Consider the following 576,716-nt stretch of genomic DNA (forward strand, 5'->3'; position numbering starts at 1 on the left):
ACATTATTGTGACAAGTTAACGGTATGGAATAGTTTCAACACAACCATATTGTATGACAAAGTTCTGACTACTCCTTGATGACTCCACAACATGAAATCATGTTACCGATCAAACTACCTGACACACCAAACCAATTTTTATTCTTGACGGAACAACTATTTGACACACTTAATGAAGATTAATATGATTTATTACAAATCATCTATATACAAAAGTGTTCAGGCTCAAATAGTGAACTTTGAGTAGAATGAACTGCAAAACTACAATTTATCGAACCACATGACTTCACAATGTGTATTATGAAGACTGAACTCCAGTATATGAACCGGTTTTGCTATTTGTAATCCAACAAATGACATTTTATTTATTTTGTGCTCTGAAAGGCACTGACATGCCTCGTTTGGCAAACGATGTATGAAAATTGATTTGCCCCTTTTCCACTCAGTGTGCTGCCATGTTTTTATTTTGAAGCCCGTCTTATTCGGGGCCAAGGTCATTTCATGTGAGTTAGTGAGAACAGTGCATAGTGTTGACTCGTGAGGGTGTGTGTGGGGGAGGCGGGATGCATACCGTACTGATGCAGCAGTTGGAACAAATTAGAAACAAATATTTATTAAATTATTTTAATTTCAGTTGGTGCTGTGGATGCCCTTTATCTTGACACGTTTTAATCTGTCAATCACTGTAATCGACCGAATGTACATTCAGGTCTTTGCAATGATTAAGTTGTCAGACACAGACAGTAATTTAACAGCATGTTTATTATTGCGGTTGTATTTTGCAGTGGTGTAAAACTTGCACTGTATCATACTGAATCGGTTCCTAATATTTTGTCCCCCTCAGTACCACTGCAAACTGCATCCACACTAATAAGCATCCGTCCATCCATTTTATGTAGCGCTTGTCCTCCTCATGAAGGTTGCTGGTGAGCTGGTGCCTATCCCAACTGACTTTGGGCGAGAGGTGGGGTACACCTTGGAGCGGTCGCCAGCCAATCGCAGTAATAAGCATATTATTAAGTTTATTTTTTTAACAGTAGTATATTTGATATTGACATTTGATTTGGGCCAAATTATCAAAAGTGTGGTACATGTGCTCTCTCTAGTGGTACGTGAAGAAACGCTGAATTAAATGTTCAAACTGCATAATCTTCGTTTATTAAGATTTAATTCAGTGCAGAACATTTTGTTAAATACAGTTCGGTTGTATTTAACTTTAAAATACAGCACATTTGCCTTCAATCTTTTACAATGGTTTTCAAGCGTATTTCATTTTCCTACACTTTATTTAAGCGCAGTGTTACTATTCAGACTGAATAAATGATACAGTGGCTTATAATACAGCAATATTTATATACTTTTTAGGAATCAAAGTTCTGCGTTGGTTTCAATGAACAGGCTGACTTAGTCCTACTATATACTATGTACTTGTATGTTGGTCATTGGAGAGTAGTTAATTATTTATTTCATAAATAGTCAAGATTGCAAGACTGCCTGGTGGTGGAGTAGTCACTCCTTCAGGGACAGACTGGGAACCAAACCTCAATCATTGGGTTTGTAGAAGACATTTGATCACAGGTACAGTTGAAACCAAATGTTTACATACAGTGGGGGGGGTGGGGGGGGATTTAGTCAGCCACCAATTGTGCAAGTTCTCCCACTTAAAAAGATGAGAGAGGCCTGTAATTTTCATCATCGGTATACCTCACCTATGATAGACAAAATGAGAAAAGAAAATCCAGAAAATCACATTATGATTTTCCAAGAAACTATTAGCAAATTATGGTGAAAATAAGTATTTGGTCACCTACAATGATTTCTGGCTCTCACAGACCTGTAACTTCTTCTTTAAGAGGCTCCTCTGTCCTCCACTCATTACCTGTATTAATGGCACCTGTTTGAACTCATCAGTTTAAAAGACACCTGGGCACAACCTCATACAGTCACACTCTAAACTCCACTATAGCCAAGACCAAAGCGCTGTCAGAGGACACCGGAAACAAAATTGTAGACCTGCACCAGGCTGGGAAGACTGAATCTGCAATATGTGAGCAGCTTGGTGTGAATAAATCAACTGTGGGGGCAATTATTAGAAAATGGAAGACAAACAAGACCACTGATAATCTCCCTCGATCTGGGGCTCCACGCAAGATCTCACCCCGTGGAGTCAAAATGATCACAAGAATGGTGAGCAAAACTCTCCGAAGCACACGGGGCGACCTAGTGAATGAAATGCAGAGAGCTGGGGCCAAAGTAACAAAGGCTACCATCAGTAAGACACGACGCCACCACAGACTCAAATCCTGCAGTGCCAGACGTGTCCCCCTGATTAAGCCAGTACATGTCCAGGCCCGCCTGAAGTTTGCTAGAGCATTTGGATGATCCAGAAGAGGATTGGGAGAATGTCATACGGTCAGATGAAACCAAAATACAACTTTTGGGTAAAAGCTCAACTTGTCGTCTTTGGAAGAAAAAGAATGCTGAGTTGCATCTCAAGAACACCATACCTACTGTGAAGCATGGGGGTGGAAACATCATGCTTTGGGGCTGTTTTTCTGCAAAGGGACCGGGAGGACTGATCCGTGTAAAGGAAAAGAAGGAATGGGGCCATGTATCGTGAGATTTTGAGTGAAAACCTCCTTCCATCAGCAAGGGCATTGAAGATGAAATGTGGCTGGGTCTTTGAGCATGACAATGATCCCAAACACACCACCCGGGCAACAAAGGAGTGGCTTCGTAAGAAGCATTTCAAAGTGATGGAGTGGCCTAGCCATCATTTATTGTCATTTATTTGGAAGTGTCTGATGGGTTTGACAACATTTGAATTAATTAAACACCTGTGGATGTATTTGAACTCGGCACACCCGCAATAGACAGCTTCTGTGTGGAATATCATGGTAAAGTCCAAATAAATCAGCCAAGATATCAGGAAAACAATTGTGGAATTGCCCAAGTCTGGTTTATCCTTGGGTGCAACATCCAGATGCCTGACGGTGCCACCTTCATCTGTTCAAACAATTTTACGCAAGTATAAACACCATGGGAATGTCCTGCCATATTGTTGAGAAAGGAGATGGGTTCTGTCTCCTAGAGAAGAATGTCCAAACCGTACATATCAACCCAAGAACAAAAGCAAAAGACCTGTGAAGATGCCGGCTAAAGATGGTAAGGGTATGTCATTATCGACAGTACTCTACCCACATGGGCTGAAAGGGAACCCTGCCAGGAACAAGCCATTACTCCAAAACAAACACGAAAAAAAGTAACTAAAATTGAACTGTTTGGCTGGCAGAAAGGAGCATCATTATGTTTGGAGGGAAAAGACAGACGCTTTGCAAGCCTGAGAACAACATCCCAACTTTTTTATTTTCTTATTTTATTTGCCTTTACATGGTTTAAAAAAAAAAAAAAAAAAGCATTTAAAAACAAAGGCGGGGAGCAGCTTATGTACATTTAAAACAAAGAGAAACATAAATATATAATTAAAACAGTGTACAGTGCAAGAAAGATCATTGAAGTGTGGGGGTGGAGGCAACATGTTCTGGGGTTTGTATTTACAGGAGGGACTGGTGCGCTTTTCCAAATAGATGGCATCATGAGGAAAGAACATTATGCGGAAATACGCCAGGAAGTTAAAGCTTGGGCGCCAATGCGTCTTCCAAATGGACAATGGACGGAAGAACACTGCCAAACTGGTTACAAAGTGACTTGAGGATAACAAAGTCAATGTTTTGGAGTGGCCATCGCAAAGTCCTGATCTCAGTCGTATTGAAAATTTATTGGTAGACCAGAAAAGGCATGTGTGAGCAAGGGGGCCTACAAATTTGGCTTCGTGACACGAGTTGTATTTGGACAAAAGGGCCCAAAATCCTGCCAACTATTGGGAGAAGCTTGTGGAATGATATCCCAAATCTTTGACCCAAGTCATACAGTTTAAAGGTATTGGTACCAAATACTGTACTCCTGAACTTTATGTAAACGTCTGACATTGAAGAAAAAAATGAAAAATTAACAAACACTTCCCACATTCAAACTTTGACGTTAGAAAAGTCTGAAATCAGTCGAGCAGTTTACCCCGTTTTCTCATTTGCTCTGCCTTGGTCAAATGACAGAAGGGTTTATATTGATATAAACTATAGTGATAGCGGTGCCATCAGAGATTGCTTGGGCTTTTTTTTTATTTTTATTTTTTATTTTTTTTTTTGCGCTTTGTCGAGCATGAATGTGGCGTCCCATTTAAGAGCTCCAGATGGCGCCTTTGTACCGAAGAGGACCAGGACTCGCGTGGCAGAAGGAAGTGGGCGTTGACGTCATTGAGAGCATTTCCAAGCCGTCTGCGGATTTGAGCCACTTTCCCCGAAACATGACACTCGCCGCGGTTGCTGGACCTCGCAAGCAGTTTTCTCGTGTACGCGTTGCCTCAGTTGTAAATCGCGCGCGCGCGTTCCGTCGCGGGATCAACTGGACAACACCAGAACGCGTGCGTAAATGCGCCACGCTGGCTCCATTTTTAACATCACTTGACGATCGTCGGATCCTCTCTCTCGCCATCTGATGGGGGCTCAGTCTCGGTGCACCCCCACCCACCTATTCCAACCTCCGTCCGGCCATCCATCCACCATCCCATTGCGCCACCCCCTCCCTACCTCCTTCCATCACCAAGCCCAGTCTCTTAAGAGAGGACAACAACAACAACAACGTGCCAATGGCGGACCACCTCATCCTCGCATGCTCTACGCTTTTAGCCTCTTTACGGTGCTGCCTTGTGTGCTCATGTTCAAGCAGCATTGTACAGGGCTATGACAGCATAGAGAGATGGGCATCGATCGGTGACATCATCCCTGTATTTTTTTATTTTTTATTTATTTTAATTTTTTTTCTTTCTTTCTTTGCAAATCTTAAAGTCGACGACTGGAATATGACCCGCGTATGGAAATGGGGGCTGAAACCTCGCAGAACCTTATTTTTCTGCCGAGACTAGAATTCAGTGAACATTCTCGCCATGGATGCAAACGTGCAAGTGCACAATTGGCTCATTCAATCATCCCCTCCTCAGCATTCATATATTTCTATGGTGTGCCAACGTAAATAGTTTTTCTTTTTGTGTGCACGCTGAAGCAATGTAGGAATTCTTTTGGCTTTTATTGTGCTGTCAATGGATCATTAAAAAAAAAAAATCGGATTAATCACGATTAATCACAGGTTCCAAATATACCACAAAGTACCACATTTTGCCCTGAAATGGTATTTTAAATGTGTGCTTTGATGCAAAGAGAGTTCAGAGCTGCACTATATGTAAATTGCATTTTTTTTTTTTTTTTTTTTTTGAAGTTCCATCGGGGTGACTTTTAAAGCAAAATTCGGAAACCTCAGCATTGACCTGATCACTGACCTTATAGCAACCTGTGCCGCCTTTCAGATATCCATATGGCCGCAGTTAAAGTAAAGGAGGGTGTGTGGTCAAAATAATTGTGATTAATCTGAGTTAATACATGATTAATGCAATAGTTTTTTTTGTGATTAATCATGAGTTAACTAACTTTGGCAGCTCTAATATATATATATATATATATATATATATAAAGAGAGAGATGTTTTAGAGAGAAAAAAATCCTATGATGTGAATGCTGAGAGTCAACCATTAAAAAATATATATATATATATCTATATATATATATAGATATATATATATAATATTTGATTTGGATGAATGCTGAGAGACAAGCAATGAACCACATGGTCTTTGTGGTTCAAAATATGTTTCTAGGTTTGGTGAGGATTATTTTTTTGTTTTTTTCATTGCTGTTAATTGCTGAGAAACAAATATTCCCCTAAAAAAAATTACAATTATTGGGTGAATTCCGAGAGAGCTATTGTGGTTCAAAATGTGTTCTTTTTTTGTTTTTTTTGTTTTGTTTTTTTTTGTTTTAGAGAAAAAAAAGAAAATTCCTATCTTGTGAATGCTAAGAAACAGCCATTCCAAAAAATATATAATTATTTTTGGATGACTGCTGTGAGACAATCCCCTTAATGATTTCTTGTAACAAATTTTATTGATTTAAATGGTTTAGCCTTTACATAAATACTATTGTGCTTGGAAACACAAATATTCTTTCTTATTTAGTGAATGCTGAGATGGGCGTTCACACTAATATGCTTTCGTGTAAAAAAACAAAACAAAACCAAAAACAATGGATCGGTTAGACAAGCAAATTTGTTTAATATTCTCTGAATGGTGAGAGATTAGCATTTTCATGACTGCCATTTTGTTTTTAGAAAAAAAAGAAAAGCATCTACAATCATGCTGCAGTGCTCCAAAGGCAATTTTTCCTGTTCTGTAAATTGCTGAGTGACGAGCACTGACACAAATCCGATTGTGTGTCTAAAAAAAAAAAAAAAAAAAACATTTAATCGATGATTGCTGAGAGACATGCATTCACACTAACAGGATTGCATGTCAAAACAAATACCGGTTCGCTGCTGAGACAACCAATCACACTAAGGTGATTGCACATATTGAAATGCACTTTTTTTTTTTGTTGAATGATGAGACACAAGCATTCACACTCGTGATGTTCATTTTTTTTTTTTTTATCATTTACATGTATTTGCTGAGAGACACATATTTGCTTTTTAGCCTCAAAGCACTTTACTCAGCATCCAACCAGATTGCTCTGATGTCATCCCCGTACTACTCACAGCCAATAGGGGAGATTTTTTTATGCTATGTGGGAGTTTCTGTATGAATATGCAGTGATGTGATGTGATTTCTACAATAAATTAGTAACAGGAGCTTCTTGTTTCTTTCTCAGTCATGTCAATCACGTATTGACCAAATGCACAAAACGTACGTTTTATTACAATTTTTTTTTAATCACAATGGCAATAGAGCAGGGAAGAGTCATTTTTTTGCGGTGGAAGTCCCTGGAAGAGAAGAGATGTGTTCAGGCACTTGACATGCTCACTGGCTGCAGCTCCCGCAAGGCCGCAGTCCATTCTCGTTACAGGAAGTGCACTTGAGGGCTTTGAAGGAGTCCGTGAAGCAGTTGCGGAACACAGACATCTTGCTGCCATGGCACGTTGGGCAAGGGACGAAGGCGAAGCCCCCGCAGCTCTGGCACGTCTCAGGGTGCTGCACCCGCTGGAGGCAAGAACCATAACATGGGAGTAGGCGTCCAATTTAGTTAAGTATCCAGCACGCTCCACAAACCATGTCGTATCCATCGATTCGCAATTTACCGTTGCGATACTCAAAATACTCATGAAAGCAGAAGCCCTGATACAACTCTACCTAAAGTCTCTGTAAAGTAAAAATAATTATCCTATCTCTAAATTTGCTCGTTCAACGAACTTTTTCCCGATCGAAATCCATTCGTCAGCGGGACTTTGCTTCCTGATCAAAACAACTGATCAAAACAAAATCTGCCAAAGTTGCTAGTGGGAATGCTGAAATTCACCCACATTTGGGTGTTGTTAAGCCTTGAACATTAGGCAGAAATAAAGTTAAAGAGTCGTTTGCAATGTATTTATTTTAAAATGAGAGTATCTACAGTATGTATCACTGAGATATAAAAAGAACAACAGTATAAAATGGCTCATAAGAAAGTAGTAATGGGCCATTTTTGCAGTCGGCTCACAGTGTTGTCACCTGAACCCCCCATGGTGGACGTGACTCGCACTTCACAAGTTATATGTCAGTGGTATCGGTGTCGTAGTACTTGACCATTTTCTCGATTACGTGTACGTAAAGTATCGGCACCACTATCGGTATCGCTCCATCCATATTTTAAGATGCTTACGTGGGCACTTCAAAATATTTTTAAGGGGAATTTTCGCTATTCCCGTCAGGGCTTGGTCCCTAACCTCCACGAATAGCAACAGTTCTTTACCAATATAATCGTCTCAATTTATTTATCATTAGGTTTATTATTTTAGTTGTATTTTCGATTTGCCTGGTGGTATATGTATATTGTGGTCGTCTAGCTTGTATTTTACTGTGGTGTACTTTTGCACTGTATCAGAATGGGGGGAGTTGTTTTTATATTTTTGCCCCCCTTATTCAGTTACATAAAAGGGTTAAAATATTATTTTGACAAAATTATGAGTTTCCAATCACACACTCCGCTCAAATGAAACTGTTACTTGTCTTTAAAAAAAAAGTTTATCAAATCGGTTGTATAATATCAGTGTGTACCATAAAAGTAGCCTACATGTTCTGCATTGGAGTGGAGGAATACGTGTTGGAAGCCGAATCAATTAACAGGCCCTCGATTATTGATGCGCACTTAATCACTGTGCTAATCTTTTACACGGCTTGTGTCTTTTTGATGCTATGTGTATTACAATCAGATTTGATAATTAACCTCAATTTTTGTTAGAAGATCTTGCAGTTCTCCGGATTCGTTCATGTTCAGTATCTTCTCAGCACCCTGGGAAAAAAAAGATCTGTGTAAATATACTGCGCTCATCGCTAGGGTTACAATATTATAGTCTAACTCAATATTCCAATAAGGATATGTCACATTAATTTGAACTCTAAGATAATAAAATGGTCTACTCAACACTAAAATTACAAAATTACACACTATAATATAATAGTATGTATAGCATTATTCAAAATGAACAACAAATTATTGCACTCGTCGCCAGGGTTGCATAATTGTGCATGTTTCTTAAAATTACAAATGATCATTTTAAAAATATTAATATTAAATATTACATCACAAGTATTGCAAGATTATATAATCTTAAATAACTAATAATAATATTTAACAATACCTATTCCATAAAAAAAAATATTATTCATTTACACTAAAAAAAGAATAAACTATTAAGATCCTCACCTGGGTTGCAAAACTATGGAATTTTTATGATACTACATTACTGTGATACAATAACAATGTACAGTGTATATAAAAACAAAAGTCTACACACACACATATAAAAGCCAGGTTATTCTGATAGAAAAAATATGATAAATCATGTCAACATTTTCAACTATTATTTTCGACCTATAACCTGTACAAATCAATTTAAAAAAAACAGAGGTGAAATTAAATTAGCAACAGAGATTTAAACAAACAAACAAACAAAAGCCTACAAGAACATAAGAATTGTATTTGGGGTTAATCGGAAGCATTTTCAATGGTGGCAGGGTGTGCTGACTCCCATTTATCATGTGATAAATTCTGAAAACTGCCAAATTCCTTTTCTTTTATTTCTTCATTGAGTTGTGTGTGCTATAGGCCACATAAATGGTGGCAAAAGTTTTTCATATCACAAAAACCTGGGATTTGAACAGGGGTGTGTAGACCTTTTTTTTAATATACTGTGTATATAGTATACTGTATGTGTTTATATTTGTATATATATAAAATATAAAACAAAAACAATAAAACAATTTAATATATATATATATATATATATATATATATATTGTATAAATACTGCACTCATCACTCGGGTTGCAAAATGATGAGATTTTTTTTTTTTTTTTTGTCAAACATTATTCTCATATTTATTGTATAGTATTTCTTAAGGTGATTTTAACTGCACTGCTACCAATAATTTGTGCTGTATGTAAAGTACTGACCCCGAGGTAGTGTCCGTCTACGAAGACGACAGGCAGCGACGGAGGCTCTCCCACCCGCTTGCAGCGCTCCTCCAGCTCCTTGCCGTACTCGCTGTCCAGAGCGATGTTTTTCTCCATGAACTTGAGCCTGTGGTTCTGGAAGATCTTGCGTACCAGCTCGCAGCGCTCGAAGGTGGTCCTCACCACACGGAAGCTGGTGGTGTAGATGACCATCCGACCGAATTCCAGCAATAACTGCACCTGAGAAGAAGATTAAGGTAGTTATTTGTGTTTTGCATCTCACCTGTGTCGTGTGGGTGCAGCAACACTGACACTTTGCCACATAAAAGGTTTCAACACCCACACTTTTCAGCCAACCAGTCAGCAAAAACTCAGATTTTGAAGAATATCCTTGACGAGACGGAAGTGGCTGAGCTATAAAAAAAAAAAAATGCATTTGCCTGCTCAACAAGTTTGAATGAGCCAAACTTTCATTGTGTCAAAGCAATAACCCAGTAGACCAAGCATGTCAAACTTGTAACAGGCCATATGGGAGTCATTGTTTCCCTCAGAGGGGACAGTATGTCTCACAAATGTATAATAAAAGATAAATCTGAAAAAAATATAACTTGACTTTCAATGAAAATGTAAACGAATGAATAAATTAATTTATTCTGGAAAAAATATCACCTGAAAACTACAGCTTTTTCTTTGGGGGGGGGGGGGGGAAGACCAAAAAAAGATTCAATTGTTTTGTATGGAAAAACATTTGCCTTTTGGGGGGAAATGGAAAAATACGACCAACTTTTTTCTCCTATTTGGGATATAATGCCAGAGGCCTGAAATCAGGTCATTCGAATTTCTCGATCTTATCTACGTCATGAGCAAAGATCTCTGCCTACCTCTCCGCTCCCGAGCCAGCGCTGTCAACATAACAAACGCGTGTGCTCTCACAAGTGGGTCTTCTACATGGAGGCGACCAATCAGAGGAAAGGGGGCGGTCTTAGCCAAATATGGACAAATCAGATACAAAACTGGGTCAAACAGAAGTAGCTATCAGAGGGGGCTTTTCTGGACACACGTATGACAAAACTAAGGTGTTTTCTGGAGATGAAATTTACACTTTTATACTAAGTCCATGTTTATTTTTGCTTCTTGAAAATATATATTTTTTTTTTCTCTCAATGGAGTTGTCTAGGTTATAGGTCACATTAACAGGGAAAATATTTTAAATGACTAATTTTTTGATATAATAATAATAATTCATTTTATTTATAAGCGCCTTTTAGGGCACTCAAGGTCACTGTAGAAATATGGTTAAAAGAAGTCAAGCAATACAATAAAAATAACAGCATTCATCCATTTTCAGTACCGCTTATCCTCACTAGGGTCACAGGTTGGCGATCTTGAGTGCTGTTTTGGTGCTATGGACGGGGCGGAAACCAGACTGGAATTGTTCATAGAGATTATTGTAGGTGGAGTTGGCTTGGGTCTTTTCCAGGCTTTTTGAGAGAAATGGGAGCTTGGATATGAGATTATTATTATTTTTTTTTCCCCTGTATTGGGGTTATGGGTGTAATTTTGAATGTTGTGGTGACAATACCAGTAAAGAGAGAGTTGAGTGGATGACTTTAGTGATGAAGAAGAGCTCACCACTGAAGTAGGCTTGCTTTTAGCCTAGCTCTCTAATGAGCTGCACGCATAACATGGAACCGCCAAAAGGAGCCATCGCTGGACAGGGACTGCAGCAAATTGAGTAGAAGAAAATTTGCCTAACACAGCATGGCAGATGACAAGAGCAGCCAGGCAAACACCAGGCTAAATTGTAGCAGCCGTGAGGATTTATGGCCCCGGCGAGTGCAAACAGTGGTAAGTCACTGGAACATTCTGCACAGGTTGAACATTTAATTCAGTGATTATGTTGCATACCACTTGAGGGAGCCCGCGTACGTCGAGTGGTACTTAAACCACACTTTGAGAATCATTGTGATACAATCCACGTTAGTGAGGATAAGCGGTACAGAAAAATGGATGGATGGATGGATATTTAAGGGCAACATGGTGGTCCTTGTGTGTGTTTTTTATCCTACTATAAGGTTTAGAAGAATGCGCTGATTAGAATTTTTTCAACTTTGGTGCAGGTCAGCTCTCTACCCAGTGCCGTGTTGTTAGAAAGTTTGTTGTGTGGCGTAGTCACGTGTCTGCCCAGCAAAAAAAGGCCACAATGGAGGACAAGGTCAGCACGGAATTAAAGATTAATGATACATTCCGTTAAGTGTGTCAAATAAAACTAATCGGGGTAATGAATTCTCAGCACTTTGCTTTCTACTGTAGCGCCGCCGCACACAAAGAGCTACGTGTTCCTGCAAACGGGACACGTGCTGAACAGAGACATGCGTGTTTGAATGCAGGGGGGAATTATGAGGACGCACAGTGAGATTATTTTAGTTATAGCAAGAAGATGTAATACTACTAACTAGAGAACTAATGTAAATCGCATAGTAATCGAATTCAGTGCTCCTGCTTTGACATCTAGCGATTATCCCTTAAATGAGACGGATGACAAAGAAGCAACACGGGTCAAGTGGTCAGCACGGCTGCTAACAGTTTTGAGATTATGGGATTTCATCTTGCACGGGATTTGCCACGGCAACCACACGGGCACACACACACACACACACACTCACATTCAACATTAAGCATGTACATAACATTTATTCAATGGTGGGCATTGGGTAAATTAAAACACATGGCTTAGCTTTAGAAGAGTTGAGTCTGCATACTGGGCATTTTGTTATGCGTCCTTCCACTCGCTTGGGTCACACATGCTGTGAAGGTGCCAAATGCTAGGCTACGTTTGAAAGCAGTCAGCTCACTGATGGTCAGACGCGTGATACAGTGCTTTGACAGCCAGTGAATGAATCCATCAATCCACTTTCTGTGCCACTTATCCTCACTAGGGTCGTGGGCTGCCGGAGCTGGTGTTGTTAATAAATGGCTTTTGCTCTGCATAGTAGAGTTTCAAGTTGCACTTACAGACGTAGCGCCGAACTGTATTTGCTGACATTGGTTTTCTGAAGTGTTCCTGTGACATCAATGTGGAAAGAATATCAGAATATCACTACATGTAGTGATATTCTTTCCACATTGATGTCGGTTTTTGATGCAGTGCCGCCTGAGGGATCGAAGGTCACGGGCTTTCAATGTTGGTTTTCGGCCTTGCCGCTTACATGCAGTGATTTCTCCAGATTCTCTGAACCTTTTGATGATATTCTGGACCGTAGATGATGAAATCCCCAAATTCCTTGCAATTGTACGTTGAGGAACATTGTCCTTAAACTGTTCGACTGTTTTCTCACACACTTGTTCACAAAGAGGTGAACCTCGCCCCATCTTTGCTTGTGAATGACTGAGCAATTCAGGGAAGCTCCTTTTTTTTTACCCAATCACGGCACCCACCTGTTCCCAATTAGCCTGTTCACCTGTGGGATGTTCCAAACAGGTGTTTGATGAGCATTCCTCAACTTTTTTGCCACCCGTCCCAGCTTTTTGGGAACATGTTGCAGCCATAAAATTCAAAGTTAATGATTATTTGCTAAAAACAATAAAGTTTATCAGTTTGAACATTAAATATCTTGTCTTTGTAGTGTATTCATTAAATATAGGTTGAACATGATTTTCAAATCACGCAAATAATATTTTTATTTATGTTTAACCCAACGTCCCAACTTCATTGGAATTGGGGTTGTACAACAATTTAGGGTTCTTGGATGTCGAGTAATCATCCCTTTCAAGTCTGAAGATGCAGTGATTGATTCTAAACTTTGAACCTAACTCTCTCTTGCATCTTTGGATGGCTATCACAAACTATAGGGGGATGCATAATAGTGTTATTGCGTCAACATGAAGCAAGTATGCAAGTAAAATAAATTTAGGTCTATGAAAGGAATTCAAATCGGCATCAAAATAATATGCCCAGTGCAAATGTTTTCATAAAAAATATTGACCTAGTTCTCCAGCCCTGAAATAAATTCAAAAGAAAAAAAAAAAAACTTTCCAGTGGGGAGGTAATTAAAAGGACTTACATTGTTGCAATGTGGGAGGTTTTCAAAGAGCGCCTGGCCTGCGCTCACTTTGTGCTTGACCCCCCTCACAGTGCCATTCTTGCTGAGTATATTGACCCTTTTGGAGGTGAACGTCCGGTCCTTGGCGGCGCCAGCAGCATACACCAACAGCTCGTCAGGTTCGCTCTCGCTGTCATCCAGCTCGGATCCCAGGTACCCCCCGTAGGGGGGTCCGTCCCCGCTGGCCGCCGAGCTGCTGGTGCAGTCCGAGTCGAGCGAGTCGCTGGGCCCCTCATTTTTGAACATCTCTTTCAGCACGCGACCGCTGCTCCCCGAAGCCACCCGGAACCTCACCCGCTTCTGGGGATTGGCCTGACCCTCCGCCGCCGTCCCCTCCATTTTTTCTCCCCCCTCGCCTCCCCTTTACATCACGATGCACAATTTGGCTGGGCGGCCCGTTCCTTCTCATTCCAAGTTGAGTTTGCCGTGGATTTACCGGCGCCTTATAATCCGATCTATAAAAGAGCCGCCGGCCTAAGCTGCCTTCCAGTCGCACTCAGCTGGCATTCAATTATGCATGTGTTGTTGCCACGGCAACCCAGCCGGCGAGGTAAGGTGATCGCGGCGTGTGCATTATGCATCTTGCTTTACACAGTTTTCACCAAGCTTTGACACACGACTTTTAATGAGCCGACATGGTGCGCTTTAATCAAACCACTGGACATCCTTGACTTTAACCCCAGCTGCCTCCAGGCGTATCATTAGGAGAAAATTGTACCAGGGCTGGGCAAACGGTTTTTGTCTTTGAATACAGACAGATGGGCCAGGTCACTCATAGATGAGGTATATAAAAAATAAAAAATAAATACAAAAGTTATACAGTGGTGCCTTGAGATATGAGCGACCTGACTTGCGTGTTTTTTTTCCCAGATTCAAGCCGTCTTTACGCCGATTTTTTTGTTTTGACTCACAAGCAAAAAGTTTGAGATACGAGCGCTGTATGATGGCAGTGAGCTCAATTCAACCCACTTCACAAAAAACGACAGTTTGGCAGATAGTAAACAATTAAAAAAAAAAAAAAAGTCTTATAGCTGTACAATGCCACTCTCAGTTGAAGTTTACTGTAAAACGAAACATAAAAGAGAGAATTACACTTTGTGTATTGAAAACCACACAACTTTGCCTTCTGATAGCGTAATGCAAACACACAATGCAAAACGCCACAGATGGGGTAACGAAACTAGCGTCGATGTCCTGGTAGCTATAACCCTTTAAGCAATGGATATTTTATCACAAACAGAGCATCAACACATGAAATCAGACAATATAACAATAGTCACAGGCATTTATTCTTTATCCTCTGCAAAAAAAATTATCAATACTACTACAGTTTACTGAGTCACTGACAGTAGTTGAAAGTCTTTGTTGTTAGTGTCATCATGAGTGCAATTTGGTGGGCAAGTCACACACACCAGAAGGAAAGGAGTCGCAATGAATTAATCATGATGCACAAACTGTTTAATTCCATACATTCTATTTAATAATGTGATTACTGCATATTTTGTGAAACACAATATATACAGCTATTTTCGCGATTAAAACACATTACAAGAGCTTTAGGGAGTTTTGGGGGGAGCCTGGAACAGATGTTTTTTTCCCATTCATTTAATTGGGGAAAGATGATTTGAGATACAAATGTTCTGAGTTACGAGCGTGGTCACAAAACAAACTCGTATCTCAAGGCAAAATGTTAATGTAGAAAGTTGTTTATTTTAGTAAAATTTTTCCAGTTATTTTAAACAATTATTTAACTAATAAGTTTATTTTAGGGTGGGGGAATGAACGCAATGCCAAATGAATGCAACAAATACGACAGGACTCCTGATGCAAATGCTTGGAGAGGCAGATTCAAGGAGTGGCCCAACACCGAATTATACCAATCAAACAATAAAAAAATAAAATAAAAATACACATCACAAAAAGGCAACACACACTTCAAGACGTCCAGTTGCGTTTTGCCTTTCGGGTGATTTTTGTTGTGTGTGTGAATGTGATGTCACTGCTGACAGGTGCCTGTGATGGCGTAGCAAAAAAAAAATGTGCTCACGACCATGGAACTGGAAGTTGGTCTGATTGCGACTGTCATGGAAATATAGCTCAGCAGGCTGCTCCACGTGATTGGATAATTAAGTCTTTGTCTTTGTCTTGGTTAAGCTGCATGAGGCTCGGTGCCCAAGGTTATCTTTGTACTCTCTGTTCCAAGCCACTTACAGCAGATGATTAATCAGAACACCTTATATACTGCATTCTGTGTGCGTACCCTGTACAACCGCTCCTGTTCTTGTAAGAATAAAACAAAAAGAAAAGTCTGGTTATTTATCTGTGTTTATTAAAGTAGTATAGAAATTATTGCCGAAACAGAGCGACAGGAAGAACTCAGTACATACGTCTTTGTCCTGGCTGCTCAGTACAATATGACCAAATACAACAATGTAGCATAAATAATTAAAATAGTAAATAAGTAAAGTGCCCCGAAACAGGCCAAAAAACATCTTGTAAATTCGACACACCACAAAAAAAGAGCCTTCTTTAAAAAGATGGACGATGAATGAAAGGATTAAAAAAATAATAATAATAATGAAAAAAATTGCAAAGTATGTGAAATCAGGCTTCAAAATGGTCAAGAGTTGAGCCGTTTCCAGCTGTCAATCAAATACTTCTATGAAATACCTCTTCGATCACAGATTTGCAAGCAGACGAGAGGAGCCATCCTCCGCACATGCTATCTCGGGCCGACACCCTGAACTGGTCGCCAGCCAATCGCAGGGCACATACTGTGCAAACAAACAACCATTCGCACTCAAATTCACACCTATGGGCAATTTACAGTCTTCGATTAATGATTGCAACATATCATAACAAATCTGACATCCATGCGTCAAAAACTTTGTTTTTTTTTTCTTTAGAACAAAAATAATATTTTTTTTCAAAATATAGTCCCATTTCTTTAGACAATGCTAATTTTCCAGGATAAAAGATGTAATATTACAAGAATAGTTTTAGTATAGTATAGTTTTAGTATTTAGCCTGTGTGGAAAAACATGCATGGTAGGTAAAATGAAGACTCTAAAATTGCCCGTAGCTGTGAATGTGAGTGTGAATGGTTGTTTGTTTCTATGTGCCCTGCGATTGGCTGACGACCAGTTCGGGGGTGTACCCTGCCTCCTGCCCGAAGATAGCTGGGATAGGCTCCAGCAGCCCGCTACCCGAGTGAGGATAAGCGGTAAAGAAAATGGATGGATGGATCACCGTGTTATAGTCCATTAAGCAACTGGTATTTGAACACCAAAAGGTAGAGCAACACATGTAGACAGACAATAGTACAATGCTTATAGGCATATATTTTTTTTCATCTTTTGCGAACAATGACTAATAATGCAACTTACCGAGTCGGTTGTGAAACTTCTTCATGCGTGTCTCTAAGTCTATCTTATACTGCCCCCAGGTGGCCAAGTCATGGACACCAGAAGGAGCAGCATAATAGTCACTGAATAGAAACAAAAAATGTGGCAAAAAAAATTATTCTTGACTTTGTGTTATTAATGTATGTCTTTATAAAGGACGGTATTATCAAGTGCTATTTTTCTTATTAAAAACACTACTGTACAACTTTGTTTTATTTTTATTTTTTTTTTGCGAGGCTGGAAGAGATTAATAGCATTTCCATTCATTTTAGTGGGCAGTAATGATTTGACATGCAAGCATGGTCATGGAATGAATTAAACACATATCCCAAGGCACCGCTGCACTGTTTATTTGTAGTGTGTAGTGTGCATGTGTGTGCCTGTGGCGTGAGTTGAAGTAGCTCCCACCTCAGATGTGACACCTCAACCGAGGGTGCTGACTGCATCAGTTGGTGTGAGTTTTGCGGTTTGACCTCTGGGGTAAGAATCACCCACACACACACACACACACACAATTCACACGATTCACACAATAATGTTAATTGTTGATTGCTAATGTTGTATTTGGATCTCATTTGATGGTGCAAGTGTACCAAATGAGGTGTCCAGTGGCTGTCGATAGAATTATCTCGCATACATCTATATTACATTATATTAGTATAATGTGTCATATATTTTACTACCTTCAGCGCAAAGTGAAATTAAGCACATTATTCTGAGTGACGCTGTTATGTTACAGTAATCTTACGATTGGAATAAATTAGCCGTCGTCTTTGCATATTTTTACTTTAATAAGGACTTTTCATATCACGGTGGCACGCTTTCCTCCATTATATCCTCCCCACAGTCACGAGAAGCTTTTTATTGTCGCATAATGTCGTTTCACACCAGACAGGTTTAATTGGAGTTCACCCTAACACGAGCCCGTCAGTCAAGCAGACATTGTTTCATATTTTTGATTCTCTTTTAGACAATAGTGGCACTTTATGAAAGACAGAAATTTTGATTTGAGCTGGATCAAAAATTATTTTTACAAAGATAATAATGCTGTTTTGGTTGACAGTCAGAAAAGTATTACATTGAACACCCTCACTCAAAAAAGGATTGTAGTTCATCAAAATACAAAAATACACACACACAAAAAAAAGGTTTTTAATCACTATCTATATATTCACAATATGTTTTTCCATATTTAGAATTATGGTTCTTTGCTGATTGACTGGGACAAATCACATGTTTTTACTGCCTAAACCACCACTCATTTCTTTGTATTTGATATGGTGTTTGTCCTGATTAGAGTCAAATTTGTTGCCGGAAGGCTTTTTGGGGTCAGTTGGTCATTCTAAGCAGCTGATTTGTGAGCCACAAGAGGGCAGAGTGCAACTCAAAACAGCTTGGTGTCACAAGGCCTGATCAATTCCAGCAGCTTTAGGCCCTGGGCCAGAAACATGCAGCTTACATTACTTCTGGCATTGTTTTTCAAACTCTCCGGTGTGAAATGTCACATATCAAATATACACGAAGCATTAGGACCACAAGGAAGCAGACTACTTTTCCAGAAAATAAAAACAACATGGAAATGGGTTTAAATGCACGAATAATATATATATATATATATATATATATATAAAATCCTACTTCGTGGGTTTTCACCTTTCGCGGGGGGTTCTGGTCCCCATTAACCGAAAATTGAAAATGTGCTGTTTTTCCTTATGATGAAAGTGCAATTTTTGTTCTATCCATCCTTTGCAATTTCCTGGCACTTACTGACCTGAAAGTGTGTGTGTGTGTGTGTGTTTTTTTTTTTTTTTTTTTTTTTAGCGAATTGAAAACTTTTGGGAAGCACGGGGGCAGATGTGCAAACCAGTCGCTTATTGTGTCACCTACATATATATTATTGCAATGTACAGCAACGGTACATTCTAATGAGGCAGCGGTATTTAATTTGATTTTGTTTCACCGACCGCGACAGCCTACTTTGTTATCGTGCGACAGCTGTGACGTCATTAACAGAGCGCAGTGTTGTATCCGAAAGCTGTTATGAAGGAGCTCACTATATAATGCAACCCTACCCGGGCAGAACTGAGTAGTGAGTGAGCGAACGATTTTGGACACAGCCTTAGAATGAAAATGTTGTCATATCACACGGTGGGGGTTGGTGGCTACGCATAGCCTGTTAAATCAAAGCGACGGCTCTGTTGTTGTAATGCAGAATTCCAGCCGAGGGGGTGATAGAAGCGAAGCACTGCAGCTTTCAGAAATTGAACAATTTGAGTCTTTGTGCACATTATGTAAGAGACCAAAATGGACCCCTTCTAAAAGTCTTTTATTTTCTTCAATTTTTGGGTCATACCGGGAATCCTGATGTGGGCGTGGAAGGTTTCCTGGAGCTCCCTGAACGAAACGTGTGTTTTTAACAATTTGAAAAAAAAACATTATTTATGCATAAGCACACAAGCACGACGCTCTCCGATAGTGCAACACAAAAATAGAAGAAAAAAATTGCACTGAGAATCGTGATGTTTGTGTGGCAGGTTTCCTTGCACTCCCTGACCTCAAAAGTGTTATTTTTTTAACAGCTTGAAAACTTTTCGTACGTAATAGTAAAAAATTTACTCCTTCCAAAAGTGTTTTTTTTTTTTTTCCCCCCCCTCTATTTTTTTTTTTTTTTTTTTTCCCCCTCTATTTTTGGGTCACGCCAGAAATCCTGATGTGGGTGTGGAAGGTTTCCCGGCACTCCTTGCCCTAAAGTTGTTTTTTTTTTTTTTTTTTCAACATTTTCATATATTTGAATGACATGTAAACCTGACATAACTGATGAAAGTACAATTTTGTTGAAATGTTTGTGTCGCAGGGGACATGCTGATGCGTGTGTAGAAGGTTTACTGTCGCTCCCTGAGCCAGAGGTTTTGTGGTGATCAGCACTCTGAGCCCCCTCTGCAGAGCATGGGCGGAACTCTGTTCCTCCCACCCACTCCCTCTCCGCACCTGGTTTCCATCAGCACTCATCACAGCCTGCACTCAAGCCTGGCAGTTCCAGTATTCCCGCACCTCCATGGTGCACCGGCCTGACTCTTCTCCTGAGTATTACCTGTTGAAGAAAGTTATTTAACTACATGTGCTAGTATGTACCCTTGTGTCTTCTCCTCACCCTGCAGTTCCTTCCGGTGTCTCCTGCAACGCCACCCGCCTCAACCACGCTGCCAAGCTCAATTACCTGCTCACTCGTCAGCCTCCTACACTCTCCTGCTCCCACGGACCACCCTCACGCCTCTAGATTGTGGATCTCGCACAATTCGCAATAAAACCCCTTCCCGCGACTTCTGTTTCAGTATGGCTTTGGGTCCAATCTAACGGCTTTGATTTCAAACCATAACAAGTTAAAATTGAAGTTTTCATGTAAGCCTTACGTAATTGACCAAAATGTGGCAGACCTCAAAAAGTGTGTTCTTTTTTTAGACTGAGAACCCTGGAAAAAAAAATCCTCTTTCGAAGGGGGTGGAGATGATTTGCATCAATTACGTACGTTTGCGCTTGTGAAATGGGACTACAAAAATGTCAGGTAAAGTCTACTACAACAGCTGAAATTATTTGGAGTTAATCAGTGCCATTTTAAATGGTCGCAGATGTGTACTAACTCCCGTTTATCATGAGCTTGAATGTGATTGGTTAATTCTGTACACAGCCACGTCACCAGTCATAACAGGGTGCGCACCCTTGTGCAACCACATTATTTGAGTTTATTTTGACTTCTGTCAGAAAGATTTCCTTTTTTTCCCCCCAATTGAGTTGTATAGATTGTATGTCACATTAATGGTGGAAAAAAAGTTTTGAAATGTTCTCCTTTTTATATCCCCAAAATCTTGCATTTGACCAGAGGTGTATAGACCTTTTATATCCACTGTATAATAGGAGTAGAAATGTGAAGACCGATTTAAATTAGTCATCCATGTCATCACGTGTGCTATAAAATCCATTGCACTCACAGACAAATACACACACAGAAACCCGTGTTGCACATCACTGAGGAGGCAGGCTTCTTGTCACTGTTGCCTAGCAACCGCAGGACCCACAGAGCCAAATCCCTGTGTTGGCGAGCTGATGTTGAATTAGGTGGCGTGGGGAGAAAACAGGCAATCTCCTGAAAGTGAGGAGGAGGCCATATTGTGGAGATCTCCTTATCTTCGGATGTGGAGACTCTTTGTTGTTTTAACGCAGACTCACTGGTTGCACCATACACTTCTTCATCGACATGTTCACCCAATATGATGCCCTTGCATTATTTATCCAGCCAGTCTGAGTATAAATACTCACACTTTAAGTCTTTCCTTGTGGAAATTCATGTACAACGTGGACATAAGTAAGCAATGTAAAATGAATACACTATGCACAGTGGTTACATTTTGCATGCTTAAAAGGCCTGCGTGTACAGTGTGTGTTCGTGAGTGTGACACTGCAGTTCTCGAAAGCAACTGCAGCTGTGCTGTTGCTGCACCGATGCTCTGCGCGGCGTGATTTGCATCTTAACCGCAGTCTTGATTGTCCATACAGCATACATACTTTTCAGAATAGAACTCCGTCCTGAGCTTGCTTGGTTCTATTGTCTACTTATATAGAGTATGTGCGTTATGAGGGATATGAGGGTTATTTGATGTGAGGAAGACATGAGAGAAATAGACCTGTGACGTGATTAACGCTTGAGAGTAATAATTTTGGGGACATTAGCAAAAAAAGCTCAGTGGTGTAATGAAAACAATTGAGAGACATGAGGTCACGAGGAAAAAAAAGAGAGACATCTTTGTGATGTGATAAGGATATGATAGAAATTGTTTTCAGGTGATGAGGTAATGAGAAAAATGGCTAGGACTTAAGGACACAAAGGATCATTTGTGCATGACAGAGGCTTTTTCTTGTGATGTCATAAAACACGAGAAGACATCGAGTATGAGAAAGTTATCTGATGTGATGAGGAGAATAAAAATAGTTCCGAGAGTTGATACTGTAAATGCCGGAGAAAAACTTTGGAGGTGAAGGGGACATGAGAAAAATAGTTACGAGTTATGAAACGTTATGTGATCAGAGAATGAGACAATGTAGGAGGTGATGAGGTAATGATTTAGAAATGGCTTGTTGAGGTACTGAGGATTAAATTCAGGGGTACACGCTGAACTGGTTGCCAGCCAGTCGCAGGGCACATAGAAACAATTATTCACACTCACATTCACACCAACGGGCAATTTAGAGTCTTCAATGAACCGACCACGCATGTTTTTGGGATGTGTGAGGAAACCGGAGTACCCGGAGAAAACCCACTCAGGCACGGGGAGAACATGCAAACTCCACGCAGGCGAGGCCGGATTTGAACCCGGCTCCTCAGAACTGTGAGGCAGACGCACAAACTGTTTAATTCTTTCCATCCAATTATGGTATTACTACTTTTATAAAGTAAACATTATAGAGTGCTATTTTCTTGATAAAAACACATTACAATTTTTTTTGGGTGGCTTTGAATGGATTGATGGTATCTCCATTCATTCAAATGCGGAAAGATGATTTGAGAGACGAATGCTTTTAGTTACAAGCGTGGTCATGGAACGAATGAAACTCGTATTTCAAGGCACCACTGCACATTAAAACAGGTGGAGTGATGGAGTAATGAGGCAAGAAATTAGGACAATACAACAGTATAAAACTACTGTATAATTTAAGTCATCTTAAAAATGTAAATATCGTGCCATATAACCCCATAAAAATGAGAAGACATGCATTTATATGATAATATATAGCATGATGCTCATACTCAACCTCTGCACCCCTTCAACCTGTGCACAAAATCAACCGCCGCAGGGGGTCGCTCGAGACCAACTAGCACTTTAAACAAAAAAACCCTTCGTATTTACGACTAATGATCACCACAGTGTGACTAACTGCATATCAATCATAAGTTATCGCTACTTTCTGGGCGATTAAAACACCAACTTTGTGATAGTCTTTGTGTCCGGTCATCTTCTTCCACCCCCATTGCGGCTACGAGTGGTACGGTCCGACGAGCAGGGTTCCGCCGCTCCCCTCCGCCTCGCTTTACGGCAGATGCACTCGCGCTTGTACCGCGGCGGTTTGTCGAGGAGATCCAGTGGTGGTGACTACCGGGATGCCTCGGGGAACCACGAACACAGGAAACGAAGGCTCCCGACTTCGACGCCCACGCTAGCAACCACTGCAGTGGGTGGGAGAGGATTCGAGGCCATATTTCACCCTGCTTTTCTTTTAAAAACTATACTGACGTTCTAGGACAAGCTGCCAGTGGCGGCACGACTGAGCAGCCGCGGCCGCTTGACAGGTGCCGTCGCCCGGCACTGCGTGAGGAGATGCCGCCCGTCCAGAGAACCATGTCGGATCTACGAACGCGGGCTGACGGTATGTAGGATTCACAAGAGCACAACTAAACGTTATGTATTTTGACTAAACAAAGAAAACAACACTAGTCCGTAGTTTGTGGTTATTTCCTGATGAACGCAAAGTACTTACACAAGACGAGAATGAGCTTTTCACACACGTCTGCCAACAAGGTTATTATTGTTATTATTATTATTATTATCATCACGCTTTTACATTGCGCTTAGTACATGTGAATATTCAAACACAATGTATGAGTCACCGTCTGGGACATAAAGGATTATCTCACACTACTGAAAATGCTCCCACACACGCTATCGTGCTTTTTCCCCACCCGCTCATACGTCACTGAGAACGTTTACACCCTGAAATCCTCTCTCACACACTACTTAAACACTCACACACACAACTGAAGTGCTCTCATAAGCATTACGCAAACATACTCACAAATTACTAAAATGCTCTCGCGCACATTACAGAAATTATTTTCATTCACACACCACAGAAATGCTCTCACAACTGACTGAAACACTATCATACACTAACTGAGACGCTCTCTCACCCACACAACTGAAACACTTTCACACTAAAACAATTTCAAATGACTGAAATGCTCTCACACACTACTGAAACAGATTTCACTCACATACGCCACATACAATACTGCAATGGTCTCTCCGAGACACACACACACACACACACACACACACACACAGCTGGAAATATTTTCTCACTAACACACCGCCGTCAGGGACATAATCCAGGATGACCTCTCATGCACACCAATGAAATACCCTCACACACACTTCTGAAACGCTCTCACAAACACAACCATTTTTTTACCCTCACACTACTGAAACTGTCTCTCACCCACGACTGAAATGTTCACACATATAGTACATGACTGAAACACACACACACACAATACTGATTGATTTAGATTGATTGAATTCTTTATTTCAAGTTAAATTACACACATACATAAAAAGGCGTAGGAAGAAGTAAAACTCGTTTACTCCTACACCTATCTTTACTTCCTTTTAATCTGAAGAATGAAACTATGACTAAACTACATTACTTATGGACCCTCATAATAATAATGTCTCATTGTTTGTGTGGTGATGCTTCTTGAGGTGAAACAAATGTAGCATGCAGCTGACCTGGTTCTTGCCCATGCAGACGGGGGATGCCCAGCACTGGCTCGACTGCCTACACATCCCGGGCAACATCACCACCTCAAGCCTGACAGCACACTAACAAGTGTCTGCTCACACACATGTACACGCTACACGTCTGCACTTAGAATACAGCTATTGTGCTTCTCTGTGGGACCCTTCACTGCACCTGTAACTTTCTACTGTAGAGTGAAAATGATGCAGCTGCTCAGAAAGAGGATCCATTAACTAGTTGCAGACATTTCCAGTAAATGCACGTGAACAAGATGGCTACTGTAGTCTGCGCACATATTGTACCCGCTCATGTACGTGAATGTTTTATGAAATTCTTCATCTGTGTTTTGTGGCCTACCCTGATCTCTGACCTTGCCGGACAGGAGGAATAACTTAACTCCAGGGATCAATAATAGCGTACCATATGGTCTATACAACTAATGGTAGTGTGTGTGCGTTTCTCTCTCTGTTTGTGGAAGGGCATTTTTGATAACTGCAGGCTCAGGCAATTATTGTAGTTAGTAGTCAGTTTTGGTAATTTGCAGAATGTATTGTTTTGAGCCATGGTGGGTGTTTCCTATTCTACATCTATTCTATAGCCATTCCTCGAAAGACAACAATACATTTGTATGGTTTTCAAATTGCATGGCCAGCCGGATCAAATGCCCAATACTGCCCATGGGCCATAGGTTGCCCATCCCTGCTTTAGAAACAGATTTGTTCAGTGGAACACCATCAACGTTGTACATAATTTGACCATATTTATGCACATTGGGGAAAATATGCCTCACTGATGAAAGGCAATACTTTAGTTCAGCGAGCATCAAGGGATTACCTCAGTGTTATGCTTTTTCTTTGGCTTTGTTTTTGCAACACTAAAGTCCAAAAGAAAGGTAGTATACAGGAGGTCCTCGGTTTACGACAGAGTTGGAATCCTACGGAGCCCATGTTAGCCGAATTTGTACGTAATTCGTGCCGTAGCCTACCACTAACCAATGTTAACATAGTAGTAAAATCATAATTATGTATAGTAAATTTTTGTATGAAAAATACTTCTGGGCCATAAATAAAAAATAATCAAATGAAAAAACAGTAAGTACAGTGGTAACGGAGCATGCGTCTTGCCTTCGTGCGTGCCTTCTGCTAGTTTATTGAATGCAGTCTTTAACCTCAAAATGTCGCATGTCGGGGCCATAGTAAAACGAGGAGCCCATGTTCATAAATAGGAAGTGAAGGAAGTCGTAAGACTATGGCTTCAACATAAGCGTTGTCACTTGTTTGTAGGGGTGAAACGATTAAGCGAATACATATTACAAAAAAAAGTCGAAACAAAATCCCCTGCCCTGAAGCTTTGCAGTGATAACTTTTCCACACTGACTGATGTTACTGCAGACTCGCGCACCACTTTGTGTAGAAATACTGTAAGTTGACATGATGGCAGCAAGCCTGGAGGAAAGAGTCCGTAAAAGACAGAGAATGTCCAAAGTTTGGGATCATTTTATAGTTAAAAAAAGAAGATAAGAAGCAATGTGTCTACTGCAAAGCAGAACTTGCTAACGTACCTTCAACAGCACATCTACAATGACCAACACAAAGTATGAACGTTAGCTTAGTTAAATATAGCCTACCACTGCTAGTTAGAACTTAGTGTAATGCCCCAACAAGTGGTCAAGGATAGACAATGTCGTTGGTGAGATTTCAATCGCTTGATTAAACAAACGGTAACAAAATAAAAATGCAATAAGTACATTCATACATGAGCTGATGTCTAGGCACTCAACAGTATGCAGACTGGCTAAGAGTTTGCCAGTTAACAGCCAGCCGCTAACCTGAACTCATAACAGCCAACTCTAAACTCATTCACTGACTCCTGCGTAGGGCTGCATGGTTATGGCCAAAATGATAGTCACAATTATTTTGATGAATATTTTAATCATGGTTAATAATCACATTTATTCATCATGTTAGGGAAAACATCTGTATTTTTATAGAATAAATGATAAAAGTATTAATTAATCCAAGAATTTAAATCCTACCAAAGGCTAACTGAATAAATCTGCTATTATCTTGTTTAACATCACTTGCCCTGAATCCAAAACAAAACAAAAAGTTATAGATCCCGTTTGAGACACTCTCTCTTCACCATGATGCTCCTGATTTCCAATTTTCACTGTACCTTGTCTCGAGATGACTCGATCTCCTCAGTCCATTGAGTAACGTCCGGCTCCCGCGTCAGGGTACTTGTTATTTAGGCAGCTTATTAAAGTCCTAACCATGCATCTGCCTCCTGGTGGTCGGCTGACTACTGGTTGAGATAGTGCTTGATTAAATGTGCAACAGAGCCCGCATTTTAAATTTAAATATGGCTGCCGATCAAGTTAATTTAATCATCGCAGCCTAAATCGTGACCACGATTAAAACTCTCTTAATTGAGCATCTGTTTTTTCTGATTAATCAATGGAATAATCGTGAGAATAATGGCTTCTAAAAATATTCGATAGCTGCAGCCCTTGTTAGCAAAATTAAAAGTAAAATTCATTCATTAATTCATCTTCTGTACCGCTTATCCTCACTAGGGTCGCAGGCGTGCTGGAGCCTATCCCAGCTGACTCTGGGCGGGAGGCGGGGTACACCCTGAACTGGTCGCCAGCCTGTCAGTGAACTTCTATTTACACTTATATGATGCATTTGTTAGTCGTCGATGCGACACGTCAACTTTTGATTGTTACGGCTAATATGAACAGCGGTTCAGTCTTTCTTTTTTTTTTTTTTTACACTTGTATTACAGTTATGCATGGTAAAATGTTACTTGAACATTCTATATTATAATGTTTCATTATCACTTATGGGCAATGTGTATTTGAGTAGGAACAAATCAGAGGTCAACCAACATACATTAGAGTAGGGGTGTCAAACTCATTTTTGTCGCGTGCCAGATCTTTGGTACAGTTTCCCTCAGAGGGCCATTATGACTGTACACCATATAAATCAGGGTCCGACATCAATGGTGGCCCGGGGCCACTACGCCGCTGTGTTGTGCCACCATGGACACTGGCCCGCTCAGGCGAGTACAACGTTCGAAGTCACCAAAAATTTTCGCCCAACAAAAATGACCCAAAACTGCATTTTCAGTGTCAGTCTTAAATTCTTTTATCGTTGACGCAAGGAGAAACCGTGACCAGAACCACCAGAGTGGATAAATGGGCACGGATTCGGGTTAGCCTCATGATGATAGCCGACTCGAAGCTAACCCTCCTAGCCTCGTACAGTAGCTCGTACTTTGGGACTTGTAGAATGTTGTTCTGCCCTCTCTGAGCGTGGTTTAAGCAGTTTACTGAAACTCCAGTTTGAGTTTACTGTAAAACTAAGCGCACAACAAAAATTATTACCCTCACTTCATATTTAAATACAAGACACACATCGTTTTAGAAATTGCCATCTTAACAGTCAATGGAAAACCCTATTTACAGGCTAGCTAATTAGCATTTGGTTACTGGAGGGATTTACCTTCAAATAACGAATATTCACACAAAAGCCATAGTAACTCATACAGACAGGTAATATAACAATACTCACAGGCACATATTCATTCTAATCTGTGAAAAACCAGTTTATTAACATTATATTGCGACTTTCTTCTTCTACTTTATTGCTTGCAATAAATGAGTAGCTCCACGCATGCATCGCACCACACTGCCCCTAAGAGGCCAAGGTGCACACAGCAGGAACAGCAGATGCAGTCATTGACTGTATAAAAAGACTTCATTTTTCCTGACTGTGACATTAAATCAGACTGAACCTTTCCTGTTTTAGGTCAATTAGGATTACCAAAATTATTTGTTTGCTAAATGCCAGAATAATGATAGGATTTGTTTCTTAGATAACTATAATAGGCAAAGACAATACAGTCATGGCTCAAAGCATTAGCACGTTTTTAGCCATGAATGATAAAATGCCTCTTATCTAGCTAAATAATTTGGCTAAATATTGGAATGGGTGTTAGTGTGATTGTATTGTGTGATTGTATTGTAGCATCAGGGTTGTACCGAATGTTGTGGTCGGCGAGTGAAAGTATTTGCATCACTCTGGAAACACACATACAAACTCACTTTTGAGCTGGTAATTACAAGGCAATTTGTCATCCTTCTCAGCACCACAACTGAGATGTTCATGTTATTGTTATTGGAGACCTGCGCGTTCCACTGGAACAAAGCTAAATAATTCAACACTAATATGGAGTCCATAGAAAATTGATGCCACTGGTGCAGTCGCAGGAGTGAAAAGCCTCGGCAAGTGCTGCAACAATAGACACTAACTGAAAAATGTCCTTTGAGTTCCCCCCCAACCCCCACCCTGCAGTTTTCTTTTTTTCATCAACATAGCACACGAGGCAGGCCTCCATCTAGAGAGGGCAGCCCTCTCTGCCAGGCTTACGGCCTAATCCGCCAACTGCCTGCCCATCAGTGCACACTTCCGAGCCTTGCCCACCACGTGCTGCCTCACCCCTCATTGCCTTTGTCTGTGCCTTCATTTGTTGCCAAAATAAATGTACCAATAAATAATAAATGCTCCATATAAAAACCTCAGTCGGACTAAACAGGCTGAATCCAAATTGAATTTCATTCGGTTTCACAGGGGTGGAATGTTCCTTTTGCCAAACTGTTCAGAAGTAAAATTTCGCCATTCAGAATAGAGACAGGAAAAGCTCGGTCTGCGCATGCTTCATCTCGACATAAATGCACGGTGACATCATCGTTTCCGCACGGCGCAAGTATGGCGGCTCCCGACAGAGTTCGTATACGACGGAGGTGTTGTTTTTATCAATTTCTAAAATATACCTATAAAAACAATCCCAACTACTGTGATCAATACACGACGGACCTCCATCTTGATAAAAGAGGTGACGAAGTACGCATGTCACACAGCTGTTCCGATTAAATGTAGTGCACATCATGTATACACCCAATCGGAATATATCACGTCACATGTAAACAGTTGACCAGAGATCTTCAATCAACATTTTTTCTATCGGAATGACAAAAAAGTCTCCATGTAAACCAGGCTACTGTGTGGTTGGTCTGCCGAAGACGTGCGCTTCACCTGTCAATCAAATATACATTGACGTTCGCTGTCGTCAAGTACTGGCTGAATAACGTCTGCCACTGAGGTTAATAAACGGTTAACATACCCATGTTTGTGTTAGTTGGGGATCAAACACGCACAATGCGGAGCGAAGCACTGATGTTTGTAATGACATCGCCACTGTGGAGCTAGCTGTTTAGCTCAACTCGTTAGCTCGCAGGCTCTCTCGTTAACGCGCAACAACAAACAGTTATCTTTCCCTTAAGTGTGTCTGTTGTGTGAATCTATGCGCTGCATATGGAGCAAGGCTCTGGAGTGTGGAGTATTGGATGAAACAAACACCGGCAAGAGTGTACAAGTCCGCCGGTGTTCCGTGAGCCTACTAGCGGCTAATGACACAGCCGTCCGGCTCACAGTGTGATCCCCACCCCGGCTCACCAACACAATGACACTTTTTTTTTTATCGAGTCCGGATAAACTATCGTGTCCATTTTATTTATTGAACGATAAGTCGACATTGTAATTATCGTGACAGGCCTAATGGCAATGTTCTCAGATTAAAACCTGTCAACTCACCCATTCTAAAGAGCCACACCTATCAACAAACGATGACTGGGAAAGGTTATATTTTCTTCTCGATGTAAAAGTTTGTTGATGCATGCATCTGCTCTCTAAACTAACTGACAGAGGCCATGCGTGTTAAAGCAAGACAGACGGCGACGAGCATCTGGTTTGCAGCCTTAGCTCGCACACATATCTGCCAAATCCTCTCACGATTGACACTAAAGTAACGATTGGCAGGTAAGCTGTGGTGATGAAGCCATGCAATGACCAAATAAATGTCATGTTTTTCCAGTTAATTTTCAGCCATTTTTTGAGAACTGTCTATTAGGTTTTACACCATCAGGAATTTTGGGGCCGACCAGCGAGTTTAAAAAAACGATAACCGTTCACCGATCCGATCACAAGATGGAGGAATGTGTCTATTTAAATGACCTGTTCATTTACTGTATATACTTGTGTACTTAATTGCTCAAAAAATTACATTTACGATAAATAATGCATCTTTGTTCCTCTATTTATGCCAGTGAGGCATCGTGACAGACAGAACAAATGAATGGTCTTCTATTAGATGGCAGGAAGTAAATACAGTAATTAATGTATCCACTTTTTGTGACATTTTTGTTTGTTTTTGTGCCGTGAGATTTTTCAATTGTAAAATATGTTCCTTGCCTTCATAAAGGTTTGAAATCACTGCTCTAGTCAGATCGTGTATTCTAATCAGTCAGGTCAACCCAACATTACATGACAGAAATAATGGGTGCTAACTTACTGTAATTAAATTAGTTTATTTTTAATTAAATTACTTTACCCACACCGTAACTTTAGAGCATGATTCGACAGAACGGCGGCATGTCTACATCCAACTGTTCGTGCTACCGCTAGGTTGCGAGGCTACACAACATTTTATTGCCCGCTTGTGAGCCGTATCGTATTAAAAGTACGTGAACATACCTCATGCAAGCCTTAAACGAACGTCCTCTCCTGTCCTGAGCACCGGTGACCACCAACACGTTATTCCCCATTTTGTCCTTATAATACAGTCGGCTCGCTCCACTCTTGTTGTCGTCACCACGGTAAAGAGTGTATCCGGTCGCATTTGAGTTGATAAGATAAAGCCCACTGATCGAAAAAACTGGATGCGGAATACAAGATTTTATTGCAGTAGTCTGACAGTGCAATCGTGAAAGAGCAAATTTGTCTTGTCTGATCCGGGCATTACGTGTTGCTAGTCTCAGACGTGTTGTCTGTCCCACACCGTTTTTATTTATTTATTTATTTTAAATAACTTCTTTGGCCGTCAGATATTTACAGTACTACGTCAAAAGACAAGCGACAAGGCTCAAAATAAACTAGCTTTTGGATTAAAATATACTGTGCACGCGGCGACGCGGAATAAATGTCTTTTGCAGAGCCGATCAATGACGTCATCGATCGGATCGGCGAATTATGACATTAAAGCCGATCAGCATAAAATGCTAAATATCGACCGATACCGATCAGTCTACTGTCTATGTGCCTGGCGAATTACAGACTGATGAGAATGTGACGGTGTTTTCTTTCCAGGGCCTATACACTTTAGCTTGCTTGTTGGTTACTTGTGGCAATTCAGTAACTTGGTGGCGCCAATTTAAACAAAATCATACTGTGTCCTAACTTGAAACTCTTGCTGCTGATGGACTTAAGTGTTAATTGTGTTGTCTGTTTGTCGCATGCATGCATGATGAGCAGCAGTAAAGCACCCCGAGCCTGCACATGGCACAAGTGTTCGTGTGGTCGCGTCTCTGTCGGATAAGGTCAGGCGAATAGCAGATGGAAAGGTGGAGGCAGACAGACAACTTCACACAATAAGAAAAGTTAGCTTGTCGTTCTTGGTTCTCAAGTTCCTCAAATTTTATATCCTTGTCCTTGGCACTACTTACAGTATTGTTCAACTAAGCCACAGAGCTGATTTTGGATAGATCTCAGCGAACAGTATTTGTGATAAGACTTTTAGTGACGTTTCCATCAGGCAGTCCAATTTAGTTCAGCTTCTTACAGTAGAGCTAGGAATAGTAAATCCTGATCTGGATTGTGTAGGCCAGATGGCCATTGCTGTGTCATCGATGTAAAGTTGTGATATCATAGCAGCGAAAGACAGTTATTGTATAGTGGTAATAAATTCAAACATTACTGAACTGATGGGAATTCTGGCTCTTCTTAGAGAACCAGCTCTTTTGGATTGGCTCACTTCGGCTCCCAAACGGCTCTCCAGATTTTCTTTACTTACATTATTTCTTGGTAGTTAATTAAATTAAAATTATGCGCACTAATGTAAAAAACATACTATATTTTTAGATTGTTTATTATAAAAAAGATGCCTTTATTATAAAAATATGCCTTTATTCACCCTATACAGTGCTACAAAAAAAATAAAATCACTTAAAACAACTTTTTACAATTGAAGTTTTTTTTTTGACTAAACAAATTTTAAGTGAAACAACACAATCACTGCAATTGGCTGGCGACCAGTCAGCCAACCTCTCGCTCAAATATAGCTGGGATAGGCTCCAGCACGCCTGTGACCCTCGCGAGGAGAAAGCGGTACAGAAAATGGATGGATGGACAACACAATCACTGCAAAACACACAGCACAACAAAATGTCACGTGTGAGTTCAAACGCTCGTAATGATTCCAAAGCAAACTCAACAACTGGAGCACGCTTTACAGATTTTATTGAACACAAAAGCACAGAAGCGTGAATAAATACAAATAACTAAAGGCGACATGACAAAAGGTGGATGTGCAAAATAAATGTCTACTACAACTAAGGGAGGTGGACGGAGCACCACGCGATGAAGACACCGATAATAATTAACAATGCAAAACAAAAAAACCTACACCAGGCTATAGTAGCAGCAACAAAGTGAGCACAGTAGTACATACATACAACGGATGACGAGAAGAAACTACTGGCGGGACTAGCAAACACGGGAGAAAAAGCACAAGTGAGTCAAAATGCTGAGGCAATGGCAAAAACAATCACTCTGCATCGTCCTGCAACTAAATGCCCAGCTGATGATGATAGCCTCCAGGTGTGAAACAGGAGACTCTCCCGCCTATCACACTCCCAGGAAACTGCAACAAAAGGAAAAAACAGCCAGCAGAAGGCGGCAACAAAACAGGATTGTGACACAAAATACACATACAAATATCCACCCATCCATCCATTTTCTACACCGCTTATCGTCACTAGGGTCGTGGGGATGATGGAGCCTATCCCAGCTCACTGCGGACAGGTGGCGGGGTACACCCTGAAATGGTTGCTAGCAAATCGCAGGGCACATATAAACAAACAACCATTCGCACTTACGTCCATACCCACGAACAATTTAGAGTCTTCAGTTGTTTTTGGGATAGGAAAACTGAAAATCTGAGTACCCGGTGAAAACCCACGCAGGCAAGGGAAGAACAGGCACACTCCACACAGGCGAGGCCGGATTTGAACCTGGGTCCTCAGAACTGTGAGGCGGATGTGCAAACCAGTCGTCACAGTGCCACATGTAAAAATATTTAAAACAAAAATAACAAATCTGCAATCCTATAACTTGTTTATAGTCTAAGGTTAGTAGTCAGAAATATCGATGAAGAGCTGCTCCGGTTTCTCTGCTGGAAATTATCGGCCCTATTTAGGAGAAGTGACTGACGTTGCTACAATGCAGTCTACAGCATCAGCAGCAACAGTTGCAGCAGACACACTGGAATCTTTTGTTAATATCAGGTTCAAATGCTTGTATTTATTCTTGTCATTGCATGGATGGGTGCCTTGTTTGGGGAGCCAGCTTGATAGATTTTCCTTTTCTTGCAGACTTTAGACTGTCTTTATAGTCAATAAAGTTTAAATGTGCCCAGATATTACAAATTTTCCTGCTGTCGCTCATTTTCTTAACTATTCAGCCACCCCTCCATCTGCTTCGAACAGTCAGAGAGAGAAATGATGCCACACATCAGGCTCTAAATGACACTTATTATGCGTGGACATTAGTTTCTTCTTTTTTTTTGCCCAGAGTGGCATTTACTATTTGTTTTCTTTCATCAGCAGCAACAGTTGCAGCAGACTCACTGGCACCTTTGTTAAAATCAGGTTCAAATGCTGGTCTTTATTCTTCTCATTGCATGGATGGGTACCTTGTTTGTGGAGCCAGCTTGATGGATTTTCTTTTCCTTGCAAACTTTAGACTGGCTTTATAGTCAATAAAGTTTAAATGTCCCCAGATTTGACTAATTTTCCTGCTGTTGCTCATTTTCTTAATTATTCCTGCCGCCCCTCCCTCTGCTTCGAACAGTCAGAGAGAGAGAAACGACGCCACACATCAGGCTCTCTCTCAAGCAAAGGACGAGTGCGGTTCCTGATCGTTCACTTTAAACATTGGCATCTTGGAGCCGTTTCGTTCGCGAACGACACATCATGTTAACCGGGTTCTTCATTGTCACGGTATTGTAGCATTTAAATATCAAACGAGTAGAAAGGACATAATCACACATGCTAACATACTATATACTTACCTTTTTTCGGTGCCTTAAGGCCTCTCTATACTGCCGCGCTCGCGCGGCCGACAACGCTCGCATTGCATTACGTGACCGACGAATTGACCTGTGCACCCCCTCTGCGTCACTTGACGGACACACGGAAATTGTTTTTGCTGCGCGTAGAATGCTGCGGAGATCATCTCTCGTGATTGGTCCGTTTTAGTCACATGCTGTGATGACGTACTCACCGTGCCGCTTGGTTCTACATACCATCTACTCCGCTGCCTTCTTGATCGATTTTGCAGTATAATTAAACATATCATGTGTTCATCTTGCACCTTTTGTTCTAGCAGACACTGTTCCACGGTCGCCATTGTTTTTGCTTTGTTCCTTGTTACGGAAAGGAAACTAAAAACGGCTACAGGAAATGGCCAAAAAAATGCAGAGGAAACTCCACCCTGTGGTGTCCTAGCCAATACCAGCCATTGCGACAACCCCGACTTGGAGGAGAACTGCAGGACATTTTCAAAACCGCGCGCGTGGGTTGCGCTCGAGTATCAAGGCAAACTGCGTGCCGTATAGCCGCAGTGACGTCAGCTGATACTGTCACAGTCTTATGGATGATTTATTTATTTATTTTTGACGTGATATGGTTTTCACAGCTTCTGGCTAGACTGACAGTATTTTCAAGTGGATACACACCACATCTAAAAAAATGTATATCAAATGAAATACATTGCCAGTGAATATGTAGTTAATAGTTTGTATATTTGATGCCCCAAAAGCTGCTTTGAAGACACATTTGTCCAAAGACTGTAGCTCCAATTATGCATTCACATTGTCAAATCATCAACTGTGTCAGTTTTTCGGAGAACAAATAGCAGACTACTTTCAGCCAAGAGTACCAAAAAACGATCCACTCTGTCTGTTTCTGCCTCAGTGGACTGGACATCACATGACCCTCATTTTGACCATTCATAAAATCAGGGAAAGCTTCCCATCTATGCAGATCTCTTGCTAATCTGAGCTGGGCCGGCCCCCGTGATGTTACAGATAGCCCCAGCTGCCCGTGTCATGTCGTGTCCCTTGGCTATTCCACTGAAGTCTGCTGAGCCTATAGGGAGGGGGAGATTAATCCGGCAGCTGCCCTGTTGTCGCGGTTACAGCATTGTCATCTGATAAGCGTCTTATCGATGTTGCTGTAGCTTAAACTGAGGTGGTATTTATAGACCCCTACAGCTCTGCCCCTCATTCATAAATAGTGAAGATGATAGTGTGGGTGGTGTTCATGTCGGGAACTGGGATTCCTATGAATAGACTGTGACTGCTCTGTCTCCTGAAATATTTATCTGGCATCAATTAATAATATCCAGATCTTTCTTCAGAAGCTTTGAGCAGATAAAAATAATATTTGAGGTTTGTTGCCTTTGGAGAGCCAAAATATGCAAAATTGTTTTAACCTGAAACTACAGTAATTTATTTACTTATTACATCAATGCGACTAGTCACATGCTGCCCCCTCCAGTCCAGTATTGGTATTTTTATTGAGTGAATCATGTGGCAGCCTTGTTTTTTACTAGATCACGTGTGCCCACGTGAAAATTGATTGAATAGCAGTCTCCCGCACTCACAGTCATTAGTGTCTGTTCCATCAGATAGATTGGACTCTCGCTCAGCTTTCAGAATTGCTTCAAATTGATCTTCTTACTCAAGTGATGGACCGACGGGGCTTTGTTTTAGAAGTTGTCATCAACGAGATCTTTTTGTACATTGTAATTAAAATGTTAAACTGGACTGTACGTCACATCAGATGTATTTATTAGGCTACTATATTTTTGGTATATTTTGTGGATGTACTTTGAACATACTGTAACCACTGACTTGTAATGGTTGACTATAAGGCTATCATTGGCCCTATCATGACTGTCATTGGGTGCATTTCATCTTGCCCGTGTTGACGGCCCTGACAGCAATCATTTTCCACCCCTACCATTTCTGCCTGACCTGAGGTAACGCATTACCACCTCAGTTGTCATAAATCTCATCAAGAATGTTTTGTTCTTTAACCCGTTTGAGCTGCTGTGGCTCTGATGGCAGACGGTTCAAATCCCGGCTCCAACTGTCCGCTGTCAAAGTGTCCTTGGGCAAGCCACTGAACCCTAAATTGTTCTCAGTGGCAGCGCCTTGCATGGCAGCAGCTGCTAATTGGTGGATGAATGGGTGGATGTGAGCCTCTGTAAAGCGCTTTGGGCACTGTGATGGTGTAGCTAAAGCGCTACATAAGTACACTCTATTTACCATTGACAAAATTATCCACATTTATAGGATTATCCTTCAAATACGAACTACAGTACAAACCCAACCTTGTGTGGTGTATTTTAGCATTTCATACACAGTTAAACTGATTTTTGAGAGTGTTTAGAAGCGCTGAATATTCTACGGCACAGACAAGTGAGAAGACTAGCATATGTTCTTTGCTAGGCCCACGGGGCACCTTCTCCAAAATATGTGGCCCCTTGAGACAGTACTTCCTCTCTGATGTCTGTTGGCTGACACAAGCAATAATCCTCACATATGGGCTGCATGCAAACCTATTACGACACTGGCTGGCATTGACCCTTCCTCCAGAGGCTTCCCCTACAGAGCTGTTTCCTCTTGCTTTCCAAGTCCTGCCAAAATTTGTTTGGTTTGTTCTCACATCTTTTGTCTAAATAGCCAGCTTGTTTTCATAATGCAGGAATGCCCATCTTCTTATTGATGAGCTGTAGCAGAACTGCAGCTAATGAAATTAGCCCAGAGAAAAGACACACCTTGCACTTAAGGGATACTAAGGGTTGCTTCCACTTTCACCCCTGTGGCTTAGCACATTATCCGCACTGATTGGGATCCAAAGAAACACTGTGGTTATTTGCAGTGGGAGATTCCTTTCTTCCAAAAATCCGTTCTCATGCTGGACACTGATGAGAGGCTAATGTAATGATGGGAACTTCACTATAGTGTTTAAGTGATGTATCAAAATAATGGATGTAGAAAAAGAAGACGTATGGTTGGTGGTAAAAGACACGGCTCTGAACTGGTCTTAAGACGCTCCGCTGTGGGCCTTCGCAGACCGCATAACTTGTGACTGCAAAGCACTAATGCAAAAAAAAAATGAGCGACATTCCTGTTGCAGCATGTTGCACCAAGATGGCGCTTATCCGTGTGGAGGCCTCGGTTACGTGCTCTATAGTATTATGTTTTTGAGTTTTTCGTTCGTCTTTAGAGACATTATGCGACTCACTTACACAAGGGAAGACTTGCTAAACATCAGGGAGTTTACTCCGGACTTTCTTTCACCAACTACGCTCCCTACCCAATAAAATGGATGAGGATCATCTTCTAACAAAGACCAGTAAAGACTTCGGACGTTCCGACGCACTGTACTTTACGGCGACATGGTTTTGTGAGGGTGTCCCTGATGGCGGTGTAATGCTTCCGGGCTTTGATCTCCACCGGGCAGACCGCAACAGGGAGTTACTGGGGAAAACAAAAGCCGGCGGGATTTACTGCTATATAAACGAAAAATGGTGTACTGACATCACGGAGCTCAGCACACACTGCAGCCCGCATTTGGAGTCGCTGTTTTTGAACTGTAAGCCATTCTACTCGCCGCGTGAGTTCGCATCATTCATTCTCGCTGGCGCCTATATTCCGCCTCAAGCTAACACGAACGCCGCATTGCTAACACTCGCCGAACAAGTAAACGAAATTGGAAAACAAACACCCGGACTCACCCCTCATTATTCTCGGGGACTTTAACAAAGCTAAACTCAACCACGAACTCCCTAAATACAAGCAGCACATCGACTGTCCGACCAGGGAAAATAACATTTTAGAACACTGCTAGACTACGGTAAAAAACGCATACCATGCTATACCTCGTGCAGCCCTGGGCTCGTCTGATCACTGCTTAAGTCACTTAATACCGACGTACAGGCAAGAACTTAAATGCGCGAAGCATACAGTGAAAACAGTGAAAAAGTGGACCAATGAAGCAAAGATGGAACTTCAAAGCTGTTTAGACTGCAGAGACTGGAGTGTCTTTGAAAATTCAGCTGGCAGCCTGGATGAATATACGGACACTGTTACATCCTATATCAGTTTCTGTGAAGATGTGTGTGTACCAACAAAATCCTTTCGCACATTCAACAACAACAAGCCGTGGTTCACTGCTAAACCTAAGCAGCTTCGCCAAGCTAAGGACGACTCCTATCAGAGCGGGGACAGGGCCCTGTATAATCAAGCTAGAAACCAGCTGACTAAAGAAATTAACATTGCAAAGAGGAACTATGCAGCAAAGTTGGAAAAACAGTTTAGCGCTAACGACTCTAAATCAGTCTGGCATGCATTCCAATCGCTGACTAATTACAAGCGACGATCCCCCCAAGCTGAGAACAATAGCACACTAGCCAACGACTTGAATACCTTCTACTGCAGTTTTGAAAAGGACACTTTCACACCCACCCAGCCAGCCACATCACAGACCACAATCACACCTCTGATTTCTGCGCTAACCATCGATGAACAGGATGTGAGACGCATCTTCAAACAACAAAAGATTAACAAAGCGGCAGGCCCAGACCATGTGTCCCCATCCTGCCTCAAAGTCTGCGCAGACCAGCTCGCTCCAATATTCACACAGATCTTCAATAGATCTCTGGAACTGTGCGAAGTACCATCCTGTTTCAAACGCTCCACCATCATTCCAGTCCCCAAGAAACCTGCAATCTCGGGTCTAAATGACTAAAGGGCCTGTCGCCTTGACATCTGTGGTCATGAAGTCCTTTGAACGTCTCGTGCTGGACCACCTCAAGAGTGTCACAGGTCCCCTGCTGGACCCCCTGCAGTTTGCCTACCAAGCGAACAAGTCTGTGGATGATGCAGTCAACATGGGACTGCAGTTCATCCTAGAACACCTCGACAGTGCGGGGACCTACGCGACTTCATGGACTTCAGCTCAGCGCTCAACACCATCATCCCTGAACTCCTTTCATCCAAGCATCTCCAGCTCAGCGTCTCACCTGCCATCTGCCAGTGGATTTACAGCTTTCTGACGGGCAGGACACAGCAGGTCAGGCTGGGGGAGGCCACCTCATCCACACGCAGCATCAGCACTGGGGCGCCCCAAGGTTGTGTCCTCTCTCCGCTGCTCTTCTCTCTCTACACGAACGACTGCACCTCAGCGCACCCGACTGTCAAACTCCTGAAGTTTTCAGGCGACACCAAAGTCATCAGCCTCATCAAAGACTGTGACGAGTCTGCGTATCGACAGGAAGTGGAGCGGCTGGAGCGATGGTGCGGCCGACACAACCTGGAGCTGAACACGCTCAACCTGAACACGCTGTAGAGATGATCGTGGACTTCAGGAAGCATCCTTTTCCATAGATGCCCCTCATGCTGTCCAACTGCCCTGTGTCAACCGTCGAGACCTTCAAGTTCCTGGGCATTACAGTCTCTCAGGACCTGAAGTGGGAGATCAACATCATCCTCAAAAAGGCCCAGCAAAGGATGTACTTCCTGCGGCTTCTGAGGAAGCATGGCCTGCCACAGGAGCTGTTGAGGCAGTTCTACACAGCAGTCATCAAATCAGTCCCATGTCCTTGTATCACAGTCTGGTTTGGTGCTGCTAAGAAAAAAGGACAAACTCCAACTGCAACAGACAATCAAAACCGCTGAAAAGATTGTTGGTACCCCCCTACCCACCCTTGAGGACATGCATGCTGCCAGAACTAAGACAAGAGCATCCAAAATCCTCTTGGACCCTCCACATCCTGGCCAGCTCCTTCCCTCCAGTAGGCTCTACCGAACAATGCAAACTAAAACAAGCAGACATTCCAACAACTTCTTCCCTCTTGGCATTATCTTCTTAAACAGTCAACTTACAATTCCATTGCAACATGCTGCCAATTTTGTCTTGAGTTTGTTGTCACATCTCTGTCGGGCCAATTATACATTACTCGTGCACTCACTGTAGTAGTCTCGCCACGCTTCACTATTTGCATATCTGTTGTTGACCAATACTGGCCACTCATGTGCCTGAGTAGCATCTGCAACATTTGCACAATCGACATTGTCCCCGATTATCACACGACTAGTCACTTTAAACTGCATACACTTCCTGAAGTCTCTGCGCCCTTTGCACAATGGTCATTACACTGGACTATTGTTGTATTAGTCATTTCAAACTGCTCTAATTGCTGGAGGACTATTGCATCGTTTTGCACGTTGTCAATAAATATCCATCCATCCATCCATTTTCTGAGCCGCTTCTCCTTACTAGTGTCGCGGGCGTGCTGGAGCCTATCCCAGCTATCATCGGGCAGGGGGCGGGGTACACCCTGAACTGGTTGCCAGCCAATCGCAGGTCACATATAAACAAACAACCATTCGCACTCACAGTCACACCTATGGGCAATTTAGAGTCTTCAATTCATTCATGTTTTTGGCATGTGGGAAGAAACCGGAGTGCCCGGAGAAACTAGGAGTGCCCGGAGAAACTATTTTAGTTCTAAATGGTTCCTTTGCATATCTACAAATAGCTCTAAATAAAACCAATTCATTATTATTAGCAGTGGAATTTGTAATAGTTGTCAGGTGTGTTGCACCCATGGGGGTTGTTGCAACGCCCCCACTTTTTCAACACCCCACTCAATAGCGTGAGTTGTGTCAAATGTTTTTTTCATTTTTTATTTTTTGGTATATGCTGCGGACCGCTAAACAATGGACAGCTGGCTGCAAATGGCTGTAGTTTGAAAACCCCTCCTTTAAGCGGTTATTGTTTCAGTCAACTTCTTTATTGTTGTTTTTCTTCACTGTCCTGCTGTAGAGCTTGCAATGGGTTAGCCATCTATTAGAAGATTGCTGTTTCAGAAGATTCTGAAAACAGAATTTTTGGTAGTTTAGTGGTTCCATGCACCTGTAATAGGATCGATTCCCACTCAGTGCCCCATTAACAATTTTCATGTGGTTGACTGGTGACCAGAGTGTAGTCCATCTTTTGCCATGGGATAGGCTACATCCATTGCTGTGACCCTGAACACAATAGACTACTGCCAGTACAGTATAGAAAATGGATGTATCGAAGAACCCCATATGTGAAAGCAACAAAGCTGAGGATGTAAAAGGAGTTAAGCAGCAGCAATGGCATCCGCAACTGGTGCAATGCAGTACCTAGCAGGGGAAGACACTCCACACCACCGAGGGCTCATTCACAACATGGAGACGCAACATCAATCAGAGCCTTGGCTAGCTTTCCTGCTAAAGTCTCTCTGTGCTCTCAGACGCCATGCCAGCTCGCTCATTTCATACATCTTTGTGGACACTAATTCCCTGATCACCCAAACTGCACGTCAGTCTCGTTGACCTCAAGTCTATGATTATTGATGTTGTGTGAGTAGCACTCAGGCACTCACTGTCTATCAGTGCTTCTCTCATCAGTGCTTTTGATCTGTTGGACATAACATGAAAATATCCTGGTTGAAATCCTATTTCACAGTTTACTTTACTCCTAAGAGCTGGTTGTGGTCTGGTTGAGTGAATTTACAAGGTAGTTTTATTGTCAATTATTAAATATGCGTAACACATACAGAGGATTGAAATTACGGTACTCAAGGGCCCACGGTGCTACAAAAGACAGTACAAACAATATCAATATAAAAGCTAAATAAAGTAGTATATACAGTACAAAAAGTATTAATTGAATGTGCAAATATCAAAGGTCAGGTGACGTGTGCAACATAGTCAAGGTCAGAGAACAAAGGCAAATAAGACATTTATAAATTAGACGACAAAACCCCAATGCTGCTAAAGTGGCCAGAGTCTGGTGTGTGTGTGTGTGTGTGTGTGTGTGTGTGTGTGTGCGTGTGTGCGCTTGTATTGTGTGTGTTTGTTCCCCAAAGTCCACTAAAGACAATTAGCCCAGTGCCCATTTTACAGTATATGCAGACCATGATCAAAAGTTCTTTTGGTCATACAAAAGCTAACCACATACTGTATTTCCTTCATATTAATTCACAACTTTTTGAATAGCTGGTAACAAAGATACCTACAAACGTGGGCATAAAAAGAAAAAACGTCCCACATTGGCAGATTAATAATTATAGATTCATATTAACAACCAATTGTGCAATTGACATGTGAATGTATAATGCAGGCATAGGATATTTATGTTCCAAAGTAGAGGACAGCACCCTCCAAGCTCCTCCTGTATTAACGTCTGAATCCTCACATGGTCTTTTGTCACCACGCTAATCCAGTAAATCACCTGCGCCTATCTGAAGTCTGGTTAGGCTCTTGCGTAATGGCTCTGGGTAGCCGACCCGTGTTTCCCCTGGTGACCGAAATGACGACAGGGGCGCGAGTTATTTTTAGCCCTGGAGCACATGCTGAGAGAAGAGGGGAGAGTGGTGGGAAGGAGTGCTTGCTTGTCACTCCTTGGTAATCCTCTCAGTGTAGCCAAGAGGATCATTAAAATAACAAGAGGTGTAAAGTAAGATTCAGGGTTTGTGGAACACCAGGGAGAATGTGAAAGCGGTAAAGCGAGAGTTAGTTTGGAGCCGAGCAGGAAGTGTGACAACGATCTTAAGGTTCTCTCTTTCCATTTTAGACTTAGGGGGGGGAACGTGTCTTTGTGTACTTGTTGAAGCTAAACTATTCCTGTCCTTGTCCTCACAGCGCCTAACACTACCAGCATGTAATGTACAAGGGAGGAGGAGAACTCATAACAAAACATGCAACCTAATCTATTGTAATTGCGGTGATGTTGCCTCAGAAACAGAAATCGAGGTGTCCAAAGTTATTCTCAAACCCAAAGCTGTCATAATGCACACTGTTTCATATATATTTTTTTCTTGAACTCTTCCCAGAGAAATATTTTGGAAAATGGCATTTTTGGTTTTAGTGGTTCACACCTTAAAAACAACTCATACCATTTTCTTCACACTTTCTACAAATGTCATATAAGCCTTAACCGACCTTGGTCTTGGTCTTGGTCTTATTGGCCTCGTTTAAAAAAATATATAACAACTTTTTTAAATAACTGAGTCCATTATGTAATAATATACTAACATCACTTTATTTAACCTAACCTTTTGGTTATAACTGTGAAAATGTATACTCTGTCCATCTCGGTCTTATTTGAACACATTATTTTGTTGTTTTATCTTTCAGGATATGAGAAGACAGAGGACGCTTCAGAAAAGACATCCTTAGCGGACCAAGAAGATGCCCGACTGATTTACCTTAACCAGCCACAGTTTACAAAGTTTTGCAGCAACCGGGTCAGGTAAGAAACACTTTCTGAATGAACAGTATTTTTTATATAGGTTGATATAGTCTTAGTCAAATCAGAATGAGTTTTTACACAGCTTACATGACTAGCGCAGCTTCTGTTTTTTACCTTTGAATGCTGATACCCCTGCTTGAGCCGTCACCTTGTCGTGGTGGAGGGGTTTGTGTGTCCCAGTGGTCCTAGGAGCTACGTTGTCTGGGGCTTTATGCCTCCTGGCAGGGTCACCCATGACAAACAGGTCCTAGGTGAGGGACCAGACAAAGCACGGCTCAAAGACCGCTAATGATGATGACAAACAATGGACTTCGTTTTCCCTTGCCCGGATGCGGGTCACCGGGGCCCCCCACAGGAGCCAGGCCTGGTGGTGGGGCTCGAAGGCGAGCGCCTGGTGGCCGGGCCTGCACCCATAGGGCCCGGCTGGGCACAGCCCGAAAGGGTGACTTGGGTCTCCCTTCCCATGGGCTCACCACCTGTGGGAGGGGCCATAGGGGTCGGGTGCAGTGTGAGCTGGGCGGTGGCCGAAGGCGGGGCTCCGATGGTGGGGGAAGATGCCGGTCCGACGTGGCAGGCCCAAACGTATTGTGAGGGTCCTTTTTTAAGAACGGTGTGTTCCTCAGCCTCCCTGGGAAGGTTTATTCGGGGTGCTGGAGAGGAGAGTCCACCGGGAAGTCGAATCTCAGATTCAGGAGGAGCAGTGTGGTTGCCTCAGTATTGCATCTCTGCTTTTTGCAGATGATGTGGTTCTGTTGGTTTCATCAAGCCGTGACCTCCAACTCTCACTGGAGCAGTTCGTGTGAAGCGGCTGGGATGAGAATCACCACCTCCAAATCTGAGGCCATGGTCCTCAGTCGGAAAAAGGTGGCATGCCTTCTCCAGGTCGGGGATGAGATCCTGCCCCAAGTGGAGGAGTTAAAGTATCTTGGGGTCTTGTTCACGAGTGAGGGAAAAATGGAACGGGAGATCGACAGGCGGACCGGTGCAGCGTCTGCAGTGATGCGAACTTTTTATCGGTCCGTTGTGGTAAAGAAGGAGCTAAGCCGAAAGGCGAAGCTTTCGATTTACCGATCGATCTACGTTCCTACCCTCACCTATGGTCACGAGCTGAAAGAACGAGATCCCGGATACAAGCGGCCGAAATTAGTTTCCTCTGCAGGGTGTCCGTGCTCTCCCTTAGAGATCGGGTGAGAAGCTCGGTCATCCGGGAGGATCTCAGAGGAGAGTCGCTGCTCCTCCACATCGAGAGGAGCCAGATGAGGTGGCTGGGGCATCTGATTCGGATGCCTACCGGACGCCTCCCTGGTGAGGTGTTCCGGGCACGTCGCACCGGGAGGAGACCCCGGGGACGACCCAGGACACGCTGTAGAGACTACATCCTTCGGCTGGCCTGGGAACGCCTCGGGATCCCCCCCGGAAGAGCTGGATGAAGTGGATGGGGAGAGGGAAGTCTGGACGTCCCTGCTAAAGCTACTGCCCCCGCGACCCTAACCGGATAAGCGGTAGAAAATGGATGGATAGATGGATGCTGATACAGTAGCCTCATTTGTCCACGTGATATACAATTGATTTACAGGCAGTGCAATACAGTTGCCATGGTCCACATTTTGTAGCTGCACTTAATCAAGTGTAATACCATCCATTATTGCCATTACCCAAAACTGACTGATAGGGATGTGGACAAATATTTAATTAAACGCTGATGATCACATTACTATTGGGCTTCTTAAATGACTTCCATTGGCAAATATACCATATACACAATGACATGTTTTCTGAAATATGTTGCTTACATTTGATTTAATAAATGTTTTTCTTTGATAAGAAAAAATCAAGATAAAACTCCAGAAAGTCAGCACTTTTCCAGTGTGACTGTCTCTTCCTCACAGAGGATTGCGCTGCTTTTAGCATTAAAGGTCAAGCGTGTCAGGTCAGGCCATCCTCTGTGAAGGGATATTACTGTTGGCATTCCGACTGCACAAGTTATGCATGTACATGCACGCACACGCACACACACAGATTTGAACTGAACAACAACTGTCAATGAAACAAGAGGGGTGCAACAATCAATGTATTAAATTACTTGACTGGCTGTGTGCACTAATTTTTATTTGTTCTCATGGGTCCACGAAAAGCAAAATGTGAAATTCAACGGGACTGTGAAGAAGCAAACCTGGACATTAAATACATCTACATCATATTAACTGTACATACTGTGTCCCACGTCACGTGATAAGACCTCAAAGCTCCGTGTCGTTATACAACCCCAATTCCAATGAAGTTGGGACGTTGTGTTAAACATAAATAAAAACAGAATACAATGATTTTCAAATCATGTTCGACCTATATTTAATTGAATACACGACAAAGACAAGATATTTAATGTTCAAACTGATCAACTTGATTGTTTTTAGCAAATAATCATGAACTTAGAATTTTATGGCTGCAACACGTTCCAAAAAAAGCTTGAGGGTCATATTTACCACTGTGTTACATCAACTTTTCTTTTAACAACATTCAATAAATGTTTGGGAACTGAGGAGACTAATTGTTGAAGCTTTGTAGGTGGAATTCTTTCCCCATTCTTGCTTGATGTACAGCTTCAGCTGTTCAACAGTCCGGGGTCTCTGTTGTCGTATTTTACGCTTCATAATGCGCCGCACATTTTCAATGGGAGACAGGTCTGGACTGCAGGTAGGCCAGTCTTGTACCCGCACTCTTTTACTACGAAGCCACGCTGTTGTAACACGTGCAGAATGTGGTTTGGCATCATCTTGCTGAAATAAGCAGGGGCGTCTATGAAAAAGACATTGCTTAGATGGCAGCATATGTTTCTCCAAAACCTGTATGTAATTTTCAGCATTAATAGTGCCTTCACAGATGTGTAAGTTACCCATGCCATTGGCACTAACACAGCCCATACCATCACAGATGCTGGCTTTTGAACTTTGCTTCCATAACAGTCTGGATGGTTCTTTTCCTCTTTGGCCCGGAGGACACGATGTCCACAATTTCCAAAAACAATTTGAAAGGTGGACTTGTCGGACCACAAAACACTTTTCCACTTTGCATCAGTCAATCTTAGATGAGCTTGGGCCCAAAGAAGCCGGCGGCATTTCTGGGTGTTGTTGATAAATGGTTTTTGCTTTGCATAGTAGTTTCAAGTTGCACTTACGGATGTAGCACTGAACTGTATTTACTGACATTGGTTTTCTGAAGTGTTCCTGAGCCCAAGTGGAGATATCCTTTACACATTGATGTCGGTTTTTGATGTAGTGCGGCCTAAGGGATCAAAGGTCACGGGGATTCAATGTTGGTTTTTGGCCTTGCCGCTTACATGCAGTGATTTCTCCAGATTCTCTGAACCTTTTGATGATATTATGGACCGTAGATGATGAAATCCCTAAATTCCTTGGAATTATACGTTGAGGAACATTGTCCTTAAACTGTTCGACTGTTCTCACGCACTTGTTCCCAAAGAGGTGAACCCCGCCCAATCTATGCTTGTGAATGACTGAGCAATTCAGGGAAGCTCCTTTTATACCCAATCATAGCACCCACCTGTTCCATATTAGCCTGTTCACCTGTTCCAAACAGGTGTTTGTCTTTTTTGCCACCTGTCCCAGCTTTTTTGGAACGTGTTGTGTTAATGATTATTTGCTAAAAGCAATCAAGTTGATCAGTTTGAACATTAAATATATTTTCTTTGTAGTGTATTCAATTAAATATAGGTTGAACATGATTTGAAAATCATTGTATTCTGTTTTTATTTATGTTTGACACAACGTCCCAACTTCATTGGAATTGGGGTTGTATTTCATAAGTATAACCTTTGAGGCGCCATGTGTTCACTCATGTGAAAATGCCTTCCAAACCGTATTTATAACCTACTGGTCCAACCAGTTGGTCAGTGTCAGGAAGACTGTGAGTTCAGCTGTGTTGACCTTGGATCAGGTGGACAACGATGCACTCTCATGCAGGAGCAGAATTTTTGTCACTTTACAGTCCCTGAGAGACATTGTGCGATGAAGTGTTGTCCACTTTTGTTGTATTCCAAATGGTTCTGTCGCTATTTTTGCATATTTTTGGCTTTTTTTTTTTTTTTTTTTTTTTAAAAACCCTTTGTAGAAAGAACAAAATATAACCCCAAAACAGATAACAGTCAAAATCTTCCAGTCTATAACAAGCCGTTTTAAGACATGATTTCAAATGGTGATATAAATTTCCTTTCATTTCTATAGGCCTGTCATGATAACACTTTAAGACAATATATTATCAAAAAAACTATCACGATAAACAATATGTTTTTAATGCCTCTGAAATCATGAAAAATAAGGCCGGCGGGCCTTTTTACTGTTTTTAATTTTTCGCTTTTGAATCATCCATCCATCCATCCAGCCATCCATTGTCTGAGCCGCTTATCCTCACAAGGGTTGCGGGCGTGCTGGAGCCAATCCCAGCTATCATCAGGCAGGAGGCGGGGTACACCCTGAACTGGTTGCCAGCCAATCGCAGGGCACATATAAACAAACAACCATTCGCACTCACATTCACACCTACGGGCAATTTAGAGTTGTCAATTCACCTACCATGCATGTTTTTGGGATGTGGGAGGAAACCAGAGTGCCCGGAGAAACCCCACGCAGGCACGGGGAGAACATGCAAACTCCACACAGGTGGGGCCGGGGATTTCTCTTTGTGATATGGATCCCCCTGAGTCTGAAATAACGAATAAACAGCTGCAAGACTTGGCTGGTTTACATGGAGCCTTCTATTGCGATTTGTAATCGGTTTAGAAGCCCAAACCGAATGAAAATGCTCCATATAAACACCTCAATCGAAATAAGCAGGCCGGATCTGAATGGAATTTCATTCGGTATCACATGGGAGTTCTAGAAAGTCAACCATCACTGCAGCCCTCCACCAGTCGGGGCTTTATGGCAGAGTGGCCCGACGGAAGCCTCTCCTCAGTGCGAGACACATGAAAGCCTGCATGGAGTTTGCTAAAAAAAACACCTGAAGGACTCCAAAATGGTGAGAAATAAGATTCTCTGGTCTGATGAGACCAAGATAGAACTTTTTGGCCTTAATTCTAAGTGGTATGTGTGGAGAAAACCAAGCACTGCTCATCACCTTTCCCAACAGTGAAGCATCGTAGTGGCAGCATCGGGCGGGCGTGCTGGAGCCTATCCCAGCTGTCATCGGGCAGGGGGCGGGGTACACCCTGAACTGGTTGCCAGCCAATCGCAGGGCACATGGAAACAAACAACCATTCGCACTCACAGTCATGCCTACGGGCAATTTTGAGTCTCCAATTAATGCATGTTATTGGGATGTGGGAGGAAACCGCAGTGCCCGAAGAAAACCCACGCAGGCACGGGGAGAACATGCAAACTCCACACAGGCGGGGCCGGGGATTGAACCCGGGTCCTCAGAACTGTGAGGCTGATGCTCTAACCAGTCGGCCACCGTGCCGCCCACTGTATGTTTAAAAGTACATTAATATAACCTTTATTAGTCCCATAATGGGGAAAGTTTCAGCAGCATTAAAGGATACAGGAAATACAAAAAAAACATCCAAGAGAAGACATTTGGCTGCAAATTTGTCCGCCATTACACGGTTGATGATATAAATAAATTAAAAAGACTAATATTGAAGCTATAATTTATGAACGATTACAAATATAGAGTAATGATTCTGTTGTCCAATTTAACTGTATGCAGAATTATTTTTACCCTAATACATAATGTACTGTAATAACTCTCAGGGTAATGTTCTCGACATAATTTTAAAAAATGGAAGTAAATTTCTATGGTTGGCATCTCTGCAGTCCTAGCCATAAATGCAATTTTAGTCGGAATTGACGTCGTAATTTCGTTCTCTATTCGGCTTCGGGTTCCTCATTTTCGTTTTTTGTTTTTCGGCCAAGTTCCATTTTGGTGCTCACTACTTATAATCACTGGCAACACTGGTACCTTTTCTACATATACATAAAGAGATCTTCCCATAAAATGTATTTTTATTTATGCAGAAAAGTTGTTGTCAAATACATGTTAATAATTCAAAACACACGTGGCATCAGAGTCTGGCCACTAGACGAATACAAACTCCTTATTAAAAGTGCTGAAAATGCATTTTTTTTTTTTTAAACGAGTGAAGAACCAATCAGCATAATTGATCCACAACATTTATTGCCTTGGAGCTGATGAAAATGTATTTTATGAAGAGTCAGCCAGCCAAAAATGAAATGTGGGTAGCTAAATAGCTCCTCACAACTCATTTAGCAAAAGAGATACATTTTTATTAGTTTTAGTTGCACTTTGCAATGAAAGTGTGTTTTTGGTACAGAAAATTGCTTTTATTTCTCATAGTAATATATCCACGTTCATGTTTATTAGAGTGACAAGACCCAACGTAAACAATTCATGACTTTGCTTGCTTTTGCTGTTGTGAACTGTAATACACTGTAGCTGGTGACTCATCCTGAGTAGGCAAAAACTGTTTTTATTGTATACTGAAGACATTTGGGTTTCAGATCAAAAGATTAATAAAAGACAAAGGTTCAGAATTCCAGCTTTCATGTCGTTGTATTTACATCTAGATGTGTTAAACAACTCAGGACAGGGGACTTTTTGTTTGAAGCCACCCACTTTTCAAGTGAGCAAAAGTATTGGAACAGACATTTGGGTCATTGTCTTGTTGCATGATGACGCTTCTCCCGATTAGTTTGGATTTTTCTGTCAATATTCTATAAATATTTTTACTCGCGCAAACTGAAAAAAGATTCGCCTTTGCGAACATTTTGGTCGCAGTCTCGAGCCCTGTGTCATGATTGGTTATCGTCTGATGTAGGACTGGACCCAAAAGCAGGCGAAGGCGGAAGGAGTAGATGGAAATGGTTTATTTGGAGGTTCCGAGGCGTGATGGTGACTTGCGGGAACAAGGAACAGTCAGAAGACTGTAGCGGGAGCAGGTGGCAGGACTTGACTGTGTTGTTGGAGCGGGCGGTGAAGCTGGAGACACTGGAGGAATCCTGGAAGTGGAAGAGCACATATGAGGCTAAGTATCACTGCGGATAGTCCGGAAACAATTAGCAATAAGAGATGAAGCCACGAGAGCAGAGCTGTGTACCACCAACAATAGCGAAATACTGGTACTGGTGGAGACCGGCTTAAGCAGAGAAACATGAAATGTCAGGTGGATCTTGAGAGAGAGAGAGAGGAAGTTTTAACTTTACCGAGGTGGCATCGATGATTTTACTGATAGGAAAGGGACCAATGAAGCATGGAGTGAGCTTGCAGGATTCAGTTTGGAGGGGGAGATCACGGGAAGAGAGCCAAACCATCTGCCCCACCTTGTATTCAGGCGTGGGAGAGGGAAGAAGATCCGCCAGCCCCTTATTCTTTTCAGCTGAACGCGTAAGAGCAGCCCTGACGTCCTTTCAGACACCTTTGACTCGTCGAAGGTGCTCGCTTACTGCAGGAACCGCCGCCGTATGTTCCTGTTCCTTAAACAGAGGAGGTTGGAAAGGGAGACATGCATGTGGTGGAGCTGGTGAGGGAGTTGTGGGCATATTCCACCCATGGGAGAAAGGTGCTTTCACGAGGCGGGATTGTGAGCAGCAACACAGCGAAGAGCAGATTCCAAGCTTTGATTCGCCCGCTCTGTCTGGCCGTTGGATTGGGGGGATAGCCGGAAGATAGACTGGCTGCTGCGCCCCCCGCCCTGCAGAACTCCTTCAAACCTGGGAGTAGAACTGAGGACCTCGGTCCGAGACAATGTCAATAGGTATGTTGTGAAGTCTGAATACATGAAGGACTAGCAAGTTAGCGGTCTCAAAAGCAGAGGGAAACTTGGGAAGGAGTACGTAGTGGACATACTTGGTGAAACGATCTATGATTGTGAGAATGAAGGAATTACCTTCGGAGGGGGGTAGACTGGTAACGAAGTCCATGGAAATGTGGGAACAGGGCCGACTCAGAATAGTTAAGGTGCGCAGCAGACCAGCTGGGGGTCGGTGAAGTTTCACCTTGGGCAGGCGAGGACGAACTCTTGGGTGTCTTTACCCAGGCTGGGCCACCAGAAGTGTTGCTGGATGAAATGGATGGTGCGGGTGATTCCAGGATGACAAGTGATCTTAGAGTTGTGGGCCCACTGAAGGACATCAGAGCATGCAGAATTGGGCACAAACAGCCGGTTAGGAGGTCCGGTCATGGGATCAGGGAGCGTCTTCTGAGCCTCCTTGACCACCTTCAATCTCCCATGTAGCCGCCCTGACGAAGCAGGAGGAAAGAAGGATGGGCTCTGGTTCACTTGGGCTGGAAGGGGAGGAATGGAGGCCAGAGAGGGCATCAGGCTTGCCGTTATGGGAACCAGGGCGGAAGGAGAGGCTGAAATTGAAGTGGCTGAGGAATAATGCCCAACAAGCTTGACGGGCTTCCAACCGCTTAGCGGAACGGAGGTAAGCAAGATTTTTATGGTCTGTTCAGATGATGAACGAGGAAACGGTCCCCTCCAGCCAATGCCTCCATTCTTCTAGAGCCCAGACGATGGCTAGCAGCTCCCGATTTCCGACGTCATAATTGCGTTGAGACGGAGAGAGGCGACGGGGAAAGAAGGCACAGGGATGAGGTTTTGGGAATTCAGGGTCTTTCTGGGAGAGAACTGCCCCCGCTCCAGTGTCTGAGGCGTCAACCTCCACTACGAATTGGAGGGAGGGATCGTGGTGTCTCAGAATGGCGGCACGGGTGAATAATTCCTTTAGATGCTCCAAGGCTTGGGATGCAACAGGACTCCACTGGAAGGGAGAGCTGGTGGAGGTGAGGCTGGTGAGAGTGATGGCCACTTGGCTGTAATTACGGATGAATCTACGGTAGAAATTGGAAACCCCCAGGAAACGTTGTAGCTCTTTGCAGGTGGAGGGAATGGGCCAGTCAACGACTGCTTGAATTTTCGCTGGGTCCGGTTGTAGTTGTCCCTTGGTGATGATGTCTCCCAGGAAGTGCATGGAGGAAAGGTGGAATTCACATTTCTCAGGCTTGACAAAGAGACGATTCTCAAGGAGACGCTGAAGGACGTGGTGGCGATGTTCTTCGAGAGCAGGAGAAGATGAGGATGTCATCCAAATAGACAAATATGAACCGGTTCATCATATCACGGAGGATATCGTTGATGGTTTGGAACACAGTGGGGGCGTTGGTTAACCCAAAGGGCATGACAAGATACTCAAAATGTCTGATGGATGTATTGAAGGGGGTTTTCAATTCGTCCCCCTCCTTAATGCGGATGAGGTGGTAGACGTTGTCTTGGTCCAACTTGGTGAATATTTGGGTTTCGCAGAGTGGTTCCAAGGAAGGGTCTATGAGAGGTAATGGAGCTTTGTTTTTCATAGTAATGTTGTTGAGGTCACGGAAGTCAATGCGGGGCGGAGAGTGGTGTCTTTTTGTCAACAAAGAAGAACCCAGCACCCAGGGGGGGAAGAAGAGGGTCGGATAATTCCGGAGGCAAGGAAGTCGTGGATATAATTCTCCATGGCTTCCATTTCTGGATGGGAAAGGTTACAGAGCCAGCTGGAGGGGAGAGGGGCCCCAGGAGGTCAATGGTGCAGTCATAAGGGCGGTGGGGGGTACGTAAGATGGCAAGATCCTTACTGAACACTGGGGAGAGGTCGTGATAGTCTTCTGGTACGCGGGAGAGATCAAATGAGGTAACAGGTGGCTGAGGTTTGCTCGAGGGCGGGACGGCCGAGAGAAGACAGTGGGAGTGGCAGTGATTGACAGGTGGGTCCAATTGATGGCGGGGTTGTGTTGCTTGATCCAGGGGATGCCAAGGACTAATGGAGTCTCCGGGGAAGGAATGACAAACAGCTGGAGGAGCCGCTCCAAAAGTCCCTAAACAAATATCCCGCGGCCTCGTTCCATCAGCATTCACCTGCTAGAATCCTAAACTCAAACGAGTAGGACACCACAGAGCCAGACCCCTGAGTGAGGGCTTGGAGGCGGCGAACAGCTTCCCTACACTTAATGAGGTGATCAAACACCTTTTTAAGCTCGGCCAAGAATAATTCAAAGGATGTGAGTGCCAGTGAGGAATTAAACCAAAGTGTGGTGCCCCATTAAGTGGCTCTTCCGCAAAGGAGCTTAATAAGGAAGGGGACTTTTGACCGGTCAGTGGGATGACTCAGGGGTTGGAGATCGAATATTAACGAGCACTTTAAGAGAAATTCGCCACAGGATCCTAGATCCACGGAGGAAGGTTTGGGAGGCGGAACGTGAGGTGCATTGTACGGGAGGAGGGTTTGGTAGGAGGCTGCAGGTGTGGGAGGAGTACTCACGGGAGGGTTGCGGGACTGAATCTCACAAGACAGGAGAGAGACTTGTTTGGTAAGGGATTTTAATGAGTCCATGATTTTACAAAGCACATTATCCAGTCTGCCAATATGGGTGCCTTGGGAGGCGAGCGCGTCCCTCAGTTCCTCTGACGTCAATGGGTCCATGATTTTTTGGACCACAGTATTCTGTCACGATTGGTTATCGTCTGATCTAGGACTGCACCCAAAAGCAGGCGGAGGCGGAAGGAGTAGATGGAAATGGTTTATTTGGAGGACACTTGCGTGATGGTGGCTCGAGGGAACAAGGTACAGTCAGGAGACGGTAGCGAGAGCAAGTGGCAGGACTTGACGGTGTGGTTGAGCGGGCAGCGAAGCTGGAGACACGGGAGGAATCCTGTAAGTGGAAGAGCACATATGAGGGTAAGTGTCATTGCGGATAGTCCGGAAACAATTAGCAACGCGATGAAGCCACGAGACCAGAGCTGTGTACCACCAACAATAGCGAAGTATTCTGGCGCCAGATCTCTGGGTCAGGCAGGCTTAAATGCAGGCAGAAATCAATGTCACTTGAAGACGGGTGCGCAGCCCAGGTGATGGTGATTGCTGGTGAGAAGAGGGGGAGGGGAAGAGACAAGGCGCAAGGCGCCACCCAAGCTCCACCAGAGGAACTGCAGGGCATGGATCATGACACCCTGCTTGTTTTTGACGCAAACACTGTTAGATTGTTTGACATAAATAAAAACATAATGCTAAACTGTGTTAAGATTGACGAAGATAAAAGCAGCATGCTACAACTGACACAGTGAAAGTGCTGCCGTTTGATGTTTGCCTTTTCCTGTCCTTCTGGCTGTTTGGAATCCTGCTAGGACTGTTCCTCATTCTTCTCTCTGTGCATTAAGACAACAGTGAAATCGGAGCATTTTCTGATTTGCTATCTGCGGATTACAAAGTCTTGCATCACTTGGGGCGATCTTCGATAAATTGACTGCCCTTAACTGAACTGTATGCTGGCCCAGATTTTGACCTGTCACAGTTGATCTCAAATTGCTAATTAAAATTCTTTCCAACTTTACCAGCATGCTGCATTTGGGCCCTAAGAACACTCACCTTGTGTCAAAATGTTAGTTAGTAAAACACAAACTTAGATGTTTCCCGAGTTATAAGTTGTCGCTCGGTCATTATTTTTTTGCTCATTGTTGCGAGACGAAATTTGATAAGATGTTTAGACATCCACCCAGCATCGCACGTCTCACTCAACAATTCAAATATGAGTAAATTGCGTACGAGTTCAGTCGTGGAACAAATTCAACTTGTAAATCAAGTTACCACTGTATTTACTTAGGTAGGTAGGATATTCTTAAAATGCTATTGCCTTACAGAAACACAAACAGACGTACAGAAAATACATTTTAAAAATGGCTAATTAACATTTAACATTGTTTTTTGTCTTTACAGTACGGCCAAATACAATGTCGTCACCTTTCTCCCGAGATTCCTCTACTCGCAGTTCAGGAGGGCAGCCAACGCTTTTTTCCTCTTCATTGCACTCTTACAGGTAGGATGTTTAATCCACTGGAACACAATGTCACATAACACACTTTGATACAATTGTAAAATGCAAGCTGTCATTTTTGTAAAATCTTCACAGCTTGAATTTGTTGCCATTAGTATGCAAGTGGTAGGCTGTTTACGTTGACCTAGACACCATTTGCAAAGGTCCTGTCTGTAATTCCGTAGCATATACACTCGTAAAGGCACACACGTTCACGTAATCATGTTTCCTTAGTTATGAATAATACATGTAATACTGTGTTCTGTTAAAAGGAAACTCAATTTATTTCCTGCCTCACCGATCTCTGTCATAATACATTAAAAATACATTCGGCTGCAATGTACACTATAGTCTCAATTGGCTTTGTTACTGTACTATCATAGTAAGAGGGTGTTTTTTTTTCTTCTTTGTTAGCCACAGTGGTTGCAATTGCTGTTTTTCTCAGCATCAATCATTCCGATTATATTCAAAGCAGCACAAATCAATCCGTCTCAGAGATAAAAGCATAAGAGGGAGGACTCTTCGCCTTGATTCCCACAGAAAGCGTTTCCTCTTTAAGAGCCTCTATTCTGTGACTTTAAAGTTTCTACTTTGAAAAGCAACCGGTGCATCTTCATTAGTTGACTGCGCGATGGTGTAACCTTTAACAAAAGATGTCTCTTAGGATGAGGAATGCCATGTTCATAGCAGTAAGTCTGTGCATGCATGTTTGGCTGACATTTATTATTTATTATTTAATGTGGAACCCGCAAACAAATCTTTTTTTATTTTTTTAAATAATTTGGTTCTAAGGTGAGGATGTAACCATATTGTATGCATGTGTACAGTATGTGCAGAGGTCGCCAGCCAATCAATCCGCCTTTGTTTAATACGGTCAAATAAGATTAACAAATATAAATACAATTCAGTCTTTTGCTCAATGAATAGGCAAGACGTTTCCAGACCAGTGCGTCACTTAATCTGTACAAATGAACACAATGTCATTTCCAAGAGCTGGACAAAAGACTGTGAAACGTCTAACTTCCATCCATCCATCCATTTTCTGAGCCGCTTCTCCTCACTCGGGTCGCGGGTGTGCTGGAGCCTATCCCAGCTGTCATCGGACAGGAAGCGGGGTACACCAGCCAATCGCAGGGCACAGAGAAACAAACAACCATTCGCACTCACACTCATGCCTACGGGCAATTTAGAGTCTCCAATTAATGCATGTTTTTGGGATGTGGGAGGAAACCGGAGTGCCCGGAGAAAACCCACGCAGGCACGGGGAGAACATGCAAACTCCACACAGGCGGGGCCGGCGATTGAACCCGGGTCCTCAGAACTGTGGGGCTGACGCTCTAACCAATTGTCCACCGTGCCGCCACGTCTAACTTTCTTTTAATTAAAAAAACAAACAAACAAACAAAACAAAAATGAAACAAAAAATAAAAGAATTATCTCTGTTGTCATGCAGAGGGCACTAATCTAAGATTCAAGACTTGAGCTTTGTTTCCTCTTGCTTTACCTCACATAGAAACATAACATAATATGAAATGCTAACCGTAAATATGATTCAATTGATAAAAGCAAATAATTTTTACCTCTGTCATGGACATTATTTTCCAGAGCTGCCAAATGTTACGGAACGTCTGTATTTTGTAACGAAAATCACTGAACGTTGACTCGTTACGGCCATAACGCTGATTGATCCGGATATTGAAAAAAAATAAATAAAAAATCCGGCATCTGACATTGTCACGTTCACATTGAACCAGCTGATTGGTGCATGCTATTTCATTTCGCCGCCTGGCTGCCAAGCTGCAGAGGCGAAAGTTCTCTTTACGTCTGATGTCAACACATTGTTACTGATCAAACCCTCCATGGTAGTGAATAAGCTACAGTTCTTACCATGCTTCTTACAAAAGTGTCACGAAGAAAGGATGAGGAGTGGATAGGCGAAGACGTGTGCTAATTGCTAAACTATCGTTACACGCAGACGCAAAACATCGAACTAAGTGATTTGGTGAAACAATACACTTGCCACATTAGTCTGGCTGGAACTGTGTTTTTGCGGCGAGTAACCAACTTTGAACAACAAAATAACAGGGCAATTAACACGTGTTTAGAGAGAGAAATATAAAATAATGCACATCCACACAGGACGCCACATCTGAACCGGAAATGGATTAATATGTCACTGCACACGTCACTTCAGAATGTGGGCAGGTTAAAAGTATATTACTATTATTAATAAATACTCGTAATATAAGATAACCTTTATTAGTCCCACGATGGGGAAATTTGCATCGTTTCAGCAGTAATTGTGGATATAGGGAATATAAATCCATCCATCCATCCGTTTTCTGAGCCGCTTCTCCTCACTAGGTTAGCGGGCGTGCTGGATCCTATTCCAGCTATCATCGGGCAGGAGGCGGGGTACACCCTGAACTGGTTGCCAGCCAATCACAGGGCACATACAAACAAAGAAGCATTCGCACTCACATTCACACCTACGGGCAATTTAGAGTTGTCAGTCAATAAATATGTAAAATAAATAGAATGTAAGAGAAGACGTAACTATTGTCCAGACATAAACTATCCAATTCTGTCGCTCAGCAATGCTATTTGTTTATTTGCAAAGTAGAGTGCTGAGTTTTAATTTTGACGTTTCAGATCTAATTAATCTGCTTTAATAGACTTGCAGTTTTTGTTTTGTTTTTGTTACTAGGGTTGAAAAATGAATTGGCAAAGGTTAATTAATCAATAGACATAGATATTTTTGATGATGGAACGTTGAAATCTCATACAGTATACTGGCACTTTGATTCAGGCTGCAACTCCGTCCACCATTACAAGGTTATTGTAATAAAATGACAAATATTTGAAGCAATAATTTATCAACGATTATGATTATGACTGTCGCACGGAAATGTTCTTGACAACATTTTTAAAATATGGAAGTTCAGGCAAATTTGGACAAATTGTTCTGGAAGTGAATATTTATAGGTTGGCAGGTCTGTTTTCAGATTAAGGATTTATTTTCCCCACTTTCTGTCCTGAAGCTCCTCTGTCCAAAGTCTCAGCGAACACTATTTCTCCTTGAGACGCTTAAGTTAGTGCCGTTTCTATGTGATATTGTCTTGACAGAGCTTCACAATTGAAGCTGTGCCATGGATTATATTTTAAATTACTGCATTTAAGTGTAGATGTGCTTTTCTCGGCACTACATAACACAATACAGCAAATAAGTAACTGCAAAAGATAAAAGATATGTTAAAATGATCAATAGATCTTACGAAACTCATGCTAAATTTGCATGCAAATATAAGCGTCTAAGTAGCATGCCGATGTAGCTAACTTTAAATTCCCCAGGATTATTGAGCAATGTCAATGTAAAAATCCTGTTGTGGTATTTGAGCCAAGATGGTAGCTTTGGTAAAAGATAGAACAGAAAAAAATAAGATAAAATTTTTTTCTCTCTTGATACACTTTTGTCACTTATGTTGTCTTGATTTTTTTTGTTTTTTGTTGTTTTTCCCTCAGCAAATCCCAGATGTGTCTCCCACTGGTCGCTGGACAACGTTGGTGCCACTGCTTTTTATACTGGTTGTGGCTGCTGTAAAGGAAGTCATTGAGGATCTGGTGAGAGCACCTTCAAAAGCTGTATTTCAAAAGTAGCCTACATTCTGTACTTTTTTAGTTGAGATTTTCCCTACAGGAGGCATTGATGGTCACGTGATCTCAGCAGGATGTGTGCAAACTCCTATATGTACATTGTGTCCATATACAAGCACACTCATTTCATTTAACAACTGTGCCTTCCTGGCTACCCATTGAGTTAATTAACCTACACACTAGTGTAGTTAGCACTAACCAAATATAGCAACTGTTTGCCCTTTCGCATATATGAAAATATTTCAGTTAAAAAATACATTCATTCATTGTAGTTAACATAAGGGATGGGCATTTGATTATATTTTCCGGATCTATTATGAGGAAATGTATTGATTTTACTGTTACCTTTGAAACACTTTTAATTGGTTGGATTGGCAAATTTTGGAATGTTCTCAACTCCTGTCCCCATGCTACGGAACAGATTAATGGATGTCAGCAAGAGTTGCCATTGTGGAGGTCTGCATGGATGTGGGCCATAGATAGATGTCGGGTTGTCCTTCTTTATACAGCAAACTATTTGAGAGTGAATCTTTTCAGGTTGCAGCCAAGTAGTGCACTCAATTTTGATCCAAGACATGATTAATCACCATTCAATTCAACACGATCCCTAGAATTTTAATGATGAATTAAATCAATCAATCAATCTTTAATCTAGTCAATCTTTATACCAATATGTATTCTACGGTGGCCTGGAAATGTAAAACAATATAACAAATTGTGAAACACTTTTAAATTTCAGAAACAAAATTAACAAAAGCCAAAATACTTTTACATTTCATAAAACAAATGAACAAATGCCAAAACACTTTTACATTTCAGAAAACAAATTAACAAAACATAAAACACTTTTAAATTTCAGAAAACAAATTAACAAAAGCCAAAACACTTTTACACATCAGACAGCAAATTAACAAAAAGAGAAACACTTTTACATTTCAGAAAACAAATTAACAAAATCAGAAACACTTTTACATTTCAGAAAACAAATTAACAAAAACATTTCAAAAAACACACTAACAAAAGTGGAAACATTTACAAAATATGATACAAATTACAATTGATACAAACGGGAACGTCCAGCATTATTAGGATTCCCACGCATTTTCCTGGCAGGACACGCCAGGTCACGCGTCCCTACACTATGATTCGCTGCTGTATCCTGGTAAAACACGCTCGACTGCTTCCAGACGCAGACGGTAAAGGAAGTACCGTATTTTCACGACCATAAGGCGCACCGTATTAAAAGGCGCAGTCTCAGTTACTAGGTCTATTTCTGTATTTAACACATACATAAGGCGCACCGTATTATTGGGCGCAAGCATGGTAAAACATACGCTAGCTTAAAACATATGGTAGCGTGCATGCACGCGAAAACGATGTTTTTAAAAAGGCAGCAGGAGCAAAACTGAGTTTGGTTGTACTTTATTGAAGTATTTACAATGTACCCATTTTTTGATCAAACCTCATCCACAAATCCATCAAAGTGCTCATCTTTCTCCATCAAGTTCTCAATCAAACACGCCAGGTTCCCTCTCGTCATTGTCGGAGTCAGTCTCGTTGCCGTGCGGCTGCTCAGAAATGATGCCGGCTTTTACGAAAGCTCGAACAACAGCGGAAGCAGACACGTTAGCCCAAACATCCACAATCCATTCACAAATTGTGGCGTAACTCGCCTGCCGCTGCCTCCTAGTCTTAGTAAAACTGTGTTCGCCATCTGTCATCCATGGCTCCCATGCCGCTCAGAACTTCACTTTGAACGCCCTGTTTACACGTGTAGCCCTCACTGGCAGTACTCACAAAACCGTTGAACCCTCAGTTCACTGGGGAAAAGAAACCCAAACCCATTTCCGTAGGAACGCGCCCTCAAAACCCTTCAGGTAGGCACAGCGACTGGATCCCGTAGCGTCGAAGCAGCAGCCCGGTGGCGTTGAGCAGGCAGTACCCGTAGCGTCGAAGCGGCAGCCCGGTGGCGTTGTGCAGGCAGTACCCGTAGCGTGGAAACAGTCAATCCGTTCGCGTTGAAATAGTCAATCCGTTCACGTGGAAACAGTCAATCCGTTCGCGTTCAAAACAGTCAATCCGTTCGCGTGGAAACAGTCAATCCGTTCGCGTTCAAAACCCAGGGCCCCGACCCACCCAAAAACAACAACTCTCTCCTCCCGCCGCATCTCCCTCTCTCTCTCTCCACGACCCACCTCCTTCTTCGAATCCCATTGGACGCACCGCCCCTTCAATCAATCATTAAAAAAAAAAAAAAAAAAACTGAAATGTTCACAGAACGCAGGACACCCCAGTATCCATCCACACAAAGAACCAAACAAACTTTTAACTAGTTTTCACAACAGCAATTCAAACAGATACAGTTCAACACATTTTAGTCAGTACACTACACACGGATGTCCAGCGGTTTGTCGGCCTCCTGGAATGATGGCAAGCTCCGGGTTATTGCACTCAGTCGAATGGTGACTGTAGAGACTCTTTTCCTGGCTGTTCTTTGCTCATTAATCCATTGCTCGAGTTGCTCTTCCAACTCGGGCCACCTTGCCTTGATTCCGCGTTTTGGGTTTATTTTTTTTCCGTGGAAACTCCGCGTCGTCTTCTTGACTTGGTAAAGCTTGTTTTCCTGCTTCCAACTCGGGCCACCTCGGCTTGTTTCCGCGTTTTATTTTTATTTTTTTCCCGCGGAAACTCAGCTTCGTCGTCTTGACTTGGTGAAGCTCTTTTTCCTGCTTCCTCCACTTGCGAACCATGGATTCGTTGATCATGAATTCTCTCGCGGCGGCGGCTGCTCGATTCCCATGTTTCTCCGCGTAACTAATAGCTTAGTCGTGAAAATACGGTATGTGACTTAAGTGTGGCTGTGTTAATATAAATGCCATTAATCCGCAACGTGGTTGAACCCGACTGGACTGAACCAGCTGTTCATTACATGGACGCCCTGAACAGTGAGCCTGTGTAGGCGTTTGATGCTGTATATACAATATATTGTACTTAATCTATCTTTTTATGGTTTAAGAAATGTGATCAAGAGTTAAGGTAGAAGCAGGTAGCTAAGGAGAGAGGATGTTGGCGAGAATTAAAGGGAAAGTGTGGATATTTGAAAGGAAGCTATTAGTTAGGTATGAGGAAGGTATTCATTTGAATGTACATTCTGGTCACAAACTTCACTTTTTCATCCACGGGCACATTATACATTATGAATATAGGTTAGTATTGATGTAAAACAACATTTGATGCTTTACGTAGTATTTACAGTGGGAATGGAAAGTTTTCAGACCACCTTACATTTTCCACTCTTTGTTATATTGCAGCCATTTGTTAAAATCATTTAAGTTAATTTTTTTCAAAAGAGGAAAAGAACCATCCGGACTGTTATGGACACAAAGTTAAAAAGCCAGCATCTGTGATGGTATGGGGCTGTGTCAGTGCCAATGGCATGGGTTACTTACACGTGTGAAGGCACCATTAATGCTGAAAGGTACATACAGGTTTTGAAGAAACATATGCTGCCATCCAAGCAACGTCTTTTTCATGGACGCCCCTGCTTATTTCAGCAAGACAATGCTAAACCACATTCTGCACGTGCTACAACGGCGTGGCTTTATAGTAAAAGAGTGCGGGTACTCGACTGGCCTGCCTGCAGTCCAGACCAAAATACGACAACTGAGACCCCGGACTGTTGAACAGCTGAAGCTCTGTACATCACGCAAGAATGGGAAAGAATTCCACCTACAAAGCTTCAACAATTAGTGTCCTCAGTTCCCAAACGTTTATTGAATGTTGTTAAAAGAAAAGGTCATGTAACACAGTGGTAAACATGACCCTGTCCCAGCTTTTTTTTAATGTGTTGCAGCCATAAAATTCTAAGTTAATGATTATTTGGTAAAAACAATGAAGTTAATAAGTTTGAACATTAAATAACTTGTTTTTGTAGTGTATTCAATTGTCCATTCAATTAAATATAGGTTGAACATGGTTTGCAAATATATATATATATATATATATATATATATATATATATATATATATATATATATACAATTTAGTTTGGAGATCTATAAACTCTAATTAGATCAGGTCCTGATTTGTTGTTCTGATGTAGAAGACATTTTTGTTCCCTTGGATCCAACGTTAATCTTGGATAAAATTTTACCTCAGTCATCGTCATTCACTCACTGTTTTCACAAGTGACAAATTTATGCCTGGTACCTACTCGCTCACCTCGAAGCTACTAGGTACTACCATTTTCCATTGAGCAAAACCAGGTTATTACCAGAAACTAATTCTAGTGCTTCATCAGTCGGGTTCCAAGGGTGCACAGCCGATACCGTATGGGTGATGTAAACGTGATGAAACGTTTCTAGAAATTGCGAAAATAAACACGCTAATGTTAATTTACCTTATTGTTTTGTCTTAACTCTGGACACTACAGCATTATATCCCGCAATCTCCTCTTTGCTGCAGGGCTGGTTTTTAGTGCCCAGTCTCATCTTGGATAGAATTCGTTTCCTCACCCTGACCAACATCAACAAAATAAATACAGGAAATGCTGGTTCTCCTCCATTGTTGTTTTCATTGTTGTTTGTTAGCGTGGATTGGTCTGACCAATGTCTTCACTGTGGTGTGGTTTTTGAGAGCACAGACAGACAGACAAATAACAAGGTAAGGGATATTAATGCAGCTCCGATCTGACATGCCTGGTTTGTGTTAGGAGCAGAAAAAACAATGGTCGAATGAAATTAGCCGACAGCTCTTGCATGCAGGATGATGGGTGAGTTTTCGTGTTGCACCGAAAACGTTTCCCGGTCTCAGTTCAGCTGGCGAAAAAGTGAAGCTCTGTGACACTGCCCGCGTTTTCATTACACATAGCACTGCGTTGCCAAGATGCAAGACATGATTCGACCGGAGCCTTAAAAGCGAGCGCACAGGAGTGCATCAATTAGCTTTTAATTTAATTAGCTCTGGTGTAAATTGGAGTAAGCAAACAGAATGTAAACGTTTCATCTTGTGGGGGTCGTGAGAGGATATGTCCACGCGTCTCATATCAGGGCCAACACACATTGCTGTTGCTGGATACCACTTGACAAGACCTCAAACATCAGCACTGTTGACGATGTGACTTTTAGTGGTCAAGTGGGAAGCTGCAAGGGCAAGGAATAGTGCTGATTTGCACTTAGATTTGAGTCTTGCATACAACCATCCAGTAGTATGTCTTCAAACTAGAAGAGCGCAGACCTCCACCAAGGCCAAACAGTCCCAAGCATGCCTGTCTGTCTTGTTTTAGAAGTAATCTCTTAGAAATAATGACTTGTTTGGCGATACTGTTCCACTCTCTCTACCCCACTTGGCCCCAATATAAGCGGAATATAATGCAACAATCAAAATTCATTCCTTCAGCCACACCTTTATCCCAATCTGCATCAATATTTTAAAGTCTCTCCTTTGGCCCATCCTCCACTGCTTGACAAAATGTTATGTTGTTTTTTTTGTGTTTTTTTTTTGTTTTATGACAGACATACCACATTCCTCCTTCAAACCTTTCAGTTTTTTTGTGCTTGGTGAAGGTACCATGCATAGTTTTGAGTGACCATAGACATCTTTGCTGTTGGGCAGGGAACTAATATCGGCATCCATCCATCCATCCATCCATTTTCTGAGCCGCTTATCCTCACAAGGGTCGCGGGAGTGCTGGAGCCTATCCCAGCTATCATTGGGCAGGAGGCGGGGTACACCCTGAGCCGGTTGCCAGCCAATCGCAGGGCATTAACAAACAAACAACCATTCACAGCCACACCTATGGGCAATTTAGAATCCTCAATTAATCTACCATGCATGTTTTTAGGATGTGGGAGGAAACCGGAGTGCCCGAAGAAAACCCACGCAGGCACGGGGAGAATATGCAAACTCCACACAGGCGGGGCCGGGGATTGAACCCCGGTCCTCAGAAACATGAGCCAGACGCTCTAACCAGTTGTCCACCGTAATATCTCCAGTTTTGGTCAATTTCACATTTTTTCACAAATCAATATCAATGCAGCAGAAATTTGTAACCTCGGCCAGATCTGTGCCTTGCCACAATTCTGTCTCTGAGCTCTTCAGGCAGTTCCTTTGACCTCATGATTCTCATTTGCTCTGACATGCACTGTGACCTGTAAGGTCTTATATAGACAGGTGTGTGGCTTTCCTCATCAAGTCCAATCAGTATAATCAAACACAGCTGGACTCCAATGAAGGTGTAGAACCATTTTAAGGCTCATCAGAAGAAATGGACAGCACCAGAGTTCAATATGAGTGTCACAGCAAAGGGTCTGAATACTTTTATTTATATATATATATATATATATATATATATCAGTGTTGACTGAAAAGTATTGGTTTTAGAAATGCGCGAATTCCGCCGATGTCATACTCAGTACGTTGCCATGCAGTTCCAAACCAGTGCAAAGTAAAACTACAGTAAATACACACATTTTGAGATTAATACCTCACTCACAGTGTCACATACTGTATATTTTTTATACAGCTTTTGCTTAGATTTTCTACCTCATGAAATTGGTGTACCAAAAGAAGTGGCTGCTTGGTGTATATGTACAATATGTTTTATGTAGAAGCTTTAATAAATGTTAATCATCCTGCAAAATAGGTGACTATCAGATCACACGAAATGACAATGTAAGTGAATACCTATGTAGATAAGTATCTACATTTTATAATGTTGTCATTTGTCAGTCATTATTAATGTTCGTGTTATTATTAGTATAGTTAGATGAGGGAAGTGAGTGACTATGCAGCCAGCGTCAAGGTAAAAGATCGTATTAAGTCAACTGTTGTCTTTAGAAACCCTCACTCAGAGCAGGCTATTCTAATGCTTTTGTCCCCCAAATAAGATTTGTCTTGTAATAGTCCATTTGGATAATCAGCCTTCCATTTTCTTCTTTCATTCAAGAAACGCCACAAGGCTGACAGTGTTGTCAACAAAAAGGAATGTCAAGGTACTGAGAACATTGCACTGATGCTCTTTTGGTCTGGTAACAGTTTGTATATATCTTATTTTGACTTCCCCTTTCTGTCTTTGTTTCCCTTCCTTTCACATCAGTGTTAAGAAATGGCGCCTGGGAGATTGTGCATTGGGAGAAGGTATGTAATAATTAAACTTATGTCTATGGCACTTTTCAGTCAAACCCCGAACAAGCCAACACATTATTATTTGTGGATCATAAGCACACACACATGCTAAGACCCGCACTGACCCTTTGATGGGATGAAACAGATAATTAATCCAGTGTTTCAATGAGAACTGTCACAGAAGATTCTGATCTTTCATAAGGCAGTTGTTTATCATTTCTGAATCAAAAAGCTGAAATCTCTGGGGGGGGGGGAACAGTACCCAAGAACAACCCTTGGGTACTGTACGTTTAAGAGCATGTAACAAATTTGTAATAACACCTTACTACTGTAATTACACGTTGCATCGAGCAGGAGCCATGTCATGTTTGCTTAATTTTTTTATTTTAGTGTATGTCATGTCACTCTTTTATTTGGTTTATATTTGTGTGTTTGTGATTGTTTCCTCATACAGAAGAAAAGATAAACATAAAACGTTTACCGTAATTTCTCATCTATAATACGCTATTATGCGGTATTCGTGTCGCTTCCTCACCACACATTTCGACTCGAGTTCTCATATTAGCATAGAAAAAAGACGGTGATTGAATCAAAACAATGCTCAATAATATGGTAAGAGTAACGTTTTAATAGTACTGTATAGCTTTCGCTCTCGTACAGTGCAGACGCTTTTTTGTTCGCTCTGCTTGCTTCGCCTATATTTAATGTTTTTCTTGCTGATAAGCTTGTTTTTCTTCTAAAAAAAAATTAGAAGCAGCGACTCCTGGATATTTCTATACCTCTGGGACTGTACTTTTTTTTTTTTTTTTTTTTTGTAGTCAGTTGCCGCCATATTCCAATATTTTCTAATACCCTCTCACTATTATGTGAGCATGGCCTGCTAATTAGCACAAGCCTTTTATTAGCAACAAGACCAGCAATCAAGATATGCTCCCTTTTCCACTGAGGACTATCACGGACTGCTGCTGAGGATGTCTATCCTGGAAACGAAAATCCACTGTCTTGAAGTGTATGTGGATGTAAATGGACAGTCTGGGAATGAAACCACTCTCCCGATGTCTCAAAATAGTGAGCAGAAGTCTGCTAACAGACAGCCTCTTAGCTCAACAAAGAGGACGGATGTGCACTATGGAAACGGTAATGGACCATCCAGCAGTTCTCCCTGGAATTTACTGGGAGCAAAGCCCAGAGATATGGGACAACATATAAAAGGGAAGACACAACACCCGTAGAATACTGAGGAATCCGACTGGCTTGTGTTGCATGCTGCTTCAACCCCAAATGAGCGGCCATGGACGGTCGCGACAGTGAAGGGCAAGACAAAAAGACGCGAGTCAATGCAAACATTGACATCAGACTTACAAATAGATTTGAGTCACTTTTACAAGACCCTGGCCAAGAATGCTCTTCCCCCACCACCACTGAAAGGTATGAAACAAAATTATACAAGAAAAAAATGCCACCCCAAATGTTAATAGTTGGTGATGGAGCTGACAAGGAATGTTTCGGCCGTGAGAAGAACACCAAAGTACTGGGTTTTACCAATGACATGATTTCTGATATCTCGAAAAAAATCCTGGAGATCGCTAATCAGCACCCAACAGTGAAATCTGTCATTATACACACAGGTGTAGATGTTGTCAAGCAACAAACAGAGGTACTGAAGCGAGATTTCATTGAACTCCTAACAAAAGTGCAATGTCTGGATGCTGAGGTTTTCATGAGTGGACCTCTCCCACTTGTACGATTTGGAGATGAAGGTTTCTCTAGGATCAGTCAATTAAATAAGTGGCTCAAATAAGTGTGTACTGAACTATCTGTGAGTTTCATTGACAATTTCTGCATTTTTTTTGGAGATGCAGACATCTTTACAAGGCAGATGGTTAAATAGACAAGGGGTTAAGATATTGGCTGCCAACATTTTTTGCTGTGTACGTCATTCATCAGCCCGAAAAAAACGCCATCATTGGCCTTGTTGACACTGCTGAAGGACAAAATGCAGTTGTTCCCAAACAATCGGAGGAACAAGAGATAAGGCCACACAAGGCGCAGATGGATTCATCATCGTCATCCAAACAGTCGGAAGAATCTCCCACACCCCTCTCTGCCCCATTGGAACAAAGCCCAACGCAAAACTCACGCACTACTAGCCTAAATGCCCTGTGTGACGGAACAGGATGAAGACGATTGTCAATATTGGAATTCAACGCACACCTCATGCTCCCCTCACCTGAAACCACCGTCCACTGAGATGCGAAGGGCCCCTCCACCACCCATGAAGAATCTTATCTGCGAATCTGACTGATATCTGCGGGATCTTTGCCAGAATAAGTCGGACCGCTGTGGAGATCAAGCATTTTTAATTCCTGTAATTACAAGGGATAGAAATATGAAAGTAGAAAGTAAAGTAGAACTACAAACTTAGCGTGGATAAAATGTGAATCTATCAAACCATTGTCTCCCGTTATCTTTGCGAGACTTGCTCTTTTCAATATCAGGTCACTGGGTAATAAACCAACGTTGATTAATGACATCATTAGAACCTATGATCTGGATTTTTTTGTTACTAAATGAAACGTGGTTAACAGAAAGCAGCTGTAATAGCATTTTAAAGGAGGCAACACCAGTAAATTACATTTTGTTTTTAGCAAAGTCCATGCAGGTTTTCATGTCTTGCACTGAGGAGAGGCTTCCTTCTGTTGGGCCACTGCCATAAAGCCCCGACTGGTGGAGGGCTGCAGTGATGGTTGACTTTCTAGAACTTTCTCCCATCTCCCGACTGCATCTCTGGAGCTCAGCCACAGTGATTGCTCAGTTTGGCAAGACAGCCAGCTCTGGGAAGGGTTCTGGTCGTCCCAAACTTCTTCCATTTAAGGAATACGGAGACCACTGTGCTCTTCGGAACCTTAAGTGCAGCAGAATTTTTTTGTAACCTTGGCCAGATCTGTGCCTTGCCACAATTCTGTCTCTGAGCTCTTCAGGCAGTTCCTTTGACCTCATGATTCTCATTTGCTCTGATATGCACTGTGAGCTGTAAGGTCTTATATAGACAGGTGTGTGGCTTTCCTAATCAAGTTCTATCAGTATAATCAAACACAGCTGGACTCCAATGAAGGTGTAGAACCATCTCAAGGATGATCAGAAGAAATGGACAGCAACAGTTAAACATAGGAGTGTCACAGCAAAAGGTCTGAATACTTATGGCTGTGTGATATTTTGTCTTTTTTAACAAATTTGCAAAACGTTCAACAGTTAAGTTTTTTTTTCTGTCAATATGGGGTGCTGTGTGTTCATTAATGAGGAAAAAAATGAACTTAAATGATTTCGTGAAAAATTTAAGGGGTCTGAATACTTTCCATACCCACTGTAACTCCAGAACTAACAGCAGATAAATGCAATGAATTTGCTTGTTATTTTCGTGAAAAATACAATCCATCAGGTGAAATATCTGCACAAATTAGCAAAATGATAAAATGATACTACATCTGAAGGCACCCAGGAAAAACTCAATTATGGTGTCAGAATTTGATACAGATCCAAAAAACTAGAGAAAACGATTTGGCAGATTTTTTTTCTAAAAAATAGAACCCTTCCATGTTAGCAAGCTCCACACAGGTGGGACCGGGATTTGCACCCCGGTCCTCAGAACTGTGAGGCAGATGTGCTAACCAGTCGTCCACCGTGCTGCCTAAACCACAACAGAACTGAGATAATTGTTTTTGGCAATACAGAAAAGACTATTGCTGGAGTCACTGTCTTGAAAAATCAAAGACCAAGTCCGAAACCTTGGTGTTCTGATAGATTCCGACCTGACTTTCAACAGTCATATCAAATCAATTACTAAAACTGCAACTAAGCAACTAATTTCCTGGTTAGTTCCCAAGTTATTAAGTGCCTTTTTCTTACCGTATGGGTTTGAGAATGTCCTCATTTGATGATACTCTTTTCCTCTATCTGTATTTTATTAAAGCTTTACTATATATTCAAATGTCATTTTAATCACAAAGGTCATACCTTTCAAATGTTGAATCATGCCATTAACTGTATTTGTTTTCATCAATGTTCAACATGGTCACAGTCCTTCTTTCCATTTTGTGTGCAGCAATGACCAGTGTATTTTCACAGGTTGAGGTGGGCGATGTTATTAAAGTTAAATGACCATGATTTCGTGCCTGCGGACGCCGTGGTTTTATCGTGCAGGTATCAATGTTCTTCGTATCTTATTGGGATCGTCGCCATCCTTTATCCCTATTGCCCCTTTGAACTCACCAGCCCAAAGAAATTATGGTTTACCAACATGAAAACAGCACTGCACTGTTTTTGGGTGCAAACTGCAATTACATTTCAACAGATACAAATTCTAACAACAAAGATTTATGCTTGATGTCCATCGTTTCTCTAGGTGGAACAAAAGTAATGAGATTTCTTTGGATTAGCTCCTTGTTTTTTTTTTTTTTTTTTTTTTTATATATATATATATAAAGAGAAAACAGATAAAGGATCCTCAGGACTGACAAACAGTTACCTTTCTCCTCTCATGTGTTTGCTCTTTGTCTTTCTATCCTTTCCTCTCCTTTCCCGCCACCCTTACTCTTCCACCCTCTCTCCTGCCGTTGGCGTGTGGTCACAACCATCAGCTGACTGCTGGGGAAGTAGTCCGAGCTGCCAACGGCGATCACCTCCCGGCTGACCTCGTCATACTGTCATCCAGGTCAGGAAACCCAGAGGCGTCACCAAGGCAACAGCTGTTGCAAAGACCGGGCCAGACATTCAGAAGCTGGTCTCAGAAGCGCTTTGCATGCTTGAGGGGAAAAAGAAAGGGACTTGTGATTACCTACCAGATGTTGCATGTTCACTTTTTTTTTCACTGTTGCATGGCTCATATGGCCCGCCGAAGCATACATTTCCCGTCATATTTGCATCCTGCCACATTCCGAGAACGAAATATGAACCACATTTTGGAAGGATAGCCACATTTTTTGCCTTAGATAGTTAATTATAAGTCAGTTAGCTGTTTTTCGTTTTTTGACAATAGTTGCTTCCACTGCAATTGTTTCAATCAAAAGTTTTTTTTGTTGACGACACTATTGTCAGGCCTGAAAATGCTGAGCTGTGAAAAGACGTTAGGTCTTTTCACTTTGTTAAAACAGTCAGTATGTGGTTTGGTCTGACGATGCCAAAAATAATTTTATTTTTTTCATTATTTTGGCACACTTCACAATTTCTGCCAATGGAGACACAAACCATTGTGTACTGTACTCGTCATCATTGACAAGTGCTCTAGAAAAGGTATGAATTTTTTTCTGTCTCTCTTTTTATGCCCCTAATACGACCAATTGACTGGAGTGAAGTGAACCTGCACTGGGTCTAGACTAAATTGATTGACTTTAATAAGACAGTTGTCACGTAAATACTACTGTAATTTTTTTAGAAGTTGCCTCGTAGCAATCACATACTAGATGGGCAAAGAGCAGTAAACCCTGGTCTTGCCCTTCCTTGATGCCCCCTCCTTTCTACATTTGGACCAACCCGCTCTAAAACAAAGAACTGCTTACAAAGAGTAGCTAACAGTGGCCTGGCATGCTCTAACGCTGTCTCTGTGCCCGAAATCTGTCAGAAGCCCATTTGTCTCCTCTGCTTCTTGTGCGCTGCACGCCCTCTCACTTGCATCACGCCACTTTGGAGTTTCCTCTCTCTTCTCTCAGCCCCTTTGCAGATTAGTATTGTTCAAACTGTTTGCATTAGTACAACCTTTAAGTACACTGGTGCGCAGCAACCTCGTCTTAATTATTATAGTAGTGTAGATATTTTATTAAAATCGTCACGAACGTTTAGAGTGGTACCTTGAGATACAAGTGACCCAACTTGAGAGTTCTTCGAGATATGAGCTGTGAGATACGAGTGTTTTGACTTGCGTGTTGTTGCCAAGGAATGAATTAAACGCATATCTCTCGGCACCACTGTTCTTCCTATTCTGTAACATAAAATTAGGGGGTCACCAACCTTTTTGAAATCATGAAGTACTTCCTGTGTACTTATTAATGTGAAGGGCTATCAGTTTGATACACACTTCTGAAATAACAATTTGCTCAAATTACCTTTAATAATGTTATTACATTGTTATTAATGATGTTCATTTACGCAAAGGCACTGATCATGTTAATGATTTCTCACAATAACTAGGAAACAGATAAATAATATGCAACAATATTTCTATTGCTCTCTGGCAGTGATTATATTTTTGAATGATCACTTCTACAACATTCCTCGAAAATCACAATGTCCCATCCCTGGTGAGCTGCTTTTAGAGCAGGCCTGCTGGCTACTCATGTGGTCCTTGGGGACTACCCCGGTGCCCATGGGCACCACATTGGTGACCCCTGGATTAGATGCTATTCATGTATGGATATATTTTATAGATTATTAACAACCCTTTTACTGGTTTGATGTCGTCATCCTCTTGCCCCAACAGTGAACCGCAGGGAATGTGCTACATCGAAACATCTAATCTAGATGGCGAAACTAACCTTAAAATCAGACAGGTAACTATGGTACTTTATTTTATTTTTTTTTTGTTTGAAAGAGACACATTTTGGCAGTGTTTCTGTTTTTGACACACAAAATTACAAAATCAACAGGGTCTCCAAGTGACGTCTGACTTGAAGGACATCGACAGCCTAATCCATCTCTCAGGGAAGATGGAGTGCGAGTGCCCTAACCGTCATCTGTACGAGTTTGTGGGGAACATCCGATTGGATGGACACAGGTGGCCTCATTTGTTAAGGTCTGGGTTGGTTAACTCAGTGGTTTTCAAACTGGGGGGCGCGCCCCCTAGGGGCCCCCCGGCGTTATGACAGAGGGGGCGCGGGGCGACCATGAACACTTTTCATTATTAAGTTACACCCAGCAGATGGAGCAAATTTTCTAACTACTACCTGCTAGGCAGTTGAGCTATGGCCACTGCTGCCTTTCGCCACATCCTACTTGTGCGAGATAGGGTTTTCTGCAGTTGCCTCAATCAAGACCAAATACAGGTCACAGCTGGACATTGAAAATGAACTTCGAGTGGCTGTCTCACTGTTGTGTCCACGATTAGAAAAAATGTGCAGCACAAAGCAAGCCAACACCAGCCACTGAAATGACTGCAGGAATTCAAGAGGTTAAATTTTAGCAGAAAAAAAATGTTTAGGTTTTTGTTTATTCTTGGTGGCTTGGTAAACTCGCCAGTGTAATTTTTCAACTGTAAAAGTGACCACTGCAGTGATTATTGGAGTTATGTTTGTTGTTCATGTTTTTGTTGATTCCCAAGGAATAATGTTTGTAAGCCTATTTATTGAAAAACTGTGAGGGGGGGGGGGGGGTCTGAAATCTCATCTCCAAAAGGGGGGCGCCGCAAAAAAGATTTGGGAACCACTGGGATAACTTAAGTTACAATTAGACCATTGTCTATTCTCTCTCTCCCTAAAAGATGCCCTGCCAAGGGGTAATATCTTTGAAAAGGTTCAGGAAGGTTAAGGACAGCATGTTATTTCACCCATCAAGTTTGAAAAGCCCACAGCTCTTTGCATAATCCATTTTAACACGTTTAGATATGAAACTTTTACTGATCCACTAGCCCTTCGATGAGTGCATCATCTACTGAAGGCACCTGGTTCACTCAAATTCAATTATGTGTTTGTTCAAAGACTGTGCCACTGGAAGGAAAATATTTTTTTATGAGGGAGTAGTTGCAGCATTATGACATTATGATTTGACCATCCAAGGACTAAAAAGCTTCCCTGAGTAAGCAACTTCCCGACGTAAATATGGCCTTTAGAGGGCTTAATAACGTCATGTTCCTTAGTGTCCTTGTAAATTTTTTCAAAACTTAGTGACTTTTCTTGAGTACAGCATCTGACTATACAGACCAGCCACAATATAAATTCCAACATAAAGTCAGGGGAAATGTGAGCCTTTGATAAAGACTATATGCAGTCTTGATATGTGTATATTGTTTTTTTGTTTGTTTGTTTTTTCCCCCTCTCTCTCGACAGCACACTGCCACTGGGTCCGGACCAGATCTTACTAAGAGGAGCCCAGCTACGGAATACACAGTGGGTCCATGGTGTGGTGGTCTACACGGGTCATGACACAAAGCTCATGCAGGTACAACATATGAAAGAGAGCAGGCATATCTTCTCCACCTTGATTAGTTTGACAGTTGCAATTCGAATTACCATAGCCTACAGAACTGGAGTGAAACGATATTAGTCTCAACTGAGGATAGTTTATGGTGAAGCTCAGCTCTTTTATTATTAGTAGTAACAGTATACAGTAGGATTAGTAAAGGAAATAAAGAACAACAATTATAGTCTTTGCTACCCTTTGTAGGGCAAAAATGTTGTTAAAAGAAAAGGTGATCTAACACAGTGGTAAACATAACCCTATCCCAGCTTTTTTGGAACGTGTCGCAGCCATAAAATTCTAAGTTCATGATTATTTGCTAAAAACAATAAAATGTATCAGTTTGAACATTAAATATCTTGTCTTTGTAGTTTATTCAATTAAATATAGGTCGAACATCATTTGCAAATTATTGTATTCTGTTTTTATTTGTTTAACACAACGTCCCAACTTCATTGGAATTGGGGTTGTACACAGTGTGTGTATAGAGACAGTATGTTATGCATGCATGCATGGTAATGCTGTACCTCCCCAAAAATGGGGAGGTAAAAAAATCATGTGCTGCTGCCACCAACTGAAAACCAACTGAAAAAGAAAAAGTTGGTTGCACCAGTGCAAAGGGTAGTGTAGAGCCCTGTAAGTGCAGACTTTGTGTGAAATCTAACACGGGGGGGAAATTATTTTGTGACATAATGGCATAACAATCAGAATGATACACATTTATATACTCAAATGTCACAAATTATTATAATTATTTTACTGGGAAGTCCGGAAATTACGGTCTGGAAAAAGTGTGGAATTTGTAGGAAGTCTGAAATTTTTGCCGGCCATATATAACGGCTAAAAATCGTGAAATATTTTGTATATTTTGAAGTAAATGCGGCGTGGCAGAATTGTAGCTCTCATCAGAATAAAGTAAGTAGTGTGTCATTCTTTGATTCATGACTTTTGCACTATACTTGGTTTTCATTTCTGAATTACAGTGATGCAGGTGAGGTATGATTTTAAAAAAACAAAACAATAGCAACAAAAAAGTTTGATGCATCTCACTTTTAATTGCCGGTATTTATTATGATTATTATTTTTAGAATAACAGCTACTTTTAGAACAGGCCTGCAGGGCTACTCATGTGGTCCTTGGGGGGTACCTGGTGCCCATGAGCACCACGTTTTAGCCAACGTGGGGACCCTGCCATAGATCATTATTTTGGAATTAACCATGTATACTTGTTTTTCCACAAATAATGAACTGAAAACAAAACATGATGAAATTTAAATAAATGCTAAACAATGTTTGCTTCATTATATGTATAGAGTCTGTGGAAAACATGCCATACTGACCTAATGACAAATGTGCACAATTTAGACGATAGTGTTTCATAATAGTGTTCCATTAAAAAGTCTAAAATTATAAAGATGAAACTGTTCACAAGTCAGTGTTCTTATGTGTTCAAAAGTTAAACTATACATTATGAGTCTAAACTTTGTCTAACCGTTTCAAAATGTCAGATAAACTGATAAACATTGCACCAGAAGGTACCACTTCAATGTCTTATTTGGAAAAACTACAGTATGTCATGTTTGAGACTAAGGGCTCCAATTTTGTGACGCGCACAAATCCAGCGCTGCGCTTGGTGTAACTCTGCGGCAGGCTAAATCCGGTTTTGGTCATTTCGGGGACCTGCGTACCCGCAGCGCATTTAAAAGTGGGACGTGTGCGCTGGTCTGGGCGTGTTCACAGCCGACTAAAATCCTGTCCAATTGAAGCGGGTTCTTTCATTCCCTTTAAAAGCGGTGCAATAGTCTAGTATGGAGACATCTCTATATGCAGAAGAGGACGCAGCGATCTGCGTCAGGGTGTACAGTACTCCACATCTCTGGTCCAAAGTCAATTGGGATAGTCTCAAGCTCACCCATGACCCTAGTGAGGATAAGCAGTACAGAAAATGGATAGATGTAATTTAAAGTATATTAATATATTGGTACAGTATATCGGTATTGTAAATGTAATGATCTAGATGGCAATTTTTAAGTATAGATGAAAAATCACAATATGAATTTGTATAGATGATTACAATGCCAAAGATATGAGTTATGAATACAAATGAAAAATTATTAAGTACTGTATAAATTTGGATAATTATGGTAAAAGAAATACAATGAAACATTTTGTGGAAGTTAATTACTGCACTATTCCATTTTTATGTGGTTAAAATCTTGAATTTGTGTGCCCAATAAGGTTCTACTTTATTATTATTATATGGAAATACAATTCTTTTCTTTGCTATTATTTCTACTAAATCAGGGCCAAACATACTTATCAGATATTTTGACATCGATACCTGCCCTTTTTAATGTGTTTTTAAATTTTTTTTAATTTATTATTATTATTTTTTTTGCCTTTTCAGAACTCCACTCGGCCACCGCTAAAGTTGTCCAATGTGGAGCGCATCACCAACTTTCAGATTCTTGTCCTGTTTGGCTGTCTGCTGGCCATCTCGTTGGTCTGCTCCGTGGGCCAAACCATCTGGAAGTACCGGTGCGGCAATGACGCCTGGTACATGGACCTCAACTGTAAGAGTCCCCCCTGAGGCCACACGCCACCTTTCATTGCACATATTTGATCTCACTTGTGTCCATATCAGCTTATTTCTTTGTTGTTTTAAGTTACTTCTTTAAATGCTGGTATGTACGTGTCTTTTTGTTTTGTTACGTTGCCTCAGTTAAACAATGTTTCTCATAACAAGTGAAATATGTGGCAATGTGGGAATTAGCAGATTCCCTGTTAACTGATGCATAGATGTGTTGAGTGAGAAATGGTTGAATATCACTGCGCTGCTGTACTTTTTTTGTTCCCTTTCTAATGTTGTGTTTGATTTTGTTGTTTTTCTTTGTTGTCGTTTTTTAACAGCTCCAGGTAACAACCATTTAAAAGCCTTGGCCATCCGTGAATGACCTCCCTTTACTAACCCCTTACTGAAGCTCTGCCTTTGCTAAGCAAATGAGGCCCCCTACCCTCGCCCCGTATACGGTTGCCAAACATTGTATGGGCCCATTCCCGTGGACAAGCACATACCAGGGATCCAACAATAGGTGTTCCCCTCCAGCTCTCTTACACTTTCGTCTAGTTATTTTCAGTGCCTGATGCAAACAGTGTCTCACGTTTCCTCCATTTTTATTTTGATACCTTCCTTTGTTTTGTGCCACATGGAACACTTTGCAACTCCAAGCTTTATACAACCATCCTTCATTGTTCTCCAGAATGAGCAGTTCTGTTCCAGTGATTGACTGGAGGTTATAGTCCGGAAGGTGTTCGCAGCAGGAGGCTTCATACATGTTTATGGCTTGAGCACAAAGTGGTGCAGGAGCTGACATTTTAGAAATGCCTCTGCCTCAATCTTTTCAAACCACCGCACAAAAGGCAAGGGGAGTCATGCAAACACGTCATTGTCTAGCGTGCCGGTAAATGTTTCCAGGCAAAATTGGGTATTAAAATAGATTTATAGTCATCTGTCTGCCATATCGGCCACCAAAGAAATATTTTGTTTTTTACACAGAACACTGGTCAAAGTTTTATTTGGATCGCTAATTTGCTCATTTACAGTGGTTGCGATCTCAAAATGTATTTTAAGTTTGGTGATGTTTTTTGTCAATTCAATTATTTAATTAAAGAGTAATTAGCAGTTTAACTTAATGTTGCCTCAATATTGGAACCTGATTGTTTTGTTAATTGGTACATAATCTAGTGTTATAAACAATTGGAGGATGCCCGCTGGGTTAAATTGTGGTCACTTACACCTATAAATTGATGTAGTGATTGGCATAACATGCCTAAACTCGACCAAACAACACTTTTTAACCAATTTTCAAAATTTTAGGGATAATCTTAAGCAAGACTGCTCGGACAGCGGACTAGTCCTCTGTGCTCTACCAATTTTCAAGCATTGGTTTTCTGATTTTATTGTTCCATAAACTAACCCAGAACTTCTTTTTCATATTAGATGTTCACTTTTACAGGGATTATTAGTCAGTCTTGATTCTACACCCGTAAATAACATTTCTTAGAACCATTTTTGTTGAAGGATGGTTGCGGTAGCTGAAGTGAAATTTAGATTGAATGAATGTTTGAATTTTACCCGATTTTTCTTGAATGTTAATTTGGTGCGCTTCAATTTATAGGAAGTACATATGGTGATTTGCCACAGTTTCATAGGTTTTGCATGAATTCTCCAACCTTTTATTCCTCATAATAGAGGTTTTTTGTCAGATGTGTTATAATTATTATTGGTTGATTGAAAAGAATCATTAGCTGTTGTGGTGTGATGAAGTTCTGGTATGCAAAGTGATCACCGTGGTACTTTGACCATTACTCTGTGCCTTGATAGGCCTGTCGGAGAGGTTGTGTCCTGGTCGATTTAAACTTGCATTATGACTTACACTATACCCCTTTTTTACACGGTGCTCCATTGGTGTTCTATTGGTTTTGGTGAGGGGTTTAAACACTTTTAAAATGATTAAGGGGCAGTGTAAGTCATAAAGCAAGGGTCCATCTTGAGACTGATTGTACCTCCATAAGGAGTTTGTTGAGACTCTTTCCAGTGCACATTGTCCAGCCTGTGACAAAAGAGAGCGGTGGAAAGCCTTTCAAATTATTTAGTATCACAGGAAACTATAAAACAAAGTTATTATAGCTTCACCATTTGCCAACATTGAGGAGATAGACAAAGAGAAGAATCTGTGTGAGCTGGCCGCACAGTGCATCCCGCAGGCTCGTATGTCACTGAAGCCCGGTGAATAATTAATGTGACTTTGAGCGGTCACAGAGTGCTGAGGATGGCAGTCGTCGACATTAAACCTGTACACTGCGATAACATAATGCAGATTGAGGCCAAAGAGTGCATATTGGTAAATATTCATGCAATCAGGCAACCGCCTGGATTGTACTCAGTAAAATGGAAAGTCAGTCAAATGCTGAAATGGCATTGTTCCACCAAAAAGCCGTTTATTTGTGCTTTTACTATTATTTTGGGGAAGTCCTCAGCTTCATATACAACACCAATTCCAATGAAGTTGGGACTTTGTGTTAAACATAAATAAAAACAGAGTACAATGATTTTGCAAATCATGTTCAACCTATATTTAATTGAATACACGATATTTAATGTTGAAACTGATAAACTTTGTTTTTCCAAATCATTGTATTCTGTTTTTATTTGTTTAACACAACGTCCCAACTTCATTGGAATTGGGGTTGCATACTGAGCTAAGTTTAAAATAAATAAATAAACTGCATCTTCGGCTAAAACCTGTTGTTATGACTGGTTGATGATGGTTGGTAATGGTTGAAATAATATTTCAAAGTACAATGGAACCTCTAAAGCTAAACACAATCAATCTTTTTTTATTGCATTTCAAAGAAATTTATGTCAATATGAATGCATGTAATTTAACTTGGTTTGTTTTTAAAGCCTCGGAACAACGAGGTCAGCTGCTTCAACGAATGCCTCTTTTACCATCTTGCCACCTAGGAAGGATTTCTTCTTCTTAATGATGAAGTGACTCACCTGGAATGATGCTTAAGTGGCTGCCTCTGATTTTGAAGTTAGCTGTGTGAAAAATGACTGCTGTCCGGGCAGGTGGAATGAAAGTTCCTTGACCTTTGTCCTTCACACCTTGCTTTTTGAAGGGAAGTCAGTGTCGTCGCTTTTATGAACACTCCAAAAATGTCGCTCCACGTTTCCCTTCTTTGGTCTTTAGCGATGGGACATGAAATGAGGCAAACACACTTCAAAAATGATATAGTGTAAAAAAAAAAAATAATACTGTGACAGCTCCAAAAAAAAAAAAAAAAAAAAAAAAAAGAAAAGCTGCCGCTTGTGTCTTCTTTTTTTAATGCCTTGGGATTGACCCACACTCCCTTTGCGGTCGACGGTGATCTCCCTATTGGGCACCCCTGCTTCAAACTGATATTTTGTAGTTATGTTTAGGGATAAGAAAGATGCTAGATGAAGAAGCTGACATTTTTCCAGGTTATATTGGGATTTGATTGAAACTTGAGCAGGGCACTGTTTCAGCGCATTCAGCGAGCATGCCCACAGCGTTTGAGAGTGGAGAGTACTTGATCTTTCATGCTACAAAAGTCTCTGTGAATTGTGAAATGTGATGTGTCAAATTTACAAGGCATTTATTTTCATTTTACAGCGACTTTAAGTGTCACAAAAACAGTTAAAGAAACTAAACATTCACTGTCGAGCCTTGCATGACATTCATGACGACATTCTAGCTTTTGTAATTAGTGTCACTCTAAAAGCTAAACATATACCTGAAATTAGTTTTCTTACGCCTGCTGAGCTGAGGTCTCACACCAAATGTGAGACCAAACAATAAAGTCCCACTATAGAGGCATATTTTTCTTGAAAAATATGTTTAAATTCAGAAAACTTTTTAAAGGCATTCAACTTTACAGGTATCACTGTACTCTCCCGGTGTGGTTTTGCGTTTGCGCATGCCCTGCAGTGTTCTTCGCAACCAAACAGCCGACTTCTTGAGTGAAGGGACCTAACACTGTGGCGATGCAGTGGCCATCATTAACACGCCGGCGTCATCCACCCGCTCTTTTACACTCCTTGTTGGTTGGCAATGTGCTATGGACTGAATCTCCCCTCCTTTGTCTTGACAGCATCCAGTACATTTGTCTGAACCCAACCCCCCCTTCACCCTCCCCCAAACACGCACACACACACACACACACACACACGCACACTTCTGTGACTCCCTGTATTTGTTGTGCCTGTAGCAGTATAGCTACCATCCCGCCACCCATTTGTTTGTTTTGGTCTGTTTTGCTATGTCATGGCAAGGGGCCCCTCCCTCTCAATGCTAAGGTCAAGTTGGCTTGAGGAAGGTAAATCTTGCAAGCTCCCGCAAGCTGTGGAAAGGTAAATGACATCCCTCCTGTTTTCATGTTTGGTGTCCGTGGGGGACGATGTTGATCATTGCCACTTTTTGGGGTGGGGAAGGCAGGGAGGGTGAAGGAGCGATATAATTTTGCATAGTGCTTCATTTGGAATTCATTGCCTGGATCATGCTGGATGCCAAGGCTGCTGCTGCGACACTAAAAACAATGGAGACCTCCGTCCCACACTGTCAATCTATGGGACGTTAAATTTGACTCATGGGTGAAAGGATGGGTTAATTTCCAGCTAATGCTCCGTGTTAGCCCAACACACTCCCTGCTTTGGGATAATAGAGACCATTGGCTGGAAGTAGCTGCGGGCTCTTAACATTTAGCCGACGGATGCTCGGGAAACCGGCGCTGACAAGACTCCTGTGTATCACTTCCTGTGTCCATACCCGTCTCCCCTTGACAGATGGTGGGGCAGCGAACTTCGGCCTCAACTTCCTCACCTTCATCATCCTGTTTAACAATCTGATCCCCATCAGCCTTCTGGTCACACTGGAGGTCATCAAGTTCACCCAGGCCTTCTTCATCAATTGGGTGAGTCGAGGGTTAAGCCATCACATATGTACGCATATGTGTTTGTTTTTTTTTGTCTGATATGTATTTTGCACATTGCTTTTACAGCAAACTTTTTTTTTTTAAACACACAACAAACTTGCTATTATTAAAAAAGTATTTAGCAGTAGAAATGTCCGTCTATGTTTCTCAGTCTGAAAATGTGAAAGTAGAAATATCTATTTCCAAATAGCACATATACTTTTCACAAAAAGTTAGATATGGGTTATTCCGCTTTCGGCTGAAATTTCAAGATGAACCTAAAATGCACTAAACTGTGTTTCAAATTATTATGCAAATAGTATTTTCCCTGATTTTCCTAAATGGCTGATAAAAATGACAGTCTGCATAATTTTCAAGTCATCAAGCATCAGAATATAAAGCAAAGCAAATTTATTTATATAGCTCATTTCATACACAACTCAATGTGCTTAACATGATTAAAAGCATTTAAAAAGAACAAAAAACAACTTATAAACATTTAAAACAAAGAGAAAAATAGAAATACAATTAAAACGGCGTACAGTGCAGGAAATATAATGTAAAAGTGGAAATGCTGTAAAAAGCATGAGGAAAAAAAGAGTTTTTAACCTGGACTTAAAAACATTCACACTTGGGTCTGACGTCACTTCTGTTGGTTTCCTCCTAAATGCTCCTTCACCATGTTTGCTTTGGACTCTGTGCTCCACTATTTGACCTGAGTCTGTAGATCTCAGAGCACTAATGGGTTTATATTCCATGTGTATTTCTTTCATGTATTCAGGACCTAAACCATTTAGTGATTTATAGACCAGTGGCAGAACTTTAAAATCTATTCTAAAGCTGACCTCTTTGTTCTCAGAACTCATGCAGCATTCTGAATGAGCTGCAGGTGTTTAATGCTCTTTTTGGGGAGTGTAGTCAGAAGGCCATTATAATTGTCAAGTCTACTTGAGGTAAAAGCATGGATGAGTTTTTCCTGGTCTGCTTGGAACATGCACGCCTTCACTCTGGATATGTTCTTCAGCTGGTAGAAGGCAGTTTTAGTAATTGATTTGATGACTGTTGAAAGTCAGGTCGGAAACTATCAGTACATCAAGGTTTCGGACTTGGTCTTTGGTTTTTAAAGAGATTGACTCCAAGTATTTACTAACAGCAATCATCTTTTCTTTAATGCCAAAACAATGATATCAGTTTTGTTGTAGTTTAATTGAATTCAATCGACGGGAAGAAACGTGGTCAGCTACGTGTGCCTAGCAAGCATTCCAAACGCTGTGCTGATCACTTCAAACTGGTGTGTTTTGAGGAAGACTTAACCGAAAGCATTGGATACACCGGTGTAGTTAGGCAGAGGCTGAAACCAGCTACGGTGCCAACTATTTTTACTATGGCCATCGGGACCTCAAATGCCAGCAAGAGAACTAAATCTCGCAGCCGCCATGGTGCAGCAGCGAAGCGGCGCAGACAAGAGGTGAGGATTTCCTTGTATATACCTACGACTCTATTATGGTTATGCACCGGGCAGTAGGAAAAAAAAAAAAAAAGACCCACACAGTACTTTTCTGTACTGTCCTCTGTACTTTTGCCGATATGACAAGCCAACAGACACGGCAAAAACTTTCTGTGTGGCGTGTTATAAAGCTACTCGAGCGAGGGGCACACAATATATAGGAATACTGCATACTATGTAAAAGCCTTAACCGTGTCACTGAAACATATATGAATATAAAATATGATATATATATATATATATATATATATATATATATATATATATATAATACATATAGTCTTGCTAAAAAATATTGGCAAAATCTTCTTATTAATATATATATTCAAACACGTTGCTCTCCATTGTGTAAGAGTGTAGCGCGGTGTGTTTGGCAATTGCAACGTCACTTCCGGTCGCCCTTGCGGTGCATAGAATAACCACACCCCGGTGTGTTGAGCTTCGAGTTTATTAGGGGAGTGCTCAATACACGTAATAAAAACCTAATTTTTAGCTAAACTATAGTTGACAACTTGCTGGAAGTGACTTGCATGAATTTCATATTTGCATTGTTTATATGTTATGTATTTTAACTGACCCCATAACATCTTTGTCCGCTGACCTTCAAGTTTCTTGAAGACTGCACCATTTTCACAATTGTCACTCTACCAGATTATTGCTCTATTAGTCATTTCAAACTGCTCTAATTTGCAAGAGGACTCTGCATCATTTGCACAATTGTCATTGTATCAGCATTACCACATTACCGGTAACCTTTCATTGCCGAGTGACTCTCCGAAGTGTGTTTTTATGTCTCAAAAGAGGGCGCCATGGTGGGCAACTAGTTAGTACATCTACCTCACCGTTCTGAGGACTGTGGTTCAAATCCCGGCCCTGCCTGTGTGGAGTTTGCATGTTCTCCCCGAGCTTGCATGGGTTTTCTGCGGGTACTCTGCTTTCCTCCCATATCCCAAAAACATGCAGGATAGGTTAATTGAAGACTCGCGACCCCTGTGAGGATAAGCGGAACGGAAGATGAATGAATGAATGTCTCCAAAGCATTTTTTTGTCAAAATGGCTGTCTGTTGTCGTACTAGAGCGGCTCAAACTACCAGAGATAAATTCCTTGTGTGTTTTTGACATGGCAAATAAAGATGATTTTGATTCTGATTATGTTCGCTAGCCTGCAAGCTAAAAAGCTCAGGAGCTTGCTCGACCATGGCGGGGTCGTTTAATAGGAGATGTTGTGTGTGGGTCACCCCACATAACAGATACACGGGAAAGTTGAGTGTTTATTAACAATCATGCACATGTTATTTAGCCAGTAGCTGACTACAGACACTGAGCACATAGCACTCGCTATACGCGAAGGGCTGTCTCCAGCGCCTTAAGCAGACAGGCCCAGCCAGTCCTGCACCTCGAGGAAGAGCCTTTATTGTTCATGATTTCAGACCCTTATTTTACACACATGGTGATTTTATATATATATATATATATATATATATATATATATATATATATATATATATATATATATATATTATTAGTATTTTTTTTTTTATTCAAATTTGGCTTTTCAAAAACACTTCTGTGGTGGATCAAATGTTTTTGGGCTTTTCAGTTCAACTGTAAGAACAACCTTTCACAATGTAGAATTGCAAGGAATTTAGGGATTTTATCATCTACAGTCCATAATATCATCAAAAGATTCTGAGAATCTGGAAAAATCGCTGCACTTAAGCGGAAAGGCCAAAAAAAACAACCACATTGAATGGCCGTGACCTTGGATCCCTCAGGCTGCAGTCCATAAACAACCACCATTATTGCGTAAAGGATATTGCCACGTGGGCTCAGGAACACTTCAGGAAACCATTGTCAGATAACAATCGTTGCAACATCTGAAAATGAAAGTTGAAACTCAACCGTGCAAACCGAAAGCCATATAACAACAACACCCAGAAAATCCACCAGCTTCTCTGGGCCCAAGCTCATCAGATTATTTTACGCGAAGTGGAAAAGTCTGATGTGGTCTGATGAGTCCACATTTCAAATTCTTTTTGACATAGCTGAAGTCAAAGGTCAGATCTCATTACTGCTCGATCTATCAGTCATCATTTTCAGATGATCTTTCTGAGGCTTTGTGGAATCATATCTCTTGGTAATAGGGGAAAAAAATTAATTCCAAACTTCGTGGGATTTTTTTCTCTTTGCCAGAGAAAGAACTCATTTTGATTTTGAATGGTATCCAACCCGAGACATATAAACCTGGTCCAAAAAAACCCCATCTCATATTTCAATGTTGATGAAGTTGTGCCATTTAGTTCTGTTAGTTGTGAACTTGTTTTATTAAGGGGGGGATGAAGGCTGGCGGATGCCGGTTGGAAACGTTACGGTCCCATCCGAGTTGATTTGATTGTTCTTTGTGACCTTGGCAGGATACTGATATGATCTACGAGCCTACAAACACACCTGCCATGGCTCGCACCTCTAATCTGAATGAAGAGTTGGGCCAGGTAATATAAAAGCAATGTTCTTTATCTTTGACGTTATGATGGCTTTCAATCTTGAATGTCCTCTTTCACTCATGCAGGTGAAATATATTTTCTCTGACAAGACGGGCACGCTGACCTGCAATGTCATGCAGTTTAAGAAGTGCACAATTGCTGGAGTGGCCTACGGGTACGTAATCCCCCTCCCGCTCTACTTCCCCTTTTTCTCCTCATGCCCTCTTACTTCCTACTGTCACCTTCACCTTCGTCAGTCCATGTGGTGTTTTCTCTCCTCCCTCAACTTATCTTTAGCGGCTTTCTCTGAGCTACTGAACTGTACATAAACGGTGCATAGATATTTGATGCCCCTCGTGCTGTTTTTGTCCAACATTTTGGAAAGCAGAGAAGCATCTGCACCTGTTTTGCCATGAGCAGACGCACTCATTTCATTAAACCACCCTCACAGTTGACTCTTCTGGGAAGAAAAAGCACTTTCTTGTTAACACTGTAGCTTGAGTGTGAAGTGTTCAAGCTAGCAATTTTGGGCACGAAAGTGCATGATTAATCCCTTTAGAATTCAATTAAATGCTTGATTGATGACGTGCAGATGAAAGGATAGAAAGAAGGTCTGATTAGGACTGTAGCAAAGAAATATGGACATCAGTAATACAAAGAAATATGATTCAACTGGATTTCCTTGAGATATTATTCAGGAAACAGTATCAGACACTATCATTTTCGAAAATACCAAGCAAGTCTAAGAAATCATTTTCCAATAGTTTCTTCATTTGCCCAAAAGAATAACTGAGGCACAAAGATGCAAGAGAAAGGCAGCGGAGCCTCTAGACTCAAAACTGAAACCACTTTCAATTTACACAAACCAAGGACAACAAAATCAAACTCTTTGATGTAAAATTCCATTGGTATCTAGTAAAAATGTGGTTAGCACAGCTAGGAAACTTCATGTAGGCTTCTTCTGCAGCCGGTTTAGGCAGCCTGAACTACGTAGGCCCGCTGCTGGTTGCTGCCAAATTGTAAAATCCATTTTAGATTGATTGACATAAATATTCTACGCCCATCCTTGCTTTTATATACAGTACATTACTTTTACTTACAGGGGCTGATGGTGAAATGCCGGAGTTTAAAACTAGGTTTTTAAAATATTTATTTTTAATTGGCACGAGTCTAAAGTACTCAAACTGAATGAGGTCATGTCTGTCCTCCTTTGGGGGCAAATCCTCTTCCCGACGTACTTCAGTCAGCCTGCAGTCTCTGCCAGATCCTCGCCAGAGATATTGCTTTTAATTCCAACTGATGGATGCAAATCAGAAAAGACGACTTTTAATGTGGCAAAGTTTCAACGACATCCACGACTTAGTGACATATCTCTGCACATTCATTTTTCCCACAACACACAAGCCTGCTTTGTCATGTGACATTTTCCCGTCTATTCCCATCACAGATTTCCTATTTCACCTCTCGCCGAAGGTGACGTCAGATATCTTTAGCATTGTTGTTTCTAATTGACTTTGCGTGCATCTTCATCTGGAATAAACAAACTCTGCTGTTTGAGTTTTGGGCATTAACTGATACTAAACTATTTATTTTCAAGGGAAACACAAGAAAATTTTTAGCACAAGTGCGTGCGAAGTCGTAACTTGTAATTGGCTGACACACACAAACACGCGCACACACTAAAGAACTGACACAACTGCCTTCATGTGTTCCTCTCCACAAATGAAGGGCTGCTGTAATTAATAAAGTCGGCCCCGAGGGTGTAGACATTAATTAATTCCACTGGAATGCAGTCCAAATCTCAAGGAGAGATGTTGCTTAGCTGAGTGAAGTGCACACAATCCTCCTAAGCCTGACATCTGCAGTAAGCGGGAAAAAAATACGTATACAGGATATAGACGCTGATATCCAAATATATGTTCCAGCTTCTGAATCAATAAGTTAAGATTTCATTTGCTAGCTACAGCAGCTACCAAAATGCTTATCATAATTAAAATTATTATTTATGATTATGTAATTATTATACATTTGAATGAATCCTTAATGAAAGTGCATGTACACAAAATCTGGTGCGTACGTTCACTATTGGCCTCGGACACATCAAACTTTGTAGAACTTCGGTTTTACGTGTTTATATTGAACATTTCGAGTGACAGCTTATATAGTGAACTTACAGGCATTGTGACATGAATTTTCAGCATTACTATGATACAATTACATGTAGACACATGCCACAATAAAAAATATATATATTGATCAAATTGTTTTAAATATATGAATATGTATTATATATGAATATATCACATCAAATTCATTAATAAAAATGTCTGCAATTAGACTAGAGTTGGTTACAGTAGTTTAACACTATAATTGTAAATTTCATTACTAAGAGGCTTGCTGTGGTCCAGGGGTGTCAAAATCAAATTCACGGTGGGCCAAAATTTAAAATGGGGACAACGTCGCGGGCCAAACTCAATATTTCATGAAAAATCACTGCGATTTGCATGTTACCCTTCTCTGAAGAAATGTAGCGTTAAAGTTTATCATATGACAACAAACTTGATTTTTCCTGAAACACTGAATCTGGATTGAACAATCTTTAATATTATAAACATGGCCATTTTCAAAGGCCAACAACAAAACAACCCCAAAAAAATAAGAATGTTCTTCAATTAAAAAAACAAACTTCAAACAATTAACAGTCCCTGCCTCCCTGCCTAGGAGTTGATAAAGGCCATTAAAAAAAAAAAAAAAAAAAAACAATTAACGTATTTTCCCGACCATAGGGCACACTGTATTAAAAGGCGCAGTCTCAGTTACGGAGTCCATTTCTGTATTTAACACATACATAAGGCATACATAGCAGGCATGGTAAAACATACGCTAGCTTAAAACATACGGTAGCATGCATGCACGCTTTTTAAAAAGGCAGCGGGAACAAAACTGAGTTCGGTTGTACTTTATTGAAGTATTTAACAATGTACTCACGTTATTTTTTTCTGATCAATCGTCATCCACAAATCCATCAAAGTCCTCATCTTCTGTATCCGAAATGAACAGCTGGGCAAGTTCTCAATCAAACACGGCAGGTTCGAGTCAGTCTCGTTGCCGTGCGAAAGCTCGAACAAAAGTGCAAGCAGACACGTTAGCTCCAGCATCCACGATCCATTCACAAATTGCGGCGTAACTCGCCCGGCGCTGCCCCCTCGTCTTAGTAAAGCTGTGTTCGCCATCTGTCATCCATGGCTCCCACGCCGCTCACTTCACTTTGAACGCCCTGTTTACACGGATGTCCAGCGGTTCGTCAAGCGTCCCGGAACGATGGCAAGCCCCGAGTTATTGCACTCTGTCGAATGGTGACTGTAGAGACGCTTCTCCCGGCTATTCTTTGCTCATTAATCCATTGCTCGAGTTGGTCTTCCAACTCGGGCCACCTCGCCTTGTTTCCGTGTTTTGTTTTTCTTTTTTTTTCGCGGAAACTCAGCTTCGTCTTCTTGACTTGGCAAAGCTGGTTTTCCTGCTTCCTCCACTTGCGAACCATGGATTCGTTGATCTTGAATTATCTCGCGGCCGCTCGATTCCCATGTTTCTCCGCGTAACTAATAGCTTGCAGTTTAAACTGTGCTTCGTAAGCGTGTCTCTTCGTAGGTGACATTTTCAGGGGTCCTTAGTCAAACCAATGTCTTTTTGCACAATGCACACCCCGGAAATGCTCCCAGTCAGTCAAGCGGTTAATAAAAAAATAAATAAAAAAAAACACCCCGGCGCGATATACCTAATGGGCCCCGTGGCTTTAGCATCCTACTTCACGCACTCTTCCCCTGTCCTCAGCCACGTCCGCTTTTCCTCTGTGTGAGCAGCGTGTCGGCAGGAAATGCTAATAATAAAAAATAAAAAAATTAAGTCAAGCAGAGCGCTCATCATACAACATTTATAGATGTTGGAACTCGGTGCAAACATAAGGCGCGCCGCATTATAAGTTGCTCTGTCCATTTTGGAGAAAATTTAAGATTTTAAGTGCGTCTTATGGTCGTGAAAATACGGTATGTTCTATTCTTTGTTACAGCCACGTTGCTCCACACACGGCAAACAGGTCTGTCTTTTACTTTAGTGAACAGACAATCTGCCTCCCACCTGTCTTGGAAGTTAACTGTTTTCCATCTTTCGTTTGGCCATTTTTGGGAAGGGGAAGTGTAAATTTGCTCGAGGAGACTGGTAGCATAGTTGCTAACGACTGCAAGAGAAAGGGAAGGGGCGCTCGCCGGTCTAGACTGATGGGCCAACACACTAGCAAAGCATTCTGGGATTTGTAATATTAGTGGCGTATGTGCTATATACTGGCGGGCCAGCTCTAATACACATTTGATATGGTCTTGTGATCCAAATATAATTACATCGTGGGCCAATCCATCACAATTTAGCATCCTAAACCATCCCATAATAATAACCCATGATCAGCATCCAAAATCCATGAATGATCAGTTTTTATTTCCTTTTTTTCTTTTTTTTTTTCTTCCAACCTTTGCTCCAACAGTCACGTGCCTGAGGCTGAGGAGGGTAGTTTTGCAGAGGACGACGGGTAAGATGATTGGGCTGCTTGTGTGACGTTGTGCTGCCGTGCCTGGAGGATATGTGACTTTGAATGCAAAACTGTTCAGTGACATGTTTCGCTCCGCACTGACTAATATGAGGAAGTGGATTCACCGTGTGTAACTGTTGTGATGTGATATGAAGACGTAGCTTCAATTGTTTATCGTACAGTATTGTTTTACCATCTGATTTCTGCAGATTTGGTGTAGGCTGCGCTGAGTTGCGGCACACATAGAACCACACAACTGTTTCTCCCACATACATGCGCATGCGCACACACGCACACACACACACACACACACACACACACACACACCTCCATCAGCAGAACAGCATGCCGTAACTATTTTTGCATGGGTGATTGGGACCTGTTTGCTGATGTGTGATGTTGAAGTTACTGTGTAATTTGTCCCTTTGCAGCTTTGTCTTTTAACTGAAACCAATTTCGAGGCTGTGCTCATGAATATACTATATTGCACATTTTTATTTTTATTTTCCCCCACCCCTAATCTGTGTTTTGTGGCTATCCATAAAACAGAGGCCATCATTATTGCCTTACAACTGTTGCATTTCAGTTAAAATTTATCTTGAAATGTAACAATGTGATACCACCCTGCCATAGGTCAGTTATAAACCCATCCAGGCCTCCAGCGTATTAAGGTTTAATCTGGAAACAGCCCCCGCTAATTGATTAAGAGCCATCAGCACCCTGCTGCGCTAGCAGTCAGTCGATAAGTGACTGCGCTGTAGTTTGAAAGGTTTCATCAACACCGTCAACATGTTGAGTGATGCCTGTGTGGAGCTCAGATGGTCTCCTTTCTTTTCCTGTGCAGCCAGCATACTCTGTCCTTGTTGGAGCATTAGCATAAATTCATGTCAAATGTCAGTGAGTAAGCCACCTGCAATTTAGTGTAGCTGTGTGGTCATACAAGCATCACGTTATCAGCAACATCTGCAATTTTTGTAGCGTTGGCGGATCATTGTGTAAATGTAGTTGGATAAGCATTTGTGTTGCTTGTGTTTATCACAAATTCAAAGAACATAATGTGAGACTTGTACTGAATAAGCGAGCTATTGATTGTTGATGAATCACCCTTCGATGCAATGGGGTGCACCACTTGGCTGCAAATAGCAGAGGTGCTGTTGATTTATTTACTCTTTGCTGTCTAAAGAAGTCCAAACATGTTATGAGCCTTTTGGATAATTTGTGACGGAGAAAGGGACTAACTTTGAAATAGCAGTTGAAGAATAACATACCGATAAGGGCACAGCACAACCTAATATACCTTAACACAGAGATTAAACAAAACCCATATGAATCCCAACTTTCGACATGTGCTACACAAATACCATTTTAATATTGTTAACAAGTGTGCAGTTCATTTAAAAGACTGCGGTACCATACCAACAAGAGGGATGGGCCGATTGGTGGGTTGAGTTGGTGATGAGGACCACCAATCAGGGAGGAGCAGTCAGAGACCAGCAGACACAGCACTGCATCAGTTTGTTGGCCAGAATATACTAGGAGCCATACATCCCCTCTCTTAAAATGCAAACCGTGGGTTTGCTTACTAGTCCCCCCCCCCCCCCCCCCAAAAAAACGAAAAAAGGGTGCCCATAATCTGGACAAGCCATTGGCAAATAAATTTTTGCAGCCTTGTATTCTAGTACAAGCAATGCGAAGGGTTTTCACACTATCAAAAGCGTTTTGGCACTCTGAGGGCCACGTGTACTCAACTTTTGGAGTACACAGACATGTTGAGAATGGGTCTCATGGTAATAGAGTGAACATTTCTAAATTTAGCAGTCGAAATAGAATTGCTGATAAGGCTAACAATAATCCATCCATTTTCCGTACCACTTATCCTCACTAGGGTCGCGGGCGTGCTAGTGCCTATCCCCGCCGGCTCTGGGTGAGAGGCGGGATACACCCTGAACTGGTCGCCAGCCAATCACAGAGCACATATGGACAAACAACCATTCGCACTCATATTCACACCTACTGGCAATTTAGAGTCGTCAATTAACCTACCATGCATGTTTTGGGAATGTGGGAGGAACCCGGAGTAACCGGAGAAAACTCATGCATGCACGGGGAGAGCATGCAAACTCCACGAGTTTGGAGGCGAGGCCGGATTTGAACCCGGGTTCTCAGAACTGTGAGGCAAATGTGTTAACCAGTCGTTCACCGTGTCACATGCAAACAATAATAGTATTCCAACAACTATGCAGTTCTAAGAGTTTTGAGCCATTATTTGTGTTAAAGACGAATGAGTAATGTTATCATAAGAAATTTTGCTTTTACTCACCACTGTGGTAGAACACGTTTTTGGCCACTAATCAGGGAGGGACGATTCTCATTATTTCCTAGTAACATTAAACATTTATGATGATGGTTGGGAGCTAATGCTGTTTCTTGTACCTTAAGTGCTTTGATTTGGTGATGCTATGTCCTTTGAAGCATTTTGTGCTGCAGTACAGCATGCATGCGAGATGATATTTTCTTATTTGCCCGTATTGCATGGAAGTGACCATTGTATACCTTTCGGTACCCCAACACAAGGTTTCTGTAAAGGGGTATAGTCAATTATATTGGTACCCTTCACAACTTTCAACAACCGATATGCAAATATGCGCTTTCATATCATACTCAACTGAGACTTGTCATGTAAATTGAATATATGTATGAATGGATTCTTATATTACTTTTACAATAGTTTTATTGTTTCACCTCACTTAAAACATTTGTTGCAACAGCTTAATGAGTCAAAATGATTCCAGTAATTATTTTTTCCTCGCTGAAAATCTGACTAGTAAAGCAATTAAGACAATGTATAACAAGCAAATTTACTTAAATCTGATTATGAATTAACTAATTGGAAGATTAGCCTTAGTTTTACATTTGAAGCTACTGTATAATGAAAACTATATATATTATGAGTATTTGTGTGTCGAATGTTGTTTTTTTCGTAAATCATTCTTCTTGCCTGATATTGCCAATATTGGAATTGTCCCATATGGCACACAGGCGGTCGGTACCCCACTCCCGTTTTAGGTTGCTATTTACAATATTGCAACGACTGTCATTTCCACTGTTATCACGGTGCATTCTTTTGTTGTTTGATGTGTGTTGTGTCCTCTTTTCAGGCACAGCTCACACTCATCAGAGGAGTCAGGCTTTATCGACCCGAGCTTGCTGGAAAACCTCCAAAGTAATCATGTGAGTATTGTCACCTGTCAAGTTACGTCTCCGGCACAGAACAAAAAATTATGTGGGATCAAATTGCGAAAATGATCTATTCCCTTGACACTGAACCCTACGGTTTTGGGTGGGATTGTGTTGAGGGAGCCTGATGGGAGGTTGTGGAGATCATACGTCATATTTATGGTACCTGTCATTTGTACTGAAGCACAATAACATGTTTTTGACTCGTTGAGGTCATCTTCTGTCACTTAGATGAAAACCGTCCTTGAAAGGGTGGTCACATTATTGACAGAGGAAGGCTCATTCGTGCCAGGTTGGAGACTGAACGAGGAGAAAAAGAACTATACAGGTTGGCCAGACAGAGGGCTAGAGATGCGAAGATTGTTCAGCAGGTTAGGGTGATTGAGGATAGAGATGGAAATGTGTTGACTGGTGCAAGTAGTGTGCTGGATACCTGGAAAGAATACTTTGAGGAGTTGATGAATGAGGAAAATGAGAGAGAGGGAAGAGTAGAAGAGGCAAGTGTGGTGGACCAGGAAGTAGCAATGATTAGTAAAGGGGAAGTTAGAAAGGCACTAAAAAGGATGAAAAATGGAAAGGCAGTTGGTCCTGATGACATGCCTGTGGAGGTAAAGCAATTAAGTAACAAGAAGCAGAGCTGGAGGTGGCAGAAATGAAGATGTTGAGGTTCTCTCCAGGAGTGAACAGGTTAGATGGGATTCGAAATTAGGTCATCAGAGGGACTGCCAAGGTTAGATGTTTTGGAGACAAAGTTAGAGAGAGCACAATATGATGGTTTGGACACGTCCAGAGGAGAGATAGTGAGTATATTGGTAGAAGGATGATGAGAATGAAGCTGCCAGACAAGAGAGGTCAAGGAAGACCAAATAGAAGGTTTATAGATGTAGTGAGGGAAGACATGAGGGCAGTTGGTGTTGGAGAGAAAGATGCAGGAGATAGGCTTATATGGAAAAGGATGGCACGTTGTGGCGACCCCTAGCGGGACAAGCCGAAAAGAAAAGAACAACAAGGCTCATTCACTTATTTCTTTTTCCACTGAGAGAACAATAATGAAAGCTCAGTTGTACAATTTGGAGTAAAATGTGCTAGAAAAATATGCCTCAATAGTAAAAAAAACAAAAAAAAAAAAAAACAACCTAACTTTTAGGTCTCTGTTTTCCCGACTAGTGCAAACCTGGCGCGGGTTGTGGGGTGACTCTGCAAGGGAGCTGGTTTGACCCGAGTTGTCATAATCTCGCAGACGTGCGCAGCTGGCGTATTTAACACAAGTGGCTCTCTGCGTTGGTGGACGTAAACACAGGCTGAATTCATTCATTCCCTTTAAGTTAGGCCAGGCCTCTACACTAACTTTTGCATTAGTAAAACTGCAAAAGTTGGTCGCACCAGCACATGATTTGGTTGCACCAATTTTTGTGGCGGGACAGCATGACCATGGGATACAATAGTTTCGTATGAAGTAAAGCTTGACAGTGACTCAAGATATGAGATTTTCAAAATATGTTACAGTGAACAAGAAGTTTGTCCGCAACAAGCAGTAACAGACAAAATGGGTCAATTAAATTTCAATAAAACAAATCAAAACAACAATGGCTGTATTTTGATGTGCTCATTTGTATGACTCGGGGGGCCAGTTCTTATATTGAGGGCTCCAAACCCTCTACCCTGCAAAAATCAGTTCATTTTTAACTTTACCATAACTATATGATTGACATACATTGAAAAATGATTGCATAAGTGTACCACCACCCGTATTGTTTATTATTTATTCACAGTATTTCTGATTTCTGATTATTCACACTATTTTATCCAAAACATGAATGAATCATTACTAATGCAATAATTGCACTTTATTTTACTGATAGTTTCTTTTCTGACACAATCCCCTTTAAAGGAGTCAGGGCTTTTTACCTTTGCACATACAATATCTTAATATGTCTGTGCTATAAACGTGGTTTAAACATAGATAGACAGACAGACTGACACATTTTTTTAACTGCTTGCTTGATAACAAAGTTATTAAAACCTGTGCACATGACTCTGTGTTTGTTATGAGTGCAATGAAAACGATAGACAAATTAAGCAGGCAATCTTTGCCCTTAGCGGTATAGCAGGCAGCCAATCATATTGCAGCGGGTCGCTTTTAACGCAAATGGAATTCATAATAACAATTGAGACACTGTCATCACACAGTCCTGGTTTTTTTCTCTATCTCTCTCTCTCTCTCTCTCTCTCTCTCTCTCTGTCGTGCAGGAGGAGAACAAAGGTGACTTTCAAACATTAAAACATGCACTCGCGCAAATGCGACAAGATGAAAGTTTTAATCGTACAAGCTGAAAAAGGTCGCATGTGCGATCAATTTGGTCGCAGTCTCGAGACTGCGACCAAATGGGCCCTGTAGGCCCACTGACGGTCTTGCATGCATGGAGAGAGCAGTCCATGCATGCTTGGAGCATTGTCACTTGGCCCGTGTGGCAAAAGACAACCTGAATCAAATCCAAGATGAGCTGGTGGTAACTACGGGCGACTTACATATGAGTGTATTCACACCAGGAAAGTCCTTTGGTCCACTTGGGACAAAAGCGGATATTATTTTTTTTCATTTGGTCCGGTTCACATTCACATTATTCATTTTGCAAGCGAAGTATAGTTTGGAAACAAAGTCACGCATGTGACGATTGTTGCTTCCATTGGACATAAATGACGAGGGTGTGACAAAGCACAGACCCGGAAATGCACGTTGCATTCTGCCAATTTGCACCCTTATTAAAGTTGGAAAGATAAAGGCTAGAGTAATCTGACATGCAGTGTGTTGTTCCTGTGTTAAGCCTCCAGTTAATATCATACAAGCAGCCTCACTTGCACAATAAACAGCAGCTCGTTTAGTTTCATGACATTCTGCTACAACAGTTACCATGGTGACAACAACAGCAATTGATCACAGCAATGTGTTAAGTTGGGAAAAAAAGAATGAAACGAGGAAAGAAATGTGCGGTGTCATGACCGGATATTCTGTAGAAGACGTTTTGTGCTGTCCATTGAATTGATGCACACCAGGATTTGCTTGTGTGTATTCACACCTGCACCGGACCAATGGAGAAATGAACTCTGGTTCGTTTAGAGCAGAACAAATGTGGCAAGTGTGAAAACACCCATATTGCAGTATCTGTCCGTCCATCTGACCGACCGACCAGAGAAGAGAATTAAACCACAGCACCGACAAAAATAAACTTTTTGAAAAAAATACAAAATAAAATAAACCCCTGCGGCTTTTCACTTTCTCTTGAGTCAAAAAGTCATCTTTTCGCTGGACCCATCAACTTTGATCACACTGTCCACATCCAGAGTGGACGTCTGTCACCGTTGCTGTGACAGATTGCGACGATCCACCAGTCAGTGGGAGTCAGGGGTCTGGGTCGATTGCTGACATCACAGTATTCTCGCCACCAAGACCGTCTCTTCAGCTCTTTGTGCTTGAACTTGTCAAGGCCCTCGTTTGCATTGCATTATACAAGCCTAAGCTAAACCCTGCATGAAGCTTTGGCCTTCATACAGCCATGCAAAGACACCTCACAATGGGTCATCCTTCGGAGGATACCATCCCAAACTAGATTAGCATACCAAGAGAAAAGGTCATTCATGGTCTGTAATAAAAAAAAAAAAAAAAAAAAATAGAAGAAGTTAGGCTAGCTGTTAGTTTGTCTGGTAACTACATTGTGGTTGCAAACGCTTATTGTCATTTCGTTAAATGACTTGTGACAGACGTTAAACACACACTCATCACGACCAGTACCTCCTCTATATGTCTTGAGCTTCAGGTTGCTTCCTAATTGGCTAATGTTCCATTGTAAATCACAATCACAGAGCCCACAGATCTGAGGAACCGGGGTTGACCAGATTTGTGATCAGAAATATTGAAAAGTATGCACATTAATGATTGTCAGCCCAAGCAGACTTGGGAGGCGAAATCTCTTTTGACATATCCCACTCCACAGGAAAATCACTCAGGATAATCTTTTAGAGACAGGTGAGAATCTGGCCTTTGCTGACTTTGAAGGCAAGGAGGGAAAATGCTCGAATGTTTCTCAATTGTCTGTTCTGTTCTGATAAAGGACAACTCAGCTTCAGGGTCTTGAATCTTACACATTAGAAAATGTCTCAATGTGGAAAAGGACAACTGTTTCTGATTAGACTCTGAGCAGTTTTCTGTGAAAACAGAGAACATGCACATGCATGTTAGGTGTTCAGTGGTATAAGAATTCATGTTCTTCCGACATTACTATTGTTTCATTTTTATCCCACAGTCCTCATTCAAATAATCTAGTATCAATCTAGTATCAAAATGTATTTGGCAGAACAAAAGGCCAAGGGTACGCCTTAAAATCCTGTTGTAAGAAAAATGGGCCTAACTTTCAACGTGCCTAACATTCTTCTTTTACGGACTTGATAAATGTTCATTGTTGTGGTAACACCCGGCACGTTGCTCACAACGCAGTGAGCCGCTGGGAGATCGGCTTTGGATCCGTAGATGCACACAAATGGGACAATATAGGGAAAGTTAACTATTTATTACATTCGCTAGCCCAGGTGCTAACTAGCTTGCGAGCTCAGGAGCTAAACAGCTTGCTCTGGCTCGCTCGATCGTGGCGACATCGTTTAAAATAGGTCGCTAACTGGCGGACCACAGTCTGCGTCCGGACCCAGAAATAGTCCCATACAGACCCACACCATAGCCAAAACAGAAGTTGAGTAAAAGACAGACAAAACAAGAGAACATTTGGAACAAACGGTGCTTAAAATGGAATGATCGGTGTCAGTTTTGTTTGTACTTCTCAGTGGGAGGTTCCAACTGGGAGCACAGTCTAAAACAGTTAAGTTGTTAATATTTGTTAAATTAAAATATTATGTAAAATTGTTTGAGACTTTACTATAGTATCGAAATGTCAAACAGAAAAGGGGAAATTCTAACGTTTTTATTTTTCTTAAGCACTGTATTTGAACACGCATAACTTTCTCTTTTTATTTACTTGCTTTTATTGTAAAATGCAGCCCTACTTTTAGTAAATGAAAGAACATGGCACAGTTGTGGTCTTTTTGTTTGATTACCAGGGCAGAATTTTTGATGATGTGTAAAATTCTTTATTATGCTCTAATAGCATTATATCAGTGGCATAAAAAACAACATCAACAATACTATCGTTTATCATGAACGTTTTTTAGAAAATTGCTATCGTGGCAGGCCTAAACACATAATATATTGAGAGAGAGAGAGAGCAAGAGCAATGGACAGCAAAAATATTGTACAAAGAGTATAAAGAGAGTAACAACTGCAATAAAAATCTGAAATATAGCGGGACCGCGAAGCAAGAAATGTGATAAAGCGGAGGATTGCTGTATCTGTATTCCATGATGATAAATTGTGCGGACTCACTGTTCCAGGGCTGGGACTCATTGTTTCCATTACTTGTGCATCCCGGGATTCCTATACTGTATATACCATATATACTGTCTATACACACTCTATACTATCGTAGAAAACCAGATTAATGCTTAAGAATATCTAATATGTGTGCAGTGAACATACATGAGTATATATTTTTCCTTTTTGCTTACCACGAGCCACCTTGAAAATCTGACAAATGGAGGTTTTACTCGTGCAGTAATTATTCTCAGAGCACATTGGTTATTGTTCGGGGGTGTTTCAGAGATGATGAAAGTCGGACCTCTGTATTAGACAAGTGTCCTCTTCAAACATCGATGAGACCTTTATGTAAATCCTCTTATCTTGTCTTGTATGAAAAATCGATTTGTGGTGAACGATGTGTTGTTGATGCTGTCTGAAAGGTTATAAGTGGAGATGCAAAAACCGCACATTAGTTTTCAAGGTGCACAGGAGCAGTAATGACACTGGTAGCGTCTTTTTCAACGGCAAGGATAGGGAACCTTTCGCACATCAGGGTCGATTTGAGCTTTTATGAAGTCCTCCAATGGCCATACTTGTATGTATGAAAAAATGAATGCCACGATCAAGATAAACGCATTTGAGAATTTGTCGGTTCAGTGTTTTGGGGGTTTTTATGGTTTTATTTGCATAATGCTTCAATTTGAACCTAATTTTTTTCCTTCACCCCCCACCCCCTCGCCCCCCCCCCCCCCCACACACACACACACACACATCATTACTGTATACTATGGCTTAAATTATGGAGAAAATCCAATGTCAAAGTAGCTTTTTCCCCACTTCCTGTAGCCTACAGCTGCTGTCATCCTGGAGTTCATGACCATGATGGCCATCTGTCACACCGCAGTCCCCGAGCGCAGCGACAGAAAAATCACCTACCAGGCAGCGTCCCCAGGTAGGTAACACCTTCCTCGTGTCATTATATTTAAAAATAACCTTTTGCATGTATACATAAATGAAATTTATAAGTGCAATGGAGCCCCTAAAGTCGGACTATTAAATTCTTAAAACAGTACAGAATTGTAATCAATTCCAACATTAACTATAAAATTCCCACAGGAACTTGTAAACACCGCCATGTTCCCTCTTTATTACACATCTGTTAGGCATGTTCAAAGGGTACACGATTTTAGTTTTATTTAACAGTGGTTAACTTCTCTTTGCACTTCTATGACAGTTACAGATTTAAAAATCTTGAAAAGAAAAACACCTTTACAGTTAATAAAGGTTTTATGATGGCTACAGTTTGACGCTCGAACAAATTAACTCCCATTACTATAAGAACAGTTGACATCAAATTCACAGTTTAAATACATTTTATTAAAATTGTATACTCAATTTGCATGTTTATAGATATAAATGGGCGGAACGGTGGACGACACATCTGCCTCACAGTTCTGAGGACCGGGGTTCAAATCCCGGCCCCGCCTGTGTGGAGTTTGTATGTTCTCCCCGTGGCTGCGTGGGTTTTCTCCCACATCCCCAAAACATGCAGGGTAGGTTGATTGAAAACTCTAAATTGTCCTTAAGTGTAAATGTGTGCGTGAATGGTTGTTTGTTTGTATGTGCCCTGTGATTGGCTGACGACCAGTTCAGGGTGTACCCACCTCTCGCCCGAAGATAGCTGGGATAGGCTCCAGCAGTCTGTGACCCTAGAGAGGATAAAGTGGTAAAGAAAATGGATGGATGGATAGATATAAATACCTACTTGCATGCAAGTGTTTTCCTATCCCTGTCCGTGGAAATATATAAAATGGAAAAAATAATTGTTTTATTATTAATAAAACAGCTAAAACAAATGATGTAGGGATAAGAAAGAAAATCCCCTTTTTGAATGTTTTTAGCCTTTGCTTGTTGCAGCATTGCATTGAAACATGCCTGGTGCCCTTAGCAGCGGTATTTAAATGTACAAAAAAATAAATAAATGGACAGTCTTAATGGAATTACACAATGTCACCATCCCTTAAGGCATTGTTTGTTGCACCAAATGTGAACACTGACTGGACTCTCATTCCAAAAATAAGACGAGAATAAGAATTGTTGAAACTTGCATTAGCCAGTCTCTACTAAACCATAAGTCAATATATTATTACAAATATTAATATTAATGTTAGCATCACTTAATACAAATACACAAATATGCTGTACAATTGACACATGACAAATAGCAAGGACCATTGTCTTTCAATAACAAGAAAACATGATGCTGTTACATTCTGTGCTTATTTTGTGCCTGATTGTGTACATCAGTGGTGCTTGTGGGGAAGAGCTTTGGGGGTTGAAGCGAAGTGGGGGATGAGCTTGTTATGTGAACTGTAAAAAAAAAACAAGCGAATAGCTTTTTTTCTCACCCTGCAGCATCCTCGTACATGCCAAGCCACAAGATACCTGGTTCACAAATACTGCCCTCTTTATAAAAACATGTCCGGCTGTGCCTTCTTGGATGTGAAATTTATTTTCTTTCTCATTGTTTCCAAGATGAAGGCGCTCTGGTGAGAGCTGCATGCAACCTGGGTTTTGTGTTCTCTGGTAGAACGCCAGACAGTGTCATTGTGGAAATGGTATGTTTAATCTCCTGCAACTCAATACACAAGGAACACACATGATTGCTTTTTAGCATGTGGAATTCAATCAGTGTAATGTTTAAATCGATTGCAATGTATGCCATAGTTGGCAAACTCAAGAGTGCAGCATTTGGTGGATTTTAATATATAAATTCATTGTAAATACAATGGTGTCTTGAGATACGAGTCACACAACTTCTAAGTTTTTCTAGATACAAGCTGTCGTGGCAGATTTCTTTCTTTTGACATACAATAACAAATTTGAGATAGCAGTGCTGTATGGTGGCAATGAAGTCATCTTAAATCACTTCACAACAAGCAGCAGCTTGGCAGGTAGTGAAAAATTCTTCAAAAAAAGAGGCTTCAAGCTATTTAAATCCACTCTATCTGCTTGCTATCAAACTAATCGTGACTAAAAACAATTACACATGTATTTAAAACAACCACATACAGTCACTTCATCTCTGTCCTCTAGCTTAATTCAAACACATAATAGGAAAACCCGCATATGGGCTAAAGAATAGCATCAATGTGGCGATGTGAAAGCACCTTAAGTAATGGATATTTAAAGACAAACGGTGATGCAATACATGTACACAAACAATATAACAATACTCAGAAGCACATATTCTACTACTATAACAGCAAATTACTGAGTCAGAGTAGTTGTCTGCATGGCTTTATTATACTGCTGCCCAGTGGCCAAGTCATGAGCGCTGTATGGGGCAGACAGTGTGGACAACTCAATTCCTTTTCAATGTATGCCTATGTCCTGCATCCTCCTTTCTAACACCAAAGTCTGTCATGTCTTCCCTCACTATATCTATCAACCTTCTCATCGGTCTTCTTCTAGCTCTCTTGCCTGTGTGTGTGTGTGTGTGTGTGTGTGTGTGTGTGTGTGTGTGTGTATGCGCGTGTGCGCGCGCGCGAGAGCGTGCGTGCGTGTGTGTGCGCGCGCGCGAGCGAGCGAGAGAGAGAGAGAGAGAGACCTTTGGCTTGATTCCACTTCATAAAACCAGACTATTATGTTGTTTTGAGTGTATTTTACAATATCCTGCTACGTTTATTTGCCAAAAACATATTTTTTTTAAATGGTGGTGTTTTGGGGGGCTGGAACAAATTAATTTAATTTCCATTAATTTTATTGGGGAAATATGTTTTTATGACAGCTTTGAGATAAGCGCATGGTCATGGAACAAATTACACTCTATTTCAAGGCACCACTGTATTATAGAATGCTATTTTCATATTAAGAAACACATTACAAAAAAAATGGCGGCACGGTGGACGACTGGTTAGAGCGTCAACCTCACAGTTCTGAGGACCCGGGTTCAATCCCCGGCCCCGCCTGTGTGGCGTTTGCATGTTCTCCCCGTGCCTGTGTGTGTTTTCTCCGGGCACTCCGGTTTCCTCCCACATCCCAAAAACATGCATTAATTGGAGACTCTAAATTGCCCGTAGGTATGACTGTGAGTGCGAATGGTTGTTTGTTTGTATGTGCCCTATGATTGGCTGGCAACCAGTTCAGGGTGTACCCCGCCTCCTGCCCGATGACAGCTGGGATAGGCTCCATCACGCCCGCGACCCTAGTGAGGAGAAGTGGCTCAGAAAATGGGTGGATGGATGGATTACAAAACATTTTTTTTTTGGGGGGGGGAGCCAGGATTAATGGTGTTTACATTTATTTCAATGGCGAAATATGATGTGATTTTAGTGTTTTAAGAAGGGGCGTGCAAAAACCTTTGGAGGGCCAGTTGCTCAAAGTTAAAAGGGGGACACATGGAACAAGAATTTGTAACGCGTTAGCAGAGCCTGGCAGGCTATTTATGAAAACAGAATAGGAAATGACACTTGCCTTAAGGACACTAGGAATTACAGTTTCTAGCAAAGGTGTGCACCATTTGCTTAGTTGTTGATGGGAATGATAATAAACCCACAAATTAGTCCAACTACTCAGATTTTCAGTCAAATTGAACAACGTTCTGATTTCCTTAGTCCTCCGTGAAAGCAAACAAATTACCATTGTGTTTTCAGCAAAACTAGACATTCATGGCCTTCATCTTTTGGAAGTGTGATCGTCATTTATGCCTATTTTTGACATGTTTTCAATCAAACACGAACCCAGTCATTCCCAAAAGATGCGGGTCCGGAACCCAATTTGAAACCCTGAGGCTCACAGAAACATTAAGTCAAACATTATCATACACACGACTGAAAGTCTTGCTCTCATAAACACTACTCAAACACGCTAATTGAACACTTGTCAAATGCTATTATAAACATTAGTCAAACACTCATACATACGGCTGAAATTCTTGCTATAAACACTTGTCAATCGCGTTCATACAAGCATGCCACTGGCGCTCACGCACACGTCAATCTTAATCACGTGCATGTCACTGGCACTTACTCAAGCATGTCACTGGTACTCACGCACACGTCAATAACATTCACGTGTGCATTTTAAATCTCGCTCATGCCCACGTCGATTATGTTCACACGCGAATAGTGTAACTCTTATTTTAATTAGGTAGTCAAGTCAAAAATTGAAACTCATAGAGATTCACTGCACACACACAGTGAACTATTCCATATTTAAAATATACATGTGTAATTTTGTATATTGGAGTTCACCAGGGTGGACGAGTGGAGAACCTCCCTCCGCCTTCGGGTGTGGGGACGGGTCCTAACTGTTGTTTGTGCCTGAGCACCAAACAGCAGTTCAGAGTACCCACCCTCTTTGGAGTTATTTGAGGGGGTGCTAGAGACTGCTCCCACTGAGGACTCCATCGTTCTGCTGGGGAACTGCAATTCTCACGTGGGCAATCACAGTGAGACCTGGAAAGGCATGATTGGGAGGAACAGGCCCCCCGATCGGAACTAGAGCGGTGTTCTGTTATTGTACGTTTGTGCTCATCACGGATTGTCCATAACGAACACCAGGAAACCCTAGGCTGCAGTCCGATCGATTTGATATTTGGCAGGACCAGTGTTCGGTTAATGGCGTCTAACTCTGGGTAGACGAGCCATTCACACACCATACTGAAATGCATTCAAATAATATACTGAAATATTTTCACACATCAATCTCAAATGCTCTATACATGCTTGTGAACATATTCTTCCTTGGGATATATATATTTGTTTTTTAATGTCTATTTTTATTTTATTTTATTTATTTTTTTAGATTGCATTTGGGAAATCATTATTTGACTTTCCTGATCAGCGAATAGGGACATTTCATGAATTGCTAAGCCCCAACAATAACAGTTTATTTTGTCACTTTGTTTTACGTCACTTATCATAATTTATGCATAAATAAATAAATAATAATAATAATCTAAGAGAAGGCATCTTTTATAAGGAATAATGCAAAACATGCCTACAATGATGATAAACTGAGCCGGTGCAGAGTGTGTAGGCCAGCCATCCTGTTTTCCCTTTAATTGGCTAACCTGATGATTGCACTCGGAGGCGGAGAGAGGCCAGAACCATTACCCTTTTTGTCTCCTCCAGAAAACATTGTCTCTGAGATGTCGCTCTAATTTCTCTAGCTTCATCAGCTCTGTCTTAACCCTCCGCATCGGCTGAATCGTTTGCTATTCTGGCTCGTGGTTGCTTCAATTAGAAATTTTAATTGAATCCCACCTTGTTGTTTTTGTTATGGTTTTAGATGGGAAACGAGGAGAAGTATGAGCTGCTTCACGTCCTGGAGTTTACAAGGTATAGTATGACCACAGAAATGTAGTTTATTTGTGTTTATGGACGAACTGAGCATAATTAAATAGTTTGGAGATCTGTAATAAATTCCTCCATAATCTCTAAATTCCATTATAGCTTTTGTTGTTTTTTTTTTTGTTGAATGTTCTCAAAATCACTTTTTATTTATTTTAATTTGTTTTTTAATTGTTTAAAAAAAACCAAAAAAAAAACGACAGCCTGTGGGCCAGAACCAGCCCGTCAGGAGGTCCAATCTGGCCCGTGTGGATAGAGAACACATTCACTGCTATTTTATAAATAAAACTGTTGTAGCCAATTTAGTCCACTGGATGGCGCACTAACGACCACTCACCACTTAAATGAAAATGACAACTACTGGGCGGCACGGGTATTCTGGTTTCCTCCCACATCCCAAAAACATGCATGGGAGGTTGATTGAAGACTCTAAATTGCGCGTAGGTGGTATTGTGAGCGCGAATGGTTGTTCGTTTCTGTGTCCTGCGATTGACTGGCAAACAGTTCAGGGCGTATACCCCGCCTGCGGCCCAAAGTTAGCTGGGATAGGCTCCAGCACTCCCGCAACCCGCTTGAGGATAAGAGGTTCAGAAAATGGATGGTTGGATGGACATCTACTGACAATTTGACATCTGATATTGATGCACTTGTGAAGGCTAAAAGATGCCACGCTTCAGGAGCAAAGTAAGCGTACCTCATATTAAATGCTGTGACACCTTTGCACTGTGAGGAATACAGTTCTGTGAAAATGAATACCTCCTCTCCTCCTTGAGCCGTCACCTTATCGTGGTGGAGGGGTCTGTGTGTCCCAATGATCCTAGGAGCTAAGTTGTCTGGGGCTTTATGCCCCTGGCAGGGTCACCCATGACAAACAGGTCCTAGGTGAGGGACCAGACAAAGCACGGCTCAAAGACCCCTTATGATGTTGACAAACGATGGATTTGGTTTTCCCTTGCCCGGACGCGGGTCACCGGGGCCCCCCTCTGGAGCCAGGCTTGGTAGTGGGGCTAGAAGGCGAGTGCCTGGTGGCCGGGCCTGCCCCCATGGGGCCCGGCCGGGCACAGCCCGAAAGGGTAACGTGGGTCCCCCTTCCCATGGGCTCACCACCTGTGGGAGAGGTCATTGGGGTCGGGTGCAGTGTGAGCTGGGCGGTGACCGAAGGCGGGGACCTTGGCGATCCGATACCCGGCTACAGAAGCTGGCTCTAGGGACGTGGAATGTCACCTCTCTGGCAGGGAAGGAGCCCAAGCTGGTGTGTGAGGTCGAGAAGTTTCGACTAGATATAGTCGGACTCGCCTCCACACACAGCTTGGGCTCTGGTACCAGTCCTCTCGAGAGGGGCTGGACTCTCTTCCACTCTGGAGTTGCCCATGGTGAGAGGCGCCGAGCAGGTGTGGGTATACTTATTGCCCAATGGCTTGGCGCCTGTACGTTGGGGTTCACCCCGGTGGACGAGAGGGTAGCCTCCCTCCGCCTCTGCAACATCGCGTGGACAGTGCCTCTGGATTGGCACACAGGGGTGGTAGTCCCCCTTTTTAAGAAAGGTGACCGGAGGGTGTGTTCCAACTACAGGGGGATCACAATCCTCAGCCTCCCTGGTAAGGTCTATTCAGGGGTGCTGGAGAGGAGGGTCCGTCAGGAAGTTGATATATTATAATATATATTATAGAATATATATATATATATGTTAGAATATTGCCCAGCCCTACATTGAACCCTTTTGGTTAAGGTAAACTGAGGTCAAAATAACAAACAAATGTACCTATCTACCAGCACGGTGGTCGACTAATTAGCACATCTGCCTCCTGTCAGGGTTGGGTTTTTGTGGTGTTTGAAGGCAAGACAAAATGTGGAGGACCCAAGTGTAGGGAAGCAGAGAGGCATTCCACCTCCCTATAGCCAGCTTCTGTAGCCGGGGATCGGATTGCCAAGGTCTATGGCCCCTCCCACACGTGGTGAGCCCATGGCAAGTGGGACCCACGTTTCCCTTTCGGGCTGTGCCCAGCCGGGCCCCATGCCCATGGGGCCCGGCCACCAGGCGCTCGTCTTCTAGCCCCACCTCCAGGCCTGGCTTCAGAGGGGGGCCCCGGTGACCAGTGTCTGGGCAAACGAAACCTCGATCCATTTGTTTCTTTCTTCATAGGGTTTTTTGGAGCCGTGCTCTGTCTGGTCCCTCACCTTGGACCTGTTTGCCATGGGTGACCCTACCAGGGTGTGAGGAGGCGTCATGTGGCTTCCCTGCCCTGAACGGGGTGATCAAAAACTTTCTTTAGTTCCGCAGAAAAGGAGGTGAATGACGAGAGTACTGGGGAGGAGTTATGCCATAACGCGGTAACCCATTTTGCTGCTTTTCCGTAGGGGAGGTTAGTTGCGTATGCTACTTTGGATTGTTCGGTGGGGTAGCTTAACGGTTGTAAATTGAATACAAGGGAGCAATTGAGGAGAAATTGACTGCATGCACCTAGGTCCCCGGAGTAGGGCTCGGGTGGGGGAACATGAGGCTCTTTGTATGGGAGGCAGGATTGATCGGAGGCTGCGGGCTCGGAAGGAGTACTTACGGAAGGGTGGTCGGAATGCAATTTGGCAGAAAGAATGGAAACTCGTTTTGTGAGATTGGTTAAAGATTCCATGATTTCCTGGAGAGCTTTGTCCTGTCTTCCTATATGGGGGCCTTGGAGGGTGTGTACTTGTCTTAGCGCCGCCAGAGTTGGATTCTGTCACGATACGAAGGTATCCATTTTTACTGGACCAAGTAGCAAGCGGGGGCTGAGAAGTTTGTGGTGAATAATTTATTGAGCTGTGGGAATTGGATCTGAGGCGTAATGCCGGGTCGTCGAGACTGTCAACGTGCGGCAGATGGTGGCGTGGGCAGGTGGATGTGTTGGCGGCGTGGCGGAAGAAGTCAGCAAGGCAGAGAGCACTGATGGAGCACTGAGAACGAGGAAGAACATGGGAGTCAGAATACTACAAATTAAGCGTAGCTTACGAGAATGTGCAAGGCTGGTGTACCACGGTGGAATGTCAATACTCTGGTGAGGATTTGCAGAATGTGGCAGGCTTTTATGCAGGACGAGATGATGACGGCTGATTGAAAACAGGTGCGTGGCCAAGGTGGTGCTGGTTACAGGGAAGAGAGGGGTGGGGGCGAGAGAGGCGCAACGCGCCACCCAAGCTCCATAACAGGAACTACAAGGATAGCTTATGACAATATAGACAGTCAGCCGGTATGGACTGCAGCTCAGTGCGGCCCTGAACAGTTTAATAGAACGTGGATGGATGGAACTATTTAGAGATTTACTGTACCTGCTAACAGTGATGTCATCTCCGACATTAAGCCAATGGATTTGTTATTATTTTCAGCAGTCTGTAACGATTTCCCACAGTGAGTCGCTGTAGCGTTACCAACCCTAAGTGGCCTAATTTTAGCCAGCTGACACAGATATTTAAACTAAAAATAAAGAGGACTGTTACAAAGTTAAGTGTCTGCCTTTTTTGACAAAAAAATAATGGTTCATTGTTATTTCATTACCATGTTCTACATAAATTAATTAATTAATTAATTACCATGTTCTACATAAATCCTTAATTTACTTTTTGTTATGTTCTCACAGTTATCAGGTGTACACTTGGGGCTCTATTTTCGTAGACAGCGCATATGCAACCGCAAGGTTCACTGCGTGTGTTTGTCAATTTGGCAAAACCCGTCTGCGCCAAGCTGGGCATTGCAGCGCAGCGAGGGCATGTCCTTTGAGTTGTCACAATTTAGTGGCAGAATGTCAATCTAAACTTATACCTGCTGAGACCACGTCTAACTGCTGACATGATTTTGCTGAATTTGATCGGGGCACAATCAGACAGATACTGAGGTCCACGGTCATAATTAAGTCCCCAGCAGTTATCACCAGCTCATTCTGTATACTTGCTCGCATTGTCTTTTGCCACACCCGCCAACAGCAGTGACAATGCTCCAGTCATGCGTTGATCACAGCGATTACGCGTCGCCCTCTTCTGCACAGAGATGTCTCCGTCAAGACCGTCATTGCACCACATTTAAAGGGAATAAGAAGAGCCACTTTGATTGCCGCAGACTGAAATCAGCTGTTAACACACCCACAATGGCGCAGCCCTCCCACTCTCTGATCCGCCGGGCTGAGCTGGTCTACTAAATTACCACACAGTTACACCTGGCACACAGTTGAGGCGTCCGCCACGCCAGATATATGTCGTGCACGAATGAAGGGCCCTTCATGCTTTTGTTTTTAAGCAGTCTGAAACGATTTCCTACAGTGAGTTACTATAGTGTTACTCATCCCCATGTTGTCTCATTTTAGCCTGCACCACGTGCTATGCTCAAACTGTGGGCGATAATTTGTTGGGTATAACACCTCAAAATGATTCTCTCTCTCTCTCTCTCTCTCTCTTGCTCTCTCATGCACGCAGTTTGAGGAAAAGGATGTCAGTCATCATGCGCACGCCATCCGGAAAGATCCGCCTCTACTGCAAAGGAGCCGTGAGTGCCGTGTCTGTTACCATGGCAACACAGGACACCCACCCGTCGCTGTTATCATCATCATCTGCGCCACATAGACAGGCGTGGAAAAATATTTCCGTAGTCTCTCTTGTCAAGGAATCTTATAGAAAACACTATCAAATCATACATGTCATAGGGGTGCCAAGCTATTCAGTTCTACAACCGAGTAGTTTTTTTAATTTGTTTTTATTAAAGCATACGTAACACGTCATGTTACATGTTTGTGTTAGTTGTCAATGAGTGTATTTGTTTGTCTTCAGGACACGGTGATCTATGATAGACTGGCAGACAGCTCTCGCTACAAAGAGATCACGTTGAAACATTTGGAGCAGTTTGCTACTGAGGGTGAGTGTTGCCCACCCCTGGTAGTCTGAAGTAAAAAAAAAAATAAAAAACCCACTGTGTCTTGATCCCACCGTCAGGCCGGAAACATTTTACATTTAGATTTTTTCCATAATTGCTTTTATGCAATTTCCCAGTCGCTACAGCAAAAAATTAGCTTTCTTTTAAAAGTGCTTTTCAGTCCTCACACTGTCCCCTGGTGGCACACAAGTGATACGACGCCATTGAGAGTAGACTTAAGTATAGCATCCAGGACACCTTGTTAAGGTCTTTACAATTGTGGAACCAGCCTTTGAATAAATGTAATTATAATATCTACCGAGCATGTATGCATATGTGCCCTGCGATTGGCTGGACACCAGTCCGGGGTGTGTCCCGCCTCTTGCCCAAAGTCAGCTGGGCACTAGCTTACCCACAACCCTAATGAGGATAAAATGCTGAGGAACATGGATGTTTTTGTTTTACTTTTTTTGTTGTTGTTGTTATTTCATCTAAATAGATGTTTGTACAGAATCCAGCTGACTATGTTCATTTTAAAGCAACGATATGAATAGTATACAAAACATGCACTCACATTAAACATTAGGTACACTTGCACGATGTAATGAGATGCAATACAAGAGCTGTATCAAGAATTCTGCCTTTGCAACAATAATAATGCTCAGTTTGATTGACATCTCTGCGAGGAATTAATGGGAAATGTGCTTATTGTTGTGTTATTTGCAATAATAATGTGTACAGGATCACGTTGTTCTTACTAAGTAGAATATGAATCACAAAAACAGATTGCGCAAGTGTACCAAATGAAGTGTCCAACTAGTGTCAGTAATAGATAAAAAGGGTTTTAGTCTTATAAAAAATATTTGTGATTAACCTATAAAAATATGTATTAATTGAATTAAATAATAATAATTAATTAAATGTATATTAACCCATAAAAAATAAAAACTACTACTTATAATAATAAGAAGAGGAAGAAGAGAATTATAATAATAAACATAAAAAAATAATAAAACACATTGGCGCACCACAGTATAGTCGTACTTTTTTTTTTTAATGGTAAATGGGGTAGCTGTGGGTCTTTTGGTAGAGCCGTTCGTACAGTGACCGAAGGGTCGATGGGCCCAGCTCTGACTGTCCGCTGTGTAAGTGTCCTTGGGCAAGACACTGAATCCCAAATTGCTTCCAGTCGGTCTGCCAGCGCCTTGCATTACTGCAGCCACCCATTGGTGTATGAATGTGTACCTAAATGGGTGAATGTGTAACCATCTGTAAAGCGCTTTGGACAACGTGATGGTGTAGTAAAAGCGGTATCTATATACAGTAAGTCCAATCCATTTCCCATTCATCACATTGCTGTTGTCATCACCCAGGGCTGCGCACGCTGTGCTTCGCGGTGGCAGACATCAGCGAGTCGTCCTATCAGCAATGGCTGGAGGTGCACCGCCGAGCCTGCACCTCCCTGCAGAACCGAGCCCTCAAGATGGAGGAGAGCTACGAACTCATCGAGAAGGTAAAGTGTAACGAAACAAATACAACAGTTATTACGTTATGGGCTTCTCTAGTAGAAGCCCGTAACATAATGGCCCATAACATAATAATGGCCTATAAAATGATACATTTGCCCTTTTAAAATGTAATAGTCCCGTAACGTAATATTAAATTACATTGCATTTAGTTAATACATTTGCAAAGAATGTTTTTTTTTAAACAAGCCAATTACGCAATAACCAGCCAATAGCGTAATACGTTATCACGTTATTGGCCAAATGTTATTACTTTATAGGTTCAGGACTTTTATTATGTTATTGGCCAGTTATTACTTATTGGCCTTTTACATTTTAAAATGAACACATTTATTACAGTATGGACCGTTATTACGATATAAGCTTCTACAAGGCCCAATGTCATTTGCGTTTTCTATAAGTGAAGGGGGAAACATTTATTGAAAAAAAAAACATCTATTAAAGTTTTAATTTAAAGTCATATTGACCATCCCTGTGGGGCCCCAAATTCCTGGCAATGCTCCTGCCAGATTTTGGAGAAATGTATAAAATACTTGTTGGAAAGTGACAATTGCTTTCAACATAACAGGGTGGGGGAAGTGAGTGTCAGGTATTAAGTGACACGTCCTGGCATTGCGGCATCACCTCACATGGCTGTTATCCTGTCCCATGTTATTGCTCTGGTAATGCCTCAGAAAATGGAAGATTGCCACGTGGATCTTCCCTTCATTCTGAGCCAATGGCATTTATGTAGAAAAACTCCAGTAAAATGAGTTAAACAATTTACAACACTGCACAGGCACACTTGATAAAACAGCTCACAAGCGTATATTTTTAAGTATTCTGTTTCCACATCAGACTCGACTATACTGTAAAAAACTGACTAAGCTGGCCAATGTAAGCAAACTTGGATAACGGAGCAAATACTAAATGTATATTTGTGTGAGATCAGAAGCAGGTAATTTGTTCTGTGCGAGGTGGGTCCAGTAGGAAGCGCCAGTCAAACACGGCAGACCGCAGTCGTTAATCACCCTTTTGGCACTTTTTACCACTGCGCGGGCTTGGACACACACACACGCACACTAGCCGGCACACAGACACACGAACATTTTCCAATGGGGAATATGTAATGTGCTCTGGTTAGTGGGCATGCCAAAGTATGTATGGACTCTATGACACTTTAAATTGGGACGCCAAGTGCTGAATAAAGCCACATGGGGGAGTAGTGGAGTCACAATCCGGAACTGTTGGAGCTCATATCAACCCTCAACCACTTTAAGTCTCCTTCTTAAAGAATATGAATTATGACCTGCAGTAATAAGTCAGATTTAAAATAAAGCTATATTATGTTACTGTTTAACCTTCTGTCTGAGTAAGCTAAGCTTTATAAGTTTGGGCTACATTTTTAATCCTTTCTTGATGTTTGGGATCAGTGGAACCTGTTAAGTATACAAACTAATTCTAAGAATAAGTATTTCTTTTTTTGTCCTTATAATTTGGACTTCACAGATAATAATTTGGACTTCACAGATATATTACTGCACAAAGCACCCAAGTACACAATGAGGAGCATTGTATAAAACATACATTTTCATAAAATGACATTGTGGGTGCATACTGTGATCATATCACAGGCCTGAAAGACAATATCAGGTATGTATTATGAATTATTTGGATCAACATAAAGCAACATCCTCAAATCAAAACATAATCAATGTTATAATGCTGTCGGACACACATAAATAATACCAATATTTTTATTATTGAGGTTGTTGTTTTTAATAGCCAACATCTTTTTTTATTGGATCTTACTAAATTTTGCATATCGCTGTATCAACCTTGTATCTCCAAAACTATCACTTTTTAGGAAACCCCCCATTGCATCGTCAAATAGAGTGAGCCATTTTGAACAATTTCTATTTGTAAATGATTTGAAAACGTAATAGTATCAATATGTGAAAAAATATTAAATTGACCAAACTTGGACATCGGCGGTTTCAGCCCGACACCAGCGATGAGTACCTAATAGTGTGGCAGATGAGTTGTATAGACGCTCCAGATGGACTGACACTGACACACAAATCCATCCCACACGTTATATAGCTGCACAAGAACTGCCTTTTGTAGTACCAGTCTCGCCAGGGGGCTGTAATCTTGATCCAAGTGATGTCTTTGTCTCCTCGTAACCCTCAAAAAATACATTTAACATCAGTGGGACAAAAGAGCCCAAAGCCACTGCGAGTACTCATCAGATTTTGTCATGTTCCTCCAATTCTCAAGAGTGTCCCTCCTTGTCTTGTCAAGTGTATTCTCTGGGTCATTGATAAAAGAGCAGCTGCATTGTACCTGCCGTTATTTGAAGCAAGGCGTTTATTTTTCACCATTTTTCTGTAAGGGTGGAGTAATACAAGCTGCCTTCTGTTGACTGGCTGATAGAAAAGTTAATTTATTCAGCTGAACTAATGAATATTTCGTGCACATTTGTGACTTTTACAACTTCTCAAAATGACAACTGTTTCTTGTGATTTTAAGACTGTTTTCCCGTAACTGTAGTACTCATACAATTACATTTTTGTAGAAAAAATTAAATCTTTACCATACATAAGTTTGCATTTTTATTGTAAAATTATATATTTTTTGGAATATTATAACTTGCTGAAATTATGACTTTTTCCTCTGAATAATTCAACTCACGTAAAATTACAGTTTTTTTCTTTTTACAGAATATTACAAATTCATTTGATTTTATTTTAATCATTGTTTTTTCTGTAATAATACAACTTTCTCATAAAATTACAATTGATCCTCAAAAATGTTTTCTCCTGATACTACAACTTCTTCCTGCAATATTACAATAAAAACACCACTGAGTGACAAGGTCCTGCCTCACAATTTCTTGACGTGTTGTGCAATTGTAATTTTAATGTAATTCTAATTCTTCAACACGTTCTTCATGTCTGCAGATGCTTACTTCCATATTTATTTTAATGGTACCCGTTTTTCTGTGGTAGAACCTGCAATTGTTGGGGGCCACCGCTATCGAGGACAAGCTGCAGGATAAGGTGGCTGAGACCATAGAGACACTGATGAAGGCCGACATCAAGATCTGGATCCTTACGGGGGACAAACAGGAAACGGCCATCAACATTGGTAAGGAGGATCTAAAGACCATTTGGAGAGGAATAAAAATTTGTGCGACCCACTTGAAGATGAGAAGTCATCACTTGGCAATTTTTCCTCTTTTGAAGACAAAACCTTAAGCAGAAAACGCAGTTGTGATGAATTTAAAGTTTTATTCAGTTTTATTTACAGTATCTCCTAAAATAGTGCCCATCCCTCTAATACAGACAGTCTTCATCAAATCCATTTAAGACAAGCACCTCGCTCAAATAGATGCCTTCCTTTTCCCGTTGAAAGATGCTATTGTTCACACATGGACATTAAAGAGTTAAGCACTGCGCCCATTTGAACTTTATTGCTAGCCAAAACAGTAAGATAAAGCACCTAAACTGTCTTTAAGATTAATTATACTTGTTCTCTGAACAGCATTAAAGATGCTTATGTGACCTGGAGACAATGTCTTTAACAATAGCATTCCAGTAGACTGATGTGACCACTCCTCAGTGTTGTGTGCATTCATGTTTATGTTCTAGAGAAATATGAGCCTTTTTGGTTCAAAACAGTCTGCCTTGATTCTTGTCATTTCTTTGTATTTCTCCATAATAGTCATTTTCAGTTGACATAAATTAAGGTTGTTAGGTTGTTAACCAGCCTGCCAAATTTGAATTAATTTGAAAAAAAATTGGCAAGTATATGAAATGAGGCTCCAGATTTGTGAAAAATAGAGACCTCCTCCCAGCTAGCTGTCTGACACTGTGGGCGTGTCTGCTAAATGCGCTGAAAACATGACCACTGAACGTAAGTTGTCCCTCAAATACGTTTGTACAGTATGTGCTCAAATGACTGTAGTGTAAGCCACAGGCTGAACAAGGTCTGGCGCTGTGTTTAATAAGCAATTACCGAGTCATGTGTGGGTCCACACAACTGAGACTATGTCGCCAAATTGCACAAAACACATAACACTTCAGGGAAGATGCATTTTCGGGTTGTAGGCATAGCTTGCTATTTATGCATCCTGTAGTGGTAGAAATGGGAAAATATATTACTACTCAATAACTTGCAATTACACCGGATAGCCACTGTAGGAATGACAGGCCTCGGTACCTATACTGTACCATAATGGGGGAGAGATGACTAATGGCAGAAAGCCCAAGTGCATACTTGGGGGTTGGTTTTAGCCATGCCCCAATTGAAATCGTGAAAAAGAGTTAAATACTATACAGTATCTCAATAATTCAGTCGTAAATTGTTCTCAGTCTTGACACGTTTTCAGCACTTCAAACATAAGTAATATACTGTAATTTCTTGTGTATAATGCGCATTCCCCCCCCAAAAAATTGTCAAAAGTCAATCGTGCGCATTATACATAGGTATAGGGGGAAATGGAAAAAGCTTTCACATTTCATAAATGTATGCTGCCATCTAGAGGTTAGGAAAAAGCTGTAATATGAATCCCATTAAAATCAAATTAAATATGTTTCGCCTCGTCCTTCATGTTTTCTTTAAAGAATTGTACCCATCTTAGAAATTCTGCCTGGGAAATCAAACATATGAGCACAACTGTGTGTTTTCTCATTTACTAAATAAAAGTAAGGCTGTGAATTTCAAAATAAGAGCAAGTAAATAAGTATTAATTAAGTATTACATGTTCAAATAAAGTGCTTAACCTTAGAATAATTCCAAAAATACTTAGTTTTTATCGTATGGGTAGAAGCAAAATCTTGCATTGTAAAAATGCATTATAGATAGGTAGAAGGGTTTTCCAGAATTTTGAGGTCAACTTTGGGGGTGCGCATTATACATGGGTGTGCATTATACATGAGAAATTACAGTGTTTAGAAAGAAATCAGTAAAATCACTTTACTTGGTCTTTTCACGATAATTACTTTATCGACTTATCGTTCGATAAATAAAATGGTCACGATATTTTTCTGGACTCAATAAATTGTCATTGTTGTGGCGAGCCGTTGTGCGCATCACACAGTGAGCAGACAGAGTTGGATGGCTGTGTTATTAGCCGCTAGTGGGCTCATGGAATTTCGGTGGACCGGTACGCTCTTGCCGGTGTTGGCTCTGTCCAATACTCCACACTCCACAGCGTTGGTCCATACGCAGTGGTGTAGATTCACATGACAGAGACACTTCAGGGAAAGTTAACTGTTTACTGTCGCTAGGCTTCATGCGATCAGGATTTTTGGGACCGATCACCGATCAGCAAGCTTAAACAAACGATAACCGATCACCGATCCGATCAGAAGATGGAGCAATGTTTCTATTTAAATTACTTTTTCATTTACTGTATATACTTGTGTACTGTATACTGAGTGTCTTCTCGAGTACAGTCATTCCCAACCAGTGTGCCGTGGCACATTAGTCTGCCATGAGCAATCTTCAGGTGTGCCGTTGGAAATTATAAAATTGTACTTAACTGCTCAAAAAAAAATTCATTTACAAGAAATAATGTATATGTGTTCCTCTATTTATGCCAGTGAGGCATCGTGACAGACAGAACAAATAAATGCTCTTCTATTAGACGGCAGGAAGTATATACTGTAATCTAAAACATCAGCGCTTTGCTCCATGTTATGTGTTAGTCCCCAATGCACACAAACATGGGAACGTTAACTGTTTATTAAGCATAACCTCAGTGACACACGTTATTCAGCCAGTAGTTGACAACAGCGAACGTCAACATATATTTGATTGACAGGTAGGTGAAGGGCTCGTTTTCAGTGGCCTAACCACACAATAGCCGGTTTTCCATGGAGACTTTTTTATTCCGATTGAAATCATTTTGATTGAAGATCTCTGGTCAACTGTTTACATGTGACGTGATAAATTCCGATCAGGTGTTTACATGATGTGCACTACATTTTATCGGAACAGCCGTGTGACATGCACACGTCGTCGTTTATTTTATAAATACATTTTTTATACGTTTATTTAAAAAAAAATGCTTGATAAAAATAACGTAAGTAGTAAAAAAATAAATCTCCGTTGCATATGAAGTCCATCAGGAGCCGCCATACTTACAATACGCAGTGCGTAAATTATGACGCCACCCTGCATTTATGTTGAGACGTACCATGCGCAAACAGAGCTTTACCTGGCTCCGAATGACGAAAATTTACTTCTGAACAGTTTGGCAAAAATAATATTCCACCCCTGTGAAACCGGATGAAATTCCATTCAGATTTGGCCTTGTTTATACCGAGTGAGGTTTTTATATGGAGCACTTTCATATTGTTTTAAACCGATTAGAATCGGAATAGAAGGCTCCATCTAAACCGGGCTAGTGTTGCAGCTCTTTATTTCAGACCCAAGCGGATCCATATCACATAGTACATAAAAAATATTATATAGAGAAACAAGAAAGGAAATCATAACAACAACAATAATAATAATTACAAGAACAACACTGATTTACGTAAATGGTAAATGGACTGCACTTATAGCGCTTTATCTACACTATCACAGTGCCCAAAGCGCTTCACATTCACGCATTCATACACACATTCATACACCAATGGGCGACTACAGCCATGGCCCACTGGGAGCAAATTAGGGTTCAGTGTCTTGCCCAGGGACCCTTTGACATGCGGACAGTCGGAACCGTAATTCAAGCCAGCGGCCCTTCGGTCACTGGACGACCCGTTCTCCCTATTGAGCCACAGCCAGCACTAAAGAAAAAAAATATATATATTATTGTTTATCATGATATTTTTCAGGAAAATATATCTTAAAATGAAATGCACTGTGTCTTTAACATGACGATAACAGAATCCATAATGCAATGGAACTTATTCTACTTATAAATAGACCATAATAAATGTAAAAAAAGGAAGGAACACAAAAAAGTCAGCTGTTAAGAGACCAAGCAATAAACTGCCTTTGCACGTTTGTCACTGTGTCTCTGTCACTCCTCATCAAAGTTAGGTTGAGTACACACATTCGGTGTTGAACTAATTCGTCGACAAGTCGACTTTTACTGTGCCGCATCAACATTTAAAGCTAATAGCCAATCATGTGTTTTTTGGCATCTTGTCTTCCAATCAGACAATTTACAGAGGACTGTTGGACTTGCCCGTCTGCTGCAGTCGCCGGACTCTAATGCTCTGTGAAGCACTGAAATGTCCAGCCAACAAGGCGGGACAGTTTTCATATATTTGCGAGGGGTCCAAGAAGATGAAAATAAGATGGTGGTGGATGAGAATAGCAATTAGCTTCGCGAGCTTCAGGTTACCAGCTGTGAACTGACTCAGACTGAGACTAATCCAGTAAAACACATGCAAACACATGGAAAAAGAGCCAAAAGGAAGACAAAAATGGTTAGAAGGTCATGAAAAGAAAAAATAATAATTCCTTATTTGTACATAAAATAAGTACAGTAAGTAACAAAGAGGACGTATGTCTACAAATGGACATAAGTTCATCCAGTGAGGTCTCTGGATCATGAAAAAAAAAGAGCACCAAGTAAGAACCTATGGTGCTCATTTGCACACCAGACCAAAATTGTTTTGTGCACCCCTGTTTATACATTTGAAGCACAGTTGAAAATGTGGAATAGTGAAATGCCTGCCTTCCATGCATAATCATAACCACAAGTGTTCTTAACCCCTGGTCAGTCAGAGAACCTACAAGGCACGTTCTCTGTCTCATACATCTAAGAACAAGCATCTGTTGCAGAACACAAGATGATATATGAGCCTCACTCACTGACATGATGTAAATAACATGCATATGTACACAAGTGGGTACTTTTTTTCATGTCTGTTTTCCCTCAGGGCGTTCTGGCCTCACAGAATGTATCAGAAGTGCAAATGAGAGACTTTTGCAGAACAGTTAGTACTGCACTCCTGCTCCCCTTGCGGCACTGCAATTCTAGTGCTTCCATGTGCCAGCCGACACATGAACAAAGATGTCAGGAAAATCGATATCTAAAGTGCCTCTCTTTGAGTCTACCTACCACTGTGGGCCTTCTCAATCAGCCCTTTGTGCCCAACGTGCCCAGATGTGAGCACATGATCACTGGGCCCACTATTACGGGTCAGCCTTCTTCGACTGGAGTTCTACTGTAAATCCCCTATCAATATTGACTTTAATTTTACAATTTTTCCAAACTGAAAGAGGATCTCTCGTGCTTGAGTTCATGGCACACGAGTGACTTTCGATTAGTTTTTTTTTTGTTTTTTTTTTGCGGGAGGAGGCGGAGCGAACCACCCAAATGCCACACTTGTCACAGCCCACTATAAATCAGCCACTTGCCAGCTGTGTTGACTCAACTTAACGGCAAAGGAGCACGGCAGGTCAGTTTTATCTATCCGACTTGTCGAACCAGTAGTCGTAAAGACCACCATTATCTGCGGGCATCGCTCATCTGGCACTATTATGACGGGATGTACAATAGTTACTCTGACAGCAGAGTGGCTGGCTCGCAGCTCTGTTTGCTCTGGGATATGCGTCTCAGCGATGTTTGCTCCGCTGTTGGTCCAAAGTACGTCGCGACCTGGACAGGTCAGAGCCAGGACGCAGTGGAAGCAGAGTGCCTGCTCCACAGCATCAGGAAAAAGTCAACTGAAAGTACCACTGAAGAGAAGTCAGCCTGAAAACATTTCTGTCAATGATGATCTGAAAATTTCCCAATTTAATAATTTTCACATTTTTCATCATTTTTAAATCAAATTTGTCTTTAGTTCTTTCATTCAACATATACAGTATTCCCTTGATATGCAACTGACCTGACTTAGGAGTTTTTCAGCCAATTATTTGATTTGGCTTGCGAGCAAAAATTTGGGATACCAGCACTATATATGGTGGCAGTGAACTCAACACATTTCACAAGCGGCAGTTTGGTCGATAGAAAAAAATCTTTCAAAAAAGAGGCATTAATATTTTCTATGCCACTTCCAGTTTAGATTAACTGTCAAACTATACGTAAAACAAAGAAAATTATACATTATAGATTTAAAACAACTATATAGCTTTGCCTTAGGAAAGTCTGCTTAGCTTATTGCTAACAAACAATGCAAAACACCATGGAAGAACTAATGAATAGCATCAATGTTGCGGTGTTATAACCCTTTACAGTCAGTGATTCTCAACCGGTTGGTCGAGACTCAAAAGCAGATTGTGGACCCATTTTGGGTGGGTTGCAGACAGCCAGTTAAAAAAAACAACAACAACATGTACCGTAATTTCTCATGTATAATGTGCACCCATGTATAATGCTCACCCCCAAAGTTGACCTCAAAATTCTGGAAAGCCCTTCGACCTATGTATAAGGGATTTTTACAATGCATGATTTTGCTTCTACCCAAATGATCAAAACAAAGTATTTTTTCAAAGAATTATTCTGAAGTTAAGCACTTTATTTGAACATGTAATTTTATTTACTTGCTCTTATTTTTAATTCACAGCCTTACTTTTATTCAATAAATGAGAAAACACACAGTTGTGTTCATATGGTTGATTACCTAGGCAGAATTTGTAAGATGGGTACAGTTCTTGAAAGAAAACACTCGAAACACATTTCATTTTAATCGGATTCAAATTAAACTGTCAAGCATTTCGGAAAGCATTATCATTAAACAAAACATAACCATAAAGAAATGAATGATGGTTGTTGTTCAGTCATATTTAGAGAAACAACATTTCACAAATTCTGCCAGGGTATGTAAACATATGAGCGCAACTCTACATACAGTATATGCAGTCATACGTACATAACCCTGTCATATTAGAATGAAAGTGTACACCTTTCTCATAACCTCTAGATGGCGGCATACATTTATAAAATGTGAAAGCTTTTTCATTTTACCCTATACCCATGTGTAATGCGCACTATTGACCTTTCTCAATTTTTTGGGGAAAAAATGCGCATTATACATGAGAAAATTACAGGTATTTCATCCATCCATCCATTTTCTGAGCCGCTTATCCTCACAAGGGTCACGGGAGTGCTGGAGCCTATCCCAGCTTTTATCATCAGGCAGGAGGCGGGGTACACCCTGAACTGGTTGCCAGCCAATCGCAGGGCACATACAAACAAACAATCATCCGCACTCACATTCACACATACGGGCAATTTAGACACTTCAATTAACCTACCATGCATGTTTTTGGGATGTGGGAGGAAACCGGAGTACCCGGAAAAAACCCACGCAGGCACGGGCAGAACATGTAAACTCCACACAGGCGGGGCCGGGGATTGTCTCACACATGCAAACACAAACCGGCTTCATTCGCGTGCCTGTACCAGAGTTTTTCTTACTCATGCTACCGTGTGTGTGTGTGTGTGTGTGCGCGCGCGTGTGTGTGTGTGTGTGTGTGTTTGTGTGTCTGTCTCTGTCTCTCGCCCACATCCTTCCTCACTATACTAACTCGACCCCTGCACCCCGCCCTTTCTGCTTCTGTTGGAAGCCTGTGTGTCTCATCAGCGGTCCAAAAACATTTGTTTCACATGTCTTTTAATACGAAAAAAACTTCCACTCAACAGTACGGCATTGTGTACAATCACACAGTAACAACATTTTCACCCCACATGACATTCAGTTCTTCTTTAAATAATGTTTTGCAGTGCCGATCGATCTGCTGCGAGTGATTCCTCCACATCAAATGTCTTCTGTAGACGTATCGCCGTAACTTCTCCAGCGCTATTTTGTTTACAGCTTAAAATTGTTTTAAACACCCTGCTGGCGTTATTATATTTTATTTTTGGATTGTGTGGCTGTGGTGTTTTCCATTGTATGCTTGAAGGAGGCTGAGTTTGTCTTTAAATACACAACGTTCTCTCAGAGTTAGTTTTCAAATAAACTATCTGGTAGTGGCAATGTATACCTTTAAGCCTCTTTTTTGAAGAATATTTACGAATTATATCAGCCAAACTGCTGCTTGTTGTCGAGTTAGTGGAGCCCCCTGCAGCCATATAGCACTCATTTCTCAAGTTTGGGCTCCCAAGTCAAAGCAAAAACACGGCCAATTGACGGCTCGTATCTAAAACAAAACTCGTAAGTCGGGTCACTCGTACCTCGCTCTGCACAATTGTAATGAAATAATCATGATACTCAAGATATAACATTTTTTCACATTCTGCTATTTTATCACTCTGTTTTTATAATGCACAATATTGTATAGTGCTCTTTTTGTTATAAAAAACACATTACACACAGCCTAATTTCCCTTAATTTTTTTGAAAATATTTTTGGGGGTGGGTGGGTGGGTTAATGGATTAATTGCATTTCCATTTACTTCAACGGGGGAAAATGAGTTACAAGCATGCTCACTGAACAAATCTTATCTCAAGACATCTCTGTATTCTATCTTGTTTTTATTGTTTTAAAATAATTCATTTTCGTTTATCTTAACTTGAGTTTTTCCACTATTAGCGTCAGGACTCGGTCCCTATCTCCCGTTAATTGTGGGGGATTACTCTATAACTAAAAAGCACAAAAAGAGACTGAGGTTCAGAGCTAAACTTCATTTAAATGCACAAGCCAGCTCTAACAAAATAACATACTCATCACAGTCCACTGATGCACCATGCAAAAACCGCCTTTCCTGGCCTTTTCAAGTTTGAGGAAATGACCTTTTTTTTAAAGAATATACTTTGTGAAAACAGCCCAGTAATGATCATTTTAACAACAACGAAAATTTTATTTCAAGTCAATTTAGATCACAGAGGGTCTGAGTCTGGCATCCAAAAAATAGTCTTCAACATTATACGTAAATAAATATTTCCCCACGTTAACTGATTTTCTGCAGCATTATATATAATATAATATATATGTAATGTAATATAATGTGGCGGCACGGTGGGGACTGGTTAGAGCGTCAGCCTCACAGTTCTGAGGAGCGGGGTTCAATCCCCGGCCCCGCCTGTGTGGAGTTTGCATGTTCTCCCCGTGCCTGCGTGAGTTTTCTCCGGGCACTCCGGTTTCCTCCCACATCCCAAAAACATGCATGGTTAATTGAAAACTCGAAATTGCCCGTAGGTGTGAATGTGAGTGCGAATGGTTGTTTGTTTATGTGTGCCCTGCGATTGGCTGGCAACCAGTTCAGGGTGTACCCCGCCTGCTGCCCGATGACAGCTGGGATAGGCTCCGACCCTAGTGAGGAGAAGCGGCTCAGAAAATGGATGGATGGATAATATAATGTAATATAAAGACGCTGCCTCACCAAACTTAGCTTTTTTCCTTTTCAATTCTGGTTTCCACCACATCCGGTTTAGGCAGCAAACTAGTTGGTCTTAACCCTGTATTGGTTACTGCCAAACAGTGGAATCCCTTATCCTTTTATTGCTTTTAAGACATTGAATCTGAACACCACAGTAACTGAAGATGCAAACGTTAGATTAGGCGTCACCAAACTTTTTGAAATGGTGAGCTACTTCTTGGGTACTGATTAATGCGAATTTTGAAACATACTTCTGAAATAACAATTTTACTCAAATGAACTTTAATTATATGGATCGTTTTCATAAAATTCAATTACAATAACAGTAAATACATTTTTTGAGCCACAGCCACCCAAAACCAATACCATATTTTTTGCTGTCTGCCAGTGCGTGAATGTAACATGGCTGCCAGATCCTCGCACGTTAAATCACAGATCCCTCTAACGTATTGCAACAACATAAGGAGGCTCTCTCTAGTGGCATTAATGGTAAAAACAGCTTGAGTGATTTATAAGGGCCATTTGTAAAATAAACCGCCCCTCCACACACACACACAGAACAAGACACTAAGAGACATTTGTGTTAGTTTTCATGTAAAAGGCAAGCAATAGGAGAAAAATCATATGATCAAAAAAGTATGTTATTAACATATTCAGAAAACAAAATATCCCATCAGACTACTCGTGTTCCTCGGGGGGGCTACCTGGTGCCTGCGGACACCGTGTTCTGACCCCTGCCGTTGGATCAACAATATACTGTATCAGGAGGATGTGGTCATCTATGGCCATACACTTCTAGGCTGATCAGTCTCTCTTGAGCAGACGTTTCAAAAGCTGCATATTGATCACCGCTACAGTTCGTTGTCTGCCGGTCAGAAGTGAATCCCTAATTGTTGCAACTGCAGAGGCGGTCGTGACACGACATGCCGTTATAGCACATTCCTGAAGTCCCGTGAGAGCGCTGTTTAGTTCTGCCTGAGAAGATGACAGGCAAGGAATGCAACATTCTACATTAGGCCTCTCTCAAATTATCTGTAGGTAAACACATTTGTCTGAAGCAGAGGACAAGGGCGGAGAGAGAAAGTGTTGAGATGGAGGAGATATTTGTTACACTTTTTCCAAATTTGGAGCATTTGCACCTCACTTAAGAAAGCAATCTACCAGTTCTAAGCCTTCAATCGTGTTTAGTTTTGAGGGGAAACCTTCTCATATCCTCGCTTAGGGCTTTCATGGTGTGTTTTATGCATAGCCTTGTCTTGTCTTCACACAGCAAAAATACCACCCACATCATATTCGCAAAAACAAAGGCTTTGTGGTAGCCCCTCTTTAAGAACTGGGAATTTGTTTCCAGATAGATGCAACCTGTCCAAGCCCACAAATATCCTGATCTGGACCAAAGTACCAATTATTAGATAATTTTGATGAGCACTTGTAATTTAACAGCAAGACCTTTTGGCAATGTATGGTAGTCTTATTTTAACCTCTGGTCATAACGGTAGTAAATGTATATTATGCACATAGGAAATACAGAGGCCAGTAAATACATTGTAACTCCCACGTGGCACTGGCAGCTTTGCAAGGGCAGAAACTGGGTGTGTGCGAGGAGGGCAAGTGGTGAGAAGTATTGTATTTACTTTATTTTTCGATTTTCAGCCACTTTAGGATGCTTTGTTAATGAGTGCTTTTAAAAGAAAAATGTTTTTAACATCAATGTCAGAAATGTTTTATCAATCCTTCCCTTTCAGTGTAATACTTGCCTTAGAGTTAGTGACGACCAGATATGTATGACAAAATTATAATGCATGAATTATGAATTGGGATTTTACTGACTTCACCTCGAAACATTTTCCTGGACTGGATCACTTTTAATGGTCTTCGGTATTAAACTAAAGAGTTATGTTTGCCCTCCCCCCACAACGGAATGGTGAATCCCCACCTCTCCAGTGACCTCGATCGTCTGTCCCAGCTAGGAGCTTGGAGGGCTCCCAAGAGAGTCATGTTAAGTAACCCAGAAGTTGTGAGTCTCTATTAAAACAGGAAGCTGACAAGCCCTTGTACAGCAAACTCATTAGTCATGTCTTTGAGTCACCGGCTCCGAGCGGCTATTTAAACTGGTGTCCTTAAAAAGGTGGTGAAGTTGCATTCGGCAAGTGTGACGTTTGCGCCGTTGTAATTTTTTGTGCATTTTTTGGCAAACTTTCTGAGTTTAGCTTAAATGGATGGATTTATTCACAATAAAGTTTTGTTTTATTAATGACGTGTGATAACATTTTCCGTTCTTTTTCTTCCATAGGACATTCCTGCAAACTACTGACTAAGAACATGGGCATGCTAGTGATAAACGAGGACACGCTTGATGTAAGTACTGCTCATTTTTGTACCCTACAAAGGATTAGCGTGCATAAATGGAACTGAGTTATGTAATTTACTAACCAAAGAGCAATGCCAGTTTTAAGTTATTACAATGACCATTGTGGGTTTATCTTTCTTTAACAGAGGCTACCAGCAATTCTGTCCATGTGTATATGAAGTTGGCGTTACATGTGGAAGTACATTACATTCACATCTTGCTAAGTTGCTATTCAACAAACAGAAACGAGGCTGATGTTTGATGCAAGTGTATCAATATATTGTCTCACCTCTAGTGTGAGCTGGGAACATTCTAATGATGTCATGCAAAAGAACATTTAAAAAACAGAATACAACATTACCATACCTTAGAGCAGTGATTCCCAACCAGTGTTCTGAGAAACCATCAGGTGTGCCATGGGAAATGTTCAATTTCACTTAATTGGTCTGAAAATTATTTAATACAAATAATGTATCTTTGCTCCGTTATCTATGCCAGAAAAGTATAGTGACAGGCAGTGAAATTAAATGCTCTTCCATTAGATGGAAGAGGGTACCATTAACCTGTGTATCCACTTTCACATTGTAAAGTACGTTTGTAAATTTGTGATGAAATTGAGAGAGATCGTTATTATTTCACCATATATACACTTATTGTGACATTTTTGTCGCGTGCTGTCCGGTAAGATTTTTTTTAATGTAAAATATTTGGCTCAATAAAGGCTGGGAAACACTGCAGAGTAATATTTACAAATTAGTAGTAATACAGTAAATCCCCTGTTTCTTGATAGTCTGCTGTCTTCGCCAATCTTCTGTTTAAAAAAAAAAAAAAAAAAAGGTTCAAGACTTAAAAGTGTGCCCACAGAGAGCACACCACCCCACCAACGGCCAGCAGACACTATTCATTTAACGTGTTGGGCACCCTGCAGAGAAGTCTGTTAACCCCCGGCAGGAGAGCCTTGCCCTTCGTTTGTGAGACAGCAGAGGGCAAATCTCCGCACTGGAAAAAGGCCACAGACGAAGATTAAACGTAGCTTGGTTCAGTTTGTTAAGGACAAGAAAAAAAATAGCAAGGGGTGTAAAGGAAGGAGGGTGGGTGTTCAGGGGTGATGACAGACTGCCTTCATTCTGTCAGCCGGTCGTTAAGCGTGATAAAATGAGTTGAAGCAAAAAAGTTGGGGTCGATGGATTCATAAAGCGTGCAGACCCGCGCTTTGAAATGTCAGCTCCCATTCGGTTGTGGTTGAGCAGATGCTTACATAAGGTACTTTGTTAACAATGCAAAAAGGCGGAACGCATCTGTACCGCGAAGCACACATAGCCCAGACGGCATGACTGCTCATTCACGGCGACCATGTGCTGCACAAGAGAGTAATTGGAGCATGTCTTCCCTCCTTGCTGGTTTACACACGCTTGTCAATATTTTAGACATCCCCTGTGCTGTATCAGCTCGCACGGTCTGAAATTCCTCAAGTGATCTCCAATGGAGGATTAGGTCCCTTTCAATGCAGATGCTCAATCACTTGAAGTGGCTTCTCCCACAAGAATATAAATTGGGACAAAAAGTCAGACAATCCACAGCCATGATAGCCCTGATATATATATATATTTTTTTGTATCCAGTCCTACTAAATTCTCTAGCGATTATGTTCTTCTTAGTGTAGTATATATAATATATATATATATATATATATATATATATATATATATATATATATATATATATATATATATATATATATATATATATATATATATATATATATATATATATATATATATATATATATATATATATCGGCTCCAAAAATCCTGATCGTGTAAAGCCTAGGCATAAACATTATTGATCAAATTATATAAAACAATGAAAATGACCCATATACTATGATTTACAGTAGTAGTTCATCTTTGAAACCATGAATGTAATTACTTATTTTTACTTTTTTTTTAATTTTAATTTTTTTTACAAAATCCCACAAAATACTCATAACAACCTAATTTTGCTCGTCACGTTTACAGAAAAAATATTGAGAGCCCCCTCAATGCTCTCTTACACCATATTGGCGCTGTCCAATGAGAAAATATCTCAAAAGTTTTTCATTTTTATCTAAAATAAAAAAATAACCGCCTAAAATAAAAAAATAACCGCCTGTGTGGAGTTTGCATGTTCTTCCCGTACCTGGGTGGGTTTTCTCTGGGCACTCCGGTTTCCTCCCACATCCCAAAAACATGCGTGGTAGGTTGTTTGAAGACTCTAAATTGCCCATAGATGTGAATGTGAGTGGGAATGGTTGTTTTTTTCTATGTGCCCTGCGATTGGCTGGCGAGAGTTTCAGGGTGTACCCCGCCTCCCGCCCGAAGATAGCTGGGATAGGCTCCAACAGCCCGCGACCTTAGTGAGGATAAGCGGTAAATGATGGATGGATAAAAAATAACATTAAAATGAACTGGAATGGACAATGCACAAATGTACCTCTTTTGAGAAATTTTAATATATGGTATTACGCCGAGGTACTGCGACTGACCTGGACCGGTTCAGGGTGTAGTCTGCCTTGCGCCCGAAATTCTGCGGGATAGGCTCCGGTGCCCCGTGACCCTGAACAGGATAAGCGGTATTGAGAATAAATTAATAAATGAATGTCACTCATTACAATGCTTTTTTTGCACAAAATCCAACAAAATGTCCTCTTGGCTGCAATGTTGAAAATCAACATTGACTGTAACTGACTGACATGTCTATTTTAGTAGGATTAACCCCATTGTGGAGTGACCCCCATGTCTTAGACAGTTGATGACTTTACATCTCTGCAAACATCCAGACTCCACATCATGAGTGTCTTGTATCAACAATGAAGCTCAGTCTTCACGGGAGGCTCTCAATGGCCATTCCCCAAACCAAACAGTAGTGATTCACATAGCATAAATGGTTAATTATAGCCAGGACAAAAGGTCTTTTAAAGGAGAAATGTAGAATTAGCATTGGAACGCCGCAGCGTAAATCGGGGTGGGTGGCTTTGCTTGAGTGTCCATCACGGCGTGTGATGACTGGATTGTACCCAAACTGGAGGTAGCTCTTCAGTGGATTAACAGTGTAGACAAAGTTTTATTGTCCGTGCAGATATGACAAATGGTGTCTGATTTTGTGCTGTTTTACACAGAAAGTTCACATCTGTGCAGCTGCTCTCTGTTGGTGTCCCCTTTTTTTCCTTTTCTCCTATGTTAATCCATCATCTCTCTCTTGCTGTGTATTTGCTGAAACGCAAAGCCCTGTTGTCCAAATATTTCCTTTAAGATGGTGTTTCAGAGTTTTGTTATGCCAGGCCATTACTGTGCTCTCCCGCCGGTCCTGCATGACTGCTTTGACATATTGGACTTTGTCACGGGCCGGACCGCTCACACACATCCACCAGGTTCCTGTTTTTGTCCGTCATCTTTGCATGAGGACATACAGTACAGTATATGACGTCCCCCTGCTCTATCGTGGAGTTGGTGGAGTTCTTGCTATGTCCACCCCCAAAAGAAATTAATTACAAGTGAGATTCCAATACGCCACTGCTCGAGTGAGAGTGTCCGTCACCAATGCTCTTTCAGCTGTTTATTAAATGGAACAATAAACAGTCAAACACAAAATTAGAATAAACGCACACAAATAACACGGAGAAGATTCTAACACTGAATTTACCATGTTATAAATGGCCAACGGAACCTGAAGTCAGAGCTCCTGATGTTTCTCACTTGGCCACGCCCCACTTAAAGCAGCAGTGTCAATGCAGTTTATTTCTTTACAATTTTCTCATGTTTTTAGATTAATATTTTTCAAAACAGTGCTTGCAAGCTAAATTCAAAGCATCAAGCAATTATATAGTGTTTATTATATATTATAGTTATTTTGCTTGAGTGTGACTCACTCACTAACTCCCACATAGCACCTTTTTGTTAGGCAAATTTTGGGGTGGCCCTGGTCCCTGTATCCCACTAGACTAGATCTGCCCCTGCAATGAGCATAATATTCATATTCAGAACAAAATCAAGTGCAATCTGTATTAATCAGAATTTTTTGTTTTGTTTTCCTATACAGTCCTCTTTGAAGGAGTCTGGGCTTTTTAACTTTGCATATATCTTCATATGTCTATGGTATGAATAGGGTTTAGATAGATTTGTTCCCTTTGCTAGCTTCATAACAAAGTTATCAAAACCTTTGCACATAGCTTTGTGTTTGTTCTAATGAGTGAAATGAAAACGAGAGACAAATTAAGCAGGCAGCCTTTGCAGTTACTGCTATTGGTATTCCTACTGGTATATACTGCACTTGGCAAAGCGTCTGACGCCCTCGACTTTCCCATTCATTTTGTGTGTGCTGAGGGGTCATCAGCAGGTTTTGACACGACGCTCGGCGTCACGTCAATGCAGTCTGACGTTCAGCGTCGTGTCATCGGCTAGAAAAATATTCTGTTCTAGAGCTTTGACGTGGTGATGTCAGAAAGCTCCTTCATTGGGAATGTGGCTGGCGGAGTGATATTTGAGTGCTATTTTGTCAATCTTGTACCGTGAACTGCAAGGGGGATGCATAATCCCACATTCCCGAATTTTGGGTAGTCGTCATCGTTGCACTTTGACAAGGAGGCATTTCACACTGAGCAAATGCAGTGTGAAAAGGCCTTGACCATCATCGTGGCAGGTTAAATTCAAATGAATGGAGGTGGATGACGAGCATAACCTCAAAATATCCCCCTCTCTTTTAATTTTCACCCATGTCCCTTTTCAGATCACGTTCTCTTTTAGTAGGCTAACAGTCCAACGCAAACACGGTGATAAGGACCAGTCGGAGCCAAGTTATTTTCCATATTTAAATTGGGGAGGATGAGTGATCCAATCAGAGCAAATCCTATTTACATGTTGCATAATGAGAACTCCAGCCATCTCAAATGCCAAGTGGAAAAAAAACTCAACATGACAAGTGCAAATCTTGTGAAACCTTAGTTCAGTGAGAAAGATTAACAAGCCACTGGCAGTAGCAAGGTGATGTCTGTCAAAATGCGGAGTTTGGTTGCAGTGGCCACTTCAGCCTGAGTACAGTGCAGCATAAATTTTGCAAATTGGATGAAATAGAAATGTAGTTTTTTGTGTCGGGAAAAATTGCCTTTTTGGGAACGTTTTTGTGTGATATCGCTTATAGAAAATCAGGTCCACAAACGCCTTAAAATGACAGTAAAACAGTATAACTTGATTCTTTGTCAACATATCAACTCAAGGCTTTTGTTTCATCTGCTACTTGGGGAACCTTTCTCCAATTGGCTGACAAATTTCAGTTAAAAATATCCACCAATATCCTCCGACAGACCCTAATCCCGAGGGGTTCTCCAAGTCGACGTGTCAAAATTACAGTGATGTTTCAAACGGTGTCACTTGCCCTAAAACTTCAACTTAAATAGCGCAAATGGTACCGCTCGCCCGAAGATAGCTGGGATAGGCTCCAGCACGCCCGCGACCCTCGTGAGGATAAGTGGTAGAGAAAATAGATGGATGAGTTCATATCACTATAAAGGGCCTTTGGTGTCCTCAGCAAAATCCATGTCATTGTTCAAATTTAGTAGAATAATTAAACTCTGAGGTCTTATTCCATCCAGCCATACATTTTCTTTACCGGTTATCCTCACTAGGGTCGCGGGCTGCTGGAGCCTATCCCAGCCATCTTCGGGTGGGAGCCGGGGTACACCCTGAACTGGTCGCCAGCCAATCGCATGGCACATATAAACAAACAACCATTCGCACTCACATTCACACCTACGGACAATTTAAGAGTCTTCAATCAACCTACCATGCATGTTTTGGGGATGCGGAAGGAAACCAGAGTGGCCAGAGAAAACCCACCCAGGCACGGGGAGAACAAGCAAACTTCACACAGGCGAGGCTGGGATTTGAATGTCGGTCCCCAGAACTGCGAAGCAGATGTGCTAACCAGTCATCCACCGTCTTATTATAAGTGGCAAAACATCTGTATGCATATTAGTACAATAAGTTTCTCAAAATGTGTTTCCTTCATTTTACACTATACCACCTTTTTCATTGCATGTCCATGATATTACCATGTCCAACAGACTACATTGCTAACTGCACTGTGTGTAATAAGTTGTTGAAGGACACCCATTTTAAAAAGTTACATAGTTTGATTGACCACAAGTACTGACCAAAACATTGATTGATGTTGATTATGTAGTTTCTATTTTCATAATCACATTAAACACTGGTGGCACGGTGGATGACTGGTTAGCAAATCCCCTAGCATGCCCCTGAATTTGCTGTCCACCCTGTCATTATGGGGTCACTTCCCCTTGAAGGAACCCTCTGATGTTTTAGGTGACATAATGACCAGTATTTTGTCTTTCTTCAGTGGAGACTGAAGCAGTGATAGTTGCAAAGTAAATATTTACACGTTTCATACTCTTCATATTATGTGTGTGTAGTTGGATGTTGTCAAGGTTAGCATGTCCACTCTGTCATAAGGACATATCAATTTATACACACACATATATATATATAAATATATAATAAACAAAAAATTGAAATATATTTGTTAAACAGTACATACTCAGCTCGCTAAGTGAATCACGTTGGAAAGTGAAGGGCTTGAGCACTTCATATTGACAGTAGTTAAGACATTTGACAATTAAAAATGTAAAAATGTTGTTTAAACATTCCCTCTGCAGTAATGATGATGACATCCTGGAACGGATTATTTCTATTCTCATTATTTCCTCTGGGAAAAAAATCCTTGAAATCCAAACTAATCAATAGTTTGACAGGGGATGTTCGACCTTAGAGGTTCAACTCTTCAACAACTTTTCCCAAGTGCCTCACCATATGGGAGGGAGATGTTGGAAGACAGAAATGATCTCACAAGTCTGCTTCAGTCCATATGCTTTCAGTCAGTACAGTAAATCCTTTAGTTAGTCCCACGTTCACCATCGCTCATCATCATCACTCTTTATAGTGTGTATGCAGTTAGTGTGTCAATGACTTATGCTCATTAATTAACAAGTCTTTGAATGTCTCCAGGTGGCATTGTAAAGAGATTCCTTTTATGAAAATACCACAGTGGAGGTATTTCATGTTGTTTCACTAAATATTTGCGGTCTCGTAAATTACAACATAAGTTAGCGCAGTTGGAGTCCTACTGTGTTCGCTCTCCCATCATCTAAGTTTCTTTGTTTTTCATCCGTTTGGATCGCAAATTAAAGAAAACATAATAAGTAGAAACAGTAACTGTCCCGCTCCCCCAAAATGATGTCTTTGGGTGAACTTCGAAAAGCGACTAAAAAAAGATGGTAATCATTAAAATTCCTCAATTTGATCTTTGCATTTCATTAATTACATAATATTATACATTGTATTTATACATGTTTCTTTCTCTCAATTAACACGTAGCGATCTGCTAGAAAAACCTGAAAATCCTTTTATCTCTAAGGGTTAAAAAGTAGCCAGGATGAGGAATGACACACTTATAATAATATTAAAGTACTTTGGCATCTGTTAACAATTGCTATTACTGGTTTGTGCTGTTATAAACATCTGTCTGCAAATTGGACAGACAAATTTCATACAAACGTGATTTACTGGGTAAACCCCATTAAACAAACAAAAGAGGATGATTGAAAATTCACCAAGGTAGAAATAATACTAATTGTGGACGTTTCACAGCTGTAATCATGAAGTCCATCCAATGTTTCACCCTCTGGCAGAGAACAAGGGAGACCCTCAGCCACCACTGCGGCATGCTGGGAGATGCGCTCTACAAGGAAAACGACTTTGCGCTTATCATTGATGGAAAGACGCTCAAATACGCCCTCACCTTTGGAGTGCGACAGTACTTCCTGGACCTGGCGCTGTCCTGCAAGGCCGTCATCTGTTGCAGGTAGGATGGGGGGAGCCATCAAAACAAAAACAGTGGAACCATGAAAGTTTGAGTTTAAACAGCATTTTTTGATGAGTGAGTTTTCTCTGGGTAATCCTGTTTCCTCCCACACCCTAAAAACATGCATGTTAGATTAAAGGTTGCGTTTGCAGTAAAAAAAACAAAAAAATGTTTTGTCATATATGTTAAAACTGTCTTTGTTACCTAACAGTGGAATATTATTAAAATTATCTTTTACAAAATCATCCCTTTCTGGCCCCATCTAATGCCTCTAATTTAATTTTATTATTTAAAACATGACGCAATCCAATAGCCAATCAGAAACTGTAGCAACAGGAGGCATGACTGAGAGGTGCTGTCAATCATTAGCTCACATGTGGAGACACACTGCAGCCTCTCGCAAAGGAGACTATTGTATTTTCTTGACCGGATTATTCATCTCCGATTAGCACCAAAAGTTAAAACTAAGGAATTGGACAGCTTTCGAGACAAATCAAGAGTCACCATATAAAACGGTGATGTCCTATATGCGGACGGCTGCATTTTGATGTATTCATTTACATCAAACTGGTAACATTTAGTGTTTGGCAATACTCCATCATGAATAAAACATGCTAGCACTGTAGCTGCCATGCACGCGCATTAGTGAGCCTGGGCCCTTTCTTTGGACAGAGACGCAAGGGGGTGGGGCTGGGATTGAAGTGCAGTACTACGTTCAAATCTTACTATCAGTTTGAAAACTGCACAAACTAACTTTAATTAAAAACTCTCAAATGTCCATAGCTGTCAATGTTAGGATGGTTTTCTTTTTCCTTGGCTTTTTGTGATACCCCCACAGAAGGATACCAGTGCAGGCAACGAGGAAAACTACGACAGTAAAAATTGCAACCATCAATGAAAAAAATAGCACAATTTGAGCAGATAGGTTCCTTAAATAGTAATTACATAGCGAATTGCACCAAACCGATGATAACATAGAGTATATACAGTAACTTGTAGCTGAAAACACAATGACTAATGAATAGCATGAAAATGACCAGAGATGCTTGCCAACAAGCTGAACATTTATATATTGTTTACCATTTGCAATAATTGGCATTATTTCCTATTGAAATGGTTATTTTGGTGGAGCTGCTTTTACTGTTAACCATAAACCTTGTTACCTGATTTTACAGAACAGGCTTGAAGGGTTTATACACTCACAGGTAAATTTAGAATGTCAACTTGCAACTTGCATCATGGAGGAGCGCTGTTGACCTGGCCAAGTCATCTAAATAATAGCAAGTACTTTAGCTGTCAAGAACCATGTACATGGTCTATGGCCACAAGTCGGCAACATGTTTTCAGAGCTTAATCAAACCTTCAGGTCACATTAAATGCAACATCTATGTTTTTTTGTTCAACTCTGCCTTATTGTGACCTTTGGTTATTATAAAGAAAACCATGGAAAATGGCTTGATATTAGCTCTTAAACTCTCATGAGCTATTTTCCTTGTCATCATTATATTTGCCCAAACAAATATACCTTAATTTGTACCAGGTATCAAAAATTAACAAGAAACTAAAGAAATGAGACTGGTCTATTTATTTCACCCATGACTATATTAATCTGTTCATATTAATATATACTTTACTTTTTAGTCTGCAGTATTATTGTATTTGACAGCATTTTTTCTTCCATCCATCCATTTTCTGAGCCGCTTCTCCTCACTAGGGTCGCGGGCGTGCTGGACCCCATCCCAGCTATCATCGGGCAGGAGGCGGGGTACATCCTGAACTGGTTGCCAGCCAATCGCAGGGCACATACAAACAAACAACCATTCACACCTACGGGCAATTTAGAGTCTCCAATTCATGCATGTTTTTGGGATGTGGGAGGAAACCGGAGTGCCCGGAGAAAACCCACGCATGCCCGGGGAGAACATGAAAACTCCACACAGGCGGGACCGGGGATTGAACCCAGGTCCTCAGAACTGTGAGGCTGACACTTTTAACCAGTCGTCCACCGTGCCACCTGGATTTCTTCCATTGTAAATAATACAGTACATTTGCACCCACTTGGTGGCAGCTGTTGCTCTTGTTTATTGCGTACGTAGGCACGACACTCAAACAGTGGACCTCTTTACTCCACTTGGATATTAAGTGGTTTACTCCTTTGCATTTGGGTGGATTTGTATTCTTCTCCAGCTCACCGATTTCTGGATTGGTCTGCTAATGCTAACGTGTGCTAATGTTAATGCATGCTAACGCTAAACTGATTAGCACATCGCTAAGAGCGAGTATGAGTGTATAGTTCCAAACGATGCCCTTGTTTCTCCATGAAGGAGTGGAGTCTGCAGTCTGCAGCAGCTCGGCAGTTTGCCATTTGCTCCTCCCACCGCCTCGTGCATAGGCACACCCACACAGGTCCCTCCGTCCACCCTCAATGGCAATTCTCTAACTTGTCGGCAGACAAGCAGTCATTGCCTGTCTGTCAGCTATTTGTGTACTGGCCTTCAAGACATAATTGGAGCACTCTTGCATATCTCTCTCTCTCTCTCTCTCTCTCTCTCTCTCTCTCTCTCTCTCTCTCTCTCTCTCTCTAATTTATTTATTTATTTAAATACCGGTACCATAATAAAAAATAAAATAGTGATAGTGAGGATACTCTCACTGCATCTTGTAGCGATGGTGTAATAGTCCAGTTGAACTGTTCCGGGATAGTGGTGGACCTCCATTTTGTTCACATTTTAAAACAATTTCTCCCATAGGAAATAAAATATTGAAATCTTTTTCAGGTCAAACTGTGGCCATACATACACACGGGTGTCTTGGTGTATTTTGACCACAGCAGGTCACATTTTACCAAGAGGATAAATGACAGTACACTTTTAACAGACCTGCTGAAATCAGTTGTTTTGAGTTGGCTTTTATGTCTAATTTAAATGAACCACTGCTCACTTCGCCACTTTTCATTACCATGACAACAAGGAGCCTTGCTGTTTTGAGCCCTACATTTGTTTTATTTAATTTCCAGAAAAAAGAGCCCTCATAAAGACATTTAAAGCGTTCAATGTTGTGTTTGTTTTTTCATCACCAAGCTGCCAAATTATTATCAATCAATTATTGTGCTGATCCATATACGTATGTGGTGCATGCAACGGACACATCCTCAAACACAAACAAACCCCTTTTTGTTCTAGCACCCCTAGTTAGGCAGCTCCTTGCTGTGGAATTACTGTCACAAAATGTCCCGAGAAAAAGCAAAACCCTCTTGAGGTACAGTTAGAGTGAACCTAATGTTGATGTTCGGTTGTGTTATGAGTTGTAAAAAGGATGAAGAAAAAACACCCACAAAGAATGAATCCTTTGATTTGCCAATGTCTCACATAATGTACATCCTGCATAACAACGGTTTCAACATATTTTGCAACCTCAGCGGCATTCAACTCTTTAAAACAACACAGCAGAAACTACATTTAATATGGACTATTTCATATTGATGGTTGGATAACTCTTTGAAAAGTGAGTGATACATAAATATAAACATCTGTATCGCCAAGGTCCGACTTTTTGGCGCCGTTTTTCCAAAGAACACACAAAGTAACACGAACACAGTCACTGAAAAAAAATCTTGGAGAAGAGATGAATGCTAAAAACGTGTGCGGTTCCTCGGAGCACAGTAAAAAACATCCATGAGGAAATAAATGGAGGTTGTACAGCTGTAAGTTTAACAATCGGGCTCAGGGAGAGCAGCAGAGGAGGTCAGCCCGCCCCCGTTACAAGCCCACCACAGTTTTAGACAGCATGCTGAAATATGAAACTAACTTCAAAAGGGCCACATCATATTTACAAGCATTTGTGTACTAATGGAGACTTTTGGTGGAAAATAATGAAGGCCCCTCGCTCATAGAGAATCCTGCAATGCAACGACAACATACTTGCTACAACATAAATATTCTCTCTGGACAATAAACACTTGAGGTAAACAAGCAATACTTCAAGAACAAAACGCGTGCAAAAACGGGCGCAAACTTGATTGCTCCCAGAAACCGATCTACTAACCAGGTGCAACCAGGATTGCGTCTGCCAAATGCAAAAAAAATTGTTACACCTTCTGGGTGGGGTATGTCTGAATAGATCAATTTAGCAAATGCAATGGGATTTATTAAACCTGAGATGAATTGCGATGCCTGATAGTGTCAATAATTAATAGCGTTTCTGTCAATAATTAATAGCGTTTCCGTACTTCTTTTTCAGAGTGTCTCCCCTGCAGAAGTCGGAGGTAGTGGAGATGGTGAAGAAGCAGGTGAAGGTTATCACGCTTGCCATCGGCGACGGCGCCAACGACGTCGGGATGATTCAGACGGCGCACGTCGGTGTGGGAATTTCAGGCAACGAGGGGCTGCAGGCCGCCAACTCCTCTGACTACTCCATTGCTCAGGTGAGCTCGCCGGGCCCGTATCCTGTCGGCGCTTATTCAAAATGAATAGAGTTCACATACAGCCAATGTCGTTAAAAATATAGTTAACATTTTCATTTGCATTGACTTTACTATTGTTACCGGTTTGTTTTGTTAAACAACTGTTTTGGTACATATACTGTACATTACAGTGTGAAAAACGACTGTTAGATTCCCTGGGGGATACACTGCGGTAATCTACATCCGTCTAAACAAACAACCATTCGCACTCACATTCCCACCTACGGATAATTTAGAGTCCTCAATTAACCTACCATGCATGTTTTGGGGATGTGGGAGGAAACCGGAGTACCCGGAAATAACCCACGCAGGCACGTAGAGAACATGCAAACTCCACACAGGCGAGGCCGGATTTGAACCAGGGTCCTCAGAACTGTGAAGCAGATGTGCTAACCAGTCGTCCACCGTACCGCTCTTCCAGAACAATTAGTCCAAATGTGTCTGAATTTCCATATTTTCAAAATGTTGTCAAGAACATTACCGCGGGACAGTTATTGCAGTACATTATGTTATAGGATAAAAACAGTTCTGCATACTGTTCAATTGCACAGCATAATCATTACTCTATAATCATAATCATAATCGTTAATAAATTATTTAAATTATTTATTTTTTTATTGCATTAACCTTGTAATGGCGGACGCAGTTCCAGCCTGAATCAAAGTATGTGAAATTTTCCTCACGCTGGCAAGACACAGCGCCGTTCTGGCAATGTCGGCACTGGATTTCCCCCCCCCCCCCCCCCCCCCCCCCCCCCCCCCCACCCCACCCCCCCCCCGCCCACCACCACCCCCTCCCCCCCTCCCCAATATCCGAAACAATTGGTGTTACGGCCGTAACGACTCAGTGTTCAGTGATTTCCGTCACAAAACATCAAACATTTACATCTGTGAAAGCTTTTTAGCAGGCAATTTTAAAATAAATAAGACCTCAAAGCCTAAAAACTTAGCCTGCAAATACTTATAATAGTATTAAGTATCATCTTGTTGACTTTTATTAGCTATTGGAACTGTTGAGTGTTTTGTTTGTGTTAACGATAGCTTGGCACATTTTTGTGTGCAACAAAAGCTCATCTCTGCCAGGGCATCCACTTACAGTACACAGTGAAGTGGTAACACCTGTAAAACAAGTGTTACCCAACTCTCTACACAACAATCATAGATCACAAACAGACTGGCAAAATTCACAATGCACAACATATTACTGTACTTTCCAAGTAAGGATGTTTGTTGTCATGTGATACCTAAGAGCAACAAAAACATTCCTGTGTTTACACACAGAATGCTATTCAATGCCACATTTTTGTATTGCCGCCACAGGGCCGGAGAGCATGGGAAAGCAATAGCTGTGTGTAACACAGTGCATGCTCTGTCCTTGAGTCTGCAATTATGATTCAAGTGGGTTGGGGTTGTTCCCCCCTTCAGTCCACATTACATGTCCAAGGTTTATGTGTGTCAAAGACAGGTGGCCTCTTATAATCCACATTGCAAATTAAATTACAGTTCCAGACTCTTTTTTTTCGCTGGTGTTTTCTCTATATTGGCGCTGCCGTATGTTAGCTATAATTGGCTGACTGGAAAACTGAAATCCAACCTGGGAATCTGTTCAAAATCTAAATAAAGTATGCTTTGGTCATGCTGCCATAGATTTTTTTTAAAATAATATTTTCATTTTATATCAAGGGAAGTCAGAATTCAACTGTGTTTTATCATTTCCAAAAAATATTAACGTTCCAACATTCCAAAAACTTTCTTCTTTGGTAAATTGAAGACTAATTTGTCGATAGGTCCGATTGTGCGAAAAAACATGATGTTAGTGAACATAAAGGGAAAGAAATCGTTGAGCAGAAGTGTAGGAAAAAAAACAGGATTACCGTATTTTCACGACCATAGGGCGCACCGTATTAAAAGGTGCAGTCTCAGTTTCTGTATTTAACACATACATAAGGCGCACCGTATTATTGGGCGCAGGTATGATAAAACATACGCTATCTTAAAACATACGGTAGCATGCATGCACGCTGAAACAATGTTTTTAAAATGGCAGCGGGAGCAAAACGGAGTTCGGTTGTACTTTATTGAAGTATTTTTGGTCAATCGTCATCCACAAATCCATCAAAGTCCTCATCTTCTGTATCCGAAATGAACAGCTGGGCAAGTTCTCAATCAAACACGCCAGGTTCGAGTCAGTCTCGTTGCCGTGCGAAAGCTCGAACAACAGTGCAAGCAGACACGTTAGCCCCAGGATCCACAATGCATTCACAAATTGCGGCGTAACTCGCCCGGCGCTGCCCCCTCGTCTTAGTAAAGCTGTGTTCGCCATCTGTCATCCATGGCTCCCACGCCGCTCACTTCACTTTGAACGCCCTGTTTACACGGATGTCCAGCGGTTCGTCAAGCCTCCCGGAATGATGGCAAGCCCCGAGTTATTGCCCTCAGTCGACTGGTGACTGTAGAGACGCTTTTTCCGGCTGTTCTTTGCTGATTAATCCATTGCTCGAGTTGGTCTTCCAACTCGGGCCACCTCGCCTTGTTTCCGTGTTTTCTTTTTCTTTTTTTTTCGCAGAAACTCAGCTTCGTCTTCTTGATTTGGCGAAGTTCGTTTTCCCGCTTCCTCCACTTGCGAACCATGGATCCGTTGATCTTGAATTCTCTCGCGGCTGCTTGATTCCCATGTTCCTCCGCGTAACTGATAGTTTACACTGTGCTTAGTAAGCGTGTCTCTTCGTAGGTGACATTTTCGGGGGTCCTTAGCCAAACCGATGTTGTTTTGCGCTGCATACCTACTGACATATTTTGACGGACCATCGTAGCTGCTGTGCAGCAAGACTGAGATGACCACGAAGCCCACTGCCTCATCGGCGACCCCTGCGCGCTCAGCCACTGTCACCGCCCGCCGTGGCACCGTTTGTGGGGAACTTTCTTGTGTGCCACAGGCTCGCAGCTGAGCTCAACTTCATGAGTGATTCAATGCGTTGGCTCAAAAGATTTGCTCGTTTGAACGAGTTTTTCAGAAACGACAACTAATGGAAAAAAAAAACAGCAAAATGCCTGGTACTGTAATACGCACTGACAGTTTAATGTGGTGTGCTTTTAATATTTGCAGTACGCATGTGCCACTGTGTACCACTTAAGTTCATGCAGCCCTGTAAATAGGTACAAACTATGAAAATACTTACGTTAGTGCTACTGCTAACAGAACCAATGAGTTGTCCTGGCTGGTCCACTCGTATTTTTTACGCCTTAATTAGATGATCAAGGGTCACCATGAACAATACTTTTCTTGTCATCATATATATTTTTGCTTTAATAGTCCTTCTGTTCTGTGGTGAGTACCAATAAACTGCAGGAAACTTGTATTAAGTGGTAAACAACTGAAGCGTTAGCACGGACGTTAGTGCCAGCACAACTCAAGAAGTTTTCTGGCTGGTCCACCAGTATTTCACATGGATAAAGTAGGTGATCCAGTGTTAAAGTTAAAGTCTTAAAATCAGCACTTTGTCTTCTTCACTGTGGTCAGTACCAATCAATGACAGCAAGCTTGTATTAAGCGGTTATGCTACATTTACATTATGTTCCCGACAGACACGTTAATCATGTTACAGGTCAGCTTGGCTGAAACGGGATGGAGGTTGCACAGTGCGGGGGGACGAGATGGGAAATAAATAAATAGCCACGGCGGTCATGGCGCAGATGAGAAACCTAGTTGGCCAAAGTAGAACGGGGTGAACAAATCAAGAGGTGAGAGTATGTAATAAGATTTGGAGGAGATTTGGTGCACATTTTGTCCTGTAGCATAAACAACTGTAGCAATCACACTAATGCTAGCACTAACACAGCTAAGGTGGTGTCCAGGCTGGTTAGACAGCTGAAGTTGATGACCAAGGAACGCCAGCAACACTTTTCTCATCGCAACCTCGTGGTAACCAATTGAAAATCATTTTGAGTCTGAAAGTTTTACTTTGACCTGTTATACATAACAACCAGTCCAGGGTGTCCTCCACCGCTAGCCCGAAGTCAGCTGGGATAGGCTAAAGCTCTCCATGACCCTAAAAAGGATAAGTGGTATGGAGAATGGATGGATGGATGTTACATAATGTTTTAATTCTTTTTTTCTTTTCTCTGCTTTTGTCGAACAGCAAAAGGGCACAAACTTAGACAAACGTAAACTTTGTAATTTGTTTCAGGCTGGGCACTGAGCGGTATTCCAGTGTAATCACACTTATCAACCAGGAATTACACTGTAATTTTACACTCACCGCAGGCATGCTTATAGTTGGATCATTACAAAGTCATGTAACTGAACTTTTGAATACCCACATCATTTGTTCTTTCGTTCTTTCTTTTTAATTTTTTTTTTACAGTTATTATTCTCCTATTTTCCTGCTAGGACATGACAAATTCCTGATTTTTCTTTCTTAAATCCAGACATTCCAGTTGTGGCTTTCGTGACCATCCGACACTGTACGCAATGTACACACATAACATCTTTTCTTTTTTTCTCCTCCCACGCAGTTCAAATACTTGAAGAATCTGCTGCTGGTCCACGGAGCTTGGAATTACAACCGTGTGGCCAAATGTATCCTGTACTGCTTCTACAAAAACATTGTTCTTTACATCATAGAGGTAAGTAACTAATATTACCATGCATAAAGCAGTGGGACTTGATATACGCTTCAATATTGGCTTATGTGTTTAAAGAAAAAACTGTTTGGATTTCCAAACAATGTTTATTAAGAAATAAAGGAAATGCAGTAGAATTAATCCATTCCAGGTTGAATCATGTTGCCATTCCTTTATTAAAAACAAAGCCAAGGTTTTAAGTAACCCTTTTACATTCTTAACTGTCGTACAAGTGTAAAAACAAGTTAACCATCATTAATATTAAAACAAAACACTCCAGGCTCTAATTTCATAGATAGCACATCTGTGGTGGCGCACAAATGCTGGCGTATACTGATTTTCATGCAAGGCTTGCTGCACGTGTTTGCCAATTTGGCAGACCAGTCTACGCCAAGATTGGCCTTCAGGCACAGCGAGGCACTTGGATGATCGGGGATAGGGATAGATACATGGGTTTCGCGGACATATATAAGTATGTAAGTAGCCAGCGGTTATTACCAGCGTATTTTGTAATTTAATGAGGTTACCCACTCACATTGTCTGTCACCACACCGGCCAAGAGAAGTGACCATGCTCCAGTACCACACGGATCACTGCGATTCCACATCGTCCTCTTTCGCACAGAGATGCCTCCATGCGAGACTGTGATTGTGCCACTTTTAAAGGGAATGAGAGAAGCTGCTTTGATTGGCAGAGAATGAAATCAGGTGTAGACACACCCAGAGTGGAGCAGCCCGCCCACTCTGGATCCGGCCGGGTGTGCTGCTCTACGAAATTACCAACACTGGTCCAACCCGCCCTAGCGTACAGTTGTACCGCAGTCCACGTCGGCATTACGCCGGTCACGGAAATTGGGCCCTCCCTCTTTAATGATCCCATCTTAGTCTTAAATGATAACGAAGTGACGCTGGAGTCTTACTGCTCTGAATACATGCCTACTTCACGTAATATTCTGCTTTCTTGTCACCGTATTCCCTTGAGGTTGCTGCTTTGGAAATAATGTTGTGTTGCAAAAAGCCAAAGAACAAGCAAAGCTCTTATTACTTTTTTTTTGTTTTTTTTGCATTTGATAGAATAGCAAAGTTTAAAGTTTGATTTCACTGTACTTCTTTTTGTTTGTCCGTGTTCACTTCCTGAAGGATGCACAATCGGTTCTACTTTGGCCCTTCAAAAAGATGTGTGGCAATTCCGTTGTTAAAAGTGCATCCCAGCTGACATACATTGCTAAGACTAAGACAGTGGTCTCGTTTATTGTGCATCCCACGTCTGAGACACACACAAATTAGCAGGGTCATATGAAGTATGATCAGTCTGCATCTTAGGACACAGAGCTATGGCTTAAAGTACTCGGCGTGGTGCTGGAAATCCGTTGTATGTTGTTTTTTCATGAGAAGGGGCTCTAGAGTGCGACTAATTTGGTCGCATATGCCCCCTTATGTCTGAATGGTGGGGCAAAAAAAAAAAACAGAGGATGCACCTGTACACACAGCCATTTGAGGAAGAAAAAAAAACTGTGACTTGAAAGCAGACACATTAAACCCATCGTGGGCTCTAAAGCAATCAGAGATACCACCCTCCCTCTGACTGCCGCTAGCATACACGAAGCAAAGTTTTCTGACAGTGAGCCGGTAGCTGTACGGTAACAGAAGTTTTGAGCTGCATAAATGGAATTAATTCCAAAGCTTCATGCCACCGCGACGATGTGGGAACATTTTGGATTCAAGTCTGATGAACGCTTGTTAGTATTCAACGAGCTAGTCTGTCAAATTTGTATGAAGTCGCAACAAAGACAACACAATTTAAAACCTCAAATAGACAAAATCCGTCTTAAACGATCGCACCCAATTTCTTCCGTTGAGAACAAAAAAAAAACAACAGTGGGACATTTCCCGTTTCCCGTCAACTTGTAATTATGGAACTCAAACCCAAACAATGCAAATACAAACATGACACCGTATATGGTGTGTGTATGCTCACGTTCTATACAGTTATAGCATTATTCACTATTGTATGAACTGCATCCAATTGAACATGTTGACAAAGCGTTTAAAAAAGGCTGCAGACTTTTAAAAAGAAGTACAAATCCTGAATCCAAACACGTTTCCTTGATCTACTTATGTTGTTATTAATGTTGCTACTTGGAACTTTTTATTAACCAACTGGAAACTTGATTGGCAGTTACAGTACAGTAACAGGCAATATAAGGCAATATACGTATATTTCCTGTTAAGGCATTAATGACTGTTTATACCTCTGTGCCAAATGTTTAATATTTGATTCAGTGCAACTTTTGTGAACAGAGCCTGACTCTGTTTTATATAGCATTTTTTATAGGTAGGATATTTTATTTGGTTCTAAATTACAATGTCAATGTTCATTATTATTAGCGTTAGAATTAAAAGTGAATTGCTCTTATAAAAGATATACTTAAATTATTAGACACTAATATAATTTTATCAGTGGCATAAAAACATCAACAATACTATTGTTTGTCGTGATAGTTTTTGGGAAAATATGTCTGGCTAAAAAAATTGCTCTCGTGATGGGCATAAACATATATTGAGAGAGAGCAGGAGCAATGGATAACACAAAAATATTGTACAAACAGTATCAAAAAATAGAATAACAACTGTAATAAAAATTTGCAATATAGCGGGACCGTAAAGCAAGAAGCATGATATAGCAGAGGATTATTGTATCTGTATTCTGTGATGATAAATTGCAGGGACTCGTTGTTTCCATGACGTGCATCCCGGGATTCACGTACTGTAGTCTCGAGTTTAAAATGATCTATGCTAACATCATGGCTGCAAACAGAGAGGAGCTAGTTTACAGAAGCAGAGTCATTGTTTCCAGGTAGCGATTTGGTCACTACATTTAGTGACATTTCTGACCCCTTCAGCGACTATTTTTCAAAGTAAGCAACTAGCCCCTATAATTCCTGCTAATAAACATGGGTAGAATCATTTTCACATTGTGTTCAATAAAACAAGAAATGAGCCCGGTAGAAGGCAATCATGGAACCAATCGTGCTTACAATTTCCAAAGACGTATGCCCATTTATACATTACAAAAGCAATGATGAGTTGATGCAAGTTAATGCTGGGGAAAAAAACTCACTGGACAAAACTGTTTCAATGCTTGCTTGGTATCAAGAGACCTAGAAGAAATCCCAGAAAGGGAAAACAAAACACAAAACTTGTTCTGAATAATGTATTTGTCGTTTACTTTTCTATAAACAAAACTTCAATTTAAATCAAAAATCGTACTGCAAACCCTTTGGGCTGAAGTTGTTTCTACACAACCCGATGACATGTAAACTTTGCGTGCTTGCGCTGCTACTGCACGTGGTCGGGAGACGCAGCCAGTTTCAACACAGCTGGATAGAAAACAAACGACAAAGGGAAAACTGCAATCTTCCTCAAAGATGCCCATCCGATACAGCTCATATGAATAATGACATTTCAATCTTTCTCCGTGTACAGTCATTTGAACTCCACAGGGCATGGAGAACTAAAATACATGGAAGATTTACAGTAGATTGCCGAGACATTATAAAGCTGGTTCTTTTTTTGCCCAGACCACCATGAAGGTTTACCAAGTAAGCATTGTGCAGCTCGCATTCTCTACAACAATGAAGATGAATGGTAATGTCACGGATGGCTTGTGACACACAACAGACCTTACACTGATTAAAAGTTCAAAGCTACAAGTGAGGATAGAGATATGTTAAGTGCATTTTATCAGCCGCGGCGCGATGATGTTTTGATCTGCACCCCTTGTCAAGTGGTGGACTTGAGAAAGTCATCATAGGACCATGCTAAATTTATAAAGAAAAATATGTGACCTTCAAACAAATGTATTTGCGTGGTACATATTTTTGTGGATTTTTATACTGAGGTTTGTTTTATTGAAATTCTATTATGGGCTGGCTCAAATGCTCTTGAATGTCGTGAATGGCTGTCATAATAACTTTAACTGTACAGACAATATTCCAAGTAAGTAACCTGAAAACAATAACACACTCTTCTTAAGTTTTAACTTTGGTGTCAACTGACGCTTGTGTATAAAGTGTTCCCCCGCTATATCATTCACACTTCAGCTATATTGCGGAATTTTTACACAATCATTTTTCATGGGTTTTCACAGTATGCTTACTGTAATGCATGTGGGAAAGGAGAGCCACCGTTGCAGATGCACTTTTCAGCAGTTTATTGAATGCAAGGAGATCATTAGTACACAAACACAATGACCACATTCACACAGGAGCTGCTGCCAAAGCTCACATCCAAACACTCACGCAGACTCCCCGACATTTTTTTAATATGCCTTTCGGTACAGCAAACACATTTAAAAATATAATATGCTGTACATACGATAAAGTGTTTTCAGTTTCTTTTTAAACATAAAAAAATCTTTATTTTTCTCATTTCTATGAATATGGGTCATGACTTTGCAACCGTAGGAAAATGTTGGTCTCAAAGTGACAACAGTTGAGAACCACTGACCTAAAGGGTGTTCAACTACAGTATGTACAGTGCCATTCAAACGTTTCAATGCACCTTCTCTTTCAATTACAATAGAAAGTGTTTTAAAACATTTGAGTTAAGAATTGCATGGTGGTCTGGTTCCGATGTGCTCACGGGCCATAGGTTCCATGTTTTAACAGATATAAGTGACAGTTGCTTTGTTTGTGTTTTATTTTTGCTATTTGTTCTGTGCTTGAAGTTTGCATTCCTTCTTTTAATCACATGTACCGTAATTTCTCGTGTATAATGGGCACCCATGTATAATACGCACCCCCAAAGTTGACCTCAAAATTCTGGAAAACCCTTCTACCCATGTATAATGCATTTTTACTTGTACAATGCATGATTTTGCTTCTACCCATATGAACAAAACAACAAGTATTATCTGTATTTTGTTCTTTTTTTTTTTCAAAGAATTATTCTGAAGTTAAGCACTTTATTTGAACATATAATACTTTATTTTTATTTACTTGCTCTTAATTGGAAATTTGCAGCCCTACTTTTATTTAGTAAATGAGTAAACACACAGTTGTGGTCATATGTTTGATTACTCAGGCCGAATTTGTAAGATGGGTACAATGCATTATAGAAAACATGAAGGGAAAGGTGAAACACATTTAATTTTATTTTAATGGGATTCAAATTAAACTGTCAGGCATTTCAGAAAAGACAACATTTCACAAATTCTGCCAGTGTATGTAAACTTATGAGCACAACGGTACATATATACAGTCATACGTACCCGTCATATTGGAATGAAAGTGTAGGCTTCACCTTTTTCATAACCTCTAGGTGGCATATTAGGATGAAAGTACAGGATGTCCTCGATTTACGAACGAGTTCCGTTTCTACGGTGGCGACGTAACCCGAATTTCTGCATAAGTCAGATTTCACCGTTAAAAGTCGAAATTTACGTCGAAATACTTCTTTTACGGGTATTGTCCCATGTGATTGTGACAGCAAGCTCAGTGTGTGTGGGCGAGACGGCACTGTGAAGGAGGAAGGAGTGCGCGCAGGTGCGAATGTGTACAGTGGCAAGTGTAGTGACGGCGACCGGAGAAGAGTAGCGCTTAGCGGAGGACCCATTGACATTGAATGTGCAGAGGAGCTAATACAGCCATTAAAACAGCAAATCAGTGCTTCATGCCTTTGTTGCCGCCATCGAGCTCAGCTGTGCAACGAGAGAACGGAGTTAACACCGAGGAAGACATCCTCGGCAGTGGAGAAGGCGTCTCCCCTGCGTCTCCCAACCAGGGTCAGGTGACCGTAGCAGGAAAGGTTAACACTTCGTATAAAGAAAATAAAATACATTAAAATGAAAAGAATAAGATGCTGTACTTATCATTACTGCTGAAAGTGTGAAAAAAGGAGGGCGAAAAAGGCAAAAGATACTCCCGGCGCACAAACACAGACAAGCACTATGCACTAGCTAAGCAGAAACACTATGGTGCTGGGGACAAAATGGCGGAGGAGGCACGGGCGTCGTAAAGTCGAAACGTAGTAGGTCGAGTACGTCGTAACTCGAGGACTTCCTGTACACGTCAATAAACATCAAAATAATAAAAATAAATTAAAACATAAGCAGAGGGAGTATTTCAAACTCCCCTGTTGCCCAGCAAAACTGTTCCAGCACAAAGGCCAGATCCACCATTCTGCAAGGCCATACAGCTGCACAGGACAGGTTTAAAAAAAAAAAAATATATATATATATGTATGTAAACCGCCACCTTATATATATATATATATATATATATATATATATATATATATATATATAAGGTGGCGGTGGCATATTAGAATGAAAGTCTACACCTTCCTCATAACCTCGCGGTGGCATCTTTGAATGAAAGTTTACAGCTTTTTTATAACCTTTTTAAACTGGACTTAAAATATAAATATATTCGATGCTACTCCCGCCATGCGTTGTTTCTACAGTAGTTTCAAGCAATACCTGTAATTTCTTGTGTTTAATGCGCACCCCCAAAGTTGCCCTCAAATTTCTGGAAAACCCTTCTACCTATGTGTAATGCATTTTTACAATGCATGATTTTGCTTTGACCCATTTGATCAAAAATTAAGTTATCTGTATTTTTCAAAGAATTATTTAGAATCAGAATCATCTTTATTTGCCAAGTATGTCCAAAAACACACAAGGAATTTGTCTCCGGTAGTTGGAGCCGCTCCAGTCTGACAACAGAGATTGACAGTCAATTGACAGAGAACACTTTGGAGACATAAAGACCTTGACAAAAAAACAGTCACTGAGCAGTAAAGGGTTGCTAGTTATCTGGTATCTGAAGTTAAGCACTTTATTTGAACACGTACTACTTTATTTTTATTTACTTGCTCTTATTTTGAAATTCACAGCCCTACTTTTAGTTAATAAATCAGAAAACAGTCATACGGTCATATGTTTGATTACCCAGACAGAATTTGTAAGATGGGTACAATTCTTTAAAGAAAACATGAAGGAAGGAAGATAGTTTAAAAAAAAGAAATACATTAAAAAAATAACAAATAGAGTAAAAATACATAGAAACAGTTTTCTACATTAGGGGAGGCTGTTATTCATACAAACTGCTTCGTTGATTAATGTTGAACAATATTACAATTTATGCCAAGTGTTGAAATGAAATGAAAATGACTATCATGGCAAATGCAGAGAAGGAGAAGCAAGCATTCTATTGTATTTATATTTCATAAGTCTTGAAACGTATTGGAATAATCTGTGTCTGAATGTTGTTAACAACCCTGCCACATATGAATTATTGAAGAAAATACCAGTACTACAACCTGGAAAAATGGATCCTACTTCGTCTAGCATCTTTCTTATGCCTGCAAATAACTACACATTTCAGCCTTGAAAGTATATTCGCTTAAAGCCTCCAGTGGCTGGAATGTATATGTATGAAATCATCTACGAACTGAGATAATTAGTTACTATCAATTGTCGTGTTTTTTGGGGGGAGTTTTTTCGTCTACAGTGGATGAAGCACCCAGCAACTAATTGGGACACAATATCAATTAGAGGGATTTGGGGAAATACGTTTGTGCCCATTTTTTATAGTAAATGACACACTTTTAAAGTAAAAGACAGTTATCAGAGCTACTTTCATTCACATTCAAAACACATTCCCCAAATAATGCAAGATGAACTTTAAGGTGTCTATTTTACGAGCTGTTTATTTATTTATAAATTGATGACGCAGCTGGTGACTTATTGGGCATGATGTCCTATTAGAAGGAAATACAGTATACCTACTGTATATTTGTTACTGTTCTAGCCATTCCAGTCTGTTTCTAATAAGTTCTATTTCCATCCATTCATGGCACCTTTTCTGGTTGTAATCATGCACATATTTGCGTTAATCTTATTCCTCAAGCAGAATTCCCACTTTCATCCCAAATGACATAGTTAACTGAAGAAGTGAGGTGAAAAGGGGGCCACCTTCAGTCACATTCAAGCCAAGAGACTCCTCCAAAAGGGAACCATAACAACGTCATTCAAATAGCCAATGTTGCAGGCTTCTCATGTTTGATTGACACTTGGCCACGGTGCCACAGAGCCCGCTGATGGACAAGTGGCATTTATGAGACCATTACATGAAAGCAAATTCACGGGGCCGTGCTACGCATCTAAAACGCCACTGGTCGCTTGCGAAGCCACATATTTGCGGCATATTTATCAGCTACTACTTCTTGTCCTCAATGGTGCCTTTGTGCATGAATTCTGTTAGGCATTCTGCATTCGTAAGCTTAAGAGTATCAGGTCCCGCATTGTAAGGGACAAATGTCAACCCATTCCAGACAATTCCCAACGAGGCCTCCAGAGCTGTGCAATCAATGATTTTTCATCCGCTGATGAATATGCAAAGAGTCTTCTAATCGTCTGCATGGCTGTTTTTCAACATGTGCACTGGGGGAGAGAGGCCAGCCACACCCCTTCGCTGAGTGGCCCTCAATGTCGGAGAAGAAAAGGGGAAGAAAAATCCTGGTGGGTACTTCCCCTTAATGAGCACATCAATGCATCTGTCCCTCAAGAGAGAGACAGATGCGAGGACCAGGCCAAAACACTCACACAAGAAGCAGTTACCGCTTGCTGTGAATGGAAGCCTTTTTTAACTTGGCACAATAAAAAAGGCTCTAGCCTTGCATTGAGCAGAGCTGTAATTAATTCAGCAGTTTGACCTGCCTGCTAGCTTTTCCTCGTTACCGCTTCTTGAGGCAACCTGCCTCCTGGCTCTTGTGGGCTTCTCATGATCCACAGCAATGCCTTCTAAATATTCAGTGAAACCCTGCTAGAGCATGGATTTTTAAGCAGTTGCTTTTTATGGGTTTTATACAGCATCCAGGTTGTACACCTTGCTTGTTGTTGTACCGCAACATGTCAGGTAGCCCTGGCGCAGCATAACTGAGAGTAAGAAGAAGAGAATGAGTCTTCAGTGTAACCCAACACCACATTTTTATTTTAATATTCCTTGTTTCCGCAGTGCAAAGAAAACTTATCCCTGTGAGTATTTTATGCACTGTTTGCATGTGTAGCTACTCCGTGTGTTCCCGTAACAGCTGTTTGAAGGTTTATAACTACCATAACATCTATGGTAATTTTACATTATATGTTAACATTAACCTAACTTGAAATTATATTCCATTTAAAAAATAAATAAATAAATCATTCAGTCAATAAGTTTTTACCTCTAGGGCAGTATAATACGCAAAACATGAGAGTCCATCTCATACAGCTCCTTTAGAAATCTAAACAAATGGCTAATTGACAAATGTGTTAACTCAACACTAGTCTCCTGTAGTACATGTTTTAAATGTTTATTTGGTGTGAAATTTGTTGTTGATATGAATACTTGCCATGTCTGAATGGGGGGATACATTCTTATATAGGAAATTAGCCTTTTGGATATAATTGGGTGCATTTACAATGAATTTTTCAACAGTTCATTAAGGAAAATGAAAGAAGGCTAACAGACCTTCGTTTGACCAAAGTGCATGGTTTGGTTTAACGTTTTGGTGTTTGATTATACAATGTTTAATTCTCTTATGTGTCCGTTTTACAGTAATCGTTAACTGGGAGTGACAAACAGCTTGAAACACGCATGCTTTGCATTTTATTTGGAGAAACGTACGAGCGAGAACAGGTGCTAAGGAATACTTTACAGACTGTTGTGATGTGTGTTTTAATAAGTTGAAATGTGTTCAAAGCATGTGAAAGGGGGAAAGCTTATCATCTTTCTATATCATAGATTTTCACCTGGGTGAATCTGAAGCATATCCCTCACGGAAAATGGGGCTTCACTGTACTACTAAGCCAAACCAGGAACCCTAAAATGACTCGTGGTTGTGGAGCTTTGCATATTTTGAGTGTACATCCCATACGAATGTAAAAACAGGGCCCCTGCATACAAAAGCAACAAGTTCATGGTCGAGTTCCCCTGATGGAAGGGAGGCTGGGGTCTTGTTAGGGTCGGTGTGGTAGAGAGGGGGCACACACACTCCCATAAAACTTGTCCTGGACTTTACTTGTTTTGAGCCTTAAGACTGGGGGGTTGGGTTGTATATATGCTCTCTTTCACAATTCAAAGGGAGGGGCCAGTGGCAGATCGAATACTGATGGGAGCGCATAGCTTCATAATGAAGTCCAATGAAGCGAGGATGTGCTTGCTTAAGGCTGCAGCCATAATGTTTCCCAGACAGCTTCATGAACACCACTGATTTAACTTTTAATGACATGAGAACTTCGTCTTCTATCAACACAATGGGCTCTATATTCGGAGACTGCACTACTTGCGCTGGAGCGTAAATAGTGGAGCATCTTGATTTTCAAACAATGGACAATTGTCAGAGGGAATGTCGAGGGAATGGGGTCGGCGGGCACAATTACTGTAAATCGCCAGTGATTTTTCACCAGGTCATTTTGTATTTAATCAGGGTATACCGCTAACATTGAATGCTCCAGTCTCGCACGGATTGCTGAGTCCTCTTCCGCATATATGACGTCACCATGAAAGACTATTTGCACAGCTTTTAAAAGGTATGTAAATAAGCCGCTTTGATTGGACACGATTGAAGCCGGCTGTGGTAAGGCCCACAACAGCGCAGACGTCCCATTTTAAATGCGCTGGGGGTACGCCTGTCCACAAAATTACCAAAACCCGGTGTAGCCCGCCTCCTCGCAGAGTGGGACCACGTCTAAGGTATTGGTGAATTTGATCAAGGTGCACTGCAGGAAATGGGGTGTGGGGTGGATCAGACGCATTTAATTCATAAATATGTGAACAGCGGACATCAAACCCTCTGAAAGACTGTGAAGAGACAATCATTATTTTTATTATCATTTATTTTTTTGTTTTTTCATATCATCCAACTGGCCTGCACGCAGCTTTGAAGTGGGAGCCATGCACAAATGATCGCTCATGTGTGGGGCTAGATTCATGTGGTCCGCGGACATTTTAAGCCACCCGCGGTTATCACCAGCTCATCCTGTATTTAATCAGGTTGTCTTTTGCTACAACGGCCAAGTGACAATGCTCCAATCACGAAAGGATCGCTCTGTTCATGCGAGACCATCGTTGCGCTTCACTTAAAGGAATGAATTAAGCTGCTTTGATTGGTAGTGAATAGTCGACTGACATTAATTATTTTTTATTTATTTATTTTTTTTATAAATAGCCCGGGTGTGCCAGTCTGCAATAATACGACAGTCCTGTCTAACCTGCCCCCTTGCAGATTTACTCCATACTCTGGGAGCATAACTGCACAAATTTGTAGCAAGAAATGGCCAACTGCTGGTTCACCACATTCCACAAAAATGGAGCAAAGTGGACTGAAAGTGCTATAGAAAATCAAATAAACACCTCATTTAGCTGTAATTTCAAAGCAGTATAGATTTATTCATTAGATTAAACCAAAAGACGACTCCAGATTGTTCAACTGCTATGTCTTTCAGCGTTGTAGCTTCTACCGTAACGACACATTTTTGTCGGTTTCCTATTAATTCCATTACTATTTGGGCAAAAAAATAAATGAATTCAGTCTCAGGCTAGCAGACAGTTCCTCGTTGGAAAAGACAATTTATATATATATATATATATATATATATATATATAATATTGGCTAGTTTATTGCCAGAAAAGTAATTTTGTTTGGTTTATTCATTAATCAAAGCAATAGGACACATTTTCATCCAGGTCCAACACCATCCGTCCCAGAACACTTGACCGACATCCTTTTTGTTTGAATGTGTTATGTGAGCATGTATGTATCTGGGTGAGAGCTGTGGTCGACAGCAGCATCTGTGTGACTGTGCTCACTGGTTTACTGTTCCCCCGGCATTCAATAAACGGTCATTGGCAACTGCGGCTCTCCTTTCCCCTCATGAGTGGGCATTACAGTAAATGGGGACACTGTAAAAACCCATAAGAAAAGAAAAAATGCTCTGATAGCACAATATGTCATCAATACCATCACTCAACTGCCTAGCCCTGATTCCGTTGTGATGTACAACCTCCTCTGTCACCCTCATGTCATGTCAGCCTGCTCTCAAAGATGTACAGTATGTATGTATGTAATCATGTGATGGCCCCAGTGGAGAGTTTGCATCAGTGGAGGTGCCACTGGCCCTTCCTGATCACCCTCTCTGTCTCTCCTCACTTAAACTGATGGCTATTTGCATTGCAGGTCAACACTTCAAACAAGCTCTTGTCATTTTAGGATGGATGGGTTCGGAAGCAATTGCATCTGCTTTTACTCCCTAAACATCAATAAAATGTATATTCATCTTGTTAAAAATGTTCAGTTCAGCCCCCTTCTTTTGTATCATAATACCACTTGAACTCAGTTGAATCCCTCTGTAGTACACATCAGAATATGAGCAAATATTTTGGGGACAATACGAATACGAATGAAATGTCTCCCACGGTCTCAAGTCAGTAAGGATCAAGGGATTTTCTGTGTGAATGTGCGCGTGCGTGTATTTTGCTTCTTCTATGTCTTTTTTGTGAGACATCACATGAAGTCAGCAAAGTCGCATTCGAACAGTAACACTAGCATCACTTGTTCTCAAAATTCAGCTGGACATTTTTTTTACAGTCGTTAATTGACAGTATTTTTACACGTAAAATATTTTAAAAATGAGGCACATGTATGACTTCAATCATCTTATCATTGCACCTTTGTCATGAACGTTAACATTACCTAACATTAAAAGTGGTTATTTTTACACTTGTGTGACAGTTAAGAATGTTAAACAGTGACTCAAAACACTCCCCGTACTGTACAGTTACTTAATGTTTTATGATTGGGATGGTTTGAACATATTTTCATTTCCATTGCTTCCTATGGGATAAATTGTCCAATGAGATTTACTGTGTTTCTTATTGTTTCATAAACCTCTTTATTCTAGTTGGTCAAAGTCAAACATATGTTAATATCAAAATAATGGAAAGTCATGAAGTAAATATTTTGGCAACCATCCTAAACATTTCTCTGTCCCGCAAATGGATTTAGACTTCAACTGTAAAGAACTGTAGTGATTACGTTTTGCTTTTTCTTCTTCTGCACTTTCACTCATCTCTTATGTGATTTATTTATTTATTTATTTATTTTCCCCTCTAAAAATTTTTTCTTTCCCCCTCACAGATCTGGTTTGCGTTTGTCAATGGCTTCTCGGGTCAGATTCTGTTTGAGCGCTGGTGCATCGGCTTGTACAACGTGGTGAGTGTTGATAAAAGCTTTACCGTCAGTCTACAGAGCTTAACACTCCCAAAAGAGCTGCGGTTGCAAGCATCTCTTCATTGCGGGATTGTGTCACTAACATCCTGAAAACCCTCTAGTGTATTAATGACCTTTTGTCAAAGCCCATCCTTCCCTTGTGGCCTAAACTATGCACTGAATGCGAAAGAACAACAGTTTGGCTTGCTCCAGGAAGTGTCATTAGCAAGCACAGCTATGCTTGCATGATATTAAAAAGCAAAGGAAGGGGAGTCCCTCAAGGTTCTGCCTCTGTAGTGGGGCCACTCCGAATGAAGTCATATTTCATATCTGACTTTGCTGAAGTAAAAAGGTCCATCTGCACGCTTCTGATCATGAAGTGGATATTTTTGCAGCCCTGCACCTTGCATTCATTTCTCAATAAACCACCACCTCAGTCACACTGGTGGGTGCAGCCCAAATTCCTGTGACTCTGTGGGAGTCTGTCGGACGCACTGGTTTGAATCCGCCCCTCAATGGGCATCTTCCCCGGGATAAGAAAGAAGCTTGGTGGAGCATGATTTTGGGATGTGAGAGGTAACCGGAGTACCCAGAGAAAATCCACGCAGGCACGGGGAGAACGTGAACTCCACACAGGCGAGGCCAGATTTGAAGCCTCGTTGTTAACCAGTTGGCTACCGTGCTCCCCTAATGACAATCATGCATCTCTAAATAGTGTTAGTTAGCTGCCTCATACTCTTAGTCAAAGTGTGTTCGCCATCTGTCATCCATGGCTCCCACGCTGCTCACTTCACTCTGAACGCCCTGTTTACGCGGATGTCCAGCAGTTCGTCAAGCCTCCCGGAACGATGGAAAGCCCCGAGTTATTGCACTCTGTCGAATGGTGACTGTGGAGACGCTTCTCCTGGCTGTTCTTTGCTCATTAATCCATTGCTCGAGTTGGTCTTCCAACTCGGGCCAACTCGCCTTGTTTCCGCAGAAACTCCTCAGCTTTGTCTTCTTGACTTGGCGAAGCTCGTTTTCCTGCTTCCTCCACTTGCGAACCATGGATTTGTTGATCTTGAATTCTCTCGCGGCTGCTTGATTCTCATGTTCCTCCGCATAACTGATAGCTTGCAGTTTAAACTGTGCTTCGTAAGCGTGTCTCTTCGTAGGTGACATTTTCGGGGGTCGTTAGCCAAACCGATGTTGTTTTGCACAATGCACACCCCGGAAAAGCTCAGTCAAGCGGTTTAAAAAAAAAAAAAAAAAAACACCCCGCCATGGGGGCGTGACATAGGCGTCCTACTTCACGCACCCTCCCCTGTCCTCAGCCACGTCCGCTTTTCCTCTGTGTAAGCAGCGTGTCGGCAGGAATTGATCACAAAAAAAAAAAAGTCTAGCGGATCGCTTATCACACAACAACATTTATAGATGTTGGAACTCGGTGTACACATCAGGCGCGCCGCATTATAAGGCGCCATGTCCATTTTGGAGAAAATTTAAGACTTTTAAGTGCGCCTTATGGTCGTGAAAATATGGTAACTAAGAAGAAGTGGGACACAGAGGACCAAGGAGAGGGGAAAGGAATACATGGAGATGCAACGGAGGGCAAAGGTAGAGGTGGCGAAGGCCAAACAAGAGGCATAGGGTGACAAGTATGCCAGGTTGGACATTAAAGGTTGGCCAGACAGAGGGATAGAGATGGGAAAGATGTGCAGCAAGTTCTGGTAATTAAGGATAGGGATGGAAATGTGTTGACTGGTGCCAGTAGGGTGCTGGATAGAAAATGAGAGAGAAGAGTAGAAGAGGCAAGTGTGGTGGACCAGAAAGTGGCAATGCTTAGTAAGGGGGGACGTTAGAAAGGCACGAAAGAGGATGTAAAACGGAAAGGCATTTGGTCCTGATGACATACCTGTGGCGCTTTGGAAGCATCTAGGAGAAGTGGCTGTGGAGTTTTTGACCAGGTTGTTCAACAGAATTCTAGTGGGTGAGAACATGCCTGTTGAATGGTGGAAAAGTGTGCTGGTGCCCATTTATAAGAACAAGGGTGATGTGCAGAGCTGTGGGAACTATAGAGGAATAAAGTTGATGAGCCACAAAATTAAGTTATGGGAAAGAGTAGTGGAGGCTAGACTCAGAGGAGAGAGAGTGAGTATATTGGTAGAAGGATGATGAGGATGAAGCTGTCAGACGAAAGCTAAAGGAAGACCAAAGAGAATGTTGATAGATGTAGTGAGGGAAGACATGAGGGCAGTTGGTGCGAGAGAGCAGGATGTAGGAGGAGATACATGGACAAGGATGGCACGCTGTGGTGACCCCTAACGGGACAAGCCAAAAGGAAAAGAAGATTTAATTTAACCTAAAAGTTTTGGAATTGTGACATGCAATTGGTTTGTCTTTGCTACAGTTCTGAGATTTTCTTTTTCTTTTTCTGTCCATGTGTTTTAATTTGTTGTCCAGATCTTCACTGCCCTTCCTCCACTCACTCTGGGAATATTTGAGCGCTCCTGTCGAAAAGAAAACATGCTGAAGTACCCGGAGCTCTACAAAACCTCCCAGAATGCAATGGGATTCAACACCAAGGTAAACAACTTCTGCTGCACTTTTCATTGTAATGTCATCAGTTTGCGCTGGCTTGGTGTGACCTGTCCTGTGCGGTTAGCCAGGTGGACTATTTTTAATTTTATTTTTTTAAATTTTTATTTCTTTGTGGGGGGTAGGCCGGGGAAGGGGGATTAGGACAGGGTGGGGCACTCTTGCTAAATTCGCAATAAAGACATTTCCTCTTTTAGCCACAGTGGGCTCCTGTACACTCCTCACAGGCGTGGTGACCTGGTTAGTGCGGTGTGGAGGTGGAATAAAGAACGATTGCCCTTGGGGGTCATGGGTAGGCAAGGTCAGATGGGTGGGGGCAGAAAGAGCCATGGGGATGTTAAGAGATATAGCGAGATGCTGTTTACCATGGAGAATTATGCAATTTGTTTAAGCGTGTCACTATGTGTTCAAGTTTGGCCTCAGGCAGACATGGCGTCCGTTCTAGAATCAGTTTTGGTGCGATAAGAAGCAGAAGGTGACATACTGTATTTTGTATACTACCTACAAAAATGTTGGGATATTGGGCTTTCTGTTTCAAATTACAGGATGAAACTAAAATGCACTATAACCTTTACAGGATAGCCGTCATCTGGTGGCGCTTTAAGGTATCCACCCTGTAGAGCAGCAGCAAGTGACTCCTGTGTGGGGCCACAATGCATCTCCCATATTATATTACTAAGCATGCCATTCCTTAGTATTGTCTGAGCCAGGTGAAATTGTCCAGCGACTGCGGATTAAAACAGCTGGCTCTGTGTTTTTGGGAAAAGCTTGAAATATTAGGAAAAAGGGATGATGTTATCACCATAAATTTCACTTTACTAACGTTCTAAGAAATGACACACACTTAGTTACAAATGAAGCAATACTTACATCTGAAAATCCACAAAATTGTCCAGCACATTTGCTTTAGGAAAGGAAATCTGTCATTTGTGTTTTTTCTTCTTCAACATTTTTACGAGCAACTTTCAACTGTTTGTGACACAGCACCACCTGGTTGCCCTGGCGTAAGACTGCAACTGCAGTTAAAATTAAAATTGAAAAAACAGAGTACAATGCCAGTCAAATTATACCACTTTTTATATTGTAAGAGGTTTTAGAGCCAGAGGCAGACGGAAATTATATATATGCAGGAAAAAACTTGAAGTCAAGAACGGTATAGTTGGTGAGGATATATCAAAGTTTGTAATCTATTTAGTCTCAGAACAGGCTGCTAGATGTCATCAGATAATGTGTTAGTCTTAAAGAAATGGTGAAGCAGTTTATGTATGGTGAAGCATATCAGAAGATGGCTCAAAGTTTAGAATAGGTGGGACAGTAAACTGCCGTGTTGGTCACAACGCCTCGTATACTGCTACGGTGCTCTGCAAAATTTGTTTTGCTTGCATGTGATGAACTAGAAAGATGACCCTGCCTTAAAAAAATTAAACAATACTACGTTTTCATGTAATAGAACTTGTGCACAGTTAGGCAGATAGTGAACAGTGAAGAAAAAGAAGCCTAGTGTGCTTGCTTAAAGGTGAATATTCGCCATGTGGAAAGAGTGAAAGACAGACGAGCGGTAGACTGTAGCGTACATTATACAGCCCCTACTGTAGTCCCACACAACAAAAGTACGGAAAGTGCAGAGGTGCAACACCTGAAGCAGCTATGGAAGAAAAAAAGTGCAATACACAATACCCTCCAACTCTCAGTTGAAGTTCAGTGCCTAAAAATAATTAAACATTGTACAGTATATTTAAACATTAACATTTTTAACCAAACCACGTAATTTCATTGAATGACAGTCGCTCGTTTAACACTAATGTAATGTTAACCACCATACGGGCCAACGAAATTCACGTTTATATTCCAGTTATTGTAAACCTTCAAACAACTGCGACTTCCACACAAAAGTGAGCAGCCCCCAGTTCCGGACCTGCATTGACTCATTATCCATTTAATTAAGACAAGTGCCTGTAAATAATGGGATAATATAATCCAATGTTAACAATAGAGTATAGAAGCAATCAAATGCGCTCAAATATAGGATGAGTGCACGCTATGGTAAAGCTTGCATAATTTAAGGTAATCTATCAAACCTTACATAAAAGACAAAAGAAAAATATTTAGTATTTGTGTTATACACACACACACTTTTTTTTCTGTCAATCAAGGTGTTTGGTTTGAGGTGAGAGAAGGAAGTGACCCAGGGTAGCAGAATGTGAAGGTGTCAACTTTTTACGAGATATTCCTCACGCATATAAACCCCTCTTTATTGTGGCTGTGGTGTTTACAGCCATGTGCCAGTTTGCCCCTCCCTTCCTACAACAACAATCTGCTCAATATTCGACTCAATATTAATTACCGGATTCTATGTTGTTGTGTGTCCACAATTAGGAGAGCCTCAAAGACAAACTCTATGTAGTACAGATCCTGCTGTACCAATTATGAACATTTATTGATTTCATGAGCATTCATCCTTTGCAGTCGGGGCTTGCCAGGATGGAGGAAGCCAAGCTGTGAGGCTAATGGGCATAAATGTGCTTGTAGAATGAATGATAATTTAGACAGCAGCTGACCAGCGAGAGGGTGGGCGGCGAGGGTTCTTTTAGTGTATTGGCTTTTGTGGACACAGTGAGAGGGTGAGGTAATACTGGGTGGGGTGGAAGGGTGGAGGAGGATGTGTGGAGGGTGTGTGTGGGCCCAATTGGACTTTGTTGAGCTAGAATAGGAAAGGTGAGGAGGTCGGGCCACCGAGGCCAACATGCTGAAGCAACGACCTCCAGCCCCAATTCAGCCCAGTTCTATTTAAAGTGGTGCCATTCAAACCCGTGAAAATCCCTTGAAACAGCCCCGTTTTCAGTGTTAACTATTTGTCTTGCATAAAGTTTTATGGACAGATTTGCTGAATCAGTCAAAAAGCATGTTTTTAAAATCCACTTGTTGAAACGAGGCCAGGACAGGACAATTTATTTTTGAAGTCTTGCTGTTAATTTCTTTGTAACAACAACACTGACGTTCACTGTGAAAAATTTTTTTTTTTCTTGGCAGAATAAATTTCACGGTAATTTCACGCTACATCGCCCATTCGTGTTTTGCTTGGCGCCGGCTATGTGGAATGTGTATTTGAAGCATGTTTGTTTTAGGCCCGATGTGGAAGACTCATCCCAACGGGCTTTAGACTAACTTTTTGCACTGGTTGCACTGGTGCGCCCAAGTATTTTTTTGGGGTGCACCAGCACAAAATTTAGGTGCATCAAATTTTCAACCACATTCCATTTAACACGGTAGTTTTACGGATCAGTTTTTATTTTTATTTTTTTTTTTAAGTAACAGCCTGTCTTTTCTCAATATTGACTGGTAAATGGTTTACTAACAATCTGGTGAACATAAAATTCTTTATTTGAAGCACAATTTCACAAGAAGGGTAACTGACTGAAAAGTGCTGGTCCTTAATGTGTTCCGTGTCAGAGCGTTGGTTAGGACTTTCGGACGAATCAGGCCTTAACATAACATTCTTCACGAAGACGTTGGTATAGATCATTTTACACTTGAGATATGTGAGTCTCGGCATGCACGTATCATGGAAACAATGAGTCTCACCCGTGGGAACACTGAGTCCCTGCAACTTATCGTTACAGAATACAGATATAGTAATCACAGTTCTTGCTTCGCGGTCCTGCTATTTAGCAGATTTTTATTACAGTTGTTACTCTATATTTTTGTACTGTTTGAACATTATTTTGTGTTATCCATTAGTCTTGCTCTCTCTCAATATATGCGTTAAGGCCTGTCACGATAGTAAATTTCTTAGGACGATATATTTTCCCAAAAATTATCACGACAAACGATGTCACTGATGAAATGATATGAGAGCATAATAATTCAAATACAGTTCATCCTTTTTAAGAACTACTCACTTTTAATTCTAAGGATAATGAACGTTGACATCTTGGATTAAAAATGTAAATAAAACAGACTCAGGCTCTATTCACAAAAATTGCACTTAAACAAATATTAAACATTTGAAGTAGTGGTATAAACAGTCATTAATGCCTTAACCTACAATATTCTGCCAATCAAGTTTCCACTTGGTAAATAAAAGATGCCAAGTAGCAACATTAATAACAACACAACAAGGAGAGCAAAGCAACATGTTTGGATTCAAGATTTGCACCACTTTTCAAAAGTCTGCAGCCTTGCCCCAACCGCTGCTTTGTCAACATGTTCAATGGGTACAACACTTACAATAGTGAGTATGCTATACTGTATGTAATGTGAGCATATGTGCACCATATACGCTGTCACGTTTGTATTTACATTATTTGGGCAACGGGTTCCATAATTGCAAGCTGATGGGAAACGGGAAATGTCCTACCATGCTTTTTGTTCCCAGCTAAGGAAATTGGGTGGGAAGGTTGTGTTTAAAATGGATTTTGTCATCTTGAGGTTTTAAGTTGTGTTCTCTTTCTTGCGGCTATATACAAATTCGACATACCAGCTCGTTGTTGTTTGTGCGGTGGCCGAGTTCATAGGGCTTGAATCCAAAATGTTCCCACATCGTTGCGGTGCCGTGAGGCTTTGGAACTAATTCCATTAATCCTGCTCAACTTTTTTTGTTTTTTTGCACGGTGGACGACTGGTTAGCACATCTGCCTCACAGTTCTGAGGACCGGAGTTAAAATCCGGCCTCGCCTGTGTGGCGTTTGCATTGCTCCCCGTGCCTGCGTGGGTTTTCTCCGAGCACTCCGGTTTCCTCCCACATCCCAGAAACGTGCGTGGTAGGTTAATTGGTGACACTAAATTGCCTGTAGGTGTGAATGTGAGTGCGAATGATTGTTTGTTTCCATGTGTCCTGCGATTGGCTGGCGACCAGTTCATGGTGTCCCCCGCCTCTCGCCCGAAGATAGCTGTAATTCGTTCCAGCATGCCCGCGACCCTTGTGAGGATAAGTGGTACAGAAAATGGATTGAGGGATGAACTTTATTGTACAGCTACCGGCTCGCCGTGACAAAACTTAGGGCCATGTACCCTAGCACCCACATTTCAGACGCAAGAATGCTTGCGCGTGCGCTCACACACACACACAGACACCCACATGGCCAATCAGACGGAGGGTCCCCGCCCTTCACTATCTCTGATTGGTTTACAGATGCCGATGGGTTTCATGTGTGGGCTTTCAAGTCGTGGAAATTTTTTTTTCTTCTTCAAATGACTGGGCACCTAGACGCACCCTCTTTTTTTGTTGTTTTGTTTAGTTTTTTTGCCACATAATGCAGAAATTAGGACTAACCAAATTAGTCGCACTCTAGAGTCCTGTCTCATCAAAAAGAAATTCATACGCCGGATTTCCAGCAGGCGGCACGGTGGATGACTGGTTAGAGCATCAGCCTCACAGTTCTGAGGACCCGGGTTCAATCCCCGGCCCCGCCTGTGTGGAGTTTGCATGTTCTCTCCGTGCCTGCGTGGGTTTTCTCCGGGCACTCCGGTTTCCTCCCACATCCCAAAAACATGCATTAATTGGAGACTCTAAATTGCCCGTAGGCATGACTGTGAGTGTGAATGGTTATTTGTTTCTATGTGCCCTGCGATTGGCTGGCAACCAGTTCAGGGTGTGTACCCCGCCTCCTGCCCGATGACAGCTGGGATAGGCTCCAGCACGCCTGCGACCCTAGTGAGGAGAAGCGGCTCAGAAAATGGATGGATGGATGGATTTCCAGCACCTCGACAGAGTACGAAGCCATAGCTCTGCGTCGTAAGACGCAGATTGATCGTACTTTATGCATCCCTGCTCATTTTTGTGCGACTCAGACGTGGGACGCACATCAAACAAGATCCCTGAGTTGGCAGTCGTTCTTTTCATCTTATCATCTGTGGCTTTTACCACTCTCAATCTGATGGGTCTACTAGGCCATACACCTAGGCCTGTCGCAACAACACATTTTTTTAAGGATATATTTTTCCAGAAACTATCACTATCAACCATGTTCTTGTTGATATGATATTAGAGCACAATAATTCAACTAAATCTTTTTAGTTGCAATTAACTTTTGCTCTATTATTAAAGAGCAATTAACTTTTAATTATCAAAAATATTGAACATTGGCATTAAAATGTTGAACAATAAATCAAATATTTTAGATGAATTAAAAAAATAAAACAACTCAAGCTCTGTTCACAAAAATTGCACTTGAACACATTAAACATTTCACACAGATAGTCATTAATACCTTAACAGGCATTATATACTCCCAGTCAAGTTTCCAGTTAGTTAAAAAGTGCAAAGTAACATTAAATTTGTGAAAGTAACAAGTAACATCACAACAAGCAAGATCAAAGCAACCTGTTTTGCATCAAGATTCGGACTGCCTGTTCAAAGTTTGCAGGATTTCTTTAAACGCTCCTTTCTCAACATGTTGAATGTTAAAGTGAGTACCGCTATACTGTATATGTGAGTGTGCACCATATACGTTGTCACGTTTATATTTGCATTGTTGAGCAAAATACTTCCTTAATCGCAAGTTGACGGGAAATGGAGTGTCCGCCATGTTTCTTTTGTTCCAAGCTGAAGACATTTGGCGGGATGGTTGTGTTTTTAATGGACTTTGTCACTTTGAGGTTCATTGTGTTGTGACTTCATACAAATTCGACATACCGGTTCATTGATGTTAGCGGGCTCTCCGCTTCATCAGACTTGAATCCAAAATCTTCCCACATGGCTTTAGGCTTTGGAACTAATTCCATTTATGCCACTCAACTTTCTGTAATTGTACAGCTACATGCTAGACAGATGTCGGAAAACTTCGACTACGCTAGCAGCTCTCTCTGACAGCACGCTGGAGCGCACACATTTCAAATGTAAACACATACACCCACACACTCAAATCTGCGTAGAGGCTTACGATGATGCGCCTGTCACTTATCTGGCACCCAAAAGTGCTGAGTCTTGATGAAATTAACCCTTTATCAGTCAAGTATCCATATACAATAACATGGACGTAGAGCACTTCATTGTGACTTCACATAGATGAATAGAATTATGAATTATAACATACTTAATAATATATAACATATAAATAATACATAGCTTTTTATTTCAGAAGTGGGAATCAAACTGGTAATCCCCTTTATCAGTCCCAAAGAAGTACCTCTCAGTGTCAAAAAGGTTGGTGTAATCTATAATTTTGTTAATATTAAGACAAGGGACCTTTGACTTTCCAGGCCACTTTTTCTAAAATATGTTTTAGCCTCCTTGCGCTTCACTGCCACTCCCCCAATCCAGTCGCACCCACAGAGGATATACAACGTGTCTGTCAGCGGGGTGGCCATTAAGCGTAGGGGCCCTGACAAAACCGCCACTTAGCCTAGCGTTGGGCTTGCACAAAGGGCCCAGGTCAGAGGTTACTTGGTAGGCAGGAGCTCCCGACACTCTTTTGTATCCAACTCTCTCTCTCTTTCTATCTTGTTGGAATTTTTGATTATGTCCAACCCCCGTCTTTTTTCCCCCCCTTGCAGGTCTTCTGGGCTCATTGTATGAACGGCCTCTTCCATTCCGTCATCCTCTTTTGGTTCCCTCTCAAAGCCTTCCAGCACGGTGAGCAGCTCCTGGAGATTCACAACGAGGAGGGAGTGTAGTCAGCAACGCTTACTTTGTCTTAATTAGCGCTTTCTGCATGCGTCGACTGGTCAATTGCAAACGTGGGTCCAGTCCTCCTGTCAGCACGGGACACACACTCTATGAAGTGTTAGCACCACTTCTTCATTTCAATACATTTAAATAATGCTTTAGGGGATTGTCTTATAGTCAAATACAGTGGAACGTCTACTGTGGAAAGCCCCAAAAGTGGTACAATGTGGAGTTCAAAGTTCAAGTTATCTGTAAAACATGCCTCAAAAGTTAAACATCAGAAACTCTTGTTAGACTTCACGGAAAAATGCAGATGCTAACGTAAATAGCATGGAACTAAAAACATAATGGATAATGACTCACATGTAAAACTGCCAACAAGCTGTTTCCTCTCAACTCTCTATTATGTTTCTATCAGGCATCTTCAAATAGAGTATTTCAATTTAGTTTCATTTAGGTTCATTATGCATTGGTACCTTGACTTATTAGTTCCCCAAGTTACACATTTTTATTAGACATCACCATCGGTGGATGTAAAAGTTGTATTTATTTATTTTTTGCTTTATGTTGCGAGCAGAAATGTGAGTTCCCAGCAAGCTTGAAATACGCCAATGCTCGAGTGAAGTGAAATGTTTTATTTATTTATTTTTTGCAAATTTAAGTATTATGATGCCCTTGCATGTGTGCCAGGAGAGCTAGTCGCTGATGCCATTGATTGAACAGGAAACAGTCAAATACAAAATCAGAACACTCGCGAGGCGCTGATGTAAGCCCACAACTCACACTCTGATGCTGTCATAGAATTGCAAGTGCTTCTATTCCTGCCAGTCTGTGGACTTTGAGAGTCTTTAGTCTCCACGTGTGTGGAGAAAGACAATGGAAATGTTTAAACCGCTTAGTCCCGGCTGGGTCGAGAGCTGCGGACCACACAAGCGCAAGACCCGCTCCGCAAAGAAAAAGGCGCTCAAGCTCCTTCATAATGATTGACAGCTCGTCGTGCAGCCTCAACGCATCGTAGACACTCATGCACAGACTCGACGACGTCACACGCCACCCCACCAGATCCCGCCTCTTAAAGGCACATGCCTGTACACAGAATCTACAATACAATTTTATGCATGTCGCTAGTTTTTTATGTGTTCAAATATGTCTACAATTTGTTTCAAAATTCTGTTTCAACTAAGTGTAAGGTGTGTTTTCTTAAGTTTATGTTTATATCGCGTAGCTTCACCTATTGCAGGTGTGTCTGGACGCTGTACACTGATGTATGACAAAAGTACACGACTAGACATTTCTGGAAGACATTTTGGACAATTGCATGCTTCCAACTGTGTGGGTACTGTTTGGGCAAAGTGTAAAAGCCAGGTGTCCATTTATTGTAAGCATCAAAACCACAATGTTACATCTATGACTGACTTCACTCTGTTATCATTGTACCCTCATATCTGAAAGTCTTTTCAATCCCTTCACAGATACAGTATTTGGCAATGGAAGAACTCCTGACTATCTCCTTTTAGGAAATATGGTTTACACAGTAAGTACATCATGCAGCCACACAAACATTTGATGTGTGTGCATGGGCATTTTTAGTTTAAAAGTAAGCATGTATATTTATATTGCTGTCATTTGTGTCCCCCCAGTTTGTGGTCATCACAGTTTGCCTTAAAGCAGGCCTGGAAACCTCATCCTGGACTATGGTACATTGATTACACTCCTCTACTCTTCACACACAACTTTACCAAGTTTTTCAATTAATATTCATAATAGTGATGTCACAAAGGCATATTAAACATAGTGGGTGAATTCTAGTACATTTTCAAAATTCTCCAAACTGCATGTTTCAGCTCCTTCCACAGATGTTAAATTGGTTTTAGATCATAGCTCCTTACAATAGTCCAGTGGTTTGTTCTTCGCCATTTTTGGATGTGTGTAGCTGTGTCTTATGGGTGTTTATTCTGTTGGAAAACCCAAGACCTGACCTGAGTCCAGGCTTTCTGACACTGGGCAGTGCTTTTCGCTCCAGAATACCTAGTCTTGAGATTTCATAGATTCAAGTCACCCTGTGGCAAAGTGTCGCCCAGAACATAACTGAGCCACCTTGACTTTCAAAAAATATTACTTTAAAAAATATGACTTTTTCTCACATAATTAGGACACCCCCCCCCCCCCCCCCGCCTCATAATACTATTGCAATTTTATGTTCATAAACTTATGACTGTCAAAAGAATTCCTACTTTATTCTTACAATATTGTGTCTTTTTTTACTCACATTGTGTTCCCATAAGATTACCATTTGTTTGGAAAAATTATTTAGTTTTTTTGTCTTGAGATTCTTAAGTTTATTTTCATTAAATGACAACCTTGAAAATAGTTTTTCTTTTTCATACATGACTTAAAGAAAGTAATGACCTTTACCTCATAAATCGTAAAATTCCAACTTTATGCTCATATTTGTTTCTTAAAATTAATTAAAACTGTTCTGTCATAATTATACAACTTTTTTCTTATGGATTGACAAGTCTACACCCATAAGATTTTGCCCTTTTGAGTCAAATTATTACTTTTCCTCATAACGCTATTACAAGTTTAGTCACATAAAATTGCAACTTTTTACTTTTTATACTATAACTTTTATTTGTAGCACATGACTTATTCTTGTAAAACTCCAAATACTGTACATTGACTTTTTTTCTTTTTTTCCCTCTATACTAATATTAATCAATAACTACCATAAATACTATATATAATAATAACATAAAATAATGTTTGTCTCTCAGCTTTCACACTTCCAAGGGGAACATTCCAAATAGAGTACTGCAATATGCCAAAATGTATGTTAGCATAGTTCACGGAGACTGTACTTTGTTGTGGTGGGTTGCAGTTCAGTCACATCGCCATCTGGGGCAGCATATGCCTGTGGGTGGTGTTCTTCGTCATCTACTCGTCCCTCTGGCCCCTCATCCCTCTGGCCCCTGACATGTCAGGCGAGGTAAAGCATGCGCTCTCACACACCTGCATTACCTCACAAGTGACTCTGTGCGGCAGATGCTCGGGAGCACACCTTCATAAGGAGAAGCAGAGACTCATAGGTTGTCAGACCTCCGGCTTGTGTTGCATAATGACTTAATTGAGCCAATTAGGAGGCTGTTTGTGTTACGCCGGCCTCCCTCGGCGCTGAGTATCCGCAGGTGACGTTGAGACAGCGAGGCAGTCTGGTAACAAAACAAATTGAGGCGAAGTGAGTAGCTAAGCTCTGACGCATGTGTCGCAGGAAGCAGGTGACCCTGAAACTGTTTTTTTCCCCCCTTCTGTTTTCTTTCCGTGACCTTTGCGTCTTCTGTCTGTGGGCCACATTGACAAGTGATGTTTCCCAGCACATTCTGAGTTATCATCATAAAGTACCACAATCTCAGCAGGATGTTGCTCTCTACAGGCACATATTTATTTTGTGTGTGACGTTCATGGCATGTGCTGTGTTCAATATAATTTTTTTCTCTGTATGTTTATATATGGTTTATGCCAAGAGTAAATATATAGGAGAGAAATACAGCATGCATTTTTATCTTGGAACATACAAATGTTATTTCTGTGAGTGTGTGACAATCCCTGCCTGCTCTAAACCTAAAAACGAACAGATAGCAGTTGTGGCCGTCAACACTTGTAATATGCTGGGCCTGACCAGCACTGAAGATTGGGTCACAAAAAAAAGTGTTTAAATGTCAGATAGAACTGCAATTGTTTGCACTGCATGTAGCTACAATCTGAGCCACTCATTTAGGTACACCTCCCTCGTCAAATGTTATACCCAATGTACCCTATGTCTACAAATAGTGTCTGGGGGATTTTTTACTCAACTACAGGGAATGCAGGCTGTGGTCTCTTAAACTGGAGTGGAGGCCTTTTAACTTTAAACCATGTTACCACTATATTGGACTTGATGACAAGTGAAAACTGGAGTTTAATACAAAAATCAAAAATCAAATCAACTATTATGGCAAAATGACAACATTGTGCAGCAAGTCAGAATCTAATTATTGTTAAGGATGCGTCTCCACATAACATAACATCACCTTTATGTAATACTGTGCAACGAATGTTGTTTAGAACATGTGGTAAGTTTACACACTTGAATCTATTTGAGAAACATTTTACATTCCTTGGTACTTCCTGCTTTTTTGGTTAGTAATGGAGTCAAACTGTGCTGAGCAGTTGGTATGCTGAAGCATTCAGAGTTCCTTTCACTGGAGCTCAGGAGCTAATATTTGTGACATTTCCAACTTTGTCGGAACAGTTTGGAGATGGCCCCTTCCTGTTCCATAAATAAAGGTTCATAAAGACATGGATGAGAGAGTTTGATGTAGATGACTGGCCTGCACAATCCTGACTTCAACCCTACGGAACACAGGAGACTGATAGCCGGCCGGGCCTTCTTGTCAAACTTCAGTGCTTAACCTCACAAATGCACTTCTGGATAAATGGTCATAAATTCCCATAACCACACTTGTAAACATTGTTAAAAAGCCTTTCCAGAAGAGTTTACGATGTTATAACTGTAAAGGGTGGACCAATGTCATATTAAACCATATGGATTAGGAATGGGATGTCATTCAAATTCATAGTCAAGGCAGCTGACCAAATACTTTTGGCAATTTAATAACAGAGCGAGAGAGAGAGAGAGAGAGAGAGAGAGAGAGAGAGAGAGAGAGAGAGAGAGAGAGAGAGAGAGAGAGAGAGAGAGAGAGAGAGAGAGAGATCAGCCAGGAAGTTAAAGCTTGGGCGCAAATGTGTCTACCAAATTGACAATGACCTGAAGCATACTGCCAAAGTGATTACCATGTGTCTTAGGGATACCAAAGTCAGTGTTTTGGAATGGCCATCGCAAACCCCTGATCGCAATCCTATTGAAAATTTATGGGCAGACATGAAAAGGCATGTGCAAGCAAGGTGTCCTCGGAACTTGGCTCAGTTACACTAGTTCTGTCAGGCGTAATAGGCCAAAATTCCTGCCAACTATAGTGAGAAGCTTGTGGAAGGATATCGAAAACATGACCCAAGTCAAAGTTTAAAGGCAATGGTACCAATTACTAATACAATGTATGTAAACTTCTGACTTTGAAAAAAAAGTAATTTAAGTAAAGTGAAATTGTCTAATGAAAAAAAAAAAAAAATAAATCTCTCATTATTCTGGCATTTATTTATTCATTCATTTTCCGAACCGCTTATCCTCAGTAGGGTCGTGGGGGTGCTGGAGCCTATCCCAGCTATCTTTGAGCTCTTTTGTGGCGTTATTGGCAGATTTGCCTGTGTAGATGTTGTTTTAGGGGCCAGGCTGTGTCGACAAGTCTGTCAGTGCTATGTTGAAGAAGCAGGAGGAACTTTGTTTTCGCTCTTCTTTTTTATGTCTTTGTTATTTGCTATCTGTTCATCATCGCAGGCGTTCAGCTCAATGGTGCAGAAGCCACTGAACTCTCCTACGGAACTAATGGCCGTTTAATGTGTTCCACACGTTAGTTTTTAGTGTGCCGAACAACTTCTCTATTTTCGTTTGAATGTGCTCCTTTACTCAAATTGTTTTTCAAGCATATGTCCTCATTTATATGCACTGACTCTGGACAATTGACAATTGGCATTAGATTAAAGGGTTTCATATATTGTGGTGTCCACTTTTATAAACATAGTGCAGACAGCTTTATCACAGAGCCGACATAACAGATGACAATTTAATGGTGACACTTCAATGAACACAGTTGTATTTAAATTATATTCATACGTAGCTACTTGCAATTTGTACTGTATTTACTAATAGTGGCATGCACTTTTGTCAACGACTTTTTTTTATTTATCGCCGTGATCGTAATGCAAGCTGATCCGTTACAGCAGACCTATAAAGCGCCTGTCATCTTGTAGCCCCCACTCTTTCGTCATGCCCGCAAACGTCTCCGCACATTTTTTGAAATCATTTTTTTTTACCTCCAGAATGTTAGCGACGCCGCTTCATTTCTTCTCCATTCAGCGGTTGTCATTATATTTAAGACGCTACTTTCTGCTCTGCTCTCACCTCATTAGTAAATGAGAGAGAGCGAGAGAGAGAGAAGAGCATTTTTCATGCCAAAGAACCAAAACGAAAGGTTGAGACAATTATCATAAACAGCCCGACCCCTACTTACGTACTAAAAAGTTCACAATCACATCATTTTTATATTTAATCGTCCCAAATCAGTCTATAAAACTTAATGTTTGACCAGCTAGCTAAACTGTGAAATTAGCATACCTGTTTTTGTGAGTTTTGTAGTGACGGATGAAGTTCGACGTCATCGTTCTTGTGTCTTCGATGCGCGAGTTGCAAGCCATGCAGGTTGCCGTCCTCCTTTTGCAGACTTCAATCCTTGACTCCAAATTGTTTATCTTTGGAGCTCCTTCCATTCTTGTTCATGCAGGTGGCTCTGTCACACAATGCAAACTGGTTTGCCAGGTTGGCGCGAATGACCCCCGAGAAAAATGCAAACTGTCTTAATTCAAATGCAGATTTCCAACTCGAAACAAGATGATTTGTCAAGTCATGTAGTTCAAGTCAAGTCTCTTGTCTGCCAAGTCCGAAGTCAAGTCTCTCTCAAGTATTTGGCAAACAATTCGCAAGTCATAAAACTGGCAATTTGAGTCGACCCGAGTCAAGTCAAATGACCCCCCATTGATACTGCCAGTGCATCCTTAGACTATAAACAGATATGAGTGTGAATGTTTAATTGTTTGTATGTGTCCTGCGATTGACTGGCGATAGTCCAGGCTGTACCTTGCCTAAAGTCAGCGAAGATCGGCTCCAGTTCACATTTGATGAGAACCTGTGGTATAGAAAATGGGATGGTTGGATGAATGAATGCATAGTGTTCATGCACTTGTCTGTGGTTACTCTCAAATGTAAATGTATTCTGCAAGGACAAAGTCTTGAAACGCACTTCACAATCAATTCATTAATCAATCAGGTTGAACTAGAGCCCTTAGTTCACACTAAATCTTAATATTCCATCTGATAAAGACCATTTTGACCAGTTCTGTGCTCAACTTAGACAAGAACGTTTTCTCTAAGCAATCCACACCAGAAGGCATCTGTCAGTTTATTAGTTTGTCCCAAAAGTGCAGCCCCCCTCCTGTCCCTCAGGACCCCTTTCGTCCCATCCAGCTCCCGAGGGCCGCCCTGGTATGAAGCGTCACTCAGCGAAGCCCGTTCAGTTGCCTGAAGACATACAATTGTTGTTGCTTTGTTTGCATTCTGCTAAAGTTTATTTGGGTAAACTGGGCTTGCGGTTGCTCTTCATTCCTCCTCTGGACTTAAACTTACAAAAATATGTTATATTGCCATACATAATATTGACATACATCACTATTTTTTTTTAAAGGTGTCTTTCAAGGAAGATAACATTAAAATAATCATCAATACAGTTTAGACATTAGTTTGGTTGTTGTTGTTTTTAATAAACTTTTCTTTATAAAGAAATGTCATTAAAAAAATGTTATATGCACCATGAAATTGTATGGTTGACCTCAAACTTTTGAATGCTAGTGTATGTTGTACACAAATAAATAACACACACAATTAAAAAGACCTTTTGACAATTGAAAAGAAAATACTAAAAAAATGACTAAAATGTGCCTGTGACCCATTTTGTGCCCCACCCCTTAGCACAGGAATGCCTGATTTAATCCAATTGTTTTATTTTTCAAGTTTTTCATAGTCTGACTTGATGATATACTCCCAACTATCAACTATCAATTCGCAATTTATTTTTCAAAAGACTCTCCGGACAGCTTAAACACCCTCATTACACTGGGACAAAGACAGGATGAACATGAACATTATTAAGCAAGTTAAAAGAAAAACAGGCAATATGTCCACCCGCTTGTGTGTAATTTCGCCATCTAATTTGGTTCCCCTTGCCTCTTTACGTGGGGCCGAGTGGCACCGAAATGCTCCATTCATCTGTATCTGCCGTGGGGTGGGGGGTATAAATGTTTGATTTCCTGTCATTTGGGGTTCCCTCCCGGCGGCGTGTTTTGTCGCGCATCAAAGTCGATTTGCAGCTAATGGCCGGCAGATTAGCTCATTTTGAGCCAAACGGGGCCACTTTAGATATTTTTTTACACTGATCTGATGGTGATGTCTTTCTCTGTGTGAGTGTGTGTGGGCGCGCGTGTGTGTGTATGCATCCTGGAGGGCCTCATGTGTGTCACATTACAGGAAGGACACAGCTGAGGGGGGCCCGGCAGTTTGAACAAGTGGCACATCACAATGCAAGGGGGGCAGAGTTGTGCACTTTGACACGTAATGACAGAACATTTCAATGCAAGCACCCCAAAGTAAACACGGTCATGAACAAAAAGCTGAAAGATACATGCCCCCGCCCCCCACCCAAGCTTCCTCCAATCCCCTCTCCTCCCCCCCAAAAAAACAAAACACAAAACTCCAGAATCTCCTCCATCACTTGTGGATTTTAAATGAAAAAACCATGGAAGCCTTGTCTTGAAATGTTGGAGCATTTCCTGATGTTAAGTGAGTGCCAGTGAGGAAAGATATTGGCTTCTAGCTGAATTCAAGTGTCTCTCAAAAATAAAACATAAGTAACTGTTGTTAGGGCAAAACTCTCTGTTTTAGAATATGCATAATTTTTTTTTTAAATTATTATTATTTTTTTTTTTCTTTTTTTTTTTTAGCCAGAATTAGAGTTATGAGTGAGCTTCTTATCTTTTAGAATGTTTATATCTAGATATTTAAAACTGTAACAAACATGGTGGTGTTTGGATGGATTAATGGCATTTCTATTCACCACTTTATAATGTTGTACTTAATAAAATCATACAGTAATAATTAAAATGACTGTAAAAAAGTTAAATGGTTTGTGCATCATGAGTTCATGATTCAGTTATCAATTTGGCAGGATTTGCCAAACAACAACAGTCTGGTTGGAACGACCACTTCAACCTGAGTACAGCGCAGCAAGAATTTTAAAAATTGGATGATGGGTTCTAGAGAAATTTAGTTTTTTGTGTCAGAAAAAAAATTCTATTGTAAGGAATGTTTTTGTGTGATATTGCCTAAAGACAATCTGATTTTTAAAAAAAATAATAAAATAAAAATAAAAAATATAAAATAAAATAAAAAAAAAAACAATTTTAAATTACAGTAAAACTTTCATTTCTCAACATATCTCCTCGGCCATCTCATTTCATCTGCTACTCATGGAACCCCTTGTCTCATTGGCTAACAAGTTTCAGTTAGATATATCCACCAATCACTCATAAGGGCCAAAATTCTGAGAAGTCGACCCTTCAAAATTACCATGACATTTCTAATCTCAACTTTTTTTCATGAATTTATTTGTTATGGACGGTTTTAGTGGTGGCACGGTGAGCGACTGGTTAGCACATCTCCCTCACAGTTCTGAGGACCGGGGTTCAAATCCAGCCTCACCTGTATGGAGTTTGCATGTTCTCCCTGTGCCTGCGTGCGTTTTCTCCGGGCACTCCGGTTTCCTCCCACATCCCAAAAACATGCATGGTAGGTTGATTGAAGACTCAAAATTGCCCTTAGGTGTGAATGGTTGTTTGTGGAGATGTGCCCTGCGATTGGCTGGCGACCAGTTCAGGTGTACCCCGCCTCTCGCCCAGAGTCAGCTGAGATAGGTACCAGCACGTCCCCAGTGAGGATAAGCGGTACGGAACATGGATGGAGAGATCGATTTTAGAGGCCTTTAAGTGCTCCTTCCATGTTTTTTCAAAAATTCCCCAAAGATGGCGGCCACATGTCACAATGCTACTTCAGTGCCCAATGACATTATGCTTCTTTTGGTGTGTGCTCCTTTGTGACCAGGGGGCAGTATAATGCTGACATAATAAATGCACAAAGAAGACTATTCTACACTCAGTAAACTACAGGACTGTTAGTCATTTTTCACAGAAGCTATAGAATATACAGTAGTCCTGTTAAAGTTGCCACCATATCTTGTCGCACCAAAACTTCACCTATTGTTGGGCAGTACTATTTGCTTCCTTAAGGTCTTGATCGGAGCAGTGAAAACCCATTTGGCATTCTTGAAGTATGTGGTTCATTGTTTGTTTCTCCACATGGACAGTCAGGGCTAGTGTCAAGTCCCCATTTGTGAAATTGTCCTTGGTTTCCCCAACTTTTGTCCTTACTCTATTTCGCGTTACCCAGTCTTCCCCGTTGAAATTTAAGCCGGGGGCCAGTGTTTTGTCTCACACTTCGTTGTGTTTCTCGCTGCCGTACTCAAGCTAGCGTCCCATCCTGTAGAAAGCGGCATGACCTGGGTACCTTTCCTTTACGGTTATAAAGCTTTTGCAAGATTTAATTCTTCGCCTCACTCCCTGGTGTCCAAATATTAAGTGTCTGGGATCGTTCAGCTGTTGGTTTTGTTCAATTTTAGCTATTGTTTCTCGGCGGATGCTGTGGTGGTAGAATGCCTATTACACGATATAGCACTGGCAAGGGTGTTGGTTTTATTGTTAAGCTTTATTTAGCTCTGCATCTAGTTTGTAGGCATGACACGATCTTGCCCACACAGGGGCACAGTATTCAGCGGTGTATTGGCCCAGTGCAAGGCCCATCTGTCTGTTTGTTATTGACTGTCTATGTGGTTTTGCAGGTTGTTTTTTAAATAGGCATTGCTTAAAGGGTTATAACTACGGTGACATCGATATAAGTTTTGTTAGACGCTAACACACATACATGCGTAAATTATGTGGTTTTGTTTGAAAACACCAAGTGTAACACTCTGGGCAATCGTTCAGATTTTTTCTCACAACTCAAGACAAAAAAAATATCTGAGCAACAGTTCATATCGCGAAAAACTCATCAATTGGGTCACTCATAAATCCAGATGCCACTGTATTTACCCTTCTTATTCTGTGCATGACCCACAATGTGGGAATCCCTGTAAAAAGAGAATGGATTCTGTGGAATGGCAGCGTGCTGGTTGTGCCTGCATGGAGCACATTATTAAAAAGCCTCTCAGATTCAGGTGAAAGAGACACCTCAATCCCTCACAGGTATTCCTTCACCTGGGAGGCCTGGGGGGGCTGCGTGAGTCAAGACAAAGCAGGGTATCATTTAGTCATGCTGGATTAGGAGATTTATTTGGCTCCAACTGCTCTTAGCGTTTCCACAACATGACTGCTTGTTTTGTCATGTATGCTTCTCATTAAAGAGCCACTGAAGAGGATGATGAAGGCTGGCTGTTATCAGGTGTCGCTTCCTTCTAAGAGCTCTCCTACTTATCTGATGGGCTGCTAAGCTCTGTATTGTCTTACACTCACTCACCTGTGTGTGTGTGCGTGTGTTGTGTGTGTGTCAGGCGGAGATGATGTTCTCTTCAGGGGTCTTCTGGACGGGCCTGGTCTTCATCCCTATCACCTCGCTGGTCTTTGACGTGGCCTACAAAGTGTGAGTCTCCTCTCGCTCTCATCTCTACACTTAAGGAAATTCCTCCTGAAACTCCTCCTATCAACACTTTCATGTTCAGGCTTCCATGAAAATTCTTTGTGTTTCCCGCAGTCGGCATCTGGGCTAAATTAAAGTCTCATCATCGTGATTTGTGTGTGTGTGTGTGTGTGTGTGTGCGTGTGCGTGTGCGTGTGCGTGCGTGCGGACGCGTGTGTTGATGTTGTCTGGTTACAGGGTGAAGAAAGTGTTTTTCAAGACACTGGTGGATGAGGTTCAGGAGCTGGAGGCACTATCCAAAGATCCCGGAGCTGTAGTGCACGGGAAAAGGTATGCGATGGCTCACCTTTGCATCTTTATACTGAGCATAAACAAAACAACAACAAAAAACATAAAAGTGAACACAAAGTCCACAGAAATACTGGTATTTTTAATTCAAAACCTAAACTTGAATCGTCATTCGGTCATTCATTTACTTCAGACAAATTAACACCGTCCTCTTCCCTTCTGATAAAAAGCAGGTAGTAAGTGAAATGATCTCACTTCCTAACCATTGAGCCCATTTGAACCATGTTGCTAACCTAATCAGCAGCACCCACAGAGGCACCCAAACAGTCTCTGATGAATTAAAGTGTAGAGACTTTGTCAACAAATTCCAGACACAAAAATTATCTTGCGTTATGTTATGAAAATTATCTTTCCTGTATATCTGTGATCACGCCACTATGTTGTGCACGCCCATGTTTATTTGTTTAATTTGTTCCACCCAGCCTGCCTATCTTCTGAATGTTTCCCTGCATTTATCCAGAATAGTCATTTGTTTTAAACATGAGTTTAACTTGACATCAATTGCAATAGGCTGGGAATATTATTTAATATTACAAATTATAAGGCTGTCCCCTTAATAACACACAGTGTGCAACTTTAAGACTATATTTTTCATTAGAGGTCATAGTCAGAATTAAATGAATCCACTCCCCTATCAAGTGCAATTGGCCGTTTGATTGCAGTGATTCCCTTTTGCCTAAATTTACCACTGTTAATGTGGCTTTTCCGTAAATTACTTTCTTAAGGTTTCTGTTGGGCAAAAAAGGCCTCATGGGTTCTGGTTGTAGCACCAACTGTAAAATGTTTTAACGCACAATTCCTTTGAATGTGTGTGGACACACATTTTATGCTCCTTTTCACATGCGAAAATAAAATATGATCTTCTTTTATATTGTCATGTTGTACTAATTAATAGGTCAGGTGACATGCAGTGAATATCTGAAACTTAGCTTCACACTAATCTACTGTAATATTTGTTTAAAAAAAAAAAAATGTTTCTACTAACCCGTACTGGTCCTTGTTTGTTTTGGCAGCTTTTGCTGGCAATGCTGCTTAATCACATTTATAATAAACATTTTGGATTCAAAACCTTTACTTGTAGTTCAGTGTTTTAGTATTTAAGTATTCATACATTTACTTGAATAGTTTGAAATGTTACACTACCGGTCAAAACACCCAATTTTTCCTTTTTTTTTTTTCCCCCCATTTTTTTTTTTTTTTTTTTTTTTTAATGAAATTCATGCAGTTCAATGTCTCCTTGTACTCTGAAATGAAAGTAGAAGTTCCCATAAATCTGTGGCACTTGAAGTTTGCTTTGCTTTCACTTTTCTGTCCAGCTCGACCCAGACCGGCTCACTGGGGTTTAAACCCTCCATCCATCCATCCCTCCATTTTCAGCACCGCTTATCCTCACTATGGTCGCAGACATGCTGGCACCTATCTCAGCTGACTTTGGGCAACAGGCGGAGTACACCTTGAAGTGGTTGCCAATCGCAGGGCACGTGGACAAACAATCATTCACACTCGCATGCACACCGATAGGCAATTTAGAGTCGTCAATTGACCTACCATGCATGTTTTTGGGACTGTGGCAGAAAACTGGAGTACCTGCAGAAAACCCACACAGGCACGGGGAAACCATGCAAACTCCACACAGGTGAGGTGGGATTTGAACCCGGGTCCTCTGAACGGTGAGGCCAGGGTTTAAGCCTTTATGTATAATTCTAAAATGCGCATATGTGGCACGGTGGTTGACTGGTTAGCACGTCCGCCTCACAGTTCTGAGATCGTCGGTTCTAATTCGGGCTGTGGTCTTCATGTCTGGAGTATGCATGTTCTCCCTGTACCGGCGTGGGTTTTCTTCGGGTACTCCGGTTTCCTCCCACATTCCAAAAACATGCATGGTAGGTTAATTGAAGGCTCCAAATTGTCTGTAGGTGTGAATGTGTGTCTGTTTATTTGCACCCTGCAATTGCTTGGCAACCAATTCAGGGTGTACACCACCTCTTGCCTAAAGTTAGCTGTGACAGCACCCTAGTGAGGATAAGCAGTAAAGAGAATGAATTAATGAAGGAAATGCACATTATCTTTCAGTTTTGGGTGACCTTACGTTTTCTTCCTTTTTCAGCCTCTGGCAGTTAGTTAACCTCTTACTCTTCCTTAGTAACATTTCAAGCTATTCATTGAACCAGAACAACTTGTACTTCAATGAAAAAAATAAAAATAAAATAAAGGAAAAATCTGTGTTCTAAAACTTGACCGCGACATTGCAACAATAAACGTTCAATGACATCACTGCCATTTTATGTGGGCATTGTGATGTTGTTGACAATAGAAATTCCTTTAAGTAGTTAATACAAGGGCTAACTAGCAATCACATTTTAACCCACAAAATATATTAAGTTTAAAAAAAGAATTATTCGTTTTGTGCCATCAAAATTAGAAATATTCATGAGCACATGAAAAGGCTAGAAAAAAGGAAACACTCTTCTCAAGAATGATTGAGTTCTGCAATCTGTCCCTATTCCAAAGCAATCAGTATAATCCAATAGAGTTCTTGAAATTGCACTTCAATCCATAGGGGTTGATTGCTCTTAAAGCCACCGCTTTCGACTGTAATATCAGCAATCATGTCAGTGAAAATGCTGATTGTCATCATGTGAGAGGTGCAGTGTATTAGAGTGGGGGGGGGGGGGGGTCGGTGGTGATGTGGGGGGGGGGGGGGTTGCAGCTGTCAGGGCTGTGGGGCCTGCAGCGTCCATTAGCATGAAGCAGATCCGTGCGAGATCTCCTGCTGGCTGAAAGTGATCCCTCGGCCTGGCCACTGTCCCAGATCCACACACACACACACACACACACGACGAAACATGCACGTATGTGCAGCCACACATTTGTTAGCTTTTCATGAATTCCTTCCCTGCTCTCCTGCTGCTTCGCATATTTCACACATACTTTGTGTTTGGCCACTTTGTCTCCCTACATGGAGCTGGAGCCAGCAGGTAGAGAGCTTGATGAATGCCTCGTTAAATCAGCCTGTGGCGCTCAGCATGCGCATAACACACTGCCTAACCGTGCGTGCGTGTGCGCATGTGTGTGTGTGTGTGTGTGTGTGTGTGTGTCTCGGTGTTGTGTTTATGTGCAGCTTGACGGAGAGGGCCCAGCTCCTGAAAAACGTCTTCAAGAAGAGCACTGTGAGTCTGTACCGCTCCGAGTCCATGCAGCAGAACCTGCTACGTGAGTTACTCGACATTGTCGTCTTTCTCTCATATCGCTTCCTCTCTCACCGGAAGTTGCAGGTGATAGGTAGATTGAAATGGGGTAGACACACGTACCGATTTTTCTTTTATTTATTGTTTTGGGACATTTCACAATGTGAGAGACACCACACATGGCAGGGGGAAAAAATGGTGTGTGTGTTCTTACTGCTCTTATCGTGCATGGTGTATTCTAGGTGACCAACACACCTCAGCACACACACAACCTTATCTCCTCCGACAATCCCCCAAATCAGATGTGTGTCCTAGTAGCAACACTGACCTGCGAGAGGCAGTGTGGTGCCAAGCGGCATCCAGAGTGCCAGAAAATAGTGGTACCTTGACTTACGAGCAATACGAGTGCCCCAATTTACGAATTTTTCGAGTCGCGAGCTGTCTCTCGTTCGATTTTTGTTTTGTCGCCAGCCAAAATTTGAAGTCCGAGCCAGCTTCAGATTGAAGTGAAACAAAATAGAAGCAATTAAGGTAGTGTAATGCCCTGCATGTGGGCAAGGAGAACCACAGTTGCCAATGTACTTTAAGCCGTTTATTGAACAGGTAGTCAAAACGCACAACTACAGAATGAGAACACTCGCGAGGAGCTGCTGCAGACCGCAACTCAAGCCCAGGCGGCGCTCACACGCAGACTAGCCGGCCATTCTGACAACAGCTCCTGACGTCACTTACTAGACCACGCCCCCTAAAACCACATATACAGTAATCACACTTTATAAAACCAGTTACTTTTTTACCTTTTATTTTATTAGGTTTTACAGTGGAACCTCAGTTTTTCGTGATGAATCTGTTTCCAAAAGTCTGACGAAAGCTGAAGAAATATTTCCCATATGAAATAACGCAAATCCAATTAATCTGTTCCAGACACCCAAAAATGTTGACAAATAACTACATTTTATGGAGAATAACTATAGTGTAACATACAGAAAACAATGTGAAATTTATTTAAATGACTAACAAATTGGCTAAATTGACCTTTATTAAAGACTCTTGACGGCAATTGAAAAAACAGCCAGGAGGAGGAGACCTTTCCTTCCACTTTTGTCTTGAATTTCATGGTCTTCCTCGCCATCGTTATTAATGGGCCGGCAGCATTTGGAACTTTCTTTGGCCCCCACGGTGGCTTATTGAGCAGTCGTGCTCAATAAATAAGAAAAGAAAAACTTTGGAAATGCTTTTGATCATGCGCTTCTGCTCTGTGCTGAGGCTCACTCAAAAAGAAAAGACTCAATCAAGTTGCGCCTGGGCTTTGTGTGGGGCTCAGTTCCGGAACTCGTCTTCCACCTCAGTTTAGTTTTTACTTGTTAGCAAAACTCGGGTGTCAAGTTTGGTTTTCTTTATTTCTTTGTGCTGTGTTGTCTCCTTTTCTCCTTTTGTTTGATCATTGTGTTTCTGTTTGTCTCATAGGTGGGGATGAGACACTTGTCATGTGATTTCTTTTTTTTTTTTTTTGTTTTTTGTTTTTTTTTTTTGATTTAATTATAATTCTTACCTTACCTTTTCAAGCCTCCGTCCTCTCCCTTCGTAGCTCCTCAATAGAGAACTAGTTGTTACTCGGCGTTAGTCCTTTTCTCCGCTTTTTTTCCTCCCCCTCGTGTTCCTGCTGTGTCCTGACTTCGTAAGAGCGCCGTTAACGGTGAAATGACGAAATGTTGCGCTGTTATTTCCTCCTGCCCCCACAATGCACTCGCCACAGCGCGCTCCTTTGAGCTGCCCCGCAGGTACTGAGCGGCTCTTTTGACATGTGAAGGTGAGACTTTAGGAACCGTTTAGCTTCGGTAAAGCTTAGCCAACTGTTAGTATTTGTAATGCCTTTAAAACATTGTTAAGGAATAAACTCATCGTTTATCCTCAGATTTGACGTGCCAATGCTAAAGCTAAGTCAAAATCCTCATAAACTGATGACCATTACTCTACAAATGTTTGTACGGGAACATTAATATTGTCGGTGGCTGTATTGAATAACCTATTGTGTTGCTGTACGCCTTTTTTTGTCATGGATAATGCGAGGTTGGCGAATGGCTTCATGTTAGCGTCATATTGAGCAGCCAGAGTGTGGTCTTCCCATGAAAATTATCCCAAGACTTCTTGTTTCTGGAGTTACTTTGACTGTGTGTCAAATACATAAAAAAAAAATAATAATAATCTGTTTTCTCTAGTTACACCCGCAACCCGTAAAGGACATAGCAAATGGATGGATTTAGAAAAACCTTCATACTTGCTTGTGTTGTTGCCTTTTTTTGTTCCTTCCTTCAATGTTTAATCCGTTTGATTCCGTTTTGGCAGATGGCTATGCCTTTTCCCAAGACGAGAACGGGGTGGTATCCCAGTCGGAGGTGATCCGAGCATACGACACCACCAAGCAGCAGAGCAGAGAGTGGTGAGCGTTGGCCATTCCAGAGCTGCAAGAGCTCTTCCCGTTTTCTTCTTTTTGGAATTTGTGGGACTCGTAACATGACTGCAGACAGAATAGAATGGAATCATGTATTGTTTTGTGAAAGGGAACAAATTAATTGTGTTCTATTATCGAGCACGGTGCTTTTTTTTTTTTTTTGCAAACCTGAGCAAAGTGTCTCCTCTGTCTTCATTAACAGGAAGATTTTTTTTTTTTATTAGCGCTATACCAAAACGACTAAAATCATTGCGGCCAATTAAAACTGTTAATTGTGAAGTTAAACAATCCTTGGAGCCAAGATTTTAAGTGGCGTCAGATCGCCAAAGAGCATTCGTAAATACAATCTTCCAAGTACTCATGAAGTCGGACAGTGTCGTGAGCACCACTCTCCTTTAATTTCCTTTTTTTTTTGTTTTTGTTTTTTTTTTTTGCACTAAATGAAACGTCGTGTGTAAAAGCCTTACATTTTCTCATGCCTTTACAAAACAAATCCTTTTTAGTTCTTCACATAATGTAGACACTGTGCCTGCTTTTAGTTTGTGGCCAAGTCTGATTTCCACCTTTTTGACTCCAAGCCCCCGTGATGGATGACAGCATTCCATACATCACAATCACAAAGGTGCCTACGTTTCCATCCCGGAGGAACGAGCTCGCGTCACAGCTAGCTTTCGGTCGAGGCACACGCGAAAAAAAAGACCAAAAAAAAAGTGTGTGTGTGTGTGTGTGTGTATATATGTGTGTATATATATATATATATATATATATAAAGAGAGAGAGAGAGATACACAATTCCAATGAAGTTGCGACATTGGGTTAAACATAAATAAAAACAGAGTACAAAAATGTGCAAATCATGTTCAACCTATATTTAATTGAATTCACCACAAAGACAAGATATTTAGTGTTGAAACTGATAAACTGAATTGTTTTTAGCAAATAATCATTGACTTGGAATTTGATAGCATCATGTTCCAAAAAAGCTGGGACAGGTGGCAAAAAAAGACTGTGAAAGTTGAGGAATGCTCATCAAACACCTGTTTGGAACATCCCACAGGTGAACAGGCTAATTGGGAACAGGTGGGTGCCATGATTGGGTATCAAAGGAGCTTCCCTGAATTGCTCAGTCATTCACAAGCAGAGATGGGGCGAGGTTCACCTCTTTGTGAACTAGTGCGTTTGTCGTGCATTCAATTAAACATAGGTTGAACATGATTTGCAAATCATTGTATTCTGTTTTTGTTTAACGCAACATCCCAAATTCATTGGAATTGGGCTTGTGTGTGTGTGTATAGAGAGAGAGAGAGACAGAGAGAGAGAGTATAGATATTGATATAGTGATACATATTCCTGACAGTGGTGTTTCCCTGATAACAGAGATTTGAACCCTTCCAACATAAGTGCCATTAGCTTCAAAGAGAGAGAAATATTTCCCAGGAAACTCCACGCCAGTATTAAAACAACTTTGTCTCTATAATTATTCTTTTGTGGATTTGTATTTTTATATTTGGAGCTGTACACACATTTTGCATTGACTGGCTTTGTAAAACTGATCGTCTGCAACTTTAGTCCACCGCCGGGGATGGAGCGAATGAGGACACTGAGCTTTCTTAAACGTCTTGTTCTGTAACCTGAATATTGTTACTGCTTAATTTATTTATAATTGGATTTAATACTTCATGTCTGTGCGATGGCTTTCTTCTCCCTATGGGAGATCCGACTTTTGACTGTGGTGTGTGTGTGTGCGTTGGGCTGATGCTTCCATATGCATGTGATGTATGATGTGTGTGTGTGTCACTGACTGTGTTAACTTTATTGTGCGTTGCATGTCTGTCTTCTACGCAGGAATATTAAAGCCTCACTGGAAAGAAAAGTACAATTCCAAGAATGAAGTCAGATTTGTTTAGACAAAAAGTCCTCATGTAAAAATACAGGAGTTCCATTCCTACGGCAGCCGAGAACGTGCGCACCCTAGTCTATCACAAATGTATGCTTGTGCAATAAGAAAGTCATTATTACAGTAAATATTAGTATGAAAAATACAAGTTTTTTTTGTTGTTGTTTTTTTTTTTTTTTTACTTGATTAAAAAAAAGTAGCAATGTTTCAAGACTAAAGTCGTTTTTGAAGAACAAAAGTCATAACGTTACAGAATAAAGTTATTTTACAGGGGGGAAGAAATTTGCATTATTAGGAAAATAGTTGTAAAGTACAGGTAAAAAGTTATTAATAAAGTTGTCATGTTACAAGATAATAAAGTCAGAAAATTGCAAGAAAAAGCCTGTTCTATTGTGAGAATAATGTTTTGAGAATGTAATTGTGATATCTCAGGAATAAAGTCGTAATATTAATTCATTCATTCGTCATATTAAAATTGTCCTAATGTTACAAGAATGCATTTGGAAAGTATTTTTAACGTCAAAACTTCTGTACTATTTTCTTGTATAATTTTCCTTGTAATAATAATAATTCTTGCAAATTATCACCTTTTTTCCCCTAAATTTAACCTTTTTTTTTTCCTTGCTCAATGACTTTATCCTCATTCAATCGGCTTCCCCCTCATAGGTATGATAGATAGATTGAAAAAATAAAAAAGAAAAGTTGTAACCTTAAAGGTGGCCGACTGGTTAGCACATCTGCCTCACAGTTCTGAGGATCAGGGATTTGCATGTTCTCCCCGTGCCTGCGTGGGTTTTCTCCGGGCACTCCGGTTTCCTCCCACATCCCAAAAACATGCATGGTGGGTTAATTGAAGTCTCTAAATTGCCCGTAGGTGTGCGTGTTGAGTGCGAATGGTTTGTTTGTTTGTATGTGCCCTGCGATTGGCTGGCAACCAGTTCAGGGTGTACCCCGCCTCCTGCCCGACGATAGCTGGGATGGGCTCCAGCACGCCCGCGCGACCCTTGTGAGGAGAAGCGGCTCAGAAAATGGATGGATGGATGGAAAACCTGCTCATAAATATGACTTTATTCCCATAAAATTGTGACTGGTAATATTACAACAGTAAAAAAAAAATTTTTTTATTTTTCTTGGTAATATTCTGGCCTTTGTAAAATGTTGACCTTTTTATCATTGTCATGACTTCAATCTGGTAACTTTTCGACTTGAGTCGCATCAAATTTGGACTTTATTTATAATTTTTCTTTTCAGCGTGGCCCTAAGACGTCTTCGTAGTCTTCTTCATAAGATTGCAAGTTCCTTTCTCCTGATGTGTTGCTTAAATACAAATGTTTGGGTTTATCTAAATGTGTGTGTGTGTGTGTGTGCGCGCGCGTTGATGCTAGCCCACATGTCATTCACGTGCATGAGTGCAGCTTTCGCTCCTTTGTCCTCCTGTGTGCCGATGCATGGCCCGCGAGTGTGGGATTGTTTGTGCGTGTGTGTATTGTCGACTTTTCAACGTCTCCGAGTTTCTGACACTCCGTTGGCTTCGACGGGAAATATCGCACAGTGCACTCTCGATGTAACTTTTTTTTCCCCCCGTTCTGGACGTTACTGTTCCCGTCCCATTTGTTTGATATTTCTGACTCGCTTCACCAGAAAAGCTTGAATTGCTTTGAAGTTGTCAAATCTACTTTGAATGTGGACGTTGTTGTCATTCCCCCACCCCTCATTTGTTTTCTCATCTAAGTTGTGCGCTGCATGAGTGGATAACACAAAATTGTACCACTTTACAAAATGGAAAAAAACAAATATTTAACTTTTCTTTGTATTTTGGGTTTCATTATTGTTGTGCATGTCGGGACTGCAAATGTATAAGTGTTGTTGTCTTTTATGGTCCGCGGAGGACGACTGAAATAAACTTTACATTCATGGAGGAATGACTCCCAACTCTTTGAGTTTTTTAATTTTATTTATTTTTGGGTACTACGTAAGTGCACTGCGATGGTGACAGACAGGATATTCAGGACTAAACAGGAAAAGGCGGCCGGTGTTTACAGAGTTTCCAACGGTTGGGGACGGCCCCAAATATTTCCGTTACACTGATAAACATTTAGCTGTTCAACTATGTTTTATTACATGAGGTGAGATTTTTGCTTTGTTTAATCATTTTTCACTCTGAAGACACTTTTGCCCTATGTTGCCTGTCTATGATGATTAAGATGCATTCAGGTGAACCACTGTTCTTGGAAATGAAGGATGGAAAACCATATTCCTATATGGGGCCATTGTTGTTTAGAATGTCCACCGAGGGCTGTACCAAATCACTGAAAAAATTATGCAACAATCAAACAAATGTTTTTTATTATAAATGATTTGGGCTTTTTCTAACAGTCATTAGAATTCCATACAGTGGACCAGATCATTTGCTGTCACAGGCCATAGGTTGTAAGTTACAGATGTATTAAGGACTACTTTTTGAAGTGATTGCTTGATGAATTACTGAAACCGATGTACAGTATCCCCTAATTTCAAACAATAATGCTGTACAGTTTGATATGTAACGTCTTGATAATGTGTAAATCATTAAATTAATTTGATGGTTGTGGCCAGCACGGTGTTTGGTTAGCATGTCTGCCTCACAGTCGAGAGGTTCTGAGTTCAAATCTCAGGTCTGGTTCGCCCATGTGCTTCCAATGGATTTCCACCCAAAAAAACGTTGGGTTGATTGAAGACTAAATTGCCCAAATTGTTGTCCCGATGTGTGTCAGAAAAGATATACTTCAAATCCTACCGGATTCCTCCAAAGTTCCGTCGTCACCGCCATCTTGATGTTGCCCACGTCTTCAAAATCACTTTCCTTCAAGACCCCTTTGAGCTTGGGAAAGAGGTAAAAAAAAAAAAAAATTTTTTTTAAAGAAAATAGGCAGAGCCAGCTCAGCTGAGTGAGGAGGTTGCTCCAGCATGGCAATGTTCTTCCCGGCCAGGAACTGTCAAATGCTCCGGGCACCCCTAACCCGCTGCAGGATCGCTTTGTAGACGTGCTGGTTGGTTGTTTGGCCCTTATTGAAGGGGAAAACTTGAAATCTTTGGGTTTTACATTGATCTTTTGTGACACCAGTCCTGGAACACACCATCCGACACACCTTGTATGTGCCTTGTGATTGACTATCGACCAGTTCAGCCTCCCGTCCAAAGTCAACTGGGATAGACTACAGCTCACCTGCACCCCTAATGAGCAGAAGGCGCTATAGCAAATGGATGGATGTTTGTCAACATTATGGATAATTGGACAGTTTGTGCATTTTACCCAAACATTACACTTTTAAGAGCTTATTTCCCATGTCACACTAAAGAACCCTACGGATTCAGCCCCAAAATTGGTCCTGGGTCATTTCTTTACTGGGTCGCAGGTTATTGATTCCCTTGAATACCAATCAGGTACACCGTTTCTTGTCAAGGAGTTTTTTGTTTCATGTTTAGAGTGGTATTTTATGTGATGTATATGTATGTCCGTGTTGTAAATTGGGCATTGAAACCCTGCACGAGAATATTGCGACACCTCTGAATCAAAGGTTGGATTCCTCGATCTTCATTCTTTATTGTAACAAGACACCATGAAAAAAATTATGATTACTTTGTGGGAACCATTTGGGATTAGAACATTTTCTATTCCCAAATACTCAAATCAAGATCAACAAAGGTATGCTTGGATGAGTTTGGTGTGCCAGAACAAGCGCATCAAGCAACTTGGGCATAGACTAGAATGGAGATTGGACAAAAATTCCTTTCCAGAATTGTGGAAGCTGTTATATCAAGGAATAACACCAGATTATCATTTCCTGTAGATATGATGGTGTCCCAATACTTGTGCCCGCTGGTGATCTCCTTCCACCAAAAGACAAGTCAGCGGGTTTAAAAAAAGGTTGTGAGAAACGGTAAAAGCAGAACACAATACAATAGTCCAAAGTGACATGTGTAAACAAGACCTGACGAGCGGAATGTGACAAATGCTGACGATGGCGTTTGCAACGTTCCAAAGGAAGACGGCGCTGATTGCCACCTCAGTTTCATAGGCCACACAAGAGTCTTTTTTTTTTTTTTTTTTTTTTTTTTTGTTCTGTTCGGATCCAGTCGCTACCTGTTGATGCAACCTAAGCCTCGTCCACTCAAGGAGACATGGCACTTTTAATGCCGCGGGCCTTGCCACGCTCGCTGAGCACTGACAATGATGAATCTGAGCGCCGCATTCCTGCTGTGAAGTCACACAGCGAGGAAGCCTCGCTGTGTGAATGACAGATCCATTCGGGGTTCATTAAAACAGGGGTTCTCAAACTTTTTGGGTCCAGGGACCCCTTGCAGGGGAGACATTTTTCCAGGGATGCCCTCATATTCGGAACGGCAATCAAACGTAACTAGCATGTGTACTACTGAATGTCGTCGGAATCAAAATGTTGTCAGTTACAATAACAAATTCCTTTTTATAAGTTCTAAAGTTATGGGAATAAAGGCATATTTTTCAGAAGTAATCTTTTCCAGAACAACGATATATTTTGTGGAGATAAAAAAGTCTTAATCATACGAGATTAGTCCTAGTCTGAGATAAGGTCGTAAAAGTTTAACGAGCAAGAAGTCCTATTTTAATAAGTGATTTTTTTTATTTTTTAAATCCAACTTTATTCACATACAACACCTTTTATTCTGGAACCTTTACCCCCCCCCCCCCCAAAAAAGCACTAACTAAATAGTTCCCCTTCTATTTGTAGGCAAGAGAGACAGAGCCCTGCTACAAATAGTGAAAATACGCAAGTAATTGATGGTTTATAACTGCCTCTAGATGCCACAAGATGGCGGCAAAGCACTACTTTTCTATCAGACAGGGCTATGGCCTGGCTCGATGAAACTCCTCTTCTCACTTCAACTTACTTCTTTGACACCAAAATGTCACAAGAGGCTGCCAAAGCAGTACATCTTTATTAGACATTGCTTTGGTCTGAGCAAAAAGATGGTAAATATGAGTTTTTCACCAAATAATGGCGGATTTAGTAGCCCCCAACCCCCCTGCAAAAAAAAAAAATCGATGGATAAGGGAATTCACATATAGTGAATCACAATTATGTGGGGAACACTATTTTAGAAAGAGTGCCTTTTTCAAATATATACATACACATATACCAATTGATGTCTGCAATATGCCTTTTGTTCTAAAAAAAAAAAAAAATTCATGCAGGGATGTCAGATTTACAGTATGTGGTAGGTCACAATCATGTCAGAGCTTTCAATTCGTCCAAAGCTAAGGTAGGGAGAAGTAATCGATATTGTGTTTTATTGGCATGCATATGTAGGTACTGTATGCACTTTTTGTTTTTTAAATGATGCAGCCTAATTTATTGCCAGTTTTGCAGAGCCCAGGGACCACAGTTTGAGAACCACTGTATTCAAAGATCTGTGAGGAGACCGTCATGAAAAGTCCTTCAAATTGTCAAAAAAAAACCAGAATATCCTGGTTCACCTTTTCTCAAGCAGCCCATCATCTTCCTGGATTGCCAAGATTATTTGTTTATTGTTAAAATAACAGCCCATACAAAACAGTACAATATACAATACAAAAAAAGTGCGTAGGTGGCTCATTCAGGTAGGTTGAAGTATCTCCAACCAGATCCAGTCTGGCAGCAGCACTTGTCAACTCTGGCTGAAGTCGGCGAAACCCTTCGCCGAGGCGAATGCGTCGGGCTGCAGGGGAAAGAAGTACTGCTGGGGCAGGAGGAACGCAGTGCCCTGCGAGGGCTGCTGGAGGGACAGCTGAGCGTGGGCATGCTGGAGAACCCCCGACGCCGGAGGGGACGTGTAGGGTGGCGGCAGAGACGGGGGCAACGTCTGATGGGTTTGAGTCGGCGTGGACGCCGGGGTAGAGACTGCGGCGGACACCAGGCAACCGTGCTGCTGTTGCCCCCCGATGGAGAACCTCCGCGTGGAGCTGCCGCCGCCCCCCGCTGAGCTGGAGCCGGTGGTGGCCGTGCTGGACTGCCTCGACGGGGCACGGAGGCTGGGCGGCGCGGCCGTGAGGATCATGGGGATGGTCTCTCCCTGGCAGCTGCGCAGCGAGAAGCGGATGGGCTGCTGGGCGGGCTGCTTGGGCCGCAGGCAGGTGCAGCAATAGACGGCCACGAGGGAGCCCACCACCACGAAGGCCACGAACATGCTGCTCACCATGAGGAAGGGCACGTAGACGGGCTCTGCGAACAAAGACGAGGACATCTGAGTCAGGCAGCGTTTTGTGGCCTAGTTTGGATATGCGTGATCGGAACTCCTCAGATCGTAATCAAGTCTCAAACATTCACTAATCACAAAAAAACTTGGGGACAATGGGCTCTGGGCTGAAGTCTACGGAATGAACCTTAAATGCACTCCAATGTTCCCCCACTACTCCCGATGGGTAGGGGCAGAGCCCTGTTGCGAATCGCGAAAATCTGTGAGAATTTGACACTGCTTCTAAAAAAGGTTTAGCTGTATTTAATGACCTTTATTGCCACAAGATGCTAGCAAAGCACTACTTTCCCATTAAACAGGGCTTTGGTCTTGTCGCTTCGCAGGGATCGTTTTTCCACATGGACTAATGTGACTGTGGACGCGTGCGCCACTCCGTCTAGAATTAAGTAGGCATGATGGCGACGAGCCGGGAGGAAAGGCTCTATAAAAGACGATACGGTGCAATGTGTCCACTGCAAAACAGAACTACCGAACATACCGCAACAGCGTGCCTCATGTTTGCCGACACAATGTGACATAAATATTGTTAGCTTATTTATTCTTCTTCCTAGCCTTCAGCCGCTAGTTCAAACAGATTGTTGTGCCCTCACAAGTGGTCAAGGATATACAAATCTTTCAATCACTTTATTGAACAAACGTTACGCGAAATAAACGCATTCATACACGAGCTTCTATGGCCCGCAACTAATGTCCAGTCACTCGGCGCGCATACTGGCTAACAGTTAGCCTGTTAACCATAGATAAGTTAACAGCCAACAGGGCGATTGTGTCAACGTGTTGAATCTTCTTCGCTGATTCAAATAGTTTGCTGTCTAAAAGGAGCAACAACATGACGCTGGCGATGGGAACTTTAGCTCCATCCACGCAGATCCTACGGCATAACTCCTCCAGGCAATTAAATGATTAAATACATAAATGAGTGACAAAAAGTGAGATTTTAAAACACTGTTGATTACGTCTTCGGTCAGTTGAAAGTACTCTTAAAATTCCAAATTCAGGTGTCTCGACACGCAGTGTTGCTACCGAAGAACATTTGTGGTGATTATTGTTGTCGAAACATTAAAAAAAAAAAATGGGACTTTGTCTGTACAGAAAGATATTCGGATGGCCTTTTTAGCTACATTATATTTTCTTTATTATTGATATTACCATACTTGAGATGGGTATTTGACTACATTTTCAACTACGGGGAAAATTAAAGCTCAATCAATTGTTATATATATATATATATATTTTTTTTTTTTTCTCACTTTTTTTTTACTGTTAATGGGCTGGAAGAATGAATCTCTGAATATTCTGACCTCGTGTTTCGATGCAAGTGCTGCGTTCATGCTAACAGGAAGAGTTTTGCCCTAGCGTGCATGTAGCTCAACCTCACACAGCTGATGTCATGCTGGCCTTATTTAGAAAATAAACCGGTTGAGAGTGATAGACAAGTGCATTGTGCTTAACCAATTCACAGAATACACAATCAGTCAATCTTCTAATAAATGACATACAGTGTACGATGTCACATAGAGTTGGGCTAAGAGGGTCCAGGGAGAAACTAGTTCATGTATCTCTTGGACTTTTGAAAGAAAAGCTACAGGACACGATTGTTACCAATCAATTCACTTCTATATGAGAGCATTAATGTCGCGTCTCTAGTTCTCCACAGGTAGATATTCGTGAACAGCACAAACGCTTCAGGTCACACTTCACCGAGTGTGCGCACTCGGCGGGAGGAAATCACAAGAGTGTTTGTTTATTTTGTTGGAGAATTTCAAAGGAGGGGGGGAAAAAAAAGGAAATTGCGTGACCTCACGTTCGGGCCATTCCGCACGCCCGCCCACGGCCGTGTGATCCGTTTGGAAAATTTGAAACGGATAAAAGCTCTCAAGAGGACCGTTGGTAACTTTTGACAAGCCACAGTGACTCCATGTAAATGTCTGAAGGGGGCCAGAAGAGTGACTTCACTATGACTGAGCTGTGCCTTATGCGCTCTCTTACATCATCTCACTGAAAGGCAGTGCAAAGTTTAATGTTCTATTAGTTATTAGTTTGTCGTCGCAACTCGCCCTTGAAAACAAGCATTAAGTGTTAAACCCTAAATGCTACCAAAGAGGATTTTCATTTTGGAGGTCCCCTTTGGTCAAAAAATGTAAATACTGAAACGCATATTGTTGTTTTTTGAACTGTGTTACATTTGCGACAAAACCTAAAAGAGGGCTTCATTGAATAAGCTGAATGTTTCTGTACGTCCTGGTTCCCTTGAAACATGGCATGAATACGACAACATGCAAATGACTGTCAATGTTATTTTGTGTTGCCCATCGCCTGTTTTTAGCAATTTACACAGGACAGGACTAAAAAGGACATATGAGTACTGAATGCAAACCCTATGTATTACCTAATGTACTATTGTACCACCTAATTGCCTGAAAATTGCTAACTTGTGTTAGAAACTATGTTAAGTGTTCATTAAAATGTCACCAAAAGAGGGAAATGCCTTTTTGAAAAGGCACATCTTGATGTTGTTCTCTTAAAGAGGACCATTTGACAACAATTAGACAAGATGTTGCTGCCGTTGTAGGTTCTTTATAAAACTGCAGATGAAAACCAATCGTCAATGTTGTGTCGGAATCAGAAAAGCTCTAAGCATTCTTAAATAGTCAATCTAAATAAAAGTGTCACCAAAAATGTGAATTGAGGTAATGTACTCCTTTTCTGTTTATGTAAAGTCAGCCCTGAAAGGGTTAACGTCCTGTTTATTGTGTTGCTCACCACTTACTTTATTCGATTTTTTGATGGAAATCAAGAGGAAAAGTTGCATTAGAAACCTAAATCCAAAAGGACTGTTTTTCTGGGTTGGTTATTAAAGTTAGGCGCAACTCATACAAATATCATCTAAAAGATAAATTAAGGTAATAATACTCTCTCTCTGTTTATTTAAGGGTAATTTAGGATGGAAATCAAGTGGCCAGGTTGTGTCAGAAAGCAAAAACTAATACAAAGTGTTACTTTTGTTCAGTTTAGGAGATTCTATTTGTTTTTAGACCTGCATGGTGGCCCGCTCATCCCTCAAACGACCTTTGTCCTGTATGTCGTCACCCCGCACATGTTGTGCTGTCTGGAAAGGTACGTACTCCATAGTCTGTGTCGGGCAAAACCTGTTTGTTATCTATCGCTTATTCTATTAAATTGCATGCAAAACAAGAGGAAACACTGTGTTGGAAGCCTACAACTAAGTCACGTGTATATTCGATGATGACAAGACAACAAATATTAGCGCAAAATGTCTTTTTTTTTTTTTTTTTTTTGCAGGTCGTTTATCAGCTAATCAATTACATTTACCGCTACCACTAGGCAACCGTGATGGGGAAACATAAGAAGTCAAAATATTCTCAGCCAACTATACATTCAGATGTGACCGAGCGGACTGGTTAACGCATCCGCCTCACGCTTCTGAGGTTCTGGGTACAAATCCAGCTGCGTGGGTTTTCTCCAGGTACTCCGGTTTCCCACCACATTCCAAAATCATGCATGCTAGGTTAATTGAAAACTCTAATGTGCGAATAATTGCTCGTTTCGTTTATTGTAATCAAACAAAAATGTTTTTTATTACTTTGGTTTTTTTTAATATATTGTGGGTCGTAGGTTGCTTACCCCTGCCTTAAATGTTAGTCCCAAAAATGATGTATGTCCTGTTTATTATTAATCACTGACTTTATTCAATCTAAAAAAATAGAGGAAAACGTCCATTGGAAAGATAAAAACCAAGGTAAGTACAGTATAAAGTGTCTCAAAACTGAATAATTTAGGCAGTTTCTAGTGAGTTCATATTAGTCCAAAAATGTTTTATGTCCTGTTTTATATTATGCATCGCCTATTTTTTATTCAACTTGGAATAAATTCATGAGGAGAGACTGAGGTGGAAAACTTAACATAAAGTTACATGTACAGTATATTTGATGCTAATGTTTCCTTAAATGTTTGTCAAAAAAGGCTTTAAATGCGGGTCATGTTCAATATGATTCCGTTTAGGATGGAAATCAAGAGGAAAACGTGTTAGAAAACTCCAGTTCAAAGTAAATTAACGAATAGGCAACATTTCTGTCCAAAAGGACTTTTTTTTTTTTTTTTGGGTGATCGTATGAACATTTAGGCTGAAAAACAAATACAAATGTCACCTAAAGGAGAAATTGAGGTATTGTGCACACTCTCACATTTAGGATTCAAAAACAATGGGCAAACTTTTGTTGAAAAGAACTAAAAGTGCTCTTATGCCCTGTTTATGTCCCATTTGATCCAATTGAGGACTGAAATTGAAACGAAAACTTGTGTTATGGCCCACAGGCCCCAGATTGCTCGTCTTAAATATTAGTCCAAAAATGCTTTATTTTATTCAATTTTGGCTAACAAAGCAACTTGAACCCAAAACCTAAAAAAAAAAAAAAAAAAAAAAAGGTTCATTTGAAAATAACTAGACAAATAATAGTCAAATTACTGTTTTGGGGTATTATTTCTGAATTTATGTGTACTGTTAGTCCTGACATGCTTCATTTCCTGTTTATGTTTTTAAGTCTTCTATTTTGTTCAATTTGTAGAACGGCAACATCCTGCAAAACTGAAACTTTGGACTAGCATTTGTCGAATTGTTGTCAAATGATCAATTACATCAAAGCCGTGTCTTTAGAAACACATTTCTCCCATTTAGGTAACATTTGAATGCAAACTTTAACTCTTGCGTTCCATCCTCAATTGAGTCAAATAGGACGGAAACGGGACGCAAAGCATTTTACGACTAACATCGCATGAACAGAGTACACGACTTCTATTTCTCTTAGAAGTGAGAGATTTGAAATGACTTTTTTTTTTTTTTTAAGAAAATGAAGAAACTCCGTCCCCTGGACTTGAATGTGTTGTTTTTCCACAACTGCGCGGTGGGCCTGATCTCGCCCGCGGACCGTGGTTTCCCACACTTGTTGTCACCTATGGCACGCGTTGCGGTGCGTTGCGGTGCTCTGGTGCCTCTTTGGTACGTACGTGCCGCATACTCGGTGTCGTCGTCGTCGTCGGCGGCGGCGGCCGGCCGGTCGTTGGTGCAGCCGTCCTGCTCCAGGCGCGCGTCCGCGGCGGCGCAGCAGTAGCGGAGCGCGCACGAGCCGCAGCACACGGCGGCGTCGGCGGTGTCGAAGTCCTCCGGGCACTGGAAGCCGTCGTGGTAGTTGCCGCTGGCGTCCAGCCAGCCGTGGCAGTACTCCCCCTGCGCGTCCGAGATCCGAAGATTCCAAGTGAGGTATCCGAGCAGGAGGCAGCCGAGCAGGCGCACCATCCCGGCCGGCGGCGGCGGCGACGAGGCTGATGACGGTGACGGTGACGGTGACGGGCCGAACTCCTGCAAACTTGTCATCAAGTCACCTTGAGTCCACCCAAAGCACGGCAAGTCCTCCGTTTAGCCGACTAAATGGCGAACAGGCGTCTGTTCGGGAAGGTTCCGACGACGCCTCATCCCTCTTTCTCTCGCGGAGCTCCGCCGCCTTGTGAGCTCGACTCCAGTCGGACTCCGCCGCCCTGGGGCCCCGGCTCCAAGTTTTGGTGGCTGCCCGTGACGTCATTTCCGAGCGACGCCCTCAGACGCGCGCGACAGCTCAGCCACTCAGAGCTAAAGTGGAGTAACTCCAATTTAGTCCATTTTGCTGGAGAGCGATTTCCAGTTTTAGGGCTGCGTAAAAAAAAAAAAAAAGATAATAATTAAAAAAAAGGGAAATCTGTATCTTATTTGTATCTTATTATTGTGTTGGAGATGTATATGGCAGCTTGTTCATCATTGTTTTTACAGCTTTCCCTTCATTTTAAGTTTGTTCAAAACAGTGGCGTGTAAAGGTGTGTTGATGATCAAATCGATCACTATTTTAAGAACGACGATGCGCAACATTAAGAGATTTTCGAGAGCCGAGCCATCGGCAAGCAGCGGGTCGGCCGTAAAGACCTCGTGATGATGCAGCATCAGGTGCAGGTGCTTGCTCAAGGACACTTCGACATGGTCATAAAGGCTCGGGATGGAACCCGCAACCTTCATGTGGGAGTTGACCACTCTGCCTCCAAAGAGAATTGCACGTTGTGCACTTCACCGAAATCCACATAACGTTGTGTGAGGAAACACAATGCAAAACGCCATAGAGGGGCTATGGAAACTAAAATATATCATAATACTCGCAAGCATATATTCTTCTGTGGGAAAAAAAACGAAGATTACTGCAGCTAACTGGGCAATTTTGGCCATGTTCTTTGTGTACTGTATAAGCATATGCATGTATTATACTACCCCCCACTGAACTGCGCGATGAATGCATGAAATAATGCACAAACTGTTTCATTCTTTACATTCTATTGAATTATGTTATGACTGCAACGCTTTGGGGCGCGCACGTGACGAGCGACACGTCAGACAAAGAACGTGTAAAGGCGCGAGCGCTGATGTTAGCTAGTTTTAAGCTAGCATTGAGCGGCTTTAGAAGTCGACTATCCATGTTAACTGGGAAGTGTTGGTAGCGAGTTAAAGATGGATACGGTCAAGTTATGGATACAATGTTTATGGTGCTGACAGACCACACCCACAACTCTGGGATTAAATGCTCAGGTGTATCTATTTGTGTGTGTGTGCGTGGTTTGAAAAGTTCAGTTCAGGGTGTACCCCGCCTCTCGGCCCGGAGATCGCTGGGGTAGGCCCCAGCCTTCCTTTTGACCCTCGCGAGGATACAGAAAATGGATGGCTCCATGGGCTGTTGATGAGCGTAGTCGTATTTCTTGGTATACTGGTTCAGCTATTGATTTAAGGTGGTTTAAAATTGAATCTGCGATACATATATCTAAATATATATGTAACAAATTGTATTGCGTGTGCTTTTCAGTCATCATGGCCCTTTGATGTGGCCCAGCACGGCGTTCCTGTGGCTACGGCGCCCCTTTGTGGTGCTTTGTGAACTTGCTCGTGGCTTCCCCTTCACGTCCATCCAGCCAAAAGAGGGATGCAGCCGTTCCAGTTCTTTTGAGATTGACTTCATCGCGTGCACAATCCATCACAAGAAATGCAGCCAATAACGGACATTAATGTAAAGGTTAGTTTCGCGGAGTTGTGGACTGCAAACGGGGCGAGTCCCGCCCGTCTCCCACCCCAGCCACCACCTTCCGGACCAGTCTCGACATCGACCTCCCGCCCGGGGATTGGAGAGGCTGCATGTCAGTAAATATTAGCCCCATAAACGCCCACCCTCCCTGCCTCCTCCTCCGATAACCGAGGACGGCAGACAGTGACGGAGAGAGCCATCGCAAGCGCGCTCCTTACCTGGCTGGAAGGCAGGGATGGACGGGCACATGCGGCCCGCCGACGAAGGCCCCTCCGCGGTCAAGATGAATCGCCTCCACTGGAAGTGCGCCTCCATCGAGCCTTCGCTTTTCACCGACGCTCGACAGTTCACGTTCCAGCCCGGGCAGCATTTCCCTTTCCAGACGCAGAACCAGCTGAAGCCCCGCCACCACCACCAGAGGTTCCCCGGCGAGGGCAGGCCCAGCTGCGGGGTCCCGACATCCACCACCGCGGAGGCGGCGGGCGGCGTTGCTCTCGGTACCCGGCAGCGGCGCGCCATCGTCGGCATAGCGGAGTCCACACTCCCCGCTGGACGACCGAAACAGGAATCTCCAGACTGTGCGTTCGAGATCACTTCAGGTGCGTTTATAACTTGAAGTTCAGGCAGTTTGGCATGTTCATGTCACCTTTTATATTTCATTGCAATCGTATAAGACTCACTTGTGTCACGTCCTGACATAAACACAGGTGTACAGTACTCACTCATCATGACTTGCAGTGAATGCAAAGAGCAACGTCTCTCATTTGCGCCCATCGAGCGTCACGTTTGGTTTCCATTTCTTCTTGTTAGGCGTCATTGATGTTCGGTTGTAATGAGAGCAGCCGTGATTGGATCTCCGCTGCGCAAAATGACACTGGATTGACTTTTGTGCACATTAGCCCCCTTAGGTCCTGTCGCTGCAAGACATTGTTCCTGCTCGGGCTGCCGCTCATAGCGGTGAGTTTAAATGAGGTGTCTGTGCCCTGGAAGGATGGGAGGGTGTGTCGGAGGCACACCAACCCTGAGATGAAAGAAATGAACCTAATCCTTGCTGCTGTGAAATAAAACATGAGAAAATCTCATCCTCTAATCACAGTTGAATCTCTTTATCACAGTTGACGGGGTGCTGCCGCTTTATTGTTGCTTTGCAGCCTTGTTGGAGCATTCTGTGTCATAACCAACCTGCACACAACGTGCTGTGCAATAGCCCAAAGATCGCAAGTGTGCCGATTTGTTCACATTTCCCCCTTAAGAAATGAAGAAAAGAAAAATCATCAGTCTGGCATGATGCACCTCACACATTCCCCCTTTTAAAGACACTGTCAAGTTAATTCGGAGATATTTGTTTCTTAATACGTTCAAAATGTTTGACGATAGTTGCTGAAAACATGGAAAAACTGGGCGGCACGGTGGCCGACTGGTTAGAGCGTCAGCCTCAAAGTTCTGTTTTTTTACCATTAGTGTTGTCCTGATAAACTGTGCTGGGTGAGTTTCCCCTCCTCTACTATATAAGAACTTGAGCAGCTTCATTCACATCAGCGGTTATCTGGCGCAACGTGAAGTTAGCAAGCTAGCTATGCCTGCACCCCAAAAAATGCATCTTACTTTTTTATAGTCCGCTACTGTGGCCGTTTTAGAGCGCCTCGTTGTTGGCCCTGAGTGCGTGCGTGTCACGGAAAGAAGGCAGAAGAGCAAAGGGGGAAAAAACGAAACGACCAAACGCTGAATTGGTCGCCAGCCAATCGCAGGGCACATATATAAAAAAATAAAATAAATAACAACCATTCGGACAATTCAAAGTCTTCATTTAACCGACCGTGCATATTTTTGGAATGCGGACGGAAACTGGAGTACCCGGAGAAAACCCATGCAGGCATGGGGTGAACATGCAAACGCCACACAGTCCAGGCCAGATTTGAACCCGGGTCCCCAGAACTGTGAGGCAGACGTGCTAACCAGTTTTTTTTTTTTTTTTTCGAATTTCAAAACAAAGATGGCTAAGATAAACAAAAGACTTTAACATTTAGCAAATCTGAAAAGCTGTTCAATCAACATATGCTTAAAGACATTTAAACGTGTAACACGTAAAAGTTACGTGTTGGAGTTTTACTATTCAAAATTTTGGCACCAATGTTTTCCCCTTTAGTGCAAATACTGTAAATATTGGTTCCAAATATCAGTTATTGTCTTCTTTGACTACTAATAATAGTTATCAGCCCTGAAAAAAAATCATATCTGTCCATCTCTCGTATTTATTTTCACTTTATGGGAATTTTTGTATGGCTCAAAAGTCAACCAAGTCCATCATTGCGGGAGACGTCAGAAAAATCTCATGAGAAAAGCTCAATGAGCATTTTAAGGGTTAATTCCCCGCGTTTTGCTTTTTCGTTGTTTCTTAGGGGAGGGTGTTTTTGTTTGTTTTGTTTTATAAAAGGCATGTTGCTAAAGGCTAATGGCTAATAAATAGCATGAAAATGAACTTACGAGTGGATTTTGTTTAACGTTGGAGGGACCACTTGAGTCACGTCAATAAAACACTTTCTCAATTTTGACAAGTACCGTAACAACATTACTGCTTTTTGAATGCGGGTCTGCTGTAATTCCCTTATATTAATCTTCTTATTTTAATCGTACTTGTGTCACAAAAAGGCCACTAAAGAAAAAGAAAAAAACTTGTGCTGAGTTTATCCTGTGCCGCACACAATGGCGGTCCATGTTTTATAACCAAAGAAAAATCAAAACAGACACGCATTCGGAACGCTGCAGTTTTGTACCACTGTATCGGCAGATTTTTAGCAAACATTTGAATTCTGAATTACTTTGACGTAAAACAAAAGCAAATATCCTGAATTTGTCAACAAGTAGAACATACACCTCATCCTCACTGATGATCCGCTTAATGTTCCCTTGACGACAGGAAATAAACTTGATGAAAAGAAGCGCCCAATGCTGAATGCACGCATATAAAAAATGGCCTTCTCCAAGTGTTGTGATTAAAACAAACGGGCCTCTTAAATCCTCCATGGCTGAGCGTGTTGCGTTTAATGACATTTTACGAGGCTACTCAGTTCGCTGTGCCACTGATGTGGCGAGGGAAGCGGTAAGGCGGCGGGAGGGGGAGGGAGTAGCGGATGGATGATATCAGCCACATCTCCACTGGTACACACAGCCACCACGCATATTAATAACCATGACACATCTGTGCCAGGCTGATAGACACATCTGAGCGATTGTGTGTGTGTGTGTGTGTGTGCATGAAGCGGACGTGCCTGGACTAAAAGGCTGGAATGTTATTATTATTCAGTTCCACAATCAGTTCCAGAAGCACGGTAATCAACTTTGGTAAATGAATACCTCTGACAGTGTCGGTCAAAACATTTGCAATGTTATCTTTGCAAAGACTGAATAGATTCTGAAAATTGACGTGAATTTTGAATATTAACAAGCCCGTGTTGTGACCAAGTGTGATTTGTGAGCATAATGTTAAACAAGAGAAGAACCAAACGTAGTTACACTTTATCTTTATGTAGTGGCTAAGATACTCAACTACAGAGAGTACCAGTATCTGTGAGCTTACCAGTATCTTAAGAGCTTTATTGGGGGGGGGGGGGGCGCCTTAAACTCCACCCTTAAACTCCAGGGTAAATGTCAGCTTCACAAATGCCTCGTGTAATGACGTTTACTGTGATGCATGGTGATGAAGTCATGGTCCTGTTTTTACCAGTTTTTTTTTTTTTTTTTTCCTGAGGGGCGAGTCAATTTGAGGTCCATTGTTTATTTTTCTTGCAGGGTGATGACACATTGGTGTCTCTTAATGTTCAAGGTCTATATCTATTGGGAATTTCTGTAACCCCTTGCCCTCACTTAAAAAAAAAAAAAAAAAAAAGTCTCAATGATTTTTGATTCCATCATAAAGCAGGCCTTTTTTTCATACTCTATTTAGTTGAAGAACCCGTTAAAAACAGGTCCCACAACTGGCAGGAAACAGGCTTCGTACAAGAGCGAGTTGAATTCGAAAACAATGTTGGAGCTGAGTCTACTCAACAAATGGAGGCAGGTTGTAGTTGCTGCATAGGTGAGTGGGGTCACGTCAAGGATGCCGTTAAGAACGGCCTGCTCAGCAAATGCAGGGACAGACACAAGTAGGACACAAAACCTCACGCAGCCTAGTTGTGACGCCATACTAGGTGTCAACTTGTGTAGATCAAAAATGGCACCAGGGAGTTGGCAGCCTGTTACAACAGCTCCACTAATTTTCTCATTCATTTGTACTTTCCACCTTTTGTTTTTGTTTTGGTCATTTAGTAGTCGAGCGTAGTGTAACACCATTGTGTAGTTTTGGCTGTGACATCCATTGGAGAAGAGTATCTTGTGTTTTTTTGTGCCTTCACGGGCATCATGTTTTCCCGTTTTTTTTCTCTTAGTTTCTCACATCAAAACCTTGCAACCATTTGAACAAATACTGCAAACTGTTGTTCCTTATTTGTTCAGAGAACCGACTCATCTTGGATGCCTTCGCCAAGGAGTGCAGCCGAGTGCTCAGCCTACTCAACAATGGGCGGCTGCTGGAACCCTCGCCGTCCGTCCCCTCCAGCGTCAAAATAGAGGAAGGTTCCGGCACCATTCCCGGCTCCAAACCTGAGGAGAGTTCCTCCTCCTCGTCCACTGAGCCAGAAGAGGAGGCGCAACAAAGCCATTTGAACCAACAACAGACCTCTGCTGTTCTGCGCATCTTCACAGACTCCCTGCACAGCTATCTCCTCTCAGGGCAGCAGAAACAGCCTCGTCTTGTTTTGGGCTTGGATGAGGAGCAGTGCCACTCGGGCGAGCCTGGTTCCGAGGTGTCACCCCCGAGACGCACCCAAGTGGGCTGGGCCTCCCCGACGCCGTCCGACTCGTACGGACACCCTTCATCCACGCTGCCGGAAGAGGAGGACGAGGAGAGCTGCTGCCCGCGTTGCCTGGAACTGGAGCAGGAAGTGCTGTCACTGCAGCAGGAGAACGAGGAACTCCGCAACAAGTTGGACACCGTCCCAGGTGTGTTCATGAAAGCCAGTTTTTACCAGTTCTCAACTGCAAACAGTTGTGGTGAGAAGCTTTGTGGAAGACAGGAAAATGTCGGAATATGTCACTGAATTTGCACATTTAGGGACACGTGCACCGTTGTATTACTTTATACATGTAATAAGACGCTTGTAAATATTGTTGCCGTCCAACCATGACACCACAGCATGTACAGTAGGTATTTGAACCCTTCCTATTTGAAAAAAAAAAACATTGAAAAAGAACATGACAAGAGTTTAGACCCCAGCCAAAGCTGAACAATTTCTCACCGTCAGTGACTCTTTCAAATACAAACTATAAAAAGATCATATATACTAAGCCCACAGCGAATACTAACTTGATGAGAAGGTTTGATGGATATGAGCATCTAAAGAAATATGTGGGATGTTGATTGTGGGAACATTTTTGGAAGAATACCCACCTACAATAACAAAGTACATTTGGTTCATGAATCCTAAACATGAAGTTACAGGTGCCAACAAAAAAAACTATGTTTTGTATTGTCACTGAGTGGTTGTGTTCTCATTAACTCACTTCTGCGCAGTTCCCTGTCAAAATGTTCTTGACTACTTCAAGAATGTTGTTGAGTTTCACAACCAGCTGGTGTCACCGATACCAGAGGAGCCGCTCACTGAGGTGAGGTTAAAATCAAAGTCTGGGAGTCTGTATGTTTTGAGGTCGTTTGAAATAAAATTGCATATTCATTCTTTGCAGGAAGAACAACAAACAATCTTTGAGGTTGGTGGTTCTTGTTGATCCTAATCTGTATAGTTTATTCATACGAGAAAATAGTCCGGTGTCTTAGTATCTCACTTGGGCGAGACTTCATCTTGTATCGGATGTCAGACAGAAAGTCAGCAAATCATCATCAAAAGTTAATGACTTACAAATTTACAAAGTGTAATTACAAATGTATGTAGACTTTTATGTTTCTCTCTTACTATTTACACTTATTTCACATAAAATGTTCTCATGTTATTTGTGTCGATTTTTCTCAAAATCCTTAATCTAATTCAAATACAAATGCATTTAAAGCATCATTGCCAAAGACAAATGTAAGGAATGAAACTTCTTAATATGAACTGACAAACTACTGAATGCCAAAAAATTGTCTGACTGGTCTGCTGAAGTCGGCTGTAAACACACTCGCACTGGTGCAGCCCGCCCACTCTCGGATCCGCCGGGCTGCGCTGGTCTATGAAATTACCAACACCGGTCTAACCCGCCCCTGGCACACAGTTTACACCGTTCATGAAAATAGGGCTCTTAATGTCAGCTTCAACCATCAAGGCTTGGTTATCCACAAAATGTGTTAGTTATTTTTTGGCCTGATCCATCAGCTATTATCAATTTGATAGTTTTTGCTAATCCTTAATAACAAATCACAGAAAAACATAACCTCCTATGTTGGTAATTGCGGCACTGTTGCATACTGTATGACCAAATTGGCACCTGTTGGAAAATATTCCTCAACCGTCCACCAGATGCTGCTGCACATTTCGGAAGAGCTGTTTCTAGAAAATCACATCAAACATTTCATCGTCTCTACAGGGAAGCAAGCAGCTGCTGGAGAACTACCCGCTCTTCATCACCAATAAGCAGTGGGAAGAGGCGGTCAACTCCTCCAAGAAAGACGGCCGGCGGCTGCTGCGCTACCTGATCCGCTTTATCTTCACCACCGACGAGCTCAAGTTCTCGTGCGGCCTGGGCAAACGGAAGCGCTCGGTCCACTTGAGAGAGCCGGGCTTGGAGAGACGACCGCTCAACCCCGTCAAAGTCAGCTGCCTCAGAGGTACCCGTGGAACACAATCAGTTATGTAACAATGATCAGCATCTGATCTGTTCAAAAAAAAAAAAAAGTTTCCCGTAGGGCTTAATGGGAAAAAGTAATTGATTATTCGGTCCAACTGTAGACATCAAAAGCCTTTACACACAAACTGTAGGGTAGGGATTGGGCTTTGACGCTGTATCTGGCACAATTAAGGTCGGAGCATAAAGTGTATTTTTACATGTACCCTTCTAGCATCTAAATAGCATTTTGGGCAGCACCGTGAGTAGTGGTTGGCACGTCTGCCTCACAGTCAGGAGATCTGAGTTTGAATCTGTGTTGGAACACCACTGTGTAGGTTTTCTCCAGGTACTCTGGCTGTCTCCCCAATTCCGAAAACATACACGTTCGGTTGATTGAAGACTTCAAATCGTCCATATGTACAGGCATGTGCCCAGCGATTGACTGGCGACCAGTCCAGGCCAGTTACCAGTGACGTGAATGTGTGCACGAGGTATAAATTGCCCTTTTGAGCAAACACTTGTATCTGAAAGTTCTATTGATGGACACCAAATTAAGGGAGACATTTTTGGTACTGACACACTTACTGACACATCACATTCGATATGATGAAAATGTACAATGTATTACTTGTTCATTTTCATTGTGTTTTCATGAAACCTTATAATGGATTTTTCAAAGCTCTCACCCTTTCGTCCACCCAACCATAAAAATGCCACATCTAGGAGTATCTGTTAAAACATGATTTTCTTAAATCAAGCCAAGAACCCTGAGGTTTTGGAACAATAGTGTACAGAATATTATTGGCCAGTGGCTCATTCAATAGGGATGGTGTAGGAAACAGAAAAGGTGTTACGGTGCTAATGTTTCATGTTCACAATTTCAACTTACTTCTAATGTTTCAAAACCTCTGTTAAAGCAAGAAACCCAGTAATTCTAAAGTATAGCTGGTCCCAGATACCAGTACATGATTTCTGGGGCAACATACGAAACAGAAGTACAACAGAACCAAATAAAGGGTCTCTTCTCCAACTGTCCTCGTCAGAGTTTATCCGGATGCACTGCGCCTCTAACCCAGACTGGTGGATGCCTTCGGAGGAGCAGATCAATAAAGTTTTCAGCGACGCCGTAGGCCATGCTCGGCAAGGCCGCGCCGTGGGCACTTTCCTGGGGGGCGGAGGAGGTGCTAGCGTCCTCTACCTGGACAGCTTTGACGGACACCTGTCGCAGGACGAGCTCTATTTGAAAGGTTGTCACAATGGCCAGTTGGACTGAAGGACAGCCATCAAGTGTAGCTATACAGCAACATATTCCAAGACAATGACCTTATCCTGTTACTTTACAATAGAGATGAGGAACCCTTTTCCAAATCCTTAAAGGGCCATACTAAATTCATGAGAAAAATATGAATGCCACAATCAAAACCAATCTTTCCTAATATACAATATGAGAAATTGTGGGTTATTTTTTTTTTATTATTATTGTTTTTTTAAATAACAATTCCTCTGAGGTCATCCAGTTATTTGTTAATAGAATGAGGGCTGGATCAGATGCTCTCACAGGCAGTAAAATGCCCATGAATTGTAGGTTCCGTACTCCTGCTTTACACAGTGACAACTTTCCACATGAGGATAAAATGCTTCTCCATTTATTGTGTTGCCCCGCAATAGCTAATTGCAGGATAGACTTAAAGGAGTTTTGCACCAGATTTGTCTTCCATTTGCATTCTTTTCATTGTTTTCTTTATCACATTTGAAAGCGAGAAAGTGACAGTCAAACACCTCCATTACACAAGGTATGATATATATATATTTTTTTTTTGGGGGTAGTTAAGCAAAACATTAGCAAGTGTGACAAAGCACCCTTAATTGTAAACCTCGTTTGGCGTGCCCCCTGAGTGGTAAGCTTTTGTAAGCTGTACTTTTGCGCTTTGCTTCATTTAAACAAAATTGTCCTGTTTCTGCAGTGAGAAATTTTGTCAAAGCTTTCTACGGATGAAACGTGCACACCAGACAGCTCTGGAGCGTGTTTTTGGCCCGAGCAGTGTCGAATGACAATACACTCGCGCCTGGTGTGAAAACTGTGGCGAAATGGGACAAAACGTGCACCAACCGCAGCAGAACGTGACAAAACTTGAAAGGACTGTGAGTTGCCGGGAATACATATGCTTCCCGTCCGACTAAGGACCGCCTCAAAGTTTACTTATGCCTTATTATGTACTTTCATGTTTAGTTGCGTTTACCCCTTTTTTTTTACTCCAGCCAACTAAGTTTCTCATCCACATCTTGACTGCCATGGCAAAGCTTTTGACAGTTCAAGAATCTGGTCAGGCATCCACTGCCAATCGCGGCCTGTTACGCTCGTTAATCCCGTCCGGCGTCATTTTCTCATGACCCATTTTTTCCACAGTAGCCTGAAACATGATTGCCGTGACTACCGGGAACGCAATGTAAACATAGCCTTAGCGCTCCTTTTTTTGTTTTAAGTCCAACATCCTGTGTGCGATGTAATCAGTGAGCATCTAAATGCTATGTTTTGCATTTTCTGTAGATTAATTTTTTTGTGTGTGTGAAGCCACCACAAAAGGATACCAGTAATAGCAAAGACATTTTTGAAAAGTGCACTGTGACATTGGAGCGCACCTAGCTGCTCAGTGCAATAGAGGCAATACGATTAATTGTTAATTACATATAGTACCATTTAAAAAAAAAAAAAAAGATTGACCCTTCTCTCAAATTCCTATTTTTAAAAAATGTCAATTTGTCTTTATTAAGGTGAAAAAAAAATACTCAAAGCTACCTGTCCCTGTGTGGAAAAAATAATTGCCCCCTACATTTAATAACTGATTGGGCCACCCTCAGCAGCAACAAGTGATATCCAGCGTTTTCCATAACTGCCAATGAGTCTTTCACATCTCCGTGGTGATATTTGGTCCTACTCTTCCGTGCAGAATTGTTTGAATTCAGCAACAATGGAGGGTTTTTGAGCATGAACAGCCTTTATCAGGTCATGACGAAGCATTTCAATCGGATTGAGTTTTGGATCGCTGTCCTGCTGCAGAAATCAAGTGCGCTTCAGCTTGAAGTCACAAACTGATGGCCGAACATTCTGCTTAATGATTTTCTGGTAAAAAGCTGAATTCTTGGTTCCATCAATCCCAGCCAGTCGTCCAACTCCTGAAGTAGCAAGCAACCCCAGACCATCACACTACGACCACCGTGTTACTGTTGGTATCATGTACTGTATAATGAATGCTGTGTTAGATGTGCACCATGTGTCACGAGACCTTCCAAAAAGCTCCACTTTTCGTCTCGACAGTCCATAGTATATTCTTCCAAAAGTCGTTTTTATTTTTTTAGCAAAAGTAAGACAAACCTTTGTTCTTTTTGAGAATATTGGCTCTCATCAGGCCTCATTCACTAACCGTGCTCACACACATTTTTTGTTTAAATCATGCACACGCACGTTTGATGCACAAATCTGTGGTTCATCATGTTCGTACTTGTTTTTGTGCGTACTCTGTAAACAAATTTAGAACCTCAGACCATACGCGCACACAAATAACGATCATCTTTTGAAAAAAAAAAAATGTCGAACACACATCTTTAACCCAAGATGCACAACGTATTAATGCTAGTCATTCACAAAACAATAATTGTTATGTATATGTGTAAGTATGGAGTAGTTATCCCTTACTATCTATTTTCACAACTTGCGCTGTGTTTGTTCATTCTCGGCTCTTAATTTATTTTTTCGATACATGTTTTGTGTTCAGTATTCTCTAGTTTAACATCAGAATTAATGAAAAAATATTAACATATATAATCATGTTAATATTGTCGGTTTCTGGGCTTTGCAAGCTTTCTGATGTACAAACCTTTTGAAAATAGGATAAAGATTAAGAAAGTTCAGAATCTTTTGAGGCCATGTCGCTGAGATGCGTCACACTAATATCCTTATATAGGGAACTGGGGGTACAGTTTATGCAGATTGGCGCGCCACGGGCATGAGCCCCTCATTTAGAATGATGTCTGATTCATTAACATCCACATGGTGGTGCAAATTAAATTGGCCCGTATGCACCTGTCATGTATCAACCAGTGATTTTGCATCACCGCTCGACTAGTGCGCAGAGTTAGAACATTTCTACGCATTTATGAGTGACTGAGGCCCATTGTGGTTTGCTGGAGTCCTAAAGCTTTAGCAACAGTAATTCATGATTTAAGAAGGGGAGCCATTACATTTTCACACACAACCAGGGAGCTTTGAATTATTATTATTATTATTATTTTTTAAACCTTATTAAAATAAAATCCTTTCAAAACAGCATTTTATGCTTATTTGGGTTCTTGGGTGTCTGATCCAGTATGTACATTTGTTTGATCATCTTAAATTGGGGAAATCTAAGAATTTGAGAAGGGGGAGGGGGTAATGAATTTTACCAAGCAAATGCTAATGTCAATAAGCGTACACTGTTATACACCACAGACAGAAATACGGCCACAAGGTGGCACCATCCTGTGCCCTCTCTATATAGTGTCTGTTGTCAGACATCCATTAAGTGTAAGTAGTTCTACTTTGTTTTAGTTTTATTGCACAGTGGGGAACCCTGCAAAAAATTAATTACCTTTCCATTACAGTGGACCCCTGCATATTCACAGTTCAGATATTTTACCCCTGCTTATTCACTTTATTATTTTTTGTCCCAATCCCCTGCTTATTTGCACTTTTGTTTTTTATTTTTGTCAGGATTTTTGTTGTTTTCTTTTCCATGGCAATTATAATGAGCGGCAATTACAGAATTTGTGGCTTTTTGCTATTCGTGGCCAGGCCTCGGCCTTATCCACCACGAATAGCGGGGGTCCACTTTATTTCATTATGGGAAATTTTGGGAGGAAATGAGAACAGCTTGCAAGTCAACAAGAATTTGGAGGTTCCACTTTCATTTGCTGCTGTGCGGTTTCCACCGAAGTTATTACTTTTCACAGATTGACATGATACCAAAGGTAAATCAGGTCACCAAAAACTACTTGAATTACTTCCCTATAATTTCTGGGTGGTGGGGGTCCTACTAAAACAGTGAATTGTGGGTGGAAATGTAAAGTGAAAGAAAAAAAAAAAAAAAACATTCCTTTTTGAAATTTTTTTTTTTTTTTAGATTTTCTTCTGCTTGTAGGGTTTTGCTATACAACGCCTTAAATTTGACATCACAATGTTAAAGCTTATTGCCCTGACAAGAATGTTTGACTATCCCAACAGAAGCACAACAAGACATCTTTAAACATGCCCTTTCCTCCTTTTTTAGATGTTCACTGGAATTGTATGACATTATGTCATTGGGCAATTTAGTGTTATGAATGTACTTTGTAAACATTGCTGTGGAAAAGTGTACTGTAATCTAGAGTACTCTTACGTGCAAGTGTGTGTGTTGGGGTTCGTTTTTTTTTTTTTTTGAAGCCACGTAGAAAAATGCCACGGGAACCTTAAAAATGTTGCATTATGTCCTTCTACTCTGAATGTGAACATTTACTGTAACTATTGCTCCTTTATTCTTTCAGTTGCTATCTCAACACTGAAAAGAAACATTGACTTGATTTTTACAAATCTTATGGTTTCTGGTTTATAATTCATAATAAAGGGTAAACTGAAACTGATCAATCATCGATCTTCTCTAATTTAGCTGGCTAACGGTTATCGAGCTAGCTACTGGTTAGCTCTCAGGCTAGCTACCAACGGGTGTACATAAATGTATATCTTTGTATTGGATGCATTTTCATCATATATATTTCAATTAAAATGTCCCTGTCTGTCAATGTAATTGTAATATGATTATATGTATAGCGAGGTAGCTAGCTATTCATCTGTACACTAGTCTATTGTCGCCATTCGTTTTTGTATTGACTGTTATGTAGTGTTACTGTATCAATTTGATATAATTACATTTCCATCCGGCATGCTACATCAGAATCGTTCTTTCATGTATGACTTTATTACCATTTGATATTTATATGTAGTTATTCTTATTGTCTCTCTGAATATCAATGTCATGCACATGTAACAGGTGTGTGGATAGGGTTCAATGAAGACGCTTCAATTGACTGGTTTCCAGAATTTATTTACACCTGCAGAAGACATCACAGCACATGAATTGCCTTCTGAAGTCCTCTCTACACTACAGACGGCCAACATGTATGACGGAAGCAAAGCACAGCAGGTTCCACAGCAAATAATAAAAGAACCATGAGTAGGGGGGAAAAAAGAAAACCAAACTCAATGAGATTAAATTCACAAATACTCAAAATAACCATGAAATGATGACGTTCAAAAGTTAGGAAGCAAAATAATTATGTACAATGTTTAACTCCATTACACTTAACACCCACTGAATATGATCGAATACGAGCACCTACTACACAGTATACATCATCTAAAACATCTCAGAATACGAGGGCTCCTCATCAGAAATGCAACATTAAATGAATCTCGTGAGGATGCAGTGATATGCGAGCAACGCTTATCTCTCACCCGCTTCTGAGATGGGGTCACGCCATCAGACTCCATGAGGTCAGCAGCTTTCATTTGTGATGTTCTCAATCTTTTAGTGGGTTCTAGCAACACGCCACTCCTGTCCAAGAAACTTCACAGATCTCCTAAGGATTGAGCACTTTTGGGGGGACAGCTTCAAGGTATGCTACGTAGTCTCCCAAACACCGTCTCCAGTCATTGCAAGGCAGTTTCCTCATCACCAGCAAATCATCTAAGTAACACAGCAGACTCAGATTTGGTCTCACAAAATGCTGCTCATCATACGCATGAAGCAGACAGTTGTACTCATACAAGCCCATGGGTTTGGTCAAGGCTGAATACTTCCAATCGTCCTTTTGGAGTGGCTTGTTGTAGAACCCGGAGGTCAAATCCATCGTGCTGATCACAGTTTCCTCCCAGCTCCGCAAGACAATCCATCTGGTGAGGAAGCAGCTGGGCGTTCTTCAGTGTCCTCTTGTTCAACCAGCGAAAATCTGTACATTTGATCGCCATTCCCCCACCCCCACCCCTCATATCAAGCACCAATAGTGAGGCATTCTCATTTCCTTCTGTTCCATTCCACTCAATATTTGTTACAATTTCTGGTTTTGGCCAGGGGACACTATCCTGTCCAGCAGCCTGAATGCATTGGCAGATGAATGTGGTTCACAAACCCTTTCGCCTCCCCACAGTTAAGACGGTGGCTTGAAAAGACATCCTCGTACTGCAAAACAAGGTCAGCCATTCTCCTCTTGTAGTCTGCCGACAACTCACATGACTCACACCTGACTGTGCCGATATTGTCAGGAAACTTTCAATCGGTTCAGACCAGAGAGAACTGACAGGAAACATTCCCGACACCGTTTTCCAGTACAACTCTCATAACTTGGACCGATGCAGGATGTGCATCAGGAAGAACGAGTATGGGGACGCACATTTTACAGCCATACACTTCCATTTCCACATCAAAAGCACACTTTGGTTTGCTGCACGCCATCGAGCCAAAATAAAACATTCTGCCCATTTCCACTGTTCCACCCACATCAACACCTGTTTAGAAGAGACTGTCACTGTTGCCAAACCTGTGAATATTTCTATTCACAACTGTAGTCATTGCACATATTAGTAAACAGTCTCAGCGTCAGAAATGTTGTCATTTGGAGAGTTCTTGGTGTGACCTCTAGTGCCTCCCTCTGAATACAGGTCAGCTAGTTTACCCGAGATTGAGATTGGGGGGATTTTTTTAACAGTGCAGTTCGGTCTGGTGTGGCAAGCAAAGCGCAGTCTGTCAGACATACAGTGTGAAATTGCGGTGTGGTTTGTGTCATCACACTTTTCAACTCTCTTTTCGCTGGCGTCTATCCCGAGGGACACGCTGGAAACTCCCACCGCAATTTGGATGAGAAGTGTTGCACTGTTCCATTTTCTCCATCATCTTCTGAAACATGTCAACCATGCGACTGAGCAATCTCTCCTCCGACTGTTGCAGATTTTGAGCTACAACTGGAACGAAGGATTGGATTTTATCAAATTGCGACACACCTTGAACTTGGACTGATGCCACAGAATGGCAGGGACCGTGACACGCATGATGTTGGGCTGGCAGAGACGAGGTTGAAGGACTCGGAGTGCGAACGTCCTCAGATGCTGCCGGGCACGATGGTGGCGCACTGGGCTGCGCAGAGCTAATGGCGGCAAGGTGGCTTTTCACCTGTGCAGCACCGTAGGTTCTCCCACTGACTCTCAACTCTCTCTTATAATCATCAATTCTCAGCTGAACATCGTGTGAGGTCCACTCATGAATTGGCTTACATTTTAAGACACTGGACAACTCTGGGTCAGGGCAGTGTTTTACAAACATGAGAGCCACTTCTTCATTCATGTTCTCAGAATGCATCCCTTGTCTGCACAGGCCTTCAAGAGCAAGATCTGCTGCTTTATTCAGCCTTAACCAGTAGTCAACTGGGTTTTCAGTACGCTTGGGCAGGACAGCATAAAAGTCAGAAAGAGGGAGACATGAAGGAGTCTCACCAAAATAGTGAAGAAGAACATTGTATATCAGTTCAGGCGTCTTTTTAACATCAACTTTAGGATCACTACATAAGGCAATCTTCACAACATTCCTGGCCTTGCCCAGCAAAAGACTCATGATCTCCTTTGCCTTGTCACACACAGGAGTGGCTTGCTTCCTGAGGTGAGCCTCAGTCACGTCGATCCAGTCCTGGACCGAGTATTTGTCAGTGCCATCGCCTGTAAATGTCTGCAGGTCTCTGTCTTTGTCATTGTGTACTTGTGTACTCAGGGTAGGAGAGGCAGTCTGGCTATCAGAATTTGTGTTCACACCACCAGCTAACATTAGCTTTGCAACAATGGATTCACCAATTTGGGCACCTAAGTGCCCAACTATGTCTTTGAGGCGGTGAATAGCATCAACGTCACTGTAGGGTGTGGACGTTACGTGACACTCCCTGACAGGAGTACAACTTGGGCCCTGACACAACCCTGAATCTGCGCAACCATTGAGTGTGAACTCTGAACGTTCCAAGCCCCCACTGTCAACAATATCACTGAGCCAAGCACCTCTACCCTTGGGCAACGTAGAACTAGCGGATTTATCCATTGCTATCTTAACAATTGTTTTCAACCCTCAAATTACTGGCGTGGAGCAGAATGGAGCAGAAATAGAAATAGTATTTGTCGTACTAGAGCGGCTCCAACAACCGGAGACAAATTCCTTGTCTGTTTTTGGACATACTTGGCAAATAAAGATGATTCTGTTTCTGAAATTCAGTGATTGTCTTTTTTAGCAGTGAACCCTAAACCACAGTCTTTCATAAACCTGACCGTACAAAAGTCTCGAAGAGTGGATCAGGACAGAAGCGCAGCATATCCACAGTGACGATGATGACCATGAGACCCAAAAGGTGGAGAGGGTTCACTGAAGACGCTTCAATTTACTTGTTTCCAGAATATATTTACTCCTGCAGAAGACATTACAGGACATTAATTGACTTCGTAAGACCTTTCTGCACACGTCTGCTCCTCCGAGCCAGCAACATGGCAATATGAGGGAAGAACGGAGGAGCTACGGAAGGCCAATATCAAGTTGATATTAATATATGAAATAAATGGTGAAATTGCAATGAAACAATGCCGATATAGCTACCCGCATATAAATGTAAATATATCAAATTGAAACAGAATTATACAGTATTACATTGTTATACAGACCATATCATGGAAAAGTTTATTTCCATAATTCAATTGAAAACGTTAAACTTTCATAGATTCAGGGCCCACAATTTAAGCAATTTCTAGTATTTATGTGTTTATTTTTACATAATTTGGCTTAAAGCTCATAAAACCCACAAAATCAGGAATTCCAAAAATTAGAATAATGTGAAGAAATCACCATTTACGTCTCAGTCTTTCTAGAAAAAAATAAAAAATTAGGGTGACATTAAATCAATCAAAATATGGTCCTTTCAAAATCTTCAATACTTGGTTGGCAATCCCTTTGCTTGAATCATTGCCTCGATGCGCCGCGGCATTGAGGCAATCAGCCTGTAGCATCGCCTGGGAGTTATGGAAGCCCAGATTTCCTGGTTGCTTGCTGTCAGTTCTTCTTTGTTTTTGGGTCTGGTGCCCCTCATTTTCCTCTTGATAGATTCTCAATGGGGTTTAGAGCAGGCGGGTTTGCTGGCCAGTCAAGCACTGTGATGGCATGGGCATCAAACCAGGTTTTGGTGCTTCTGGCAGTATGGGCAGGGGCCAGGTCCTGCTGGAAGATGAAATCTGCATCTCCATACAGATCCTCAGCAGAAGGAATCATGAAGTCCTCTAAAACATTCTGGTATACTGTTGCGGTAACCTTGGATTTAAGGTAGCTGAGTTTACCAACACCTGCGCTGGACATTGGACCCCAAATCATGACCGACTGTGGATATTTCATACTGGAGCTCAGCTTGGGTTCTGTTCTTCACCCATCTTCCTCCAAACAGTTGGACCTTGATTCCTGAATGAAAGGCACACTTGACTTTCATCGAAAAAGAGGACCTTGGACCACTGGCCAACTGTCCAGTCCTTCTTCTCCTTGGCCCAGTTGAGACACTTCCTACGTTGGCTCAGAAGTGGCTTGACCCGCGTCTAAATGTGGTGTTTTTTAAAGCTGTGACTCCCGCCTCATTCCACTCTTTCTGGATCTTTGCTAGATTCTAGAATCTTCTCTGTTTGATATTCTGCTGAAGCCCATGGTCTCTTTTGCTGGTGCATCTTCTTCTGCCACATTTTGTCCTTCCACTAGACTTTCCATTGATATGCTTGGACACAGCACTCGAGGAACTTTTGTGGCTTACCCATCCTATGGAGGGTAACAATGATGATCTTCTGGCCAGTTGTCAAGTCTGCAGTCTTCCCCATACTGAACCCAACTGAGACAATTGAACCAAACCAAAGCCATTTAATGACACCTGGGGAAACCTATGCAGGTGCTTTGAGTTTAGGAGAGGATTAGTGTGTGACACTCAGTTGAAAACATTTATGGCCTGCAAAATTTGGGCTGATTTATTCACAGTATTCAAATTTTTTGAATTCCTGATTTCGTGGCACGGTGGGCGACTGGTTAGAGCGTCTGCCTCACAAATGTTCAGGTCAACTATTACTACAAAATGTAGATTTTTGGTAAGAAAAATGAAAAATTAACTCAGATGGAAAAGTCATGTGACACTGACATCGTAGTTTTTACCAAGCAGATAATGAGCGCAAACTCCTTCCTATGCTACTTAGTGCTCATATTTGTATGGGGACTGCTATAATGTGCTGTCATGTATCAACCAGCATTTGTCCTCAGTTCATTTTGCATTTCAGCGACAGAATTCATGTCCTTCTTCTGTATGTGATGGATTGTTCTAGTCATCGCGAAATTTGCCGCAACAGGGGAAAAACACTTCGGGCCTGATTTGCAAAAAATGGGCACAAACAGGATTTCATCTGGAAAACATGCACAACCGCCACACAGTTCATTTTGGGAAAAGAAAATACAAAAACATGAATTTAGTAGGCGGCACGGTAGTCGACTGGTTCGAGCGTCTGCCTCACAGTTCTGCGGACCGGGGTTCAATCCCCGGTCCCTCCGGTGTGGAGTTTGCATGTTCTCCCCGTGCCTGCCTGGGTTTTCTCCGGGCACTCCGGTTTCCTCCCACATCCCAAAAACCTGCGTGGTAGGTTAATTGACAACTCTAAATTGCCCGTAGGTGTGAATGTGAGTGCGGATGGTTGTTTGTTTGTAAGTACCCTGCGATTGGCTGCCAACCAGTTCAGGGTGTACCCCGTCTCCTGCCCGATGATGGCTGGGATGGGCTCCAGCAGCCCGCGACCCGTGTGAGGATAAGTGGAAGAGAAAATGGATGGATGGATACATTTCGTGGGTTTTATGCGCTGGAAACCCAAATTATATAAAAATAAACAAATAAATACTTTAAATTGTGGGCCCCGCGGCTATAATCAATGAAAATTTAACGTTTTGAATGGAATTATGGAAATGAATAAACTTTTCCATGATATTACATTTATTTTGGAAAGGGTCGGTATTTTCAGTCAATGAAAAATAAATACATAAATGGCTCCAAATTGATACCTACAGATGAACGGATAGCTGGTCAAAAAAAAATTAAATAAAAATAGTTAAGAAATGTGCGGGGCGTACTCACTTTAATGAGTCCATAAAACACAGTACAGTACGTCTGCCACCTCTCAAAGTGGCAATCCTCGAGTGTATATTTCATGCGAATGTTTGTTCATTTCACGCCGGTGTCCACTAGGTCGCGTCAGAGCTACACAGATGACGAGCACGTCGGTAAGCCTCATAATTTGTGCCGCATACACTGTGTAATAAATAAGCAGTCTCTCCACGCAAGCGCTTGCACGTGCTTGGCGTCATCGTCTTCGTCGTTTGTTTTTTTCCCCCCCCCTCTGATGTCGGTGTCGCGTCGTCATCACGCAACGCGGTGACGACGGGCTGCACATGGTCGCACGTGGTTTTCATAGATATGATTGCTTCAAATGGTTTTGTCTTTCTCTCCGGCGATGGTCACGTGACCGCGATGGTTCCGCCCAGAACAACTCCAGCGTGTGTTGACATTCCGGTACTGTACAGAGCCATTTTATTTGCGGCTGGGCTAATTGTGCAGCTTTCGGCAGATCTGCGCCGTCGCAGCGTGTCTGGCGCGCCTGCCGGTCGCGTTCCGGGATGGTCGCGTGCACACCGGCTGCTCCGAGCCGCCTCGCAGCCTGACGAGTGACAGCGAACGCCGCGCTCCAAGATGATGTCGCTCGTCGACCTGGACGACGATCAGCGGTGGCTGCCCACGCACGTCAATGTCACCGTGCTGCGCGCCAGGGGGCTGCGGACCAAGAGCAAACACGGCAGCCGCTACCTGTACGCGGTGGTCCAGGTGGGCAAGGACAAGTACACCACCGGCCTGGTGGACAAGGCCGAGGTGCCCGTGTGGTCCGAAGAGTGCTGCTTCGAGCTCCTGCCGGGCATCCTGGAGGAGGATGGCGCAGCTGGAGGCGGCCGCGGAGCCTACCCGCCCGGTAGCGCCGACCTGGTCCTCACCGTCATGCACCGAGTCCTGATTGGACTCGACGTGTTCCTCGGCCAGACCGTCATCCCGCTGGATCGCGTGTTTCGGGAGGGCGCGTGCCGGAGAGACCAGTAAGTGCACGGTCACGTGGTTTGCAGCTAAAAAGGCCCCCACGCGATGACTTTTACAATCAGTATGACAGCACAGCGGACAAGCCTCGAAGACAGTAAATTCGGGTTCAAATCTCCTTCGAAACATCTTGTGGCGTTTGCATGTTGTCTTAATGCTTGAGTGGCATTTCTCTGGGTATTCTAGCTCCCTCCCATATTCCCAAAACGCGCACGTTAGCTCCGTTGACAACTCTAAATGGTCCACACAGGTGTCAAAAGGTTGTTTGTCCATATGTGACTTGCGATTGGCCGACGACCTGTCCAGGTTGAACCCCGCCTCTCACCAAGGTCAGCCAGGATAGGCTCCAGCCCACCGCAGCCCTAAAACGACCAGCATCATCAAAAATGGATGAATGGATTCACCATGACAAAGTCGCAACAATCGTCGTTTTTCTTGAAACTCAGACTCGGACTCCCTCTATCCCCACTTGCTAATTTGCCTTGACGGTAAGAAACGACTTACGAATCGTCACGCCTTGTACTATCCCAAAATAAAGACGTCGAAAAATCCGATTTGATCATTTGAAAACTATCTTTTGAACCGGAAAGGGATACGTTTAGCCTAAAATGGAATACTTTAACCTGGATCCCGCATCGAACCGTGGCCAAAAGTAAAACCCCGGTTGGTTTTGCGCCCGTCCGTCCCAGTGCCATAAAATGCTTCAATGGACGCTGCCTGGGACCGTCTGCCTCCTCCCTCGTCAACTAGCCTGCTGCCAAGCTCTCGTCAATCGTTTGCCACGCCGTGTTATACCTTGCACCGCTTTCTCCCGTTCATTCTGCGGGAACGGTTTCCGTTCGTGCAGCTATCGGATGCCTCCTTCCGCGGAGATCGTCGTCTCAGTTGGAGTGCTATGGCCGTATGCATCCGTGATTCAAGATCGCCTGCAGGACAACAGTTCTGTGCAACTCCATATACAAACAGAAGACCAACATTGTTTTCACTCGTGACATAGAAGCGAGAACTCGCCATAACTTCCAACTTTTACGATTGCGACAAAACATTTGTGATCTTTGAAGTCCACCGCACTTCTACCTCCTGTTCTACAACGCTGGAGGAGCCAAAGTCATGTCATGTGATCCTGTAGCTACAGACTGAATTACCGTTTATTTTGTGGCTCAATATGGCCACATGACTGTTTGGCTCATCAGCCATCACAAACATAGCTTAGAAGCAACGTAGCATTTGAGACTAACCAAAACCATTTTTCCGTATTTTATTTTATTTTTTTATTTTTTTTGTCCTGCAATTTATTTCTTGGATATCAGAGCCTTGTTCAAGGATCCATCATCTTTAATCACAAGCAATTAAGTTCTCATCAGCAACTACCGGTAGTCCCATTTTCCGTATCTTTTGTTTTGTATCAGGTCGATTGTTCTTTTGTCGTTTTAGCTTTTTTAACCATATAGTTCAGTCATTTATAGCCAGTTCCTTACGGACTGAAGATACTGTCACTCCTTCTTCATCCAATAATGAGACCTATGGGATACTTTAACTCTCCGCAAAGAGGACACCATAATCCCTACAGTGTTACAATAGCTTGTCACATGCGTGGCTCTGACAAAGCTTCTACTTCTTGTAACCTTGACACTTGACTTACACTGCTCAGTAAAATCCGTGACTCATATGGCCGCTAAAAAAAAAAAGTACAAGTTACCTTTGAGTCCAGTAATTGGTCCTTTTTACCTTGTTGTAGATCGTAGGGACAAAAATGGACACTTATTGCACCTCTATTTCTGAAACTGCAGGTCTTAAACTTCAGAACAGTGGCAATGAGGAGAGACCCATCAGTGGCTTGTGTCCACGGGTTGACCCTTTACAGCCCATAACGAATTACTGTTAATTTTCGGTGAATTTCAGTGGTGGTTTCTGGCATGTGGCGCTTCGTTTTTTTTCTTTTTCAATGTTGCTGACGGGCTATTACCAGAGGTGGGACCAAGTCATTGCTTTGCAAGTCACAAGTAAGTCAGTCCCAAGTCGAGACAGGCAAGTCCTGAGTCAAAGTCGCAAGTCCTACACTTTGAGTTTCGAGTCCTTTGGAGTAATTTTACACAAATAAAAATATATATAATATTTATATTTAATTCAAATGTTTTAATTTAATTAAGACTGCATTTATATATTTAATGTCATTTAAAATCCATATTTATCAGAACAAATTTAATAAAGAAGTGAATTATAGTTTATTTCCCGTTCGAAACCGATTGATAGTAGGTTTTCGGTTATCTCTGAAAATGCTATGCGATGACTTACTTTTTCTCACTTTATTTCTGAAGTGATTTGAACAGACCTGTCACAAATAAGAATTTGCATCCAGTAGTGCTGCAATTGGCGGCACGGTGGACGACTGGTTAGCGCGTCAGCCTCACAGTTTTGAGGACCCGGGTTCAATCCCCGGCCCCGACTTTGTGGAGTTTGCATGTTCTCCCCGTGCCTGCGTGGGTTTTCTCCGGGCACTCCGGTTTCCTCCCACATCCCAAAAACATGCATTAATTGGAGACTCTAAATTGCCCGTAGGCGTGACTGTGAGTGCGAATGGTTGTCTGTTTGTATGTGCCCTGCGATTGGCTGGCAACCAGTTCAGGGTGTACCCCGCCTCCTGCACGATGACAGCTGGGATAGGCTCCGGCACGCCCGCGACCCTAGTGAGGAGAAGCGGCTCAGAAAATGGATGGATGGATGGTTAGTGCTGCAAGTAATAATCGAGTATTCTACTGACAATTCTATGGGAATAATCAAGTGCAAGGTTAAAATATATTTTTGCTTGGTTAAAGAGCAATTATGAATGCACAAGAGGAAATGAGACATTTCACTTAAGAATGAATGCCCAAAGGGTTTCCTCTTTTAGATAATCAACAGTATTTTTCTTAAATTCACGTTGTGCATAGAGCAGGAAAGTGCATTTTCTTTTCTATAAAGATTCCTAGCGAGGCAATTTCAAACACAAATATAAATAGATTTCAGTTTAAATTTGGCATTACATCAGTATCAAAAACATTTGGCATTCATTTAAAAAAAGAGGAATCGAAGTTTGTCATCTTGTTATAAAAGTAAAATTGTATCCAACTGTGGTATCTCAGATGGAACACTAGGGGACACTGCGTAAATATATTACATCAAAAAGAAGCGAAGGAAAGGACACAGGGAAGAATGTAGTTTCATGTCAAATAGATGCTAGCTGTGTGCTGATCGATTCGTAAATAAAGTGAATAAAAAAAGATACTCTGCTGTGTGATAAAACTGCACATTTCAGAGTGGCCTTTTATTGTGGCCAGCCTAAAGCACACCTGTGCGATAATCATGCTGTCTAATCAGCATCTTCATATGCCACACCTGCGAGGTGGGATGGATTATCTCGACAAAGGAGAAATGCTCATTAACACTGATTTCGACAGATGTGTGAACAGTATTTGAGGGGAAAATGTTTTCGAACTTGGAGTCCAGCTCACGAAAAATGGGAGCGAAAACAAAAAGTGTTGCATTGATATTTTTGTTCAGTGTAATTCCCTCCACCCCGACTAAGGCCCCAGTTCCAGCTTCACTGCTCACTGTAACGTATACCCTTATGACCACTGAACAATCCATAAACTGCATGTCATTTTTTTGTCAGTGGTGTAAAACTTAACTGCATCATAACTGAGAGCTATTTGTAAGTTTGTTAAATAAGGTGAACGAAATATGAGGGAAAACCCCCTCAGTGGGATGAGTGCAAATACACCAAAGATGATTGTAAAGATCGGCTTTCAGTTTGTGTTCAGATCATGACGATGGTGTTGGTGGTGTTGGAGTGAAGTTTTAACACATTCGGGTCAAATTCCTCATAGCTTCTTCAACTGGCTTGTGAGCAGTTCAGGGCAGGACATACTGTAACATTACATGACATATCATTTTCACATCTCAGTCACCAAAGCTTGGACCATTCAATTGAAACATCTTTCAATTTGTGGCTTCTGGAATGATTTCAATGCTAAAGTCAATGATAGAAGTCCTCTATTGAATTACCATTTGAGAAATATAACTGTTTTGGCACAGGTGACGTAACGGCACCATTGCAGCACATCTGGCTTGAATTGGGGCTCCTCCACCCGCCCTTCACTGGTGTCCACACACTGCGCAACATACACTCAGAATTCCATGCTCTTAGCAAAAACATTTTGCGGACTCCAAAGATTTAAGAGGCAGGAAGAGCGATGATATTGGTCCATGCACCTCCTATTGCAATCTAGGTTTTAAAGTACACTCATGCATCAGATGTCGGGATGTGCTGTGAGGGATATAAAGTTTTTGGTTGTCAAAGTCAGCGGTCACATTATGAGCACAAGCCCCCCAGCGAAATCGACTGATTATGTAATATACGGAAGGCCTTTCCAAAAGGAAATCAATCTCTTTGTTGTTGTCCATTTTGTTCTGGTGCCAGATGCTATGTGGAAAGGAAAGTTTCTTTATAATGATATATTTTATCGAGCACATTCTGGCGGTACGGTGGCCGACTAGTTATTACATACACCCCCCAGTCAAATCCGGGCTCTGGCCTTCCTGTGTGAGTGTGATTGGTTGTTTGTCTGTGTCTGTCCACTGTATATGTGCCCAGCGATTGGCTGGCGACTAGTCCAGTGCAGCTGGAATAGGCTCCAGTCCACCCGCGACCCTCATGAGGATAAGCGGCATAGAAAATGAATGCATGGCTGGTGGATGGAGGGATAGATTGATTGCAGATTGTGTGCTTCACATAAATATATATAAAACAAACCTCCTGGAATAAAATAAAAAAACTACAAACTATAATAAGTAATGTGCAAAGGTATTGGCCCACTACAAGCTCTACTGTTTTTAATGACTTTTTTAATGGCAGCCTTTTTTTTAAATTTTGTTTTTTTATTTATTTAAAAAAAATTTTTTTTTTAAGTTCACCAAAAGGTCTTAAAGATCCTGTTTGGTGATTTGATTCTAAATACATTAAATATGTTTGAAGTGCGCGCGGCACGGTGGATGACTGGTTAGAGCGTCAGCCTCACAGTTCTGAGGACCCGGGTTCAATCCCCGGCCCCGACTGTGTGGAGTTTGCATGTTCTCCCCGTGCCTGCGTGGGTTTTCTCCGGGCACTCCGGTTTCCTCCCACATCCCAAAAACATGCATTAATTGAAGACTCTAAATTGCCCGTAGGCATGACTGTGAGTGCGAATGGTTGTTTGTTTGTATGTGCCCTGCAATTGGCTGGCAACCAGTTGAGGGTGTACCACGCCTCCTGCCCGATGACAGCTGGGATAGGCTCCAGCATGCCCGCGATCCTTGTGAGGAGAAGCGGCCCAGAAAATGGATGGATGGTTGCATATATACACACACACACACACAAACACACAGTAGCCTACTGTGTATTGCAAGTAGGACAGGGATCAATATTTCCACGTTGATTGGTCAATCTGGTGCTCAGTGGCGTTTTTCCATGTTTAGATTAGACCCTGGGCTCGATCCAACAAATCCCAAAGCTTTGACTTTCTTTCTGTTATTTACAACTTGAATGACCTGCAACTCTTCATTCCTCTGTTATTGACACGCCTGACTCCTGGTCCACTGTGATCATGATTCTTCATTTTATCATGACATTTTGGACAATGGTAAACTTTGTGGGAACAGTTTGAGGAAGGCACTTTTCTTTTCCCGGTCCAAAAAGTCCATAAAGAGAAACCTTGAGCCTTGAGAAAGGCATGCTCGGATGAGTTTGGTGTAGACGAACAAGCCCATCAAAACCTCACAAAGGAGCACGGCTTGTCGCAGGTCTTCCCAGAAGAGTGGAAGCTGTTACATTTATCACGCTATAAATGTGTATGAGACGATGAAGATGAAGCTGAAGTGTCATTGTGTCCCCTGTGTGATGACCCCAGGTGGTTCAAGCTACATTCGAAGGCGGGACGGAAGGCGAAGGAGCGTGGCGAATTGCAGCTGACGGTGCAGTTCACCCGCAATAACATGACGGCCAGCATGTTCGACCTCACCGCCAAGGACGAGCGGCGCTCCGCTTTCGGCAAACTCAAGGATCGCGTCACAGGGAGAAAGCGCCCCGATGTGGAATCTTCCTCGGCCATCGTGCCGGGCCGCTACGCTGCCCTCTCGGTGACCCCGGGTCAGCCGTTAGGCGACGATTGCGAGGGCGCCGGCCACGGGCGAGACGCAGCGATAACGGAGGAAAAGAAGAGCAAGATGAAAGATTTCTTCAAAGGGAAGCTGAGAAAGTCGCCCGACACCAGGTCATGCTCCTCCCTGGCTTCTGACAGCAGCGCCTCCTCCATGGCGAGTGACACCGTCGGCCCTCCTCCCGCTCTCGGCCTGCTCTCAGATCTCCCCAGCTCGCCTGTCTACACCGCCGTCACACGAGTGGACCCCCACTGTAGAGACAGAGATCTAACTAAAACAGGTAGTGTGTGCTGTTTTCAATCTACTTGGCTTCCATTACACTTTTCTTGACTACCCCCTTTGGGAATCTTACAGCTAACAAATCTGGAAGTGTTTATGGATCCAATAAGTGTAATTATGTTAACTCTGTCATCACTGTCAGGCGGAAACCTCCTATGTCCAAATATGGTCACTTTCACATTTTTTTCACAAATTGATACTCGTCGTTTGTCTCCACATCATCTATTATTCTTTAAACTCAAAACTTTAAATTTAAAGTGTTGAAAAAAGCTTGAGAACAAATCGATCAACTCAGTTGAATGCTGAACTGTCTGAGGAGTGTTGTGAGATTCAGCCTCTACGCCTCAATCTGCAGGACCTGTGCGGCCTTATTGTCGAGATTGAAAGTCTGGCTGTTTTTGGAGACAATAATGCGTGAAAATAGGTTAGATACATTTGAATAACTGTTTTGTTAAAAATGGATAGCTGTAAAGCTTCGATGTAGAAGGAAGTGGTCAGCCCCCGTCTGTATGTTGCGTAGAGACTCATTTCTACCTCGTTCATTGCTCAGTCTACTCATTGCACTCATAGCTCGAAGACTTTTGAAAAGGGTTTAGGAAGATGATGTTCCACAGTTGTTTTCTTTTGCAAAGTATTGAAGGCTTTTTGTCTGGTCTGGGGTTGACGTGAGCTCAGACTTTGATGTGGACGGCTGGCGCTGCTGACGTGTCCTACCATTTATAAGGGCTCTAGAGCATAGGTGTCAAACTCAAGGCCCGGGGGCCAGCTGCGGCCCGCCACATCATTTTATGTGGCCCGCGAAAGCAAATCATGCTCGTCAACTTCTGTGATTTTTGCTAAAATCTGTACCCAAATTCCAAATTGTCATAATAATAAACAATAATGTTGAGATATTGCATTTTTATCTTACCAAACCCTTCGTTTACAGTAACTTAAACAATACTTGAACAAACTATTATCCTTGTCTTCTGATTTCAAAACTAGTTATCCCTCAATTTGTTGTGTCATGGTCATAATATGATTTGGTCATTAAACATTTCACTGTTCTAACGGCCCTCTGAGGGAAATCATAACTACAATGCGGCCTGAGACAAAAATGAATTTGACACCCCTGCTCTAGAGTGTCGAGGTTTCTCAACGGTGGGCCAAAAAAAAAACCGAGAGGGTGCACCCGTTCACACAGCCATTTGAGGAAAAAGAATCTCCGCAACCTTGAAACCAGACATAGATTAAACCCGTTGTGGTCTCTTATCCAATCCGAGATATTGAAGGGCAGGACCCCCTCGTATTGGCAGTGTGTGTGTGTGCGTGCCTGCATGTGTCTGTGCGCGTGCATGCGTTTGAAATGCGGACGCACAGAGAGTGCTGCTAGCGTACTCAAAACAAAGTTTTCCGACGGCTTTCGCTGTACAATTACAGAAAGTTTGAGCGCCATAACGGAATTAGTTCCATAGCCTGTAATGCCGCCGCAACGATGTGAGAACATTTTGGATTCAAGCCAGATGAATGCAGCCAACTCGCTAACACCAACAAGCTGCCAAGTTGAATTTGTATAAAGTCGCAACAAAGAAAACACAACGTAACCCTCAAAGTGACAAAATACATTTAAAACACAACCATCCCACCCAATTTCTTCCGCTGGGAACAAAAAATGGTGTTGTTTTTCCTGTTTCCTGTCAACTATCAATTAAGGAAGTCTTTGTCGAACAATGCAAATATAAACATGAAAGCGTTATATGGTGCACACCCACAGTATAGCGGCACTCGCTTTAAGACACGCAGCCATTCGATCAGCCATTGAGAAAACAGCGTTTAAAGAAATGCTGCAGACCTTTGATAGGCAATACGAATCCTGATGAAAAACGGGTTGCTTTGATCTTCACGTGCTGTTATTAATGTTTTATTGTGCACTTTTTCTTAACCAACTTGAAACTTGATTGGAAGTTTATTGCCTGTTATGACTATAATTACCTCGATGCCAAATGTTTAATATGCATTTATTTAAGTGCAATTTTTGTGAACATAGCCTGAGTCTGTTTCATTAAAAAAATAAATAATCTAAGATATTTTATTTATAGTTCTATATTTCAATGTCATGTTCAATATTCTTGAGAATTAAACATTAATTGCTCTTAAAATGGAAATAGTTTAATTATTATGCTATAATATCATTATATCAGTGGGATAAAAAAAATTACAACAGCATATACAATAGTATCATTTATTGCGATAGTTTCTGGTCAAATATACCGTTCTAAAAAATGTGTTATAGTGACAGCTCTAGGTGAGTGGCCTAAGAGGCCCATCAGATTCAAAGTGGAAATAGCAAGAATGATAAGATGAAAAGAACGATTGACAAGTTAAGGCCTGATTCACCCGAAAGTCATAACCAACACTCTAACATGGAGAACTTTAAGCACCAACACTTTTCAGTCAGTTACCCGTCTTGTGGAATTGTACTTCAAATAAAGAACATTGTGGACCAGATTGTTAGTAAATGATTTACCAGTCAATACTGCCTAAAAAGACAGGCAGCATTTTAAATGTTTTTTTTAAAGTGAACCGGTAAAACTACGGTGTTCAATACGATGCAGTCGAAAATTTGGGTGCACCCAGCTTTTATGCTAGTGCACCCAAGAAAAAAAGTTGCCAGTGCAAATCCATTGCAAAAAGTTAGTCTAGAGCCCTGATTATAATCAGTGACATAGTAATAAATTATAAAATTTCTAGCTTATCAAATTAGCGATAGAAGATGATTTTGGGGTGGTGTTGTGTTGATGTTGGTGTGCAGTGGTATGTGATAGCAATATAAAGTGAAATACCAACTTGAATGATATGTTTGGTAACTCAAGCAAGATGACGTATTTTTGTTTATTTCCTCAAAAGTAGTCATTTTGGAGATTTAAAGTTTCCGCCTAACAGTAACGATATGTTAAATAACTTTTAAAACAGTGTTGTAATTGTTTTTTTAATTATGTAATTGTTTCATTATATCTTCGTTTAGCCTAACAAGCTAGCCTGCGCTACTAGCTTCAAACATTAGCGACTAGCGGAGAAATCCAAAAGCACTAAATGAGCAGACGTACTGTAATTCTGAAAAACATTTCTCGTTTTGCTGGACTTGCTAATTAAATGCTTCACTGTTTAAACATTGGGCTGTCAATAAAATTTGGCTTCTTTTATCACTCTGGTTAGCTCGTAGCATCAGCCTCCTGAACTCATTAAAACCTTTGACATCATGGCCTGAGGTATGATATATAATATGATATATTTTAGTATTTGATTATCCATTTTGTTTTATGTGTGTTTATGTGCAATATATATTTTGTGTATTTGTGCACTTGTAATTTGCAGTGGTGTAAAACTGCAATGCATCATTCCTCGAGATGTTGGTACTGTTACAACCTGAATAATAAACATTGTCCAACTAAACATTCTAAAAGGTTGTCACACCAAATGATAATCTGGCATCCTTTTTTATTTGTTTATCACTTAAAAGAATGAGTTTATTTTAGTTTTTTATGTCTTTTAGTATTTTATCTGTCTTTTCATCTTGGTGGTTTTGTGCTACTCACTTGTCATTGTTCACTTTAAATTCTTAATGTCCTTCATTGTTCTAAAAGACATTTGTTCTCCTCTTTACAGTGCTCACCAGTCAGCACGCCACAAAGATTCTGACACACAAGCGAGCCTTCAGCGATGAAGCTAGTAAGATCACAACATCTATCCCTCAAGCAAAGCCCACCATGGAGTCCGTCAAAGGCCCGCAGAATATGAGTCCATCCAAGTCTTCTGTGTGTATAAATGGCAGCCATGTGTATGACTCCGAGCCTTCAATCCCAAAGAACGCTGGAGCCCTGCCGTGCAAGTTGGTCTTGTTGGAGAAATGCTCCCCGCTGTCCCGTTCCCTACAGAACCTCGCCAAGCGAAGCGAGGACAAAGGTTCCTTTGCAGAAGGGCGACGTTGGTCCTTTGACAAGATGAAGAATGAGGGAAAAGAGGAAGAAAAGGCGGCAGACACCTCCAATGCTGATTCTTCTGACAAAGGGTGGAAGCTTAGAAAGACCTTATTCTCTGGAGGTAGGAGCGATTCTGTTCCAGGAAAGCCAAATGGAAGCCAGGCTGCTTCCACCTCTGAAGGGAGGCTCAGAGGCTGGTTCAGCTCCACAGACTCTCAGAACAAGCCAAGGTGAGTCAGTGGGGATGTCTGGTCTCCCGTCATGACATTTATTGGAAGCCTCTTCTGTCCAGGCTTGCCCCTGTTCACTTGTGGTCTTGAGTTGAACATCGTTTGAGAACAGGACTAAGCACATTCGTCTTTCCATTTCACAATGATGATGCCACCCAATCACACCATCATTTTCACTTTTCACTTGCACCCATGTTATGTGTTTAGGCAAATGGCTACTGTACATATTTTGTTCATGCTTAATTATTTTGCAAGTACGCTTTGCTTCTTTTGCATTTAATTTCACTTCTGACTTAAACTACAGCAATTTTTATCATTTGGCCAATTTTGGGTCTAGAAAGTCCCAATTTGTTGTGAAATATCAGCTAACATTTTGGTGAATGTTTATGTGAGAACCATGTTTGGGAAACATAACTAAGAGGACCACTGTGCCCTCTTTTCCTCTGCAGGCTGGAAGTGTCTCCTAAGCTAGAAAGCACCTCAGCTATATCCCCCCCACTCCCTCTTTGGCCCTCTGTAGGCAGTCACTGTTCCTCCTCCTCTGACTCCCGCCCCGTTGAACAGAATCACACACATCCCATCACCCCGCCATCGACCCCCATCTCCCCCTCCAACCCCTTCTTTGAGGAGCTGCAGGGGTCCCCTCCTTGTGCACCTAGCTCCTCAAGCTTTCTGTACACTTCTCAGCACTCCGGCCAGGATATACCCAGTTCCATTCAAGACACTATACCCTCCATCAAGAGGGAGCGTCCTAAACCTGTCGCTAGGCAGATATCACTCCCTGTGTTTTCCAACCTCTCAAGTGATCGTCCAATGTCAATGAGCGTACAGGACTGGGAAGACTCATTCGACATGTTTGCTTCAAACAGACTCAACTCACCCAGAGGAAATCCCTCTCAGATGCAACTGGAAACTACTCTAGAGTCTACTCAGAGGTGTAGTTCTATTGCAGCAAATGTACATACTGAATATCACATACAAGAGCGACAAAGATACCAAAAGGAGCCTCCGCCATTACCTCCAAGGAGACCAATAAAAACTTCAGTGAATGAGATATACTCTGATGGTTGGCTCCACAGAGGCCAAGAGCTGGCAGTTCATAAAGAAGCCTATCTACTCTCTCAGACTGGAGTGGCCTCACTGCAACATGGAAGAGAGCCAGAGTTTAAAAGACCGACATCAAGTGTATCATCAGACAGCGAGACCTCAGATTCCCTCACTGTTAACTCTCAGCTTTATGGAATCATCCCTTCCCCGGGATTTATGTCCGAAGAGACTCTGAAAAAGTATGAACCCTTGGAAGACACAACTGACTTCTGGGGGGGCATGCTATTTGAACAAGACTTGTATGGGCGGGTTTTCAAGGCAAATGTTAGCCAAACCACTTTACATGTAGGGAATAGCACCGGGCTTGGCAATATTCTAAACTGTGAGACTTCTGTTGCTGACCTTTTGAAGAAGTCCTCTAATTCACTCTCAATGTCAGAATTAAAGACTGTTTGGACTCCCCCTCCAGTAGAGTCTGCAGAGTCTTCTCTCATAAGTCAAACCCCATGCATGAACAAAAACGGTACTTCCTTGCTAACCTTAGGAGATCTGAACATGAATGTTAGCGATTCTGATTTCGGCTTTACGGATTCTGATGGATCTTCTCAGACAAAAGCAGTTGCAGACGTCAAAGGCCTCAGCATCTTAAGTTGGATCGGTCCGCAGTTGTCACAAGATTCCACAACAGCTGTTTACCACGAGGTAGCTACATATGCTAACACCATAAAAGACACCAAGATGCCCGAAAGTGACTCATCTTTGGAAAGAACCATGTTATCTCATAAAACTTGCAAAGTCTCTCCAGTTTGGCAGGACTTTCCATTTGAGATCAACAATCGTAAAATCTGTGAAACCCAGGAGCAACCTGTAGCCAATCTGGAGTCCAGTGATGATAAAACAGGAAGGGATGATGCTTTCAAAGAGAAAAAAAAGGACTGTAATGATAATGGGAACCCTCAAGCTGCGAGAGAATTGTTTCCACGGGTAGTCAGCGCACGTGTTAGACCGAAAGCAATTTCAAGAGTGAACAGCACTGACAATCCAAGCAAAACTGATCTTGGTCAGCAGTCTTCACTCGTCATTGAAGGTCCGTCATCATATCAACCTAGTAGCTCAGCTCCATCTCCCAATCTGGCATTGGATAGCAATGAAGATAAAGTCTCAGGCTATCATGGCAATTTGAACGATAGTTCACCAATACCTAGTTCGCCAATACCTTCAAATGATGACTCAGCACTTCTATTAGGGGATTATGTGACCGAAAACCCCTCTGAGATTACTTTTGAAGTCCTTCATGCCAAAGTCGCCCCTCATTTGAGAAGTCCTCCAAAGTCTGAGCAGGGTTGTTCTCTCACTTCCTCAACCAATACACCTGCTAATCTCCCTCTTTCCGCTGCCTGTTGCACCTCCACACGCTCGTCAAGCACAATTATGCAAAGCGCTGGAACCAGTAGGTCTCTGATTGTGGCACCCTACGCAACCTCCTCCTCCTTCACCCCCGACACTACCTCCACCACTGATCAGCCGCTGTTTGATGCACTGCACTCACTTTTCACAGAGGAGACTTGGCCAGCTTGCAACCTGCCCCGCCAGGAGAGCAGGTGAGAGTCCTCACACTAGGAAATGCACTCAACTCTTCCCCATGTGTAGGCAGGCACTTACTCAAGACAAAGGCAATTCAAAACATGGAAAGTTTTTTTATTTATTTTTTTACGCTTTTCCCCCTCACTGTTTGCCTGCCTGCCTTGTTTGATGCTAAATGTATTTATGTTGTCCTAAGTTCTGGTGGTTGCTGTGCACTTACCCTCCAAATTTATGTTGTGTCATTTCATGTGTTCACTCCCTTCGGCTGCATTTACACTGCAGGTCTCAATGTCCAGTAGCTATAGCAAATTCTTTTTGAAACCCTTTGTAATTGGAAAAATAAAATATTGTTCATTTCAAATTCAAAACGGGTATATATTTTACTAGTGCACAAAATTAACCAGAATCAGCTGCACACAAAACAATGTGTTCAAAGAACAAAACTAACAAAACATGAATTTCGCATTAAAAATATTTAATTCAATGAAAATTTACTGTAAATAAAAGTGCAAGGCTATAATCATTTTCACAACAAAGTCTGCTCCATTTCTTTGGTTTTATGTTTAACATCTTCAAAAAGGATAGTTCGCTAAGATACGTCTAGTGCAAATATGCCCATATTTGGAAGTGATTGCTTAACAGGCTACCAGGAAGTAGCATGGATGCTTTTCCTGCTTGTTGGTCTATTGCTGTCATAGATATGAAAAATTGGTAAATAGGACACACCCCCATGACCTGCATGCCTATGCAGACGCAAAGCTCGTATGGGAAAAGTGTCAGCACATTCCATGTTTGTGGATGGCATGAAAACCAAAATAACTACATTGCCTGCACATTGCACTGCAAACGGTGGCACTCTATGCCATACAAACACAACAAGGAAACTAGAAATAACCTTTCATAGGTGAGAATATTTTTTGGGGTTCTTTTTTTCAAATGTTCTGTATTAATACCACAGGCTTTGAAAAGTAGCTCATATTTATTTTCAATGTACATGCATTTCTTTTGATGGGAACATTGCTCCCACTACCGTGGCCGCCACGTAGGCATGTCGCTTAGCCGGGCTGCTACAGCGCGCTGACCCTCTATTCATACCTGAAGTTAGCAGCCCCTCTCCTACTAGATGCGCTGTGTGCCATGTTGTATACAGCGGCTGAAATAAGTATTTAACACGTCAGTGTATTTCGAAAGGTGCTATTGACATGAAAATTTCACCAGATTTTGGGAATAGGTGGAACGGTGGACGACTAGTTAGGACTTCTGCCTCGTAATTCTGAAGACCGGGGTCCACATCCCGGCCCCGCCTGTGTGTGCGTTTGCATGTTCTCCCCATGCCTGTGTGGGTTTTCTCCGGGTACTCCGGTTTCCTCCCACATCCCAAAAACATGCGTGGTAGGTTGATTGAAGACTTTAAATTTCCCATAGGTGTGACTGTGAGTGCGAATGGTTGTTTGTTTATATGTGCCCTCCGATTGGCTGGCGACCAGTTCAGGGTGTATCCCGCCTCTCGCCCGAAGATAGCTGGGATAGGCTCCAACACGCCCGCGACCCTTGTGAGGATAAGTGGAAAATGGATGGATGGATGGATGTTGGGAATAATGTGAAATGACACAGGGAAACAATATTTTACACGCCAACTGGTATTTGTTTATTACTTTGTACAAAAGCCTTTGTTGGCAATGACAGCTTCAAAGACGCCTCCTATATGGAGAAATTAGCCCCATGCATTGCTCTGGTGTGATTATGGGCCATTCCTCCTAAAAAGCAGTCTTCAAATCTTGAAGGTTCCGTGGTCTTCTGTTATGGACCTTGAGTTTCAGTTCTTTCCATGGATTTTCGATTGGATGCAAGTCAGGGGATTGGCTGGGCTATTCTAGCAACTTTATTTTTTTCTTTGAAACCAATTGAGAGTTTCCTTCCTAGTATGTTTTGGATCTTTATCCTGGTAAAATGTCCACCCTCGTTTCATATTCATAGTCCTCGCAGATGGCAGCAGATTTTTGTCAAGAATGTCTCGGTACACCTGCCCATGCATCCTTCCTTCAATGATGTGAAGTTTACCAGTACCCTTTGCTGAAAAACAGCCTCACACCATGATTTTCCCACCTCTGAACTTGACTGTTGGTATGGTGTGTGCCTTTTCTCCTCCAAACGTGGTGTGCATTATGGCATCCAAATAGTTCAATTTTGCTTTCATCAGACAAGACTATATTCTAACATGGGCGAGTCCACCATCACATCATCTTTTTCAGTATTTAACTGGTTTGTCCAAATGTTGTTCAGCCAACTTTAAATGAGCTTTGACATGCTTTTTTTTTTTTTTTCAGCAGTGGGGTCTTGGGTGGTGAGCGTACATACAGGCCGTGGCGGCGGAGTGCATTACTCACTGTTTTCCTTGTGACAGCAGTACCTGCTAATTCCAGGTCTTTTTGAAGCTCTCCACAGGTGGTCCTTGGCTCTTGGACAACTCTTCTGATTATTCTTTGCACTCCTCTGTCGGGAATCTTGCAAGGAGCACCCGATCGAGGCAAATTTATGACTGTACGATTGGCTATTCACTTACGTATTATGGCCCCAACAGTGCTAACTGGAACATTCAGGAGCTTAGATATGCGCCTGTAACCAATGCCATCGTTATGCTTTGCAACAATTAGTTCATGATGAGACAGCTCTCTGCTCTTACCCATCATGAGATGTGTCTTGACTCACACCTTGGCAATGAGACATTTTTCTAGGCCATCAATTAGGACTGAACCAGCTGGTATTCATTTGCATTGAGAAGGGGCTGGATTACTGGTTGATTATTGATAGATTTTAGGTGTTGTCTTGGCTTTCCACAACTTTTTGATCCTCCCTTTCTTCATATGTTCAACACTTTTCTCCCATGTCATTTCACATTATTACACACAACTTAATTTCTGTGCGTATTTGTTCTACTTTCATTGTGTGTGTATGGATTACTTGGGTTGTTCTCAACACCTCGTGAAATTTTCATGTCAATATGCACCTTTGGAAATATATTTATTGGGAAAAATGGTGACATGTTAAATACTTATTTCACCCACTGTATTCCAACTAGACAACAAAATCAAAATTTCCAACTGGAACCCCAGGAATTTGATTTTTTTTTCTCACACCTAAGGGCCTTATTTATTAAGATGCCAAATAGCTAAATAGCGCTAAATTAAGTGTTCTTTCATTGTACTGATTGCGCATGCTATTGGCAGGGTGTGTATGAGGTGTAAAAGAGGGGCAATTTAGGTAGTGTTAATGTTTTTGACCATGGGACATTTGAGAGAGCACTAAAAACACAAAATGAAGTTTGTTGGAAGTGTTCGTGGAAGACAAACAAACATATTACTGAGTTACAGAAAAAAGACCTACTGGTTAGATCATTTTGGGGAAGCCAACAACCGCAAACACCCATGTTTTGTTTAATCCCAAGTGCCCATCCTGTGTAACATTGCATTTAAAACTTGGGACAGCATGCCCAAAAAACTGTTCTGGCAGAGGCCAGCACCAATTGTCACAATGAGATGAAGTCTAATGACCCAGAAGCAAGGAAGTGCAGAGTTGAAAGGAGTTTTGTCATAGGTGATATGGCATGACTCCTTCTTGTTACTGGCTCCACATCAACCCTTAGATCATTCAGAAGCTCCAAAATTGCACTGCTGAATAGATTATTATTTGTGATAATTTTTGTTTGTTTGATTCTCGGTTTCAAAAATGAAAACGTCTCCCAGCTGCCTCTTATTTTGCCTGCGCTACATTGACACCACTTTATGTGTCGGTTGTCGCCTGCCTTTCAAATGCTATTGAAAGATGTAAAATCAGCCATTCCAATTTATCTCAGGTTTCATAAATCACATAGTGTGTGCTAAATTCATCCATCCATCCATCCATTTTCTGAGCCGCTTCTCCTCACTCGTGTCACGGGCGGGATCTTCGGGCAAGAGGCAGGGTACACCCTGATCTGGTTGCCATCTAATCGCAGAGCACATATAAACAAACAACCATTCGCACTCACATTCACACCTACGGGCAATTTAGATTATTCAATTAACCTACCATCCATGTTTCTGGGATGTGGGAGGAAACCGCAGTACCTGGAGAAAACCCAGGCATGCACGAGGAGAACATGCAAACTCCACACAGGAGGGGCCGTGGATTGAACCCCGGTCCTCAGAACTGTGAGGCAGACACTCTAACCAGTCGCCCTCACCGTGCCGCCTGCCAAATTCATGTTTTTGTGTTTTCTTTTCCCAAAATGAACTGGGTGGCGGTTGTGCATGTTTTCCAGATGAAATCCTGTTTGCGCTTGATTAGTAGAGTACTTTCCAAATTAAGTTTGTGCCTATTTTTTGCATGTGGACATTTTTTTGTAAATCAGGCCCTAAGTGTTTTTCCCTGTTAAGGCAAATTTAGCTATGACTAGAACAATCCATCACATCCAGAAGAAGGACATGAATGCTGTCGCTGAAATGCAAAATAACTCCAAAATTAACCGAGGACAAATGCTGGTTGATGCATGACAGCATATTATAGCAGTCCTCATACAAATATGAGCACTAAGCAGCATAGGAATGAGTTAACTCTCATTATCTGCTTGGTAAAAACTACGATGTCAGTGTCACATGACTTTTCCGTCTGAGTTTATTTTTCATTTTTCTTACCAAAAAGCAACATTTTGTAGTAATAGTACACCTGAAAATTTTTTTGGAAGTGTTGGACCCCATTGGAGATCAAGTTCATTTTTGTTTTTCAGATTATTTTTTTCTTCAGATGACTTGTAGTTTTCATGGCTTCACCAGACTGTGTTTGTTGAGATTTCATACCGACCCAGTGGCTAACATTGTCGACTGATTTTTTTTTAACTTCTTCCACCACTGAAACAACTGCGCTTTAAACTAGAGCTAGTCATAGCAAGAACCCAATTGATTTCAAATAGGAAATAAGATGGCAACTGGGTTCAAATGTCCATGTGGTTCTGACTTTAGATATGAATACTAGATATGCCAGAGTGCTGTAGTAGCCCGACTAAGCGACGTAACTGACAACAACAAAATTACAGATGAAAGTTTACTCCCAGTTCCCTTGTCGTAATAGTATGGCGTACAACTTGTATGCAACTGTATGCAGCACAATATACCGGCATCCTTGGTCTTTTGGTTTTCCTGCCATCCACACACATAGAATACACGGAAAAATATGACCCGCCTAGCATAGTGTCATAGGCATGCAGCTCAAAAGTGGCATTTCATATCTACCTATTTATATCTATGTTTCTGAACTCTCTCCCCTTGCAGACCACACCTAGTGAAGCCTTTAAGCCAATCAGAGAAGAAGGAGAGCCGTTCAGTTCTTGAGAAACTCAAGTCAACCATAAGCCCGGGACGCACTGCCCAGCAGGTGGCTGCCGGGCCGGGGAAAATTCAGGTGAGCTGACATCAGAAAAACCCAACTTTATTAAACCTCCATAACACTATAGCTGGCCCAACAGATGGAATTTGGATTCCTGCTAAATCTGATGCAAGCACCTCTATATGCCTTTTGATATTGATTAATGTACCTGCAAATGCAGGGTTTCCACCGTTCAGAAATGAAAATAAGGGACACCCACCACAGAATCTTGGGGCCATGGCCCCACAGGCCCCGACCCCTATGGGATGGGGCGCCCACAGCAGAATGAATGCGGTTGGATGTTTGGTGGTAGTCACAGGGGCCGTCGCCACAGAATGGCAGCCACGCTTCAGTCAGACTGTCCCAGAGCAGCTGGGGCTACACAAGTTGCTTACCACCACCAGGGTGTGACTGTAGAGTGAATGAATAATGCCTGCAATTGTAAAGCGTCTTTGAGTGCCTTGACGAGCGCTATATAGGTGTAATGCATTATTATTAGACTTTTATTTGTGTCAATGTTTTTACTAAAGGGGTGATCAAGAAAGGAATTAGTCACACATAAAGCTTGAAATGCTTTCTTACTTACACATGACTGCAACATTGTTGCACATAAAGTGCTGTTACTTATGCTACATAAATCCTGAATTACATGGATTCCTATTTAATTTTCAATGACGAAAATAAAGTAGAAAAAAAGAGTGCCAAATGCTCACAACTTCGTAGTCAGTTAAGATACCCAAAGAGATAGAGTACGATCTACCACAGCACAGTTGCACTCCACTTTCCCACTGCTTTTGGAGCAAGGACATCTTTAACCACTGCCTCTGCCTTTGCTCTGCCTACAGTCATTATCTGTACAGTTAGCACTGTTGTAGCTGAGGTTATGTTTGACTGTGTGGTACACTTGTCTGACTTCAGGTTTCAAGGTTTTATTTTTAAAGTGGACGGAAAGTGGAGTACCCCGAAGAAAACACACGCAAATAAGGGGAGACCTTGCAAACTCGACACAGGAGTGTCAAAAATTACATTTTAACCAAGAACCTCTCATCTGTGAGGAAGATGTACTAACCACTTGTCACCATGGTGCACATACTTAAAACTTACAAATGCATTGTGACTAAATGCTTAAATCTTCCATAAAACTGTAATTTAGCTTTGGATGAGCGTTTTAGTACCAAAATCACAATCAATACACCAATTGTAAAGAATAGAAAGAATGCTTTACAAAATACATAAAAATACAAAAATAAATAAAAGGCCCCAGATAGCTAACTGAGGAACAGTATTGTGTATACAAACAAAGTGTATACAGTATATACAGTGATGCCTCGACATACGAGTGACCCAATTTACATTTTCGAGATACGAGCCATCGTCTGCACCATTTTTTTCCTTTGATTTGCGAGCAAAAATTTGAGATACAAGCACTGGTGGCAATGAACGCAATTTAGCTCATTTCACAACAAGCAGCAGTGTGACATTGTGAACAAATCTTCAAAAAAGAGGCTCCAAGCTGTTTAATGTCATTCTCAGTTAAAGTTTACTTTCAAACAAACTAAACAGCAAAGAAAATGACAGGTTGTTTATTTAAAACAACCACATAACTTTACCTTTAAGTCCGCTAGCTTAATGATAACGCATAATGGGAAATGTCATAGACGGGCTAACAAATAGCATCCATTGGGTGTATTTATAATGACCCTTTGGTGTGACACTCGTATATTTAACTCACGTGCTGTCCATTTCTTCTGATCATCCTTAAAATAGTTCTACACCTTCATTGGAGACCAGCTGTGTTTGATTATACTGATTGGACTTGATTAGGAAAGCCACACACCTGTCTATATAAGACCTTACAGCTCACAGTGCATGTCAGAGCAAATGAGAATCATGTGGTCAAAGGAACTGCCAGAAGAGCCAATATAGAACTTTATGGCCTTAATTCTCAGTGGCATGTGTAGAGAAGACCAGGCACTGCTCATCACCTGTCCAATACAGTCCCAACAGTTGAATTGAAGCATGGTGGTGGCATCATCATGCTGTGAGGGTGTGTTTCAGCTGCAGGGACAGGACGACTGGTTGCAATCGAAGAAGAGATTAATGCGGCCAAGTGCAGGGATATCCTGGATGAAAACCTTCTCCAGAGTGCTCGGGACCTCAGACTGGACCGAAGGTTCACCTTCAAAACAGACAATGACCCTAAGAACACAGCTAAAATAACGGCTTCAGAAAAACTCTGTGACTGTCCTTGAATGGCCCAGGCGGAGCCCTGACTTAAACCCAATTGAGCATCTCTGGAAAGACCTGAAAATTGCTCCCCACCAACATTCACCATCCAACCTGACAGAACTGGAGAGGATCTGCAAGGAGGAATGGCAGATGATCCCAAAATCCAGGTGTGAAAAACATGTTGCATCATTCCCAAAAAGACTCATGGCTGTATTAGGTCAAAAGGGTGCTTCTACTAAATACTGAGCAATGGGTCTGAATACTGATGGCTGTGTGTTATTTCAGTTTTTCTTTTTTAATAAATCTGCAAAAATTTCAACAATTCAGTTTTTTTCTGTCTATACGGGGTGCTGTGTATACATTAATGTGGGGGGGGGGGGTGAACTTAAATGGTTTTAGGAAATGGCTGCATTATAAAAAAGAGTGAAAATTTTAAGGGGGACTAAATATTTTCCGTACCCACTGTAAGTTGCCAACAGTTTTGACTGGCTCATTCTCTATTTAATAAGAGTAACCGCTAACATTGTATGCTCCCACTGCGATTATGCAAGGTGCTCTTCCACACAGATGTTTCCATGTGAGAATATTGCGCCGGATTTAAAGGAAATGAGAGGAGTCACTCGCTCTTTTTCAAAATCCGCCGATTGCGCACCTCTGCCAAATTACGAAAACTCGGTCGAACATTCCTCTGCACAGATTTATGCCACACCTGATTTAACATGGTCAGGAAAACAGAGTCTTAAATGTTATTGGTTTGATGTTGTATTTTTTTCGATCATACAATCAATTAAAAATCAAAAAGGGGGTAAACCTGCTTGTTGAGCGGAAATGTTGCCTGTTCCGCATTGCTTCTGAAATCTTCACTGCCTGAGTTCCCTTGACTCTGCTTCTATTTGCTAGTCTAAGGCCCAAATGTTGCTAAACGAGGGATGGGCATTTTTATTTTGGATTTTCCAGAGGTGTATATTCTGCCATAGTTTAAGCATAGCACCTGAAGCCCAAAGTAACAGCTCAGTGCATGGCTGCGGTTGTGTGCCCGCTTTTGACCACAAGGGTTCCTGATATGATTGACACCTCGTCGGCCACACTTTGTGTCTCTGATTGATTCATTTTCCTTGGGTATGGTGGTTTCTTAAGAATCATATTAAAGGAGTATGATGAGCTGAATTTTGTTCACGGATTACTTTATTCATGAACTTCTGTCAGGATTATCCTGACAGTTTCCGTAAATATGACAATTTTTTCGTTTGTTTGTTTTAATTTCAAACTCACCTTTTAGATAACTTCGGTATAATTTGTTTTTGTACTGGCCCGTAATTGGATGGAATACAAAGAAGTGCAAAATGTAATATGAGCTGCAGGAAGTAGGGCTAAATCAGCCTTACGATCTATGCTTGAAGGTCAAAACTATTTTGACAGGTCTTCCTCTTTTGTGTGTCCCCCACAGGAGCCCACAGATGACAGGTCGGCCCTGTATGAGCACCTGACTAACATGGAGCTCATCTCCTTGCTGCTGCAGCAGGACATGGACATAAACAAGCAGCAGGCGGCTTCCGAGTGTCAGCGGGCGCAACTGGAGAAATGCGAGGCAGAGCTGAAGAAGGTCAAGGCGCAGCTCCGCGACTTGGAGGACTACATCGACAACCTGCTGCTGCGCATCATGGAGCAGACGCCCACGCTGCTGCAGGTGCGCTCCAGACACAAGTGATGGCGCCACGGCCAAACCTCTGAATAAGTCTTCCCACATGTGAAAGTCAGTTTTAGGATTTAGTAGACAGAGACATGCATTAGGTCTTCTCATGACTACTACTTCCCTGTTGACACAATATTATTACATGCATGCAGTTAATAACAACAGCCAAAAAAAAAAAAAAATGAATATGACAAAAAGCTTACGAGAACAAGTTGCAGTAGTTGGCTGTTGTCACATTCAAATTCTAATGGAGCATTTTCATGGAAAATAATACAACAACAATAGTATATTATTTATATTGTTACTATTTGTTCTTATGTGCAGCACTTGGTTCCATGTAAATAAAGTTCTTGTAAATGCAAATGTAGTACAGACTTTACAATACTGTACATTTAAATAAATATCGATTGTTTTACTTAAGTAGATGCTAAGGTAAATAGAATGTAGACAAATGCAAAAAAAAAAAAAAAAAAGTTTTAAAATTGTGTCACTGAACAAATTTTGTTCAACTTTGGATATTTCATCCATCCATCCATCCATTTTCTGAGCCGCTTCTCTTCACTATGGTCACGGGCGTGCTGGAGCCAATCCCAGCTGTCATCGGGCAGGAGGCGGGGTACACCCTGAACTGGTTGCCAGCCAATCGCAGGGCACACAGAAACAAACAACCATTTGCATTCACATTCACACCTACGGGCAATTTAGAGTCTCCAATTAATGCATGTTTTTGGGATGTGGGAGGAAACCGGAATGTCCGGAGAAAACCCACGCAGGCACGGGGAGAACATGCAAACTCCACACAGGCGGGGCCGGGGATTGAACCCGGGTCCTCAGAACTGTGAGGCTGACGCTCTAACCAGTCGGCCACTGTGCCGCTTGGATATTTCATTGTATTTAAAAAAAAATAATAATCTACTTGTTTGTGATGGGACAAGTCAGTAATATTCTTTCACGTCACTGTAAAAATAAACAAACAACAAATAAAAAGCAACCATGCTAGTTCAGTTATTTCCATACAAGACTGTTCTCATGTGTAACACATTGACCTCTCGCAGCTCACTGCTTCGCTTTACCGATCGAATCAAGTGTGACTCTTGTAATCGTGTGAATCGACCACTAGAGGGAGCGCTCATTGCTGCATCCCCTACTGATCAATAACAGGGCGTGCAACCTCAAAGATGTTGTCCTCCCAACTCAATCGGGTCAAGTGCATCTCAATAAACGGAAAACTTAGAGACCCTGTAAAGCAATTTCCCTGTCTTTTTTTCTAAACACATTAAATATGTTGGAAGGTAAATGTTGAAAACGTGTAAAGACAACAATTTAGCACTGAACTGTTGAAATATAGCACAAAACTTTCACCTTCTCAGCTGTCCGTATTGTTTCTGGGTCGGGGCTAAAACGGGCACGCTGACGCAACCGGGGAACGGTACGAGTCGGCCCTCGCCACTATATAGTAAGTATCGAGAGCCTTCACTGGCATCTCGTTATTGATAATAACTTGGCCCATTTATACCACTACAGCATGTAGTCGGCCATTAAGCTTTTGCTTACAAACCCGAAAAAAACCAAAGATTTTCCCTGAAGTGTTATGTTATTTGGGATGCAGTGTCTCTGCCGTGTGCACCCACGTGCGGCGAACCTGACGGCTTCGTTGGGGCCTGTCCAGCTCCCCACCGTGCACGCGCCTTGGCAACAAAACTCGCCTTTTTTCTCCAGGTACTCCAGCTTCCACCCGCAATCCATAAACGTGCATGGTAGGTCGATTGAAGACTGAAAATTGGCAGTCGGTGCGAATGTGAGTGTGAGCGGCAATCCTAATCAGAACAAGCGCTGTCGGAGCAGCGTCGAACTGGAGGGACAAATGGGACAGCGGTCTACTTTAGCTGCAAGCTAAATAACAATAAGTTACAATAGCGAGCAAGCAAGCTGACATGCTGTACGCAATTACTGGTTTTGATAAAATGTGCATTATGTAAAAGGTGTGGTGTGTTGTTGTTATTTCTGGAATAATTGAAGTGCACTGGAGGTGCAGTGGCACAAACTGCTGCCTTCTGTACAAACGGTGCTGATCCGATTCCTGGCCAATGCCCCAATACCCAGCTATGGTCGCTCCCAAGCCTGGATCCCAAAAAAAAATGAGGAGGTTGGATCAGTAAAAATGGTGCCAAACAAATTACGTGAATGCCTCTCTGATGGGACCAACCCTGAGTCACAACGACACGAAATTACTGAAAGGATATTTGTTTCAGGTGCATTATTTTAGTTTCTCTTTTCTCTTCACACCAACTTTTTCTTTAGTTTTTTAGTTTTTCTTTAGTTTCTCTTTTCTCTTCACACCAACTTTTTCGAAATGATTTACTCATCATATATATATATATATATACACATATTGCTCATTATTTGTGTATGACCTGGTTGGAAAAGAAGTGTGAAAACAATCATTAATTTAATTTTGGTGCACCTGCCCGCAGCAGAACGTACCCGGGTAAATGATTCATATGTTTTTCTTTTATGAGCCAGAAATGTTTTATGATATTATTATACATCTCCGGGCTCTCCGTCAGATGTTGTCAGAGCAGCGCGATCGATCGCGGCAGTCACTTGGGAGGCGGAGTCACGCTCTGTTGCTAAGCTAGCGGCGGCGGACACGTGCGGACTACATTTCCCAGCAGGTTTTGCGTCCTAAAGCAAGCTTTTTTTTTTTTTTTTTTTTTTTTTTCTTTCTTTCTCCTCCCCTTCCACTACTTTCAACCAACGAAGAGGAGTTAGCTGTACTTGAAGACCGCGGGCTCCGGATTCATGAATACAAAATAACCGGGTTGTCATGGCGGAGGCTGCGGCTTGTCCTGCTTTCCAGCTCGGAGGGTCGCGCTACGACCAGGTAAGCCGTATCGTTATATTTCTTATCTGATTGTGACATTTGATTTCATCGTAATGGAGAAAGATGAGGAGGGGTCCTCTGGTGGGTACACAAGCACCTTCGTCCTGCTCACCCTCTGTTTTGCTCGGGATATGCTTCCCACTTTGCCGCTTCTACTTTTGATCGCTTTATTTTTTATTTTTTTCCAAATTGACAACTTTTTTTTTTTTTTTTTTTTTTTGGCAGAAACACGCAATTGAACGTCCGGACAATTAATAAGTGAATAATGGCCGATGGGGCAGATTCCCCTTGTAATGCACATTGAACCTTCTTTTGTCTTATTCATCATATGAAATGAAATGAATAAGTTTAGAACACAGTTCACTATTCACTAATTCTATCCTCGGCTATTTGCTGAGAGTCCCCTATTTACGAAATTTGTGCTCATTATGTAACGCCCAAAAGCTTTAGAAAAGTAGTCACTGGTGTCAAGGAGGTACATTCGTGTTACATTTGTTCTGTGAACACACTTGCGACCCAAAACACTCATATCATCTTTCCCCATTGAAATGAATGGAAATGCCATTAATCTGTTTTAACCTCACGTTGTGCTCATTCTTGTGTCTCCGCCTTGGCCACCAGGGGGCAGTTTAAAATAGACCTGCAAGTATAAACGACGAGAAGTTGCACAACTAAGTGACTAAATAAGCAGCAATTATATTAGTCTTGTTGCAGAGGATAAAGAATGTATTCCTGCGAGTCTTGTTATATGGTTTGTCTATGTGTGGCTGTACTGTTTGTGGTCAAATATCCGTTAGGCTGTTTATGACGTTTTGCATTAGGTGGTAGCATCAATCTAGTCGACTTTCCTCAAGCTATTTGATGTGGTTTGGCGACATACACATCAGGTGTTTGTTTTATGTTTTGTGAGTAAACTTCAACTGAGAGCGTCAATAAAGCGTCTTGTTTGAAAACATTTTCACTATCTGCCGAAATGCTCCTTGTTGTAAAGTGACAGGACGAGATGTTTACAGGCAGATCGATCCAGATCATGGGAATAAAAATTGATACATTGATAAAATGAATTACACCATTGATTTGCTGGCAACCAGTCCAGCTCACCCATGACCATAGTCAGACTAAGCAGTACAGAAAAATGGATAAATGTACTCATGTACTTCAAAGACAACAAGAATAATCGTAATGAATCACGTCGATATAGTTTTCTATTGTGTCCAAATCCTATTCACGTGATTTTCAACAGCAAAAAACACTTTTTTTGCAGTCAGATTTGCACTGTAACAACCACAAAGAAGATTTTCATCTTTGTCAAAACTTCGAATGAACACTCATGTAACGCAGATCACGTTAATGAAAACTCACCCCAAAAGAATCTGAAAAGTATTCCTGTAGACGTCATTGCCGCCGATCAAATAAGAAGTCCGTCGGTGTTGTTTTTCTCGTTTGCCAGTCACTTTCACATTTTGCAGTCAGATTTGCGCGGACACAATCACGAGTTCTTCGGCAATTCATCTTGATTTAATGGACAACAAACAGAGCTTCCAAAATTAGCAGTAACAGTTACTAATGCTTAAAATGCACAAGCGGATGCATAAGTCGTCAAGTGGCTCCTTTGGAACTGGTACCTGATTGGCTGTTTGTCATATGCCCACAAACCCAACACTGAGTACTGTAAAGTTCATACAAATAAAAAGACGCTGCTCATGGAATTACGTGTACATTCTGAGTTGAAATCGATCCCGCGGGCCGGACGAAATTGCTGCGCGGGTCACATTCGGCCCGCGGCCCGAGAGCTTGATGTGTCTGCCTTAGATTGATGAGCAGCTCTCCTCCATTGAATGAACCCCATTACTCAGTTTTTCATCGTCGCAAATTGGTCCAAGTGAAGTGACATTTGCATTGGTCAGCTTTATGAAAGTGACCGTCACGTTTTAAATTCTTGCTTTTTCGCTGATTCAGCAGCAGCCTGTGGTATTTATTTACCTTCTGCGCCACTGAGCAAAGTACAAAGAAGACACATCCTTTGTCTGGCCTTATTCGATCAACACAGGACAGTGCAGGTTGATTCAATATTCGTTGTGTCCTGAGCATGCATGAGGATGGATTATTATTATGGATAATGGATTGGTCAATTAACTGATTGTTAATAACTTTACTGCATGTGTTGAATTGATTCATCCTTTTGAAAAGTTATTGAGGCAAAATGGAGTGTGCTACTTGGCTGGCAACCAGCAGAGGCAGTGAGGCACACTCAACTAGTTTGCTGTCTAAAGAAGGGAGACAATGACATCTAGGGGAAGTTGAGTTACACCCATGCGTATCAATACAGCACTGGTATGGAAACAGGAGTTAAGAACATTTTGAGGGAAATATCCATCTATTTTCTATAGTGTTTGGGTTGCGGGAGAGCTGGACTTTGGGAAACAGGGTATACCTTGGACTCTCCGCCAACTGCAGAGCACATGTAGAGAAACAATCACACTCATTTACACCTAGGACAATTTAATGTCTTCAATGAACCTAACGTGCATTTTTTTGGAATGTGGGAGGAAGCCAGGCAAGTATGGGGAAAACATGCAATCATCTCCACTCCACACAGGAAGTCGGAGCCGAGCTTTGAACCTGAAACTCTCAACTCTGAGCCAGACTTGCTAATCATTAGGTAACCGTACTGCAAGAAATTCTATTGCATTTCTCACGAATGTAAACATTTAAAAAAGTTTAGACACTTCTTCTTCAGGCAAGACCTCACTTATCTTCCATGCACTTGTGTAATGTGATCATGCACGATGTACTTTGTACGTGTGACTATATGCAAACTACTACAAAGACACTTGCCTCACCATTCCACAAAATTGAAATTGGTTGAAATTGTTTTTGTGTAATCCTGCTCAAATGACAATGACAAACTAATATAACACTTTTTTGTGTTTTTTTTTTTTACATTTGTATTTCTGTGTACGCATCAGACACATTTTTACTTTGTCACATGTCGCTGCTAAAAATGAGGCCAGTCCTTGAATCAGCGCTAAATCTCGCCTCGGTTTGTGTGCGCAGTGTGTTGCTCTATGTCTGTGCAAGCCTTGTTGTGTTGTCCCCAGAGAGCTGAAACTCATGCATAATTAAAGCCGGCTCCTCGCATGGAGCCCGTCTCCTCCAGCAACAACATGGGAGGGCGAGACTAGTGAAGGCATCATAGAGTGTTTTATTACACTTGAGTAGCAGCCGTGAAGGTCGTTGACAGTCATTTGCAGGAATGATCATTAAAATGGTGTCAAATAAGGTTTGTTCCGCCCTATTTGTAGTGATGATCTTCCACGACGTCTAATTGAAGCTGCCTTGTTTTCGTCCATCTGGTTTGCCAAACGGGCTCTGGGCGTTATTATTGTGCCTGTTCAGGCTGCTGGCACTCACGCTTTGCAGTTGGCAAGAGCTGACGGGGGACAGTGAAGGCAACACACAAAAAAAGGGGGGAAAAAAAGAAGGATGCTTGACCCTCAGCTCCAGCTACCTTTTAAAAAGGCTCCCCCTCTGCATGCAAATGCTGAGCATAAGACGCATATTTTTTTCCCAGAAATGTTTGGTGGAATTCTGAATTCAAATGTCGTACAGACTTTAGAGGCTTTTGATGAACTATTTTATCAAGTGTTGCTACTGGATGAGTTGAAATGTGTCTCTGTTCCAGGGTTCCTTTCTCGGCCGGCTGAGACATTTCGTTGACATCATCGACCCAAGCACACTCTTTGTATCTGAGGTAAAGTTACGTTTGTGTATTTAAAATATAAACTCCCCCTATAAAATCTACATGCCCACAGTTTTTTTTCTTGAACTCCATCCGTCCATCCATTTTCTGAGCCGCTTCTCCTCACTAGGAGTCGCGGGCGTGCTGGAGCCTACCCCAGCTGTCATCCGGCATGAGGCGGGGTACACCCCGAACTGGTTGCCAGCCAATCGCAGGGCACATAGAAACAAACAACCATTCGCACTCACAGTCACGCCTATGGGCAATTTAGAGTCTCCAATAATGCATGTTTTTGGGATGTGGGAGGAAACCGGAGTGCCCGGAGAAAACCCACGCAGGCACGGGGAGAACATGCAAACTCCACACAGGCGGGGGCGGGGATTGAACCCCGGTCCTCAGAACTGTGAGGCTGACGCTCTAACCAGTCGTCCACCGTGCCGTCTTTCTTGAACTCATAAAAGCAATATTAGTCTCTTAAGAATGTAATGTAATAAAATAAAATTCCATCCATCCACATTTTACAAAAGTGAAGAACAATAAATAAATAATATTGTTCAAAAATAGCGTGGAAAACATATTTTTAACAACTACTCATGCTTACATGTTTAAAGTAGGGCTGCAACAAACAATTATTTTAATAATCGATTAATCGGATTAAAAAAACTTTGCAAAATATCCCTCCTTTTTTTAAAAAACAGGAGATTATTTCAATTTGACAGTGCAAAAAATGCACAAACATAAATTCATTACGATTCAGTTAGCAGTTTGGTCTGTCACGTCCGAAAATAAGCAAAAATGTTGATAATTGCTTTTCAAAGTAAAATATGATGTTTGCAAATGTCTTATTTGGGGGAAACAGATAATAAGTCTGCTTTATTACTATAATAAATATAATTATTATTAGTTTGTCTTCTCTTTAGGAACGCTGCTGTAATAGTCAGAATTTTCACACACACGCACACGCACAGTCACGATGTCTCTATATTAATAATCTGGATGTGCTATGTGTGTGTATGCATGGGTTTGTGTGTTCATGTGGGCGTGTTTTGTGTTTGTATATGGGGGTGGGAGTGGTAGGTCTTGTGTTTCTTGCCATTTTAATTGTCTATTTTTTTTTTCTGTAAAGCACTTATTGTTGGATTCTGATGTAGGAAAAGTGCTATATAAATAAATTTGATATGATTTAATTCATTTGTTTGTATGACGACATTATCCTGCAGTTCGGTCGGCAAAATTAATCATGATGCAAAAAGTTTTTTACATTCTATTTAATTATGTTATCACTAAAAAATTTTTAATGAAGTACAATATTGTTGAGTTTTAGAGTCCTTGGCTTTCTTATAACTCTACCTGCGGAAGTATACTAAATTTTTCTAAAGACTACCTTTATCGGTAATTTTATGTATTTATTTTTTGTCAGACTGAATCTAGAACATCTACTTTTTTCTTACGTGGGATAAAGTGAAGCGAAACCCTCCCAAATAAATCAATGTAAGATATTTTTGCACATTTTACCAAAGCACCATCTCTTTGTCATTTTATTGAATGTAGAAACAACTTAAAGAGAGCATCAGTCTCCTGGATGACTTTAAACATGGAACACTCCCACCAGGAATCTCCAATCTTCAGGTGAGTCTTCATCAGGTGGAAGTGACACAGGATTAGCTTTTTAATAGAAATATACACACTTGTTCCTGCTTAATTTAAGATGTACATATGCTTCCATTTCCCTGCTTCATGAAGCTGTGGAAAGCCCAAAAGATCAAACAGGTGAGTCCTAAGTGGTAAGGTCCCTCAAGGATTATTGGGCCAATTACATGTTGATGATGTCATCCTGTCATGGTGTCATCTCAGGCCATCATTCATCCCGACACAGGCGACAAGATCTTCATGCCGTTCCGAATGTCAGGTACGAGAAAATGAAGATCTTTCCAGAAGTCGTTCATGTTCTTTTCCTTCTGTTTGCTCAGTGTTGTTTATTTTCTGGCCTGCGCAGGTTACGTACCATTCGGAACGCCCATTGTAAGTCATGTGTTGTTATTTCTTTCATCACGGGCTTCAGCTAACCACTGATGTCATTCTCATGCTCATTTTTTGGACGAGAGAAGATACATTTTGGACTTAACTTTGTTCCAAAATAAGCTCGTCTTCTCTGACTTTCATCTGCTGTAGGTCATCGGCCTTCTTCTGCCGAATCAGACTGTGGTGTCCACCATTATTTGGCAGGTAAACAAACGTGCATATCCTTAACATTGCATTCATGTTTCAAGTTTCCATCTCGTCCTTTTAAATCTTCCTCTTTCTATTTCTTACTATTTATTACGACCCTATTGAAATTGCTTTGGTTTGTCATCGTTATTATTCATACACCTAAAAACAATAGCCATTCTGAGGGCTTTCCAATACACAAAAAAACCCCACAGAATTCTGCAGCATTGTTTATTATTGCTTTGCGAAGCAGTGAACTGTACAGCCAACAAAGAAACACAGTCGTCACACATCTGCGCGGGTCCAAGAGTACACAAAAAAAATAAAATAAAAAATAAAATAAAAAGCTGGTGGTTGATGAGAATGCCGGTTAGCCTTGGTAGCTGGATCAACGCCACTTTAAAAGTTTCCTACCGGCGGGACCTTGGGACTGGCAAGGAGGAATGAGGTCAGTGGCGCGAAGGGAAACTCCATCTTCATTGCCAAAATGTGTTGTCTAATAATGCATGGCAAATGCTAACGAGAACTTCATTTATCATAGAAGTCGTTTGATACAACATTACGACACTCGTGACACGGCAGTCATTTTATACAGCTGTATGGATGCTACAAACCTGGAAATATGTCTATCCTCAATTATAATAAAAGCACACGTGAAATAGAAACCGTGTAAGAGAGAAATGCATAGTTTTTTTTAAGCCTGTCTACGATGTCCCACCTTACAACATGCCATGGTATGAAACACAAGATGAGACCGGCCGGTTTGTTGAAGAAAAACATGCACAGGTGACAGGACTCTCACAAATTACAACAACCAGAATTTGTGTAATGGTGAGCTGTATTTTAAATCATTTGTTTTTATTTCTTGATACGCCTGTCCGTCAAAATATCACATCTTGTGAAATCGGTCCGTGTCTATCTATCTCGCGGTCTGTCTGACTGTCGGTCCCTCCGTCCGTCCGACATTTGGTCACAAGTCCTTCCTTTCCTCCAGTGGCTGAATCAGAGTCACAATGCTTGTGTCAACTACGCCAACCGCAATGCCTCAAAGGTAAACAACACAATTCTGGATTTGCACTCATGATACGTTTCAAAATGAAATCCATGTATTTGTTGTTATCCTTTTCAGCCAACACCAACATCCAGATTCCTGCAAGGTTATTTTGGAGCTGTGACCAGTGCTGTGTCGATTGCTGTGAGTCTCTGTTGTAGCATTTAAACCATCATCCACACTATTTAAAGACTACTTGAAATGCTGTTTGTTATTTGCAAATTCACCTGTGCGCATTTTTCTCTGGAACCTATCACCAGTTATTCGCTGAAAAAACTCATCTATTTGAGGTTTTTGTGCTTTTTCTGAAACATCATAAGATGCCACAAGATGCTACCAAAGCCCTACCTAAATAGGAATTGGTGTCAAAGAAGTATTGAAGTGACGTCACGACAAAGACAAGCTTTGTGTGTCCGTGAGGGGCTAAGTTTAGCCTGAGTTGTTAGTGCATGTTTTTTTCTTTATCTATCTATCTGTTCAAATCAATCATTTGATCAATCAATCAGTAAATAATATACATGCGCATGTCCAGTGCATTTTTCGTTTCTCAAATCAAATAATCTGTAAACCATTAATTTTTAAGGGTAATAATGTAAAATGCGCGGCAATGCGGACAACTGGTTAGCACGTCTGCCTCACAGTTCTGAGGACCTGGGTTCAAATCCGGCCTCGCCTCTATGGAGTTTGAATGCTCTCCCCGTGCCTGCGTGGGTTTTCTCCGGGTACTCCGCTTTCGTCCCACATCCCAAAAACATTCTTTGTAGGTTGATTGATGACTGAATCGCCCATAGGTTTGACTGTGAGTGTGAATGGTTGTTTATACTGTATGTGCCCTGCGACTGGCTGGCGATCAGCCCTATCCCAGAGTCAGCTGGAATAGGCCCCCTACCCTAGTGAGGAAAAGCAGTACGGAAAATGGATGGATGGATGTTGTAAAATGATTTTGAAATGGTATTAAATTGTTTTTGGGATCATTCACTGAACAGAAATATCAACGCAACACTTTTGTTTTTGCTCCCATTTTTCGTGAGCTGGACTCCACGATCTAAAACTTTTTCTATATACACAAATATTGGTCACAAATCTGTCTAAATCTGTGTTAGTGAGCATTTCTCCTTTGTCGAGATAATCCATCCCACCTCACAGGTGTGGCATATCAAGATGCTGATTAGACAGCTTGATTATTGCACAGGTGTGCCAGAGGCTGGCCACAATTAAAAGGCCACTCTGAAATGTGCAATTTTATCACACAGCACAATGCCCCAGATGTCCAAGTTCTGAGGGAGTGTGGAATTGGCATGCCGACTGCAGGAATGTCCAACAGAGCTGTTGTCTGTGAATTGAATTGTCATTTCTCTACCATAAGCCGTCTCCAAAAGCGTTTCAGACAATTTGGCAGTACATCCAACCGGCCTCACAACCGCAGACCACGTGTACTCACGCCAGCCCAGGACTTCCACATCCAACATGTTCACCTCCAAGATTGTCTGAGACCAGCCACCCTGCAGCTGCTGCAACAATCGGTTTGCATAACGAAATAATTTCTGCACGAACTGTCAGAAACCGTCTCAGGGAAGCTCATCTGCATGCTCGTCGTCCTGATCGGGGTCTCGGCGTGACTGCAGTTCGTCGTCGTAACCGACTTGATTGGGCGATTGCTCACATTCGATGGCGTCTGGCACGTCGGAGAGGTGTTCTCTTCACGGATGAATCCCGGTTTTCACTGTTCAGGGCATACGGCAGAAAGCATCTGTGGCGTCATGTGGGTGAGCGGTTTGCTGATGTCAACGTTGTGGATCGGGTGGCCCATGGTTGTGGTGGGGTTATGGTATGGGCAGGCGTATGTTATGGGCAACGAACACAGCTGCATTTTACCGTATTGATGGCATTTTGAATGCACAGAAATACCGTAGCGAGATCCTGAGGCCCATTGTTGTGCCGTTCATCCACGACCATCACCTCATGTTGCAACGTGATAATGCACGGCCCCATGTTGCAAGGATCAGTACACAATTCCTGCAAGCTGAAAACATCCCAGTTCTTGCATGGCCAGCATACTCCCCAGACATGTCACCCATCGAGTGTGTTTGGGTTGCTCTGGATCGGCGTATACGAGAGCGTGTTCCAGTTCCTGCCAATATCCAGCATCTTCGCACAGCCGTTGAAGAGGAGTGGACCAACATTCCGCAGGCCACAATCAACAACCTGATCAACTCTATGCGAAGGAGATGTGTTGCACTGCGTGAGGCAAATGGTGGTCACGCCAGTTACTGACTGGTTTTCTCACCCCCAGACACCCACAATAAAGCAAAACTGCACATTTCAGAGTGGCATTTTATTGTGGCCAACCTAATGCACACCTGTGCAATAATCACGCTGTCTAATCAGCATCTTCATATGCCACACCTGCGAGGTGGGATGGATTATCTCGACAAAGGAGAAATGCTCACTAACACAGATTTAGACAGATTTGTGAACAATATTTGAGGGAAATGGCCTTTTGTGTATGTAGAAAAGGGTTTAGATCTTTGAGTCCAGCTCACAAAAAATGGGACCAAAAACACAGTGTTGCATTGATGTTTTTGTTCAGTGTAGTTCAGAGATGCCAAGTGTTCCGATTTCTCCGTATTTTGTTACGGGCCATATGTTCCACTGTTGCGGATGAGTAAAAAAATGTTCCGGAGAGGAAAATTTGCATGCTAAATTCACTTTAGGTATTGTTAAAATCATGTTTGAATTTAGGTAATCATACATGTGTAATTTAAGTGAATTTAATACTTAATAGTAAAAATGGCCTTGTTGGAGTCTTTCAGGGTGTGTGTGTTTGTTTTGGCTGTGACACCTTTTTTTTGACAAAATCAAAATGTTCAGAATGTTCCTGAAAAGGTAATGATAGGGGGTGGGATCTCCGATTCTATATTTTTTGGTTTAAAATATGGTATTAAAGTAGTGTTTGCAATTAAATTTTAAAAAAATCATAATTTTTTGTCATATATGTAAAACTGTCTGTATATGCTGACTGTAGACTATTATCAAACTTGGCATGGTGTGACAGGAACAGTCTATCAGAGACTGTAGAAACAGAATGTGTTACTGGAGAGATGTCAATCACTTGTTTGAACACATACACGGGCGCATGTGGTGTGTGTAACACACCAGCCTCTCATTTTGTACACACAGCAGGCTCGCACAGACTTTTTTTATTTGGCTGACAAAAGTCAAAAAGAAAGAATTGGACAGATATAAGACAAAACAAGCGTAAACATATGTAACATACAATTCATGTTAGGGAGGGGTGCGGCTTTAGTCGGAGACGTGAGGGCAGAGGGGCGGAGAGCTGAAGTGAGGCTACATTCAAATCTTGCTAGCAGTTTGAAAAATGCGTACTCTACCTTGAAGGAATTATTCGTAATTTCCGCCCTGACGCAAATAGCGAAAATCTTTTGTAATTGTCTATAGATGCCACAAGATGGCGGCAAAGCACTTTTCCCCCCTGTTAGACAAGCCTATGGTCTGAATAAATGTCTCCCATCAGTTCAATATAGGTGCTTGACACCATGGTGTCACCAGATTGTCCCAAAACAATATTTTTATGTGAGACATGCCCTTGGTCTCAGCACAAAAGCAGCAAATAAGCTCGTGTTTCAGCAAATAACGGAGAATATGTTCCCTCCCCCAAAAATACCAGTGAATAGGCAAATTTGCAAATTGCAACTATTCAGGCTAGATATAGTATGTATGCAATGTTGAGTGTCATGTGTATTCAAAGTATTTTTTAATGTGTGGTAGGTGGGACTGAATGTGCTTCTTCAGAAGGCCAATAAACTGAGTCCTGCCACCAGAATCCTAATACAGAGATTCGTCCCTTTTCCAGCAGTTGGTACGTTCTTAAAGTATCAGAATTAGCGTAAGTCACAGTCACAGTTGTCTTTTTCTCTGTGCAGTCGGTTACCCCTAAATTTGACCCCTTTATTCGTTTGCATTATAGGCTACGTGATTTAATGTCATTTTCCAAATTTTCTGCTCAGCAAGTGCAAACATTTGCAACGTGGTCCTGATGAGACACAACGAGCTGTCCGAAGGGATTGACGTGCTCGACGCCAATGGGAATGTGGTGGGCTCCTCCAAAATTGCTGCTACGCATGTAAGTGCCAATTTCGAAGGTGGCCGATGAACTGAATTATTTCCCGCTCACGTCACTCAGCTGCCATCTGGCTCTCCTGACTGAGGGAATTAAATGTGCGTATGAAATGAAGCGTGTGCACAATGCTGTCGTCCCGCAGGCCATCGCAGAGACGGCGTTCACACGTGTGGTCCTCCCCATGCCCATCTTTGTGCTGCCCCCCATCATCATGTCCTATCTAGAGAGGTTGGTACACATACACAGAGGTCGGTATAGAGTAGCCAAATAACTTCTGATTTTTATTTCTTTTTTTAATTAGAGCACAGCAAATAAAATAATAATCACTAAATAATATGAATGAGAAAATATCACTATCACAAGAAAATATCACAATATCACTTAATCGAAAACATAATAAATACAATCTTTATAAAATAACAAACGATACATTAAATCTTTATAACATGACAAATTAAGGCAAAATCGGCACCAGGAAATGGTCTTATACAGTGGATATAAAAGGTCTACACACCTGTGTTCAAATGCCAGTATTTTTATGATGTAAAATAAATTAGACCAAGATGAATCATTACATTTTTCCACCATTATTTTGACCTAGAATTTGTCATACTCATTTGATTTTTTTTTTTTGTTTTTGAGAGGAGAGAGCAAAATAAATAATGTGATTGCACAAGGCCGCACAACCATTCCATCTATTGTGAACCGCTTATCTTCACTACGGTCGCGCGTGTGCTGACGCCTATCTCAGCTGACTTCGGGCGGGAGGCAGGGCACACCCTGAACTGGTCCCCAGCCAATTGCAGGGCACAAATAGACAAACAGCCATTCGCACTCACATTCACACCTACAGACGATGCACACCCTCTAATATATAAACTAATTTACATTAAATGCAAATAATCATAGTACTTGAAAAACAGAAGAATAATTGAATAAATTGCAGATAAAACATTTTAAAATTGATATTTAAACAAAATTATATTCATACTATCATTTGAACATTTTATAGTAATAATAATTATAATAATAGCAAAGAAAAATAATCCATAATCCCAACATTTTGAAAAAGTCACGAAATTGTATACAAATGTACTATTGAAAATGTGTTTTATTAAAGAAAAAGTTAAAGAAAATGCCTTGTGTGGCAATGGTATTAAAAATACAAATGAATTTCCACACTTTATCACCATTATTGATGAATGTCAAAATGATATGGCCTCTTCCTTGACTAATGCTTAGACCCTCTACTAAATTTGGTCCAAATCAGTTACACATTTGTGTAATCCTGCAAAGATACATGTATCCATGAAAATAACATAACATGTCAATCCCAACATGCCAGAATTTAACAAGGCGCTCAGTGGGAGCAGCAGCCTGAGGCCAACTAAGAAATGTTCAAACTTGAAAATCAAATAACTGATTAACATTAACATCTGAAATAGCAGCATCTACTGTATGACAGCTGTGCACACAAGATACATGAGTGGATGTTAATATTTGTAATATTAATTTATTTTTACAATAGCAGTGGTTCTCAAACTTTTAAAACCAAGTACCCCTAAAAAAAAAAATGAAATTGACCAAATGTGGACAAGGAGGTTTCCGCCCAACAGTGACAATATCACTGTTACAACCATAAAGAAACCGGGAATTTATATGTGTGAGTGTGTGTGTGTGTGGGGGGGGGGGGGGGGGGGGACAGGCAGGCACCGAGACGTGGGGCAATCAGTATACCTGCATCTGCTCGTCGCCTCTCACCGTGGGCAACTCCAGAGTGAAAAGAGTCCAACCCCTCTCTCAACCTTCCACACCAGCTCAGGCTGTTTCCCTGGCAGAGAGGTGACGTTTCACATCCCGAGAGCCGATTTCTGTAGTCGGGGGTCGGAGCGCCAAGGTCCCCGATTTTGGCCGCCGCCCAGCCCACACTGCACCCATCTACCTTGGCCCCTCCCACAGGTAGTGAGCCCATGGAAAGGGCGTTGTCTTTTCGGGCTGTGCCCAGCTGGGCCTTATGGGTGCAGGCCCGGCCACCAGATGTTCACCATCGTGCCCCATATCCCGGCCCTGTCTCCAGAGAGGGGCCCCGGTGACCCGCGTCCGGGCGAGGGAAAATGAGGTCCATCTGTAGTTTAATAGATTAACTCAATGTAATCTTTTATTGTCACAAAAACCAATGACAGTTTGTAATAAAAATAAAACAAATAACCATACAGGTAATGTTTACCTTTCACTGTAGCACTAAGGTCTGTTTTAAATACCCCATTTCCGCAAATAGGGGACCTTTATTTAGTCAACTGCAAATGGGGAGGGTTGGCTGCAATCATTATTGCATTACATTTTTGGTCAACCTGAAGATTTAAACAAAACTACGCTGAAAAAAAATATTATGGAGAGTGGTAAATATAATACATGTAAATCATCTAAAATTTAAGTTATTATTTGAGGTAAAGTAGGTACATTTTACCTACACTACCTATTTGACAACAGTAAAAAGTGTTACCAAGAAAATTTTTGTAAAATCGACCTAAAGCCATTGGTAGTACAATATGCATCACGTGACGCGTGCATGCTGCATGAATTGGCTGACGTGTCATCAGCACAAAAAGGGTGTCGCCCATCGGTGACACTTGATCACTCTGATTGGTTGTTAGCTAGCGAATCAGCACAAAAGCAAAAAAAACGACAAAGAAAAATGTAAAACAAGCTTAGCTAAACGTTGATCATTACTTTCATTTGTTCCTGCTTGTATTATGAGTGTGTCAGGTAAGGTTAGCAGGCAATATGTGAATTTCATTTCATAAAACCATGTTTGTGGATTGCATGGAAAACAATGATTTCTTGGTTATGCCCACTATACAGTGGAAGATATGGTGTATGTGTAGACATTGCACTGATTGGCCAGTCAAGTCTTCCTATTTCACTGATGCCAGTCTGCCTACTTTGGAAGCATCAAGTCTTTCAAAGCAAGTGCAATGCCAACTGAATAAATAAATGAATGAAGAACACCAATATTGAGGAATCCAAAGTATACTAGCCCTCCCTCAGCACAGACCCTGTGGTTGAAAAGTAATCACAAATGTGTGGTAAACTTTATGCAGGTTTTGTAATCCAAAAATGTTTATGATTGCCTGTAGATGCCACAAGATGGCAGTGAAGCACTACATAATAGTTCCTTGGCACCAAAATGCCACCACATGGCACCAATGCAATAGTTTTATATTAGAGAGCGAGAGATTTTCACCAAATGCTGGCAGATAGGTTTAAAAAAAATCAGTGAATTGGTGAATCCACAAGTAAACTGTAAAGTACTATTATAGAGAAATGCAGAGAGAAGAAGAAATGAGGCCGACTGGGCAGAACTAATACGTCTATCTGAACATAAACACATCTACTGGAATGCTAATCATCGCTAAAGACGCTGTCTCCACATAACATAATCTGTAATACTGTACAGCGTACTTATTTTCAACATGTTATAAGACACCACTCTTGAAGTGATCTTAGAGACCTCGCAGCAGAGTTCAAATGGGTTCAGCATTTAAAATCTTTTCGGGGACTGTAAAGTCCTTTCGGTGTTTTGTTTCTAAATGCATGTTGGAGGATTAGTGCTGTAAACGTGCAAAGACCGAGAACAATTTAGTTCTGAATTGTTGCGATATAGCATTAAACTCTTATTCATGTTTTCAGTCGTCCAGATTTGTCCAGGTCTGTCGACCTCAGAGCCCTACTGGGTTTATATCGCATTAGCATTTCATTCATATATTCAGGACCTAAACTGTTGAGTGATTTAGCAGAACTTTAAAATATATTCTAAAGCTGACTGGAAGCCAGTGTAACGACCTTAGAATTGGAGTAATATGCTCTGACCTCTTTGTTCTGGTCAGAACCCGAGCTGCAGCATTCTGAATGAGCTGCAGCTGTTTAATGCTCTTTTTAGGGAGTCCAGTCAGAAGACCATTACAATAGTCAAGTCTACTTGAGATAAAAGCATGGATGAGAGGCTTAATGTCAGCTACTTTAAGAGCTTTAGGAAACTCGCCGGACTGAAGTGAGCAATTGATTATTTGCTGCAAATCAGCTAGCACAACTTCGCAATAGCTTTGAAAAAGTCGGATGGTATTGAGTCAAGACACCTCGTTGATAATTTCCGCTGCTGAACTGTTTTCTCTACAGTTTTTTGATCAACTGTATCAAATTCTGACATGGTAATAGAGTTTTTCCTGGGTGGCTTCAGATGTAATATAATTTTATCATTTTGCTGATTTGTGTTAATATTTAACCTGATGGATTGTATTTTTTCACGAAAATAACAAGGAAATTTGGAGTTTAGTGTTTCTCCACTTACTTTTCTGCTTTGCTACACTTTGATTTAGAGGTCTTTATCATCATTGTACTCCCCCACGGTGTTCTAGGTCACCTCAAGATTGTTGTCTTAGTTTTATTTGGAGCGACAGCATTCATAACATTTGAGATTTTCCAGGATAAATTATCCAAACGTTCATCAAGTGTCTCAGCATTCACAGTTTGTGGCACAGCCATGGTTTCCATAAACTTAGTGGCAGTACTCTCATTTATGTACCTTTTCTGAAGAGACATAGAGGTTGTCTGAACTTTTGGAAGACTCTGTAATTCAAAGAACACAAAAATGGTCAGAAATAGCCATATGTCAATTGATAGAATTTCAACATCCTTTGAGATGACCAGGTCTAAGATGTGACCTTGAGTGTGGGTTGGACTCTTAATATGTTGAGAGAGGTCGAATGTGTCGAGTATAGCAGAGAGTTTTTTTTCCATTTCATTGCCCACATGAATGTTAAAGTCTCCCGTTATGACAAAATAGTTGTAGTCAGTACAAATAACTGACAGCAGTTCTGAAAAGTCCTCCATAAATGTTCTATTGAATCTTGGAGGCCTATAAATTATTAAAACAATAACCTTTGGGTCACCTTTAACTAAAAAACAGAAATATTCAAAAGAGCTCAAATCAACCGGTATAATTTCTTTACACTGAAATATTGACTTAAAAATAACAGCAATGCCACTGCCTTTTTAAAAAAAATATTTCCCCCAAATTTCTTTTGGGAGGAACTAGAACTTATTAATGGCATTCCTATTCATTTCATTGGGAAAGATGATTTCAGATATATGTTTTGAATTATGAGCATTGTTATAATTGATTAAATTCCTATCTCAAGGCACAACTGTATAATATTCATCCTCTGCAAAAAAAAAAATGGTTACTATTATAGCAGCTTACTGAGTCACAATAGTTTTGAATGCTTATTTTTGCCTCGATAGGAGTATCATACTGCCCCCTGGTGGCCAAATTGCACAGACCAGAAGGAGCTGCAATGAAGTCCTCATGATGTACAAATTGTTTACATCCATCCATCCATTTTCTTTACCGCTTATACTCATTAGGGTCGCGGGCTGCTGGAGCCTAACCCAACCCAGCTACCTTCAGGCGAAAGGCGGGGTACACCCTGAACTGGTCGCCAACCAATCACAGGGCACATTGAAACATACAACCATTCGCACTCACATTCACACCTACGGGCAATTTAGAGTCCCCAATCAACCTACCACGCGTGTTTTGGAATGTGGGGGGAAACCGGAGTTCCCGGAGAAAACCCACGCAGCCACGGGGAGAACATGCAAACTCCACACAGGCGGGGCTGGGATTTGAATCCCGGTCCCCAGAACTGTGAGGCAGATGTGCTAACCAGTCGCCCACCGTGCCGGCAAGTTGTTTACATTCTATTTTATGATATTATAACTATATATTTTTATAAAGTAAATTATTAAGGACTGTTATTTTCTGTATCAAAAACACTGCAAGAAATGTATTGTTTTTTTGGGGGGGTGGAACGGATTAATAGCATTTCCACCCATTTCAATGGGAAAAGGTGATTTAAGATCCGAGTGTTTTTGGGTGACAAGTCTAGTCACAGAATATATTGAACTCGTGTCTCAAGACACCACTGTACAGGTAGTAGAAGCAATGCAGCCAAGACAGATGGTAGAAAATGAGAATAGACTTGGGAATAAATTAATACAATTTCATGGAACATATATTAGAATTTAATACGTGTGAAGTGTAGGTCAGCGCTTCTGATAGTGTTTAGGCCATCAGAAAAGACCTCCACTGCTTAAATGTCAATAGCATCTGTGAACTGAGATATTTATAAAATAGGACCTTTTTTTTCACATTGGAAAATGTTGTTTAATTGTCTTTGTGTCAATTATACATAATGTCACAGATTTTAATATTACGCTGACTTGGATTAAATATATATGGTTCTTCATAAAGCCCTGCAGTGAGCTGTGTTAATGAATAATGGAACATTGTGAATAATTGCACCTTGAGGTGGTTTCACATAAGAAGATGAAGCTGAGTACTCTGCAGGTTTTTTCCCCCCTCGTAGATCCCAAAATAACTGCGGGCTTCTGAGGGATCGATGTGCGCACGCAGCCTCACTCATGGTCGTTTTCTATTTAAAAAAAAAACAAAAAACAAAAAAAAAGTGTCTGTCTGTATGTTGCAGGCTGCGCTTCCTGCAGAAGAACCGCAGGCTGATGCTGCCCATCCACAGCGTTGTGTGTCTGCTTACGTTCGGCCTGTCGTTGCCTGTGGCCATCAGCCTCTTCCCGCAGATGTCACAGGTACATTACGAGCACATTAATGATTCAAGCTTGCAGGGCTTAAACTTCCAAGTCAAATGCACAACACCTGTCAAGAGCCCTGTCAGTCCAGATGATGCCTCTCATCACCCCCACCACCCTGCTTCTAATTTGAATCTCACCTTCAAATCTCTCTCTTTCTCCTTCCTCACAGATTGAGGTGTCTCGCCTGGAGCCTGAGATCGCCATGGCAACAGATTGCAAGGTGGTGACCTACAACAAGGGTTTATGATGGATGACATGACGGTTCAAGAGGAAATAAGGACAAGCTATGTGGAACATTAACATAGAATCGTATCACATTTAAAATGCATTTTATTGAAATATCTATTGTAAGTAGGCCACAAAAAAAGTCTGGAAGGCACATTAATAGTTGAAACATGCAATAATAGTGTTTGCCACAAGAGAGCAGTGAAAATACATAAACATGTATTGATGAAAATTTTTTTACAATTACGTTTCGTTATATGTATATTTTTAAATTGAATTAACATTTTAAAGTGTTTTAATATATATTAAATCAATATAAATTATGCAATTATATATACATATATATATATATATATATATAATATTTCATAGAATTACCATATATAGTATGTGCAAGCAAAGCAGCTCTGTTCCTAACATAACATTCATTCATTCATCCATTTTCCGTGCCACTTCTCCTCACTCGGGTCACGGGCGTGCTGGAGCCTATCCCAGCTGTCTTCAGTCAGGAGGCGGGGTACACCCTGAACTGGTTGCCATCTAATCGCAGGGGACATATAAACAAACAACCATTCGCACTCATGGGCAATTTAGATTCTTCAATTAACCTTTCTGGGATGTGGGAGGAAACCCGAGTACCTGGAGAAAACCCACGCAGGCATGGGGAGAACATGCAAACTCCACACAGGCGGGGCCAGATTTTTTAACCTAGGTCCTCAGAACTGTGAGGCAAATGTACTAACCAGTCCGGGTACTCCGCTTTCCTCCCAAATCACAAAAACATGCATGGTAGATTAATTGAAGAATCTAAATTTCCCGTAGGTGTGAATGTGAGTGTGAATGCTTGTTTACTTATGTGTGTTGTGTGATAGGCTAGCGACCAGTTCAGGGTCTACCCTGCCTCTCACCCAGAGTCAGCTGGGATAGGGTCTCGTGCGCCGGCGACCCGAGTGAGGATAAGTGGTACGGAAAATAGATGGATGGGTGGATTTGCTGGGTTGTCTATCACTGGATGTATATTATCTTTACAACATGAATTCATGACTTTTGAATAGTAATATTGCTCTTGAACTGTGAGAAGCACTGCAATAAATAATATATTCATGCAATACAATTATGCTTTACTGTTGTTCTAATATGTGGATGTAAAAATGTGTATATGATTTCAAATTGTAAAAAGACAGCAGACACACGGCAAGTATTTAACGCCAATAATGTGAAACAAACTGTCATTTCTTTACCGTTTTGTACAGTTTGTGTTCCTTTCACACAATTTGTAGACCAATTTTATATCATTCTAAATAACATGAAAATGTTTTTAAATATTTGTATAGTTCAGGTTCAAAGGTACAAAGTTGCGGGTATGCTGGAGCTTATCCCAGCTAACTGCGGGCAGGACCCTGAACTGGTTGCCAGCCAATCGCAGGACGCATCAACAAACAACCATTCACACTCACATTCACACCTACAGGCAATTTAGAGTCTTCAATCAACCTACCATGCATGTTTTGGGGAAAACCCACGCAGGCAAAGGGAGAACATGCAAACTCCACACAGACAAAGTCCAATTTGAACTGTCTTCAGAACTGTGAGGCGGATGTGCTAACCAGTCGTCCACCGTGCGGCAAATACTAAATACAGTGGGTACGGAAAGTTTTCAGACCCCCTTAAATTTTTTACTCTTTGTTATATTGCAGCCATTTGTTAAAATCATTTAAGTTCATTTTTTTTCTCATTAATATACACACAGCACCCTAAATTGACAGGGGGGGGAAAAACGTAATTGTTGAAGTTTTTGCTTATTTATTGAAAAAGAAAAACTGAAATATCACACAGCCATAAGTATTCAGACTCTTTGCTGTGACACTCATATATTTAACTCAGGTGCTGTCCATTGCTTCTGATCATCCTTGAGATAGTTCTACACCTTCATTGGAGTCCAGCTGTGTTTGATTATAATGATTGGACTTGATTGGGACAGCCACACACCTGTCTATATAAGACCTTACAGCACACAGTGCACGTCAGAGCAAATGAGAATCATGAGGTCCACGGAACTGCCTGAAGAGCTCAGAGACAGAATTGTGGCAAGGCACAGATCTGGCCAAGGTTACAAAAAAAATTTCTGCTGCACTTAAGGTTCCTAAAAGCACAGTGGCCTCCATAATCCTGAAATGGAAGACGTTCAGAACCCTTCCTAGAGCTGGCCGTCCGGCCAAACTGAGCAATCGGGGGAGAAGAGCCTGTGGCTGAGGTCCAGAGATGCAGTTGGGAAATGGGAGAAAGTTCTAGACAGTCAACCATCACTGCAGCCCCCCACCAGTCGGGGCTTTATGGCAGAGGGGCCCAACGGAAGCCTCTCCTCAGTGCGAGACACATGAAAGCCTGCGTCGAGTTTGCTAAAACACACCTGAAGGACTCCAAGATGGTGAGAAATCAGATTCTCTGGTCTGATGAGACCAAGATAGAAATTGTTGGCCTTAATTCTAAGTGGCATGTGCGGAGAAAACCAGGCACTGCTCATCACCTGTCCAATACAGTCCCAACAGTTGAATTGAAGCATGGTGGTGGCATCATCATGCTGTGAGGGTGTGTTTCAGCTGCAGGGACAGGACGACTGGTTGCAATCGAAGGAAAGATGAATGCGGCCAAGTACAGGGATATCCTGGACGAAAACCTTCTCCACAGTGCTCAAAACCTCAGACTGGGCCAATTCAGTTTTTTTTTTTTGTCAATATGGGGTGCTGTGTGTACATTAATGTGGGAAAAATTAACTTAAATGATTTTAGCAAATGGCTGCAATATAAAAAAAAAAAAAAAAGTGAAAGATTTAAGGAGGTCTGAATACTTTCCGCACCCACTATAAAAATACAAAATATATTTCTGTGAATAGTGTCATTATTTTATTATTATTTTCATCCATTTTCTTTAAAACTTATCCTCAGTCGATTCACAGGTGTGCTGACTTCGTCCAAGAGGTGGAATACACCCTGGACTGGACACCATAGGGGTGGATGCATATAGACAAACACAGACACTAACCATTCCCATTCACAGTCAAACTTAAGGACAATTTAGAGTCTTCAAATTACTCAACCTACAACCTGGAGAATGCCTTCGTAAGCACAAGGAGAACATGCAAACTCCACATAGGAAGGCTGCACCCAGGATTCAAACCCACGACTGCTGAACTGTGAGGCGGATGTGCTAACAACTCATTATTATTATTATTATTAGCAGTAGTAGTAGTAGCTGCTGTAAAAGTATAGTATAATAAGTTGTATAATACTATTTTGCATAATGTATTTTTATTACTAGTAGTAGTATTATTTGTCTAATTAATATATTACTACTATTGGTATAGGTGTGATTTATATAATTAGTTATTGTTTAAATTTCACATCCGAACTTACTACGCCGATGTGTTTGGTCATGGTGACATTGCTGATATACAGTACTCATCATAGGAGAGTCGCTTTCATGAGCTGCAAGGGATTACTGTGCTTTGTAATTCCAAATCTGTTGCCATGGGCCAACAGCTTGACAAAAAAAAAAAATAATAACTGTTACTGTCCCCAAAGTCGCATGTTCAAGACTCCAGAGACTTGTGTTTTGTATTCCTCAGTTAACACTGCAGTCTTGCCGCTCTCTTTCTCCGCTCTCTCGCTGCGTTCTATGTACAACAGACAAGAGTTGTCAATAATTGTCATATGGCTGCCGCGTCAATGCCCCACATTCAACAACTGTTTTATAGAGGTTCCAGTGTGTGTATACATATATATTATTATCAATATATTTGTACATGTGATTGTCAAAAATTAGATGTTGCATCTCAGGGGGCTTTCCTTAATAAATTCAAATGAGATCAAATTAGATTGTATGATTAATGTTGCAACATTGCTCTAATTATTATTTATAGTTGTTATAGTAAAACATTGCTCTAATTATTATTTATAGTTGTTATTGTAAAACATTTCTTGTTTTTAAATTAATATTTCCGTCGATATTAAGGTACCAAAACTCTACGATTCATTTTTGTGACCTTTAGGGGGCGCAGTAGAGTATGGGCACGCGGGTATCCTGGAGGTTAAAGTTCGTTGCCAAGATGGCGGCCCCCACGGATGACATGTTTTTCTCCTGCGTGGATCCCGACAAAGTTGCCAGCGGCGTGGAAGTGCGATTCATCGACAACGTCAAGGTTGGTTGATTCTGTTTAGATTTTTAATCTTTTACGGCGGAATATGTGGAAGAAAGTGGGCTTTTTGGCGCTTGTCAGCCGAGAGAAAGAGAGCGACCATCTAGTACAGCGCCCATCCATTGTTACACATGTATTTTATGTATGCTTTGCATCACAAACTGTACGACAACCAAAAATGTCAGGGTTAGGGTAAGAGCTGCAAGTGTTGTTCATATTCTTGTGCGTTCTTTATTTCTACCATCAAATAATCCTAAACCATTTCGATTAACATCCATCAGGCTATATACAGAAGATCCTTGCAAAAGCATCAAAAACTATTTGAATAGTGGTAGTTGTTTTGAAACGTAGTTAAAGTGTGTCATATAGTTCCAATATTAACATCAGAAATACTGCAAGTTCCATACTACCTTTTTTTTTTTAAATATACAATAAATAAAATCACCTCAGAAAATATGTTCCAACACGGTATGTAATTTATTTTAATGTCGTACGGTTAAAGCGTACAATTAATGAAACATTTTTAATATAGTTGCAATGAAAATGGGAGGGTTCGTGGAAGAGGAGTTTGACTAATACTTGGCTGAAAAGCCCAACACTTCCATGTAATATTGGCTGTGAAACCTAGTTTTTGTGCCACCAAAGCTGTACAGCAGTGGCAACCAGGATTTGCCTTAAATACGCAGTTACGGACAAATCGGTCCCAAATCTGTACACCTGGTCTGACCTAAGGTGATACTGTATATTTGATAGACAACTTTTAATATAAGCCTAATCACAAGATTTAATAAAAAAACCCAAGTCTCTTAATGCATACAAGCAACTGTTAAGCATTCAGTTGTTGATGGAAAAATGTTCAGATGAGGGGTGTCCCGATCCGATATTTGATATCGGTCAGATATCAGCAAAATAAAAAAATAAAAAAAATTCCAGATTATATCGGACTGGATCAAAGATCTCCGATATAAGCAGGGGTGCACATACATGGTGTGCATGCACACTAACTATATTAAAAGCGCACTGAATTTTAGTGTGTCAGTGTGCATTTGCGTACCAAGCATTTTGCATTTATCTAGGTGGAGGGGGCGGTAGAGGGGGCTCAATTAGTGTTGTGTTGTTCGTGAACAACACATTTGAACATCAAATCGTTTGAGTTAAAGTAAATGGGGAAAAATACAACAACAACAAACAAATTGTATCGCAAAAAACATGCTACCAGTAAGCACAGTTAAAAGTGAAAGATTGTAGTGGATGATTGAAGTAAGGGTCCCTTGTTACCAACTCCCCGGGTGTGACTTTGAATTGGAATACTTGAAACCTTTTGCATGGTCAGGTGTTTATGAATACATATTGTATTTGTCTGACACATTTTTATAATGTTCCATGCCGTGTTCAATTCTTGACAGAAAATAAATATTTAAATGAAAAGAAAAAATATGTATGGCTTTATTGAGTTTAACAGTTGTGCTTTAACGTGTTTAAAGGGGAAAGGTCTGTTTGCCAAGAGAAGCATCAAAAAGGGAGAGGTCATTTTCATTGAACGCCCGCTTGTCTCTGCCCAGTTCCTGTGGAATGCTTTGTATCAATATAAAGGTCAGTCTCAATATTTGTGGGTTTGAATAACTTGATGTCTCATTATTGACATTAGAATTTTTTTTTTTTTTTTTTTTAAACAGCATGCGAGTACTGCTTACGAGCTCTGGAGACGGCGGAGGAGAACGCGCGGAGACTCGCGGGCAATCCGGCCCTCAGCCTTCCTTATCCGGAACTCTGTCCTGTCCGACCACAACTCCACCAAGTCTGCCCTCAGTGTCAGGTTGGTCTGCTCAGGAAGTAATGGAACTTCCACTTCCAAGTTTGGAGAATTTGGAACTTGATAATATTTAATTGCTAGTCCTTTAGTTAAATTAAGTGTTCAGTCATACGAAATAAAATGCCAAAAATTGATTCCTTTATACAGTTCTATTGAGGAACAAAGGTTTTTGAATTGTCTATGCTCTAAGGCGATTTCTCCTCTTAGACACCAGTTCCCCTGCCTTAGAAAAAACTATTTCCCAGGGTACAGATGAAGATGGTGAGCATAAAATCGCATAAAATTGCCAATTCAGGAGCTCCCTGAATCCTTCATTTTCAACAGTGGTGAGTGGCTGACAGTCTTTGATCATGTTGACCACAGACTCATCCACTACTTGCTTGTTAGGAACTGCAAGCCGAAAGGAAATATTTTGTTTAAAAGCTTATTAAAGGACTGTAATTTTTACAAACAATATTACAGTCACACAAAGCCTTGTGTGTAATAAACTATTTTTGAAAATTAATTTTTTTTTGTGAGAATTTCAACATACCTGGGGTACTCACACGAGTATCTGACAATTCTTCATTGCTGAGCTTGGCTCGAAAATGCCTCAGCATTGATGAAGTGCTCTTATTGATGTAAGATAGCTCTGTGGAGCAGAGCTGACACTTCACCTACAATAAAATAAAAAAGTTAATTTGTCTGAAAACAATTCAAACCTCATACCAGAGAATAGTACATATTTAATTAGAAAACTAACCGTAAACAATGCCCAAAGGAGAAAATGATTTACCTTATTTGGCATCAAAAGAGCAAAATTATTCCAGACTGGGGAAAACTTCTTGGAACAATCCATGAAGTCAGTGGAAGAAGGTGAGGGCAAGCAAAAATCCAACAGCAACAGCAAAACTCCATCCAACAAATCCGCAACATGTCGACACAATTTGTTTCCGTATAAACGCAATTTGGCACGGCACATCCAAACGACACACGATTTTTTTTTTCCCTTAAAGCGATACACGCACCAATACGGGGTTTCACTCCTGTGTGCTCGGCACAGTGCTGACACACCAGTGTTGTTCGTCCCATCACTAGCCCACGGTATAAACTAAAAGTAACATTTGACAAGGGACACAACCCATTCTTTATTTTTTTTTATTGTGTTATGTTAGGCTGCGATTGGCTGGCGACCAGTTCAGGGTGTATTCCGCCTTTCGTCCGAAGACAGCTAAGATAGGCTCCAGCAGGCCCGCGACCCTAGTGAGGTTAAGCGGAACGGAAGATGAATGAATGTTATATTAGGAACAGAGCCCTGCTGCAAATGGTGAAAATCTGCGACTTTGCGAATGCCAAACCATGAATATGTGGGGCTTCACTGTATTACATAATAATAATGTAATCTAAATAATTTTTAAATAGGAAGGAAACGCAAAAATTTGGGGGGTATAAATATGTTGTATGTGCTTGTATGTGCTGCTTGTATCAGCTTGTTGGTGGCTTCCGGCACAAACAATCGCTGCCATGGCCTCAACTCCTTGATTGGAGGCTGGCCTGACCGCAGTTTATATTACCATCATATACTGTTGCCACGTACTGTTGCCACCAACATCAACACAACACCAAATCATGTTCAGTCGCTAATTTAATACTAGTGATGTCCTGATCCTACTGTTTCACTTCCGATCCGATACCTATATTGCAGCCTTGAGTTTTGGCCGATACCGATATCGGTCCATTCTGATACCAGCAATAATCATGCATACTTTGTTTTTTTTGTATGATGAATGTTAGAAAAGGGAAGTGATATTATCCAAATAAGAGAACCATAATCTGCTTCAACTACACTAATATTTAAGTTATTGGTTAATGTTGATGACATCATTCTGTACTTGTGTGGTGTATATTATAAAGTAATGGGTACGGTTAATGCTTTTTTTTTTGTACTGTGGATAAGTGATATTCCTGCCACTTGGCAACTGCTGAAAGTAACTAAAAAGTTATTTTTTTCCAATTTAGTTACTTTTAGGCACTACTTTTAGGCACAAGTAATCAGTAAAGTACTTTTTCAAGGTAACTGTGGCAACACTGCTCGCGTCAGCCGGAGGACTACTTTTTCGAGGTAGTTTAACAGGTGAAAATGAATCTGCACACTTACCTTTTATGCAGGCAGCCTGACACTGTTCCAGTTCAAACATATACATTTTAACAAACTAGGTTTGCTCAAATGTAAGACAATGAGCTAGCTACATACATGCAAATCAGTCTCCTTTTGGCGAAATCCCCTGTTTTGAACTCTAAATAAGCCATTTCCCCGTATCATATAGATCCTGGTGTAAATAAATGTTTTTGTTCTTGAAGAAACTTGTGTATTTTGCCTTATTGTACTCTTCCGAGTATTTCAGAATGCCTGATTTATGTTAAACTAAAAAAACTCCCTCCTTTCTTGCAACTTTTGCACACGTAATGAGGTAAAAATGGCGGCCCCGATGCGATGTTTTAAAAATACTTGTTTAGGATAAATAATTTGTAGATTTAAGTATACAGCATCAGCAAAAGAAGATGTGCACTTTACGCCTAGATCAGACTACAGGATTTTAGCCCCGATATTGGCCATATTAGCTATCTCGGGCGATTTCCCAGATCGGACCCGACATATTTTGTCAGGAACGACAAAAACTTCTTGTAGTGTGACATAATCCACGACCAATGATTTGGCCCTCCGATAACCCTACGATCTTCCGTGTAGTGTGACATCAATGACAACTTTCCGACAGCGTACCTTGTCATCGACCAATAGGATTGCCTATTGTGACAGGCGCATCGCCTCCCATGCTTGTCATTGTCAACATACTTGCACGATGTTGTCAACATTTATTCACGTGCACAAACCAATGTTTACTGAAGCTTTAGAGCATGATTCGACAGAACGCCAGCATGTTTACATAGCAATGTTCGTACGAGCACTAGCTTGCTAGGCTACATAACATTTTGTTGTCTGCTTGCAAGCCGTGTCGTATTAAAAGTATGTTAACATACCTCAAGCAATCCTTGTATGGACAGCCCAAAACGCCGACAGTGTTGGATTTTGACAAGATAAATCCCAGTGATCGTAAAAGACGGGATATGGTGGTATCGGAATTCATCTCGTTTCGTGTTGCCACTGTCTAACCGAGATACGGCAAGATTTGATGGCAGTAGTCTGACATAGTGGCATCGTGAAAGACCAAATTTGTCTTGTACTCTAATCCAGGCATGACAATATAACAGGACGTTTTGACATCTAGGGTTTGTAGATATGCAGTAGGAATTGGTCTTCTGAAAAGTATGTTCCTATGTGTTTATGAATCTGTATAATATGATAGTGCCCACACCCCTTTCTTCCCAACCCCCCACACCCCTGCAGGTGATGTACTGCAGCGCTGAGTGTCGTCAAGCTGCTACGGCTCAGTACCATCAAGCGCTCTGTCTCGGGCCGTCCCATGGAGAGCCACACCACCCAGTCAACAAACTAAAAGACGCCTGGAGGTGACCATGATGTTTCCCGTTCATATTTTAAAGACTAACTTGTGGATTCTATAATTAACATTCTGTTCTCCACAGGAGCATGCACTATCCTCCAGAGACTTCCAGCATCATGCTTATGGCCAGAATGGTTGCTACTGTTAAACAAGTGAGTTGAATTTTATTTATTTTTTGGTACATTGTAATGTTGCCTCTGCATGCTTATGTGATGCAGTCCCTTGCCTCTTTTACACAGAGATCTGTCAAAATTACACCATCAGAGCCATAACAAAAGATACAGTATAGTGTTTAGCGGCATTTTCTACATAACCCATTGAAGGTGTCTGTGTGCTCTTCCACATGATGGAAAGGCATCCTGCTGTTAGATAATAACATAACATCAGAGCTAGCGTCATGTATGATGTATAAAATAGCGATCAGTGCTTTCTACATGTCAGGGTGGGATAAGTACCATAATTTCCCGTGTATAATGCACTCTCGAGTATAATACACCCCCCCAAAATCGACCCCAAAAAGCAGGAAAACTCTTCAACCTATTTATAATACGCAGTATCAGTTTGCTGCTACCCGTGCTCAAAACATGAAGTATTATCCGTATGTTATTAGATTTTTCAAAGAGCTCTTCTCTATATGCATGCTCGGACGTAATTTTTATTTAATCAAACGGTTTTGCCACCTCCTCACTATTTCTACTCGTGTTCTCATATTAGCAAAGAACAAAGATGGCGATCAACTCAAATTAATGCTCGAGGATATGGCAAGTATAACATTTTAATAGTACTGTTGAAAATATTATAGTATTACTGGGTATGCTGCGACTGGGTGCCATGTCCGCCCTGTCCTGCGGTGAGGTACAAAGGAGTTGGCTTGTAGCGATGGTTGACTAGAGGGAAAGCGGCTTTGTCACAGCCGTGCTTGTTTACGACACGAATGCTCCCCACAATCTACAGCGTTGGATGAATCAAGTCGTTGGTTAATAGTTGGTGTATTGTCCACCCAGGCGTTTTTGTTTTTGCCGGCCATTGTTGTGCTGCAAGTCTGGACATGCTAGCAGGTAGCTAGCTTCTGCAGCAACGCAGAGTAGTAATCCAAGAAGGAGTGAGTTCTGTTTGAAACGTCTTAATTGTAGCCAACTCGGGGCTCTACATGAACCTTTGCACTTGTAGCACTGGTACAACTAACTTTTTCAGTTGTTCGCACCATTTTTGGAGGAGGTACAGCATGACCGTGGCATACCATATTTTCGTATGCAGTAAAGATTGGCGGTGACTCGAGATATATTTGCAAAATATGTTTCTGTGAACAAGTTGGTCGGCATCAAACAGTATCAGACACAACAGGTCAATTAAATGTAAAAAACAACACACAAAAACAAAGGCTTTACTTTTATTTGATCATTTGTTCGACTCGGGAGCAACTTCTTATCGTGAGGGATCGTAACCCTCTTCCCCTTGGGAAAACCACTTAATTTTGAGCATTACCACAACCATATGATTGCCATACATTTAAAAATAATTGCATAAGTGTACCACCACCATATGCGAGTTCTTGGTTATTCACACTATTTTGCAAATTATTTACTAGCAAACGAAACTAATTTAAAATTTTTTTAGACACACAGACAGACGGATCGATGGATAGATGTATTAGCTTTGCTAGCGTCTCAAAGTTATTAAAACCTTTGCACATGACTGTCTGTAATAATGAGTGAAATGAAAACAGACAAATTAAGCAGGCAATCTTTGCATTTAGTGGTATAGCCGTTCCCCCCCCCCATGCTGTCTGTCTCGTGCTATCTCTTTCTCTCTCGCGCGTGCACACTGCAATAGTGGGGAAAAAAGGCGACTTTCTATTCAAACATGCACTCGCACAAATATGACAAGATGGAAATTTTTATCGCACAACCCGGGGGAAAAAAAGGATCGCAGTCTCAAGCCCTGCAACTGGAGAGTTGTTGCAGTGGAAATTAAGTGGTAATTCACCAGATATATCGGAAAACCGTAGATAGCGAGTGGTGTTTCGCTGACGTAGCACACACACATGACCCAGAATTTCATCTGGACAGGTATGATATGATATATGATATGATATGATATGGTGGCGCCTGCGAGGACATCAGGCTTCTCAAGTGTGCAATGAAAATGTACCCTATTATAGCTACAATTGTAACATTAGACGTTACATATCATATTGGAATGAAAGTACTGTGGGGGTGGTTTGACATAATTCCCCTATGGAACTAAGTAACTACTAGTTTTTGGTGTGCAGGACTTCCGTGTTTTCTTGTCTTCTTTTTGTTATCTTATAAAAAAGGTTTTCAACAAAGTGTTGTTGTAATGTGTTGGTTTTTAATTTTACAGGTTATTAATATTTTTGTTGTTTTGATTTTTTTTTTTTTTATTGTGGTCTCTCTTTACTCTGACAATTGGCTCCCACAGAAATTCCCTGAGACCCAAAGTTTCTGAGCCCCTGCTTTCCGCTAACAAATTGCGTTGTTTTTTTGCGGTCCAGGCCAAAGACAAAGCACACTGGCAGAAGCTCTTCTCACACTTCTGTAGCCGCACAGCCAATGAGGAAGACGAGCTGGCCCACAAGCTCCTGGGGGAGAGGTTTAGGGTAAATATTCCGCAGCTGGGGAAAAAGGAAATTGTGGAAATGTCCTGCATCTAGCACCTAACCAATTGTTTACCAATATACTGATGATTCTTGTTTTTAGGGTCAGCTGGCGGTGCTACAGAGTCTTTTCAAAGAGGCGTTGTATGATGATCAGCTGAGTCAGGTAATCTCAAATATTTACACTTGAATCTCATTATAAAGATGAAAGTGCTGTATTGAGACTCAAAATTCCAGTCTCAATTTGTTCAGTTATATTTTTAATACATTTCAGGAACATAGTTCTGCATTTAATATAAGCATATTTCTGACCCTCTATGGAACTTAATTAAAAGTCCCTCCCAAAATAAATAAAAAAAAAAAGCCCCATTTGAGCTAGAGTCAAGATCCACTCATCACTCTTTATTCCATTGGGAAGAAAAAGTATGTAAAACCTTTGGCGTTTCTTAGATTTCTGTATAAATTGGTCATAAAATGCAGTTTGATCATCTAAGTCACAATAGTAAACAGAGTCTGCTTAAATTAATACAACACAAACAATTATGTTTTCATATTTTGATAGAAAATAATGTAAACATTCACAGGACGGGGAGGAAAAAGTCAACCCTTAGATTTAATAACTGGTTAACACTCCTTTGAGTCCTTTGGCAGCAATGACCTAAACCAAGTTTCCTGGAGTTGCAGATCGGATGTGCACCATGATCAGGATGAATTTCGGATCATTCCTCTTTACAAAACTGTTGCATTTCAGCAAGACTCCTGCTTCAAAATTGAGATAAGGTTTTGATGTTGGTGTGCTGTGCCTTTTTTTCCTCCACACATGGTGTTGTGTGTTCCTCCCAAGCAATTCGACTTTTCATCTGTCCACAGAATAGTTTGCCAGTAGTGCAGTGTCACATCCAAGTGCCAAACACATCTTGATTAAACAGCTCTGGCGGTAATCAGGCTTGGGTGTGATCAGTGAAAAATAAACAAAAATTGTGATTAGCCACAATTAATTCATGATTTAACAAGGGTGGTAATTATTTTTTCACACAAGGCCAGGTAAGTGAATAGTTCTTTTTCCTTAATAAATGAAATCACCACTTACAAACAGCACTTGAATTGCACTGGGGTTCTATTTGTTTGCTATTTACTCTTGTTTGATGATCTTGTACGTTAGAGTGGAGAAACTATGCAAAAATGTAAGAATTTGAAAAGGGGCCAATACTTTTTCACAGCACTGTAACTGCCTTACTAAACTCAGCTAGCTTAATGCGAAGTTGCGAACACACAATACGAGGCGCAATTGACGGGCTAACGATACAAGCATTCATATCAGAATCATATTGGAATCAGAATCATCTCTAGTTGCCAAGTATGTCAAAAACACACAAGGAATTTGTCTCTGGTAGTTTGAGCCGCTCTAGTACGACAACAGACAGTCAATTGACAGAGAATACCTTTGAGACATAAAGAATAAATAAATAAATAAATAGTCACTGAGCAATAAAAGGTTACCAGTAATGTGGTAATGCTGGTACAATTTTCTATTTTAATGACAATTTTTTTTGGGACAATTGTGCAAAAAGGTGCAGAGTTCTCTAGCAATTAGAGCAGTTTGAAATGACTAATAGAATAGTTCGGTGCAATGACCATTGTGCAAAGGGCGCAGAGACTTCAGGAAATGTCTGCAGTTTAAAGTGACTAGTAGTGCGATAATCTGGGACAATGTCGATTGTGCAAATGTTGCAGAGGCTACTCAGGCACATGAGTGGCCAGTACTGGTCAACAACAGATATGCAAATAGTGCAGCGTGGCGAGACTACTACAGTGATTGCACGAGTAATGTATAATTGGGCCGACAAGAAATGTGACAACAAACTCAAGACAAAATTGGCAGCATGTTGCAATGGAATTGGAAGTTAACTGTTTAAGAAGTTAATGGCAAGAGGCAAGAAGCTGTTGGAATGTCTGCTTGTTTTAGTTTGCATTGATCGGTAGAGCCTACCCGAGGGAAGGAGCTGGAAGAGGTGGTGACCCGGATGTGGAGGGTCCAAGAGGATTTTGCATGCTCTTGTCTTCTTTGTGGCAGCGTGCAATTCCTCAAGGGTGGGTAGGGGGGTACCGACAATCTTTTCAGCAGTTTTGATTGTCCGTTTCAGTCAGAGTTTGTCCTTTTTTGTAGCAGCACCAAACCAGACTGTGATGGAAGAACACAGGACTGATTCGATGACTGCTGTGTAGAACTGCCTCAACAGCTCCTGTGGAGCAGTATTGCAGTAGTTATGAAACCTGTAAACAACTTTATTTGAACTCAATATTTCTATTGTATTGCAATGTTTTAATGCAAATGGTAGCAACACATGCAGGCAGACAATATATCAATACTCACAGGCATGTATTCTAGATTCTCTGCAAAAAGTTACTCATCCTGCAGCTTGTGATGGTCTTCTGTTTCATCAAGTATTTGCGTAGTATGTATATATTTGTTATACTTCCCTCTGGTGAAGTACAATAGTTTACAGTGGTATTTTGCAAATTGGACTGGAATTTATCAGTAGCATTTTCATGATGTGCACAAGCGTGGTCACGGAACAAATTAAACTTGTAAGTCGAGGCACCACTTTATAACCAATATATACGTATATAAGGATAAATGGTTCAGAGAATGGATGGATGGATATTTCCTTATCCTTGGATTTTCCTTGGATATTTTCTTTTAGTGTATCACAGTTGTTTTGTCCCAAATTGACCTTTTGCTGTGTTCCACTGTCAGCAGATGGAAATGTTCAGACTTCTCAGTTTTCTTGAATGCAGCATCCTGTATAATAGAGTGCTGTTGTATACCACCGCACACTACAAAAGCCTTAAAAATAATGAATATGAATGGCCCCCCCTGACCATGGGCAGATCTTTTGCTGCAGCTCTTGTATTGGGTGCGTACCTAAAGAAGTGGACAGTGAGTGTTCACAGACATTAAAATGTCTTATTATGAATAAAGCTCCATAAATACATGATTGAAGTTTTGTTCGTGTTGCAGTGGTTTGTTCCCGAGGGCTTCCGCTCGCTCTTCGCTTTGGTCGGAACTAACGGACAAGGCATCGGCACAAGGTCAGCTGGGCTTTATTCATCTTGTATGTCCTTTTAAGAACACATCTCACCTTGATCCCCGAGATGATGTATTTACCTGTATGCTCTCTGTGTTGTCAGCTCTCTCAGTCAGTGGGTTCACGCCTGCGATGCAGTGGAGCTTCCCACCCAGCAGAGAGCGCAGTTGGACTCCTTTATTGACCAACTATACAAAGACATAGAGAGAGGTGAGACTTTCAGCTATTTGGCTGGATTTACACAGCATGATCCAAATTTTACAATTCCCATGTTTTGCATGGGAGAGGCACAGTTGGGAAACGCATCATGGCAGCGGAAATAGAAAAAATGGCATGGAATTGGATATCTTAAGAGCAAAATCAGTCCTCAGATACTGTATGTATTGGACTTCTGCCAATGTGAGTGTGGCGTCAAACTAAGCACAAATCCAAGATATACCCCGTCAGTACGAGCTTGACATCATTGAAATACACCGATTGCTGATGTTGTATTGCGTTTTATTACATTCCTCCACCTGTTGTATTATTTATGTATTATTGTTTATTTCAGTGTTTTCACTGCCAGCTGTTGAGGCCTGTGGCATTATGTAAAATTTGGATGTCTGCGCTTGTGGGTTGTTGATTGTGTACGTGCAGTCATATCTGACGTGTCATTTCAGTCGGCTTCTGAAGGGGTGGAAATGTTTGGGTAAATTTCCATGGAAAATTAAGGCAGGGAGTTTTAAGAAATATTCCAAATTTGAAATTTTCAATGAGAATTGAGGGTAATTCAATTGAAAAGTATATTAAAGCATAAATATAAAACATTTTGTTCTAAGCAGACATCAATACAAAAAAAGCTGTCCTTGCCCACATGCAAGGGTATGAACTATGTGCACAAGGTCTGTTGCGTTCTTTCGATCTCACCAGTGGTTGGCAAATCAGTTTCCAGTTAACTTCTTGTTACATTGAGAACAGTGGGGAAATGAAGTTTGAAGTTTCCGAAAATCGTGGTTGCCTCAAATGAGCATTGCTGTGTGTCCTGTTTTTTGTTTTAATTATTCATTTTAAAAATGACCATTCAAGCATTTTTCTCATGTTTTTGAGATTGTAGGGTGAAAGCTGCAACTGGCTACTAGTATGGACTGAATGGGTGGCAACATGGAGAAATAAAATGCTAGTATTTTGAGGGTCAGCAACATCCATCCATTTTCATTGTATCCATCATATTTCGTGCACGAGACTTCGACATCCGCATTGGGCCCCGTTTGCGCCAATCCAGTTTAAGCGCTAGTGACGTTTAAGTCTAGTTCAAAGACACGAGAGTCACATGACCTCACACGTCGTCTTCTATTGGGCTTCCCGGGCATAGGTATGAACACTCGATAAGACACCCTTGGCTGATTGTCGTGCCTACGTGGGGGCCATTTTGGGAAGGTCGTCATTACCATGTAGGCAAGGGCGCACTATTCGTGTTTACAAATAGACAAACAAAAACAACAGCTTTCAGGTATTATTGTATTTGTCTGGCACTGTCAGCCCAAATGTGGATTTTTCAGCCCAAACTTAATTTTTATTTTGATCTTCATGCTGTGGTTAAAAAAATCAAAAGTTACTCACTATTTCCTCAGTACTTGAGTCACATTATCGTCAAGTAACAGTACTCTGACTTGAGTACAATATTTGATTACCCACCTTTGGAGCGGACATCCTCTATTGCTACTCTTACTTTTAAGCAACATTTCTTGCTCATCGGATCAGCCAGTGTCGTATTTGTTGCACTGGTCTTTTGTATTTTTGTGTTGAGGTTGTGGTCCCAGCGGAACCACGAAGCACACGTAACATCGGCGACAAGAGCTGATCCGCTAATACATCTTGTATTAATTAGGAAATGCGCCTACAATTATCTAATTAGTTTACAGATGTCAATGTTAAATGTATTAAGCGACGGAGCGATGTGAGGCATTATGTCACAACACAGAATGAATTAACTTCAAATTCAGAAATGGCCAAAAAATTATTAAAACTTTCCTTAATATTTTCCTGGAGAATGCATTTGGGATTATCCTTTGAAGATGGTAATAGTGAAAAATGAGGATGCTATTCATTATGGCACAACTTGAAGCAGGCATCAGGTGCAGGTGGAGATGGGCCTGGCCTACGTTGGAGGCCAGAACAAAAAAAGCAAAGAAATGAAGCAAGTTGTCTTAAATATGTACATCAACAAGTACTTGAGCGGTATTAAAAAAATGAAAAATCTCGGTGGATCCCCCCCATACAATGTTTTTTTTTTTTTTTTTTGCTCTGTCATCTTTTTCATGCCTTTGGTGTTTGCATGTCTGACTGTTTTATGCGTGACCTGGTTTAAGTTTGATAGTTATGCAGTTAATTGATTGTGCAGTAGCTGAAAAAAGGTAGGAAGATTCTCTGATCAGTTTCAGACATTGTAGGTGGTGACTCGAATTGGGATTCGAGTGGGCCTAAATCATATATAATTAATATTTAACTACATCACAGCACATTTAGACAAAGCCTTAAAATCCATATTGCCCAACCCTAATTGAAATTAAATGGAGATTGGGAACTTGGAACCAGTCTCAATCTTTGAGAGCAAACTTACTAAAGGGTGCTTTGCGTTTTTGGACTCAAGATTGATGCTTGTTGTTATTTCTCTGCTTTCTCTTTAGAAACTGGAGACTTTCTAAACAGCGAAGGCTCAGGACTCTTTTTACTCCAAAGCTCATGTAAGTTAACGTGACTTTCATGTTTCTCAATGCAAAACACACAAGCAAGTTATTTTAAGAGTAGTTGTTTTTTTTCCTCTTCAGGCAATCACAGCTGCATGCCCAATGCCGAGGCTTCCTTCCCTGACAACAACTTCCTGCTTCACCTCAGTGCCCTCGACGACATCGACCCAGGCCAGGTCATCTGACGCACGGGGCGGGGTTCAAGGGTTAGGGGTCATACATGCACCGCGAGAAGGCAGACAATTTGTCAAGCGCTGTTTCAAGCCTTGTAGCAAAGTCATCACACCTCATGACTTGCACTTTGTTTCAATTTTTGATGTGTATTTTCCCGAAATTCTGTTAGTCTATTCCAGGGTCAAACTGGCACCATTAAAACATTTCTTAGCTGTACAGTAAGTAACATTTAATTATTGTAAATTGGCGTACAAGTGTTCACCACTGTAAAACAAAGACAATAATTCATACGATCTTCACGTTTATGACAAGTGACGAAGAGTATGGTGACACTGAGGTCCAGGCTGTAAAAAAACTTAATTTTGAAATATTTTTCATAAGGGTTTTAAAATATGTATTTTCAACATATGACTTTATAGGTGCCTTTCAGGAAGACACTCAAGGTCACCGTTAATTTTTAATCCTCCAGGGCTATCATTTATTAAAGAGTGTGTAGAACAGGTATCAAGTTTGTTCGTAGGACTGAAATTTAGTATGTTATTTATCAAACGTGCTGGCACCTGTCGCATGCACACCAGCAAGTCATGAGTTGATAAATCCCGTGTGTTCTACACTGCCGTTCTCGTGCACGTTTGGCATCATGTGCAATGCGAAACACCTCCAATTGACCATATATGGTAGCAACAATCACTTTAAGAATGCAGAATGGACTACTCTCTTCGAAACCATGGGATAGAGGGCAGAGAAAATGAATATCTCAAAGACCGACATGGATGGGTACATGTCTGAGAAGTGGAAACAAACCATAAAATGCTGTTTGGAACAATTCATGCAGGGGTTAGCAACAAGAGTAAAAAAATGACATGGGAGAATATAACCGTTGCTGTTAACAATGTTGGATCAGAGAAACAATTGCAGTCTCAGAAATAATAACTAGTTTGACATCAATCTCAATGCCAAAAAACATGTCACGGCACACAGACGAGAATTATCTTTAAATAACTGGAGGAGCACAACCATGTTATATGCATAAATGGATTTATATTGCAAGCATAATTGGTGACACGTCACTAGTGTCCGAGGAGGGTGGCTGGCTGCTACGGGTATATGCGTCGCTTAATACCTGAAAACTGCCGTCAGTCACCAAAATTTACTTACGCTCACTTCAACCTCTAAAAATATCAGAATGATCGGCCCAATATTTTGGATTCAATGAACATTCAGCATTTCCCTCTCCACATCGGCGCTCACTATACATAAAAAGCTTAACATCGCTTAATGAGGAAAACGTAACGCCCATTAAAAGCCCAAATATTACATAAAAAATTTTATTTTCTTAAAACTACTGTTACTCTTGAAAATGCAATTATTTTGTTGTAATACAACTTCTTTTCTTGATAAACAAACATCCCCATCAAAATTGACTTAGTCATAACATTTTTATTTTTATGGCGGTAGTGTTAATTCTGAGGAATACAAAACACAAGTCTCATGCTATTTTTGGTACAGTGACAGTTTTTCTTTTTGTCAAGCCGTACACCTTTGGCCACAGATTTGGAACTAGGAAGCACACTAATTCCTTGTGGCTCATGAAAACGACTCGCCTATGATGAGTACTGTACGTCAACAATGTCACCATGATCAAGCACTCTGGCGTGGTAAGGTTGAATAAAATGTGAAACTTTCAAACAAATTTTAAGATTCTCTTATATTGATTTTTGTACAGTACCCCCCATTTTAGTCTATGAAAAAATCCTACAAAACGAATTTGGCACTGTACATTTGGCCTTTAAAAAAAAGAAAAATGAATAAAAAAGTGCTTCAATGTAATGTCGGACGATCCCCCTCCCCCCCATGGCTAGTTTTTCTTGGGGAACAAAAGTACTTGTTTTTGTAGCTATACAACTATTGTCTGGGAAAAATATGATGGAAAAAGACTACTTTTGTAATGTTTGAAAGTGAAATTTAAATTAGAAGAAACAAAGTGTGGTCAGTGTGGTCATTATGGTGTAAATTCAGGGTTGCTGGATTTTAAAGTTTCTTATGCATTTCCAATAAATAAACTGCAGATGAAAGTTGTTGCTGTTGAATTGTTGGTTCTCAATTGTATTTTGTCATTTCTAGGAGATCTGTATCAGTTACTTGGACTGCTGTCAACGGGACAGAAGCCGTCACAGCAGACACAAAATCCTGAGGTAAGCGATTTCAAATCCTTCCTTCCCCCCGCCCCCCATGAATCTATTGAATGCGCCAAAAAGCCGCGTGGATCGATGAGAAGTCTGCCGGCCAGTAATGGGTGGTTTCGTGGCAGACGTGTTGGGGCTTCAGTGGTCGCGCCGACTCGCCAAGCTTAGCTTTTAGTTTATTGATCTACGTGATGCCGCTTTCTCCGCCTTTGAATTGCATCCCCATACTCTGGTGGAACTTTTGGAGAGACTGCTGCTGTTATCCGCCTTCTGTTCTCGTTCTCAACTTTCACAAGGTGTTTGTAAAAAGCACATCCAGAAAGTATTCACAGAAGAGGTGCAACAATGAATCGATTACGTGACAGTTAATAGATTATCAAATTAATGAACAACTATTTTGATAATCGATTTATTGTTTAGAGACCTTGTATAACTTAAAATTGTCTAAATCCTTGTAATTTCAGCCTCTCAACAGCAGATATTTTCAGATTTCTGTAGTCCTCCATGAAAGCAGAGTGATTATTTTTAGGGGATTGGTTGCTTTGCTTTTTATCTAACATATAAACATGTGACAGATGACATTATAATAGGAAAAATAAAAGAAGTTTTTAAAAGAAATGAATAACATCGGTAGAGTCCTTGTTAAGGAGAGTTTACATGTTCAAAAGGGAGTAGAAAGAAGTGAAAAAAAAATAATTCTAGTCCTTCCGCTGGTATTCTATATATTGTAACTTATGTTAAAGTAATAGACAGCTTCACATAATATATCCCATAGAAAAGAAAAAGTCACACGCCCCTCTTAACCCGTGAGCAGATAAACATGTGGTTGAGATCAACATATAAACTTTTACATATGCTGTAAACAAATACACTTACACATGTAAATGCGAGCATATGTGCATGACACACACACATATAAATATGCATACTACATACGTACACCCTTAACATACATTGGTAAATCATTATACCCTAGTACTCACACGTACACATACCTATATATACATATACCTTTTAATAATTGTTCCATGAGTTAACACTTGTAACAGGGACACAACTCTGCTTTATATTTGTTTGTATCGGCCTTTTTTGTAGACACTTGTCCCCTTCAACTTATAAAAAGTCTCTCTGATTTCAAACAGCTTCTGAATACTGTGGCAAAGTAGGTTGTTTTGTCCATTGAACATTATTTGTGCTGTTTTGAATGCAAGTAGGTCGTAGAATTAGAAATGAATTGTTTGGTTCTATATAATTTGACCGATTGATAATTCTTACAGCTCTTTTTTTTTTTTGTACTTTGAAAATAGGGTGAGTATTTGTTTTGTATGTCTTAACCCATATCGCCACACAATAAGTCAGATAAGGCACGAAGCACTGTACTATGAACAATAGTATCAAAAAAATATTTTAGGTCAAGAAACATCCCAACATTCAATTATTTCTTATCTACATAGCTATTTATCCCACAATTTCCATTACTCCCATTAAGGTGGACCTTTTTGCCGTATTTTCAGTCAAGAGATTATGTTTCTTAATAAAGTTGGCAAGTCTATGTGCAAATAGTATTCCTAATTAATAAATAGATGTTTCTCTCTCCATATTTAGAAATACGAATAACTTTTGCTGTTTTCTTTTTTTGGTTACAGATGTATCGTTGCACTACGTGCTTTGTGATACGTTTTGCTAATGCAGTGTCCATTTGATAGCAATTGGTGGCCTTTTTGGATATTGGGCTTTTTTCAACATGTAATACTTCTCTATCATTTACCGCACAAAGGAACATAGAAGAGTAGGTTTGCTGGCAGAGTTCGGTGGCCAGGCGAGCCGATACGGTCGGCGTCAGCGCAGCTCCAGGATATGCCGGAAGGTGTCTCCATGCTTGACCAACCGCCTCCTGTTTTTTTTTTTGTCTGGGTTAGCTCCTGTAGCCTTTGCTTCTCCCGAAGCAACCACAATGCAGCGGTGAGGGGGGGATTCTAACCGACAATCCTTTGGTCACTGGACAAAAGGATTGGTCACTGGACCAAAGGATTGTCCTCATCCGGCATGGATGGCAATCCATCCCCAGTCTGAGGGACTGAGCAAATGCGGTCGAGGAACCAAGGTTGGGGGTGTATTCCAGTGATCTTGACCTCTGCGTGAAAAGATGTTTTCTTGCTTCGTTGCCATCAAAGCATGCACTTGTTCCATCATAAATGAGCACAACAAAACGTTCGTGGAAAGCGGCCACACCATTTTCCCCAGGCAGTCTTTTTACCACAACCACCAAATGAAGATGTTGTGTCACAGCCAGTAAGAAGAATGAAATGCTTCTAGTGCAGAACTTGCGGCAACCACCTTGTGAATGTGACTATCGAACTGGAACTGCTATCAGCTCCAAAGGCAGTCCACATTTCTTCCAGACTGACTTCCTTAAAGACGTCCACTGTCAAGATGACCAAGTCAGAGTCAACTGTTAGCACCGTCACCCTCTTGGTTCCCTTGTTGGCTGCATCTGCCACGTAAAGAAACAGTCAGCACGCTTATGAGTGCATGGGTACAGGAGACTCGCATGACAAAACTCCAGGAGAACAGAGGACACTGTGGGCGGCATAAACTTTATCAGGATATAAAGATAAAAATCACCACTTGAGTAGTCAGACATTGAAATAGCTTAGCTTTGTTTTCCGTCACAGACAAGAAATCTTACCGGTTCTCTGGCATTGGAGTGTGTGGTTCAACTTTTGTCCGGGTTCCCTTGTCTCTGTCTAGTCATGGCTTTCAGGCTATTTGTTTGGTAAACATCCCAAACAATAACCAGGCGTTTTGTGCTTGTCAACTCTAAGGCCATCCATCCATTTTCTACCGCTTATCCGAGGTCGGGTCGCGGGGGCAGCAGCTTTAGCAGGGACGGCCAGACTTCCCTCTCCCCAGCCACTTCATCCAGCTCTTCCGGGGGGATCCCGAGGCGTTCCCAGGCCAGCCGAAAAACGTAGTCTCTTCAGCGTGTCCTGGGTTGCCCCCGGGTTCTCCTCCCGGTGGGAGGCGTCCGGGAGGCGTCCAAATCAGATGCCCCAGCCACCTCATCTGGCTCCTCTCGATGTGGAGGCGCAGGGTATAAAAACACTGTCAGCATCGTTGAGATGTTTTAGCAGTACCTGGTTTCAGAATATGCACAGCTGCAGCACCATCCATTAATACATTTTCGATATAACAAACAGTGCTTTTGGTCAAGCCAGAATGCATTGAAATAAGACTTTTGTCTTGTTCCCTTTCTTAATATGCCTCCTTGACATAAAGATGGTGGTGCTGGCTGGTTCCCAAGGCTAAAAAAGCTGAGCAGGATCACCCTCCCTTGTTTGACATGCTATGTACAGATGAGAAAACAGGCTTCAATCCCTCCACACACAAATACAAAGAAGCTGTTCATTGGGTATTTAGATTGAACGTTCATTATTTAAACTTGTCGGTCCCCACCCGTTTCGGACCCAAAAATCGGGACGGACAATCTTATAGGATATTCTTATCAGATTTAAGATTGTCTGGTGTTTGATTGGTCGGGGAGCGGCAGAATCGGCACAAAAACAGGCCCATTGTCTTTGTGTACAGGGGTTTAAGAATGACTGTTATTGACCTCTTGCGGTATTGGACGCATCAAAAATGTTTCTCATGCTCAGAAACATGGAAATACACATTTAATTCACATTTAGATCCTAAGATACCATGTCAATTTCGAATTACTGTACATGCATTTAAATTTCATAACTTGGAGCTCAGTGACCTTTAACTGACCCCATAGGTCAAACTGAAATTGCCCCCAGCTCTTAAATCAAAGCTTATGTCATCAAGAGCTAATCCTTAAAAGGTTTCATGCTTCTTTCTTTTTGTGCACAATTCTTATGCTAAACAGTAGTGATGGGTAGATGAGGCCCCGTGAAGCGTTGTGGCACATTGGGCAAACTGTATTGATGTGTCCATATGGTGTTGCTCAATCCCTGCTGGCTCAGTCATTCCAGCTAACCTATACAATATTATTTAGGTTATTGTACAGTATGTTTCATTGTAATGTGAACAGCAGCGTGAAAGTGTTGCGATTGAGTGTGATGTTTCTTATATACATACGTCTTTGAGGCAGTTTTTTTATTATTATTATTATTTTTTTTTTTTTTTTTCTTCAAAGTAAATTTTTATTTAAAAAAAAAAAAAAAGTGTTTTGACATTCAGGCAATTCCTGTTTTTAAAGCAATTTCCCCAGTTATGGAGAACACTCTCTCGCAAACAACTGATGGGGCTTGTGTGCCAAAAAACTGTCGAGACAGCTGAAAGAAGTTTATATTCAAATGTTTTTATTATTATTATTATTATTATTATTATTATTATTGAATTTTTAATTAAATGAATTAACTATAACTACTTATCTAAACCTTTTCAATACAAACTTTCTGGTTGGCAAAACATATGATGGCTCTAATCAAATTCTGAGCTACATGGCCCAATGCATGCTTCCTGATGGTTAAAATATTAAAAAGCCTCATTAAAAAAAAAAAAAAAAGTCTTCATTATTCATAGTGACCACGAGAAAGTTGTAAAATGTCCGTACAGCTGTATTTATTCTGGGAGTATTTGGGACTTCTTTTCCATCCCTCGAACACTGTGTGCTGAGGAGACGCTTTTAAGACAGTTCAGTCGATAAAATGCGACATGTAACCTTTAGAAAACAAAATGTATCATTTTAAACTATAGTTACTTTGAAACCATTGTCAAAAAAAATAATTACAATTACCAGATAACTAGCAACCCTTTATTGCTCAGTGACTGTTTTTTTTTGTCAATATCTTTGTCTCAAAAGTGTTCTATCTCCAATTACCGGAGACAAATTCCTTGTGTGTTTTTTGGACATTCTTGGCAAATAAAGATGATTCTGAAATGGATTTTAATTCTGAAGATCAAGCAGAAACTGAGAGCAACAGAATGGAACAAGAAAATGAAAACAAAACCGTAGCTTATTTGCCAGTACTATTGGGGGGGGAAATGAGACCCAAATGGTCCCACACGGCAGAAAACGTTTCCTTTTTGGCTCTGTATCACAATGGCAAGGGAAAAATTGTGCTTCAAAAGTGCAGAGACTCATCCCGTTGACAGATGCGCTTCCTTATAAACTCAGTTTGGCACGGCGTCGCGCAGTGACGGACGGGTATGAGCGATACAGTGGCTGTGTCTGTCACGTGACTTTTTCTTCAAGCGATACGCGCACCGGCACGGGGTTTCATGCTCTGAGCTCGACATGTGCGCCAACGCTTGATTGAATACCTGGCTAACAGGTCGACATTGCGATTTGCCTTCAGGGAGAACTACATGTTCATCTGCTCGTGTGTCAAGTGCGTCTCGCAGACGGACGAGCCGGACTTGACGTCAGAGGAGGAAGAGGACGATGAAGAAGAAGCAGAGGCCGAAGGTGAAACAGAAGGCGACAACATGGAAGACGAGATGACGGACGTGTGATTTAAAAAAAAAAAAAAAAAAAAAAAAAAAAAAGGGAAAGACCACGTTTTTGTTAGTCTTTTGACATCCAACCTCATCCATCCTCTAGCATGACGTGCACAACAATAAAAACAACTCTTCACGGTCAATAAGACAAAACCTTTCACTTTTTTTTCCCCTTTGTGGAACAAAATGGTTGCTCGGTGTAGATGAATGGTGCTGCCATTCTTTGCTGGCTGAAAGTACGTGTATTTGCAGGATGTCATTCTGGGCCACACTCGAATGAAAAGGAAAATGCTATGACAATAAATTTCTAATTTAAGAATGTTACTAAGTTTGTTTACAAGAGTTTGCACAAAATGTGTACAAGTTGCCCCAATATGGTGTTACAGGAAATAAAAACAATAAAAAAATCCCAGTTTAAGGAGGAAAAAAAAGTCTTGTTTCAAGAATCCAGAAAGTTGAGAAAAATGTTTTTTTAAGAAAAGTTGCAATATAATGAAAACTAATTCTGGGAAATGTTTAAACAAAAGAAAAGCAAAATATACATTAAACAGATGCATTTTTAACATTGTATAATGTATAATGCAAACGTAATTTTCCACTAAAAATATATTCTTTATTCTTAAAAATATTGGGGGGGGGGGAGATTTTGTTCTTTACACATTACAGGTTTTGCCTCCAGCCTCCCTGGTAAGGTCTATTCAGGGGTGCTGGAGAGGAGGGTCCGTCGGGAAGTCAAACCTCAGATTCAGGAGGAGCAGTGTGGTTTTTGTCCTGGCCGTGGAACAGTGGACCAGTTCTTCAGGTCATCGAGGGTACATGGGAGTTCACCCAACCAGTCTACATGCGTTTTGTGGACTTGGAGAAGGCGTTTGACCGTGTCCCTTGGGGAGTCCTGTGAGGGGTTCTTCGGGAGTATGGGGTACCGAACACCCTGATACGGGCTGTTCGGTCCCTGTACGACCAGAGTCAGAGTTTCGTCTGCATTGCCGGCAGTAAGTCGGACTCATTTCCGGTGAAGGTTGGACTGCGCCAATACTGCCCTTTGTCACCCATTCTGTTCATAACTTTTATGGACAGAGTTTCTAGGCACAGCCAAGGAGTGGAGGGGGTCCAGTTTGGTGGCCTCAGTACTGCATCTCTGCTTTTTGCAGATGATGTAGTTCAGTTGGCTTCATCAAGCCATGATCTCCAACTCTCACTGGAGGGTTTCGCAGCCAAGTGTGAAGCGGCTGAGATGAAAATTAGCACCTCCAAATCTGAGACCATGGTCCTCGGGTGGAAAAGGGTGGAGTACCCTCTCCAGGTTGGGAATGAGATCCTGCTCCAAGTGGATGAGTTCAAATATCTTGGGGTCTTGTTCACGAGTGAGGGAAGAATGGAACGGGAGATCGACGGGCGGATCGGAGCAGCGTCTGCAGTGCTGCAGACTTTGCATCGATCCGTTGTGGTAAAGAAGGAGCTAAGCCGAAAGGCGAAGCTCTCCATTTACCGGTCGATCTACGTTCTTACCCTCACCTATGGTCACGAGCTGTGGGATCGTGACCGAAAGAACAAGATACAAGCGGCCGAAAGGAGTTTCCTCCGCAGGGTGTCTGGGCTCTCCCTTAGAGAGAGGGTGAGAAGCCCGGTCATCCGGGAGGATCTCGGAGTAGGGCCGCTGCTCCTCCGCATCGAGAGGAGCCAGATGAGGTGGCTGGGGCATCTGATTCGGATGCCTCCCTGGTGAGGTGTTCCGGGCACGTCCCACCGGGTGTAAAACACCAACTAGAATAGCTAGAAAAAGGGCATCCTGGGCAATTTTAACACAAAATTATCTTGCAAACCCCATAAAAGGACATACAATTTTTTGGGGGAAAAAAATGATTGCACGGGACCGACAGTATAATAAGCTAACATGTGAAAGCATACTTTGTAATTTTTGTTCTCAGTTGAGGTTTATTTTATTCTAGTTGCATTATATCATTCTTATATCATTCCAAAAATATTCCAACTTGAAATTAGAATGTATGCATACTGTAAGTTCAACTTTCTCCACCATAACAAACTATAAAAAGTAGTAGAAATGCAGTCTAGTGACATAACACTGCTACAAATGAGACCTTGCAGAAATTCGGGCAAAAATTCAAAGCGGGGCTGACTTCTCCAGAAGGTCACGTTGCAAATGCCGCGTGACTCATGCAGACCAAATGAGGCATCGGAAGGAAACACTTTGACTATTCATCTTCAATCTCGCATCTCATCTCTCCAAGGATGTTCTCCACCTCTTTGTTGCATGAGACAGAGAGACAACGCTTTCCAAGTGTGTGACCAATGATGTGAAGCTTTTTTGTCCACTCTGACGGGACATTCATGCTCACGCTTGCTCGCCAGAGATCCAAATAGTTGGCTTGATTACAATCTCGGCCAGCATAGAACAAGTCAAGTCTATTTCAGAAACCTTTTTTTCTTTTTTTCAATTCTTCTATTAACACAATTCCTGGGTTTAGGAATGCAAGTAAATGATCATCATTTCAAATTGTAATCAAGAAATAATGTGCTTTACTGTTATTTTTTTTAATTTGGAAATTCATGGTTTACAGTCATAATATAATTTTAGCATTACATTTATTATTTCTCTTCAATAGAGTCTACATACAGGTGAGAATTTGCATGAAGGATTACCAATGTAGCAATTGGGTGAAGCACTGTATATATTCAATGTATTTATTGATAGAAAATATACAGTAATTATGCTACACAACCAGCCTTTTTCCCCCTGCAACCCATTTTACGTTTGTATTTTATTTTTTGTAAATATTGAGAAAGTCTCTAAAATAACAGTAACTTCTTTAATGACAGTTTGGTTTTGTTTTATTCTAAAAATGTTTTGATAATTTTTTTGAGATGTTTTTATTTCTTTAAAATATATATTTTTAAGTTGTTGGATTATGGTGTATTCCACCAAAGACAAAGCAGTCAAAGCCAAAGGTCAGAGGGATGAAATGTGGCCCTACAGTATTGAACAAGTTAAACTTAAAAATCCATGGCGCGATTTATTAAAAATAGGAGATAAACATTGACGATACACTATCGTTCCATTCTATGGCACTTTAAATTCCCATTATAAATCACACTTTTCAATGTACTGTAAACCTGATGTGTTATAATGCTTTTGCTATAAATACTGAATGAATCCAAGCATTGGAGTGTGTTTAGTGTATATTTTCAAATGGAATCAGAGACCAAAAGCATTATTTTTTTTGCAAACCCAAGCTGCTTATCTCCTGCTAATGTCCAAAAGAAAATGGACAAGGGCTGCATAAGGGCTGGACTCCAATTCATTCATGTAAACCCCTCAATTCATTTGAAACAGTCCTGTCTGTATCAAGATGTGACGTGTGCTATTTCTACTCCGAGGTGCCACTATGATGGTGTCAGTAAAATTATTTCTTTGCAGAATGTTACATTTTCTTTTAAACTTCTGTGACATTTTGGTTTTTGTTCAAAAGTTTAATATGTATTTATAGGCTCCAAAAAGGAATTATTATTAGTAGTAGTGGTACTAGTACTATTAAAGATGTTTTTAAAAATCCATTATCACCATTTTGATCTCATGAAGATAAACATTACCCTCAAATAAAGCATTAGAGTGTTGTTGTGACATTTTTTTCCCATATATGAGCGAAGGAGGCTTGTAAACTGTACAATGTGTTCCCGGTATTTAAGGTGTACATTTGATCCCGTTGGCCTTCAACGCATCGTCACTGCCGTTGCCCACAGAAAATCCCGCCAGTGATCCTTTCTCAACTGCTTTTATGAAGAATAAAGCACATGATCTTTTCCCCTGCATTAATGAAAAGCCCTATGTGTGTGAAAAGAAGCCCACCACCCCTCACCTCATCCCCATTTCCCTTCAAGGCACTTTGACCAGCTCGGGAGGCCTCAACGCATCATGTTCTGCCATTATTCAAGGTCCTCCACCATTTCCATTGATTACGCATAAAGAAGAACCTCCACTGGGTCATTTCTTTACTCTTTACGCTCTTTCATTATTTGTAATCTCTTTTTTCCAAAACTACATACAGTATGTATATACAGTATATGAATGTATGCTACCAGATTGGTTTTAAAGGCCTTTTCACACGACACTTTCTCTGTGTGGAAGGACGACGATGATGGCGGTCAGGCCATATTTGTAATTGGTGACGTACGAGCCTCGTCAGGAAACTTTCCCCGCTGAGTGGACCGCAATTCGGCAATATGTATTTGTCATTGTTGGAAAAGAAAACCCTATTTCTGCTTATTTTAAGGAGGATGAGGTGACGCAGCAGCAAAAAAAAAAAAGGGTTCACTAGTTTAAATTCATTCGTGAGCTTTTTAGTTCCAGGAAGAGCGCTTCGCGGTGTATTTCAGGCTGAGCAGGGAGTTTGGAAGCCTCCCACAGTGACGTCTCTGTGTGTCATTTTTCTATTGGCAAAAAGTTCACGATAGTGGGACACCGCAATTATTATGTCCATTCCCCCCTTGCCGTTTACAGTACAAGTCCACCAAAATAGCACTCAGAAATCACTCCGCCAGCCCCGTTCCCATTGGAGCAGCTTTTCTGACGTCACCGCGCAAAAGCTCCAGAATAGAACAGTTTTCTGTCCGACGACGCGACGCTGAGCGTCAGACGCCCTCTGCGTTTTGACGCGATGCCCGGCGTCACGTCAAAACGTGCTGACGCCCCCTCAACACACACAATGAATGGAAAAGTCGAGGGCAGCAGGCGCTTCGCCAAGTGCAGTGTCAAAAAGCCGTCACGATTCGACTAATCAACTAAATGTTTAAAGACCTTGTTTAACTTAAAATTGTCAAAACCCTCAGAATAAGTCAAATTTCTCCCACGAAATGTTGTAATGCCATAGGAAAAATGTCACAATATACATTTGGAAAGTTATGAGGAAATAGCACAACATTACAAGAATAAAGTTGGATTTTTTTCGAAAAATTGTTGTAACTATCACAAGAAAAATGTCAGAATATTACCAGAATAAAGTTGCAATGTTATGAACACAGTCAGATTTCGCCTCCAAAATGTTGTAACGTCACAGGAAGAATGTCACAATATTATAAAGTTGGAATTTTATTAGAAAACTGTCATAAGAATTAAGTTATTATTTTCTCGAAAAATACCTGTAGTATTGCAAGATAAGATTAATGTCTTAATATGGCAAGACTAAAGTTGTAATATTGTATGTAATATGAGAATAGTTAATTCTGTCATAATATCACAAGAATAAAGTCATAATATTGTGTGAAGAACAACATACAAATCCAAGAACGAATTTGTAGGGTTTTTTTTGTCTGGGGAAAAAAAGGTGTAATATTGGAGGAAAAATGTCATATTATTAAAATTATACAAGTCTATATTATTTTCTACAAAAAGCAGTAATACTGTGAACAAAAAAAAATTGAAGTGTTACAATTCAGTTATACAGTTTGTTTTTCCCCGAAAAAAAAAAAATCTCCTAATATTACAATTTCATTCCAGTAAAATAATTCTGTGTTTACTGAATTATTGCATAATACGGTTGATATTTGGAATGTAGCTGTTAAGTCCACCAGCAAGATGGTGACTGTTTTTGTGGTGCTTGAATAATCAATTCAGACAAACTGTTTCCAAACACAACCTGACTCAACATCTAAAGACAGCCGTTGACTTAGGCGAGTCATCATAACGCGCATTGTGCGATCTCCGGACTCTGGTGCAGGAAACCACTCAATTATACATGCAGAAACAGGAAATTCCTCCCTTAGCCTCCTGTCACTGGGGGCGACCTCGCACTAAATCAATTAGCAGCACTGGAGGCAATCAGAGGAGCTCCCTGGGGAGGGGTCGTTACCTGGAGTGAAGTGTGCCCCTCCTTCTCCACTCTTTTCATGGCAGGAGAACCAAAGAACAGCGGGGGAAGGAGGGAGGTTAGAAAAGGGGTAAGCGGGTGGTGGGATTACAAGATGAATGGGTGTACTCCAATGAATGTCGCGCCATCTGTCCTTTCTCTCGTCTCAAAGGAATTATGTGTGGGTGGAAATTATTTTAAAAGTCTCATTATTTTGGGCAATAAAATGGTTTGTGTGAGTGCCATTGATCAATATATAACTTTAAAGGTCCCTGTCACGAGCTATCCTTGTAGTTCCTGTTTTGGAGCTTGGGTGGCGCTTTGCGCCCCTCTCGCGCACTCTCTCTCTCCCTTCCCTGTAATCAGCACCACCTTGGCCGCGCACCTGTTTTCAATCAGCCCGCATCATCTCTGCCTGCCGGATCCTGGAAATCCTCGCTAGAGTATTAACGTTCCACTGTGGTACACCGGCCTTGCGCGTTCACGTAAGATGCGCCTTATTTGTATTATTCTGACTCCCATGTTCTTCCTCGTCCTCATTGTTCCTTCCGTGTTCCCCGCCTTATTGACTTCTTCCGCCAAGCCATCCACCTGCTCACGGCACCGCCTGCCGCACGTTGCCCGCCTCGACGACCCGCCATTACGCCTGGGCGATCCAATTCCCGCTTCCTTTTCAATAAATTATTCATCACAAACTTGTCAGCCTCCGCTTGCTACTGGGTCCAGTGAAAACGGATATCTTCGTATCATGACATTCCTAAGCCATCATATTTTTTTAATTAATATTTTTGATCATCTTTGCTGTCCTTTGATCACGTTTGAAAGATAATTTTCTAAAAAGTCATTTTTCAAGCTATTCTAGTGGGTCTTTTTTTACACCTTATTGTCGGCTGTCCTTTGCTCTAATTGGAACGTTTACCTTCCCCAATTTAAATATGGAAAACAGCTTCGCTCTGATTGGCCGTTGGCAAATGTCGAACTCATGTGTCGTCTAATTTGCTGTTACAATTTGCCTGCGTACACTAACATTAATTATTGTGTGTGAATGCCAAATGGTGAGTCAGTAGTATTTGTGTAGTATGCTAGTACGCTCAGTGACGTGCGGTCAGGGGAGGCAAGTGAGGGAGAGCCTCACTGCCCCCTGGTGGTCTTTCCTTTCCACTGCATGTGAATAGTAAAAAAAAAACCTGTAACCTCATGATTATGTTCCATTTTAATTCTACGGTCTGTGCTTTACATTGATTTTCTTTTTCAATCCAATAATTTCAGTGATTTTCATCATTAAAATCTTCATATTTCCTGTTCAAATGCGTAGGAAGCACAGCTACGTGTCACGTTGAATCATGGCTCCCATGATGCTTGAAGAGACCACGCACACATCCATTCAGGCAGGCTGTGATTGGTCCGTGGCTTCACACAAGAGACATTGGTGTGTCCTCGTTACATCGCCAATAATATACGTTTTATCACACATGTACTGCACTTACCGACGTTTAACAGACTGTCTGATACACTTAATGAAAGTGTGTGACATTTAGTCTTTCTTATCGACCAGAAAAGCCACTCAAGGTGCTCAGTGGAGTCTGGTATGTACGGTGCCACAACTAGCATGTGGCAGTGTTGAGTTGAGCTTCATAGTGCTCCAGATGTCACGTGACTGAAGTCAGTGCCTCACCAATCATGAACCTCCCCCTTTACCTGTACCTGGGTACGCTGATTTGTTTGCCCATAAGTAATGTCAAGATAGATACTGTAGATAGATAGTGAGAGAGAGAGAAAGCAAGAGAGAAACTTTGTAGTATTTCCATCCATCCATCCATTTTACGTACTGCTCATCCTCACTAGGGTCGCGGGCATGCTGGAGCCTATCCCAGCTAACTGCAGGCAGGAGGCGGGGTACATCCTGAACCTGTCGCCAGCCCATCGCAGGCCACATAGAAACAAACAACCATTCGCGCACACATTCACAGTTAAGGGCAATATAGTGTCTTCTATTCATACCTACGGATAATTTAGGGTCTTCAATTAACCTACCATGCATGTTTTTGGGATGTGGAAGGAAACCGGAGTACCCGGAGAAAACCCACACAGGCACGGGAAGAACATGCAAACTCCACACAGGTGAGGCCGGGATTTGAACCCCGGTCCTCAGAACTGTGACCCAGATGCTCTAACCAGTCGGTCACCGTGCCACTTTTTGTAGTATTTTTTATAACAATTTGCAACTGATATCAGAATCAGAATCAGAATCATCTTTATTTGCCAAGTATGTCCAAAACACACAAGGAATTTGTCTCCGGTAGTTGGAGCCGCTCTAGTACAACAAACAGTCAATTTACAAAACACTTTGGGGACATAAAGACATTGACAAAAAACAATTGTGCAAAAAGATGCAGAGTCCTCTAGCACTTAGAGCAGTTCGAACGACTAATATTGCAATAGTCCGGTGCAATGACCATTGTGCAAAGGGCGCTGAGACTTCAAGGAGTGTATGCGATCATCTGGGACAATGTCGGTTGTGCAAATGTTACAGATACTCCTCAATCAGTGTGCAAATGGAGCAGATGCTACTCTGGCATGAGTGGCCAGTATATGCAAATAGTGCAGCATGGCGAGACAACTACAGTGAGTGCACAAGTAATACATAATTGGCCCCACAGAAATGTGACAACGAACTCAAGTCAAAAAATTGCCAGCTTGTTGTAATGGAATTATAGGTTAGGTGTTTAAGAAGTTGATCGCAAGAGGGAAGAAGCTGTTGGAATGTCTACTAGTTCTAGTTTGCGTTGATCGGTAGCGCCTACCTGAGGGAAGGAGCTGGAAGAGCCGGTGACCGGGGTGCAGACGGTCTGAGAGGATTTTGCACGCCCTTGTCTTAGTTCTGGCAGCGTGCAAGTCCTCAATGGTGGGTAGGGGGGTACCGACAATCCTTTCAGCAGTTTTGATTGTCCGTTGCAGTCGGAGTTTGTCCTTTTTTGTAGCAGCACCAAACCAGACTGTGATGGAAGAACACAGGACCGATTCGATGACCGCTGTGTAGAACTGTCTCAGCAGCTCCGGTGGCAGGCCGTGCTTTCTCAGAAGCCGCAGGAAGTACATCCTCTGCTGGGCCTTTTTGAGGACGGAGTTGACGTTGTTCGCCCACTTCAGGTCCTGAGAGATTGTAATTCCCAGGAACTTGAAGGTCTCGACGGTTGACACAAGGCAGCTGGACAACGTGAGGGGCAGCTGTGGCGAAGGATGCCTCCTGAAGTCCACGATCATCTCTACCGTCTTGAGCGTGTTCAGCTCCAGGTTGTGTCGCCCGCACCACAGCTCCAGCCGCTCCGCTTCCTGTCGATATGCAGACTCGTCACCGTCCTTGATGAGGCCGATGACAGTGGTGTCATCTGCAAACTTCAGGAGCTTGACAGTCGGGTTCGCTGAGGTGCAGTCGTTCGTGTAGAGAGAGAAGAGCAGCGGAGAGAGGACACAACCTTGGGGCGCCCCAGTGCTGATGCTGCGTGTGGATGAGGTGGCCTCCCCCAGCCTGACCTGCTGTGTCCTGCCCGTCAGAAAGCTGTAAATCCACTGGCAGATGGCAGGTGAGACGCTGAGCTGGAGAAGCTTGGTTGAAAGGAGGATTCTTTGCTAATCCGTTTTTAAAACACCTCTAGGTATGATGCACTATATTCATGATAATAAACATATCTCTCTGACAGTGTCAATAAAAACAGCATTATCTCTGTAAAGGTAAGCCCATGCACACATACGCATGCGCACACACGCACACGCACACACACACAAGAACACGTGCACGTAGACGCACTGCACATCTGTGTCTCATGTCTATCATGTCAGCACTGACTATATTACAACAGGGGCATTATGTCAATTATTGACACCCCGTATTCAATGTTATTGTGGTCTTAAGGATGTGCTGGTATTTCCATTTTGGGGCTTTAATTAGTAGTTTTCAGCCATTTGTCTTTTTTCAGCAGGGCGACTGCAGGATCTGTCCCCCAACCTCCCTCCCAAGACCGGGAGAGATACTGTATAATCCTCTTTTATCCGGGCCATTCGTGAATCTTTACCGTTGGCTCCCCTGAGGGCCACATTTTTACCGCAAACCTGAGCGACTTCCCAATGTGCACAATGCATAGCTGGGCAGTAACACGCCTCATGTAGCACGAAGCTCACATGACCCGGCTGCATGAATGCCAATCGAATGGATGCATACCAAGTTCGCACAGAGTTTACATCTTGAGTGGAGGAGGAAAAAAAAGAAATTAGTTGCAGGTGTTGATTTCCCCTCGGATGTCATTCTGTGACAACATTTCCAATCACTGATGAGCAAATCATGCAGAATTTAGAAAAATAGGGAAGCGTTCTGGGAAATCAACCAAGTATCTATGTTTAAAAGTGATGCATCAAATCATTCAATTGATTATAAGCTGTGGAGTAAATGTAACCTAATGAAACAATCTGCTGATGTACCGTATGCTAACAAAAATTATTAATTGCAGCCTACGGTTTATGCAGCGATGCCAAGTGTTACGGTTCGGCAGTATTCTGTTATGGGCACTTGTCACGTGTTCCGCTGTTATGGGGAAGTCGGACATGTTCTGCCTGCCATCAATGGGCGGGTGTCGGGTTGATTGGGTTATTTCCGCACGCATTGCCTTCTGGTTCGTGGATTTTATATTGGTGCTGGTTGTGGAGGACCAGGGTCGGCCGTTCATTTTGGTCTGTGCTGCGGGCTGCTGGGATGGTGTGTTTTCGTGGTTTTGGCGCCCCCTTATTTCTTTGGCCCGTCTCCCCCCGGGCGGTCGGGGGTCGTTCGGGGCCGGGGTGGGGGTCCAGTGTCGCTCAGATTCGGGCGATACCTGGCCATACTTCCCGCGCTCTTCTCTGTGGTCTGCCGATCGGTGGGGCCGAGCCGGACCCGCAGGAGTCTAGCCTCTTATTTCACACACTTTTCACATTTTATTTATTTATTTTTACTCACACTGTACGCACATGGGCACACTCATACCTCATTCAGGGCCCCTTGGGGTACTGGCACCAGGTATGGTGGGGCAGGCGCCGGGACAGGTGTTTGCAGTTCTGTGCTGATTCCGGTCTGGTTCGGCCAACGGTGGGCTGAGGAGGACACATTGCCGGGTTTCCCGGCACTCCAGCCTGCTCTCTGTCCCGCCATGCTTCTCTCCCGCAGATTTTTTTTTAATGCACTACATACATTCACATATCCTTGGAGAGCTGGTCGGCCTGGGTGGGGGTGACGGGTACGGGTCATCATTGCCCTGTGACCGTCTCGCCTCACCACCAGTTTATCCAATTTTAATGCACTCCACCCCATCACACACATTAACAGTACAGGGATAATGGTTGCCAGTCTGGGACCTGGTAACCACAATAATAGGGTGGGAGGTGAGTTGTCACTTTTCTCTTGGCTGGACTCCTGGGGTCTGCGCCCTCCCCCACCCCCTGTTATCAGGCCGTGGAGGAGTAGCCCCCCCCCCCCCTTTCCGGTTCCGTGCGGTTCTCGGTTCTGTTTCGTGGTTTGGATGGGGGGTGTCCAGGTTATGTGCGTCCATTTTCTTGGTGGCATGTGGCTTGGACTGGGGTGGGCATTTGGCTTGTGGTTCTTTATGGCCAGTATCGGTGTCTGACCTGTGGGTTGGGGAAAGGTGTGTGTGGGGGTGGCCCGGTTGACTCGGTACTCATTGGTTGGTGTTTCGGCTGGGGGTTGGATGTAGTTGAGGAGTATCTGCAACATTTGCACAATCAACATTGTCCCAGACTATCGTACTACTTGCTTGAAGTCTCGACGCCCTTTACACAATGGTCAATATTCGTCATTCGAACTGCTCTAAGTGCTAGAGGACTCTGCATCTTTTTGCACAATTGTAAAAAAAAAAAAATGCAAATAAAGATGATTCTGATTTTATTTTTTGTATTGTATTTTATTTTTTTTTTTATTTTTAATATATGTATTTATTTTATGTTTTATTTTATTTTTCTTTGGATGGAGCCCAGTGCTGTGGGGCGCTGCCTCCTTTCCCAATTTTCAACGTTGGGGTGCGGGGTTGGAATTTGGGGTGCTGTGAGACGTCGTTTGTGTGGGCTTTGTCCCGGTTCATTGTGGTGTGGCGTTGCTGCGGTGTGGTTTTGGCTCTGTGTTGAGTCTTTCTCTTTCTGTCGTTGGCGCTTGCGTTGGTTTGGGGACTGGAGTGGGTGCTTGGGACTGTCGGTGCGGGGGTGCGGCCGGCCGTTTGCCCTGTAGGCTGTCTTGGTGTTGGCATGGACGTGTTCTGTAGTTTCGTTCGCCTAGTTAGCTGGGAGTTGGCTTCGCTGGGGCTCTGTGCAGTGTGGGCTGGGGCGCTTTGGGCGCTGCACGTTGTGGGGGCCTCCTTTGCGCGATATGGTTTTGTTCCGGGTGTTGTGCTGGGGCGACTGGTCAATGATTTTGGCAGGGTTGGGGCGTGGTTTTGTTTGCGCGGGCGCGTCTTCTTGCACGCTCTTCTTCGTTGGTTCTCGCAGGTTCTTCATTGGTTCTTGTCGCTTCTTCTTCTTCGGGGTGGGCGGGCTGTGGGCGTCGGCGCTGGCAACCAGGGTTTTTGGGTTTGGATGCGGTCGATTCTTGATGCCCAGCCAGCCCAACTCATGACAGGCGCTTATCTATGACCGTATTTTTATTTTATTTTTTTTAGTGCGAAATGAGGCTTCAAAACGTTCACAAATTTAGACATTCTTTCAGCTTGTAGACACTGTGGGCGTGTTGGGGAATGCGCTCATAACCCTGCCTCCCTCTAACTTTCAGCTGTCAATCAAAAACATGCCTTTTTTCACAACTAGGAGAATTCCCAGCGATGGGGATTGCACACGCTCTCACACACTGCAGAGAAGCAGCCTCTGAGGCAATGTAATGACCATCAGCTGCAACACCAGGACAATTTTCCCTCCTTTGAAATTCAGCGGGAAAATGTGCATCTGTGGTCCGTGAAGGGAGCACCGCAGGCAGCCACATTGCGTGACGTGCACGGTACCCTTCGATGATTTTCTTCCCCTTCTCCTCCTCCGCCCGTGACGGGCGGCCGGTAATTCTGAGGCTGATGGCCCCTAACACAGTTGTGCTGGACCTTTGGCGGCTACTCTAACCGCTGCAGCTCCAATCCGGTTTGCCTCTGTACGTGGACATAGTAGCTATTCTGGTAGTAATTGGTTCAGGTTGAAAGGAATGAGTAAGTGGCAATTCCGCTGAATGGCCACTGGATGGAATAAGGGCGCTTGGTGTTTATATTGTGGGGGAGGGCGTACTAGACAGTATACGCCCCAGCCTGCTGTCATCACGCGGCTAGTTGTTAGCCCTGCCAAAAATCTGGCCAACTGAGATGATGAAACAGAATTTTAAGCTACATCGCAACACTTCAGTACTAAATTATTCTGTCGCAGTCAGTTTTCATCACTTACGTTCTAACAGATTTAATTTATTGAGAAACAAAACACGACAATGGTTCAAGTAGATTCTACCACCAAAGGCAGGAAATTGCCTGTTCAAATTCATCCTGCCATCAGTGCTTCTATACATAGAAAAGTGTCACTAAAAAAGACAGAAAATGCCAGTTATTACAGGCAGTGTACAAGGAGCTGAAGATACTTCCTCTGAAAGCGGAAAATTGCCATGTTACCATTTCTGTTGGTAGCTTTTATACAGAAAAGGTCACTATAATAGAGGATTAAGGTGTTGTAACGTTGCTAGGGCGACTATGAAGGGGTCATAAGGGAAAAAGCAGTAAATTGCTAACAAGCAAGGGACCTAAGACACTCACTCATAATTTGACCTAAAACACTAACTCATAATTTGTAAACTTGCCGGGTTGATTTTTACCCCCCATTCCGTATGAGGGCATTTGTACAGAACAGCAACACAGGAAAAAGGCATCAAAAGCCACCTTTCACAGGCAGTGCAAAAGGGACTTAACCCTCATGTTGTGCGTTCATTTCATGTTAAACAATTTAGGTGTTCCTGGTCAGAAATGACCGTTCCACTCAGACAAAAAAAAAAAAAAAAAAAAACTGTATTAATCCACATTATCATTACTCGTTGAGTAAGATGTCTTAATTAACTCAACCTTTGATGAATATTACAAGTTTGGAACATCTGCATGTTATTAGTAGCCTGTGTGCCTTATTAATGTAATCTTAGAAACAAATATTCAGATGACACATGGTATAGAGTTTATAACAGAGTACTTTGTGTAAACGTTATCAAGTACATTTGCTTTGAAACCATTTACATTTTTATATGGTTACAAAAAGTAACGCCTGTTGTGTTCCTACTCTAATGTGACCGTGAATATTTTAATTGCGTAGTAGAGAGGAAATTATCCTAAAACATCACTTGACATCACTCTGCACTCCAAAAGTACCGTCCCTGAGCTCTCTGGTCCTCTCTGTCTTGCTCTACGATTGCGAGTCCTGGACACTCTCAGCCGCTGACAGCCAACGCCTCAACATTTTCCAAAGGAACTGCCCCCGGAACATCCTCGGCATGCGATTCCACAACTTCACCACCAACGAAGTAGTGTACGCCAGGGATGGAAGCCCCGAGGCAGTCTCAATAACAGTCAGGCGTCGTGCGCTCCAACTTATCGAACATGTCACGCGCCTCGCTAATGACACTCCAGCAATGCAGGTGATCCAGAGAGCCTCCCAACCGCCTCCTTCTGGTTGGCAACGCCCCCTGGGACACCCCAGGCTCTCCTGGGTGTCCCAGGTCGTGGCATTCCGCCCCCTGTCCACCCTCATCCACCAGGCACAAGACCAGATTTTGTTTCAGGAGATAGTTGCTACGGCTGAACTTTGACATTTGACACTTGACATTTTCACAATGAATCCAAGAGTAATGTCTTAATACATCAATGAACTACTAACAAGAACAAGAATATAACAAGAACAATAACATGTTAACCAGCCCATCATGTTTTACTGTTTTCTTATGATAGACCCTAACATGGTGCTTTTTTGGTAGGAGGAGCTCCTCACCAAAAGCGCAGGAGGTGAAAAAATGATCACGTTATGGTTTGTCCCGGGACAGTGGGCGACTGGTTAGTACCCCTGCATCACAGTTCTGAGGACCGGGGTTCAAATCCGGCCCCGCCTCTGTGGAGTTTGCATGTTCTCCCCGTGCCTGGCTTGGTTTTCCCCGGGTACTCCGGTTTCCTCCCGCATCCCAAAAACATGCAAGGTAGGTTAATTGAAGGCTCTAAATTCCCATAGGTGTTAATGTGAGTACGAATGGTTGTTTGTTTATATGTGCCCTGCGATTGGCTGGCGACCAGTTCAGGGTGCACACCGCCTCTCGCCCAGAGTTAGCTGAGATAGGCTCCAGCACCCCCGTAACCCTAGTTAGGAAAAAGCGGTACGGAAAATGAATGAATGAATGAATTGTTTGACCTTAGGAATCAAAAGTTTCCCTTGGTTCTTTTCAAGAGCACCGTCTGTCCCAGTATAGACATATTTTCCATGCATAAGTCATCATAGCATCACATATTGCCCATGTCTTTCTGCCATATATACTGTAGATGGCTTGCTTGGCATATACTGTACTGCTTGAAAAGGCAGCATCTCCTCAAAGCGACATAATGGTCATCTACCGTGGCATTTGGTTGCGTGGCAGATGATCCAACCACTCTTCCCAAAACTCTCTGGTTTCTGACAGTTTGTCTTCCTGACACCTGCGTGGTCTTGTACATAGGTTGTCCAAGTCAGTCACCCGTGACAATTGGTGTAATTTTGGGTGAGACACAGTGACCCAAAAAAGTTCACCGATCAGACTCTGCTTCCCATAAACTGCTTGAGATGTGTTTCTGGATGTGTACACACCAGACAAAATCAAGAATCACATATGCGTTAGTGACTCTCTGGGTAAGCAACTTCCAGCTTTCTTTGTTTCCCCTCTAAGTTGGTCATGTTTACCACAGTGGTTACAATAAACTCAGTCAGAAACAGTTCAAAACAGGAATAAAAGACATCGGTCAGCGATAACGGTGTAGCGTGCATCGGTTATTCTATAAATTGACTTAATTTGTTGTAAGAAGGGGACCACGAGCAGTACCAACCGTGACCACTAGTCAGATAAAGCGAAAAACTAAGTGTGGGCATCACCTATTATATGATCTTTATAATTATAAAGGGCACAATGTTGCTTCGTTATGAAGGTCCTAGCAACAACAAAAACGCGATAAATCTGGTATTTCTGAAGGGGTTGCTACACTAATATAATTTGGGTAGTTCTCCGACATTAGCGGTTCTAATCTTTGATTCAAGAAACACAAAGGGCACAATCCATGTATTTTGTCAGGTTTAATTTCTACTACAAGTACAGAGACAGACTACCCCATAAAATGCAATCAATGAGGAGAAAAATGGATATTCTATTCTGTAGAAAAGTGAGGCACATAGCGAAGGACTACACCGGGTGTGTGTCTTGGATGTGCTGTTGCTTCACTGTTCAGCAACAATTTGTCACCACAGGGGTCCTCTTGTTTTTCATCACGGAACCTTCAAAAGGGACAGATTCTCTTTGATCCACCAGTTTGTGACTTTGCAGATCCGACTTATCAAGCTATTGTTAATTAAGTTCGTCAAGACCTTCTGTCTTTTGGTCGTTGTAACCAGTTGGGGTCTTTGAGTTACCTGTCTTTGTCTTTAGTAGGAAGGATGAGGCGTGACGGTATTACTGACGGCTGGTTTGGACTCCCATTTGTCCTTTGGTTTGGAGTTCTGTCTTTTTGGAGTAGGTGATATTCAATACACAGCATATTTTGTAGGTCCTGGGGTCATGCTGATAGAAGACCAGGATAAGTTCCCACTGTCTGATTTGAATGTGACAGCAACCAAAGCATGCCTGTTCTTTTCATCACTGGATTCCTCCTCATTAGTCCTTGGTAGGGATTATATTCCATGTCATCTTCAGTTTCTCACATGTCCTCCTCAAATCCATCCTCATTGTCATTTCCCTGGTCTCTCCTCTCCTCATCAATGCGGTTACCATCAAATATGTAATCAAGAACCTCACTTACAGAATATCAACCTGTCATGGTGCTACCACACAATGAATTGTGAGCAAAGCCTCAAAAACTCTGTGTGTGTGTGTGTGTGTGTGTGTGTGCGTGTGTGTGTGTGGTGCTTGGGGCGTTCCCCCATGTCATGTGAGGATGTACCTGAGGTCAGTTTTACAGCAATTGTTGTTTCCCCCTATACGTTTTCTCATGACTGGTCATTTTTTACTGTAAACATGAATAGTGTACAAATGTTGGATAAATTAATTAAATGCATATCAATACAATTTTATTTGTGTTGAAATCTACTTTGTATACAAAGTCATGAAATCTTCGGTCAATCTGAAAAAATTAACTACAATATTCAGAGATATAACACAACAAATGGATTAAGATGTTACCTCCGTAGGCAGAAAATTGCCGGGTCGACATCATCCCAATGTTGTGTTGGTGCTGTTTATACAGAACAGCGACAAGGAAAAAAAAAACTTGAAATGAAAGCAGATGGAAGACACTAACTCATGGGTGTAAAATTGCCAAGATGACTTTGTACCCATAGGCACGGTGGCCGACTGGTTAGAGCGCCAGCCTCACAGTTCTGAGGACCGGTGTTCAATCCCCGGCCCCGCCTGTGTGGAGTTTGCATGTTCTCCCCGTGCCTGCGTGGGGTTTCTCCGGGCACTCCGTTTTCCTCCCACATCCCAAAAACATGCATTAATTGGAGACTCTAAATTGCCCGTAGGTGTGACTGTGAGTGCGAATGGTTGTTTGTTTATATGTGCCCTCCGATTGGCTGGCAACCAGTCCAGGGTGTACCCCGCCTCCTGCCCGATGATAGCTGGGATAGGCTCCGGCACACCTACGACCCTACTGAGGAGAAGCGGCTCAGAAAATGGATGGATGGATGGACTTTGTACCCTCATTCTGTATTGGGGCATTGATACAGAACAGCAACACAGAAAAAAGGCATCGAAAGCTGGCCTTCACATGCAGTATGAAAGGGGCTTAAGATGCTACCTCTGAAGGCGTAAAATTGCCCGGTTGACTTTGTAACCCTTTCCATGTTGGTGCCGTTCACAACAGCAACATAGACAAAAAGGTCTTTTAAAATCAGTCAGTCTGATGAAATGCAGTTCAAAATTTGATGCAGTTTCCCATTGACAGATGACCTGCAACATTTGTAAGCCTTGTTTGAATTCTCAACAGCGTAATGAGGCCAATTATCACTCAAGATAATGGCTATTACATAATATAATTAGCATGCAATCAGATTTGATTGCCCATCCACTTCATCACCAGTGCACCTCTGGAGACCTCACAGGTGAAGGTCAAAAGATAGTGTCATGTCTCCCGGTTGGTCTGGGAATGGCTCAGGCTCCCCCTGGAAAAACCGGATGAAGTGGCTGGGGAGAAGGAAGTCTAGGCTTGATATTGATGATATTAAAGTGTTTAAGGGTTGGAGGTTTTTTAAATTTACATTTTATTTTATTTCAACATTCTGGGGGAGGTCAATTGTTTTTCACAATTGACGGCAGGACTAGTGAAGATCTACTGTCCGTCCGTCCGTCTGTCCGTCCATCCATACGTCTTGTGTTTATCTGGGGTCAGGTCACGGGGGCAGCAGCTTAAACAGGGAAGCCCAGACTTCCCTCTCCCCAGCTACTTTCTCCAGCTCTCCAGGGGGGATCCCGAGCCACTCCCAGGCCAGCCGGGAGACATCGTAGCTCCAGCGTGTCCTGGGTCGTCAATGGTCATCCCGGTGGGATGTGCCTGGAACACCTCACCAGCCACCAGTCACCACCTCACTTGACTGCATCCTGAAATTCTGTTCTTAAAGGTATTGACCAGAATCGGTGATGAAGGACAGCCTTGGCCAAGTCCCGTTTCCCACACTGGAAATTAATCTGACTTACGTCCGGCAATGCGGCCCCAACTCTGGCACCGGTCATACATGGAACAATTAGCATACATGGACTTGTACCCCGTACTCCCAGAGCACCCGCAACAGGACTGCCCGAGGACTGCCCGAGCAACCCCGAATAGACCTTACCAGGGAGGCTGAGGAGTGTGATTATCCTGTAGTTGGAACACATCCTGCAGTCCCCCTGCTTAAAAAGGGGGACCACCACCCCCGTCTGCTAATCCAAAGGCAGTGTCCCCAATGTCCACTCTCTAGGTTCTACTTCTCTGTCCCGAGACACCGGATGGGAGACCAGAATTTGCTTGAATCCGTTAGGAAGACTTTCTCTATGCCTGAGTTTTTTTTTTGCCTCAGCAACCACCAAAGACTGTATTAATGATTAGAAATGAAATTAAATGAATGAATGAATGGTACCCTTCTTCTTTGCCATACTTTTGACCCACAAGGTGGAGGGTGTTTGAATTTGAGGACCCCTCACCACCATCAATGATTTGACCTCATTCTCAACACACACACACAGACACACACATTAAGTAATGTGCTTTATGGCGATCATTATTCATCCATCCATAATTGGACATTCTCGTGCAAGAGATGTTGACATCATCTAATGATCTTTTAATTTCCTTCAAAAGCTTTCTTTAAAGTGGGCCTCTGTTGAATAAACACTGAAGCCGAACCAGCTTAGATCAGAGGAGCACCGTTTAGTTTTGATTTTGACATTTTCCAGAAACCTTTTTTGTTTTTTAGAAATATAGTCTGTTGTTCAGATGAGTGAACATCATAGGGTCACTCAGAGGTTTGTTGAATTGTCATAGGTGAATGTTTTTGGATAAGCCAGTCCAGCTGTGTTTTGTTTGCAAGCTTTGTACAGTGTTCTTAAGTGTCCAGAAAGGTGGCAAACAAAACAAAACAAAACAAAACAAAAACATGTCAGTTCTGCAGGGGATGCAGTTCAGGTTTTGGAATGGTAAATCCTGGCGTGGATTGCGTTTGCAGCATAAAAGCAAAAGCATTTATTATTTTTTTATTTTTATAAATATCTGCAAGTGTTGAGGATTTCAAATGATTACGTCTACAACATTCCTAGGAAATCCCATTGCCCCATCACTGTGAACATTGTCCTCAAAGCTTCTTGGGGCACGCAGGGCCCCCGGCAACATGTTAGGGACCTCTGCTCTACATTATTTTTTGACACTCTCATTTGTCGTGGGAAGAATGGACTGTGATTCATGACATCTACTTACTTTTAGACATTTGAGGTGAAGAGAACTCATTGATTTAAAAGCAGAGTCCTGTCCCTGCACTGTTATTCACTGTGACATCTAATTATCAAAATGGATACAAATAATTACGTCACTACTTTACTAATCCAATTCAGTTTGATTGAAAAACGTTTGGTTCCGGTTGTATAGAGCACATAGAGCCATATTCGCAGCATTAATAATAATAATAATAATAATAATAATAATACTCATGTGCATAAATATTGGAAAAAGATGTGAAAAGACAAAGAGAAGGGGGCGTTCTGCAGCAGTGATTTGCTGTTTAACTATAAAGTGCAAGCGCAATGACAAGTGGCTTATTTATTAAAATTATTAAAACGAGGGGATGACACCGGCAGCAGATTGCCTAATTATTTATAATGCTGGCTTCACATTTACATTGACAGCATATGACATGGACCCGATGAGGCGCACATATGATAAAGCCTCTGCTTTGGCACTCATGGATTGATCATTTATTTAAAGCATTGTTCATTTACATTTCTTTACAGTGTGCGGAATGTTAGGCTCGGGGAGATATTTACACGCCCGTGTGAGGCGTCAACTTTTTGGCGTAAAAGCTGAAAATCCCATGCTAAATAGAAATGCTGAATGTGAAGCAGTATTCTGAATGGATTTGTGAATATAATTAAAGAGTACTGTGCAAGTGTGAAAATAAAGGATATACTAGTAGTCGTGAAAAGTATTGTTTTAAGTGAGATAGAAGTTGAAAAAGTTGACTAACTAGCATATAAGACCTAGCAAATGAGAAAACCTCCAGCAATAAGTAATAGACAGATAGACAGAGAGGAGTTTTCATTGTATTGCCATAAAAACTGCAATATATTTTGACTTACAATGTTGCAGCTTTTTAGCATCTTTCTTGTACAATGTTACACATTTTTAATGTCTTAAATAAATAAAACAATAAATTAAATACATTCTTTAATGTAATCTTTTTCTTTATTTGTTTCAAAATTACAATGTTCTCGTTAATTGGATTTTAATCTCTCTGTGGAACAGTTTTAACTGCAACTTGCAATGTCATTTTCTCCCGATGTGATCATTTAAAAAAAAATTTCCTCATAGTACGGCATTTATAATTTATTTTAACTTTACTCTGGACATTTTAGAGATTTCTTTTGTCTGACGATGTCCCTTTTTTTTTTTTTTTGCTGAGGGGCTTTCTTCTTAATAAGCTTCATTGGCACATTCGTTCTAGTTCAACAAAAAGAGCAACTTCAGCTTGCTGAAGGATAAATGAAAGTGACGACCACATTATAGAATTGATGTGAAATGCAATTAAAAGAACAGGAATACATTTGACAAGTCAGACGTGGATTGTTAGATGTCACCTAAATACGTTTCAACTTCCCACTGCGAGGAATACCATTGGAGCTGAATTGTTGACTTAACAAGCAGAATGGCTAACAGCAGTTGGTCCCTCCTGTGACCTTTGAGCTTCACCATATTTTGCCTTCTAATTCAACTAATTGTTTTTGTCCCCTGGGGTGGGGAAGAACGTGCATGAGCAGCATGGAAACATCAGTGGGGAAATGATGTGCAGGTTCAGGGTTCAAGACAAAGCTGTGAAATCACGATGAGGCGAATTTTGCTCCGTCGCCACGGCAACGCATAATAAAGGCTGCGTGTTTCGCCTGTGACCCCCTCCTCCGTCTCACTTTTGTGACCCGTCATCAACCACTACTCCTCAATTAGGAATAAAAACATGTACATTATAATCAACGCTGTCATGCTGTAACATTTCACCCAGGCATGTTTATCTTCATGCAAATGAAAAATGAAGGGACTAATTTATGCTGGTCTGCAGAAACAGCAGACATCCCATCCAGGAAACAGATGTCCACATGTACATGGATACTTCTATAATCAAAATAAATCCCTTCTCTAGTTTCTAAAAAAATCTCAGTTCACACCTATAATATCAGTGCACATGCAAAAACAGGCTATCAAGTGCATTCCAAAGCAACAGTTGGCGCTATAACTCCTGACTTTAAGGCCATTCTAGCCAAGTAGGGCTATGCCCTATCGAAGCATCCATGATAATACCGGTATTTTTTGACATGGTACAAAAGGCCCCCTGTTGAGGCTATTGTGATGGGTCGTGGTATTGGGGTGGGCAAACTTGTGCTCAAGGGTCACGTTTGAGATCTCAAAACCGACAGAGGGGCTGCGTCATTCGTAGATGGAATAAAGTTAAAATGTGAATGCAAAATAACTCGTTTTTAAGTAGCAAAATGAAAACATTTTATAAATATGTATCATATATATTAAAATGAATTTACTGTGAAAATGGTAATCATATAATAATGCATAATTTTTGGGCCCAAAAAGTGAGATGCCAAAGAAGAGGATCGCGAGCTGGCATGCGAGTGCGACTTCGCAAACGGGAGCCTCGAACACCCCTTTTTCCAATCTAATGGACGCTCACTCAGCAATTCGATGGACGAGCTGATGCTGCCGATGAGGAGAAACAAGGACTTTTCCTCCCCTTGTCTTTTGTGCTTCACGGAGACATGGCTTCGTGAGCAGATTATGAGCAGCGCATTAACATCTGGAGCAATTCCAGCTGTTCTGCGCGGATCGTAACCCAGAGCTCTCCAGCAAGAGCAAAGGTGGCAGTGTCTATTTCTACACTATCATAAGCTGGTGCACCGATGTCACTGCGGTTTCTCAACACTCCTCTCCTGTTCTGGAATATCCATTCGTAAACTGCATGCCATTCTAAAAGTACGTGCATACATTTTTAAAGTTGAATTGATTTACACGAGACATTATCGGTGAAACCGGTGAAAATGCATCAATTTATGCTCAACGTCTTGATGCAAAGTCGGTGGGGATCGAGATTTTAGGCGTGACATTTTTTGTTGTAAAAAACTTGTAAAAAAAGAGATGGACCAGCCAGACAGTGGAGGAGCTACGCAGATGTCGTAAACAGACTGAGAGGTGTTCACGGCTGCAACAGACAATCCTAATGAGTACACTGACGCTGTGACCTCATATATCAACTTCTGTGAGGAGTGCATTTTACCAACGTGCACCAACCAGGGTGTGTTTCAACAACGACAAGCTAAGACCGGACAGATTTACCAAGAAAAAGCAGTAGCGTTCAGAAGTGGAGACAAAGGCAGATACAAAGAGGTGAAATACCGTTTTAGCAGGGAGGTGAGGAACGCTAAAATTTGTTTAGTCAGACAGAATCCAGCAGCAGTTCACGACCAACAACTGCGGGTGTTTGAAGAGGGCGTCGACAAATTACAGGCTTAAAGCCCCTCAACGTGTGAACGACCTGGCCCTTGCCCAGAGCCTTAACACCCACTGCTCTCGCTTCAATCATCCATCGGCCCTTGACACCTCTCTGAACACCGCTACGCTCCCCAACAACATCACAATGGTCTCCAACGCCCCCCCTGCTCTGTCAATCCATGATCAGGATGTGAAAAATATGTTCAGACGGCTGAACCCCCACAACCCTGCGGCCATCAGACTCATGAACACTAAAGAAGCCAGAATCACCCATTAAAACGTCACACCTCCTCCTGATGCGTATTGCGCACAGTTTATGCGTATGTATGCTTCTAATCAAAGTCCATTTGTTTTATTACAATCTGTGATTAATAATAATTTAAAAAAACACTTTAATAAACAGGCTGGGTTCGGTACACAGGTAGGTAGTCAACAAAGGCAATGGTATTAAAAAAAAGAAAAACATGAGGCAAAAAGACAAGGTCAATAATCAAACAGGTTTGAAGCCTACAATGAGGAAGCAAGGAATGCTGGAATGCCCTACATGGTACATTGAATTTAGTACGAGACAGAATGAGACATGAGGTTAAAGCCCCAGGAAAGTCATGTTTGTGTTTTTTCTTCTAAATACATCAAATATGTTTGAAGATAAGTGCTGAAAATGTGCAAAGACTGAGAACAATTTAGGACCGACCTGTTGAGATATAGCATGAAACTGTTTTTCACCATTTCAGTTGTCTGGATTTTTTTGGGGTGGGGCTAAAACATTGATGTCACCAGGTAACAGCATGAGTTGGCCCTCCCCCACTATAAAAATACTCAGCACCCACATTTTAGCTGTGGCTATTTGGCCAAATTGCCACTTCCTTATCCATAGTCACATTTTTCTACCACTACAGCATGCAATTGGCCATCAAGCTATGCCTACAACCTGCAAAAATACATCTTCTCTGTAGTCATACAGTATGCCTTATTTTGGATACTGTGACTCTGGTGTGGCGGCACGGTGGACGACTAGTTACAGCGTCAGCCTCACAGTTCTGAGGACCGGGGTTCAATCCCCGGCCCCGCCTGTGTGGAGTTTGCATGATCTCCCCGTGCCTGCGTGGGTTTTCTCCGGGCACTCCGGTTTCCTCCCACATCCCAAAAACATGCATTAATTGGAGACTCTAAATTGCCCGTAAGTGTGATTGTGAGTGCGAATGGTTGTTTGTTTCTATGTGCCCTGCGATTGGCTGGCAACCAGTTCAGGGTGTACCTCGCCTCCTGCCCGATGACAGCTGGGATAGGCTCAGCACGCCCGCGACCCTAGTGAGGAGAAGCGGCTCAGAAAATGGATGGATGGATGGACTCTGGTGTGTGCCCCGAAGCGTGGCACGTAGCGAGACAGCGGTGAAGCGGATGCCTCTGCGCCAGCGGGTATAGTAGCCACCTGCGGTTGAGGCCTGTCCAACTCGCCACAATCATGCCCCGCACGGCCCTCACAGCGGAAACACTTCAGGGAACAATAACTGTTTAGTATGTGCGCTAACTTGCGAGCTAACTGGCAAGTCTCACCAGTGCGGCGTTGGCTTGTCTAGAAGTCGGCGTGTCACTTGGTTTTGTGTCTTGTGTTTATCCACATAACAGCGGTGCCTCAGGAAAAATTAACTGTTTAATAGACAGGGCAAGTTAGCTTGTGGCTGCGTGTGGCTGTCTGAGCCGCAAAGAGCCACAGGCATGAACTTGATTACCAGCTGAAGGGGAGCACTCAGCGTACAAGCTCACACGGTCTTGCAAATGGAGGACAGGCTCTATTTTGAATGATTTGGGAGCCGTATTTTATGTACCGTATTTTCACGACCATAAGGGGCACGTAAAAGTCTTAAATTTTCTCCAAAATTTCTCCTTGTAATGCAGCGCGCCTTATGTGTGCACAGAGTTTCAAAATCTATAACTGTTGTTGTGTGTTGAGCGCTCCGCTTGACTGACTGGGAGCATTTCCTGCCGACCCGCTGCTTATACAGAGGAAAAGCGGACGTAGCTGAGGACAGCATGCGGACGTAAAGGGGGAAGGGTGCGCGTGAAGGAGGACGCTAGAGGCACGCCCCCAGTAGGTATATAGCACCGGTATGTGCATTGTGCAAAACAACATCGGTTTGGCTAAGGACCCCTGAAAATGGCACCTACGAAGAGACACGCTTACAAAGCACAGTTTAAACTGCAAGCTGTCAGTTACGCGGAGGAACATGGGAATCGAGCAGCCGCGAGAGAATTCAAGATCAACGAATCCATGGTTCGCAAGTGGAGGAAGCAGGAAAACGAGCTTCGCCAAGTCAAGAAGACGAAGCTGAGTTTCCGCGGAAAGAAGACCAACTCGAGCAATGGATTAATGAGCAAAGAACAGCCGGGAGTAGCGTCTCCACAGTCACCATTCGCTTGCAGAAGAAATTAAAATCGAACATTTTCAAGGAGGTCCGTCTTGGTGCTTTTGTTTTACGAAACAGCGCCATCTGTCCATCCGGGCAAGGACTACCGTGGCCGTTCCAATTGACGGTTTACAAGACGAAAATGGATTTATGATCGGTTTGGCAAAAGCAATATTCCTCCCCTGTGAAACCAAATGTAATTCCATTCAGATTCAAGCTGTTTATTCCAATTGATATTTTTATATGGAGCATTTTCATCCAGTTTGCACTTCTAAACTGATTATAATTGTAATGGAAGGCTGCATATAAACGCCCATAAAGTTATCAGTCACTACACTACATTTCTTCTCTGCACTGCAGTTCTGGCCTTCCGTTTTCTTCGTTTTGAGAATTCTTTTTTTTTTGGTGCCCTGAAAAATGTGTGACTGTGGATGGAACGATGTACTTGCATCCACTGTAGTAACTAAAGCGTAATTTTGACACCAAGAATATAAAAGTAAATAGCTTTTTGAATAGCTGTCAACTGTACTTGGGTTCAATGTTTTTTTTGGGTGAAAAAAAGAGTCAGGTTGTCATAACTCATAATTGAAATTCTGAATTTATTGGATTATTTCACTTTTTTCCTGGATTATATATGTTCCTAGACATCTACAGTATGTGGTCCAAACCAGGCTTAAGAGCCAAAGAGGCCTTAGCACACAAGTAACACAATCTTATATCCAATTTACATTCACAGTGCGTCTGCAGCACACCATCTGTAAGACGAAAACAGTAACTGAGTCACCGTCTGTGAAAACACTTGCCATCAAGTCTGGCACAGCTGGAATACGTCTCTATTTAGCAACATAAACACAGCTCGACTGAGCATGTTCCCGCCAGAAAAATAAGCCCTTCATATAGTATTTGGGGCCAAATCTAGCATTTTTTGTGTTTGTGGAGAGTGTTGCAGAAGGAGGACACAAATATCAAATTGTGCTGATTTTTGGGTTAGCAGCAAACAGTGGTGCCTTGTGATAGGTTTTCAAGGTATGCGCTCTAATCAAGCCGATGTTTTGCTTTGACTCACAAGCGCAAACATGAGATACGAACGCTGTGTTGGTGGCAGTGAACTCGATTCAACTCACTTCACAATAGGCAGCAGTTTGTCAAATAGTGAACATTTGATGTTCGAAGCTGTAAATTGCCACACCCACTTGAAGTTTCCAGTCAAACTAAATGTAAAACAAAGACAATTATGCATGTATTTAAAACAACCCCATAGCTTTGCCTTACGAAAGTCCGCTTAGCCTATGCAAAACATTGACATGCTAACAGCATTTAATAATTTTTGTTTTAGAAGCAACAGATGTGGTGGAGCAACACAGGTATAATATAACAATAGTCACAGGTATATATACTTTGTCCGTTCCAAAAAATGACTAATACGCATGACATTATCTTACTGAGTCACTTACAGTAGAAGGAGAAGAATACTATTCTTCTTTGTTTGTGTCTGCATGTGTCTGTATTATACTGCCTCCTGGTGGCCAGAGCAACCACACCAGAAGGAGCAGCACAACGAATTGGATTGCAGCAATAACTCATGATTGGATTGCAGCAATAACTCCTGATGCACAAACTGCTTAATTCTTTACATATTCGGGAATCAAATTGTGGTCTTAACGAAGCAAGATTAAGTCCTTTCCAGGCATCTTTTCACCACTCGCACTCTGCCCTTATTGATTTTGAAATATGATTATCATACATCAACTAAGACACATCTACAAAGCCCCTTGACCTCCCGCGAGCTGACGCTTTGACAGATTGATGACCATGTCTACAATAACGAATCTCTCATTCATGTCGTGTACATATAGCAGGGGCTGCAGAAGATAGGAAATCAATGGCTGCTTGCCTCAAGCAAAAAGACCTTTTCATACCATATCCATACAGGGATGCAAGGAATCTGGCAGCTATCATCAGTGCATTAACTATGGCTCAACACACTGATCCCTGCACGGAGTCTGCATTTTTCATTTGTGGGCCACTGAGTGAGTATGATGAGCTGTTATCTCGTCATGCCAGCCTTTGCATAGAGACGACAGTATTGTCAAAACAATCCCTAATCATGTGGACCGATACAACTAAAAACACTAACATGCATGTCAGGCCTGGAGTTGCATGCTGTATATAGAAAAATTACACGCATGAGTACTAACTGCTTGTTAGTTGTAGGTTTTAACCAAAATTGTCTTTTGAAAACTCTTTGTTGTGGTGTACACGTGCACCAAGTGGTGAGTATTGATAGGAATTTGGCGATTCCGATTCCATTATTGATCCATCCATTCCATTATTATTTTATTATCATTACTGCTTATTGTACCGATTCTGAATTGATTCTCATTGGGTGAGGAAATTAAATAATACATTGTTTTTTCTTTTTGCTACATGTCTTTAATAACTTCAACTTTGGACAGAAAATACGCCATATCTAGTATGTACTCATAATCTGTAATGTAGCCTTAAAAGGAAAGAAGTAGGCAATTTACCTCTTGAATTATCTCAGAGGACCAAAAAGATACATATACAGTACATATCTTCTTCTTTTCCATTGGCTTGTCCCGTTAGGGGTCCCCCCAGCGTGTCATCCTTTTCCGTGTAAGCCTATCTCCTGCATCCTCCTCTCTAACACCAACTGCCTTCATGTCTTCCCTCACTACATCCATCAACCTTCTCTTTGGTCTTCCTCTAGGTCTCTTGTCTGGCAGCTCCATCCTCATCACCCTTCTACCAATATACTCACTATTTCTCCTCTGGACGTGTCCAAACCATCGAAGTCTGCTCTCTCTAACTTTGTCTCCAAAACATCGAACCTTGGCTGTCCCGCTGATGAGCTCATTTCTAATTTTATCCAAGGTGGTCACTCCTAAAACAAACCTCAACATCTGCATTTCCGCCACCTCCAGTTCTGCTTCCTGTTGTCTCTTCAGTGCCACTGTCTCTAATTCGTACATCATGGCTGGCCTCTCCACTGTTTTATAAACTTTGCCCTTCATCCTAGCAGAGACTCTTTTGTCACATAACACACCTGACACCTTCCTCCACCCGTTCCAACCTTCTTGGACCCATTTCTTAACTTCCTTACCACACTCACCATTGCTCTGGACTGTTGACCCCAAGTATTTAAAGCCCTCCACCCTTGCTATCTCTTCTCCCTGTCATCTCACTCTTCCCCCTCCACCCCTCTCTTTCATGCACATATATTCTGTCTTACTTTGGCTAATCGTAATTTCTCTCCTTTCCAGTGCATGGACTTTCTAATTGTTCCTCCACCTGCTCCCTGGTTTCATTGCAGATTACAATATCATCTGCAAACATCATGGTCCACTGGGATTCCAGTCTCACCTAATCTGTCAGCCTATCCATCACCACTGCAAACAGGAAAGGGCTCAGGGCTGATCCCTGATGCACTCCCACCTCCACCTTAAACTCCTCTGTCACACCTACAGCACACCTCACAACTGTTCTGCTGCCCTCGTACATGTCCTGTATTATTCTAACATACTTCTCTGCCACTCCAGACTTCCGCATGCAGTACGACAGTTCCTCTCTGGGTACTCTGTCATAGGCTTTCTCTAGATCTACAAAGACACAATGTAGCTCCTTCTGACCTTTTCTGCACTTTTCCATCAACATCTTCAAGGCAAATAATGCATCTGTGGTACTCTATCTAGGCATGAAACCATACTGTTGCTCGCAAATACTCACTACTGTCCTGAGTCTAGCCTCCACTACTCTTTCCCATAACTTCATCGTGTGGCTCATCAACTTTATTCCTTTATAGTTTCCACAGCTCTGCACATCACCCTTGTTCTTAAAAATGGGCACCAGCACACTTTTCCTCCATTCCTCAGGCATCTTCTCACCCGCGAGAATTCGGTTGAACAAGCTGGTCAAAAACTCCACTCCCTCCTCCTCTACCTTCGTCCTATGTCGCTTCTCCATGTATACCTTTCTCCTCTCCTCAGTCCTCTCAGTATCCCACTTCTTCTTAGCTAACCTCTTTCCTTGTATGATTTCCTATACTTTGAGGTTCCACCAACAAGTCTCCTTCTCTCCTTTCCTGCCAGAAGATACACCAAGTACTCTCCTGCCTGTCTCTCTGATCACCTTGGCTACAGTGGTCCAGTCTTCTGGAAGCCCCTACTGTCCACTGAGAGCCTGTCTCATCTCTTCCCGAAAAGCCGCACAACACTCTTCCTTTCTCAGCTTCCACCACATGGTTCTCTGCTCTGCCTTTGTCTTTCTAATCTTCCTCCCCCCCATCAGTCATTTTACACACCACCATCCTATGCTGTCTAGCCGCACTCTCCCCTACCCTAACCTTTCTCCTAATCATCATGTCAACCAACTCTCGCAATTTTCCTGTCAGTTCCAACATTCAAAGTCCCCACGTTCAATTCAAGGCTCTGTGCTTTCCTCTTCTCTTTCTGCCTAAGAACCCGCTTTCCACCTCTCCTCTTCGACCCACAGTAGGTGCATTTCCACCGGCGTCCTGTACGTTAACGATGCCGGGGGCGCACGTTGTTAACCTGGCCGATCCGGTATGGAATTCTTTGGATGAACGCTCATATTTATTTGGCAAAGTTTTAAGAAGGATGCCCTTCCTGACGCAACCCTCTGCATTTATCCGGGCTTGGGACCGGCCTGCAATTTGCACTGGCTTATGCCCCCTATATGTACATATACAGTACATATATTTTTTTGCATACTTAGAAAATATCACAGCGCCTTAGGAAATCCACTTTTATTGGTCCAGAGAAAATACAATATTTGTTTTTTTAAGCCCATCTGATACAACAACTCAAAGGAGTTTTAAATAATTGTATTGTTTCTTATATAATATTCTAAAATTTGGAGATGGAGGTGAATTTTTCATTAGCTGAAAAGTATAAAAAAATCTAAATTAAAAATAAAATCTTTCACTTTATATGTAGTGACTCTATATAAATTATATCTATATAACTGTATTTTTCACTTTTTGAATTGAACTACTGAAGTAAATAAACTTTTCACCAATATTCAAATTTATTGAAAGGCACCTGTTGTCATTGTCTGTGTTTTTTGTTGATTTATATTTACTTTTGCTTCATGTTTTCCTGTGCCCCATGTTCATGTCTTGTCTTGCTTCTTAAGGTTTTCTTTCCCCTGTTAACCCTGCCCCTTGTGTCTACCAATCAGCTCCCTCCAGCCACTCGTGTCTTGTCCAGGTACTCCTTCTTGTCTCGTCAGTTTTCTTGTACAACCCCAATTCCAAAGAAGTTGGGACGTTGTGTTAAACATAAATAAAAACAGAATACAATGATTTGCAAATCACGTTCAACCTATATTTACTTGAATACACTGCAAAGACAAGATATTTAATCTTCAAACTGATAAATTGATTGTTTTTAGCAAATAATCATTAACTTAGAATTTTATGGCTGCGACAGGGTCATGTTTACCGCTGTGTTACATCACCTTTTCTTTTCACAACATTCAATAAACGTTTCCACTTTGCATCAGTCCATTTTAGATGAGCTCGGGCCCAGAGAAGCCGGCGGCGTTTCTGGGTGTTGTTGATGAATGGCTTTTGCTTTGCATAGTAGAGTTTCAAGTTGCACTTATGGATGTAACGCCGAACTGTATTTACTGACATTGGTTTTCTGAAGTGGTAATGTCCTTTACACATTGATGTCGGTTTTTGATGCAGTGCCGTCTGAGGGATCGAAGGTCACGAGCATTCAATGTTGGTTTTCGGCCTTGCCGCTTACATGCAGTAATTTCTCCAGATTCTCTGAACCTTTTGATGTCATGGTGTTTTTTTTTATTTTATTTTTTAAAGATTATATTTACTTTTGTTTCATGTTTTCCTGTTCACGACTTGTCTTGCACATTAGGTTTTTGTTTCCACCTCTTCTCGTTAAACCTGTTCCTTGTCTACCAATCAGTTTCCTCCAATCTCCATGTGCTCCCCGTCTTGTCAGTTTGCTTGTATTTAGTTCCCTGGTTCCTTTCAGTTTGTGTTGGTGCATTGTTGTCATGTCTCCTTGGTTCTGTTATGTTTTTCTAGTGGTGAGGTCTTTGTTCCCTTATGTTTCTGTTTCTTTGTATTTAGATTTTTTGACTTAGAATGTAGTCATTCATCTTGTTTGCCTTTTGTTTTGGGGGGGGGGGTTAAAATACCATTTTTTTTAGACTCTTGCACTCCTCCCTTGCCTCCCCGCTTCCCTGCACTTGGATCCTCCACCTTCTGACCTTCGAACAAAACACTGACACGTGTAAATAATACAATTCCATCAATTTGTGAAAGGGCTCTCTGGTCTGCCATTGTTACGTACTTGTGCATGCAATATTAAATTAAACTCTTAATACGCTTGTACTTCAAGACTAATGGTGTTTCTTCCAAAAATCTTGCATTCTGAACCCCGTTTTTACAGGGTCAAAAGGCTGTTTATTGGCTTAAAATAACTGCCAAAACAGCACCATTTCCACTGTCAAAATCCTGACAGATTTGACCCATCCCCTTAAAAGAAAACCCTATGCAAAGCCTGTTTATAGCCTAAAAATTGATTGTTTTGATATGTGCACACAATCAAGTGAGTTAAAAATGGTTTTAAAGAGGTTTTGTGTGAAACAATCAGAATTAGGGGGAAAAACAAATGTGTAGTTCTTATACCAGACCATTTGACCTTCAGTCTCACGCTTCTGCAGTTGTGTGCACCACAGTTTGTGATGCCTTGATTTTTTATGGGAGGGGGGGGGACTGTTTGCTAGCATTTAAAAAAAAAAAATTAAATCTACTGTTGAGCTCAACTGCACAAGCTGCAAATTGCATATAGTATATTGTATAGTAAAAGGTCACCACTGAGCACAGTTGCTCTTTAAGGACTTATAAAACACCTTTTCCAAGCCATTCTTCCCACTCTTTAACTTAACAGTATCCTCACAGAGATGCTAATGCACTGTCACATACAGTATATTGTTGTCACAAGCTTGTTAATTCAAAACTATGGCTGAGGTGCAGATACATTACAGTGGCAGTCTGAGTGAGCAAAAAGTGAACACAGGAACTTGAAATACAGTGCATATGTACAGTATTTATTTATTTATTTACTTACGTACTTACTGACTGTATACTGTATATAAAAGGATCGAGCAAATGCAGCCAGCCAGTTTAAGTAAGAGATGAATGGCAGCAAAGATAACACCAGTAGGCAAGAACATCTCCATAGAGGCCTTCGCTGTCTTTACTACACAGCTGGATCATCCTTTTGGACCCCCCCCCCCCCCCCACACACACACACACACTCACGCAGTAAAGCACACACACTCCGAGTCTGGATGCTCCGACATACTGACCCTTTGTTATCTGTTGCTGGACAGCTTTGTTTGCATGGATCATCTGGAAACTCCATTTTGTGCTTGCCTGTTAGGGAGAGACGCACTAAAGGTGGTCTGTCAACAAACTCCAAATGGATGAACGAACGAAAAGGGCTTCTGAAGCATAAAATGAACAGATGGTGCAAAACTGGAATTTTTAGCACAAGAGAGACAGAAAAAAATCAATTCCTGTCTGTTTCAAAACAGCGAGCAGCTCTGCAAATGGAGCCGTGCAGCTCTGGTGGTCAGTAGTGACCAGGGACTTATTTGCCCTTCCATGCGGGCCAAGTGTTTGTGCAGTGGCAACAAACGCATTTTCCAGACATTATCCATACAAACCTACAGAACTGTTTCCTACTGTTTGCAACAGTAATGTAATTGTCACTCAGTAGCTATAAAGCTGAGCTCAGCTCTATTCAGCTCAGTTCAGGAGCAATTGATTTTGTACTTCAAAATAGGACTGCAGGAAACTGCTAAAAAAAAGACTAACTACCAAACTAACAAAACAATTGTTTCGTTTATTCAGGTGGAACAACACAACAACTGTTGTTGGCTACAGTAAGGAAGCACATTTTATCCAAGGGTAGACTCAGGACTGCTGCAGGTAAGTGAAGACTGTAGATTACAGAAATGGGGACAGAGCACTATCATGAGCAATTGACCCCCCCACCAAAAAAATAAATCAAATACAATTGCTTGTATTAATAGTTTAAACCATTAATATACCACAAACTAAGATCTCAAAGCACTTTAATATAATTTTGATTGAAGCAGAGCAAAAACATACACAGGCGGTGTAGACTCAATAACTTCTACTAACAACCCAGGTTAAACTTAACTCCTCCCCATCACACAGAGATGCTAAAAATAACCAATTACTATGCCAATTATTACGACTATTATCCAGGGTTTAGCACCAAAAAATAAGTCAGAAAGCCACAAATAGGTGGATTTTTAAGCAAATAAAGGATAGACACCAACATTGGTAGATCCAGCTTTAGGTATTTTGCTCCAACGAATTACAATCTACCCTCAAATTTGACTCATTCAGTAATCATGGAGAGTTTAAATGTTTTATTTCTGTTGTTCTTTATTATGTTCTGTGTCTGCTGTTCCCAGGTCTCTTTTGTAAGAAAGATCTTGCTCTCAAATAGACCAACTGGTAAAACAAATAACAAATAATGTTCCAAAAATAAAACAATGTGTGGGGTATTTCTGTATAAAATTGTACAGCAACTGGGTAAGCTAAGGTTCTAATGTGTTTATTTGTGTCATTACCAGCTGTGTATTATCACGCGTTACAATGATGACTCTGCTCAACCAATGAGCCTCAAGCAATGAATGGTTCATGTCACCCATGGTGCTAATTCTGGAATCTCGTAGTTCCTGCTTTTGCCAAGGGTAATGAGATTCCCAGCTATTTGCCGAAAAACTCACTTGTTCGCGTACTCTTACATACTCTTTCTGAAATATGCTAAGATGCAACAGGATGCGGCCAAAGCACTGTCTAAATAGGAAAGTAGTAATTGGTGTCATGGAAGCATATTAAAGTGCTACATCTCGACTGAGGGACAAGCATTGTATTTTGGGGAGGAGCTAAGTTTAGCCTGGGTTGTTAGTGAAAGCATGGAAACAGACACTTCTGATTGATTGTTTTTTTCAAAATCTAAATCATCTGTAAGGCATTTATTATTAGGCTACTGTAAAATGAGTTTGGCATCATATTAATCTGTTTTGGGATCACAGTTTGTTGTATAGTTACATCTTAGACCATTGGTATAGACACTTGGAAACACTTTTGGTTGGGGCGTCCATTATTGTGGGTTTATGCTATTCATGGCAGGGCTCAGTCCACCATTGTTGTTTTGTTTGTGAGATACTCGCACATTCCCAGAATGAACACTTAACGCGCTTTTTTTATAATCTTTTTTTTTAACATAGAAATGATAAGATTGTCATAAACAAAGAGCCGAAACGACGCCCTTTTTAAAATGTTCTGTTTTCTGTTGACAACATCAAGGTGAACGTGGCCAGTTTGGGCTGCTCACCACCTACAGCTATGTGACCTGAGAAGGGATCCCACTAAAAGACGACTGCCCGTATATTATTGTACAACCAATTAGAGGTGAACTGTCAGCATGAGTTTGGACTGTGAAGCTTCAAAACTGCATTGGAAACCTACGTTGAAATACGTTCGCCCCAAATCTGCCTCTTCTGAGAAGTCAGTTACATTTCATGGAGGTATTTGTGCGCGTGTGTTTGTCTGTGCGTGTGTGTGCATTTGTTTGCATACATGGCGTTTAATTTTCGCATGTAAGACCACGACTCATCGATCGCACAGCTGACCTCCAAATAAGATGTGCATCAAACCCAGCCAGTCAGCCGCACCTTGTGTTTCCTTTCACTTCTCTGCCACAGAAACACACTATGAAACACCGATGAAGGACTTCAGAAACGAGTCACCTTTTACTCTAAAAAGCTGCAAAACCCGCACAGAATGAGTGAGTTTCATAGAACAACACTGGGTGACATTTAGTCTAATTGGAGTAAATGCTAGTTATTAAAGCAGTAGTAAGGAATAATTAAGGTCATGAAAAAAAAATGCCATTATAAAACTGTAAAGGCGATATATTTTAAAGTGACATTTTCAAATTCAAGAATAAAGTTAACCACAAAACTAACATAAAAAACTACTCACGCTTTGAAGACACCTCAGACGTATATTAGAGTGGGAACACCAATACAGTAATGCGTAATTCATGGGATAATTCATGCTTTTTCTGTGGACCTAAAGACCCTTTCCATAAAAAATGTAATGTCATGAAAAAGTTTATTTTCATAAATCCATTCAAAAAGTGAAACTTTCATAGATTAAAGATTCAGGGCCCACAATTTAAACAGTTTCAAGTATTTATTTGTTTATTTTTACATCATTTCGGGTTCCAGCTCATAAAAGCCACAAAATCAGGAATTCAAAAAATTAGAATACTGTGAGGAAATCACCATTTACTTCTGATTTTCTGTAGGAAAAAAAGAGAGAAATTAGGGTCACATTAAATCAATTGAAATATGGTACTGTCAAAACGATATGTTAATCATCAATACTTGGCTGGGAATTCCTTTGCTTTAATCACTGCCTCAATGCGCTGTAGCATCGCCTGGGTGTTATGGAAGCCCAGATTTCTTTGATGCTTGCTGTCAGTTCTTCTTTGTTTTTGGGTCTGGTGCCCCTCATTTCCCTCTTGGTAATATACCCCATAGATTCTCTATGGAGTTTAGATCCGGCGGGTTGGCTCGGCAGTCAAGCATTGTGATGGCATGGGCATCAAACCACCTTTTGGTGCTTCTGGCGGTATGGGCAGGGGCCAGGTCCTGCTGGAAGATGAAATCTGCATCTCCAGACAGATCCTCAGCAGAAGGAATCATGAAGTCCTCTAAAACAGTAATCCCCAACCACCGGCGCGTGGACCGGTACCGGGCCGTGAGGCAGTTGTTACCGGGCCGCAGAGAAAGAATGACCAATTTATATAATTTCTGTTGTATTGCAATTCGCGTGTTTTTATTTTGAAAATTGACCGGGTCTTCTCCGGCAAATTGTTTCTCAGTTCTCAATCTCAATTGACACAGAACGCTTCCGTTTCCGGTGCCAGCCGGCCCGAACGCTTCTGTTTACGGTCCGAGCGGGGTGGCTAACGATGGGAGAGCTCAAAGAATGAAATCATTTCATAAACTAATTTAGTTCATTCCGTTTACTGAAAAGATTTGTTCTTTTGAACGAAACGTTCGTGAACGAAACAACACTTTATCAGGATTCCTACTTAAAATACGGGTTTATCGCAACAGTTAACTCTCACGCACCAAGTCCGCTCTGATACAGATACAGTTGTAGGTTGCTGCTCGACACAGGCAGAACTTTTAAGGAGTTAAAAGTCTACTCTTATTGAGGAGCTCCGACCCCCACACCTGCATCGCGTCCACAGTGGACTACCATCCACGGTCCAATGCCCAGACGGAGTGGGCAAACCAAAATCTGGAGTCCGCTCTCTGCTGCGTTGCTGCACGCAATCCCACTTCCTGGAGCACCTTTCTCCCGTGGGTCGAATATGCCCACAAGTCCCTCACCAGCTCCGCCACAGGTATGTCTCCCTTCATGGCATGCTATGTTTTTCAAACCCCTCTGTTTAAGGAACAGGAGCATCATGTGGTGGTCCCGTCGGTGAGGGAGCACCTCCGGCGGTTACAAACTATTTGGAAGGATGCTAGGGCAGCACTAAATCGGTCGGACAGAAAAAACAAGCGGTTGTCGGATCTTCATCGCTCTCCTACACCGGAATACAAGCTGGGTCAGATGGTGTGGCTCTCCTCCCGTGACCTCGCTCCCCAAATTGTAAGCTCATGCCACGTTTCATTGGACCTTTTCCAAAAATCATCAGTCCCACCTCTGTACAGTTGAAGCTTCCCCAATCTCTCAAGATCCATCCCACATTTCATGTATCTCTGCTCAAGCCTGTCTCCGCTAACTATGGAACTATACTTTTGATTATATTCTATTTTTTTTGGAAAGGGTCTGTATTTGCTAAAAACACACCTGTTCGTGTTATTTTTTTGGGTGCTCTTTATGAAATGCCCTAAGATGCTGCCAAAGCCCTGTCTTAATAGGAAAGTAGTACAATAATTGGTGTCAAGGAAGTATGTTTGTCGGGGAGGAGCTAAGTTTAGCCTGTGTTGTTAGTGGAAATTATGGAGAGTCTTCGCAGCATGTGTATGTACCAGAGGTGGGAGTAAGTCACATATGTGTGAGTCACAAGCAAGTCTCAAGACATCACCTTCACATCTCAACCAATTCCCAAGTCACTGTGGGAAAATAAATCAAGCAAGTCAAGTCAGGTCGGGTCACTGCTAAATTTCAAGCAAGTCGAGTCAAGTCATTATTTAGTTTAAGCAAATCACAAGTCAAGTCGTACAATCTTGCTCCAGTCACAACATATATTGGCGTGGTAATACAATGTTTTTCACAATTCTTTTCCTGATAAATCATAACACTTAAAAAAGTATTCAGACCTTATAAAATTTAAATGAACAACAAGCAAGATTATGATTGATTGAATTGATTGCACTACATTGTTTTAATGTTGTGTGTCAACTCAATTTAACTGAACTTTATTTCTGAACAAACTCCGCTGTGTGCTATGTGATGACAGCCTTGTAACGCCTATGGTTCTTAAGAGAACACAATTAAGCAAAAGCCAAAACTGTTGGTCAAATATATCCATCCATCCATCCATCCATTTTCTGAGCCGCTTCTCCTCACTACTATCCCAGCTGTCATCGGGCAGGAGGCGGGGTACACCCTGAACTGGTTGCCAGCCAATCGCAGGGCACATACAAACAAACAACCATCCGCACTCACATTCACACCTACGGGGAATTTAGAGTCACCAATTAATGAACAGAATCTGCATTTCTCCAGTGTCTTCTACTTTAATTAAATCACTCAGTGGGGTTTGTTTATTTATTTAGAAGCACTGACTCTGGACAATTGACAATTGTCATTACATTAAAGGTTATTTTTCATCTGCTGTCGTCTCAATTTTAAAAACATAGTGCAGACGGCTTTTTCACAGATGACATTTCAATAAACACGTTCAGGATATGAAAATTATATTTACGCGGAGCTACTCACAATTTGTACTGTATTTATTAAGTGGAACATACGTTTGTCAACATTTTCTTTTGCTGTGATCGTAATGCAAAGTGATCCCAGACAGCAGACCTACAGTATAACGCACCTGGCATCTCCTAGCGCTGACTCTTTCGTCATACCCGCAAACATCTCCGCAGCTTTTTTTAATCTCCACAATGCTAGCAACGCCACTTCACTTCTTCTGCATTTGGCGGTTTGCATTAGATTTTGGGCGCTACGTTCTGCTCTCGAGTGCATGAGCGAGAGAAAGAGAGAGAGAGAAAAGAGAGTTGCATGCCTATGAACTGAAACGAAAGGTGCGGACAATTATCATAAATCGTCCCACCCCTACTTATGTTACTTATCTGTACTAAAACGTTCACAATCACAACCATTGTATGATATTTAATGTTTGACCAGCTAGCTAAACTGTTAAATTAGCCTACCTGTTTTTGCGAGTTTTGTAGTGAGTGAGAGTTAGAAATGCCGGCTCGAAATGCTTATCGTCAGGAAAATTGTCCTTGCCAAAAGGGCAGGTGCTGGACCAAAAAGGCCACTTTTTTTTTTCGCCAAGGGCAAAAGGGCTGGTGCTTGAGCACCACTTTGGGTCTATCTGTGCACGCCCCTAACACTAGATGAGGTTAAGCTTCATTCAACATTGTTCGTTATGAACAACAAATTGTTATAACACGTCTGTATAATGGTGTTCTGCGGAATCCAGCCAACGCAGGGCTCGTACTCTCACCAGGTAAGAGCCGAGTGTCCTAAGTTAACCACTAGGCTATCTGTATACAGTATCTGGAAGATGCATTTAGGCATAGGGAGTGAGCCTCACTAATGCACACGCTGGCATGCGTTATATCTGTTTCACGCTCAAAGACATTATGAGCAATTTAACCATGATATTACATCCATTCATTTTCTGAGCCGCTTCTCCTCACAAGGGTCGCCGGAGTGCTGGAGCCTATCCCAGCTGTCATCGGGCAGGAGGCGGGGTACAACCAGAACTGGTTGCCAGCCAATCGCAGGGCACATACAAACAAACAACCATCCGCACTCACGTTCACACCTACGGGGAATTTAGAGTCACCAATCAATGCATGTTTTTGGGATGTGGGAGGAAACCGGAGTGCCCGGAGAAAACCCACGCAGGCACGGGGAGAACATGCAAACTCCACACAGGCGGGGCCGGGGTTATTTATTATATTACAATCTTTTATAATTACAAGAGTAGTAGTCCAGTAGAAAAATGTAGCTGCAGGTCTACCTAATATTGCAGCCAGTTCTCTCTCTCTCTCTCTCTCTCTCTCTCTCTCTCTCTCTCTCTCTCTCACAAGCACACGCAAACACCCACTGTGGACGGGAAGGCGTGCGGTGGAACTTCCACTCATCATTATTACGCGCGACTCCCAAATGCGCAACGGAGCGACCGCAGCCTCAGATCAACTGATGGGAACGATCGTGCCACCTTAAAAGGCGACGGAACAACGTTTGACAGCTTCGGAGAGATTACGTCGCAGTTCCCTAGCAGCAAAAAACAATATCATCATCATGCTTGTGTCTGGATACCCACATATCTTCACCTAACTCCACGGCTCAAGGTGAAAGTTCCCACGCGTTTATTATCCCAAAGGAAAAACAACAACAACAAGAGAGCAGAGAGATGGCCCTGTGGGGACTTTATCTGCTCCATCTCACAATTTACGGTAAGTGGATTGGAGTCACTAAAATTACTTAATAGCTGTAAGGCGGGTTGAATGAATACTGCGCTAAAAAGATACCTAAATGTATTATATTTACCATCATTTAGTCATTTATATCTCTTTATTTGTCTCTATGTCTGTCTTTCTTTGTACTTTTTATTTAAAACTGCTGTATTCTGATACGCAAGTGCTTCGATCGACTCCCACTGTTTTATTGTTATTACACAGTGGTCATTATTTATGCTTTGCTGAGCTGTTTATTCCGGTAAAAAAAAAAATCCCCATGCAGCTTTAAAGTGACACCTGCTCTCCATGTAATTGAAAGAAGAACTATTGATTTTTTTTTTTTTTTTAGGGTGAGGCAACAGTCCATATAGTGTTGTGTCTCATTTCTTTTAAGTGTGTCCATGTCGTACATGCAATAAATAATTAAATGGCAAGCCACACGTGCATGTGTTTGTTAAAATAAGCCGCTCTTGCGAGGGTGGACAACCTGAGGTAGTGTGCCATGTGTTGCCCCACTGTGACATTGTAAAAACCTCAGAGAGGTCAAAAGCCCATTTACCCCACAAAAGTGCAGAATACATACTGTAATCATAAACATTTTGCATTTTTTTCCCCATCAATTTAGTAAGGACACAGTATAAAGATGCATTGAAGCCCATCCATTCATCCATCCACCCATCCATCTATCCATCATTTTTGATAGCACTTGCCCTAAAAATGCTGTGGGTAAGCTGAAGCTTATCTCAGCTACTTTTGGGCGAAAGGCATGGTACACCCTGGACGGGTTGCCAACCAATCACAGGGCATGCACTGAACCCATTCTGCCTAATATCAAATCTGCGGATTCATGAATACCTCTTACCTCATTGAGACATATTCCTTGACAATGATTAGTTTATCTGACAAAGCGATTAGCAGAGCAAAGACTAAATCCCCAAAACGTCATAAATCAAAGTTAATTCGGCATTCAAGTTGACTGGAACTCCAACTGTGGGAGGTCCTGAAGTACAGACATTGATCAAGTGAAGGGTCAACTCCTGCATCGTGCAGGACGGAGGGAAAGCTGCATTACTGTTGCCGTGGCTGTTATGAAAATGAACCAGATCCCCTGGCAAGTGGTCTGCGAGGCGAGCTTTGATGTTATCGCCGTGATAACATCATGATAACATCATGAAATGTGCGCCGGCGCACGCATTGACAAGTCCACAGAGAAACTGTAAATTATACGGAATTAAGCACAGTCACGTAGAGTGTCTGAATTATTTTAGGCTAGATATGGAGTTCCCTGGAGATCCCAAGTGAATTAGCAAAAAGTAGACACTTCACAACCGATTCCCATCAAGAAGTTCCAAAGCTAGCGAAAGGTGGCAGTTGTGTTCCAAATGGTTTGAATATTGAATTCTCAGCATTCCATTCGAAAATCCATCAATGCATCCATTTTCTGAGCCGCTTCTCCTCACTAGGGTCGCGGGAGTGCTGGAGCCCATCCCAGCTATCATCGGGCAGGAGGCGGAGTACAGCCTGAACCGGTTGACAGCCAATCGCAGGGCACATACAAACAAACACCATTCGCACTCGCATTCACACCGACGGGCAATTTAGAGTTGTCAATTAACCTACCATGCATGTTTTTGGTTTGTGGGAGGAAACCGGAGTGCCCGGAGAAAACCCACGCAGGCACGGAGGGAGAACATGCAAACTCCACACAGGCGGGGCCGGGGATTGAACCCCGGTCCTCAGAACTGTGAGGCAGACGCTCTAACCAGTCATCCACCGTGCCGCCTCCATTCGAAAATATTGACAATAATATCGACTGATTAGTAAAATAGTTAACCATTGAGAATTTTGTGGAATTGATCACTGATTACTTGTCTACAATTAACCTTTAGCTAAACCACATCCCTGAAATGGAAAGAGAACAGAAAGTCAAAAGTAATTATGGTTTTAAAAAAAAAACCTAGAGAAGTGCAGGCTCTGTGTAAAGCTATGCAATCATCCACATAGCCAGTTGAATCTGTCAAAACATTTGTATGGGCCTATTATCTCACTTTTGTATGACTGTAATTGTCAATAAAGAGCCAGCCGTGCTTACAGCGGCAATGTTGACTCTTTTGCAATGCAATCTGTATCCTTCCATATTTATTCTTTTTGCATTATTTCATTGTGTCAAATTGATATGGTGGCTATAAACTTCAAAGTCATACTGCACACCTTTATGTCCACTTCCGTCTGAAATGTATTATTTAAAAATAACAAAGAAATAACAAACAAAAAAGCAATAGAATATATTATCAGCAGAGCGGAATAGAATAGAATAGAATAGAACACAATACAATACAATACAATACAATACAAAAATAGAATCTAGAACGTTATTTATGAGGGGCCGTTAGGGACCTTATTCAAGATTACCTCTCACACTTACTATTCAAATGCTTTCACACACACAAACTATCGAAAGGCTCTCATAAAGACGAGATAAATGCGCTCATAAACACGAGACAAACACTCTCATATGCACGACTGAAAGTCTTGCTCTCATTAACACTACTTAAACACTCTCATAAACACTCGTCAAATCCTCTTATAAACACTAGTCAAATACTTTCATACGCACGGGTGAAAGTCTAGCTCTCATAAACACTACTCAAATGATCTGATAAACATTAGTCGAATGCGTTCACGCGAGCAAGTCACTTCCATTCACTTATTCATGACACTGATGCTCACGCACACGTCAATCACATTCATGCACACGTCACTGGCATTCACGCGTTTATGTCCATTTTATTTCTTGAATTAATTAACTTTCTTTTGACATTATATTTTAGTTTCTTAATATGGGGAATTTGTTTTTTTCATGTGCTATAATCATCAATATGATACATATATATTTTAAATGTGAAATTCTTCACTCTGTGTGTGCAGTGCATCTCTATAGTATGAGTTTCACTTTTGGAATTGAACTACCTAATTAAAGATTAATTCACACTATTCGTGTGTGAGCCTAATCGATGTATGCATGAGCATGATTAACATGAACGCGTGAATTCCAGTGACGTGTGCGTAAATGTGATTGACGCGTGCGTGAGTGTCAGTGACATGAATGCGTGAATGCCAGTGACATGCTCACATGAACGTATATGACTAATGTTTATGAGAGTGTTTGAGTAGTGCCTATGAGAGCAAGACTTTCACTCATGCTTATGAGAGTATTTGACTAGTTTCTAATGAGCATTTGAGAAGTGTTTATGTTCATTTGACAAGTATTTATGAGAGCCTTTCAGTAGCTTGCCATAATTTTTCCTTGACTTCTGTTTGAAACCAGTTATCTCTCATAAAATGACAATGATCAAATGCAGAGGAAATTATATAAGGTTCTTACACAGAACATATTGGAAACTGGCAAGCTGTGTAACATCCTTGCACTCTATCCACACATGTAATCCATAAATGAACACAGCGTAGCTCTACTTTTGGATAGCGGATGACATAGCTGTTTTATTTTAAATGTAATCAAATCTATTCCTGTTTACACAAGAGATAGGCACCTCAGCGACTACTAAAATATGCATTCCGCTTGGTCAGCCGGTACCCATCAGCTGCCTCATAAGTCCCACAGGCCAAAAAGGCCGATAGTGGGAGCGCTCTCCAGCTCCCCCTCCAAGGACTCAGAAAAGGGTGGGTACTCTGAACCGCTGTTTGGTGCATATGCACAAACAACAGTCAGGACCCGTCCCCCCACCTGAAGGCGGAGGGAGGCTACCCTCTCGTCCTGGGGTGAACCCCAACGTACAGGCGGTGAGCCGGGAGGGAATAAGTATACCCACACCTGCTCGGCGCCTCTCACCGTGGGCAACTCCAGAGTGCAAGAGAGTCCAACCCCTCAAGAGGACTGGTACCAGAGCCCAAGCTGTGTGTGGAGGCGAGCCAGACTATATCTAGTCAGAACTTCTCGACCTCACACACAAGCCCGGGCTCCTTCCCTGCCGGAGAGTTGACATTCCACGTCCCGGGAGCCAGCTTCGGCTCCCGGGATCGGATCACCAAGGTCCCTGCCTTCGGCCACCGCCCAGCTGTCACTGCACCTGACCCCTATGGCCCCTCCCACAGGTGGTGAGCCCATGGGAAGGGGGACCCACGTTACCCTTTCGGGCTGTGCCTGGCCGGGCCCCGTGCGTGAAGGCCCGGCCACCAGGCGCTCGACTTCGAGCCCCACCTCCAGGCCTGGCTCCAGAGGGGGGCCCCGGTGACCTGCGTCCGGGCAAGGGAAAAAGTCCTCCTGAATTCTTTAACATCACAGAGATTTCTGGAGCTGTGCTTTGTCTGGTCCCTCACCTAGGATCTGTTTGCCATGGGTGACCCTGCCAGGGGAATAAAGCCCCAGACAACTTAGCTCCTAGGATCTTTGGGACACAGAAACCCCTCCACCACAATAAGGTGACTATAATTTTCCTCATTTCTATAGGCATTTTTATGCACCACGTTGTAAAGTTTACTGTTTCTCCATGTGAGTCTCTAGTCGATCCTCAGCCCCTAGCCTAACCCAAACTCTATTTTTTTACTTCATGGCTTTGACATTAGGGGATGTGATCTGTGTCTTTAATGGTGATACATAAGTGCTGCAGAGCATGCCATTAGCGAGCATATTGGCTTGACCTCCTGCAAGGCATTTGTCATGAATTACGCCTGAGGCAGGTGGCATCATAGTTGCTCAACAGGATAGTAAACGTCCATTTTATGTGTTATTTTTAAGCTCTTATATCCCCTGTCATCACTATTTAGCTACATAAAACATTTTCTCAGCCAGGAGTTAAACAGTATAACAACTAATACACTTGTGCAAGATGTGATTTGTGGGGAGCTGAAAGTAGTTTTGTGGCACAACAGTTTTTTTCTCACTGGTGGACCCAAATTTGACACACTGAGTTCCAGTTTCGTAGATGGCGTGTCTCTGACGGGTCGCAAATGCCGGCATATTCGGATTTTCGTGCATGCAGCCAATTTGGCAGACTCGTCTGCACCTACTGTACGTGTATACAAGGAATTAACAAGTGCCCTTGTTCTCTTTAACAAATTGTAGAATTGGAACCAACAGGGCATAAACTGTGTAGATCAGTCGTTATGGTACCTTGTCTTTATGAAACTTTTAACATGTCTCATTATTAGACAACAAGGGCCTTATGTACGTCTCACGGGCAGGAACTAAAGCTCTATCAAGGATACAGTATTTGCATTCCATCTATCAATATACAGTAGCTTAGTAACATTCACTCACTTGTTGTGCGACAGTGTTGTTAAAAGCTTTCGAGACAGAAAGGCTCTTCTACTTCTCCTCTTGTGGACTGGCTCGCTTCTCCAGTCAGAGCCTTTAAAAAGTATTCAATTATTAAGGCTGCAAAGTCTGCAGTGGAGACGTATTCTCTTGATGTCCGTTTCGCTGCTCTGACCTTTCACGGTGCCATTATTCAATGCCTCGCATAATCGTGTGCCTAGGTAGTGATTTCAATCACAACATAAAAAGTTGGGAGCAAGAGTGAGGCTCATCGGTGCGAAGCATGTCACATCATGATTATTACTGTCATTTCTTTCATATTGATTGAATGTGTTTGAAGAAAATGACCAATAAATGACAGGGATGTACAAGGAACAGTATCTCACAAAAGTGACTACACTCCTCACATTTTTGTAAACATATTATCATTTTTTATGGGACAACACTGATGAAAAATGACACTAGTTGCAATGAAAAGCATTCAGCGTATAGAGTATAAAATATATACAGTATAAAATCACTGATCCCTCAAAATAACTCAACACACAGCTAATAATGTCTAGATCGCTGGGCCCAATTGGGACATTTTCATTTAGGGGTGTACTCACTTTTGTTGCCAGCAATTTGAACAATATTGTAAGTGTGGTGAGTTATTTTGAGTGCACAATACAGTCAGTGTGCAGTCCAAGTTTTACACTGACTACTTTATATTTTAGCAAATTGGCAATGCTTCAGTGTTGTCTCTGAAAAGATAGACTAAAATGTTTACAAAAAATGTGAGGTGTTTCCTCACTTCTGTGAGTATATTGTCACATTTATTTCCTTCCATAGTCTTTCTTAAGTGCTTTGGTAGTTGGCGGTGTTTTAGTTAGCGATGGAGGTCAAATGTCCTCAGCGGATAACTTTTTTAATTTTTTAATTAATAACATTTTCTGTCCTGTTCGGCTGTTAGGTCAAGCAGAATGGAAAATCAGTATCCCTTTTATGCCGGAACAGTTTTACTGTGTCACAGTGGAGTATTTAAGCTTCCGCTGTGGTGTTATAATTGAGGTTTATTGATAATCAGACTTGATCAGTCGAACAGAACAAAGCACTAATTGTAAACAGGATGAGAGAAGTAAATCATTGCATTATCTACAACAATGAAACATTAAATATGAGTGTTGCATGGAGCTGTAGTGCGACACCCTGTGAGGGAAGGACAGGACAAGATAGAACAGGACAAGGACAGGAGAAGAAGCATGCAGGACAAGGGTCGTGACCCCGACTGTACGACTGAAGTGTGGTGGCATTAATTATGTGAATTATAAAAGTCTATAGTACGAGAGTATAAGTGAGGGGTTACACAAGCGATTTGCATATTCATTAGTTATTTGTCGCAGTAAGTGCGTGACCCCACACTCAGTGAAAGAGTCCTAGGGGTGTGTGTCTGCGGATACACGCAAGTGAATTGATACCGTTTTACATGCACAAAGACTGACAGACGTGCCCTGTAATTGCTGTGGCCGGATAACTCTTTAACGTTACTTTTTTATACCTTCCCGACATTCCATTTTATTTAGTATTATTGTCTAAAAAGGTGGTGTGGCGACAGTGTTTGGTTTCAGGACCATCTCGATGAGCATGTGCTATCGACGGTGTTAGTAAAATGCAGGATCCAGTGTCAGACTTCCCCTGGTGGTACTTCCTCAATCTGTCTCTTAAGTTATCCTCAATCATCGCTATCCTGGATAATGTTTTCATTCTTGTATCACTATCGATATTAGCGGTATCAGCAACTACTTTACCTGGTATCATATCTGTAAGGAAATGTGTGTTAACGCCTATCACTACTTTAAAAATAATTTGGAAATATTTTAAATTAAACTGTATTCGTATTTTCAATTGTGATAATTATATTTCAATCAAGTGACATAAAAACTGAAATCTGATTGTAATATCTTTATCCTCTCATGTCGCGAATGAAGCCAAGCCAAACATTTTCGACAGTTTCTAAACCCCTGCAAACAACCACAATAATAACTGTGTCTTCATTTACTCAACATGCTTAATCATCAAGTGTATATCGGTACTGTTATCAGTATCAAGAACAACCTGCCTCTATTTTGCTCTGTATCATATCTTTATGGAAATGTACAGTATCACAAGTAGGGGTATTATCACTCAAACCAATTACATAAGCTGCTGCAAACATTGCTCTTGATTACGAAGCTCAGAGACAAGATGGCAAAACAAAAATCATTTTGTGAAATCGAGGGAAACAAAGGCTCATTATCTCGGATTCTTCGGACTCAAAAGTGTTCCAGACAAGCAAGCCTAACCCCATTGCACAGGAAGCCAGAGCTCCACTTCTTTCCTGGACACTGTTACATCTAAGTGGATTTTCACGATGATAGATGGAAGGGAATTCTTGAGGGGGGTCTGACAAAAGATCCAAGGACACTCTCCCTCCCCCAGGTTAGCTGAGTGTGAAATGAGAATTTTCATTGCACGCTAAGACCTACTTTTGGCCACTCATTTTTTTTTTTTTTTTTCACAAGGATGTTTTTCGAAAAAAACCTTGTTGCAAACATTTCCCTACAGTGAAATTTTAACATTACGATGCCAACTTCTATCCCTTCTTTGTTAAGTTGCCGTTAATAACCATATCATAAACGGATAAAAGGATTGTCATTTACCAAACAGAAACAGTGTAACTACTGGAAATATTATCGATTACGTTGATGATTTATATACATCTATCAATTTTCTACACCCATCCATTAAATTATTTTTACCACTTGTCCTCATGAGGGTCGAAGCTAACTGCAGCCTATCCCAACTGGTTTCGGGTGAAGCGGGGTACAGCCAGTCATTCGCAAGACACATAGACAAACAAGTAGTTTAAAGTAGTGAATCTCAACAAGTGGGTCGCGGACAGCTGGTAAAAAAAATTGCATGTATTCATATTCACATTTTTTTCTGTACAGTACATAGGTGTATCAAGTTCCCACATGCAACATATTAGGTAATTGACAGGAAATGTTTCTAACTTGTGCTCTCGTCGTTAGTTGACTCCATAAACAAATACAGTGCAGCTCAGCCTCTGGCGAGCGGGCATCATGGCTAGCAATATGCTTTTGGTGGTATGTCAAACTTTGAAAACGCGTTTAAAAATATAACATACTGTACATGTTAAAAAGAGGCTGCTTTTAAACCCCAAAAAGTTTTTTTTTTTTTTTTTTTTAGTTCTTTACTTCAATAAAAGTGGGTTGGAACTTTACAACAATAGGAACATGTGTGTCCCAGGGTGACAACTGTTGAGAACCAGTTGTTTAAAGTCTTCAATCAACCTAAGAACCAAGTTTGGGGATGTGGGAGGAAACCGGAGTACCTGGAGAAAACCCTAATCACTATTTCACTATACTGCCTATTAACAAACTGTCTCATTCAAAATCAATTGTCTTTCACCATTAAAGAGGAGGTTGAAAAGTGCGCCCATCCATTTGAAACCTGATCACGGCAAATCAAATGAAAAGTCTCCCTCATCGACGATTGGAAAAACAATCAATTGTTGCTCCTCCCGCTGAATATTCTGAACTCCTGTTTTACTGCCGGTCTTGTACTGAGATGAATATGACTGCCAGGAGGTGGAACCAGATGGATGTAGCTTTCCATAGCTGATGTCATATTGGTCTTCTTTATACCACAAACTGCACGGCTTTAGGGTGTAAGGAGATGCAATATGGACTCATTTGGCAGTGGACCTAAGCTACCTCGGGATGTTTTTTCAAATCAGTAAGGTTCTTGATTGTTTAAATCAGTTCCATAAAGCAGTCAGTTTAGAATTGTGAGGGACCGTTACAGCTTCTTATATTCATCACCTTTACCATTCCCTTGGTGAATGTACATCCTGATTTTTATAGCCTCATCCTTCCCAAGCACTCAAATTTCAATCTTCCATAAACATTAGCCTCATACTGCATGATGGCCCTCTATACGTTATCAGAGCTATGTCAAAGAGTGTTGTGCAACATGAGACCAAGGTGTAAACAATCCAAACATATTCAACATGAGCCAATCTCAAAGCTTCTCAGCTGAACGTTTGCCCGGTGCTGGACGCAGCTGCCTTGTTTCATTCCACAGATTTTATGACAGTCAGGATGAATGGAGCCAGCTACAGCACTATTTGATGTGTACATGCTGAATTATTAATGTTATTTCATTAAAAAGTAATTACGGCCTCCAAATACAGTATATTGAAGTGGCAGTGTAAGTTTACATGCACAGACAAGTAAATACCACTGGGCTTCAGCTGAGCTAATGCAATTGTTCCTTATCAGTGTTCCCAAGCCGGAACATACACTAGCGCAGCTACAAACAATTTTTCACCAGAAATTAATTTGCCGTCTCTTGTGCCCAGGAGGAGCTCTTCTGTTAATCAAATAAGTGAAAGCCACGTGTGGCCGCAATCAAAAGGAATGTCTAGAAATGCCTATTTGCGTAAAATAAATTGAGTTAATGTTGTGTTGGAGAAACGGGAAATGCAGGAAATAGCCGCATGACCAGAAGCTCATGAACCCTGACAGGTCATTTGTCTTGACTCAATTCCATGTGATGCAACCTGACAGGAAAAAGAAACACTGCATCCTAACAATGCAAAGCATACGTTCTGAAATGAAGAGCTGATTTAGAATTTGGAATGAGTCTAATATTACCAGGGACAAATTCCAGAGTTTCAACTGCCTTTTTTGCGTGACATTTGAACAACTGTGATTTGCTTTGTTCTTTTGCTTTTTAAAAAAAAAACTATTTTAATGTAAATTCCTCCCCTAGTTTTGTGCTGTCAACAAATACTGTAAGACAAATCTATCTATCTATCTATCTATCTATCTATCTATCTATCTATCTATCTATCTATCTATCTATCTATCTATCTATCTATCTATCTATCTGTCTGTCTGTCTGTCTGTCTGTCCATTCTCTCCGAGTCGCTTATAAACTGGCTGCTTTCGAGAATCCAGTGGCCTGGGTCATTTTTGTTGGCAAACAGAAAACTTTCCCTGCTGTCCTTTGAGCTTTATTGTAACCATTTATGCACTTGTTGCTATGCTAATTCCGGAAAAGTTTACGGATTGTTGTTGAGAAACACTGACACTACTATATTTTAATGTTGGTCATTCTGGTGGTACTTGGTGATCCAAGTATTTTTTCGAGGTGGTACTTTGTGTGAAACATTTTAGAAGCACTAATCTACATACACCACTTCAACTCGGCCTCCTCCATTTAAAAGCAGCACAGTGGGGCGTACTTTATATATAAACCACTTCAAAATCAACTTCCTCCAAGTAAAAGCAGCACAATGGTGAGTACTTTATATCGTGTCGTGGCATGCTGGTTGGATGTACCTTGCATCTCTCCTGGGATCAGTAAAAGGGGGGAATTCTCAATGGGAGAAAGTGAGTGAATGAACCTTGACTGTCAGTCAGTGCAAGACAACCAGTAAACAGCGAGAAAGAGAATAAAGGCCTCTTTCTACTCCCGCGGTCGCGCGGCTGACAACGCCCGCATTGAATCACGTGACCGACGAATTGCCCCGCCCAGATCGTCTGCGTAGCTTGCCCCGCCCCCGACAAAAATAGTTGCTGCGCGTGGAACCAATTTCTCGTGATTGGTCCGTTTTAGTCACATGCTGTGATGACGTACCAGCGTGCCCATTGGTTCTACATACCATCGACGTCACCGCCTTCTCAATCGATTTTGCAGCATAATTAAACGTATCATCAGGTCATCTAGGTCCATTTGTTCTGTCGCGGTCGCCATTGCTGTTGCTTTGTTCCTTGTTACTGTAAGGAAAATAAAAACGGCTACCGGAAATGGCAAAACAAAATGCAGAGGAAACTCCACCCTGTGGTGTCCTAGCCAATACCAGCTGTAGCGACATCCCCGACTCGGAAGAGAACTGCAGCACACTTTCAAAACAGCGCGCGTGGGTTGCGCTCGAGTATAAAGGCAAACTACGCACGGGACAGCCACAGTCCTTAAGAGCCTTAAGAAGCAACTGAGCGCGCTGAGAGGGTTTTCCCAGGCCTTTCATAAATGGTTTGCTTTTATGCATCTTCACACTTTTGTTCTGTGATTGCAGCTCATCGTTTTAAGTTGCATTTCAGGTGTGTGCTCACATCTTACGACTTAATTCTCTTGGGTGTGCAGATGGTAGATGTTCCTTTCATTTTTGTTTATATTTTTAGTTTTAGGTTTTTGAGGTTATTCACGACTCCATGAATTACGGTCCAAAAGAGCGTCAAATTCATTTTTTTTTTTTTTCAATCATCAGGTTACATGAAATTGGTGTTGGTGGCTGGCTGGCTCCCCACGGCGCACATGAACTGTGCCGGTCTGTCCATGATTCCCAGGCCACTATACCCCCAGTCTACCCCTGTAACATGGTCAATAATTTTGGCCCTGACGTGAATCGGAAATCCGTTGTCTGGGTTGTTTTCCGGTGCATCTTGCTCCACGATGCATTTTCAGTCCTCTTCCTCTTTGTGCCAGAGCCTCTTCCTCTCAAAAGTTGTCTCTCGGCTCATTCTTTTATGATTGCAGAAACAAATGGTCCCGAGGTGAGCACCTGAGAACGATTGTTGATTGAATCTTTCTGGGTCTGAGCCTCACTCTGGTGCTTGGCCGAATCATTGTTACACAAAGTGAATCCAGCTGGTTGTGAGGCAACCATTTTCTTTTGTTGAGCACAGTGAGTCCAATCCAGTTACCGTTCTTGGAATGGAAACATTATTATTTTCTTTATTTGACAGCTGTGTTAAAAGCGGTGTTAAATCTTTTGACAAATGCATCTTCTGCTGTGCTCTGAATGACTTGATTATTATCAAGTGGGTCCGAGTTTTAATCATTGAGCTCTAAGATGACAAATCTGAATATCTAACCCGTTTACACTGCCCGAAAAAGCCTGCCTTCCCTCTGATCGACACTGACACACAATGGAGGGACAAAGTAATACCCACAAAAATTTTCCACCATCTGAAGCAGTATCAGAGCTGTAACAAGCTGGATGCGAATGAATGTATTCTGCATGGGTATTAAGTTTAGGACCTGGTACCCACTTCTCCTTCCTTGTTGTTAAAAGCAACTGTCTCTGTCCAGCACCTAATTTATTACATAACACCAGATGTCGTCGATGATTGCTATAACAATACATAGACTCACTGGGTTATATTCAAAAGGCACTGACAGATAAAATTAGCCAGATAAACTTTCTTCCCATCTAGTTTTCCAACCATCCATTTTCCATACCGCTCATACTGGCTAGAGTCACGGGCCTGCTGGAGCCCATCAACCTACCATGCATGTTTTTGGGATATGGGAGGAAACAGGAGTACCCGGGGAAAATCCACGCAGGCATGGGGAGAACATGCGAACTCTACACAGGGGAGGCCATATTTGAACGCAGGACCTCAGAACTGTGAGGCAGATGTGCCAGGCAGATGTGCCAACCAGTCATCAACCGCGCTGCCCCATTTAGTTAAACAGTAGTTTTTTAAAGTATTCCAAACCATGGCAAAAAAATGGGTAAAAAACGAAACTTTGTTTGCACCAACAGCCACATTCTGCAAAAGTGAAAGATGCTGGGGCTACTTGTATATTTTTTCATCTTTCATTTATTTATTGATCACACTAAAATCAATCCAATGTAGGTCAATATTTGAGTTCTAATAGTCAACATATGTCGGTCAATATATGATTTCTAATAGATTTCAAGAAAAAGCTGCTACAGACGGACATAATACATGAAGAGTTTTACAACTAAATGACTCAGTAGGCTGCAGTAATATTAGTTGTTCTACTGCAACATCTATTGGGTTTTGCACAAACTTAAACTGGGAAAGGCAATAAACAGCTTGAAGCAAGCACTCTTTTTTTTAAAGAATTGTTCACTTTCTGGCACGGTGGGTGACTGGTTAGCACATCTGCCTCGCAGTTCTGTGGACCAGGGTTCAAATCCCAGCCCCACCTGTGTGGAGTTTGCATGTTCTCCCCGTGCCTGGATGGGTTTTCGCCGGGCACTCCGGTTTCCTCCCACATCCCAAATACATGCATGGTAGGTTAATTGAAGACTCTAAATTGCCCGTAGGTGTGAATGTGAGTGCGAATGGTTGTTTGTTTGTATGTGCCCTGTGATTGGCTGGCGACCAGGTCATGGTGTAGCCCGCCTCCCGCCCGGAGATAGCTGGGATAGGCTCCAGCAGCCCACGACCCGAGTGAGGAGAAGCGGTAAATAAAATGGATGGAAGGATGTTCACTTTCTGCTGCTTGTGAAGTTTGCTGCCAACATTTAGCATTCATAACTACAATTTTTGCCCCCAACTTAAGACAGAATTTGTTTTTTTCCCAGCAATAGCTCATATTACAAAAAACTTCGAAGTTGCGTCACCCGTAAGTCGGGGTACCTCTTTAGCTAATAATGTCAGTATGATATTCAACATTTGAACTTTTTATATATTTTTTGGAATAAGCAAGAAAGAATAAGTCACAAATGTCCCCCTTGCCAGACTTTGCACACCACTGCCTTAAATTGACAATCAGCATGGGTTCCTGCCGTTGTGCATTAATTTACCGTTTGCATCTGCAAACACTTACGCCGGTCCTCCACATAATGGTTCAAATCCCCCCTCTGAGGTGAGTGGTCAATGACTCTCAACTGAATAACCTTGTAATGGGGAGATGATAGAAGCTGGACGGCATGCCGCTTCATTCCCTCAGCGTTCCAGGAAAGGAAATGTGCCATTACTAAGGCATCAGACAAAAGAAGAAATAAAAAAAAGTGGCCAGAGGGCACCTGTCTGTCCGAGTTGCAGTGGATTTACAACATCTGTTGGATGCGGGCGGGAGGACACCACTTCCGTTCACCATGCCAAGATGAATCGTTCAGGCGCAGGCCATGATGCAGCCGACAAATTGCCACTCGCAAGTTGTAGCCGTACTTTTATATCTCAGTGAACGCTGATTATTCAAATTTTTCTTTCAGAACTTTGACATAATGCAAAATTGCATAAGCAGCTTAACCTTTTCCACAGAACCCAGCAAAGGAGGGATATTGCTGGTACTGCAGGTGCTTTCACACAGCATTGCTTTTAACACACCAGGATGGGAGAAGTGTGAAAGTGACATTCCTACCTCTGTTGCTGCTCTGATACTACCTCTGAAGGTGGAATATTGCCTGACAGACTTTGTACCCCCGTTCTATCATTGCCAAAAGACAGAACACCTTAAAAAGTCCGAAAATGACAGCTTTTACAGAAAGTCTAAAAGGGGTTACAGGAGCCCAGTGAAAGCAAGTCGTCAACTTCTGTTCATCGTGGGGGTTATTTTCCAGAACCACCCGGTATCGGTGAAAATCAGCAATACAGTATAGAGGGACAAGATAAAAAAACTAAAACATTTGTTACAGTTTTACCCCTCCCACATACAAATGACAAGCATAACATGTACAGAAAATACTGTACAGTACATATTGTAGTACAGTAGCTGTGTGTTAAACGTGCATGTACCTTTAAGAAGCGAGACCTGGTCGGGTGGCGTGTGATGTCGGTGAGTCTGCGTGAGTGTGTGGGGGCGTGAGCTGTGGTTGACAGCAGAAACCTTACTTACTCCATGGATTGTGTGTTACTGTTCTCCTGGCGCCCAATAAACAGCTGAAAAGTGCATTAGTTACACCAGCACTCCATTTCCGTATGCAAAGGAATTGCAGTAAGTATATTGTAAAAAAAAAACAAAAAAACATGAAAAGAAATGGGTATAAACCGCATATTTCATGGCAGACAGATAGATAAGTTCCACATAACATTTTTTTGATATAACGGGGGTGTGAATGATGAACTGGGGAAACACTGTATAATGTTCAAATTTTGTGGTGTCAGAAACGCTGTGTCTAGTAACGCTGTGTCTACCAACATATTGTAAGTGAGACGAAACGTTCTTTGACACCGACATACTTCTTGCTTCTCATTAAGGCAGCGGTGGCAAGAATTTGGCCTCATTTGCGAAATGAAGCCTTTTGGCTCTGTCACCACCATGCAGATACAAGTTGCATCCCTCTCAAAGTGCTAATTAAGGCCCTAATTAATTGGACGAGGAGAATACCACAAAGGATTCGACAGCTCCGTGTGAGTGATCACTGTGAAACCAGAGACCAGAAACATTGCTGTGGATGTGGCCCCCTGACAAAAATCACCACACATTAGAAACACACACTCTATGGGGAAGAACTGCTGGGATGAATCATCTTGGTATATTGATACTACATTCATTTACTGTAGAATAGAACCTGCAGAGTTGAAGTCATCATTTGAGCTGGAGCGTGGTGTGCCTTACTCAAGGGTGCCTTGACAGTAGCCAGCATGCAGACTAGCCTCAACAACTACCGTAATTTCTTGTGTGTAATGCACACCCATGTATAATACGCTCCAGCTAAGTTGACCTCAACATTCTGGGAAACCCTTCTACTTATGTATATTGCATTTTTACAATGCACGATTTCGCTTCTACCCATATGATCAAAACATGAAGTATCTGTATTTTGTTAGTTTTTTCAAAGGATTATTCTGAAGTTGAGCACTTTATTTGAACACGTAATACTTTCGTTTTATGTACTTCACAACCCTACTTTTATGTAGTGAATGAGAAAACATACAATTGTGCTCATATGTTTGATAAACCAGGCAGAATTTATAAGACGTGTACAATTCTTTAAAGAAACATGAAGGACCAGGTGAAACATTACATTTTATTTAGATTAAACGGTCAAGCATTTCAGAAAAGCATTGTCATTAAACAAAACATAACTATGAGGAAATTAATGATGATTGTTGTTCAGTCATCAGTCATGTTTAAAAATAAATAAATAAATACATTGTCCACAAATTCTGACAGGGCATGTAAACCTATGAGCACAACTGTACATATATGCAGTCATATGTACCCCGTGTCATATTGGAATTAAAGTGTAGGTTATACCTTTCTCATAACCTCTAGGTGGCGGTGGAATACTAGAATGAAACTGTACACCTTTTTCATAACTTCTAGATGGCGGCATACATTTATAAAATGTGAAAGTGTTTTCCATTTTCGCCTATACCTATGTATAATGCGGACGATTGACTTTTTGATTTTTTGAGGAAAAAATGCGCATTATACACGAGAAATAACGGTAGTTTCCACTTTTACATTTTTTTTTTTTTTTTTTTTTTGCAGCGGTACGCAAACCCATGACCCTTGACATGTCGACTACAAAGCGCAAAGTCCTTACAGATGAGCTACTGCTGCCCCAAAACATTTGTTATTTTATTTTTTGAATTAAAAAAAAAAAGGTCCCTGACAAGTAAATGAACCCAGGATACAGCAGTAATAGGACTAAATCCTACCTACTAGACCATGAGGGGGATTCATAGAATGTAATCAGAAGTTATATGACGATTACCAGATAGAAATAGAACACTGTTAATAACAAGCATATGGCAGGTAACCAGTAAAACTAATGTAGCAGTCTACATCAGCAGTCTACATCTTTTCTCTATGGTCCTTGTTGTCAAAAAATGCTCCACTCCTTATAAAACGTGGAAAACTGGTGTTAAGCATTACATTGTTTAATGTTGAATGTTGTGTTTTGGTTTTCATGTTTAAAATAAATATACACATCAAATCAAATCAAACAGCACAAGTAGGTTCTCAAATGCTGCAAAACACCAGAAACAAAAGTTCTGAATCTTTTTTCACTGGGTGTGGGGCCACTCACTCATTGCTATAAATAAATGCAAATTGCTTGGGTATCCCCTCACTCACACTCTGATCCTATAGGTGTTTTTATAATTTACATAACCACTCCCACCACACTTCAGTTGTACAGTCGGGTTCACGACCCTTGTCCTGGATGCTTCCCGTCCTATCATTGTCCTGTCCTATCTTGTCCTGTCCTTCCCTCACAGGGTGTAGCACTACTTCCCCATACAACACTCATATCTAAAGTGTCATTGTTCTAGGTACAGAATATAATGATTTACTTTCCTCATCTTGTTTACAGTTAGTGCTTTGTCTTTTGTTGTCTTCTTTTCTCACTCCCCTTGAAACCTTGTTCTGTTCGAATGATCAACTCTTCTTCTTTTTTTCCTTTCGGCTTGTCCCTTCAGGGGTCGCCACAGCGCGTCATCCTTTTCCATGTAAGCCTATCTCCTGCATCCTCATCTCTAACACCAACTGCCTTCACGTCTTCCCTCACTACATTCATCAACCTTCTCTTTGGTCTTCCTCTAGCTCTCTTGCCTGGCAGCGCCTTCCTCATCATCCTTCTACCAATATACTCACTATTTCTCCTCTGGACGTGACCAAACCATAAAAGGGATACAGATCTTCTTTTATGCTTGACCTAGCAGCCGAACAGGACAAATTAAAAAAAAAAAAAAAGATCTAAATCAAGGTCTTTTGTTCACAAAAAGATTGTCAAAACTGACTCCTCTCGTTCTCCTCACTTAACAAGTTAATCATTTAATACTGAATGAAATGAGGTCTCACAAGGTCTTGTGACAATGTAGACATCAAAAATGTTTTGGTTTGGTCATTAATATCTGATGATCACATGATCTCATCCAGAGAGTTTTGTTGTTTTTTTTGGAATTACCTCTTCATTAATGGTATGAGAAATTCCCATTAGATGCTAGACATTTATAGTTGAAGGCATTGTTTTTGTTTTGTTTTATATTTTGATGATTTACTGTTAAAAATTACTTTACCTATCTTGCACTCAGATGTAGTGGACTTTGGTGGGCTCTTTTTGGAACACCACCCGCTGCTTGGGATTATGTGCCTCGGTAGTTCTGTACACCTCTTTCGAAAGACAGGGGAGCAACATCTGTGTGGGTTCATGAAAACATATGCTATTTTTGTGTAAAACAAAAAGTCACTAACATACTGATGTTGTTAAGCGTGAATGATCTTAAAGCTGATTAGGAATGGAGACAACAATGAAGATTGCAAGTCTTAATACTTCAAGACAGAGTTGACATTACTTCACTGTATTCATTAATTGTTATTAATTAACAATAACAAAAATAGTGTTAGGGAATGTTGAAAAAAAAAATCATTGGAACTTTAGAAATTGAATGCCCATAACGGCTGTTTTGTAGATGGTACAGTGTTGAACTTCCTGTTACACAAAAAAGGAAGTGACATAATTCATCTCTTTGTTATTTATTGGAGTTAAGATTGGCATATTCACAGTGCGCTCTTCACAAAATTCAACTATTGGTGTTATTATTTTGTTGTTGAACCTAACCTCAGCTATTTGCAGCGTTTGTGGTCTCACAATAATACTCTAAGATGCCACAAGGTAGCTCCAAAGCCCTGGATAATAAGAAAGTAGCAATTGGTGTCAAGGAAGTACAGTGTAGGGACTGTGCCCTGCCGCTAATAGTGAAAATGCGTAATTTACACACTCTTTCATTGTCTAGACCACAGCAATCAAACTCAAGGATCGGGGGCCAGATCTGGCCCGTGGCAAATTTAAATGTGGCTCGCAAAAGCAAATCATATGCATTGACTTATATACCAAAATTTAAAATTGTTTTCACTTTTAATAATGTTGAGATATTGGAAGTATTTTTTGCGACCTTTCCCCCTTTTGTAATAAATTGAATCATAGTTGAACAAACATTTTTTTACTGGCTTCTGATTTCTAGTTATCCACAACTTTTTAGTGTATCTGTAATAGTATGAGGCAGTCATACATTTAAATGGGTTCACAGTCATAATGGTCCTCTGAGGGAACCATGACTACAAAGTGGCCCGCAACAACAATGAGTTTGACAGCCCCATTCTTAAATTTGAGCGACGAGGTTAATACCATCCATCCATCCATTTTCTTTACCGCTTATCCTCAGTAGGGTCACGGGCTGCTGGAGCCTATCCCAGCTATCTCCGGGCGGGAGGCGGGGTACGCCCTGAACCGGTCGCCAGCCAATCGCAGAGGTTAATACCATGCATTGATATTAAAAGGAAACAGCAGCAATCCTTTGACAGTCTGTTCGGGGGGTCGCATGCTCAAGCTGCCTTTGGATGATTTGAGAGTCAAGGGACAATTTTAGTTTGATTATCATACAAATGGTAATGTAGCACACTATATGATTACAGCTTTGCGCACGGCTAATAGCGCAATTTAAGTGTATTATTTGAGAGGAAATTACTCAGTCTGCTTCACCCCATTATTTTCCCTTCAATGTCTTATTCCCCTTTCTTCTTGTTCTCCAGGCTAAAAGCTCCTTTCACACAGCAAAAAGTCACATGGCGAGTTTGCTCAGAGTGCTTAGTGCCCATTGGAGCCATGTTGGACCCATTCATGAGCCGTCTGTCATATGTTAATCACTGGTGTCAGCTCTGTAATTCAGTTCAAACCAGGAAACCAGGAGACCAGGAAAAGTGTCAAAAGTTCCAAAGGTTTGAAATATAAATGAAGAGTTTCAGGGCAAAAGTTATTCCTCTCTAGCGCCCACACGTTTCCTTCCCTACCAAAATGTTACCAATAATGAGACCACCGGTGATTAAAAAAAGGAAAAGACAGAAAGACCATTCTCTAAAGTGAATCACTTAGCATTTTGCCGAGTGGAGGATCCATTGAACCGAAGCCCTTCCAAACTGGCTACCCACAAATGACCCTCCATGAGGCCGACACTGGCAATGCATGTTACAAAAATGGGACGAGAAGGCCCCATTTGAAGGCTTCAAATCATGACAGCCTTCACTGGTTATAATGTCACCGGCCTTCGGTCATTTAACAAAGTAGTAAAGCAATTCATTTTGGGGCAACAAAATCAGAATTAGAAGGCCAGGTTCAGTGTTTCCCCTAGGTTGAGAATTTACTTGCGGTGGTGGGCTGTGGTGTTTGATAAAGCGCATTCAAAATAATCTAGTCAAACAAAGGTTTAGGAACTATGCTTATTTATTCCACTTACGCAACAAAATAATTTCTAGTTATCTCTTTACAATGTTGACAATTTCTGTTTGAGCAAGGGATCTTTCTTTGCTTTGAAACAACCTGCCATTAACGTGATATTCTTGTCAAAGAAGTTGCCAATCGTTCCTTTCATTTCATCCTCCATAGCTATTTCTACTGAAAATCTGACCTTGGCCTGTCACTATAAAATATTTGTTTAGGATGATATATTGTCCCCAAAAATATCATGATAAACGATAGCATTGTTGATATATTTTTTAATGCTGCTGACGTAATGATATTAGAGCATAATAATTGAAGTGCATCCTTATTAAGACCAATTAACGTTTAATTCTTGGGAATATTGAACTTTGGCAAAATGAATTACTAATGTAAAAGCAAAAAAAAAAAAAACATGTAATGTTTTTATTTATTTATATATGTTTATTGCAGCCTCCAGCAACAGTTTCACAAAAATACTGGCACATTCATTAATGTATGTGGGTCTTTTTTCTTCCCATTGCACTGATGGGTGGACAGTCCTCATATACCTGTGTAGGTTATTTGTGGAGACACCAGAGATGTTTTTCTTGCAGACACTCTGCCGTTGAAATGTCAATGAAATCAAAATGTGTCCATATTTTTCTTCTTTTCCTGCTGTCACTCATTTTCTTAACTATAATATTCCTTACATTTGTTCGTGAGTTTACCCATGTAGTCTCAATTCTCTCGTTTCCCTCTCTCCTCTCAACTTTTAGTGTGCATGCTGTATAATTGTGGGTAACTGCCACCCCTCCTCTGCCCAGTGCAATGACATGTACCATGCACCTGCAGTGCTGTTTGTGACACCGCTCTCCGCTCCACAATGCAAGGGAGAAGTGGGGGCGCGTGTGTCATTTACTTGAAAGAATCATTAAAAGCTGTTTCATTCGCGTCGGATGCATCACTGGAGTCTCCCCCACCCCCGGGATGGGATAAGAGAATACATATAAAGGCATCAACATGTGACAGCCATTGCATTGAATCATTGGTTTTCAGTCGTTCAAGCCACCTACACATTTACTTTTGTAATAAATAACCTTTCAGTGAATGTTGATGGTAAAAAAAGAAGAAAACTTTGTGACACTGGCAGTTTGAATATATTTGAAAACTTTCTGGGGGCACGGTGACTGACTGGTTAGAGCGTCTGCCTCACAGTTCTGAGGAGCGGGGTTCAATCCCCGGCCCCGCCTGTGTGGAGTTTGCATGTTCTCCCCGTACCTGCGTGGGTTTTTTCTGGGCACTTCAGTTTCCTCCCACATCCCAAAAACATGCGTGATAGGTTAATTGACAACTCTAAATTGCCCGTAGGTGTGAATGTGAGTGCGAATGGTTGTTTGTTTATGTGTGCCCTGCGATTGGCTGGCGACCAGTTCAGGGTGTAGCCAGCCTCCTTGCCCGATGATAGCTGGGATAGGCTCCAGCATGCCCGCGACCGTAGTGAGGAGAAGCGGCTCAGAAAATGCATGGATGGAACTTTCTGGGAGTCTGTCACGTAGCATGGTGTATATATATATTACTGCCTCCAAACTTCAAGTGCCATGTGCTGTTTTACCTTCACAGGACACTGTACTTACTACATCCTCCAGAGTGCAGAGGAGGACAGGTGCTTAAGTGGACGGCAGAATACGCGCACGTCCCGATTTGAGAGGGAATACCCACATTCCAGGGTTGCCCCAATCAAGAGTACATAGGTGGCACGAGGCTGCATATACAGTATGGCATACTTAAGTGCATGGGAGAATTTGCGCAGCCAGAGAAGCGTGGCGCTGCACACCTTTTCTAACTTAAGTTCACGGTAGGATATGCCTCTTAATGAGTAAAGTTGGGGGAACACTTTTTTATTATTAGAGTTAAAAAGATTCAGTAATTGTGATGCATCCTACAAAAAAAAAATAATTAATCAAAATAAAAATGGAAAAAGGAAAAAATAGTTGGGGTAACACTTTTTTATTGCTAGAGTGAAAAAGATTCAGTCATCTTTTTGTGATGCATCCTACAAAAAAAAAGTAAAAAGGAAAAATTCTGCCAGCCTTTGCATAGCGAGGTCATTGGTCTTCAGTCATGCGATTGACTTAAATTTTAATGCTATGGATATGCATACATTTTCTTTGTTTCCATTGTTAGAAAGATAGTTGTGATATATCCTATAAAAAATGGTAAAAGAAGGCTCGACTTCGACACTGGGATAGAACCGAAGATACCATCACAATAAAATATGGTAATTTCAGTGTTTCAAGCCCTTAAAAATATTCTAGGAATGACTTTCAGTTGTCCTTTCTCATTATTTGCAGTCATTCACTATGAGAACCTAATCCTTTAAGGGCCAAAGCACTCGTTAATTGCTTGGTAGAATTTGTTTGTATAGCGGTGAGCAGGCTTTTTTACACTTGAGAGCTCATGTTCTTTTAGATCTCCTTGTCAAGCTCTGTTCCCTGAATGACCTCTTGTCTCAGGCTTTAAAATAGAGACAAGCAAAGGATCCCCAATAAATGATGTAACTGAGCTCCTGTGGGTCCCCCCATAATTAACCGGAGTCAGAGCACGCTGACCCACACCTCCCGTTTTACTCTTTTATTGAAACATTGTGACCAAGTGTCCAGTACCGTGGATGAGTGATGACGATGATTACACATCAGTGAGACACAAAATCAAACTAAGATATAAAGCAACGGCGCTCTCAAGGAGGCCATGAAAGGCATTTAAATAACATAAGCGCTAGAAACAGATGCCGTTGTCGCACATGACAAGTTTCATGCTCGTCTGGATCCATAAAATTGGAAAACAAAGCAAATGTCTGCGGATTTACCGCATCGTAATAAAGCACACTATGGATTTTGCCATATTCTTTGTCTTTATGGTGATGGAGGCTCACAGGATTCATGCAGCATCTCTTTGTGTCTGCTGCATTATACTGCCGTTGACAGCGGATCTCAACATCCAAATGCATGCTGGGAGCTTCAGTAAGTCCAAAATGGTGACTTTGTTGTCGAGTATCTGTCACTGTACAGGAATGTTGCCCCCTTCTCTGTCTTGCATGGTGTTTGAGTGACAGTTACAGCTGGCAGCACGACTGAGCCTTTTTAACACATAGATCCTGCAAAATGCATGCTGCATCAGAGGTATAACAGCAGTTAGGGACTTTATGTGCCTTTGCTTTTTATACTGAACCCAGCGAAACACGACCATAGGAACGAAACTTTGGTTGTAAATCAACCAAACCATGAAATATTTCATATCTTATGTTTGTAAAATCATTTGACTCCAGTGGTAAGCTCGTCTGCCCCACATTTGGTGTGGTTCTGGGTACGAAGCGCAGCTCCGGCTTTCCTCTGTGGATTTCGGCTGTCGTACCCGTGCTTGCATGGATTTTCTAACGGTACTCAAGGTTCCTCCCACCTCCCCCCAAAATGCATATTAGATCCAGTGGCAGCTCGTGGAGTTTTCAAAAGTGTTCTGCACAGTCTACCCATTCCCGATTGAACCCGCACTGCCACCCTTCTCACCGGTTTAGAGTCGAGTCAGTCAACCGCTATCAATAGCATCTGCTATACTGTTTCACACTGAACAGAGAAAGACATTACTACTACTACTTAGTACTGTATAACGTAGTCTTTCAGTATTTACAGTGTTTTGCAATTACCTTAAAAAAGAGCAGTAAAAATGGGAGAAGGATCAACACAGACACACACACACACACGTCTTTACAAAGTGAGCACGACACCAGATCACCATAATAGTTAGCTAGCAACAATGTTAGCTACTGGGATGCCGCCAGACATAAAAAGAATCTCTGTTTGCTAACATCACCTAAAAATTGTGGGTAATTGTCACCAAAATTCATACGGACATCTCTATTATGCCCACTTCAACCTCTGAAAGTATCCGAAAGATTGCCCCGATATTCTGGATTGTATAGACATTAAAGCATCTTACTATACGCTTATATAAAGAAAAAGGTTAACGTCGCTTAATGTCACAAAACTGCAATCAATTGTCACCAAAATGTATGTGGACATCTCTACCTATACCCTCTTCTACCTCTGAAAATATCAGAACGATCACCCCACTATTTTGGATTTCAAGGACATTAAAGCGTTTTGCTATTTAGAGGGCTGTCTCGGTTGTCATGTTGTCTGGAAACGTTTCCCAGACATCACCCTGGTGAGAGTGCAAGCAATATTTTGGTCTCTCAAGTCCCGGAGTCGCCATGACTAATCAACCATGGTGGTCTCGGCGATGTCTACGCCAGTGAGATAGGCCCTTGACCAGGTGCCACTGGCTTGGATCAACTGAAGACTGGGCTTTGATTACTGATTGGTTAGCATGTCTTCTCACAGTTCTGAGGATCTTGGTTTGAATCTCACCTGAGACCCCACAAGTGGTATAGAAAATGGATGGATGGACAATTAAAGACTCTAAATTGTCCATAGGTGTGAATGTGACTGTGAATGGTTGTTTGTGTGTATGTACCCTGTGATTGGCTGCTGACTGGTTCAGGGCGTAACCCACTTCTCGCACAAAGTCAGATGTGAAGTGCTGTAGAAAACACTGGTTGTTGCCAGAGGTAGAAAGATTGTAGCAATAGTTTCAGCAATTAAAAAAAAGAAAATAAATAAAAAGGCCATATTTGAAGAAGGAGCACCTTCATGTAAGGATGTCAATGGCCTTTAATCGTTAAAAGAACTGTAGTTGAAAAGCTGTTGAGTTCATGTTTGAATACTACACAGTTGCCAGAGCTCAAAAGATAGTCGCGATACAGTACGTGAAAAACACGAGGTTTTGCAGCTTTTATTATTTTGATGACATTGGCCTTCTATCATTGAACATACTTACATTGTACAGCTGTTGATTTTATGGCAATATTCTAACTTAAATACAGTGATTCACAATCATGATTACTTGAGTGCCGACTAGAAACTTGGCAGAATAAAAATTTTTGCGGTTTGGGCTTTTTACAGTCCTCTCTGTTAACAACCAGCTGTGCTCTTGGGTGTACATTTGGACATTTGATGAGCTTCCACAAGCATAGCTCTGCCATCCATGCCTTCGTAGGAGACAGGAAGCGTCCTCGGAACCGCAAGCGACACAACAACACATTAGCTCTCCATTAAGCATCAAAGTGGCTTTATGTGTCTCTGCTCCTTTATCATACCATGTCTGCATGTTCATCATCAATCTGCAGTGAAGACACGATTTGAATGTACAAGGAGCCATCTGACCAATTTTGCAGGAAGAAAATGATCTACCATTACTTAGTGTGCGTGCTAACGCTCAGTCAAAACAAAATATGCAGAGGATCTTTAGTTGGCTCGAATTTTCCTTCGTGCATTGGCAAGTAGTTAAAGTTTAAAATTTATTTCAACTTGCCAATGATGTTAGCCTCAGGTGCTTCGGAGATCTCAAATGAAACAGACCTTTCAGGCAATCCATTTTCTGTGTTTACTATCAAGAGTTCAGGTAAAATTTGATGATCTTCGATTTTCTCTGGGTTTGCGCGAGCATTGAGTGTACAGTATGTTCAAGGCACATCTAATTTGACACACTGACGTTGATAAAATCTCCTGTGACCGATGATGCACAGGCCTGGATGAGTTGTTTCTTTGTTTGCTTAGGGTTGATTGCGACAATTGAATGTAAATCCGGAGAGTTTGGCAAAGAATAGAACTCCGATTCGAATGCGATGTTTTTATGTTATAAAAACTTACAACATTTATTAATTTAGAAGTATTGGTAATTCTCATATAATTTGATAAAAATAATCAAATCAAATCAAATTTAGCAATTTTTTATTAGGGTTGGGCATCGAGCATCGAAAACTGATTGGAAGCGGGACTAATGTTTATTTTTTGGGACAAAAGTCACAAAAACATTGTCTCACAGTATCAGAAACACTAACCTTGTGTCTCATCGGTGGGTAGGTAAACGAATCAACGTTTTACAGAGCATTTGGTTCCATTCATTACTCTTTTTCTTGCGTCTTGTTTTACTTTCACTTTTACCAGTGTCATGTGAAGTTATTTTTCGTGTCAAAATGCTGAGTTACGGTGCGTACCCTTTAAAATAAAAGGCTACGTGCTTAAAACAGGAAGTCAAGTTAAAACTTGCACTTATAAATCATTTGGCATGAAAAAAGTCAAAAATAACTATTTTAAGAATGCTATATTTAACTTTTAGCTGAAACAATAATTGATGAATATGAAGTCGATCGGGTTAGTTCCACACACATGCCTTTTAGGTTTGATAATGATATTCGTTATAAAGCACCCATAGTCAAATGTTCATTTTTGTCTATGTTGCAAGCTGCTAAGAATATGGATGTTCATAATTTGGACACCCTTTATTTAAACCATGCAAACCTTTTTTGACACAGCCCCCTAAAAGAATTGGAATCGAGAATCGTTTGGAACCGGAATCGAAATGAGGAACCGGATTCAGAACTCGAATCGCTCGAATTCAAATGATGCCCAACCCTATTTTTTATGCCGCCTTGGTTTTATATGGGTAAACGTTTCCCATGCTGCAGTGGCCACGCTTAAAGTCGTATTTTCAAAAAGTTATTGATGATTCAAAATGTTATGCAGCCCTGCTTCAGCCTATGCCGACACTGCCTCCGCTTGCTCGTCTGTCGTCTTGTGCTGCTCAGCAACTCGGCGGCTCTACAGGCCTCCCTGGATAGCATCCGGAGGCTAGTAAATGCTCGAGTAGTCAGTGATGTAATACTGAGTAAAGCAAAGCAAAGCAAATGTATTTATGTAGCACATTTCATACACAAGGTAACTCAATGTGCTTACATGATTAAAAGCATTTAAAAGAAAAGGAAAAACAACATCTTATAAACATTTAAAACAAAGACAAAACAAATAAATACAATAAAAATACAATTAAAACAGCATACACTGCAAGAAATATCATTTAAAAGTGGAAATGCTCTAAAAAGCATGGGAAAAAAGAAGAGTTTTTGACCTGGACTTAAAACCATGCACACTTGGGGCTGACGTCACTTCTGTTGGCAACTTATTCCATTTGTGTGCAGCAGCATTGCTAAATGCTGGTTCATCATGTTTGCTCTGGACTCTGTGCTCCACTATTTGACCTGAGTCTGTCGCTCTCAGAGCTCTACTGGGTTTATATTATTATACTGAGTAGTGAATCATAAGTGCTGCCGATCATATGCTTATTTGATGTGGGATATTAGTTGTATTTGTACTATTTTTTGCCGTCAAGAATTTTGATCAAAACATCCCGAACTGGGCGGTACGGTGGACGACGGTGGTTAGAGTGTCTGCCTCACAGCTCTGAGGACCGGAGTTCAAATCCCGACCCCGCCTGTGTGGAGTTTGCATGTTCTCCCCGTGCCTGCGTGGGTTTTCTCCGGGCACTCCGGTTTCCTCCCACATCCCCAAAACATGCGTGGTAGGTTGATTGACAACTCTAAATTGTCCGTAGATGTGAATGTGAGTGTGAATGGTTGTTTGTTTATATGTGCCCTGTGAATGGCTGGCAACCAGTTCAGGGTGTACCCCGCCTCCTGCCCGATGATAGCTGGGATAAGCTCCAGCACCCCACGACCCTAGTGAGGAGGAGAGGCTCAGAAAATGGATGGCTGGCATCCCGAACTGTCGCCAGCCGATCCAGCCGATTAGCTGCGCTTCCTCCTTTACACACAACCCTCATCTGTCGGCTTGTGCTGCTAAGCGTGTTCACGGCTCCGTAGACAGCTGGTTCTCAACTGCTAAGCTAATAAACAGTCTCGATTACCCTTAACTACGAACCCAAAGTCACTGGATGATCAAACAGTAATTCAAGCAAGTGGTGGCGCTCATATTCGGATTTGCTGTGGGTATTATTTTTTTCTATTTTTGATGCCGTACGCGAGGAATTTGGATTGAAATATCCCAAACTGTCTCTTGGTAATTGTTGGATTTATCTTACCCAACATTATAATGAATAGACACAAAAGGAATGAAGACGCTGGTCTCTTTTTCTCATGAGGAGGGCGCATGGGAGATTGTTCAGGTTACAGCCTCTCAACACGCTCTAAACAATCTCCTCCGTCGCTCCTGCATTTATTTGAAAATAGGGAGGTTTCTAAGTTTACAAGACATAACGTACTAAGCTACAAGACACAACACACTAAGGGGAGGGTTTCAAGGTGTAAACATGCCACCAACACCTGCCACGTCCCGGCCACGTCCTTCTCTCTGATGATTCCTGCTGAGTCATCTTCTTGAAGGCGAGACATCTTTCTTTCTAAAAATTGTCCATAATACTCATGCAAGCTTAGCAAATAAATGATAACTTCTACGATATATCTAACAGTAATGCATCCATGTACAGTGCACTGATATCATGGCAGTCTAATGCCAATGTAATCCAAACAACATTTCTTAAACTTGAATGGGAAAAATCCTAAACAATGATCACTAATTATTCATGAAGAACAACTTCAACAATAAAGCAAAATCTGCAGTGAAGTTGCAGGCTAAACTTTACCAATTTCTGTTAATACTTTATAGCATTGTATTCTTAACAGCTGACAAAGTAATTGTGTAACTTTGCGAAGCAAACTAGAAATACATGAAAGAACAGAATGTATGAACTTGTGCATTAATCTTATCCTGACTTAAATTCTGCCACAGCTTTGTTAGGACCCATTAACAGAGCAAAAGCTATAAAAGGGTGTGCACCCTTCTGTAACAACATTATTTCAGTTTGTTATTTTTACTTCCCCTCTCAAAGAAAATAACAACAACAACAATTGAGTTGTACACATTATAAGTCATATAAATGGAAGAAAAAGTTTTGAGAAAATGTGTCTTGGTGTCACTTTTTTATATCACAAAAACTGGTGTTTGAACAGGGGTGTGTACACTTTTTCTATCTGAAATGGCATATTAAGCCAAATTCAGTCTTTTACAGAGCACGAGCCATAGTGTGCATCATTATTTCATTAAGTGTGCATGTTGCTAGCGTTTCTCCTATTTATTAGAAGTCTTCGTTAGACTGCATGATGTGAAGGATCTGTGCTCATAAAAATTGTTGGACAGATATCAAGTCAAACTGCAGATTAAAAGAAAGTGTTTTTCATTTTAAGCACATTGTGCTTCAAGTGTGACTGTGACTCTTTTCAGGACTTTGATGCTAAATGAGGCTGCTTTTTTCCTGCTGGTTCTTAAATGCAGCATGGCGTTTGAAGTGCGAGCCAAGTGACAGCGTTTCACTTTGAATAGTTTGCTGTCTCGAAATCAATCTGTGTGTCTTTGATGTTGGAAATAGCTCACTTTGTGCCCTTAAAATCAAATATTTTAGAATGGTTAAAATACAGTACGCATTATGAGGGTTGATATAGAGCTGCCAAAGTTTATATTCATTTATTTTGGTCTGAGGTTAAAGTTTAATATTAATGCCCAGCTCCTTTAATTAAAGACGACATTATGGAAGCGGACAAAGTTCATAAAGGGGTCTTTTTAGGTCATTCTTTTTCACCAAATGTGACACTTCACTTTTATTACTTTAGGACGCCTTTGTTATGTACACTACTTGAGACCTATTTTGAAAGACTGAAAATGTAACACTCAAATTAAACATGGTACCTTTTCATCACAAGTAACATGCAAATGGAAGCTAGTGACAAGTGTGGGAAGCTACTGTTGCAGTCTAAATCTTCAGTCAGTGTTCCTTATCAAACAGCACAAACAGATGGACTCAAATGCACGACACCAATCACCGAACAGCCAAATAAAGTCCTTTGTTTACAAATTGCTGCTCACTGAGAGTTCCATGAAGCCAATAGTAATGAAACAAAAACCGGAAGTAGAAACCAAACAAAAAATTCATTGGTTAACAAAAGTCAAAAATCATCTTCAACTACCACAAAAATGAAACACATTCTAACGCTGGACAAAAGTCCTTTGGGCTTCCATTGCTAGTCCACTTACTTCACATTAACTTCTGGCGAATATTCATATTCATATATATCAGTTTTTCATTTATTTTTTATTTTTTTGATGCTGGCTGAAGTGAGGTATGCGTGATATGCTGACACCATGTACAGTATGCTGATCGTTTGAAGTCCAAAAATTGTTTGATCTTCATAAAGAGGTCACAATTAGTTCACCTATTAAGGTTATAGTGCATTTTAGGTTCATCCTGAAATTACACCTGCTTTTTGTAAGTTTTTGTAAGTAGTGTACGTGTCAGGTTTGGCATTAACATGGCGTTACGCGTGGGTTAGCTTATACAGTCGAAGCACAAACTTCTGCAGAGAAGCGCTTGTCACTCAAGTAACTTTCTGTTGACAAGGCCGGGACACACCCGTTAATCCAGACATAAGAGTAATTTCCAAATCTTAGGAGCGTGTGTCCGTGTGTCCGTGTTCGCTCCTGCGAACTATCACTATCCACTCCAGTCGGCCTGACGACATTTAATTTTCCATTTCATCTGTCCTGTAGTGGACCATTTAGTCAGCGTGCATGGGTAACTGATCAGGTAATCCGCCGGTGATTTATGTGGCAGGCATATTGAGGACTTAACTGAACCTCGGAATGCATTGATTACTGACATGGTTAATTGGCTAAAGCGGCCGCTACATCAAGATGAGCTTATTGGAAATGTCAAATCAACTCAAGCCAATTGCATTCATGATGGATGGTGACTATTCCTACTCGTGCGCCACGCAGCATCACCTGACATGCGTAGCCATGGAGAAAAGGGCTGGTACACACACTTGCACTATACCACATTTACAGGGGTTTGATTCCCAGTCAGTGCCCCAATACCCAGCCACTGTCGCTCCCAAGCTCAGATAAAAATAGTTGGGTTGCGGTAGCAAGGGTGTCCGGCATAAAAACTGTGCCAAACAAATCATGTGAGTGACTCGGTGTAGCGACCCTTGACAGGGAAAAGCTTAAAGTCACTTCTTCTATTATGTTTGGAGAAGAGTTTTGCTGAAGTCTGATGTGTAGAAGACAATTTCTTACACTGACTTAAATGTGTGATGTTGGCGAGACCTACGATGAGTTGAAGAATTGTGTCCCGGAATTACCGGTATCTAAGCCTTTCGATTAGAGGTCATTTCTTGGACTAAAACACAGGAGGCTCACAAAAACTAATAGAAACTACTTTTTTTTTGTAGCATTCACAGTGGGCAAATGCACAGAGGAAAGAAAACAAAGGAAGGAAGTTTCTCAAAGATCACCACTCACATGAAATTAAAACGAGTCTGTGACAAAAACCTTTTCTTTGCATTCAAATGAATCAAGGGAGCATGAAGTAGTTTTTCACAGATCTAACTCACAGTTCTGATGTTAAGGGTTTGAATCGCAGCTCCCTTTCTATGTGGAGTTTGTTGGTTCCCACCGTGCTTACCTAGGGTTTTTCCAGGTACTGTGGCCTCCTATATTCCACAAACATGCCTGTTAAATTAGGTGAAGACTAAATTGTCCATTGGTGTAAATGGTTGTCTATTTGTGCCCTGGCAACCAGTCCATGGTGGACCTCGCATCTCGCCAAAGGAAGCTGAGAAAGACTCCAGCAGCCCTGGCCAAGTGCCATGTTGGCAGCCATCATGGGGACCTGGTTCAAGTCACTGATTGTCAGAAGAATGTGGGCACAAAACAAACAAACTAAACATCAGCTTGACAAAGCTTTACAGTATGCGGCAACACACTCCATCCCCGGATCCATGTTTGTGGTGTCCTTGAGGAAGACACTGGTACCCCCAACTGCTTAAAGGGACTGAGGGTCATAATGTCCATATTTCACTAATAAGTTGAATTTATGTATTTTTTTTTTTTTTTTTTGCTCAAGAAAATGAAACTGGCCGTGATTTTTTTTGTTTTCATTTTTGAGCAATGGGTAAATAACTAATTTCCTTTGGAACACATCCTTTTCATTGCCAAAATCAACACGCCTCCCGTGTCTTTGTGTGATGTCAGTGGCAGAAGCTGAGACCAAATTCACTGCACAGCCGGTGTGAACAAAGGAATGTGCTATACTATAAAGTGGCAGTATTTAATCATATTTTATATATCATAGTTGTTGGGTGGAATGCCCTCACCTCCAAAATGACAACTTTTGAGGAAAAAAACAGCAACAATTCTGCTTGAGTTTCCAAAGACCGCCTTGTTCAATTTGGTATTATACTTTATATTGCTGTCATATATTGCTGCACTCTCATATGAACAACGGGCGAGTGACACACATCCTTGCTAGCCTCATGAACCCAAGCAATCATATATATGACTGAAAGTCCCAAAACCCTCACCAATCATCACCAAAATTTACATGGACATCTCTACTTGTGGCAGCTTCAACCTCTGAATATATCAGAACGATAGCCCAAATATTATGGATTTTATGAACGTTACAAATTTTTCTCTAGTTAATGTTAGAGGAAAATTACCAGGCTCACTGTTCTGCTATTTTCAGAGGTGTAAGTGTGCATAAATGGTCTGGTCAAAAATCTAATATTTCATCAGAAAACAAGCTCGAAATTACTCCTGAGTTTATTTTGGGGGGAATTTTTTCTGCAGATATCATTTGTAAGTCCAGAAAACTAGAATAAGTGCCGGTGTTCAAAGGATTAGATAGGTCCTTTGAGTAATCAATCAAATCAAAATACCGCTTATCCTGGTCAGGGTCACGGGGTGCTGGTGCCTATCCGAGCTGACTTTGGGCGAAAGGCGGACGACACCCTGAACTGGTCACCAGTCAGTCACAGGTCACAAATTGTGCATTTTATGCGCTGTCAATTTGAAACAATGTCTGGTTTTGAATAGAGGGAAGGAAATAAAAGTGTTTTTTCAATCCGATTCATCGATGAATCTAAAACATTATCAACAGATGAATCAATTGTTCAAATAATTATTAGTCGCAGCCTTATTTGCATTCAGTCTGTAAGAGCCGTTTTGTTTTCCATTCATGTGCAACACATTTGAATTGAATCATATATATATGTATTTATTTTCCTATATTTAAGGGCAGTATTAACGTTCAAACTGTGTATGTTACAGTGACTTACAATAATATGAAAGATAATTTTTTGGAATGATGTTTTTTTTTTCATGAACACACGCCTACTATGCTACTGTTTTTTTTTAATGTTGGTCATGATGGTGGTACTTGGAATGTTAAGTACTTTTTAGGTGGTACTTGGCTTAAAAGGTTTGAGAACCACTGTTCCAACAACCTTACATGCCAACTTTTACCCTACTCATTATTGGACTTTCCTCTCACACAGCTCTGTCAGAGGTCTTACTGGCCGGCAGCGACTGCTTGATGGCCGGAGACTTGTGTTCGAGCGATGACACCTGCAGCCCGCGCCTGCGCACACTGCGTCAGTGCGTGGCGGGCAACGGCAGCATGAAGCTGGGCCCTGGGGCCAGGAGCCAGTGCGCCAACGCGGTGTCTGCACTGATCTCCAGCCCTTTGAATGGCTGCCAGTGTAAACGCGGCATGAAGAAAGAAAAGAACTGCCTGAGCATCTACTGGAGCCTTCACCAATCCATCATTCACGGTGAGTTAGGGGATGGTTATTGAAAGACATGTTCTTGATTGCTGATTGAGAAAGGGGAATAGTCAAAGACAATACTAAATAAAGTGTTTTTCAAGGGAAAATTATAAACTGAAGGGAAGGCAGATGTATTTATGCCAGCCTGGGGAACCTCCCTACTAGTATATGTATTGCATTAGTATGTACTATTAGTATGTACAGTATTGCAGGTCACAGGTGAGCCAGCTGGAGCCTATCCCAGCTGACTTTGGGCAAAGGCTGGGGGACACGCTGGACTGGTAGCCAGTCAATTGAAGGGCACATAGACAATGAACCATTCACAATCACATTCACACAGAGTTTTCAATTAACCTAACATGCAAACTCCACATTTTAAGCCCGGAGCCAACTAACGTTTCTATAGCTGCCTGTTTAAGCGGAAAAGGGTAATTTTGCCATTATAACTGTCACGTTTGAGGCTGGAGTCGAACCCAAAGGCAGACACTGACAAAAAAGTAGCAAACAAATCTTTATTAAACAAAGAAACAAAGTGTCAAACAAAGACTGGGCATGGCTGAGCTCTCATCACGTTGAGGCTGTAAAACAAGAACAAAAATGGAATCAGTCTAAACTAACGCCTGGATCAGACTACAAGACAAATTTGGGCTTTCACGATGGCACTGTCAGACTACTGCCATTATATCTTACTGTATCTCAGTCAGCCACTGGCAACACGATACCATTGAATACGATACCATTGAATCCCGTCTTTTGTGATTAGTGGACTTTATCTTGCCAAATCAAACACTGTCGTGGAGGGGGGACTAGAAAACATGTCACCATGGCGATGATAACAACAATGGATCATAGCAATTATTGTGTTGGGAAAAAAAGCACAAAAAGAGGAAAAACGTATGGGGTCGTCACCGGTACTCGGAAGTGGGCTGTCCATTCAAAAATAGTTTGAGGTATGTTCACAAACTTTTAATACGATACAGCTTGCAAGCAGACAACAAAATGTTATGTGGACTAGCGCTACCGTTTTTACGTAAAAATGCTGACGTTTTGTCGAATCATGCTCTAAAGTTTAGGTAAAAATTGGTCTGTGTATGAATAAATGTTGACAACAAGCGCTCAAGTATGTTGACAACGACGAGCAAGGGAGGCGAAGTGCTGTTCACAATATGCAGTCCTATTGGTTGACATCAAGGTGCGCTGTCAGAAAGTTGTCATTGATTTGTCACAATACACGGAAGATATCCCAAACAATCAAACATGCTAGACTTTTCATTTTGGTGTCACAGGGCTGTCGTCGGACCAAATCGTTGGCCATGTCACATTAACAAGAAGTTTTGTCGTTCCCGACTTGGAACAGAACTGCAGCACATTTTCAAAACAGTGCGCGTGGGTTGTGCTCGAGTATAAAGGCAAACTGCGCGCGGGATAGCCGCAGTGACGTATAAAGAAGTTAATAGTTGAGGGTGGTGCTTCAGCATACGTCAGAGCTGTCACCATCGCCACTTCTCGGTGCCATCAGCAGTTTTTAGATATCACATCAGGAAGCGGTGACAGCTCTAACAAAGGCTTAAGCGTCAGCCGAAATGATGAGCCAAGTAAGAGAGATTCTCTTTATGTGAAAAATATTTGTCTAAAAATAAATCTAAAAATTATAAATGTGTGAGTATTCATGTAATTTAAAAATGAAAATAGTAAAATTCAATCTGTCCTTTAGAGAATGATTGTTTCCAATATTTTTATGCCAAGCTACTTTAACATCCCAAGAGAGCTGGCTCACCCTTTCTCCCCCCCACACACTAATTAAAAGATTGTTATAGTAATTGTTATCCTGTGCTACATTGCAGCAAAATTAAAGTTTCAAACCCTTTCTTTCTCCCTCAGGACTCAACTTGGTGGAGAGTTACCCTTATGAGACCATGCAGAGGGATTACGATTACGTCCGTTTGGCCTCTATCACAGCAGGCAAGTCCGCTGACGTTCATTAACTTTCATGTCTTCACTTTTGTACCCTTTGGGGCACGCTTGGATTTTCCCTGGCAGCTGACCCGAGGCAAAGACAAGCCTGTTTTGTTCTGAAGACGGCTATACCATTTATCTGAAGAAAATTCCTGCATCCAAAATTATATCTTTGTCACACACTGTGTTACTTTATACAACAAAGAATGGAAATAGGTTCTGACTGCTGAGGTAGCAAAATGTAATCACAGTGTTTTGTTTTACTTTTAAGAATTACTTGCTTTATTTTCCTCAGTCATAAATTAAATTTTATCCTTATGGGAGCTTCAAATATCATTGTAACTGATTTTGTGGTAAAGAATTACTTTAATTACAAAACATATTGTATCCTAACCAAAGCATTCAACTCAGCATGAATATCTTCTATATGAACAGAATATATTTTGCGCTAACTATTCTGTTCACTTCCCTACTTCCATCCATAGACTCTGAAATTGGGACGGTAACTCTGAACCGCTGCTTGGATGCAGCCAAGGCTTGTAATGTGGACGACTTGTGCCAGAAGCTGCGCACAGAATACGTCTCGGCCTGCATCAAACCCACTGCCAAATCAGGCCTGTGCAACCGGGTCAAATGCAACAAGGCCCTGCGCAGATTCTTTGACCGGGTCCCCGCAGACCACACGCACAAGCTGCTCTTTTGCCCCTGCACGGACACGGCCTGCGCAGAACGTCGCAGGCAGACCATCGTTCCCAGCTGCTCTTATGAAAGCGTGGAAAAGCCCAGCTGCATTACGCAGAGGAGGATCTGCGAGGCCGACTACGTGTGCAAGTTAGAACAAAGCTTTATTGTTCGTTGGTATCTATTGATTGTCATGCTGCGGAAACTTTGATCCTTGTCCTCAGCACAATCTCACCTGTCCTTTCTCAAAATCTCTTCATTTAACTTGCATCCTTGCAGAGCAGCCAGTGGCAACCGTGTAATTCCCGGGCACCAAACCCCAATCTTGTGCCTGCACCTGGGTCCAGGAAACAAGCTTGAGATATATAGAGTAGTACGCTCGCTACATGTTTTTGGTGTAACTGGAGAGAGCAGAGAAAATAGTGTGCCAACCACTCTTCTGGAATGCCTCAGAATGGCACTCATCACAGTCTTGTTTTTCCATGCATCCATTTTCTGAGCCGCTTATCCTCACAAGGGTCACGGGCGTGCTGGAGCCTATCCCAGCTATCTCCGGACGAGAGTCGGGGTACACCCTAAACTGGCCGCCAGCCAATCGCAGGGCAAATAAACAAACAACCATTCGTACTCACATTCATACCTATGGGCAATTTAGCGTCTTCAATCAACCTACCATGCATGTTTTTGGGATGTGGGAGGAAACCAGAGCACCCAGAGAAAACCCACCCAGGCACGGGGAGAACATGCAAACTCCACACAGGTGGGGCCGATATTTGAACCCCAGTCATCAGAACTGTGAGACAGATGTGCTAACCAGTCGCCCACCGTGCCGCCCAGTTTTGTTTTTCTTTTGCAAAATAAATCTACTTGTATAACCTATGATTCAAAGAAAGCAAATTTTTAATTATTGACCCCATATTTTGGTAGTGTGATAGGGTTGTGTGGCTACCATGCAAGAGGCCTGGCTCTTTAATGTTGAGGTTGGAGTATAACTTTTCAACCAAATAGACCCACTTCAATTCTGTATTAAGGGTAAAACTCCCATGACAAATAGTGTCAGATCTGTGAAATCTGTGCTGTAGCCAGTTGGAAAAACCCCTTAGGAGAGTTGACCCCGGAGATGGCTGGGGCACTAGGAAGATTGGAATTGGGCACCTGTGTGGGACATGAACTCATGTTCAGAAAGGGACGGTGGTATAATGGGGCATGTTGTCACTACAGCTGTGTACCCAGTCTGGCAACCATGCCAAAAGGCCACGGTATTCGGTGTTGTCGTTGGTGTATATGTTTTTCAACCCAATAAATGAAAGACAAATCCGGTTGAAGCTATTAGCCCTCAGATTTCAGTATCAGAAGTCGGATGAGAATTACAGAAGGCAGGGCAGGAAAGGCCACGGGCCCCCAGTCAACGAGGGAGTTATTGTGTGGCACACGCATCACTACGATTGTGTATGCAATCTGTGTATCATTTCAAAGAGCCTGGTTCTTCGGTGTTGTAATCAGTATACAGGTTTTTCCAACCCTGTAGACTGGTTTTAAATCTGGTTGGGGGTTACTTCTCCCAGGTTCTGTGGGGGTCTGTGCTATCTGTAGTGTACAAAGTGAACCATTGGCACAGGTGACGTGTGTTATGAACCACTAGAGATGGGTGAGGCACTCGGAAGATTGGAATGACAAATGGTGTCTTTACACCTGACACGATCCAGCTTCCAGACTTTTTCAACCACAATAAACAGCCATTCAGTCAACCAAATGAACCATTGTTTTACCCCCAAGCTGTACCCACCCTCCATCATTGCTTAGAACACCCCTGAGAAACTCTTGGAATAGCACATTAAATATTAAACACGGATAAAGAGCCAGATGGATCAGAGTTATCGCTCATTGCAATCTCTGGTCATGGTCATTATTTTCCCACAGCTCCATTACACTCAGCGTGTTGTACTAATGATACTAGGTCTAGGAGTTCGGTGGTGAAATATCTGTCTTTCAATCTTTTTTTTTTTTTTAAATTCAACTTGCTCTGCCTTCACCATGCTCGCCAATATAATTTTAATCTGGGTGAGTCAAGTTAAATCCCCAAGTGGTAGGAACTAAAAAAAACAACAGAATACAAGAATCCATCATGTTCTTGCTCAGCAGAACCTTTCCTTCTTCTGTAGGTCTCGTCTGGCACAATTTCAATATGACTGCGAACCCTCTGAAGTGTCTACCAGTGGTTGCAAGCAAAGAAACTACGGTGCCTGCCTCCTCGCCTACACAGGACTCATAGGTAAGTGCATATTTGAGAAGTAATTTACTGTAGAGTAGAAGGAACAGATGGAGGGATGGGAGAAAGATGCAAAGGCTGTATAAACACAACGGTAAAGGCGACATATCTTGTGTGAGAGGGCAACAAAGAGAATTCTGCAGCTACGAGGAGGCGAGAGCTATTTCTGTGGATAACGAGTGAGTAACTGAAATAAATAAGTCTAAAAAATGTTTCACATGACACAAACAAGTTCCAGACAACAACATGACAGGTGCGCTTATTAAATTAAACATGCATTTTTGTTTTTTGTAACACCTCGTAAAGGAAAGGAATAGCCATCAGTTCCCGCACATCGCAGAGAGGAGCAAGAATAACTTCATGCACTTGCACAAACACACACTTGGCTTGCATTTATTAAAGCACTGAAAATTCCACCTCCAATGTGTTGATGAACAAGAAAAATATAAAGGCTTTAGACTGGTGTGACCTGAAACTGAAAAAGTTGGAGTACAACACTATATAGTCAACCCTTTTTGACGAGGTGGGTGTTTTGGAGAGCTTCCAAAAGTAAAAGCACAACCGTGCACAGGCGTATGAATATGTAAAGCAAGCTGACACCAGGTGCCGTTTCTCTGCAGGAAGCACAATCACGCCCAACTACGTCGACAACGCCACGTCCAGTGTGGCACCGTGGTGCACCTGCTTGGCCAGCGGCAACCAGAAACAAGAATGTGAAGACTTGCTGGGCTACTTTACTGACAACATCTGTCTGCGTGAGTGGAAATTTGTATACAACTCAGTGTTGTTGGGGAAACCAGTACAGGTTTTGAGTTAGAAAAAAAGGAATGAAGCCCTGTGTTGTTTCATTATTTTCTACATATTTTAGGAAATTTACGGTAATCGTCCTTTAACCTGACAACCCTTTGGGAGATAAACTGTAGCCTTTCTTTAATTTGTGCAACTTTAGTGGGAATTATGTCAGTTTCATTTTAAACTAAACTTTTGGAGATTAAAGGTAGTCTTGTGTTAACTTCTTGTGGACTTATGGTTGTGTTATTTTAACCTGTGCAACATTTGGGGGATTCAACAGTAGTTTTATTTTAATCTTAGCAATTTTTGGGGAGATTTAAGTACAGTGGAACCTCAATAGAATGGACTAATAGGGACTAATAGTCAAATAGTCCTATTAATAGTCCGATATAGATGCTTGTCCATTACATTGATGGCCTTTTTTGTTTTTTTTTTAGGCATGTGCACCTATACAGCCATGTAAACCATGCATGTACTGGACAGTACAAAAATATTGTTTTGTGGGTTTCATTCATGGCCTAAAACGCTCAGTACAGTACAAAGTTATGATAAATATTTAAAAAAATGTTGAAAATGTTTGAAAGTTTCACATTTTATTCAAACTTAGGCCGGTGTTCTTGGTCATGGTGACATTGTTGACGTACAGTCCTCATCATCAGCGTTGTACCTGAACGAGTTCAATGAATGAAAGTTCATGAACTAGTTCATAGTTTGTGTGAACGTGTACTGAACTCAGTTAATTTCTGCCTGATGAACGGAATTGAGAACGCGCTCATTCTGGCGTCAAAGAAGGGTTTTTGAACCAAAGTTCATTTTCATTCAACAGGGCCAGGTTTTGTTAGGGACTTCCAGGACAAACCCATCTGAACACACTATATACGAGCCTTCTTATGTCAGCGGATAAACGCTGTATTTGGCAACCGATTCAGTGCGGCCACGGCTGCCATTCATGGCAGGCACGTTGCAGCTGTGTGAGAAAACGAGGTGCGTTCAGGGACACTTCGTAAATAGGACTGAATGTGTTCTTTGGTTCTTCTTTTGCAATACAATACATAATTGTAAAAATTTATTACTACGAAAATTATCTGTATCAGAATGCTTTAGTTAAAACTATGATCACACTGACAGATATGGACTTTATTTTGTTTTGTAATATAAGAACTATCGTTCCTGTCATACTGTGTTGGGTGTTTTTGTTTGCACATTCAGAACAAAAGTCATGTTTTTGTTTTAACTCCTCATTTAAAAAAAACAGGAAAAAAAAACATTCAAGCAACATGTTTTTGAGATTGTAGGGTGAAATCTGCAGCTAGCTACTAGTGTGGACTGAATGGTTGGCAACAAAGGGGAAAATAAATTCCAGTATTTTAATAATTAATAATAATAACTAATTATGAATTAGTTAATTTTTCGAATGTGAACTTTGTTCAAATTTTCAAATTATGAACTATGAACGGAACTAGTTTATTTTTGGAACAGTAAACTGAACTTTGAACTAGTTTGCGTAGAATATTAACTTTCCAAACACTGCTCATCATAAGCGAGTCTCTTTCATGAGCCGTGAAGAATTAGTGTGCTTACTAGTTCCAAATCCCTTGCCAACAGCTTGACAAAAAACAAACTGTTACTGTACCAAAAATAGCATGTTCCAGACTCCAAAGACTTGTTTTGTATTTCTCGGAGTTATCACTGCAGCCATGCTGCTCTCTCTCTCTCTCTCTCTCTCTCTCTCTCTCTCTCTCTCTCTCTCTCTCTCTCTCCCAGTGCTCTACGCACAATAGAAAATAGATGCAACAATCATGACATGGCTGCCACATCAATGCCCCACATTCAACATGGTCGCCATGCACGCACGGGAGGCACTTCTTTTGGAATTGGATCTGGTCATATTGTATATCTGTGACCATTCTCTGCCTGCATTGCGCCACAGTGCCAGTAAACAGTGGCCAATTCTGGGACTAACAGACTCTGACAACGGCAGTTTAAGTGACAAATGGAGACTATTTTTGGACACATTGTCCAGTTGGGACTGGTCTGTTTTAGCCAATATATCAGCGTCCGTTTTATCAAGGTTCCACTGTGTTATTTTAATGTGTGCCAATTACAGGGGATTTACGGATTTATTTATTTTAACCAGTGCATTTTTGGGGACTTGTGATAGTTTTGTTTTAGCCTGACTACATTTTTGGGAGGTGTAAATTGGTGCTTTTTTAACCTGTGCAAATTTTGGAGGGTTTATGGTAGTCTCATTGTAACCTGCACATTTTATTCAGATTTACAGCAGTGTTAGTTTTTTTCTTCCTTCAGAGATTTATGAGTCTTATATGAACCTGGACACCTTTTTTGAGATTCATTGCAGTTTTCTCTTAACCTGTGCTAACCTGTGTGGAGATTAACGGAAGGTCTTTAAAGGAAAACAGCAAATGTAGGAAACATTACACTTGATTGGTGTGTATACTAACTCAGCCAGTTTAGCACCTTAGCCTGAATTTAATTGCTACTGTTGGATTTTTCAGTTGTGAGAGTTGAGCTAAACTATATTAGCATGAAAGCAAATTATCCAATCATTTACCACCGGCACCTGAGAAACACCCATAATAACACCCAATTAATCTAATCAGAAATGCTCTGACTTCACCTTGAAAAGAGTCTTTTGATGGAATTGGCCAAATTCTAACAGGCTAACACAGAATTTTAGTTTGTATTGTTGCAGTCAACAGCTGGTGGTCAAGATAAAATCTCTACTGGAATTACAAATGATGACTCATCAGAATGAGTTAAAGTAATAACCTGAGCCCTGATGTGTCCAGACAGGATGACGCAGAAAAACGGGCACCGTCGTGACGGGATAGAGCCCACGGGATGCCGTGGACAGATGTTTGCCAGCATGCTCACACACCAGTGCATTTTAATCAAACATCCCCCACCTTTCTTTGGTTTAGACGTAATTAAAAATCATCTTTATCTCACTATTTCTCGTTTTATCACTCACCTACTTCACACTGGTTGGACTTAGGTTCTCAGACCGTCACTAAATCAGATCCAAACTTTCATTTGGCAGTTAATGTTTCCCAATTTAAAAAAACAAAAGTAAAACTACCATATTTCTTGAAATGGTGTCCGTCCCTAAGAATAGATACTGTGGCCCAGTTTAATCGCCTGATGCCTCATCAACCTTTAGATACTGTGGAGGTCAAATTCGACCCATTTTAACATTGAAGTGCAATCAAAATAACCTAAATGTCCTTTGTCCACCCTGAAATGTGAAGACTTTTCCTAAAGTGACACAAAATACACAAAGGCTTTGCAAATTTTGTGCACACTGAGGCTGTTCCGGGTCAAATTTGACCATTGTCTACAAAAATATTTTTTTAATTTTCCAGTGTGTGTTAAATAAAGGAACATGTTGTTAATGGTGGGAATTTTGTGCACGCCATAACTGTGTGTATTTTCTATATGGGAGAGTAGTTACAGTGTTCAAGAAGGAGTTTGAAACAATCCTGAGAACTGTCTGTGTTTCCACCACATTTGTACAGGTTCCGCGATGAAACATGCACCTGCTGGTCTTTGAAAAGTCATGGGGGAATCTTGAAACAATGAAAGAGTATAATAGCATAAGAATGATCATACATACTTAACATAAGGAACACAAGTCCCAGCCCTCTTAATGGTGGCGCAAGACAAGGACTGTATTTTTGTTTTTAATTAGTCAAAGTGTAATTTTGTCGTCAATTTAGCCACAGTATTAACACAAATGAGCAGGTGGTGATAAGGTGTGGGATTTGCAGCTTTTGTCACTTGTCAACCTGTGAAAGGCAATGTTCTGGCGATGCACAAATTCTGTTTCCAATCCCCCAAATCATTTGAAACTCACACTCATTGAATTGCACTCACTCACAAGCCAACGCAAAGGCTCGTCGAGCTCGACGTGGCAGATGAGAGCATCTCTCACGGGCCTGCTGCCTAGAAAAGATACAGAGAGAGTCTCTGAGTTGTTTGGCCATGTTAGAAGGTTCTATGAGTTAATGAGGCCGATGTGGAGATGCAGGTGCAGTGTGGCGGCTTGGAGAGAATACTGATGTTTTTTGCTTTTTCTGTCGATCCTCTGCCAGGAAAGTCCAAACTGAGGCCAACTCCTCATGAATATTGGTTATGTAAAAACTACTGAATACATAAACACTGTGCCGCAAATAGTTGCCAGGTGCATCAGCCATTTAAGATAAATAAATGCCTCCCTCAAATAGACACCTCCCTTTTCCCATCAGGAAAAACAAACAGGTAGCCCATCCACGGACGCTATCGTTCACACAGGTTTTAAATAGTATAAATAACTTCTGAGCCAAGTGAACTGCTGAACTTTGCTAACCAGAACAACAACGCCTATGTAAACAATCTCAGATTAATTAAAGGGAATTAAATTCGAGTGTTAAACAAATTGCCTTGCACGGTATTAAAGTTACTTCGGAGACGGCGTCTTTCACAATCATTAGTGTTCCAGTAGATTTTGGCTGGTGGTCACTACACAGTGCTGTTTTCTCGAGGTTTCTCTGCTTTTTATAATAAGATTTTTATTTTTTTTAACTTAAACTCAAGCTTTACTTGGCATTTAGTAAACTGTTGTTATAACAGTAAGAATGTTTAATAATATTGACATAAAAAAAGTATAAAAATAAACGCCCCCCCCTACTCTTAAGCCAACACAACACCCTTATTAACTGTACTGGGAATGTTTTCAGTTCCTAACCCTCACAGAAGTATAAGTCAAACAATGTAAAATAACTCCTCTTTTTGAAGGTGCCTAGTAGTCACCTAAGATGATTTGGTGGACATTTTTGTATTCATGTTTTGTGTACTATTGTGTCTTGTGCGTCAGAGAATGCGCTCAGGGCATTTGGAAGTGAATTTGACCAGCAGCCAACGGCGGGTCGGTCCAATACCCAAAGTCCCGCCCACCGCAGCAGAGAAAACAGGAGCAGTACTTCTTTGCCGGAAAGCACAGTAACCAGGCAGAGCATTCTGGATACAAAAATACACACACAGGTGCGTTGTTCCCTGGCTTTTGTCGCTGACTTCTGTTTGGTGCCTTGTTTGTTTCTTGCTGTTGTAGCATTTTATAGGTCTAGTGAACCCTCTGATAATCATGGTTTGACATTTGAAAATTCACCTATTTTAAAATCTTTTTTTTTAACCTATCCTCCATTATTCACTGAAAAACTGATTTAGCAATAACAGTATTGCTTTGGCAAAATCTGTTGGGATTTTTGTGAAAAGGAAACAATTTGAAGTGAATTGAAAGACGCCACAATTTCATCTGCCCACAAACAATTATGCATTTCTGTTTCCCTGTTGCTGTTTTACTTGTGCTTTAACTTTATTTGAAGATACCTACTCATGGACGGTCTTATAGCCATATGCTGTATTCTGACAGGTGTTGCAACAGTAACGACACAGTGCCGTAAAGTGTCATGGTGTTTTGGTGAAATTTGGTAGGCTACCCACAGACGCTATAGTTCACACAGATATTAAATAGTATAAATAACCTCTGAGCCAAGATAACTGCAACTTGGATGATGAATAAAGTTCACGTTAGCAACAGTTATTGTCCGTGCATCATTGGACATATTAATCGGGAGATGAAGCAGCCATGGAGGCAACGATTAGTGACTCAGTGACGCTTTAATTGAGGCTAAACATGGTGCATGGTGGGCGACACAATTTCCTTTACTCCGGGGACATTCCGCGCTGCCGTCTGCGTTATGGACAATCTGGTGACAAAGCTGCCATGGAGGCGATGATTAGTGATTTATAGGAGTGGCTCTGCACCGTGTTTAGCCATGCTAACCCATGCTAGCCATAATATTTGAATTTGCAGATCTGATCAATTACATCATTGATCGGCTCCGCAAATTATGGCCAATCAAAAATTTGCATAAAATGCAAATTATCGGCCGATCTGATCAAGCCGATCAGATCGGTGTAAAGTCTATTGTGAAGTCAACCCTGAGCTGAAGTCTTACACGTTTTGTTGACGTCTGGCATTTGATCTGGCGTTTTACACTACTGAATTTTGAGGGCTATTTTTCCAGAACAATTTGGTTTAACTCCAACTTTTACCACTTTTGGGGGAGCTTGACTTTGGAGATTCCACTGTAATTAAAGCTATAATCTGTCTTTCTGCCCCCCTCAGGCCATGGGAAATGAACTCCAAGTGGGCCAGTCCTCCCTGCCGTCCAACAGCCTCGCAAATGCGGCGCCCCCTCTCGGGCTCCTGCCTCCAGCTGCCATTAGCCTTCTGTTGTTTCGCTTGCTCGACAGTGGACACTAAAGACTGCAGGGGTGCGCTCCCTGTTGAATGGAGGCAGCTCATAAACTGTACAACTACTCCCGCTTCCGTCCTGTCTTGTACAGCAATTCCGTTTATATTTTGTGTCTAGGTAGTAGGACCCTTAAAGGAAGCTGATGTGTACAGTTGAACAAAGAGTCATGCCAAAATTGAGCTATGGCTTGATTAAGCTCTCAGCTATCCAGCAACGTCTCTACAGTACTGGTATATATGTATGCTACTCAGCTGAAGATACAGTACCAACAGAAACTCTTATTGTGAGTCAGTGTTTGGAGAGCTGCACACAGCCCTTTAACTGCACTCTCCTCAAATGACTGCGAGAGGACCATTCTTTCTAATCAATACTGGGAAAAAAGGGGGTGTGAGGGTGAGCTGGAGAGACAATAGAGCAACATTTTACTCCGACATGGCCGACAGATGCCCTGATTCTTCAGTGTCCTGCAGCAGCGTCAAGCAGAGAGTGCATAAGACAAACCTTGACACCACAATCATGCTCTCCATCGCCGTTTGTCAAACTCTCACTTTATTTGTTAGCTCTGGAGCTACAGTATAAAACATACCCTCGCTATTAAAAGGGAATTATTAGCCAATTCCCCAAAGACAATACCCTTAGACCTCTGGCTGCTATACAAAAAGTAATTGTGAGTGTAATAACCTTCTAGTTTTCATTGTGCAAGTGGACACTGCAAGAGCGGGGAAAAAGGAAGGTCTGGCTTATTTAGTTTTGTCAACATAAATACAAAAACTGAGATTTAACAGATGTGAAAAGTTCTATTTAATTATTTTCTGTTCTGTGAATTAATTTCTCCAAGTAAAAACATTTCCCAAGTTTCATGTTCCTTTTAAAGCATCTTTGAATTCAATGGAACGCACAAAGACAAACACCATCAAAACAAATTTTGCCCTTGGAAATACAACCCTAATTCCAATAAAGATGGGACGTCGTGTTAAACATAAATAAAAACAGAATACAATGATTTGCAAATCATGTTCAACCTATATTTCATTGAATACACTACGACAAGATATTTAATGTTCAAACTTATCAACTTTATTGTTTTTAGCAAATAATCATTCAATTTGTTTTGGCTGCAACACGTTCCAAAAAGCTGGGACAGGTGGCAAAAAAGATGGGGGAAGTTGAGGAATGCTCATTAAACACCAGTTTGGAACATCCCACAGGTGTACAGGCTAATTGTGAACAGGTGGGTGCCATGATTGGATATAAAAGGAGCTTCCCTGAATTGCTCAGTCATTCACAAGCAAAGATGGGGTGGGGTTCACCTCTTTGTGAACAAGTGCGTGATAAAATAGTCGAACAGTTTAAGGACAATGTTCCCCAACGTACAATTGCAAGGAATTTAGGGATTTCATCATCTACGATCCATAATATCATCAAAAGGTTCAAAGAACTGGAGAAATCACTGCATGTAAGCGGCAAGGCCGAAAACCAACATTGAATGCCCGTGACCTTCGAGCCCTCAGGCGGCACTGCATCAAAAACCGACATCAATGTATAAAGGATATCACCACATGGGCTCAGGGACACTTCAGAAAAACCAATGTCAGTAAATACAGTTCGGCGCTACATCCATAAGTGCAACTTGAAACCCTACTGTGCAAAGCAAAAGCCATTTATCAACAACACCCAGAAACGCCGCCGGATTCTCTGGGCCTGAGTTCATCTAAGATCGACTGATGCAAAGTGGAAACGTGTTCTGTGGTCCGACGAGTCCACATTTTAAATTGTTTTTGGAGATTGTGGACGTCGTGTCCTCCGGGCCAAAGAGGAAAAGAACCATCCGGACTGTTATGGACGCAAAGTTCAAAAGCCTGCATCTGTGATGGTATGGGGCTGTGTTCGTGCCAATGGCATGGGTAACTTACACATCTGTGAAGGCACCATTAATGCTGAAAGGTACATTCAGGTTTTGGACAAACATATGCTGCCATCCAAGCAACGTCTTTTTCATGGACGCCCCTGCTTATTTCAGCAAGACAATGCCAAACCACATTCTGCACGCGTTACAACAGCGTGGCTTCGTATTAAAAGAGTGCAGGTCCTAGACTGGCCTGCCTGCAGTCCAGACCTGTCTCCCATTGAAAATGTGTGGCGCATTATGAAGCGTAAAATACGACAACGGAGACCCCGGACGTGTTGCAGCCATAAAATTCTTAGTTAATGATTATTTGCTAAAAACTATAAAGTTGATAAGTTTGAACATTAAATATCTTGTCTTTGTAGTGTATTCAATTAAATATAGGTTGAACATGATTTGCAAATCATTGTATTCTGTTTTTATTTATGTTTAACACAATGTCCCAACTTCATTGGATTTGGGGTTGTAATATAAAGTGAATTCACTGTCACCTCTATGTTTTTCAAGGAGATACTCAACTGTCATGCAAGTATAAAAGAAGAAAAGCACTGTAAAATACTAAAATAAAGTAAAACTACCTGTTAAAGACATAATGAAGAGGGAGTAAGAAGGTGTTTTCGAGGTGTCACCGAGCCATGGTTTTTTTTCGGTATCGTTAGAATTAAAAGATCACATCTCTAGCTTGGTGGTATTTAATTATATACTCTACATCAGGGATGGGCAACTTAAACAATAGAGGGGACAAATAGGACTGCACACTTCCTAACCAGATGTATGACAAAAATGCCATTTTAAATATGGACAAAATATGTGAATACTATGTTGTTGTTTTTTTACTGAATCAATGTACAATACATTATCTTTATGTATTTCATGCTCAAATGCATGTAAAACATCCACTCTTCAGTAACAAAGGGTTTGAAGCAAAAAACAAAATAACCACCTATTGTGATAACCCCCCTCCTCAGTGCAAAGGGTTCTCGTGCACAGAAATCATCATTCAAAGGTGGCACAAAACTGCTGAACAGCAAACCAAAATTATGTGCAAGAACTAATTTTGTGCCTTTTTATGACAAAGATCAACTCACTCAAAGATTTGAATATTACACTATGTTTGTCCTACACGTCATTCAAAATCCCCAGATTAGTTGGCCGGCTCACTCACATGTATAATAAGGTGCAGTATAGGGCAGGAAAGTTCACTTTTATTTGTTGAAAGAGCCCTGGCAAAGCCGGTGCAGCTCCCCTGTCCTCCATTGTGGCTCTGCCGCCTGTAACAAAAACCTCTTGTCCAAGCCACCATGCACATTTCCAACACTATTATTGACAATAGAGGACCAATCAAATCCTGTGAACATTGGCACTTATTCAATAGTTTTGGATTTACAAATGATCTCTGCAGAAAAATATTTCCCCACAATAGACTCAGTGATAATTTTAGGCTTGTTTTCTGATGAAATATTTGATTTTCAGAGAGATTTTGGCTCACCCTCATTGAACTACTATGTATTCTGTGGTGTAATATTTGCCTATATTGAAGGTCTGGATGTTTTTTTTAGACAATAACGAACGAAAAGTTTTAATAGGCTTGGTTTTTTTTTGTTTTTTTTAAATCGATCATTGAAATGCCTTCTAGAGAAGCCACGTCATCCCACATGAAGTATGTGCTTGCAGATTCATTTCCGCATATGTAAACTGGTTGGTTTCGTTAGCTCAACGTTTGTAAACAGTTCTGATGGATGACAGGTGTTTTTGTAGGTTATTTGTTGGCACTGTGCGACACAGTCAGACTTGATGTGCACTGCTGGCTGTCACCCCGGACACCTGCCCTCACGGCGCTGTGTTCGTACTATTTTATCAGGCTTACAAGTTTATACGATGACGTTAAACAGGCATTTAATTTTGCCATGCATTAAAAACTACCACTTGTATTAATTCACTCCAGTCACACTCACTCCTCTTTTCACCGCCATTCCTATTTGCCAGCAAAGGCTCTGGTTCCAACCCGATCAATAAGAACAATCAAAAGTTGCTCTAGGGTGTTGAAGCCTCATGCTATTTACCACAAGATAATTTTACCTGCACCATTTCATCACACTTCCACCACTCTGCACGATGAGTGTGATTTCTTTTTCCAATGTTGAATGAACTTTGGAGGGGTAAGAAATAATTGAAATTGATTGGCTTGCTTATTGGTATACCGCTTATCCTCACTAGGGTCACGGGTGTGCTTGAGCCAGCCAATCACAGGGCACATACTTTATACGTAAACTACTATTTACACTCACACCTACAGTAAGGACAATTTAGTCTCCAATGAACCTAACATACATGTTTTTGGAATGTGGGATGAAACTGGAACACCTAGCAAAAAACATACCAACTCCACACAGGAAGGCTGCATTGATCAATGCATGAAGGAAGGAGCTGGAAGAGGTGGTGACCAGGTTGTGGAGGGTCCAAGAGGATTTTGCATGCTCTTGTATTAGTTCTGGCAGCGTGCAAGTCCTCAAGGGTCGGTAGGGGGGACCGACGATTTTTCCGGCAGTTCTGATTGTCTTTGCAGGCACATTGAGAAGATAAATAAATAAAACGCCTGGAATTAATCTACAGTAAAACAAAACGGAAAAAGTCCATAGCACACTCAACCGCTTATTAAAATAACTGCCACTTTCCACAAAAGAAATACAACAAAACGACTGCAATAATCCCCAAAGTCAGGGAAGCTGCAGTTTAACATTGTACAATGAAATAATTGAACTCAAAAGTGTTGACTTCACGTCATTCAAATAATGTGGCATATGCTGTTTTGTTCATTTTCCTAAATAGAATGTATAGGGAATACCATCCATCCATTTTCTTCCGCTTATCTGGTGTCGGGTCACGGGGGCAGCAGCTTAAGCAGAGAAGCCCAGACTTCCCTCTCCCCAGCCACTTTGTCCAGCTCTTCTGGGGAGATCCTGACGCATTCGCAGGCCAACCGGAAGACATAGTCCCTCTAGCATGTCCTAGGTCTACCCCAGAGTCTCCTCCTGGTGGGACGTGCCCAGATCACCTCACCAGGAGGCGTCCAGGGGGGATCCTAACCAGATGCCCAAGCCACCTCATATGGCTCCTCTCGATGCGGAGCAGTGGCTCGACTCGGAGCCCCTCCCGGGTGCCCAAGCTTCTCACCCTATCACTAAGGGAGAGCCTTGACACCCTGATTTTGGTCGCTTGTATCCGGGATCGTGGTCTTTCGGTCACGACTTGCAGCTCGTGACCATAGCTGAGGGTAGGAACATAGATTGACCGGTAAATCAAGAGCTTTACCTCTCGGCTCAGCTCCTTCTTCACCACGACAGACAGAGTCTAACTACCAGATTCATGCAGTATTAATCTCACGCCGTGGTTTCTACAGGATGCAATCTTATTAATAATAGTACTGTGACTATTCTGGGGACAAATAGCACCAATCAGCCCACTTTAATGAAAATAGGTCTCATGAATGTTAGATCACTGTCCTGAAAAGCTTTGCTATTCAATTATATTATCAAAGACCATAATCTTAATATGATTGCTCTTTGCGAGACTTGGTTAAAAACAAAGGAGTTCTTATAACGTAATGAGGCATCTCCCCCAAACCTTGTGAGTTCACGTTGTGCGTCCTATTAAAAAGGGAGGGGGAGTTGCCCTCATCGCCGAATCCTTTTTCAACCTTAGCACTAGCCCAAACATCGACTTTAAAACTTTCGAGGCTCTTTTTATATCTTGCAGTTATCTAGCCGCCCCTACTCTGGCTTTTTAGATGAATTCTCAAAATTTATTGCTGACTTGATGACCCACGCAGACAATATATTAATGATGTGTGACTTTAATATTAATATGAATTCCCCGTCAGAAACTCTTCAGACAATTGATACTTTTATATTCATGCAATTTGAAACATGAACTGACCCATAATAACGGCAGGACTTTGGATTTGGTTTTCGCCCGGGCATTGTGATCTCAAATGTAATGGTGCTTCCCTATACCAATGTCCGACCATTATGTCATAAAATAGAAAATATTGGCCCATTGCCATCGTTCTGACCACAAACAAAGCTACAGCTGTCATGGTCTGTGTTTTGGTTTGGGTTGTGTTTAGTTTTGTTCCATGTTTTCCTGTGTTCCATGTTTGTCGTGTGCTCATTAGGTTGTTGTGTCCACCTGTTCTCGTCTACTTTGTGTCGACCAATCAGCTCTCTCCAGCCACTCGTGTCTTGTCCAGGTGTTCCTTGTTGTCTCGTCAATCTGTTTGTATTTAGTTCCCTGGTTTCTTTCAGTTCTTGTCGGTTCATTGTCGTTGTCACGTGTCTTTGCCATGTCATAGTCGTCAGTTGTCTTCATCATTGTGGTATGTCATTGTCAGGTGTCATTTTCCCTATCTATTCCACGTCTTACTCACAGGTCATAGTTTGTTTCCAGTTTTAGATATTCAAGTGTTTCTTTGTTACTTTGGTTTGATTATCTGTTGTGGGACTTCGTTCAGTTTTGCTTTCGCCAATATCCTTGTTTTCCCTTTTTGAAGATTAAATATTATTATTTTGAGACTCCCGCACTCCTGCCTTGCCTCCCTGCTTCCCTGCAATTGGGTCCACCATGTTCTTGCCTTGTGTTACTCGCCTTCGCCCTAACCACGTACGTGACAATAGCAGCCATAATATTAGTTCTTCAACTACGACTCTACTCGCTGAGTTATTACCCTCAGCAATTGCCTCATTTCCTTCTTATGTGGGGCCGATTGATAATCTGACAAATGATTTTACTGTGGCTCTGTGTAGTGCTCTCGACACCTTAACGCCATTAAGACTTAAAACGCGTCCTAAGAAATGTACTCCTTGGTTCACAGATGAAACCAGAAAACTAAAACAAGCATGTTTTAAGCTTGAGCGCAAATTGCGTGCGACGAAGTTCGTCCGGCATGGGGGACAGTTCAATGAATTACAAAAAAGCTGTCATTTGCGCAAAAACTAATTATTTTTCCAAAAGAATTTATCTTTCTAAAAATAACCCTTAATACTTATTTGGTACCATGGCAATGCTAACCCAAAAGCAGCCTACTTCCTACAGCTCCTCCTTTTCAGCTGATGATTTCATGTAGTCTTTATTTCTAAAACATTTTTAGCTCATTAGGAATGAGATTAAGGCAGAGGCACCGTGCCTGAAGCCCGGTTGAATTATTCGATTACTGAGATTTATATGAGCACCATTGCTGGTAAGGGTCCAGCTATCCCTTGACAGACTCAGAAAACTCATTAGTGCGGCAAAACAGACAACATGCTTGCTCGACCGTCTTTCTGGGAAACTCGTTAAAGAGCTGTTTTTAATCTTAGGACCTTAATCACTCTCCTCCAGTGTTGTACCTGCAGCTTTTAAGACAGTCGTTATTTCACCCTTACCCAAAAGACTCAACTTCGACCCTGAGAGTCTGCAATTATAGGCCGGTGTCAAATCTCCCATTTATTTGGAAAAGTCATTCATTCATTCATCTTCCGTTCTGCTTATCCTCGCGGGCGTGCTGGAGCCTATCCCAGCTATCTTCAGGCGAGAGGCGGGGTACACCCTGAACTGGTTGCCAGCCAATCTCAGGGCACATATAAACAAACAACCATTCACACTCACATTCACACCTACGGACAATTTAGAGTCTTCAATTAACCAACCCTGCATGTTTTTGGGATGTGGGAGGAAACTGAAGTGCCCGGAGAAAACCCATGCAGGCACAGGGAGAACAAGCAAATTCAACACAGGCGGGGCCAGGATTTGAACCCAGGTTCACAGAAATGTGAGGCAGATGTGCTAACCAGTAACTATTTGGAAAATTCTTGAAAGAAATTGTAGTACAACAGCCAGAGGCTGTCCTGGACCGAATGGCGCCCCTGTGCGACTGCCTGTGCTAGCCCGAGATTTTGTTTTGGTTTATTTTCAAAAGAGCAGTTTGAAGAACATGCCATGTGCAGCAACTGTCAACTGCACACCTCTGGCCCATCATCAACGTGGGGAGGGGGCTGGGGCGAATGATTGGAGGGTTTAGATTAGGGCATGTCATCAATCATTGCCAACTGTGGGCTTGCGAAGCCCTTTGAGACTCTTTTAAGGGCTATACAAATAAACTTGACTTGATACGGAGCTGCCTGATGATCTCCCGCTGCATACTTCCCCCACTCGTGGACAAGACCCCATGATACTTGAACTCCTCCACTTGGGGCAGAATCTTTTCCTATACCGGAGAAGGCACTCCAACATTTTCTGACTGAGGACCATGGCCTCAGATTTGGAGGTGCTGATTTTATTCCGAGCCACTGGGAAACGCTTCAGCAAGAGTTGAACATAGCAGCTTGATGAAGCCAAAAGAAACAAATCTGCAAAAAGCATCGACGCAATGCTGAGGTCACCAAATTGGACCCCTTTAACACCATGGCTGTGCCTAGAAATTCAGTCCATAAAAGTAATGAGCGGAATCCGTGACAAAGGGCAGTCTTGGAGGAGTCCAAGAACGCAAACGGGACGCACTTTTGTCAGTTACGTTTTTATCGTCGTGATTGTGCAAAGTGATCCAATACAGCAGAACCTGTAACCTGGCATCTTCGAGCACCGACTCTTTCGTCATGCCCGCAAAAGTCTCCAAACTTTTTTTTTTTTAATCTTCACAACTGCTAGCAACGCCTCTTCACTTCTTCTGCATTCAGCAGTTGGTGTTATATTTTAGGTGCTACTTTCTGAGAGAATGAGAGAGAGAAAAAAGAACGTTTTTTTTAAATGCCTATGAACCAAAAAGAAAGGTTCTGACAAGTATCATAAACAGTCTCCGCTTGTTACGGTTAATTAGCTGAACTATAACATTGACAATCACATAATTTCTATTTTTAGTCATCCCAAACCAGTCTATGAAACTTAACGTCTGTCCAGCTAAATAAACTATTAAATTAGCTTATCTGTCTTTGTGAGTTTTGTCGTGACGGATGAAGTTCGACGTCGTTGTTGTTGTGTCTTTAATGCGCGGGTTGCAAAACATGGAGGTTCCCATCCTCTTTTTGCAGACTTCGACATAATCCTTGAATCCAAAATGTATTACAACGATGGAAGGAGCTCCTTCCATCGTTGTTCATGCAGGTGGCTACATCACACTGGCAAGTGTGCAACAATGCAGACTGTGTTGCCAGGTTGGCGCAAATTATCCCCGAAAATGTTTCTTTCCTTCTTTCTTTCTTTCTTTCTTTCTTTCTTTCTTTCTTTCTTTCTTTCTTTCTCTTTCTTTCTTTCTTTCTTTCTTTAAAAAAGGCAAACCGTCTGAATTAAAATGCAGATTTCCAACTCTAACTCTTTATCAATCAAATTATTGCTGTGATTACTGTATTTGACTTCACCAATCTCTTAGCTTAGATTGGTGATAGACTAGTGTGTTATGACTTTTTGCCTACAAATTTGGGTTATGTTGGTGCCGTAAGAGCGGTGAAATATTTAACACGGGATGCATCTTAAATATTTATAAATATAAGGACTTCCATTTTATTTGGAAAATAACAGTTTTACAGGCATGTGTCAGAAATGTCATGACATGGAATGTATATGCTATTTTTTAAGCAACATTTAAACAGCTTCTTACATTAAAAAAATGCCAATGGTATTTTTATCGCATAATAATTTGGACTGTTAAAATTGTTACATTCACTTTAGTCTGCATTGTTCATTTCTTAAAAAGAACACAAACATTTGATCTTGCACGTTCCTAAAAAGAAGAGATTGGTGCACTGCCCCAAAGTTAGTTATGATGATGATTTACAATTGCTTTCAAAGGTTATGGTTGAACAATAGTGGGTCGCGACTTAGCTACAATAGGAAAATGCGGGTCCATGGGTAACAACAGTTGAGAACCAATGAATCAGGGTACGTTCGGAAATTCAATCTGATGCTCTCAGATTCTCTGCTCTGCTTTGAGAGTGCAGTGTTCAGAGAGGCATGGTGCGCTCCATTTTCTCTGAATTTACGAACAAGCGTGTTGGCCATTGGCAGGTATACGTCAGTGCGTCCACCATAGTAAATGTGGCAGTTCTGTCTGTGAACATGTCGTCCTGCCTGACGCTCTCGCCGCACTGTCTCCACAGTCAGAGAAGCGGGAGTGCTCTGTGGCCCTCGCAGAATGTGGCGCTCTGAATAACCAAACGGTACACTCCAACAACGCTCTAAGTTTCCAAACGTTCCGGAGTGTAGAGAGCGTGCTTGGAGCCACTTTCTGAACGTACCCTTAGAGTACAAGAAATGGATGTTAAATGTACAGTAATAAATAATCCTTTATCTTTGTGTATTTTGACTTTAGAAAACCTTTATTAAAGACACCTGGAAACTCTTACATTTTGAAAAAAAAAAAAAGCATTATATGTCTCCTTCAAGATTGCTCCACAGTTCTCAGTAGGTTTGAAGTCAGGGAATGGTGGTGGCTGCACAATAACTTTTTCTCCCTTTACACCTAAAGCAGCAAACATTTCACTGGTACTTGTTGCAGCGTGGGTTGGTACGTTGTCTTGCATGACAATTATTATTATTATAATGTGGGAGGCTAATTTCTTCTTCTTTTAGCATGGCAGAAAATGGTCAGTTAGAAAGAATGGTTGTGCAGAGGTATTTTTGACAGCACAAATGGATGGAGTCAAATGGACCACACCAGTCATAGATGTTTTTTTCACTAAAAGTTGAAAATGAGAATCTGTTCTCAGTTACCTTACCTGGATAAATAATGGTTAAATAGATAAATATGAATAAATAAATGTAATATGATTCACGTGTGGCCATTATGTGCCTGTGTAGGAGCCTGTAATTAGATGTATGTTTTTTTTCCAGCCCCGTTTTCTGTGTGAGAGTTTGCCACGGTCCAGACCTGATAAAATTCAGCACAACACTGTGAAGCGTAGATTTTCTAATCCTCTTCTTCCTCGCCATCTTTTTTTTTTTATATATGCAAAGGAGAATCCGATTTCCACCTCCAGATGTTTTTACATGCTTGCATTTGTCTGCCTACTTCTGAGGGAATTAATATGGATGTGGATGTGCATGAAGCATGTACACGTCACAACAACAGGCCTGCTTTTGTCTGTGCAAATCTGCTTCATAAACAAGAGTGGAACCTCCTAAGTCAAACAGAATCAGTTCTATGATCGGCCTACTGGTCAAACTAAACAAAATTCCCCCGATGTCATCATACGTATTTTGAATAATTTTTCGTCATCGTAAAACTTTGATTACCTGTACAAGCAATGTTATGTAACATTTTAACATACTTAGTTCCAATTCAATTATCAGCAGTAGTTAAACAGTAATATTAATACATGAGAATGAGAATTTAAAAACACTGGAGGGGGAATTTTCTTAAAGGTCCTGTATTTTGGCTATTTAGACCTCCATAGAGTGACTCGCTAACATGGACTTAGTATAAAAGTGTCAATTTCATTTTTTTTAAAAACACCTGGGTTTTGTTATGTGTCCAGAAAAGGCCCCTCTGACAGCTACTGATGTTGTTTTGTATCCGCTTTGTCCATATTTGGCTAGCGCCCCCTTTCCTCTGATTGGTTGCCTAGACCCACTTGTGAGAGCGCACGTGATTGTTGAAGGTGGAGGTAGGTGGAATGTGTGCATGATTTTAATTCATATTTCATGTTTACTGAGGCACCATAGAGACAATATTACATGACAAATACTAGAAAGAGTAAGTTTGGAAAAATATGCCCCCTTTAAAATTACCTCTCATGCAAGTATAAAAGGAAATAAAACACAAATGTCATGTATAAATCGAACCAATCTTTTGATCACCAGTGACAAGCATATGGCAATTAGCGAGTGAGCAGCTAGCAGTGGCTCATCATCAGTGCTGGTTTATGTCAAACAGTACAAACAGATTACCACAAAAAAATTGGTCAATCGCAGCTCTGGATGTGAGTTCTATTAGGCCAGGTGTGTCAATTTTTTTTCATCACGGGCCACATTGTAATTATGGTTGTCCTCTGGAGGGTTTCATGAAACCACGTAAATGTATCGTCACTAGGAGTGTAACGGTACGACACAAATCACAGTTCAGTTTGTAGCTTGTAAGATCACGGTTCAGTTTACAATCAGTGCAGTAAGTACATTTAAAATGATATTTAAAATTAAATTAAAAATGAAATTTTCAACAGCTTAAATATTTTATTTTTAGGAAAGTGAAACATCAACAGTTTGAACAGTGTGCTATAAATACACTATTGCCATTTATTATTGCTTTGTATCTCGCTGAATAGCCCGGGAGAGGCTGTTTAAATTCCACTGGAAGTTTCATTTGTGCTGCAGGACCTTTTTTTTCCCCTGCTGCACCGATATTCACTTTTGCGTGATGCCATTTCAAATAAAATTACACATTTGAAGTTCTGCCAAAAGCATGTCATCAGTCATGATGATTGCTTGCCAGAAGCTGAGTTGCACTGTGTTTGTTTACAGACAAAAACGTGTAGCTTGAGCACGTGACAGTTACATTTCCTGTCCCTTACCTAATATATTCTGTGTGGGAACCTTAATAATCGCCCCATCATATTACATAATTACCCCTGCATTTGATTATTATCATTTTTAAGACATAACCAATTTTGAACACTTTTGAACAATTCTTAAAGTCATGGACAAATTGTGGCAACCCTTCGCAGGCCACATAAAATGACATTGAGGGCCAGATCTGGCCCGCGGTCCTTGAGTCCACTGCACAACGAGCGGCGCGGTCGACACCGACTGTAATGTTGCGCAGTGTGTTGAGTTCGGCATCGAGCTTTCATGTCGGGCAAAATGTTGGCCACTGGTTTTGCTGTGATTCAAAATTTCATTCGCCGGTAAATGCCATTGCAACATCACAGATGTAACAGCCAATCAAAAACGAGCTTTCACAAAAATAAATAATTAAATAAATAAAAGGTTTCCAGATCCTAAGTATAAGCAAAACCTGTTTCCTCTCTTTGAGGCAATCCACTTCTTGTTTTTGTAAATCAATAAAAAAAATAATAATAAAGTACAGTATACTGTATGCGAAGCCTCAAAACTCAATAGCGGGTTGAACATTTGAGTAAAGGGTTGGTAACTGCAATTTTTTCGCGAACGTTCACCTTAGTTGCATTCCGCAGTTCACTGTAACTTTGCACATTCTTTTTCTGTAACCCCTATCGTTGGGAATCGTACGGCTTTGAGAAAAAAAAGTGTCACCAAAATCCAAAGGGAAAAGCAAAACAACTACGTAGACTTCATCCTTCCATGCTGTCTTAAATGAGGTGTTTTGAGGTGCACTGATGTCATACTTGATGTTTTTCCCAAAATATTTGGTAAAAGGTAACACGGTGGAATACTGGTTAGTACGTTTGCTCACAGTTCTGAGGGTTGGGGTTTGAATCTCACCTATGGCTTTCCAGTATGGAGTTTGCATGTTTGGTTTGTTAATTGAATCCTCTGAATTGCCCGTAGTCTAGGTGTGAATGGCTGCTTGTCTGTATGTGACTTGCCTCTGGTCCAAATTTAGCTGGGATAGGCTCCAACTCGACCCTAATGAGAATAAGCAGTGCAGAAAGTAGATTAATGTATTTGATTAAATTCGAGCAAGCTTTAAGGCATTCAAGAGGTTCCACTTTAAATCAAATTAGCCTTTTCCCATGTTCACTTGCTGTGTTCATTTATGTGCAGGAAGAGGAGAAGTTGGACCGTCTAGTGTTATGCATGTGTCAATGAGTGCGTACACGTGTTTTCAGTTTGCAGGTGTACGGTTACTTACGAGCATCTGTCTCGAAAACTACGCTAAAGAGTTCTGGAGACAGCTGCAAACATCTGCAGAGCGGAATGCACCTTCATGTCGTGGGAGCAGCTGGACAGCGATGACAGCAAATCAGTCACTGGCCTGGAACCCCGCAGAAACGGACCGGAGCCTCGCGGGAACTCACTAGATTGCTCGACACATGAAATTCTCCCCGTGGAGGCAATTTTCTGAGCAAGCTAACCTCCTCCAGAGGCACTTTTACAATGATTGTCTGCCACAGTATTTCACCGAGTCTGCTGACACTTTTGACTACACCGTAAAGGCTGCAAAACCACTGCAACATCCAGAACTGATCTACGGCTTCATTGTACAGATATGTACAGATATGTGATATTCCTGACCGGTGTCACAGGGAATTAAGATCATGTCGGACTGATCTGCACCTCATAAACATTGCGCCTACCTTAAGCAACATGTAAGGGTTGTGAATGAGGATGATGGATGGGCATGTCAGGTTCTTTTTTTTTGTTTGCTTTAGTTTACCCAGGGATGACCTTTTTCCTTACTATGACCATGTGGTTTTCCTCAACACATTTTCAAAAGTCCGCCACTTTTGCCTGCCCTAATAAGAGAGAAAAATCCTAGTGGCTAGCGACAGAAGTAAAAGTCTACAGCCTCACTAAACTGCAAAATGATGGGATGACATCAGTCACTAAAGATCCAAATAAAAGTCCTTTGTTCACAAAATGTTGGTCAATAGATTTCGACTTCCTGTTCCTGTCAAGTCAATGTGAATGAGAAAAGTGAGCAGTAATTCGAAACCCTAACAAAGAAAAACAGAACCAGTGCACAAAATTACTGTGCAATGATCCACATTTTACGCAACACATTTTGAAACATCCACCACCTACTGGCAATGCTTATTATTATGGTGACTGTTGCAAGCAGCTAGTGTGCATAGCTAATGTAGAGTCTCCTTTACATCTACAATCAGGGCCTATCCACACGGAAACATTTTTATTTTTAAAAAGTTTCCCTCAAACGCAGAATCATTTCAAGAAATGAAAGGTGCTGAAATGCTGTAGTATATACGCCAGCTCTGATGTGACACTGTAATTCTACCACACAAAGTTATCTGAACCAGAGAATACTAAGCCTGTGTGATGTATTGTTGTTGTTGGTGGTGTTAACGCAGTCACACGAAAACTGGGACTACCACGTCATCGTCTCAGAAAAGATGCGTACAGTATGTGCTGTATTTTCATGACCGGCGCAAATCCGGTGCAGAGGCAGGTTAGACCAGGTACAGGACCAGTACTTAATAAACACAGTATGACTTTGTGATAACTGCTGGCAACTTGAATATGTCCGCAGACCTCATGCATCGATCCTCATCCCGATGGTTCGTGTGACCCCCCTCCCATTGCTGTGTAGGCAATGTGGGATGATTTAAAACATATAAAAATGATGATGGGTGACCATCTGCCTCACAGTTCTGAGGACCGGGGTTCAATTCCCGTCCCCGCCTGTGTGGAGTTTGCATGTTCTCCCCGTGCCTGGGTGGGTTTTCTCCGGGCACTCCGGTTTCCTCCCACATCCCAAAAAGCATGCATGGTAGGTTAACTGAAGACTCTAAATTGCCTGTAGGCAACATATTCATGATCATAGAGCCAACACCATTACATGGAAAAACACATGTTCTTATTCTATTCAAATCCATCATTCCTTCTTCTGTTCAAATCCATCAATCTCTAAACATGCATCCTGTTCAGGGTTGCTGTGAGCTGCAGCCGATCCCAGCTGAATTGGAGTTAAAGGCAGACTACACTCTGGACTGGTAGCCAGTCAATCACAGGGCATCTGTTCAAACCACTAATCATGTACGTATTGTCCCATAGCCTACATGTAGAAGGAAACACAGAGAGCAGACCGGAGTGCCGGAACACCTGGCTAAGTGTCCTCCCCAGCCCGACACGGCCCTCCCCCCACAGATGGGTGTATGATGCATTAAAACTGGAGGCCTGGCAGGGAAAAGACGGGGTGGGGGGGTGTCAGCCAGATCGGAGACCAGCACAGATGTGCCATTCAGATGTGACCCTGAAGGAGATGTGAATGTGCCCATTGTGCGAAATATGTACAGTGAGAGTAATACAAATGTGCTGAGTGTGTGAAGTGAGGAGCTAAACTCCTGCGGGTCCGGTCCGGGCCGACCGGCTGGAAGGGTACAGAAGGCCACCCGCCCCAGGCAGAGAGGCAGAGAGCAGTTTCACTTACAGGCTACAGCCTCTTTGGCAATACTGCCTCCCAATGCTGTGGATGAGTAGTACTGTTCTGTGGAAGTAGTACTTTCACACAACCACTTTACAAAGTAACTCTTTGCACGAATCATTTTTGGACTACAGATTCTTAGTCAACTAGCTGGACTTCCTCATGATTTAAGACGTTTGGCAGGGAAAAAAATAACAGATAAAGCTGAGGTCAAATACGAGGACTAATCATCATATGGATTACACTCGCTCATGACAATCATTCAAAAGACCAAAACAATAGGGCTAAAAAAAGGTTGCAACCACAGGAGCATATAGGTTTTTTTTTTTTGTTAGCTTTCTAGTGCCACAGATGTTAGCATATTGGTCAACAAGCTAACATCTGCGTACCATAATTTGAGGGATAGTACAAGTATGTTGCTTACCTTAGAGCAGACAAAGTTGTGTCTGTTGGTTTTTTTATTTTTCAACTGGCTGTGAGGGTGACTACGATACTTCATCCACAGCCTGCATTTATCTGGGTTACATTTGAGTTTTGGAAAAACAGAATGGATAATGCAGATGCGCAAAGCACATCATTTAACCATAATGACCTTTTAAAAGAGCAAAACAATATCCAAAACTTAAAATTAGTGAACTACATAATGGAATTTCTTGACTTGATTATGCTTATTATCTGAATGTGCACTTATGTCCATTTCAAATGTGTTTCTCTAAGGCCTGCCGCACACCAAGTGACACCGCAAAACGCAACGGAAGTGGACCATCACAAAAAAAAAAAAAAAGCTGGCAACTCACACCCGCACACAAAGTTAGTGAGCACCGCACATCTACCAACGTGCTACAACAGAAAAACTGTGACCCTGTATTGGGTTTAGAGGCTCTGCATACAATATGCCGTACGACAATGTTTTTTAATTGAACCACGGAAACATGGCGTGATTGTCAAGGAAGAAGTGGATTGCCGCGAGAGGAAGCGGGTTAGACATTAAAGGAGAGTGTGGATAATTTGAGAGGGTGCTGGCAGTGATCGATCCATCCACTGACTGCACCCGTGGTTTTTTGGCGACAGAGACTCTGCGCACTTTGCGTTCTAGCCACAGGTACATATGCAATTATTTAGAAATTGTATTGCTACATATTTGTTTTTGAAAGCTCTTGCGCATTTTTGATTGGCTATTACATCTGAGAAATGTGTGTGTGTGTGTGTGTGCGCCTCAGTCAAGTAGACTCTCTTCTGTGATCTGTTACCTTATTAGTGCTACCTCACCGCTCAACCAGAAAATATATCACCAATCAGTGTCATTATACTGACCCACCCCCACCTCTTTGTCGCCCCTAACAGTTCACGATGGTCTGTCATTGTGTTCAGCATAGAATGCCTGGAGAAAGAACAGACATGTCCAACAGGGGCCAATGCTATGCAGAGTCAGTCATTACCTAATTGTTGTTCATTGACTGACCAAAGTGCTTGTGACCTCTTCTTCATCGCTCTTCTTATCAAATTGCCTTCATTTAACATTACTAATCACAAAGCATCACAGACCGTGCCAGGTGCCGCCCTTACTAATAATAAGTCAAAATGTTGTCGAAAATGTGAATTAAATGTGAGGGTACAATGACTGGTGAAAAAGTGGTATTCCATGACCAAAATGATTTTGGGTCTACAAAGTTAGTTGACAACCTGACGTAAACTGCATTGGAGAGAGCAGGTGGAAGCTTGGAGGGGCACAAATAAAGCCAGTGTGTTTCAACATTTAATTTCTCAATGAAACTAATATTTAAGACAGATTCCTCGAAGAAGTGAGGACAAATGCTTCCAAAGGTCCAAAGATCATGTTGTTTTTAGCTGTTAAGCTTCAGCGTCACTCACTTTATCCTGATATAATTATATCTTGGAATGGGCTCTGAATCAGTGTGCAAAGGATGTCGTTTTTAATGGTAGTCAATTGGGCTTGACGGCACGGTGGACGACTGGTTAGCACATCTGCCTCACGGTTCTGTGGACCGGGGCATACTGTGAAGTGATCAGAGTAGACCTCAGTTACTGTATGTAGCACTTCACTGGACTGGAATGCTTCAGACAACCGTGACCGTGTCAAATGCATTCATGTTTTAGCATAGCCATCAAGTCATATTAGAATCCCAAAAGAGGCCCATCAGGCCCTCGCCATACTGCCCTCACACCTTCCTCCCCCATCAACCCGCTTTCCCTCACTGCTTCCTTATTGCCTCTTGCCTGACTGTGATTGGCAAAGAGGACATTAAGGTGTTATTCATTGGTGGTAACCGGCTCCCATCTACCTGTGGCCCTCACAGTCTGGAACGGCCTAAACCAGCATCAAATCTGCTACAGCTTTTTTCCTCTCCTTGTGGCTTAAAGTCTAAAATATCACAGCTTATTGGTCAACTTTGGAAGAGTGGTGCATGATGAAGATGAAAAAGGAGGCCAACGTCACGTCAACAGTCACGCTCAATCGTTTTGCTCAAGGTAAGACGAGTATTGATTTCATTTGTGTGTGGAACCAAAATGAAGTCCATTCATATTATGCATGCATCAGTTGCTGCAAACATGCAGTCCATCATAACTAACCGTTTTTACTTTAAAGGAACACTTACATCACCATGTTTGCTATTTATTTTGATAATCATCCAAATGTTAGTTTCGCAAAAAGCTGTTGGATTTGCACAACGGTAAGTGAAACACCACAGTTCTTTGTGAATACCCTTAGGTCTGTTTATGGGCAAGCTCTTTTTGGAGTAGAAATCGATACATACTCAAGTTTTGTAATATGACAACAGCATTGGAGCCCGGAAGCATTTATGTATCTTGAAGTTTTGGAATGTGTCATGTTATCATTCTCGTCGAAACATGGTTGTGAAAATGGAGAGCATACACATGGGCATCACAATCGATTAATTGACTGTTTTTAATATGGTCGATAACACATGGTCAGCAACAAATTTATTGTCTAAGATTTCTCATCTGATTTAGGACAATTTTGAGGTGCTGAATCCAAATACTGTATCACATTGGTTTTGCTCAATCAGGTCAACATTTTGAACTGGAGCCACGTTTTTGTTTACATGTACAGTTTTGTTTTTTTTTCAAGGTTCAAGCCCTGAATTTTGAACAATGATGAGGTAACATTCAATTTACAAGTACAATACTTACTTTTATCATTGTCTACTGTTCACTTTACAGTAAGCAAAGTTTGTAACATTTGATTAATAAACCGTTAAATACAAACCCAATGCCAATGACGTTGGGACTTGGTGTTAAACATAAATAAAAACAGAATAAAATGATTTGCAAATCATGTTCAACCTATATTTAATAGACTACACTACAAAGACAATCTATTTAATGTTGAAACAAATAAACTTCATTGTTTTTAGCAAATAATCATTAACTTAGAATTTTATAGCTGCAACACATTCCAAAAAAGCTGGGGACAGGGTCATGTTTACCACTGTGTTACATCATCTTTTCTTTTAACAACATTCAACAAACGTTTGGGAACTGAGGACACTAATTGTTGAAGCTTTTTAGGTGGAATTCTTTCCCAATCTTGCTTGATGTACAGCTACAACCGTTCAACAGTCCGGGGTCTCCGTTGTCGTATTTTACGCTTCATAATGCGCCACACATTTTCAATGGGAGACAAGTCTGGACCGCAGGCGGGCCGGTCTAGTACCCGCACTCTTTTACTACGGAGCCATGCTTGTTGTAACACGTGTAGAATGTGGTTTGGCATTGTCTGGCTGAAATAAGCAGGGGCGTCCATGAAAAAGACGTCGCTTGTATAGTAACATACGTTTCTCCAAAACCCTGTATGTACCTTTCAGCATTAATGGTGCCTTCACAGATGTGCAAATTACCCATGCCTTGGCACTAACACTGCCCCATACCATGTGGTGATATCCTTTACACCTTGTCGGTTTTGATGCAGCGCTGGCTGCCTGAGGGATCGATTCAATGTTGGTTTTTGGCCTTGCCGCTTACATGCAGTGATTTCTCCAGATTCTCTGAACCTTGTGATGATATTATGGACCGTAGATGATGAAATCCCTAAATTCCTTGCAATTGTACGTTGAGGAACATTGTCCTTAAACTTTTCGACTATTTTCTCACGCACTTGTTCCAAAAAAGGTGAACCTCGCCCCATCTTTGCTTGTGAATGACTGAACAATTCAGGGAAGCTCCTTTTATACCCAAGCATACCACCCACCTGTTCCCAATTAGCCTGTTCACCTGTGGGATGTTCCAAACAGGTGTTTGATGAGCATTCTTCAACTTTCTCAGTCTTTTTTGCCACCTGTCCCAGCTTTTTTGGAACGTGTTGCAGTCATAATATTCTAAGTTAATGATTATTTGCTAAACACAATCAAGTTGATCGGTTTGAACATTAAATATGTTGTCTTTGTAGTGTATTCAATTAAATATAGGTTGAACATGATTTGCAAATCATTGTATTCTGTTTTTATTTAGGTTTAACACAATGTCCCAACTTCATTGGAATTGGGGTTGTACTTAATAAAACAAAAACCTGACCTTAACATGAAAGATGGATATCATTTTTGGAGTCAGCAAAACAAAATAGTCCTGAATCACTTTTAAAAGCAGACAACTTAAAAATGTAACAAAACATAAAATTTAACCAATGTAATGTATCCTGTCTTGAAGCGATATGGAAAACGTCAACTATGGGAAGTTGAGGCACAGTACATTTGCACAGACCTCATCTATGCTATAACTCCCCTGCCATGTTTTTATCATGAAAAAAATGGACTGACAGAAGAGCCACCCCTGTCTAAAGCAGCGTACACATAGCCTACTGGCAATCGGGCCTAATTTGAAAATGTTCCCTCTCTATGAATCAAAGTCAGCACAGTCTTGATTGTCGGATATGTCTGAAATTATTATCTTGACTATCTTGATTATTTTGATTTTATCTTGATAATCTTTGATTATCCCATACTGTGGTGTGGCGGTTGTTACGGGTGATTTTTGTCCTTGATCTGTTCGGAAAACGGTTGCGGCCAATAATCACAAATGTGAAACCTGTTAATTTTTGACAAAGGCAAAGCCACAGACTCTGTCACTGTGATTTGAAACGGAACGATAGCCAAATTACGAAGCGACCTGAAGCTCCTACTGTTGTCGGGTCCGAGCTTCTTCTATTTCTTGTCTTTCTACTACTCATATTTCTTCACTGTATTTTCCAAAAGTTCGGATGCCCTGTTGCACCATGCTGCCTCTATCAGCTCAGTGGTAGTATGAAATGTGGTTTGAGGGAGGAGACTCACGATTGTTGGTAGCGATATCATTATGTGTGCGGGGTTGTGTGTTGAACATCTCAAGTACATCAGACACGATAAGAGTAGTAAGCACACACTTGCCAGTTTTGTCATTGTAAAATCAGTTACGATGTAAAAAAATATATATCTGTTTATGTGTTAGTTCAATGGGTTTGCTTAGCATTATCGCCCCCACAGTCAGGAGGTGTTTGGTCTTTTCTGTTTGGACTAGTGTCAAAAGCTTAATTTAGTTAGGTAGGTCAATTCAAAAAGTGAAATTCATATTATAGAGATGAACGAGACGCACTCAGAGTAAAATATGTCATTATTATTTTTTTAAATATATACAGGTATATATAATGTTGATGATCATAGCTTCCATCAAACAAACCCCCCAAATTCACTCTTCACAGCTCTAGAAACTACAATATTACAGTACATAACAAAAAATTAAGAAACAATGAAAATTCTTTTTAATGTAGAGATTAGGCAGTAATTTGCCCTTTGAAGAAAGAAAAATTCCAGAGTGTTTAATGAATTAATGAGTATTGAAATAAATGCCGTATTCTAATTAATTGAGACTGTATACTGCCTGCATGACCTCTCTCTTGCCTTACCCTGACCAAAAAGGTCCCTGGTTGGACGATTGTTGACTGTTGTGACCATGAGTACATTGTATTTAGAAGGGGATACGCATCCCTGCAACTCTTACACCACAAGCAGTTTTGCAAATGGATGGATGGGTAAACAATATAGTGGCTCAAGAGGGCAATATGTAATGTTTTATTTCCTAAATAACTCTTCATTCTGATTGCTATTTATGATTCAGTAAGACGTTGCTTCCTCCTTTGTCTAATACTGCATTGTGTTACTGCACATATTTAATGTTTGACAGGAAAAAAGACAAAATGACATAAGCCCTGTTGTACATTTATACAGTAGGTCTCAGGAGGGTGGAATATTATTGACACACTCATTCAGTAGCACTTATACGTGATCCAGTGCCTGTTTAAAAAAAAGAAGTGTGCTGACTGATCTCCGCTGTCACCATTACTCACGGGTGTCTCTCTTGTGCTTATAAGTTTACACACGATTTCTAGTCCATTTGGGGTGGGGATGCTGAAGCACCCCTAAAATGAATACCAGCATCCCTAAAATTTGAGAGATAAAAAAAGAAGAAATGTATTTTTTTTTTTTAAACAACCTTGAAAAGTGTAAAGCCACAGTACTTGGTTGTTACGTAATATTATATATATATATATATTTTTTTTTTGTAGCTATAGGACATGTTTCAGCGGCACGGTGGACGACTGGTTAGAGCGTCTGCCTCACAGTTCTGAGGCCCAAGGTTCAATCCCCAGCCCCGCCTGTGTGGAGTTTGCATGTTCTCCCCGTGCCTGCGTGGGTTTTCTCCAGGTACTCCGGTTTCCTCCCACATCCCAAAAAACATGCATGGTAGGTTAATTGAAGACTCTAAATTGCCCGTAGGTGTGAATGTGAGTGCAAATGGTTGTTTGTTTCTATGTGCCCTGCGATTGGCTGGCAACCAGTTCAGGGTGTACCCCGCCTCCTGTCTGAAGATAGCTCGGATAGGCTCCAGCACTCCCGGGACCCTTGTGAGGAGAAGCGGCTCAGAAAATGGATGGATGGATGGATGGATAGGAAACGTTTCAGGTGGTTGGACAGTCCCAGTATCCTCTGAATTGGAATGATGGAAGTTACTTGTTGTGTCATGGACATGTGATAACGTTTAATGCAAGGTGCTACTGAAAAGCTTTCTGATTGGCATAGGCGTTTCTAGACCAATTGTTTGGGGTGCTGAAGCACCTCTAAAATGAATCCTAGCACCCCTAAACTACTAATCCTAGAATTGGCCCTGTTACAACACCTGGCAGAATTTGTGAAAATGTTTTATTTTTTGTTTAATAATTGAGCTATTCTGAACTGCCTTACAGTCTAATTTTAAACCCATTTAAAATAAAATAAATGTCTATTTATGACCACTAATTTTTTTCTTTAAAGAACAGTGCACATATAAAATTAGGCAAGGGTGTTTAAACATTTGAGCAACTGTTATAGATGACGAAATAAAAAGTTGTAGCAAAAATATCCTTTCTATGGTCATTGTTTTTCTTCATCCAGTTTTCCCCCTCTCGCTGTTCTTCGGAGTTAGATTAATGTGTCACTGTACCATAAACTCTACCAAGTTTGCCCTTGCACAGAAGATTAGTTTATTAATGCAGCGTTTCATTGCTCATTGTTAGTGGTCACTGTTTGACCAGCACGAGTGGTGGTGAAAGTCCAAACACGCATGCAGATAGCTGAGGGAAAAGGCTTCAACACTGATTCCCATAAGGGAGATGATCAAGCGGCTGTTATTCAATGGGGGCTTTTGTGTGTGAAGCTACGGGAATTAACATTTGTGGGGGATACATGAAAACGCAAACACTGGCCCACCGGTTTTCCAAATGCCGAAAACAGTTGCCTGCAGCCTCTTTCCCACAGAAATCCACAACTGTGAGCAGCAACACAGCATCCCACAAATAGATGATTGCATAACATCAGTGCCAGCATTTGGCGTGATGTCTAAAATACATGTTAGATAGCGACAATTGCTTTCAACACACCACAGTGATAGACATGAGTGTGACTGTGGAACCATTCCCTTTTGCACAGCCATTGTCCAGGCTCTGTTACAGCCCTCCCTGATACTACTTCAAAAGGTGGAAAACTGACATATGCCATCTATGTCGAGCAGTCCGAAGCAGTCACTGTTTTTGTTGAAAATCCGGTGTTTCAACTACAGGCCCGGCATTCATTTTGCAGTAAACCACTATTCATCGCACGGGATTACAGTATTTCCAGACTAAAACAACATTGTTGCTTTCCACACATTTAAATGTACTTACTAATTTGCTGTTGAATCAGTAGATGTGAGTGTAGTGTGTGTGGTTCCTTGATTTAAGAGTTGAATTTGTTCCGTGACCATGCTCGTAACTTAAAACTCCTGTATCTCAACTCATCTTTCCACATTGGAATGAATGAACATGTCATTAAGTCGTTCCAGCCTGACCCAAAAGAGAATGCAAAGAACTATGCAGTTTGTGCATCATAATTTCACACTTCAATGCCCATTGACACTGTGCTCCTTCTGGTGTGCGTAGCTTGGCCACCAGGGGACAGTATAGTACAGACGCTCATAATGAAGAATTTTCACAACTAAGTGACTCCGTAAGCTGCAATAATAGTAGTCATTTTTCACAGAGGATAAAGAATATACACTTGTGTCTTTTTATATTGACTGTGTAAATGTGTTGCTGCACCGTTTGTGTTCTAATAGATGTTACTTGAAGGGTTATAGCTACAGCCACAATGATGCTAGTTCCGTTAGCCCATCTATGGCATTTTGCATAGTGTGTTAGCATCAAGATAGCTGACTTATGCAAGTTATGGTTTGGTTAAATGTACAACGTGTAATTCGCTTTGTTTTATGTTTAAACGTCAACTGACAATGGCAATAAACAGCTTGAAGCAACTTGTTGTGAAGTCTGCTGCCACAATTTAGCACTTCTAACTTAAATGTTTGCTCGCAACATAAGACAACAATTGGCCTATACATACAAGTATAACGTTGCTGTTCTTTGCGCACAGAACATCTTCAACTCCCTTTTTATAAAATTATGACTTTTACTTGAAAACGTACTATTTTTTTTCCTTTCAAATACACAACTTTAGATGTACAGCTTTAATCTCACAGTGCAATGTATTTATTTTTTCATTGTGGCCCTTTCTTTATGGAAATTTTGAATACTGTCCACCACTGCCATCCAAACATCAGATGATTTGTTTTAAGTGAATAACTGGAGCAGTGGTGGATAAAAGGTTTTTGACCAAAGACCCCCGCCCCCCGAAACACTGTCGGGCTATGGGCAGGAGAAGTGACTGAGCAATAAAAATGATCTGATCTCACTCTTTTAATAAATCACCCTGGACTCTGTTGGCTTTTCCTTTCATTTGTTGCCAATCTGTGCTCAAATGATTTAAGGCTGACGTGTGTGCATTTAAGTGACCAATAAGATGGGAGAATTAAATAAAGCAAAGAAAGATGACTCAATACTGTTCAGTACAGGATTAGGGATAGAAATAAATGAGTTGCTTAGTTTAAAATGTCACGCAACAAGGATTTGTTAAGATACAATTCGAAAATGCAATCCAAAAAATTACCACCCACATAATTAAATACAGGTTTATGGCTAAATATAAATGACCACTTGTCTTGTTTGAAATGTCACCTATAAAATATTTAAAAACTGTACAGTAATCCCAAAAATTACCACCCACACTGTACAGTCGTTCAATTGTGTACATGGTCCTGCTTTCCTTTTCCTGAGCTGTGCTGTCATCTAGAGGCTGAAAAGTAGGCCTGCTGCTGATGGCCCTGTTCTAGATGGCAACGGTACATTTCTATAATTGCTTTAATCAAATTAAGATTGTGATTTTACATGGCTCATTTGATCTATCGCCTACATTAGTCCCCTAGTGGGAGGAAAATTGGCAACAGGAGTATGAAAGATGAGTTTTAGCCTCATATTAGTATTCATCTGCAAAGATTGCTTAAAAACGGGCCATCAGCATGAACGACAAACCATTTTTTAATTTTCAAATTCATTGTTAAGGCAGTGCATTTTATTGTGTATTATAACGTACAAATAGATACAAAAATAGAGGGGAAATCTACCACTTCAAACAAAACAATAACGTCAAGCTAAGAAAGATTAATTTAAAATTTTAAAACAACTATGATATCAATGATGTTATACATACAATGATTTTTAAGTTAGGGATGGGCATGATTGAGCATTAAGAATTGAACAATTGTGTGAAATTGATTCATCGTGGCTCAATTGAGTCAACTGAGGCGCTACTAGGCTGCAACCAGCATAGGTGCTGTTGTTTCAATCTTAACTAGTTTGCTGACTAAAGAACATGACGTAAACTAGATAATTGCGACTGGCTTGACGACCAGGTCAGGGTGTGCCCCACCTCGTCCCCAAAGTCAGCTGAGATAGGTTCCAGCTCACCCGTGACCCTGAGGAAGACAAGTGCTATCCAAAATGTTACGATACACTAGTACACTGTTGCGTGGACACTCACTGGACATTTTATTAGGTACCCAGGTAACTTGAAATAGGGTACACATATACTAATAATCAGGCCAGGTCTATATTTTTCAACTGATTCTGGACAATTTTGGATCACTGAATCCAAAGATGACATCCATTTCTCTTGCTCAGGTCAGGTTTTTATGCCAAGTTATTAACAGTTTATTAATCAAATGTTACAAACTTTGCTCACTGTTAATTGAATGGTATACATTGATAAAAGTACGTAAATTGAATGTTACATCATCATGCAAAATTCAGGGCATGAATCGCCGTTTATTTGAATCTCTAAATCAAAGGTGTCAAACTCATGGCCCGGGGGACCTGATCAAGCACGCCACATCCTTTTATGTGGCCCCCGAAAGCAAATCATGTGCGTCATATTCCATGATTCTTGCTAAAATCCATATCAAAACTTTAAATAGGTTCAAAAAAATTAGGTTGACATATGGTATTTTAAGCATTTTTTGTAACCAAAACCCTCTTTTCAGTAACTTGAACAAACTACTACTGTATTCTTGACATCTGATTTCAAAACTAGTTTCCATCAATTTGTTGTGTATGTGTAATACTATGATGGCACGATAAAACATTTATATGGTTTCATGACGGCCCTCTGAGGGAAACGGAAACTACAATGTGGACCGAGACAAAAATTAGGTTGACACCCCTGCTCTAAATTGAAAATACCTGTAGATATAAACGAAAACATGTGACCACATTTCAAAAAGTTGACCTGATTGAGCAAAACCAATGTGAGATTTGGATTCAGCACATTGAAATTGTACTAAATCACTCCAAAAGCTTAGACAATAAATTTGTTGTTGATCAGTGTTATTCTATGCATTGGGTGTGATTTTCCCTCTCCGATCTGCTCCGAAAAGGGTCACGGCCAACAAGCGTAGTTTTTTTTTTGAACATGTTTAATACCGTTTTTGTGATTGTAAATCCTTATGTGTGTGGTCAACACCACGTCGGGCCGAGCTAGACTCTGTGATTGTGGCATGAAACAGAACAACAGCCATTTAGGGGTTTTGAGTGTTTGTATAACATGTCTCACAAGTCATTCACCGCTACAAAAATGACAGAGAGAAGAATTTGCCACTGCAATGTAGTTACCAGGTAAACTAACAGTTAGCTTAGCTTCTACGACTACTACTACTACTACTACTGAAACAACAACAACTGTCTTCTTCTTTGTATTTTCCAACAGTATGGATGCCCTGTGGCACCATGCTGCCTCTCACAGGTCAGTAATGGTAATACGCCAGACATCTATTTTGGGGCAAGATATGAGCAATTTTTGGTGTGTCGTGTCAGTCACCACACACTATAAAAGTGTTACGATTTTCTTCTCATCGGGTGAAAAATCAAAATCAGTGTGTATCGTGGATGGTAAGTGAAACAAAAGTAGGAGAGTGAATCCCGCTTTTTGCACTGCCGCGAATAGCTAAAATATGCCTGTAATTGACGGCCTCCGATTGCCTCTATTGTAGATGCCAAACGATTGCGGCATGGCTAATTAGAGAACGCTATGGTCTGCTAAATGAAACTCCTCTCCAGTTCGACATTGGTGCTCGGTACCAAGATGCCACCAGATAGCGCCAAAGCCATATTTTTACTGTCACAATTCTCACACTACAAAGATAAGGATGCTCAGTTTAGATTGACACATCTAAACAATCATTTGTAAGAGACATTGTTTTCTGTGATGGTGTAGCAGAACACTTCTTTACACTTAGAGAGTAACAAAAATAAAAGAAACAGCTGAGTAAGATGCACAGCAATGCAAACTCACTGACTATGTAAATCAAAACCGATCTTCGTAAAGGCGTAACTGAAATTAGATGTTGTGAAAGTGTTCCGAATGTTATGGCCTTAGTAGTGGTACTAGTTGGTAATATGAGACAGCTCATAGGCAGACGGACCCGGCAGGAACAAAAAACGGCCTTAAGGTCACTTAACCACTTCCTCTTTCAAACCCATGTGCTGCTGGAGGAGGGCTTACGACTTCCATGTGTGTGTGTCGTGTATGAGAGAGAGAGAGAGAGAGAGAGAGAGAGAGAGAGAGTACATAGCAGCTACAGGAGGCCATACATGAAAATGATGGGTTGACCTCTTGAGAGCATCTCACCTGAACCCCTGGAGAACATGGAGGGCAAAGAAGTCCTCCATTTTGTGCCAGCCGGTAAGTTTTTTTTTGTTTTTTTTAGTGGTGTGTATGTGTGTGTGTGTGTGTGTGTGTGTGTGTGTGTGGTTGGAAAGTCTCCCACAGTGCAACCTGAGCTACCTTGTATCACGTGGAGCGGAGACCTCTTCTCTGCTATGTGTGTAGATTGATTTATGACAAAATGACTTTTGGTTTGCTTCAGTTTGATTCATTCTTGCTATTAGAAGGTAGGCTATTATGTTGAGCAGCATGCCTGTATTGTCAAACAGCAACCAAGCAAAGTCAATATATATCACCCCTGCAGTAGAAGGGTTCACATGTCATGCAGCTAAATACATTTGCTTAGTCAAATGAGATTTTTCATCGAGATTGTCTTGTACTGGGTCGCTACAAACCGGTTAAATCTCCAACTCGGGTCAGAGATTAAAAAGATTAGGAAGAAGAAAAATGTCTCGTGTTTTAAATCTGGCAAACCTTTTGGTTTCAATTGATATGTTGTATCCTGGTTCTTGTTGTATCATTTCAGAAGTGGTTGTTATTACTTGCAATCAAAGGTTTTATAACTATTACTGTCGCCGTATAGCATTTATGGCTGAGATTATTGTTGGTTCGCTGGCTACGACCACAGTGCCGGATGAGCAAACATCAGGTGGTTTTCAATAGCAAGACTTCAAGGTGTTGAAGTGGACTGAGCTGTGAGGCTTTCCTTCCTGCTATTTGCTTTACTTGGCTCCCGAACGCGTACATTGGGCCTGGGAAGCGCAAACACAGTTCACACTGCGATCGTTAAGGCTGACTGAGCTCCAACTGCACGTGACCCTGATCAAATCTGATGAGTGACAGCAAAAGCTCATACAACTTGTTTTCAGAGACAATGCAAGGCTTCCTTTCCCCGTTTGTTTACTATTGGTCAAGGACATCCTCGCTGATAGCGACTTGGGGAAGATGAATACAACATTCTCCACGGTTAAAGCCAGTGAAAGAAAGATTAGTTTCAGTGTCGCAGGGTTAGCGTAGTCGAAAACGCCGACTCCTGATTGCTTACGTGTTACCACTGTGCATCTGTAACAAGTTGTTACTCCGCTTAGCATGTTACTTCTGTTCCCTTTTGTTAGACGATTGCTCGATTGCCTCAAAATGTGGCCAGCGGTATTTATTTGCTGGGAGCACCAGGTGTATATAAATGCAAAGGCGATTGGGGTTTTTTAAACAGGAAAAAAGTCTTCGAATTTCACATAAAAACTTACAGTGCATCCCCGCCAAGTCACGGATTCCCATTCATGAATTCATCGATTTGCGTTTTTTGTGTGTTTTTTTCCCCCCAACCATTTTGGAGGGTTGAAAATGACCTTTTACTATTCGTGGCAGGAGGTCCTTATCCTCATAAGTAGTGGGAGTTTACTGGACATGATTTTATTGGACAGGAACAACAGAGGTCAGCTTTACAGATGCTGTGTCTGCTCTGCAGGTGGTGTGTGGTCCTCTTTTTTTATGTCACTGTCACTCTATTAAAGGGCACCGATTAGGTGGGACAAAGCCATCCCGTGTTTTGCCAGGCTGGGATAACTTAGGAGGGTGCGACATTTAACGCCAAAGAATCCCAGATGCGGCGATAGCCTGCTTTCCTGGATTCTGCGTAGTGGGCAAGCCAAAGGCTGTTAAATTCCTGATTCTGTAAAATATGGCACAGCAAAGGAACTTGCATCTACGTAGCGTCACCACCTTTTTTCAGGTGGAAAAAGATGGTGCTTATTTGAGATGTGGCGCTAATTTCTTTGAGTGGATGACGCAACAGGCAGTTAAATTAGGACAAGGTATGTTTTAGAATGGGCCCCACTTCTTTATCCACTATATTGAGACCAGAATAGTCCATTTTGGTCTTTTCACCTTACATAGCAGAGATCAATAGGCTCATAAAGACGATGCCAACATGCTGATGTTGAGGTATAATATTTACCACATGTGCGACCTTTCAGTAAAGTATGGCAAAATTCACTGAAAGATGCTAGGAGACTTGTTTTGCAGTATGGTCATGAGGGCAACTAATTTGAGGAGCGGTTTTATATATCATAGTTGCAGTGCGCAAACCGACGTGTCACAGTCAAAGCTTATATTGGCTTACATCGTCACCATGACACGAAGCTCATTTTTTATGCTTTGAATGTGATATATCATGGAAAATGTCATTTTCATTGTTTGTATACAAACAGTTGTGTGTCTGGAGTGCCTGCCCCACCCATCGAGTGTGAAATTAAACAAGCAAGTACGTTTTTTGTCATCTGCCTACTTTTGTGGGTGAGCCGTTCTGCACTACAGCCTCACTTTTACGTAACGAAGTTTTATTATTACGCTAATTTACTTCATACCTACCATCACACTGACTTTCTCAGCCAATAACTTGGAAGCTAGGCTGGCCGAAGTTCCAGAGCGACAACCACACTCAAGCAGCAGTTGTAGCACGATCATGATAAAGTGTTAGCCCCGACCAGCATTATCTAACAGAGATGGCTCCTAAAACGAGTTAATTTCAGCAAGACAATAATTAGCGTCTGTCAAATTCTGGTTCCTTTGGATATTTTGACAAAGGCATTCTACAGATATCGGGAAACTGTTTTAAATTGAGAAAAACGAATGCATACAGTTGAGGAGCCCTACAGGAAGCTCCTCCACTGACTTCATCATAGTTCCAGAGTTTTTCATCCAAAATGGAGGAAAGGTTCTCAAAAACAATCAGCAATCAGGTGAATCCAAGAGTAGCGGACCACGAATATGTAACGCTTAATGCTTTAAAAAAAATGTTGGCAGCCATTTTGTGAGTATATGTCCCTATCATGGATTCTGCCAACAATTAGCTACAGTCATGAATCCCTGTGCGCAGTTGGACCTTTACCTTTGCGACACGACACTGCCTCGCAAGGTCTAATAGCTTGTTGCCCGAGCTGTAAAGCTTCCAGGCATCTCCCGTGAGGGGGAAAGGAGGCCTTGGGAAATGTTTGGTGCTAATCTGCTACGAGGCCGACTCTGGCTCAGGAGGCCTCATAGCCAAACAGCTCATCTTTACAGAAACACGACGACTGCTTATAAAAACCCCAGGCGCAGCCGTTCCCCAGTTTTCATTGTAAGCGAGAGTGGAATATGTGTTTTCCACTTCTCACTGCACGCTATTGCTTCCCTCCACATCAGCTTAACTGTATTGCTTTCGCTCTTGAAACAAGCCTCTCTGGATTGTCCCCATGCACAATGTCCAAACCTTTTCCTCCCAGGGCCACAGCTGGAAAATAACGTAGGATGCAAGAGCCACTTTGAAATTATTCAACTTTATTTTATTAAACACGTTAAAATCAATCAGTCAAACAATTGTGTATATATTGGTTATATATTATTGTTATTATGAATAACTGCATGTTGGGGTGGCCGGCAGTCCTGTATTCCACGAGAATATTTCTGCCCCTGCACTGACCAGCACCCGAATCCCATCTCCCCATTCAGAACCAAAACAAGACCAGTCTGTAGTAAGATGACCATTTTAAAGCAGTTACCATACTTACAAATCAGACCTTGACATGAAGCGGAAAGTGGAAGGAACCACGTTTGCTTCTAAAAATGATTGACAGTATTTTTCTTCAGCGCAGTGTTATAAGATATATTGTGTTTTGCATTTTTGCATGAGTAGAAAAGCACTAAGACAAATCTATTAGTAATTGGTGCCTGATCCTTAGTTGGGGAATCCCTGCCCTGTTTAATTGAATAAAATCACCATAACACAAAAAACTAAATTTGTACTTTTGCTTCCTTTCCTTTTCTTTCCTACCTGTTAGTCCACTCTGTGGTTTGTTTATTCTCCCTAACTTCTAATTTAATAAGTAATATTCTCTATTACACTTTCTTTTCTTTTTTCTATCCTTTTTTTCCATCTTCATTTTATACTCCATCCATTTTCCTTACCGCTTCTCCTCACTAGGGTCACGGGCTGCTGGAGCCTACCCCAGCTATCTTCGGGCCGGAGGTCGGGGTACACCCTGAACCGGTCGCCAGCCAGTCGCAGGCCACACAGAAACAAATAACCATTTGCACTCACATTCACACCCACGGGCAATTTAGAGTCTTCAGTCAACCTAACACGCATGGTTTTGGGATGTGGGAGAAAACCGGAGTGCCCGGAGAAAACCCGCACAGGCACGGGGAGAACATGCTAACTCCACACAGGACGGGCCGGGATTTGGACCCTGACCCAACTGTGAGGCAGATCTGCTAACCAGTCGCCCACTGTGCGGGCTCATTTTATACTATTTTTTTTTGTATTTATTAGTAAATGTCTGCAATAGATATTCATACTGACAGTACAGTTTCTTTTTTGTTGTTGTGCTAAATGCTGAACGAATCGATGGCACACATTTGAAGGAAAAATAAAGAAACACGGTTATGTTTTGTGTTCCGCAGAGGCCCCACCAACTGGGAGCTCCAAGAATGGATATGTGTTCCAGGAAATGGGTTTGTATTCTATATATTTTCGCTGATTTCTTTGAATGCAGTGCTGTCATGTTCTTATCAGGGTCTGCTTTACAAACGTTTGCATAGACAAATATCGTTCCTAGTTATTCCCATAGACATCAAATATATACAATGACTCCTCAGAGACATTTTAAAATCCAACTAGTTAACATTGAGTGTTTTACTCGTAGTACTAGGAGCATGCAAATGTCAACTAATGCACAGTTTTGCCTCACTAGTAACATGTAGTTGTTCTACTCGTATGCCCAAGTTGTCCTATTTATATACAGAAATGCATTAGCGAAAGGCAGTAAACATGGTGGAAAAAAACAGTCGTGCGCCCTAGTTGTTCTACAAGTGCATTGAATTGTCTTACAAGTGAATACAAAAAGCATATTAGTTCACGGACCTTAAGCTGGATATAAGGAAATGGAATAAATGCTCAAATGACTTTCAGAAAGCAGTCTTTGCCCTCATTAGTGGGACAATTTTAGCATACTAGTAGGCCAGCTACATGTTACAAGTGAGGCAAAAGTGTTCACTCGTTGACAGGCATGCTACTAATAGTCTAATACTACTAGTGAAATTGTAATATATTTACTAGTCAACATCTAGCACTTCCCCGGTAAGACCAGTAGCATGCTTAAGTACTTGTATGCACAGGGGCGGTTTCTGATATGACCGAAATGGGCAGCCGCCCAGGACAGCATTCTGTGGGGGACGGCATTTTGTGCCACGAGTAGGGTCCAGAAGACGACTATTGTGTGACATATGCCCATTAGTCGGGCATAATAGTTTTACGAGTGCAGAGTAGTTTACTCGAAAGGTTCAATTGCGTTCCAGTAGGCTAAAAGTGGCACTATGGAAAACAATTTTTTTTACAAGTCTGACACAGCTGTTCTACATATGTGTCATAGCTGGTGTGCCATCTTACTAGTGAGGAAAGAGATCATACTAATACATGGACCTTAAGCTGGATATCAAGGATATCAAATATCCTGTATACTCATACTGCTTTCCATACTTATGGCCTGCAGTATTTCACACGCATGCGTCCCCCTTTTCTGGATTGTTAAGTCTTAATTAATGGCTAAATAACGAGGCGGAGGATCTTATCGCTCATCGCTTTTTGCTTCATTCCCCAATTCGGAGACTTGTGTTCCATCTCCTCATAAAATAAGCTTCCATACTGTCGTCTGTCCAATAAAGGAATTCACGAGGAGCTGCAATTTGTTATATTGCTGCAGTTATGGTTTAAAGGGGGATCTTTTTTTTCATTGCATTTCAATGGATCTCTCTCTGTACTTGTGGCCAGATGCCAGGGGCGTAAAACAAAGCTTGGTTAACTGTAACTCCCCTTAATGTGGCAAATTTACCTGTAACAACTGAAGCTCAAAATCCTGTGTATGTCACAGAGGGCCAAGAAATGAAATCAATATGGCTTGTTTTGTGTAAATCAATTCTTTTTGTGCTATCTTGACTTACCAAACCGGTGTATCCGCAGAGCTGCGGGATGGAGAACAAGACGATTATGAGAAAAATTCAACCATCCCGCACAAGGACCCCATCTATGACAACGAGAGCCAACTTAGCATGTCAGGTCTGTGGAATGAGTGTGTCAAAAGAGTGGAAGTAACACTCTTGATTATTATGATCACATTATTACAATAGAAACGCCAACGTCCAAAGTAAAAAAAATAAAATTTTGCGAGACTTAGCTCAGTGACCATATCAAGGATTTAACACCACACCTAACTCCAGACCTGTGTTTTGCTCCTTTTTTGATGATGAATGATGATGATGATGTCACTGAACTGACTCAGTGGTGGCAAACAGGAAGTGTGTGATGATAACCATAGAACAAAAAATGAAAACCTATTTTGACATAGCAGAGGGTCTGATTGTACTGATGACATTTGATGGTTTGTGCACATCGAATCTACCCTACTGTATTTCAACCACATTTAATTTTATGTATCATATTTGGACCATATTCAATGGTCCAGGCACCTCAAACGTATCTTATTTCAACCATATGGTCAGTACATCTGCAATGCACCATATTGAATGGTCCGTGCGCCTCCAATATGATATAATAAATTGTCTTATTCATTTAAATGTCTGTGCACCTCTATTGTACCACATTTAATGGTCTCTGCACCCTCGGTGTACCCTATTTAGACCATATTTAATGGCCTGCACACATTTAATGCACCATATTTACACCATATTGTCTGTGTACCTCAAATGTACACTGTTTAACAGTCTGTGCACGTCTGATGAACCATATTGAGACCATATGGTCTGTTCAACTCTAATATACCACATTTAATGTTCTGTGCACCCTGTATGTGCAATATGTGTATACTGTATGTTGAGTCAATAAGCAAAAGATTTGCTGTGAAACTTTCTTTGCCAGAAATCCATTTGTGTTGATATGTGGACCACAGACCCTTCAGCTTGAAGGAGGTCTGCACGGTTACTGTTGTGCTCCCTTACGCATAAAAAAAAGATTTGGAATCTGCCGGATGTTTGCTCAAAGTCAGTCAATGGACAACTTCCCACAAACGGATCAATTAATGTTTAATATTGTGTTGTATTTGTTTTATTTTATTATTCACAGAAGGGGAAGGTCCAGGCTTTGGTCTTTTAAATACAACAAGAAAGGTAAAAATGAAATTGTGTGTTCCCTTTTTTTTTCATCATCTTGCAAAACCCCCATATATTAAGCTCTAAATAGCATATGTGCATGAACCCTTTATACATTATATTAGGTGTGTCCGAAATGTTCCAGGACTGGTGTCACAAAAGATATACAATATATCAAACCCAAACTACAAGTTTTCCTCTTCGAAGTAATCCCCCTGGGATCTAACGCACTTTACCAGCCTTCTCTGCCATACAAGCACTCCTGGACGTATTTTTCTGGAATACTCCGCATGACATCTCGTAGTTATTGTGTCTCTTTTTGAGTTGCAAACATTCCATGTTGACATTCTCCTTTTCCTGATTTTATCACAAACGTTGTCCTTGAATATAAATGTAATAGTCTTCCAAGCCGGCTCAACGCATAGGTGGGGTCCCATGATCGCATGCACGACAGAAAAACAAAACAAATGGAACACTGGCTTGAAAATGCAGACTTTCAAATGTAAACAGGCAAGACCTGACAAAAGTCTAATTCGAATCTCACAAATACCAAGCCAAAGTCAAATACAGTCTTTCATAAGTTTTATCTGAGCAAGTCCTAAAATTGACGAATTAAGTGTGACTGTCCTTCACCTCTGCCTTGTAGTATGTGAAGCCGATGGACTTTTGCGAGGAGGTACGTCCCCACAGAGACGTGGACGCCTTCCTGGCCCAGGCAAGCGTCATTCTGGACGAGGGATCGTCCACTCTGGACGGGGTACTGAGGCGAATGTTAAGTTGTGTCGTGGAGGAAAGCCACGTGAACCAGATTATGGACTCGCTGTTTACAGATGCAGTAGGGAAGTACATGGATGGTGAGAACGTTAAACTTGAAATGAGACACCAAGTGATTTGGAATTGTATCATTTCAACTTGTTTTGTTTGTACGCCAACAGTTCATCTGCTGTCAGAAACCATTCAGGGGGTGACTATGACAACAACAGGCATTCATTACCAGCAGTCCTGGCTTTGCATTCTGTGAGTTCATGTCCGTGACGTTGCCTTTATAGCAGTGACTCTGTGCCTCGACAGTTCCAGCAGGGGATGCGGTATTGTTTACGTGTGCTTAGTGGGAATTTAACTGTTGGCAACAAGTGTAAAAGTGGTGGAAGCTAAAAGATGTTTTTGTGTTTTTTAAGGTAGTGCTGATGGTTTTCACCACAGAACATGTGGGGAAACACCTCAAGTGCAAAATTAAGTTTGAAGTGATGGAATTGAAAGTGTTACGCCGCTTTTCCATTACAAGTTTCAAAATGGCCTAGCCCCGCTCTGTCCCGGCCTCCCTGAGCCTGGCCTCCATTGCTTTTCTTTTACAACAAGCACCAATCAAAAGTGGGAGGGATTGGAGCAGGTGACACTCTCGTTTCTTGTCACGCCTTGCATGTCTCGCAATATTTCATCTTCTGCCACGATGGACAAAAATGCCTGCATCTCCTCAGTCCACCATTAAACATAAGGTGCTTTAAGCCAGCCTTACACTGCGCCACGTGGTCGAACCTGACTTGACCGGACCATCGCGTAGAGTTGCCAACGCACACCGCACATGAGCGATTGCACAAGTGAGAACAACGAGCCTTTAAAGGCTTTTGATGCTGTATATTCAACATATTGTACTTTATCACATTTCTTAAATCATAAAAAGATAGATAAATAGTTAAGGAAGAAGCAGGTTGCTAAAGAGAAAGCGTGTTGGTGAGAATAAAAGCGAGAGTGGATATTTAAAAGGAGGCTCAATGGCTCTAGTCATTTGAACGTCAACCATCAAAACATGCACTTGCGCAAATACAAAATGAAGATTTTAATACCACAAGCTGAAAAAAAGGTCGCATATGTAACCAGTTTGGTCACAGTCTCGAGCCCTGATCTATATCATACGGTCTGTGCACCTGCATTTTCACCTTCTAAATTTTCCTGATTTTGTGGCTAAAAACTAGCCCCGTGACGGGGCTGGGGCGTATACTCCGCTATATAAGAACCGAGCGGCCTAATTCCACCCAGTGGCCATTCAGTGGAATCCTTGTTCAAAAATAACTTCACCCAGTACAGTATCAGTACAACATGCAATTGGCCATGAAACTGCCCACAACTTGAAAAGATATGTCTTCCGTGAAATTAAATGTTTTTTGTGTTATTTTGGAAACATGTCGTGCCGTCTGGCGCCCACGCACATTGTCGGTATCAAAAGGAAGGTCAACATGTATTTGATTGACAGGAGGGGTGGGATTTTCAGAAGTATCTTTTAGAGCTCTCAGCAACCAGCCCTCAATATCTGCAAACTAGAAGAATGTCTAAATTTTTGGCTATTTTGAAGCCTGGTTTCACGTACTTTGCAATTTTTTAATTCATTCGTTCATTGTCAGGCTTGTGATGTATCAAATTTAGAGACATTTTTTTCTCCTGTTTAGTTGCACTTTAAATGCACTGGGGTACGCCTGTAGAAGAAATAACCAAAACCTGGTCTCGCCCTCTCCTTGCATAGTTACATCAAGTGCAGCGCTGGATTCGCGCTAGTCATGAAAATAGACCCCTATGTCTTAATACAACAAAAAGTAGGTACAAAAAGTGATCATTTACTGCCGTTGTTTTTCAGCTGCAATGTGAGTAGTCTACAGAAACGCCACGTTTGCATCGCACGTCTGGAGAGGCCGCAAAACTGGGGGGTTAACTGCTTTGAGGTGCGCTACGTCATCCTCATCCTGGCCCCACCCAGAACAGTAAGCACACTACCACTGTGAGGTATCATGTGACCGTGGGAAATTGTCCAATTTTACTGAATTGGAGACAAAATTATTTACTGTATCTATGTTAATCTATGTACTGTATCTATGCCAGCAACGTATAGTGACAGGAAGAAAAATTAAATGCTCTTCCAGTGGATGGCAGAAGATACAGTACAATTAATTTATGTATCTTCCTGTTGGCCGGCACGTTGGACAACTGGTTAGCACATCTGACTCACAGTTCTGGGGACAAGGGTTCAAATCCCGGCCCCGCCTGTGTGGAGTTTGTATGTTCTCCCCGTGCCTGCGTGGGTTTTCTCCGGGCACTCCGGTTTCCTCCCACATCCCAAAAACATGCATGAATTGGAGACTCTAAAATTGCCCGTAGGTGTGAGTGCGAATGGTTGTTTGTTTCTATGTGCCCTGCAATTGGCTGGCGACCGGTTCAGGGTGTAGCACGCCTCCCTACCGAAGATAGCTGGGATAGGGTCCAGCAGCCCGCGACCCTAGTGAGGATAAGCGGTAAAGAAAATGGATGGCTGGATCTTCCTGTTGCCATTCATACAACAGAATAGCTTTATGTTAAACAAAACAGGCCCAGATTTTAAGTAAATTTGAGGTTAAATAGATAAAATCATCATTATTTCATCAGAACCTTGGCCAAGCCCTACCATGGACAGCCAAAAACCCTGAATAGCCCAAGACCCTGACAATGCTTAATTGCCAATATTAGTAGTGTAAACCCTAAATATAAATAAATAAATACAAATTACGATTATTTTAGCATGTATACATTATGCGACATTTTTGTTCGGTGGTGTGCTGTGAGAAATATCTACCTTGGTTCCTTTAAGGTTGCAAACTGCATGTGCAGTTGTACCCAATGAAGTATACACAATATACTGTTCATTTCACCACCAACAAACATCCTTGTAACATTTCCATGCTCCATTGTTCACAGAAAAGTACCAAGTCAGCCATTGAAGTGGGCCGAACATTCGCCACCATGTTCTCGGACATTTCCTTCAGACAGAAGCTTCTGGAGACGAAGACCCAGGAGGAGTTCAAACAAGAGCTGGTCCGCCAGCGTCAGCAGCTCTCCGTAGTCAAAGAGAAGGTGGCCGTCAGCCAAGTGGATGACTACGATCCAAGGAGAGGCAAAGAACTTAAGGTAAGGGAAGAGACTGATCGAAACGCCACTATGAAGATACTGTATACTCTATTGACAAGCTAAACCAGTGGTTCTCTAACTGGAATGCTTCAAACCTGGAGGTCCACGACCTGTAACTTTGGGGTCTGCAACATCATGCAATAGATGATGTTGTATCCTTTAAAAAAGATTTACAGTACCCTTGTTTGAGGCTTCACCTTATCGTGGTGGAGCGGTTTGTGTGTCCCAATGATCCTAGGAGCTAAGTTTTCTGAGGCTTCATACCTCTGGTAGGGTCACCCATGGCAAACAGGTCCTAGGTGAGGGACCAGACAAAGCACGGCTCCAAAAACCCCTATGATGAGCAAAATAAATGGACATAGGTTTCCCTTGCCCGGACGCAGGTCACCGGGCCCCCCTCTGGAGCCAGGGCTGGCGGTGGGGCTCGAAGGCAGACGCCTGGCACAGCCCAAAAGGGAAACGTGGGTCCCCCTTCCCATGGGATCACTACCTGTGGGAGGGGCCATAGGGATCGGGTGCAGTGTGAGCTGGGCGGTGGCCGAAGGCGAGGACCCTGGCGATCCGATCCCGGCTACAGAAACTGGCTCTAGGGATGTGGAATGTCCCCTCTCTGGTAGACAAGGACCCTGAGCTGGTGTGTGAGGATTTGAACCCCAGTCCTCAGAACTGTGAGACAGATGTGCTAACCAGTCGCCCACCGTGCCGCCCTCTGTTTTGTTCGACGGTACGGTGGGCGACTATTTAGCACATCTGCCTGACAGTTCTGTGGACCGGGGTTTAAATCCCGCCCCTGCCTTTGTGGAGTTTGCCTGTTCTCCCCGTGCCTTGGTGGGTTTTCTCCGGGAACTCCGCTTCCCTCCCACATCCCCAAAACATCCGTGTTAGGTTAATTAAGGACTCTAAATTCCCCGTAGGTGTCAATGTGAGTGCGAATGGTTGTTTGTTTCTATGTGCCCTGCGATTGGCTGGCGACCGGTTCAGCGTGCCTCCAGCCTGCAGATAGCTGGTTTAGGCTCCAGCAGCCCGCAACACTAGTGAGGACAGGCGGTAAAAGAAAATGGATGGATGAATTAATGAATTCATTCATTCGTCATCATACAATCCATCATTTTGGGGAATAATCCCTAAATGTTTTACAATGTGTATGTGATTAGACAGATTTGATTTTATCTGAACATATTTTGGTTGTATATTTTAAAATGACTGCCTTCTTACCTTAGAAACAGGACTATAATCCTCAAAGAAAAAATGGAAAGAGAATAGCTGTTAGTGAAATGCATAGACATCGCAAGTCATAAGCAAGTCAAGTCTTAACCTTCAAGTTGTTGTTGTCATGTCTCTCATCTTTGAGTCTCATGTCACCATTCTCGTTTTCCCGGTGTTATTCTAAACAGAATCCTTGAATCCAAATGTAATAATCTCGGAGCTCCCTCCGTGACACTTGCTTCATGAATTGAGCTTAGAACTCTGCATCATTCGCATCCTGGTGAGGTTGAAAGGTTTGTGCAAATTTTCAAGAGTAATGAGGCAAGTCTTGCATGTAGTTCAAGTCTAAGTCAAGTCTGATGAATACCAAGTCAAAGTCAAGTTTTTCATAAGGTTTTAAGCAAGTCCCAAGTCCTAAAACTGACAATTTAAGTCTGACTCAAGTCAAGTGGTGTGACTCAATTACCCTTCCTCTGATGGATAGGGCCTATTACCCAATACCTGGAAGTTTAAAGATTGATCAGAAAGAAATGGGTGGAAGAGTGCTACAAAAAAAAACAAAAAAAACACCATGAACTGTTTTGGTCATTTAAAGCGAAGGGTGTTTATTTTAATCGCTTTTCACCTTACAATTTACAATAACACAATATGCAAAAATTCCCTCGAGTGTCCTGACCACCTTAAAGTGAACTTTTTTTTCATTCCAGTGGAAAGATTTCTTCAAAGCTGGTAAAGGTGTTTACGACGACCTCCGCCGCCGCCTACCACTCTACCCTTCTGACTTCACAGATGGTAATTATTTTCCTCATGCTCTTTTGGCTCTTTTAAGTGTATCTTTTCAGCATAATGTTTTGTATCTTCTACCACTCTGACTGAAGGTATAATAGGGAAGGACCGCTCTCTGCTTAAGTACACCACCACCGCTATTTTCCTCTACATCGCTATTCTGCTGCCAGCCATCGCCTTTGGTTCTCTCAACGATGAAAGCACAAGAGGGGAGATAGGTACTGCCTTGGGAAACACTTCAGAGTTACCAACACCTAATACAGTAATGCTTTAGACCGCAGCTGTTAAAATCAAGGCCCGTAGGCCAGATCCAGTAAATAAAGTAAGCCTACTCCATGTTTCTTGCTAAATGGATTTATTCTTTTCATTTTCTTAAAACAATCTGTACTGACATTGCAATTTGTCTTCACTTTTTTTACAGCTATTACAACCATATTTTTCACCAGATTTTACAATAGATGCATACCTGAATAGATGTATACCTAAATATTTGCACGCCAAAATTCTCCATGACTTCTGATCTGTTGTTAAAAATATATACAGTGTATAACATTCAGATTAGTCTGCCGTTAGAGATCATCAGGTGTGCTGCAGGAAACTATCTGAAAAGTATATATTTTTTTTACGACAAACAATGTATCTTTGTTCATCTATCTATGACAATGATGTAGGCCTATAGTGACAGGCTGAATAATGAGATGTTCTTCTGCTAGATGGCAGCAGCACAAAAACAGCGAATATCAGACGCTAAGTTACCAAAACATCTGCAAATTGGAGAATATTCGTAAATACTGAACGGGGAATATGCAAAGAATTACTGTGTACTATTCTGTCCATGAGACGCTCAGATCCAATAAATATTCCCACCAGTGAGTGGCGGTATTGCATATAGCATTTCTTTCCAAGATCCGATGGAAGCAGTAGAAGACACTTCCCCAACCGTTTGAAAACTATGGACAAACTTCATTCTGGCTTTGTGAATGGGAGAAATGAGGCAGAATCGAGAGTCGACTAAGTTGCACATGGGCTGACGCTTTTCAATAAAGCACTAAAGCCTTCAATATTTATACGAATCAAACCAGAGTTACGTCAATTAAACCAATACATTGTAACTATCTGAATGTTTCACTTTGTAGCGCAAAGGTTGGGCACGAGGTCATAAAGATTACGCACCCCTGCAATAGACCATCCACTGAAGTTAAATATATTTCACAGATGTTCAGAAGACCATCGTCGGCCAAAGCATTGGAGGCGTGATCTATTCCTTGTTCGCTGGTTCTCCACTCGTCATTCCACTGACCACTGCACCACTGGCCATCTTCATAAGTGGTGCGTACTCGTACACATCTTCGCTTCCACTGAAATGTAGACAGAGGTGGGAGTAAGTCACATATGTGCAAATCATTATTAGTAAGTCTCAAGTGTTGACCTTCAACTTTCAAGCAAGGCCCAAGTTACTGTAGAAACAAAATCAAGCAATTCAAGTCCTCACTAAATTTCAACCAAGTTGAGTAAAGAAATTACTTAAGCAAGTCATAAATCAAGTCATACAATCTTGCTGTACATTCCGCACATTCACCACTTCGGAGTCAGTATGTGTATTTGGTTATCTGTACTAACACATTCGTAATAACATGTTTCTTTTTTTTTTTTTTTAATGGTCCAGAAATCAGTCTTTATACTGTTTATTACTTCATTGTCATCTCATTTAAATGCATAACCCACATGAAGCTTTGTTAAGGTTTTATAATGATGGACAAAGTTACATGTTGTAGTTTTGACTCGCAAAGCTTGCATGTTGCAATTCCCTTTATAATAATCATCCTTGAATACAAATATAATAATCTTTTGCGCTCCCTCCATGATACTCACTTTTCATGAGGTGGCCTCCGCACTCTGCATCAGACCATACTGGTGGGTTGCCAGGTTTGTGCAGACTACACAAAAAAAAAAGACTCTTATTTAAAAAAACAAAACAAATGATATGCTGTTTTGTAAACAATGTCAAATGCAAACAGGAGTTTGATTGTGGAGGTTTGATTGTAGTTATCCGGGGCATCTGTGATGACTACGACCTGGACTTTGACGCCTTCTATGGCTGCATCGGCCTGTGGAACAGTTTGTTCCTGATTCTGGGAGGTTTATTCAACGTCAGCCTGCTGATGAAGCTCTTCAAACGGTAAATGCACAACACCACCCTTAAGACTCGGTAGACACCTCTTCCTAACAGATATTTGTTAAAAACTGCTCAATAAACCAAATTTTGACCTCAGGGCAAGGACTTTGATTAAAAAAAGCAGATGTTATGACTTCCTTTTTTTACGCTGTAATGTTTCATTGCACTGGATTGTATTGTTATGTCTGCAAACTTAGAAATAACCCTGTTATGGCTCTCTTTCTCCCAGCTCAACAGAGGAAGTCATTGCATTGTTCATCTCCATCGCATTTGTTGGGGATGCAGTGAAAGGCACGGTTAAAAGTGAGTCCCTTAAGTATGTTTGATTATGGAGATAGACAGGGATGTGGAACTTGTATGTATGTATGAAAAATTACAATACAAAGGTTATTATAAAAAGTGTTTGGGCATTTTATTATTTTTTTCCCTCTCTATAACACTTCCTCTGAGGATCAAATTCTTAATCAATGACTAAAAATAATTGTGCATTTTTTCCACACTGGCTAGTTTTACTTTTGTTTTTGGTTTTTTTAAACGAACCAAGTTAAAATTAAAAAAAATATGTAAAATAATAAAGTAATAAATCCAAATAATGTAAATCGAGACAAAAACAAACATTTGAAAGAGGACAAATGAAGTGAATAAATGAGCATTTACATCACTTTTACCTTTATTGAAGGTCAGGGGCAATTCTAGGACAAGAGATTTACAGGTGCTGAGATTCATTTTAGGAGTGGTCTAGAATTGCCTATGTCAGTCAGTAAGCTATGCAGGAGCGCCTTGACTTAAACGATATCACATGTGCACGGCAGAACAACTAACTTGTCTCCTTCCGGCCACCTGAAACGTTTCCTATAGCAATAATAAGAATAAAAAAAAAAACGTCAGCTAACTCCTACCTGAGCATGTAAACAGTGAGGTATGACTAAATCCAGCAAAAATGAAGATTGGTAATGAAAATAGTTTGTTGGTACTGAGTGGGTGAAGTTATGGAATCTGCCAAATATTCTGAAGCCGGCCATTTTGACCATATCACAGGTCTTGCTCCATGTTGGTAGAGAGATGACAGCCCAGTCAGGCAGAGGTGGGAGAGGTCGGCTGGAGCAAACTGTTTTTGAGGCAATGCAGGGGTTGCTGTATTTATTTATTTATTTTTGCTAAAACATTACATACTATGGCTTCACACTTTTCTACGTTGTTTAAAAACAATTTACAGTTATTGTTGTTTTTTTTTAATCTCTCAAATTTTAGTGGAGACATTTTTTTTTTCTATAGGGTTTCTCACTTTTTTTTTTAATAAAATGTCTGTCACTAGGAACTTTCTATCACATTTTAAAAATGGTTCAGCAGATGACAAGGTGAAATGCAAGCTTTTATTTACTGTACGACTCAAGGCAATTCGACGCCTCTCCGTCGACGTTGGGGCAACATTAGCATGATATCCTGTCAAAAGTCAGGTCCCAGAAATAAAAGCACACAAGTATAATAACAGTTTCGCCCACACTTTATCTGGCTCTACGGTGACTTATTGAGCAGTTGCCCTCAAATTATTTTTTGCTCGTTTATTGAGTGTGACTGTTAAATAAGCCAACATGTGGCTGTGGTGAAACTCTGTGTGCTTTTGTTTTGAAGGCCTGACTTTTGACACAATGTGATCCTCAGATGTTGCCTTGCATTGTGGAATACGCCTTGCTGTTTGCTGAACCCTATTTACACAACTTACAAAATGCTTAGGATGAATGTGTATCAATTCCGAGAAATGAATGGCCGGATCACACTTTTTTTGGTTCGAGAACCGAGCGGATGTACGAAATACGTTACAAAATTTAGACCAAAAAAAAAAAACAAAATTGTCAAAAACAAAAACTTCGAAGTAAATACGTTAAAAGACTTACACACTTACATATAGTAATTCTAATTAAATGTAATTTTTTTTTAATTAAAGGTTTTCTTATTTTAAGTTTTTATTTCAAACACTATATGACATTATATTTTGAATTAATTAGAAATAATACGTAATTTTATGATAAACTAGAGGAATACTCAATGAAATAATTGTCTTTTCCTCCTTTTCCTTCATTCAAGTTCATCCATCCATCCATCCATCCATTTTCTGTACCGCTTTATCCTCACAAGGGTCGCAGGCTTGCTGGAGCCTATCCCAGCCATCTTCGGGCGAGAGGCGTGGTACACCCTGAATTGGTCGCCACCCAATCGCAGGGTACATAGAAACAAACAACCATTCAGGCACAGATTCACACCTCAGGGGAATTACAAGTCTTCAATCAACCTACCACGCATGTTTTGGGGATGTGGGAGGAAACCGGAGTGCCCGGAGAAAACCCACGCAGGCACGGGGAGAACATGCAAACTCCACACAGGCGGGGTCGGGATTTGAACTCCGGTCGTCAGAACTGTGAGGCAGGTGTGCTAACCAGTCGCTCACCGTGCCGCCTCGTTCAAGTTCATTTCCATGTTTTTTATTAAATATAAATTAAGTAATCGAGACAAAGAAATAAGTAAGTAAGAAATGCACTCAAAGAATGTAAGAAATGTGTGTCTTCCACAAACACTTAAAAAACATTTAAATCAAACATTACAAGGCAAAATATTTTTAAATGTAAGATTCAAATGAAGCATTCTCTTTCCTCCCTAGTTTTCAACCACTTTTTCCATGAGCCCACTCTGGCGACTGCAAATAGCACGCTGGTGCTTCACGAAATCACCGAGGTTCTGGAGAACATGAAGAACCATACGCTGGGCCATGACAATGCCAGCGCGGCCCTGATGACGGAGCACGCCGAGGGGCACGCCTCCGTCTTCCTGCCCAAGTCTCTGGTGATTTGCTCCAGAGAGATCCCCATCCTGTGCCTGCTGCTCATGCTGGGCACCTTGTGGCTGGGTTATGCCCTCTACCTTGTCAAGAGGAGGTAGGTCACTGACTGCATCCTGTCTATGCCGTCCCACACGAAGTATGCAGTGGTCAACAAATGAGCCACACTTTATCACTTATTTTTGATGACGGACATTTAACTAAAAAGATGCTTACAGCTGCTGGAAAACGCAAAGATAAAGAGTGGTAGCAGTAGTCATAGCTGATCGGGTAACTACATAATTTGTCTCAGCGTTGACCACACACACGTGAGGAATTGCGATCATGAATATTGAACAGGTGTAACCTTTACGATCATTGGGCCAGGCAGTTTTCTGAGCAGATCGGGGAGTAAAACTCACTCTCAACACACCCTGGCACACCACACTGAATAATACCTCAGGGCAATCTTTCAGGGGCATCCAAAAAACGGGTCTTTGCTGACTTTGAGAGCAAGAGGGCTACAATTCTTGAATTTGTCTCTGTTATCAGTGCTTCTGTTGTGTCAGAGAGCGCCTAGATGGTTGATCAGTGTTAAAAAATGAACAGCTCTCTTTCACAAACCAAGGAGAGTTATCATTTGCATTGGTGGTTGAGTATTGGGTCCCGTTTGAACAGTAGATAAATATAGATACAAAGTGGATTATTTTGTCCTCATGAAATCAAGTGGAGCGAATGAGTAGCACGAGTAAATTCCACAGCACCTTTACCGCTTTATATATTCCATCTATCACCGTATGAAAGGGGAATATTTCACTTTCCACTGCACTCCATTTTTCTGGCAGCCACTGTGACCCATTTGTTTCAGCCACTTGACACGGCGCTGTGATGTATGAAAGATTAATTTCTCTCTCACAAGCTTGTTGTGGCAGATATTTTCTTATTATAGCAATAAACACGGCGGCACGGTGAGGTGTCTCACAGTCCAGCGGTCTCGTGTTCGAATCTCGGCTCTCCTGTGTGGACTTTGCATTGACTCGGCTTGGTTAGGCTCCAGCTCAGCCGTGACACAAATTAGGACAAGCGCTATAGAAAATGGATGGACGGATGGAATGAAAACTGATATACACCGATAGTAGGGTTAGAAGATTGGAGATCGGAGCACACGTGTAATGTAGTATACAAGGTCTCCTTCCTTACTTAAAATGTGAACAGGGATGTACAGCTTCCGGAGAAATTTCAGGATGAACTTAAAATGCACAACAACCTTCGCGGGTAAACGTAATTTGACCTTTTCTAAACTTTGAAATGTCCAACTGTTCAATGTTGTAGCCTCGCAATGATGACGTACTGTTGATTAGTCGTCAGCTGTCATCTTGGTCTCATGAGGTCAAAATGTAAGCGTCATGATAACGAGAATGGTTTAAATACATACACTACTACATTGGACGTTTTATGTGCAATTAAAAGTAGAAAACCTCAAATTAAGTACACCGGTAGAATTTATAGTGAATTTTAGATTCATCCTGAAATATCACCCAAAATTTTTATTTCCCTAATTTTTTTGTAATTAGGGTATAATTGTTTCTTGATATTAGGTAATGAGGCACATGCTGCTTCACCAAGTCTGTAGCCAAATACTTTTCGGATCAGATGTCGACGCCTGCTGTGGCGAATTTCTTTCTTTTTTCCTTCCTTCAGCCCATATATGAACGGCAAAATCCGAGAAGTGGTGTCCGACTGCGCCTTGCCCATCGCTGTGCTGGTTTGCTCCTTCGTCGGTTCCTACCTCTTCCTCGACATAAAGCGTAAGTATCCATCTCTTTATCTATTTTTTTTTTTTTTTTTTTAACCATGTAAAAAGTGTCTTAACGGGTCGGACGCTCTCGACAGTCCCCGTGTTTAGCGTCCACGACGGGCCGGTCTTCAACTACCCCCCCTTCGACAAGCTGTCACGCCTGAACGCACTGAGCGCCGTGGGCCTCGGCTTCCTCCTCGCCTTGCTCATCTTCATTGACCAGAACATCGTCATTTCACTCACACACGTGCCGGAACACAAGTAAGAGACAGGTGGTGTTTTTGTGCGTCTATGCTAGAATCCAATTGTAGACAGTCTCATGAGATCCAAATACAAAAGCAGAGGTATTGAATCTAGGGCCGGGCCATATGGCCATAAAATAAAATCTCAGATTTGAGATTCTGTTTTATTTTCCCCCACTTTCACTTATAGCAAAAACCAAATGACATTATGACATTATTCAAAAAAAGGTTTTTCTTTTTGTTTTTTCCCTCATGGGATTTGCTTTGTTTCTTCTAATACAAAACAAGCTTTGAAACTGTTTTGTTCCCCTGCTTCTTTCCCCTTTCATTAACTTGGATCAACTTCCACAAAAATAAATATATATTTTGTGTTTACAATAAAAATAAGTGGGGAAACATTGCTTTTGTCAAAACATGTATATACTCCTAATTTAACAATAACAATTTATGTTGCGAGTTCTCACACTGGTAGCACATACCAAAGGTCCAAAATTTAGGACATGTTTATAAATCACAGCTTTTGTCACATAAATGGAAACCATGTCTGTGGCAATATTCAACGCGATTTACTCTGTGATTGCCATCCACCAGGCTCCTTTCTTCTCATACAGAAAAAAATGGGGAAATCATTCCGCTCAGTTGTCTGGTCCTTAGTGGGCAGCTCAAACGAATATAACTGCCTAAAGCCTCCGGTGGCTGGAATATATCCCATCATGTCGTCGCCACCAGCTTGCTCGTCTCCTAACAGGTGTCCGGGGCTCCTCACGGCCAGCGGTCAGGTGGCAGGCTCGTCCGTGGCATTATCTCCACTCTTAGGTATTTAAATAGTCACACCAAACTGTTCTGTAAATTGTGACATCAAGGAAAGATGCATTTTTTTCAGGTGAAAGCATAACTAACTAGATAGCCAACTAACTGCAGTGGTGAAAATGGGCCTTAATAATTATTGCAATTGCACTGGATAACTATTGACGTGAACAAAGTCACTCAAGTTCGGGGACGACTCATGCTGGATGGGTCACTGGGTGCAGTTTAAGCCCTCCCCCCCCAATAAAAATCAGGAAAACTGCAATGTTTTTTAAACAGTTTGAAGCTATATCACCACAATTTCTTCCTCAAAATCTTTGCACATTTTTAGTAACTATTTGATGTCTTTAGAAACAAATCTCTGAATCCACATTCCAGCGTCTGTAAGTATTGGGTGAAGAAGTGGAATGATGATCAAAGAAAACAACAATGTATGAATTTGTCCGTTGCAGGCTGCTCAAAGGCACGGCATTCCACTGGGACTTAGTGCTGACGGGCCTCATCAATATCCTCATGTCCTGTCTCGGGTTGCCATGGATGCACGCTGCCTTCCCGCATTCCTCCCTGCACGCCCGTCAGCTGGCCAAAATGGAACAACACGTGGAGAACGGCCACGTCTACACCACGTGCGCCAACTTCCAAACCTCAAAACACGACACAAAACAAGCGCTATTATCGCAAAGCTCTTTAAAAATGATACTCAAATCAGACCAGTTATATCGCGGGTGGGGAACCTTCCTCCTGCTCACCACTATTGTATAATTTATTTTTCCACTGAGGTTTTTTTTTTTTTTAATTTATTTATTTGAATGGCAGGCTGGATCAAATGCTCTTGTGGTCCATATAGGGCCTCCATAGAGTGTGTACGTGTGTGTGTGCGTGTGTGTGTGTGTGTGTGTGTTTAAACAAGGGTTCTATTCTAAAATATTTCATATGATGTAATTAATTTGTGGATAGTGCTTAAATGAAACTAGAACATACTCTTCTTAGAAATAAGAACACCCACTCATCAAAACAAAATCCAGGTTGAGACTGTACGTGTGCCAAAATATGCAGACAGGACGTTACACTAAAACAAACGTACCGAAAAATAATGGTGATGAGAACCTTGAGCGAGATCAACCGAACCATGTTTTTAGAACACAATGTAGTGATCATCTTGATTGTCTTGGAATGTTGATGATGAGCACCTGAAGGATTCGTGCATGTCTGTTGTCTAAATGTCTCATAGCATCGTCAGCGTGAAGGAGACGCGTCTGACCTCGCTGGTCGCCAACATCCTGATCGGCCTGTCGGCTTTCATGCTGCCCATTCCTCTCCAGTGGATTCCCAAGCCCGTCCTCTACGGGCTCTTCCTCTACATTGCCGCCACATCGCTCGACGGGAACCAGATGGTGGACCGCGTGGCCCTGCTGCTAAAGGAACAGGTGTGCAGAAATCAGCCTGATTGGATGGCATTTTGGTCATTTGACAGACAAAACGGTCGCCATATGCTGGATCAGGTGGCACTGACCCCACTTGGCCCCAATACAAGTGGACCGTTTTCTTGCTGCTCTTAGTTTCCTCTTGAATAAAACTCAATACGTCAATACAGGAGCCCTGTTTGTCCTCCATTGTTGTTGTTTCTTGGTGATAGGAGTGTGAAATAAGGCGATGAGAAGCAGCTCGTAACCATGTGACTTTTGTTGATGTAGACGGCCTATCCCCCCACCCACTACATCCGCCGTGTGCCCCAGAGGAAGGTGCACTACTTCACCGGGCTGCAGATGATCCAGCTCATCATCCTGTGTGCCTTTGGCATGTATCCTCTGCCCTACATGAAGATGGTTTTCCCCCTCCTGATGATCTTGCTTGTCCCCGTCAGGTGAGGGGAGTCAGCCTTTTATTTCTTTCCCATTGGTGATGTGTGAAAAATGTTGAAGGGGCACAAAACTGTAGCTGAACTATATCGCGCAATATCATTCTGGCCTGTGGCCGTCAAAATAATATGGTGTTGAAATGCTTTTAAAGTATGTGGTCAAAGTCACCATTCTGAATTTACCGAAGCAAATTGCCTTTCTGTTGGATAGAGAGCTGTTTTGCGAGTCCCCGTCCGTCATGACGGTAAAAAGCTTTGAGGTCTTTCTTCTCAAACTCAGACTGACGTGTGCCTGTTCATGTAAATAGCCGGTTATAGTTTTGCTTTTGCTTGTTTATATACTGTAAATAGCCTGAAGGACATTTTCATTGTGTGTAAATGGCAGACGTTTACATGTGTTATGCCTGTATCTTATGGATAGATGTTTGCATTTGCTGTTTACAAGAAGCGACAGCGGTTTTCTTCATGTGCTTATATAAACTGACAGACAGATGTTAACTTTGAACCATGACTGTATTTAAATTTGCATTGCATGTGAATGGGCAGACTTCCATAATCTGCATATGCAAAGAGATCGACTGATGTTGGCATTATGTGTATGGGAAATGGAAGACTGAGGTCTTCATTGCGTCATTGTGTGTCTGTGTGTGTGTGCGTTCACGTGTGTGTGTACATGTGTAAATGGATACATCTTAATTCTGTGGATATAAATGAAAAGACACGCCTTTATGTTTGCATTGACTGTTTAAGATGGATTCCAAATGGACCGACGCTTTCATTATATGTTATTAATGTAAATGCTCAGACAGGTATTTGCATCAGCGTGTTTAAATATAAATCTAGACCTGCATTATTGGTTTAAGTTAATGGACATATGTTTGTATTGCGTGTATGAAAGAGGTCTAAATGAGCAATTTTTATTTATTTCTTTATTTTTTACACCAATATTTCCATGTGACAATAATTGCAATATTATATATTTGTAATTGCAATATTATATAATTGTAATATATATTTCTTTCTGTGTGTTTTGCTTCAGGACCAGCCTACTTCCGAAAATTATTGACGCCAAGTATTTGGACATCATGGACTCGCAGCACATGTAGAACGAGAGAGCATTTTAAAAAATAAAAATAAAAATAATTAAATGGAAGAAATGGACTCTTTGTATACCTGCATTTGCTTGTTAGCAATCATCATAATCATTGTTAACCACGTCACGAAACATTTTCTGCAATCTAATCAGTCACTAGCGAGCGAGCACAAACAGCCACACAGAAAAAAAAACAGATCATTCAGAATTACTTTTTTCTATATTGTATTATTTGTCTGTGCATTTAACATTGTTTTTGTTCAACATCTGACACATTTCTATTTGAGCATCACTTGTGCAAAAGAAATTGTTAAAGTGTCCTTTTCGTACAATAAAACAATTAATCATTGAAATGAAACGAACAACCCCTGTGTTGCTCACTTTTCTCTCGTTTCAAAATGTTGAATTTAAAGTATGTATGCAATGTGATGAAGTATGTTATTAAATAGAGAATTGTCTCAATGTAGAGAATTGTCTCAATTCGGGCAACAAATCGAAGAATTGTCAACAAATGAAGCCCTTCCAAGGAGTTAATTGTCTTTTTGGATGAATTTGACTGAGCAAAAACACACACCCCGCCTTGGAGTGTTGTGTCAAGCTACTCCTGTAGATGGCAGTACAAGCCTAACAACTGGATGGTGTGCGAGTTTTGTTGACCTCGGAACATGACAGAGTAATTTCGAGGATAAGGCACAAAAATGGCCGCGGCTTTGCATCAGCTGCTATTAGAGTGAAGACCAAGCAGCCGTGAATTTAACTGCCAGGTGCTAAATTCCAATGACTGACCTTGCTCATCAAATCTAGGAACTAATTGGACATTAAGCCCCAATTTCCACACCCGTACGCTACAGTAAAGTCAATGGACATATGTGTATCGATACATCATTGAAGCAGGTACACACATACCAACAAACATCTGGTTTTAGGGATGAGACTCTGGCTTGTCAGTGGAGATATTGTTACGTGTGTGGGGTGTTGCTCATCTCCATTTTACTACACACTACATCTACTTGCATTTGGGGGTGGCTTTTTTGTGTGTCCTTTTTTATGGCACTGCAGAATCGTACCAGTGATGGTGAAGAGGAAAGTGTGATGACAAGCATAGACTACTAGACATACATTTTCATTGTGTATGTAAATCAAATTGCTGGCCAGACAGATGTTTGCATTCTCTGCATATTGTTTTCAACAATGTACAGTATGTCTGTGGTTGTGTACTTATGTAATTGGGCAGACAGACAGACAGTAGTCCCTCATTTATCCAGAACCCCCAAGCCCCCCCCCGCACCCCACATGAAAATTACACAAATTATTCGCCAAATTATCAAATTCTTATATTTTTGTGTAGTTTCTGCACTTGAATGTTTAAGATCATCAAATGTAAATATCAGACAAAGGTAACACAAGTAAGCAGAAAATACGGTTTTAAAATGATGATTTTATTTATTAAGGAAAACAATATTCAAAGCGGCGGCACGGTGAGAGACTGGTTAGCACATCTGCCTCACAGTTCTGAGGACCGGGGTTCCAATTCCGGTGTGGAGTTTGCATGTTCCCCCCCGTGCCGAGGTGGGTTTTCTCCGGGCACTCCGGTTTCTTCCCACATTCCAAAAACATGCGTGGTAGGTTAATTGAAGACTCTAAATTGTCACCATTGTCATGTTCTACACTGCAGTGTCTGAGACTTTGACTGTGTGCGGCTTTTAAAGGCGTTGCCTGGCCTGTTGAGTGATGGGGCTGTCAGCGAATGAGCGTGTAGAGTTGGCTGTTGTTGGCTTGGGATAGTGACTGGTTGTTAACTGGCTAAATGTTCCCTTATCTGTGTGTTCAGTGCTTCTGGGCAAGCATCAGTTGTGGCCATGCAGCTAGTGTATGAATGTGCTTGTTACGTGTTTATTTTGTTCCTGTTTGCTCAATAAAGTTTATGAAAGTGCACTGGTGGCTGTGCCTATCCTTGACCACCTGCGGAGGGACATACAATTTGTTGTAACTAGGTTATATTAAATTAGCTCGCGACGTTTGCTGTTGTGTAAGCCAGTTCAGCTTTGCAGGAGACACGTTGCAATTCTTTTTATTTTTTTTGGAAGTGTTAAATGAGCCCAAACTTTGCGATTCTGCCATTTGCACACTCTAGCCTCCTGGCTCGTGCTTATAGCTGCAGGAGTCCGCAGTAAGCAGTGAGCTTGGCTTTCGGGGGTTTATACTACAGTTGGGGCATGTGGGGGATTCAAGAGTGTCACCATGGCGATTCGTTCAATTAAATGTGCCAGTTTTTTTTTCTGCTCCTTATAAATCCTGGCACCGCCAACATAGAGAACATCCTCTTGAAGTGAGGCAGAGAATAATAACGGCGCTCTCGTCTCAGCTGTGGGCTTGCTCCTCATCTCAGGTGTTTTCTTAACAATATGTCACCCTGCCCACACATGTGGGAAGTGCTCCCACATGAAAAAGAACCGATCTCAAATCCTGCTTTTACAACAATAATGCTTAGTTTAGAAAGAAATTCTGGTTTCTACTAGCAGCATCAACAAGAACTAGCACAACAAAAATAAGTAATATACACTGCTGACATTTCAGAAGGTTTTATAAGTTACTGTAAACTTATAAATTTGAATTACAGTAATTTAATGGCAACATTGTTGCCAGTAAACTACTGTAAACTTGAATTACAATAAAGTACAGGAAACACTAAAAAAATAAATAACACAAAAATAAAGAAAAAAGTTAACAAAAGTGGGAGGAGAGTAGTCTGAATTGTATTGCACCATTTCATACATTGTACACATCCACAGCCTTGAATCATTACATTTTTTAGCAGTATTTAAGGTTGGTGAGCTTAACGGAATCAGGTGACACTGCGGAAGAGGCCATTGGGTCATGTCTCTAGATCTCTTGCAATGAGCTTTCTTCCAGGGAAACTTACCACCACATGTACCATATATAATAAAAACATATACAGCAATGCTTTTCTGCAACAGTGCCACATTGTTAGTGTTCAGTATATCTACACAATCGATTTTTATAATCATTCTCTTTCTCCTCTCATCGTATTTTCTTGCAGGTGTCGCTTGTTATATACATGTGTCTTGTTATTTTGACCAAACTGCTTAAACAGTATGGAGCCATGAATGTTATAATTCATGTATGGAATTATGGGCATATATTTGAGGACACTTAGACATTTCTGTAACTTCTAAAGTTATTTACAACATACATAAAGTAAAATATGGTAAAGTGATTATAAAACCCCAATTCTATTGAAGTTGGGACGTTGTGTTAAACATAAATAAAAACAGAGTACAATGATTTGCAAATCATGTTCAATCTCTATTTCATTAAATACACTACAAAGACAAGATAGTTAATGTTCAAACTGATCAACTTGATTGTTTTTAGCAAATAATCATTAACTTAGAATTTTATGGCTGCAACACGTTCCAAAAAAGCTGGGACAGGTGGCAAAAAATACTGGAATGCTCATCAAACACATGTTTGGAACATCCCACAGGTGAACAGGCTAATTGGGAACAGGTGGGTGCCATGATTGGGTATAAAAGGAGCTTTCCTGAATTGCTCAGTCATTCACAAGCAAAGATGGGGGCGAGGTTCACCTCTTTGTGAACATGTGCGTGAGAAAATTGTCAAACAGTTTAAGGACAATGTTCCTCAACATACAATTGCAAGGAACTAGGGATTTCATCATCTACGGTCCATAATATCATCAAAAGGTTCTGAGAATCTGGAGAAAACACTGCATGTAAGCGGCAAGGCCGAAAACCAACATTGAATGCCCGTGACCTTCGATCCATCAGGCGGCACTGCATCAAAAACTGACATCAAGGTGTAAAGGATATCACCACATGGGCTCAGAAAACCAATGTCAGTAAATACAGTTCGGCGCTACATCCGTAAGGGAAATTTTAAACTCTACTATGCAAAGCAAAAGCCATTTATCAATAACACGCAGAAACGCCGCCGGCTTCTCTGGGCCCGAGCTCATCTGAGATGGACTGATGCAAAGTGGAAAAGTGTTCTGTGGTCCGATGACTCCACATTTCAAATTGTTTTTGGAAATTGTGGACATCGTGTCCTCCGCGCCAGAGGAAAAGAACCAGCCGGACTGTTATTGACGCAAAGTTCAATGGCCAGCATCTGTGATGGTATGGGACTGTGTTCGTGCCAATGGCATGGGTAACTTACACATCTGTGAAGGCACCATTAATGCTGAAAGGTACATACAGGTTTTGGACAAACATATGCTGCCATCCAAGCAACGTCTTTTTCATGGACGCCCCTGGTTATTTCAGCAAGACAATGCCAAACCACATTCTGCACGTGTAACAACAGCGTGGCTTCATAGTAAAAGAGTGCGGGTACTAGACTGGCCTGCCTGAAGTACAGACCTGTCTCCCATTGTGTGGCGCATTATGAAGCGTAAAATACCACCATGGAGACCCCGGACTGTTGAACAGCTGAAGCTGTACATCAAGCAAAGCTTCAACAATTAGTGTCCTCAGTTCCCAAACGTTTTTGAAAGTTGTTAAAAGAAAAGGTGATGGAACACAGTGGTAAACATGGATCCTGTCCCAGCTTTTTTTGGAACGTGTTGCAGCCATTAAATTCTAACTTAATGATTATTTGCTAAAAACAATCAAGTTTATCAGTTTGAACATTAAATATCTTGTCTTTGTAGTGTATTCAATTAAATATAGGTCGAACATAATTTACAAATCATTATATTCTGTTTTTACTTATGTTTACATCCCAAATTCATTGGAAATGGGGTTGTATAATAATACACACACTCTAAACAGTTATTATAGTTTTTATTTATTTATGTTTTTATTCATTGTGCTGATGAGCTACAAGAAAAAAACAGGTGTTCCTTTGGCTTGCAGAAGAATCAGGCCAAATAGACACTTGTATCTAACACTTACCGATAGCTTAGCTTCACTTTGCATGCAGCAGAACTGACCGTGATGTCAACTGACCCTGATGTCAGGGTTTCATGAAAACAAAGTTCAACATACAGTAAATGTAACGCAACAGTTAAATTAAACACACATTCATCGAACTATCCATCCATCCATCCATTTTCTGAGCCGCTTTTCCTCACTAGGGTCGCGGGCGTGCTGGAGCCTATCCCAGCTGTCATCGGGCAGGAGGCGGGGTACACCCTGAACTGGTTGCCAGCCAATCGCAGGGCACATACAAACAAACAACCATTCGCACTCACAGTCATGCCTACGGGCAATTTAGAGTCTCCAATTAATGCATGTTTTTGGGATGTGGGAGGAAACCGGAATGTCCGGAGAAAACCCACGCAGGCACGGGGAGAACATGCAAACTCCACACAGGCGGGGCCGGGGATTGAATCCCGCACCTCAGAACTGTGAGGCTGACGCTCTAACCAGACGGCCACCGTGCCGCCTTCATCGAACTATGGGTAGTATAAACATACATGAGTCATGTTAAAAAGACAAAAGAAAAGAAAAATACACCTATGGAGTTCATTCCTTGGATGCCATCATGGCATTACACATGAGGATGGTTTTGAACTTTGAAGTTTTTATTGACTTACATACAGGTATTTGCAGCATGTCTTTGCTAATATACCCCCTAGAGGTAGTAAATGGAAAGGGCATAGCCATGACTTTGAGTTCAAGACAATAATAATATAAGTGAGAGCACCCTCCACAGGAAAACAAATCCACTGTGAGGGTCTCCTCTTGAGAAGGCGCAGTTGAATGTTCCAGACCTGTGATGATGATAATGGTGTCAGGATGCATTAAGGTCCATCATGGAGATTGTGGACAACTGCATCACTACAAAGAATGGAGCTGTTTGAAGTCACTGCAGCAGCACACACACACACACAGGCTCACGCATACATACACAGAAGATAAATGGGCTGCTGCTCGTGGAGTCCACACATAGTGACCTCGGTACAAAACCACATATGAACACATACTTGACCACCTACAGTATAATAGATGGGCAAACGTTTGTGCTCAAGGGCCAATCAGTTTTTAAAACAGACATAAGAGCCAGTGATGATGTGGGGGATGGGGGCAGTAAGCAAAAACGTCGATGGAAACTAAACACATTTTATGTACATTAGTACATATATGCACTAATGAGTAATAATAAACACGTAAAAGTAAAAATCCATCCATCCATTTTCTGAGCCGCTTCTCCTCACTAGGGTCGCGGGCGTGCCGGAGCCCATCCCAGCTGTCATCGGGCAGGAGGCGGGGTACACCCTGAACTGGTTGCCAGCCAATCGCAGGGCACATAGAAACAAACAACCATTCACACTCACAGTCACACCTACGGGCAATTTTAGAGTCTCCAATGAATGCATGTTTTTGGGATGTGGGAGGAAACCGGAGTGCCCGGAGAAAACCCACGCAGGCATGGGGAGAACATGCAAACTCCACACAGGCGGTGCCGGGGATTGAACCCAAGTCCTCAGAACTGTGAGGCTGACGCTCTAACCAGTCGCCCACCGTGCCGCCCTAAGTAAAAATGTTTTGTAAATTTGCATCTAATCTTGAAGAACTGTATGTTTTAAACATTTATTACTTAACTTTATGTTCAATACATTTTAATAAAATAATTATTTCAGTACAGTTGTTTTATTTTCCTCTAAGTGTAGTGTTAATGTTCAAACTGTGCATTATGTTAAAGTGGCTTACAATAATAGTAAATATACTTTTTAGGAACAAAGCCCGTCTCTTAGTTGGTCAACACTTGGGCTAATGACGCTATTGCATTTTAATGTTGGTCATGATGGTGGTACTTGGTGTAAGAAGTTTGAAAATCACAGTGCTACACAAATATATGCATTTCAGCGATAGCTATAAAATGCCACTAACGGATAGTATTGCTCCGTAAATGCCTTCTTGTTCCCTCGACATTACATGTCAGTCTGACAACTTCAAAGCGTGAGTATTATTACATAATTTAAGTGTTTGCTACAGAACAATGCTCAACTTGTTTATCCACTTGTGAATCAATTACAAATAAAGGTGCGTTTTTTTTTTTAAAACATTGCCTGTGTGGTTATTAAAGGTATAGTGGAACAAATAACTTCACTTTACATGATTTATTATAGTGATCAATGTTTTTGAAATGAGAACAACTTGGAAGTCAATCAGTTTGTGTTCCACGTCGGGGATTCCACTTCCTGACCTTTCAGCTACCATTTACAACTTCCAGCATGATCACAATTAGTATATGAATAAAACAACAGTGCTTAATAAATACTTTATGGAAATGAATAATGCAATACGCTGCTCACAAAAGCAATCCATTGCTTTTACCTCTGCACACCGAATTCAATTAGGTGCACGTCGCAATGTCAACCTTCAAAAGCGACACCGCCATTTCTCATATGACTTACTGTTGTGTCAAAGACTAATTCAAACAAAATACAGAAAAGAGGACACTTCTATTATGAATCTATTATGATAGTATGATATAGCTTGCTGTCGTCATCGTATAAGAGAACACATTAATATGCAAAAGAGAGCACTTCTACTTCACTTCTCACAAAGTGGCCTGCGGGAGCTAACATATTTTAGGGAGCAATCACTTCGCTACCTTTTAAGTCTAATACATAGGAGGTCATACATTTCGGAAATCTGTTATAGGTGACGTCACGTGAGACATCAAACGTTGCATGTTTTGCTGTTCCTCTGGCATTCCGGGGCTTATTACGACACATACAACGCTTACGAGGGAGCAGCCTCGACAAAGCAGTAGAAGAAACGAAGTAGTAAGACTGTGGCATCATCAGACGCTTTTTTAGCTTGTTAATTTTGCATTTTAACTTCTTTTTACACTTGTGACAAATCCATCCTTCCATCCACTTGTGAGTGCATACGTGTTTGTTATGTTGATGGTGCTGGCTCGGGGGCGCTGAGGCTCGTGACATAGATAAACCCCATCCATCCATCCATCCATCCATTTTCTGAGCCCCTTATCCTCACAAGGGTCGTGGGATTGCTGGAGCCTATCCCAGCTATCATCGGGCAGGAGGCGGGGTACACCCTGAACTGGTTGCCAGCCAATTGCAGAGCACACATAAACAAACAACCATTTGCACACACATTCACAACTACGGGCAATTTAGAGTCGTCAATTAACCTACCATGCATGTTTTTGGGATGTGGGAGGAAACCGGAGTGCCCGGAGAAAACCCACGCAGGCACGGGGAGAACATGCAAACTCCACACAGGCGGGGCCAGGTATTGAACCCCGTTCCTCAGAAATGTGAGGCAGACGCTCTAACCAGACGTCCACCATGCCGACATCGATAAACTTCTCTCAATCCCTTTTAAAAAAATACAAAAAAAAAAAAATATTTCACTGAATAATACTTTATTAGTTTTTCAAAAGTAATTATTTGGAGGGCTACGCTTTTCTTTTGCTTGAGTCACATTATTCTAAAGTAATAGTACTCTATCTTGAGTAAAGTTTTGGGCTTCTCTACCGACCTCTGCGCTTCCCACATTCCAAAAGCAAGCATGTTGGGTTACCTGAAGACTAAAAATTTTCCATAGGTCTGAATGTAAATAATTGTTTGTCTTTGGCTGATGACCGGTCCAGGGTGTACCCCACCTCTCGCCCTAAGTGCTATAGAAAACAGATGGATGGATATTTCCTACAGGACATTTTTTTTCCAAAGAGAAAGTGGCTCATCCACTCTATAGATTGGGATGTCTTTTAAATCCGTTATTTCATAGTATTTGCTTGGTAGAATGGCAGCCTGATAAAATCCTCAGCACATTTATGTTCTCTAAGTTCTTTGAGTCTTTGAGTCAAATCTTTGAGTTGGTTCATGAAGTTAATGTCATTCGCATTGCTTTTTGTGACAGATTATAAGCAAAAAGCACAATAACAACTTCTTTGAAACCTAATGGAAAATGTTTGCTGCTCAATAACAAAAAAAAACCTTTTCCAAAGCCACAGAAGGGACCTGACTTTCTTTGCATCAAACAAGATGTCAAGAACACCAATTGTGACGCGGGGCAGCGACGGCCATGATCAGAGGACAAGCACCATTGAAGACCTAACGACCCGTGAGCCAATCACACGGCTGCAGAGCTCTTTCTACTTTAGCAAAGTCCACAGAGGACACCGGCCGGCTTGATGCTTTCATTCTTTGAGCCGACAACTCTAATTAACAAAGCAAAACAGCGACAGCCTTGTTTACTTCCATGAATAATGAATTTCACCATACACGAGGGGACACTCGTGTGAGTGCGTGTGTGTGTGACGCCCGTCATATTTCCCATCACACCGCCGCGTTGTGTTATGTAATCCAATGAGGACAATTGGGTTTGTTGCTTTATTTGTCCCTGCTTGCTCACTCCAATGTCATTATGCAAAGTTGGGCGCTCAAAGGAAGCAAGTTGGACACAAAGAAAATCAGCCAGGCATGTAGTGGTGATTTTATAGTTCAAGTAGATTAACATGACGCTGTAAATACTCGACATGGATTCTCTGCTCTTAAAAGCAAAACAGTAGAACTGCTATGGACCAATGCAATTTGTGTTATGGATATTAACCCGAACTCTAACCGCAATCCATATTACAAAAAATAAAACCTTTATCATCTCTAGAGGCAACCACAGTTCATCTCATGGGATACATTCCAAACCAACCTGTGATATCGCTAGACCAGAGATTCTCAAAGTATCACTTGTGGTATGTGGGCTCACTCTAGTGGTTTGCAACAAAATCACTGCATGTGTACAGTTCAGTTGAACAGTGGTGCCTTGAGATACAAGCAGGGTTGGTAGGGTTACTTAAAAAATGGTTAACAGTTGTTAAAAAATGTGTTCAGTAATGCAATCCAATTACCACGATATCCAAGTAATGTAACTTGATTCAATTACTTGTTGTTTACTCCAACACCAAATATGACAAGTGAAATTCAATATCAATGTTCAACCCCCGGCGGCACGGCGGCCGACTGGTTAGAGCGTCAGCCTCACAGTTCTCAGGACCCGGGTTCAATCCCTGGTCCCGCCTGTGTGGAGTTTGCATGTTCTCCCCGTGCCTGCGTGGGTTTTCTCCGGGCACTCCGGTTTCCTCCCACATCCCAAAAACATGCATGAATTGGAGACTCTAAATTGCCCGTAGGCATGACTGTGAGTGCGAATGGTTGTTTGTTTGTATGTGCCCTGCGATTGGCTGGCAACCAGTTCAGGGTGTACCCCGCCTCCTGCCCGGTGACAGCTGGGATAGGCTCCAGCACGCCTGCGACCCTAGTGAGGAGAAGCGGCTCAGAAAATGGATGGATGGATGTTCAACCCCTAGTGCAATGAAGTTGGGACATTAAACATAAATAAAAACAGAATATAATGATTTGGAAATCATGTTCAACCTACATATATTAAATTAAATATTCTACAAAGATAAGATATTTAATGTTCAAACTGATAAACTTGATTGTTTTAGCAAATAATCATTAACTTAGAATTTTATGGCTGCAACATGTTCCAAAAAAGCTGGGTCAGGTGGCAAAAAAGACTGAGAGGGTTGAGGAATGCTCTTCAAACACCTATTTGGAACATCCCACAGTTGAACAGGCAAATTGGGAACAGGTGGGTGCCATGATTGGATTTAAAAGGAGCTTCCCTGAATTGGTCAGTCATTCACAAGCAAAGATGGGGGCGAGGCTCACGTTTTTGTGAACAAGTGCGTGAGAAAATGGTCGAATAGTTTAAGCACAAGGAATTTATGGATTTCATCATCTACGGTCAATAATGTCATCTGTAGCAGACATGCCACCAAATATGCCACCCGGCACCCCGTCTCGCACTACCACCGCTCCCCACCGAGGTAGACGATAGAGGCTGGCGAGACGCAACGTCACACGCAGACGCTAAATGAATCACGACTGCCTGGCGCTTCAAAGCGGAGACCCAAGGATGCCGAGTTCGCCCCTGGACGCTAAGTTAATTAACTCCCCGCCAGCCAAAGGATTGCACCAACAAAGGCACCTCCACCCTGTTGAGTACTGCCACTTGGGAGTTGGAACAAGCAACAGCGACATCCCACGGGCGACGGAATGACACTACAGACATGGGTTCATAAGACAGTCTGTGACTCTACTGGGAGTTAATAGTTTAAGAACTTTACATGGACGCCACTAGTGACTGCATTGCTGCAAACCTGAATGTCTAACGTCGAATATGTTGTTAACTGAACCAGATGAAATATTTCACCCCACACCACAAATGTCACATGGAAAATAGTCATGTTCTCCACACCACACAACATTTGAAACATTCATTACAGGTATGAAAGAGGATGAGCGTGGAACAATGCAGAGTGAGGAAAGGGTCTCGTTATCTTAAATCCAATAATTAATATTTTATTCCACTGGTTTTAAACCACAAAATAATCCTAAAATGGAAAAATAACACCAAAAGGCAGTCCAGCCCCTTTGTGTTTGCAAAGGTGGTAGAAACGGAGGACGGGGGGTGGTAAACCCCCTCTTTTTGTCCCGCTCCGGCCCCTTTTGTGGCTGGGTTCAGTAGAGAAATTTTGCGAATTTTTGGTGGAGAAGTTTTTCCTTTGGTCTCACCCCGACCAACTTGCCAACGACCGGGCCAGGCAGGACGCCCAACTCACCCGAGGTGGCAAGGACGCATCGGATGATACCCGGCTGCAGAGCCTCCTGCAAGCGCTCCGAGCTAGCCTGTTTGGGGACCCAAGCTCAGTCCGAGGGAACAGAGGCGGACGCAACACTCCCGCTCCGAATGTCTTGCAAACAGAGACACCCAAGAGACGTCCTGCCTGGGAACTCGTTAGCCTCCTGCTTTTTCTCCTTTTTTTCCTTCCTCCCTTCCATCAAATCCACCTGTTCCCGGTGCGGATCGGACCGGCTGAACTCTCGGGAGCCTGACTCGCCTGCCTCAAACGTGTTCTAGACACGTCAGTCCAAAATTGCGGTCTACTAAATGTACAGATTAGTGCATATTTGGGTTTAAATTAACGAAAACAGTAGTCCTTCGCTATATGCATTCACTACACGCCCATTTTGCTAATCTCACGTCACAAATCCCTTCCTTTGCCAATGTTCGTCTGTAGCTTGTTTTTTTTGTGTTTGTCTGCGTTTTATCCTGTAGAAACCCCTTTTTATTATTACATTTTCTATAAAATTCACCACTTGCAATATTGTTTTGTGTGATTATGAAGCGTAAAATACGACAACGGAGACCCCGGACTGTTGAACAGCTGAAGGTGTACATCAAGCAAGAATGGGAAAGAATTCCAGCTACAAAGCTTCAACAATTAGTGTCCTCAGTTCCCAAATGTTTATTGAATGTTGTTAAAAGAAAAGGGGATGTAACACAGTGGTAAACATGACCCTGTCGCAGCTTATTTGGAATGTGTTGCAGCCATAAAATTCTATTTGTTATTGATTATTTGTTAAAAACAATAAAGTTTGTGTCTTTGTTGTGTATTCAATTAAATATAGGTTGAAAATGATTTGCAAATCATTGTATTCTATTTTTTACAACATCCCAACTTCATTGGAATTGGGGTTGTATATAGTGATATATATATTCTGTCTTGTACTGTAAATATTTAATATGCGTGTGTTTGGAATGCGGGAGGAACGTGGCGCACCCAGGATTCAAATCCAAAACCTCAGAACTGTGCGGCAGACGTGCTCACCTCTTGTTCGCCGTGCTGCCTAGCTTCATAATGTTTTCAACCTATCCACAGGACTTAGTGTGTGAGACATACTGAGTGAAATGGAGGGGAAAAAAGGACTAATTAAACTTATGAAGGCGGCCTTTGCAGTTCGCGGTAGCTCAACCCCTCCCCTCACTGACACTCACTGACACACAAGGGAGCGCGCACACACACACTCACGCACACACACACATTGCTAACTCTGGAAAAGGTTGGGACTCAAAATCAACAACCGGCCTCTCCCTACATTAAAATTGTAATGATGCAAAATAATATACTTTTTTAAATAACTGTACCTGTAATCTGATTACATGTTTTTTTCCTGTTATGTTTAACTGTAATGGAATGCAGTTAACCTTTTTTGTGTTCTGATTATGTATTCCATTACTCCACAAGCCTGGATACAAGTGACCCGATATAAGTGTTTTTCAAGATACTAGCCATAGTTCGGCCGTTATTTTTGTTGTGGTTGTTGTTGCTTTGACTTAAGAGCAAAAATTGTAGTTACAAGCGCTATATGGTGGCAGTGAACTCAACTCAGCTCCCTTTGCAACAAGCCAAGGTTTGCCATCGTGAATAAATCTTTAAAAAGAGGCTTCAAGAGGGAAAGACGAAAGAGGGCTTGTCCCAAGGTTAGGTCGCCACAGCGTGTCATTCTTTTCCATGTAAGCCTATCTCCTGCATCTTCCTCTCTAACACCAACTGCCCTCATGTCTTCCCTCACTTCACCTATCAACCTCGTTGGTCTTCTTTGAGCTGTTTTGCCTGGCAGTTCCATCCTCAGCATCCTTCTACCAATATACTCACTATCTCTCCTCTGGACGTGTCCAAACCATCAAAGTCTGCTCTCTGTAACTTTGTCTTCAAAACATCTAACCTTGGCTGTCCCCCTTTTTTCTTGTTAAATTGTTTTCTTCTTTTTCTTGTTAAAATTTTTCCACCCAAGCCAATACTTGAGGAGATGATAAAATGCTGATTAAGCTTGTCAGCTCCTTTAACATCTTGCTGTATTCTTCAATAGTTTATTTTTTAAATATTTGACGAGGGAGCCCTCAGTCCTCAGTGTGTTGCTTACATTGATCCTCCGCTACATTACGGTGCGTGCTTCCCAGTCCCGCTAGAGTGCAGATTTTTATTACAGTTGTTACTCTGCCGCGGAATTTTTTTTTAAACTATATATTTTCCCAAAACCTGTCACGATAAATGATAGCATCGTCAAAGGTTGGGTTTTTTTTATGCCAGTGATAATATAACATTAGAGCATAATAAAGAACTGTGCAGATCTTACAAATTCTGCCCTGTTAATCGAACATATGACCACAACTGTGTAATGTTCTGTCATTTACTAAATATAAGTGGGGCTACATTTCACAAAAAGAGCAAGTAAATTAAATTAAAGTTATTCGTGTTCAAATGAAGTGCTTAACTTGACAAAAATACATTTTAGCTTTCCCTTTTCTGTTTGGCTTCTTGACACAACAGTGAAGTCTCAAACAATTTTACATATTTAAATTTAACAAATCTTTACAACTGAACCGTTTCAGAGGTTATGTTTTTTCAAATCCTTTGTTTTGTTTCATAATGTCGTTTCACATGCACAAACAAAAATGAGTACAAGTACAAACAAAAATGAATCTTGATGCTCCATTTCAAGCGTTTAAGCGTACGTTTGTTCCAAATGTTCTCTTGCTTTATCGGTAATTCTGTGATCCTTCTCTGTCTTTAATTCAACCTCCTTTTCTAGTTTCTTTCTCTCTCCCCTGCTATGTTTCTCCTCGTCTCTGTCTGGGCTGCACGCAATCAGTGATTAAAGCCTGAGATGCAGATTTGATTGGATGAATGGGGTGGCTGAACTTGCATGTGATTGGGCAGTACGGTTCACCACTACCATAAAGCCTGTAATATGTTGTGGCGCCCCATATGTCTTAAATCATAACTTTTCTTTTTGGCTACGGTTTGGGTACGTATGGGATCGCTTCTGGGTCCGGACGTGGACCATGATTCAACTGAATAGTATTGAAGGGAAAACACATTTAGCTTATACTCAGTGTTGGAAGAAAACATTGTGCATCACAGTGGCCGCATTTCTTAGTTTTGTTGTTTCAAAATCACATTTCAATCATATTTCATGCAGCTTTCCATTTTTTTTGGAGAATGCAAAAAGGATAATTAGGTAGAATATATAAACATTCTTGCATGGATCACAAGAGAGGTCTCAGGGTTTGTGTCTGTGTGCGTGTTTTCCCTCTGCACACACTGACTTGATGAGCGCTCTTTTCACCCGATCTGTCATCTCGCTTTAACGTCTCCAGATAGACTCAATTAGAGAAATGAAAGGAAATGTCAATGCGAGACAAGGCTCCCACTAATCCAATAAGACGCACCGCGGCGTATCCTCCTGCTTTGTCGCACGCATGAACCTGACTTGTGCTGCTGGCAAGAAGGTCCACTTTAACGGCACTATATGCAATGGAACCTCTGTATTCGCAATTAATCCTTTCCAGAAAGTCTGACTAAAACCAAGCCGCGTAAAAATATATTCCCATCATTCCCATATCATATTCACAATATTTCCCATAGGAAATCATGCAATTCCAATTAATCTGTTCCAGACACCCAAAAATATTAACAAAAATATATGTGAACTATTTATACAGGACTAATTAGGTGAATAAATGAACATTTACCTTTACTGAAGACTCCTGGTGACGTATGCTCCGTGATTGACCGGAGCTGAGCCAAGCGGCCCCGAGCGGGGAGGGAAAGGCAAGGTGCTCCGAGGGGGACAGAGCGTCGCCCGCCGCCAACTATTGTTGCTGTGATGGTGAAATAGTCTTGGCGAATGTGAACTTCCAATTTTCTTTGTTAAAGGTTTTCAGACATAAAGCCAAGTTGAATGGCTGAACATAGCAGGCGGGCGGTCGGAACACTGTAGTGTTGGCTGGTAGAGCTATCACTTAATCTATAAAAAGTCAAACATTCCCACCTCAAAAAATACCAACACCTATAGTAACTACTGACGATACACTTTTTCTTTTTTCACGATTCCTCAGCTGTTTTCATGGTTGTCTCTCGTTTGTATTTCTGCTGTTACTGATCAATTTCCCTGTTATCCGTCAGGTGTACCTTATCTGTCTCCTTTTCTGCTGTTTGGATATTTGTAAATTTGCCGTTCCTTTGTGGTTTGTAATCTTCATCAATGTTACTCAGCTGTGCTGTATCTGTCTTTTGTGCTTCATCACTTTCTCACCTGTTTCCATATTGTTCCTTAGATGTCTCCAATTGGTATCTTTGCTGTTCCACAGTTTCTAATATCTTTTTAATCTATCTTTTTCTCCTGAGCTGTGCCTTATCTGTGACTCTCACACTAGACACTTCAGTACGTACACCTCAAAATTGAATGGAATCCAACATTAAACGATACACTGATTATTAAGATTGTATTTTCCAGTGGTGTAGAGGTGGCCTGACTTATACTGATGTACACATTCCACACACACAATTACTTCAGTCATACTCATACTTTGTCGCAGATGATTGGATGCTCTGCTTATTGAGGTAACTTTTGTAATTTACATCAAAACCCTCAAGTTTGCACTGTTGTGACTGTCAGTCACCTCATTCAAGTAACTTTAGATTGGAGTCATTTAAGTTGTCCATAATTGTCATTCATCATCAAATTTCTCCGATATTTTATTTATTTTTATCATTTCCAGTCTCTTCCTCTGAAGCCCATTGTCCGACCTACCATTTTTGGGGACCTGGGCACACACCGTGGGGACGGAAGCGGTCTCCACACGTCCGCTCCGAACGTCTTGCGAGCAGAGACACCTGGGCTCCGGCCGTCTTGCCTGGGAACTTTTTGTGCTCCTTTTCTTTTTCTTCCTCCTTTCTGACAAATCCACCTGTTCCCCGTGCGGGAAACTAACGAAAACAGAAATTCCAGCTATATGCTTTGTCATCCCATGCTCACTACCAACCTCACAGCACAACTCAGTTTCCTGTGCCAATGTTCGTCTGTCCTTTGTTTGTTTTGTGTGGGTTTTTTTCCTGTATTGCTTCCCTGTAGATTCCCCATGCTAAAATTTTAAATTTTCCATAAAATTCACTACCTGCATTGTTGTGTGTGTTTGGGGCTGAGAGAGAAAACCTCTGGTCATCTACAACTCTTATCTAATTCATTTAGCAACCTTCAAATTACGAGACTTTGTCCTGAAGTTTTATACATCTAAAAAGTGACGTGGTGCCCCTTTCTAGATAAAATAGCTTGATTTATAATGCTGTAATTTAAAATTACACTAAACCATCTGTAACCCAGGCATTGCTTCCATCTTATTATTATCTTCAATTAACCTACCATGCATGGTTTTGGGATGTGGGAGGAAACCGGAGTACACCAGAGTACAATAGGTTACCGCAGTTAGCTGGGATAGGCTCCAGCATGCCTGCGACCCTAGTGAGGGTAAGCGGTATGGAAGATGAATGAATGAAATATTAATATTGCACAAAATATGCCAATGGAATATCATTTAAATCCTGGCGTTGAGGTCTTCTTTTTAGGAAAGTCACTCACCCAAAGTACAACCCCAATTCCAATGAAGTTGGGACGTTGTGTTTAACATAAATAAAAACGGAATACAATGATTTGCAAATCATGTTCTACCTATATTTAATTGAATACACTACAAAGACAAGATATTTAATGTTCAAACTGATAAACCTTATAGTTTTTAGCAAATAATCAATAACAAATAATCAATAACTTAGAATTTTATGGATGCAACATGTTCCAAAAAGCTGTGACCGGGTCATGTTTACCTCTGTGTTACATCACCTTTTCTTCTAACAACATTCAATAAACGTTTGGGAACTGAGGACACTAATTGTTGAAGCTTTGTTGGTGGAATTCTTTCCCATTTTTGCTTGATGTACAGCTTCAGCTGTTCAACAGTCCGGGGTCTCCGTTGTCGTATTTTACGCTTCATAATGTGCCACACATTTTGAATGGGAGACAGGTCTGGACTGCAGGCAGGCCAGTCTAGGATCCACACTCTTTTACTACGAAGCCACGCTGTTGTAACACATCCAGAATGTGGTTTGGCATTGTCTTGCTGAAATAAGCAGGGGCGTCCTTGAAAAAGATGGTGCTTGGATGGCAGCATAGCATATGTTTCTCCAAAACCTGTATATACCTTTCAGCAATAATGGGGCCTTCACAGATGCCTAAGTTACCCATGCCATTTGCACTAACACAGCCCCATACCATCACAGACATTGGCTTTTGAACTTTGCGTGCATAACAGTCCCGGAGGACACGACGTCCAAAATTTCCAAAAACAATTTGAAGTGTGGACTCGTCGGACCGGCGGCACGTTCGCCGACTGGTTAGAGCATCAGCCTCACAGTTCTGAGGTTGCATGTTCTCCCCGTGCCTGCGTGGGTTTTCTCTGGACACTCCAGTTTCCTTCCACATCCCAAAAACATGCATGAATTGGAGACTCTAAAATTGCCCGTAGGTGTGAATGGGTGTAAATGTGAGTGCGAATGGTTGTTTGTTTGTATGTGCCCTGCGATTAGCTGGCAACCAGTTCAGGGTTTTCCCCGCCGCCTGCCCGATGATAGCTGGGATAGGCTCCAGCACGCCCCTTTTGAGGAGAAGTGAATGACTGAGCAATTCAGGGAAGCTCCTTTTATACCCAATCATGGCCTCCTCCTGTTCCCAATTTGCCTGTTCACCTGTGGGATGTTCCAAACAGGTGTTTGATGAGCATTCCTCAACTTTCTCAGTCTTTTTTGCCACCTGTCCCAGCTTTTTTGGAACGTGTTGCAGCCATAAAATTCTAAGTTAATGATTATTTGCTAAAAACAATAAAGTTTATCAGTTTGAACATTAAAAATCTTGTATTTGTAGTGTATTCAATTAAATATAGGTTGAACATGGTTTGCAAATCATTGTATTCCGTTTTTATTTATGTTTAACACAACATCCCACCTTTATTGGAATTGGGGTAGTAATAACATTTGTCACACATTCCTGTTAAAATTTGCCAAATAAAAGTCAAGTCTGACTTTGGAAACACTTAAAATATTTCACTGGACAGGGAGTCCTCAGTGTGTTGCTTAAAGGTCCACCTTCCAATATTTTTTTTAAATTACATTTTTATCATCTTTGATGTGCTTTTGTCGGGGTTGGATGAACATTTTGCTTGGAACTCCTCAAGCTATTCTAATTGGTCTTTCCCGTCTGGCATTTGAGACAGAAGGATTTGTCATTATTACTGTATGGGGCATAAAAATGAGCTTCCTTGCTCTGATTGGATTGCTCATCTGTGTTTCTGCTGCTTCCCAAGTTTCAGTCCTGTTCCCCAATCCTTCCCCTTTTAGTTCCTCAGCTGTTTTTCTATTTTGGCTAAATGGTGCCTCATCTCATTTTCAGTTGCTGTTCCGTAGCCTTCCACTACTGTTCCTCACCTGTGCATCTGCTTTTTCTCTTCAAGGCCATGATACAGTACATCATTTCTGCATCTAAATGATGCAGCCTTTGTCTGCTACATTAGCCTGAGCACATTTGGCATCCATGAGTGAATTCATGTATCAAATTATGTCTCACCCCATACATCACACAATAACATCTATTTGGCTATATGTGCCATACATTCACGACAGTGGCTCTTACGGCACTCTTCATCTTATTAAACTGACTTCTGACTAAAACTATATAGGGATCGTCCTGGTTTAATAATTTGTAGCTTCTTCACGTTAACACGATACAGTCACTCTACTCTCATGAATATTACATTTCATCTTTTAGTTAATTCATACAAAATATGCAGAAGATTGAATTACAAGAAAAGTGTCTGAGAGGCCCGTCCCTGAGCCGTCATCTTACCATGGTGGAGGTTGTATGTTCCAGTGATCCTAGGAGCTAAATTGTCTGTGGCTTTATGCCCCAGGCAAGGTCACCCATGGCAAACAGGTTCAAGGTGAGGGACCAGAAAAAGCACGGCTAAAAGACCCCCTATGATGAATAAAATAAATGGATCTAGGTTTCCCCTGCCCTGATGCGGGTCACCGGGGCCCCCCTCGGGATCCAGGCCTGGAGGAGGGGCTGGAGCGCGAGCCGCTGGTGGCTGGGGCTGCACCCATGGGGCCCAGCCGGGCAGAGCCCGAAAGGGTAATGTGGGTCCCCCTTCTCATGGCGTCACCAACTGTGGGAGGGGCCAAAGGGGTCTAGTGCAGTGTGAGCTGGGCAGTGGCCGAAGGCAGGCACCTTGGCAATCCGATCCCCAGCTACAGAGGCTGGCTCTAGGGATGTGTAACATCACCTCTCCAGCGGGGAAGGAGCCGTAGCTGGTGTGTGAGGTCAAGAAGTTCTGACGAGAAATAGTCGGGCTCGCCTCCACACACAGCTGGGGCTCTGGTACCAGTCTTCCAGTTTGACTCTACCACTCTGGAGTTGCCTTTGTGAGAGGTGTTTCAACTCCCACCTCCGGCAGAACTTTATCCACGTCCCAGGAGAGGCGGGGGACATTGAGTCTGAGTGAGGCGGTTGACCGGCGATGTGGCTGTAAAGTGGCTGTCATGGCGGCAACACCCAACCCGTTGGTGGACACCAGTGGTGAGGGATGTCGTCAAGCTGAAGAAGTCCTATCGAGCCTTTTTGGCCTGGGGGACTCTTGAGGCAGCTCATTGGTACTGGCTGGCCAAGCGGAACGCAGCTTTGGTGCTCGCTGAAGCAAAAACTCGGCCGTGGGTAGTGTTCCGTGAGGACACGGAGAGAGACTTCTGGAGGGCTTTGAGGAAATTCTGGTCCACCATCCGGCGTCCCAGGAGGTGGAAAGCGATGCACCATCAACACTGAGTATAGTGGGGATGGGAGCTGCTGACCTCGACCTCGGTGGGGAGAATACTCCGAATACCTCCTCAATTCCACCGACAAGCCTTCCCGTGAGGAAGCAGAGTCTGCGATCTCTGAGGCGGGCTCACTTTTCTCCGGAGTTTAGGTCACTGAGGTTGTTAAAAGGGATGATGAGATTTGTCAGCAGTTTCTAAAGGCTCTGGATGTTGTGGGGCTGTCCTGTTTGACGCCTCTGCAACATTGCATGGACAAAGGGGACAGTGCCTCTGGATTGTCAGACTAGGGTGGTTGTCGCCCTTTTTAAGAAGGGGGACCGGAAGGTGTGTTCCAACTCAGAGGGATCACACTCCTCAGCTTCCCTAGTAAGGTCAGGGGTGCTGGAGAGGAGGGTCCATTCGGAAGTCGAATGTCAGTTTCAGGAGGAGCTGTGTGGTTTTTGTCCTGGCCTTAGAACAGTGGATCAGCTCAACACCATCAGAAGTGTCCTCGAAGGTACATGGGATGCATGGGATGCAACCAGTCTGCATGTGTTTTGTGGAAGTGGAAAAGGCATTCAACCGTGTCTCTCGGGGAGTCCTGTGGGGGGTACTCCGGGAGTATGGGGTACCGAACCACCTGATACGGGCTGTTCGGTCCCTGTACGACCAGTGTCAGAGTTTGGTCCGCATTGCTGGCAGTAAGTCGGTTTTTTTTCTGGTGAGAGTTGGAATCCGCCAAGCACCGCCAAATCTGAGACCATGGTCCTCAGTCGAAAAAGGGTGGAGTGCCCTCTCTGGGTCAGGAATGAGCTTCTGTCCCATGTGAAGGAGTTCAATTATCTTGGGGTCTTGTTCATGAGTGAGGGAAGAATGGAATGGAAGATCAACAGATGGATAGGTGCAGAGTCTGCAGTGATGCAGACTTTGTATCGGTCTTTTTTATTGAAGAAGGAGCAAAACCGAAAGTCGAAGCTCTCGATTAACCGGTCAATCTACGTTTCTACCCTTACCTATGGTCACGAGCTGTGGGTCATGACTAATAGAACAATACAAGCGGTCAAAATGAGTTTCCTCCATGCGGTGTCCGGGCTCTCCCTTAGAGATAGGATGAGAAGCTCGGTCATCCAAGAGAGGCCCAGAGTAAGGCCGTTGCTCCTCCGCATTGAGAGGAGCCAGATGAGGTGGCTTGGGCATTTGATTAGTTTGGCTCCTGGATGCCTCCCCGGTGAGCTGTCCCACCGAGAGGAGACCCCTGGGACGACCCAGGACACGCCGGAGAACCTATGTCTCTCGGCTGGCCAGGGAACGCCTCGGGATCCCCACAGAAGAGCTGGATGAAGTGGCTGGGGAGAGTGAAGTCTGGACATCCCTGCTAAAGCTAGTGCCCCCGCGACCCAACCTGGATAAGCGGTAGAAAAGGGATGGATGGATGGATGGATGGATGTGTTTGGCGATTACCATGAACATGGCCCAATGGGATATAAGTTTATGGGAGCTTTGTTTAAGAACAAGTAACTACATGCTGTGGCTATTTGACTTCACAGCAAGTGACCAGAAAAATGGATCGCTGCCTGAAGACGTTTTCTTTTAATAAAAAATAAGACCAAGATAAATCATTTCAGGCTTTTCCACCATCCGTTCACCATGTGACTTATAACATATACAACTCAAATGAAAAATAAAAATAAATAGTTTCAAGACACAAAATAAAAAAACAACAACTGCAATAATGTGGTTCCAAAAGTGTGCACACACTCTTCATAATATTGTATGTGACTATTCAAAAGGAACCAAATTCAAACATTCATTCATTCAAACTCATGTTAAATTGGAGTCAGCACACACCTGCCACCATTTGAAGGGCCTCTGATTAACCATAAACGTCCGATGTTCTAGTATATTTTTTCTGACATTTTGTAGTCACGTTTTACAGCATAATCCATGGCTCGCAGAGATCTTCTACAGCATCAGAGGGATCTCGTTGTTTAAAGTTATTAGTCTGGCGAAGGGTACAAAACAGCCCTGTTTTTGTTTTGATTCCTGATTTTAAAAAATACCATTCAAGCAACAGGTTTTTTCTGATGTTTATGAGATTGTAGGGTAAAAGCTGCAGCTGGCCACTAGTGTGGACTGAATGGGTGGTAACAATGGGGAAAGGAAATCGTCAGCAACATATAAAGAGGGGGAAAAAAGAACTATGAACTATTTCATTTTTGAATTATGAATGATGAACTGAACTCTGAACTAGTTCACGCAGCACACTTCACTTTAATACAGTGATCCTGTATTATTTTACAAAGCAATATATATTGCAGGTTTAAAAAAAAAAATCGCAATGTCATTTTCTTTCCAATAAAAAGGCTACTCACTCGTTCACAGGGGTGTACCCCAATGTCCAGCCACTGAGCCAGGGGGCAAAAATGATGCCCGCATCTGTTTGATGCCTCTGACTGTGGGCAACTCCAGAGTTGAATTCTCTCAAGAGGACTGGTACCAGAGCCCAAGCTGTGTGTGGAGGTAAGTCTGACTATTTCTAATTGGAACTTGTCAACCTCGCACACCAGCTCGGGCTCCTTCCCTGCCAGAGAGGTGTCATTCCACGTCCCGTGAGCCAGCTTCCGTAGTTAGGAATCGGACTGCCAAGGTCCTCGCCTTCAGCCGCCTCCCATCTCATATTGGACCCCCTTGGCACGTCCAACAGGTGGTGAGAACATGGGAAAGGAAAAAAGACATTATTAAATGAGAAAATCTGAATTTTATGAAAACAGTATGATATTAAACTTGGAAAGTATCGACCTAATTGTGTTGGAAAAAGGTATATGATGAGAATAAAGTAACAAGGTGAGTCAGTACAAGGAGAAAAGTCATAATTATCTGGAACAAGTGAAACTTATGCAATAATATAGTTATAGGAAAAATGTCCTTATTTTATGAGAAAGACAATGATATATCCATCCATCCATTTTCCGTACCGTTTATCCTCACCAGCTGTCGCTGACATTGGGCAAGAGGTGGGCTACACCCTGAATTGGTCGCCAGCCAATCGCCGGGCATAGATATAGAATGGACTACTAAATACCTTTTCACTGAAGTCCAGTCGAAGGTTGTATGTCTAATTTGTTAAGAAACCATTGCGGTTTTTGAGGAATATGTAGGAATATATTTTGAGGAATATATAGGAATATATCACTTTTCTACCAAGCATGCTGATTATGCTAACAGCCAATCAGCACAGGAACTGATGGCTACGGCTCAGCAGTTAAAATCAAGCTTGCAGGGTCCGCAAAACACCTTTATCTGACAAACTGACATCCAAGATTCATTCACACAAGACCCTGAAACAGCACCACGGGAGCTGCAGATGGAACTGATTGATCTCCAATGTGGTACTGTCTTAAAAGAGAAGTTCAACTCTCAAACTGGATGAGTTTTATGCTTCAGTAAGCGCAGACAAATTTCCAAAAATCCAGAAGTTGGCACAAAGGATGCTGGTGGTGTTTGGCTCTACATATGTGTGTGAACAGACTTTAAGTGTGATGAACACCAACAAAAAATCCTACAGATCCCAGCTGTGTGATGAACATCTCAGATGTGTTCTGAGAATTGCCACAACAAAACTAACACCAAACTTTGATGCACTGGCAAAAAAGGTGATCAACAAAACAACACTGTTCCCATTAAAAGTAAATCTAAATATGAACACTACAATATCTTTTTTTATTGTTGTTTATTTTTTATATGTAAGCATCTGGTCCTGGCTTGGCCCGCCTGTCAAATTTTAAGTCAATGTGGCCCCTTAGCCAAAAATCATAATTTTTACTGGAAAAAAATGATTACAATTACAAGAATAAAGTGAAAAAGTTTTGTGAGAGAAAAAAAAAAAAAATTATAGAGAACAAAGTTTTAAAATGAGATTCAAGTAGTAATATTACGAGAAAAATCTTAAAATTAAGCAGTATTACGGAATGGATTGTCTTGTACTTTTCAAAAGCAAGCAAGTTGGGTGATAACAAGCTTTTCAGGCGAAACAAGTACATTACTAATTTCCAGCCTTTCTGATAGTTTAAATATCTCAAGGGTGCTGCAGATTTGTGAGTCCCATGCAGGTGGCAAGGCAAGGTGTCACATTACACATGCAGTGAGAGAACAGGGCTGACTGTGAAATTCAGGCAAGCTCCAATTTTGCAGTATTCTGTAAAGCCGAGCATTGAAACATGTCCTCCCTCTGGTGACAGCATTTTTTATTTTTTTTTAAAGAGACAGATAAGAGGCAGACGTGCAGAAATAAATTTGCATATGACCGTGCAATAGGGTCCAATAGCAGTTTGTGGTGAATGTGGGAATACTGTGTGGAGACCGGCTCTGGGCAGCAGCTTGTTAATGTCACACCTCCCTGGAATGTGTTTAGCATTTCTGTGTGCCAATAGATTGAACTAATTCCGCTTTTGATAGCGTCCGTGAATATTCACGAGGAATATGAATTGGCCTCATTGAGATTCAAAGGGAAAACCTTACACTTTAAGCAAAGGTTGATTTGAAAATGAGTGTTTGCATTTTAAATAGCATGTTGTTATTGGGTAGATTACCGAATTAGATCTAAAATAGACGAGTACATTCACCATTGGCAAACTCAAAAATCTATCTGTCTGTCTGTCCGGGCGTCCATCCGTCCATCCATCCATCCATCCATAGATAGATAAGACACCACCAGTTCAGAATCACTGGTTTAAAAAATAATAATAATAATAATAATATATATATACCCCCAAGCCAGGAGAAAAAATGTGAATACCCACCACCCCCACTATTGCTATGGTTACCAGGTCCCCGACTGCCAACGATTGTTCCTGTACTGTGATCATGTGTGGTGGAGTATCGTGCATTAAAATTGGGGAGACTGGTGGGGTGAGGTGGGACAGTCACGAGACAATGATGATCCGCAACCATCACCCCCACCCAGGCCAAGCAGTTCCCCAAAGGATGTGCAAATCTATGTGGCGCCTTAACAATCCACAGGGCAGAGGCATGGCAGGCCAGAGAGCAGGCCAGATTGCCGGAACAACTAGCTGAGTGTCCTCCCCAACCCGACACTGCCCTTCCCCCACTGACGGATGTATGATGCATTAAAACTGGAGCACCGGCCGGGCAGATCCTGAAGACCAGGAGGAGGCCCCCGGAGTGGGACCGAGAGCAGATCCGAGACTGATACTTTTCGTCGATCTGGAACCAGAAGGAAAGGGGTTCAAGTACATGCAAGTGACCCAATGGCATGCACAGGAGAAGATATGATTTTGACACATTACATTACATTTACATCACACATTACATTTCTGTATGTCATTCTTCCCCAGGCAAACAAGAATCAAGCTTCAAGGGTCACCATTTTAATTATAGGTGACCAGTTTTTCTAAAAGTTATCCATTTGGTTATTTCGTTTAGCAGAGATTATTTACTAGTGTTATATATTCTATGACAATATTTTTCCATTGGTTATGTTGATAGCTTGTTTATCTTTCCAGTTTAACAATATTGTTTTTTTTTGTAAGTATTGGTTGAGCATGTTTATTTGGAAGATCTATGCCTTTTAAAAAAAAATTATTCTGGTTCTCTTGTCTTGGGATATTTGAGGAATATCCCTGAGCAATATCCCTGGTGAAGAGCATGCAGAGGAGAGTATGGCGAAACATATGGTAGGGCCCGCTAAGAGGAACCCTTGAAATTTAGAATAAAATCATTTTTGTACACTTTCTTATGCACTTAGAAACTGTTCCTGAAATACCTGCAAGCCTTGCATCATGGACTCAGCTACCAGGTCACTTGTCCTGGTCTCCCTGCTCAGACTACTCCAAGGCGTTAATTGAGTTTGTCCAGGACAATGCAAATGTGAAGCTGAATCTTTGTGTCGCGCCTTTACTACACAAACCTGGAGTCACCCAACAACTTGATGGAGGAGCAAAAGTGCTGCTACCTCAGGAAAGTGAAGGGGGGGGGGTGGATAGGTGTGTGCATGTTTTTTTTCGGGGGGGGGGGGCATTATGTAAATTACCCATATTGTGATATCACTATGAGTCAAAATTTAGAACAGCTTGCTCAAAGACACATTTTCATCAATAGGCAGATAAAAATGTACTCAATTCTTTCTTTAAATTACTCACCGTTGCGCTGGACTGTTGACCCCAAGTATTTAAAGTCCTCCACCCTTGCTATCTCTTCTCCTTGTAGCCTCACTCTTCCCCCTCCACCCCTCTCATTCATGCACATATATTCTGTTTTACTTCAGATAATCTTCATTCCTCTGCTTTCCAGTGCATGCCTCCATCTTTCTAATTGGTCCTCCACCTGCTCCCTGCTTTCACTGCAGATCACAATGTCATCTGCAAACCTCATGGTCCATGGGGATTCCAGTCTAACCTCATCTGTTAGCCTATCCATCACCACTGCAAACAGGAAAGGGCTCAGGGCTGAGCCCAGATGCAGTCCCACCTCCACCTTAAACTCCTCTGTCACACCTACAGTACACCTCATTGCTGTTCTGCTGCCCTTATACATGTCCTGTATTATTCTAACATACTTCTCTGCCACTCCAGACCTCCGCATGCAGTACCACAGTTCCTCTTCGGGTACTCTGTCATACACTTTCTCCAGATCCACAAAGACACAATGTAGCTCCTTCTGACCTTCTCTGTACTTTTCCAACACCCTCAAGGGAAATAATGCATATGTAGTACTCTTTCTAGGCATGAAACCATACTGTTGCTCGAAAATACTCACTTCTGTCCTGAGGCTAGCCTCCACTACTCTTTCCCATAACTTCATCGTGTGGCTCATTTACTTTATTCCTCAATAGTTCCCACAGCTCATCACCACTGTTCTTAAAAATGGGCACCAGCTCACTATTCCTCCATGCTAGAATTCTGTTAAACAAGTTAGTCAAAAACTCCACAGCTACCTCTCCTAGATTCTTCCATACCTCCGCAGGAATGTCATCAGGACCAACTGCCGTTCCATTTATCATCCTCTTTAGTGCCTTTCTAACTTCCCCTTAGTAATCATTGCCATTTCCTGGTCCACCACACTTTCCTCATCTACTCTTCCTTCTCTCTCATTTTCCTCATTCATAAACTCCTCAAAGTATTCTTTCCATCTATCCAGCACACTACTGGCATCAGTCAACACATTTCCATCTCTATCCTTAATCACCCTAACCTGCTGCACATCCTTCCCATCTCTATCCCTCTGTCTGGCCAACCTGCATGGATCCTTTTTCTCATTCTTTATTGTCCAACCTGGCATACATGTCATCATATGCCTCTTGTTTGGCCTTTGCCACCTCTACCTTTGCCCTACGTCGCATTTCCATGTATTCCTTTCTCCTCTCCTCGGTCCTCTCAGTGTCCCACTTCTTCTTAGCTAACCTCTTTCCTTGTATTATTTCCTGTACTGTGAGGTTCCACCACCAAGTATCCTTCTCTCCTTTCCTGCCAGAAGATACACCAAGTAATCTTCTGCCTGTCTCTCTGATCACCTTGGCTGTAGTGGTCCAGTCTTCTGGAAGCTCCTCCCGTCCACCAAGAGACTGTCTCACCTCTTCCCGAAAATCCACACAACACTCTTCCTTTCTCAGCTTCCACCACATGGTTCTCTGCTCTGCCTTTGTCTTCTTAATCTTCATCCCCACCACCAGAATCATTTTACACACCACCATCCTATGCTGTCTAGCCACACTCTCCCCTACCACTACCTTACAGTCGGTAACCTCCTTCAGATTAAATCGTCTGCACAATATGTAATCCACCTGCATGCTTCTACCTCCGTTCTTGTAGGTCACTCTGTGTTCTTGCCTTTTCTGGAAAAAAAAGTGTTCACTAGAGCCATTTCCATCCTTTTTGCAAAGTCTACCACCATCTGTCCCTCCAAGTTCCTTTCCTGGATGACTAACTTACCCATCACTTCTTCATCACCCCCGTTTCCTTCACCAACATGTCCATTGCGATCTGCACCAATCACGACTCTCTCTCTGTCTGGGATGCTCAGAACTACTTCGTCTCGCTCCTTCCAGAATTTATCTTTCACCTCTTGGTCACATCCTAACTGTGCGGCATAGCCGCTACTCACATTATACAATAACACCCTCAATTTCAAGTTTCAGCCTCATCACTCGATCTAATACTCTTTTCACCTCCAAGACATTATTGACTAACTCTTTCTTTAAAATAGCCCCTTTCTGTTCCTATCTATACCATGGTAAAATAATTTAAACCCTGCCCCTTCACTTCTAGCCTTACTACCTTTCCACCTGGTCTCCTCGACTCACAATGTATCAACCTTTCTCCCAATCATCATGTCACCCAACTCCCGAGATTTTCCTGTCATAGTCCCAACATTCAAAATCTCCACATTCAATTGTGGGCTCTGTGCTTTCCCCTTCTCTTTCTGCCGAAGAATCTCCTTTCCACCTGTGCTTCATCTTCGACCCACAGTAGCTGAATTTCCGCCGGCGCCGTGCAGGTTAATGGTGCCGAGGGCAGACGTTGTTAACTCGGGCCATGACCGATCCGGTATGGAATGGTATGGTTATATTTGTCTATTTAAATTTGGTCATTTGTTTGATGAGCTTCAACAATAAAGTAGGGAAAACTATGCAAAAATCTAAGAATTTGAGAAGGGGGCCAATACTTTTTCAAGGCACTGTATATACTACTTTTGTGGCATTTTTATTCGGTAGTGTGCCATGAGATTTTTCTGTTGTAAAATGTGTGCCTTGGCTCAATGAAGGTTGGGAAACACTGCTCTCAACGAACAACACAATTGATAGATTTTTCTTCATATTTGGATTTGGAATGTGCAGTGTCGGCGTCACGGTGGGCGTCTGGTTAGAGCGTCTGGCTCACAGTTCTGAGGACCGGGTTTAATCCCCGGCCCCACCTGTGTGGAGTTCGCATCTTTTCCCCGTGCCTGCGTGCCTGTGTGGGTTTTCTCCGGGCCCCCATCCCAAAAACATGCATAGTAGGTTAATGGAAGACTCTAAATTGCCCATAGGTGCAAATGGTTGTTTGTTTATATGTGCCCTGCGATTGGCTGGAAACCAGTTCAGGGTGTACCCCTCCTCCTGCCCGATGATAGCTGGGATAGGCTCCAGCGCTCCCGAGACCCTTGTGAGGAGAAGCGGCTCAGATAATGAATGGATGGATGTGCAGTGTCCTCAGTGCATTTGCACGTAGAGGAATAAAAGGTATTATCAGGATTTACTCACTTTTGAAAATAGACTGCTCTGATCCTGTGGACAACTGTGACATTTGACGGGAAACGATGACCATTGGCTAGATTCTCAGACAATTTGCACATCACTCTGATTTCACATGGTTTTTATGAAGTTGTATACATGTGCCCTTCGATTGGCTGGTGACCAGTATAGGTTGTACCCCGCCTCTCGCCCGAAATCAGCTGAGATACGGGCCAGCACACCCGCGACCCTAGTGAGAATAAGCGGTTCGGAAAATGGATGGATGGATGCTTTGATAGTTGAGACCGCAAAATCCTGGAGATTCGTGGAGCTTGAGTGTTCCAAAGGTTGCCTTTGGTCTGAGCAACATGGTTAAAACGTCTTTGAGTTGACGGGTGGGAAGGAAAGAAATGAAAAAAGGATTGAGGATATGAAAATAACTAAAAGTTGTGAGGAAAGAGAGAAGCGCAAAGGATGGAATCTAATCCCACATACAAATACACACACACACACACACACACACACACACGCCTATCAAATCACCCCTCCCATAACACCCTTGCAGTGGTATTTCAATAGACAGTCTGAAAGAATATTAGTAGTCTTCAATCACTGTCAGTAGTCTGAGTACATTCTTATTCCAATTTAATTACAGAGTCATCACCAGATTACACACTGTGCGGCTGTCCAATGAAAAGCATATATCATCAAATTGTTTGTGTTTAACACAATAACAATTTGGTTTAGGATAAAATTGAACAAACAAATATCTAAATTTGCAGACAAAGTGTTCCTCCACTCTATCGTGGTTCTTTGTTTTTTATGTGGAACGTTTCTGTCTGTTGCGGAAATCCCAGTTATCTCATAAATCTCGTAAATTTGCTGTGAATTGTTCGTTTTTATATACTTTAGTAGTGGAGCATCTTTTTTTTTAACGGGTTTTTACAGCATACCTACTGTATTTACTGAAATGCCATTGAGTGTGGGAAGGAGAGTCACAGTCCCCAATGCACCTTTGAGCCATTGATTGAAGGACGGAAGGACAGTAAAACACATGAACAACATAGACAGTTCACGTCAAGACTCGCTGACATCACACCCCACCCCACCAGCCCTGCCTCTTAAAGGCACATATCTAACACACAGACACTACAATACACGCATAGTGTTTTCTATAAATTGAAAGGGCTTGCAGTTTTTGGTATGTTTACCCAAAGTGTCTTTTCATAAGTTTAAATGTGTTAGAGCGTGTGGGAGGGTTATAACTATAAGAAATAACAAAAATCTCTTTACCGCATATTTTTACCTACGTAGAGTGAGCGGGTCTGGAATGCATCACCCAAAGTGAATGGGAGACGGCAGTACATGCATCATAGGACACAACTCGCATCTATCCATCCATTCATTTTCCAATCCCCTTGTCCTCATTAGGATGGCAGGTCAGCCTCGAGCCTATCCCAGCTGACTTTGGACAAGAGACGGGGTACACCCTGGACTGGTCACCAGCCAATCGCAGGGCACATATTGACAAACAACCATTCCCACTCACTTTCACATTAATCGGCAATTTAGAATCTGCTCCCTATTTGAGTCAAAACTTCAAAATGTCATGTCATCGTTGTCATCATCTCACAGTGGCCTAGTTCTAAAATTAGACCCACCTTCTCATACAACCATAATTACTGGCCCTGTGCAGAGCCACCAGTGCCGCATTGCATGTGGCATACTTTGACACCTATGCATGTTTAATGTTGGCCAGCGTTTGATCTCGTCTGCCCGCTCGCCAAACTAAACGCGAGGAGGAGGAAGGCGTCTGGTCGTACTCTTGCATCAGCATTCATTCAGGTCATCAGAGGTTATCTCCAGGCTGGACAGGTGGTACACTTTCTGTTTTTTTTTTTCTTTTTCTTTGTGTGCTAGAGGCTAAACAAACACCTGAGGACAGCTATGAGTGCTTTTAAGGAAAGATGAGCCAAAGGAAGGAAGTGAAAATAAATCTCCAAACACCACAGGGACTTTAAATTGACTCATCGAGAGAGGAAAACGTGTGAAATACAATATTTTCTACCATGCTGCCTTCTACATAGTCATTACTACCCTTCAGTCTTTCTCTTGTAGATAAGAACCATCATCGTCAAATAATCAGTTCCAGGCTAAAACTGACACCATCATAAAACCTTTATTAATTTTTTGGGCAAACATTTTAAGTTAGTGGTCATCCTTCTTCTTCTTTTCCATTCGGCTTGTCCCTTTAGGGGTCGCCACAGCGCGTCAACCTTTTCCACCTAAGCCGATTATCTCCTGCATCCTCCTCTTGAACACCAACTGCCATCATGTCTTCCCTCACGACATCCATCAACCTTCTCTTTGGTCTTCCTCTAGCTCTCTTGCCTGGCAGCTCCATCCTCATCATCCTTCGACCAATATACTCACTATTTCTCCTCTGGACGTGTCCAAACCATCGAGGTCTCTAACTTTGTCTCCTAAAAATCAAACCTTGGCTGTCCCTCTGATGAGCTCAGTGAGTGCACGAGTAGTAATATAATTGGCCTGACAGAAATGTGACAACAAACTCAGATAAAAGAAATTGGCAGCATGTTGCAATGGAATTGTAAGTTATCTGTTTAAGAAGTTCATTGCAAGAGGGAAGAAGCTGTTGGAATGTCTGCTAGTTCTAGTTTGCATTGATCGGTAGCGCCTACCTGAGGGAAGGAGTCGGAAGAGCCGGTGACCGGGATGTGGAGGGTCCGGGAGGATTTTGCATGCTCTTGTCTTAGTTCTGGCAGTGTGAAAGTCCTCAAGAACTGGGTAGAGGGGTCCCGACAATCTTTTCAGCAGTTTTGATTGTCCGTTGCAGTCGGAGTTTGTCCTTTTTTGACCAGGACTAAGACAACGGCATGCAAAATCCTCTTGGACCCGCCACATCCTGATAGAAAAACTTGATAGAAGATAGTGGGTGTACACGATTCTAAATTTGTTTGGCTGTGTGCTTTAATGATAAGTGAAGAAGGATACAGAAGTACACATGTATAAGTGCCTTGTTACAATAGCCAGTACCTGTGTGCTATTAGTGTTTCATTCTACATTAAGCACTGAAAGATGCCGTGTAGCAATTACTAAATTAGCGGCCAAATAATGATAAACAATAAAATACAATGTGTGCAACGCCCACCACAGATTTTGCAGTGGTAATATCCACTATATATATATATATATATATATATATATATATATATATATATATATATATATATATATATATAAACATGTCTTTGATTGAAGAGATGTGTCACATGACGTTTGTGCAAAGAAAGGCGATATACACACACTCTCTTGCATCATTCAAGGTTAAAGTGATCAGCTCATCCCCCTCCCTCAGATCACATGACATGCTGATCACATCCTTTGCATTCTCCCAGGGTGTCCTTTTACTGAAGCAAGTGTACATGAGAGTGCTTGGACAGGTGAAAGACAAGAAAGTCAGTCCATCGATTTACTACTTGCCTTGCCTTGAAAAGAAGGAAACAGGAAAATATTACATCTTGGTTGTTTTTTGATCCTAGTATTTCTGTAAAAATTTATGCAAGTTAATGCTGGGGGGAAAATCTTGGGGGAACAAAAGTTTTAAAGCATGTTTTGTATCAGGATGAGCAAAGCAAATCCCAGAAGGGGGTGTTGGGCGAAACTATTTTGAACAGAGGTTGGTAGGAATGTGTTACATTTACTATATTACATTACCTTTTAGGACAATATGTACTTGTCAGAGAGGTTTCAATGCAACACAATTTTTATTTTTACTTGAGCATTCCTTTTCAAAAGAAACACTGCTTTTACTTGGATTTGTATCTACAGGTATCTATTGCTTGTGTGATCTATTCAGGTTCATCAGAGAGAATGGTGCCTCTTGGCACTGTCACATAACTCTGTATAACCAATTCAATGTAACCGCTAGCGACCTTTGACTCCATTTCACCAATCAAATGCGGTCAGGCAGTTATATGACGGCACACAATTTTCCGCGATAGAAACAACGGAGGAATCAGTCGTCAGAAGAGGCAGAATATGCCCGCTCTAAAATTCAATCTGTTTGCCTTACAGACTGAAAAAAACAGCTATGTCATGTGCTGTAATCTGTCTGCCTAAAAATGTTCACATTTCAGCCTACAAGAATTCCACTTCGAACTTGAGAAAAACATTGCGATTTTTTATGGACTCTCTACTCAGTGAGCCAATTGTGCTCTTTTATGGGTGTGAGAATTGTTAATTTAAACAGTTTCTTGTGGCTGAATTTGCCTTGATTTGTTTCATTTTATGAAGATAATGACAAGAAGATTTAATGTATTATTGATGTAGCTAAAGTGCTATTGTTGGTTAATATCTGAAGTTGTACATTACGATTTTCATGTACTTGACATCCATGACCCGATGGAAAAATTTGATAAAACAGAAGTTAATCACCAGTTATTCAGTACCCGACTTTTTTCGTAATTTGGAGGACTACATTTTATTCAAACTTTAATCATATTATTGTACAGTAACTGTACTGCTACTCTACCCACCTCTAAATTTGAATAATGTAACTGTCATTTACTCAAGTTGCTTTTGTTTTAAGGCCATATCATCCAGCCTTACTGGCACACTATTACTATAACAATATAACACTACATAAAGTGACTTGGTTGCCGACACTATAGGAAGAAAATTCTGCTTAAACTTTATCTACAGTATGTGCGCAAAATTTAATAACTAGCCTTTCGGTAACATTCTGTTGTACCTGTGACTCTCCAACTTTGTTTCCATGACACCAATGTGTAATATATATATATATATATATATATATATATATATATATATATATATATATACATACGTACAGTACATACAGTGTATTTATATGGGTGCAAATGTGTAAAAAGGAAAAGGCCACAATGTATAGATGTACAGTTCAAGTCTTAAAGCAGGCAAGCGCTATATTCAATTTCTCAAGCACACCCACGCGCGCACGCACGCACACACTAAATAATGCAAAGGGGTTTTATTGCAGTGCCTGCTGTTTTAAATGAGCTTTGTGAAGTGGGAACATATAGCTGCGATTCTATCAGCGAGATTTAAGGCATCTGTAGAGCGAATCTGCCAGATGGAGATAAAACATTTTATTTTAAGACATCTTGACACATGTCACATATTGCACAAATTGCTTGGACGGGTGATATTCACAGTGGTCAGGAGAGGGGTACCGGTAAGTTAAATTAAAGAAAATCATGCTCGGTTTTGATTGAGACTGTAAGAAAGGTTTCTCTATTCCGTTATAATGTCATTGTTATTGTGGTGGCATTTTGCTGCGGTGCGCCATACAGAGAGACATTTATAATATTTTGAAACAGGTCTCACTCAGTATGACACATCCGCAATTATACAGTTAGCATATAGCAGAACATCTCAAGCAGTATTTCCCAACCTTTATTGGGCTTGTCAGTTTCCCGTTTCTCTGCCTGCGTGTTCTTCCGTTTTGTTTGTTTTCCCCAGTCTCCTTGGCAAGCCTTGCTGGACGCAGTCTTTTTCTTCGCAACTGCTGACTACAACAATAAATTGGGTATTTAGGCGCAGTAGAAGCGTAAGGAAGGCGCTGGATTATTGCATCGCTTTCCACCATCGTCGTTATGAAGTTTCATTGTCATGAGTTTACCTTGTCTGCCAGTCGTATTTGGCGTTTGTTGGTCCATTTTCAAATGTAAAATGTTTTTTTCAGTTACACAGCATTTCTTTCCGTTGATGGTGTAGTGGTACACTCGCCTGACTTTGGGGGTGGGTTCAGTTCCCACTCAGTGACGGTGTGAATGTGGGTGCGAATGGTTGTCTGTGTCTATATGTGCCCTGTGACTGACTGGCGACCAGTTCAGGGTGTAGTCCGCCTTTCGCCCGAAGTCTGCTGGGATAGGCTCCAGCGCCCCGTGACCCTAACCAGGATAAGCGGTGTTGAAAATGGATGGATGGATGGATGGATGGTTAGATAAGGAGTGTAGCTTTTGTTAGTTTGTCGCCTTCCTTGCACTGTGGCTCTGTCCACCACAATCCGTTATTTAATATTATCTGCATCAATTACTGACAGCAATCTTTTGTCATCGTTGTTTTTCAATTTGTATTTAATATTTGTTTGTCACAGCTACGAGCACCCTTGGTTCAATAAAACCTTTACTAAGATTTGTAAACTTTAATTAACAATTTTCAGCCCAATTAAGTAAGCTTGATTGTCTCTTACAACACAGTGGTTGGGAATCACCGATCCAAAGTCAATTGTGCGATTTGGAATCTGAACCATAAAGCATCAAAGAAATGACTCTTGAGTATGTTTTGCCTTTGCTTCGGCTTTGATATCAGAATGACAATTTCATATTCATCATCATTTCAATTATTGTGAGGGCGACTGGTATATGGCTCTTGAAATGGATATGGTTATTCCACTGCGTATAGATCAAATCAACAACAGGACAGGCATTGAGAGAGCACATTTAGTTCTCCAGTGCGTTTAAGATTTACCCCCTGAGTTTTTTTTGTGATGAATGACTGTTGTATTCGTGAGCTGGAAATTATTTAACCTAAACAAACCTGGATGTGTACGTGTAAATATCCGGCTCCCCTCCTTTCCATTGGCCGACTTCAAATAGGATTCCTGTGTTCTAATATCTTCTTCACGCAGGGCGTGCTGGAGACTATACCAACTGACTCTGCGCAAGAGGTGGGGTACTTGATACTGTACAATGGTGAACCAAAGCAGAAACAATGTAAGTATTTATTTTTGTTAACGCAAACAGTAGTCAATAATACAACTATTAACAAAGGAGGTGAAGGAAGGCTCCAGTGATATAAAAAGTCAACGCACCCTGTTCAGATGACAGGTTTTTGGAAGGAGAAGGCAAGGCGGGAGCATACCTACAAAACTTCCAAGGGCTCAAATAAATGCTCGTCAGATTTCTAAACACCTTCGGTAAAATTGATGATAGAGAGCGTACCTTTTCACTTCAATATTGATGCATTTAAAAAAAAAAAAAAAAAAAGGGCTGCAGCAAAAAGGGCAATTTTTTTGTTTCAAAACAAAAGGGCAGGTGCTTGATCATCATCTAGTGGCTATGTGTGCACATGCTTGCACACGCAAATGTACACACACACGTGGACACAAGTCTATACCATCAAAAGTGAATAATTACAAGACACGACTGTGATCACATTTTAAGCTTTCAGATGATAATGAAATGAATGGCAATGACAAACTGCTTTCTGGGAGTTAAAGTGTTTGCAAGAGCATGTTTGAGGGTATTTAGAGAGACTCTCCAATTGAGGATAATCCCCTCAATGGGAGAGGTCCTCAGCATTTAAGCACCAGAGACCATAAAAAAATAAAAACATCCATGTATACATTGTATGAAAACCATTTAGGGAGATTGGGGTTGCTTGAGCCACTTCTTCAGGATCACCACAGGAAGGTATTTGCATTTTTTGGGGGCAATCTATCCATCCATCCATTTTCTGTACCCCTTATCCTCACAAGGGTCGTGAGCGTGCTGGAGCCTATCTAAACTATGTTCGGGCGAGAGGCGGGGTACACCCTGAACTGGTCGCCAGCCAATCGCAGTGGGGCAAACTAATATATGAATATGTATTTCAGGATGTGAAATACACAAAATAAAAAACTGTCATCCTCATCATCCATCCTTTTTCTTCCTCCTTTACACCGCCATAGTCCTTCCTTTCATCTATTAAGCCCTTGTCTCCATGAGGAGGCAAGGTCAGCATTACAATCCGTTTCTCCCACGCCAATTCCACAGACCTCAGTAAGACGTGGTGAATGGTTGTTCGTATGTCGCCCAGTCTTTGGAGCAATTGGTTTGTCGGATCATATGCTCCAAACACATCCTCATTAATCCAACCATATTTTATTGCGGTGCTGAACGGGCCAATGGGTGCACCGTTGATGAAGTATTGCTGGTATGTGACACAGGGGAATACGAACAGAGGAGGGAACACATTTCCTGTGACATTGACAGCGCACATCACTGTAACAAACTCCCCACTTTCCCCAGAGGTGAAACAGCCAAACTGCTTCTTTCCAGTTTCCATCACTCTGCCCCTGCCCATATTGCTCAACTTAACCCATGGCTACAATTTTTTATTTATTAACCCCCACGACTAATATTGTGCACTTTTATTCTCGCTTGAGCACCCAGTTTTGGAGCTCATAGATATCGTAACAGACTCATAAAACAAATTTAAAATGATGTTCTTTGGTCTCTATACAATCATCATGAACCTTATGTAAATTTACTTTCATGAGTGAAAAACGGTTTCAAAATTAACAACTCAACGGCTTACAATTAGCCGCCTTTCTTTTGTAAATACAGCCATTTTTGCCAGATTAGCGGTACACAGATGTGACACGTGTTAAGTGTTTGACTGATCGTCTAACAGAGACATCGGAATGTGGTCGTCCACAAGAATGCTCGGCTTGAAAAAAGAAAAGTGTATCAAAACAAGTTTTGGTCAACACTACTTTGTGTGATGTTGAAAATGGGCAAGTTGATGAAGATTTTTCAGAAAATAATGGCGAAACAGTCAACAGGCCTCCCTCCTATTTCTTCCGTAGTTCTAATTCAAGTGGCCTTGTGCAAAACTACCATTGACATTTTGATTTCTCAATATGGTTTTATTTCATTTATTGCGGTACGCTTTTTATATTTTTCTTGATAGCACTGCTTTCATGTGTATATGACTGGTATGTGTATGTTATATATATATATGTATACTTTTTTTTTTTATAACCATGTAGCACTTTGTGCAACTGTGGACATTGTAAGTGTGCTATATAAATAAACACAGAAAATCCTAGTGAAAACAAGAAAATAAGAAAACTAACCTTAAAAAAAATAACTACAGGCTACAATTACTAATTGTACAGACACAACAAACGCACAAAATATCAACACAGGTTACATTCGGAAATTCAGTCCGACGCTTTCACCGTGCCCCGAGATTGTGGTACTCAGAGACAGAGTGAGCTCCATTTTTTTAAAAATTTTATTTATTTTAATTTTTTAAATTTTTTAAAAAAATTTTTCTAAATCACTGTACTAATGAACGTGTTGGCTATTGGCAGGTATACGTCAGTAACTATAAACTATATGATTATAAAAAGTTCTGGGTGTTTATCTGTAATGGGATGGATCGAACAAAAGTGTATGCAGTGTTGTGTAAGCATACAGCCAGTAATCTCTATCAATTTATTCAGGTAAAGACAAAGCAACATCAGTTCTCTTTCAGTAACTGTGTTGAGAGTAGAGAGTAATTGCCTCAGTTACAGAACAATGGTGACGAATGGTGAAAAAAACTGAACCAGCCAAACCTTTGGGCATGCAAATTAGAAAAGCCAAGTTGCTGGGCTGTTCACACCTGAGTTGGGATATTACTTCAAACTAAACCTGCCACTTGGCTCCTCTTGAAGCATTATAGGTAGAAAAGCCAAATGTCAGGGCTTTGGGCATTCTAGTGTTTGGAACAATGTGTGGCTCAACTTCCCCGTGTGCTCAATTTGCCTTACTCTCCCAAATCCACTTCAGGATTTTTTGTTCCCCTGCATCTATGTGTAATTCTACTATAAGTGTGTGGTTAAAAAAACAAAACAAAGAAACACATGTTGTAATGCCATAATTGATGTCTCCATTTGCAGCATTAAATGCATATACTGTATTTACACCATATAGCTAACGATGAAAGCTCCATTACCAGTGCTTCAAACACATAGGTCCTCTTCAGACCACACAGTCCCTGTTCACTTTGTATTCGAAATGAGCTAAACCCAGAAGCTATAAATAAATCAGTTATTTTGAATTTAGACAAACAACAAATAGTAACACGTTTTTAGCGAGTATTTCCATTGGCTGCAGAACTGTCCTTCAAAATATGCACTTTAGACAAGCATTTCCCACTTTTTATTGAGGTGAGGCATATATTTTGCATTACAAATAGCTCACAGAGTCATGGCACATCACCCAACACTAGTATTCAAAAATGTATTCTGATACAGTTCATAGTTACCTGTTAAAAGTTTTAGCTAGTAATGTAACGTACCATAGTAATAGAGCAATGTAACTTGATTACTTTTAATTACTTTTGGATTACTCCAATACCAAATATGCTAAAAAAAAAAAAAAAAAAAAAAGACAAACTAAATTAAATATCAATAGCAATATATATTTACTGTATCTTGCCTTTTCGGTCTTATAAATGTTTAATATGCATGGATGGGCCGGAGCACCTGAAATTCAAATCCAAAACCTCTGAACTGTGAGACAGACTTGCTAAACCATAGCTATGAACCTTTCCACTTGACTCTGTGTTTGTTATAAAGTGTGAAATGGAAAAAAAGAGGACAAAATAAGCTTTACACACGTGCGTGCACGCACCCATGTAATTTTTAATCAATGACGAATAATAAGTGACATCAACTGCGAAAAAATATATATTCCTGGTGACAAGTTTAGCGTCTGATTCGTAATATGTTGTTATAAATAGTAAAGCAGTGGGTGATTTGTGACGGAATAGTAAAACATCTCCTTACAAGGTGCGGGTGTAGGGCTCGAGCCTCCATTGCCTAAAGCACCACTTTGACAGCTCAGTTTTCTTTGTAAATGTTATCCAAAATGAACAAATCCTCCAGTGAATACAGTCCAACAGTCAGCGTTCATTCTGTCTGAGTCGCTTTTAAAGGTCTTTTAAAGGTTAAGTCTTAGACAAATATGGACAAAGTGGATACAAAATTGAGTCAAACAAAAGTAGCTGTCAGAGGGGCCTTTTCTGGACACTCGTATGTTCAAACCAATGTGCTTTTTGAAAAGAAATTGACACTTGTATACTAAGTCCATGTTAGAGAGTCACTCTATATAGGACCTTTAAACCGTGCTCTTTTAAGAAGCCAACATATCCAGTGGCCTGTGTCATTTTTGTTGGTGTACAAAAACTTTCCCTCAGGTTCATTGCAGCTATATTGTGGGGCCATTTAGCCACTTGTTGTGTTACTAACTCCTATATCTGTTGCTTGGCTCACTAGTTGTGGCCGCGGCCTCTCTCTCCCTGCATTAACAATGTAACTGTGAGGTAATATGTAAAAATAATGTAATAAATATGTAATAATATATATATTTTAATAAATTCATATTTTTTTCTGTAACTGTACCGGATTAGTTCAAATGTTTTCTTTATATTCTTACTACATAATGCCGGTAAATGTATTCCATTACTCTCCAAGCCTGTATATATAGTATATATTTTCAGAAGTGTAATACTGATGATCTTGTCTCAATTTACTCACACACTTACTTAAGCCATGACTTATTCTTTTGTATCAATGGCAACAGGTGCCATCGAGTGGAAAATATCCCTGTCACTATTGGTCGCTGGCATAGATAGATACAAAAAAAGATAAAAAAGCAAAGATACACCAATTGCACCAATTAAGTGAATCTGAATAATTTTCCTGCAGCACACCTGATCTCGTGCCACAGTGATTTGGAATCAATGCTTTAGATCGTACCGCCTCATTCACTTTGTATTTTGTTTAATGAACCGAGTGCTGACAACCTTGGATTATGCACGCAATACTTTCAGCAGGTATTAATTCAATCATCTATTTTTTTTATTATTGTTTTTGTACAGCTAGTTTGCTGTAGTGTACAACTGTAGCTATATCAAATATTTTGGCCCTCAAATGATCAATCGTCACATAGACAGCAAGATGCAAGGGATTAATGTACTTATTGGCCTTGGCGCACTACTTCTTGTCACGTACGTGGTTAGGGCGAGGGCAAGTAACGCAAGGCAAGAACATGGTGGACCCAATTTCAGGGAAGCAGAGAGGCAAGGCAGGAGTGCGGGAGTCTCAAAATAATAATATTTAATCTTCAAAAAGGGAAAACTGAACAAAGTCCCACAACAGATACCAATCAAATCAAAGTAACAAAGAAACACTCAAATATCTAAAACTGGAAACAAACTATGACCTGCGAGTGAGACATGGAATAGAAAGGGAAAATGACACCTGACAATGACATACCACAATGATAAAGACAACTGGCGACTATGACATGGCAAAGACATGTGACAACGACAATGAACCGACAAGAACTGAAAGAAACCAGGGAACTAAATACAAACAGATAGACGAGACAACGAGGAACACCTGGACAAGACACGAGTGGCTGGAGAGAGCTGATTGGTCGACACAAAGTAGACGAGAACAGGTGGACACAACAACTTAATGAGCGCACGACAAACATGGAACACAGGAAAACATGGAACAAAACGAAACACAACCCAAACCAAAACACAGACCATGACACTTCTTTTATGCTCACTCACGTGTACGATTGTAAAACAGCCAAATATGTTCCTTTGAAAAATCCGCGGCGCTATGTCGCCCCCACACTGTCACCTGGGCCTGAGCTTTATGCCGTTGCAGCCTCCATTAACGCCCAGAGGTTTCAGTTACACTGGAAACCTGTCGTGAGCCAAAAAGCAGAAACAAAGTCAGAATGGTTGTGCGAAAAAGCCTGTCCATCTGTTCAATTGAATTGCTGCACTAAATTCCATCCCTGAAATGCAATTATTTTGATGGCATTTTTCCTCCCGCTTGCTGCAGTAAAATACCTCCACGCTAGTTTGGAAAGAGCAGCTTTAAAGCCTCTCACTATCGTGGTGTTGCAGCCAACAGCAAATGATCTTCACCCTGAAGAAAAACCTCCTGACATGCTCACACCTCTCACACATCTACTTTCTATCACCAAAGTGGTGTCGAGAGAAGGGGAATATAAATGGAAAGGAGGACTTCGTGAAGACTGTCAAAGTATTGTGAAACTAACTTCCGAAGTCAAACGTGCCAAAAATGGTAGTAATTTTAGTTAAAAAAAAAACATTCATGAAAAATGTGCCCTAAAAGTCAAACAAAACTTGATCATGATCATCATGATGCAGGGCGTCAACAAACGTCTGTCTGTTATTTAGCTTTTATTTTGTTTTATTATCTGCGATTGGTGCCCTGCGATTGGCTGGCAACCAGTTCAGGGTGTACCCCGCCTCCTGCCCAATGATAGCTGGGTTAGGCTCCAGCACTCCCGCGACCCTTGTGAGGAGAAGCGGCTCAGAAAATGGATTTTGTTTTATTATACTTGTACATTGGTTAACAAAAATGTAGCCGCCCCCACTGTCAGAGAATAAAAAATGGTGAAGTCCTGTTGATTTATGTCATCCTCCATTAGCCAGAAAGTAGCCTGCTGACTAACACAACGAAAATCAAACAAAATAAAGCGCACCACTTTTTTGTTTGGTCATTTCAGAACATTTTCACAGTTTAAGCCCCATTGGCACAATAAATAATGTGACATCCTCCATAAACTAGGAACTGTCCTGCAAACATAGAGAGACAAATGCATATGATAGAGTTTTCCCTTTACATGACATTTATGCATATTAGTAGTACAAATTTGGTATAGGAGTAGGACAACTACATGTTACTCATATGATGCAAAACTGTATACAGTAGTTGACATCCAGGCACTTCCAGTATATTACTATTGAAGTGCTAAATGTTATCGAGTAGAATTTTATAATGTTACTAGTATTACTAGTAGCATGCAGTTGTCAACTAGTGCAGTTTTGCCTCATTAGCAGCATGTTGGACTAGTTGTCCGACTAAGTATGCCAAAGTGGTTCTACTAGTGTGCAGAAATGTCATACATGCAATGTGGCCACAGTTACCTGGAAAAAGTAACTGAGTTACTTTACTACTTACTTGATCTTAAAAGTAACTGAGTTACTTTACTGATTACATGATTTCAAAAGTAACTAAGTTAGAAAAAAGTAACTTTTTAGTTACTTTCAGCAGGAACGAAAACCATCGAAGAAGGTTAGGTGAGGATAAGCGGTACAGAAAATGGCTGGATGGATGAATGGATGAACGAATGACTGGATGAATCTCTTGTGTTGTCACAGCATGCTCTTAGGTTAAAACGCAGTACAGTAGCGGTTAATCTTAAAATACAGACAAAAACGTATCTCATCTTGTTCTCTTGGTTTGTTATTGCATGTTCTGCTGTGGTTCTCGCCCCTAGTCCCCTTGTCCACTCTTTCCCTCTGCCTGTCCCCTAAAACCCTTTTCTTTCGGCTGCATTTTCAGCAAACATCAGAATAATTACAAACATTTTAAAAATAAACAGAGGGAGTATTTCAATCTCCTGTGTTGCACAGCAAAACTATTCCAGCATAAAGGCATACAGATCCACTATTCTGCAAGGCCATGCAGCTGCACAGGGCAGGTTTAAATAAGGAAAATGTATTGGGTTTCACTCGGTCTAGATTTTCTAGAGGATCTTCTTCCATTCCTGCATTGCGTAACACCTTCCACCCCACTTCCCCAATGCCATCCATCTTCCTACGGTCCAGTTCCCCAGAAGAAGTCATTATCACCTGCCTCAGCTTCCCAGCGTCAACCTGGCTGGGAACAAATGTCTTCATCGGAATCCAGATGAATTGGCATGATATTGCAGATATTCATCCCTGTGGCGTTTAGTTTAGCGGCGTCACTGATAACTTGCTCCATCTTTATCGACGTTGGCCCTCTTTGTGACATTATCTTTGCATGTTAGTCAACTCATTGCTGTGCTTTCATTTCACTTTTGTCTTAGTCAGGATGTTTTCTTTTGGACAATTAGTCCAACATTAAATTAGCTATTATATGAACTTAACCATTGGTTTAGAGAGTGATATACGGCAAGTAATTAACCAGGCCTTTACATATATATAGGGGTTCAATGTTTCAGTACTTTTGCACAACTTGCTGTTCACTATCAAGGAGCTGAACGGGAAAGTTCACAACAGGCCTTAAAAATTGACAAGGACGTCCACTTCTACGCCTTTCTGTGACTCTTCCTGTCTCACTGTTTCTCTGTTTTAACCTGCTGATAGCACTCTGACACTCTAAGCTTCTCGTTTTGGTCTCATGATGTCAAAATGTTAGCAGCAAGATGAAGAGGGGTGTTTACTGTATACAAGGTCTTCTAACATGGTGGGTGCTGTCGCGCCAAACAAGATCAAGAGCTACCTCATAATCAAAAATTGTTACTTGGACCAAGATGTGCAAAATAATGGATGCTGCTTCACCACCTTTCACACAAATGCATTATTGTGTGCTAGCTGTGTCCTAGCTAAGTGTTGTTGCATGAACTGATGAAGCCTGCTCGGATGAGAAATAACCAGAACAGTCCACTTGCGATATATTCAGTGCCCTAAGAATGAAATGACCTGGATGAATTAGAATATTCACAGGCATATTGTGTGATAAATTTCCATTACAATGCCTCATGTGTTTTCTGTGAAGATTGCAAAATGATGACAATGCGCAAACGGGCGGAGAGAGACTCCCGTATACAAATTTATGTCCATAAAATTTTTCTATACATTAAGAGCAAAAGCATTCCAGACCATTACATAAACCGACTGTTTCCACCAACCTGACAGCAAATACGTAGCAGAAGTTACAATGGCCCAGAAATGGATTTGTATGCGTGACCTGTGTATTATGTCTTTGTAGTCTTAAAGGTCATTACTTGAAGGCTACAGACAAGAATGAGTAGAGACACACACAAGAGGGAGAGAACGAGTGAGAGAGAGTGGAAAAAGTTGAACAAACGCCCCAGATAGATAATGAAAAAAAATACAAAAACAAAAAAAAAAAAAACGGGTAAAAATAGTTTAAGCGGTTTTCATTTGATTATTTATTCATGAGTTTCTGATGGTTTGGGTTATTTTTAAACTGCTTGGGTGTACGTCACTATTGTTGACAGAGGTGTAGCGCAGTACTTCACAATGTAAAATGGGACATGTGCTCAACTGTGATATAAAAGGTTAACTGTCACTGATTTACACTGAAGGAAATTAAGGCCAATTCCTTAACGTAACACAAATTTTTCGCTCTAGCGACGTTGCATGGGTTGCTTTTTTTTTCTGTGTAGTAATACCCATAGAACCAGAAATTGACCATACTGCAATAGGAATTGGGCTGTTCTGGATGCACTGAAAAGGCTTAAATAAACCTTTATTACATGGACCATTCGACTACATTGGATTTGTTTGGCTTATCATACAATTGTGTCCATTCACATAATGTAAACATCACCAAAATGGCCGTGGTTGCAAACTCTGTGACCAAAGGCTAAATACAGTAGTTGTCAGACAGGGACTCTTAAGGGGGGAGAGAAACCGGTGTCACGATGCCGATTACAATGCTGGAATTATGACTACGTTTTCCACCACCATATTTCATCTTAAGAAATGTGCCCACCAACAGCAAATTGTACACTCCCTTGGCACCCCACCGTATGTTACAGCCTGAAACTGAAAATTGGTTGTTACAGCCAAGTTCAACGAGCAAAACACGTTTGTAGCAATCTTCCCCACATGTATACGTTTAATAATCAGTCAATCAATCTCTGTTGATTATCCATCCATCCATTTTCTGAGCCGCTTCTCCTCACGAGGGTCGCGGGCGTGCTGGAGCCTTTCCCAGCAGTCATCGGGCAGGAGGCGGGGTACACCCTGAACTGGTTGCCAGCCAATCGCAGGGCACATACAAACAAACAACCATTCGCACTCAGAGTCACACCGACGGGCAATTTAGAGTCTCCAATTTATGCATGTTTTTGGGATGTGGGAGGAAACCGGAGTGCCCGGAGAAAACCCACGCAGGCACGGGGAGAACATGCAAACTCCACACAGTCGGGGCCGGGGATTGAACCCGGGTCCTCAAAACTGTGAGGCTGACGCTCTAACCAGTTGTCCACCGTGCCGCTTCTGTTGATTATGATGTACTTTATTTAAATTTTCATCTTACATTGATAACTAAACTGATTCTGAACTGTTCCAGATAATGTCCCTGACACAATATTGTTATATTGCCTTCTTGCACAGCATTAATGGTTTCTATAATTCCGATTTGATAGTGGTGGTATTAATAGGTGGTTAAGTCAGATAAATTTGCATTAAAGACCCAGGTACCAAACGTACAGCCCGCCACTGACCAACATGGATCAACATATTACACTGGATTTTTTTTACTTAAGATGTGTACAGCTTGGGGTTGACACTTTAGCTGTTGCTCAGTGAGAAGAGAGCATCCCCTAATCCCTAAAGTCACCTTTAATATCGCATGAGAGTCATTAATTTGCATTCATCTTTCATCAGGAATGGACAAAAAGGGCAGGAATGAAACGTGTGCGTGCGTGTGCGTTCCTGCATGTGCATGTGTGTGCTTGTGTGCATGCGGGTGTGTGTGGAGACAGGTCTTCTTTTGTAATGCCGAAGAGTGTTTCAATGGATGGGGTGACCTCAGTAAACACTTTGTCAGGTCAGACAAGCAAGTGGACACTCTTCTTGGCTCACGTTGAGCTTCTGCGGCTTTTTCTATTCTTCTTGGGCACTTCTGTCTATACGTCTTAATCTTCCTCTATTCAAAGCAGTGCTGCAGTCCAAGAAAAGGCTATGTCAAGTATCCATCCATTTTCACAGCTGGGTCAGAGCTGATTGTGGGCAAAACGTGGACTACATCCTGTACTGGGAGCCAGTCAGTCACAGCGCATGAATGATGTGTGAACCACTGCATTAGCACTGCCCCACCATCTTAATAAATTTCTCTTTCAGCCCTGTGATTGAATTGCAACCAATCTAAGGTATATCTAAGGTGTTTATATATATATATATATATATATATATATATATATATATAGCATGTCTGCCCACAGTTCCGGGGTTCAAATCTTGGCCCCGCCTGGATTTGCATGTTCTCCCAATGCCTGGGTGGGTTTTCTCCCACATGCGTCGTAGGTTAATTGGGAACTCTAAATTGCCCGTAGGTATGAATGTGAGTATGAATGATTGTTTATATGTGAAATTCTAGTACTTTTGGGGGGATTTTGGAATGATTGAGTACATTGTAAACAGCAATATCATTGTAAAAAGACAATCATTTTCATTCATCCTGAAACACTGACTTATGTATTAGTTATGATAAAAGTATCAAAAAAACTTCAAGGAAGAAGAAAGAAGATGAAAAGAGAAGGAGCATAAGCTTCCCTACTGCCATCACTAAGGCAACAACAGACTGGAAGCCATGCTTTGTTTTTGCGCTAATGGTGTGACATCCTTGTATTTGAGTGTTTCTGGCATATAAGAGGTCTAAGACAAACCTCCCCAAGACCAGAGATTATGAAGTGCCTTCAATCCAGAAGAACAACGTTGTCCTCTTTCCCACAAATGATACTCATTCTCCTCTGTTTATGTCTGTTTGTTTGTTTCAATCCATTAATGTGTATGACATAAATTTTCCACATACAATAGATCACATCCTTGTCATTTACATTAAGTTTTATCAGTTTCACCGACTATTAAGAAGTGGATATCGAAAAGTAAAATTTCACATCAGTCAATGAAAAGAAAGTTCATATATGTTTGAATCAACAAACATTCTGACATTGGTGTTAAGTTACAGGTACAACTGTACACTTCATGAAAACATCCATCCAACCATCCATTTTCTGAGCGGGTGCAAGGGTCGCGGGCGTGCTGGAGCCTATCACAGCTATCAACAGGCAGGAGGTGGGGTGCACCCTGAACTGGTTGCCAGCCAGTCGCAGGGCACATGCCGTATAAACAAGCAACCATTCACACTCACATTCACACCTACAGGCAATTTAGAGTCATCAGTGAACCTAGCCTGCATGTTTTGGGGATGTGGGAGGAAACAGGTGTACCCGGAGAAAACCCACGCAGGCATGGGGAGAACATGCAAACTGCATGCGATCGAAACCCGGTCCTCAGAACTGTGAGGCAGACGCTCTAACGAGTCGTTCACCGTGCCACTTATGATTAATTGATTAACTTTTAAAAACAATTTTCCCAGATGAACAGCTTTTGTTTCCCATGATTTCCTATATACAACCTGTAAACTCTAGAATACTCGCTGAGAGCCTTTGTGTTCATTCCAAAACATTTTAGTATTTTACTGGCGTTTGCTTGTGAGCAAAACAAAAGGGCCTTATTGGTGATGCTGCCCTTGTGTGCGATGGCAAATTCCTCTCAAACAAACATTCCACTCCCTCTCATCCTCTGCTGCCTTGTGGCCTCCATCCAATAACACCTCTAATAACCATCCAAAGCAGCCAGTCAATGCCATTATCACCCAGAATGAAGACATCTATTTCGATGAGCAGAGCCCATAGAAAACACTCTTGTTGTCCAAGAGGGGGCAATAAGTTTACATCAGTGTTTGTACTGAATCCTCAAGTAGACAGACATTGTAGTTAATGGTGATTGCGGGAGGACATAGCATTCGTTGCTATAACGAGACACCTTTTTCTGGAGAAGAGAAAGGTGATAATTGAATTCTCAATCCAGACCTAAATGTGTAGAGATGATGTTAGCCTAAGTTAAGAAATAACATGAAAGGTACTATCAGTATCAGGGTTTTTCGTGGCTCAAATTGTAGCAGAGATCTTTGGCCTACGTGTGTGATGTGCCCCCCACTGGGTCAAACAAGCACGTTTTCTGTGAATTCTTTACATGCATTTTATTTTGTCATTGTTTTCTTTTTCTCAAATCAAAGATAATACTAAATCACAAAATAAAAATACAGAAACTCTGTTTGAAATTAAAGCAAATATAACATAAGTGCGTGTGTTGACAGTTAAACAGAAAAGTGAATCAACTCTAACTCAATGGTAGTTGAACAATTTGTTGTGTCATTTCACTGACAAATTTCACAGCCGAAGGCATAATTTTTTTTTAGATAACCGACAGCTTAAGGTAGGGGTGTCCTGATCTGATCTTTGAGATCTGAAATCGGTCCGATGTCAGCAAAGAAAAAGATCGGACCGGATCTAAAACCTCCGATTTTACCACTTTTATACAAGCAGTCCATTCCATGCTCCACTCCAGCATTTATATCCATCAGTGCCCAGATGTTTCTACAGCTGTTGGTACTTTGGCGACACTGAGAGGTAATGCTGGGAAACTGTTATAATAAATCTGCACATCAGAGACACATGAACAATTAGCACTGATGAACAATTAATGCCTGACAACATTTGATTTCAACAATGTAAAATAAGCAAGGACTCGGAATTCACTTGTTAACCAGTTTATTAAATGAATTACTGATATTTGTGAAGACGCCTATCGGTGTTCAAATTAAGTAAATTCAAAGGACTTTTTTCAGTGAGGGACATTGGAGGAATCCTCCGCGTCTGTGACACTAGAGACACCAGGGACGGTGGACGAATCCCCGGAACATGTAGCATGTGGCTGTGACTGCGTGTCCTTTCCTGTGTATTAAAATAATCAATTGAGTAATCAAACAGGAGTCAAAACTTTTGATAACCTCTTTGATATGCTGATGTGTTTCTATTTGAATTCAAAAGATTTATTACCATACGTACAACATTTACGCATGAACCTTTCTCTCATAGGGCTGAGTGTAGGTTACTGTATGAACACATTTGTTGTGAGTTATAAAAATACATGGTATTTACCTTGGGGGTAATCAGAGTCAGCCACATGTTAGAGTAGCGTCACCCATGATTGCAGCGATTCTCTTCTCGAACGGGGTGAAGCCCTCTGCGCCGGTTCTTCCGCCTGTTTTGGCCACACTTTGGCGGTGGGCAGCTGTCCTCCGCTTCACATCCCCTTAATGTCTGACCACTTCTTTTCTAGCTCAGCGTGTGTGCGCTGTTCTGACACCACAGCATTGACGCACACGGCTGTCAATGTACCATTCATTCATCTTTCGCTTGTTGGTTTATATTTCAAAGCATGCCTTCCTTAGCATGTCTGAGCCAGGTTAATTTGTCCAAAACCGCTGGCTCTTTGTTTTAAGAAAAACCTGGAAATATTAGGAAAAAGTTACATTGTAATCACTGGAAATTATAATTCAAATCACCGTAACACAGTGACTTAAACATCACTTTACAATTGTTGGCTTTATCTTATTTTGAGAAATCAGACATGTTTGGTCTACTTGCTTCATGGTGTCAACATGTAAAGTAACAAAATTGCATTTTTATATCTTATCTTTCTCGAGATAAGAAAGTGCATGAGTAGTCTTGAACTGTATTGAAAAATCAAAATGATATACTCGAGATGAAGAGTCTCAGACGCAGACTCCATGGTGAATAAATCCTGGCCTGAGCGAGAGATGAGAGCGTCTGTGTGTCCGAGATAATGAGGGCCCGTTGTAAGGTTGCAAGGGCACACACAAAAGGAAGAAGCACAAAGACACTTAAAGTGATAGATGGATCCAATCACATTTGATGGAAAGAGGCGGAAGGGGCAAAAAGAACTCCCACCGTCGCAGAGAGGGCTTGTTACTCTGTGATCTGACAACCTCCAGTCAATTTCAAAATAATAATGCTGCACCATCGTAAACCACTATCTTCAGTCCTGTATTCAGTCACACATAATGACGTAAAGTATGAGGATACATTTTGAGGGGTGCAGGGGAAGACAGCTTTTGAGCTACTGCCTTTTAATTTTGAAATACAGTGCTACATTGAAGAATAAATGCCATGAATGACGTACAATCTGAAGTACAGTATACACCAACTGTAGCGCGGTTCACCTTTCACACACCCACTAATATTGCAGATTTTTAAGTGATTGCTTTTTGTGGGTTTTTACAGCATACAGACAAATCTGAATTTAGAGTTGTACACATTCAGTGCAGTACTACTTTGTACTATAACATTACGGGAGCACTGAGGTCTACTGGAACAGATGCACCATAATTAACACCAAGAAGAGGAGAAAATGAAGGTCTCCAACTGCTGCAGCTCAAGTTGTTGCAGGGCTTTTCCATGCGACAACAGGCTCTAGCCACAAGCAAGTTCGTGGGCTAACAGGCTTCCGCACGCCGCGGACTGAAGGCGGGCTCATCCAATACGTCACCAGTTCGCTTGGTGCTGCAAGGCTCGAAATAAGTGGATTCCCATCTCAATTTGGGAGTCAAAAATTCACATTCATAAAAATACACTGAACCAAAGATTTTTAAGTTTTTCCGATAACTAAACCGCAGAGACAGTCCTTTAAAGCTTCGGTGAACTGGCCTTAGTTCGAAAAACAATTCGGCGCACCCAACACATGTAGGCCTCCCCATAGTACTGTGCATTATTATGGCTCGATTGCTGCCACGAGGTTGCTTGTAAAAATGGCTTCCAGTGGCATCAAACTCGCTACGATGCAAGGTTGGATCCAAGAATTTTAACCCAACAGACAGTGAATGTGCTATGATGTTTCGAGAATGCAAGAAGTACATTGCTCTCTCTGTAGGAAATATGAATTGCAGTTACGCTACTTACAAAACTTTAGTGCTAATTTCATTAAGGGAGTCAGCGGTTTGTCACTGAAGAAAGATGGATTGCGTAAATATGGAATAAGCGACCAGAATCTGAAAGGACGTAGCATCGAATATTCCGTCAATCTTACTGAAAGACAGCTTCAATCCACCCTTATCCCTATGTTAAGTTTTGAATACGATCGGATGTAGGACTGCCTGATGTTTTGCTTTTGACTTACTTACTACTTGGAAGTAGAGGGTGAGTAATTAGCCTACAGCAATCGACAATGCCGTAGTAGTAGCTGCTATTGCATTCAATTCCTCCGTTATATACTTATAATCACTAGTCTTACTGTCTTAAGTGTTCGTAAATTGGACACCTGTGGCAACTTTGGACACTACTCTCTCTCAGAGATTTACACGTATGTCCCTCCTCATTTAAAATTGTTTAAAAATAAATCAAGCAGACCGAGATGTCCTAATTATGCAGTTAGAGTACACTGTTAATGTTCATTGCGGTTCAGATTTTTAATTAGTTGCTTGTTCTCTATGGCAAAAAAAAAAAATGTTGATAGTTAAAAACAACAAATATTTGTGAAAATTAAAGCTTTTATTTGTTTTGTTTTTTTACATGGATTAATCGCAGTGACCTAAAGCAAAGGAGGGGTTTATCGTGGTTATGACCAGATCTATAGGGCTAGCAGGTGGTCTTTGCCCACCCCGGACCCCACAAAACTGATATACCACTCCCTTGCTTCAGGTCCCTGTGAGAATAACCTGCAAAAAAAAATGCTCCTCAAATGAAGTCATTGACTATCAAAACTGCTCCTCAAAGAAGAAAAGTTATTTTGAGCCTTGCGTTGTGCTGGTGTGTGGGTCCACATAATTGAGACAATTAAGGAAAAGTATTGACCTAAATAAAACAAACCCACACATTATTGAGTCTGTGGCTCATACTACACGTCAGACATTTGAGCACATACTTCCTACAAGTGATAAGCCCCACAATGTTTTGTGTTTCAACATAATAGCATCGGATTATTATTTTACCATGGTGTAGATGGGAAGAAAAATTGAGTCGGTGTTATTTTAAAAGAAGAGTGGGTTAAGAATGTCTTGGAGGTGAAAAGAGTATCAGATCGAGTGATGAGGCTGAAACTTGAAATTGAGGGTGTTATGTATAATGTGATTAGTGGCTATGCCCCACAGGTAGGATGTGACCTCGAGGTGAAAGAGAAATTCTGGAAGGAGCTAGACGAAGTAGTTCTGAGCATCCCAGACAGAGAGCGAGTCATGATTGGTGCAGATTGTAATGGACATGCTGGTGAAGGAAATAGGGGTGATGAAGAAGTGATGGGTAAGTACGACATCCACGAAACGAACTTGGAGGGACAGATGGTGGTAGACTTTGCAAAAAGAATGCAAATGGCTGTAGTTCCTGCCTTTTTCCAGAAAAGGCAGGAACATAGGGTGACCTGCAAGAGCAGAGGTAGAAGCACGCAGGTTACCGACTGTAAGGTAGTGGTTGGGGAGAGTGTGGCTAGACAGCATAGGATTATGGTGTGTAAAATGACTCTGGTAGTGGGGAGGAAGATTAGAAAGACAAAGGCAGAGGAGAGAACCATGTGGTGAAAAGTGGGACAGGACAAGTGTTGTGCAGCATTTTGAGAAGAGGCGAGACAGGCTCTCGGTGGACAGGAGGAGCTTCCAGAAGACTGGACCACTGCAGCCAAGGTGATCAGAGAGGCAGGCAGGAGAGTACTTGGTGTATCTTCTGGCAGGAAAGGAGAGAAGGAGACTTGGTGGTGGAACCTCACAGTACAGGAAATCATACAAGGAAATATTAGCTTCGAAGAAGTGGGACACTGAGAGGACCGAGGAGAGGCGAAAGGAATACATTGAGATGCGACATAGGGCAAAGGTACAGGTGGCAAAGGCCAAACAAGAGGCATATAATGACATTTATGGCAGGTTGGACACTAAAGAAGGAGAAAAGGTTCTATACAGGTTACCCAGACTGAGGGATAGAGATGGGAAGGATGTGCAGCAGGTTAGGGTAATTAAGAGATGGAAATATGTTGACTGGTGCCAGTAGTATGCTAGATAGATGGAAAGAATACTTCGAGGAGTTGATGAATGAGGAAAATGAGAGCGAAGGGAGAGTAGAAGAGGCAAGTGTGGTGGAACAGGAAGTGGCAATGATTAGTAAGGGGAAAGTTAGAAAGGCATTAAAGAGGATGAAAAATGCAAAGGCAGTTTGTCCTGATGACATTCCTGTGGCAGTATGGAAGCATCTAGGAGAGGTGGCTGTGGAGATTTGGACCAGCTTGTTCAATAGAATTCTAGCGCGTGAGAAGATGCATGAGGAATGGAGGAAAAGTGTGCTGGTGCCCAAGGGTGATGTGCAGAGTTGTGGGAACTATAGAGGAATAAAGTTGATGAGCCACACAATGAAGTTATGGGAAAGAGTAGTGGAGGCTAGACTCAGGACAGAAGTGTTTATTTGCGAGCAACAGTATGGTTTCATGCCTAGAAATATTACCCCAGATACATGATTTGCCTTGAGGATATTGATGGAAAGGTACAGAGAAGGTCAGAAGAAGCTAGATTGTGTCTTTGTAGATCTAGAGAAAGCGTATGACAGAGTACCCAGAGAGGAACTGTGGTACTGCATGCGGACGTCTGGAGTGGCAGAGAAGTATGTCAGAATAATACAGGACATGTACGAGGGCAGCAGAACAGTGGTGAGGTGCGACAGATGAATTTAAGGTGGAGGTGGGACTGCATCAGGGATCAGCCCTGAGCCCCTTCCTGTTTGCAGTGGTGATGGATAGGCTGACAGATGAGGTTAGACTGGAATCCCCGTGGACCATGATGTTTGCAGATGACATTGTGATCTGCAGTAAAAGCAGGGAGCAGGTGGAGGAACAGTTAGAAAGATGGAGGCATGTACTGGAAAGGAGAGAAATGAAGATTAGCCGAAGTAAGACAGAATATGTGTATGAATGAGAGGGGTGGAGGGGAAGAGTGAGGCTTCTGGGAGAAGAGATAGCAAGGGTGGGGGACTTTAAATACTTGGGGTCAACCGTCCAGAGCACTGGTGAGTGTGGTCAGGAAGTGAAGAAACGGGTCCAAGCAGGTTGGAACGGGTGGAGGAAGGTGTCAGGTGTGTTGTCGCCATGCCATGACTACATCAGCCATGATGTACGGATTAGAAACAGTGGCACTGAAGAGACAACAGGAAGCAGAGCAGGAGGTGGCGGAAATGAAGATGTTGAGGTTCGCTCTCGGAGTGACCAGGTTGGATAAAATTAGAAATGAGCTCATCAGAGGGACAGCCAAGGTTTGATGTTTTGGAGACAAAGTTAGAGAGAGCGGACTTCAATGGTTTGGACACGTCCAGAGGAGAAATAGTGAGTATATTGGTAGAAGGATGACGATGATGGAGCTCCCAGCCAAGAGAGCGAGAAGAAGACCAAAGAGAAGGTTGATGTCGTGAGGGAAGACATGAGGGCAGTTGGTGTTCGAGAGGAGGATGCAGGAGATAGGCTTAGATGGAAAAGGATGACACGCTGTGGCGACCCCTAAAGGGACAAGCCGAAAGGTAAAGAAGAAGAAGCCTGAATAACACGAAATAATACATAACACTTGGTAAGGCTGCACAGTTATGGCCAAAATAATAATCACAATTATTTTGATCAATATTGTAAACAGGATTATTAATCATGATTAGTCCTTCAAACTTCAAGCAGAATCCTTTCCTGTCTGTCTATCTTAAGATGGCTGATACTCAGAGAAAAATTCCATTCATCCAAAATTGTGTGTACATTAACTTAAATGATTTCAGCAAATGGCTGCGATATAACAAAGATTGAAAAATTTAAGGGGGTCTGAATACTCTCCGTACCCACTGTAATTCTCTGTAAATTAAGATTTGTTCCCCTCATGATATGATGACATTCCATAATTCTCGCAAAAATTTTCTCATGAAGCTTGTTGACTTGTGCAAACACGAGAAAGTGAAAGCTATGGTGATGAACTCTAACTTGGACTGAGAGTGAGACCAAAGCTGTAAGTAGAAGGTGGTTAAGGTTTAATGCTTCCAATTGAGAATACATAGCGGCATTTAACTGCTTTGTCGACTTGTCATTTCCAAGGCAAATGTACAGTCTGAATCTCAGTTAAAAGGGATAAAAGATCTGGGCGATGAAATATGTAGTCTATTGTGTTAAAGTTGAGCTGATGAGGAGCTGGATTTGTTTTCAGGAGATCTCATAAGGACTTGTCAATGTCACACCTCTCAAAGATCTAATTCTTGTTCTCATGAGGCCCACATTGTGGAGAAAACACACACACACATGCACGTACACACCAGAAAGCCTCTCAGAATAGAGCTGTTTCATAATCTTTGCCCTCATTAGCTGCGGTATAATTAGATGCAGTGGTAGAAGAGTGTACATTGCAGCATTCTTTGGCAGGAACCTGCCATGGTTTATTATCCATAATTTACTTCCTATTTCAGCTGAAAAGATCTGCTGACACGTCCTTGTTTATTTTGCCGCTTTTGCAACCCACAACAGAAAGACTCTTCGGTCCACTCTCGTTGCTGCTGCTGAGTCACTACAGTATGAAATACATTAACGTCATCCCATTTCCTTCTCCGTACACAACAAAGGTCAGTGGGAAGACAAAAGAGAATGCGGCTTTTGAGAATGTGACATTTTGCAAGCAGCAGATGTCATTCAAAAACAATCAAAGTCCCGTTTTTATCTGCAACACCTAGAGTGAAACCTCCAAAGTGGAACGTGATCCGTTTCGTGTAGCTAAATAAAGGCCAATAATCCGATATGCAATACAAATGTCTTTTCCCTTCGCTTATAGCAAAGCAAATGATAATGACATTATTCAAAACGCGTTTTGCGCTTTGTTTCCCCCGCCACCTTTCTGGGATTTGCCATTCCCCGATACAAGTTTTTTTTTTTCCGAGCATCAACTTCCATAGAAATAATATATAAGAATATTTTTTTTATCACATATAATGTGATAAAAGTGAAATAAGTGCTTCCTCCTGGAAAGAAATGTCCATCCATCAATCCATTTTCTGAGCCGCTTCTCCTCACTAGGGTCGCGGGCGTGCTGGAGCCTATCCCAGCAGGAGGCGGGGTACACCCTGAACTGGTTGCCAGCCAATCGCAGGGCACATAGAAACAAACAACCATTCGCACTCACAGTCATGCCTACGGGCACTTTAGAGTGTCCAATTAATGCATGTTTTTGGGATGTGGGAGGAAACCGGAGTGCCCGGAGAAAAACCACACAGGCACGGGGAGAACATGCAAACTCCACACAGGCAGGGACGGGGATTGAACCCGGGTCCTCAGAACTGTGAGGCTGACGCTCTAACCAGCCGCACCGTGCCGCAAAGAAATGTCCACTTATGTCAAAACGTATGTAAATATAATCATTCATGAATTAACATTTCCTTTCTTGTCATATGAAACACAATGTGAAAACAATTCATTGTATGTTGTCCGTTTCTTAGCTAGAATTAAAGTTGTAGTCGCTTTTTGAAAAAAGTCACGGGGTGGGTTTGAAAAGTCACTAACTGTTGCATTACAGCAAGATTCCTGGGATGTATGGTGTGAATAGCTCTCTGTGGAATGATATCTCTTGATATCATTCCACAGCATCTACAATGGGGTTGAGGTCACAGCTTTATATACGTGTAAACTTGTATATACTGTAGCTTGAAAAGGTTACAAAAATATCTCTAAAAGTCTTGATGGTCACCAGTTCTCTGTTAAACAAATTGTTCTGTAAATGGAGAAGGTTTAGCACTGTTGCTTCTTTTCCAAAGAGTGGCCGTCCTTTTAAGGTGACTGCAAAAGCATGGTGCAGACTGGTTCCACAGTACTCCTTGCAAAATATTCTGTGGACAGATGAAACCAAAGTTGAATTGTTTGTGAGGAACAAACAACGCTATGTGTGGAAGGAAAATGGCAAACAACCATTCATACCTGTGAAAAATGTGGATTGTTTGATTAACCTAACATGCATGCTTTTTTGGGGAATGTCGGAGGGACCCACAGTACCCGGAGAAAACCGTGAAGAACATGCAAATTCAACGAAGAAGCCCGGAGACATGATTTGAACCCGAGAGGCAGGCATGCTAACCAACAGGCTCAATGGGGCTTATTCTAATCTATTCTCAAATGCATTGCATGGAGCCTGTTGTTAAGTCAACTATTCATTCTTTTGGACAACATATTTGTCAATCCGTTTTTTTAGGAAAGCCAAATGAACTCACGCTTAATAGTTACTGCCTGGGGGCACTGACGCACAGGAGAGTTGGCCTACGATGCACAGAAAGAAAGAAAAACAACGCAAATGGCAGCACTGCAAGCAGCGATAAAAACATCTCTGATGCCGCTCATCAACTTAGCGAAAAGGTGAAGTGGGGTCAGTGGAGGGGGAGCAATCATTGTTACTCATCTATCCTCCCACACTCAACCCTCGTGCAAGTAAGTACATCGCCTAACATAAAAATATAAATAAATAATCACAGCTCAGACAAAGTTTCGTCAAAGAGATAGCTACTGTGCTCCCACAAACATCTCATGAATGTACCTTCTTAGAGGCTAAGGGACAGAAATAGGCTCCTTGTTACATTCTCTGGAACAGCACTTCTCAAAATGTGGTCCCCAGACTGGGTTTTGTAATAATATGTGATAAATTAGTATGTCGGACTATTTTAAAATGTGCATACATACTTACATCTGTGGATCAGTGCACCAGTAAAACAAACATACGAAACCAATTACTCTTTCCGACCTTAGCGTTGGGCATGTGATGTATCATTCCATAAGTATGACATCCTGACATGAATCAAGTGTATATATTTTTTTTTTCCTGTTTTCATAATGCGCTACTTTCTACAAAAAGAAATTACAGACATTACTGGAAAAATGACTCTTTTATATTTTTTTTCTTGATAACCACTTTTTAAGATTCTATCATGACTTTATTCTTGTAAAATTAACCCATTTCTCATGATAGTAGAATTTTGTTCTTGTACTTTACTCCTTTAATCCAAATCATTATGACTTAATTCTTGGAAAAATAAAGAGCTTAAAGACTTTATTCTTTGAGACTTTGTAATATTGTTATCTTTTTTTCTTGTAAAACTAATTTATTATATATTTATTTGTTGTTGTTAAAAATACAACTGTATTAACGTAATATTTTGTTATTCTTGTGATTGCAATTTTCATACTCATACTTCTACCACATTACTGTTGATATTATCGCTGCCTTGCTCCAGGGTACCTGGAAAATTAATTTGTCTGAGTCCTTACAAATGATCTCCCGTCGCCCCTGTGAATTACAGTTTGAAAATCGATTAGTTATGTTTCGGTCTCGCACTTGAGTTCTTTCGATTTATCAAAGTAAAACGCTTCCAGACTTCCTCTTTATGTTGTTTATTCTTCAACGCCCCCATCAGGCCCAGCAGCTTGGCCTCTTGACACTTCCTGTCGCCTTTAGACTCCTGTTGCAGTGGGGTGAGAAAACTGTGGACTTAAACTTAAAAGAATTGCTCTCCATAATTGTGCAAGACACAGAGGAACAAAGTGGGCACGTACGTGAGCCCAAGAACACATTCCAAAGCTTTTATTTTGTTTTGTTTTTATCCCAATGCAGATGTCCAAAGCCTCTGGATTAACACCAAACCCACTAGAAGGGTTTCCATTAACCTCAGCAACATTCAGTTTTACATATAGATGTTTGTATTGTACATTATTGGTTAACTGGATAAAGGCATTACTCTGAATAACATACCGCCTAGTTCTTAAGCCACAAAAGGTCATACAGTAGATCCTCTCAAATAAAACATAATCACTCTATGATGTGGGTAAAATTGCAAAACATTTTTTACTATAGAATAATGCAAACAGAAATAATAGGTCCAAGGTCAAATTGTTACCATTATAAAACCTTTACTTACTGTACCAGTAATGTTTGAATTATTTTCACACTACAATGCTAAAAAATAGATCCGGTATTGGGACTGGTCGGGGCGCTTCGGTCGGGCTCTGGACCTTCCTGGGTCCTGGGCGTCACTGGCATCCCCCTGGTTGGCTCCCCTGCTGGAAGGGCTCGCTGACTCGCCCCCCCCCCCCCCCCCCCCCCTCACCCACAAGGGTTCACCCTTCCTCGATGTGCCAGCTCAGCAACTCCGTACACCAGTTGACTAACATGCATGTGATATGGTGTTCATTCACTAATAAGTTCGATAGACACACTATTGCCGTGAATTACTTAAGCAACACAGGTAACACTGACTTATCAACTCACAGGTTCTTACAGGTGTTTAGACACTAAAAACAGAATCCCACCGCACCACTCGTCAATAGCACTGCCTTGCTCATTTTCCCACATCCTGTCCTTCCCTTTTCTGTCCTCTCTTATCTGTTCTTCTTGGTTAGTTATTGCATGTTCTCACCGGGTGCCCCCCCCAACCCCCCAATCTACAAATGACTGTTGTAACACTACAACTTGTGTTCATTGTGTTCAAATATCTAGACTCTCTCACTATTGTTCTGCTGTGGTTCCCACCCTTAGTCCACTTGTCCACTCTGTCTGTAAAAACGTTTTCTGTCCATCAACATTTTCAATAAACATCAGAATAACACAAAATAAATAAATATAAGTAGAGGGAGAATTTCAAACTCCCCTGTTGCACAGCAAAACTGTTCCAGCAAAAAGGCATACAGATCCACCATTCTGCAAGGCCATGCAGCTGAACAGGACAGGTTTTAAAAAAAAAAAAAAAAGAAAAATATCTCCGGGATCCCTCATTTGGACGGGGCATACCAAGCAGGAATTGTTCCAATTGGGTCAGAGCCCGGAAACAGTTGCCTTACGACTATTTCACACAGATATCTTGGCTCGGCAACCATCCCACTCACCACTTTTGTTTCTTTGGAACAAAACCTCGTGGATGCCAGCTCAGACTTAGTCACGCTGTGGGTTTGTGGCCACGCATGCAACTTCACATTGGGAAGCTGGGATGAAATGCAAGCAGCCACCCCAAAGGTGAATCCAGTCATCATCATCATCAATCAGCATTTGGGCCCAGAACACCTACAGAAGCCAGAGTGACCGGAGTTCTGCAGTCATTGTGGCTTACTTGAGGTGCGTATTCGACTGTGAGTAATGTGTTCGCAATCAGACAGTCAGTTGGTGGTGTCTTTGAGTCAGCCGTTGAAATTAGGTACAAGTTGTACACAGAGCTTATGAAAGGATGAACTAAAACTAAATACAGTGGTGCCTTGAGATAGGAGTGACTCAACTTGTGAGTTTTTCGAGATATGAGCCGTTGTCCTACTGATCGAGCGCAGACTTGAGATACGAGCTCTGTATGGTGGCAGTGAACTCAACTCATCTCTTCAAAAAGGAGGTTTCAAGCAGTTTAGTGCCACTCCCAGTTGAACTTTACTGACAAACTAAACGTAAAACAAAGATAATTACAGCTTGTGCATTTAAAACAACCACATACTGTAGTTTAGTGGTTTCAATTAGCTAGCTTGATGCCAACACTAAATAACATCTGTGTTGCGGCTCTGTAACCCTTTATGCAATGGATTGAACACAAAAGTGTAGCAACACATGAAGACAAACAACATAACAGTACACAGGTCGTATAATTTATCTTCTGTACAGAACAATCAATATTAGTGTCATACTGATGAGCTGAGAGGAGTTAAGACGCCTCACTCAACAGTATAGTATAGTGTATAGTGAAGCACCGAAATGAAAATTGTTGGCCGAAACCATCCGTCCATTTACCAGTTCTCCTCACAAGGATCACAGATGTGCTGGCACCTAACTCAGCTGACTTAGGGCAAGAGGCGGGATACACCCTGACAAACAACCATTTTCACTCACGTTCCCACCTACGGGCAATTTAGAGTCTTCAATTAACCTACATACAGACCTACATACAATTAACCTTATATTTCAGATGCGTAATTAATTATTCAAGGTTTGTGGCTTTATTTTGGATGCTTCCTGGACGCTTCCTGTATTTTCATGGGTTTGCGCTTTCATTTTGAAGAATAGTGAATATGACGTTGTCACGTCTCTCTTACAGTTTGCGTTCCGTCTGCTTGAGAGGTATATAACTGGCTGCAGTGTTTCGGTCATTTTGTTTCTGTAACAAAAGTCTTTCAGTACGAAAAAGAAAATGTACTTTTAGCCCATTTTTGGCCAAAAATATTTCGTGGCCAAAAATTCGGTGGGTCACTAGTAGAATAATCTGTCTGTCTGTCTTATCCTGCCGAATTGTATCGAACCGTTCGAACCGTGTATCTATATATGTATCGAATTGGCCTCGTGCCAGACATTCCCAACCTTAATGTCCATGCAATGTTGATAGGGTGTGTGGACCACGATAGTCCCACAACATCCAAAGCTATTCGGAACTCCAGGCAGATCTCATCCCCTTCCGGGGCACCGAGGCTCTGTTTTCAAGGAGTTTTTTACACTACATAGTCACACATTCTGCCACAAGTCTGTGGTAGGCTGTTCCTGTTACAGTGGGACAAGATTAAAAATAATCATTAAAATTAAATTATAGGCACAAGATGGGGCCAGCGAGGGAAGACCCAAGATGGGGCCAGCGAGGGAAGATCAAAGTAATAATATTCTGCTCTCAGGTCACACAATATATATATATATTTTTTTTGGAACTGAAAACGCCACCTTTAAGATTTAATAATGACTTACTCCCACCTCTGGTTCAGACGAACTGAAAATCACAAAATAGTGTACAGTTTGGCTCTGTGCCATTCCACTTAAGTTCTGTGAGTGGTAGTATTGCATTCCATCTTGCCTCAATTGCAGCAAGACACAATTTCGCCATCAGTTCCATGCGATTGACCAAATTCTTAATAATCCATTTTTTTTCTGGCTTATTTCAAGCTAATATCAAGCTATAGGACACTGTAGATATTTGTTTGTTGATTTACTTTAGGAGTCCATGTATTTTGTTAGATCCCAGCATAAACATGGGTCTGGGATCTGGGTATGAAAAATGTACTTTTTAATAGCATGCATACAAATTCTCTGGTGTCCCTGGCCACCCATCAACGTGAAATTACACAGCCAAGTAATTGTTTTTATGAGCTGCACATTTCTGAAAAGGTGTCGATTCAATGTGCGACATGCACAGATCCATCTGCACACTAAATATCAAGTATAATTCTGCAGCTTGGTGACATAGTGCTGCATCCGACAGTGAACATGTAATCCCTGCTTTACTGTCATAAACAAGGTTAACAACAAAGCACCAACATTCTTCCGCACTGTTCCTTCCTACTTATCTTTCTGAACTTTCCCACCATGCTGACACATAGAATAATTTGTTTTCTTCATTTCATCAAGTTCAAAGATTCCTCTCGGCCTACATTCCCGTATTTACATCATGATGATATTGATGTTGTTGAAGCATGCAACATTTCTTTCACAGTCAAACTAACTTCGACCTACATTATATAGTCAAAGGTTTAGCGAACAAAGCAGACCAACTTGCATACATTACATCAGAAACAGATGCAGTAAAGCTGGGAGGCACAATGAGCCACGAATCTGAGACAGACCATTCTCCAACATTATACAGGCAGACTGCCTTCAGAAAGGAATTTATCAGAATCTATTTGATACTGTTTGATGTGTCAGATTTTTGCTTTCCATTTCATCATGCTCGTTTCCGCCCGTGGAATCACTTTTAAAGCCACGTTGGCTCTCCGAACTTAAAGGGAGTTACCTGACTTTATCACTGCTGATTCAAGGGTGTGTTGTAACCAGCAGATGAAAGTCTGACAACTGAAGTAAAAACTCCCATTATGTCTTTTTGATTGTGTCTGGAATGTCCACAACACTCATTCCACATACGGCACCATGCTGTTCCAGGAAACGATAATTGTAAACTCTGAAATAGTCACTATTCGGTTTGTGACTCAGAAAGCGAGAAAGCAAAACATCGTTAGAAAAATCAAAGATTCTATGCGAGTGCTTTAGAGTCTTCCCAGTCTTGCTAAAATCACGACTAGTCTGCTGAACTCCAGAGAGTTTAAGAACAGCACTGCATGAGGGATATACTGCACTGCAAGCAAAAATCTCAACAACAAAAATGCATTGGAGCAATACAATGAAAAACAAGTTGGTCCAGAAAGTACGAGCATTTGTTTTGGAGATACAGTATATGCTCTCTGACAGTGTCAACTACAACAGAGCATCATTTTCATTGTATATCCACGGGAAAGGATTAATTTGATTTCCACTATGTCTTATATTGTAAGGGCCTGATTTACCAAAATCTTAAATAATGGGTAAAAAAACTATACTATTCAGCGTCTGTCAAAACGATTGATGCCCGTAAGTGACGTCATCGTGCGGTGCTGGAAGTGTTTGTGTTTGTCGGAAGTGTACCAGAAGTGATGTCATCACATGGCGCCGGTAATGTATTGTTTATTGCTGAAAGTGGGTCGTAAATGACGTCATCACGTGGTGCTGGAAGTGGATAGCGAAAGTGACCACCACTTTTACAACTGTTGCCAACAGCGAGTGAACTATTGAACTAAAAAACTATTATATTCAGCTTCTGTCAAAATAATGGATGGCTGGAAGTGATGTCATCACGTGGCACCAGTAATGTACCGGAAGGGAGCGCCTTTGTTTGTTTGTTGCCGGAAATGGACCGGAAGTTGCGTTGTTGCCGGGAATCCCCAGATACTCTTCCAGTATTACTCTGTCTCGGCCTGGGTCAGGTCTGTTTCAGTCTTGCTTTGCCACTGAGAGTATACCTTAGCTGGGTTGTTGGGGAACATCATTTTTATTCTCCTGGCCTCTACCTCTCTCATGTAGATTTTCAGATGGGTAGCTAAGGCAGCAAGTCTTTGCTTGGTAATCTCAAGTGCCTTGGCTGTTGAAATCTTCCTGTATTTCTTGGACAGTTCTTTCTCAAGTTACACCTTACACCTTTGCTTTGCCCTGTTAGGAGGCTAACTTCTCTCTTGTTTTTCCTCGAGCCTTCTCTTCAATGGAAGTTTTCCTTGCTCCTTCTGTTTGTTTATTTTGTAACCTAGCATCTCTAGGATAACTGATACTTCTGCATTTCTCAGCCGATTGGTCTCTGGGATTTTTTTTATTAATTTTTTTGGTAGGGATGCTTTATTTTGTTAGGGAGTGCGGAGTTGATGTCATCCAATGGGGATTCTGGTAGTACTTCTTTCTTTAGCCTTGGCAAGCACGAGGTAGTTGAGTTCTACAAGGACTTGATGATCTTCTCTCTCATCTATGTCTATGTTTGGGGGTAATGGTGAAATCACCCCACAATGATCCCGTGTCCTGGCTCCCCTCTTTTCATAGAATCTTTGGACCACAGATAAGGTACATAACACCTATCTCCAACTGTGACAGCAAGTTCCTGTTGCTGAGATTCGAACACTGAGCCCATAGTTGCTTCTTACTCAATGTGGATTAGGGGTTTTTAAGAGTCCTTACCTCCCACACTCTCTGCATCTATCTCCTTTTAGCAGGGTCCTAATTTTCCTCCCTGCTCCATGAATGTCTTGCTCTTGTTCCAGTAGCCAGTTTCTCAACAGAGTGTCCTGGTTCTCCAACACCTGACGCGGACCTTGTTGACCCGGGCGACGTCCGAGGCGGTAGGACTCTATCATTATGTGTATCGCTCATCCGAGGTATCGGCGCATACTGTGAAGCGTCTTGCCCCCGTGCATCATAATCACAATACATACATTACGTAGGAGTCATTTTGAGACAAAACATGGTTCAGGCTTTTAAATATTTTATAAGTAAGTCATATAAATATTTTTTTTTACTTTCAATCCCTCAAAATGTTCAGTCCTACCCATAGATATGTAGTTTATATTTATTTAAATTTTTGAGGACCTCTATGGGCAATAAAAGCAGTATTGCGTTGACCATAACTCTCTCTCTCTCTCTCTCTCTCTCTCTCTCTATGTATATATATATATATATATATATATATATATATATATATATATATATATATATATATATATATATATATATCCATCCATTTTCTGAGCCGCTTCTCCTCACTAGGGTCGCGGGAGTGCTGGAGCCTATTCCAGCTGTCATCGGGCAGGAGGTGGGGTACATCCTGAACTGGTTGCCAGCCAATCACAGGGCACATAGAAACAAACAACCATTCGCACTCACAGTCATGCCTATGGGAAATTTAGAGTCTCCAATTAATGCATGTTTTTGGGATGTGGGAGGAAACCAGAGTGCCCGGAGAAAACCCACGCAGGCACGGGGAGAACATGCAAACTCCACACAGGCGGGGCCGGGGATTGAGATATATATATATATATATATATATATATATATATATATATATATATATATATAGTGTCAAGTGGTGGCATAATGTAATAGCTTCTAAAAGACGGCTTTAAAACTCTCTGACAAAGATTAGGTGAAATCAAGAAGAGTGTTGCAACGACCTCAGGGAAAGAGCCCTTAACCTCTCGCCTCAACACCTTTACCTAATCTTAATACAAATTTTGAAGAAGAAGCTCGTCAGAGGAATACTCGACCTGATAAATCAAATATTCCTTTTGAATTGGATTTTATTTTTAACACGTATTGAATTTGGTGCATAGTAACTTGTGGTTAGATTAAAGATCTCACACGAGTCCCAACTTTATTCTCTCAACACGCTTCAATTATTCATGCTCATCTCATGAGTTCAGCCCTTCACACTTTTTCCTGTCATGTTATGTATGCTTGCATTTTATTTTTGTAGTAAAGTCCCTCTGCATTAGTCCCCAAATTCCCAAGTTTACATTTAGTGTTCTCTATATTAAACATCCTATAGTGTTTTCTGTATGTGTTTGAGTCAAGATATTGGCCTCTGTAATCGAGAACTAATTCTATGTATAACTGTGGCAACACCTTCAGAAAAAGTTTGATCCATTAAGTTTTTCGTCTTGTTGTCCTGCTGTAAGCTAATCAACGATGTGGTGCCCCATTTCTATACTAACTCAACAGTGTTTATTGTAACATTCGTGCCGTTTCACTTGAAACGGACCCCGGGTGATGAATGTGAAGTGTTATGCTCCGACCCCTTAACAAATGAATTACGTTTTTATTTCACTCCAATATACGCTTCAGCAATCAAGCATCAAGTCCAGCGTTTTAAAGAACCTACAGAAACATTTGCTTCCCTGAATGCTCACTGACTGACTGATTCACTCGGTTTAATTTAAGTCAGTGTTGGTCCTGAGGCACTTACAAAATATTTGCATTGTTTTGTGGAAGTTATCGGCCGTTTGGTTCCCTCTGTCAAGTTTTGGGTTTTTCGTAGTGGTGTTGGAGGGAAAAAGGTGGTAGGACCCAAGGGCAGGAATCTCAAAAGAAAATATTTTATCTTATTCAAAGGGAAGGTATTCATTGTGTTCCAAGAATATAAGGTACAATAAAACCTCACTGGGAAAGGAAAAATAACTGTACCCCAATTTATATAATCTTGCTCTTGAATGAATAACTTAAAACAAAAAACAAAACTCGTGATAAACTTATTTCTCAATAAGCACTTTCAAAGTCCTCTTCCTGCTGAAGCCCATGGCATTTTCCGAAAGTGACAGAAAAACATAATATAACCTGCCATACCAGTGATGATGAACATTTTACGCATACAGAGTACGTTAAAAAAATTATATATTTGACACTTTACATCAGGAACTTACTTGGTCAAACACTGCTTTGTAGTAATCAGTGATAGTCAATGACAAGAGCCAAAAAGATGCAAAAATGCATCGCATACAGCTGCCTGTGATTATGCACATGGCCAGCAGGTGGTTTCATGTGCACATGAAGCATCGAGAAATGAAACATTAGTCGAACCAATGGCTGAAGTGTTACGATGCTTCATGAAGCTTCATCTCGCCATCAATACTAAATACTAAATTAACAACAGTCTCAAAAAAACAGGCTCAAAGTAACAAAGAAAATCTTTGGGTAAACTCACGACATAAAACAACACGACAAGAGAAACGTGACAAAGGAGCAGACAACAACATCCAGCATCGACATTCGACAATGAACCATCAAGGACTGAAAGAAACTAGGGGAAAAAAATACAAGCAAACTGACGAGAAAAAGAAAACACCTGGACAAGACACGAGTGGCTGGAGGGAGCTGATAGGTTGACACAAGGTAGAGGCAGTCGAGAACAGGTGGAGAAAACAACCAAACGAGCACACAAGACATGAACAACATGGGACACATGAAAACATGAAACAAAACTAAATATAATCTAAACTAAAACACAGACCATGACACCCTCTCTTTTGGACTTTTGTGCTCCCTTTGCTTCACAATATGCTGACTCCCCTGCAGGCAATTGCTCTGCACCCACTGATATTCTCTCTGCTGCACTGTGGCCAGCAGCCAGCAAGGGTGAATTAATTTAGATAAACAAACAAACAAAAAAAGGATGCCACTGCCTCAAATAAGTCTTAATTGTTCCTTAGATGGAGCATTTTATTTGTCTGCCTCTTTAATTATGTGTCTGTTAATCAAGTGTTGTTGTTTTTTAGTGTATGCCTTTGACTGTGTGTCAGAGTGAGTTTGGGAAGTTGATTAGAGTCCTGAACTGGGAGGATTGATTTTGGAGCCGTGGCATTAGAGCGCTAGACTTTGCTGATTGGCCATTCGCTGGGCTAAACGTTCCCTCGGGTGCTGGGGTAGGGGGTTATCCTTGGTGCTGAGGGCAGCCATTTTAAGCCACCGTCGCTTGTAAACCCCTCAGCTGAGGGAGAGAGTGGCGCAATCGACTCTTTGATTCACCATGACTAAACATTCAATAGTGAAGTATGTCGTAAAAGGACAACTGGAGGGGGTAAAAGTCTAGGTATGATTAGGGGGGACATTTTCAGTATGATGGCTAAAAGTCTTTAAAAAGTTGCTGCAAAGTGAAACCTTTACCTTTCATCACTTTTGCTGGGAGTAAAGTAATGTAAGGCATTCATATAATCCGGGGGTGTCAAACATGTGACTGCGATACCATATAAATGTACAGTGGTGCCTTGAGATGCAAGTTTAATGTGTTCATTGACCACGCTTGGGACCCAAAATACTCATATTGCAAATCATCTTTTGCCACTGATATGATTTAAAATGCCATTGCCGTAATCCATTCTAGACTCCCTGCAGAAATAGATGTAATACTGAGAAAATTGCAATGTGTTTTTTAATAAGAAAACTGTATAATATTGCAGTTTAAAAAAAACATACATTAACGTCATAATTAACTAATTCCCTGCTAATGCCGTCCAAAGACGTCATTAAAAATTGAGGTATTCCATGCCAATGCGCTCCAAAGATGTCAATGGCATTTTTTAACGGGGATGGTTGGGGGAGGTTTGTGTGTGATCGTCAAGCCTCTGGATAACTGCAACGAGGAATGGCACCCTGTAGATGCCTTGAGGTGAAAGTCCCTCCCTCAGAAGAAGAAGGAGGAGGAGGAGGGGTGCAGGAGACAATGAGAAGAGGCAAGCATAATGGCGGAAAAGAGAGAAGACAAAATGAAAAAAATCTTTAAAAAAGCTTTTGGTACTAGAAATGATTGCGCCAAGGCAAGAAAAATATTCCTGCGACCGACAGGAATGACGCTCGAGATCATGCGGGTGAATAAAGGATGACGCTCCAAGCCGATCCCTTTGTAGCAAAGCTATCGCCGAAAATGCCAGGCCATATTATGAGATGCTCTCAGCGGCTTGCTGACCAGGATTTTAATAAATGGGATCCGGAATCGTCAGATGTGTGAACTCCCTCTGGATCGCCTGGAAGGAGCCAAACTTCATCCCGAGCTTTCTCCAGGTGGTAATTGCGACGAAGGTAACTCGTTTGCAGCTAGCGTTAGCTACATTTAGCGATCAAACACTCTCTTTCAATCCGTGTTACATAAACATAATTTAGTCCCACTAGTTCACATTACAATGTAACATCTGTTGTCAGTACTGATTGAAATTTTCCATTTCCAGTTCGTCCATCTTGCAGTAATGGAATCGAGTCGAACGTCTTTTAGGATTGTGACGAAGAAAAGTAATGTGTTTTTTTTTTTACCCTTGCAAAACACATCATCAATACAAAGTATTCTCTAGTAATCGTATTTTTTTAAACTTCAAGGTTATGCATCCAGCAGACGTTCGACTCCCATTCCAGTACGCAATCCAAACAAAAAAGCTAATTGAAAGCTTTTTTCACCACTCCCACGACAGCAATTTCAACAATGTATTTTTATAGTAAAAGCGAAACTTCTAAACTGCACAGGTTGCACTTCGAGCAGAAGTAGGGACTGGTTTCAAGGACAATGGCAACCACACAATATCTCATTCATTGCCACCAAAGAATAAAATATAGATGTGCGTCAAACCTTGCTAGGTTTTATGCGCAAGTTAATAAAAACCTGGAATATTGAGCATACGGTAGAGGAGGAGGATGAGGAGGAAGAAAGTGCAGGTGTTGTAGCCCCATTCGTCCATGCATTTTTGTCTAATGTAAATACAGTTATACTTATAAATAAATACATTTTCTGTAAAACGTACTTTCTCAGTGTTGTTTTGTGTTCAGATGTTTGAGATTTTCACAAAAGACAAATAATATTGGTGTCAAAGTCATTGTTCTGCTTGATCTGTCTGCTTTCACAAAAAGTCTGTTTTGTAATTTTCTTTCCCCTTCAGAAACATATTTGGCTGAAACTAGCCTATATTTGACTGTCATAGTACACAATATTCTGTGGGGCTTGAAAAATCAGTGAAATTGCTCATAAATGCCTGGCAGTCTGGGGGTTCCCTGCTCAGGGAACTGCTGGCACTGAATGAGTTCAATAGAATGTAATGAAATTAAACAGTTTTTGCCACACATTTTGCCTGAATTCAATGGGCATTGTGCTGCTCCTCTTGGTGTGAGCAGCTTGGCTACCTGGAGGAAGTATAATAAAGACATACAAATATACAGTATATGGAGACGGTCACCAGTTTATGAGGGGTTGTTAGGGACATTATTCAGGATTAGCGTTCACACTTACTATTCAAATGCTTTCACACACATAAACTACTGAAAGGCTCTCATGAAGACTAGTCAAATGCGCTCATAAACACTAGTCCAATGCTGTTATAAACAGTAGTCAAACACTCTCATATGCACGACTGAATGTCTTGTTCTCATAAACACTACTCAAACGTGCTCATACACACTCATCAAATGCTCTCATAAACACTTCTCAAACGACATCATGTCCCACTGGGATTTTCAAATTACCAGTAATTTTATTGTCTGATTTGGCACATATTACTCCTCCCTCTGGGACTTGGGATATCTGTTTATGGTGAAAACACACTACAAATTAACAGTGAGGGAAATTAGTCGCAAATTGGAAGAAATAATAGTACTGCACAAAAAGCAATAGAAAAATATTCTGACTCTTCCTTAAAGATGCATACATAATCATAACAATAACAACATATAAGAAATATAATATTATATCATATTATTAAAGGCCTGTACCTAGCCAATAATAAATTGCTATTTAATGGTATGTGCATCTTTTTGTATGGAGAAAGAAGCCTAATATTCCACACGAACAAGCGTGAAGACACACGGCTGGCTAAACAAAAATAGATTGCTAGAAGTTCCCTCCTCGTGATGCCGCTGCTTTTTGTACCTTTATATGCAAGTGTGTGTGTCTCTGTGTGTGTGTGTGTGTCTGTGTGTGTGTGTCTGTCTGTGCATGCGTGCGATGCGCGTCAGCAAAACGAGCCAAGTGAACGACTACATCAGCACAACGCAGTCAAACAGCGATGATGGCGTCATGGCGCAATCAATCACAGCTGCTGACTTTGTCGACTGCTTGCACCAGTTGAGTGCCAGCTTTTAAAAATTCTCTAATGAGTGTGCAAAGTGCAAAACCGGGTCAGTGACTATTGGATGTGGCCTGTCAATCAAGTGCACATCCCTGAAGCACACAAACACAAGATTGCTAATATTTCATAGCCCAACTGCTTTGACGACTGACGTTTACAGTTAAACCACACGGGATGAAATAATTAGACCTGTGTATTTTATCTTCTTATATACCATATACTGTCTTCTTCATTTTTCAAGGGGCCGAGGAACATAAAGAGGGAGCAGAGTGTGTTTGCTTGTGTGACAAGCACTGACAGTTGCGTATTAAACAGCCTTGCGGTATGGTTCTAAAACTGAGTTGTTTTTTCCATCCATCCATTTTCTATACTGCTTATGCTTATTGGTATAAGTACCGAAATGTAAACAAGCACACCTTTCTCAGTACACTTCTCTAAAGACTCTTAACTGATGCCGATTGTGGTCCATGAAAGCAACAACTTTGTGTGTGTGTGTGCATGTATATCGGTATATTGGGCACACACACACACACAGCATTGTTCCCACCATCGTAATTTTGATGCGAAGAGTGAGAAAAGGTGACAAGACTACGCAGCTGTTTAATTAGCAAAGCTGTGGGTGATTGACAGGGGGAGAAGCACATACATGACGTCAGCCGTGCGGCGCGTTAAACCAGCTCACAGCGCGGACTACAGATCAAGTTGAAAGTTTGCACTTTTTATTGTAAATGTTATTTAAGCTAAGTATTGTAAGTCCTTCAGTCAATCAGCCCTTATTGTATGACAATTTATGACCACAAACTTCGGTATGAATAATTAACCCAAAATGCATTGCGCGCTTAACACGCCCGTAAAACTGTATTCTTAAAGTGTAAATAAGAGTAACAACATTCAAATGCACTTTTTTCTAAGGAAAATAACAAAACCAGTGTGGCGACATTGAAATCGTGCATTTCTTTTTTATGGTACTGTACCGTCACTGTGCATTGTATAATAAAAAATAACTTCGTTGTGTTCGTTGCATAATGAGTGGTTTGCGTTATTGGTATTATATTTGTGAACTGCTAGACTGGTCTTTGTACAAGTCACCAGCCTTAAATTTGATCTTTGCGATAGTGATGAGCAGTTCTTTTGAGTGTACTGAGTCATTTGAATCAGTTCTTGAAAAATGTTCATTCAAAAGATTTGTTCACTGACTTTTTCAGTTCTTTTTCACAAAAATCATTCAAGTGCTTCCTCATTCAGTTAATGATCCATCTCTGAGGTTGTGACTCATGAACGTGTGTAGCGAGCTCAGCTACTGAACATCCTTCCGCGTCCCCTGACCTCCAGCTAGGCTCTCTCCCCTGCAATCGGCACTCATCACTGAGCACCTGTTCCAAATCAGCACTCTGCACTGCCTGCATTTAAGCCTGGCAGATCCAGGAAGTCAGGGCCAGAGCATTAAAACGTTATTGTGGTACACAGGCCGACCCTCGCATTCTTATACATTGTCCAGTCAAACATCATACGATTACCATCACACATTACAAAGTAATGCTAAATTGCGAAAATATATCAGAATCAGAATCATCTTTATTTGCCAAGTATGTCCAAAAAAACACAAGGAATTTGTGTGTTCATTAAGTCCATTTCCATTTCCTATACCGCTTATCCTCACTAGGGTCACGTGTATGCTGGAGCCTATCCCTGCTAACTGCGGGCAATATGCGGGGTACACCCTGAATTGGTCAATCGCAAGGCACATATAAGCAAACAACCATTCGCACTCAAATTCACACCTACGGGCAATTTAGAGTCTTCAATTAACGTACCATGCATGGTTTGGAGATGTGGAAGGAACTCGGAGTGCCTGGAGAAAAAAACATGCAGGCACGGGGAGAACATGCAAACGCCACACAGGAGAGGCCTGATTTGAACCCGGATCAGAACTGTGAAGCGGATGTGCTAACCAATCGTTCACCGTGGCACCCTCACTGTAAGTGTAGTGCAAAAGTGATTTGTACTTGTAGGATTAGGGGTGCAAAGACCTTTTTGATAAAAAGCTCATTTTGAGGTGGTTTTGGCGTTCTGAAGCTCATCCTCATTGATCCATTTGGACACCGGTCAATGTGAACATGCACACAAGGAAGAACTACAAAACACCCGTCCTCCACATTTTGAAGCCCAAGCTATATTATCTGCCCCACCATTATACTTTAGGCTGTTGGACTTGAACACGTCTATTTTAACCCTCATTTTTGGCACGACTTACAATGACATATCTCCCGCTCCATGAAGTACAGCTAACCAACTTGTTACCTGTGTGTATGTTGCTTACTTTGGAGCACACAGCCTATGCGGATGGCCAGATAGCAAGCAAAAAGTACAGATTGATGTTTGTGCTTAGTTTTGTTTTGCTCTCATCTTTCTGCTCCTCTGCAACTTGCTTGCCGTAATAGACCCCACAGGTGCCTGTCTTTACCACCGCTCCCATTTATTCCTTTGGTAGTCACAAAACATTTACAAAACTGACTGTGCCTTGGTGAAGCACCATTTTCCCCCCCATCCCTTCGTATTATCCTCATTCTTTCATCTATTCTTCATTCAAGCTGCCAAAGTGGAGAGTGTGATTGCAGGGGTTGGTTCTCATTTCAATCAATCAATCAAAACTTGATTTATATTGGACTTTTTTGCATGACAAAGGTAGCAAAAGGTAAAAAAAAATATGGAACAAAACAGGGCGGCACGGTGGACGACTGGTTAGAGCGTCTGCCTCACAGTTCTGAGGCCCGGGGTTCAATCACCAGCCCCGCCTGTGTGGAGTTTGCATGTTCTCCCCGTGCCTGCGTGGGTTTTCTCCAGGCAAAACATGCGTGGTAGGTTAATTGACAACTCTAAATTGCCCGTAGGTGTGAATGTGAGTGCGAATGGTTGTTTGTTTGTATGTGCCCTGTGATTGGCTGGCAACCAGTTCAGGGTGTAACCCGCCTCCTGCCTGATGATAGCCGGGAGAGGCTCTGGCACGCCCTCACGCCCTAGTGAGGAGAAGCAGCTCAGAAAAGGAATTGATGGATGGAACAAAACAGAACAAATGTTCCAGGCATACACACACCTGCATACTCATACACACACACACACACACACACACATTATTGAACTTATATGTATGCCTTGTAAAACCGTAAGATGCGAGAGAATGAAAAGTGAAAAAAGGAAGCACTATCTTACTGTCAGTTCTTTCTAGTAAGGAAATAGCAGCTTACAAAATGAAATGAAATAAATAAGAGCAAATAAAAGCAATTAGTTAGACATCCATCCATCCATTATCTACACCGCTTATCCTCACTCGAAGCCTATCCCAGGTAACTGCGGGCAGGAGGCGGGGTACACCCTGAACTTGGTTGCCAGCCAATCGCAGGACACATATAAACAAACAAGCAGTCACAATCACATCTATGGACAATTTAGGGTCTTCAATTAACCTACCGTGCAAGTTTTTGGGATGTGGGAGGAAACCGGAGTACCTGGAGAAAACCCACCCAGGCACGGGGAGAACACGCAAACTCCACACAGGCGGGGCCGCGATTTGAACCTCGGTCCTCAGAACTGTGAGGGAGATGTGCTAAACAGTCGGCAAACGTGCCACCATTAGTTAGACAATTAATAAAATATATAATAAATACAAATAAAAGATTTACGGATGAAAAATGTGGTAAAAATGGTTCAAAATATGCAAGAACACATAAAATTAGAAAAATATTAAAATATGAATATAATTGGCGGCACGGTGGACGACTGGTTAGCACATCCACCTCACAGTTCTGGACCTGGGTTCTCTCCTGTGTGGCATTTGCATGTTCTCCCCGTACCTGCGTGGGTGCCTGCAGTTAGCTAGGATAGGCTCCAGCACGCCCGCGACCCTAGTGAGGAGAAGCAGTGTAGAAGATGGATGAATAAAATGATAGAATCTACTAAAATTAAACATTTTCTTTAAAGCAAGGTTAAATAGATGTCTTAATTTACATTTAAAAATGACACTCCGCCTAACTGCTCTCAGGTCTACATGTAGGCTATTCCACAGGCGTGGTCCGCAGTGACTTAAAACTGCCTCACCATGTGTTTTTGTTCTAATTTTAGGAATAGTTAAAAGGCCTCTATCTGAAGAACTGAGAGTCCTGGAGGGTTCGTAGTCTAAAAGCAGATCAGATAAATGGGGGCAGGCGTCTTAGAAGCAAGTAAATCACCCGTTTGATGAGAGTAGTTAAAACATCAACATTCATCCATCCATTTTCTACACCGGTTATCCTCACTAGGGTCATGGGTGTGGTAGCACCTACCTCAGCTGACGTTGGGCGAGAGGCGGGATAAACCCTGAACTAGACATACAACCAATCAGTCGTCTACCGTGACGCCCGCTGTCAGCATCAACCAGCAAAAAACTTTCTTGTATTTCCCCATCTACAAACATGGACTCAGTATTGAGGTGCTGGGCCATGTTTGCTTGCAGTTGTTGTCCTAGATTATATAGGATCTTATAATTTTTTTCTAGGACGCAGACTACAAATTCTGCACATCTTGGTATTGTAGATAAATTATTAAGGTTGTTAAAAACAAGGTTCGGGTTGTTTCAATTGTTGTTTATTAAGATTGCAAAATAGGTTTGTCTCAATTGTCTCGTCCTATTAAAATTATATTGGATCATAAGTTTTGTTTTTCTCCATTTTCTCCCTGCTCACCGTCATTCTCTCTTTAGTTTTTTTAAATATTTTCATCTATGGATGTCCTGCGATTGGCTGGCGACCAGTTCAGGGTGTACCCTGCCTCTCGCCCGAAGATAGCTAGGATAGGCTCCAGCACGCCCGCGACCCTAGTGAGGAGAAGCAGTACGGAAAATGGATGGATGGATGGATCTCTCTATGGAGGGTTTTTTTTTTTTTTTTTTTTTTTTTTTTAAAACGGGCCAACTCCGTCCAGAATTTATCAAATTTGGGTGTGGAAATCATCTACAATAAAGTCACAGGAAGAGGGTAAATGGTAGAACTGTCACACAGAAGATGGATAAAATTTGCAGCCACTTCAGGGGTAGATAGTGCTTCCTCACGATTCTCTTGGGAATGCTTTGTTATTTAAAATCATGCAAATGAAAAAAAACGAAAAAAGATCAGAGATGCCTATGTCCACAACAGAAGATATGGTGGACATCAAGGCCATACGTTATAATTAAGTTCAGTGTATGTCCTTTGCTATGTGCAGGCTGAATAAAATGTTGAATAAAATTCATAGGATTTAGTGTGTTTAAAAATTCCAAGGCGAGTACATCGTTATCATTGTGTATGTTAAAATCACCTAAAATGTAAATTGTGTTAAATGTAGTTTTTATGATTGATAGCAGATCTAAAAAATCTGAAATAAATGATTTCAGTTGTTCTTCAAGTCGAGGAGGTCGTAGTGGTACACTTCAGCATTATCCCAAGACTGTCGGCCACAGCGAGTTCCTGGGAAAAACCCTAGGGAATGGCGTTTAGAGATGAGGTCCTTCACAAAGCACTAGACGAGTTGCCAACTCCTGCAATGAAAGAGTGGAGCAATGCAATCTTCAGGAAAGTGACAGGTATACTCAGTAAACTGACACCTGATGTGTTTGACAAGCTATGCCTTGAGCTCCTGGACGTGGGCGTAAAGTCCAAACTAGTCATTCATTCATTCGTCTTGCTGATTGTGGACAAAGCCCTAGAAGAGCAGAATCCCTAGTATACAGTAGCTTGCGCTATGCTCAGTTATGTCTGCAATTGGCAGAGGACACACCTAACTTTAATGGCCCGTCAACCAATATCCCAAACTCCCAAAAGCAGAGCACAGTGCATGTGTGTAGCGTGTGTTGGCGTTTGGATAAAACGTCGAAGGTGAACGCCTGCGTTTACTTCCGGGTTAGTTCAATTTAAGTTTTAACGTCACCATCCTACTATTTTTGTCACCAGGTCTCTTTTTATATGTGTGAAATTTAGGAAAAAGTGACAAAAAACCTCCTATCAGTCTCATCATGTGAAGGTTGCTCCATTTAGGAAATACGAATCCTTGATCCGAGAGGTCTCTTAATTGTCGCACCCCAAACAGACAAACGATACAGGTAGTAGTGGAATTTTATATGAAATTGAATGAAATCTAAAAGGGAAACAAACTACAGGGGAACAATGCAGAGAAAAGAAAAACAAGGTACAGGTAAACATCCATTAAGCAGGTCGAAGAGGACGTACAGTGGGCAATGCATAGAGCTGGGATTCCTGTTTCCGTTAATGTCGTCCCAAATATGCACCAATCTGTACTTTAGTAGACCACATGTTCGACTTACGTTGCGTGCGACAAAATTTAGGCAGGCTGGTTGATCTCCCGGATACTTGGCGAGTCCGGTCGAGGAGCAGGTGGATTTGATGGAAAAGGAGGGAAAAAAAGCAAATGCAAAAGAAGAGCTTCAAGTGCAGGGCGGCCGAAGCCCTTGGGTGGCGCTGGTCACCAGACGCTCGGAACGAACTTGCGTCGCACTTCCTCCCGAATGGATATGTCAAAGCTACCCCACACGCACCAAAGCGTGGTTTTGGAGTGCGGCGGAGCACTTCTGCCCTCTGCGTTCCGTTGAGTGCGTCTCCCCGCCCCGCGGTGAGGGTGGGGTTCGCTGGCGATACACCAGTTCTTCGGCAAGGTGAACGACTGAGCGAGAGCCTCATAAAAGGGGGGGCTCCAGCCTTTTATGCCCAGCAGAGAGGGGGAGTGGCCCCTCCCGGGGACCAAAAGGGAGATAGACGCTCTTAGTACTACTTTTTCATGCTAGGATTATTTGTGGTTTTAAACCAGTGGGAATAAAAGAGTAATTATTGGATCTAAGATAAGGAAACCAGTTTCCAACTTTGCATTGTCACGCACATCCTGGTTTATCTGTGCAATGGTGTTTCACTCTTGTTTGGTGGCTAATAACTTACTGTTCGTTTGTGTAACATTTCTGTTTGTTTTGAGATCAACGCAAGCATATACGGTTGACAAGCAGATTTAACTACCAGACCTTTAAATTTGTGCCTACTCTGAGTAACTGCTCACTGTTCAACATGCCCAGACTTGGCACAAATGGGTCTGCGAAATTGATAAACAAGCACAGCGAGTCTAGCACATCCACAAATTTAAAGATATGCCAGTTTTTAACGCTGTAGCGCAGCTTAACAAAAATAGAGCCATCAGCCTCTGATTTGCGAACTACAATGGCCAAGGAAAATACACAGACAGCCGGCACAGTCAAGAATTGACATGAGTCTGTCAACATCCATTTTCAACACCGCTTATCCTGGTTAGGGTCGCGGGGCGCTGGAGCCTATCCCAGCAGACTTCGGGCAAAAGGTAGACTACACCCTGAACTGGTCGCCAGTCAGTCGCAGGGCACATATAGACTCGGACAACCATTCGCACCCACATTCACACCGTCACTGAGTGGGAACTGAACCCACGCTGCCTGCACCAAAGTCAGGCGAGTGTACCACTACACCATCAGTGACTTGGTCTGTTGACAATTACGCCTATATCAGACAACGTGAAGAAAATAACCCAGGTTGTGGGAGACTAAGGAAAGGATTTATGACCTTAAACCATTTTAGACAACGCCGCATATCAACACTTGTTGAGGACACTATAGCAGTGACATCAGATCACTTTGCGGAGCCACTTTGCAGAAAAGGTAATAGTACCTTCATTATAACAATAATGGTATGTAATAATGTAATATCACCGCCAGAGATGTGGTAACTGAAGAAAGATCCACTCTTAAACCAAAGTGTCCTGTTCAGCTGTTTTTTTTTTTTTTTTAAGGTTGGCTAACGAACAGTGTTCAAACGTTAAATAAGATTAAGACAGTGTCAAATGCTTTTAAGACTGTAGTGGCTATGCAAGAGATTATAAAGCAGCCCTGTTTTTAATTGCAAATGCAAATGCATGTTATAACTTTTTAAAAGAAGGAGCCCCTTTTAACCTGAAGAATTACAATTGAGATGTGATCATGGAAATAAAACAAAACCATACAGAGACGATATCAATAAACTCTTAAAAGAATGAATTGGAACCAAGCAAAGCTGACAAGAGTGGTGGAATTAACAATAGGCACTAAACCTCTGATATTTAGGATGTTGATGATACATCGATAGCATGAATGTTGTATGATTGGTTTTGACGAGCTCAAGGGTGTACCTTGGATCTCGCCCAAAGTCAGCTGCGATCGGCTCCTGCTCACCTTCGATCCTTGAATGAAGACAAGCGCTATCGGAAATGGAGGAATGACAATACAACGGAGCACAAACAGATTATTTTCCACTGCTCTGTGATTGGTGGATATGCGAATAATTGAATTATTCCTGCAGTCCATTAGCAAGACAAATGGCGAGATATTTCCCAATGCAGAGTTGACATTTACACTGAGTCGAAAGGCAGTTGTGACTAAGTAGTTGCAACACTCTTTCCGCCCGAATCCAAACAAGTATTGACAACATAGGTTTTCTTTGGGAAAATCTATGTGTCATGCTGTTTATTTTCACCCACTGGCTGGGCTGAGCCGCACAAACACACACACGCACACACAGATACACACACGCATACACCCCAGAGGCAGTGTGTTCACCGGGGGTTTGATTGTGAAGTGCTCATTCTCGGCCGGGTGTTTTGATGAGCAAGTGCTGCAGCAGCCTCGTAAGTTTCCTCTAATAACACATCTTGCAGCAAGAGAAGAAGAAGAAGCAAAAGAAAAAAAAGTGGAGTCTGGAGACGCCGCCTACGTCAGCCTTGTGCTATGAATACAAAACAGCTTACAAATGGAGTTAGTTGAGAGGTGAAGTTCTGAGCAGACAGTGAAGAGCCTGTAGATTTCTGTGTGGTGGGGCTGTCGGAAGCTTGTTTGATTATTTTTGCGTATTTTTCCACTGTTAAGATGTTTGACACTGCCGCTACCTCTGGCCTTACTGCTGCTCTCTTCCAATGCACAGAGACTGGCAGAAAGAATGTCTTCAGATTATTTGATTAATGATTGACCTTCAAATTTTACGAATTTCAAAACATATTTTCCCAGCAGTAATATCAGTAGATCAGCCAGTAGCTGATTCACTCTCCTAAAATGTTGCAGGACAATTGCAGGAAATAATCGTTTAAACCTCAAACCGGTGGTGTCCAAACTATGGCCCGTGAGCCATTTGCGGCCCGCTGTCCCTTTTTTTGTAGCCCGCGGCATCCACGAAAAATAACATTGAACACAGCCTGGAATCTTAATTTTCCCAGCCTTGATATAGCACCATGTGCAGCTGGTTATCTTTGTCTCTCATCTCCAAAGCGGAATGAACTTGGGGATTTATCTTGTTAATATAAAGACTCTATCTCTGTGAGGGCAGGGAGGTAGGGTCACTATTTTATGCACACGCACTCACACACACACACAAACACACACCGAGCAAAGCCAAGCCAGATCCAACAGCCTGAATATTTCAGCTTTAAACTGGGTGAGCAAAGTGCCACATTATGCCGATTTTGCTTTCGTGACAAAAGCAAAAATTCATTTTCTGGACAAGAGTTTCGTCCCGACAGTTATTAGCGCTTTTTCACACCGCACTTACTGTAGCAATGCGCAGCATGCTGTTGACGAGCCCATTCTTCGTGTATGTACTGACCGCAGGAGGATGAGGGACACAACACGATGTTCAGTCCTGACTCATGAGGCGATTTGCTAAACAAAGTAAATACATGCGGAACACTGTACCCACAGAAGGTGTAGTTAGCTACACATGTAACAGAAAGGCTGCCCTTTAATACAGTTGAAAAGCCAGCATTTCAAGAACTGCAGCCAATATTTGACAAACAGTACGAATCACCTGTGAGAAAATACGTCACAAATGGCAATCCCACAACTTCATAACAGAGTAAGAGACGATGTTAAAAGAAGTCAAAGTAGGTAGGTGTGTAAAATTTTAAATGATTTATGAGTCCAACATTATCAGACAGATCTTGATATAAGTATCATTATCCATGACAAATATTAAGAAAGTTTTAAATCTTTAAAAGTGGTGAAAATGCAACAATTTCTGGCCACTGTCTTAATACAAAGACCCTGCAAATCAAGATTATACAGTTACTGTGCTATTTTTTTGTTGTTGTTGAATCCGAGTTTCGAACTTCCCTAACTTTCTTAATCTTTATCTTATATTTTCAAAAGGCCGGTATAGCATTAAAAAGCTCACTAAACACAGAAACAGACAACATACAATAATGACGAATATAACTTAATTACAGAAAGCCAAGGGCCCAGGTTTACTAAATGTTCAAGGGCCGAACAGAGTTTGCATTGGCGATCCAGAGATGTGTGTTTTAATTTGGTACTCAAACATGCAAGGAAAAAGACAAATTTAGAGTTAAGAATGAACAAACACTCCATATATTGTTAAAAAACACAGGACAGAATAACTATAGCATTGTTAAAAGGGATTTGGAGTTGATCAAATTCATTACGTTAGTGTTGGAAGCGGGTCAGAGTAACATCACAGGCAACCTGGCCAGTGGCATGTCCAGAAAATGTGTGTGTGGATCGACAAATTTACATCAAATTTGCAAGAAGCATGGAACAATATATAATACAGATTATCATGTGGATTTGAAAAATTATCTTACTCACCTAGACGTTTTGAGGGGGGTTTGTCAACTATAAATTTGGGAAATGTTGTGCGAGAATTTTAACACGTGTACTTGCTCATGATTAAAACTAGGACACATGCTCTACGTCATCAGTAGTGCTATATAGTGTTAAGGTGAATAACGTGTGGTTTTAGCATGTTTAGTGATTTAAAGTTAAAGATTTTCAAAGTGGCCCTTCCTTCGATTTTTCTGTAAATTTGGACAGCCCTGCCTGAATCATTCCCAAAACTATGATCCCAAAACACTTTAATATCATTTCAAACTCATTTTATAAAATTACTAACCCCTCAAAATGTAAATATTTGTTTTCCAAAAAATGCATCAGAATTGTGAGGACACTGGCGTGTATGTGTATGGAGCCACTTTGTAGCCCTTAAAAATATCAATTACTACTTTCCTATTAGTAATTTTAGTCAAGCTTTGACACAATAATACATAGATACTCTCATTTATGTAATACAGTGGTATTTTGATTTATGAGTGATCTGAATTATGAGTTTTTGGAGATATGAGCAGTTGCTGAGTGATTTTTTTTGCTTTGATTGGAGAACAAATATTTAAGAAAGGAGTGCTACTGTAATTTCTCGTATATGATACGCAACGATGGATAATACGAACCCCCAAAGTTGACCTCAAAATTCTGGAAAACACTTCTCCCTATGTATAATGCATTTTTACAATGCATGCTTTTGCTTCTACCCATATGATCAAAACATGAAGTATTTGTATTTTGTTAGTTTTTTTCAAATAATTATTCTGAAGTTAAGCACTTTATTTGAACATGTAATACTTGCTTTTTTATTTACTTGCTCTTATTTTGAAATTCACAGCTTTGCTTTTATTTTGTAAATGAGAAAACACAAAGTAGTGCTCATATGTTTGATTACCCAGTCAGAATTTGTCAGATGTATACAATTCTTTAAAGAAAACATGAAGGGCCAGGCGAAACAGGTTTAATTTTATTTTAATTGGATTCAAATTACACTGTCAAGCATTTTAGAAGAGCATTGTCATTAAACAAAAGATAACCATAAAGAAATTAATGATGGTTGTTGTTCAGTCATCAGACGTATTAAAAAAAAACCAACAACGATATTTTACAAATTCTGTCAGGGTATGTAAATTTATGAGCACAACTGTACATCTAAGCAGTCATACGTACCCCTGTCATATTGGAATGAAAGTGTAGGCTTCACCCTTTTCATAACCTCTCGGTGGCGGTGGCATATTGAAATGAAAGTGTACAGCTTTTTCATAACCTCTGGATGGCGGCATACATTTATAAAATGTGAAAGTCTTTTTTCCATTTCCTCTATAACTATGTATAATGCACACTACTGACTTTTGACAATTTTGGGGGGTAAATTCGCAAAAGTTAGATTCCACAGAAAAAGTACGTGGTAGACTTTTTATCTCCACTTATCACAACAGGGTGTCGTAAACAAGATGCCGACACATTGTTGCACGCATCTGTCAAACTGTTCAAAAGGCCATTAATTCTGTTTAGATAGAGGAGTGTCTTGCACCTCCTGCTCATTCATTGTCGGGACTTGACAAATGAATGAAGAGGTTCCATGTTGTGAGCGGCAGGTGCGCCATCAGATAGCTTTATCAAATTCATCGCTTTGTTGGGGACTTTTGAAAAGTCAATACCTCCTTCAAAGTGGTGAGTTCTCAGTCGGCCAATTACGGCTCCAGCGGTCATTAAATAAAAAGCGTGATGTCTTCCTAAGAGGAATGAATGAAAGTGTCTGTGGTGCACACAAAGCAGAGATGATGCATCATCATTGCCTTCCTGGAGAGTACCAAATGACAGATGCTAAGATTCATCGATTATTGATGTATGGCCTTTAGGCATAAACTCAAGGTTTATGATTGCTTCCAATCTCAAATCTGCACTGCTCTAGTGAGCCACAAGAGAGGGAACATTGCTATAAAATCAGGATTGAAGTGAGCATTCAAAGATCTCATCCATCAGTCTATCCAGCAAAGCTATGCAGATTCTCAAATATTACAAACGGTTTGTATTGCTTTCGAGAAAAAGGTCTGAGGCACATACACAACTCAGTGTTTTTTTTACAGTTACTAATTAATTTCTCCAAAAAACTAATTTAATTAGTAACTGAATTATTCCTTCATAAAAGTAATTAGTTACCAGTTACATTAACCAACGTAAACAATGATTGTGTCGTTTTGTTTTTTTTAAACCTTCAAATAAGTCAAAGAATTTGGACGTTTGAGTGGGTTTCATAGGCCACTTGCAAAAAGTAGAACATAATAGATGGGTACGTCATTTAATTTAATATGTACTGGCCCTCAAACCACAATTGGTAGACATACTGTAAGGCCCTAATTCAAGTATTTTCTTCCTTACTAAAAGGTTCATCAGTAAATGCTTTAGACTCAGTTAAGTATAACATTTAAAACAAATTAAAACAAATGATCAGACAGCTTCCAGACACTTATACTGTACTACCAAGGTTTTCAACAAAATATTGTCCGTTACAGGTAAACAATAAAGTACATTAAACATTTTGTACTGTAAACTCAATACATCACACTATCACACACAAACAGTACATACTGTTGGCCTTCTTCAAGTATTTTCTTCAATGCAAAAGTAGGTTTAACAATAGGTACTTTTAAAATAGAAATGAAAAGGAAAATATTGACAAATCCAACATTAGCTTCAAAACATTTCTTTTTCTTTTATTTGTTCTTTCATTCATCTATGAACATTCATATATCCACCATCCATATATGCTGAACACCGTTGACTTAAAAGGGATTGTTTGCAATTTTCATAAAAAAAATAAAATAAAAAAAAAACAAAACAGTTTTTTGTCATATTTGTTAAAACTGTTTTTAAGGCCTGACAATAGTACATGATACATATGATCTCTGGACCCATCTTACACCGCTTCTTTGATTTGCAAGAAAAACACTCAATTAGACCCAGAAGGTGTGACTGACCACTGTAGGTGTCAATCATTTTTTGTGTCCTGATGGGCATATTCATAACGAGCATACTCCTGGGCCTCGCGCTGACCTACTGCCTCGTTACTCCATAAAAGCACCTTATTTGTAATGGTGTGATACAATAATGCAAAATGTTATTGTTTTGAAGTTGTTTTTTTTTTTTTTTTGCGAGGGCACAGGGTTCTGCGTATGTGTGTTCAGAATGTGGAAGTTGAACATGCAAACTCGACACAGGAAGGCTGGCGCACAGATTTCAACCCCAAACATCAAAACTGTGAGGTTGCTGCGCTAAACCCTTGTATATCGTGTCGCCCTTTGTCAGAACCCTATTTATTGCATTGCACTATTGAATGCATCCACTGGAGGTCACATATTTCTTGTCAGTTTTTAAAATCAGTTTGTTGGTTTCCCCTTAAAAGAGCAAGCATCATATTCATTTTTAGTGGTACTGGCTCCGGGATGCTTTGGGTATCAGGGGTCAAATAGCCTACAGGGACCAGCAACAACTAATGGATTTTCTTTATATTTTGAAGAAGCGGCCATTGCTTCGTGGGCGCTTATTTGTGACTCATCGTGATTTAATTGCACAAATTGCTTTGAGCTGCAACAATAATGATGAATTGCTGGGGTGCAATGCATTTCCAGGCTCTTAAATGTTGCATTCACATGGAGGCTTAGGGCTACAATGCAGAGTTCACCCATCAAAGTAAAACACAGCAATGGAAAGTACACTTAATGCACGTTTGCGTTATTGTTGCCCTCCCCTTCCAAATTAAAATGTCAACAAGAGATTCAGAAGGTCAAAATTCTCATCTTATCAGCAGAGACTATCCATGTTTGGGAAATAAAGCTAGGGTGGGCAACCTGAGGCCCATGGGCCTTATAATGGCCTGCAAGAGCATTTTAGTTGGCAGCAAATAAAACCACAGAAAACTGTTACAAAAGGCCCAACAAAAAATAATTGTTTTCACAAATTCAGTGGTGCCTTGATATACGTATATGTTCCATCACTGCACTCTCAATTGTACGTTGTATAGTGGGGCTGCTGAAAAAAAGTCAGCCTCTAATACAGACACATATATATATATATATATATATATATATATATATATATAAATACTGACATAGCCATATACTGCACCTGGAGACAGTCTCAGCTCCTCTGTTAGCCGTAGTAATATTAGTCGTTCTTTGCAGTGGATAACGAATACATGACTGTGAGTATCCTGCCCCTCGATTGATTGGGTGGGCTCCTCAGCCTCCGCGGTGAGGGCACAGCAATTACAGGACACTTCTGTCAGTCTTTGTGCATGTAAAACGGTGTCAATTCACTTGCATGTGTCCGCAGGCACACACCCCTGGGACTCTTTCGCTGGGTGTGGGGCCACTCACTTATTGCGACAAATAACTCACGAATATGCGAATTGCTTGTGTATCCCCTCACTCATACTCTCGTCCTATAGACTTTTATAATTTACATAGTCAATCCCACCACACTACAGTTGTACAACCGGGTTCACGACCCTTGTCCTGCATGCTTCTTCTCCTGTCCTTGTCCTGTTCTAGCTTGTCCTGTCCTTACCTCACAGGGTGTAGCAATACAGCCCCATGCAACACTCATTTAATGTTTCATTGTTGTAGATAATGTCATTACTTACTTTTCTCATCCTTTTTACAATTACTGCTTTGTCTTTTGTCTTCGTTTCTCTCTCTCCTTTCGAAACTTTGTTGTGTTCGACGCTGATTCTCAACAAACTTCAATTATAATACTAAGTAACTACAGCAGAAGCTTAAAAACTCCACTGTGACACAATAACACTGTTCAGGCATAAAAGGGATACAGAGCTTCCATTCTGCTTGACCTAACAGCCAAACAGGACAAAAAAACAAGAAGAAAAAAGTCAATAATCTATGACGACCTGCCACTTTGTCTGTGGCAATGCCCATGGACAAACCATGTGAACTGGACCGCTTGAATAACAAATATACAAATAAACGCAAAAGTAATTAATGCTTTAATGCACATAAAAAATAATAGAAATGAGCATGTTTTCCCAAACAATTAATGACTTTGGGGACTACAGGCTGTCTGTGAGTTGTTGATATGGAGACAATTCCCAGTCGACACTGGGGCCACAAATAGTCAGCCACCTATTAAGGGTCCCTGTGCTAGATGGACCAACAACACCATGATGACGACTGGTTGATGAGTGGAATGCCATCCCAAAGTAGTTCGTGGCCAGCATGAGGAGGATGTGCCAAGCTATTGTTGACTGTGTATGATTTTTACACACTTTTTGGCAGTCGATTTTATACTACTGGAAAGCCTGTTTATGTCCCTCTTAATGATGTCCCATTTGTAAGGAAAGTCTATTTGTGGGATGAGCAGCACAACGAAGTATGTGTAAAATGTGCCAAATGATCACTGTCAATGTGAAGCAGGTTATTCAGCTGTTGCTATTAACTATTTTTAGTGAACTGGATAATTAGAAGTTATTACCCAACTATATCACAGAAATCAGTTTTTTTTTCATGGCTTTTTACAGCATACTTACTGTAATTCCCTCACATGAAGGAAAGGAGAGCCACAAAAAAAAAAAAAAAAAAATACATGAACACAACGAGCCCAGTCACAGAGGAGCTGCTGTCAGAAGCGAGCTAAGCTGATCCCATGAGTGTTGAGTTTGGTTGAGCGCCGGACTGTCTGCAAGCCACTCCACATTTCTCCTCCCACATTCTGCAGGTCGGACCTCTTCAGATTCTGCGTTTTGCAGAGAATTTTTACTTTCCTTTCTCAGCCAAGCGAAATGACCTCGAAGCAGTATTGGTCCGTGTAAAAGACATTACTAAGTCAGTGAATGCCATTTCGTCGACTGTGGGGGTGAGGCAAGTGCCAATTAATTAGCATATAAATAACAACTTTATGAACAGACCCCAGGTGATGAAAAAATTAAATGGTTATTTATACTTTTACACAAAAGGACTTTAAGGACTTTATTGACCTCAGGAAGTAGGAGACTCAAATTTACACTTGAGTTGATAATCAACATCAATATTGAAAATCTTGGGTGGTAAATATTATTTACTGGGCAGGGAGAGAATATAAAAACGGTTATGTACAGTAACTTAAACTGTCAGATAATTCTAACAGATTTAAAAAGGAGGAAAAATGTATCCTAAATCAGAGTCTGAATCATCTTTATTTGCCAAGTATGTCAAAAACACACCAGGAATTTGTCTCCGGTAGTTGGAGCCGCTCTAGTATGACAACAGACAGCCATTTTGACAAAAAAATACTTTTGAGACACAGACACATAAAAACACATGGAGAGTCACTGAGCAATGAAAGGTTACCGGTGATGTCGTAATGCTGCTACAATGACAGTTGTGCAACTGATGCAGAGTCCTCTAGCAATTTAGAGCTGTTTGAAATGACTAATAGAGGAATAATGGTGCAGAGATTTCAAGAAATTTAAGCAGTTTAGAGTGACTAGTGAACAGTGACAATTGTGCGAATGGTGCAGATAGTTCTCAAGCACATGAGTGGTCAATGTTGGTCGACAAAAGATTTGCTAATAGTGCAGAGTGACGAGACTACTACAGTGAGTGTACAAATAATGCAGAAGTGTCCAGACAAAGATATAACACCAATCTCAAGACAAAATGGCAACATGTCACAATGGAATTGTAAGTTTACTGTTTAAGTTTTATTGGTAAGAGGGAAGAAGCTGTTGGAATGTCTGTTGGTTTTATTTTGCATTGATCAATAACGCCTACCTGAGGGAAGGAGCTAGAAGAGGTGGTGACCAGGATGTGCAGGGTCCAAGAGGATTTTGCATGCTCTTGTCTTAGTTCTGGCAGCGTGCAAGCCCTCAAGGGTGGGTAGGGGGGTACCGACGATTATTTCGACAGTCCTGATTGTCCGTTGCATTCGGAGTTTGTCATTTTTTGTGGCAGCACCCAACCAGACTGTGATGGATAAACACAAGACTGATTCGATGACTGCTGTGTAGAACTGCCTCAACAGCTCCTGTAGCAGGCCATGCTTTGTCAGATGCCGCAGGAAGTATATTTTTGAGGCTAGAGTTGATGTTGGTCTGAGACTGTAATTCCCAGGAACTTGAAGGTTTCGACAGTTGACACAGGGCAGTTGGACAGTGTGAGGGGCAGCCGAACTGAAGTACAATACTTGTGTTCATGTGCATGTGAAAGGCCCGGTTCGACTTAGTTTGCCTTGGACAATGCTCCTGTGCTTAGCCAGCGACAGCCAGCTCACAAACTGTGACTGCACGGTGAATCGCTTGCTTGTGCTTTGATTAAGAAGGCGGCTGGACAGCTAGCTAGCCCGCAAGCTGCACTGCACTTCAAACAATCTTCGCGGTTACATGCTTAATTTTGGCGTTGAGTGGTGACTTGGCCGGCCACTGTGGGCTGGCCAGGCATAGACAGATTCCCCCAGCCTGCAAGCTTCTCTTTACCGATCGATTGCAAGTCTCGTGGCTGCTCTGCTCCCCGCATGTGAAGGCCGTTGAGTCTCTCTGCCCAGCCCACAATGAGTGGCGCTGCCTCCCCCATCAGAGGGAAAACTCAAAAGAACTAACTCCCCCTCAGTAGCGGCGAGAGGGAAATATAAGATAACTATACAATTACAAACCTTATGGTAGACCTTTTTACAGCGCAGGTACATCTCTATCTGCCGTTCTCCCTTGCATGTCACATGAGCCTTTTTGTATTTGTTGTGTTTTTACACACACACATTCATATCACAGCTCCCCATTGCACAGGAGGGTGCCTGTGGAGGTCATTTGGGAAACCGGCTCGATAAGAGTTTTTTTTTTCTTGCAGACTCTACCCTCTGCCATTGTATTGTCAATAGTTTAAATGTGTCCAGATTTGACTACTTTACCTGCAGTCACTCATTTTCTTCAATATTCCTTACCAGCACGTTAGTGTTGTCTTTCTTTGTGGCCCCTTGCTCTGTTTCTCTCTCGTCTTGCTCCTCTGTGTTCTGTGCTGTGTGTGTAACTGCTGCCTTTGCCCCCTGTGCTCCACGTGCAGTTAGAGATAACACCATACATGTTGACTAATCACGTGTGAGCTCTTTGAAGTGAACGACGAGAGCAACGCACGGCTCTCATCGTTCACTTCAAAGAATCGGTTTTAAGAGCTATTTCGTTCGCAAACGAGACACATCTCTAATGGCTGGAATGTTCACGCAAGCCCAAGTGCGTAGTTGCGCTTGTATTTACCTCCACCCAAAAAAAATCCAGACAACTGAGCATGTATGGATAGAAGAAGGGTTTTTTGTCGTACATCTTCAGAAAACAGTAGTTTCAGAGAGAGATTTTAATCAGCAATACTCGCTGTGGTGAGATTAGTTCAGGAAGAATGGAGTCAAATTCATTTTAAACAGCGTTGTCTTTTCCTATGTTCGCAAGAAAGAACCTTGCCATCCCATCTTGACCCAATGTCATTTTCCACAAAGAGTTTGCTGTTTGCAAAAAAATAAACACTTTGTCATATACTGTATGTTAAAACTGGATGTATGATCTGACAGTAAAATATTATTAAAATGATCACTCCTCTCTGGCCCCATCCAATGCCGCTAATTTAATTTTAATTATTATTTTACAACCGTACACGGCGGGACAAAAATAGCCAATCAGAGAGTGTAGTGACAGGAAGCATGACCAAATAGACGTAGCCTCTCAGTCATTTATTTGCACACGCCCACTGCACGGGCATGTACTGCAGTCTCTCGCAGAGTAGAGTATTACCGTTTCATGGCAGGATAATTTAACTCCGGTTAGCAACAAAAGGTGAAAAGAAGGAATTAGACAACGCTCTACGTCAAATCAAAAGTAAAGATATATAACCGTGGTGTGTGTCCTATACGCTATAGGCTCCATGGTTGAGCTTGGAAAACCAGCACGTACGTCACCTCACCGTTTTCACCGAGTCTTGAGGTAAGTTCGGATATTTGTTATTGCACATTCGAAAAAAATACAACATAAAAACCGTTAACATTTCCTGTGATGTTGTGCTCTTGCAGCCGAGCCCAAGCAGCAGTTCGAGGCAGCCACAGGTGAGCAGGACACAGCGGTTCCGTCCTCCAGGCCAATTCCGGCAGACTGTCGATGCGCTCGCGGCCAGCCGAGATGCACTCTAAGGCGACCAGGCGAGCGTGACGAACCGGTCTCTTCCTGTTTCTTTTTTGTTGTCCAAGTGTAGTGAACTGGGTGCTTTTTGGTGGGCAGAGATGTGAGGCGGCAGAGGCAGTGGTGGGGGCAGGTTTCTTAAATCAGGCTACATTCAAATATTGCAAGCAGTTTGAAAACTGCATAATTTCCATTTAAGGAAAAGTAGTATAAATGTTAGGAGATTTGATTTTCCAGCCAGGCCAGTCGTCTCAGATAAAGTCCACACTGTGGGACAGAGTTCATTCACAGATTATGTAGATATGGGATTGCCATTGATTGCAGAATCTGCCTTGATGATCTCTGCATTGAGATTGCCTTCAATGATGTCAAACTCTGTTTTTATGATAATGATGGAAATGCCATCCCACAATCTCACATTTCAGTCAGGCACCTGATTGTCAACACTGCAAAAACTGGTTTGAAAAAAAAAAACAAGAACAAATAAATGAAAATAGGAATACATTACTTAATTTAAGATTATTTGCTCATGAAAATTTCTTAAAACACAAAATCAAAGCCAGCCTCAAAAAAAGAACCATTGATGTCTTAAAACTAGTGTATTTACACTACCTACACTTATATAATATAGTATTTCTTATCTTAAGATAAACTTAATCATATCCAGTAATACAATCCCCATAACAGATTATAATACCTTATTATAAAGAAGAAAGATAAATGCTGTTCCTCTCAAACTCCCTGGTAAGAAGAAATTTCTTTGCAGACAAAGAACAAGCATATTTTGCCTTGAGTTGAGATAATTAACCTTGGTTGGATTTTCATTTTTGCAGTGTACCCTCAAGGTTTCATTGCAAACTATACTAGTAAGTAAACATTTTATTTTGCGCTTGCTACTAATTCTTGTTTTTGAACTTCTGGTGTGTGACGAAACTGCATCGCTATGGTGATGCAAAACACGCCACATTCCTTTCAGAGCCACTTGAGTCAACTTAGCAGTGTCTGGGGTGCAACCAAATGGATCCCTCGCCCTCTCTACTGCTAACTAATGGCTGAAGTACAGTCCATTTACCAATTAAAGAGATTTCAGCGCTTTCATGGAGACCATTTAGTCATTATCCTGTTCATTTCCTGCCAATAATATTATAGAGTAAGAAATTGGTTGAGGCTTCACTGAGGAAGTTCAACACAAAGGAGTATGTTTTTTTGGGTTTTTTTTTTTTTTCGTCATGAAAGCTTCTCAGAGAAATCATCTTTATACATTTGGTTATGGTTAAGTGTATAGACATATTTGCTACTTTTGCTACTCACTATTTATGTTCACATTTGTAATGTTGTTGTTACACTGTATCATCACTGTACAATAAAAAAAAACATATATTTGTTTTCATTTATATTGTTTGTTTTTATCTGAAAACTATATAAAATTAGCTCTTTTGTTTTTGTTTTTTTAAATTAAAAAATTATAATATGTGCAGATTTGTTACCCAGGGTTGCGCCAACTCGGACACAATGTTAAGGTGGTGCAGCTTAAAAAATATAGTCTCTTCATCATTACAATTGATCTTCCAGAATATCCTTACCTTACTTTTATTAGTCTTTTTACACAAGTATCTGTACTCTACTGAAGTGCAGCCACACTGAACGGGGTGTGTGGCTTATAAGACAGTGTCAAGAGGCATTCCAGTAGACTTCAATGTTATCGTTCCACAATATCGTATGCACCAAGTGTGTAGACATGATGAAACGTTGTGTATCTCAAAATGTTGCCAGAAAGACTGACTTACAGGACTTGATAGCAGCTGCATAATGTTGGACAGAAAACAAGAGTTGCACTCTGGGACGCTGACACAGGAAAATGATTGACCAGGGCGTTTTGATGCTTGGAGACGGAAGTGTCACACACTGTCATATACTGTCATCAGACTTGATGGAGATGCTCGATACACTAGCCTGTTCCACGCTTAGGAGAAGATGAAGATAACAGGCCATAAGGCCCATCAGAGAGTAGTTGTGCATCTATCTCAGTTTGTCATCGCCATTACTCAGTGTTATGACACAGATACACCAGAAGCACGTCGTGACGTGTGTCAGCTGCAGTCAGCTGCTTCAGCCAATAAGCCATCAGAGTTCTGACCGCAACATTTACAGGAGAAGCAAGACAATCAAAACTGAGAGACGGTTTATGGGATATAATTCAGCCCAAAGCTGTGGCCTAATTCATCCGTAATCGCCCTTTTCCCTTCAAGAAAAAGGTTGGAAATGTATACAACTTTTTTAGATACACTACTCACAAAAAGATTTTGGGATGAAATTTCAGGATGAACCTTAAAAGCACGCTAACTTTTACAGGTGAACTTAATTTGAGTTCAAGCACAAAAGCCAACAAGTGACATTTAGACAAAAATAGAGCCACGCCAACTAGCAGACTATGTTGTTCCTTCCCTAACCCTGCAAAACCAAACAACTTCTTTTTAAAACTTATCGAAAATAAAGGTTTTATTTCAAATCCTGGCAAGTGCCATACACGTTACTGCAGTTGGTGTCATCTCCATGAAAGCCAATCATCAGCTCATACATATTTTCATCATTTCGTACTCATCACTCAACATGTAATGTACGTCGTCAAATATATGAGACAAGTTTAACATAGTAAACGAAAACGAGCAGAATAACTAAAACTAAAATTTAAAAAATTTTCATAAACGAAATAAGATAAAATATATTTTTTTAAAACACTAAAACAACATTTTACGTTTGCAGAACTAACTAAAACTAACTATTATTACAGGGAAAATGTAAAATTTTCATCTTTCTCAATTAATTTTATACATGAGCTTTCATCATTAATGTTAAATACATTTATTTCGGGCAGCGCTATAGAATTGACTGCTCACCAGACTGACAGCCAGACCAAGCGCAAGTTTTGCCGCAAAGTTAACTTTTACATCCAAGCTGTTTTTGTTGCGACATGTTGCTAACAGAAATTGCTAGATGGCAACCGACTAGCTAGCGCCTTCACAGAACCTTCACGTCAGTTATTCATCTTTTGGGGAGAACACCACTGTTTCCCGCCATGAAAGGCAAATGTGTAAGCAGAAAACGATTTTGTGTCGCTGACGCAGCAGGTGATTGAACTACTGCAACAACAGGACATTTTCACAGCACCACTTGACTAATTGGAAAACGTAAAAAGCTTTGTCACAATAATCATCAGCAACAACAACAAAAAAAGACTGGATGCCCTTTCACTGGAGATACAGCAGGTAAAAGCAAGCTTGACAGCAGGTAAAAGCTAGCTTGACTTTTGACTATTGACTGGTGACCAATTCAGGGTTTACCCCACACCTGGGTTTTCAGAGGGTACTCCAGCTTCCTCCCACATTCCAAAAAACTTGCTTTTTAGGTTCATTGAAGGCTCTGTCCCTAGCTGTGAATGTGGGTGTGAATTTGTGTTTGTTTACATGTGCCATGCGACTGACTGGTGAGCAGGCCAGGGTGTACCCCCCAAATTCAGATGGGGTAGGGCCTAGCTGACCCGCAATCCTAATTAGGATAAACATCTTAGAAATCTGGTGGATGTTGTGCAACACTGTGATACAAGCAGTTTGTCAGTTGGGATCATGTCATGTGTGGCTGCTAAAATCTTTTTTTTTTTTTGTGACACGGCATATATGGTGTCAATTTTACTCCCAAAAAAGATGCCAATTGTCAGTGTCAGAATGTCTTCCTGTGCCATCATTTTCTTAGTGAGTTTTATCAACAATTCCCTTTGTGTTCAAGGTCGAATATTTTATTGTAGCATGGGAATGTTGAACAATTGCTAAAAAAGTGACTGCTGAATTCCTTTTTCTCGGCTGCAAACCTTATCAAGCAGATATTTTTTTTATGGCCTGGTCTCTGCATAAAATGTGCTGAGGACAGATAGATCAAGTGAAAGCGAGAGTCTTTGAAATCCAGCCACATATCCTTTCAAACATCTGCGCTGGAATGTGCTCGTGAGGCTTAAGATGATGGCTTTATGGCTATATGGCCTTTGCTTGATCACAAAGCTGCCGTCTTAGACAATGTAAATGAGTGGAGGCTTTGAGGCTCCGTGAGACTTGAGTTATACTTGACAAAATGCAAATAGGTTGGCACAAGTCTGATCCATGGGTACGGATGGATGACGGAAGGCTGACCAATAACAATGAAATGCACTTGTGTGAGAGATCGATCAAGCTCAAGGGCAGGGAGGGTCACGAAGAGAGAAATCCCTGCTGATCTGGCTCATCTCTCTCAAAGCCAACTGCATCGTGGCAACCAGACGGTGTTACGACACACACGGCACAGGGAGGTGAGATTGAAGATTGAAGGTGGAAAATAACATAATGCAGGAACAAATAAAAGGGGGGTCATGACATAATGGACTCCCCAAAAAAGGACACAAGTTCCTTCGGGTACACCAAGGACTGGTCGCCTTTCAATCACAGGACTACATGTAAGACTTCTTACTGTACAAATTCCAGTATTTCACTGGCAGCTGTGATCTTGTAAAATAATGTAAATTAATCCAACATCCATCCATCCATTTTCTTTACCGCTTATCCCCACTAGGGTCGCAGGCTGCTGGAGTCTATCCCAGCTATCATGACACCCTGAACTGGTCGCCAGCCAATCACAGGGCACATAGAAATAAACAACCATTCACACTCTAATTCACACCGACGGGAAATTTAAAGTCTTCAATCAATCTGCCCTGCATGTTTTTGGGATGTGGAAGGAAACTGGGGTGCCCGGAGAAAACCCACACAGGCACGGGGAGAACATGCAAACTCCACAGGTGGGGGCCGGGATTTGAACCCCGGTCCCCAGAACTGTGAGGCAGATGTGCTAAACAGTTGTTTATCGTGCCGGCTTAATCCAACATAATACTGTGAATTAATAGCCAGTAAAATATTGTATTTTCTAAGATTACTGATGACAGCAACATGCTGGAGAGATTTACAGTATTTTACGGCATCGCTACTGCCAGTAAAATATTGTAATTTTTAACTGAACCAGTAATATACCGTACTTTTTTTACAATCATCAATGAAAATTTACAGTATGTTGTCCATCAATATTTATTTCTATCACCGTTGTTATTATCATTGATGATAATAATTATATTTTTATCTCATATTATTATGATAATCACCACCGCCATCATCAATGATAACGACAAACGTTCCTTTGTCAAACTCCTTTTATTGATAGTCTAACAGTGTTGGACAAGCTTTAACAACTGTTAACTGAAATTAAAAAAAAAACAGGAACTGTGTTTGTGAGTGTGTGTAAAATCAAACAATGTCCCACTTGAAATCATCAAGCTGTGCAGAAGTGGATTCACTGATGCTGCCTTGTTTTGCACCAACCTGCCACCCTTCTTGCTTGGCGCCTTGTCATTCCTAGCTTTGCTTCCCCTCTCTGGATTTATGTCAGCGCAGCGTTTAGAAAAACTAAGTAAAACAACGACAAAAATCAGTCTTTCAGGTGACAATCTATTCATTCAGTATACACAATGACTGGGCTATTATTGCCCCGAGGGACTGTCAGACATTTATTTGTCTAAATATATCAGAATCAGAATCAGAATCAGAATCATCTTTATTTGCCAAGTATGTCCAAAACACACAAGGAATTTGTCTCCGGTAGTTGGAGCCGCTCTAGTACAACAGACAGTCAATTTACAGAACACTTTGGAGACATAAAGACATTGACAAAAACCAACTGTGCAAAAAGATGCAGAGTCCTCTAGCACTTAGAGCATTTCGAATGACTAATATTGCGATAGTCCGGTGCAATGACCATTGTGCAAAGGGCGCTGAGACTTCAAGGAGTGTATGCGGTTTAAAGTGACGAGTAGTGCGATCATCTGGGACAATGTTGGTTGTGCAAATGTTACAGATACTCCTCAATCAGTGTGCAAATGGAGCAGATGCTACTCTGGCACGAGTGGCCAGTATATCTAAAAGTTCGAAGGGTAACATTAAATAAGGCCAGTCAACGTGTTTAAAAACACATCATATACAAATAAAATTTTGGATGGCCATTGCAAAGAGTTAAATTGACAGTTGGTCTGTTATGTATTGTATTCATTCCCGAGGGACAACAACCGCCCGCTGTTAACCTCATGATGGCCAGTCAATGTGTAATAGCGCCAAGGATGTTTTGCGGAGTGAAACAAAAAAAAGCACAAAGTTCTGAGCCTTCCACTGCCATGCCATGACTGTTCGTAAACCAAAAATAGTATAGAATCTGAGGTAATTTTTCTTTTAAAAAATTGTGGGTAAACCGGGTCATTCGTAAACTGAGGTAGTAGCTGTTGGTGCCCATATTTTATTCTCATTGGAAATCACATACATTTCTTACCTGCCACAATGAAAGATAAGGTGTCGGTCAAGATTGTCAGCTGCACGTTATAGCTGGTGTGGGCCATGTAGCTGCAATTGCAAAACCGGAGTACCTGGAGAAGACCCGCACAGGCACAGAGAGAACATGCAAACTCCACACAGGCGAGGCCGGAATTGAACCCGGGTCCTCAGAACTGTTAGGCAGATGTGATCGGCAGACGTTCGTTTATTATAGGGCAACAAACATGATGCAAAAAAAGTAACCAAAAAGGATTGAGATAATAGTTCGAATGTGTCTCTCTTGCTCTGGTCACGCGTTCCAAGACGTAGCTGTAACGTAGCAAAACGACTTCCAATACTACACGCAGAGACATTAGCCCGTTTATTTCATGTTTATTGTCACCTGAAAAACACGACCCCATCAAACTATTAACGACGATTCTCAGATATCACCACTGCGGACCAGACCTTTTCACAGACGTTCGACAGGTGTTTGGTGAAGCCCCGTAATGGATATAACACAAACAAATGTCATTTCCACACGACATTAAGTCGAAAAATGTGACTTACATGAGTTCAGACACCCAACTAGCAAGTCATAGTCATGTGGCAGATGGCGAGTTGAAGAAAACAATGGCGGATATCGGTACATTTTTCCCTCTCATTTCTTTCCTCCTTTCCATGATGCAATGCGGTTTACAGTAAAAATGAAGAATTACTGTGGTGCCATATTTTTTATTTTCACATGGTGCGTTGCGTTTTACAGTAATATATGTCATAATAAAAATACAATATAATACTGGTCCAATTTTAAAGCAAAGGCTTACAGTGTATATCCACATAAACATTTTATTTACCCCTTTGTGAAGCCTGTTCACGCCAAACTGTCGAGTCCTTTTTCAGCCAATCAGAAGCCTGGAGAAAAAATAGCAATCTCCTTTGTTGCACATTCAGACACGTTCGTTCCTCAATATAGAGGACAGCTATAGCTTGACTTAGGCTCGAGTGAAGTGAAACAAAAAGGAGAGCCACACTCACCGATGCACTTTCAGCTGCTTATTGAACAGGACAAGCCTCCAAACAAAATGACATACAAAATCAAAATAACCATAGGAAGAATGGATCAGACCTGGAAAATGGCCAATCTGAACTGGAGTCATAAGTTCAGGTACCAATGTATATGTGTACACATGCCAGAGTCGAAATGGGCTCAGCAGTCCCTGTGTGATGGACAGCCATAGATAGATAGATAGATAGATAGATAGATAGATAGATAGATAGATAGATAGATAGATAGATAGATAGATAGATAGATAGATAGATAGATAGATAGATAGATAGATAGATAGATAGATAGATAGATAGATAGATAGATAGATAGATAGATAGATAGATAGATAGATAGATAGATAGATAGATAGATAGATAGATAGATAGATAGATAGATAGATAGATAGATAGATAGATAGATAGATAGATAGATAGATAGATAGATAGATAGATAGATAGATAGATAGATAGATAGATAGATAGATAGATAGATAGATAGATAGATAGATAGATAGATAGATAGATAGATAGATAGATAGATAGATAGATAGATAGATAGATAGATAGATAGATAGATAGATAGATAGATAGATAGATAGATAGATAGATAGATAGATAGATAGATAGATAGATAGATAGATAGATAGATAGATAGATAGATAGATAGATAGATAGATAGATAGATAGATAGATAGATAGATAGATAGATAGATAGATAGATAGATAGATAGATAGATAGATAGATAGATAGATAGATAGATAGATAGATAGATAGATAGATAGATAGATAGATAGATAGATAGATAGATAGATAGATAGATAGATAGATAGATAGATAGATAGATAGATAGATAGATAGATAGATAGATAGATAGATAGATAGATAGATAGATAGATAGATAGATAGATAGATAGATAGATAGATAGATAGATAGATAGATAGATAGATAGATAGATAGATAGATAGATAGATAGATAGATAGATAGATAGATAGATAGATAGATAGATAGATAGATAGATAGATAGATAGATAGATAGATAGATAGATAGATAGATAGATAGATAGATAGATAGATAGATAGATAGATAGATAGATAGATAGATAGATAGATAGATAGATAGATAGATAGATAGATAGATAGATAGATAGATAGATAGATAGATAGATAGATAGATAGATAGATAGATAGATAGATAGATAGATAGATAGATAGATAGATAGATAGATAGATAGATAGATAGATAGATAGATAGATAGATAGATAGATAGATAGATAGATAGATAGATAGATAGATAGATAGATAGATAGATAGATAGATAGATAGATAGATAGATAGATAGATAGATAGATAGATAGATAGATAGATAGATAGATAGATAGATAGATAGATAGATAGATAGATAGATAGATAGATAGATAGATAGATAGATAGATAGATAGATAGATAGATAGATAGATAGATAGATAGATAGATAGATAGATAGATACTTTATTTATCCACAAGGGAAATTCACTTGAAAGTGAACAGTTTGTCTGAACTGCGGTAATTACAGTTACTGTACTAACTTTTCATTTCGTGAGATGGTGTGTATTTCCTGATTATCAAAAATGTCACAAAAAGTAGATATGCTGCATGCATGTTCATGACATTAAAGGTGATTCTTCTTCTTCTTCTTCATAATGATAACATAATACTGGATATACTTAAACTCAAATTATTAAGTTTTATGAATGGAAACAGGAAGATTCGCAGGTTATTTTTAACTTCTACCATCTACTGGAAGAGTATTTAATTGTTTTGCCTGTCAACATATGTCGCTGGCATTGATAGATGAATAAAGATGATGGTGATGATGATGATGATGATGATGATTGTGTGGGTTTGCTTCCCATGTTCCGAAAAACTAGCACGTTAGGCTAATCAAAGGTTTGAAGACTCGGATAGGCAGTAAGTCGCGTTCCGTGAATGCTTGTCTCTCTGTGCCCTGCAATGGCTGGCAACCAGGCCAAGGTGAACTCCATCTTACCCAAGAATCCTAATGAGGATTAGCAGTATTGAAAACAGATGGCTCGATGAGTGATTTTCAATTTAAATTTCCCAACTTTCAACTTAGTCACTGGGACAATTTCAGAAACGGGCAGCCGTGGTATTCTGTGGGGGCCAACATAAAATTTGGACAATCATTTTTCGTGCAGCAAATTCTACCCCCGTTGACGATCAGCCAGCGTGATGAACTCGACGGGTGGCACTTTCGATCCAGGACCGCCACTGGTTGTGGTATTTTCGCCTGATTTAAGTGCAGGCAGTGTGGGTTCAGTTTCCATTCAGTGACGGTGTGAATGTGAGTGTCAGTGGTTGTCTGTCTATTTATTGTATTTGTATTTGTCCTATGACTAACCGACCAGCTTAGGGTGTTGTCCACTTTTCGCCCAGAGGCAGCTCAGTGTCCAGGATACAGAACAGGATAAGCGGTATAGAAAATTGATGCGTATAAACTTTAATGGCAGTGTTTTGGCATGTAGGGGAAGTTTTTTCACATTGGCAACACGGTGGTGGTAGAAAATGGAATATTTTATGTTGCAAATGCTTCCTGTCATTTTATTTTATATATGTCTTGGCTCTGGCCTTCCTGTATGGGGTTTGTATGTTTCTGGCCTGTAAATATTTGCATTCATTCAGTCATTTCATTGTCAAAGCATCGACTCGATCACAACTGGAATGTTCTGGTTGTCTCAGAAGACGTTTCGCCTCTCATCTGAGCAGGCTTCATTGATTCATGCAATCAGGCTTAGTTAGGACAGAACTCGCCTGATTTGCTTTGGAAAATGTGTTTTTGGACAAGACTGCAGTCCTGCTTCCAGCATTCCTAAGGTCGTCACTGTCTGATGCATTTTGGACACTAAAGACTGCAGCTGTTAAATAATGAAGTAGTGCCCTGCAGCTATACAATACGAATACAACACGTAGCACATATCAATGACAGCACAAATCACTTGCGTCCCACATGCCTCCTTCCCCATTCCTCAGCCTATTATAAATTTTCTGTATTCTGTACATCCAATCATGACTAAATGCTCAAACTCCATGACAAATAGAGGCTCGAGAACACGTGAGCGTTGTGTTCATCTTTCGACTTTTTTCAGAGGACAAATGCATTTAAAGTTTATAAAGCAGATGCCCATACAAGATTTGTGTCATGCAAACGTATAGTACATAGAAGTAGGCAAACACATGGATTCATTTTGCGAGTTGTGTGCTTATATTTCCACTGTGGATAATGTTCACACAGTAGCTGATACGTGTGCAAGAGAGGAAGCAAGCTGATTTGTGGATGGAGAAAAAAAGGTTGGGGCTAAAAATAGTACCTCCTTTTACTCTGCTGGTAAATGCCTTTACAGTACTAACAAAATGTCTGGGATATTAGGTGGCTAACCAAACCAAAACCCGAGGCTAACCGCAATTATGTGGGAAAACACTGTTCACAGTTTACAGATTCACCAATTTGAGGATTTATAAATCGGTTTAGGTTAAGCGTCAACTACTCTTAGATTTTCGCTCCTGTTTGCCTTGCTCAGTGTACAGTGTAATACTTGAATACAGTGCCGTACAATGTACTGTATTCGGTATTTCCTAAACCTATTGTTGTCATGCCTTTTCTAGAAAGGACTTTTTTCAGGCTGCTGCTGAAATAAAATGGCCTTATAGGTATTGCCTTTCAGACCATTATGGGGCTTTGGTACTCGACTTGATGGCCTGAAATTTTGTTTTTGTTTTATTGATTCCAAAAGGGGAAAGTGGTTCGCACATCCGCCTCACATTTACGAGGTTGGGGATTTGAATGCGGGATCTAGCCTTCCTGTGTGGAGTTTGCATGTTCTCCCCATGCTTGTGTGGATTTTCTCTGGGTACTCTGGCTTCCTCCAACATTCCAAAAACATGCATTTGAGGTTCAGTGAATTGTCTTGAATGTGAATGTGAATGTGAATGATTGTTTGTTTGATTATATGTGACAGTTGGGCTGGCGACCAGTCCAGAGTGTACCCCGTCTCTTGGCCAAAGTCAGATTGTCTTCATCTCACCTGCGACCCTAATGAGGACAAGTGGTATAGAAAGCAGTTCGATGGACGGTTCCAACAGAGCTGAATTTGGTTTGAAATATGCTATTTAAATAAACCAACAGTGACTATCTGTGGACATATAGTAAGTTATATGCAGCCATGCGGAAATGCATTAGTTGGTATATGTCCATGTATGTAAATATACCATGTCCGTTTTTCCAAGCAAAAGTTAAAATCTTAAGAATTCCTTCTGATATTATGGATAGATGAATGTGTGCATCTGTCCAGGTGCATATGCTTACTCCTCCATTATGTGTACTTAATGACCTGTCAAATGTAATAAGATAAATCTATCCATTTGGGCTCCTTAACGAGACTCAAGTCCACATGCTCGCTAATGAGCCGTTGGTACTCCATCATTTGTCCTAGGAGAGGAAGCAACTGCAGACATTCACTGGTGTCACATGCTAAAACCACCAATTTATCTCTGAGATGCGACGCTTGCAACATAGCCAGTAACAAGAACAGAAGTGCACTAATCATACCTAATCATTGCTCTGCCTTTACTACGTATGTAGAACAATGCTCCATAGGTTTCTGCTCTGTTGGAGTTGGAGCACAAGTGCCATTTTTCTATTATATTGGTGGGGTACAACCATTTACTATAGGTAGCCTACAGAGCGGTTAATTAAATTCAATTTGTCTTGATGTCTTGACTTATGGGTTAAATTCAATCACTGAACACACTTGTAACTCAAAACACTAATTTCAAATCACCTTTCCCCATTGAAATATTTGTAAATGCCATTATATTATCTGTTCCTGCCGGCCAAAATCACCAATAAATGTTTATAATGTGATTTTTTTTTAAAAATAAGAACAGCATTATCCAGTATTTGACTTCAAAATATCATACAGTAGTAACCTAAATAGGTCAAATGTAACGAAATAAACAGTTGGTTCATCATATAAGTCAATGGGCGATGTGCTGCTCCTTCTGGTGTGCTCATCTTGGCCACCAAGGGGCAATATAGATCCCCTCCCTTTTCTGAGCCGCTTCTCCTCACGAGGGTCGCAGGCGTGCCGGAGCCTATCCCAGCTGTCATCGGGCAGGAGGCGGGGTACACCCTAACTCGTTGCCAGCCAATCGCAGGGCACATACAAACAAACAACCATTCGCACTCACAGTCACACCTACGGACAATTTAGAGTGTCCAATTAATGCATGTTTTTGGGATGTGGGAGGAAACCGGAGTGCTCGGAGAAAACCCACGCAGGCACGGGGAGAACATGCAAACTCCACACAGGTGGGGCCAGGGATTGAACCCGAGTCCTCAGAACTGTGAGGCTGACGCTCGAACCAGTCGGCCACCGTGCCGCCGCAATATAGCTAACACATAATAATTACATAAAGTAGTCGTCACAACAGCTCAGTGAGCTGCTGTAATGTTGTTGTTTTTTAATGCAGAGGTTAAATAATATGTACCTCCATTATGTTGCTGGACTATTTATGTTATGGCAGGATTATTTCTGGAGGTTAAAAAAAAAGAGCATGAAAACAGTACTCTCATTGTTGATCCTTAGGGTATATTGACAGACATTTTTTTAAGACTTTTGGGAAGACTGCGTGAAGTGTAAACTATGGGGGGGAAATGTTCAGTCTATGTCTATAGCTGCATACTTTTCACAGGACACGTCAAAGAATGTAATTATATTTAAAAGACAAATTAGTCATAACGCGGAGATACAGGATTAGCCAGCCATTAGCCATCTTAGAAATGCACCCATAACAGTCGCCACCCTTGAATTTGTATCTTAAAATGTGTTTCTATTGCAAAGAAAAGACCTTGTTACAGTGAGTGTCAGCATTCCTTGTACAGTGAATTAACTGCTTTTATTGATACTGGACTGGGGACAAAATTGTGGATGAGAGACGCTGCCCTTTCTTGCCGTGACAGATCCCAATTGCTCTCCCAAGAAGTCTTCATCTTTACACACTCCGACTGCCTTTAATCTGACTGGACCGCACCAAGCCTTTTTCTGTTTGCACCCTTAAATGTACTCTTTCATGTTTTGACAAGTCAAGAAACTAGTATAGTGTCACTGTCCTCTACAAGTTAGCGAATTAAAACGTTTCTCCACAAGGATAATCATAAAGAATGATACTTTTGATGGCGGCACGGTGAACGACTTTTTCTGAGCCGCTTCTCCTCACTAGGGTCGCGGGCCCAATATATATAATTCTCTGGAATTGTTCTCACTATTAAGCTAAAATTTTAAAACAGAATACAATAAGTGCAAGAGACTTAAACATCAAACAAATATCAAGTAAATATCAATTTATGATTTTTTTTTTGTTTTTGTTTTAAACCTTAAACCCACGATGTATTAAAAAAGAAGCTCTATTACCTGGAGTAAATATTCAGTAATGCTTTGCTTGTGAACCCGATAAAATAGACATTATAATGGCATACTATTTTATTTTGTCGTAGGTGATGTCCATAATAACTGTTAAAAACATTTGCATGCAGAATATGCTTTCATTTAGTAGCAATGGCAATTACATTGAAATTAAATTATTATTATTATTAATCAGTTTATTTGAAAGGGGAAAATGCAATTTCATAAAACACATGAAGTACACATGGTTAAAAAGGCCAGAATTAGCCAGAAGGCTAGTTTTCATCTGTAGTCAGGCCATGATGTAAAAAAAAAAAAAAATTCCCAGTGCATTATAATTTTAATAAAACATAGCTGCCAACTTGTCAACACATTGTAATGGAAACAGAGTTAAAGTCACAGTCATTTGGGGTTATACTGTAGATTTTTCTTGTATGCCTTTGGTTGTTCTGCCATTACTGTCACCTGTGTCTTGCTTTCTCTAGCCAATCAATCAATGAATTGTGCATGCCTTGCTTCTCCCAACTGTGTCTTGTTGTCTCATTAACATATTGGGATGAGCCAACATATAGAAGGAAACAAGGAAAGCACATGAAAACCATCAGCGAGAAAGTGTTAAAAAGTAAAACATCCCCGTTGACCTGCATTGCTTGCTAAAACAACATAGCTGCCAACTAAGTGGAACTAGTTTACAAAAACGCAGTCAGTCTGGCCAAATTTGCAGCTTTTCCAACCATTCTAGCAACTATTTTTCAAAAAAGTAACTAGCAACTTTAATTAGTGGTAAACAAATTAACACAAAATGGCTGTTTATGTAAAATATTATACCTGGATGTAAACACTGCCCTATAGTTTTAGCTAACCCCCAAAGCAATAAAATATCCAATGACCTCATTAAACTATATTTGTTGGTATACTTCAATCTGTTCTATCACAAACTGTAATCTTCCAATTTGGAGAAAGTAGCTTTGTCTGCAATTTGGGATTTGCCAACTGCTGTGTTTGAAGGTCATCCGGCTAAAACCATGATTGGACAAATATTTCATACCTGTAGAGCCAAGAATCAATCAAACTGGCTGTTATTCGTCTCTACTCCTACCGAGGTCCGATACTCCAAAGCCTTGTGTGCTTGGTGAAAATATAAGCATGTAAGGTGCTGAGATTTAATCACGGCCGGTGTACTTTCTAATTACAGAGGGGCGCTAGTTAATTGCATTATGAGCCGTAAACAGAAGAGGGCTCTAGGAGTACAGACGTGTTGTTTCTCCTTCTCATCTGTTGGCCTGACGCTAATTGCTCTGCATTGTAAAATGTTAGCAGAGGCGCACGTGGATGTGCTAAACGCTCAGTGTTAGGTCACAGTTAAAGGACTGCGGGAAACCTGCACAGGCAGGCTAATTAGCTGATTGTGCTTCCACTGCATTGTTTTCAGTCTCACCGTTAGTGTGCTGTCAATTGAATCAACACAGAGAAAAGAGGTAACGAATACCTTGAATTTTTGCAAACAATCTTAGTTCAAATTAAAAAAATAACAAAAAAGGACGTTTTAGAATTGCCTAGTGGCAAAGCACTAAATTTCTACCAGACAGGGTTACAGCCTGACTAAGTAAAGGCCCTCCCCCATCTTCAGCATACAGTAGTTCCTTGACACCAAGATGGTGCCAAAGCTATACTCCTGTCCTAGACAGGGAACATTGTAATTAGTTTGCCAAATGTTTCGTTACTTTTTGTTTGTTTTAATCAAACTTTCATACACAATCAGTTTATCTTTTACTTACCAAACTCAATCTTAATTAATTTCTGTTTAATTTGAGTCATTTTGTTTTACCCAGGCTATACGTTAAATTGCGGGTGGGGGGGGCTATTCACGGTTAGGGACAGGAGACAGCCTTGCCACAAATAGCGAAAAGACACAAGTACCGGTAATTGACGCTACCTGTAAAAAGTTTTATACTTGTCGATCTTTATTAGTTTAAAACAAACATACCACAAACTGTGATCTCAAATCACTTTGATATCATTTCAAACTCATCTTACTTCGAACAACATTACCCTTTAAACTACAGCGATGCCTTGACTTATGAGTTTAGTTCATTCTGTGACCACACTCATAACTCAAAACTTGTTTGTCTCAAATCATCTTTCCCGTTGAAATGAATGGAAATGCCATTCATCCATTCCAGCCCCACATTGTTTCTTCTGGTGTGTGCACCTTGGCCACCAGAGGGCAGTATAATACAGCCACAGAAACACACATGAAGAAGAGTTTCACAATTGATTCTGTAAGCCACAGTAATATTTCTCATTTTTCACAGAGGATAAAGAATGTGTGTGTGAATATTCTTATATTATCTGTCCATGTGTGTTGCTGTACCTTTTGTGTTCAAATATCAGTTGCTTAAAGGGTTATAATGCTGCAATATTGACGCAATTTGTTAGCCCATCTATGGCATTGAGTGTTAGCATGAGGCTAACGGACAAAGTCATTTAGTTGTAGTGAACTGCAACTGGGAGTGGCAATAAACAGCTTGAAGCTTTTTTTTAGGAATTGTTTACTATCTGCCAAACTGCTGCTTGTTGTGAAGTGAGTTCAGTCGTGTTTGGTGCCTAGCGCTCGTATCAAGCTAGTCAAGGTACCACTAAATGCTTTACAGATTATTTTATTTTGAAGCGGTGACTACTCGAGGAACTCCTTTAGCTCCCGATGCTAAACTTAGCTCTTCCTTCGACATACTAAACAACTTTTAAAAGTACAAATACTTTTATACCAGACTGGACACTCGTAATTGTCAGTGGAGGTATCGATGCACAGTATGTGTGGTGTGCTGTACTGGTTATCTTGAGTACATCTCCCCATGTAACTGCAATAAGGAACCGTATCCTGATTTTTTTCCTTATCATGTGTGGGGGTCTGTTACTTGTTTAAAAAAATGGTTAAGATGTTAAACATCTGTATGTGTGTACCACACTTTAGCTAGACTGGACTTACACTACATGATTTACAATTGAGATAATTTTCTTCCATGTCGAAAATTCAATATGTATTGGCTGACACCACTCTTTTCTGTTTGTTCAGACAACTTCAATGTTATGATTCTGGCTTTAGTTGATTCACAGTTTTTGTGTTAGCATATAACTGTATAACATTTATGTGCTTTGGAGTAGTATGTAGAGCTTATACAAACTTAACTAAATTGAGTTTTTATTTCAAGAAGTTTTTATTTCAAGAACTTATATGATACTGTTAATATTACTACTAATAATAAAAATTTATATTACTACTACTACTACTACAACTACTATTAATAATAATAATAAATTGTTATTATTATTTAGAAACATTTAATTGACTAGGTTAGCATCTTGTATCATGGAATTAAATTGTGGAATATTTGTCCATTTACACACAAAAAAATAAAAATAAATAAATAAAATAAATATATATATATATATATATGTATAAACGTGTTTTTGTGTTAGGCCCTACACATGTACTGCACAATACTTTTTCACAAGTATTCCACATTAATCAAAACTGAACTAGATTTTTCAGTGGAAGTTGTAGTCGTGCAAAATTGTATCATGTGCATGTCACATGTTTACTTGTGCTCTTAGCAGTTTACCCTGTAGGCAAGCAACATCAGGATGCAAAGAAAGTATCAAGCAGACGTCAACACGACACCTGATTGACTTCATGCATTCATGGATGCGTCTGTGTCTTCCATATGACAGTCACGACTCGTCTCTATACGACACGAGACCTGGCCCATAATGTGTTTACAAGGAATTTTTAATCGACACCTTCATTCAGCCAAGACTCTTCCCCATTCACCATTAGACAAGAACAGATTAAGCCTTTCTGGGAATTGTCCTTCCCCAATCTGTTATGTCTTCTGTCGTTTGCTCTTGTGTTTGAAGCGTGATCCTGTGTAGGTACATCCATCTGAGTCGGGATGAGAGCTAATCCATCGCCTCTATTGTGAAAAACCCTTCTGTGCTGTCCTTTTCAGTTCTTTTATACTGGCAAAATGGCAACTAGGGTAGGGTGACAATTTTATTTTTGAAAATGAAAATAAAGCAGCGGCACGGTGGACAACTGGTTAGTACATCTGCCTCACAGTTCTGCGGATCGGGGTTAAAATCCCGGCCCCGCCTGCGTGGAGTTCGCATGTTCTCCCCGTGTCTGCGTGGGTTTTCTCTGGGCACTCCGGTTTCCTCCCACATCCCAAAAACATGCGTGGTTGGCTGGTTATTCTTCTTTTCCTTTCAGCTTGTCCCGTTAGGGGTCGCCACAGCGAGTCATCCTTTTCCATGTAAGCCTATCTCCTGCATCCTCATCTCTAACACCAACTGCCCTCATGTCTTCCCTCACGACATCCATCAACCTTCTCTTTAGTCTTCCTCTGGCTCTCTTGCCTGGCAGCTCCATCCTCATCATCCTTCTACCAATATACTCACTATTTCTCCTCTGGACGTGTCCAAACCATTGAAGTCTGCTCTCTCTAACTTTGTCTCCAAAACATCGAACCTTGGCTGTCCCTCTGATGAGCTCATTTCTAATTTTATCCAACCTGATCACTCCTAAAGTGAATCTCAACATCTTCATTTCTGCCAACTCAAGCTCTGCTTTCTGTTGTCTCTTCAGTACCTGTCTCTAATCCGTACATCATGGCTGGCCTCACCACTGTTTTATAAACTTTGCCCTTCATCCTAGCAGAAACTCTTCTGTCACATAACACACCTGACACTTTCCCCCACCCGTTCCAACCTGCTTGGACTCGTTCTTCACTTCCTGACCACACTCACCATTGCTCTGGACGGTTGACCCCAAGTATTTAAAGTCCTCCACCCTTGCTATCTCTTCTCCGTGTAGCCTCACTCTTCCCCCAGCACCCCTCTCATTCATGCACATATATTCTGTTTTACTTCGGCTAATCTTCATTCCTCTTCTTTCCAGTGCATGCCTCCATCTTTCTAACGGTTCCTCCAGCTGCTCCCTTCTTTCACTGCAGATCACAATGTCATCTGCAAACATCATGGTACACGGGGATTCCAGTGTAACCTCGTCTGTTAGCCTATCCATCACCACTGCAAAAAGGAAGGGGCTCAGGGCTGATCCCTGATGCAGTCCCACCTCCACCTTAAATTCGTCTGTCACACCTACAGCACACCTCACCACTGTTCTGCTGCCCTCGTACATGTCCTCTATTATTCTAACATACTTCTCTGCCACTCCAGACTTCCGCATGCAGTACCACAGTTCCTCTCTGGGTACTCTGTCATAGGCTATCTCTAAATCTACAAAGACACAATGTAGCTCCATCTGACCTTCTCTGTACTTTTCCATCAACATCCTCAAGGCAAATAATGCATCTGTGGTACTCTTTCTAGGCATGAAACCATACTGTTGCTTTCTTCTGTCCTGAGTCTAGCCTCCACTACTCTTTCCCATAACTTCATTGTGTGGCTCATCAACTTTATTCCTTTATCGTTGCCACAGCGCTGCACATCACCTTTGTTCTTAAAAATGGGCATCAGTACACTTTTCCTCCATTCCTCAGGCATCTTCTCACACACTAGAATTCTATTGAACAAGCTGGTCAAAAACTCCACGGCCACCTCTCCTAGATGCTTTCATACCTCCACAGGAATGTCATCAGGACCAACTGCCTTTCCATTTTTCATCCTCTTTAATGCCTTTATAACTTCCCCCTTACTAATCATTGCCACTTCTTGGTCCACCACACTTGCCTCTTCTACTCTCCCTTCTCTCTCATTTTCCTCATTCATTCGCAGTTGGTTGATTGAAGACTCTAAATTGCCCGTAGGTGTTAATGTGTGTGCGAATGGTTGTTTGTTTATATGTACCCTGCGATTGGCTGGTGACCTGTTCAGGGCTTACCCCACCTCTCGCTGGGATTGGCTCCAGCACGCCCGCGACCCTTGTGAGGATAAAGCGGCACAGAAAGTGGATGGATGGATGAAAATAAAGCAGTTCCTATCGTAAACCATAAAACTATTATGGTTTTGTATGGTATATTTTTCCAGTTGTGATTAAGTCGCTACTATGTTAGCGTGACATGTTTTGTCGTCCAGTTTTGATATAACAGCAACGACAGGTAATTCTCTTCAAACATCAGGTACGGTAAAACCGATAAACCAGCTACGACGGTTGGGTGATAATTTTAGCTGTCAAATTCTGGAAAACTGGCTACTACTAACATTAACCCAGCTACTGCAGTAAAAAGAGGACGCACCCCCTCCCACCATTGTAATGCAACAGGAGGTTGATTTTAGTTGGCCAACAATATCAACTTTATGCCCAGCTCTAGGGATGGGCAAGCACCGATACCAGGTATCGGTATCGGATCAATCCCAGCCTTATTTCAAGGTATTGAATACATGTGAAGGCAGTCGATACTAGCCACTGATTCATGAAGACAAATAAAAAAATCTGACGTTGCCTAAATACTCTGTGCCAGTACTTGGCATTACCCCCATGATTTGACACTGCGGCAATTCATGTGTGTCACTTCCTGCTCTAACAACAAACCTGCGGGCTTGGCTGTTTTTCTCGCCAAAACTTTGCTCGTGTGGAACAACTTCAACGTGAACAAAGGTGAACCAAACTTTGCAGAATGATAACTCTGCAGACCAAAACTTGCAAGAGGTCGTACAAAGAGTTGTTCATTTAATACTAGTAACTTGGTAAAATGAACACAGAGGTTGAAGATGTCGTGGGAAAAGAGGAAACCCCAGCAGCCAACTTTCCGGCAAACTCTACAGAAGACAGAGAAATTAAAGAGCACCAATCCAATGGCATTAGAAATAACACAGGCACTCGCAGAAATTATTGCACTTGCTAGCTTCCCACTCTTTTGTGGAGAACGTGGGATTCCGAAAATTCATGAAGGTAGCCGATGTATGAAGTTCCCTCTCGAGCCACAATTGTAAGGACTGTGATGCCACAGGTACTTGACCATGTTAAAAAAAAAAAACATGTTAGCAACATGTGTAATGGTTCAGCTTCACCACTGATATTTGGAGCAGCAGCGTGAGTCCAGTGTCTCTCATCAGCCAGACTGAGTGGTGGATCGATTATGATTTCCGACTTCATAGTGTCATGCTGCATGCTAAAGAGTTCTGTGCAACACACACAGGACAAGCAATCGTTTGAAGAGATGCTCGATACATGGAATATTGCCAAAGAAGCCGTTCATGTTGTGTTGCAAGACAATGCAAAGAACATGATAAAAGCTACGGATGAAGCAGATCTTACTAGTCTCCCGTGTGTTGCGCACACACTCCAGCTGGCTGTCAATGAAGGCATGCTTGCTCAAAAATCTGTATCAGATGCTGTGGCCATAGGACTTGAATAAAACTCAGGGAGAGTTAACGGTTAAACATGTTTTATTTTTCACTATATTGTAAACAAATATTAATACTCAAAGAGTTGCTATTTTTATTTTGCACTTCTGGTAATTTATTACAAATAAATCCTAAAGTCAGAGAGAGTTGTTTGTGTTTTATTTTAGCCTTTAACTCTATTGCCGAGTTACTTTTCTGCCTTTTATCAGAAATAAAAGAAAGGTCTTTGTTCACAGATATCTGTAATTGTGTTAATTGAAATTCTATTGTATCAAAATTACTAGTGGTATCGGTACTTGGTATCGGTATCGGTGAGTACTCAAGAGTTATGTACTAGTACTGGTATCGGTCTGGCAAAAAGTAGCATTGAACATCCTTACACACTTCTGATTAAATAGCTACTACCGTAAAAACAGGATATGATTTTGTGGGTCCAATTTCTGATAAAATGGCTACTGCAATAGAGTGATACGTTTAGAAAGAGGACATGCAGCTACGATCGTAAAAAGAGCAGGTTTTTTTTTTTTTTTTTGGTCCAATTTTCATAAAGCGGGCATGGTAAAGAGGCAATGTCCTAAATTGGGACGTTGCTATATTGACAATGATAAAACAGCAACTATGGTAAAAAGATGATTTTTTTGTTTTGTTTGTTTGTATGTCATATTGCGGACCTACACTTGGGAGACAATTTTAAATAAACTAATGGATTTTTGCAAATGTTATATTTCATATTAAGTACTATTTTATATTGAACATGTTCAACAAACAAAAGAAAACCAAAAAACAAACCCATAAACAAAATAACTAAAGAAGACCAATCCAAAATTTTGCACTTAAATTATGGTCGCCCTGTATTATAGGGCCTATAGAAGCAATTATGCCAAGTTTGCAAAGCATCCGTGAAAATGTTACTGTAATATGAAGATGAGAAAGATACATTCCTCAAACAAACAAATTACTTTTGAGATGAGTGTTGGCTCTCAGGAGTTGGAAACTTGAGTAATTTCACGCTAAGTGATTAGCAAAATTACAACGTGCCACCTGATATGAATAAACACAATGTCAGCCGAGGCACTTAATTGCACATTTAGGGAATAAATATCCAATAATTTGGGAATTAACAAACCAAAGAGCGATTAAAAACAAGAAAAGAAACATTCTGCGTAGCTGTTTTGGAGCAATTACGCTGCCATCTAACCACCATGTTTGCCGTCGCACCCTCTTGCATTTTTTTTTTTAAATCCAGTGTGTCACTTTGCTTCTTAGACGACATCATCCTTCAAAACCCTTGCAGACAGAATGTTTGAATACTATTGAGAGTCTACATCAGACCTCCCCCAAAAGAACCTGTCTGCAATCTCATCAAACACGCTCACACACTCCTTTTTACGTTTTTCCTTCCTGGGATGTTTTCAGCTGTCAGGATCCATCTTGGAGAATACTCTTGTTCACCGCTCGACAAAAGCGTCACCTTCTGTCGGTCCGTTGATCTTGCTGCTGTCAGTCGAGCAGATGATCAGTGTCAACGTTCTAAGCGAGAGCGGAGATCAAAGTTTATGGGAGGGAAGACGGAGGATTTTGTACACGAGGAAGACGCTTCGAGGAGTGAAACAATGTGTGATCCAAACTTGATGTGGCCAAGAATCAACTGTGAACAACCTTCTGGAAAACTTTGTTTTACTTAGCTCACAAGCACCAGCTGAGTTCTTGCATTGTGGCACATGGATATTGTGTGGTTTTTCCATCGACCCATTTTCTTAAGCGCATATCCTCATAGGGTCACGGGTGAGTTGAAGCCTATCTCAGCTATCATCGGGCAGGAGGCGGGGTACACGCTGAACTGGTTGCCAGCCAATCCCAGGGCACATACAAACAAACAATCTATTATCCATACATCTATCCATTTTCCAGAAAATGGATTTGCATTAAACATTTTGGAACTATTTGTTATCAATCATTTATTTAGGTACAATTTGTTTTTAACTTTTATCAGAATCACAATCATCTTTATTAGCCAAGCATGTTACACACGAGGAATGTCTTTGGTAGTTAGAGCCACTCTAGCATGACAACAATATATATATTTATTTATTTATTTATTCTAGATTTAAGGGCAACTGCCTGTACATAATATTATAGTACCTTGAAATAATAAGTTTAGGTTAGTTAGGTTAATTAGGAATAGAAGATCTGCCTGGTTTTTGATGAACACTTTTAATGTTGGTGATTATGGTGATACATAGAGAGCTATGCATTTTTTAGGTGGTACTTGGTGAAAAGGTTTGAGAACCACTGATTTTAAATCTTCAATGAACATAACATGCACGTTTTTGGAATGTGAGAGGAAGTTGGAAAGCACCGGGAGAACATGCTGACACGCTACAGGAAGGCTCTAGCTGAGATGTGAACCCCCAACCTCAAAACTGTAAGGCAGAATTGCCAACCACTGCTGCCTATTGTAAAGTTTTCCCCAGCATAAAAGCTTTACGTGGACCTGCCGTCACCTTTTGTAGCAGAGTAGACATATTGTACGAGGGATCCATATTCTACGAGGGAATGAAATTCTCGAAAAGGCTGCGAGATAAGGTCATGGTGAAGTGAAGCTTTTGCACACAGCCCTTCAAAATGACAGCTTTTCTACTAGATAAATGAAAAAAAGTATAAACCACAATTCCAATTAAGTTTGGGCGCTGTGTAAACTGTAAATAAAAACAGAATACAATCATTCGTAAATCCTTTTCAACCTATATTCAATTGAACACACTACAAAGACAAGCTATTCAATGTTCAAACTAATGAATGTTATATTTGGGGGTGCAAACTCTCATTTTGAATTTGATGCCTGGAACATGTCCCAAAAAAGCTGGGATAGGGGCAATAAAAGGTTGGGAAAGTTGAAAATGCTAAAAAAAAAAAAAAAACCTGTTTGGAACATTAATTGGAAACTGGTGTCTTGATTGGGTATAAAAGGAGCATCCCTGAATGGCTCAGTTTCTTACAAGCAAGGACAGGACATGGTGCACCCTTTTATGAACTACGTGAGCAAATAGTCCAACAGTTTAATAACGTTTCTCAAAGTACAATTAAAAGGAATCTCGGGATTTATCATCTGCGGTCCATGAATCTGAATAAATCTCTGCACATAAGCAGCAGGCGTGAAAACCAATATTGAATGCCGCTGACCTTCGATCCCTCAGCCAGCACTACATTGAAAACCAGTATCATTGTGTGTTTAAAAAAAAAAAAACATTGTCAGCACAGTTCGTCGCGACAGCTACAAATCCAAGTTGAAACTTTACCATGCAAAGCGAAAATCATATATCAACAACACCCAGAAACTCCACCGGTTTCTCAGGGCCTGACTCATCTGAGATGGAGTGACGCAGTGTGCTGGCGAGTCCACATTTCAAATTGTTTTTGGAAATCATGGACATCGTGTCCTCCGGATACCTGTTGCTTCATCTAGAATCAAACAAAAACAATTTACAATAAATAACTGAAACAAAAACAAACCCAATAAAAACCCTAAAATACTGTAGGTTGCTGCATCGTAAGCCGAGTTGAAAGCCAAAGAATAAAAATGGGTTTTAAGACGGGTTTTAAAGATAGACAATGAGGGGGCTTCTCTCATGTGTAGAAGGTCATTCCACAGCATGGGACGAGGAACGGAAAATACCCTATCCCCTCTGTGCTGCAGCCGAGACCTTGTTACCTCAAGAAGCAGCTGATCAGCTGACCTGGGCGGTGGGATAGGGATGGAGTAACTCAGCCAGGTAAGGTGGGACAAGACCACTTTGAGATTTAAAAGACAATAAAATAATCTTAAAATGTATTTTAAAAAGGCACAGGCAGCCACTGGAGAGAGGCCAGGACCAAAGTTATGTGCTCCCTTTTACGTACTCCAGTTAGGAGGTGAGCAGGAGCATTTTGAGCCAACTGGAGAAATTTAAGGGAGGACTGTCGTGGTGGGCGGATCGATCCAAATATCGATAGTATCGATACCAAGTCAATATCAGTGTCGGATCAATATGACAGTGATGAGATCGATACTGGGTTTCAGTTTCGCTCCTGTATGCACTGCTGCGGTTTCGTCAAACAGGCAACATCCAGGTCGCTGGATTCACTGCTTCTGTCTCAGTGCGGAGCAGGCACACTTTGCCCCTCCTCCCCCCTCTTGTGTTTCAATGTTGTGCCGTCACAAGACTTATGACTTACCAGCATTGCAAAGCAAACAAGCAAGCAAGCTGCCAGCTTTGGTTTGCCCGCCCACCAGCAAACACACAACGCATGCATCCAGAGAAATACCATGCAGAAGAATGGCAGAGAGGAAGAGGAGTGCTGAGTGGCGATATTTTCAGGCTGAAAATGACACAACGGCAAGCTGTACAATTTGTAAAAAGGGTGTAAAATACAGTGATGAATGTATATACATTCACATTACATATGTATTTATGTAAAAATTTATAAAGCACATGAAAAATCATGCAAAACAAAACACATGCAAAACAAAAACAAAAAAAGTATTTTAAATTTACCAATAAACCTTGTCCTAATTCTGTCCTGGGTTTTAACTATATAGTAGTAAAAAAAAGCATCAACATCACTAAAACACTTAAAGGTCATGAACATTAACTGGGATTTAGCAATTTGATGATGCATCTACCTTAATTATTTAAAAGTATCATTATTGATATCAGAATTGGTGATACAAGCCCAGTATTTGCTTGGAATCGGATGGATACCAAAATATGCAGTTTAACACACTACTAGAGGACTGGCTGACTCCAAAATAAAGTGCATTACTGTAATCCAGTTGAGATGTAATAAATTAAATAAATACTGCATGTTTGCATAGTTTCCCCACTTTGCTGAAGATCATTAAACAACTGTAAATATCAGACAGTACCTGGTCAATCGGGTTTCCAAGCATGTCGGTATTTGTGATATTTAAACCATAAATACCATGTTAATACTATGCTAATGTTAGCTTTCCCCGTTGCTGTGCCTTAACTCTGGAAACTGTGTCTTATACTCCAGTCTTCACTTTGCTGCATCTGCTCTTAGTCCCCTTTCAGATCAAATATTTTCCTTACATGCCGAGAAGTAAACATCAATGACCCTTGTTGCCCGTTGGTGTTTTGCCAGCATGTATCGTTGCAAGTGATGCATTCAATGCCACGTGGGTTTTCCCTACAACATGAGTGTATTCTCATCAGGACCATTTTGTTTTCCTGTAAATGGTGTGCAAACATGTGCACTTGCTCATTGGTTCTTGTTTAAATCATGCAAACAGCAGTTTATGTTAATGATGAATTCATCCCCTGCAAGCACATTAAGGGTTCACTGGAAGACATCAAAATATAACACAACATTTATTTTTGAACATAATTTCCCTGTAGAACAGTTTGCATTCTGTTTTTTTAGATACAGTATATGCCAAAACATATTATATGCACAAAACAATGAAAACATGGAGACTTTTACTCTGGTGTTTGAACGTAAGATGTAAATCAATCTCCTTCCAGCCTCAAACCTCATAAATACTGTATACACTGCATTTAAATCTAATTCTATTGATACACATGATAACATCATACATCAAAGATAATGCGTTGCAGACTGCAGAGACACATTATGAACACATTATGCTGTCAACACTAATTTGCAGACATCATTCATTTAATAGTATTTCTAAATTGACCACACACCACCAGGGGGACAGTAAAATGTTCCATAACTTTATATTTCCAGAACATATGTAAAATTTAAAACTAACATTTTCTCTGAGACCAACTTTATTTCTTCCATCAGTGTTATTCTCAGAACACAACAGTTTGATGGGGAATCACTGACCCACTGACAGTAGCCTTAGGAAAGAGAGATATGGATTGGGTGACTAATTAAAATATTAAGCTGGACCACATTTTGCTTACCTGCTGTTTTTTTCTGTGATGGAATTTGTACCTGTTTGAGTGACAGTAGCACATGCAAGAATGTGATGGAATCAGTGACTTTCTATCGGCTGTAGAGGAGAAAACTGGTAACACCCAACTATCAATCATCACATTTTGCTGTATCATAATCTAATTTTACAAAGAACCCCCGCAATTTGTCGGCAATGGGCACGAAGCCCCGCTGCAAATAGCGAAAAACTGCAAGTAAACTGACGCCCTCCAAAAAGGTTTATTCATTTCTCACTGAATTAGCCATTTACATTGCCGGCAACCAATGTGTATCTGAAAATGGCAACTGTTTCATCTGACAAAATATTATTACCATACAGCTCATCCTTTCCAATATATTATTTATTGCATTATCACTGTATTGTTATCACTGGCAACCAAAACTTAACTTCTTTTCACTTTTGTTCCCCTTCCTATTTCGCTTGACAGGACTTTCAGCCAGAGACCGTTTTGTCTAACTTTTTGTAAACTAAGGACATTGATTGGGTCTCCTGAGACTGCTTATCGTGGATTTGAGTCCATCCGTCCGCTACATGAGCTTCTGGCTAATAGTAAAATAGTAAAATGCTTAATGGGTCAAATCGACCCATTCAACAAATAATCGAAAACAATGGTCAATAGTTTTTCGGTATGAAACTTGTTCTGATTGACTTCATCCATCCATCCATCCTTCCTTCCTTAATTTTCTATAGCCCCGGTCACACATGAGCTCGACACGATCTATGCTGATTTTGGGTGAAGTACATTCAAGACTGCTCACCAGCCAATCGCAGGGCACATCAAACAGCCATTTACACTCAGACTCACACCTATGGATGATGAAACCAACATGCATATTTTTTGGAAAGTTGAGTCGACTGGTAAAATATCGATATTGTGATGTATGGTTCTATCGCAGTGTAATGGATTAGTTCTGATTGGACTTCCATCCATCCATTTTATGTACCGCTTTATCATCAGATGGGTCACAGCGTGCTGGAGCCTATCCCGGCTGTCCTCGGGCGAGAGGCGGGGTACACCCTGAACTGGTTGCCAGCCAATCGCAGGGCACATATAAACAAACAACCATTTACACACACATTCACACCTACGGTCAATTTAGAGTCTTCAATCAAGCAACCATGCATGTTTTTGGGATGTGGGAGGAAACCGGAGTGCCCAGAGAAACCCACGCAGACACGGGGAGAACATGTAAACTCCACACTGGCGAGGCCGGGATTTGAACCCCGGTGCTAACCAGTCGTCCACCGTGCCGCCTGATTGGATCTCATCTCTGGGAAACATTTCCGTCCCATTTTTATTCCTAGACAAAAATGTCAATACATTTCATCTTGGGTTTAGTCCCCAGAAAAGCTTTTTTATTTAGTTATCATCTTGTTTACATCAGATAAAAAAGGTTGTTAACTATAACTATGATGAAAATTTTCCGTCAACAAAATTTATACTTGCTGGGGGTGCATTGAGTGAATTCTTTGCCTCGTTCTGCTTAAAAAACAGTCTGGGCTGCCAATCCTAAATGTTAAACCGCTCAATATTTACAATCCAAAATCCTTATTTGTTGAGTCAACACAGAGTTGGGTAGGGTTGTGACTGGAATGGAACAGTACCCAATCAAGAAGCAACCTGAGGTTTGGGCTGTTGCAGGACACAAATAGAGGAACAACTGGGTTGTGTTGAGTGTTTTTATAACGTTTCACAAGCCTGTCCTTACAATAATATTGACAAGGATTGGTCACGCTTCAATTGCCAAATCAAAACTGAGACAAAAAAATAACTGTTATGACTCCACAGACTATTTGAGTTCTTACATAAATACTTGATGTAAATAGTTTAGGTATTTAATTATTTTGATCTTGTCTCTGTGTTTGGTGTGATAGCTCTTACTGCATCTTCCGCCTTGTGATTTTGATTTAAATTTTTGGTCCATGTTTTTTTATGTCTGTAGCACTGTTGTCATTGTTATAAAGTATGTCACTGTCTTTTGGGGTTTAAAATAAAGTCAAATCAAACTTTATTTATAGAGCGCTCTTCATACAATGGCATGTAACTCAAAGCTCTGCCTGCACCAAGAGCTGACAGCGAACTGCGGCCTCAGGCTATCGGCATGGAGTCTCCGTGTAATGGCGTAAGAGGGGCCACATATGGCGATTGAGGAGCCCATGAAGTAGGACCATGGGCACGGCCCTTCACATCTCCCAGTGCAGAGGGCACCCTCTGAGGAAACACTGAAAGAGAATAAAATAATTATAAGCATACACAAAAACATAAATATCTATAAAGCCCAATGTTCAATGAAAACTAAAAGAACAAACCTAGAACTGTAAAAATAGCATAAAAATCAACATAAAATACAGTACATAATACTAAAAAAATGAGAATAAAAACTAGTTTTAAAAAAGGAAATAACACCATTTAAATGTAAGTTAAAAGGTAAATGAAACATTAATTAAAGGCTAAATTTAAAAAGAAAAATGTCTGTGTATGTGTATGTGTGAGCAGCTAACTCACTGTAACCCAATCTGCCCTCCAGTACAAATAAAGTTACAAACATATCTCTTTTAAAATAATTCACAGACACAACATGTTCATTTTAGCTGAGACTATTTTCAACAGGAGTTCTTCTGTCATGAGGTTGAAATGTGGCCAGGTGTGACTTCGGTGTCAATGAATGAGCCACTTTCTGCCCACTGAACAAAGACATCCAACATTGCCGATGACATTCAGGCTTGTGGCAAAAATAATATTGGTCATAAAAGGCTCTAATTCCCACAGTCAGAGGGTGCTGTCTGTCCGCTGATTGATCATCCTGCCCACGTTGGTGGCTGTCCTTCGTATTCATCCAACGAACCGCCTAATGAAAGATTTAGAATTAGCCTGTTGTCATCTGTGACATCAGCCCTTGTCTGGAGAGCGTGGTCAGAAGACACTGAAGAGTCACCAGTAGTCAAGCAATGGAACAGACACAGTGGGTGGAGGCAGATGCTTGGCTCCAGATTTAAGCTGATAGTTGTGTGTGTTAATGATGTTGAATGACAGATGAACAGCAGCAGGTGAACCACTGCAGGGCTTCCACAACACTTTATTTTTAAGCAGTACTGAGCAAAAGTTTTAGGATATCATTAAATTGTTGTTGTTTTTTTTACCTATACTATCTATCTTGTAATGCTTCTCCATAAGGGATCACCACAGCAAGTAATGTCTCCATTTCTTTTTTTTACGGCTCAGGTTTAAAGTGCATGCCATTCTTGATGTAAAGCCTCCCATTAATCTTGGCATGATGCAGGGCACTGGAGACTTCCAATGAGTAGATTGTTGAGTCATCAAAAAGTAATTGAAAGTAATCAATTTACATTACTTTAAAATTGTGGTACTTGGATTACGTTACTGACTAAACTATATAAGCTATATAAGTGCAGTCCATGTAGCATTTACCATTTATAAATTATGACTTATTATTATTATTAATGATTGATAAATAATTTAGCATTTATACATTTTTGAACAGCTAACTAGTGACTGTATCAGAATACGTACAGTACATGTTTGAAGTAACCCTCCCAACGCTGCCATCAAGGCATTTATGGCCATAGTGTCTCACATTGCACAGCGAACGCTTAAAGCTTACAAAATGGGTAGAGTGAGAATCAGGTTTCCATGGTGACACTGTAACCCACGTTGACAGGTATCTGTTGACAGGCTGCCCAGCTGCTGCTGTTCACTTGGTCTGGTTCCACAGAGAGTTGAATGAAGAAAAATCGAGGATTTCAGCTGTACTGCCTGTCAGCGCGATGTTGCGGACATCTGGTGAGGCTAGAAAAGAGCAACCCCCCCCCCCCCTCTCCCCACACACACACACACACACACATATTCACATTGCACAACACACACCTACACCGGCTTTGTTGTGCTCCTATCACACTGTGCCACATGCACTTTTGTGTGCAAACATAAAAAACAGCTGCAAATCTTCATTGCTGCTTGAGACGACTTATCACGCTGATAGCTTTCTGTGAGAATGGGTTCAGAGAAGTGAAACCACTTGGACTGCAGACGCAGTTGTTGGTCTTGTTTCTTCGGCCTGTATGGTCAAACTTTTGGTCTAAGACACCATTGCGGATTTTGTTGAATGTGATTAAATGAAACTGCTGACATGAGACTGATACAGATGTGCATTCGTTGCAAAACTGGAGATGAAGAAAGTCTCGGCACAAAGCCCTGAAAACATCTTTCCCTTGATGTGGCAATCTATGTTCTATATTACTGTAATATAAACTGGAAAACATTCCTTGCTAGAGGGTGAAAAGCCATGCAAAAAAATGCTATATACAGGTACAAGGTTTTCTGACTAGCATAGCAGCTTTCATCACACTTTACAAGGAGCCGCCTCGTGATCACAAACATACAATTGTTTACACTTACTTGGAACAGGACGTATGAAATTAATGGGCCACATGCTGCTTCACCAAGTCTTGAGACAAATAGATTATTATCTGATTACAAATACAGTAGAAGCCAGTTCTGGTTCTTTTTCATTACACCTTTTTTTCCTCAGAAAGCTAAAAAAGTCAGACACAATCATTTTGCACAGGCAACAAAAAATGTACTCCTTAAAAAATTTATTTAAGCTATCCAGTAGATGCAGCAGCTCTATAGCAACAGAATTTGTTGTATAAAAGCGCAGAGCAACTACTACTGCAACACACGTCAGAAAAAGTCAGACACATTCATTTTGCACAGGCAACAACAGAAAATATAAACTATAAAATATGACATTTTTTTTAACGCATGTCACACTTTTATGCCACACTTGTTGCTAGGCAGAATTTGTGGGCACAACAATTTATACCCTTCGCTTCAAATTTTTAAAGCATTGCTCTGGCAACTTGCGGCAGAGAGCCCACATAGCAGAGAAAAGAGGGAAAAGACAAGAAGATTATGCTACTCAAATTGTAAAATTTTGGAGCAAAATAAAATAATATAAGTATACGATTAGGAGACAAGCTTATTTATAGACAAATTGTACATTTGCAACATTATTTCTATTTTTTTCTTCGAATTTTTTTTTTAATATCTAAAAGCAACATAGATGAACAGAATTTCATTCAAATAATACATTTATGCGACCACTTGGAGCTTGGCAGAATTTCCAGGGCACTCAAGAACAATTTCCTCGACTACAGGTCCGCTGTGCTGCAGATGGTAAATGAAGAAAAGGCAAGAATGGTATGTCAGGCAGACACACACTGAGGAAATAATTCAAAAAGTCACATGGAAAAAAATTTGGGAAAAAAATTATCAAAACTAACCCACATTAAAAAAAAAATTTCACCAAAGACATCTGCTGGGGTTTGGTAAGATCTGCTTTTGACTTGCCCCTGTTACAAATTAGTTTAGCACAAAAGTCCCTTGAATTCCCCATCCTATACTTGTTATGTCCCTTCCATCTACACATGATCATGTTTACGCACACACACACACACAGTTAAACAAGAACAAAGTGTACCGGGGGTCACCAACACATCATTAGTATTCATTGCATCAGCGACAAGGGGACAATTCCTCCTCCTGTCATTCCCACAGGCCTCCGGGAATCCACTGAAGGTTAATTTATTTAAGTACCCCCCCCCCCCCCCCCCCCATCCACTCATTATCTATTCCATTAAACTCAACTAATACATATTTTCTTTGCCATGTAATCTGTTTTCTACTGTCAGAGGCACATGTACTGGTGCACTGGAAAAACTCAATCTAACCAAATACCTGAAATCACACAATTTTTCTGTAGGTGCAGATAACAAGGGTGGAGTTACCATTAGGCAAAAACAGGCAATATTTACATACATATTTCCAGTGGCCCCTATGCCATACATAACATTTGATTAATGAAGTTGTCCTTGATTTGAGGCAATTGTTATTCTTTTATTCTTAGTTTACACATTGCCCGTAGGTGTGAATGTGAGTGTGAATGATTGTTTGTTTATGTGTGCCCTGCGATTGGCTGGCAACCAGTTCAGGATTTACCCTGCGTCTCGCCTGCAGTTAGCTGGGTGAGGCTCCAGCATACCCAAGACCCTAGTGAGGATAAGCGGTGTAGAAAATGGATGGATGGATGGATGGATGATTGGAAATAGGCGCATTTTCTCAAAATCTTTGTGGTACATTGATGCAGAGGGCCCTATGACAGGGTTTCTCTTATGCCCCCCAAATGATTAAATACAACTCTGGCAGGTACTTGTAATACATTAGTTTCAAGGTCGAGGTAGATTTTGTTGTCAATTCTACAATATGTGTTAAACATACAGGGGATCGAAAATTTGTTCCTCAAGGGCCCACAGTAAACATTTAATAAACATTTAGTAGCCTATAAAAATATAGATTGAATATGAAAATATCCCAAGACAAAAGAAACAATAATGCAAAAGTACAGTGAAAAACAAGTCAGGATTACCAAGGCACGTTAGTTGAAGCACATCAAAATGGTAGTATGAGGTAGTGTAGTGTTATATAGCACTGATATCACTCTCATGCTGCCTAAAGTGCCTGCAATCCTGAGTCTGGTATGTGTGCCTGTGTGTGCGTGTGTGTGGTGGTGATGGAGTAGCTCAGAGTACAAAGATTGTTCGAGCAGAGGGGAGAGGGGCAGAGCAGGCAAAATGTTCAGCTTGCTGACAGCCTGCTGGATGAAGCTGTCCTTCAGTTTGCTGGTCCTGGCCCGCAGATTCTGCAAAATTCTCCCTGAAGGCAGCAGACTGAAAAATCTGTTTGATGGGTATGTGGAATCATTTGCAATACAGAGGGCTTTGCGGGTGATGTAAATGGTGGGGAGAGGGGCTCCAATGATCTTAATTTCCTTCACTATGTTGTGGAGAGTCTCTCTATACTCTCTATGGTTCCTCTGTAGAACAAGCCCATGATGGAGGTTGGGCCTCTGGCTCTTCTCAACTTGCACAGGAAGTAGAGACGCTGGTGAGCTTTCTTGGCCAGTGATGAGGTGTTGTTGGAGCAGGAGAGGTCTTCGGGGATGTCCACTCCCAGGAAATTGGTGTTGCTCACCCTTTTCACAGCAGCACCGTTGATGCTCAGAGGACCATGCTGGGTATGCACGATTCTGAAGTTTCTTGTTCTGATTCAGCAAGAGATTTTTGTCTGTGCATCACATGGCCAGGCGGCTCACCTCACTCCTGTAATCCATCTCATCTCCTTTCCCTATGAGATCCACCACAGTTGTGTCGTCCGCAAATTTAATAAAGTGGTTGGAACTCTGCTTTGATGTGCAGTCATGAATCGGCAGGGTGAAGAGGAGGAGGCTATACACACCTACTTGGGGGACCCCCATGTTCAGGATGATGGTGCTGGAGGTGTTGTTTCCGACCCGTACTGCCTGTGGTCACCCAGTCAGTACGTCCAGCAACCAGTTGCACAGTGAGGTGTTGAACCCCAGCCAAGCCAGTTATTAGATCAGTTGTTGGGGGATGATGGTGTTGAATGCCGAGCTGAAATCTATGAACAGCATTCTAACGTAAGATTCCTTTGCGTCCACGGGCATCACTTATCAAAGAGTGTGTATGAATCTTACTAAAAGTGTACGTACACACAAAAGCTGAAAATGGCGTAGGACAAAAAAAGAATCAGACCTATCAAATCGTACGGACATACACCTGTAGGACATTTTCACCATTTCCACTTGGGAAAGTGACCACGGAGATCCCGCCCTCTACATGGCTAAATTCAACCAAATATGGTCAATGCAAAGCAATACATGAATATTAATGAGCCACGCTGGCCAATGCTCTGTAAAGGGTGACTCATGACAACCTGCTTATCAATGCAGTAGAAACAAGGAAGTGAATATTGTTTGCTGGGCTTGGCAGCATACCCCCTTCAAAAAAAACACAACAGGGAGGAAAGAAGGGGGGGGTGGGAAGTGGTTGGACTTGAAAATATATAGCACACCCCAACCCCCCAAAAAATTGCGGCCCATCTACATTGTTGTTGCTGCTAGAGTGTGGGCAGCCGCACACAAGGGCTCACATAGAGGGACATAGAAATATCGTCCACATTGGGAGTGCAAATGTTACTGGCGTGAAGTCGCAAATGGAGGGAGGGAGACATTGCCATGGATGCAGGGAAAAGCACTGTGCAATCTTTTACTGCAAAAACAACACGACAAGTCACATGAAAAAACAAGTGACAAAACAAAAGAAGTGGCCTAATGTGTCCTTTGTTTCTTCTTCTTGGAAATGCTGGGCGAATGCTTTTAGAAAGCAGCTGCCGGGCTGTAGTACCTCAGGGAAACACAACTCTCCTCCCCCACACCAGTGTGCACGGCACACGCCAATACTGTATGTAATTTTGCAATCAAAAAACTTTATTTATCCCCGGGGGACACTTCAAAAAGCATGAGCAGCATTAGAAAAAAGGACCGACAAAACATTAACGGATAAAATTGTACACAAAGTGCAAAATCTGTCCATAGAATCTATTATTAACATAATTTTACATATTAAGTGAAACTGGATGTGTAAGCTGTATGATTATACAATCTGGCTTCAATTCGCCACCTCACCAACTGTGTCGCTAAATTTCCTTATCTCCAAACTGTGCGTACTGATGGGCTAGAGTTTCAGTACATGTGAGCAATGTTTCCCATCAAGTATTTTTTTTGATAGGTCGCATACTTTGCTCAGGTAGTTGTGTACACATCTTCCAGGCCCTGTTTTGTGCATACCCAGCGTTAATAAGTGAGGTCCCAGGTGTGTGAGGGCTGAGTGGAGGACGGTGGAGATGGCATCGTTGGTTGACCGGATGGAACGATATGCGAACTGGAAGGGATCCAGGGAGGGGGGAAGGAAAGACTATGATGTGCTGCAAGACTAACTACTTTGAAGCAATTCATCAGGGAGGGAGTAAGCACTACTCTACGGTAACTATTGAAGCAGGAGGGAGACAACTTCTTTAGGACCGGGATGATGGTGGTGGCTTTTGAATCCCGTTGAGAGCCTGTGACAGCCTGTCACAGCGAGGTGTTTAAGATGTCCATGAAGACATCTTTGAGTTCAGCTGCGTGGTCTCTCAGTACACAACCGGGTATGTTATCTCGACCTGGGGCTTTGTGAGCGTTTATACTGCTGAATGATCTCTTCACGTTGTCTGGGGTTGTTGTGTACCTCAAAGTGAGCGAAGAAGGTGTTTAGCTCATTCAGCAGAGAGGTGGAGCTGTCACAGAGCTGAGATGAGGGCTTTTAGTCTGTGATGGTCTGTATTTCTCACCACGGACTCCTGGTGTCTCTGCTCTCACTAAAATGGGGGGAAAACTTCCTGGAGTACTGTCTCTTAGCCTCTCTGATACTACTGGACAGGTTGGCCCTTGCTGTCCTCAAGCCCTCCCATTCCTGGATCTAAAGACAGTCTTCTGGACATTCAGTAGCCTGTAGACTGCCGTTGTAAGCCTTGGCTTCTGATTTGCCCTAACGGAGATGAACTTCATGGTGGTGATGTCGTACATGTACTTGCTGACGTAGGCAGTCACTGTCTCTGTGTACTCCTGGAGGTCGGTGCTGGAGTTGCAGCTTGTTTGAACATATTCCAATCTGTGATGGTGAACAGTCTTGAAGTGCCTCTAAGGACCCTTCTGGTCACACTTGTACCTGTTTCCTACCTAGTTGGGTGACTTTAACCAGTGGTCTGTATATTGTCATTAGTATGACAGTGAGGTAGTCTCAACCACTGAGGTGGGGGAGGAGAAGGGCCTTGTAGGCCTCTCTTTGGGAGATAAAAACACAATGTTCCAGTGCCCCCACCCCGTTCAGCGCTCCCTTTCAATAAATGACGAATAGCGCTTTGGCGACAGTGGCTCTCCTTGCCCACGTGAAAGGCATTCCATTATAGTGATTATATAAAAAAAAAATGTTCCACTTCACTCGAAGGTACCATTGTATTCTGTAAAAACCCACAGAAAACAGTCGCATAGAAGATCCGCAATATAACAGGGGTATGAACGGTTAAGATACACAGTAGTGAGTTTGTTGTTTTCCTGTCACACGATAGTATAAAGACACTTTTGTTTTGCCAAAGCTATGCAGCTATATAGTTCCATAGTCTGTAGGAAGCCATCAACTCCCATGGTTCCAGTCAGACCTCATTTATTCACCTGGCATGCTTGTGTAAGTATCTGTGTGGCTAGCTCATCAGCATTCACATCCCTCCTCGTCCTGTCACTGTAGCTCCTCAAGGCAACATCTTCCCGCTGGGGTTTTGCTGTCGGCTGCACCGTCCATTGATTCCGTCCTGTATGCGGCATAAGGAGACCTCTGGCTGAGTCGGCTCAACTTGCCGTCCCTCTGCCTTTGAATGACTAAGCTGCGGGTCTCCCACAGTTCACATGGTCCATCTGATGATATTTCTGCAAGAATTCAAAATAGTGCGTGCTAGAATAAAATTATATCATATATTTACATTGTATTTGGATGATGGATAAGAAGAGCATCAAAGTATTCCTGCTACAGTATTTGCGGTTTGGCATTCACAAATTCGCCTATTAGGGGATTTTTTATTGGAACATATGTGCCGTCATTTGGTGAAAAAGCAACTTGTATAACAGTATTGCTTTGGCACAATCTGGTGGCATGTTGGTACCAAGGAAACAATTTTAACTGAGTAGAGTAGCTTCATTCAGACAAAAGTAGTGCTTTGCGATGTGTGGCATATATAGGCAATTCCTATTAACCTTTTAGGGGGACATCAATTGCTTGCAGATTTTCAGTGTTTACTTTCCAGGTTTCTCCCTCCATATAATGGTTCATCGTTCGTGCTGCCGTCATATCATGTTTTTTAAGTAATGGTTTGTATGGGTTTTTGCAGGATACTTACAGTCATGCCCACACATTGGAATGGAGAGCCACAATCACCGATTAACTTTTCAGCCCCTTTTAAATGCCTGGAGAACAGAAAATACGCCCACTTTAGCATTAGCTTACACAGTGAGCACACTTACAAAGAAGCTGCTGTTGGCCACATCTCTCATCCAGACATTCACTCGCAGAATCGTCAACATTACACATCACCCCACCAGGCCCCACCTTTTAAAGGAAAATGCATGTACACAACCACTACAACACTAAATATTTTTTTCTATACATTTTATGCTTGGAATTGTTTTCTGTGTATGTTACAATTTGTTTAAAAAGTGTCTTTTAAGGTCAAGTGTTTTAAATGTTTTTAATATGGTCTCTATATTATGGATTTTCACCTGTTGCGTGTGGGGCTGCAACCTATAACCAGTTATAAACAGTGGTTCGCTGTATTAATATTCTGACCACAGTTGTACTTATTAGTGTTACGATAATAAATCAGTGAGTAGCAAAGCTTACCCTGTTGTCGATTACACTATAACTATAAACTACAGAAAACACCAATAAAGAATTCAAGATGCCTGAAGCTAATGAAGCTAAACTGATGACAAGCTCAATTTTTAAGTTTTCTGAGCACAAATGCTAAAGCTAATGTGTGAGTATTGTTTTGTGTGTGTGTGTGTCTGTGTCTGTACATGTGTGTGTGTGTGTGTGTGCGTTTGTGTGTGGAGGTTTAAGAGTTCTTCTTCCTTGACTACAATGCCAAAACAACATAATGCTACCTGTGGCTTCCTGTCTGGTGCAATTATTACATACTGTTGCTTTAAAGAGCCCTCCAGCTGACCTCAGGGCCTTTGACTCTCTCCCACTGGTCTGTAGGAGGATTATCTCCCTGTCAGCAGCCTGTCTGTATGTCTCTCTCTCTCTCTCTCTCTCTCTCTCTCTCTCTCTCTCTCTCTCTCTCTCTCTTTCGCACGTGTCAAGCAATGCCAACTGTTGTGTACCCTCATCGCTCGGCACCTAAGCAGTGCTGTCAACACAGCATCACGGCACACTGCTGATTGTGAATAATTGTCACACGCCAATGTTGGCAACAAGGGCATTGAAGTGGGGGGCAAAGTTGGACAGTTGTACCAGGGTCCCAAGCACAGGGGGGTTCCTGGACTTTTTTAACCTGTGGGACTGTACTTTTTTTGTAAATACAGTCAGTTGTTGCCATATTCCAATATTTTCTAATACCCTCTCACCATTGTGTGAGCGTGGCCTGCTAATTAGCACAAGCCTGCTATTAGCAAGACCAGCAATCAAGATGGGTTCCTTTTCCACTGAGGACTATCACAGACTCCTGCAAAGGATGTCAATCCCGGAAACGAAAATCCACCATCTTGAAGTGTATGTGGATGTAAATGAACAGTCGGGGAATGAAATCACTCTACCTATGTCTCAAAATGGTGAGCAGAAGTGTGCTAACAGACAGCCACTTAGCTCAACAAAGAGGACGGATGTGGACTGTGGAAACGGTAATGGATCATTCAGCAGTTCTCCCTGGAATTTACTGGGAGCAAAACCCAGAAATATAGGATAACATCTAAAAGGGAGGATCAGCAGATTACCCAGGAATGCAATGCAAAACATTGACATCAGATTTACAAATAGATTTGAGCCACTTTTACAAGACTCTGGCCAAGAATGGTCATCCCCACCACCACTGAAAGGTATGAAACTAAATCATACAAGAAAAAAATGGCACCCCAAACGTTAGTTGGTGATGGAGCTGTCAAGGATGTGAAACGTTTTTGCAGTGAGAAGAACACCAAAGTACTGTGTTTTACCAATGGCATGGTGTCTGATATCTCAAAAAAAAAAAAAAAAATCCTAGCGATCACTAATCAGCACCCAACTGTGAAATCTGTCATTATAAACACAGGGGCCCTGGATGTTCTCAAGCAGCAATCAGAGGTACTGAAGCGATATTTCATGGATCTCCTAACATAACGTGCAATGTTTGGATGCTGAGGTTTTCATAAGTGGACTTCTCCCACTTGAACGATTTGGAGATGAATGTTTATCTAGGATCAGTCAATTAAATAAGTGCAGTACACACTTCTTTGAGCCACCAAAGAAGTGTGTACTGCACTATCGTGTGTTTGGTTGACAATTTCTGCATTTTTTTGGTAGCACAGACATCTTTCCAAGGCAGACGGTTTCTGTCCTAATAGACAAGGGGTTACGTTATTGGCTGCCAACATTTTTTACTGTGTACGTCATTCAGCGGCCCGAAAAGAAAACATTGGCCTTGTTGTAACGGCTGAAGGACAAAAAGATGCAATTGTTCCCAAACAATCGACGGAACAAGAGATAAGGCGACACGAGGCGCAGAGGGATTCATTAGCATCATACAAACAACGACGAAGGGAATGACAAATAAGATGAGCCAGCACATTGAATCTCCCACACCCCTCCCTGCCCCATTGGAGCAAATCCCAATGCAAAACCCACTCTCGACTAGCCTAAATGCTCTGTTAGGTGTGACGGAAAGGATAAAGACTATTGTCAATATTGGAATCCAATGCACACCACGCCAAGATCTTCCTCCCATCCTCCGTCACCTGAAACCACCATCCACTAAGATGCGAAGGGCCACTCCTCCACCCATGAAGAATATTATCTGCGAATCTGACTGATATCTGCGGGGTCTTTTCCAGAATAAGTCAGAGGCCTATGGAGATCAGGCATTTTTCATCACTGTAATTACAAGGGACAGAAAGTTGGTCAAAGAAATATGGCACAAATAAATGTAGAACTACAAACTTAGTGAGGATAAAATGTGAATCTGTCAAACCATTGTCTCCAGTTATGTCTGCGAGACTAGCTCTTTTCAATATCAGGTCACTGGGTAATAAATCAATGTTGATTAATCCCATCATTGCAACCTATGATCTGGATTTTTTTGTTACTAAATGAAATGAGGTTAACAGAAAGTAGCTGTAATACCATTTTAAATGAGGCAACACCAACAAATTGTGTCGAATAAGGAAAAAAGGCGATGGTATTCATATTATTATTTTTTTCAGCGTAAAGAAATCATACTGGGTGATTTTAGCTCTTTTGAAGATCTCTGTTTTTTAGTTAAAAAAGGTTGTTTTAATAATTTATAGGCCTCCAGGATACAATAGAAATTTTATAATTGTTTTTGGCAATAAAGAAAAGAGGATTGCTATGAGTAAATACCTGGAGTCACACTCTTTAAAAGCCAAAGACCAAGGCTGAAACCTTCGTGTTCTGATAGAGTCCAACCTGACTTTCAACAGTCATATTAAATCAATTACGAAAACTGCCTTCTACCATCTAAAGAACATATCCAGAGTGAAGGCTTGCATGTGTGAAGGAGACCAGGAGAAGCTTATCCATGCTTTTATCTTAAGTAGACTTGACTATTGTAATAGTCTTCTGACTGGACTCCCCAAAAAGAGCATTTAACAGCTGCAGCTCATTCAGAATGCTGCAGCTTGGGTTCTGACCAGAACAAAGAGGTCAGAGGATATTACTCCAATTCTAAAGTCTTTACACTGCTTTAGAATAGATTTTAAAGTTCTGCTACTGGCCTATACATCATAAAACGGTTTAGGTCCTGAATACATGAAAGAAATGCTAATGGGATATAAACCCAGTAGGAATCTTAGATCGACAGGCTCAGGTCAAATAGTGGAGCACAGAGTCCAAAGCAAACATGATGAAGCAGCATTTAGCTATTATGCTGCACATAAATGGAATAAGTTGCCAAGTGAAGTGACGTCAGCCCCAAGTGTGAATATTTTTAAGTCCAAGTTAAAAACTCTTCTTTTTTTCTCATGCTTTTTAGAGCATTTCCACTTTTAAACAATATTTCTTGCGCTGTACGCTGTTTTAATTGTACTTTCATTTTTTTTCTTTGTTTTAAATGTTTATAAGCTGTTTTTTCCATTTGTTTTTAAATGCTTTTAATCATGTAAAGCACATTGAGTTTCTTTGTGTATGAAATGCGGTATATAAATACATTTCTTTTGCTTTTGCTTTGCTTAAAGTTTTGAAGATTTTTTTCTTTTATTTAAATATTTCTGTTATTCAAAAAATACGTGTCATGATAAAGTAAGTTTTGCTGTTAAAGTTCAGTAAGATTGTTTTGATCAAATTAAGACTGTCAGAGCGTACTTACACCAACCTTGGCAAAAAAAAATGCAAAATAGTTTCTTCCACAATCCACCTGGTGGGAGAAAGAGCTGTAATGAGCTACTATCCATGTATGTGTGTGTGTGTGTGTGTGCAGGTGTGTGTGTATATGTATGTGTGTGTGTGTGGGGGGGGGGGGTGCGTGTGTGTAGTGACTGGGTCCTTGTGTCGAAAAGCGGACTACACCCTGAACTGGTCGCCAGTCAGTCGCAGGGCTGTACCACTACACCATCAGTGACTTGGGGGATTTTGTGTATCCCAATAATGCTCGGATCTAAGCTGTCTGGGGCTTTATGTCCCTCGTAGGACCATCCATGGAAAAAGGGCCCTACGTGAGAGACCAGACAAATTACGGCTCAAAATACCCCCTATGATGAGTACCTTATGAAGTTATGGAAAAGAGTACTGGAGGCTAGACTCAGGACAGAAGTGAGTATTTGCGAGCAACAGTATGGTTTCATGCCAAGAAAGAGTACCGCAGATGCATTATTTGCCTTGAGGATGTTGATGGAAAAGTACAGAGAAGGTCAGAAGGAGCGACATTTGTGTCTTTGTGGATCTAGAGAAAGCCTATGATAGAGTACCCAGAGAGGAACTGTAGTACTACATGCGGAGGTCTGGAGTGGAAGAGAAGTATGTTAGAATAGTACAGGACATGTACGAAGGCATGAGGGGAGCAGAACAGCTGCGAGGTGTGATGTAGGTGTGACAGAGGATTTTAAGGTGGAGGTGGGACTGCATAAGGGATCAGCCCTGAGCCCTTTCCTGTTTGCTGTGGTGATGGATAGGCTGACAGATGAGGTTAGACTGGAATCCCCGTGGACCATGATGTTTGCAGATGACGTTGCGATCTGCAGTGAAAGCAGGTAGCAGGTAGAGGAACAGTTAGATAGATGGAGGCATGCACTGGAAAGGAGAGGAATGAAGATTAGCCAAAGTAAAACAGAATATATGTGCATGAATGAGAGGGGTGAAGGGGGAAGAGTGAGCTAGAGGGAGAAGAGATAGCAAGGGTGGAGGACTTTAAATACTTGGGGTTAACAGTCCAGAGCGATGTTGAGTGTGGTAACGAAGTGAAGAAACGGGTCCAAGCAGGTTGGAGGGTGGAGGAAGGTGTCAGGTGTGTTATGTGACAGAAGAGTCTCTGCTAGGATGAAGGGCAAAGTTTATAAAACAGTGGTGAGGCCAGCCATGATGTACGGATTAGAGACAGGCACTGAAGAGACAACAGGAAGCAGAGCGGGAATGAAGATGTTGAGGTTTGCTCTAGGAGTGACCAGGTTGGATAAAATTAGAAAAATGAAATCATCAGAGGCACAACCAAGGTTAGATGTTTTGGATACAAAGTTAGAGAGTCACTGATGGTGTAGTGGTACACTCGCCTGACTTTGGTGCAGGCAGCGTGGGTTCAGTTCCCACTCAGTGAAGGTGTGAATGTGAGTGCGAATCGTTGTCCGTGTCTATATGTGCCCTGCGACTGACTGGCGACCAGTTCAGGGTGTAGTCCGCCTTTCGCCCGGTCAGCTGGGATAGGGTCCAGCGTCCCGCGACCCTAACCAGGATAAGTGGTGTTGAAAATGGATGGATGGAAGTTAGAGAGAGCTGACTTCGATGGTTTGGACACGTCCGGAGGAGAGATAGTGAGTATATTGGTAGAAGGGTGCTAAGGATGGAGGTGCCAGGCAAGAGAGCTAGAGGAAGACCAAAGAGAAGGTTGATAGATGTCTATGAGGGAAGACATGAGGGCAATTGGTGTTAGAGAGGAGGATACAGGAGAACATGGAAAAGGATGAAACGCTGAGGCGACCCCTAACAGGACAAGCCAAAAGGCAAATTAAAAAGCAAGAGAAGACCAGTGACGTGTTTTTCTGGTTCCGCCACTCTGACAGTGTTTGATTTGACAAGTTAAAGCCCGGTGATCGTAAAAGAAGGGATGCGGTGGTCTCGGAATACATGTGTAGTGTTGCCACTGTCTGACCGAGATACGGCAAGATTTGATGCCAGTCGTCGGAAATAGTGCAATCGGGAATTACCAAATTTGTCTTCTAGTCTGATTCAGGCATAAGGTTTGAAGCAGCTATTTTGAGCCAATTAATGGGCTTGTACTTTGACAAACTTCTACAAAGGCATTTGCCCAAATGTGCCACAATTGGAAGCAGATATCCTAAACAAAGGGACGGCTCCAAATTGTGATGTGATTTTGCTTATGCCTTCTAATGTGGGCAGATGATGCGGTCAAACGTTGACAATCATTTAAAGAATTTGCCATGAAAAAGGATGTGAAAAAAATTACCCCGACACCAGTTTCACTGATCGACGCAAAACTGGGTGGACATGCCTGTCATAAAATTATTAACAAAATAGTCATGTTGACCAGTAAGTCCCAAATGGATTCAGCTATCCTAAGCAGATGGGCAATAATAAATGAAATCTAATGTGAACAGATAATGATTTCGAGGACTCACCATGAAAAGGGCGGTGCAAGGGGCCGATGGCCCATTCATCACTGCTTGCAGCATTAGTATTTTCGTCAAAACACATGCCCAATAAATTTAATGTAAGATTTAATTTTTTGATAATTTTCCTGTGGAAATGTGTTGTAATGTTTTCCCTCATTAGGGATAACAGGGACAACAACCAAACAACCCAAAGCGTTGAGCTCAGCTTCATTGTTTCCCATTTTGCCGTACCTCACTGTGCTGCTGACGGGCATCCAAGTAACACTCAGCACTACGCAGAAAAATGAGGATTAATTATTTTGCATGTGCATTGGGGGCAATTGCAGCATTCTGTTTTATTGAGTCCCCGTCGAGAGTCCATATGCTTGGCTAAAATGTGCCAGCAGCGTGTTAGTCTGCGCTCTGGACTGCAGTGCTGCTATAAAGACATGGATGCCTGTGGCTCTGCTCCCGGAATGACAAACTTCCAGGTTTTTTTTCTTCCTATAAAAATCACCAAGTCTTTAAATGAAGTAATACACTAATTGGTGTAATGGACTACAGATGGATTGGACATGTTGGTCATCAGGCTGCAGTTTGACACAGCCTCGTGCCAAAGTCGAACTATATCCAGTTGCAACCAAGTGATGACAAACTAGAAAAGACCTCCACCAAGGTTGAACTGTGAGCAAGAGTGAGTAAAAAAGTTAGTTTTTTTGTTTTGTTTTATTTTTGTCCAATTTTAACGAGGCAGCTGAAGTCAATAAAAGGCCTTTATTGAGAGCACAAACACCAAAGTCCTGGCAGCTTTCTCCTGGTACAATACACATTTTGTCATTACTCATTACATACATAATGTGGGGCAGTTTGTCAGAGTAGTAGTTAGCACATCTGCCTCAGAGGTCCTGGGTTTGAATTTTGGTTCAGTGGAGCTCCTGTGTGGAGTTTGCACATTCTCCCTGTGCTTCCGTGGGTTTCTCCATGTACTCCATGCCAACAATTTTGTAACTTTGTTTTGGTACCCTCTTCCTGGATCAAGTCTGCACATGCACAGTAAGAAGATGGAAGTCTATTGCATGAGAAGGGAGAGGGGAGCCCTGGAAACCATCATGATATATTAGGCTCTTTGATATGTTTTTAAGCGTGTGAATTTAGACTGTATAAATACATGAATATATAAATATAAATGTAATGTATCAAATTTGCTTTAAATCATCCATCCATTCATCCATTTTCGACACCGCTTATCCTCACTCGAGTCGACGGTATGCTGGAGCCTATTCCAGCAGGAGGCGGGGTACACCTTGAACTGATTGCCAGCCAATTGCAGGGCATATATAAACAAACAACCATTCCCACTCACATTCATACCTATGGACAATTTAGAGTCTTCAATTAACCTACCGTGCATGTTTTGGGGATTTGAGAGGAAACCGGAGTACCCGGAGAAAACCCACGCAGGGACGGGGAAAACATGCAAACTCCACACAGGCAAGGCCAGATTTGAACCTGGGTACTCAGAAGTGTGAGTCGGATGTGCTAACCAGTCGTACACCTTTCTTTAAATCAAAGAGAACCTAATACATTTTTTGGAAGACGTTTAGGGCCCTCTGTAAATCTCCTCGGCCAATTGTCCCAGTTTGCCTAATGGTAATTCTGCCCTTGTGGAAAAGGGATGAATGTCAATGAAGTTTTGCCAGGAAACTGTCAAAACTATACTGTGACTGACCAATTTGTGTTTCAAATTGTGGCATCGTTAACTAGACCAATGCTTGACAGGGGTAACAATGGTGGAAACTAGCAAGGCATTTATTTTGTTCCCTTGCAGCTATGTGTACCCCTTTTTTCATAATGTCTGCCTGTCCTTGCAGTGCAGATTGCTTTTTGACAGCTCAGAGATAAATGCAGCATGTCCATTGCTACATATTTTATTTGGCTGTCTCCACTACATCATGGCCATAAAGCAGCACAATGTGTGTCGCTGCCGTGTGTGTTGTGGATGTGCCACATTTGCTCAACAACTTGAATGAGAAATTTGCTTTCTGAAGGCCAGCCCAGTATGTCCACTGTTGCTGGGATGATTTATGAAAGACCAAACGTTGCATGAGGTGCTGTCCACTGTAGGTGCGCGGCACTTGCTTTTTGAAAGAACAAAGCATGGAAGAATTTACTGCTATAAACACGCCCTCATCCATATTAATCCCGCCATCTGTTTGTTGTTATTATTATTATCCATCCATCCATCCATTTTCTGAGCCGCTTCTCCTCACTAGGGTCGCGGGCGTGCTGGAGCCTAACCCAGCTATCATCGGGCAGGAGGCAGGGTACACCCTGAACTGGTTGCCAGCCAATCACAGGGCACATACAAACAAACAACCATTCGCACTCACATTCACATCTACGGGAAATTTAGAGTTGTCAATTAAACTACCATGCATGTTTTTTGAATGTGGGAGGAAACCGGAGTGCCCGGAGAAAACCCACACAGGCACGGGGAGAACATGCAAACTCCACACAGGCGGAGAATTGAACCCCGGTCCTCAGAACTGTGAGGCAGACGCTCTAACCAGTCGTCCACCGTGCTACCAGAATATATTCACACGATATTAATCACTTTGCACTCAGTATCTGTACTTGCGCAAATTAGCTGTTCTGACAGTTTTTTAACAATCCCAAATAAGTCTTTGTACTGTCTATAACTTTATTGTCTTCACAATAAAATGCATAATTGACATAAGGCTTAGTAATGTTTGACCAGCTAACAGTTGTGTGATGTTAACGTAGCATAGCTGTCTGTGTGACTTTCATGAACTCATGAAATCATTGTAATTGTGCCTCTTATCTTACAGTTGCAAACCTTGCATGATGCCATTCTCTTTTTCCAGTCTTGATCAAAAACATACTGTAATCCAAAAGTAATCATCTTCAGCGCTCCCTTAATGATACTTGCTTTTTGAGGTGGCATCTGCACTCCGCGTCATATCCTACTGGTTGGTTGCCAGGTTTTTGCATACTACATAAAAAAAATAACTACCAGTCAAAGTCAAGTCAAGTCTTTCCTAAGTTTTAGCCAAGCAAGTGCCAAGTCCTAAAATAAGCATCCTAAAGTCTGACTAAAGTCAAGTCAGTGTCCCACCTCTGATCAATACTTATGCTTATTTATCATTGCTGGATAAATATGCAAAGATGTCACCAAATTTACATGAGTAGTTTGTGCGCTAAGAAGGAGCATAGGAGAGGTTCAGTGTTGTTGTGGTCTTTGTGATGAATGCTTCTCTTAATTCAAATGTCCGCAGACCTCCGGGCAGCGGGCTATGCTGGCCCCCCACTTGTTGTGCTGTGTTGTGTTGCGTCTTCCTCCTTTCTAATGGTGCCTGCTAGACGAGCGGATAATTAACGGCGGTGCGGTAACACAGAGAGAACCGGCGGCCATTAACAGGCTATGGCCTCAGCCGTGTTTACCCGACGTGTCCTGCAACTCGCTTAATGAGCATGCAAGTTTATCAGACATCTGGAACCGCTTGTAGATCACAAGCTGGGAAGAATAATGATCGTCAACTACAAATCACGGCAAACGGGGGCCTCCAGATGAATTACAATGGGAGCATCAATGCAATTCAGACAAAATGTGTCGCTGAAGAGGCAGTTTGTCTTGCAGTTCCTTTACGCGTTGTACTCTATTTGGTTCTCATACATTTCTTATTGTTATGTCCATTCAAAAAATATATAAATATAATTTAATGAAATCCAATACAAAAGTTTTTTTTTACTTGTCTTTATTCTTTTATTCTTTATTATCGAAAAGTACAACTTTTTTCTTGTAATATTACACATTGCTCATTAAAATAACTTTTTTTTGCGATCAAATTTTACTTCATTCTCATTGTTCAAATTTTTTTGCAATATTACAACAATATTGAGATTTATTTAGTTTTAAAAATATTCTCCTATTTTTATTTCATTCATTTGTTGCTGTATGTTATTTTAATCTAATAGCATACATTTTTACATGTAAAAATATGTTTATTCCCATAATATATTTTTTTTCTTCTAAAATACAACTTTATTCTGATAATTATGTTGTGAATACAACAGAGCAGTTTATTCTCTCACAATGCCTTAAGTAAAAGTGTCTTTTCCTCATAATATGTCATGGTCTGTGTTTTGGTTTGGGTTGTGTTTAGTTTTGTTCCATGTTTTCCTGTGTTCCAGGTTTGTCGTGTACTCATTAGGTTGTTGTGTCCACCTGTTCTTGTCTACCTTGTGTCGACCAATCAGCTCTCTCCAGCCACTCGTGTCTTGTCCAGGTGTTCCTCGTTGTCTCGTCAATCTGTTTGTATTTAGTTCCCTGGTTTCTTTCAGTTCTTGTCGGTTCATTGTCGTTGTCACATGTCTTTGCCATGTCATAGTCTACAGTTGTCGCTCAGTTATTTCACCAGTCATGTCTTGTTTCTTGTTTTGGGTTCACTGAAGTGTTTCTTTGTTACTTTGTGTTTAGATTTTGGACTTGGTTAATTTAGCATTTAGACCTTTTTCATTATCTTTGTTTTCCTTTGTTTTTGGAATTAAATATAATTTTTTATATACTCCTGCACTACTGCGTTGCCTCCTTGCTTCCCTGCACCTGGGTGCTCCATGTTCTTGCCTTGCGTTCCTCGCCTTCGACCAAACCCGAAACGTGACATATTTAAAAATACAATATCAATACAACTTTATTCTCATATTACACATCTAAGGTGTTTAAGACATTATTCTCATTAAATTACAGGTTTTTTTTCAATAGAAATACAGCGTTAATCTTGCAGTATTAAATATTTTTGTTTAAGAATGTGACTTTACTTTCATTATATTACACCTTTTTGGTATCGAAACTACAATCGTATCCTCATAATGTTACCCGTTTACTCTCATACTGTTTTCAGTTTTCCATAAAATTAAGACTTGTCACATGTCGCAACATGACTTATTTGTTGTACTTCAGTAAATTGTAAATTGTGATTTCCAACCCCCCTACACACAAAAAATACACCCAAATTCATTCTTGCAATATTTTCACGTGTTTCTCCATCCATCCATCCATCCATCCATTTTCTGAGCCGCTTCTCCTCACTCTGGTCACGGGCGTGCTGGAGCCAATCCCAGCTGTCATCGGGCAGGAGGCGGGGTACACCATGAACTGGTTGCCAGCCAATCGCAGGGCACATAGAAACAAACAACCATTCGCACTCACATTCACACCTACGGGAAATTTAGAGTTGTCAATTAAACTACCATGCATGTTTTTTGAATGTGGGAGGAAACCGGAGTGCCCGGAGAAAACCCACACAGACTTTTTTTTCTGAAAAATACTTGTAACATTAAATATTTTATGTGAAAGTACGAGTTTACTCACATAATATTATATAATATATAACGCACGCACACGTACTGTTAATTGATTGGAATATGGCACAGCCATGGCAGCGTGAGGTTAAAACGAGCCTGGGCTAGCCAACTGTAATTGCAGAAAGTGTGAGTGCTTTTTTTCAAGCTAATGTAGCACTGATAGATTCAAAGGAGGCAGAGGGGTTGGGGCAGTGTTTTTTTTTTTTTGTTTTTTTTTTTTCAGTATTAGGCAGGCTGAGTATGTGCAGGAGGTGTCAGGAGGATCACTTCATCATAATAAAAAGTTGCTAATCGCTCTGCACTGCAAGTACCCGTCTACACTGGGTTAGGGTTAGGGTTACCCTAACCAACCCTCTCACTCATGAAAGTGCTTTTGAAATGTTACTCTACCGCTTCCTTGGAAAAGCCAAGCAAACTCCATTACCCAAGAAGGCTATGATATTGCACAGAGCTTCTTTTTTTTTTTAAAATCACATACAGTGAATCGTTCATCAGCTTGCAGATATGTAAATGTTTATAAAAAGATTGGCACAGGGAGAGTCTTTCACGGCGAAGATGTTTACAGCAAACAAGGGCAAACATTCCAATATTGGATTCCCAGAAATGCTCTCTCGGGGTAAATGGAAAACAAGCGAGCTGCCTTGAAGTTCTTCCGTGTTTGAGTAATTTCGGATGAAGCTCCCAGTCTGAAATGGTTACCACAGGGAGAAAAGACACTCTTGTTCATTGAAGCATATTCAAGGGATGCTCTTCATTCAAAGCCAAACTGCCCCAAAGGAGAAAATTCATCCAGCACAGAATGTTTAGCCCCTCCAAAAAGTCTGCATCCTGTCCACAATATGTTTTCTTTAATTATTTTGTTTTCTGTGCTTATATTATGCAACCTTGAATGTTCCCATTCTTCCAAAAACTTTCACCATGCCCCCTGAAGGCATCCAGTGGCCAGGATTTTGAGATGTCTTAATGGAAGCTGTTTTTTGTTTGTTTGTTTGTTTTTTTCTTTTTTTTATGCGGTCCAAGGCAGTTAACTACATTTAAAATTTTCCTATCATCAAATCTGTCAGAGAAACATGCCAATAGCTCTTGGAAAAAAACTGATTATGTGATAACATAATGTAATATTTCTATAGGTATATAAATAGAGTGGGTGCCAAACCACAACATTTTGCAAACACCAATAATGTTCGGGGACTATTGTATATTGGAAGAAAACAATATATATGCAAAGCATTACTGAGTATAAAGAAAATGTCAGGTGTGGGAAGTAGCTGAACCCAAGAGCAGGCGGAGTTTATTGAGCAAAGGTTATGGAAGTGGTCCTGGATGTGTTGACAGGCGGCGCCGTGGACAGGTGGCAGGCAGTGGACAGAACAGGGGGCTGGCAGGATTGAGGTGGGTCAGGAACACTGGGAACGAGGAGACACAAGAGTTAACAAGAGAACGAGGAGTTGAATACAGTGGGCCATGGTACCACTAGGAGAGGCTACAATATTTTGTCGAGGATTTCAGGAAAAAGGCAGGCTTAAATGTAGGTGGTGATGAGGGTTTTTTGGAGACAGGTGCGTGGCTTGAGGAGAAGCTGAAACCGAGCGGGGAGGGGAGCGAGAGGACGAGAGGGCACAAAGCGCCATCCAGGCTCCAAAACGGTACTGCAGGGCAGTACATGACAGTACCCCCCTCTCAACGGACACCTCCTGGCGTCCTGCCAGGTTTCCCTGGGTAAACCGCGTAAAAGTCGTCCAAAAGAGTAGGGTGAGCTTCCAGGAAATTCAAGAACGCTCCTCCGGCCCGTACCCTTCCCAGTCAACCAGGTACTGGAACCCCCTTCCCCTAAGCCTCACGTCGAAGATGCGCGACACCGTGAAGTCAATAATTTGGGGGGTGGAGGGGGTACGGCCGGAAGGCTTAGGGCGCAGGTGGAGACAGGCTTGAGCAATGAGACGTGGAATGTGGGATGAATCTTAAGGGACTGTGGCAGTTTTAACTGGATGGAAGTGGGATTTATGATTTTGGTGATGGAAAAAGGACCAATGAAGTGTGGAGCAAGTTTACGGGACTCTGTTTGAAGGGGAAGGTCGTGGGAAGAGAGCCAGACGGATTGACCCACCCTGTATTCGGGCATCGGGGAGCAATGATGGTTGTTGCGTGCCGCGGACTGGTTCAGGGCCACCCAGACGTCCTTCCAAACCGCCTGGGCTCTCCGGAGGGGACTACCATCGCCTGCTCCTGTAGGTCGAACAGTGGAGGTTGGAAACCATCACAAGCCATGAATGGGGACATACCGGTAGCGGAGCTGGTGAGGGAATTATGAGCGTATTCAATCCATGGGAGGAAGTAACTCCATGAGGAGGGGTTGCGGGCGGCCACACAGTGAGTCTACACTACTTGCTGTAATTATGATGAATCAGCGGTAGAAATTGGTGAATCCAAGGAAACGTTGCAGTTGCGGGGATGGGCCAGTCATTGATGGCTTGGATTTTGGTGGGGTCTGGTTGTAGTTGTCCTTTTGCAATGATGTAGCCAAGGAAATGTACTGAGGATAGGTGGAATTCACATTTTTTGTGTTTGACGTATAGATGGTTCTCGAGGAGGCGCTGGAGGACTTGGCGTACACGGATGTGGTGTTCGTCGAGGGAGCGGGAGAGAATGAGGATGTCATCAAGGTATACAAACACGAACCGGTGTAGCATGTCACGGAGGACCTCAGTAATTAATGTTTGGAAAACTGCAGGGGCGTTGGTTAAACCGAATGGCATGACCAGATACTCAAAGTGCCCAAGAGGGGTATTGAAGGCGATTTTCCACTCGTCCCACTCTCAGATACGGATGAGGTGGTAGGGGTTACCGAGGTCCAATTTCGTAAAGATTTGGGCTTCACAGAGAGGTTAAAAGGACGGGTCGATCAAGGGTAGCGGTGACTTATTTTTAATTGTAATGTCATTGAGTCCTCGGTAGTCGATGCATGGGCGGAGAGTGGGGTCTTTTTTTCTCAACGAAAAAAAATCCAGCCCCGACCGGCCACGAGGAGGAGCTGCCAGCAGCCAAGGAGTCATGTATGTAATCCTCCATAGCCTTTTTTTTCGGGACGGGATAAATTGTAGAGTCGGCTGGTGGGAAGTGGAGCTCCCGGCAAGAGGTACACAGCACAATCATACGGGCGGTGGGTGGGTAGAGAGATGGCCAAGTCCTTGCTAAATACTGGAGAGAGGTCATGATATTCTTCTGGAATTTGGGAGCGGTCCATTGTGGCGGCAGAGGGTGGTGGGTCTTCTGAGGGTGGAACGGCAGAAAGCAGACAGTAGGAATTGCAATGAGGACTCCATCCGGTGATGGATAAACGAGCCCAGTCTATGGCAGGGTTGTGGAGTTTGAGCCAGGGAATACCAAGAACTAAGCGGGTCTCAGGGGAAGGAATTACAAAGAGGGAAATGTTTTCGCAGTGATTGACTGAAATAAGGAGTGTGATGGGCACTGATTGATGGGTGACGAGGGAAATTACTCAGCCATCCAGGGCTGTGACTTTTTTCGAGGATGGAAATGTCTTTACCGTCAGGTGTCTGGAATTAAGTTTCAGGATTTACAGTGTTGCTTATTGCTTTAAGGATTTTTCTCCTTTTGCTTAATAAGCCTTTTCAATGAAAACCAAAACAAATGCATCTTAGTGGCTTCAGTATTCCTTTTTTTGATGGGCAGGACACAGCAGGTGAGGCTGGGGGAGGCCACCTCATCCACACGCAGCATCAGCACCGGGGCGCCCCAAGTTTGTGTCCTCTCTCCGCTGCTCTTCTCTCTCTACACGAACAACTGCACCAGCACCTCAACGCACCCGGATGTCAAACTCCTGAAGTTTGCAGATGACACCACTCTCATCAGCCTCAAAATCATTTTATAAACACAAAGTTGTCCCATCAGTAGCACAGGATTTTCCTCAGGCACTTGGTACGAAAGCAGTCCAGTCTCCATCTAACATCACAAGGTAATAATCTAACATCACAAGGTAATAATATATTTTCCCTGTATTGCAGCACTTAAAACAAGACCAGACGCACCTTTCCTTGGATGATATACAAGTACCAAACAGACCTATGCCTGCTTATCTTCTGAGATCTGACGAGATCCGTCATTCTAAGTGTAGTAAGGCCATGAAACTATTGGCATCATCAAGGTCGGTAAATCTCTGCCCACTTCAGTTGTAGGACTCACAGTATGATACCCAATCCATAGAGGAATCGAAAGTGAGCGCCAATCCCTGACTAACTCCGGAATTTACTGGGGAATTTACAGTCGACCGCAAAGGTAGTATTGGTAGATCACATGACATCGCGTGACATGCACCCCGGTCACCAGCTCTTCCAGCTCCTTTCCTCAGGTAGGCGCTACCCATCAACGCAAACTAGAACTAGTAGACATTCCAACAGCTTCTTCCCTCTTGCGATCAACTTCTTAAACACCTAACCTATAATTCCATTACAACAAGCTGGATTTTTTTTGACTTGAGTTCGTTGTCACATTTCTGTGGGGCCAATTATGTATTACTCGTGCAGTTACTGTAGTTGTCTCGCCATGCTGCACTATTTGCATATACTGGCCACTCATGCCAGAGTAGCATCTGCTCCATTTGCACACTGATTGAGGAGTATCTGTAACATTTGCACAACCAACATTGTCCCAGATGATCGCACTACTCGTCACTTTAAACCGCATACACTCCTTGAAGTCTCAGCGCCCTTTGCACAATGGTCATTGCACCGGACTATTGCAATATTAGTCATTCAAACTGCTCTAAGTGCTAGAGGACTCTGCATCTTTTTGCACAATTGTTTTTTGTCAATGTCTTTATGTCTCCAAAGTGTTCTGTAAATTGACTGTCTGTTGTACTAGAGCGGCTCCAACTACCGGAGACAAATTCCTTGTGTGTTTTGGACATACTTGGCAAATAAAGATGATTCTGATTCTGATTCTGATAAAAAAAAAAAAGACATCAGCCTATCATCCATCCCGTTGCTTGATTGATATACATATATAATCGATGATATCTGACCTTTTCTGACACTTAGGTCACGCACATGCGCAAACAACGCTGCTAAAAGGTAACTGCAGATACGCAAACAATAGCGCCAAGTGTGTCAAAACTAACAAGCTAGTCAGTGAGTTACCTCCAATTTTTATCTCTCTGTGTTTTCTCTTAAACTTAAGAGAGTATAAAAATGAGTGGGGGAGCTGGACCAAGTAAGGAGACAAAAACTTACCACTTTCATACAGAATGGGATGAGGAGTATTTTTTCACAATGACATTTTCGAAATGTGTATGCTTCATCTGCCAGTCTGCCATCGCATTACCAAAGAACGGAAATGTGGAGCGGCATTTTAGGACTGTCCATGGAAAATACAACATTGACTACGCATCCCTGGCTGATTCACTGCAGTGCAAGTCATCGGAGTAAACACAGGTAATGACAAAAAAACTTACATTGTTAATTATGTTGTGTTGTGCAAGATTGGCTCATGCGGTGATGCCAAGTACATCGACATACATTGGTGCTCAGCTGTGTCGGCGGCCCAGACTTTTAGCTCACTGGTAGCGCTCTGCGCTCTCAAACCGGCGACATTGTCATGCCTCCCCCCCCCCAAGATTGCGGGAGGTTGGCTGCTTGAAAAGTAGATCTTGGGGCAAAGAATTTTGGGCACCCCGGTCTATATTCTACAGGGTACCACAAGTCTTTAGGGCCACATGGTTGAACTGAATTGAACAATCTGCAATTCACAAGGGGGACTGCAAGGATGAAATCAATCATTGAGTTATTCCGTGATAATCCCTTGAGTCCAGGGGCTCACCCTTCCAGACAGGGTTCTTGCAATATGTCACAAGTTACAAACTGCTTTGACATTAGTCAAAATTCCCTAAAATGTACAGTGAGCCGAAAACAAAGAATACCTTCAGCCATTTCTCCCCCGTGTGCTATTTCTGTCACTTGGGTTCCTCCCTCTGCTGTGCTCATTGATCACAGAGCACTGTGGAGGTAAATGATTGTCACAGCTGATGATGGACCTTAATTCAATGCACAGTTGCTCCTGAGGCCACTCAGGCCTCCACTCACACTGACAGATGGAACCATGTCAGCATTCAGCATAACATTCTTGAGAGGGGGCCAAAGACTTTGTTCCTACCCCGGAGGAATTCGGAAGCATTAACTTAAAAACAAGAAGTACTTCCATTTGCTTTTTACTGCAGAGTACAAAAGACGGGACAACACCAAACACTTACCAAAGCGGAT

General features: G+C 41.5%; 10 protein-coding genes across 30 annotated transcripts in view; 8 read left to right on the forward strand and 2 right to left on the reverse strand.

The window, feature by feature from the left end:
• slc30a9 (solute carrier family 30 member 9) overlaps positions 1–8,141 on the forward strand; it is a 26,910-nt gene extending 18,769 nt beyond the window's left edge. For 2 of the 3 annotated variants that reach the window (XM_061685423.1, XM_061685422.1), the window contains exon 18: positions 1–633. This exon is cut by the window's left edge and continues 181 nt beyond it. The gene's annotated coding sequence lies outside the window, so the exon portion shown is untranslated. Of the gene's footprint in view, positions 634–6,974 lie in introns of those variants that run through there. The other variant, XR_009769171.1, reaches the window with a different exon arrangement.
• Positions 6,210–14,126, reverse strand: grxcr1a (glutaredoxin and cysteine rich domain containing 1 a). The gene is made up of 4 exons (XM_061685424.1): positions 13,657–14,126; positions 9,593–9,832; positions 8,364–8,429; positions 6,210–7,141 (listed from the first exon to the last, which is right to left on the reverse strand). The coding sequence occupies exons 1-4, from the start codon at positions 14,032–14,034 to the stop codon at positions 6,962–6,964; spliced, it is 864 nt and encodes a 287-aa protein (XP_061541408.1). The 5' UTR covers positions 14,035–14,126; the 3' UTR covers positions 6,210–6,961.
• Positions 14,127–23,194: 9,068 nt separating this feature from the next.
• atp8a1 (ATPase phospholipid transporting 8A1) lies at positions 23,195–188,727 on the forward strand. Of its 10 annotated transcripts, none has more exons than XM_061686714.1 (38): positions 23,195–23,516; positions 44,025–44,139; positions 55,926–56,025; positions 59,545–59,643; positions 66,623–66,668; positions 66,773–66,813; positions 71,439–71,512; positions 73,274–73,343; positions 73,440–73,567; positions 74,835–74,946; positions 77,372–77,537; positions 82,334–82,461; positions 86,383–86,460; positions 86,538–86,626; positions 90,986–91,030; positions 94,189–94,261; positions 100,515–100,620; positions 102,204–102,286; positions 105,963–106,012; positions 110,465–110,534; positions 110,816–110,900; positions 112,271–112,410; positions 115,414–115,552; positions 126,987–127,051; positions 134,782–134,954; positions 139,194–139,377; positions 143,931–144,041; positions 157,217–157,291; positions 159,731–159,853; positions 167,360–167,438; positions 168,944–169,005; positions 169,112–169,168; positions 170,353–170,460; positions 178,835–178,923; positions 179,158–179,250; positions 182,390–182,481; positions 184,803–184,896; positions 185,487–188,727. In XM_061686714.1, the coding sequence occupies exons 1-38, from the start codon at positions 23,468–23,470 to the stop codon at positions 185,500–185,502; spliced, it is 3,507 nt and encodes a 1,168-aa protein (XP_061542698.1). In that variant the 5' UTR covers positions 23,195–23,467; the 3' UTR covers positions 185,503–188,727. The 10 variants fall into 10 exon arrangements, 9 of the variants coding, with proteins under 9 accessions (XP_061542698.1, XP_061542702.1, XP_061542699.1 ...); XM_061686718.1 differs by lacking the exon at positions 185,487–188,727 and adding an exon at positions 184,213–184,266 and having other exon boundaries at positions 184,803–184,888; XR_009769247.1 differs by lacking the exons at positions 184,803–184,896; positions 185,487–188,727 and adding an exon at positions 180,585–180,904 and having other exon boundaries at positions 182,390–182,466.
• Positions 188,728–191,576: 2,849 nt separating this feature from the next.
• Positions 191,577–198,608, reverse strand: shisa3 (shisa family member 3). The gene is made up of 2 exons (XM_061686118.1): positions 198,083–198,608; positions 191,577–193,023 (listed from the first exon to the last, which is right to left on the reverse strand). The coding sequence occupies exons 1-2, from the start codon at positions 198,447–198,449 to the stop codon at positions 192,470–192,472; spliced, it is 921 nt and encodes a 306-aa protein (XP_061542102.1). The 5' UTR covers positions 198,450–198,608; the 3' UTR covers positions 191,577–192,469.
• On the forward strand, positions 196,802–209,276 carry LOC133407843 (BEN domain-containing protein 4). 2 transcript variants are annotated; one of them, XM_061686117.1, is made up of 7 exons: positions 196,802–196,817; positions 199,951–200,765; positions 204,658–205,203; positions 205,775–205,866; positions 205,945–205,968; positions 206,782–207,022; positions 208,065–209,276. In XM_061686117.1, exons 2-7 carry the CDS (start codon positions 200,402–200,404, stop codon positions 208,292–208,294), a joined length of 1,497 nt encoding a protein of 498 aa, XP_061542101.1. In that variant the 5' UTR covers positions 196,802–196,817; positions 199,951–200,401; the 3' UTR covers positions 208,295–209,276. The 2 variants fall into 2 exon arrangements, with proteins under 2 accessions (XP_061542101.1, XP_061542100.1); XM_061686116.1 differs by having other exon boundaries at positions 205,775–205,968.
• Positions 209,277–219,625: 10,349 nt separating this feature from the next.
• On the forward strand, positions 219,626–243,452 carry rab11fip5b (RAB11 family interacting protein 5b (class I)). 4 transcript variants are annotated; one of them, XR_009769209.1, is made up of 6 exons: positions 219,626–220,259; positions 226,182–226,711; positions 230,356–230,899; positions 231,349–232,648; positions 238,837–238,966; positions 242,607–242,688. XR_009769209.1 is itself a non-coding variant. In XM_061685857.1 (6 exons), the coding sequence occupies exons 1-6, from the start codon at positions 219,865–219,867 to the stop codon at positions 242,865–242,867; spliced, it is 4,059 nt and encodes a 1,352-aa protein (XP_061541841.1). In that variant the 5' UTR covers positions 219,626–219,864; the 3' UTR covers positions 242,868–243,452. The 4 variants fall into 4 exon arrangements, 3 of the variants coding, with proteins under 3 accessions (XP_061541841.1, XP_061541842.1, XP_061541843.1); XM_061685857.1 differs by having other exon boundaries at positions 231,349–233,547; positions 242,607–243,452; XM_061685858.1 differs by lacking the exon at positions 242,607–242,688 and adding an exon at positions 240,989–241,193 and having other exon boundaries at positions 231,349–233,547.
• A 2,182-nt stretch (positions 243,453–245,634) lies between these two features.
• Positions 245,635–264,001, forward strand: sfxn5b (sideroflexin 5b). 2 transcript variants are annotated; one of them, XM_061685893.1, is made up of 14 exons: positions 245,635–245,736; positions 249,422–249,490; positions 251,030–251,107; positions 251,222–251,248; positions 251,333–251,387; positions 251,475–251,500; positions 251,651–251,704; positions 252,681–252,737; positions 252,816–252,881; positions 256,527–256,617; positions 256,766–256,881; positions 257,021–257,106; positions 263,427–263,544; positions 263,717–264,001. In XM_061685893.1, exons 1-14 carry the CDS (start codon positions 245,680–245,682, stop codon positions 263,792–263,794), a joined length of 978 nt encoding a protein of 325 aa, XP_061541877.1. In that variant the 5' UTR covers positions 245,635–245,679; the 3' UTR covers positions 263,795–264,001. The 2 variants fall into 2 exon arrangements, with proteins under 2 accessions (XP_061541877.1, XP_061541878.1); XM_061685894.1 differs by lacking the exons at positions 251,333–251,387; positions 251,475–251,500.
• Positions 264,002–267,877: 3,876 nt separating this feature from the next.
• On the forward strand, positions 267,878–290,018 carry smyd5 (SMYD family member 5). The gene is made up of 13 exons (XM_061685722.1): positions 267,878–267,970; positions 269,452–269,560; positions 269,644–269,783; positions 273,166–273,287; positions 273,363–273,432; positions 275,796–275,900; positions 276,001–276,063; positions 278,920–278,990; positions 279,090–279,196; positions 281,653–281,709; positions 281,794–281,888; positions 284,011–284,081; positions 289,397–290,018. Exons 1-13 carry the CDS (start codon positions 267,878–267,880, stop codon positions 289,551–289,553), a joined length of 1,260 nt encoding a protein of 419 aa, XP_061541706.1. The 3' UTR covers positions 289,554–290,018.
• Positions 290,019–329,803: 39,785 nt separating this feature from the next.
• gfra4b (GDNF family receptor alpha 4b) lies at positions 329,804–376,807 on the forward strand. The gene is made up of 8 exons (XM_061685921.1): positions 329,804–330,095; positions 363,630–363,905; positions 365,781–365,861; positions 366,341–366,686; positions 368,699–368,808; positions 369,426–369,560; positions 374,471–374,637; positions 375,785–376,807. Exons 1-8 carry the CDS (start codon positions 330,053–330,055, stop codon positions 375,920–375,922), a joined length of 1,296 nt encoding a protein of 431 aa, XP_061541905.1. The 5' UTR covers positions 329,804–330,052; the 3' UTR covers positions 375,923–376,807.
• Positions 376,808–404,368: 27,561 nt separating this feature from the next.
• On the forward strand, positions 404,369–428,704 carry LOC133407982 (solute carrier family 4 member 11-like). Of its 5 annotated transcripts, none has more exons than XM_061686395.1 (20): positions 404,369–404,514; positions 408,937–408,987; positions 410,492–410,587; positions 411,611–411,654; positions 412,283–412,490; positions 412,572–412,653; positions 414,266–414,389; positions 415,357–415,566; positions 417,480–417,564; positions 417,651–417,776; positions 418,774–418,887; positions 419,605–419,737; positions 419,964–420,037; positions 422,391–422,664; positions 424,248–424,354; positions 424,440–424,605; positions 425,846–426,019; positions 426,625–426,820; positions 427,088–427,257; positions 428,291–428,704. In XM_061686395.1, exons 1-20 carry the CDS (start codon positions 404,478–404,480, stop codon positions 428,355–428,357), a joined length of 2,538 nt encoding a protein of 845 aa, XP_061542379.1. In that variant the 5' UTR covers positions 404,369–404,477; the 3' UTR covers positions 428,358–428,704. The 5 variants fall into 5 exon arrangements, with proteins under 5 accessions (XP_061542379.1, XP_061542376.1, XP_061542377.1 ...); XM_061686393.1 differs by lacking the exon at positions 404,369–404,514 and adding an exon at positions 404,643–404,723; XM_061686394.1 differs by lacking the exon at positions 404,369–404,514 and adding an exon at positions 404,643–404,723 and having other exon boundaries at positions 414,266–414,350.
• The last annotated feature ends 148,012 nt before the right edge of the window (positions 428,705–576,716 follow it).

The sequence above is a fragment of the Phycodurus eques genome, chromosome 9, assembly GCF_024500275.1.
Source record: "Phycodurus eques isolate BA_2022a chromosome 9, UOR_Pequ_1.1, whole genome shotgun sequence".
NCBI lineage: Eukaryota > Metazoa > Chordata > Actinopteri > Syngnathiformes > Syngnathidae > Phycodurus > Phycodurus eques.

Excerpts from the sequence above, each read along its gene's own strand:
- grxcr1a (XM_061685424.1), bottom strand. The coding sequence starts at position 14,034 with ATGGAGGGGACGGCGGCGGAGGGTCAGGCCAATCCCCAGAAGCGGGTG. Across the intron at positions 8,430-9,592 it reads TAGACGGACACTACCTCGGG|GGTGCTGAGAAGATACTGAA; the intron begins GTCAGTACTTTA and ends TTTTTTTCCCAG. Across the intron at positions 7,142-8,363 it reads ATCTTCTAACAAAAATTGAG|CGGGTGCAGCACCCTGAGAC; the intron begins GTTAATTATCAA and ends TCTTGCCTCCAG.
- atp8a1 (XM_061686711.1), top strand. The coding sequence starts at position 23,468 with ATGCCGCCCGTCCAGAGAACCATGTCGGATCTACGAACGCGGGCTGAC. Across the intron at positions 74,947-77,371 it reads ATGACACAAAGCTCATGCAG|AACTCCACTCGGCCACCGCT; the intron begins GTACAACATATG and ends TTGCCTTTTCAG. Across the intron at positions 82,462-86,382 it reads AGGCCTTCTTCATCAATTGG|GATACTGATATGATCTACGA; the intron begins GTGAGTCGAGGG and ends TGACCTTGGCAG.
- shisa3 (XM_061686118.1), bottom strand. The coding sequence starts at position 198,449 with ATGACAAGTTTGCAGGAGTTCGGCCCGTCACCGTCACCGTCACCGTCA. Across the intron at positions 193,024-198,082 it reads CGACACCGAGTATGCGGCAC|AGCCCGTCTACGTGCCCTTC; the intron begins GTACGTACCAAA and ends CTTTGTTCGCAG.
- LOC133407843 (XM_061686116.1), top strand. The coding sequence starts at position 200,402 with ATGGACGGGCACATGCGGCCCGCCGACGAAGGCCCCTCCGCGGTCAAG. Across the intron at positions 205,204-205,774 it reads CAAGTTGGACACCGTCCCAG|TTCCCTGTCAAAATGTTCTT; the intron begins GTGTGTTCATGA and ends ACTTCTGCGCAG. Across the intron at positions 207,023-208,064 it reads CAAAGTCAGCTGCCTCAGAG|AGTTTATCCGGATGCACTGC; the intron begins GTACCCGTGGAA and ends TGTCCTCGTCAG.
- rab11fip5b (XM_061685857.1), top strand. The coding sequence starts at position 219,865 with ATGATGTCGCTCGTCGACCTGGACGACGATCAGCGGTGGCTGCCCACG. Across the intron at positions 226,712-230,355 it reads CAGAGATCTAACTAAAACAG|TGCTCACCAGTCAGCACGCC; the intron begins GTAGTGTGTGCT and ends TCCTCTTTACAG. Across the intron at positions 230,900-231,348 it reads GACTCTCAGAACAAGCCAAG|GCTGGAAGTGTCTCCTAAGC; the intron begins GTGAGTCAGTGG and ends TTTCCTCTGCAG.
- sfxn5b (XM_061685893.1), top strand. The coding sequence starts at position 245,680 with ATGGCGGAGGCTGCGGCTTGTCCTGCTTTCCAGCTCGGAGGGTCGCGC. Across the intron at positions 251,249-251,332 it reads AAGCCCAAAAGATCAAACAG|GCCATCATTCATCCCGACAC; the intron begins GTGAGTCCTAAG and ends GTGTCATCTCAG. Across the intron at positions 256,882-257,020 it reads CCAAAATTGCTGCTACGCAT|GCCATCGCAGAGACGGCGTT; the intron begins GTAAGTGCCAAT and ends GTCGTCCCGCAG.
- smyd5 (XM_061685722.1), top strand. The coding sequence starts at position 267,878 with ATGGCGGCCCCCACGGATGACATGTTTTTCTCCTGCGTGGATCCCGAC. Across the intron at positions 273,288-273,362 it reads AAACTAAAAGACGCCTGGAG|GAGCATGCACTATCCTCCAG; the intron begins GTGACCATGATG and ends TGTTCTCCACAG. Across the intron at positions 278,991-279,089 it reads GGACAAGGCATCGGCACAAG|CTCTCTCAGTCAGTGGGTTC; the intron begins GTCAGCTGGGCT and ends CTGTGTTGTCAG.
- gfra4b (XM_061685921.1), top strand. The coding sequence starts at position 330,053 with ATGGCCCTGTGGGGACTTTATCTGCTCCATCTCACAATTTACG. Across the intron at positions 330,096-363,629 it reads GCTCCATCTCACAATTTACG|CTCTGTCAGAGGTCTTACTG; the intron begins GTAAGTGGATTG and ends CCTCTCACACAG. Across the intron at positions 374,638-375,784 it reads ATACAAAAATACACACACAG|GCCATGGGAAATGAACTCCA; the intron begins GTGCGTTGTTCC and ends TGCCCCCCTCAG.
- LOC133407982 (XM_061686390.1), top strand. The coding sequence starts at position 404,678 with ATGACTTTTGGTTTGCTTCAGTTTGATTCATTCTTGCTATTAGAAG. Across the intron at positions 404,724-408,936 it reads TTCATTCTTGCTATTAGAAG|AGGCCCCACCAACTGGGAGC; the intron begins GTAGGCTATTAT and ends TGTGTTCCGCAG. Across the intron at positions 411,655-412,282 it reads TTTTAAATACAACAAGAAAG|TATGTGAAGCCGATGGACTT; the intron begins GTAAAAATGAAA and ends TCTGCCTTGTAG.